We start from the raw sequence: 546195 nt of genomic DNA on the forward strand, positions 1-546195 counted from the left end.
TAATGCCAACACAAGAAACCCTAAGGCCCTTTGGAAACACTTAAAAAAACATATACGGATAAAGCCGCAAAGAGAACCGCTCTTACCACCTCACTTGCGTGATCCTAATTGCATTAATATACATTTCCTTAACACTCCCGGTCCCAGACACTCACCACCATCATACATATCGTACTATGAATCACATCGATATAATAAAAATGCCGTCCTTACCTTAAAGCCAGTGACTGATCAAGCCGTATGGAAAGCCATTCGAGAACTAACATCACAAGCTGTAGGCAGCGATGATATCTCGCTTGATATGCTAAAATTAACTACACCATCTACTTTAAAAATCATAACACACATCATTAACACCTCAATATCCTCGAACGCTTTTCCTACGTTATGGCGGAATACACTAGTGCAGCCGATTCCAAAAAAAGATAATCCTGATTCGTATAAAGATTTAAGGCCAATCAGCATTCTACCGTGTATGTCAAAGATACTGGAAAAAATTGTATACAAACAAGTAGTGGAATACCTAGAGGCAAATCGAATGTTACCGGACTCACAATCGGGCTTTAGACGACAACGCGGAACTGCTACAGCATTAACGGATGTAGTGGATAACATAATAAGAGCACAGGATAGAGGTATGGGCACAATTCTTGTTTATCTCGATTATTCACGCGCCTTCGATACCTTGAACATACCTCTATTGCTGGCCAAATTATCTTATTACGGATTTTCACAAAGCGCAGTCTCATGGTTCGACAGTTATCTAAACAATCGAACTCAAACAGTAATGATCACGGAAGAAAACGGCAAGGGGTCGTTTTCACAGTGTAGGTCTGTCGAACGAGGTATTCCTCAAGGCTCAATTTTAGGCCCTCTATTATTCATTTTATACACCGCGGACATTATTAATAATATTCACTTTTGTAAATTTCATTCGTACGCTGATGATATACAACTGTATCTCTCCTTCAAGCCCGATGACACGCACGACTGCTTAGTTAAACTAAATGGCGATCTAGATCGAATTTCTACATGGTCAGCAAATAATACCTTGCTGCTAAACGCTGACAAAACGAAATTCATGATTCTAGGTACACCAAAACAGGTAAAAAGCGTCGAGCAGCATAATCCAGTACTTAACATCCAAGGTACTATCATCGAGCGTGTACGTGAGGCTCGTAACTTAGGAGTTATATTCGATGAACAACTTAGATTCGAAAAATATATCAATTCACTAATAGCAAACTGCTTCTACCGCCTAAAAGTTTTGTATAACATAAGAGCACATTTGAACACAGATCTACGTATAAAGCTTTGCGAATCACTCGTGCTCTCAAAATTCAATTATGCCGATGTGATGTATGGTCCTAGATTGCTGGTACGCACTAAAAACTCAATACAGCGTATACAAAATGCCTGCGCTCGTTTTTGTTGGGACATACCAGCTCGGACCCATATAACACCAATCCTAAAGTCCAATAAAATCTTAAATATGGAGAGTAGGCGGCGACTGCACCTAGCTTCCCTACTTTTTAACGTGATCCTGACAAAAGCTCCCGCCTACCTCTACAACAAACTCAAGTGGATGGATGACGGCAATCGCTTATATGAAACACGGGCGTCTATGTATAAGCTCTCAGTTCCCAGAAATTACACAGCGGCTTTCAGGGGAAGCTTCACATACAGCGCTACTAGGTGCTGGAATAATTTGCCTCCACCAATAAGAAATTGTAAAACACTGCAGAATTTTAAATGTAAGTACAAAAAAGTTGTTCTTGCACAATTTCTTAACCAGCCCTAATAGCGCTAAATGTATAGCCTTATATTATTACGTATGTTATTATATATCTATATTATTACGTATATTTTTCATTTTCCAATATAATATATGTATATATTATTATTTATTTTAATCTCAGTAACCCTTTTATATTTAAATATTATGTATGTACAAGTAAGTTTATAATTATCTACTTATTATGGATTGTCAACTTTAACTACCTATATAACATTTAATCACCTATTGTTTCTCTTTTTTTACTTTTTAAATTATGTATTAGCTCCTAATTTAACCACCCAGAAGACCGTTCTGGTGCTCCAAGCGTAGCAAGTCGAGGGGACTACTGAAAACCGGCGCCTCTCCTCTAATACGGAGAGGCAAATGCTGAGTAGTCCACCTAATCACGAATACGATATTAAGATATTTGAATGTATTTAATGTATTTTAAGATTTAATTTTTTTTCCATGTAAAGTGTTTAGTTATAAGTCAAAAATTTGTAAAAGTATTTGTGATTAAACGTATTTTCTTTCTTTCTTTCTTCTTTCTTTTTCTTTGAAAACGCGGGCGAAGCCGCGGGCGGAAAGCTAGTATATGTGTATATTTGGTTACCTACCTAATCATTTGATGATAAGTTAATAAAATAAAATAACTTGCAATATTATTTGAGTCAATTATGGAAAAATTAAAATCAAAATATTTCATTTAAGTAATAAATAATAATAGTTTAAAAAAACTAAAAAACACGCTTTTTATAGAAAACCGAACTAAAAAATAGAAAATTTTATCAAATTAGTGTATTGTCATCGGTCCTCAATAAATCTACAAAGTTTGAACTAAATCTAGCCGTTTAAAGTGGGTCAAAATCGCGCCCAAAGAAGTCGGTTACAAACATACAAACATACAGGTGAAGTATAAAGCGTGTAATTTCGAATTTCATCTAAAAATATTTTGCTCATTTTCAGAAATAAATTTGATTCTAATAAAGAAAAATGAATCGTTAAAGGCCTTTTTAGATAGCCTAGATAATTAGGTAATGTCTGAGCTCTAGCCTTGGAAAGACAAGACATTATTATTGTAGGGCTTCTACTTCAGTTTTCCTAGAATTTCTATGAATTTACAGTTTCTAGATTCTTGTGTCTCAGTTGACATAAATAGAAGTAATTTAACAAGTTGATGATATGAACAGAAAATATATATATATATATGTAGAATTGAAAATAAACGATCGCAATAATATGGTATGAAACGATTAAAAGAGATGGGCGAAATTGCATATTATATTATTCACATTGTTACAAATACCTATGAAGCTGTGTTATTTTATTTGAAAGCTCCGTTGTATATATTACTAGCTTTTCGCCCGCGGCTTCGCCCGCTTTGTCTAAAACCTAATAAATTATATCAGTAGGTAAGTACATACTAAAATCGTCTTCGAGTTATAGTGATTCTATATCTACTAAAAACCGAATTATTTCAGGATACATCGCCCATTTTTGCAAGTGACTACTATCAAGCTAATTTTCCGTTTGTAGCTTTATTTTGATGAGACGCCCAATAATTTCGTGTACGAAAGTCTCGATTGTGGTAGCTAACAGAGATAACAAGTATAAAAATTTTTGATTTGATGGTTCTCAAATATTTATTACTAACTGAATTTTTTTTTTGTTCAATCTCAAGATAATTACCTAAATTATTCGAAAAAATATTAGTCCTACAAAATCTATGGTTTGTTCAAAGAGACCCCCTTTCCAAAGTGTATCGATAACGAGGTCATCATAAATGATTACTAACAAGCTGATTTTTTTGTTTTCACTTAGTTAATGTTTATATAATTCAACAGACATATTATTGTCCTACAAATTGCGTAATAAATATTTGAGAACCATTAAATCAAAAAATTTTATCCTTGTTATCTCTGTTAGCTACCACAATCGAGAGTTTCGTACACGAAATTATTCGGTGTCTCATCAAAATAAAGCTACAAACGTAAAATCAGCTTGATAGTAGTCACTTGCAAAAATGGGCGATGTATTCTGAACAAAATCAGTTGCGTAGTTTTAAAAATTTAACCATAAATAGGTACAGATAAAGCGACTTTGTTTTATACCATTCAGTGATTATATGGTAAATTATGTTAACATACAAACCAAATTATAATTATTTATTAACATCATTATTTCTATTACGAATAAATTATAGAGATGCGGTTAATATAAAATATGATAATGAAGTACTTAGCAGGACAAATAAAACGTTATTATAATAAAAAATATATTTATAACAGTTCAACGTCTAGCTCTATAAAATATTGAAGCAAGTCGTGCTGACTCCGCTATACCAGCCCACGTTTCTGAGTTTATTTGAGGTATGTACTGCGGAGGTACTAGAAACCCATATTCATTCATATCTGGCAACTCCAATGTGAAAGAGAAGGGTACACCAATGTCCTGGAATTACAATACATTTATTTGAGCAGATATAAAAACTCATTTTTGTTAGAACATTTTGCCTAAACCTAATAATAATACGGTTATTTTATGATGGTGGTAGATGAATGTGATATTATTACAGAATGATTTAAAATATTTCTATTATAACTAACGACGTTGCATCAATACGTAAAAACTTAGTCTCCATATTTACAGTTGGAAGAAGACAAAATATTTTTTCCTAAATTAATTTAAAACCAACCTGAGCATAATCCTGAGAAGTACCCGAAGCGGGGTATAGAACAAATCTGCTATTACCAATCAAATAATCGTACATATTAGGCAGTTTACTCCCATCTATATGAGCTCCCATTGCAGCTCCAACCGTATGAATTTGAGCCACATTTGCTGGCAATGTAGCATTATCGAACCCGTACAGTATATAGCTTCCATAACTGTGAATATTCAAATAGATCTGAATACGGTCCAAGTGCGAGTGAAGTATGTCTCTAGCGTGTCTGTTTTCGATTTCAGAGAAGGGGTAAGGACCAGCGTAGAGGCTGGAGCAAGGGTTGCTGGAAGCATTGATCTCCATGAAGAAGATGTCAAAGTTACGGTTGAGGTCCACACCGCGGCATTCCTCGTGGATCTCTGGGTTAAATGAGCGGCTTGCGCGCCACATGCGTTCCTGGAATATAATATTATAATAATTATTTTTACAACTGTTGTAAGAGACAAATATTATTATCATCTGTATTTTAGTAATGTTTAACTGTTATACAGTCTGTGTAGTATCTAGTATAGTCAAAAAGGATTGTTTTTGCCCTCCTCCTGTCTCTTTGGTTTGTAGTGTAATGTCGTGTTCGCACAATGTAGCTTGCTATAAATTATAAAATAAAGTTTTCATATCAGCATCAGCGTAAAGTGGTGTTTCAATAACATTCAATTATTTCAGCAAATAACTAAATATATAAAAAATTAACTTAGCATCGACATAACTTTTTCACTTAAACTTTTTGGTTATACAATTACTTATTCTTCAGGTAAACATTTTGATCATTAACGAATTCTACCAATACCAATTATTCTTAATCTAAAGAATTCTGTATAATAAATAAATTCAGATTTTAACACAATATCGTATAATCTACCTACATCAGTATGAGAATATTCATATCCATCTGGGTTGTAAACAGGCAGTATGATCCAGTCAACATTATCCCTCAAATCTCTATCTTCATCCCGCAAACTTTCAACCAAACGATGCATGGTATACAACGCTACGGGAGTAGTTACCCATTCTCTGGCATGCATCGTCGCGTCCATGAAGTATATGGGCTTGCTTGGATCTTCGAAGTTCGTGGTTGATATCTGAAAGAAGATAGTCATGAAGATGAATAATATCCTCTACGTGCTGGTAACCACTATCCCCCAGCGGGGTAAGGGGCACATGCATAATGCATACATCTGTTTCACTGATCGATTTTCTTTTAGTGACATGATCAGCCTGTGTCCTGCCAGGTCGAGACATTTTTTTTTCTTCTCATCTGGGAATAGAACTCAGGACCTTTGTGTATTATCTGTATGTAAGCTTAACAGAACACCAGTAGTTGTGAAACCATTAGTGATACCTTTAAATATTTCACTGGGCGACCTTCAAAGCTCAATCCAGCTGTCACCACTTTTGCAATATTGGGATATTCCCGCGCCAATCTCTCCATATACGCATCAATCTGTAAAAACATTATTCATTTCGTGAAAAAATGACACCTCTGTAGTCTATTTTCGTCGTCGCTAAAATAAGACAAAGGATAAAGAAAAAGGATAAGTGAAAAGTTTCTCGAAATACGCGTGTAAATTTTATTTTAACGGTATGAGTAATGGCGGTGTGGATAGTCTGGGGATAAAATGTGTATTTGAACCGACTGCGAAATATTGTTATCGATTTAAATAATACTAGTTGAACTACGTTACTTCGTCTGCTTTCTAAAGGACAAACTTCTACTTCTGATGGTAGTCATTTGATATAGCCTTCCATAATAAACACACAAACAGGTAAATTTTATATTGGTAGGCAATAGATACCAATAGTTCCTGAGAGTAGAGCGTTCAACTGACCGTAGTAATACCGATTCTTAAATTCTTTAATATTATAATAATTATTTTATTACCTCTGCTACTCTCGCATATTTATTGTAAACTTCCACATTTTGGCGACTTTTTGTCCACTTTATGAGATCTTCATCAAAATTTTTAATCTTGCTGAAAAAAAAACATTCCCAATTATGAATCTAAAAAAGTATTTAAACAATAGTATTACATTAAAAGGGGCTTTAAATTGGTTTTGAGAGTCATTTCAGAGGCAACCTCTTACAGGATTACTCTCTGTAATTAATTGACGAAAAACCGGATTGTAGATAAAACAGTATAAACTTTCTATCACGCGTGTGAAGCAACATTCGGAAACTAGTATTATGTATATTACTAGCTTAACGCCCGCGGCTTCGCCCACTTTGTCTAAAACCTAATAAATTATATTATGCTAAAACCTTTCTCTTGAATCACTCTATCTATTAAAAAAACCGCATCAAAAATCAAAATCCGTTGCGTAGTTTTAAAGATGGGTCATAGGGACAGGGTAAGCGACTTTGTTTTATACTATGTAGTGATGTTACAACGTTTGAACTCTATGTTTATAGCCCAATGACAATAAATAGATAGATCCCAATCATTAAAAGGCATATATATGTAATATATCAGGGTTTGTGAATAATTGAATTGGAAATCGCCCCCAGGATTCAAAGACTCATGTATTAAACATAAGAAGAACGTATTTCTTTGTTTCTTCGACAAACATTAGTATAATTTTATATGAACGTATAAATCTTTTACTTCGCTAGCGATAAAATACGCATAAAAGATGTCCTCAGGCGAAATTCCCGCGACAAAAGTTAAAAGTAAAAAAAACAACAATACGTTTATATTCTTTGAAGGCGAAAGATAGGACATTGCTTTTTAAGAACATGGATGTCTTTTTCGGCATGAATTTCTGTTATTTGTTTTTTTTTTTATTATGTTGTAAAATGTTGTTTAAGGATGTAAATTATAGTGTTATTAATTAATGGTAGTAACCAAGGAGCTTTGCATATTTAAATGAATCTAACTTTAATAGCATTTAACACTAAATAATAGAGAACTTTCATGAAAGGTTCTTAATATTATCTAGTTCTTTGAGAGCTCTCAAATTAAAATCATAGTCTTTGCATCTTAGAATGCAATGAATTTATATTTAAGCATAGCTTCTATCGCGGGCCTTGAGCGCGGGGATCGAATCGAGAAATTCCGTAACGAAAAAACCTCACGCTCCCGACTCCGACGGGCGGAGGTGTGGCTTGAAAGCATAGCATGCAATAGCTTTACCGCGGCCGCGGCAGTCCCCGAGTGCCACACGTCGTTTTTTTTAAGTAATACAGGTCCAATTTGGTTTTAAAGGTGTATTAACAATTTGCGTTATAAACATGCCATTAGGCGGGTCCACACAGACCGAGCTACCTCGCGCAGCAATTGCTTCGCAAAGCACTCGGTGGAGACCCGCCTATTAGCAATTGGTTAACATTTTTAAGCAAGTTGTATTCTAAATTATTATCAACAAATTAGAAATCTAAGCGTAGTTACAATAGAACAAAAGGAACCATAGACACGTTACACGTTCTTTCTTGCTAGTTCTTCTCCATAGATACTGCTTTCCGAATCGGTGGTAAATGTTAAAAAATGTTATGACGATTAAAAGTGTTTTTATAAGAAGTCTAATTGAATAAATAAATGTTTTGAGTTTAAGTTACCTGGCAACGTTCCCCTCACGAATATAATACTCCATCCCTTGCGCATGTAAATGTTTAACGAACATTTCCCTCTGCTTAGGTCCGACCATGATATCAGCGTGTCTAGCCCCAGGCATGCCTGCACGCCAGATGTCTAGATCTAATTCACTTTGAAGCCTTTGTATAAAATTAATATCATCCTGGTTGCGGATAACAACCCCGTAGACCGTGTATCTGAAATTCGGAATTAATTAAGGTCCTTGACATCTTTGGGTACAATGTTATTGCTAGACTAGTGAATCCCGGCTTTGCTCGTGTGGTCAAAAGAAAATTCTCTTGGGAATAAGACATATAAAAGTATCGTTTTACTTCCCTTTCTTCTTCTAACGGCGCATTTACATCAAACGAACATAGAGCTAGAGCATTCTTTGGTGATCTTTTAATGTAAACGAAAACTCGTATTCAGTGTTGTTCTGTAATAGAACATTGCATAGAATCTTTTCGACGCACTAAGAGCAATGAAAGAATGCTCTAGTCTACGCATGTTTTCACAAAGAAATTGACATAGTAGGGTTAGAATGAGTATTCACTCGATTGATGTAAATGCACCGTTAAAATGATTCACACAATATTGTGCAATTTCACTAATATTTTAAATAACTTTATTTTAAGATTAATTTATACACCTGACTTACCCCTGATATTGTTCATATTTACCAAAAGATGTTTGAACAAAAATTAATAAAAATAACGCGAAAATTTTCAAAACCATACTTATTGTTTGCACCTGGACATTTAGAATAAAATCAATTCCTTCTACTATCAGAAGGGATTAATTATAATCACTTAACTGTAATACTTATCTAATCATAATAAATTATTGTTGTAAAACAAGCAAATTATTGTAAAACATATTGTTAATGTACTTTGATTGATACATTTATGCAACCTAATTATAAACGACTTATCTTTGAATATAAGTAGTTTGTTAGTTTACTAGCTTTCCGCCCGCGGCTTCGCCCGCGTTTTCAAAGAAAAACTGGTAAAAACTGATAAAAAACTGTCCCATTCCCGTGGGATTTCCGGGATAAATCCTATCCTATCTGTTAATCCAAGCTACATATTATGTGTGCTAAATTTCATTGTAATCGGTTCAGTAGTATTCGCGTGAACGAATAAGAAACATACATACCTATACACATACACATATTATACCTATCCATCTTCACAAACTTTCGCATTTATAATATAATATGTAGGAGTAGGATATTAAGGGCATATAATATTAATTTACTATGAATTTTATTAAAACCTTATTTTTATTAGTCTTGTCATGCTTGCTGTCAACTATCGAAGGTAATATAATATAATAATAAATATTTTAAGATAAATATAATATTTCTTATATAATATAATATTTATAAATAATAGATATTTTTTTTTATAACATTTACAAAACACATCACAAACAGACGAACCAGACAATCGATTAGAACCACATCAAATATCTACAGACGAACAAACAATAAATATAGCACCAGATTCGATTTCAACAGTTCATGCACCAAGGAATCAAGAACAGAACAAGTGATAACTGCGTTATCGTATAGGAGGTAGCAACGTTGACAAGTGAGCATTTTAGTATAGTTGGTTCTTTGATATGCTGTTCCTCTTGCTATTTCGGTTACAGTCCGGGCTGTCTGGCTGGCCGCAGTGGTTGCGTTTAATAGTGCGCATCTTATCTGCACAGGAAAATATCCTTAATTTAAAGTCATTTTTTAACGCGTAATTTTTAATCTTTTGCCTTTAGATAGATCCATTAGACATACATTTTTTATTGCAAGACGTTTTTTTCGTTGTTAAATAGGTGCCAGACGCAATTTTTATTTCAAGATAATTAAAATTTAAAATATCATCGAAGTAAGTGAAATTCCATCAACATGAGTCCTAGTGAAGGATAAGTAATCACTGTGTTACTTATACTATATATAATATTCATTTTACTATTTACAGTTTTTTTGCAACAATCTACCATATCGCCTCCTTTTTCCCAACGAACCTCAAATAGGACGTTAATGTAAACTTGATAAAAACCAAATATCATCAAGAAATTAAAGACTTTTTAACGGATTTTAAACGCGATTTATTCATTGTATTATTTTCCCAAGTCTTTAATTTCAAAATGTATAATATTCGCGTAAAATCAAACACTAGAAAATACAAATATCATCAAATTCATATTTATACCCAAAAGTGTAATAAATATGAAACCATCTATTAAAAATATTAGTTTACTAATTAGGTATTCAATATAAGTATTAAAAAAGGATAATACAATATAAATAATAAAGTTATTACTTACCTTTTAAGCGGACTCATGTTGATGTAATTTCACTTATTTCGATGACATTTTAGTTATTTTGAAATAAAAATTGCGTATGGCACCTATTTTACAACGAAAAAAACATCTTGCAATAAAAAAAATTATGTCTGATGGATCTATCTAAAGGCAAAAGATTAAAAATTACGCGTTAAAAAATGACTTTAAATTAAGGATATTTTCCTGTGCAGATAAGATGCGCACTATTAAACGCAACCACTGCGGCCAGCCAGACAGCCCGGACTCTAACCGAAATAGCAAGAGAAACAGTATATCAAAAAGCCAACTATACTAAAATGACTTTTTTTTAAACGTTGCTAGCTCCCGTAGGTACCATTAAAAACAACCGACTTCAAACTTGCACTTGCAAAATTTACAAATACCTACAGACAAAAATGCTCATAAAATAAAAACTACTGGGCCTATCCGAATAAAATTTTTATGGGACCAATTCGACACCATCCCGCATCGAACAAAAAAAGAATCACGTAAATCGGTTCAGAAACCTCGGAGTAATCGGTGTACATACATAAAAAAAAAAATATACCGGCCGAATTGATAACCTCCTCCTTTTTTTTTGAAGTCGGTTAAAAAATATACCGGCCGAATTGATAACCTCCACCTTTTTTTTGAAGTCGGTTAACAAAAGGCAAAGAAGAAGGTTGAACGAATAGTACTATATACCTTTCTTACACTTTATGACACAACTACCTTTACAATAACTTATATACCTAAAGATAATAACGATTTAATTAAGGGGATTCTAAATAATAAAAAAAAATAAAAATAAAAATCATTTATTGATCGATTTGTGGGTTAGGTACAAACATGTAACATTTGGACCCCAAACTAGGACAGCCTGTATTTTGGGGTCCACAATACTTTTATTCTCGTGGGATACGAGACGGAGTATTTAATGTACCGACAACATGTCGTGAAAGTGGGTATCCAAACTATTAACATAATATTTATAATATTAGTAAGTATAGATCTCAAATCACTTTTATAAATAAGATATGTTGAGTCCAATAATTAAGAACCTACTACCTACTCAATTCTTTTGTAAGAAGTAATCTCCGAAACTATTGAACTGAATTTGGAATATGCCCAGCATCACGGCAAACTAATACGAACGCTAAACAACTTTAAATGATATTTTTTTTTAGTTTTGAATCGGAGCTGAAGCAAGCGATTAGTTGTAGGTAAGGGCAGAAAAGGAGACTAAAACAAAACATGTACATTGTTAGACTTTATTTAATACTAGTGGTCCGCCCCGGCTTCGCCCGTGGTACATATTTACGTTTTCTCTACATAAGAACCATCCTTATAAATCAGGGAATAAAATAAAAAAAGAATTATCGAATTCGATTCAACAACATGATGCCGTGACAACGCGAAAAGGGTTTCATTTATATAATATATACTAGTGGTCCGCCCCGGCTTCGCCCGTGGTTCATATTTCGCAATAAAAGGTAGCCTAAGTCCTTTCTTGGGTATCAAAATATATCCATACCAAATTTCATGCAAATTGGCTCAGTAGTTTAGGCGTGATTGAGTAACAGACAGACAGACAGAGTTACTTTCGCATTTATAGGGAAAGTTGCGTGGGGATAGCCGTTAAAATATTCAATCATCTGCCAAATAACTTAAAGACGTGTAATGATTATAAATTTAGAAAACATCTTTTTATTTGGCTTAATGAAAAAAACTTCTATACCATAAAAGAGTTCATGGAAAGTTCAACCCGAACAGACCATTAACTCCTCTAAGGTACCTAATTATTTTTGCATGCTTGTATTGGCTGAACATGTTTGTGCTTTATTAATATAATTGTATCACCATTGAATACCATGTTTAAAGCAAAATAAAGATTTTATTTATTTATGATTGAAGAAGATGGAGTTTTATTATATTAAGATGCTAGCTTACCGCCCGCGACTTCGCCCGCTTTGTCTAAAACCTAATAAATTATATACTAAAACCTTCCTCTTTAATCACTCTATCTATTAAAAAAACTGCATCGAAATCCGTTGCGTAGTTTTAAAGATTTACGCATACAAAGTGACATAGGGACAGAGAAAGCGACTTTGTTTTATACTACTTATGTAGTGAAGTATACCGAAATAATAGATATAGTTATAAAAACATGCTTTTTATGAGAGAAACTCATTAAATTATTGTATTGTCACTGAACCTTGATACGTGTTCAATGTTTGAAATAAATCTCGCCGTTTAAAATGGTTTCGGTTACATACTAAAATACAGGTGAAACTTTATATTAATACTAGCTGCTCCGCGCGGTTTCACCCCCCTAGTTCCACTCCTGTTGGCTGTAGCGTGATTTTACATAGCCTATAACCTTTTTCAATAAATGGGCTATCTAAAACCGAAAGAATTTTTCAAATCGGACAAGTAGTTCCCGAGATTAGCGCGTTCAAACAAACAAATTCTTCAGCTTTATAATATTAGTATCGATTAGCGTTGAAAATAATGGTACATAGTCGATTTAAAAAAAAACATAATTTTTAGTACCTACCCGTTGTTTACGTTTATAATTAAAGAAGATAATTATAATAATTCTCTTCCATTATACTATTACTTTACATAAGTTGCCTGAAAGAGATCGCTCTTCAATCATAAGGCCGCCCTGTGTGGTGATTTAGTTTTAAGTTTCTATTTTAAAATTCAGTTTTTTGGTCAGAGTGTTAAAATTTAATAAATAAAAAATATATAAAATAATAAATAATATATTTAAAGTCTATCACGATAGAACAAGTACGATAATCTTGCAGTTTCCGCTATACCGGCGTAAGTTTCTGTGTTTATTTGTTCAATATATTCTGGTGGTACCAGAAAATTGTAGCCGTCGAATTCTGGCAACTCAAGCGTTATGGCAAATGGGACGCCAATTGCCTGAAAAAAAATAATAAAAGGTTAATAAATACATATAAAACATATACATTTTAAATTTAAAATGCAGTACGACTTGATAAGTCATGTGTTAGCAGTTAGATAAATACATGAACTTTAAGATTTTAGTTTTACGAGCTTTCCGCCCGCGGCTTCGCCCGCTTTGTCTAAAACTTAACAAATTAAATATTGAAACCTTCTATCACTATCCATTAAAACAACTGGATCAAAATCTGTTGCGTAGTTTTAAAGATTTAAGCATACAAAGGGACATAGAGACAGAGAAAGTGACTTTGTTTTATACTATGTAGTGAAAACGCAGTAAGTACAACTTGGTAAGTCGTGTGGTACAGCTTATTGTAAGAGTTACTTCTTATATCCAATTTATCTAATAATAAATTTAAAATAACGAATTCTTTTATTATTAGATTTTTAGACAACATTTTTATGGAAATATGTCAACATTATATTGATTGAGTAAAACTTTCATTATTTTTCTTCAACTACTTTTTGATTTGTTTTGTATTTGATACGCACTTGTATGTCATTTTTTTGTGGTGTCAGTGTCATACCTATTTCCTTTCTTTAACATTACCTGAGCGTAATCCTGAGACGTCCCCGACGCGCCGTAGAGCACGTAATTACTATTCCCAACCGCGTAGTACGGAGCGTCCGCCATCTTCCTTGCATCAATATGCGCTCCCATAGCCGCAGCCACATAATGCAACTGCGCCACATTATGAGGCAACGTGTTATTATCAAAACCGTACAAGATAAAGTTCCCATAACTGTGCATGTTCATGTAGATTTGGATACGGTCTAAATGTAAATAGAGCATGTCTCTGACGTTACGGCTTTCGACTTCAGAGAAGGCAAATGGTCCAGGATAGATGTCGGAGCAAGGGTTACTGGAGACGCTGAAGGTGCCGAAGAAAATGTCGAAGTTCCTGTTGAGATCGGCTCCATAGCAGATGGGACTGATGGATGCGTTGAAGGAACGACTGCGGCGCCACATGCGGTTCTGGAAATTAATACTGTTTTATTAAGCAATTTTTTCTGTGTTGGGATGGTCTTTCTAGTTGCAGAAGTGATGTTTGATCAATGATGGAAGAGGCTTTAATAGAATATTCATATGAAGAGTCTTTGCTAATGCTTAGTTTTTAATCATAGTTTCATTGCGAACACATTTTATTTTAATTAATGAAATTAATTGTTTAAGAAAATGAACAAAACCCATAAACTTATTTCAAATGAATGGATTTCAAATGAAAATAATAATATGAACCAAGAGCTGATATTACCCGTATAACTATTTCGTAAAACAGGTTTTTGATTGTTCTACTACATCAGATAATTATTAAACCGTTTTAAACGATACATCTAGGATTAATAGAATTCCCAAAACAATTTACAGAAGAAAGTTATTTTGCCCGTTTATCCATAGCACATTTATCTTTACTGATCTTTTCTCATGTATTCATCCATCATAATACCATATTTTATCATCACCTCAACATGAGAGAACTCCCATCCATCCGGGTTGAACACAGGCATGATAACCCAGTCAATGTTCTCCAAGAGATCCCTATCTTCAGCTCTCAAGTCTTCAACCAAGCGATGTATGGTGTACAATGCTACTGGTGGAGTCACCCACTCCCTGGAGTGCATTGCCGCATCCATGAAGTATATGGGCTTGGTTGAGTCTTCGAAGTTCGTGGTTGATATCTGAAATGTGTTTAGAATGTATGTTAGAGTTGTTCGAATAGAAAGACTCGATTAATTTGTCCTGGAAACTTGAATTTTTGTGTACAAAATAGAATGAGATGATATTAATTTTTTGTCGACAAATAATAATATTATTTATTTATCTCAAATCGAATAAAAGAATACGAATTTCTATACGAGATGTATGATATTCTTTTAATTCGTAATTAAAATTATAATTATCTTTACGTTAAGTTCTATAACAATTTTCTTACACATCCAAGTGCAATAATTTATTACTTTGCAAAAACAAAGTGCTATAATTCATCTATAACTTCTCATTTCATTTTATAAATATCTTAATAATAATTATAACTGACCTTAACATATTTCATTGGTCGTCCTTCATAGCTGTTACCTGCATTCACTACAGTTACTATATTAGGATATTCTCGTCCTAGTCTGTCTAGATAAGCCTCGATCTAGAAATAAAGTTGATTAATTATTATTTTAAGTTAGATTTTAATAAACAGACATCATTAACGAAATCATTAAGACGTTGAATTAATATATTACCATGTCATTAAGGTGAACATTAATAAAAAAGTGATGTTTAATTTTAATTTGAATTCTATTTGGCTACAAAATGGGAATAGCCAAATAAAATTGAAATTAAAATATTAAAAGAAATACAATTAATTGTTATTGACTTCCCAGCATATACTAAACAATTTATGTTATGTTAAATGCTGATTAAAATTAGTCCAAAATATAGTCTTACTAACAATGTGTAAAGCGCTACTCAACAGTAGACATCGGACAGTGCAATATTGGTGAGATATAGTTTTATTGATTGTTTATTTTATGAAAATTATAGGTAAAACAGTAGAAACAATATCAATTTTTTATTTAAACGTAATTATGAAAAATAATTAAAACATCTGTTATTAATTAAATACTTAAATAACATTTTGATTACCTCTCCATATCTAGGATAAGTGTTATAGATCGCATCATTGTTTCGTCTCAACTTCCACTGATTAAACCTTGCTTCAAAGTCATCGAGGGCCCTGTAAAAATAATTTCTTAATATAGACTCAGTGATACATTATCAGCAGATTTATCTTTTTCTTCTATTGGAAAAAGAAAATACATTTAATAAGGTAAAGTAGACTGCAAGTTATAGACTAAATAACAAAATTGCATATGATTCATTTTTGTTAGATTCTACTGACTAGATAGATCGTCAATTTTTAATCACTACAAAGCAAAATAACTTGTAACTAACACCTAAGAAGTTAAATGTTCGTCACACTAGCATGTGAGTGAGATTTCAATATATTCGAACTTAACAAAAAGAAAGCCGTTTTCAATTACCTTCTCATTTATACGGAATCTATCTAAAAATAAAAACAATCAAATCAAATTACACAAATCAAAATATTCTTGTTATCGTTCGATTGTGAAATCTTATAACTTAAATGGAAAATTGATTCAAGAATATAGGTCGTTCGTATTAATCGGCTATTATAATGATATTTTTGGTACATTTCAGGACTGTTTCGTGTAACTTATTGAAAATTATAATACTAATAAATTTTAAGTGTCCCATAAACACACAAAAACCAAAAAAATAATTTTGATTACTGCGGCGGATTTGAGAGTTGAGTAGGCGTTGCTCCGGTATGGCAAAAAGATAGGTAGGTACGGTTTGTTTGTTTGTACACGCTAATCTCAGAAATCACAAGTCCGATTTGAAAAATTATTTCGCTGTTAGATAGCCAATTTATCGATAGGTCATTATATTATATGATCACGCCAAGACCAATAAGAGCGGAGCAATGCGGGGCACAGCTAGTACTAAATAATAAGACTGTCGAATATTTAGTTTGTTTAGTTAAATCAGAACATCAAAGCATCTCGTAAAGTTAATGTAAGCTGTGAATAAAAGGACCATAAACATACTGAGGACTAACTCGTGTTTATGGCCTGCTTTCGTCGAGATAACGCTCGGCCTTGCAGGGTCGTGAACACTTTAATTACTGTATTCTTTAATAGTATGTCATGAAAGTTAATTACGCGTTTAATAAGGTAGCTCGTAATGAGATCAAGAGGTTGTTGTTTATTTTTTCCTTTTTGGGGGAGGAATTATGATGAATGTCATAACCTTACATTGTAATTGAGTCGTTATAAGCCGTCGTGAAAATCACACGTGACACTCATATACAGGGAAACAGATAGACAGACAGATAGAGCTGCTTTTGATTATCATGTAATTTTATATCAATTATAAGATAATACAAATAAATATAATTCTTCAACGACCTTAAATATAACCGATATTTTTGATTCAAACGACAAAATAGACCCTTGTGCAAACATTATATTATTCCGAACACAAACCCAATACATTTGACTTGAAATAAATATTAAAACGGACCTTCAACGCTCTTCAAACATAGTCTCGAGGGAACGTAACTACATTTGAGAAATATACTACTTTATATTTCTTTTAGAACATTTTATTTTGGGATTCATTTATTCCAGTAACTATTCAACATCTAAGCTACGTATGTATTTAGTATTGTTATGTTATCTATAATAATATTATAAAACTAAAAAAGTTTGTTTGTTTGTTTGAACGAGCTAATCTCAGGAACCACGGGTTCCATTTGAAAAATTACTTCACTGTTAGATAGTCCATTTATCGAGGAAGGCTTATAGGCTATATAATATTATCATCACGCTAAGAGCAATAATTATGAGCGAAGCAATGCGGGGAAAACCGCAGCACAGCTAGTGTGTAATATTATTTTTAATCTGGATATAATTTAAGCTGTTAAATTCAGCATTCGGTCGAGTATTGCTCTTATTACGAGTGCTATTGTCTCGGTATAAGTTACAATATTAAGTTCAAGTATTTCTCTAATTGCTTGATAATGTTACTATTACAAAAATGAAACATTTTTGTATTTCTTATTTTTATTTACAATTTTTGCAAATTTAATTTAGGCTAGGGTATCCTTTTACCAAATTTTTCACATGTTCAAAATCAAAATCAAAAATATTTATTCGTTAACAAATATGTTTACAATTATATCAGTCATTGAAACATCCTTTTAAGCATTTAAAAGCTTGTGGTAGAACATCCCGCTCTTCCTAGAGTACATTACCATTTATTGTTACACGAATAACATTTCCTTCAATAAAGTAAAAAGTGATATAAAGATAAATGGGTATGTAAAAACTATTCAGATATACTAAGGAACAGAACAGGTGTGTATCTTTGTGTATGTGTGTGTGTGTGTGCGTGTGTGTGTAATGTGTATATATTATATATGTTGCTTTATTTAAAAAATATTTAATTTAATTTTAATAATTCCTCTATTTCCTCATAATTTTTATATTTTAACCATTTAATGAGTTGTAATTTACACTCCTTCGCTGTTTTAGGATATATATTTAAGGCTTTTTTTATTAAGTTATATAGGCAAGAAGATTGTTTAGCCTTTTGTCTTCGAGCATATGCGGTTTTAACATATACATTGGGAACCACACATGTTTTCCTCCTTCTATTATCAAGGTTAGGATCATATTTTAAACTTTTGTGTTGTTTCAGAACAATATTTAATATGTACAGCTTACGAACTGTAAGAACATCACACACCGAATATAATTCTTGAGTCGGAAATCTATAAGCACAGACTAATAATAATATACTACGTATACAATTTAAAATGGATAACCTTAAGTAAAGATGTTCTTATTAATTCAAATCTACGGCTATTCCAACCAGCAAAAAATCTTCTACTTAATCAAAATTTTAAAAAGCAGTCCATTAATAATAAGCAAGACATTTATCGACCATGTCAATCAATAAAACAAACATTTACCTGACCACATCCTTGTTATGAACATAATGCTGAATACCAGCTTCGTCCAATCTTTCCAGAAATTTTTCCTTAAATTGTGGCCTGACCATGATATAGGCATCTTTGACACCAGGCAAGCCAGCTCGCCATATGTCTAAATCCAAATCACTTTCTAGTTCTCGTATTAGTTTAATATCATCTAAGTTTCGTAATACCACACCGTGTACTGTTGATCTGGAAATATACATTAATAAATATAATTATCTATATATGTATAAGTATTAATTTAAAATTATATATGTAGGTATGTTTATCAGCCATCTGGTTTCCATAACACAAGCGAAAGCTTAGCATGGGATCAGATTGTGCCGTGTGTAAAATTTGTCCTGAAATATTTATTTATTTATTTATTATTTAATATTATGTTAATTTTCGTATAGATATATATAGAGTATACGTATGACAATTGATGCATATTGTAATTCGTTTAGATATGGAAGAAAAACTTCGAACTCGACTTAAGTAAACCTCTAAATAACGGTAAAAGAATAACTACAATCAACTTAGGTAAATTCGTGTTTTTTAAAAAAATTGGTACTTTTAAATTAATCTCCTTTGTATATTGTGGCTTACATACAACAGATTAGTTACTATACTATAGATTTATAATCAAGATTACTTATACCAAAATATTTTACAGTGAAAACTATTTTACCTTTGTTATGTTCAGTTTTTTTGTTACTTATACGTTTGCGAATAAAGGAGAATGGCAAACTCCCATAGGACTCTGGGCCTGATCGTTACACTGATGATTTATGGGTGATTAAATAGATAAAAATATACAGACTCTATGAATATAATAATTATAGATCTTTTCTATGGGATAGCAGAGATATTGGGATATTGATTAAGATCAATTTTGAATATAACGTTACTAAGGCCCTTCTGCCATTAGGTACGATACTTCTAGAATACGATACTCGCGTAGAATACTACTTAGATATTTGCTGGCTACCCGATGCTCGCATATTATGCGACTCAAAAATGACTAAATTCATCATTATTGTGCCTCGTTTTTGTGGACCGACGTTATAATAATAACAATTCATTTATTTATTGCAACAGCAGTTACGTCGTTATGTCGAGCAATCAGCAATTCCAGTGACGAAGAAGCTCTTGCAGTTTTTCTTTTTTATAGAAATAGAAGACGCCAACGTAAGAGTAAGAAGTACTGGATTCATCCATATATTGAAAGAAACATAAATTGTAGAGTTTTTGTAGCCGAACGAGAACTACAAAATGATGATCAGATATTTTTATCTTTCTAACGAAGAGATACGCGCGAGAGTCGAGACGCGATGCAAAAGCGACCGACACGGTGAGTAGTGCTATACTAGTCACGGACGTGTAGGATACCAGTAGCGTAGTGTGCGAGCCTACATAAAAATGTATGTGAGATACTCCGCGGCGACTAGTCTCCGAGACTTGCAGGATACTTGAATCGCCTATGCGTATCGTAATGGGAGAAGGGCCTAAAACTTCACTCAAATGTCAAACAACAAACGTAAACAAATCACTCATAACTGACACAATTATGATTAATAATTTGACATTTTATTAATGGCCAGCTACCTAAATAATGTTATAATTATTATTGATTAAGTAAAACATGTTTATATTTTATAGAATGATCTAAATAAATTAAGATATGTGTTAAAAATAAGTTAAGTTTTGCTTCTGATTTATAAAGCATTTGAATTCAATAAAATTAAAAATAAAATATAGACATTCATTCGTATTAATCGATATATTCGACTTTTTTACTCCTGACAACACTGACAATCTCTGCTTGATAAGACCGGTAGTCATAGAAATCTAAATAACAATGCCGGTAGTGAACACATTATCTATTTTTTCAAAGATTTGTTTTCCCATAGAATCAGAAGTAAATATTTTACCAAGAATTACTAAAAATAACATAATGAATTTTAAATATATTATGATTTCTGTAACAGTTAGGCCCAGTTTCGCCATTTCCTTTGTTTATAACAAACAAAATCCGGAAATAAACAAAACACAATGAAATATTGATGGAAAAGCTAAAAGCGAAGTGTTCCAAAAGTTATTTTAAACATTGATAGCAGTCAAACAACTTAAGCTGATTCTGTCAGACAAAAGACAACTTTTATGTATTATTTTGAGTTTCCTTACACGAACATTTATTTTTAAATTACAAGGAAAATACAAACATATACAAATTGAATAAAACTACGGACACAAAAATACTATTTTCTTGTAATAAAATTATTTGAGAATACTTTTTGAAGTGAACTACACCTTCTTTAGGCGCGTTGCGAGTTTAATAATTTAAAGGTCGCGTCATGGAAATACCTTCACGTTATATAGAGTAAGGCATCGATTTTGGTATCTTTGAATCTTGCCAAAGAAGTTTCACTTCTTACACGTGTGCTCGGCACATTCGCTTTTTCTTTCTTTTTAATTTCATTAAATAGAATATTGACTATAGTATAATATTATGTTAACTAATTTAAAGGAATTCTGATAACCAAAGAAAACATGCCTTTGAGGAAGATAAGACTTAATTAATCGACCTGTTGGATTTTATCATTTTAACTCGTATTAATTAAAGACAATATCTGATGATTTTAATGTATTACTTAATATTATTGAAATAATTCTAGCGATTTTTTTGTGTTTTAACTAGAAAAGCACTATCCGAATGCGTTTAGAGTAGAAGTCAATTAATAAACTTATTTGTTTATAAATAGTTTTTACTCTAATACCACAGATAATATTATATATTATATATACAAATAAAATACAATTTTACGTCATATTTATACATTTTGATATGAAAATGAGCTAAAGAAGTAAATGAAAGTTCATAAAATTTGATAATTTATTATTCTTTTATTATTATAGTAAGTAAAATTACACCTTTAATTTTAGCATCTCCCGCATGAGTTTCCCTGATTTATTTAAAGAAAATCTCTAACATAAATGAAATAAGGGATCTGTGGATGCAATATGCACATTATAAAATAAACTTTTTCTTAAATAAATATATAAAACTTACCCAATAAACTCTTCATGTTTACAAAAACATGCGTGGATTAACACAAAAAGTGTAAATAATATTTTTAAGTCCATCTTGCTCGATGGTAACACAGTAAATATTGTACAATAATATCAAAATGCCTATCAGCTTTATCTTATCATGGTATAATCTACAACACTCATTTTATTTGATACTATAGCTTTCCGCCTGCGACCTCGCCCGCGTTTTCAAAGAAAAACCCGCATAGCTCCCGTTCCCGTGGGATTTCCGGGATAAAACCTAGTCTATGTTGCTCAGTGAAGATGCAGCTTTCTAATGGTGAAAGAATTTTTGAAATCGGTCCAGTAGTTTATGCGTGAAAACCATACATACATACATAATTACAAACCTTTCCTCTTTATAATACTCTATAATATTAGTAAAGATAATGTACTTGCCTTATCCTCAATCTCATAATACTTAGATTTTTTGGATAAAAATTGATAATTATTAAAAAAATGATTAATCCAATGCTAGATTTTTATCTTAGCTACGATCTACCATAATATGAGTTACTGTATTTTATTTATTAATCAGTTTAGTCGTATGTAGATAAGAAATGTGTAAATTTTCTAATTACCATCAAAATATTATTTATACAACTTTTCAATATTTTGTTTATACTATACACTAGTTGTAGAGCTGGGAAAATTGACTGTATTAAAATAACGAAAAAATATACGAAAATGTACCTAAAAGTAATCGGAAAACCGTTTAGGTAAGTAATTTTTCAGTTTATCTTCATAAAATAAATGTAATGTAATTTGTATTTTGTTATAGTGTAGATTCAAGTCATTTAAAAACTGTATATAACAGACACAAAGAAGTATTCCTAAAAAAAACCTATTACCCCTTTCCCTCATCGTAAACAGAGGAAATTTGTGCATTTATGAGGCTCGTAACATTGCATGTCACCTGCCACCGAATAACTCAGCAACTCGTATTGGCAAAAGTTAATTTAGCAGTACATTACCGGTAAGTCGATCGGGGTTTACCGTACGCACATTTGAATAAGTGCTGAGACACACGGTGGAAATATCCTATTTAATATGCCAAAAAAGAACATAGTTATTCCCAGATAGATTTGGAAAATGAGAAGAAAGATCGGAATCTAGATTTTAGACCAGTGAGTGAAATCAGCAACATTTGATAATACATTTTAATATAATATTGAAATTGATCTTCATAAAATTTTATTTTATTATCTTACTAGCTATGCTCCGCAGTGATCCGCTCCCGTTGGTCTTAGCGAGATGATATAATAATATAGCCTATAGCCTTCCTTCATAAATGGGCTATCTGACACCGAAAGAATTTTTCGAATCGGACCAGTAGTTCCCGAGATTAGCGCTTTCAAACAAACAAACAAACTCTTCAGCTTTATTATATTAGTAAAGACAGATTATAAAAATGTATTATTTGATGGATTCAATTTTACTGTCTTCTCCGTTTAAGCATTCATTCACTGATATAATTGGCAAAGGTATTAGTGTCCATGGAAAGTCAACCACTACAGCTTTTATTTCTTAGAGTTTTTTTTTTTTAATTAAAATGAAATTAAAATTTATTTGACAGTCTTTCTTGATACGACTATAAGTAAGAAGTTTAGAAGATAGATGAGGGGCATTCCTGTACCTGAAAAACCAAAGTGTCCTGCACTTGATCGATTCAAGGAAACAATGATAGGAATGGATGGATCTTACAAGATTGATAATCGTATTTGCGATACCAATACTAGAAAATAATAAGGATTTTAAAGTGAAACTTTTATTACATCGTCTCAAACTTTTTGGTATGTGTAGCGCATGTCGCGTGACGCACGATACGTACGATAATTATCGTACAAATACGATAATAATTTTTAGTTAAATGTCTATAGTGTGAAAAAAAGTTTCACTTTTACCGTGGTTTCATAAAACCACACAACATTTTTTTTTACTTATGCTTACATCTTCCCATGCGCTTTTGCGAGCATATTTTGCACGTGCTAAAGCACGTGTTAAATATTTACTTACAGGTATAACGGATTTAATTTTTTTTAAATAGTTTAGAAAAATTGTAAATAGATAGTTTGACAATAATTCACTTTTTAATTAACTTGTTTAAGGGCTGATTTTTCAATCCTTGGTTAAAACTTATTCATTGAATAACGCATTAGACTACCATTTCAAAAATGTATTCTAATTGTTCGTATATGACAGTTTACAGGTGAAATTTTAAAATGTTCGTGTAATACTTTATTGGACGGATAAATTTTAAGTGAATACGTTTTACTACCTAAAAGATTGCATCATTTTAATATCCTGTGCATAGCTAGGTATATAACCAAGAAGTGCTATCTGTTGGTGAAAAGAGTTTGTATAAACAAATGTGTATGTCAAATACCTATGTGTCATCTTATAATTTCCTTCTTCCGTCTTTACCCTTCGTACTACGCGCATCGTCTAATAAAGAATCTCAAGTTTATTTAACAATCTTTGCTTTTTCCTGCGCAAAACCCAACAGGTTATGGGCCCAGGACTTTATCTTTGCTCTGTATATAATTATTTTTGAGTTTTGGCAGAATAAAAGTAATTTTATAAATAAACTAAAACGCCCGTCCATACATGTAAAAATGGCGACATCGACATCGGTTTCGACTTTAACTCCTGTGGAGAAGTTGAGTGGCATAGAAAACTACAGTAATTGGAAGTTCCAACTGAAAATGCTACTCATTCACGAGGACTTATGGGACGTCGTTTCGGAAGATAAAACTGAAGATGTCAAAGATGCGGCTCATATGAAGAGATCTCAGAAAGCTCTTGCTAAGATCTGTTTGTCAGTAAAGCCCTCGGTTTTTACGCATGTAAGGAACGCAGAGACGGCGCGGGATGCATGGATTAATTTGCAAAAGGCGTACGAAGACAAGGGGTTGTCAAGGAGACTGAGTTTGCTTCGTCTTTTGTTTGCAACAAAATTATGCGAATGTGAAAGCATGGAAGCTTACGTTGCGAAGATTAGCGACCTAAGTCAACAGCTGAACGATATTGGTTCACCTCTGGAAGATGATTTCGTTGCAGTTCTCTTACTGAGTGGCTTGTCGCAAGACTTTGATCCACTCATAATGGCACTTGAAAATTCTAATATCAAGTTGTCGAGTGAAGTGGTCAAAACGAAGCTCATGCAGGAGAAGCAACTACGTGATGAAAAAGGTGACACGAGTTCAACAGCTTTGGTGGCGGCACGTAAGAAAATCAAATGCTTTAAGTGCAAGAAGCTTGGTCACTTCTCGAGGGACTGTAAATCTGTGAAACCAGTTAAGGCGGAGAGCTCAACAAACCAGTTACTATTGACAGCATTATCAGCTTGTGTGCAGAATGATATATGGTTAATAGACTCTGGTGCGAGTAGTCATATGTGTCATGACAAGAATATACTAAATAACTTTGTTCCTGGTTATGTGTCTGAAGTCAAGGTGGCTAACGGTGAAAAATTATTTACTGCTGGTCGTGGTGATGTAAAAGTAAATTTAAAATTAGGCGTCAAAACAATCAGTGAAGTTTATCATGTACCGAACTTAGCTACAAACTTGTTGTCAGTCAGTGCGTTAACTAGGAAGGGTTTTAGAGTTATTTTTAATGAAAAATGTTGTAATATATTCTATGGTAAAAAGCTAGCAGCTACAGCTGTACATAAAAATGGTGTTTATCAATTAGAAACTGCAGAATCTGTTAGAGAGCGTGATCTGTGTGTGGTAGGATGTGGTGGCTGTTCTATGTTTTCAGGGAATAGTGTAGAATCTGCGACTACCAAGGTAAATACAGAAGCTCAAGATTTAGTGCAGAAGAAAGCATCTGAGAGCTGTAAGAAAGAAACTGAGCTGAGTTTCCAGGCGGCTGCTAACTCTGTTACGCAGGAGACATGGCACAGGAGACTAGGACATCTCAATATGAGGAGTATGCATTTGTTAATGAAAGGTATGGCTAGTGGTATTACTTATGATAAATCACAGTTCATTCAATGTGAAGCTTGTGTTAAGGGGAAGCTTAGCAAATTACCTTTTCCTAAGAAGGCACAAAGTAGGTCAAATTAACTGTTAGGTGTTGTACACAGTGATTTATGCGGGCCTATGCCAGTGAAATCTTTCGGTGGTGCTAGTTACTTCCTCACGTTTATTGATGATTGTAGTAGGAAAACATGGATTTATTTTCTGAAAAATAAGAGTGAAGTTTTCGATAACTTCAAACATTTCAAGGCAATGGTGGAGAACCAAACCAATAGAAAAATAAAATTGTTGAGGACGGATAATGGAGGCGAATATGTCAATTCTATATTCCAGGAATATTTGAAGGATAACGGCATCATTCACCAGACTACCATACCGCACTCGCCTCAGCAGAACGGTGTTGCTGAGCGGGCCAACAGGACAATCGTCGAGAAGGCTCGTAGCATGTTACGAGACGCAGGGTTAGATGGGCAGTTCTGGGCAGAAGCGGTCAATACCGCTGTTTATTTGAAGAACCGGTCCCCTACAAAAGCAGTCTACGGTAGCACGCCAGAGGAAAAATGGACTAATGAGAAGGTGAATCTTAGCCATTTACGTATATTTGGTTGTGTGGTTTATGCCTTGACACAGAATCGTAAGAAATTAGATTCAAAATGTAAACCTTATATTTTTGTAGGATATTGTGAAAATAGTAAGGGTTATAGATTGATTGATCCAGAGAATCTCAGCAAAATTATTAAATCAAGGGATGTTGCTTTCTTTGAAAACAAATTCTATACAAAAAACACTGAAAAATGTGAAAATGGTGATTTTTTCATGATGATAAATAATTTACAGACTGAGAATTTAAACTCAAATGATTCTCATGTTGAAGTGGCACAGTCTGAAAATTCACTATCACCAGAAAAAGGGGAAGAAAATGAGATTGTAACTAATCCCAGAAGACAGTGTATTTTTGAGTTAGATGACTCTGACAGCAGTAGTTCTGTTGATCCTTCCGATGTCACTTACATTCCAGGTGAATCGACACTTGAAGATGCGATGGATACATCGGAATATGACAGTGCGTGTACTGCAATGCTGACCTGCATTGGAGATGAACCAGAGACAGTTCAAGAAGCTCTAGGAGGGGCTGAAGCTGTTCACTGGAAGAAAGCAATGGCTGATGAGTATCAATCATTTATTAAAAATAAATGTTGGACATTAACTGATCCACCTAAAGATCAAAAACCGATTAAGTGCAAGTGGGTTTTTAAGAAAAAGAAAGATCTTGATGGAAATCTAAAGCAGTATAAAGCCAGATTGGTAGCTAAAGGTTTTACACAGCGCTATGGAATTGATTACGAGGAAACTTTTTCTCCAGTGGTTCGATATTCCACTATTCGCATATTATTGGCTTTAGCAGCTGAAAAGCAGATGGATATCGATCATTTGGATGTAAGAACTGCTTTTCTAAATGGAGATTTGCAAGAAAAAGTTTTCATGGAACAACCGGAAGGTTATAAAGTAAAAGGCTGTGAGCATAAAGTATATAAATTGCATAAAGCAATTTATGGCCTAAAGCAAGCTTGTCTTGGTATGAAAAGATAAACCATGTGTTGGTTACAAAACTTTGTTTCAGAAGACTGTCCTCAGAGCCCTGCGTGTATTTTAAATCAAATGGTGAAGAATTAGTCATCATTGGGTTGTATGTGGACGATATATTATTATTTTCAACCAGAAATTCACAAATGAAAGTTGAAATAAAGAAGAAACTCATGCAAGAATTCGAAATGAAGGATTTAGGGCCAGCCAGCCATATACTTGGTATGCGCATCACAAGAAACCAAGATAATATCTATCTTGATCAGTCTAGTTACATAAAGAATGTTTTAGACCGTTTTCATATGACTGACTGTAAGCCAGCTCAAACTCCAATGGAATCGGGATTGAAACTTGTAAAGGCTGATAAAAAGGAGGAGAATTTGGAATATAGAAATTTAATTGGTTGTTTAAATTATATTTCAGTTAGCTCCAGGCCAGACATCGCGCACGCGGTAAGCATGCTGAGCCAGTATAATGATTGTTATGATCAGCGTCATTGGAAGGCCGCGAAACGCGTACTACGGTATTTAAAGGGTACTGTAAACTACAAACTTGTTTTTAGTAGAAGTGGTCTAGACATCAATGGGTATATTGATGCTGACTGGGCTTCGTGTGAGGTCGATCGTAGGTCGTACACTGGGTTTGTGTTTCAAATTGGGAACTGTTCTGTATCGTGGGAAAGTAGAAAACAGCGAACAGTCGCTCTTTCTAGCACAGAAGCAGAATATATGGCTCTATCAGATTCTTGTAAAGAAGCGTTATTCATAAGAACTCTGTTGTATGAATTGTTAGGTAGGCATTGTTCTGTTACGATTTTTAATGATAACCAATCAGCACAAAAATTGTGTAAGAATCCTATGTATCATGCTCGTACGAAACATATAGATGTGCGGCATCATTTTATAAGAGAAGTTGTAAAAGATAATATTGTTAATTTTAATTATTTGTGTACTTCTGAAATGACTGCCGATATTTTAACAAAACCACTTACTAAAGAAAAGCATTATAAGTTTGTAACGTGTTTAGGTTTACAATAAATTTGTTAAATTCTTAAATTGTAAAAACTAAACTTGTTTAATGTTGTACAATAATTATGTACCTACACATTTGTTTAAGGGCCAGTGTTGGTGAAAAGAGTTTGTATAAACAAATGTGTATGTCAAATACCTATGTGTCATCTTATAATTTCCTTCTTCCGTCTTTACCCTTCGTACTACGCGCATCGTCTAATAAAGAATCTCAAGTTTATTTAACAATCTTTGCTTTTTCCTGCCCAAAACCCATCACTATCTTCAGAAATAAAACCAGTTAGCTTCAAAGTAATCGTTCTGTAAAGATGCTGTTTGTTAGAATCGAATTTAAAATATGATTGACTAGAGGATATTGCATCCTGTTTCTTGTTTAAACAGTCGTCCTTTTAATTCCTAGAAATTGACGTGTGAAAAAAAGCTATTTGAAGATTTCTCTTATAACCAACTAAAAAAAAACAAAAAGTAGGAGGTTCTATAATCGCCTGTTTGTACATTTGCAACCAACCAAAAAAAAGCTCCGAGTTAGAAATATTTCGACTGGGTGAACCGATTTTGATGATCCTCTTTTTATTTGAAAGAAAGTGCCGCAGCTCAGCCCAGCGGGTTTGACCAGCCCAGCCGGTTTGACCAGCAGTAGACATTTGAATGCGATTTAGTTTTGTTAAAAAATAATTATTTTTTGTAAATCCTACGACATATTACTTACTTACCCATAAATTTCAATATACAGAACATGTGCAATACATCACTAGGAATTTGTCTTTGCTTAATAAAACAAATACGTACATAATGTACCCTAGGCCTAACCCTTGAGATATATTGCGGTTAATTCAGCCTTATTTATGTCGACACAAAAGTGCGACACACTTTTACGCCCGAACTGGATTAACTTTCCCTTTCACTTATTTTGAAGGGGTTAATATATTATTATAGTATCATAAACTGTAAGTAGTGCAAAATAGCACCTATATAAAGTTATTCCTTGCTAAAATGATGATGCTATATAAAATAGAAAAGAGCTTGTGTGCCAAGCGCACGCGTCAGAAGTGAAACTTCCTTGGCAAGATTTAAATATACCAAAATCGTCGCCGTACTCTATGACGTGACCTTGAAATTTTACTCTCAACGCGCCTAAATAAGTTTCACTTCAAAAAACTGATGTGATTAATGCCTATATGTATTAAACAGATGAAAGAAATTGAAACCAAAAAAGTTTGGAAAATCCAAAAGTGCACGCCTCATAATCTCATCCTTTACAATAAAATTGATTATTTATAAAGGTGTATATAATATAAGTATGTAGATACACTTGTTCTCACGTGCCAATGCTCTTGTACTGTCTCAAGATCTTTCAAGGTGTCACTACTGTTAAATTAGATGGTAATTTAAATTGAAAATTAACAGGCTCGATAGAGCCTGGCGCCAAGTACCGTTCAACACATGTGCGTAGCACGTGTGCGCCAGCTCTTCGAGTCTCTATGCCGTAATCAGAACGGTATTTTGAGGTTGTAAAATTTATTTTTTTCCCAAAAATTTTTTTTCACTCAAATATCAATTTATGTCAAAATATACACTTAAATAAAGTATATCCATCGTTACTGACCAATTTTTATAATATTTTTATAATAAACTCTATTTTTAATTAATAATATTATTTATTAGCTCAAACTATAGTACCCCCGATTTTTAGATCTTGGCTTTTTTTCATGTAAAAAGCGGACGGGCACAGACTATAAAAAAAAATATGATCACATATAGTTATCTCAGAAGTAGATAGGATACTACAGTTTAACAAGTGATAACTGCGTTAAAAACAACCGACTTCAAACTTGCACTTGCAAAATTTACAAATACCTACAGACAAAAATGCTCATAAAATAAAAACTACTGGGCCTATCCGAATAAAATTTTTATGGGACCAATTCGACACCATCCCGCATCGAACAAAAAAATAATCACGTAAATCGGTTCAGAAACCTCGGAGTAATCGGTGTACATACATAAAAAAAATATATATATATACCGGCCGAATTGATAACCTCCTCCTTTTTTTTGAAGTCGGTTAAAAAAATTTACGACGCGGCTTCCGCTTTTACACACGAGAGTGCGGTGTCTTTCATTTACATAAACTATAGGATCTGAATAGTAAATATATCCACCTTTGCATGCCAGCGCCCCCAGTGTCCTTTTTCATAGATCTGTGTCGGTATGTATGTTGTCGGTATTGTCATAGTTAAGGGGAAATTCATAATTAAGGGGAAATATATCTGTTGGCAGAACTGGAAATAGGGAGGGGTTTGAATATACGGTTGAGGTGAAATAAATATACCCGTGAATACTGCAAGACATATGTAAACAAACATGAAGGATTAATAAATATATCCTAAATATATGTTTCTAAAGTTAGCCAACATCTAATAATTTTTGAATTTTTTTTTAAAACAAAAAATCACTAAAAATTTTTTTTTCAAAATTGCACATGAAAGTTTTTTTTATTTTCTACATGTTCAATTTTATAAAATATTTTTTTTTAATAATTATTTATTAATTATTATTTTTGTTTATTTAATAACAATTAAACCACATCGAATCAGACCCTGAAAAATGAAAGGGTTCTATTCCTGAGCATACTCAAGCGTAAGAGAAAAAAAAAGACTCGATTAGTAAAGTATTTCGGTCGCTATCGTGTTAACAAGAAAATCCTCCGCACATACAGACACACGGACGTCCAAGACAGAACTTTTTTAAACTGTTTTTTAACTAGTTTAAATAACAAAAATGACATCATGAATGTTAAAAATAGTGTTTTTTCTTAATATGTGTGTGTATGTATTATCTTACAAGTGCAATGTATGATACATAAAGACATTTTAAGTTTGAAAAATCAGATGTTTTGCGCGAAGTGACAGTAGTACCCACCTCGACGCTTCGCTTATGAGGCGTGCAATATTATGCAGTTACTACATCAAATATCTAAAGTAGGAAAAATATAGGTAGTAATTAAGGAAAACTAGCTTTAACTCGCAGAGCCTTCTGCAAATCCGATAGAAATTTACGTGAATTTGGTGTCACTGAAAATTTACGAAGAGTCTTAGTAGGTACTTATATACTATTAGATTATAATTACGCTAAGTGCATTCATGAACGTTTGCGATTGAAAATTGTAACTAGCTTCGGTCCGCGACTTCACTCGATCGAACTACATTTACCTTTTTTTATAGTGGGGAAATCTTCCAAAGATACTCACGGCCCCCGGGGAAGGAGCCGTGGGTTATGTCGGATTCTTACCGACTAAAACCCCACTGTGTTCCGTCGAGCCGCTAATGATGGGGCCGCGGGTATCTATTGGTTAGAATTCTTCCGCGACAAACTACATTTACCTGTAAATTGATGACAAGCAAAAACGGGTCATTGAAACTTTACTGCGCATTTTGACCATAAAATGATAATAATATGATCGTTATATCAAATTCAAGTCTCTATAAATCAGTAAAATAATCATCAGTTCAGTTTTTCTACTCATATTGAAATATTTTATATTATTAAGATTTTATTCCTAGTCTTTAAATACAATGAAAAGCCATCGCCACGTAAGTGGCTGTATATTCATCAGAAATATCACCCTATTTTTAAAGTATCCATATATCAACAGTCAAACTTTCAAAATAACCAATAGCATCCCGAATTTGTTTGCGCAACCGGAAAAATAACGAAATAAAAAGTACATATCCACATAAATTCCTCTAAATCAGATGAACGTGCCAATTTATCAGCGAACTTGTAAGTTACGAACATCTTGTATGCTGAGAAAGTTTAATAGAATTCAATTGAATCTACGACGATAAATAACCCAAACTTTAAATAGATAGCGAAAATATTTGTTCGTGCAGTGACGATTTTTCAATTTCCGTCTGCCCTGATCAAGGAGATATCGAAGAATAATAATTATAAATTGATTTTTTATCTGTTTCAGGTGAAAATTGGTTTGAACTGTGGGCGTAATTCAATAGCTTCAGAATTAATGTTTTTGTTGTCCTATCTTGAGTAACTAGGTTGTTATTTATGAATCAACCTATCCTTACGAATTTTTAGCTGAAAAATTATATCTTAAACTAGCTGTGCTCTTTGTTTTTGATCCTGCTCTGTCTCAGCGTGATGATATAATGTAGCCTTTCTCGATAAATGAGCTATCTAAAACCAAAAGAATTTTTCAAATCGGACCAGTAGTGCCTGAGATTAGCGCTTTCAATCAAACAAACAAACCCTTCAGCTTTATAATATTAAGTATAGATAAAGCATTAGGAGATATTGGATTTGAAAATGTAATAAAAGTCCATATTAAATTTATAGATATTTTAATAACGAATACTTGAAAGGAAAAAAATCTTATCAAAAATTATAAAACTATAAATATAAAGAATATTGGAATCTGTTTGATATTTATTCCAACTTTTACTATTTATTTAGAAAATATAAAAAGCACAAAAAACTTAAATAAAGACTTATTATAGCGATAAATCACATCTTTCGTTACATTAGACGTTTTTATTTTCTCCTACGTTATTTTGTTATTTCAACATGGTTTCTTTAAATTAGTTTACTAAACTTTTCAAATAGGTATTATGTCTGAACAAATTATGTTTTCTAAATATGTAGAGTTTTCTGGAAAGAAAATAATTGCTACACGTCTTATAATTGAACATTGACATCAAGATACTTTTGAAGATGTTTTACATTCATTATATTTGAAAACTTAGAGCTAAAAGCTAATAAAGGCTGTGTTTTTGTTCTTTTTTAAGTAGAAGTTCAATTCATTAATAAAATATTATTGAAATACATAGTTCTAATATTTTATCTAAGTAATAATTGAATGGTTTTTATAATTTCAACAGTGCTATATTATCATCACTACATAATATAAAACGCTTTCTTTGTCCCTATGTCCCTTTGTATGCTTAAATCTTTAAAACTACGCAACGGATTTTGACGCGGTTTTTTTCAATAGATAGAGTGATTCAAGAGGAAGGTTTTAGTATTTAATTTATTAGGTTTTAGACAAAGCGGGTGGTAAGCTATTTTTAAATAGATAATTGTTATTAATAACTTTATTTTTATTATAATCCACCTGTATAAAACAGTTTAGCTAATCGTGCAGTTTCTACGATCCCAGCCCAGGTCTCTTTGTTGATCTGTTCGATATAATCTGGTGGCACTTGGAACAAATATGAGTAGCCCGGTAACTCTAGGGTGTAGGAAAATGGTACGTGAAGCTGAAAATAAGGTAAAAATGTTAGTGTTCCATCATCAAATATATTATACTAGCTTTCCACCCGCGGCATCGCCCGCGCAGTCAAAGAAGAACCCGCATAGTTCCCGTTCCCGTGGGATTTCCGGGATAAAACCTATCCTATGTCCTTTCTCGGGTATCAAAATATCTCTATACCAAATTTCATGCAAATTGGTCCAGTAGTTAAGGCGTGATTGAGTAACAGACAGACAGACAGAGTTACTTTCGCATTTATAATATTAGTATGGATTGGTAAAATAAAAACAGATACTTATAATAAATGAACCTTGAAAATTCTATATTCTTCTGGACACAATACTGTAAATTGCTTTTATAAAATTTATTGTTATAAAAATTTTCGTGTCTCGATTCCCATAATATTTTTTTGTCTGGAATCTCAATTTTAAGCAAGTGTTCATTATTGTTCTTATCTCTAAGGTGAAAACTTTTGTTAGTTGCGGAATAGTATGATCTTTTTTATTATTTTTTTTTCCTTTCTGAAGAAAATTCAAAATAAAATCGATAATAATCTTCCACGTATATTCACGTGCCAATGATTTGTATTCGATCTAAATAAAATACGATACAAAAATGAATGCATATACAATTATTTATCACAACGATTACGCAGACCGTTATTTGATGATAATTCCTTATCTGATACCGATTACAATATTGCGATAATCGTTTTTTGGCGTGTATTTATAATATTAAAACACGTTTATATTAAAAATGTTATCGCATATGAGCTACAGCAAATTACAACTACTGTTATGAATATTTAAATCGATAAAAATTGTCAGTTCAAATTATTTTTCATTAAGTATTATAAGCCATATTTCACTTTTCACTTTTGATAATTAAAGCGTTGGAGATTGCTTGTAAAGTTAATTTCTTTAATGAACTTCACGACTTCGACCATAATTTCTTTACTGTAACGGGATTTTTTGCGGATAGATCTTATTCACAAATATACAAGGGAACAATCGTTAGCCAAAAAATTGATAAAAAGCTGAATACGCATAACCAAAAGAAATAACATAAAAAATGTATTCCAATCCTCACCTGTCCATAATCCTGCGCACTACCCGAAGATTGGTACAACACCAAATTACTATTCCCCACTTTATAATAATCCGCTTTAGACAGTTTCAGCGCATCCATTGCCGCGCCCATCGCCGCTCCAACGTAATGTAGCTCCATGGCATTACTCGGTAATGTCGCGTTACCGTATCCATACAAAACATAATTCCCATAAGAATGAATGTTCATGTAAATCTGGATCCTTCCAGAATGTTCTAGAAGGATGTCACGGATGATACGCGTCTCTGGTTCGGAGAAGGCATATGGACCCGGGTAAGTGTTAGAACAAGGGTCGGGGGAGACCCCTACGGTGTTGAAGTTTACGTCAAAGTTGCGGTTGCCGTCTACGCCGTAGCAAGTTGCGTTGATCTCGGGACGGTAGGAACGCGTTCTGCGCCAGAGACGCTCCTGTGGGTATTCGTTTGGATTATTGTTTTTTTTTTTGTATTATATTTTTATGACAGATATACACACACACACACACACACACTTACATTCTCACGCAGGCACACATTCATATAAGCAGAAATATACACACAAACAAGAGACGCTGCCTGGGTGTTATAAAAATTTGTTAGAACTTACAAAAACTCTCATTACTCTTCTCTTGAAAATCAAGTTAAATGAATAATATTTAGAACTGAAATAGGCAGTAAAATTTAGTTTATAAAAGTAGTTATTGCCCTAAAAAGAGGTGTAATCTAATAAATCTTTTTTAACATACATAAATACAAACCAAATATAAAACTTTCTCAAATCATTAATTAATAACTTCACGATTCCACAACTTACATTAGTATGCGAATATTCATAACCATCCGGATTAGCCAATGGCAGGATAATCCAGTCGACATCCAACAGATCCCTCTCATCAGAAGCCAAGTCCTCCACAAGTTTATGTATAGAGTACAAAGTGACGGGGGTCGTGACCCACTCGCGCGCGTGCAATGCCGCATCCATGAAGTAGATCGGCTTCGTAGTGTCGGCGAAGTTTGTTGTAGATATCTGGTATTGATGATATAAGTAAAAAGGTGTTAGGTTAGGCTGGTTGCAGAGCTTGACCGACCGTCAGTGCGTACCGTTGGTCCTGACGATACGCATCAACAATTGTATGACTATGACACTTGCGCATGACAATACGCGTGCGTATGGTCGGTCTAGCTATGAACGGTTTTATGAATTTCCATACATATGACAAGCGCGACCGACGGTACGCACTGATGGTCGGTCAAGCTCTGCAACCAGCCTTAGTGCTCCGGGAGTGGCAATGAGGCTAATTAGCCACATTTTATGTTTCTTCTTCGTTAGACATTACACATTTAGAGTACAATATATTAATGCATTCAGGATGTTCATGGGATTACCACGTTTTTGTAGTGCATCTCATATGTTCGTATTATACAGAGTAGATGATTTTTATGCTTTATTAAGGAATTTTTTTTAGAATTAATAAAAATGATAATAGTATTTTAAAAGTTCTTAATAATGTACATAATTTTATCAACAAAAAAAATGGCTTGTAACTCTAAAATCTAAAAATAAGAATATGTAGTTTTATTAACACTAGAATAAGTACTACTAACAATATAATTATTCATATTATGGGCAAAACTGAATAAAGAAATAAAATAAAAATAAAAATAAAAATTAGTTGTATCTTTTGTTCATGATATATTTCGCACGTCACAGCTAGTCGGATACAATTTTACTTCATATTACTACAATATACAAATACAACCAGTAAGGAAAATTCATACAACACTTTCAACGCAAGCACTCGTGTTTACGTGAAGGGTATTCTTATATCTGTCAATTGTTATAATACCTATACTTACGATTCTCGTAAACACGCTTGTTTGTGTGCGTAAGCCATTTCGAACGTTTTGTATAAAGTTTCCCTACTGGTTGTATCTGTATACTGTGTTATTACACACGTTACCTTCAAGTATTTAATGGGTCTTCCTTCAAAACTGTCACCAGCAGTGACTATAGTGGCAATGTCTGGATATTCCCTCGCTATTCTCTCCATGTACGCATTTATCTGTAATATTGAAAAGTGAAAACATCCTTATAAATATTCTTATATAATATATTCAGTTTTTGGATAATAATATGATCTTGATTGCCTTAACCTAAAGTAGTAGATATTTTATATTGCAACTGAAAATTGCAATTGAATATTTCGATGTTAAAAATTTAACATCACATCTATACTAATATTATAAAAAGGAAAGGTTTGTAATTATGTATGTATGTATGGTTTTCACGCATAAACTACTGGACCGATTTCAAAAATTCTTTCACCATTAGAAATCTGCATCTTCACTGAGCAACATAGGCTTGGTTTTATCCCGGAAATCCCACGGGAACGGGAACTATGCGGGTTTTCTTTGAAAACGCGGGCGAGGCCGCAGGCGGAAAGCTAGTACAACATAATATTATCTCATTTTAAACCAAAGTTCCTTATTTCGTAATGTTTTATTAAACAGCCTATGAAACAATTTTTTCAATAGGTACTTCAATAGTAGATTTTGTATGTTTTTTTTTTCATAAATACATATGCCATTAATACAATTAGAACTACGGACGCGTATAAATACTATCTGTTTATATTAAAAACTAGCGGTCCGCCCCGGCTTCGCCCGTGGTACATTTTTACGTTTTCTCTCCATAAGAACCATCCTCGTACTTCAAGAAATGTAATAAAAAAGAATTATCGAAATCGGTTCAGCCGTTCTCGAGTTATGCGCTTACCAACACATTTTGCGATTCATTTTTATATATATAAGATATACCTACGTTTAAATCGTTATAACGATTCAGATGGACTTAAGGCATAATCTCTATTAAAATTCAGGTTATAGTTTCTATTTTAAGATTTTAAGTAACATTTTAATAAACTTAAAATAGAAACCATGTTAAATTTCTGCTAGAATATAAATTTTACATAAGTAGGTAAGTCGCAGCTTCCCTCTTTGACTACTGATACGATCTTAATGAAATTTAATTAAATAGATAGCTTTCAAAAGGAACTCGATTTAAGTGAAACCAGTCTTGCGGATAAGTATGCATTTTGTTAATTAAAAACTTATCTAATCGTTTATTGAATAAATCTCAACCGATTTCGCACTCAATTATAATATAGGTACTAGCGGTCCGCTTCGGCTTCACCTATGGTACATGTTTATGTTTTCTTTCCATAAGAACTGTCCTCGTACTTCAAGGAATATTATAAAAAAAAGAATTATCGAAATCGGTCAACCCGTTCACGCGGGATGCCATGTCCAAGGAAAACGGGTTTCATTTTTATATATAATATGTCGTGGCCATATCGTAGATTTGCTCATTTCATGAAATGGTCTATTATTGATTTATTTCAATAATAGACCAAAAATAAGACTTAAACTTAACATTAATCAGGCCAGTTTTACGTTATTTTAGATAAAGTCTATCTAAAGTAGGCAATCAGTAGTCAATACAACCCTCTTTGTCATATTATATTATACTTATTTCAATCGAGCGAAGACCCGCGTCGTATTACTTATACACATAACATTACTTTTGGCGCTCAAAATTTTAATATTTCGTCAAAAAAACGACAAAATTAAATACATTTGCACCATACACTTATCTTTACTATTTTAACGTAAAGTATTGACTTTCCTATATCGACCTGCTCCAATTGGTCACGTTTTTAACCACTCAATAGTCAATACTCATTTAAAACATTTTCAACAGTTAAACAGTAACATTTTACCTCAGCGTAACGAGGGTAGTCATTAAAAGGCATCGCACCATTGCTTCTTCTCATTTTGTAATTGATCACGTCGGCTTCATGATTCTCCAGCGCTCTGTTACAAATAATTCTTTGTATCAATTATATGAACCGTTTTATCGTTGTATGAATTGTGATAAAGTACTATGGATGTAATGTTCCGATCTGTATTTAAAGCATGGGAAATTCGATTTGTTAACGTATCGAAAAATTACCATCATTATTATTCCTAAACCTATTCAGCATTGGCTTTAACATTCTGATGCTCTCATTAGAAAATCCAGACATAGAATAAACTTTTCTAAAAGACTCTGAATTGGTTGCTGGAATTTACTTCACGCTTGTAATATATTATTTGACTGCTTTCTTATTCTGTTCACGACGACAACAGAAAAATAATGTAGCGATCGAATGATTCCATTTTTAAATCCTTCTAGAAAAAAGGCGCCTAGCTTTTTATTTTTTACAATACAGCCGGCGCGCCGCTAGTCTATTCAACCAGTAACTTTTTTTTAAACTTTATTTTTTATTCGACCTCTTTGGTTGAAACCTAAAGATTATAACGCCCTTTTATTCAAAAAAATCTATTAGGTACTATTTTAATATTACTACTGATTGTTTTAAGAAATATTTCTACAATACTTACTGCACTACATCGTCTAATTGTACATAGTATTGAATGCTATGACTTTCCAATGTACTGAAGAATTCCGGCTTATTCTCCGGGGTAACCATGACGACCGCATCACGTACGGCCGGCAGACCACGTTGCCACACATCTAGATTCAATTTTAGTTCCAGTTCTTTCAGTATGTTCAGCTCTTCATCGTTATTTAATACCACGCCATGGACGGAGCAACTAAAATCGATATTTAAGTTAGAAACACTTAATTTTCCGAAATAAGTTCAAAAATAGGTTATTATTAAATACATTTAATAATAACCGAATAAAAATAGAATATATTCTATCTATGAGTTATGTAAGAAATGTTAAGTTTATTTTTGAAAAACTGAGTTAATTTTTTATAAATTGAATAAATACCCTTCATAGATATCATGTTTTCCACTCCACACTAAATTAATATTCACAATTAAAACTACAAAAAGTAATTTTACACCCATCTTTTTGGAATCAAATCACTTAATGCACGATCGGCATTTTACAACCCAGACAAAGTAATCTCTTCATAAAAAAATTATCAATAATTATTTACTGTCTTATAAACCTCAACTGATAACATGATATAAAGAAATATGCTATTCGTATGTATTTAATAAGCCTTACAACTTCGTCATGAATAAATCTTATAAGAAACTAGCTTACCGCCCGCGGCTTCGCCCGCTTTATCTAAAACCTAATAAATTATATATTAAAACCTTAGATTAAAACCTTCCTCTTGAATCAAGTATTAAAAAAAATCGCATCATAATCTGTTGCGTAGTTTTAAAGATTTATTCATAGGGACAGAGAAAGCGACTTTGTTTTATACTATGTAGTGATAAGAATACTGTTTGTTTTGACGGACAAAACATATTTATACAAACATATATTGTTGTTACTTTTATTGTACATATTTTTGAAGTGAAAACCTCTTTTAGCGGCGTTGGGTATAAATAAAATCTTAAACTCGCGTCAGGACACGTGGCCTGATTGAAAAAGCGTAAGACGGATTTTTTTTAGCCCTTATATACCATGCGTAAGACCATTCCAAAATATCAAACATGCTGAACGTTAATAATCAAGTTTTCACTTCTACCGGCACTCCCGGAGTGCAACCCGTCTTTTTTTCCATATTTTAGTTTTTTCACTCCATTTTATATTTAGGTACTTACATATTATATTTATCCGAGCCCTAGTGATAAGCATTGGCATAATCCTGAACTTATTAACCAATCCAGCTTTCGTGTTTACAATTTATAATTCCAAGCTCAAATCCGACTCGAGTTGCCAGATAAGAAAACTCCTTTTAAAACTTCAGAAAGAGTTCCGTCCGTGCAAGGACTTACTCAATACTTTAACGCGATTCCTAAAGTATACTTAGACTTAGAAACTGGTAAAATTATTAACGAATTTAAAACTGATTTAAAATGCGTTTTCTATACTTAAATTATAAAGGTTTGTAATTATGTATGTTATGTATGGTTTTCACGCATAAACTACTGGACCGATTTCAAAAATTCTTCCACCATCAGAAAGCTGCATCTTCACTGAGCAACATAGGCTAGGTTTTATCCCGGAAATCCCATGGAAACGGGAACTATGCGGGTTTTTCTTTGAAAACGCGGCGAGGCCGCAGGCGGAAAGCTAGTTACGTCATAATTTTAGAAGATAAAGGCAGATAAAAGATATTAGAGTCGATGAAAATACGCATGTGAGATAAAATTATGATAATTTTTAAATATTTGTGTTAATGTCGAAATGAATATACATTTTCTTCTTATAAATTTACAAATGTAAATTTTAGTGCAGTGCACTTGTGTTTTACTCAATGCTTGAACTAATTATTGCATTTTTAGCTTACCTACTTCGTATAAAAAATACTACAACAACACTTCGTGAAAAGGTGTTGTATAAAGGCTGCTGTTATTGTAAACTAAATAAAGAAAGAAATAATGAATAAAACATTCATAGATATAAGATTATCAAAAACACAATTGTACTATTAACAATATGATACTGTAACCTAAATCTATACTAATATTATAAGCCTGAAGAGTTTGTTTGTTTGAACGCGCTAATCTTGGGAACGGTTTCGGTGTTAGATAGCTCATTTATCGAGGAAGTCTATAGGCTATATATCAACACGCTACGACCAACAGGAGTAGAGATCCGTCACGCTGGAACCCGCTTTAAAAAAAACCTTACTTTTTTTCAGCCTATTTTACCTACAAACGATGCTAATAAATGTAGTATAGCTCAATTTTTTGTAGTCTTATTAGTTACTTAGAAAACATCATTGATATCGTTCGAAGTAAAAAATATAAATAATAGCGTGTTGATTAGTTTTGGAATGGGTTCCAAATTGATTGTAGTTTATTGTAGTGGCAAGAAAATTTTTTATTTGCGTTGTTTCATCTCAAATTATTGCAAGAAGGTCACAATAACGAGATTTAAAAAAATAAATAACACTTGTTCAAAAACTACAAACAATGTAGTTGATTGTAGCTAAACTCATATGTTTGTAGTGGCTGCTGAACCCCTGTAAGCAATAAAAAACAAAAAATTTAGTGTTCAATAAGTTAATATATTCAAAACAATTATGAGCCTTTGATTTCGTGTCGTTTGTAGTTTTAGAAAAAAAAATATTCATGCTCATACATACATCTTCGCACACGTGCGTGTTTGTGTATGCGTGTGGGAGTTTCGTAATTTAGTGTACATTAAATTGCACATGATATATGTTAAAAAAAAAAGAGTTGGATATCTTTAATGCTCAGTAGTTTGCTGTTCAATGTTACAAAGTCACTTAATAATCCGAAACTGCTGAGATGACAAAAGTAATTAAAATGAAATAATGGATAAATTCCATCCGAAACGAAAAAAAAACTCAAAATAGTGCAATATAAAAAATTGGAATTAATATTGTCATTTATCGTTTATTGTAGTACTGGTAAAATAATTTATCCTCTAAAATAACTTCAAGAAAAATCAGATAAAACTAGCCAAATTGTAGTGGTATAATAAAATGACACTGGCATAAAAACTACAAACGATATGAACAATTGTCACAGTACCTTTATATTTGTATGTCTTGCTTATTACTGATTATAAGTGCGAATGAATAAATCTACTTAGTGTTTGATAGAGTGATACATTTTAAGACGTTAGAAAATAGAAAAGGAAATCGTTCGTAGTTTCACAGTTTGTCTTCCGAAAGCATACCTTTATATGTATATGGACACCGATTATTTCATTTTAATTACTTTTGTCGTCTCAGCAGTTTCGGATTATTAAGTGACTTTGTAACATTGAACAGCAAACTACTGAACATTAAAGATATCCAACTCTTTTTTTTTAACATATATCATGTGCAATTTAATGTACACTAAATTACGAAACTCCCATACGCATACACAAACACGCACGTGTGCGAAGATGTATGTATGAGCATGAATATTTTTTTTTCTAAAACTACAAACGACGCGAAATCCAAGGCTCATAATTGTTTTGAATATATTAACTTATTGAACACTAAATTTTTTGTTTTTTATTGCTTACAGGGGTTCAGCAGCCACTACAAACATATGAGTTTAGCTACAATCAACTACATTGTTTGTAGTTTTTGAACAAGTGTTATTTATTTTTTAAAATCTCGTTATTGTGACCTTCTTGCAATAATTTGAGATGAAACAACGCAAATAAAAAATTTTCTTGCCACTACAATAAACTACAATCAATTTGGAACCCATTCCAAAACTAATCAACACGCTATTATTTATATTTTTTACTTCGAACGATATCAATGATGTTTTCTAAGTAACTAATAAGACTACAAAAAATTGACCTATACTACATTTATTGGCATCGTTTGTAGTTTTTGAACAAGTGTTATTTATTTTTTAAAATCTTGTTATTGTGACCTTCTTGCAATAATTTGAGATAAAACAACGCAAATAAAGAATTTTCTTGCCACTACAATAAACTACAATCAATTTGGAACCCATTCCAAAACTAATCAACACGCTATTATTTATATTTTTTACTTCGAACGATATCAATGATGTTTTCTAAGTAACTAATAAGACTACAAAAAATTGACCTATACTACATTTATTAGCATCGTTTGTAGGTAAAATAGGCTGAAAAAAAGTAAGGTTTTTTTTAAAGCGGGTTCCAGCGTGACGGATCTCAGGAGTAGAGCTACGGGGGTGAAACCGCGCTATAAATGGTAAATGTATATCAAATTCAATGCTGAGAACTAGGTTTCCCCATAGACATAGATATACACAGACTGAGATAAACAAAACAGTTGTATGTTCGTCATGAATGCTTTTGTTTCCGATATTGCGGGTTCAACATGACCTGAAAACAAATGACTGTTTGTCACGCAGTTCCTAGTAGTTTCTATTTTGCCTTATGTATAGTATACACGCATGTCTCTTGTTATGGGCTTGATTCCTGGATGAAATGATAAAACATCTCCGTATAGATAGGGTATAGAATGAGTAGCTAACTGTTTGTAGGAAATATAAACAGTGAAACAAATACATAGTATGTAAAATCATCTGACATAGAGACGACTGTAAGAAGGAATGTTTTTGGATTGATGTTATGTAATAAAGGAGAAGATTATGATTATAGATATGCTATTTCAATTATGTCGATTTGTGTTGCTATTAGTATACAAAAGCTTTCCTCGATAACCACGCTATTGGTGTAAACTGAATGAACTGGTGCAGTAGTTTTTGAGTTTATCAAAGAGAATACAAATACTATGGAGTTTATCACGAACAAACAAACGGACAGACGTTGCCTTGCAGGACAAATCAAATATTAAAATGTTGTAATAATTCAATTAGAATAAAAAAATATTCCTTGACGCGTTACGCCTTATATAAAAATTCAGCTTACAACAATAGGGAAAAATCTCTTTTATCAACGTTAAACCACGGGGAAATATCTTCCGCACTATAATTACATAGCTCACCCCTTAGATTAAGGATTGGTCTCCGCGCGCGCGCTACGACTAGATACCGCTCCACCTAAAAACAATAGCTCCGTGAGTGCGGCAACTCAGTTCTATAGTGTGTGTAAGGCAATTTGTAAGGACGCTAGGTGACGCTAGTGTGTGTGAAGAATTGTACTGCCAGCTACATAAATTTTACCCCATAAATGGGAAATGAGCTATCTTGGAAAGAAGTTTGAAAAATATTTTTATTTCATTTTGGCCTTGCCGGGAATCGAACCCATGAACATGTGACTCAAATCCACTTGCGATGCCACTATACTATCACAAAGGTTTTTTAAAAGTAAAAAAGCGGTAATAAAAAAAATAACATAATATTATATTATATGAGTCAGTTAAACAAGGTTAAACAGAAATAAATTATTGTTATTATCATTTTTTTTATAATATGCGTTAGTAATAGTATTGAAAAAAAAACATTATGAATAAAATAAGTTCAAATTAAAAGTGTGTTTTTGGGATATGCAGTACGGCAACACTAAATGGCGTCGTATTTTCGTAAACAACATTTTCAAAATACAGGTGAAATATCGAATAATACGATTATTTCTGATGGTACGTGATCCCAGTGTCTTTCTTATTATTTGTTGTATTTTTTTTAAACAGTTTTATGGCACAAACAGGCATTTTACTTCAGGTTTTGTCCAAAATCTTTAGAAACTATCGGTACGCCCTCTCCACACAATGCTTGTGACACGACTGGCTCGGGTACGCCGATTTCGGCGTACTTTTAGTTGCCGCATTTTTCGAGTACGCCGGCGGTATCTAGTCGTAGCGCGCGCGGAGACCAATCCTTAATCTAAGGCTCACCCCTTTCCTTAATCGAGTCTAAATCCGCGGCAATTTTTCACAAGCTGTCAAATGTCAGGAAGCATCTGTCATTTGTCAAATTGTCAGTTGCGACAGTGACGTCACTGACACTATCTTCATGTCACTGAATACAGATACGGTTTTGTGTTTGAGCTTAAATATTACTAGCTTCTACATGTGGCTTTACTCGTGTTCACTACACGATATTTCGAACGAACTTCATCATCGAATTTTGTTGTTACTATTTTTAATTCATTAACCAATGATTATTAATAACTCAGCCCCCGGAATCACAGACACAATAGAAAATCTATTGTGGTCAGATCGGGCCGCTCGGGGCTCAATGGGTTAAAGAAATTGTTTAAAGCACTTATCTAAGATGTTTTTTTTATTTTTATGAAACTGAATTTTTAGCATGGCCCTCCCAACAAGGTTATTTACAGTCAATTTGAATCGTCAAATATTTATAGTACCTTAATTTAAACATCACCATCTACCTAAGTTTTAGCCGCATTACTATCAAGAAACAAAATGTTTCATATTCACATCCATATGCCTTAAATCCCGCTTGTGGCAAAACCGAGGGAATTTTCATCCATGGAATAATTCAAAACGTACGACTATACCCCGGTGTATTGTGTTTTCCGGGATGAAATGTTACCTGTCACTCTCTGTCCCATAAACTATTTCATAAAACAATTACTAGTGGTTCGTGTGGTGGAGGATAACAATTTGTTTTTAAAAGATCGGATTCTGGTCAATTTGATTCGATTTGCTATGTAATTCAAAGTTCAAAAAAGTAAAGCACCTTAATTTATTTTTTATTACATTCTTGGTCTATCTAGTCTACATATTTGCAGCGTTTTGTAATAGATAAAAATGCACTATAAGCGTTATAATAAAAATATTTATTTTATAAAAACAATTATGTACTAACTTATGGATAAATACCATGAAAAAACCCATAGGTAACATCTTAAGAGTTTTGGATTTTTTTCCTCATTCAATTCAAACGCCTGACCTTTACAATATTAGTATACTATAGCAGACTAGCTGTGCCCCACCGTTTCAGCCGCGTGGCTCCGCTCCTGTTGATCCCAGCGTGATGATACAGCCTTCTTCGATAAATGGGCTATCTAACACTGAAATAATTTTTCAAATCGGACTTGTACTTCGTGAGATTGGCGCGTTCAAACAAACTCGTCAGCTTTACAATATTATATAGTATAGATTATACATATATCACGACAGATGTACCCATTTATGGCCAGGACACATTAAGTGTCAGCGATCAATATTGCACACATCCTAATCTATTAAGGCACGGACTCCAATTTAGTGGCCAATTAACGGACTGCTTCTGTTGAATTACTCTTGATAAACGCTATTACAAGTGCTTTAGTTGTAAGATATTAGTGTGAAAGGAAAAGATTATATGAATATCAAGTCAAACTATAAATTATACTTGTCTTCTGTGTGATGCTTAGAGCTTACGTAGTACTCCATAATATATACATATACGTATACATTTATCCCAGGTCAACAAGACGAGCGACTAAATTACTTATGAGGTAAGGTACCTAATTACTATGATTTTTTTTTAATTTTGCACATGAATGTACAATGTACAATTTAACACAGATTCATAGAGTTCCTACCGATTCATAATATTCTACGTTTTATAAATAAAAATTTAACTACTACTTTCATTAATCCTGTCTCCCATACACACAACACAACATTTACATCATAACCGCGCAAAGAAAGGCGTTACATAATATCGCAGCGAACACATGAAGTCTTTAAAACGCGTATTATCACGCTCTGTAAGCAAGGTTTTTGATTAAAGCATCTATTAATCATTCAGAGGAAGGCTGCACCCGAAACTGGCACAGATTCTCTACATAGCAACGGCCTATATTCCTTTAAGGCCAGCTCGATGCTTGAATAGCAGTCTTGCAACCTTTTCGTTTGAATAGGACGTGTTTCTATGCGTTGTTTGATATTGTACATGCTCTTTACAGGAACATTGGTTGAACAGAACGTTTTGATCTTCTGAAACGAGGTCTGGACCGTCTTGGTACTTCTGAAATTGTCATTAGAATTCGTATAATACAGCCCAGAACATACTTAATGCTGAACTAAAACGCATTGCTGTCAAAAGAACTTAAATTACTACACAGCTGCCACTTAAAAAACTATTCCTTTGAAATAACTAACCCGACCGAAATTCTTCCATTACACGTAGCTGAAACATTACCTTCACTTAGAATTACGTAAAACTTCGCGAAATTCCTTCTAATTTACGCTGAAGCTCCTCCAGACTGTTGAATTATTCAGCAAACGAGCGGAATGCGACGTTCTTGACAAATGTGTGAGGAACTTGTTGATACATGCCTTAGTTTACCGGTTTCAATTCGAAGCATCCGTTGTTTTACGACTTTGTTCTAAATGTATAGACAATAAATTAGCCAATTGTTTGGCAATTCCAATGTAAAACTGGTAATCTTGGTATAATAATTTAAAAGGAATTACTTCTCGAATTTCTATAATTAAGGTTACAATAACACTATCAGATCTGATTTGAAATCTGAATCCAGGATTGCAAATAACTGGTTAAATTAAGATACGTAATAAAGAAATATAAAGACTACGCTGACTTTTTTCTAGTATCTATACATATTATCCATTTTATCATCTTTAATTCTTTATAACCCTATAATAATAATTATTGTACTCGTAATAGTAAAATGATAAACTACTAAGTTTTATTGTTCTAAAGATAAATCTCTGATACCATCCGGATTTTTAGTAAAATTATCAAAAAAGAAGAACGATGTACTGTGTACCGAGCATACGTGTCAGAAGTCAAACTTCTTTGTTAAAATTTGATATTCAAACATACCAAAATCGTCGTCTTCCTCCATGACGTGACGGTATTGCCATGGACCTTGAAATTTTACTTTCGCGTGCCTAAAGAGGTTTCATTTCAAACATTTGCCGTAGCAAAAAACTAATAATATCCTATTTTATCTCTACTACACAATTTGGTTACATATAAAAACTCGGCGTTCTCGTGAAAAGGGTTGACAGTTGACAGTGCTTTTTCATTTTATGTATTAAAGAAAGGTAACCAAGCAAAAACATGTGTCTTGGAAGTATTAACAAGTTACTAACATTGGAACCTTTTGCAGGAATTCTTTTATTTTGTTCGGTCAGTTAGGAGTCTGGACATGGGCAAATAGAGCAAAATGGACTTATTTAAATTGTATTTATATTCGTTCAGCCTTTGCTAGCTTTCGTTTATTTTCTCTTCGTTTTGTTATTATTAAGGAATAGTCTCAATGATTTTTTTCTTTTCTCAATTATCTCTATTACATAATAATATCAGGTCTCATCTGAATATTTTTCACATTTTATACAAATACTACAAGCCCATTTACGTAAGTTGTACGAAAGTTACGTGAATAGAGATGAAAACATGATGACACGTAATAATCGAATATTCTCGATAGCTATTTAAAAATCTCGCCTATAGTCATGTGTTTTGTACCATACTTTAACGATCTTTAAAAGAAATTACTCAAATCACTGGCATAACACGACTAATTCTCTCGCTTTAACTCCCTATCAAAATAATAAATATCCCAAATAAGTATTCAGCTAAATATTCCTAAAACCTACACACTAACAATTTTCTCCCAAAAATCTGTACTCTGTGTTTACAATATTCGCAACACAGATGGTTATTGTCGGCAATTTACTTCATTACGCTCTAATGTACAAACTTGGTGCTCTAAGAAATCTTGCTTATGACGACAAAATGTTCGGGCACCCTAAAAATGAAAACAAACGAGAAGAGTTAATGGATCCTAAGATCCTTCTATTACACCGAACTTTAATACATAAAATTGACAAAAGTATCAGCCATATAGAAGTTGGATAGCACATTACTGATACGATAATAGTATTTCTTATTATTACCGTGCTATTGATAAAGATCTACGGGTAAGTAACCATTCATAACAGCTTTAAATTGCAGTGAATTAAAAAAAATGGAAATCATTACCTACCTTGGTTGCCTGACAGAGATCACTGCTTAGTGAAAAGGCCGCCAATTGTACTATATCTTTCTAGTACCATATTTTACTTTTATTGTTTCTTAGTATTTAATGATTTTATTACAATAAAGTGTAATAATTAAATAAATACCTTCGTGAAATATGTGATTTAGGTAATAGTTATATATAATTAATTTTCATCTCTCATCGAATTTTTGATCTTGTAACAGAAGTTCGTCTTCGTACGTGTAGATAACGTAGGTAGTGTCTGCGTCTGCTAAATATAACTAAAAGAATAATGATAATGTCGCTGAATCTTATTATTAGGTAGGTAAATGAACATTTATAATTTCCAATATTGATTTTTTTTATAAAGCCCAGTACAATCAGTTTTTAAGAACACGGTGTAAGTGGCAGCCATTTTAATTAGATTCACGTTGTAAATGTATGCCGCAATAAACGCTTTGTGTCTACTAAAACCATATAAATTCGCGGACATCGTGCGACTTTTACCGTTCTTTATTGAACATTATTTATGACTTGGCTTTGTAACTTCGTGTTTGTTCATGTAGTAATTTCACCCGAAAGAGTTTTCAGAATGTTGACAGAATTGCATACATTGAGCGTAGTAAACACAATACTTTCGAGAATAGTGTTTTTAGTGACCTGTTGTTCATATGAAAATATGTAATAATTATACTGATACAAAAGAATTATTACGTTAATAATGATTGTCCTCCTCATACTAACAAGCTCAGTTTTGAACTACTTAGGCGTTTCAAATGTCCAGTTATATTTATTTAAAACTTAAGAATACGAAACACGTGTAGGTACGCTAAAAGTTAATTGTGTGAGATTCAACAATTTTACATTTGACAAATAATATAATATGTATTACAATTAATTTTCATCATCATCATCATCATCAGCCCATATTATACGTTCCCACTGCTGGGACACGGGCCTCCTATGAGGGTACAGGCCATAATCCACCACGCTGGCCAAGTGCGTGTTGGCGGATGACACATGTCGTCGAACTTTTTAATTCTTCGACATGTCGGTTTCCTCACGATGGTTTCCTTCACCGTTCGAGCAGTGGTGATGTTACAACATGCGCAGATAAATTGAAAAATCAATTTATTTCCTGCACGCTCGCCTGGTCTCGAAACCCGGGCTTATCGATTCGAAGTCCGAGGTCTCACCACTGAGCCACCACTGCTCAAATTAGCAATTAATTTTAAAACTGACTAATAAGAAACATTAGCTACTCATTACAACCCTGGCTAAAGAAAGACGCAAGCTAAAACACAGGTAATTTGATCTGAATGCTTTATCTTCCGTGGTATGTACAGTACCGTTACCTGTAGGTACAGAAACTTTTGGACAGCACAGTTAAACTGGAGATGTTAATATATGTTTAAGGGATAATTAGCAGACTCGTATGTAAGTGAACAGTTCTGTTGTTTATGTTGTTGTATTTGTAGAAGCTATGTGCTTAAAGTTTGGTCGTTTCGAAGACAATGATCATTGGGGAGACGTAGCGGGATGCATTAGCAATAAGTCTTGGTTAAATGTTCGTCTTAGGAGAATTATAGTGTGTTTAAGGGAATAAATGGTTGGTGGCAAAATCTATACGAATATTATAAAGCTGAAGAGTTTGTTTGAACGCGCTAATCTCAGGAACTACGGGAAAAATATTACGGTGTTAATAGCCATAACGCTTAGACCAACAGAAGTCACGCAGGTGAAACCGCGAAGCGCAACTAGTATGTGATATAGATAATAGATAAAACCAACTTTGTAAAGCAATATTATATTGCAATGAAGTAGGTCATATAGTGCATTGACAAAATGAACACTTATAAACGTTTGTTCAAACAACTATTATTAATTTTACATGAAATAAGGAATTCCAATTCCGTTTTCCGCTTTCATCATTGTTTTCCGTATAAAGGATTGAATAGAATACGAAGCACTATTTATCCTATTGACTATCTATTAAAGACAAGACCAAATATTAAAGCTTTTGTAATTGCAAAATAATTATTATAATTTTAGATATTTTTTTAAATACAAATAAGCAAACTCCTGCATCGCGAGTGGCAAATTAACTTGTTAAAAACAACAATAGCGTCGAGCAATCTGCCCCAAAATTATCATTAATCAATGCTAAACCTAACCCTTTCCATCAAACAAATCCTCAATGATCGGAGGGAAAGGCTTTTCATGAATTATTTATTACTACAAGATTTAAGGGATCTTAAAAGGCAGATGGTTGAGTTCAGGTCTGTTCTCTCTTACCCATAAATCTGAGGGAACGTTAATCATAGTTTTTCGGCAAAGCCCCGAAAAGATTTATCTTAAACGCAGATTAATAAGTTTGTTCAGGCATTATGGTGCCTGTAATACCGGGAAGATTTAATAACAACAAGTTTTATTTACAAAATGAATTATTTTATGAGGTGTTTCGGAACAGAAGATAAGTATTTTAGTATCTTACAGAAAACATCTGCATTGTCGTTCGATTATTATGCTCTTTAATATAAAAGAAAATTCGTATTGGCCAACCTTTGAACAACGAACGTAAGCTACCTACTTAAGACTGACAAAAATCAATTAGGTATACAAAATATTTATTTCGTCATAAATCATAATTACGCACAATTAGTTAAAGATCCGACAGCAAAATATACTCATAGTGTAATCACACTTTAGAGGCTGTAGCATAAAGCACACACAAGTAAATATAGTATGAAACTAATCATCTCAGAACCAACATCTCTACCACAAACGTACATGGCTTGTGGGAACGCCTTATTTACATCACAAACTGTAGACCGCTGTGTGAGGGATATTTAAATAATTCCATTGTAAAACAGCGATGACAACTGTGTATTCTGTACAATTTTGTACAATGTATTTTGAGCTATAGTGTATTTTTAGTGACTTCTAAAACGTAAATTCTAGCTTTTTATTTAGAATTAATGTTGAATCATTGAATAGAACATGAGAACATTCTATTTTATGTGGAATTTGTTATTTTAAATATTTTATAAATTTTATGTGAAAATAGTTTAAGAGACTATGAGGTTTTGCTTTATGAATTTGTGCATGGAATTTTGAGGCTAGAGACAGTGGCCAGCTTTGTTTGGCCAACATTGCTAAGATTATTAATGTTGAAATTTTGCTGTTTTTAATGCAGTTTTAATCTCTTAAAATAAAATTAAATGTAGTGAGTCCTTGAGTGAATTCGAAAAGACACCATTTTCCTGCAATTAGAAAGATACACGTCTATAACTTTTTCATAGATGTTATATGAAGTGTAAACTTTAAAAGAGCCCTATTAACTAAAATAAGGATTATCTTATCTAACTTATCCTAAAGATAAGCGTGGAATTTCAGTTAATATACATAAAGAAAATTGAAGAACCTCATCAAATACACATTAAATTTTGAAATATGAAAGTAACCCTTTGACCCATTTAAATCAGTTATAATCCCCTATTGTAAAATACAATGCAAGTTCCTATTTTTAGCCCTTTGTTGATCACGTAAGGTTCTTATTGTCCCCAAATGTCGAATAATAAGCGACCTAAACGAGACAAGAATAGACTGAGCTTTATTAAAACCTTTTATTGTCGTAACTATGTAAAAAATACATAAAATTCGGGGTGGATTATATTGGTACTTGACTTCAAAGATGGCAACTCTATTCTTGCAAATGAATATTTGGGAATAAATAAGGGGAAATATAATACAATATCGGCAGATGATAAAATAGAAGTCATCTTATTGTATGCGTTAGTGCGTAAAATAGTTTATAGGTATACTAGTCATAATATATATAAAACATGAGATTTAGGATATTCATAAGTGGTTTAAAAGTAAATTAAAAGTTTAATTCTATGACTTTAAGATACTATTATAATATTTGCCATAGTATTCAGCGAAACCGAGACAAACGGCTCTATTATCTACATAACATTATAATAATACACGTGTTATTAAAATTTTTACTTGATAAACTCAAACACTACATATTATATACGTATTGATTTTCCAATTCAGAAAATTCTATCACCCCGAAAATAGATACTATTCCTAAGAAACATAGGCCATGTTATCACAGTTCTTATTCCGGACAGCGTCGGGGATACAGCCTAGTAATAAACAAAGCCTTACCGTTCAATATACAGATTTAGTATATTGCTTGAAAGACAGATTATTCTCCCAATAGCCAGGTACAGGCCATTCTTCGCAAGCTTCCGTAAGGCCTGCCGCCGACATAGTTGTTAACATCCATAAATTGTATAACAATTTCTAAGCTTCGTATGAAGACACTAAAATAACTCTACTCAAATTATAAATAGATGTCTTGCAAGAGTAATTGTTTAATAAAATTGTAATTAACAAAAAACTATTAGACCGCATTTATGCATTTATTATCCACATCGTCACTGTTCAACTCGGTGTAAAATATTAGATATGTTTAGGAAACCTAAATATGTCACGGATGAATTCTACACATACCCGTGGCCCTGTCGCTGATGCGGCTTGACGGAACACAGTGGGGTTTTGATCGGTAGGAATCCGACATAACCCACGGCCTCTTCCCCGGAGGCCGTGGGTATCTATGCAAGATTTCCCCACTAAAAAAAAAAAAAAAAAAAAAAAAAGGAAACCTAAATATCAAAGAAATTAAAAGTTAACATTATGCATGAAAAGCTGTGTTGCACGGAAAATGTGGATTTATATTGATTAAAATAACATGAAGATAGTAACCAAAAAACAAGGAATAAGTACTTACTTTCACGATCACGTAGTGTAGAGAGACGTAGAAAAAACACAATATTTTAACTCACAATTCAATTTTGTAAAATCAAACAGCGCAATAGTAACTGAACTGCCATATTTTTTAATACCAGGAGAAAAGAATTTCCAATTTTTTAAATTGCTACTGTTAGCTTAAATTATACTAAAAGCCTAGCAAAGTGCAAATACCTACTGTGTTGATTAATACGAGGTATATTGTTGTGATCAGCTTTACATTTGATTCTTTATTGCATAAATATTATTAACAAAATTATGGCTTGCTTTGATTAGTATTTGAAATCTCCAATCTAAATCGATATTCTTTATTATTTGATATGGGTTAACACTTGAACTATGTATTTTTAAACTACACTATAAGATAACGAAAAGATAGTGATATGCACTATAAATTACATTAGTAATTTACATAATCAATATACAAATTAAACCTAAATAATCCATACATGTACCACACAACACGAACCATCCATTTAAATAACAGCAAAGAAAATAAACGCAAAAACGTAAAGATGCACTCAAAGGCATTAGCGAAAATTCTGAACAAAAATAGCTTTGTCCTAAAATCTTGTCGGAATGCGGAACTAACTGCGCTCACGAAATGAGATGCATTCACCCAGTGCCAGAAAGAATTACGTGCATTTATTACAAGCCTGCCTGTAATACTTGCGCCATTTGTTAGAAAACTTTGTTCTAATGAAGGCTGCGGTTGAAATATGAGCTAGTTTCAAGCAGATTATTGATTTGGGATGCCTTTTGGACGTGTTTGTTATTTGTTTCAGTAAATCAAAAATTTTAGTCTCTGATTTGAATGATGAATAATCCTGTGTCCTATAATGAATATTAGGTGTTTTTTTTGGCTTCCGTAACTGCGAGTATAAAAATATGTAACGTCATGTTAAAAAAGTACATATCGATCATTCATGAATATAATTGTTTTTTCTGTGATAACCAGTGATTAAGTTTATCACGTAACACCATTATTTTTAACTTTGTGTTATAATTTATTAAAAAATAAAAGCTTCAATAATATTTGACATTCCGCACTTGTATTTGTTCTATCTGAAAGATGTCTCGAATAAAATAATATGAATTTCAAATATTCTGTTATGATAATGCAAATAATACTTACACTGTTTTGAATATTAAGCCACGGTTTGGAATAAACAAGTTAAAGATCATAAATTCAGCAATCTGATCGTTTGAGACAGTTACAGCCGCCCATGTGTCTTCCTTGACATTCCTTATTTATAACTATTCGACTATCTATTTTTCCCATCGTTTCTTTTGTATTATGTTAAAAGTTAAATATTGTATTTTTAATACAAAATATGACGATTCAGGATTCATTAAACTAAACCTTCTTTATTAAGGAAAATCTTCTTTCAATATTTTTATTTTTCGTATTTTATATTTAAACAGAAAAGCGTTTTTCCCGTAACACAATTAAGGTTACAATATGCTTTAATAAGGACATAAAAGAACCTTCCCAACTCAAGGAAGAAAACCCATAAAATTGAATTATACACATTCCAAGACCCTAAAAACAATTGGTACAGGCTTAACCCGAGTTTCCAACATTCACAATAATATTATGAATGACCGTTTTGAATTGTGGTTCAAATCGTATTCATATAAAAGATTTATTCGGCACATGTCCCCCAATAGGGCCCGCATAAAATTGGCCTTTGCCGGACACGTCAAGTTTTATGGCTACCCTCGTAAATATAAAACGTATTAGAACATCAAATTTGAAATTGGAACGCTCGTGATACGTGTCGATTGGAATATGATCGGAATACTGGTAGTATATTAAATAACGACTGGAGGAATTCCATTCTATCTAAAACGGTATCGAAATGTTCCTCATATATAGAATATGTCTTACAGCTATGAAACGTTGGAAATGAACGAATGGTATTTAATAATAAGGTAGATAAATTAAAAATTATTGGGTTAGATTTATAATTAATATTTAATTTAATTTATAATTATTTGTTCAACTCAGCCCCCGGAATCACAGACACAATAGAAAATCTATTGTGGCGTGGTCAGATCGGGCCGCTCGGGGCTCAATGGGTTAAAGCAAAATTATAAAAAAATTAAAAGATAAATTATTGCCGCTTTTCTGATGATATACATATATTGATATACATAATATTATGTTTTGGTGGATTAAAAATGTTGAATAAATAAGCAACCACCTTCAGTATCTCCTTTGAACTTTATTAAAAATAAATTTACAAAGGATTTTACTATACTGTCGTAAACGTTAAGTAAGGTTGTTGGAAGTTGCAATATTTTCATTAAAATTGTAAATAATATGAATTTTCCTTAATTTAAGAAAGACTATTATTATGTTGGTAAGTTATTGTGTATGAATAAATATGTCTAAATCGAAATAGTTTATTTCAAAAGATCTATTTAGAATATTAAAGCATTAAACTTTTAAAGTACCACGTATACTTCGTATGGGACAAAAACACCCTAAAATAAAACATGGTCACCGTAGTGAGATATTGCGGTAATCTTTATAAGGTGATAACAGATGTGTCACTCAGATTAGGGTCACCTGTTCATTGCAATTCCACATAAAATATGTTTTATTCCTTCGTTCATAAATTCGCTAGGGTATTGAGGAAAGGTTTACATACATTATGAGCCATTGTACGCTTTTGTTGAAGCAAAATTCTGTTGAATTTTGTAAGTTTAAAGACATTTTAATGGACTTTGAAAATATTGGTTTTTGGACACTTATTCTTGTAGCAGTAAATGTAATGATTAGCTTATTTTATTTTCCCTGCAATGGACGGGAAAGAAGTAAATTGTTGTGCTTATGGGCTAAAGTTTTCTAAGATTAAGACTAGTATTCACTATTCATATTATATCCGTGATTAAGGCCAGAGTTCACAGTCATGTGCCGGTTAAGTAATATTGCGATATAACAAAAATTAGCAAATAGAGTGAATATTTCAATTTAAACTTTGATATTTCCACTGTATAGTGTAAACCGTCTTTCTTTAGCTTGCTAAACCCTATACTATGGCAGCCTTAATAATATTATAGATAACACCAAATTACTTTCAAGTTATTCTTGTCTGTCGTTAAAATTCCATTAATCTTACCTAAACCTTGTCTAGCTCACTGGAAAGTACTAGAACATCGTAGTTCCAAATCCTTACGGAGAAGTTCTATTATTAGCCATAAGATAACTGATTAGATATCAAGTCCTGTTTGAGGTAAATTATGGAATAATTTACTAGTATAGTATCATATTTATAGACAGTCTATAAGAATATAATATAGAATGTCATGTTTTTCCTGTTACACTAGTAATTTTTTTTGTGCCTGTGCCCCTACATCGGAACATATTCGAGCTCCATCATCAAACCAGCTCGATAGTAACATCATATTATTGTATTTCACTTGTTTACATGAAAATGCTAGTTTCATGGTAATCCATACTAATATTATAAATGCGAAAGTAACTCTGTCTGTCTGTCTGTCTGTTACTCAATCACGCCTTAACTACTGAACCAATTTGCATGAAATTTGGTATGGAGATATTTTGATACCCGAGAAAGGACATAGGCGAAATATGTACCACGGGCGAAGCCGGGGCGGACCACTAGTAAATAATAAGTATAAGTAGGTTAGTTGTTAGGATAGTGTGCTTGTTAATTTTTGTTACAAAGTTGCTTAGTAACAACTCTATCTTATAAAAATCTTAAAAATGCTACATTCTATACAATAAGACTGGAAAAAGTCAAATAATTCAATTTGTTTATTGTTGTCAACACGAAAGTTCCTAATTAAAAGATTGCGTACCTACAAATAGTTTTATTTTAAAATAAATAACAAGAAAAATTCCAAAGCGTATAACGTAAGTGCCTTGTGGATTGCAAACTCGTTTTTTGCCTCGAGTGTTCCTTCTTTCAGAGGATTAGCTCTACTTCTTGAGTACTACAGCACATCTATTTTCTCCGCGAAATGAATGTGAACAGGGCCGGACTTAACGGTAGATTTTTGTGATAATCGTATAAGGTAGTTGCAAAAATGTCTAAAAAGTTTACACCGTTTTATGTATTTTATTTCAATTATTTTTTGTCACAAGATTATAGCCTCAGAGTGTAGCGAATAGCAATAACAATGACAAGTATTTAATAAAAATGAATGAAGAACAATTATTACGATTATTACGAACAATTATTCTATACTTGTTTTCATTGGTTTTATTAGATACTTACTCCTACTCATTTAATTGCTTGTGTTCGTTTTATTTAAAAAAATAATATGATTTATATTTATGAATATTTTACATCAATTTAATCTGTAAATATGTAAACAAAAAATTATTAGAGATTAAGTTTATTTGTAACTATTCTAGTTAAGTTGACGGTCAGCAAATGTTTTTGATAAGCTCCCCTACCGATTTAATGCTGAAAAAGGACAGAATACTAAGTGAGAGGTCCGGTAGGATTACTCTTAGTAAAGCGATTACAATATTGTCCACAACAGATTCTATTCCGTAATTAACATGTATAATGTATTACAACCGGAAAAGTAGTATTGTACCCTTAATCGAATTAGTGACAATTAAATCAAACAGCATCTAGTCACATAGACAGTATACGTTTTAAGTTATGATAAATCTTTTCATTTGTTATTTTTGATATATTAGTAATAGAAGTTTATTAACGTGAGTGCATTACATAAACCGTGTTAAAAAAATTATATATTTTCCTACTTCCACAAAATAATACAATACTTATGTTCTATCACCACGAAGCATAACGTCATACAAGATTAATTTATTACAAACACTGTGTTTCTACAATTTATATACTTTTCTACGTTTTCTACTAAAATTAAAAAACACTACGTTAAATCTCCAACCATTTTTTTCCATCACACATATCTGTAAAGGTTTTTGTAAAAAGAATGAATCATCATTTTATCATATAAAACATGTACAGGTATTATAAAATAGACCTTCAAATCCGGCCCTGTGATTGCACGTACAATCTAACTTATCTGTGAACCACGTCCTAACCGCCCGGAAGACAAAGCGGAACGGATGTATTGAGTAATTCTCTGTTTTATTTTATTTATTGTGTTTGCAATTCGATTATAGAAACATAAGTATATATAAATAAAGCTTTTTAGATTCGTTTGTTTGTACATACACTTTTATTAAGGTTCTATTAAGGCCATTGCAGTAATCCTAGAAATAAAACAACATAAACTTTCATAATTCTTATATTAAAGGTTAATTCAGTACTCTAAAATTACAATATAATTATTCTATAATATATTTTAAGTAATGTTGTCATCTTTTACACCGGCATATTCTTTTCATAGCTCTTTTTAGACCAGCATAGTAGTGTATCACTTGTTCCTGAAAAATATATATTTATTAATTTCCTATACTCTACATAACTCGCCCAAAACAGCTTGACTGCTTTTCAATAAATTTTTTCATTTATAGTTAGACTAGCTTTCCACCCGCGGCTTCGCCCGCGTTTTCAAAGAAAAATCCGCGTAGTTCCCGTTCGCGTAGGATTTCCGGGATAGAACCTATCCTATGTGTTAATCCAAGTTACCCTCTATATTTTGCTAAATTTCATTGTAATCGGTTCAGTAGTATTTGCGTGAAAGAATAACAAACATACATCCATCCTCACAAACTTTCGCGTTTATAATATTAGTAGGAGTAGGATAGGTTAGGATAGGATAGGAAAGGAAGTAGGATATAGATTATAGGTAGATCGGAGAATACGTAGTAAAGTATAGTAGTTTCATTCAAGTAGTACCTATAAAATACTAGCTTCCGCCCACGACTTTGTACGTGCATCCCCGTTTTTCCCCGTTCCCGCAAGAATTTCGGGAAATCCTTTCTTAGCGGACGCCTACGTTATGACATCTACCTGCATGCCAAATTTCAGCCCGATACGTCCAGTGGTTTGGGCTGTGCGTTGATAGATCACTATATCAGTCACCTTTGAGTTTTATATATATAGATGTACCTATCATATTTTCATGTGTGGACACATATCCCGGTAATAAATAATATATTGTTTTCGTAACAAAGCAGATTCGTTGAATGTATGTTTCGCGATACGAACAGTGGACCGCAGGTGAGTCGTTCCAATGAAAATGTAATTTCGTATACAGGGTGATTTTAGTGTAGTACTAGTATTTTGATATACATTGTAAAGGTAAAAATTATAAAAAAAAGTAACAAATATTTAGTTTTATACATAGCGCGTAAAATAAACGTTACAATTGCTTATTAACACCTTTTTTGAAAGCAAATTGAAAATTCCATACTTAATCTATATACATATAATAAAATACATATAATAAAATCGTAGGAAAGTCAAAACTGTACATTGAATATTTTTTTAAAAGAATACTTGGGCCGTGATCTATAATCGATATAGAAGCCAAAAACATAGTTTTTAGAATTTTTGTCTGTTTGTCTGTTTGTCTGTTTGTCTGTTTGTCTGTATGTTTGTCTGGGCTAATCTCGAAAAGTACTGCATAGATTGACTTCAAATTTTGCATGAATATTACTAACAGGTCGGGTGAGGCTATAGGCTACATATTATCAAGCTATCACCTACGGGGGAGGAGCTGTGAACCTTTATTTTTCTTACATATTCCGTGTACTACGACAGCGTACAATCTAAAGACTCATGTTTAAATGTTGTTTTTGAGTAAGCCATGCTATTATCTACCTTTACACTATAAAAACTACGTCATTTATGTAATTTTGGCAGAGAAACAGTTAAATGAATCTTAGCAGTATAAAGACAAATTTGAAACAGCGCCATCTATAGCCAGTGTTATAAAAATCAAACACACATTAACTATTGGAAATTAATAATTAAATGACGCATATATAAATGTTGTTTGACAATATCTAGATTGAAACTATAAAAATTATGCCATTTAAGTAACTTGGGAAGAGAAACATAGTTTAAAGAATGTAAGTTGTATAATGTTAATTTTGTAACAGCGCCATCTATGAGATTTCGTAAAAATCAAATCAATTTACATGTTAACACTACTGAATACACTGTTGAAAATTAATAATTTAAATATAATCATGTTATTTATTTAACTCTTTAACCCATATCTTCCCTTCCCTATAAGGTATATTTCGTGTAAATAATAAATATACTACATTTTTTTAAAGTGAGGGTAGATGTTTATTATTTTAAGTAAAACTAGACACCATTATCTACAGTAATTAATCTAATATTGATTGTGTTCATTAGTTACAATTTTAAAAATCTTCGTGTTTTATAAATTTACTAGCTTACCGCCCGCGGCTTCGCCCGCTTTGTCTAAAACCTAATAAATTATATACTAAAACCTTGCTCTTGAATTAGTCTATCTATTTAAAAAACCGCATCAAAATCCGTTGCGTAGTTTTAAAGATTTAAGCATACAAAGGGACATAGGGACAGAGAAATCGACTTTTGACTATTGAATGCCATAAAACCAAAAATATCAAATGCAATCTTAGTGTTTTGTGAATTTTCACCGTCATGCGTTCCCACTAAAGGTAAGTTGTTACATACAGGTATTTATTTTTTTATAATGATAGCAATTCATGTGTTTTTTTGGTATTATTCTTTTATATATGACTTTTACAAGATTTTGAGGTGCATTGGGAACAGTAGTTTTTGATAAAATTTTATTTGTAAGTAGCTTTTTTTATAGATTTACAGTTAACTTTTGATTTTTTTATTTACAGATTCAATGCTCATAAAATTATATCGCCTTTGGAAGACGATTTCTGCTGACAATTTTACAACACCACTTGAAAATTGGTGATTTGATGATAAAGATAGTGGCAGCGAGGATTAAGTGGAAATTAGTAATCATCCGCTTCGTTAATTTTTGACTGAAGTTAATGTCCAACGTCCAATGGTTCAATCATTGATCAATATCAATAATAGTGTTAATCATAATGGTTCAATAATTGGAAGTATCTCGGGAAATTTTGGAGGATATTTTTCAGGAAGGAGAGGAGGGGCAGCCAGCCACATATCAAACTACTACGTTTTAGTACCGAAAAAATGTTATTGCCAAATGAAACGTAAATTTTGCACTCACAACTGTACAAGTAATGTTTTTATTTTGACTTTGCGGTTATCTGATTATAATATTTATCGTTATGGCTATCGAGGTACCGACCGTACTGGGATCAGAGTACATGATATACAGTTCATCATCCAGGATTGCTAAGAGCATTTTCACACTGAAAAAGATGTTTTCTTTGAATCGTAGTTGCTTCATTTATTTATTTTTAATCATTTTACATAACTAATATGTTTTATATTTTATAAATATATCATTTTCATTATTTATAAATAAAATGGATCCAACATAACTTTGTTGTGTATCATTTCTCTATTAATAACCCATAGGCATATTTTCCGAGCGCCCCATTTAAGTTGCGGTCCTGAAATTATAAAAAATTTATGTATACTTTTGCCAAATATGTATAAGCTCACTGCTCAAGCTCATTTTTACATAAAAATAACAAAAACTAAACTACTAAATAAAATAAATTATGTAAAGATTTTATAAGAAAACACAGTATATTTATTAGGAGACAGTGATCTCTTCCAGGCAAAAGATATTCATCAGCTCAATAAAATTGAATAGTATGTTGTTAGTTATTCTTTAGATTCACAATTGTAATGAGCATTTCCGCATGCAAGTTATTTCAAGTAGTATAGTAGTTTAGATATATCATAGTTTTGACACATTAAAGTTCCAACAAAACCCTCAAATTTTTGAGCAGAGTTGAGCAAGATAATTTGAAAAATGTGCCGTGTTAAGTATTATAGAAAAGGTTAGTTCGTTGGTAATTATTATTTCTTCTTCATTTACATGTTGTTAGTAAAAATAAACTTTGACTTACAGTCAAAGTATATTTTAACTAATACTACTTAATACTAACTATTATACTTATGTTCAGTATTTATCTGTATTATTATTGCTTGGTAATTAATATATTTTCATGTCGTATACTTAATTATAAACATAAGTTTGATGTGTTATTAGCTGGATTTATTGAAGTGAAAACTTTTTTAGCGGCGTTGGGTATAAAATCTTAAACTCGCGTCAGGACACGTGACCATCGAAAAAGCGTAAGACGGATGTTAGTTTTTTTAGCCCTTATATTCCATGCGTAAGACAGATACCTACCATTCCAAAATATCAAACATGCTGAACGTTAATAATCAAGTTTTCACTTCTGCCGGCACTCCCGGAGTGCAACCCGTCTTTTTTTTTACACACTCACAGACTTATAATATTTTATGTTAAAATAGTGTTAATCATATTAATATTTTTTCACAATTAAAAATATTTCCTTTTTTCTGATGGTGATGTTATGAGGACCATATTCGGTCCTTATATCATTAAAAATCTGTGCGAAAACTATAAACACTTGTGAGGCCCTCACGGCAGTCACGGATGAATTCTACACATACCCGTGGCCCTGTCGTTGATGCGGCTCGACGGAACACAGTGGGGTTTTGGTCGGTAGGAATCCGACATAACCCACGGCCTCTTCCCCGGAGGCCGTGGGTATCTATGCAAGATTTCCCCACTAAAAAAAAAAGGCCCTCACGGCAGATCGGGGCGGTCTGAAATGAAGTGGGGACAGCGTTGTCACTGTATCGCTTTTGCCACGCTTTTCAACAGACTTATTCGATAGTTCAGTTTTGTGTTAAGACCGCTGTGACAACCAACCCGTGAGACAAACAAACCCGGTTTCCCCTATTATCCCGTTAGACCGAAACCCTCACTGAGAGGGAATTACGTCTCACTACTGATCACGACAGTCATATTTTATCTCGAGAATCTGAAACTTTACTCAATATGAAGACCGTTTGACAAATGATAGGGTGTATCATAATATTATTCGATCTCTTGAAGATGAACATGAGCATAAGCAATGACTAGAGTAGGGACGCGAATATTACAATTATTTGAGACAAGAACGATTAATATTTGTTTAATTAAAGATTAAGAATTGAAATTATTCAGTCTCTGAAAACGGACGAATAGCGAGATATGGCCCGTCTTACTGCAGACGATTTCGTCATAGTCTTGATGACTTAGAGGTAAACAATCTACGAATTCGGTGGTGTGGTCCGACAAATATAAAAGTGGGTTTGCTTATAACCTCACAATTTATTACAGATCATCTTCTGTATAGGCGATATTAACGTAGTATGTTCTTTGCATGCTTTACATGCTTTAAAGTGGAGTAAGGAGACCGCTTTCGTTTGAAGATACACCGGAACCTTTGAAATCACTACTCTTAGAGGAACATACTGTGCAATCTAAACTGTTATTAGACAATATTCGCTCTTATAGTAGTGCGTTTCAAATGATCCTTTGGTGCTCAATAATTATCAGAAGGTCCTTTCATGCTTACTTTTAAGATACAAGGTCAAGTTTACCATTTGATAGGATCCCTTTTGCCTGAAGGCCTACCTAAGTTTGTTTAAATATATTTTGTATTCGACTACAACGAATAGTGGAATACAAGAAATCAATATTTCTCAAATTTAAAACTGAACTCATTTCACAATTATTTTAGAACAGGTTAATTCGTATGTATGCAGTTTTAAATCGACATTAGAAGCTTTTCCTCAAGATGGTGATATCGGCAGTCAGGAACTCCCTGGACGTGTTATAACGCCCAGGCTACAGTATTACAATTTTTCCTACAGTAGAGCAACGAATGTATTTTCGCATAGCAACGGAGGGGAACTCGCGGGGGGTCAAGTGACGCGGGCCACGTACCACAAACATGCTTAGTTTGTGGTACCGAGCGCGAAAGAAAGTCATCGTGTTTTTAGTAAAGTTACTATGTATACTGACGTAATTTAATACTTAGGTACATATTCTATAATGGTGCGCTCAAACTGTTAATCTACATTTAATTTAGATTATTATTTGAAATACTAAGTAATGTAGAATTTAAATCACATTCATTCATGTTGTCTTTAGATTTTAAGATTTTCTTATCAGTGTTCAATTTTAATGTAGTTAAATTTTATAAGAGACAATAATTAAGAACATTCAAAAATAAAGTGTCACGTATTTTTTTTTAAACGACGAATGACGAAAAACGACGTAATCGCGGACGAAGTCGCGGGCAACAGCTAGTTTATTACATAAAGCTCAAATTCCAAAAAAATACATCACTAGGAGAGGAAGGAGGAAATATATTAATATGAGAAAAGCAATATTTTTTTTTAACTTTTAAACCTCAAACACTAAGGTTTTCTGAAATCGCTCAATAACAGTAAACAAACGAAAATGAACCTTACCTGCATTAAATTAAAGCACATAGCGACTAGTGCCATGCCCAGCATCAAATACAGAGAGCAGACTATAAAAGATGTCTCTATACGGGGCGTGTATATTCGCTCGCCGGGAACGAAGTCGCCGAAACCGATGCTATTCAATTAAAAATTATCAATTATTAAATCTATAAAACACATGTTACTTTGTATGTCCGCGATGGACTCCAAAACTACTGAAGTGATTTTAATTTGATTTGCACCACGTGTGCAGTTTGATCTAACTTGAAAGATAGGAAAGGTTACATACTATACATCTCATTTTTTAATCGCAAAATAATTTGATTTAAAATTTTTATTAATTGTCTTTTATTTGACAGTAACAATCATCTGTTAGCTCCAAACTATTATATATGGTATATTAAATAATATTATGACGCCAAGAGCCACATTAATAATAATCTTTAAAAATTCATGACATATTTATTGAATTGAAATATCGATAACTTTTTTGAAATGAAACTTCTTTTTCGGGGTTGGAAAAAAATGTAGTGTAACATTTTTTCGTTACGCGTGACATTTTTCAGTTACGCGCTAACTTTTTCCTATCCCTATCACGCGTGATTCAACGTATTTCTGTAAAGTTGCACATAGTAAATTATTTTTTGGAAAAGAAGTTTTACTTCTTACGTGTGTACACTAGTACATGCACACATTTTTATTCATCTAAATTGTAAAGGACAAAATAACAACAAACCTGCTTAAAGATATAAAACAGAAGTAAGCACCATCTAGTTTGTCCCATCTCTCCCAAAGGCCAAATATCATTGATCCAAACATGAGATATCTGAAAAAATACAAAAATTCAATTCATTTATCACCTCTAGAAAAAAAGAGCGTGTGTGGCGAGCACACGTGTCAGAAGTGAAATTTCTATGGCGAGATTCAAAGATACCAAAAAGTCGCCTTACTCCATGACGTGACGGTATTGCCATGACGCGACCTTGAAATTTTACTCTCAACCAAGCTCTCAACGCGCCTAAAGAAGTGTGTGTCACTTCAAAAACATTGACAACTGAATAATGAATATGTTCTAAAAATGGCTTGATATTATTTAAGACATTTATTGAGTATTAGTGCTGATTTACACAGTGTCAGTAGACAGTTTAAAGTCGAAAGCCGAAAAGCCGAAATTCGGCGCCGCGACTGACTTTAAACTGTTTACATAGACTTCAAGCCTCTGTACTGACTTTTAATCTGTTTACACAGGGTTTTTTTTCGGGTCAGCACTGATTTGCCTTGAATTTGTAGTCAGTTACTGACCCTGTGTAAATCAGCACTTATCTCCGGCTATCGTGATAAAATATTATGCTTATTTTACAAAATTAAGTAACGCATTTAAATAATCCTACAATGTGACGTTGTTAAGAATGTAATTAATTTAAGTATTCGATATAATGTGGTACTGAGTTTGAGCTAGATGAATGTGTGAAATGTGATTCCCATTTATTTAAATATTTCGTAACATACGTGGAAATAAATAACTTTGAGGTAAGAACGTCGTAATGAGTACATCTCGCTTATACAGGGTGTTTGAGGAACGCTTTATGCAAAGTGGCGGCAGTAACGTAAAAAAAAATATTATTTTTATTTATTTTTTGAGATTTTTTCATCATATCATTTTTGTACGAAAACACTTATGAAATTATTGTAATGCAATCATGCTAATGCATGCATAATAACGTGATATAAGCGAAAGTGCATTTCATAATTTTCATATGAAACAAAAAATTCTAAAACAAAAAATATATTTTTGTGGACGATCATTAATCAAGGATGGATCGAGGAAGTTTTTTTAGAATTTCAGCACAGATATTATAAAGCTGAAGAGGTTTTTTGTTTGTTTGAACGCGCTAATCTCGGGAACTTTTGGTCCGATTTGAAAAATTATTTCGGTGTTAGATAGCCCATTTATCGAGGAAGGCTATAGGCTATGTATCATCACGCTATGACCAACAGAAGCGGAGTCGAAGTCGCTATCGCTGTTGACAGTTTGTTGGATGGGTTCCCGCATGTAATCACAGATAATATTATAATTAATTAATAACTTACCCGACCATGAAGAACACGCAAACACTGATGGGCACAGTTATAGACTGGGCATCGAAGGTCACATAGGTGAAGTCACTATCACTGCTGACAGTTTGTTGGATGGGTTCCCGCAAAGGTTCGGAATAACCCCGTACTTGTAGGGGGTATCTGGAGGGTTGGGGGAGGGAGGTGGTGCGGAAGTAGGGTCGTCTTTCTCTAAAAAATGAAAAAATATAACTATGAGATTTTTTTGAGGGGGAAAAATTAAAAAAAAATATTTAACATAATTTTTGCTCACAAATTAACTATTACAAGATAGAAATAAAATAGAACCCAAAAAAATATGCATAATAAGATAATAATATAATTTAAAAATCTAGTTTCTAGACCTCATTCTTAAGCTACAATACAATACATTTACATTACCCATATTATTTGATAAAATATAATGTATCGTTCACCGAAGGTCTGGTTTTAATATTTTTAAAATTACTTGTAAAAATATTATAATCAAAAATTAACTATTTTATTACTTCTCACCTTGGATAATATCCTCTTAAATAAGGATCATAAGCTATGGCCACATCAGTGACTTCTGACTCCGAATTATCAGTCCAACCCGCTGGTCTTTCTATACTTTCAGCTTCGCTTATTTCTAACTAAAATTTAATGGAATGGAAAAATCTGATGAAAAGTCCATGTAAAAATAGTAAAAAAAATATTTTTTTTTTATTTAGCTACTAAAAAATTCAGCAACTCAACTCAAACCAATGATAACAAATTCATGTTCCTATGATATAGCAAGGTTAAATATTAATTAAAATCTTTATTAACAAAAAATATAGCTACTGAAAATTCGAGAAAAAAAAAACATTTTTTACGTCAAACTAAAAGCTTAGGTACAAAGTCATATTATGTTCAAAATTTAACCAGAATAAAGAAATTACATACCTGTGATCTAAAATGCACAACTCGTCGTCTAGTGAAGCCGGGACAACCCCGGCACAGACATATTAATGCATAGATGCATTTAAACCAGCTAGCTAATAATTCACCTGGGAACAAAGTTATTTACTTAAGAAAAAAAATCACAAAAAGTATTTTTTTACCATTTAAATAAAATTCATATCAACCTATAAGTATTAATGAATCTTAACTGTCATTTTTTAAATTAATAAATAATCATTACGTAAATATTTTTTTTCGAATCAAGAAAATCATAAAATTCAGTAAAATTATTTTTTTGTTAATAGTATGAATTACACAGGTAAGTACATACATAATATTTGTAAACCATGATCTTCATTCTTTCAATTTTATAAAATTATTGAAATAAGCGAAAAAATTGTGTTTTTTACGTTTTATAAGAGATACAGATATTATATATTATGTAATAATAACTTACCAACATTACTCAAATATAGAAGAAAGAGCGGCATACCAAGTAGGGCATAGAAAATGGTCACTATTTTACCCCAAGACGTTCTTGGACTGAGGTGACCATAACCTGAATAATTTTAAAGAATTAATATAAATCGAATAAATGTGAAAAGAACTTTTTAATGACCGTAAAATATATGTATTTATTTGTTTATTTAAACACTTTAGCTAAGAAAACATTCAATACCTAGGTATATACGTGAAAAAAAAAATTTTTTATTCTTGTACCTACAAGAAAAAATAATTATTTTCCACGTATTGTTTTTAAAGATGAATTGAATTATTCGATGAAATGATTTGCACAATGCACAGGTGATGACAGTAGGGAAAGTGAAAATGAAGAAGAGTTCCGATGTATCTAAAATGTCAGAAATAAAGATAATCCCTGATTTTGATTCTTTTTATTTTTATTTTTTTTTGTAATTGTCATAATATTGAAGAATGTTCAGTACTGTAAATACTATTGAACTGAGATTTTAAAGATAAGATTTACATATATGGTTTAAATATAAACCTGTGTTTGAAAACCATACTTTATACAATATAAATTTTGTGTTATTTTAACCTTCTTTTCTTCCATCATTACACCAGCTTCAGTAAGACACTTTAAAAGTACTATAAAATTTTCCAAGTAAATCAATCCAACAAAGATAATATATTCGCAATCGTGGGGTTATACTCGCTATTTACTTACAAGGAATTATCGAAACAAAATCGTTACTTACCTACAAATACATATTAATCTCTTTTAGCACAAAACATATAATTTGACTAAATTATGCATTTAACCGCTCTATATAGATATCATCTTCGGACTCTCCGAGAATATGACAGTTGCCGAACAGTGACGAAGATTTCTATGCGCATTATTACTCTTGGAGTACTGTATGTATAATACGATTGATCGGTTTTGATAATTTTGAGATGAGATTATGTTTATTGCTAAAAACTACTATAGGAGGTTGAAATTTGTTATGCAAATAGATTATCCTGAATTACCATTAATACATTCAATGTGACCTTGAAAGCAAATCTATTAATTATACTAACTGAAGTCTAGTCTAGTCTGAAGACTGAAGATTAATTACACACCTACATATTAAATTAACATACAATTTCCCATTATATAAACAAACAGACATTCGTGTATCTTCAATATAATGAAAATGTATCATCGTATGTAAATCGCAAATGTATTTGGATTGATTAATTATTACACTAGATATATTAATAGATTAATGTCTAAGATTATGCCTGTTGTGTATAGTATATTATATTTATATGTAATATAAATTGCTTTGTTGGCAATGGTTTCTAGGTCTAAGGACTATAGCCACTTTTCCCGGCTTCGCCTGTGTTAACGGAAAATAGAGTCGTTACTCGGTATGATGTAAAAGAAGGTAATGGTAAAATAATAATAGATTTTTATAAAATACTGTATTTTTAATGAATAAAATATGATCTAACTAATAACCTTTTTAATTTATAGGTTGTAGTCTATCAACCTTGTATTAATTTTTACTTTTTAAGTAGGTACGTAAGTATCTAATATTTGGTAGACAATTTATCTTTTTTATTAGAAATTCGAAATAAATTCCTCCGAAAATAAAAATAGAATATCACAAAATTACAAGTCCTTACTCCATTTTAATAAACATTATGAATCTTCGATATTAAATTTTGAAATTGTATTCAATGCGTTTAAAATTAAAATATTACAAATGAAAGGTTTTTCGTGCATTGTCAGTGTTTTCATACCAGTCCTTGAAACTACATAATATTTGAGTTTTAGTTTCAGTTTTGCTTAATATATTATTATCAGCTAGCTGCTGGCCTCAACTTCACCAATGATCATAAATTTTCATAGTACAAACTTTCATCTATACGTCAGTCAGTCATACTTGCATTTTTTAAACTATGATGTTAAAGTACATCTATACTAATATTATAAAGCTGAAGAGTTTGTTTGTTTGTTTGATTGAACGCGCTAATCTCAGGAACTACTGGTCCGTTTTAAAAAATTCTTTCGGTGTTATATAAAAATTCATCGGGAAGACTATAGGCTATAATTATATCATCACGCTAAGTCGAACAAGAGTGGAGCCACGCGGGTGAAACCGCGAAGCGCAGCTAGTATAATATACATTTGTGTTTGTGAAGTGTCGTGTCGTGTCATATTATACTGACCTATAGTAGTGATAACAGTCAAGGAATACAAAAAAGCTGAGGAGAAACTCCACTGCCTGGACGATCGGCTGCCGTCCCACCCGCGGCGGACAGCAAACACTATCTTACGCTGATAGTGCAGTAGTTCTATACTAATTCTGTAATAAAGGTAAGTATGAAAATTAATAAAAAAATATATATAACTAGTTAGTGTGTAGAAAATAAAAATAAAAATGATCACAAAAAAGAGCACACGTGTCAGAAGTGAAAATTCTTTGGCAAAATTCAAAGATACTGAAAACGACGTTACTGCCATGACGTGACGATATTGCCATGACGCGACCTTAAAATTTCACTCTCAACTCGCCTAAAAAAGTATCACTTGCAAAATTATGACTTACAGAGTACCTCAAAGCATGATAAGTTTATAGGAAGCAAAGTTTATCGTTATAAATAATTTAATTATGTTGACTTTTTTTTAATTTTTACGCTACAATTTATTTTTAAAGCAATTTGCAAAAGTAGCCTCCAAAAACTTTGATATGACTCTTTATATTACAGTAAAACATAGCATTAATTTTACATTTACATTTTTATTAATTTCCCACTCTTTATGAAATAATAGAGATTAACAAAAATTCTATTGATAAAGGACACACAATACACATACCTCTCTTTAAGAGCAGTATCATTGAACAAATTGAGCGTTAACGTGACGTTTTGCCACAAATACTGTGCAGTGTTGTCCCTTTCCCTCGCCATATTGTTTACTCTCTCCATCTCGCTCGCACCTTCTATTGCTTGAAACATGAAAGCGCCTGAAATCAAATGAATATATCTCAACACGTATGGCTTAGTCAGATAGAACGCGCTAATAGCACACGAAGTATTGTACTAATTACTGTTAGCTTTGACATACAGAAAGCGTTGTAAGCGCGCGTCAGAACGTTGCTGTCGGTATGACGTTACCGCGTACGCGTAGTCACAACACAATTTGGCGTCGTAGCACTCGTAGCGCTGCGTCAGGTTAGCGCTCTGATTCGCGCTAAGCACGAGTTCTATCTGGCAAAGCCTTAAAAACCGCCTTGAGAGTATTTGTCGAAAAAGTCCTTAAATAAAGTTCAGAACAAAAACCACTAGATATCTACCGAAGACGTCCCCTCATAATATTTTTAAATTCGAATCTATATTTAGTACGAATTTCAAAGGACCTTTTACAGAAGACCTTCGAAATTAATCTAGCATAATGAAGGCCGACCTTGGCACACGATGACTAGCGAAGCTATTGAAATTCAACCAAGATTAAGGCCGTGTACGCGGTCCGTGCGCTGTTTGGCTCAAATATGTGATTTTCCAAACCAGATTGTCCATCAACCACTTATCTTACAAACATATGAATTACTAATAATTTTAGGAAATTTTATTGTCTATATAGTTAGTTAAGAGTTTATTTCAATTAATACAGTATTTGTGAATACCATCAAGATAACTGAGCCGATGATTACTTGATTTCACTTTTAGTGTCAATTTCGAAGCTAAAAATATCTGAAATTGCTGACAGATCTAACACACATTTTTTTTAACTAACTGCAAAAATCCTTATTAAAATAGTTAGTTAAAAGATTTTTTTATTTTGGACTCCTAACTTACGAAATTAAAATCCGAACAATGTGAATTTTTTTAGAAATTATAGTCGACAAAATGATTATTTTCACCAAGATATTTGACTTAGTTGAATATAATTTATACATATTGCAATAAAAGAACGTCTTACTTATAAGATAAAATTTAAAAAATCAACTAAGGTACCTCTATTATTTTTCTACAATTTTTTTTAAAGTACTATAAAACACTGCGCGCGACCCGAATAAAATCAGTCGGCAGCGAGCCTTTCCAGAGAGAGGACATGTTGCTCGGCGCTCTCCTGTGGACCTATGCTGTTCATAGTAAAAGGATAGCGCAAGCCGCGATCTATCGTAATAGATCGCGGAGATTTTGACTTGCGTTAAATTGAATAAGCCCTCGCTCCATTTCCCCAAAGACAGGAGCTGAATCTAATCCTATTATTTTCACACAATAATAGAGTGAATAATCAATAATTATGTGACGTAATGAATCTTTTCAACATTTAATGCCTCTGAGTATAATGCAGTCAAATTACAAGTAATGGTTCTAAGGGATAATTATTATGGTTGCTGACAAAACATTTTCTTTATGTGTTTTTTTATTAAGATGAGTATAATATTTTATAGCGACTTCTCCCGGCTTCACTTGGGCAACGAGAGCACGAGAAAAAATGTTGTTTTCAACGGTAGGTAATGTTTGTTTCAACTGTTCTCTCGTTTTTAGTTTAATTCGTCGCAATTAAATGTTCCGTAGTAATCAAGTAAATAAACCAATTACCTACTGCCTCCATATTTTATTGTCTTCATCTTTTTGCCAGGCTGTAATTACCGTCAGAAACAAGAAATAATTGAAATAAACACGAGGGAAATAAAATACGTATTAACGTGATTATCTCTCCAATATCAAGGTTAACATAGTTAATGGAAAGATATTGTGTTGACCTTTACGTATATATTTCTATTTAACTTTATGTACCTATAATTTCTGAACCAATGTTTCGAGGGCAATTACTACTTAAATGGTATTTTTAATTTTTGTGACATTTTATTTAATCGTTTACTATAAAAATTGTTTATTTATAAAGTCAACTCTATAATATTTATACATTCTTTGCACAGCAATATACATATAATTATCTAAAAGAAGTAGATAAATAACACAGAGGAACAAAAAACGCTTGTCCAGGCTGTCTCGTTTAAAAAAACAGAAGAAATTGTAAAACAATTTCTATTTCAATTTCTTCATAGACGCAGATTCAATATAAAGGTAAGGAAAATAAGAACAATTTTAAGCGAATTCAGTTTTATTTGTAGGCATAAAGGCTCCTGCTCTTTATTTACGGAATACTTGGTTACTACGGAACATTTGGTATAGCAAAAGGGTGTAAGTAATTTATTATTATGGGTAATAGAAACCTTATCTGAAGGCAATTCGTGTCACTTTATAAGGCTTTACACCTTGTTATTTGTGTTTTACTTCATTCTTATGGCAGCTGTTTGTAAAATAATTTCCTGAAGACGTTAAAATTATGACTGTTTTTATTGTAATTAATAATTATGGAAACTGTTATGTCTTATAGAATATGACAGTAGCTGTGAAAATTTTATATTACCGAAAGCTAGCAAAGATACTGGCTTTAAAGAGCCTTTCCTTTCTATCCCGTTTTAACCTGGGTAGTGAAGTCGTATTCTATTTCTCACCTCCTACCAACCTAAAGAATATAATAAATACTCACCAGCGATAGTATACGCGACCACCAGCACCACGATGCCCACGTTGCTGAAGAGGAACGGTGGAAACCGCGCACGTAGACCATTAGTTTCTAGAAAATTCTAACATGGGCAGGAGCTATCCCGCTCTGACCTTGGTGGAGAAGTCATATTCTATTTCTCACCTCCTACCAACCTAAAGAATATAATAAATACCCACCAGCGATGGTATACGCGACCACCAGTACCACGATGCCCACGTTGCTGAAGAGGAAGGCGAGGAAACCGCGCACGTAGTCCCGGAGACGGGACCCGAAGCGGCGCTTACGTCGCGCCATCTTGGCTCATCCTGGGGACGCCATTGGCGGGTTGTCACTGTAAGGAAAATTGTTTTATGTAGTGGGAAAAATTATGTGTAGGGAAAATGTAAGAGTGTTCATTTGAAGATGTGAAAGTGTTTTTGTTATGAATGGCTAAAATTGAAATAAATTACAAGTTATCCATTCTTAAAACGTAATTAGAATGAATGTTATTTTGGTCTAAAAATTATTTATCACTTTATCAGCACTGAATAATTTGCTTAAAGCTAGTTATAACTTACGATGTATTTTTATTATGCACACATATATGCATTTTTGTCATAAAGACATCATTTATTTCTAGCATCTTATTAGAATCAAGATGATAATATAGTATAGTTACCTAGATCTGACTAATACTTCAATCAATATTATTTTATTGTTGTCGATCACCGGAAAACACTCAAATTAAAAATATCTACACAAGTACACAGAACACACTCGCTAGTTTCAAATTAACAAATAGGTACACTGAAACCTTGCACGCTATTTACTTAGATTTAAATTATCTGTGTTGGAATAATAACTAGAAGCTACAATTGTTTACACAATACAAGTTATTAATTTTATTTATGTACTGTTTATACAGTAAATTCTCAATATATAAACAACTGCTCTTAGCTGCAAAATGCAGTTAGATATTAACTAAACTAAAATTACTTTTACGAATATCCATGCACTTAAAAATAATATCCTTCGTCAATACTTTAAATTATGCAACAAAATCTTTTGAATTCGAGTTTTGGGAGAGAGAATTTTATGTTGGATACAGAAAAGATAAATTAACCTAACAAAAGAATACGTAAAAACTTAACGTTATAACATATTACTATCTCAGAAGATCGAAATTTATCAAGAAATTAAACTCTATTAAATTTTCACTACCTTTGGCAGTAGTCTTCGCTTTATTTCCATGCTCAAAACCTTAAAATCGCTCGATAATTCAACGTTACTTATAAATTATGATATAAATAAATTTTACATTGCTCCCAATACAGCCTTTTTTTTGTTAAATATCAGAAATATAACCCACTTATAAAAATACGTTCATAAATTATTATTAATATTAATCTTCAATAATAAATGTCATAAACATTTCGCAATGAGCATGAATTTATGATATTTCATGCACTCAATTAATTTCATATTTTAAATATTTACAAGAGTTTTGGCGCCGTTACTTATAATGTGTTTAGGCTGGTTATATACGTGCGACACACAATGTTAAATTTACGCAAAAATTAAATTAACGTTGTTAGTGAAATTCTATGTGTATTTTTATATTAAAAACTTAAAAATAATCTGCTGATAGACAATGGTTTATATACGTACATTATTTTAATAGAGAGCATAAAGCAGTTACTAATTGTATCGTTAGTAATATTCATAAAAATAACAAAAAATGTGTGCGTGTACTAGTTATACACACGTAAGAAGTGAAACTTCTTTATGACCTTATTTTTTAAAATATAATTTACTATATGCAACTTTACAGAAATACGTCGAATCCTGCGTGGTAGGGTCTAGGGATAAGAAAAAGATGGCGCGTAACGTAAAAATGTCACGCGTAACGAAAAAATGTTACATTAAATTTTTTCCAACCCCGATAAAGAAGTTTCACTTCAATTAATGAAACTTTTATTGAAAAAAAGCTATTGTGCCCCTGTTTTGCTACGGAATAGTTCAATCGTTGACAAAAAAAAATTGTACTAAAACAAAGAGTTGCAAGTATTAAGTAGGTAATAATCTCTAATGTGAAATCTTTTTTCAAATAAAACTTTTATGATTAATTAGATTCTACATTTCTCTTAAGAAATGCAGTAATTTTACAACAAAAAATATACAAAAACTCGCCTTGTTAAACCATGCGACACGACAATCGTACGTTGTTAAAAAGCTTTACATCTACACAGTTGCGTATAGCAGCAAATCATTTTTATTGTCCAACATCTCCGGTATACGATTTATATCAGGTCGTAACGACGCAGACAATATGTCACGATTTTATTATTTTTATGGTCGTACGATAATTAGATCACCGGATTTCATAGTTTGATGAAAAGCCAAAAATCAATATTAATTTTAACTGCCTAGATGTACATGGTTATAATTTTATAAATGAGATGGCCTAGGTTTGATATCGGTAAAATTATGTAAAATAGTAAGTTCTTTATAAACACTTTTTTCTTCATTCTTTTTTCACATTTTTTTCTAATTTTTTTCATGTACATAGGTACAGCAAGACATCGATTACAATATAGATAGTAATAAAGTAAATTACAATATTCCAATTAACGCAAGGCAAACGTAAATACACTGTAATATTTTTTGCTCCATATATCTAGAAAAGTTTATTTAGTGAATTAGATGAGTTATTAATCAACTTCACAGATCCAACGCATTTAGAAAAGAAAAAGTCTCGGTTTTCACAGCTCCGTCACGCTGGAACCCGCTTTAAAAAAAACCTTACTTTTTTTCAGCCTATTTTACCTACAAACGATGCTAATAAATGTAGTATAGGTCAATTTTTTGTAGTCTTATTAGTTACTTAGAAAACATCATTGATATCGTTCGAAGTAAAAAATATAAATAATAGTGTGTTGATTAGTTTTGGAATGGGTTCCAAATTGATTGTAGTTTATTGTAGTGGCAAGAAAATTCTTTATTTGCGTTGTTTTATCTCAAATTATTGCAAGAAGGTCACAATAACAAGATTTTAAAAAATAAATAACACTTGTTCAAAAACTACAAACGATGCTAATAAATGTAGTAAAGGTCAATTTTTGTAGTCTTATTAGTTACTTAGAAAACATCATTGATATCGTTCGAAGTAAAAAATATAAATAATAGCGTGTTGATTAGTTTTGGAATGGGTTCCAAATTGATTGTAGTTTATTGTAGTGGCAAGAAAATTCTTTATTTGCGTTGTTTTATCTCAAATTATTGCAAGAAGGTCACAATAACAAGATTTTAAAAAATAAATAACACTTGTTCAAAAACTACAAACGATGCCAATAAATGTAGTATAGGTCAATTTTTTGTAGTCTTATTAGTTACTTAGAAAACATCATTGATATCGTTCGAAGTAAAAAATATAAATAATAGCGTGTTGATTAGTTTTGGAATGGGTTCCAAATTGATTGTAGTTTATTGTAGTGGCAAGAAAATTCTTTATTTGCGTTGTTTTATCTCAAATTATTGCAAGAAGGTCACAATAACAAGATTTTAAAAAATAAATAACACTTGTTCAAAAACTACAAACGATGCCAATAAATGTAGTATAGGTCAATTTTTTGTAGTCTTATTAGTTACTTTTTGTAGTCTTATTAGTTACTTAGAAAACATCATTGATATCGTTCGAAGTAAAAAATATAAATAATAGCGTGTTGATTAGTTTTGGAATGGGTTCCAAATTGATTGTAGTTTATTGTAGTGGCAAGAAAATTCTTTATTTGCGTTGTTTTATCTCAAATAATTGCAAGAAGGTCACAATAACAAGATTTTAAAAAATAAATAATACTTGTTCAAAAACTACAAACGATGCCAATAAATGTAGTATAGGTCAATTTTTTGTAGTCTTATTAGTTACTTAGAAAACATCATTGATATCGTTCGAAGTAAAAAATATAAATAATAGCGTGTTGATTAGTTTTGGAATGGGTTCCAAATTGATTGTAGTTTATTGTAGTGGCAAGAAAATTCTTTATTTGCGTTGTTTTATCTCAAATTATTGCAAGAAGGTCACAATAACAAGATTTTAAAAAATAAATAACACTTGTTCAAAAACTACAAACGATGCCAATAAATGTAGTATAGGTCAATTTTTTGCAGTCTTATTAGTTACTTAGAAAACATCATTGATATCGTTCGAAGTAAAAAATATAAATAATAGCGTGTTGATTAGTTTTGGAATGGGTTCCAAATTGATTGTAGTTTATTGTAGTGGCAAGAAAACTCTTTATTTGCGTTGTTTTATCTCAAATTATTGCAAGAAGGTCACAATAACAAGATTTAAAAAAATAAATAACACTTGTTCAAAAACTACAAACGATGCCAATAAATGTAGTATAGGTCAATTTTTTGCAGTCTTATTAGTTACTTAGAAAACATCATTGATATCGTTCGAAGTAAAAAATATAAATAATAGCGTGTTGATTAGTTTTGGAATGGGTTCCAAATTGATTGTAGTTTATTGTAGTGGCAAGAAAATTCTTTATTTGCGTTGTTTTATCTCAAATTATTGCAAGAAGGTCACAATAACAAGATTTAAAAAAATAAATAACACTTGTTCAAAAACTACAAACGATGCCAATAAATGTAGTATAGGTCAATTTTTTGTAGTCTTATTAGTTACTTTTTGTAGTCTTATTAGTTATTTAGAAAACATCATTGATATCGTTCGAAGTAAAAAATATAAATAATAGCGTGTTGATTAGTTTTGGAATGGGTTCCAAATTGATTGTAGTTTATTGTAGTGGCAAGAAAATTTTTTATTTGCGTTGTTTCATCTCAAATTATTGCAAGAAGGTCACAATAACGAGATTTTAAAAAATAAATAACACTTGTTCAAAAACTACAAACAATGTAGTTGATTGTAGCTAAACTCATATGTTTGTAGTGGCTGCTAAACCCCTGTAAGCAATAAAAAACAAAAAATTTAGTGTTCAATAAGTTAATATATTCAAAACAATTATGAGCCTTGGATTTCGTGTCGTTTGTAGTTTTATTATTAGTTGAAATTATAAAAAAATAACAAATAGTAGTACTAAGTAATATCAAATATCACTCTTGTAATTGCATATAAATATTTATGATTATTTTATTACATAAAATAGCATATGTATTGTTTTTTTCTTCATTAAATCTTTTTTAGACACTACTTTTTTCTTAGAGCTGCTGGAGATTCCGTCATGAAGTTCCCATTTATTGTTGCTTCTACGTAAGTAAGGTCGAAATCCAATTGTTGACAACCAAAGTGAATATAATTTAACTCGTACTTCTCAAAATGAAGATAAATACAGTTATTTGAATTTACAAGATGAATGGGGTGGTCTTTTAAAAAATAATAAGGCTAGTCATTATACTAAAAAAAGATCCGGATATAGAAAATAAGCATAAGCGACCGAAATCGAAAGCAAAATTAGGGTTATTAATTAATGGTAATTGCTTGGCGCCATTAAAAACAAAACAAGGACTAGTGAAATTAAGCAATACGTGTCCTATTGATTCAGCATTACACTGTATACTTATCGCTTATGTGGATCGATTTATATATCATAATTATGTAGATAAAAACGACTCAGATGTCTTTGAAATTATCAAATTAATTTCATCCAAAGGTATAAATACAAGCGTCTATCAACAAAGAGCAAATCTCATTCTTCAATTCATGAAAATTGAGAATGGTATAATAGACTGTAACTCTAATATAAGCAACACAATCACGCAAATGTTTAAAAAAGTTCCTTCAGTAACCGTTAAGTCAACCTGTGTAAACTGCGAAAAAAGTAGCTCATCTACCTTACCTGTGATAGCTACACATCTTGAACCCTTGACAAATAATGGGATACAAGGACTACAGCAATCATTATTGAAATATCTAGAATCAAATGTACGACGGTGTCATACTTGTAACATTAGAAATGATCTTAGCTTTCAACCCGGTAATCATCTATGGATTGATATTGAAGTTTTCTTCACAAGTATGGTCAATCAAAATAGTCTCAAAAGGGATCCGAATTCTGGCACTTCGTTATAACAAATCCCTGCTGAGCTAGAAGTGTTAAATAATACGTACATTTTAGTTGGTGCCATAGAGCATATATATATCAATGAGACTGGTCATTATCGACCTTACTTACGTAGAAGCAACAATAAATGGGAACTTCATGACGGAATCTCCAGCAGCTCTAAGAAAAAAGTAGTGTCTAAAAAAGATTTAATGAAGAAAAAAACAATACATATGCTATTTTATGTAATAAAATAATCATAAATATTTATATGCAATTACAAGAGTAATATGTGATATAACTTAGTACTACTATTTGTTATTTTTTTATAATTTCAACTAATAATAAAACTACAAACGACACGAAATCCAAGGCTCATAATTGTTTTGAATATATTAACTTATTGAACACTAAATTTTTTGTTTTTTATTGCTTACAGGGGTTTAGCAGCCACTACAAACATATGAGTTTAGCTACAATCAACTACATTGTTTGTAGTTTTTGAACAAGTGTTATTTATTTTTTAAAATCTCGTTATTGTGACCTTCTTGCAATAATTTGAGATAAAACAACGCAAATAAAGAATTTTCTTGCCACTACAATAAACTACAATCAATTTGGAACCCATTCCAAAACTAATCAACACGCTATTATTTATATTTTTTACTTCGAACGATATCAATGATGTTTTCTAAGTAACTAATAAGACTGCAAAAAATTGACCTATACTACATTTATTGGCATCGTTTGTAGTTTTTGAACAAGTGTTATTTATTTTTTTAAATCTTGTTATTGTGACCTTCTTGCAATAATTTGAGATAAAACAACGCAAATAAAGAATTTTCTTGCCACTACAATAAACTACAATCAATTTGGAACCCATTCCAAAACTAATCAACACGCTATTATTTATATTTTTTACTTCGAACGATATCAATGATGTTTTCTAAGTAACTAATAAGATTACAAAAAATTGACCTATACTACATTTATTGGCATCGTTTGTAGTTTTTGAACAAGTGTTATTTATTTTTTTAAATCTTGTTATTGTGAACTTCTTGCAATAATTTGAGATAAAACAACGCAAATAAAGAATTTTCTTGCCACTACAATAAACTACAATCAATTTGGAACCCATTCCAAAACTAATCAACACGCTATTATTTATATTTTTTACTTCGAACGATATCAATGATGTTTTCTAAGTAACTAATAAGACTACAAAAAGTAACTAATAAGACTACAAAAAATTGACCTATACTACATTTATTGGCATCGTTTGTAGTTTTTGAATAAGTGTTATTTATTTTTTTAAATCTTGTTATTGTGACCTTCTTGCAATAATTTGAGATAAAACAACGCAAATAAAGAATTTTCTTGCCACTACAATAAACTACAATCAATTTGGAACCCATTCCAAAACTAATCAACACGCTATTATTTATATTTTTTACTTCGAACGATATCAATGATGTTTTCTAAGTAACTAATAAGACTACAAAAAATTGACCTATACTACATTTATTGGCATCGTTTGTAGTTTTTGAACAAGTATTATTTATTTTTTAAAATCTTGTTATTGTGACCTTCTTGCAATTATTTGAGATAAAACAACGCAAATAAAGAATTTTCTTGCCACTACAATAAACTACAATCAATTTGGAACCCATTCCAAAACTAATCAACTCGCTATTATTTATATTTTTTACTTCGAACGATATCAATGATGTTTTCTAAGTAACCAATAAGACTACAAAAAATTGACCTATACTACATTTATTAGCATCGTTTGTAGTTTTTGAACAAGTGTTATTTATTTTTTAAAATCTTGTTATTGTGACCTTCTTGCAATAATTTGAGATAAAACAACGCAAATAAAGAATTTTCTTGCCACTACAATAAACTACAATCAATTTGGAACCCATTCCAAAACTAATCAACACGCTATTATTTATATTTTTTACTTCGAACGATATCAATGATGTTTTCTAAGTAACTAATAAGACTACAAAAAATTGACCTATACTACATTTATAAGCATCGTTTGTAGGTAAAATAGGCTGAAAAAAAGTAAGGTTTTTTTTAAAGCGGGTTCCAGCGTGACGGAGCTGGTTTTCACGTGTCACAATGATTAGGGCTAACGTAGAAACGACTCGAAAATCTGGCCTTTTATAATTACGTTTATCATTAAATACGGTTTTTCAGTGTACAATATACAAAGAGGTTACTGCAAGTACAACCGTTATCATGAGACAATGGATATAACCATTCGAATTTATAAAATAAATTAGGTGTACCTGAAATTAAGATAGATAGATAATTACACGTAGGTACACCGTTTAGGTTAATGACCTCTAAAGTGTACTAAAACATTTTAAACAAAACAATTCATAGGTACCGAAATAAAATGATTTGCTTTTCTTACATTAATCGACAATTTAGAAAGAAAGAATAAAAGATCAACATATATTGTTTTTCTCTTAAATTGCGATGAAATATATATGAATCTAAATATACTTCGGAACAGTTTTACGATAGAAATCAACTACAATAAAAAATTATGAATCATAAATCTTGCTAAAATTGAAACATTCAATCTATCCATTTCAATCGATCTCTGCTAGGTACACATATAGAGAGACATTTCATATTAGTCTATAAAACGTATAATTAACCATAAACACACGTGATACCAATACTAATACTACAGCGCATATGACGAACGAAATTCTTCAGTCATATTTAGATTGCCTTTAAATCTTTCACCGCCACTCATAGTTTTACTACAATACATAAAACTTACTCACTTAGAAACCGTACACAAATATTATTTATACACTCACCCACACAAATATAAACTGAACACACATTTTACACAACACTAATAAATATCCTGTTCCCAACTTATTGCAATGTCTACAATCATATCACAATTATGTATTATGTTTATATTAAATTCGGTAGAATGAAGCAGAATGCTTGACTTACAATTGAGGACTAACGAGGAGCCAATGGTAAAAAGCATCATAGATAAGGTAATATGCAGATGTGCAACAAATTACATGTTTTAGAAATGATACTATCTGGATCTAATTTTTCCATTATTAACGTCTGCCTAAAGGAATTTAACAGTATAATGTAAAAAGACGATATCGCACAAGATGCAAAATTGTCCTAAAATATAACTCATCATTAGCTGACCTTTACGCAGTATTTTGCTGTTTTTCTCCTTATTTCTAAATACAAATTAAACAAACACATTCTGCACAAGTTGACAAGGATCTCAACGATAAAATACGATAGTCAGAGGCAGGATAGTAGCAACCGTAAGCCGTCACTACTCATGTTATTTATTTCAGTACCTTCTTTCTTTTTAAACTTCGAGCTAGTAATCAAATGATTATTTAATATATTGTTCCCTTACACATTAAAGTATAATGTACAGTATCTGTATTCATAATCTTTGGCAGTCTAGTCTAATATTAGATGCGCGTGCGACGGCGTTCCCGTATCAGTTATAGTTTTTATTGTACCACCGTCCGGTGTATTTCGGGAATGCTTCTAACTGACTGCACTTGTTAATAGTATTGCTGGCCGTTTAACTTGTATATGGATATTTTTATATGGTTTTTTAATCTGTCAAAGTTTATAAGATTGGTGATTCATAACAAGACACGGTTCTTTGAGTAAATTGGAAACTACTTGTGCTTTTTGTGAATTTCAGAATCTGTTCAATATCCGTGTCCATTAACAAGAGCGATTGACTTTTATCATCATCTTTTGTGACTACAAAGATTTTTTTTTTTCAAGTAGATTCCTAACTTTTTTAATCTCCTGTCGTTTGGGACACGTACATTGATAATTACAAATGATAATATAATGATAGCTGAATCAATAATATTTAAATACTCCGTAATGCTTGCAATCTGTCCTTACAAATCCTTCTTCCTTCTCTATTAATTCTTCATTAACAATCTCGTATTAGCTATGATAGTAATAAATAATATATACCTAGATAAGGGCGAAATTCAATCCCCGTACAAAATATAATGTATCTAAAACATCACAAAACACAACACTGAATGATTAGTTACAAATCTCAAATATTTGAAATAAATGTTTCAAAATAAACTGAAACACGTTGAAAATGTTCCATCCATCACTTTAGATGGCACGTCTTTACATATCTTTACGGCCAAGAACCATTATTTCTCTGAAAAATTTAAAGCTTTTCTACTAATTTTACTAAAACTTTTTAAAAGAATATATCAACATGTCATGTGAACAAGTCTCAAACTAATGTGTAAAGTAACAAATACTTTGTGACATTCGTATGTTTTTCGTGTCGATGACTAGAATGTTGGATTGCAGAATTTTTCATCAGAATTTCAAGAAATAAAGATTTACTACTGAGTTGTATTGTAGTACTAGCTTTTATTTATTAAAACAAATATAATCTATACATATAATAATGAAAAATTTTCCTAGGCATTTCACAGTGCAGTAAATTCCTAAACGAACCTGGGCAATTATTATTGTTTAGAAAAAAACGCAAAGATGAAAGTATAGCGTATATTTTTATCGATGGATAATATAATAAGTCCATAGGTATATTAAAAAACAATATTCATCTCATTACAATCGTTCTAGAGAACAACGAAACTACACCATGCAGAGAAAGTAAGTAAGGTAAGTAGTCAAGGTAAGTACCTAAACAACTGCGCCGCTGAAAAAGGGAATTCGTGAAGATAAACAAAAGCCATAGTACTGCGATCCTTATGAAAAGGAAGCCATTTATCTAGCAGATTAATATCAATGGTTAAATACTAACTAAAATAAGTTTTTTGAGAGAAATTATAACAAAAACGATTTTACAAATGTTACAAAGACTATTATTTAGTTTCAATTAATTATTTTCTATTACAATCCAGCTGTAGATGAATGAAAATTATATTCCGCCTACATTTATTGTTTTCAGACATTTCCATTTAGATGTAATATGAGATGATAATTACTATTTAAGGCTATCCAGAAAGTTACTTCTTTATTTAATATTAGCGGTCCGCCCCGGCTTCGCCAGTGGTACATATTTCTTAATAAAAGGTAGCCTATGTCCTTTCTCGGGTATCAAAATATCTCCATACCAAATTTAATGCAAATTGGTTCAGTAGTTTAGGCGTGATTGAGTAACAGACAGACAGACAGAGTTACTTTCGCATTTATAATATTAGGTAGTAGGGATAAGAGATTGTAGAACTCACCAAGTCTCAACTCTCAAGTCTATCAGTTACTTATTTTTAAACTGTAATTATAGTATGTATCTACATGTATCTAGATAATTGATATTATTAATGCGTCTTCAACTAGGTATTCTATAATTCTATAACATATATTATTCTATAATTCTACCTACAACCTTTAATAAACATCATCATATCTAATATCAATAATTTTTAATATGATCCATTTTATCCATCCATTATAATCTATGAAGGTATTATTATTTATTACTACGTAGTACATAGTCGCTCAATGTTATAATCGTGTTTGTAAAATTGTTGTAAATAGAACACACTTCGAAATCTCAACGATTACAATATGTACATCCATAAATATTGCCCTCTATAAAAATAATTTGAGGGCAAGACATAAATTTACATTTATTCTAATGCGATGAGAGCCATTTCCTCTTAAAACTTGTTGAAAGTTTCACGTAAATATTTTAAATATATCTAGGTACGGTTTTAAAAAGTTTATAGTACCTACTATCGAACATACGTTTTGAAATAATCATGTTATAACTATATTTTATAAACATTTTTGTGAAATATCAAAGGATTATTCTATGAACACATTTTTTGTAGTAGGTTCTCGAACGCGGTTTCGATTATCCGCATTACCTACTACATCCCGTGATACAAGAAACAAGCAAAAGCGAACAAAACCAAAAGTAACAGCTAGTTTGTTCCAGAGAAATAAATCTCTTTTAAATTTGCCACACTTTTATGACAGGCCATAAAGAATTAATTTTGTTTCGACAGATGGTGTTGTTTATAAAAGGCTAAAGTTGCAACCAAGGTTGCAACCAAGATTGCAACTTTTTACATATTATTAAACGTTTTGGTTAGAGTCGTTTGTCCAAGAAAAATGGTATGTATAAAAGTTTAAGTATCCGTATGATCTTCATTGTATGGTGGTCTAGGAACACTGATTACAAGTCTTTTTTGTCACCTTCATTAATTATCAAACGTAATATTATGTATTTAATAATATTACGATGATGAATTTTAAGAATGATAATTTTCCAAAAATAAGAATTCTCTATTCCTTTCTATGACCCAGACAAATCGCTTCAGGAATTTGTGTTAAAAAGTAAATAATAAATTCTCACCTAGAAAGTAGGTAGGGTATTTTTTTTTTCGGAATAGAATTGAATAATAAAATATTATTCTTAATTTCAAATTTCATGTTGCAATTCGCATAGCTTCGAACCTATGATTATATTATCATTTTTTAAAGAAATTAAAATAAAATATTGCATTTAATACAATGTTGAACGTGGAAAAATAACAAACACAAGAACACATCTATTTTGTTGTATAAGTACAAATCTTGTACAAATTAATTTATTGTCAGACTTGAAATATTCGTTTGTCAAGATTATCGCGGAGTTAATGTACAGCAATTTATCTTTGGAAGCCGTAAGAAATCTTAATATTAGGTATCTCTTTTTATTTGACGTAAAAATACATAAAATGAACCATGTATTTTGACTTGAAATGAAAATCACAAATACTAGGAAAAAAAATGTTGATTGCTGAATGGTGGTCACAAAATAGGATGACTTTGTTTACTAAAAATAACTTCCTGAAAGGTTGGGTCAGGAAAAGGAATAGGTAGGTATACCTACAGTACCTACGATGATTTATATCGACCGGGCTCAGTGGCATGCATTATGAAATTAAATTAAATTAAAAATATTATATTTAGGTAATTAAAATACCTAGGTACTAAAAATGTACCCTTGAGGCTACGATTCAAAACTAACTTACCGCCCGCTTTGTCTAAAACCTAATAAATTATACTAAAACCTTTCTTTTGAATCACTCTCTCTATTAAAAAAAAGGCATCAAAATCCGTTGCGTAGTTTTAAAGTTTTAAGCATACAAAGGGACATAGAGACAATTTATAAATTCACCCAGCAGAAAGTTATAAAATATGTAGCTAATAAATTGTATTCTCAACTAAGTAAACTTATCATCATTCCAAAATTCAATAAATAATAATTATTGCACTGTGCACAGCAGTCAGACGAATTAATTACGATTATTATATTTGTATACCGCCATCTTTGATAAAATATGTTAAGAACAAGCGACAACGGTGAAAGGTCAAATTTTGGACCCTTGGACCGACTACTAGTTACTAAAACAGATACTAGATGGCAGTAATATTAGCAGTTTTAATAAAATGTGATTATTTACTAAGTATATATATATATACAATTTATTATATGTATCATTTTAATTATTTTCTTACCTTTGCTTGTTTGCTTGCCTCGTCATGGCGCCAGTTGTAGATATCACATTTCACAATTGCTCACAATTATTTACCTCGGCAATTTATAATGACCATAGATAATTCTTTATTAACCGACTTCAAAAAAAGGAGGAGGTTATCAATTCGGCCGGTATATTTTTTTTTTTTTTTTTATGTATGTACACCGATTACTCCGAGGTTTCTGAACCGATTTACGTGATTCTTTTTTTGTTCGATGCGGGATGGTGTCGAATTGGTCCCATAAAAATTTTATTCGGATAGGCCCAGTAGTTTTTATTTTATGAGCATTTTTGTCTGTAGGTATTTGTAAATTTTGCAAGTGCAAGTTTGAAGTCGGTTGTTTTTAACGCAGTTATCACTTGTTTCTTATTGCTGCTTTTAAAAAGAAGCGAAGAACTTTTATTTACTTTTTTCGTGGCAAGAAGATAAAATATAATATCAAGTTGCCCGAGTTCGCTATGCCCAAATCTGAAAGTATCATAGATTCTCAGTATTTCAGCGAATCTCTAAATTGTATTAATCTGAAAAATACGAAAAAGATTGTTCATGCAGAGCGCTTAGGCAGAGTGAATAAAATTATAACGTGTTGTACGTAAGTTTTTTCATAAATGCGCATTGTGCATAATAGTATAATGCCACTGTCTAATTTTCAATTCAAAGAGAATACAAATACTACGTTATTTCCACAAAACAGTAAAAACAAACAGTGCAATGTTCTGTGGTAATTACAATTAATGTTGAGTTTGTATGTCAATCATTATTGACAAAATAATATGCATTATACAGGGTTACAGGTAAAGTCGATGTAGATCTGTTAAGGGCATGTAGTACACATCATTTCTGAATGATTTCACTATGTAACCTCCCATCCTAAACTTAACCGTTTTCGAGATATTCGAGTTTTAATTTTTTTTATGAAAATGCCCAATTTTTCGGCTATTCAATTGAATATTTTGAATTTTTTTGACTCTTATGATTATTTTTTTGGTTTTTTACATGAAGAATGAGATGCTTAATTACCTCAATGACTAAAATTGCACGTAAGTTAACTAAATAGGTCATAGTAGACGATCGAAACTTAAGAAAATAAGTACAAATTATAAAAATATATTTTTCTTTTCTGGATATCTCAAAAAATTATTATGGCACTTGCTCTGCAGATATGCTTAAAAACATCTACATTTTATCAGCTATCCAACGAGGTATAACAACCTATGGTTGTATTTAAACTCATAGAAAAAAACACAGTTGAAAAGGTTCAGGTAGTAGGTCTAACGGGTCCCTCGGCTATTGTCCTTCAAGTTAATCCGGTGCGTGTGAGCGATAAAACTTATAAATCGTAAGTGCAGATGAGAGTGAGAAAAATAATCGAAAGTGATGTAAGCACATCTGCAGAGCAAGTGCCATAATAATTTTTTGAGATATCCAGAAAAGAAAAATATATTTTTATAATTTGTACTTATTTTCTTAAGTTTCGATCGTCTACAATGACCTATTTAGTTAACTTACGTGCAATTTTAGTCATTGAGGTAATTAAGCATCTCATTCTTCATGTAAAAAACCAAAAAAATAATCATAAGAGTCAAAAAAATTCAAAATATTCAATTGAATAGCCGAAAAATTGGGCATTTTCATAAAAAAAATTAAAACTCGAATATCTCGAAAACGGTTAAGTTTAGGATGGGAGGTTATTTAGTGAAATCATTCAGAAATGATGTGTACTACATGCCCTTAACGGATCTACATCGACTTTTCCTGTAACCCTGTATACATGCTGTGTTAACATGAATATAGTGAATATAAAGGATTAACCCTTAATTCGACGCCGTGCAGTATACTTCTCGTTGAATAAAAAAAAATCTGCTTAAAAAACTAGACCTTATAACTTGAACTAAAACGGCATAATCGAATCCTTAACTATCTAGCTACGTTTTCAAAAATCGGTGAGGCACACACTTCGACGGGAATCGAGCAGTCACCGGCGAGGTGGCGGGGAGAAGCAAAGTGCCGCGCAGGCTCTCGGTAAGTTGCACTTTATTCATTTTTTACGGCTTATTTTTTTCGTAGTATCATTGAAAGTTCCAGATAAAATACACGTAAAGCTACTTATAATATATTTATTGTCTTACTGTGATTTGTTTCGTTTTTACAAGACCCACTACCTGAATGTCCAGTATTCTTCCCCTTATCAAAGTTATAGAAAACTATATACAAAATTATATGTCCAGTATTGTTCTCGTTGTCGACTTATTAGAAAATTAACTTTTGTTGTTTATTATAATTCTGCATTAGGGATCCGCATTTATTATGTTTGGATTTTTACTATTTTTATCTTTTTTAGAACTTCATGTCAAGAGGACAACGCTAAGTAGCATTGGTACCACCTGAATATGGTCCTTCCGATATAGACACTGATTCTGAACCTGATGAGGGTATTGCTATTCATAATAGAACTGAAGATTTGTCCTCCTCATCCTGCCCTTCCATTGACTCAAGCTTACAGCGCATGAATTTATTAGACAGTTCCGAAAATGATACACAAGATTTAGCCAAGTCGTAGATAACGATAAAAAGATCGTCATTGTAAAATGGTTCTATAATAAGGTTTTGAGTTTGGCCTTTTCTTATGCAGATGCTTACCCTGTTCAAGAAGTCAAGAGATGGAGCAAAGAACAGAAAAGAAAACTTGGTGTCACATATCCCCAATTAGTCAGCTACTATAATCAACATATGGGAGGCGTTGATCTGTGCGACATGTTGATAGCTCTTTATCGAACATCTTTCAAGAGCCGTCGTTGGTACATGAACACCTTTGGCCAAATGTTAGACATATCGGTTAACAATGCTTGGCTGCTCTACAGGAGAGAATGCAACATGAAGAGCCTGAAAAACTTAAACCTAAAAAAGTTTAGACAGAAGTTGGCAGTTGAATTGTGGCAAAAGGGAAGATCGGTTGAGACAGAACCCCCAAACCCTGTACCGAAAAAAGCTCTGATCGAAAACCCAAGTGCACCGAAGCCCCCAGTTTCTGTACGTTATGATATTGGTTATGATGGATACAACCATTGGCCTGAATATACCACTTAAGTATGGACGTTATAAGTTCTGCAAGAACAATAAAACGAACATGCAGTGTTCCAAATGCAAACAGAGGTTGTGCTTAGTGACCAAAAGAAATTGCTTTTATAATTTTGATATTAAGTAGATAGATAAAATAATGATTCTCATTCTACATCGATATTTTTGATACTCATTTTTATATCTGAGACTGATTTATTTTCACTAAATGTTGATTATTATGAAGACTGTATAGATTACCTATTATGATGTTAAAAAAATAATTGTGAATTTTATAATTTATAAGATTTAAGAGTTACTTTTAGTATTTAAGCGTAAAACGATGTAACTTTGAGACTTAATTTACCAAAATATATTGAATAATATTCTATTGAACCTCTGGTTTTTATATTCTATCTTTTTGACAGTGGGAAATATACTACACATGATTCAAGTGCATCAGTTTGTTGTAAACTTGATATGGTCCAGTATACAGGACGTAGGTTTTTCAGGAAACTGAAAACAATAGATTTTTTTTTGTATTTTTTTTAGGGTCCTAGATAAGCTAAGAACTGAAATTAGTAACACTGATACAAATTAAATTATAAAAAAAATCTGTCGAATTAAGGGTTAAAAAAATATTTATTTTAAATACTATAAATATGTTTACCGTAAATTAGCATGAATATAAATTATTTAAAAAAGATGAAAATCCGTTTTTGGAAACACTAAATAATATTAATGCAAAAGGAAAAATAAATTTTGAGTTTTCGTGAATCATAAACTACAGACAAATAAATGGTAACCCTTTATCTGTCACGTCACCTGTCACTTTTCAAAACTAGAAACGAGAACCCGCCATCTCTCTTTTGCTTTGACATTTCGTTCAAGCAAACGTTTATTTCACGGCAATACACGTTTCGTGTCATAAGACTTAAAGTAAGTGATTTAAATCAAAAATAAATGTGTATTAATGAAATTTACTAATACGAATACACGTAAATAAGTATAAAAATGTAATAAGTGTTATAATTTCCAAGATATGTTTGGATTAAAAGTGCGCAGTGTAACATAACCTATGTGTTTAACACCCGTAAGGGCATTTTAACGCGGTGTTAGTGTAATTCAAGCATTTTATTACTTTCAGAATGCGTTACGTGGCCGCGTATTTGTTAGCCGTTTTGGGCGGTAAGGCGTCACCAGCTGCTGCTGACATCGAAAAGATCCTCAGCTCAGTCGGTATTGAAGCTGATGGCGAGAAACTGAAGAAGGTTATCGCCGAGCTCAATGGCAAGACCATCGATGACTTGATCGCGGAAGGTACGCACGTGTTCTATTATTTTGTTAGACTTCGACTAGTAAATTGCTGACCACGCTTATTTGTAACCGACACGTGGTTAAGGCTATATTTACCTTATAAAATTAGTCATTTTATAGTTACTAGCTGACAGCTGTATAGTTAAGTACAGGTGCAGGTAGAAATTTCGTTTCTATCCCATGTTTGTTTACAAATATCTAAAAGACATCACATTTGGAGACACTATCCTGTTGATATTAATTATCTGCAGATCACTCTTGTATTGTAACAATTTAAATGTAAATTCAGAGCTAATAACTCGTACAGTTCTCCTCAGATTGTTTTATCCCTTACGGACCGCTCTAATACAATTGTGCGGGTCACAAAGTCGAGTTTATCTCAGCAGTTTTTCGTTAGGAGGGGACGGGCCTAGTATGGCACGATTGTGCGGGAAGCAATTTTGACCTTGAAATGAAATTTTGGTCCGACACTCAGTCAGCGAGCAGGTTTCAACCTGTTCAGTTCGTGACTGTTTGCGCTCCCCGACTTTGCGAAGGTATGTACCTACTGTTGCTTTATTTTGTAAGTTCAGTTATATATGTGTTATTAATTAGATAAATAGTTAAACATACAATGTTTTTGCGATGACAGTGACTAGCGGCAAGCAAAGGCTTTGTCGTAATGGCTTAACGAACTTTTCTGACACAATTGTGTCGACGTGGGCCCTACCCTACCTCATGAGTTTTTGAGTTCCTAATGATTATTCGTTTTTTTTCAGTTTCCTTACGATGTCTGTGATTTTGAATGATGCTGCTATTGAAGAGATGCTCAATGACTCTGGGGATGAGGGCGATGATGGTGACGAACTGGACGCGGACTACTTTATTCAAGAAAATCCCGACTGTGAAGGTTCCTCTTCATCTGATGACGATGAAGACAGTGCTGAAGATAACTTGCCTCTGAGTGCGCAAGCATCATGGCAGAAGAAGCCCTTTAATAGTAAAACTCTTCCAGAAGGTGCCATTCGTGAACCAGTTGAAATTCTTACCCCATACGAATATTTCGAGCGCTATTTCAATGTCGAGCTCATGGAAGAGATGGCTTTGACCACCAATCAGTATTATATGGCCAATACTGGTATACAAATGAAACCGCCTTGTTCTATACTGGATATTAAGAAGTTTTTCGGAATACATGCCATAGTTGGATGTATTAAATTTCCAAGACTCAAGATGATTTGGAGTGAAAAATACCGGTATGACCCAATTGCAAATGCAATGTCTAGGGAACGGTTTTTCCTCCTAAGAACAAACCTGCATTGTGTAGACGTTGCAGCGGTGAATCGGGCTAAAGAACAAACTAAAAATAGGTTGTGGAGGGTGCAACCTGTTATTGATGCCGTCCGAAACAGATGCCTGCAGTTGCCAAGAGATGCTGGTAACTATTCCATCGACGAGCAAATGATACCGTTTGAAGGTCGATGCGATTTGAAAGTAGTCGTTAAAAACAAACCTCGTCCAGCAGGATTGAAGAATTTCGTGGTAACTACTTCCAAGGGACAAGTTCTAGACTTTGAAATATATCAAGGCTCCACTACGAACTTACCTGATTCAGATAAATTTGGCGTCGGTGCTTCTGTTGTATTACGCTTGGCCACTACACTCCCAGAAGGAAGTTTCCTTTACTTCGATCGGTATTTTTCTTCACTGCCTTTAATGGAAGAGTTAGTTAATAGAAAAATAGAAGGAACTGGAACTCTGATGGCTAATAGATTTAATACCAAAAAGAAGACGCTGTACGAATTCAAGAAAGATACCAGGATGAATAGAGGAGAAGATGAAGAGATTGTAAACAGGGACAACACCTTGAGCATCGTAAAATGGAAGGACAATAAAGGAGTACTCATGGTCTCAACAGCTTTTGGAGCAGAGCCCCGAACTCAAGTTTCAAGATGGGATAAAAAGAGGAAACGATACATAGAGGTCTCATGTCCCGCCATAGTTAAAAATTACAACACTTTCATGGGGGGTGTAGATATTTGTGACCAGATGCTAGAGACTTATCGAACATGGCGTAAATCTAGAAAGTGGCCTGTGAAGGTTATCATCCACATGTTCGACCTGGCTATTGTAAACTCTTGGTTTGAGTATCGAGATGACTGCAAAGCCAATAAACGTAAATCTAAAGACGTCATGGATTTGCTGGCGTTCCGGTTGTCTATAAGTGACCATCTTCTTAATGGTCCTCCAAGAAAGAGACCAAGGGAAGACCTGGAATTTGCTGATATGCCTTCCAGTTCCAAATACAGAGTAAAGTCTCTTCCCACAGTCGACCGACAGTACGACGGATTTAACCACTGGCCAGTCTTCGACACTCTGAAGCAGCCTCGTTGCTGTCGTGCTCCTGGTTGCACTAGTCGTAGTCGCTGTCGCTGCTCAAAGTGTGACATTTACTTGTGCCTTAACAAAGACCGAAACTGTTTCTTTGATTTTCACAACAAAGACTGAATTTAGATAATAATTATTATTAAACTAAGAGAAAATTGATCTCATTTCATGTAACAGTTGATTCCAAAGCCTTTGTTGATTATTAATAATGTAAAAGTAGAACAATGTTGTGTTTGTAACTTTAATAAAAATTCTAACTTTTATTATTTTTTCATTTACTGTCGATTTGATTCAGAAAAACGTAAAAATTAGAGCGTTAACTCTAATATCATGATGCAACTGTAAATTGAACGCAGGAGAGGTAGGGCCCAGTATGATACAATTGTGACCCTCACAATTGTACGTGTGATATGATAGGCCCAGCTTGATACAATTGTTGGTATATGAATTTTCCAAGATGGCGCCGGAAAATCCGGAAAATTGTTGCAGATTCGTGATCAGCGGCGCCAATTTACCCAAAATTCGAGTTCAACATTATAAATTTCAATGTAGTTTAATCGCCGGTCCGAAAGGGTTATAAACATAGGTATGTCAAAAAGTGAATTTGCATGTATGAAATATAAATTCCTTAAAAAAGCTGTTGCATGTGATATTTAAAACAGCTACATTCTGCCTGCTTAGGTGTATTTCATCAATTCATTGAGGAGACTGTGGTCCGCCTAAAGCAAAGGGGGCGCAAAGTAAGGACTTAGAAATTTTTTGATCCAAAGTGATTTTTTTTTTTTTGCGCGTCGACGGAGCCCCGCTAAGCGGGGCTCTTATTTCTGTATAGTTTTACCTTTTCTTTGGTATCTTCATTAGGATTTCATCTTCCCATTAATGTAACTTATTAATAACATGATGATACAAATCAAACACCATCTTTCGTCTGAACGACATTGCTGTTCCATACCATACTGATGCACCAAACTGCTTGCTATCCCCACCTACATGTGAATCCTACTATAACAATACAAACATGCAGGTCGCGAGAAGCTCTCGTCAATGCCAGCTGGTGGTGCGGCTCCGGCCGCCGCTGCTGCTGCCGCGCCTGCAGCTGCCGCTGAGGAGAAGAAGGGTAAGGAATAGTATAAACTATTGTGTAGTGTAGTATATTATTGTTAGTTTGTAATATATATAAATCTTGTGTCACAATTTTAGTCCTCAATGGACTCCTAAACCATTTAACCGATTTAAAATTCGCACACCATGTGCAGTTCGATCCAACTTCAGAGATAGGATATTTTAAAATTTTTTAATCACATATTTGGGTTTGGTATCGATCCAGTAACACCCCCATGTATTTATTTTTTCAATATTTTCAATGTACAGAATTGACCCTTCGATCCAACTTCAGAGATAGGATATTTTAAATCTCAAATCGTTTTAGAGAAAGCGGGCTAAGCCGTGGGCGGTAAGCTAGTAGAATTATAGAGATTTACTTATGAGTTCACTCATGAGACTTGAGGCATTAAAGAAAGAAAATGTTTTGATGATTAATTTCAAATTGCAGACATGTTCTGCATATTACATAGTGTAACAAGTGCAATAAAGGAATTATTTAGAATGTAGTAGATAGTGAAAGTACAAAGTTTTAAAATATTGAATTAAATAAATATGCCTCTTTATTTAGTATATTAAAAATTTGTGTGTTTCACTAAAATTATTTTCTAAACACAGCGTTAAATATGTAGTTTAAATGTTTGAAATGGACAAATTTTAACTTCTAATTGATATGATGAATTATCACCATCTTTCGACTGAGAAACAGTGCTGTTACTAACTCATCAACTGATTATATTGTCATACAATTCCAATCAATAAATCTTATTTTTATAACTACTAATGTATTTAATTTATACTTGCAGAAGACAAGAAGGAAGCCAAAAAGGAAGAGTCTGAATCTGACGATGAGGACATGGGCTTCGGTCTCTTCGATTAAACACATAGCTGTGGTAAGGATTTATTGTATTTCCATTGATTTTAGTAAGCTATTGCATAACTTCTATCGCGGGCCTTGAGCGCGAGGACCGAATCGAGAAATTCCGTAACGAAAAAACCTCACGCTCCCCACTCCGACGGGCGGAGGTGTGGCTTGAAGGCATAGCATGCAATAGCGTTACCGCGGCAGTCCCCGAATGCCACACGTCGTTTTTAATGTATGGGATTGTTTCCCTCTTAAAGATGAATTTTAAGCAGCAGTTGATCCACAATAATGTTATATTATTTTGTTATTGGCATGGTAAACAACCCTGAGGCCTGAAGAAAATACTTTTAGTTTTGCATACACGGAAGTTGTTTGAGCAACAATTTTATTAAAAACTTAGCAACACATGTGTTGATTCATTTTAATGAAAGGTGTGCAAAGGTGTGCATTCAGTGGTGCATAGCTATTTATTCCACATGGCGTGAATTTGTAAAAAATAGAGATCTTTCCTAAGATTTTTTTCAAATTAATATCACTATCCATAATAATAATAATCACTATCCACAATCATAATTGCAAATATTTAACTTTATTTAGAGGAAGGAAGGATAATTTTGCCATGTGTATTAAATTTCTTGTCTTTTGTTACAGTTGGCGCGGAGTACGCGGTTTTTATTCCAATTTTTGGTATAAGTGTAACGTGACAGCGAGTGTGTTTCTATGAAATATACCTTGCTATAAACAATTGTTGTTTTTATTTATTACCCTGAATATATTTATTTGAATAGTTTTTAACTGTATGGTCAGAAATGATGTTGAATAGATTTGGTGGGTATTATCTCCATAAAACACTGAATTATGATCAGCATAATTTTTTTTTACAAAATCTTTCACTTTGCATCTATTTTCCTTTTTGATGATTACATAGGTAGTATGAAAATTAACAACTATATACTACTTATAGGTACAAAAAAAATGGAAACAATATATTATAACAGTGTCCTTATTCAGTTTTTAAAATTTTCAAATAGTGCAGGAATAGTCAATTACAACCTAACTTATAATGAGGACTTTTTGCAAATGAATGAATGCTTTATTGTTTACACCAAAAGAAAAAATGCATAATGTGTATATTTGTGTTTTTCATATTATAGCATCTGTTCCTAACCTTTATTGAACACAAGAACATGGAGTGGCAGAAATTATTAAATATTTTTCAAACTGAATTCAAAAAAATTACTCCAAAATCTATCAACTTCATTTTTTTTTATTCATATCTGCTCTAAAGTAGACAGACAATCTTTTATTTTGAAGTAGGTATATAATATCAACAAGACCATAGAGTCTTTTTATACCCTGAAATGATATAAGAGTAGCTACTTTGAAAGTTTGTAAGCTTGTGTATCAATACGAAGTCCTTTGAGAATTTTAAATACCTATAAAAAAAGTAAGTTGGTACGAGACAATGTACCAACATCACTATATCCATGAGCATTGGCAAACAAAGGCACTACCTTATTTGGAAACAGGTTATTACTTATTATGGTGTAATATAAATTTTATGGAATTTTCTCATTGACTGTAGGGTAAATAAAAGCAGGCAATTGACAAATAGTTATATTTTTATTAAATTCTTAAACACAATTAAAAAAGCTACTTCTACACTGTTAAAATATAACAATTTAAAAAAATATATAATTTATAGTGTTAAATAGAAATTCTCTTCAAATTAAACATATTACAATCTCTTCATGTTAAACAATGGAATAATCTCTTCTTACAATCTAACTCTTTAACAACATACCGTTGTCAGATACAAAGTTGGAACCAGTGATGCCTTTAGCTTTGTCGCTGGCTAAAAACAAAGCAAGATCGGCAATTTCTTCTGGTTCTGATATTCTATCCAAAGCAGTTTTCTTCTGAAAGTCATCCCATGTTATAGGAGTTTTTGTATTCTCCAAAATATCTGTCCGCACTGGCCCAGGGCTGATTGTATTAACTCTCACCTTGTGTGGGGCTAATTCTAATGCCACATCTTGCGAAAAATGGTTAACAGCAGCCTTTGAAACACAATACATCATTAAAACTGAAGCTGCTGATGCTCTCTGTCCACCAATTGCAGAAATGTTTATAATATTCCCCTTAGTTTCAATTAAATGAGGTGCCGCCAACTTTGTTAAATGAACAACTGCTTTGAAGTTCACTTTCATAACTTCTTCATACGATTTCAACAAATCACCATAGAGGACACTAGCCAGCACCGATGTTGCAGCATTGTTTACTAAAATATCAATTTTACCGTATTTCTTCTTAGTCTCATCAATAATTCTTACAATGTCTTCATCGTTTCCCAGTTCTGCTTTGATAACAAGAGGATCTTTGCATCGGGCTGCCACAGCACTTAGTTTACTTTCGTTTCTTCCAACCATAACTACGTGGGCTCCTTCATTGCTGAATTTTTCAGCAATTGCTGCTCCGATTCCAGAACTTGCGCCCGTAACAATAGCAACTTTGTTATTTAGACTCATTTTATCACTGTAATTTAGAAATTAATTGAGTAACTGCATTTACAATAAATGATACAATGTTCAAATTTGAAAGTAACAAGTTTATAATTATTTCAAATGATTTTACCTACCTTTTATTTAAATTATTATTGATACTAATAATGCTACTTGTTACTACCACAGAGCAAGTAATATGTTACTACCTCAAAGTTATCTCTTGTTCGTAGACCGCGATATGTTATCTACTTATCTATGGTATTCGACAATCAGCGCCAGCGCAGAAATTGCTTTTTTTTTCTTTTGTTTCTTTGAATTGGCTCACCAAGCCTGGCCCTCGCAATTTTTTGAGATGTATATTCACATAATTAAAAATGGCAAATTAAACAATAACACGCCAATATAATTTTCGAACAAACGTTATTTACTGAAGAACAAACTATACTACCTATTTATGTTTATAAACTAATGTCTTATTGGAAAAAATATTAATAATTTTGAAGGGGGGGGGGGGCAACCAAACAGTATATTTTTATTTTATTTATTGATAATAAACAATTAACGAACAAACAATTAAGAACAAACCATGAACTAACGATATGGCTTATTAAAAATTAAAAACTAAAAAAAAAAATTTGCAGGGCCAGGTTTGTACTCCGTATCAGAGACATCTAGTGGTGAATAGAAGAATCCAAATTAATAATGACTACAGCTTCTTTCTAATAGATGGCGCTGTATTTAATTTCAATATTATACGGTTCATGCAATATAATGCTAACATTTTAAATCACTAAGAAAAATGTATATAGTTAAATTTTTTGATGGTTATTTAAATATTGATATAACTGCAAACTTATAATATCACAATAATATACAAACTACTAGCGCCATCTACATCAATATCAGATTATTTTTATTTTATTACTGTGACATCTAGCGATGACTAGTAATAACTAATTGCACAAGAATTACTGCCAGATTGTAATAGATGACGCTGTTTTCAATTTCATAATCACTGAATAATAATTTATTTGCTTTAGCGAAAAAGCTTTACTTAATTAAATAATTAAAAGTAGTGGCGCCATCAACACTAATATATCCAATATCAGCGACATCTAGTGGTGACTAGAAGTATCAAAATAAAACAACCAATCTCGCTACAGTTTACATCATTCCACTGTACTGAAATAATGTAACAAACGGCATGACGGTCAACTTTTGAATTCAGCACGGCCATTCCAGCCCTACTGGAATCATGTAAACGGACAATCCAATGCTAACAGAACAATAATTATTATTGTAGAGGAAACATGAGCATAATATTTTTCCGGATTTTTTATAGGATTGCGAAGAAAGTGCTAATAATGAAAAATGTTGTGTGGTTTTATGAAACCACGGTAAAAGTGAAACTTTTTTTCACACTAACTATAGACATTTAACTAAAAATTATCGTATTTGTACGATAATTATAGTTATCGTGCGTCAAGCGACATGCGCTACACAGACCAAAAAGTTTGAGACGATGTAATAAAAGTTTCACTTTAAAAAGAAACTGATCACATCAGTTCGTCAAAGTTTTCTCATGGCTAATCTCAAGAGTAGACGATATAGCAAGTCCGGCCCATTCCGGTGACCAGTCCAGCGCTATTGGGTCACTGGACTGGAATAATGTAAACCAGACCAAAATATCGTCTTCTTACATAGGTAATTGCTTGATTAATATTCCATTCCATATGCTTACTGGATTCAGTTCAATCCAGTGCCGGTTTACATTTTTCCAGTAAGCAATCCAGTATTGGACTGGATCGCTGGACTGGATTAATGTAAACCGGGCATCAAACCAGTTGCCAGACAGTTCTTTATTTATACTTTTTTGCTCGTATATAACTTAAATATAAACTAAAATAATTATAAATTAAAACAAATGTTGATCTTATCGCTGAATAACCAGACGTACCGTCCCGAAGGAAATTGTTCAATTGAGTGCATTCCAGTGACGGATTACATTATTCAAGTAGTAAACCAGCGCCAGATTCGATCGCTGGACTTCGACTGGAATAAAATGTAAACCTGTCATTACACAAACAAGCCGGCACGCACACATTCACACCATAGTCGACCACAATAATTACAGGCAGACTTTTTTTCCCATGTGGGGTAAGGGGCATATGTTTCACTGATCGATTTTCTTTAGGGACAAGTAGGTGATCAGCCTTCTGTGTCCTGCCAGACCGAGACATTTTTTTTCTCTGTGGCCATTACGACACCAATTATTGCGCCCGCGTGATGTTATTAAAAATATTAAGTACTTAGTAATAAAATAATAATTATTCTTTAAATATAAGCAAATATGTACTTTATTTAGCACCAAATAATATATAATTAGGTAGTTATTGTTACACCTAAAATAGATATTATTTTTCTTATCTAAAACCGTGCACATACAATTTGAAATAATTTATTATTGTTCGGTAACATAACAATTTTAATATCTCACATCCTTAGCGATAAAACATTAACAAACACGGGTAAAAATCCGATAAAAATATGCACTTTATACTCCTACTATCGTAATCATTATAAGTACGAACATTGATTATACTTTGAACATCATACCATTATCAGACACAAAGTTAGCACCAGTAATTCCTTTCGCCTTATCGCTCGCTAAAAACAAGGTAAGATCGGCAATTTCTTCTGGTTCAGATACACGATCCAAAAGAGTCTGTTTCTGCAAAGCTTCCCATGTGAAAGGGCTATTAGTGTTTTCCAAAATATCGGTTCTTACCGGCCCAGGGCTTATGGTATTGACTCTCACCTTATACGGAGATAATTCTATCGCAACGTCTTGGGCAAAGTGATTTAGAGCAGCTTTCGAAATACCGTACATCATAATACCCGGGGATGCTTTCTGTCCAGCGATACTAGATATATTAATAATATTCCCTTTAGTTTCAATCAAATGTGGTGTCACTAGCTTCGTCAAATGAACCACTGCTCGGAAATTTACTTTCATAACTTCTTCGTATGATTTTAACAAGTCCCCTGTAAGGACACTCCCCGGAAACGATGATCCCGCGTTGTTAACTAAGATATCTATTTTACCGTATTTGTTTATTGTCTCTTTGACTATTCTTACAATGTCTTCATCGTTTCCCAGTTCTGCTTTGATAACAAGAGGGTCTTTGCATCGGGCTGCCACAGCGCTTAGTTTACTTTCGTTTCTTCCAACCATAACTACGTGGGCTCCTTCATTGCTGAATTTTTCAGCAATTGCTGCTCCGATTCCAGAACTTGAACCAGTGACAATAGCCACTTTGTTTTTTAGACTCATTTTCGTGACAAACGTTGACGTGAATGCACTGTAGGTAAGCGAATGATAAGAAGTTGAAATTTTTAATCAGTATATTATCGTTTTACTTATGTTAGCGTTCAAATAAAAAGATTTAATTACCTATAGGTACATCCTTTTCTAGACATTTCTTTTGGTTTAGTGAAACGAGTTCATTAGATCCAATTTTTATGTAGGTACCTAATTATTTATTACTTTCTCACATATTAATATAATAATACTTGCTGTACCGGCAAACGTTGTTCTGCCTTTCTCTTATGACTTAAGTGTATGAAAAATAGATGTTGTCGGATTCCCAGATCTACTATGGATATACATACACATATAATTTCGTAAAAAATCAGTCAGGTCGTTTCGGAAGAGTCTACAAACACCTCGACTCGGGATTTTTATATAGGTATATGTTAACTTACATTACACTTTTATTGATGAATCACGTCGCAAGGAAATAACCATTTCGAACGCATGCAGAAAGTAGGTACTGCACGAAGAAAGTAAAAAATATGTTTTTTTGTCAAGTGACGGAAATTGGAATCCTTATGGACTGTTATACCTTCCAGTGGGCTGTTACAAGCAAGGATTAATGTATTAAGAATGAGATGACTTTTCACAAAGATTAACAAAAAAAAAAAAACAAAATAATATTGAGTTTGGCTCTTAGTGTATGGAAAACTTAATATTTAGGTAAAGGAAGTTGTGTCCTTCAGACATATTTTTTTTACATAAATGCGTTCAAACATTGATAACGCACACAAACATTATTTACCACATTTTCGTTAATTTGCTTCCAACAAATTTTAGTACCTAACCAACTTTTGTATTTATTATTATTTATATCAATACCGCCACTATGGTAAGGTACTACGTAGCTATATTATTCATTATATTTCTTTACCATAATATAATTAATTTTTATCACATTACACTGCACTATCTATGCATTTGAATTATCTAAAGTTTTGTATAAATATTATTTTTTCAGCAATTCTCCATTATCGGCCACAAAGATAGAACCAGTAATTCCTATAGCTTTATCGCTGACTAAAAACAACGCAAGTTCTGCAATCTCAACTGCTTCAGACACTCTATTTAGTGCTGTCTGTTTTGGCACGTCCTCCCAACATATAGGAGCATTTGTATTTTCCAAAATATCAGTTCGCACCGGTCCAGGGCTTATAACGTTGACTCTTACTTTGTAGGGAGCTAATTCCTTAGCCACGTCTTTAGAAAAATGGTCTAATGCAGCCTTCGAAGCTGAATACATCATCAAAAAAGGTACTGGCGATGGTTGCTGAGCGTTTATGCTCGAAATGTTGACTATCGATCCTTTAGTTTTTATCAGCTCATACGCGGCTAGTTGCGTCAAGTGCACGATCGCACGGAAGTTTATTTTCATCACTTCATCATACGATTTCAATAGATCTCCATATAAAATACTGCCCATAACATTTGTTCCAGCGTTATTAACTAAAATGTCTATTTTATCGAATCGTTTAAGTGTTTCTTTTATGATTCTCACTGTGTCGTCTTCGTTGCCGAGTTCTGCTTTGATTAATAAAGGTTCTTTACATTTTGCGGCTACAGCAGCGAGTTTCTTTTCGTTTCGTCCAACCATAACAACTTGTGCTCCTTCATTGCTGAACTTTTCAGCTATAGCAGCTCCTATGCCAGAGCTGGCTCCAGTAACTATCGCAACTTTGTTTATTAAACTCATTTTTCCGCGAGCGTTTACAACAATTACGAAAGTTGAACTGAAATGAGCACAATTGGTATTTGTATGTATGAATTAATACATGTTTCTTCCTTTATGGTTCAGTCAGAAATGTAATTAATTGGTCGGCATGCTCCATGAATTGATTTCAATTGCGGTCAATATTTTCCTATTTCTATCGGTAGTATGTTCCAAAATAATTTTATTTAGTCTTAGAGGAGGTATAATGTAATACGTGTACTGTGCAACTCAGTGAACGCATTTTTGTATTTCATTATAATAATATAAGGTTTTACAAAGTAAGTTAGGTAGTTTAAACGGAGTCTGTTTTAGTTTTATATTCGAACCTACCTATATTAGGTACCTATATAGGAATGTATAATCAACAAATGAAGTTCATATAATTCGTCTAACCGTACCCAATTTGAGTTTTAATTTCAAAAACGTCGCAATATTGATGAATATCATCCACTTTTATTTGATGCAATGAAGATTGATCTGATGCGTTGCAATTCTCAAATTACACGTTTGCAGAATATAATTTATACGAGCAATTGATGGGCATTTCAGACGAAAAAGGAATAAAATACGATGTCGAATGATAAGTAACATTTAATACGAGTATTACTACAATTAATTACAATAAATTTTACGATATTTAGGTAGGTATGCAGTTTACGTGACGCGTCTCACCCAAGTCTCACCTTCAATATTCACTACAGTAAAATGTGTCACCTAGGTACTAGATAATATTATTACTCTATTAAATATGTGCAAGCATTAATAACAATATATTAATACCTATGAATTAGGTGAGGGTGGAGGAGGAGGAGGAATTAGCTTGTATAGTGGAGATTTTACGATCTGATATATTGTACGCCTGCTGTAAAATTATAGCTAGTTGGTGTAACGCATAATTATAAATAAAAAAAAAATAAAAAAAATAACATATAATCTCTATTCTATATGATTCTATACTAATATCATATACAAAGCTGAAGAGTTTGCTTGTCTGTTTGTTTGCTTGACGCGCTAATCTCAGGAACCAAGCGTCCGATTTTAAAAATGATTTCACTTTTGGATTATTCCTTTTATCAAGGAAGGCTAGGCTATTAAAGGTAGTGTTAGCTACTATTTAGTATTCTGTACATAGGTATATTAACACACTCAGACTAATAAGAGCGGAGGAATGCGATTAAAACCGCGGGACACAGCTAGTAAATAATAAATCATTCAAATTTTGTACTCATTTAATTCCCATATATTTATACACAGTATTTTATCACAGACAGTTTCCTTAATCAATATCAAGTTTTTTAAAAGAGCCTTCTAGACCGCCGAAAATATCAGAGATAGTTTTTGGTTTTCCAGGCCTTAGAGACTCTACTACTCGTTTCTTATTTTCATTTTCGAAGTACGATGCGTTCGCTCGTAGTTTGGAAATCAGCTCATCTGCAAGAAATAGGGGAAATATCATTGTCGTCTAATTTTTCGTCTATCTATATTTTAAAATTAATCTGCATCTGTTTATCAGCTTAGGCTATATTTAATTCTTTTATATCTATACTAATATTATAAAGAGGAAAGGTTTGTAATTATGTATGTATGTATGTATGTAAGGATTTCACGCATAAACTACTGGACCGATTTCAAAAATTCTTTCGCCATTAGAAAACTGCATCTTCACTGAGCAAAATAGGTTAGGTTTTATCCCGGAAATCCCACGGGAACGGGAACTATGCGGGTATTGCTTTGAAAACGCGGGCGAAGCCGCGGGCGGAAAGCTTGTGATCTATCTATAGTAATATTATAAAGCCGAAGAGTTTGTTTGTTTGAACGCGCTAAACTCAGGAACTACTGAACGCGCTAAACTCAGGAACTACTGAACGCGCTAAACTCAGGAACTACTGAACGCGCTAAACTCAGGAACTACTGAACGCGTTAAACTCAGGAACTACTGAACGCGCTAAACTCAGGAACTACTGGTCCGATTTGAAAAATTATTTCGGTTTTAGATTGCTCATTTATCGGCTATATAATATATATCATCACGCTGCGCTAAGGCCAACAGGAGCGTAGCAATGCGGGTGAAACCGCGGGGCGCAGCTAGTAATTAATAATAATTATGCATACTGATATTTTTATACAGGGTGTAATCGTTAAAAGTGCACAAGCGATTATTCCGTAACTATTGCAGATACCAAAAAACTTTAAACTGATATCGAAAGTACTTAACCTAATGAGTAAAATGGCCATAATAAATTTTTAAAAATAAAACGAGAAATAGCCATAAATGTTACATTAAACGCTCCCATACATTTTATTTCCCATACATTTTGTATTCATAGTAGATTTTCGAAGTGATGTCCTCATTGTGCAATACAATGAGGAGCTCTATTTTCAGTTTCTAAATGAACTTCCCTTCAAATTTGCGAAGTAATTAAAGTAGAAAACCAAAAAAGAAAGAAAAAGCTAAAATCTTTCATATTAAATGTACTAGGTTGATCCAAAAGTAAATAATTGGGTATTTCCTGTGCACATAAAAATATAAAATAAATGTTTTTTGCTTGCTCATGTATTCACTAAGTATTAAGAATCACAAAAAAATCATATCAACAGGCCACGTTTCCAATTATTTACATTAATTTGAATGTGAACCGTGCGTGCCAGAATGTTTCCCGACGAAAAGAAGAAACAACGATTCGACATGTAGAGGGTAAATTTCTAAATTTTTAATGATATCAGGATAATTTTTTGTCACTTTTTGTGATCATGGACGTTACCCGAGTTCACCATGTTTATGCTGAAACCAAAAAACAATCAATGTCCTGGATGCGAGCTTCCAAAGTGACGATGAAGAAATTGAAAATCAGTAGGTTAGATTAAAGCGGTAGTTTTTTGGGACGCTGAAGGAATAATTTATGGTGGAATATTTTAAAAAGGTAGCCACTTTATTGGGCTCTTACTAAACAGACCAAATTAAAAGATTGCGGTAGGTTAGTAAGGAAAAGAGACATGGCAAACTGCGGACCTGAACGCTGTTTCACCAAGACAACGCACCAGATCACAAAGCGTCAGTTGCGATGGCTGCCATTCAAAAATAGGCATTCCAAATGCTTGAACACCTACCCTATTTTTTAGATCTAGCTCCTATTTACTTTTATCTCTTTCCTCGGCACAAGAAACACTTTCTTAGCAATACATTATTAAGACGACAGCGATGTGATGGCCGCGTGGAGGGGTTTTTGTGGATGAAGTCAAAGTTTTTTTTTTAAGTTTTAGAAAATAAATATTGAAGTATATTTTCTAGTTAGAAGACTATCTAGAGAACTACATAATTATTATTACCGTAATGACCTTGTTTAATATTGATTATCATTACTTTTGGATCAACCCATGTACATGGGATATTCGTATCTCCTTACCTATCTCATACTAAATGTATGGGAGGGTTTCAAGTTAATTTTTTAGATATTTCTCGTTTTATTTTTAAAAATTTATTATGGCCATTTTACTCATTAGGTTAAATACTTTCGATATCAGTTTAAAGTTTTTTGATATCTGTAATAGTTACGGAATAATCGCCTGTGCACACTTAACGATTACACCCTGTATAAACTAATGGTGTTTACAATGTAAAGGTTACACATACTTATCAATCAAACAATACTAATCAGGAACAATTAACGAAATAGACTCATGATGATGATGATGATGATTAACAAACCAAAATTTTAAGGTCAATTACGCTTACACACCTCTACATTCCAACGACGACTTATAACTGCCACCAAAATCCTTAGGCAGCGCTTCAATAGGGAAATGCTTCTTAACACTCTCAGAACCAACAGTATGGATGCCGAGGATGTCCATCATTTCCTTCTTTAAGAACGGCTTCATCATCATCACCACTCTGTCGATGAAGGATGGTGCGTTGATGAATTGAAGACCCATTAGTTTGACTAGCATTGCTTCCTGGAAATTGTTTTGTTAATGTAATACGATTTTTGAAATATGTATTTGCGTTCATGTACCTACCTACAATAATTTATCTTACCTACATAGTTTAAAACAAAGTCGCTTACTCTGTCCCAATGTTCTTAATAATATGTGATCAGTGATATGTCCATATAGTTATATGAATATCTTTAAAACTACGCAACGGAATTTTATGCAATTTTTTCATAGATTGAAGAGGAACATTCAAGAGGAATGTTTTAGTATACCTAATTTATTAGGTTTTAGTAAAAGCGGGCGAATCCGGGGCGGACTGGCAATATAAAATAATATTTACGTAGGTATTCTTTTTATTATGTACGTATTATCTTAATAGTTAAATACATATTTTATGTAGGTATATTAATTAATTATTAAAATGATCATTCACACAATTACATTTTCGTGATCACCAGTCCATGAAGAAATCGTAAAGTTTATTATATAACAATGTTGGTATATTTTTTATTATTCATATTCAAACTTATCTAGTTACTTAGTTAATTAAAATATTAAATATTTACAAAAAGATAAAATATTATACCCATAACGTATATGTATTGTAATGAATTGTTTGTTAAGTTGGTACTTATTTAAAACTAGCTGCTCCGCGCGGTTTCAACCCCGTGGCTCCACTCCTGTTGGTCGTAGCGTGATGATATAATATAGCGGATAGCCTATAGCCTTCCTCGATAAATCATATTAGTCTAATCTAATCTATATACCTATCATATTAGTATAGATTTAAATCCTGTATAATATTTATTATTTATTTAGTTTAGATAGAATGAACACTACATAGGTAGGTATATGATTATAATATCGGAAACGTTTAATTAATCTTTTGCAACAAAGGTCGAGAATGTAGATAATATTTTAGGCATCACGTCCGCACGTATTGTGTGATGTGATGATGTGCAATGATCCAATGAATGAGAATATTTATTTTAATAATCAGTATTTAATAATAGGTAAATAATATTGCAATGCGATAATTGTAAACACATGGAAAAGAGAAGACCATTTTGTAAAAAAAATCTACTGAATATTCGCATAACAAAAGTATAAATCAAATTATTCTATAATCATCATTATCATATTTTTAATGTAACCGACTCCTTTCGGCTCTATTTTGACCCGCTTTAAACGGACAGATTTAATTAAAACTTTGTACACTTATCAAGAATCTGTGACAGTACAATTACTTCATGAGTTTAACCGTGTTTCTTTAAGTTAAAACAATTATTTATATATAAACTAACCTGTAAATAGTACAAAAACTGCTGCAGATTGACCAAGTCAATTCTAGTGACATGCCCTAGGGTCATTCCTTCGAAGTCAATCACAAAGGTGATGCCGGGCCACGTGCCTTCCTCGTATTGATAGAAATCCAGTACCATGAGGCATGCTCTGAAAAGAGGTTTTTTTTTATTATTTTTATATCTGTACAAATAGCACGTTAGAATTTCTACAGCTTATAGCTTTGTAATTCTGGTACGTAAGCTACATCAGAACCAATAATAATCAACTTCTGTTCAGTGGTTTTCGCATGAAAGAAAAACAAACATATCTACCTCTACACATCTATGATATTCGCATTCTTATTTTTATAGTACGAATAATTGAGCCCAAATCGAGTTATTAGCCTATTTTATAGGTAATACGGAGGAAGGAAGGCAGGAATAAAGGAAGGGACGAGGAAGACTAGGAAAAGCTTTCGTTGCTAATCCGTGTTCGCGCAAATATTGGTAGGTAACTGAGTTCAATTTTAAATCACACTGTGATTACACTACCATAAGTTAAAATTTGACCTTTTGATTTAAATGGCTTCTACCTGACATGTTTTGCATTTAAATAATATTTTATATATATTTAATAAATATACCTCTAGATTCGACAAATGTGCATTGTAATGCAAAAAACCGTATGTAAGTAGGTATTAACTATTAATATGTAATCATGGTGGATAGAATACTCTAAAATACATACGAAAAGACGATTGAATATTAATAATGTACCATTCGAATTTAGACGTCATGATTAACAAAGGATGATTTCAAGGATATACCGTAGGTACTAGCTTTACACCCGTGGCTTCGCCCGTGTTTTCGAAGAAAAACCCGCATAGTTCCCGTTCCCATGGGGTTTCTGGGATAAAATCTATCCAATGTGTTAATCCAAGTTACCGTCTATATGTGTGCTAAATTACATTGTAATCGGTTCAGTACTATTTGCGTGAAAGAGTAACAAACATACATATATACACATAGGTACACATACATCCATCCTCACAAACATTCGCATTTATAATATTAGTAGGTAGGAGTAGGATACTAAAACTGAAATTATTGTAGTATTAAGGTAAACTTACTTGATAGCCTCAGAAAATACAAATACTTTGGGGTCTGTGTTTAGGAAGTGTGTGTAGAATATAGCATAACCCTCTTTCGTTCTGGTGGGTAGAAGTGTGAGTAATCTGAAACATAATACACAATAAATTATAATTTAAATATAAATGTTCGTTTGTAATAGTTTCATTAAAACAATTAAAGATTGATTACATGCATGTATATTGTGGAAGTACCACCTTACACCAAAAATAACTAGGTTCGTATGGTAAATATTTTTTGTGTATATTATTATAATTAGGTATCTATGTTGACCATAAGGTCCATAGGTCCAAACTGATTTCTATGATAGGACCAGTATTATTGCAAAATAAGAGACTGGTAACGTTAGGCAAATGTAAAAAAAATGTTGTGTGGTTTTATGAAACCACGGTAAAAGTGAAACTGTTCGAACGGTTCCGAACACTGCTTTGTGTAGCGCATGTCGCGTGCCGAGTAGGTATACCTACTCGGCAGCCGCGATACACGCGACATGCGCTACACAGACCAAAAAGTTTGAGACGATGTAATAAAAGTTTCGCTTTAAAAATAATAATGATAAATATCTGTATAAAAGTATGTATAAGTACTTACAAATTGTTCAAAGTCCGTTCAACGCCAGCGTCGAACTTGCGATCCTTAAAGTATTGTGTAAATAGCGTCTTCAACGTTAGGTTTAGATCTAGTACTTGCTTCGTAACACCTGTACTTTTGTTGCAAGAGTGGTATGCCAGGATGAGGTCCATGTCTGTAATGGTAGACCTATTTAGTTTTTATATGACTGTGTACTTAGACTGCGTATGAAGAATTTTTGTGGTGCATTGTGCATCATAAATGACTAGCTTACCACCCGCAGCTTCGCTCGCTTTGTCCAAAACCTAATACGTACCTATATTATTATATTCTAGAACCTTTTTTTATTGTCGATAGGGAAGCGCTTGACCACAATCTCGCCTGATGTTAAGCTGAGTTGTGGTCTAAGATGGAACGCGCTTCCCTAGAAAGTACCTGTTCACTCTACCTTCCTCTTGAATCACTCTATTTACTAAAATAACCGCATCAAAATCCGTTGCGTACTTTTAAAGATTTAAGCATTCAAAGGGACACAGTGACAGAGAAAGTGACTTTGTTTTATACTGTAGGTAGTGATGATAGTACCGTTTCCTTGATTAGTTTGAAATGTCGATTAAATTCGTTAAAATTATATCATGATAAAATATGAAATCCTTATCTATAAAACTATACTAAGACCTATCTTAATGTACGGCTGCGAGACTTGGACACTGACCCAAAAAGTAGAAGACAAGCTCCTAGTTACTGAAAGAAAGATCCTAAGAAAGATGTTTGGGCCAGTGTTGACAGAAGAAGGGGTTTGGAGGAGGAGGAAAGACCTAGAACTTAAAGACCTAATGGCCGAGCCAAACATCATTGGTGAGATTAAAGCCCAAAGACTCTGATGGCTCGGCCATGTGGAAAGAATGGGGGAAGATCGAGCAGCAAAACTAGCGTACCTGGGACAACCATCTGGACGCCGTCCAGTTGGACGTCCCAGGTACCGCTGGAAAGACGAAATCGCCAAAGACCTGCGCACCCTCCAGATTGAAAACTGGCAAGAGATGGCGCAGGATAGAGTCAAATGAAGATGAATGAATGAATGATTCATTCTTTGCCTAATTGTAAGATAAATTTTATAATGTGTGTGGCTGTGTTTTTTTTGGCAATAAATTTATTTTCTTTCTTTCTCTCAAATAGAGGCTCTTATTGTCGGAGGCCAAGACTCACTTTGGGTCCGTGCGCCACTCTAGTAAGTAAGTAAGTATAAGTAAAGTATGAGGAAAGATTCTATTATTTACTTTCATTGTGATAAACTAACCGATTTTAACAATTCTTTCACCAGCAAAAAGCTATATTTTATATCAGATATTAATATTTACATATATCTGAGTGTTTATTTAATTATATCCCGTTTCTAACAAAGCGGAGTCGGAGCGAGAAGCTAGTTACTCAATGGATCGTTGACACAATAGAATAGTAGTCATTTCTAAAAATTGCAAATGCTTCAATCAAAACAAATTACACACAAATGGTCAACATAATTGTTCTATAATAAGGCATATTACACGCTCGTTTGTCCATTTGAATACACGTGGATTAACAAAGGATGGATAAAATTACTACTACGTTACTGTACTACTACCTACTAATTCCACAAATAACTACATTGTAAGATGCAATTCACGTGCGAAAGTTAGCGTAAACTGTAAAGAGACTGTGCTAGTACATTTTGTGGAAAAATTACTGAGTTACTATGTACTACGTAGGTAGTACATAACTAAATAGTAACTCAATGCCTACAACAGTTTACCAGAATAGTTTACTTTTTTATGGCATACCGACGTTGGAGCAGACCGCTAGTTGTAGTCTACACTAATATTATAAAGAGGAAAACTTTGTTTGTTTGTAATGAATAGGCTCCTAAACTACTGGACCGATTTTAAAAATTCTTTCACCATTCGAAAGCTACATTATCCACGAGTAATTTATGCTAGGTTTTATCCAGGAAATCCCACGGGAACGGGAACAATGCGGGTTTTTCTTTGAAAACGCGGGCGAAGCCGCAGGCGAAAAGCTAGTTATTGATATAGTGATGACACCTACATAAATAAAATTATTGGCTTGATATCAATTTTCTATTTCATTATTTGCCATTCATAATATAAAATTGTTATTTTGTCGCTACAAAGACATGTTAATTTTGCACGCCTCATAAGCGAAGCGTTGAGGTGGGTACTACTGTCACTTCGCGCAAAACATCTGATTTTTCAAACTTAAAATGTCTTTATGTATCATACATTGCACTTGTAAGATAATACATACACACACATATTAAGAAAAAACACTATTTTTAACATTCATGATATTTTTGATATTTAAACTAGTTAAAAAACAGTTTAAAAAAGTTCTGTCTTGGACGTCCGTGTGTCTGTATGTGCGGAGGATTTTCTTGTTAACACGATAGCGACCGAAGTACTTTACTAATCGAGTCTTTTTTTTTCTCTTACGCTTGAGTATGCTCAGAAATAGAACCCTTTCATTTTTCAGGGTCTGATTCGATGTGGTTTAATTGTTATTAAATAAACAAAAAAAAAAAATATCGACTGTTCTCCATAATTTTAGTATATCTATATATATTCTTTATTTTATATATTTTTTTTATATTTATAGTGTACTCAAAATTCACCATTATAAACTCGATTCTTTATGCCAAGGTTTAAAAAAATAAGTTGGTAGTCAGTCCCTTAAACCTGCGCAGTTTCACATCTAGGTGGGGCCACAAGAAAAATAGCTCAATTATTACGGTACCGCTTTCTTTACTTTTCCAACTGTTTTATTTTATTTCTTTTTTATATTTATAGTGTACTCTTTATAAATAATCAATTTTATTGTAAAGGATGAGATTATGAGGCGTGCACTTTTGGATTTTCCAAACTATTTATTTATTTGTTTGTGTCTCCAATAAGGAAATAACTCTTTAATTTATTACCTAGACACGTGTTTTGAATTCGCCGCTTTTCCTGTTTTGAAATTATAATGATGCATTTAAGATTTTAATGGAATTTAAGATCACTTTGTTTAAAATTAAATACTAATAATTGTAAAGAATAAAATTAAATACTATATCTGTGATAATCTTAGGTGATAATAATTAATTAATACTTGAGAGGAGAAAAATACCAGCTATATCTCATCCTTAAAATCTATAGATACTAATAAGTAATATTATAAAGCTGGTGAGTTTATTTGTTTGTTTGAAAACGCTAGTCTCAGGAACTACTGGTTCGATTTGAAAAATTCTTTCGGTGTTAGATAGCCATTTATCGAGGAAGGCTATATTATACTACTAGCTGTGCCCGCGACTTCGTCCGCGTGGAATAGTGACTGCATGTAAATTATTGAGTAAACACAGACTACCATAAATAATTAAAAGAACTGTAAGTAAAATTTATTACTAAACTGAGCTAAACAATACAAAAAAAATGCCTTATTAATTTTCTACGTAAAATTTCTTTTAAATTATGTCATATTATTTTTAGGCACCAGGGGGGAGGGGAGCAAATTTCTTTTCCTTCCTTCCTTGTATGGATGTTTTTAACTATGTATCGTGCAGCAACTGATCAGCTTAATCGATACTCAGTTTTTATCAAATCCAGCACAAAATCCAAATCAGATCTTTCCTGAATCCTGTCTCACGCCTGTAGGTAGTAACTAAACCGTTTAGACCGTGCAATAAAAATTAAATAAAAAAAAAAAGAGCGCTACGAAGAAAAGTGCATACATAGAAAAAGGAATAAATAATTTCACAAACTTCCCGAAGATTTTTAAAAATAAATACCATTTTAAATATTTATTTAAAAAAAAACAAAGTCATCGGGGCTGCCATGCCAAAAATTTTATCAAAATACATATATGGTGGTACTTAATTTTAAAGATCGTCGGGAAGTTTGTAAAATAATTATTTATTCCTTTCGGTTTTTTATTTTCATGTAATATTTTCAAGTGAGCGAGACCTACCTCTACCTCCATATTACATTCCTACATCATATTGATATCTATAAGTTTGTTGCTCCTTGACATCTTTTAAGTTGGGCCGTAACCGTGCACAAATTGTAATGGACCACAGTGGCAAAAGAAGTGGTATACTTAGGAAAAAATATTGCCAAGGGCCAGGCCTATGTAGCTTTGAGTAGAGTTCAAAATTTCGAGGGTGTGGTTATCCTCTCGCTCCCATATCCCCTCTTCTTTCACAGACTTTCAACCCTTCCCTTTCCATCCCTAGTAAATGGCAGAACCGATTTTGATGTAAACCATATCTAATTGTACCTATATGTTCACGTCATATTATCCTGTAGTTTGATGCTCCATTTGGTTTATTTATCCCCATTGTCACCCCTAAAAAGCCCTAAATGTAATAAACGGATGAACCGATTTCGATAAAATATGACTAATTGTAATTCACACGTTGCCCTTTCATATTTTGATATGCCGCTTGAGTATATTATTTGAACACATTATTCATTCCCACTTTTACCGCTGTAATCTAATAAATGGATAAACCGAATTGGATAAAAATATTACTAAGTGTACTTCACCCGTTATGCACTTTTATTTGATATGTCACTTGGGTATATTTGACAACATTCGTTTTTTTTCATTCCCACTTTTACCCATAAAAAGGTTGAACCGATTTTGATAAAACATGTCTAATTAAACTTTACACGTCATGCCCTTTCATATGATATGATCACTTGGACATTTACAGGAATAATAATTGTAACAGATAACTTACGTTTTATCGTACAGTGTATAGAATGCCTTAGCAAATGTTCGCCGTGAATACTTAAATGGTCATAACTTTTTTATTTACGAACCGATTGACATGAAATAAACACTAAATGTTAAATGAAGATTACCACAATATATTAGTGAAAACCGCATCTTAATCGGATAAGCCGTTTCTGAGATTAGCGTGCACGAACATACAGACAAACAGACAAACAGACAAACCGACAAACAGACAAACAGACAAAAAATTTTTTAACTACAGTTTTGGGTTTGGGATCGATTTAATAATAGCACCTGCTAATTTTTTTTATATATTTTGATTGTACAGACACGACTTTTCTAGAATTTTATTATATGTATTGACTACTTGTATACGTAGTATATTATTATTGGTCTGTGCTACTACATATATCATCACGCTAAGTAACCAAGAGCGGAGCAATGCGGGTAAAACCGCGGGACACAGCTCTAAACACAGCTATAATATATAATATGAGCGGCAATAACGAAATATTATATTCATATAGAATCGAGATAAATAACCAATAATAAATAAATATTAAATAAATAAATAATAACAACCAAACAGGATTTTGAATGTTATTAATGCTTTTCTATTTCTATTGAGTAATCAAATAATCTCTATATTTTGAAAAATTTATATATATATAGGTATGTATCAGGTAAGTATTTTGCATTGAACAAATACCTATTAGTATATTTTTTCATTCTTATTTAAATACTAGCTTCCGCCCGCGACTCCGTTCGCGCGGAAAAGTTAAGATTTTTTTTTTCTACGTATTTTTCCGGGATAAAAAGTATCCTATTTTATGCCCAGGATAATAAGGTATAATTATACCAAGTTTCATCGAAATCGAACCGTTAGTTTTTACGTGATGCCTTCACATACAGACAGACAGACAGACAGAAAGACAGACAGACAGACAGACAGACAAAAATTGATTTAATCACATATTTGGGTTTGGTATCGATCCAGTAACACCCCCTGGTATTTATTTTTTCAATATTTTCAATGTACAGAATTGACCCTTCTACAGATTTATTATATGTATATAGATATACGGTTCGATTCGTTCGATATATACGATTTAAAATTATATTTAATAGAAACAGCCCGCATAGACCGACCTATTTTAACCTTATTTTAACAACACTATATTTTTTCCCCATACTTGTATCTAATTATAAAACAAGGTCATTATCTTATTGTGCCTTATACGTATATAAACACAGTTATTGTGAATATCATAACATCTAATTGTAGAAAAACAACGATTTAAATACATATAATGGCTCTTTCAAATACCTACCACTTAAACCATTTTCAATGTCGAGCCTTTTTAAATAGGTATGAATTAGCACTGTATAGTGTATTTTAAGTACCCTTTAATTGTTTAAATACTGTTTCCCGTGGATACTGGCAGAATAAATCACATACAAAAACATTCATCTCTATTTCGATTCGCTAAAGTTTGATTTTTGAAGAAAAGAATCCTTTTATTGAAGTCGGTTAAAAAGTAGCGTTCGACCCAGGCAATATTTTCGTAATCGTTGAATACAGAATAATAAAGCAGGCTTTGCGATTGAATATAAGTCTACAACAAATAAATGAATGATATTATGATAAATACTTCTACTCTTTTTAATTTAGCCTGTTACATAGCGTATATGGGTGCATTTACCTCTACATTCAATAAAAAAAAATTGTCAATCATACCTAGGTATTATTAGAACTCAGTTTCACCTGATTAAAATGCCATTTTATATTAAACGCAATCTTCTTTCAACCTCATACACTAGCAAAAGTATGGACTAGCTAGTATACCTGTAATATGTTCATCGGGTAGATGTGGCTGCGTCTTCAGCCACCGACGCAGTTCCTTCACATCATCAGGGGTGATGCCCGTGTTCTTTTTGTATTCCTCCTCCAAGGGGAACGGTGGAATCTCCCCGGCCACCATTTTCTGGAAGGTTGAATAAGAATTTGTACATGAATGAAGCTATTGCAGAGAAAAAAAAAACTATAGTTACCTATATCTATGTTGGTGCTTATTTTACTTTGCACATAAACTCAGACCAAACTAACTCAAAACTAGGCTGCGGACGTAATTATTATAATAATGCTATTACTAAACCATTTTACCATCTATTCACTGACCCATGAATGTAGGCATAATTTTATTACTTACCTAAGTATTTAAAGAGAAACTAGGTACCTACCTACCTATACAGTTAAGTGCTAAGAAGTATTTTTTTAAATAATTATATATTCATATAGTTACATACATTAAAACGGGCTTAAATAAGATAAACAGTCATAAAATTATTTTATTGTCACCGGTTCTTGATAAGTGTTCAAAATTTGAATTAAATTTGTCCGTTTAAAGTGGGTTAAAATCAAGTCTAAAGTGGTCGGTTACATGCAAACATACAAGTGAAGCAAGTAGCTAATAAAAGCGTGTTTATAGCGAGTTTTGGCAATACGGAAGTATAAAGGTCATACAAAAAAAAAAAATAAGCACTAAATATGAATCAGGAAAAATACATGTGCACTAGAACGTGTTTATAAATTACCTATATCTTGATTTTAAATGTAGGTATATTTCCATATACATAACAATACAAAATATAGGCGCAGGCAGGTTGTGACATTGAATACATAATATTATTATTTAAATTATAAGTATATCTTATATGTATAATAAAAACTTAAAAATAAATGTGTCGCTTGAAAATTCATAAAAAAAAAACAGCAGAACGGATTTTATTAATATCTAGCATTATTCCTTCGTTAGCGTCTATCTTTATTTTTACAATATAAACTCTCGAACAGTATACCTATTAAAAAAACTATTTTTAGAAAATATGTTACTGTATGTGAGGAGGGTTAGCAAAATAGGATATTTTCAGCATTGTACAAATAATATGTACAACTAGCTTCCGCCCGCGAATTCGTCCACGCGAAAAAATTAAGAAAAGTTAAGATTTATTTTTTCTCCGTAATTTTCCAGGATAAAAAGTATCCCATTTTATGCCCAGGATAATAAGGTATAATAATACCAAGTTTCATCGAAATAAAACCGTTACTTTTTCACGTGATGCCTGAACATATAGTCAGAAAAAAAAATTTAATCACTTATTTGGGTTTGGTATCGATCCAGTAACACTGCTATTGCACGCCTCATAAGCGAAGCGTTGAGGTGGGTACTACTGTCACTTCGCGCAAAACATCTGATTTTTCAAACTTAAAATGTCTTTATGTATCATACATTGCACTTGTAAGATAATACATACACACACATTTTAAGAAAAAACACTATTTTTAACGTTCATGATATTTTTGATGTCATTTTTGTTATTTAAACTAGTTAAAAAACAGTTTAAAAAAGTTCTGTCTTGGACGTCCGTGTGTCTGTATGTGCGGATCCTTTTTCTTGTTAACACGATAGCGACCGAAATACTTTACTAATCGAGTCTTTTTTTTTCTCTTACGCTTGAGTATGCTCAGGAATAGAACCCTTTCATTTTTCAGGGTCTGATTCGATGTGGTTTAATTGTTATTAAATAAACAAAAAAAATATCGATTTTTTTTTTTTTTTTTTATAGTGTACCTACTCAAAATTCACCATTATAAACTCGATTCTTTATACTATAAGCCAAGGTTTAAAAAAATAAGTTGGTAGTCAGTCCCTTAAACCTGCGCAGTTTCACATCTAGGTGGGGCCACAAGAAAAATAGCTCAATTATTACGGTACCGCTTTCTTTACTTTTCCAAATGTTTTATTTTATTTCATTTTTATATTTATAGTCACGTACTCTTTATAAATAATCAATTTTATTGTAAAGGATGAGATTATGAGGCGTGCACTTTTGGATTTTCCAAACTATTTATTTTTTCAATATTTTCAATGTACAGAATTGACCCTTGTACGGATTTATTATTATTTATATACCTATGTAAGTAGATGAAGCAAGCTGTTCAAAATCTTCAACGCAAGCACTGGCTTCAAGCCAAGCCAGTGGCTTGTTTGTGAAATTAAATAGAATGAATTCTTTACTAATTGCATTATTCTAAAGTATTGTAGTAATTATTATTAAACATAATATTTATAAAGTTACCTATTCTATGAACATAATTTATTTATAGAAGAAGATATAGGTATATTATTGTAACAAAACTGGTTTTAACTAAATTTAGAATATAACCTTCAAGTTATGGGTGTTCTTTGTACTTGTGCCGTATTAAAGCCTTAATCGACTTTGCCCAAAAGAGGGTTGATTTTCGAGTGTATGAAGAGAAGTAATTGCATATTTCGGATTACATTATTATTATGTAGACCGTATATATTTTTTAGTTCTCTAACGCTCATAAGAATACATTTTTGGGTTTCATATATTATTTTTTCAATTTTTATTTGCATTTTTATTATAATGGTAATTAATTAAAGATAATTTAATTAAAACAGTACAAAAAACTAAGCTTATACAAGTTAAAATTAAATTAAAATTCATTACATTAAAAAAAATATTCAAAGCTGTGTACATACATTTTAAGTAGTTAGGTACCTTGTAGATATCTATTTATAGACTACCTAAATACTGATTACAAATGTTACTAAAAATAATAACGACTCAAAAGCACATTTGTATGCTAATCTCGGATTTTGTACATGAATGTAAATAAACAAACCATAATTTAGTCAATTGTCTGTGACTTGAATAACAATCGTAAGATTTATGTCATGCCTAGTTTTGCCTCGCGATTGCTCAGCTCGTTTGTCTGAGCGTGATAATATCATAATATTATAGCCTATATTATATAGCCTTCCTCGAAAAATGGGCTATTTAAAACCGAATGTATTTTTTTCCAATCGGACCAATAGTTCCTGAGATTAGAGCGTTCAAACAAACAAACTCTTCAGATATTAAATTCAATATAAGTAAATAAATTGTCACATCTTGGGCTAAATTCCCGGACAATGGTAAGACCAATTTATTTAAAAATAGCTGAAAATTTTGTGTGCAAATAATTGTATGTTGCCCAAATTTTATATTCACTTTATTATAGTTAAAAACGTTTTTGACTGACTCGACGCGGACGCCTTGACAAAAAAATTAAAAATTTCGACAATAATATCTGACTATTAAGTATGTTATTATCGAGATATTAAATGCTTCGATTGTACTGAACTATTATTTAGTAATTTAAGAAACTTATCTCCTCTTTCCGTTTAAAATATGTACCTTTGTTCTTTATAAAAACTCAATAACAAGGTTATCTTAAGTTAAAACGATTACTTTTGTTATTTTTTATATTTAAATGTTAAAATTAAATCAACGCGAGTACATAGGTACCTACCACATTTTGTTGAAAAAGCAGAATGTACCTAATTATAGGCTCTGTGAGGGAAGACAATTTAAAAAATGAAAAAATATACGAAATTTCCAATATTCCTTTACTTGGATAACCAAAAATTAAGAGTGGCAGGCTATGGTGGCAGGTGATACAAGATTTAAAAAAAAAATTGATAGACTAAATAAGTAAATATTGACTGTTTTTGAATGAATACATGTTTTATTTATGAACATGACTAAAAACATATTTAAAATATCGTGACATTTTAATAAAATATGTAGTTAACTATTGATGGCATTATAAAAAATCATTTTATTAGAAAGATATTTTTCACAAATAAATGAAAATATTTACATGATTTGATGGAAAAGTAGAGTTACTTATTATATAATGTAGAGTTACTTAATATAGGAGTATGCTAATGCTCTACTGTAGGTACGTATCCTACTCGAGTTGTTTAAAAAATTGAAAATGTCTGAACAAGAAATTTCATTCTCGTATTTAAAATTTCGAGGATTTAAAAAATCTTGAAAAAATCTCTACTAAACATAAAACAAATTGTTATTATTATAAAAAAATACTTACGAAGTTTTACGGACGAAATTATCGTATTTTCCGATTTTTATGGCACGACCGCCCGCACTCAGTCACACTGGTTGTTTAAGTAAACATTCTGAACCGAAATAACCTTGATTAATTGTCTCATTTTTGCTTTACCTTTGTAATAAGTTCAGTCTTGATTACGAACCTTTACTCTAATTTTTTCGACACAATAAAGAACACAATATATCAACCTTTCCAATCTTAATTTATTTAGTTACTAAAACATTGACCCACAGTAGATAAATATTTATTCTATGATTCATTCCAGAGATTGAAGCTGCAACTTTGTATGTTTTTGGTAATATTCCTGTGGTAAAAACAAGTACATAATAGGTACATCAAAAATATTTTGTCGTGAACACAGTATGGAAAATCTATATACCTACCATATACCTACTTATGTTTTTTTATAATAAGTAGGTATCGAACTAATCGAAAAATCGGAAAATACGATAATTTCGTCCGTAAAACTTCGTAAGTATTTATATTATTAAGGTATGTACGCTAATTATTTTTTGCCAGCATCCAACATAAAAAATATGATAGGTAATTATTAATTGTTAATTTAATTGGTTATAATCTCGTACCTACCTACCTGAAAGTTGTTTTAAATTTTGACTTTTCCTCAATGTTAAACTGTTACTAAATTAAAACGCAGGAAGTAGGTATTTTCTCAATGCTGCAATTCCCAATTGAGCCCCAAGCGGCCCGATCGGTCCCAGACACAATAGATTTTCTTGCAAAAATTTTGAAAGAATTTGCCAAAAAATGGTAAGAAAATCCAAAATAGCACTTGTAATAGCATTGGTGCTTATTGCAAGTGTATACCCGTGGGTATGGTATGGTATACAGTTTATAATAATATGTTCTAAAATATGTACTTAGTTACTAGACTAGAGAGATTTTATGCGATAAGCATTGTCTCTAACGGCTAACCTATTTTATTCCTGAGTGGAGTGAGATCAATATAAAATGTCAAAATCAAATGATGAAATGATAGGTAAATTTAAATAAAATGGAAACCTACCATCTGATTTATCATATAGCTGAATAGCCGGGGGAACTTAGCCGTTTGGAGCATCAGTTGCAGTCCGATAGAATCATAGATGGCGCTATTACAGTTAATTTCCTTTGAATGCGCAGACAATGCCGCGGTTACTTGCTAGTTTACGGTATAAGTAGAAATGTAGAATGGTGTAAAAATATTATCTTAGCACCCTTATACAATTATTTAATTTACTTAAACTAAAGCACTGACTGATCTAAATCCATAGAGGTTATTCACCGTTTTGCCATTGCTTATAGCGTTTATTTACGTTTTAGTTTACTTGCATATAGAAACATTAACAGATAATAATAATATAATATTATATTAGATATGAAAATACAACAATAAATATAAAAACATTTTTACAATTTATCTAAATAAACTTCTTTATACTGACCAACTGAAAATAATAAATAGTTGAAAACTTTCTACCTCTCATACCATCCTTAATAACCAACATTAATTGGCTACTAAAATAAAGCATTATAAATTATTATCAAGTGATATGATGCAACTAAAAAATATACTTAAATGCAATAACTGAGGCAGTCTCCTTATACTTCAAATAGGCCATCTACATGTTTGCCGAACAACGAACACATATAGACGGCGCTATACAGAGAATCGAGAAGGAAATAAGTACATCTCTTTTCTACGTATAGTGCTGTCCCTATGTGTTCTTTGTTTGTCACATTTATTTATTTATTTAAACTCTTTAATAGTTGTACAGAAGCCTTAGAACTACTTACACATAGAACAGAGTACAACTATTTTGGCGGCCTTATCACTTAATAGTGATCTCTTCCAGGCAACCACGGTAAAAGGTAAACAAGCAAAAAGATCACTAATTGACATTGTTCGGCAGACGTGTGGATGGCCTATAATATATTCACATTTTGTTTCTTAAATCTACATAAAAAAAAACCTATAGCTAACAAATTAAAATTCATGCCCATAGCTTGACTGTAACCACTGTACTAGGTATGTGCTGTGAGGTGGGGACCGGGTAAGAAAGAGCATGACTTAGAAGTTACAATGAAACGGAATGTTAATGTTTATACATACCTGTTAATTACTTGTGTTGGAAAATCCATACTAATATTATAAATGCGAAAGTAACTCTGTCTGTCTGTTACTCAATCACGCCTTAACTACTGAACCAATTTGCATGAAATTTGGTATAGAGACATTTTGTTACCCGAGAAAGGACATAGGCTACTTTTTACCTGGGACATAGGATAGGTTTTACCCCAGAAACCCCACGGGAACGGGAACTATATGGGTTTTCTTTGACTGTGCGGGCGAAGCCGCGGGTGGAAAGCTAGTAAAGAATAAAGAATGAAGAATGGTCGGTACTCTCCCCCGCCTCGCTGCGCACATACTTATACAGCCTTACAGCGGTTGTGGTCAAGCTATAATAAAAACTATATAAAATCAACATGTCCTTAATGTAAGAAATGCATTCAAATAAAATTATTTATAACCAACATTGTTACGTTTCCCCTAACTCTTTTTTTAATATCTCTATTTTCATAAGAAGGTGCTGTTTTTCTAATTCATACAAAGTCTCTTTATGTTCTAGTTCTTTTTCTAAAAGTTTCCTTTGAATTATTTTTTGTACCAACGCCTCTGTCATAATTTCTTTCTGAATCTTTGCCATTTCAAGGTTTTCATCTTCCATATTGATGTCTACAAAAGTATTATCTTCCTTTGGTTTAACTGTAACACAACAGAATATAATAAATACTTTGTTTATTGAAAAGTAATCAAGAGTTTATTTGTTTGAATGCTCTAATGTCATGAACTATTAAACCAATTTCAAAAAGCTTTCACCATTATTAAAATAATTATAAGAATAAACAATATTGATTCATATTACTTTACTCAATACATATGGAATTAAAGTAATCTTGTTATTAATTATAATATTGATTTCAATAAACTTACTATTATTAGGATTAGGCAAAGAGAAGTCTGATTCAAACTGATTATCATTTCCATCAACAGATGGAAGAATAATCCTTTTTACTCTTTCTTCCGTATTCGTAAGCCGGAAAGGTATGGTCATACCATCACTTGTTCTGAAGCGTTTCCTAGTGTCCCTCTTTATCGCCTCATACTTAAGCTTTAGATGTTTGTGATCCCGAAAGACAGAACCATTGAATGCTCGTTCAATATCTTTCCATGCTTCCTTTTTTTCTTGCCAAGTAGTAGCATCACTCTTTTTGTTTTCTATAATGTGTTTTCTCTCTTCTACTAACGATATCAAGAGGTCTGTTTCATCTTGAGTGAAATTAGAACTTCGTTCCCGCTTTTGTTTCTCCATTTATTTGAACTAAAGTAAAAAGCTATTTGAAAAATATAAACTTAATAGTTTTACAGATACTTTCAATTTATTCATTTTGAACCTAAGTTTAGAACTAAAATCACGGTACCTACACGACGAATCAAGATTTGAGATACCTAGTTATACAGGATATATTAACACAATTTCAATTCAATTTTATTTTATGAATGGTGGGATATTAACACTGAGGGATAACAACAATCATTGACATTTGTCATTTGTGATTTTGAAATTTAATTGACAGACAAACCGCTTTATGACATTTACGTTTCGTTTCTGCTAACACATTGTAACAAAGAAAAAGAAGAAAATAGGTAATGATTTTTGATATAACCAGATATAACCTTATTACGTAATTTTTTTAAGAGTTTGATAATTAGTAGGTACTTAATTTTTTGTGAATCGGAAACAGACTATACTTAGCCGGTAGTCCAAGTAGCCTTATCAACAACTAAGCTTAAAATAATATTTGCGATAACTTACACCTGCGCCTTTATTTATAGACAAGTGAAATCATACTTAAAAATACACCACAAACCACACACAAACCACATAATATTGTTACAAAGCAGCGTTAGCAGTCACTTTTGGAAAAATAGCGCGATTGGCGCTTATGACCGTTAAGTTTTTTAACCGACTTCAAAAAAAAGGAGGAGGTTATCAATTCGGCCGGTATGTTTTTTTTTTTATGTATGTACACCGATTACTCCGAGGTTTCTGAACCGATTTACGTGATTCTTTTTTTGTTCGATGCGAGATGGTGTCGAATTGGTCCCATAAAAATTTTATTCGGATAGGCCCAATAGTTTTTATTTTATGAGCATTTTTGTCTGTAGGTATTTGTGAATTTTGCAAGTGCAAGTTTGAAGTCGGTTGTTTTTAACGCAGTTATTATTTTTTATTATCACCTTGTAGTTCAGTAGTTAGTACATAACTAACTAAAAATAGTACTTAAAATTTGTACCACAGACTTCTAAATACTTACTGGTTGACTGGTTCTCATAGAGCGGGCAGCCTCGCGAAGCATTTTCCGAGCTAAATACACTACAGGCTATACTTTTGATCCTATTATTATATTATTATGTTATAGATCTAATCTGGATTCTGTTCGTCGATTGTAGATATTAAATAAGGACTTATCTACTCGGTTTTAAAACTCCATACATTATCATTATACTCTTACATTATCATAAATTAGATTATGTATTTAGTTATTTTATTTAACGCCCAAAATAGCTACTTATTATATGCAGGAGATAAAAATTTAAATAGCTGGTTATGTGGGCTTGATGGTTTTCTGACGGGTCAGGTTTTTTAATAATATTATTTCCTGTTTTAAATTCAATAGGACATTATATAAGTAATAATACTAGCAGTGCCCCGCGGTTTTACCCGCATTGCTCCGCTCTTGATGGTGATGATATTATAATATAACATGAAGCTTTCCTCGATAAATGGGCTAAATAATTTTTCAAATTCGACGACTAGTTCCTGAGATTTAGTATGTTCCATTAGCATTTTCAAACAAACAAACTCTTCAGCTTTATGATATGAAGTACCTATATAAATTATATAGGTAGCTAGTATAATTATTAAGGTTTGATATTACGCAGATAAAATAAAACAAATTCGTCAGTGTTATAAATACTTTACTAATCAATGTCTAGTTTTTTAAAGGATCCTTCTACACCCCCAAATATATCTGTGTAAGTTTTCGGTTTGCCAGGCCTCAGGGACTCCACTACTCTCTTCTTATTTTCATTTTCGAAGAAAGCTTTGTTCGCGCGTAACTTATTTATAACATCATCTGGAAAGAAAAAACAAGCATTGTTAGTATTCATCATCATCAAAGTACCTATTTTTGATGTCATATTTTCCAATACTTATCCTTATTCAATCCTTACCAAGTAATTCATCTAACGGCTTACTATTTCCCCCAACTTCCTTTGGCAAGGCTTCAATTGGAATATATTCTTTTAAAGTCTTAAACCCTTCAGAGTGTGGTAGAACAACATGAACTAAGTCATTCGACACAAATGGCTTCATCATATTCATCACCCTTTCAATGAATGGAGGCGAATTCAGTAAGTGTATCTTCTTTAATTTTATTGGTATTGCTTTCTGAAATAAATAAAACTGTATATAAGAAAGTGTAATTCTGAGCTGTAAGTTCATTTTGAAAATTCATTAGGTATATTATTATAGTTTTACTATCATGAATAATAGGTACTTTCACGTTATCAGGTACCAAGAGAACATTCGATCTTAAAAAGCAGCACACACATTTAGGCATCAAAGTAAGATAGCAAGATTTAAATATCGTTAGCCATTGAGTTACTATGTACTACGTACTAGAGAGTTACACTATTTATGCTACATAATTGAGTTAGAGTCAATCGTCTCAAACAATTTTTTTTGTTACATTGATTGGCTTTAATTTATAAATAATAAGAGGCAGAATATCTAAAAGTGTATGACTCACTAGCCGCCATGCGCCGCCCGCTTGTCGTACAGATTTTGTTCGTGGTGTCCTCTCTAAACGTAGTACCTAATAATACCTCAATGTCGTTAGCGAGTAAATTCTGGCTAATTGGCTACATTTTGAAACGTGCCGTGCGTAACCTATATAATATGTATATACCTATTCATAGTTCTACAACAAAACAGCTGGTATTTGTACATATCAATTTAAAAGTGGGTGAATCGATAACGATCACTGATATACCTATGTAAATATCACGACTAAGTTATTATAATAAAAAAATAAAAAACTAGTTATTGGGTAAGCATTTAAAGATACATATTTAAATCACCGATTGGTCTATTTTAATATTCCAAGTCCAAATTTTTTTACGGAGTGTCAAAACGAGTATCAGTTGACATAGTGGATTTAAAAATATTTGATTTTGATAATGATTTTCGGATATTAATTGCATCATTAAGGCACAATTAAGGGCCGATTCTCAGACCATGACTAAATTAAAATTCCAATAGTGTGTAATAACACAATATTAGTTACAATAATTTATTATATATATCCGACGGTTAACTTATAGGCTACAGATTGAAAATATTTATAGGTATTACAATTTAGTGCTCACTATTTGTAATAATACTCCTCCCAAATTGGTTACCTAATCGATGTGGGTTGTTTAAAGTTTATGAGTCTATTCTGAAACGAAAAAGGAAATTCGTAAATAGGTCGGTAGGTAGGCACATACATATTTCTAAAATACACGTCCTACGCACGTTATTCGCGCGTAACTAAATCTGTATTTTATAGTAGGACGCGTGAGAGATTAATAAAACTATTTTTAACCGACCGGTTCCCAATTCCCACGCAGAATGTATTTTTTAATACTCGATCGAATTTATAGTTAATAAACTTTAAAAATTCATGTTTAAAAAGTATTTGTAGGTATGCTATAAAAAATTAAAATACCTACCTTCTACTATTGGATTATCATAATTCAGCATTTTATCGATGCCAAATTTTGAAAAACACATAAAAATTAGCACATTGGCTGTCTGGATTAATTTATCTGTGTTGGCGATACATTTAGCGATTCATTGTTACCAATGCAACCTTGAAAAATTAGTTTTTTCCTTGTAAGTAATAATTAATTCAAACTTTTCAGTGTATCGTGATGATAATCGTAATTTTATTTACAGTATATTTTATTTATTTATTTGTAACTTGTTATATTATGATAGAATTCGCTGTAATTAACATTTTTTTATTAGCTACACAAGGTTACATACAAATATACAGTTTAACCTTCATTAAACTCGATTTTGATCCACTTTACACGGACAAATTAATTCACATTTTGTACACTTATCAAGTAACGGTGACCATACATTAATAATTGTGTGTACTTTTTGTATTTATAATCGATATCTTTTTTTTAAACATAGTCATTTGTATGTCTGTCTGACCGTATTTTGTTAGTCAAAATTCAAAGTTTCAAACGACACATAAAATAATACTTACTGCCAATATTTTCATACAACAGGTTTTTATATACACTGAATAGCTGTCTCATCAAAATGTTTATCTAATATCTAACTCAGATTTTAGCAACATACTTATCGTTCATCGTATACATATATTCAAACATAATAATATGAGTTTTGTCTGGGAAAAATTGTGGGAAATAGTTACTAAATAGCACAAAGTATAAAATTCTTAGAATAGACATAGAAAATAAACTAACCTGTACATAATACAAGAACTGCTGTATGTTTTTAAGGTCTACTTTCGGCGCATGGCTCATGTTGTAGTTTTCGAAGTTGACCACCAGCTCCAGGCCTGGGGTTGTTCCACATTCGTATTGCCAGAAGTCTATAGTTAAGAAGAATGCCCTAAAATATCCATAAATAATTTATTTATTATTTAATAAATATAGGTATACCTACGCATGCATTAAGCATGACTTTGCCACAAACTATTAAACAAGAATTATTATTATGAAAATGTGAAAATGTGTGCTGTATTGTATGGCGTGCCAAAGAGATACACATAAATACATTACATACAAACATACATACATACATATCCCTTTATTGTAAAAAAAAATCGCAAAATGTGTTGGTAAGCGCATATTGAGAACTACATTATTCGAATTTTATGATTTTCAACAAAACTTCATGAGAAGTTTTGCCATAAAATTTAAATGTGCATAAAAACCTAAAATTATCGGCGACGTCGAATAAACTCGGGTCAGTATTCAATCCATGAGTGTACAAAATTGTATTACCGTCTCTTGATTTTCCAGGGAGAAATACGAATAATCTGAAAAAATATAAATAAATTTCCTCAATCAAGTTAAAAATTATACGAGAATGTACATCCGTCTATGAATAATTAGAACAATTAGACTTTTTCTCTTTATTTTAAAATATAATTTCGTTACATACTGTCTTTGTAAAATCCCCTCCATTTTGGAGTCAAATACACGATCCTTGAAGTACGACGTGAAGAGAGTTCGTAAAGAATAATTTAGATCCATTAATTGTTTGGCGACTTCAATGCTATTGTTGCAACTGTAATACGCATGAATGATGTCTAAATCTGAAACCAATGTTATACACATATTAAAATACCGACTTTTAATTCTAAATTGTAATAATTTTTCCGCTATCTCTTAATTATAATTGAGAGCGTTTTTGAACCACATTTTATGGTTTAGAGAGAATTAGAGAAATGCTCTGGAATTTGTACACTGTACAAATTCAAGTTTATAATATATTTTTTTATAATATACTAGCTTACCGCCCGCGCGCTTTGTTTTAAACCTAATAAATTATATACTAAAACCTTCCTCTTGAATCACTCTATCTATTAAAAAAAACTGCATCAAAATCCATTGCGTAGTTTTAAAGATTTAAGCATACAAAGGGACATAGGGACATAGGGACAGAGAAAGCGACTTTGTTTTATATAATATGTAGTGATGAGAGTGAAGTCCTATGTAAACGATTTTCATGGTAAAGCCCGTAAAGAAGTGATTTTGCGCATTATTACTTTAGTGCTTACCTAGGTACCTAGTTAACAAAACTATTTCTGACAATTAGATAAGTTTTTTTATTACGACTGAATCTTACTGGTCATTTTTATTCAGATATTTTGAGAAAGGCGTAAATACCTGTAATATATTTTTCTGGTAGATGCGGTTGTGTTTGCAACCACTTCCGAATCTTGGCTACATCTTCAGGAGTGACACCAGTGCCTTTCTTGTATTCTGCTCCCACGGGAAACTCTTGGACTTCCATTTTACTACTGATTGTCTGAACCTATTAAAATAAAAAAATAAATATATTACTAGTGAAAACACAGAACTATATCTCGATATAGTTCTGCGAGTGAGTACATAGATAGGGTTTACACAAATAAATAAATTATAGACTCTTTTGCATGTTCGTTGGTGCGTCAGTTTTAATTATAGGTCCTATTTAGGTATCTAAACAATAAATTATGCATTTGACTTGTTTTATTTTGCAAAAAGAATTTTGATTTCGCTATTTAATTAATAATTAATTACTGAATAATAAATAACAACCATGAGTGTCTGAAGCCATTGCAAATAATAAAAAAATAATAATAATAACAATAAATATAAGTAAATACAAACCTGGCAAATCAAAAGGTTCAAACCACTGAGCAAGTGGTTCAAACTGACATTCGTTCACAATACACCAATATTTTCGTCCGATTATTTCAAAGATGTTATCAGAATATTATTATGTAACAATAAAATTGTGTGCGTGTGTCTCGAATTATATTTTTTTAAACCGCATTTAATTTTAAATTCTCACTCAAACTATTCGAACAATCACTCTGAAGTTGAAGATGTTTATCCGTCCATCCCTTTCTATCTCATTCAGGATAATATTTGCATCTCTTTTTGTAGCTAACTTCAGAGCAGTTACAAGTTACGATGTAATTTTTATTTTAATTCAATTCAATATTTTAAATTATGACTTTTCATTTTAACAGAGACCTCTAAGCGAGTAGACACTGACACACGCTTATAATCGACTAACGAGATTTCACAAAAGCAGTTTTTTTATCATCTTAATGGATTGAGTTTATAAATAATTCAGCGTTTAAATAGCGATTATGTAACAAAACATTTTTTATTCACTTTGCTAGAACACTTACGTGAAGATTGTGTTGGCGACTATTTTATTTAATGTTGTAAACTTATGTGTAAAGGATTGTTTGAAATTTATACTAATTGCATTTTTTTAATCCACTGAGATTAGTTCTTCCATCCGTAGTTCAAACACTCGAATATGTAATGAATATTATTTAGGAAAGATATTAGTTTAGGATACATCGGCCATTTTTGCAAGTGACTACTATCAAGCTGATTTTCCGTTTGTAGCTTTATTTTGATGAGACACCGAATAATTTCGTGTACGAAACTCTCGATTGTGGTAGCTAACAGAGATAACAAGGATAAAATTTTTTGATTTGATGGTTCTCAAATATTTATTACGCAATTTGTAGGACAATATGTTTGTTGAATTATATAAACATTAACTAAGTGAAAACAAAAAAATTAGCTTGTTAGTAAATAGTAATCATTTATGATGACCTCGTTATCGATACACTTTGGAAAGGGGGACTCTTTGAACCAACCATAGATTTTGTAGGACAAATATTTTTTCGAATAATTTAGGTAATTATCTTGAGATTGAACAAAAAAAAAAGTTCAGTTAGTAATAAATATCTGAGAACCATCAAATCAAATTTTTTTATCCTTGTTATCTCTGTTAGCTACCACAATCGAGACTTTCGTACACGAAATTATTGGGCGTCTCATCAAAATAAAGCTACAAACGGAAAATTAGCTTGATAGTAGTCACTTGCAAAAATGGGCGATGTATCCTGTTCTATATCAATAATGAGTCTAATTTCATCAGCCACGGAAACATATTTTATAATAGGTAATACCTATAAAAATACTGTAATACTAGCTGTTGCGCGACTTTACTCGCGTGGTCAAAATTAACAGCTGATAACATATTATATGTTACGGCATGTTTTAACTTTTAACCAAGCGCCATCCATCCGAATTAATTAGAGTGTTACAATTAATGTGCATTATAATGTATCATATAAAAAGCCTATGTCACTCGATAGTCGAAGTAGGAGTATTGTCAGGTGAAACCTTCTCATGGCAGCAACAAACGCATATTTGGAGCCCCAAGGTGCCCGATCGGTCCACGATACAATAGATTTTCTATTGTGGCTCTGGTTCCGGGGCCTGAGTTATTATGTAGTTGTTTTTATTTTTTTAATCATATTATTTCCTGTTTTAAATTCAATACCTAGGACATTATATATGTAATAATTATGTTAAGTATAAGTTGTTTAGCTGTGCCCCGCGGTTTTACCCGCATTTCTCAGCTCCTGTTGGTCTTAGCGTGATGATACAAATTATATTATATCGGATGTAGCCGTCCTCGATAAATGAGATAAATAATTTTTCAAATCAGTCTAGTAGTTCCTGAGACTAGCACGTTCAAACAAACAAACTCTTCAGCTTTATAATATAGTATAGATATAATGAAGGTTTGATATTACGCAGATACAATAATACAAATTCATCAGTGTTATAAATAATTTACTAATCAATGTCTAGTTTTTTAAAGGACCCTTCTACACCCCCAAATATATCTGTGTAAGTTTTCGGTTTGCCAGGCCTCAGGGACTCCACCACTCTCTTCTTATTTTCATTTTCGAAGAAAGCTTTGTTCGCTCGCAACTTATTTAATACATCATCTGGAAATAAAACGAAATCAATTAATGCTATCAATAATCAATTAAAGATATTTGTTTTATACTATAAAATTATCGTATTTATTAAAATGCAAATCAGGGATCATTTTTATACAACTAAATACAGTTTAACAATATAATTATATTGAATATTCCTTTTTAATTTAGCAATTTTTTTTTAAATTTTATGAATTCGAAAACTCTATTCTCAATTATGCGTGACATGTTCATCCAAAATTTATCTTTATTCAATCATTATTCAATCCTTACCAAGTAATTCATCTAGCGGCTTATTATTTCCCCCAACTTCCTTCGGAAAGGCTTCAATTGGAATATATTCTTTTAAAGTCTTAAATCCCTCAGAGTGTGGTAGAACAATATCCATTAGTTCATTTGCTATAAATGGCTTCATCACATTCATCAGCTTCTCGATGAATGGAGGCGAATTCAGTAAGTGTATCATCTTCAATTTTATTGGTATTGCTTTCTGAAATAATTAAAACTTTCTTTGAGACTGGGTGTAAATCACAGGTGTAAATGTTTACGTTTACTTTTGTAGTTACGTCAGACGATTTAACTGTGTCAACTCATGGTAGAGGTACTGAGCTGTGGTAAAAACATTTTGAAAATTCATTTGACGATTCAAAAGTGCTTCTAGAAGAAGTCTAATTGAATAAATGTTTGAATTTGAGTTTATTACTAACAGAACATTAGATCTTCAAAAACAATTCTGGCTAATTCGCTACATTTTGAAACGTGCTGTGCGTAACCTATATACCTACCTATTCATAATTCTACTTATAATTGGTGGTTTATCTTATTTGTTTATGGACGATATCTATTTTTTTGTACCTATGTTTGTCTGACTGAATTTTGAATTTAGACTGTTTCCGACTTACGTCGGATTTTGACCCGCTTGTCAAAATTCAAAGTATCAAACGACTCATAAAAAATACTGCCACGGACTTAGGCCACGGAAATAATATAGTCATACTATGTATATTTCCATGAATACTGCCAATATTTTCATACAAAAGGTTTCATATACATGATATACACTGACTGACTTATCAAAATGTTTATCTGATTTCTAGCTCAGTCTCAGATTTAACTTTTAAGCCACATACTTATCGTTCATCAACATATTACGCTATAATATGAATTCTGCCTGGGAAAATTTGTGGGAAATACGGTTTGTGGGAAATAGAAATAGTAGATAGAGTAAAAAAATTGACAGTTTTCCGAATTTTAACAATATTTCGGAAAACTGACAGTACAAAGGTAGAAAGTATAAAATTTTTAGAATAGACATAGAAAATAAACTAACCTGTACATAATACAAGAACTGCTGTAAGTTTTTAAGGTCCATTTTCGGCGCATGGCTCATGTTGTAGTTTTCGAAGTTGACCACCAGCTCCAGGCCTGGGGCTGTTCCACATTCGTATTGCCAGAAGTCTATAGTTAAGAAGAATACCCTAAAAATATCCGTGAAGTCATTTATAGATAAAAAAAAATAAGGATTTGGGTTTGTTTTATTATCATGACTATAAATGGCTGACTATCTATTAGAAGAAATATACAAATTAACGATATTAAAACATAGAGATTTGGTAAGTTTTTCCTTAAAATCAAAAATTAAAATCAATATCGATTTATAATGTTGCTTACTTCATACAGTCAGCGACATCAAATAAACTTGGGTCAGTATTCAATCCATGAGTGTACAAAATTGTATTACCGTCTCTTGATTTTCCAGGGAGGAACACGAATAACCTGAAAAAATATTAACAAGTTGAAAGTTATTCAAGAGCAATTTTTTTTAATCTTGTTGAAAGTATGAGAAAATTATTAAACATTCCGATTTAATATACAAATTTTTGAAGACATTTAGCAATATCAAATTGGGGTCCTGAATTCGGTCTTATTTATAAAAATCAATGCCACTTTTCGTTGTAATTCCATAACTCGAGAACGGCTGAACCGATTTCGATAATTCTTTTTTTATTATATTCCTTGAAGTACGAGGATGGTTCTTATGTAGAGAAAACGTTAATATGTACCACGGGCGAAGCCGGGGCGGACCGCTAGTACTTTCATAAATTTCACTCTGGTAAAACACGAAAACCTACATAACTATTAATATCTACTTCTGTCTTTTTTGTCTAATTTTAAATTAACTCATTATACATACTGTCTTTGTAAAATCCCCTCCATTTTAGAGTCAAATACAAGATCCTTGAAATACGACGTGAAGAGAGTTCGTAAAGAATAATTTAGATCCATTAATTGTTTGGCGACTTCAATGCTATTGTTGCAACTGTAATACGCATGGATGATGTCTAAATCTGAAATTTTGTTACACATAAATACCTATTGAAATACCATGGAAATACCAATATTTTGTTTCTAATTGTACCTACCTAATTATTTTACCGATCTCTCTCAATTATAATGAGAGCATTTTTGAACCATATTTATGGTGAGTTTAGAGTTTAGACCATGCCATATATTTATATTTTATAATAGATGTAATTCATTCCTTTTTTATGGCACGATTATACACGATTTTTATGGCAAAGCATGTAATGCAAAGCATGTAAAATAATGGTTTGGCTGATGTTAAGAGAAATTAACTTTTGCACTCAAAACTATTCCTGAAAGGTACGAAGGGATTTTTATTACGATAATATTATGTCTTTACCTAATTTAATGTTTATTTTTCGTTATTATAGCTTGAATGAAACATGCAAAAGTAAAAAAATGTGTGTGTGTACTGTGTACAAGTTTACACACGTAAGAACTTATTTTTCAAAAAATAATTTACTATAGAAGACTTTACAGAAATACGTCGAATCACGCGTGGTAGGGATTAGAATAAGATGGCGCGTAACTAGGCTTGCCAGGTGTCCGGCTTTAGCCGGACATGTTAGGCTTTTTGCAGTCGCGTCCGGCCAAATATGTACGTGTTTGGCCTGTCCGGCTTTTGTCAGGCTTTTTGTCAGAGTGGCGATTCGTACGACGATGGGCGGACGAGCGCCCGACCCGAACGGACAAGGGCGAGCGGAGAGCAAACTATCTTCCGGCCGGCAAATATAACTAGATTTTGTTATTTTTTAAAGATTTTAAATTGTTCTATAAATACCTACTATAAAGTAAATTCTTACCTAGCCGTAAAATTAATATTATCTTTTTGTTACTTTCCAGAAGAATGATTATTTTTATTTGTTTTATTATATTTTTTAGTTTATAGTATTAAGAATGCCAAAAGAGAGCTATATTCATTTGTTTTTTAGTTTTAATAATATTTAATTATCTACAAAAGACTGATGATCCATTTGTAAGTAAAACTGTAATAGTGTAACTTAATAAACATTTCAAATTCGTAAACGAGTTTTTTTATTATAAATATTATGTCCATCTTTTAATAAATATCGAATATCCTCACTTTTCACCACGTATAAATACTTTTTTCAACAGCCCAGCTGTAAAAACATTATGTTTGGCAATAAAAAAAACATGTCCGGCTTTTAGGCTAAAATGTCCGGCCTTATATAGTGCGCAGTCCGGCCTTTGCATTTTATGGCCTGGCAACCCTACGCGTAACGGAAAAATGTCACGCGTAACAAAAAAAATGTTATACTAAATTTTTTTCCAACCCCGATTAAGAAGTTTCACTTCAATAAATACCTGTAATATATTTTTCTGGTAGATGCGGTTGAGTTTGCAACCACTTCCGAATCTTGGCTACATCATCAGGAGTGACACCAGTGCCTTTCGTGTATTCTGCTTCTACGGGAAATTCTTGGACCTCCATTTTAATACTGAATGACTAAACCTATTACAATAAAAGATTTATTAGGTACTTAAGTAATATATTAACCTATTATAGTAAATATTACTAGATAGTAGTACATAGTGTATACATAAATAAATTAATTAAAGACTCTTTTGCATGTTGTTTGGTGCGTCAGAGTTTTAATTTTATGTATCTAAACAATAAATTATAACCCTTTTCAGTTATAAAGGGGGAATTCGAAGTAAATATTATTAAAAGTTAGCAAAATATATTGGCTATTATGTTTCTCACTATTTGCCGAAATGAGAAACTCGAATCGCGCGAAATAGGGAATCGAAGAATGTAGCAAAAACATTTTATTGTATTGAACGCAAAACACAACACTATAGATACCTACAATATTATTAGTTTGTCAATTGTCATCTTGTGAACATTGTCGTCAATTGTTCCGTAGCAAATTATTTAAAATAATTATTAAAACTATTTGAAGAAGGGCTTTGATTGAAATAAACAAAAATACCCTAAAGTCTTACCTAAAGTCCACATAATTTTCGTTATGTGACCAAATATTAAATGAACAAATCACTGGCTATGTTTTTTAAAAATATAAATATATTATGCCTAATTACAATAATTAGGAATATTTGACTTGTTTTATTTACGCCAAAAGAATTGTGATTTCATAATATTATGCTATTTTATTTAATGCAATGCAATGCAATAAAAGTGCATTTTATCTCAGCTGAATAATAAATTGACAACAACCTTGAGCGTCTGAAGCCATGAAAATTAAAAAAAAAATACAAATAAATATAAATACAAACCTGGCTAATCAAAAGGTGCAAACTGACATTCGTTCACAATACACGTATTTCATAACACAATATTTTCTGCTATTAATGGAGGTGGAACGTCGTATCCTATAATCTCAAAGATATGTTATCAGAATATTATTATGCAACAATAAAATTATATTCATGTGTGCGTGTGTCTCGAATTATATTTTTTAAACCACATTTAATTTTTAATTATTCTCACTGAAATAACGATCGCTCTGAAGTTGTAGACGTTTAACAGTCCATCCCTTTCTATCCCATTCAGGATAATATTTGCATCTCTTTTTTTTGGCTAACTTCAGAAGAGTGACGGGTCAAGTTACGATGTAATTTTTATTTTCACAGAGACATCTAGATTCTAGATGCGAGAGACTAGACACTGACACACGCTTCTATTATAATCGACTAACGAGATTTCATAAAACCAGATTTTTTATAATCCTAATGGTTTATGTTTAATGTTTATAATAATTCAGCGTTTAAATAACGATTATGTAACAATAAATTTTTTATTATACACTTTGCTAGAACACTTAGGTAGTTACGTGAAGATAATGTTGGCGACTATTTTATTTAATGTGTAAACTAAGGTGTGTGTCTGTATGTATGTCCGGGATAAACTCAAAAAGTACAGCATGGATTTACAAAATTTGCAAAATTTACTAACAGGTCGGGTCAACACATAGGCCATAATATATCATCACGCTAAGAGCAAGAGAAGCGGAGCAATTCCTTTAACCGGAGGGCACAGCTAGTTTTTAATAAAGCGCCGTCTATCATTTATCAGAATTAATAAATTTTGGGAGTGTTACAATAATTGATGCGCATCGTATTTAGATACCCGAATTTGGGAAGAAACAAAAATAAAAACAAACAAGCTGGTGATCCATTTTAATTCTATCAGACCTAAGAATAAACGAATCTCTAAAAAATTTTTTATACCTAAATAGTTTTAAGTTAGCGAAGGTTTACAAATTAGGTACCAAAAGATTCTAAATCCAGGATTGACACTATATTTTTCTACAGGCATTTAAAACTACTTAATTCGTGAGCAAAGTCACGAGAATAATATAGTAACATTAAGATCTTATCGTGGCCATTATAAGCGTATCATTCGTCATTGATTTGACAAAATTACCTTACATTGTAGTTATCTACAATAGCTATAGTAATCAAGTTGGATACGTCAGTTCAAGGTTGGTGCATATCTGTAGGTCATGGATTGGAAATTTGGTAATTAACTTTTTTTATTGATTTATTTTTTTTAAAGATGTACAGAGTAAGAGTTAGTGGTGGCTCAGTGGTGAGACCTCGGATTTCGAATTGATAAGTCCGGGGTTCGAGACCAGAAAAGCGCGCAGGAAATAAATTGATTTTTCAATTTATCTGCGCATGTTGTAACATCACTACTGCTCGAACGGTGAAGGAAAACATCGTGAGGAAACCGACATGTCGAAGAATCAAAAGTTCGACGTCATGTGTCATCCGCCAACACGCACTTGGCCAGCGTGGTGGATTATGGCCTGTACCCTCATAGGAGGCCCATGTCCCAGCAGTGGGAACGTATATGGGCTGATGATGATGATGATTATGATGATGATGTACAGAGTAATCTCTCTTAAGAGTAAAATTTTTTCTCCTTTTTTGGAGTGAGTTCGATGGGCTCTTTCTTTCTTAGATATAGACTATATAGTTCTGTGTTCTATATGCATTTTTGATGTCTCATAAATTGATTTTTTTAAGAAGGCAATGCCTTTGTTAAATTTTTTCAATAACGTTTCAACCCAGGGTCTCGTCAGGGCATCGGTTAGATTTAACGGGATGAAGAAAAAAATGCCTTGTGTGCCGAGCACATGTCTCAGAAGTAAAACTTTTTTGGCAAAATTCAGAGATACCAAAATCGTTGTCAGGTACTCCATGACGTGACGGTATTGCCGTTAAGTTTCACTTCAAAATGTTTCGTATCGTTCTCGTCTCGTTCTCGATATCGTTCGTATCGTTATCGTTCAGGCATATTGTAGCTCCTGCGGAGACCGCAGCGGGTCATGGCGCTTAGAGTAGTGAGGGCGTACCGCACGGTGTAGTCCAGGGATTTAGTCCATCGTCCGGTGAGATGAGGCGGCGTGAGACGTGTTCCGCTCACGCCGCCCCATGAGGTTAGAGCTGGCGAGCTCATAGTTTGTGTTGGCCTGGAGACGGGCAGCTGCTGATGGGGTCACGGACGAATTCTAAGTATACCCGTGGCCCCGTCGTTTATGTGGCTTGACGGAACACAGTGGGGTTTTGGTCGGTAGGAATCCGACATAACCCGCGGCCCTTTCCCCGGAGGCCGTGGGTATCTATGCAAGATTTCCCCACTTAAAAAAAAAAAAGGCATATTGTAGCTCACTGAGTTCTACAATCTCTATAGGTACTAATACGAAGATATTATATAAAAAAACTTTTTAATTTATAAAAAAAAAAATCCGTTCTATGTGTAAATCCATAATAATATTATAAATGCGAAAGTAACTCTGTCTGTCTGTCTGTTACTCAATCACGCCTAAACTACTGAACCAATTTGCATGAAATTTGGTATGGAGATATTTTGATACCCGAGAAAGGACATAGGGTACCTTTTGTTGCGAAATATGTACCACGGGCGAAGCCGGGGCGGACCTCTAGTACTTAATATGTCTTTACAAATCTATCAGTATTTGATAACAAAATAATATGTAGGGGAAAGCGGGTCAAAAAAATGGTGTGATAATAATTCAACGTAATTTAATTATTATAAGTAATTAAGTATTGTCAACATAATATCATAAACTTAATTATAATTAATATAATACAATTTTTCTTGATAACTCTCGTAACATAAAAAAGTTTATTATCAATACATAATAATATATAACAAAGTCGTTTTTTTCTGTTCTTATGTCCTGATGTATGCTTAAATCTTTAAAACTAAGCAACGGATTTTGATACGATTTTTTTTAAACAGATAGAGTGATTCAAGAGGAAGTTTTAAGCATATAATTTATTAGGTATTGACAAAGCGAGTGAAGTCGCGGGCAAAAAGCTAGTAAATGATAGTGTACCTAAAATTGGTTATTCCATATTTGTACCAATTCTTTTTTTCTATTTTCCCACTTATCTAGGAAGCTTATTGTGATACCTGTATATCTTGTCACATGTCATAGTCTCATAATAATAATTGAAAAAAAAAAACAATAAGTAACCTTTGAATCATATTATACCTAGAGGAATCAACGGTCAGGAAATGGTCAGGAATCAACAATTTTTGTCCACGGTTGTACATTTTTTTTCCAAAATTCAAAAAATACAATATTTTTACGAATTACATCACCAATTTACATCGTATACATTATATTTATTTCTATTACATTACTACTAATAAATAATTAATCAATTTCCAATTTTTTAAAGGAACCTTCAACTCCACCAAAAATATCATTAATAGTTTTAGGCTTTCCCGGTCTCTCTGCTTCTATCACTCGCTTTTTCGCCTCTATGTTGAAGTAATGTGTGTTTGCTTGTAGTCTTTCGACATTTTCCTCTGTAATTAAAAAAATAATAGTTATATTAATGAATTAATCTTAGAATAAATAATTCAAAAGTTTTTGATTAGGATTGAATTTTTTTTAAGATTTTACAATCACGTTTCTGTCTATAGCACCACCTAGGCAATAAAATTAAAAATTTTGAACCAAACAACAGCTGACATAGAAATTAAAAACATACATTAAAAATACTATGTATAAATGAGTATATCAACATCCTACCAGGACATTTAAGCATCAATTATTTGAGGTTAATAATAATTTCAATTTTGGAAACCGCCGTTCTGAACAATGATTTAGTGCTCTTCCCAAACCACTGACGAAGATTTCTGAGCCTCATGGCTCAGAAATCTTCGTCAGTGGTATATATATATCATTATCCGTCTAAAATTGAAATAGCCCTAATGATCGCCAACCTCCCAAAGGAGAAGGCACTTTAAGAAGAAGAAGAATAATTAGTTAGGTAAATTTTCAATCAAAAATCAATTATCAACAAAATGCTACTGAAAAAAACACATTCTTGTGTGGTTCATAAAAAATGACAGAAGTTATTAGAATATTCCTAAAAATCCCCAAAAAATCTATAAAATACTTACGCATCGCGTCATACACGCTCACATACTGTCCACCAGATTCTTTAGGCAAAGCTTCAATGGGGAAAAACTTTTCTACCGATTTGGACCCGATTTGGTGTATGTATAGAATATCCATCAACTCCTTTTTTAAAAATGGCCGAATTAGCATAAGCAGTTTGTCAACGAAGGAAGGGGCATTCATAAAGTGTATGCCTTTTAGTCTTACTAGCATTGCTTCCTGGAAAAAAATAAGGTAATAAGTATTGTGTTTTAAGAGCTGATAAATTTTTAAAACTTATGTCATAACTACTTCAGTAGGTAAGTAAATTACTATATACTAAATAAATTTGCTATCACTACATAGTATAAAACAAAGTCGCATTCTCTGTCCCTATATCCTGTACTTTTAGAGATTTAACTTTAAGCATACAAAGGTATGCTTAAATGTTTAAAACTACCTATGTAACGGATTTTGATGCGGTTTTATTAATAGATAGAGTGATTCAAGAGGAAGGTTTTAGTATATAATTTATTAAGTTTTAGACAAAGCGGGCGAAGCCGCGGGCGGTAAGCTAGTAAAAAAAAGCTTGAAAAAAAAGCTTAAAAAAAAAAGCTTGAAAAAAAAAGCTTAAAAAAAAGCTTGCTAAAACGCAAAGCAAACGTTCCAACAACAAAACAGAAGAGTAAAGATTCTGAAAAAAATTTATTGTGTATAAGTGGGAAAATACCATAATATTATCTTATTAAATGAACATTAAATTAGTAGTAATTAATAATCAGTTTTATCGTTTATCAAGTGATACCTATATCTGATTCTAGCTGTTACTATGCCATAATCTGTGTTTGTTTGTCTGTCTTATATGTCGCAACAGTGTGATTTTATCCTATGATTAACAAATATTTCTATAGCTCATAATATATATAACCTAACTATAATACTGCAAAGTTTCATCCAAATTCGTACAACAGTTTATCGTGAAAGAGCATAATAAGAGAACACATGCATCCATCGTCAAAAGCTTTCTAGGGAATATCCTATTTTTTTTTCTCTCTTACCTGTAAATAATACAAAAACTGCTGTAACGTGAGCAAATCTAATTTTCCAAGATGACTCAAGGTGACACCATTCATGTCTACGACTAGTATCATTCCCGGAACTGTTCCTATTTCATATTGTCTGACATCCATTAACATTAGGGCTGCCCTGAAAAAGATTTTTTTGACGTGACAACGTCTTATAATTCGATAAAGCCGGCTGCACGCACGAAAAAGCATGACTCATGCGGCGTTACCTCGCTCTGACTCATCTGAGGCGTTCCATGTAAGGCTTGAAGTGCGAGCGAGAGCGCGGATCGAGCGACAAAGAAGCACAATCGGACGTTGTCACGTTCAACTATCGTCAGTAAACCGACTTTACAGACAACCATTTTTTTTAATAAAAAATCTTCTTTTATGAGCATTTAATTCTAAAAATATGTTCGGTTAAATCGAATTGAAATAGGTGCTTTAAAATGATATCCTATATGTTGTAATTAGCAAATATGTTGAACTACAAAGCTAATCTTTTATTATCTGTTTGTAAAACAATAAAATAAATTACCTATCATAATGAAATAGTTAGGTTCTTTAAAGAGAGAGAGAGCATAAAAATAAACAAATGAAATATAAATGTTTTCATTAAAAATTAAATCCTATCTTACTCCGTTTCTTTAAAAATTTAAGATACTTTAATTCAAAGTTAATTCTAATTACATTTATTACAGATAATATAAAAAAAATTGTGTGGTTTTATGAAACCACGGTAAAAGTGAAACTTTTTTTCACACTATAGACATTTAACTAAAAATTATCGTATTCGTACGATAATTATCGTACGTATCGTGCGTCACGCGACATGCGCTACACAGACCAAAAAGTTTGAGACGATGTAATAAAAGTTTCACTTTAATAGACAGTAAAATAATAAAAGCCCATACTTAATAATGTATCGGAACACAAAATTCTTAGTATCAGTGTCGATCACTCGATGGTAGACCACTGTATACCCGTCATGTGATAGTGTCTGTAGAGGTAGGATCAATCTGAAATTTTTTTTTTATTGTATTTAAGCACGTGTTTATTAAGTAGATTTACCTATATAATAAAGTAAAAGTAAAAAAAAATAAGAATAAACAATTAAAAATAACGAAGCAACACCCCCCTTATAATAAACTAGCGGTCCGCCCCGGCTTCGCCCGTGGTACATATTCACGTTTTCTCTACATAAGAACCATCCTCGAACTTCAAGGAATATAATAAAAAAAGAATTAACGAAATCGGTTAAGCCGTTCTCAAGTTATGCGCTTATCAACACATTTTGGGATTCATTTTTATATATATAAGACTAGCGGTCCGCCCCGGCTTCGCCCGTGGTACATGTTTACGTTTTCTCTCCATAAGAACCATCCTCGTACTTCAAGGAATATAATAAAAAAATAATTAACGAAATCGGTCCAGCCGTTATCGAGTTATGTACTTACCAACACATTTTGCGATTTTTTTTATATTATAGGTATATGTATGTATGTTTGTATGTAATGTATTTATGTGTATCTCTTTGGCACGCCATACAATACAGCACAAGCACATTGATACTTACACAGTATTTAAAGCCGTAATTATCTTGTCATCAACAACTCTATCCTTGAAGAAGTTAGTAAAAAGTGTCTTCAATGTGTAATGGAGGTCGATCACTTGCTTCGTGACGGCCGTGCTTCGGTAGCAACTGTAGTAGCAGAGTAGCAAGTCCAGGTCTGAAATGTGTTGATATAATGTTAGTAATATTAACTTTTATTAGCTGTGCCCCGTGGTTTCACCCGCATTGCTCCGCTTCTGTTGGTCTTAGCGTGATAATTATAATATAGCCTTCCTCGATAAATTGGCTATCTAACACCGAAATAATTTTTCAAATCGGACAAGTAGTTCCTGAAATTAGCGCGTTCAAACAAACAAACAAACTTTAATTATTATAGTAGTAGGTATAGATTATTAGTATAGATAATAATCTATACTATCTATATAAATAGATAATAATATAATGTATAATAGTGACGACAAAGTAAAATCGGCCCCCGTGCCATGATGTCCGATATTATTTTCAGCGTGGAAAAATGACGACGTTATAACACTTTTTTCTCAAACTGTAAATAATAATGCAACAAGGCATCATGGTAGCCCCCTAGACAACTAAGAAAACTACTAGGTAGGTACCTAGCTATGTTGTTTTAATTAATGAATTTCTGTATGGCAAGTTAATAATATGATATTTTCTAAAAAATGAAATGTTTATTTAATATAAAATATATAGTACTTATACATTACTCATTCTTAATACCAAAAATATTTACTAACAATGATTTAGTACATAACTAATAACTATAGATACCTTTAAAAAAAGTTTATACGTTTGCACTCAAAATTGCTTTTATTTTTAAACAGAGCTTACGTAGAATTCAATGTTATTGTTTTTATGGCATTCAAATGCCATTTTTTTCTACTCTTTATAAATATAAATAGTGCTTACGTAACTTACAGACTCGTCTTCAATCATGATAAAATATATTATGTAGGAAGTCGATGTCTGAAGGTTATTCACACTTTTAAATCAATAAAAATCTTTATTGTTCTCAAAAGCTTCATACTACTTACAGGCAAATAGAGGTTTTCGTTTGCATTTAATTATAATTAATTAATACTTTCTACAAGTTAAAACAAGCATGAATATGATATGATAGTACAGGTGTACTATAGGCAGGTTATATACAATTATAATAAACTAGCTTTCCACCCGCGGCATCGCCCGCGCTGTCAAAGAAAACTCGCATAGTTCCCGTTCCCGTTGGATTTCCGGGATAAAACCTATCCTATGTCCTTTCTCGGGTATCAAAATATCTCCATACAAAATTTCATGCAAATTGGTTCAGTAGTTAAGGCGTGATTGAGTAACAGACAGACAGACAGACAGAGTTACTTTCGCATTTATAATATTAGTATGGATAATACTGAATGAATAATCGTAAATTTAGTATGTTACCTGAAATATATTTCGAGGGTAGATGAGGTTGTGTGTCCAGCCATCGCCTCAGAAGTGTGATTTCATCAGGGTTTATACCAGTTTTCTTATATTCCAACTCGATCGGTTGCTCTGAGACTGCTTTTTCACTCCTGAAAAACAAAATCATTACTGTTATCGTTTGTACCTATTACAGTAAGGCAGGTGACCGGGGTATTTCGTAATTTAGGGAATCGCCGGTCAAACATTTATTTTTAGAACGCTTTTGTCATAAGAGAAAAAATATAATTGACCATAGTTCGGAAACAGAGAAGAACCGGCAAGAAACTGGCTCTTTTAAAATAAAAATAAAAATCATGACTGTACAGTGGTGCATAAACTACAACATTTCAATGATTAACATCTTCCATAAATTAACCAATATTATAACAGGCTCTCTCAACGTACATTTTTTTCTATTTTGACCTACTACCTAATACTAAACTTTTTAATGACCATTACGGATTTTATTATTCCAAAATGAATATAAAACGAAATGGAATACAAATGTTTACATTATGTAAAAACTAAAAAGTTAATGTGTAACCTTGAACTTAAAAAAATATAAGATGCTCCAATTACTCTGAACTTTCAAACAATTATTTTTATGACTCTTATCGAAGCACTATAATATGTATGTACGTTTTCGCATATTTATGTATTTTTAAACGCATTTTCCGAGGTTACAGTTTACATAATATGGAATACTTTCCTACATTTTTCTTTCTATCCTCAATTATTTGCAACTAGTTCACCCTGCACTTTGGCCTTCCAGGGCAATATTATATTATTTATAAAACATTTATCTATTTTCAGAAATAATAAGAATTGTACTGTACACAAAATTTCATAAATATCTGTTAAACCACTTCGCAGGAGGTTGTGTAGATTATGACGAGAATTTAATCAAAATTCTCCTGTCACAATGTTAGTTACTATGTGGTTACTATGATACCATACTCCTCCGAAAGGGTCGGATCGATTCTGATGAAATTCTTACAAAATAGTTCTTGAATCTCTGCTACTGAGAAATATGTTCTAGAAAAGCTCTATAGGACCCTCTACAATAGGCAACGTTGGCCCAACAAATGATCGTCGATGTTTGCCGCCATTACCAATTACCACCCATTACGGCATTACCACAGATTAGATACTATGCATTACGGCGATTATGAAAAAAATTCTACAATGACGGCCGATCATAAAAATATTATTTAAGGCCCTCTATCTGTACCTCTACGCATCAACTCGCCCAACGCTGCCTATTGTGTAAAGCTGTGGCTGTTAAAGGGGCAATGAGATATAATATACAGGGTGTCCACTGTCCCACTATTGGTATACTAAGCGCGAAGGAACTTGTAGTTTTGCATACACTGATCACGAAAAAATACTTAAACAACAAAATAACTTCAAAATATTTTTGCTTTTCTTCTCTAGCTTCTCGCAGCCGGCATATACCGCGCTAATATGAGCATTTTATCTCGTCGTTTCAGCCGTGGGACGTCCACTGCTGGACAAAGGCCTCCCTCAGGGTTTTCCACCACGACCGGTCACCGGCGGCCTGCATCCAGCGGCTCCCTGCCCCTCGGACCAGGTCGTCTGTCCATCTTGTGGGTGGTCGTCCCACGCTTCGTCGTCCAGTACGTGGTCTCCATTCGAGAACCTTTCTGCCCCAACGGCCATCGGTTCTGCGGGCTATGTGCCCAGCCCATTGCCACTTCAGCGTGCTAATCCGGCGAGCTATGTCGGTGACACCGGTTCTCCTACGGATCTCTTCATTTCTGATTCGATCTCGTAGGGAAACTCCGAGCATAGCCCTTTCCATAGCACGTTGAGTGACGCTGAGTTTGTGCACAAGGCCCAGGGTTAGAGACCACGTTTCTGTACCGTATGTCATCACCGGCAACACACATTGCTCGAAGACTTTTGTCTTCAGGCACTGAGGGATTTTGGACGAAAAGATGTTATGTAACTTCCCGAACGCTGCCCATCCGAGTCGGATTCGACGATTGACCTCTTTCCCGAAGTTGGACCTGCCTAATTGGACGGTTTGTCCGAGGTAGACATATTCGTCAACAACTTCGAGAATAGAGTTTCCAACAGAGACCGGAGTGGGCACAACATGGACATTTGACATGATTTTCGTCTTGTCCATGTTCATGCTAAGGCCCACTTGTTGTGAAACTCTGTAGAGGTCATCGAGCATTGTATTAAGGTCTTCCAGGGATTCTGCCATGACTACGATGTCGTCGGCAAATCGAAGATGAGAGATGTACTCGCCATTAATATTAATGCCAAGTCCTTTCCATTCCAACAGTTTGAAGGCATCTTCCAAAGCAGCGGTAAAAAGTTTGGGCGAGATCACGTCGCCTTGTCTAACACCGCGCTGCAATGGGATTGCCTTTGTACACTGATCTTGTACTCGGACTGACATGGTGGCGTTTTCGTACAAGCTTCTCATTACTTCGATGTACCGATAGTCAATACGGCACCGCTGGAGAGACCTCAACACGGCCCAGGTCTCGATCGAATCGAAGGCTTTTTCATAGTCCACGAACGCTAAGCATAGTGGCAAATTATACTCTTCGGTTTTCTGTATAATTTGCCGCAGCGTGTGGATGTGGTCTATGGTGCTAAAGCCTTTACGGAAATCGGCTTGTTCGGGAGGCTGGAAGTCATCTAACCTGCGTTCGAGACGATTCGTGATAACCCTTGAAAACAGCTTATAAACATGACTCAAGAGTGATATCGGTCTGTAGTTCTTCAATAGAGTCTTATCTCCCTTTTTAAAGAATAGAACAACCACACTCCTGCTCCATGCTTCAGGCGTTGTGCCCTCGAGCAAGGCGGAATTGAATAGCCTCTGGAGCATCCTGAGGAATGGTGGCAAAAGGTGGCAAAGTGGGTTGCTTGTTATGGGTGTACACTTTACACATAGAGTTTTATAAATTCATCTATTTGAAAAAAAATGCGTCTGGAATTTTATAAGTATTTTTTACGAACTCAGCGTATGCAAAACTATAACCTCCTTTGAGCTTAGTATACCAACAGTGGGATACCCTGTTGACGCACGCATATATAGATATCACCTTTGACCCCAAAGCCGATACATGGAAATAAAATAAAACCTTCAGAACATAGGTACACAAAAAATTAAGTGCAAAAAATTTGAACCATCAAAACTGGAAATATTAGTTCGATTGTATCCGTTTTGATTTGTGTAAATAATTTTGCTTCTAAACAACAATTATTGCAGACGACTTTTTATATATTATTTTATGAATTGCAAACCTCGCATTTCATAAGATTCATCCATTTTTTATCCAACTTCCAGTAATCTTGCTAACAATTAACATTTAAAATGAAAACTTCTAAGAGTCAATTTTAAACATTGATGTGTTAATTAATTAGTGACGTATGTATCTGAGAATTCACTATGATTTAAAATTTTTTTTGCTTGATCGAAAAAAAATCGAATACGGTTTGTGTACAAAACCAGAATACGGTTGTAGAAGTTTACAATTTACATATTTTAAATGTCAATGGATGTTGCCAAAATTATTATATTGATATTGTTCTTCCTGACCGATATTTGGTTAATAGCTCTATTTAAAATAAATATAGTCTAGGAGCTAAAAATAATTCTTATCTAGGTATGTTTTTTTTTTTTTATATTTTAGAAGAGTCTTGAGATCAGCCGTGTGAGAATTTAAGAAAAATCGTTTATTGATGTGGTTTCTTTTAGAAAAGGCCGGAACTATTGAACTACTTACGCTTTATTTTTTATCTAGATGTGCATTGTGCATACAGACATATTTTATACTAATTTGTACCTATTTTTTCCAAATCCGATCCAGTAATTAGGTACTTTATGAGTGAGATGTTCGTTACAAACATACTAACATACAAATCTTTGTTTTTTTTTATAATAATCCGTACTAATATTAAAATGCGAAAGTAACTCTGTCTGTCTGTCTGTTACTCAATCATTCATGAAATTTGGTATGGAGATATTTTGATACCCGAGAAAGGACATAGGCTACTTTTTATCCCGGGAAAATGACGCAATCCCGGAAATCCCACGGGGAACGGGAACTATGCGGGTTTTTCTTTGACTGCGCGGGCAAAGCCGCTGGCGAAAACCTAGTAGTAAATAAATGAATGATATAGCATCAAGGTCAATTTTTAGATTGTCAAATAAAGACGGAATACAAAAATGTATTCTATCAAAAAGCAGATTATTCGCGAAATCTCGATTGCTTCAAGTTTATTGCCAATGTGTGAGAATTTTGGAGGTACCTAATTGAATACACATTTTACTAAGAATATATTTCCGTATTTGCTAAGGTCAAAACGAATTAACAATTTAATGCATTTTACATAACTTTTGAACCTGAGGAATTGTATTGTATTTAATTTGTAAACAGTGATTTAAGGAATTACATACATTTCCTAGGAATTGTATACAATGACGGATTACATACATTTCCGGTAACATTTAAATACTAGATTTCCGCCCGCGGCTTCGCCCGCGTTTGCAAAGAAAACCCGCATAGTTCTCGTTCCCGTGGGATTTCCGGGATAAAAACTATCCTATGTGTTAATCCAAGTTACCCTCTATATGTGTGCTAAATTTCATTGTAATCGGTTCAGTAGTTTTTACGTGAAAGGGTAACAAACATCCATACATCCATACTTACAAACTTTCGCCTTTATAATAGGTATATATTAAGATACTAGATTTCCGCCCGCGGCTTCACCCGCGTTTGCAAAGGAAAACCCGCATAGTTCCCGTTCCCGTGGGATTTCCGGGATAAAAACTATATTCCTATGTGTTAATCCAAGTTACCCTCTATATGTGTGCTAAATTTCATTGTAATCGGTTCAGTAGTTTTTACGTGAAAGAGTAACAAACATCCATACAACCTTGTATGGTTGCTGGACTTTCGCATTTATAATATTAGTAGGATTAAGATTATAAGATATTAAAGTGCGTTCATCATTAAATTAAATGTTATGTCACACATTGTTGATAGATCTTAGCTCAGAATTTACAAAAACAGTATGTTTGAGTTTCAGTACATAAGATTAATATTAATAAATTAAACAAATATTCCGAGACACTTCACAAAAACTTTTTTGAAATACCTAAAGCTGTGCTATGTAAAGATGGCACCTAATAAACATGCTATATCTAACATATTATGTACACGAATAGATGTAACTATAACTATATAGTACACTAGATTTCCGCCCGCGGCTTCGCCCGCGTTTGCAAAGGAAAACCCGCATAGTTCCCGTTCCCGTGGGATTTCCGGGATAAAAACTATCCTATGTGTTAATCCAAGTAACTCTCTATATGTGTGCTAAATTTCATTGTAATCGGTTCAGTAATTTTTACGTGAAAGAGTAACAAACATCCATACATCCATACATCCATACATCCATACAAACTTTCGCATTTATATAATATTAGTAGGATGTAGACGGATGTATATTAATAGGTACACACATGTTTTTCTTTTAATTTTTGCAAATCCGGCTCAGATTTAGTATGAACCAGATTGAATTATAAACTTATGTTTTAGTTGTCTTGAAATATACCTACCAAATATAAAGTCTATTAATCTAATACCGACTTCCAATCTTGTTAATAATTATTATACCTATTAGGTACCGAAACTACCGATGACAGAATTAAACTAATAAGTAGATAATTATAATTTATAATCCGTATGTATTACTCTACTCTTTGTTTATAATGTAAAATTCGTAACTAACTATAGTTCGTATAAAAGTTCGTAGTTTCGGAAAAAAACAAATACCTACCTACGTTGACATTTCTTTTACCAGTACAAAACTATTTGATACTTTAGTAACATAATTATAGGTACTTACATAGGTATTTTCTTACCTACCTAAATTTGTTTGAAAATCGGCACTATCACGCCTCTAACAGAATAGCTGAATTCTCTATGACGTTTTCTTTGATAATATTTTTTATCTACACTAATTTTTTAAAGAGGAAAACTTTGTTTATTTGTCTGATTGTAATGAATAGGCTCATAAACTACTGAACCGATTTTAAAAATTCTTTCACCATTCGAAAGCTACATTATCCACGAGTATATAATATAGGCTATATATATTATCACGCTAAACCAACGCAACAGGAGCGGAGCCACGCGGGTGAAACCGCGCGGCACAGCTAGTGTATGATATGTATTTTATAAGTAAATATCTTCATGGGTAAGTCTATTACAATTTAGTATAGGTGTAATAATAATATGTTTGTAGTTATATTATTTTATTAGCTACATTAAATTATCACGACGAATGGTTATCTAATATGCAATAGGTATGTAAATATTAAATTGACAATAAAATCGTGATGATTAAACACGGATGTTGGAATAAAATATTCGAATTTTTGAAAAATTTTATGGAATGAAATGCTAGAATAGCTGTCATAATATTAAAGAATTGCATTAATTTAAAATTGCATTAAGGTTAAAAATGCTAAGTACCTATCTATATTTAAAAAAATATTAACTCACATTTTTAATACATACGGTTTTCACACGTGCGATTATGAACGCAAATCACAACTTTGTGATCAAGCCGAGACTGAACGTACGAGACATGAAAAAGGCGCGAAAAATTAATACAGATAAGTAATTTGCATGTTATAAATATTTTTTTGAATTATGTTCTTTTAAAAAACATAATAGTTACTTACTGACTAATGCTGACTGAAATTTTTTAAAAAGGTTTAAAATTGTAACATCATCTCATACTGTTCATACCTTAGAGTATATTATAATATATACTCTAAGGTTCATATATATTTTCAAAATTATTTGATACCAATTCACGCTACGAAATATATACAATTAATATTATTACATAGTTTAAAGAATGTTGCATTTTCAAGTTTCTTTGCGTGTTAATGGATTGTTACTTTTTTTTCACCACATAAGCAATAATTTTTCAACAAAATAATTTTATTTCTAATCTATTGGTACATTAGAATCCATATTATAAAATAATGAATCAATATAATTCCATTTTATTACATAATACTTATACATATTTAATTAACTGACTTCAAAAAAAAGGAGGAGGTTATATCCTTAAAATCTTAATGTTGCTCAAATATGAAGATAAATATTATTTTTTTACCCTATTTGTAGATAATATTCTTAATATTATATGCATGAAAAACGTATTTATTATTAAATGCTTTACATAAAGTTGCAGGCGCAATATATTACATATCAAAGCATAATTATATTTTAAATTTTACAAGGACTAGTATATGAATACTACATACTTTTTCATTTCAATCCCGCGAATAAATTTCAGGATTTTATATTAATTATTTATCAGAATTACTGACTTGGATAAAAATAGTTTATTTTATTTTGTAGGTATCTTAATGTTTTTGTAGCCCAGGAAATTATATTAAAAACTAAAATTGCCTTTTTTATATTATTATTTTCAAAATTTTGGCCGTTATAATATAATAGCACAGACTAATAATAATATACTACGTATACAAATAATAGTCTGCATTATTTTTAAAACAGCGCCCTCTAGTATTCATAACAAGAATAATCGATTATAATATTATACAAAAAATAATATTATGAAGCTATTATATTATGACTCTATTGAAATGTCAAACAAAAACAATTTCAAATAAACCGCCATAAAAATTAATTAGGTTATAATAAGACCGAAACTATGTCGATTTTCGATTGGTGCAATAAGACTCATTCGTTCTATCTCATTCCATTTACCGCCAAGACTAGTTTACCTTCACAGTGTGTGTTGTGATTCTTAACGTGCTGTTCGCGGGTATACCTTCGAATGTAAGTTTTTAATAAATTAGATAAATAATAATATGAAAGCGTATTTAATTATCTGTGATTCGAACCTCTTTTTATTGTGCGTTCGAAATATTGTTTATCTGTGGCTCGTTGCTCGTTCGTTATTTGAATTTTCGAATGTTTTGATTATTATCTGTTATTTTGTAATTTTGTAATGTTCTATTCGTAGGTACGGTTGATTTATTTTAGAACAAGTAAATAATCAAAGTTTAGAATTTTGTTTCTAACGTTTGATTTTCTTGGATAAATTTATTTTCTAAGTGTTGAATATTTGGTACATCATTAAAGATCATTAATTAGTAGCTGTGTCATGTGATTAAATTCGCGGTAATTTTTAAAATTTTTATGTGTATTAAGTTTCCTGTTTGTCGGAATTTTGATGCTAAAACTTAAATTTGGATTGTTGTGGTATGTCGTTTTTTATTTATTTTAATTTAAAATTATTTAATCAAAGTTTAATAAAGGTAATAAAAGATGAATGAAAATACTTTTTATGGTTTAGTAATGTTCTTAAAATCGTCCTTGTGATTGAAAAGGCGGTAATAAAATATTTTAATTATACAATTTTGTAATTAAACAATAATTAACAAGAACAAAAATTATATTATATTTTTTTGCAATTAATTGCCTTCCTTATATCAACCAGAGCGAAACATTTTATTAAACGCATCCGGTAACCAAACACGCGACATCCTGGTTGCTTCTTTCTTGCAAATAAAATAGTAACCATTGAGCCATTGGTCTTAGTATAACCTATATTTTTATAACTAAAATAATTCTAATATTATCATACTAATGACATTATGGGATCATATATTTTTTCAATTCTGTATCTGTGACAGCGTAGCTCCCAAAATGTTAAGTCACAAATAATGCGGTTTGTAACGTATTGTAACGGTTTGTAACGCTGCTAAATCGTAAATTAAATCTTACCACATTTTACAATTATAAACTTTACAAATAAGGGTCATTGACCACTTTATCACTCACCTATAACACAAGTGAAGCCGCGTGCTGAAGTTTGCATAATATCAACTACAACCGGTTCTTGTAAAAAATACATTTTTTAAATCTTTAACAAATTACATAATAATTATAACTAATTATCTAGGTACCAACTATTTTATTATCATTTTCGACAAAAAGTGTCCGAACTGGTCCGAACTAATCTAAATTTAAAATAGACTGGCCTAACAAATGAAAAAGTAATAGGTAATCAAAATTGGTTCACCCAGTCAAAAGTTCTGAAGATACAAACGCAAAAAGTATACGAATTGAGATTTGTTTTTGAAGTCGGTTCAATAAAGCTATCCTGTTATTGTCAAGGTTTTATGTTTTAGGGACTTCTAATCACATCACAGTACCTATGTACCTATTATAAAATTTGTAACAAGTACATTCTAGCCTTATAAAATTAGCAAATAGACGACGATGATAATTAAACAAGTTAGCAATAAGTACTAAAATAGTTCATTAGGTAACAATATTTCTAAACGAGTGGAATTTTCATTGCATTTTGCAATTCGCCCTTATTTCTGCGAAAATTCATATTTTTGAACCTTTATTATAGGTAAACGAGTTTCTTTACTAAGTAATTGGAATTTGATATTTTTGGATTTGCATTCCAATGCTAACTTTATAAATATCTTCTTAATATATATATATAAATCTCGTGTCACAATGTTTGTCTTCAATGGACTCCTAAACCACATAACCGATTATAATAAAATTCGCACACCATGTGCAGTTCGATCCAACTTGAGAGATAGGATAGTTTAAATTTCAAATCGTTTTAGAGAAAGCGGCAAAAGCCGCGGGCGGTAAGCTAGTAAATTTATAATGAATAAAAAATATTCGATCACGAGGCGGGAGTCGGGACTCAAATCGCTAATCCGGGGCGGATGCCTGACCAACTCGGCCACCCGTGAGTTTTTTGTAAATAAATAAATAAACATAATATTAAGTCAAAATAAATCTCTAGATATTAGTTAATTCTCTAACTAGGTACTTACCATAAAGTAGAAATTACGAGAAGCACATAATTTAATACAATATGCAATTAAACAGGCATTTAATACAGATATTCATAGACAAATTAAGCACAGAATTCCGCCATTTAATTAATTACATACAAATTATCAAATTGTTCAATCTTTTATCGATTCAATGAGCATTTTGCAATAGATTGGAATCATTAAATTAAGTGTCAAACTCATAATCCGCAATCTATATTGCTAAGTATTGCGTGACCGTTTATATAATCCGTTTTGACCTGGAGATTTGAGAATATGAATGTATATAGATCTATAGTATTTAAGTTTAGTGATAAGAGGTACCTACTATAAATAATAGTCTAAGTATTTGATACTAGATAGTAATAAGATGAGTTCACTGTTCAGCAGATTTGGAACATGTATGGAACATGTATCTATTGATAAAATTTATTCCAATACATTTTGCTGTTGGTATGAACATTATACAAACAAACGAAAGCTCAGTTTTTTTCTAGGATAGTTCTATATTATTATCGACGACACTCGTGACGATACTCTTTATTCATCACTAGCTGCTCCGCGCGGTTTCACCCCCGTGGCTCCACTCCCGTTGGCCGTAGCATGATGATATTATAGTCTATAGCCTTCCTCGATAAATGAGCTTTCTAACACTGAAAGAATTTTTTAAATCGGACCAGTAGTTTCCCAGATTAGCGCGTTCAAACAAACAAACAAACTCTTCAGTTTTATAATATTAGTAAAGATTGGTAAAATTACATTATACAAAACAAGACACAATCGAATTGAAGCTCCTCCTTTTGAACCCTAAGTTTCCATTCATTCTATAAATATCCGTATCGTATTTTATTATCTCTAAACAAGTATACATAGACGAAGATTTCATAATCCATGACCTTTCCTCCAATTTAATAGCACATTTTCTATAATTCGTAACGTGAGTCAAGGTTGAATAAGATGAGTTATAATTTAAGTGAATTCGCACCTTTCTGTCACGGCGCATTTACATTGAACGAACATATAGAGTTAGTTAGAGCAAGAGCATTCGTTCGCGATCTTTTAGTGTAAACGAAAACTCGTATTCAGTCCTGTTCAGTATTAGAACATTGCATAGAATCTTTTCGAACGCACTAAGAACAACGAAAGAATGCTCTACGCCTGTTTACACTAAAATAATTTGACATAGTGGTATGAGCATTCTCTCGTTTGATCGAAATGCACCGTGAAGAGAAACTAATAAAATCTCAATGGATCTTCAATTTGTTATCACTCATGCTTTTATCTAACCAGTTTTAGCCAGGCTGCATGTGCAAATGCAGGTAACATTAGCTTATTATTATTTTTCACTAGCATGTTTGTATGTTACCGACACATTTGGACTCGATTATGACCCACTTTATAGAGAGATGCACTATGAGATACACAAGTAGGTAAGTGGCAGAAATAAGATTGTTTGTAAACAAGCCGCTCAAAAAAATTATTATCGTTATAAAAATATATGGAGCTATATAACGAAAGATCCAAACTTGCGGATGCGCGCAGAGGTGCCGACGACGCCGCTCTATGTGTCTCGTGTGCACTACTGTACCAAGACTGAAGATGTTGTCGAGTACTTGCATGCGAAGACAGGTTTGAGTCTGCGAGTGGAACGTCTGGAGTCTCGCCATAAAGTGAGCTTCAACTCCTTCGTGGTGAGAGTACCGACCGCCAAGCTGAGCGTCTACATGGACGAAGGGTTTTGGCCGCAGGGAGTTGTGTTTCGCCGCTTCCGCGGACGGATACCCGGCCCCCCGGAATCGCGTCACACGCCGAAGGCATAGCGTGTATTAATTTAGTATTTAAGTAGTTTTAAGTTCATATGGGCCGTAGTTTTTAAGTTATATTAAGACCTTTAACTGTAACTACATTTGTTGCCTGAAATAAAGAAATAAATAAAAAAATAAAAAAAAAAAATATATTATATTCCAATAGAAGTAGGTAGATTCATTTTTATAACTAAGTAGGTACTTTATGAACAAAGTTTCTGTAGTTATTATATTCATCAAATCTAAAATTATTGAGCATTCAAGATATTCAGATTTCTATCAAAAACGGTAACATTTAGAACTTCGGCTTTAAATTAAATGCTATATTAATAAACGTTACTATGCTGACAGTTTGATTCGATAATAATCCAATTTGCATGATGAAATCCTGAAGGATCTTACGTAAAATCACTAGTGTGAAAGACATTTATGGCCGGTCCCAATATCGTATCTATCTTCGGTTTGACATACTAAAGATAGTAAATGCTATCTATCTCTTGTTTTGGCGTCCCAATAACAGCCAGTAATGGCCGTTCCCAATATCTTTTCTATCTTACGATAGATAGAACCTTACTAACTATCGGAGATAGCTTATATCTATAACCGTAGTTTGAATATTGGGAACGGCCATTAATAGCATACATGATTCTGGTAATACCTTATTGCTTTTATAAACCAATATTTACCTATATACTAGTGCCTGTATTATAATGTATAATGTACTAAATTTCCACCTGCAGCTTCGCCCGTGTTTTCTAAGAAAAATCCTCATAGTCCCCATTCCTGTAGGATTTCCGGGAACTCATAATTCTACTAAAACTATGCATGAAGAAAATACATTTAACCACTCTATATCCTGGAAAAACGATAATTAACGAAGATCTGCATGCGCATTATTAATTTTTGAGTACTGTATGTACCTATTCATATAATATGATATATTGAAATTCGTATATTCCAATGTTTGTGCATTGTGCAATACGCTGATCAAAGCTATTTGTATACGAATTTTAACTACTTAACTCATCATAAAAACACAAATATAGAGCTGATAATACCAATTGTATTTAACATTTTTACTTCAATATAAAGCCTCATTTCAATATTACATAAGCGCTAAGATACGCATAACCTAGTAGAGATGGCAGATTTTAGCCGTGTTTCGACTCTAAATAGGTATGAACATTGAACATGTTTTGAATATATTATAAATTCGGCCTATGCGGTTCGAGAAACATCTCTATGCTACATAGGATATTATGTAACAGATTTTATCAATCCTGATATCGTTTAAATTGTAACAACTACAACTCATGTTTTATTCATACCTGCAAATACTTGCCGAGGGGGTCGCGGAAGAATTCCAACCAATACCCGCGGCCCCATCATTAAAGCGGCTCGACGGGACATTAGTCGGTAAGAATCCGACATAACGGCCCCCATCGAAGGAGCCGTGGGTATCTTTGGAAGATTTCCCCACTATAAAAAAATAGGTACCTGCAAATACTTCTGATTCAAATTTTTTAAGGGAGGTATTTCAATTATTGATCTTGATTTTTCTATTGATTTTTAAATATAAAGCAACTTGTCTGCTCTAGGTAATTTAAAGCGAATTTTTTTAATTATAAAAAAATACACTTATGAGTTTATTTTGACGTTACTAACCATGGAGTCGGCTTTTCCTTTTGTCTTTAAAAATAATTTCTTCTGTTCTTTTTTTTTTCTAAGGAGTTAAGCTCTAAAAAAAAAAACTATACGCATTGAGAAAGCATAAACAAACAAATATAATACAAATATTTTGTAATCGCACCGCCTTAGATCGCACCGCTACCACATTTGGTTAGATGACATTACCGACCAAACATAGGTGTACTAACCTACTTTTTATTAACACATAGTTTTTGGTAGATTTGACAACAGCTGTGACTCGTTTAAAACGTAATTTTCATATTCTAGGTCATATTTTATCATACCTATTTAAAAAAATTAAACTTTTCTATGAAGTAGTTTGAGATGGATTTCAGAAAATTTTAATCATGTACCTATTGTATAATATTAGTTTATGAAAAAGCTGATATTTTTTTAAATGACAGTTTTAAAATAAGTAACAATCTTTTGGCAAGCAATAAATTTTATAGCAAATGGAAAATGAGAACATTACAGACTTTAAATTTTAGATATAAAAATGTATTGTGTTTTGAAATCTGGGTTTTTTACTAAACTATCAAGAACTTTAACTTTGAGGTACAAAGCATTTTCCTCCATATTATCTTGAAATGCATTTAATAGTCTAATTTAAAACATACATTTGACCTCCTTTCATAAAACTTATTGTTTTAGTTCTAGATGATTTGACATAGGTACGTAATATTACTATTGTGCAAGGAATATTGTAAGATGATGTGTAACAGTAGGTATATTGTGAATTTTGATACACAGTATTAGCAGTTATATTTGTATTGCGAAGGAATTTTAACAAAATATTTTTATTTGTGCAACATTTTTTTAACCTCCTGAGACCCAGGATTTTTTTCTCTTTCTTTTGAAATAAAAATTAGCTGTATCTGTTCTAATGCAATTATAGATATTCAAAAAAATGGTAAAAAAAATCTTTCGTGGAAAACTTGGATTTTCTTTATGTCATGTATATATTACAGGGGGTCCCAGTTCCAAGTGTAATAAGTTTATGAAAATGAAGAAGAACTACATGTTTTTTTAGTTATTATATATTTTTAAACTTGAATCTAAATAGTTATTATTCTATCCATTGTTCTGTGTCTATTTTTTGTACCTTGGTTCAAAGATAGGTATTTTTAAGGGTGAGAAACGACCAGTTCATGTATTTTGCACCGGCGTGGTGGTGTATTTATATTGGTCTTATTTCTAATCCATCCTCTCGGTCAGCCTCCCCATAAGCTTGGTCCACGACATGTGCGTCCCCGAGATGGTCTGCCAACAACTGAAGATGACATACATAGTGACGATTCTGTTCTGAAATGACTCATACTCATTGGACGAATGGAAGAAGAATCATGTTCTGGTAATTGGGCGGCTTCATCGGTATCATTTGGGGTATTATCTTCATCTCAAACATTTATTTATTCATTAGACTTCTTCTAAAAATAATTTTGAATCGTCACAACAGTATTAACATTTACCACCGATTCGGAAAGCAGTATCTATGGAGAAGAACCAGCAAGAAACTCCATAGGTCCATCATATAGGTCAATATTTGACTCATCCAGGTGTTGGTAGATCTCAATATCTTATAATCCTTGGAAATTATAATAAAATCTGTAACATAAACTAAAGAATGTCATATAGGTAATACATGGGGCTCTAGTAACCAATACCAATTTGGCAAGAATTGAGACCAAATGTCTTACCAGTATGACATAAAAGAAAACATTAATATTTTTCACAAGTTTTAGATTTATCTTACAAAATAACTATTGCAGTTGCAGAAATAATATCTATTATCATTAGATATACAAAGATATACTGCAATATACGAATGGTTCCACTAGAAATGTAAGATTACTGACCACGTGTTTGCCGTCGCACAGCCACCGTCAACTTCGAAATGAGAATACTTCAAATCACTGTCACTTATAAAACCAAAAACCGTTTAGTATAGCGGATGACATACCACTACATCGATTTGAGGTATTATTCGCGCATATACGCAAAAGATGGCGTTGAAATATTTTTTTATTGTTTATGTAATATATATATGACCGCAGGCCCCAGGAGGTTAAGTACTATCTTTTAAACTTTTTCTTACTAATTTTTGGTGTCTTTTTGGTGTCAAAATCGAAAAAGAAAAAGTTTCCGATAAATTGATTTAAAAGGAAAAAATTACAATATTTATGATTAAAACAAGTAGATAACTGCGTTAAAAACAACCGACTGCAAACTTGCACTTGCAACATTTACAAATACAGACAAAAATGCTCATAAAATAAAAACTACTGGGCCTATCCGAATAAAATTTTTATGGGACCAATTCGACACCATCCCGCATCGAATAAAAAAAGAATCACGTAAATCGGTTCAGAAACCTCGGAGTAATCGGTGTACATACATAAAAAAAAAACATACCGGCCGAATTGATAACCTCCTCCTTTTTTTTTTGAAGTCGGTTAATAATCTTTCTACATTACAGTTAGGAGTTTTCCTTTTCACTCTATTCAAAACTAGAGTCCTTTTCCGTCTATTCAAGGGAAAATAATTACTCTAAGCTCTATACATAAAAAAATAAAACAACAAATATAAAACAACGTCGATTTCTGCTGTCTGTCGGTCCCTATGTACATTCAGATCTTTAAAACTACGCTTCGAAAATACTATATGCACAAAAACAATGAGAACTATTAATTTATCTTAACTACCCAGTCAAAAAATTTACATATAGGCGTAGCTTGGAATTTTGATCTAGTCACCAAAAAACTGTTTGTTGACGGAAGCATTGCGTATTGATGCAAGAATTTAAAGCTCAAAGCGGATGAAGAGCCGCCCAAGATGTGAATCATTCTATTGTTTATGTATAGAAGGTGTTAATTCAATGACAAATTATGTGATTAATGGTAGCTGTAATTTATTGATATTGCAAAGGTTTGATGGGTGATTGATACTTAGGTATAGTAGGTACCTAAGTTTAAAAGAGCAACTACAGAGATTCTAATCGGCTTTTCTCCGTTGAAACTTGCGTGGTGGTGAATAGTAAAATAATGTTATGAAGATTCAAAAGTGATTAAAGAATAAGTCTAATTTAATAAATCAATGTTTGAGTTTGAGTTTAGAAATATCTGCATGATTAGCTACGATTAATACGCACAAGGAGTTATTGAGTTCATATCTTTCGAATTTTTGACACATTTGGACTGTTAAATAGGTTTGAATGTTATTTGTAACATGGATTTTTAGTGTAGGATAGTAAGAGACAAGCTTTTATACGGGTTCCAGTCGATAAGATAAGCTTTAACTAAGTACGTTATGATTATTATTTGCAACGATTGCACTATTGTTACATTCTTTAAAGATGTGACATAATCCTGCATTCATTGCAACACGATGCACATAATATCAGTAATCTCATGCATTTGATGATATAACAACAAAACTGAAAAAGAAAACATTTCGAAATTCGTGCAGTATGATTCTCACTATAAGGAGATTAGTACTCCTCAAATATCCGATAAAACTGCGGTTTTTGGTATCAATTACTAAAGCTTGGGAAAAACATGTTGTGGTCATAGCCTAGTCTATATTTCAATCACAAACATTTGATAGTTTAAACATTCGGAATCATTGGAGCGTGAAGAATATTAATTTCATGTGAACCAAGGACAACCGAGCCTCGCTAAATTTACCAGATTTACCATATTAGAACTAGGTACTATTACAGTAGTATAATAAATATCCGTGTTAGAACTTAGAAGGTACAGATCTTCAAATCCACTGATGCTTTAGTTAAACGATAGGTTAAAATAAACACAAAAATCTATCTCTTGTCCGTTTTAATACATGGACTCGTCAGGTCTCCATTGGCTTCAAAAATTTGCAGTACCGTTATAACATCTATTTAATTCAAAGCATATTAAATAATTACAAAAGAGATTACTACATTAAAAAGCAGTACAACAGTAAAACAAGCAGTTCAGACAAATTGTGTTACATAGTAACGAGAGATGTGGGCCAAAGTCTCGATGAAAGTGATAGTCTCCGGTCAAGGTCGCGTTATATTGACCACTTTTACTTTGTATTATAGTTCTTTAGTGATCGTTTTAAGTTTAATAGTTATTTTATCGCTAAATTGAGCGACATTATCTATGATTGAGCGTTGGATTTGCCTTCGACTTTTTATCAGATAGTCATATTTTATCAAGATGATTCTTAGCGACAATTTATGTAAAGATGCCTCCAGAATGTTCAGATATTTGTAGATAATGATTGGATCATATTAGAGGTATATTTTAAAGTTAATATTTCATACGAGTTATTTTTTTCAGTTTCAGTAGATAACATTTTCTGGATGATTCATGTATCCGAGGTTTTTATATATATGTACTTATTATTTAGATACAAAACATCAGATTTATTTTACTGTTATATAAAATATAGGTACATAGCAAATAAGAGATTGCTTAGCGATATTTGAACCTGTCTGTCTAACCGCAGGTAGGCTGGTAGAGCCAAATTGATTTAGGTGTTATTACGATTGTATTTTATGTTGTATGTATGCAAAAGGATGATCATTTTGTTAACAAAGCTATTATTTTTATGTAGATATTTAAATGTAGATACATTTGAATATTACACAACTATTTAGAACGATCATCGACCGTCAACAGGGGGCTTCCGTGATGTCTCCAAGAAGTATTATTTCCAGGGTGATCTGTATAGGTCATCTAGCGCCATGAATTTGCCACATAGGAAATATATGCTTAAGAGATCATCCTCACTCTCTTAGCCGTTTAAAAGTTGTGCTAAAGAAGTACCTTTAAATATTATAAACTTTAAAAGATGTGTGAAACAAACGTCTTTTTCTTTAAATAAAAACTTCTAAATACATTGATAAGGCATCTATTATCAAACTGTAATTCAGTACATTACCCAAGTACCGTGAGATGTCGGCCAAGGTACGATGAAAGTGATAGTCTGGTCAAGGCTGTACAGATTGACCACTTTTACTTTGTATATACTTGTTTTGACTTAGTACTGATTAGAATGTTTTCATTTGATTAATATATTATTTAATTGAGTAATGAGTTATGACTTAATATGCGTGTCAATTATTATGAATAATTTATCACTTTTTAATTGTTAGTTTTTTTTATACTGATAGACTTAGCTGATAGATATATCATGTAATATAGTTATTATAAATGTTCGGTTTTCTTCCAACAGCCGACTTCCCTCTTTTCATGGAGTTGTGTTTAATTTTAATAAATTTAGCTATGTGAAAATTTTACATTTTAGGAAGATTTTCCCCCATAAGGATAAAAATTTTATTGAGTAGTAAAAAGTAGAGAGTAGTTACCTAAATATTTTAACGAAAGTGTAGGTAGGCACATCATAATATTATGTATGAAATGTATGTTTCGGGTAAGACCTAATCGAGTGTAGTCGTATTAATAAAAGGAGAAAATCTTGTGTTTGAACTAAAATGAAGCTTCTTGGTCTGTACCACCGCCACTTAAATTCAACTAAGAGGCCATTATTAGAAGAATCGTAATACGTTTGACCCTCAATGCCTACACATTTATCAAATTACAACTTTGGCAGAAGGTTACTGTACTTTTACTTTATAATAAGGAAGGCGTTACATTCCTTGAGAAGTATTGCAACAATATATTTAGGTGGTGGGAACATTCAAACTCAAACTTATACTGTACTCACAAATATTTTTATAAACGTCAAAATTAACAAGCTTATGAAGAAGTGGACTATTGAATTGTTTCAATTTCTCTCTTGATCACATACAACGACTATATAAAATATTATCTGTACTCATACATAATAGATCTAAATATGTATAACTTGTATATAACTCGAAGGAAACTGACTGACTGACTGACATATTTATTTATCAACGCACAGCCCAAACCACTGGACGGATCAGGCTGAAATTTGGCAGGTGGATGATCAATTCTAATTTTCCCATTTCTAACCCCAAGGGCAAAAAGTAGGGGATAAAAGTTTGTTACATGAAAATTTATCTTTTCCACGCAGGCGAAGCTGCGGGCAACAGCTAGTAAGGTATAATAAGTAGGTATAACGTAGCCATTACCGGGTCGTCAAAATAAGATGTGTTATAAGGAAAACTAAAACAATAAAAGGAATAAAGACATTTTAAATAATAAGGTACTATAATTTATGTTCTAAAGATGATGCGGTTGAGTCGTGATGATCGGCCTTACATGATGTCACCTATACAAGATAATAAATACTAAATTTTATGCGCAATATGGGTTTTTCTGGAAAATTATAATATTTTCAACACGTTCACTAATAAAGAAGAAATAATTATCTTTATGAGATATTGTTTTGAACGCCATCTTGTTGTTATTTATATTTATGTTTAAATTGTATCCTGGTTATTCAAGAGCAATAATTTGTGCTAACTTCCTTCAATAAATGTTAGCGGTTGATATATTAAGATGTTTATTATCTATCGTAGATAATAGAAAACAATAATATCTTTCTTTACCCTACATAACACTTCTTATATATATAGAGTATAATATCACACATAATATTACACATATTTAAATGTCAGTCTTAGATTACAAAATAAAAGACAGATGGAGCGTTGCCGAACTAAACCGAATAATTTATCGTCATTTTCAATAAAGCTATGTGTGCTGTCATTTCGCCGCTGCACTGTACGTACACGGTGCTTCTGTGTGCGTGTAATGTTGCCAGATATTGAAAAATTTCCCAAATTTTTCCCCGACTACGGAAAAAAGAGGGTTATGTTTTTCGAGTTTATGTATGTATAATATTTCTTTGACACGCCCTGCAGTATAAACCGTTGGACCGATTTTGAGTTGTGAGGTTTCATTGCAATGATCTGAATTATTATGTTAGTGGCGGTAGTGACGTAGGTTATATACATAAATGAGAAGTCAAGTTTTAATTTTTATTTAAATTCTTTTATTACATAAAGTACCTGACTACTAAAGTTATATATGGACAAAATAATTGTATTAAATTTTTTATTAAATAAATTACATAAAAAAAGTTTCAATATTAACTATAATAATTATATTATTTTTTATTTTTCATAATATATGAATACAGATAGCGGTAGTTTTTAGTCGAGAATACGGGACATTTTATTTTCATCATATCCATCATGGAGTTCACATAAATTAAATCGCTAGCGAAAACGACTATGACGTTTTTAAGCTTTATAAAAATAACAAAATAATGTATTATGCTTATTAAAATAATCTAATAATTATCATGAACCTTTAGTGCACTATACAAATAATCACATTCACGATCGAAAAATCCAACAGCATTACCCTGAAGATCTTTTAACCATTTTACCGTTTTACCAATAAAAATGGCAAATTCATTTTCAAAATAATGGCAACATAAGTTGAAGTTTTGTATTCCTTCATATTTGTAAAATTATTATTCGTATTAAAGAAATAAATCAGCCAAATAATCTACAGAAAACCTGTGAAACGATGTTTTATCTTTTTTTTTGTTTTCGGGAACAAATTTTACAGCGTTTTATTATCACAAGACGGCATTTTTTTACTAAAATTGCAAACCCTTTTTGACGTATTGCATGACACTATAGGTAAACCAGAATCTGATGGCAATTGGGGAAATCAAAATTTTGAGTGTGCAACCCTAGGGAAAATGGACTGACCGATCTTGATACTGCTTATTTTTTATTTTGTCCTCAACATCATTAGTCACATTACATAAGTGAACAATATTGTACCAAATAATGAGATATCCACTTAATATTTTGAAGGTACTACTTACTTGTATAATATACATATTACTTTTATCTATGTAATACATATTATTATTTACACATACCTATATTTGTATATTCATTATCATTAAGCCATGTAAAAATATGGATGTAATGATAATGCAGATCAAAACTAGATAATGCTAATATTTTTTTATAAAATAAAATAACAATAAAATAAAATAAAACTATGTTTATTTTCGTAAGTATTAACAGATAGGTACACAAATAATTATAAAATTGACTTGGACAGCTTGGACTTGACGCATAGCCGTATTGGAAACTCCTGTAATAAGTTTTCATAAAATTATATTGTAATCAAAAAACAATATTATAGTTAGTTACCTACTTATAATATTTTTAATTTTAAGTATCAAAACGGGTAAGTCCAATTTACCAATAAAATATTCAAAATTGAAAATTGTGATGTGTTTGACCCTTCTTCATCGAATGTTTTTCTATACACATTATAAACAACACCTCTTGCTTGTGATCGCAGCGGCTTTTTCGACATCTTCGAAGATTTTTTAGACAAAATCCTAAAAATTATTCAAGAATTGCAAAGAAGACAAATAATTTGACAACCATTTTGATAGTTGTCAAATAAAATAGCCATATGAAAATCTTTTATTTCTTAAATATAAATATGCCATCAGATTCTGGTAGACCTATATATGCGCTATAGCACTGGTGCAGCGACGTATTTGTTTTTGATTTCGTATTTTCTTTGACAAGGGCGACGGGCGGTTGTCATGCTCCATCTGTACTTTATTTTGTAATCTAAGATGTCAGTATTGAACGTTGCATCTAGTAAAAAGAAATTGGTAGTTTCCAATTTGATGACGTTAATCTATATATTATAGTGCCACAAACTTATCTGACCCGGTGACAAAAACTGGAACTACGTGCCGCCATTTTGAAATGTCACATTTTCACAGACTTTTCATACGAAATATTTTGTTTAAATAAAAAGAAAGCGACATCAGTGACACTGTCACCGGGTCAGATAAGTTTTTGGCACTATACCTACATATTCAAGATTCAAATTAATTCTATTGGAAAGAAAAGTGAATACATCAAATATGTATTTAAACATTTTACGGTCAGCTGGCATTTACCTAGAGATATTACAGCTAACCTTTTAGCTTACAATCTATTGATCCTCTATAAGTCACGGATGATCTTTGAGGTTAGATGCGATGGGGTCATTAAACAAGCGTTAAATTTTTTTACTAAGAAAATATTTTTATGATTTTTTCACCTACTAAGGAAATAAGTTTTGTACAATAGAAAAATGACCTTTATGTACATACAGATATCAATCGATTTTTTATTGCACGCCTCATAAGCGAAGCGTTGAGGTGGGTACTACTGTCACTTCGCGCAAAACATCTGATTTTTCAAACTTAAAATGTCTTTATGTATCATACATTGCACTTGTAAGATAATACATACACACACATATTAAGAAAAAACACTATTTTTAACATTCATGATATTTTTGATGTCATTTTTGTTATTTAAACTAGTTAAAAAACAGTTTAAAAAAGTTCTGTCTTGGACGTCCGTGTGTCTGTATGTGCGGAGGATTTTCTTGTTAACACGATAGCAACCGAAATACTTTACTAATCGAGTCTTTTTTTTTCTCTTACGCTTGAGTATGCTCAGGAATAGAACCCTTTCATTTTTCAGGGTCTGATTCGATGTGGTTTAATTGTTATTAAATAAACAAAAAAAATATCGACTTTTTTTTTTTTTTTTATAGTGTACTCAAAATTCACCATTATAAACTCGATTCTTTATACTATAAGCCAAGGTTTAAAAAAATAAGTTGGTAGTCAGTCCCTTAAACTGCGCAGTTTCACATCTAGGTGGGGCCACAAGAAAAATAGCTCAATTATATTACGGTACCGCTTTCTTTACTTTTCCAAATGTTTTATTTTATTTCTTTTTTATATTTATAGTCACGTACTCTTTATAAATAATCAATTTTATTGTAAAGGATGAGATTATGAGGCGTGCACTTTTGGATTTTCCAAACTATTTTTCTAAAAGTTCCGCATCGATTAGCTCGTTTAAAGATGATCGTAGCTAATCTGTTGATCATAAAGTACAGCATCTATAACCAAAATACAGCTTTCCTAAATAAAATAATTATTGTACACAAAAATAATCTTGCAATAGTTGAACCTATACTTCCTGAGGTCAGTTGGGCTTGTTCAAATAACATATATATACTATATGATAAAGCTGAAGAGTTTGTTTGTTTGTTTGTTTGAACGCGCTAATCTCAGGCACTACTGGGGCCGTAGACAAAGTAACAGTTAAAAAACGATAACTAAGTTAGAAAAGGCAAAAATGTATGGGATTGACATACGCCGCGTTAGATCACGTGGTCTATCTAATGTCAATTCCATACATTTTTGCGATTGTCTAAGGCCCCTGGTCCGATTTGAAAAATTCTTTCGATATTATAATATATAGGTAATAATCACCCATATATCGAGGAAGGCTTATATATTATCATTACGCTAAGACCAACATTAGTGGAGCACTGCGGGTAAAACCGCAGGGCACAGCTAGTGTTCTATATGCATAAAAGGGCTCCATAAAGAGGCAGCATTCGCCTCGCGAAGCATTTTCCGCGCGAGGCTGTTCGATCTATGAAGACGTGGCTCGGCCGAGGAAAATGGTGACACGTTTCCCTATAAACCACGCTTCTACGTAATATTGATGACATGATCAAGGCGTGATAGTGAACTTGACTGATCAAGTTTGTATATTAATGTCGTTTTAACATTATCAATTCAAGATCAAATAACATCGAAAATAATCTTTACTTTGTCAAATTATGTGATGATACCTACTGGAAAATTAACTGTAATATTAAAAAAATAGAATATCCAGTGAAATAACAACAACAATTCAACTTATTACTCTATGAAATACTAAAACAGTAAGTTCTAACCCCTTCCTGACATTAGCGCTTTCAACCAAACGCTTGAGCTCAAAATATTATTATATTTTTATTAATTAATAAGGTCCAAGTTTGATACACATTTTTAATGTTAATATCATAAATTTATTTTTATTTAGTGGCTCAGTAACAACCGGAACGCTGACGCAACCCAAAGGTCGTATCAACCTGTTCCAATCACATTCCTGATGCGTAATTAGACATGCGCCTCATCATTTGTTAAACGGATTTGAACACAGATAAATAATATATTTTTATTCTACAAATTACGTAATTTTTAAGTGTCCAAAATATTCTAATTTCAAGAAGCTAAAGCGCGAGCACGACATCTATCGTCATATTATTCGTTTAGTCATAGAATGCATGCCTTGGATAGGTATCAATATTAATTACAAATTTTTTTTTCCTTTCCGCACGGCATTTAAATTCCCATATAAACGCTCACAATGATTATACGAATACTTGAATAAAAGTTTTCGTGCTTCTTCTTTTAATCTCATGCATTTTCTCATGAACCTTTATAATTTCCAGATGCTACTAAATATACTGGTACTCACGGCTTGCGTGGCTCTCACCAGCTGCGATGTATCCCACATCATAGAAGAGACGACAACGCTACCACCACCCCCGAGGCCGTACGCGTTTTCGTATACTGCTGGTCGGTATCCTGGACATACTGACCGGCAGCACGCGGAGGTTAGCGATGGTAGTGGAGTTGTTAGAGGTATGTATCGTTTTGTATAGTTTTATTTAAAACTAGCTGCTCCGCGCGGTTTCACCCCCGTGGCTCCACCCCTGTTGGTCGTAGCGCGATGATATATAGCCTATAACCTTCCTCGATAAATGGGCTATCTAACACCGAAACAAACAAACAAACTCTTCAGCTTTATAATATTAGTATAGATTAGGTTTATTTCAAACTCAAACTTTTATTTATTCAATTAGACTTCTTCTGGAAGCACTTTTGTCGTCAAATATTTATTTATTCAATTAGGTAGACTTCTTCTAGAATTGTTTTAACAGTTTTAACATTTACCACCGATTCGGAAAGCAGTATGATTTAAAACAATAAGGTTTAGTTTGAATTTATATTTTTTGGTTTTTAAGGCATTCAAATGCTTTATAAATATAAATTTATAAAGAATAGAAAAAATTCGATCACGAGGCGGGACTTGAACCCGCATCCTTCGCGCCATTCCGGGGCGGATGCCTAACCAACTCAGCCACTCGTGACCCGCCTGAGCAATCGAATTTATTCTATCCTTTCAGTTTTATGTGTCTTAAGGGACACACCGCGCGCCATCTATTGAGATGATTTAACAACCATCTCAACCAATATGAAGCACTTTTCAGTGAATACAATATTGTAACGATGGAACACGACCTTTTCTTGAATTTATATTTTTTGGTTTTTAAGGCATTCAAATGCTTTATAAATATAAATTTATAAAGAATAGAAAAAATTCGATCACGAGGCGGGACTTGAACCCGCATCCTTCGCGCCATTCCGGGGCGGATGCCTAACCAACTCAGCCACTCGTGACCCGCCTGAGCAATCGAATTTATTCTATCCTTTCAGTTTTATGTGTCTTAAGGGACACACCGCGCGCCATCTATTGAGATGATTTAACAACCATCTCAACCAATATGAAGCACTTTTCAGTGAATACAATATTGTAACGATGGAACACGACCTTTTCTTGAATTTATATTTTTTGGTTTTTAAGGCATTCAAATGCTTTATAAATATAAATTTATAAAGAATAGAAAAAATTCGATCACGAGGCGGGACTTGAACCCGCATCCTTCGCGCCATTCCGGGGCGGATGCCTAACCAACTCAGCCACTCGTGACCCGCCTGAGCAATCGAATTTATTCTATCCTTTCAGTTTTATGTGTCTTAAGTTTATGTGCTTCATATTGGTTGAGATGGTTGTTAAATCATCTCAATAGATGGCGCGCGGTGTGTCCCTTAAGACACATAAAACTGAAAGGATAGAATAAATTCGATTGCTCAGGCGGGTCACGAGTGGCTGAGTTGGTTAGGCATCCGCCCCGGAATGGCGCGAAGGATGCGGGTTCAAGTCCCGCCTCGTGATCGAATTTTTTCTATTCTTTATAAATTTATAAGGTTTAGTTTGTGAAATCAGCGGTGTCTTATATATTATTAATTATTAATAGTGCGGTGTCTTATATATTATTAACTATTAATAATTAATAATATTAATTATTAATTATTAATAGAGAATAATTGGATGGTTGGCTTAGCTAAGAACATGGTTCAAAATATAGATTTAAAGGAATTCAGAGGTATGTTATATATAGTTGATGAATAATGGATGTTCATAAAAAATATTTTATGTATTGGTGAACAAATGGTTCGTGAGACAAGACAGGAGTAGTCAGATGTATGTTTTAATGGATTTCGTTGATGATCATAAATAATATTTTGAACTGTAGATTAATAGTTGATGTAGTAAATTGTTCAAGAGATAGATCGATCAGCATTGGCTAATGTGTTTAGCAACATAGCTAGTTTAATCCTTATTAGAGAGTTTGTTTCCTTTTCTATTACGTTAACTTTGATTCTCTTAGTTTGTAGGTTTCAAATTTAATACTGTTTTTGAGTTTATGTGGAATTCTTTCTTCTACTTCTTCTACTTTAAACTTCTTTTGGATCGTTGAGAGTAGAATTTCAGGGTCGCGTCATGGAGTAAGGCGACGAATTTGGCATCTTTGAATCTTGTCAAAGAAGTTTCACCTCTGACACGTGTTATCGGCACACACGCTCTTTTTTATTTGTACCTGGATGTTTAACATACCATGTAGAGCTGATTAAAATAAAACATTATTTATTGTCAAGTATTTTGCGTCTTGGAACGGGTTTCGTATTTCGACTCTTGCATACCTACCTGAATCTAGTTTTTTCTCCTTAATACGTGAAATATTTTACTCGTTTGACCTTTACAAAATATTTGCGTACATTTGGTTACAATATAAATGGACATAATATGACTTGTTCTTATTGATATTTCTGGTACATATTCAAATTAGAACACTTGGAGTTGCTTCAATATTGGCTAATATTGAAGACTGTGAATCATGTTATTTTTTAGAAAAAAAAAGTACTAAAATTCATTATAACAAAGCCCCAAACATACTTCTCGGAACACGTCACTTCACGTCTTACAATCAAAAAGCTCACAGTCTACACGACACACCAGATTATAATTTACTCTAAAACAACCAATATTTAACAACACTCCATATCATTTCAGGCACCTTTTCCTACGTGGACCCTCGTCAGAAGGTCCGTACGGTGGACTATATAGCGGACAGGGAGGGCTTCCACCCAGTACTGAGTGACCCTCTGCCTGAACACCCCAGGGACTCGGAGTCTGTAGCTCAGGCTAAGGATAAGCACTTTGCTTTGTATGCCCAGATCGCGGAGGACCACGCTCACCACCCGCATCCTGATGGTAAGTAATACTAAATGGTAAAAAAAATTGTGGGAGGTGTTATGAGATTGTCTATATTTATAAAAATGTGCATTGCAGGAGAAAGAAAACAAAGACAATGATACAACTATTATAGTCTTAAGATATTATGACCCAGTTTAGCTACATGATCCTATTAGAATGATATGGAACTTCTATTTTAACTTTGTCCGTCAGAGAGTAATGTTTTTCTTCTTCTTTCGTAATTCAAATATACATAATATGTATATCATAAACATAATTTGAGTTTAGCACAGGCATACAATGATGTAGGATTGCCATATATTTTACGTACGATACAACCGTACTACATATTTTCTCCGATTTTAAAGACATTTTGCACACAACAATTATTTCATGCTCTCTACTTATATCCATATCTAGATCTACTTATACCCTATTGAAACCAACTAACATTGCTACTAAAATTTCCAGAAGCATCATTCCCCCGCCAATCAGAGGCCGTCGCAGCAGCAGCGGCTAAACACGCGCAACTTTTCCGAGTAATCGCCGAACAACATGCAAGAATCGCGGCTGAAAGAGAAGCATTACAACGGGAAGAGGAAGAGAAACAACACTTACAGGACTTGTCACAATAAAGAGTTACTATATGATGGCTTATGACTCGACTATAAACCAAAAACTATCCTATTGTATAGCTAACTACATTCTGATGGTTTTTGACGTACTAAAAACTACTCATGATCTTCTTTAAAAAGTGTCCGATAGCGTTTGACCAACAACTAAACTCATAAAACGTCGGAACCAACCGAACGACGTTGCATAAGCTTTCATTCGAATTGAAACCTCAAAATCATAGCAGTAAAGTTCAAAGTCACGAAATAGGTTTTAAAGTAAATGTTTATTTTTACATTCAAATTAACACCTTATTTTCTGCCAGTAAAGTTTAAACTATTGAATATGCTTGTTCAAAACTACTTAGGCAGAGTAATGCTTCAGACAATTTTTAAGCGTGATTGTGAGTCTAGTTGTACTCTTTGACCCATGTTTTGTATTTTCAAAGTGAACAAATCTTTCTTTAACTTAGTTTGAATCTCAGAAACACTATAGAAAATATCCAATAATACTATGTTAGTTATGTCGTACCCTGTTTTGTGAAATGTATGAAAGTTAGAGACGGCCACCCGTAAATCAAATTAGTTCTTTCAAATAATATACAATTTACGACTTTAACCTATGTATGTACTTATAAAGTTTGATTTTTAACAGTTTTAACAGTCAAAAGGGCCATCATATAGATATTTTAGAATAGTGACAATACTGACTAGGCATTTAGGAAACATTTTGACTCGGCTAACACCAAATAACACTTGGTCTGAAAATTTCATATTTTTATTTGATAATACAAATAAAATAATTGAGAATAAAGAGAAAATAAAACTAATTGTATTTATATTTTCAACTGCCTTTAAAAATGTAATTAACTTTACCTGTATTTATGGATTTCGATATTATTTTTTTATAAAGTTACCATTTTTTGTAATGATTTTGTATTTTTATATTTTTGTATGACGCGGACGGCCATATTGTGTTACCTGTAATAAAGTATTTAATACTTTTTTGGTGTTTATATTATTCTACAATATAGGTTAATAATTACCCTACAAAATATAATATCTATTCTTGTAATGCATAGAAGAAAAATAGCATTGTTTCTAAGACCTTATGATTTGGTTATAAGGTGATAATTAATATTGGTTTTAATTTTTTACATGTTTGAATCGGGCTAGTGTTTTTAGAACAATAAGTAATAATAAATAAATTGAAATAAGCATACAGTTCTTTTTGGAAATTAATTTTGAAATGAAACATCCAAATGCTTTAAACTATTTATTCATGGTCCATTGTCGTTAGCAGAAATAAGTTTTTATCCGTCTCGTGGGTCTGGGATTTAGCCTGTGCTATCTGTAATGAGAAAAAAAATATAATTAGATCTATCTTTTTTTCTATAAACTTGAACAGTGATTTTAAGAGAAATTTAACAGTAAAAAAATACAATAGTAAGTAATCTATTTTTGATCGTAAAAAATATTTTTGTTACAAATAGTTATGTTGCCATTATCATATTTTTGGATTCATTTTAAAATGTACTTAGGACCTTATATAGCTTTTTACGTAGTTCTAGATTGATTTTTTTTATTATGATTGCGTCAAAACATACAATCCATACTAATATTATAAATTCGAAAGTAACTCTGTCTGTCTGTCTCTCTGTTATAGGTCTACCAGAATCTGATGGCATATTTATATTTAAGAAATAAAAGATTTTCATGTGGCAACTTATTTGACAACTATCAAATTGTTTGTCAAATTATTTGTCTTTTTTGCAGTTGATGAATAATTTTTAGGATTTTGTCTAAAAAATCTTCGAAAATGTCGAAAAAGCCGCTGCGATCACAAGCAAGAGGTCTTGTTTATAATGTCTATAGAAAAACATTCGATGAAGAAGGGTCAAACACATCACAATTTTCAATTTTGAAGATTTTATTGGTAAATTGGACTTACCCGTTTTGATACTTTAAATTACAAAATATTATATGTAGGTAACTATAATATTGTTTGTTGATTAGAATATAATTTTATGAAAACTTATTACAGGAGTTTCCAATACGGCTATTCGTCAAGTCCAAGCTGTCCAAGTCAATTTTATAATGTGTGTATCTGTTAATAATTACGAAAATAAACATAGTTTTATTTTATTTTAAAAAAATATAAGCAGTTTTGATCTACATTATATCATTATATCGATATTTTCACATGGCATACTGGTAATGAATATACAAATATAGGTATGTGTAAATAATAATATGTATTACCTGTATAAAAGTAATATGTATAATTGTATATTATACATGTAAGTATGTACCTACATAATATTAAGTGGATATCTCATTATTAAGAACAGTATTGTCCACTTATGTAATGTGACTAATTATATTGAGATCAAAATAAAAAATAAGCAGTATCAAGATCGTTCAGTCCATTTTCCCCAGGGTTGCACACTCTAAATTTTGATTTCCCTAATTGCCATCAGATTCTGGTTTACCTATACTCAATCACGCCTAAACTACTGAACCAATTTTCATGAAATTTGGTATGGAGATATTTTGATACCCGAGAAAGGACATAGGCTACTTTTTATCCCGGGAAAATGACGCTATTCCGGAAATCCCACGGGAACGGGAACTATGCGGATTTTTCTTTGACTGCGCGGGCGAAGCCGCGGGCGGAAACCTAGTTTTTTATAAAAATATGATTTCAAAATCAGTTTACACCAAAAAGCGATCTTATCTATAATAGTAACGTAGTAGTATTATATTATCTGTGACTATATAATAAAATTTATTTAAATTATTGAAACTTACTAGCAGGAGGTGGAGGTGGTGGTGGTCCTCCGTTACAACCAGCTGGCTTCTCAGGACCATTTAGACCGGCCTTTGGAACCGTGGTCATACCACTCTGAAATTTTGAAAAATAATTCAATGAAAAAAAATTTATTCAATGCTGTAAAATGATAGAAAGCTCGGGATAAATAATCATTACATAGTATAAAATAAAGTCGCTTTCTTTGTCCCTATTAGTACAGTCCCCAATTGAAATAAAATTCATTTCCGTGGGACTCACCACCGCAGCTCCGTCATACGGACTACTGATATCCACTTAATCGGCATGTTTTTCTGAACACAAAAAGTGCGGTAGTCACTTCCTAGGGGTATGACGTAGCAAAGGTGGCCGTCGGACCGTTCTATTGTGCGGTATATCTAGATAACTTCTGCACCGATTTACTTAAAAAGGGTGTCAATTGAAAGATAATTAAATAAACATTATTTGATTCCTAAGATTCATTATATGTAAAACTAGTACCAACTAAAATATTTTCAAAAATCCACATTTTGTGAAATATATATTTTTTTTATGTAAAAATCTCGGTAACCGTTAGAATGAAAATATCCTATTTTTTTAATAGCATTTAAACCTACCGTATGTGAAACTTAAACTGTTTCCCTTAAATATAGGTACACTTAAGTTACTAGTTTATAAATATTCCACAAAATTTTATTATTACTTTACTTTTAAACGACACAATACTAAGTACTAGAGATGCGCCGAATAGTGGTTTCACCGAATAACCGAATACCGAATACTATTCGGTTAAAACCTTACCGAACCGAATATTCGGCCGAATTATTCGGTTCAATGTTTTGATGTGTTTTGATGCGTAAACGGATTCTAACGGGTCGCAAGTAGCTGCTGGCTCGGTGGCGAGCGAGCCTTACCTCACCATCTGCCACCCGCGTATATCGCCCGCGCACTCCGTGCCGTCTCAGTTGTGTTAAAACATCGCACGAATACGTTACAAATTAAAACAAAAAAATATTAAAATTTTTATATTGTTTAAAAGTTTTATATTTTTACTTTAAGTTAGTGTTTGCAACATGAGCGGACGTAAAAGATCGCGAGCTTGGGACTTTTTTGATGAAATGCAAGATGACAAAACAAAAGTTAAGTGTAATTTGTGCGATTGTGTTATTTTTCGTGTGTCATATTCTATTGGGACTAAAAGCATTGTCTTCAGACTTCAGGATTTAAAGTATAATAAATATTAAATACTAACTAAGTGCTAATAATAAACATGATTAAATTATGTTGATGTACATTTACCAAATAAACGTTGATTTGAAATGTAATGATTGTTTTATTATATACTAGCTTTCCGCCGGCGGCTCCGCCCGCGGTTTCAAAGAAAAACTCGCATAGCTCCCGTTCCCGTGGAATTTCCGGGATAAAACCTATCCTATATTACTCGTGGATATTGTAGCTTTCGAATGGTAAAAGAATTTTTTAAATCGGTCCAGTAGTTTATGAGCCTATTCATTACAATCAAACAAACAAAGTTTTCCTCTTTATAATATTAGTGTAGATACCTTAGGTTCAACACATTCTTCATAGGATTTCTTTGACTTGTGCAGTTTAGTATGACATAAATCATTCATAATATTATGAAGTTATTTATTTAGTTCTATAGCCAAGAAAGTAGAAACACTCATACCGAATATATTCGGCACCTAAACCGAATAATTCGGCCGAATACGAATAGTGAAAAAGATGCCGAATATGCCGAATACCGAATATGTATTCGGTATTCGGCGCATCCCTACTAAGTACCTATGTAAAATAAAATCACTTACCACGGCTCCCAGAATGATAGCCAGAGCGGCGAACAAGAACAGAAGTATCTTCATTGTGATATTTCTATGAATACTGCTAAGCCTATTTCACATGTGCTTTATATAGATCGAAACAATAAACATACAATATTTTTGAAAAATTTATTATGTCATGCAATTTTCTTCCTAATATGCATGGGATACAAACCAAATTGGGTTGAAGCATTTTTACAATAACATACAGTGGGAAAATATATTATTATTGTAATTGTTGATTTTTATAACCATTTGTGGGCGACAGAGCGTTATAAATATATAATTTCGTTTAAATTGAAATATTTACGCGTTTTCGCAGAATTGTGGTATATTGTGTATAGGAGTCATTAGTTGATTTAACTTTATGGTTACAATCAAGGTTGTTCTGCTTCAAATTTCAGTTAATATTGTTAGTAAAAAAGTTCACAAGGAAGTCCAATGTGAAGACTGATAGACAGTCTGAGTTTAGCGTAATAAAATATCTAACGACTTATTTTTTTAGGTAACAGCAAAAAAGCTTTTCGATTTATATTTTTTACGAATTATTTTTAATCCATTTTATTGGAAAATATTTATCTTTTAAATAAAAATATTAAAAGAATCTTGCCATTTTTATATGATGACTTCAGGCACTTTATTTCAGGTAAGTATAATTTTTTTTTCATTTATTTGTATACGCAGGTAACTACTGAAATAGGTACCTGTTAAAATATAATTAATAATTATATTATTATAACATCTCCGAATATAAAATTCTCAACTGAATTAATTTAAAATAAAACACAAATGCTAGTTACCTAAGCTAGTAACTACGTTTTTGCTCTATCATTTTAGTTTTAACCCTTTTTTGATATAAGACTGTGATTTTAAAATTTTATTATCTCATAATATTAGTAATTTTAAACAATTTACGAAAAGTAAACGCTAGAGATAAAGAATAGAAGAAATTTAAAGAAATTCAGTTGCGTTTGACTTATACATAATAGAGGGTAGTACTATTATATATTCTGTGGTAGAAGGTCTATATTATGAAGTGCAAAAAATCCTGCATCGAATTCCGCCTATCTATTTCTTAAAGAGCTAATCCAAAGCTTGTGGGTCATTCTCGTTTAATTTTTATGCGCTTTATTTTTTTTGTGTATAATTTTGCACCTAAGTACGTGGACCAAAATAATATAATTTATAAGATCGTAAAAATCTGCAGATATATTATGAATAATATTAATAAACGCTAAATAATATTGCATACTTACTCAATTTAGAAGAGCGGGTCCTCCTGACACAGGTTTTTGTAAAGGAGGTCTCATAAATTTTCTGTCATTAAGAAATTGTGTGTATAATATTATATTTTCATTCTCATTCTCACTATCACTCTCACTCTCATTCGTGGTCCCACGCCCACGCCCACTCTCACTCTCATTCTCATTTTCATTTTTATTTTCATTGACTCAATCCAGTCAACAATTATATATATGTCGCCATATTATGTCTTATTGTGACTGACAAATCATCAAATTAACTGAAGTTTGAACTGTAATCTATCCTATTTTTCAAGTAAGATCAAACTGCACACTGTGTGCCAATTTAAAATCAGTTCATTAGTTTTGGAGTCTATCATCTCATATTCATCGCGGACAAATAAAGTTATATACGTACTTCTTATATTATTTTAAGGAGTATACCCAAGAGTATACCCAATACAAAGGTTTAGGAATGTTACTATTTAAATTAGAGATTTGACAGAATTATGAATGTAAGGAAGAAAATAAAATGCATTTTAAACTAATAATTTATTTCTTTATACCATACATTTTAATCGATGTCGAGTTTCTTAAAGCTACCCTGTAAACCAAAAATTTCTTCAATAGATGCCTTTTTGCCCTGTCTTAATGCTTCGTTCACTCGCCTTTGACTCTCGTTTTTGAAGAAGTCCAAATTATCTTCTATGCGTCGTATTTGTTCCTCTGTAAAATGAATTATTTTCTTGAATACATTTTATGATACAACTTTACAATGAATTATCCAATTTTGCTTAAAATAAATGTAATATCACAAGATAGAGATATTATACATATATATTTAACAGATAATATTATAATAGATATAAACTGGGTTGTTTGAATTTTTTTGGTCACCACAAAGGCAAACCTAGTATACTAATAGGTGACAAAAAAGTAACCTTTCTCCTCGTGATTGGTGTGATTAAGGAACAAATATTTATAGATCCGCCACAGAATACATAATAGTAGCTAAACGGATCCGCCTAAACTTATAAGGATAAATTCATAATAAAAAATAGTTGCATTTTTGTAAGCATGGTAAAAACTATTCCGTCGACCGTTATTTTCCTTGACAAATCTTTTCTATTCAGGGGACATATCTGCGCGATTAATTTAACTAAAAACTTTTCCTGTCCTTATATATTATTTAGATCAAATTATTAATCCTCTATTAAGAGACATACTGCGTATCCATATAAGTTTAGTGATCAATGAAAAAATGCAGTTAGGGTTGAGCAATAGGTATTTGCAATACTATAATACTTGAATATTGGTACCTACGTATTTGGTACTTGTTTATCATTTACTTCCCAAAAATGTAAAATGTGAATGGCAGCGAGTTGTTCTGGTGAGTATTTCAAATACTTGTGGTTTTAATAAATACATAGAGGAGTCTTATTAAGAGACGCATTCTGCAGAATATTGCGTACCTACTGGATTATCGTAAACTTGTTTCCGTTGGTCCGTGAAGGGGATTTATCCTATTTTTGTATATAATTGTTAAAAATAGCCCGTTTTATAAAACCCTGTTTTTATAATGAAGTGAAGATTATTACAGTATATACTTAACTAAATTGAAAAAATAGATCATCTTCAATATTGCATTTACAACTCTAGTCTCTAATAATGTTAATATCCAAGACTACAAGATCTAAAATAACCAATAGATACATATTCAGATAGGTACACGATATTTAATATAATGCAACACTATGATTACTTGTCTTTACATTGTTTACTGAAGCAATGATTTCTTGTTTATTTCTACTTCAGTGGCTACGACTGTAATATTAGACTGAACACGTCATGTTTACGCTCATATGGATATTGCATCATAAAGTATTAATCAAATTAGAACTTCGGCACTACGACATTACATGAATAAATTTGGCATTACATGGCCAAAGAATATGATTTCACGCAATCGATAGGGTATTTTTTGTAAAGTAAGTATATTTCTATATGGAGCTGATTTACTAATTAGAAAGAACTTGATTCCCATTTGTTTAGAAGGTAAGTACATAATTTCCCTTTACTTTAGAACATAATCTTACCAGATTACACTGTACACGGGGATCGAACTCTTCAATCGATCAGATATTTTACAACATTAAACAAATTTTTATCTATACATATAATAAATCTGTAGAAAGGTCAATTCTGTACATTGAAAATATTGAAAAAATAAATAGCAGGGGGTGTTACTGGATCGATACCAAACCCAAATATGTGATTAAAAAAATTTTTGTCTGTCTGTCTGTCTGTCTGTATGTGAAGGCATCACGTGAAAACTAGCGGTTCGATTTCGATGAAACTTGGTATAATTATACCTTATTATCCTGGGCGTAAAATAGGATACTTTTTATCCTGGAAAAATACGTAGAAAAAAAATAATCTTAATTTTTCAGTTTTATCCATAGACGTTGTTCCGTAGAACCGCGAACACACGTTGCGTATTATTATAGGCCTAGCCGTATTTGGGAATTGGGTCCAATAGATATTTATAAGATGTTATTGTCAGAGGTACTCAAAATGGATAAATAAACCATCCACGCGAAGACCGACATCCGCGCGGACGGAGTCGCGGGCGGAAGCTAGTAATATAATAAATCTGTAGAAGGGTCAATTCTGTACATTGAAAATATTGAAAAAATAGATAGCAGAGGGTGTTACTGGATCGATACCAAACCCAAATATGTGATTAAAAAAATTTTTGTTTGTCTGTCTGTCTGTCTGTCTGTCTGTCTGTATGTTCAGGCATCACGTGAAAACTAACGGTTCGATTTCGATGAAACTTGGTATAATTATACCTTATTATCCTGGGCATAAAATAAGATACTTTTTATCCCGGAAAAATACGTAGAAAAAAATAAATCTTAATTTTTCCGCGCGGACGGAGTCGCGGGCGGAAGCTAGTTGTTAATATGTAGTTAGCCGTTATGGAACTAAGTTTGAATTTTTAATTTACATCTAAATAATATTGGTTAACGTAGTAACTATTACCTTTAAGAGTATTCCGACTCATATACTCCCCTCCATCATCTTTAGGCAGACTGCTTTTCTCCACAAACTTTTCCAAAGTGTTCGTATCCCGTTGGTGAATCCTGATGATGTCTAGCAGTGCCTTCTTCATGAACGGCTTCAAGAGCATCATCAGCTTATCCATGAAGAACGGTGCGTTCAGAAAATGCACCTCTTTTAACTTTACCAGCATGCATTCCTGTAAATAAGTGTTTTTGGATTGTTTATATTTTCGATAGTTTATAGATAGTATGTAAGATGTAAGTGCTCTGTTTTTATACAAAATATGGACTGTGATAAAATAAATTGATCTGAAAAAGACAGCTTATTAATTTACAGGTATCCAACGTTAATCTATGTTTTGTTATTTTTTTAATAAGTCCATCATTTCAAAATGGATCACAAACAATCATTATTTTCCACCAATAAGGTAAAAGATAATCATGAGACAATTAAGTATTATCGAAGGTTAAAATTGTATTATAATTAAGGACACGCACCTAACTGTTATTTTAGAAAAAAAAAAAACTATACCTGTAAGAAATACAGCGTCTGGCGTACAGTCATAACATCTAACTTCCCCAAATGACTAATAGTTGTTTGGTCCATGTCTATAATGAGAACGAATCTGTAATAAATCATTATTTAAACATAAATATTAAAAATTTAGTTGCAACTAAAGATCTTGTAAACTGCAAAAATTCCACATGACGACATTATAGGTACCTACAGTGAAAGAAGGATTTCCCTTTTATTATAAAGTTATATTATAATAATTACAAATACTTGTAGTAACCTAAAAATGCTCGTAAGTAGGTTAAAAACTAATTAGTAAAAATCTAAAAAAACAATCACAACATTTGTACGTCAACGATAAAAAAAATCTTGGGACAAAAAAAATTTAAATGTATTTTTTGATTATAAGAATTTATTTAAGAAGTTCCCCAAGTAATTAAACTGATAATTATATAAAAGATAATATTTCTACCATGAACAATTAAGGTTCTCATAAAATATTGGCTCGTTTATCTCATAAAAACATTCTGTAATTTTTTTCAGTCCCTAAAAGCAAATAGTTAATTTAGGATTTCAACTTAAACCTTCAAAACTCAAACTCAAAATCAAACATTTATTTATTAATTAGACTTCTTCTAGAAGCACTTATGATTTTTTTTATTGATACTAAACTGTTATTAACATTTATTGTAATTATGTATTTATATTATTCATAGCGGTTTATATATTGAAGTATCTTTTAAAACAAATTCATTTAAATCTGTTCAACCGTTCTTTACGTATAATTGGTGTAATTAACACAACCTTAATAGATACAAACTTGACAATGTGTGAAGATTAATTACAACCTTATTCATCCGTCTTTGCCTAATAAGGTAAGCATAATATAAAATAATGGAAAAGATTAATGGCATTTTTTATATCCTTCTATTGTTATATCGTACTAACTACAATGTATTTAGGCTTTGTCACAGTTCATTCTTATATTTATCTAGCGGTCCGCCCCGGCTTCACCCGTGGTACATGTTTATGTTAAGTACGATCCTCGTACTTCAAGAAATTATATAAAAAAAAGAATTATCGAAATCGGTCCACGCGTTCACTCACAGAACTACCTATATCGAGATACCTATAGTTCTGTCGCCGTGACCAAGGAAAACGGTTTTCATTTTTATATATATAAACTAGCTGTAGCCCCAGGCTTTACCCGCATTAAAGCACTTAGGTATTAATTGCTTATTGATAACATTCTATAAAGTTAACGTTGCCTGGAAGATATCGCTTCTTAGTCATCAGGCCTATTTGTACCGTTTTAAATAACTTCGTTTGTTTATATTATTTTGTTGTTTTTTGTTATATGTGTTCAATGAAGTGTTTATTATTAACGATACCAATAATATAAAGCTGAAGAGTTTGTTTGTTTGAACGCGCTTATCTCAGGAACTATCGGTCTGATTTGAAAACTTATTTCGGTGTTCGGTGGAGCGGAACAATGCGGGTAAAACCTCAGGGCACAGCTAGTACAATATAAAGCTGAAGAGTTAGTTTATTTGTTAGAATAAATAATCTCCGGAACTAATAGACCGATTTAAAAAAATATTTTTATTGATTGCAAAGGCTGCATAGGCTGACTGCATAGGATAAAGAATATAAATACAAAGAAAAATAATAATCATTATCCTTACCCAGGCCAAGTCCCCTCTTCATACTGGCACAGATCGAACATCATCATGAACAACTTGACCACATCACTGAATATGAAGCTTCGATGATCAGGGCTCAAGAGACGGCCGTATATGACTTTGTAGCCGTGGACAGATGGCGTCGGAAGCGGTGCTATTAACCTTGAAGAAAACAATTAATTATTCAAATCTATACTTATATTATAAAGCTGAAGAGTTTGTTTGTTTGAACTCAGGAAGTAGGTACCTATTGGTCCGATTTGAAAAATTCTTTCGGTGTTCGATAGCCCATTCATCGAGGAAGGGTATACAATATCATCGTGCTATGACCAACAGGAGCGGAGCCACGCGGATGAAACCGCGGAGCGCAGCTAGTATAGTATATAGGTTATTTAAGTATTAAAAAGGGTAATAATAAAAGTAATAAAAAAGTAATAAAAGTAATAAAGATATCTATTGTTCACGTGATAATAGATATTCCACCCGTGCAATCAGTCAACCCGCAGGACACCTTGTGGCGGGGTGTCGGGGAGTAGCGACCCTGCGGGAACCGAGTGCTCCCGGGGGAGGCCCCTGTCTTCATCTCCGGCTTGCCTTCACCGGCCGGTCGGAGTGAAGCCTGACGAGGACAGGACCCCCACCTCTGGCTTGCCTTAACCGGCCGGCCAGAGTGGAGTCGCGAGAGCTTTTAGCTCGAAGGGTGGATGCGAAGCGTAAGTGGCGAGTGGGCACGTGATGCTGGACCCTCAGGGAGCGCGTGATCGGAGTTTAAAGTCCAGGGACGCCTCTCCACCCTTAGCTGCTCACAATATGTTGCCCCCTTGTCGCACTATTGCAGCGACTTATTTCGGGGGCCCATACAGTGAGAGGGCGAGTCACCACCTGCCAACATATTTTTACTTTCTTTTAGTAGAAAGGCAGGTGCCATAGTTTCCAGTAGTCCCCAAATACCGGCCCATTTAACATCCCACTCCATAGCCCAGTTTATTTTGTTTTTCCATATCTTGAAGAGTGCAGTCATGGGCAGGCTGCGGCTGGTGTCCCACAACACAGTAAAGTTCTCTAAAGGGCCTCTGCGTGTTGGATCCGTGTCCCCACGTAAGCCTTCCAAAGGACCGGGTACCTTCCTTATGATGGTACCCGAGTATTATGGAAAGTAATAAAAATCCGCTTTTTTATTGCAACATACCAAACCTACCCGGTTTCATAATATGTTTTTGGTATACCCATTGTTATACTTATTTTGTCAGTTAAATTGCCAAAAATGTATGGAAATGAATACAAACGCCATAAACGCTATCAGGGGCTCTATCAGCCAGTCGTAAAACAATCGAAAGATACTTAGATATAGTAGATAAGTTGATTGGCACTTATAATATTTCACAGTTTTGAACTAACACAGACTTCAATTTCCCCAAATTTTAACTGTATATTTTAAAACTTTTTCAATAAAGATTTTTTCTATTTTCTATTCCTAGTATAACACAAAGCCTTAACAATAAGGAGAAATAAAGCTAGTTTTGTCTTGAAAAAAAGTTTTCCTTTAATTACGTACTGTCGTCAAACATTTAAATTTACAATAGTGAGATAATCCATCTAATAATTGGATTATCGCATGTATGTAGTATCCCTATTAACAATAATTAAACAATTCTTTCGCAATTCAAATAATTATCGTGTGTTAGAGTAAACTCTATATATTTAACTAGCTTACCGCCCGCGGCTTCGCCTGTCTATTCAAAGAATAACCCGATGCGTGAAGAAAAAACAGACCGACAGATTAACAGAGTTACTTTTGCATTTATAAAGATAGAATATTTAACTGTTATCCTTATTTTAAGTGCATAGCAACTTAGTATTTGCAAATTTATTTTAAGATTTTGCCTGAAGGTTCGTCTTCAGAGAAACGGCACAACTAGTTGTATTATAATATTATAAAAATTAACAAAAGAATAACTAAAAAACAAATCTTTACTTATATTAAAAAGATTTTTTAACTTTCAGAGTTCATTACTAATCTCTCACAAATGAAGATGACTAACTAATGATCAGTTTCTCCAGATCCGTTTTTCTTCCATGAACATATTATGCATTTATCTACACTAATATTATAAAGAGGAAAACTTTGTTTGTTTGTTTGTTTGTATGATTATTACGAATAGGCTCATAAACTACTGGACCGATTTTGATGAAATTTGGCACAAACAATCTTTAGACCCTGAGAAAGAACATAGGCTACTTTTTATTGCGAAATATGTACCACGGGCGAAGCCGGGGCGGACCGCTAGTATTTTATATACTTTTTAATAACCAATAAATGGTTTCATCTGTATCTATTGTTTGCGTAATAATATAAATGATAATAGCTAAACACAATGGGCACTATACACGTGTAATATTTATTTAAATAACTCTCCAAGATTAAATATAATGAGTCCAATTAGCCAATACAATTATTTAACCTCCTACTTATTTACTTAGGCCATTTAATAATTATATAAAGACAGCACGGGTATTTTAAACTGTCGTACATAAACCAAAGTGCATTTACAAAAAAAAATTGGTTGCCTGTAAAGTCGGTATACGGGCGAAAGTTTTACGTGACAACGACTTTTTATGTCTGTCTCTCTCGCTCTTAGGCGGGCTAACCATGCCCGCGTGCCTCTTTCGGTGACTCATCGTAACGTTACCGAGCGTTACACTTTTTCATAAGTGACTCCCAGCCGCAACCTAATTTAAGACGTTGTCACGTCAAAATATTCCTATTTTCGTTCATTACCATTCGTTCCGTTTTCACGCAAAGTAAAGCTATTTCTAGATTAAGACTAATTAATTGTTACAATAATAATTATACGAGATCTTTGTCGATAAGCATTGTTGCGGTTAATAGCATAAAAGCCAAAAACTTTCATACCTTATAGTAATATGCAAAGCTTTGCAATATTACTGCAAAGCTTTGCAAGCATATAGCTGTGAAAATTAAACAGTAACTCTGATTTAAGCATACTTTGGATAACGTCGTCACAACGTCATGTCCTAAAGATTCATTCTCTTCTTTATCCACGTAACACCACAGTATACTTACACAGTATCTAAAGTCATTTGAAGCCGTTGATCCAGAACACGATTTTGGAAGAGGCCATGGAAGAGATTCCTTAATGTGAGATGGAGGTCGAGCACCTGTTTTGACACTTCTGCACTCCGCTCGCAGCAGTGGTATGTTAGGAGCAGGTCAAGATCTGGAAGTAATTGAAAATTTAACATTGGTTGCCATAGACGACCAATAAAAGTGTTAAAAATATGCGATATAATCTATACTAATATTATAAAGCGTTTGTTTGTTTGTATGTTTGAACGCGCTAATCTCAGGAACTACTGGTCAGATTTGAAAAATTCTTTCGGTGTTAGATAGCCTATGTATCGAGAAAGGCTATAGGTTATACATAATCACGCTAAGACCAACAGGAGTGGAGCACTGCGGGTAATACCGCAGGGCAAAGCTAGTAAAAGGATAAATACTATTTATTATATCAGCTAGGGTGGATGAAATGAAAATGTTGAAGGAATACCTATGTATAATTTGTAATGTTTATAAATTTGACGTGATCATTATAATAGTTTTGACCATCGACATAAAGTCATACATATATTACACTAGCTTTCGCCCGCGGCTTCGCCCGCGCAGTCAAAGAAAAACCCGCATAGTTCCCGTTCCCGTGGGATTTCCGGGATAAAACCTATCCTATGTCCCGGGGTAAAAAGTAGCATATGTCCTTTCTCGGGTATCAAAATATTTCCATAACAAATTTCATGCAAATTGGTTCAGTAGTTAAGGCGTGATTAAGTAACAGACAGACAGACAGAGTTACTTTCGCATTTATAATATTAGTACGGATATCCAGGCCATTCACATTCGCACGAATACGCAAATCCACAAATGTATGACGACATTTGCGGACGTTAATTGCATAGTTTTTGTTGCATGTGTGATATTTGCATGCAAGTTCGTACACAGGCACACATCCCAGTTAACAAAATATTATGTTATAGAGACACTATTAGTTTTATAATATGCAACTTCTCGATAACTTTCAATTCAATGAATATTAGATTTTTTGTTGTGTTAAAAATACAATAAATATTGGAGGATATGATCTCTCCACCTCAGTAGAGAGTTTTATAAAACTCTATCTCTTCTTTTAGTTGGCCAATTTGGTTTTAGAGTCTACTTCAAACTACAAAAGCGGACAAACAGAACTACGTACATATTTACACAAAATTGGATAATGTTTGTGTCACAGTATCAACACACAGTGTATGCATTGACATCAATGTTTACATTGTCATGGTTACCTCGAGTGAGGCGTTGCAATAAAAATAGTACCTAGCTAAGTACCTAGCCTTGATGTTTGGATTAAATATTTATTTTATTTCTTTATTTATAATCCTTTATTGCACAAACAAAAATTAGGACACAATAACATTATAATACAAAGAAAGGCATAGTTTGTACAAGAGGCGGCGTTTTTGCTGAGCAGCAATCTCTACCAGGCAACTTGATGGGAAAGGAAATGTATGAAGTTAATGGGATAGTGCAAAAAGAAGAAAAAAAAATAATGATAATAATTATACTTACCTAATAAATAAATAAAAAATATTGTATTGCAGTGTAAAATAACTGAACTTCGCTCAAACATAGAAGAAGAAGTAATATGGAAAATAATAATAATTACTATTTACATTGGCAACTAAGGTCTAATAAGTAGGTAAAAACTTTGTAAAAAGATAAAATTTTCATAATTTAATTATTGAAATAATTATGTTTGAATAAGGTTGTGTTAGCTACTAATATGTTTATTTATTAGTTACTTTCAAGGCTCTCATGGGAACGTTGTTTAAAATATTATAGACTTGCTTCCGCCTCCGTCCGAGCGGAAAAATTAAGAAATATTAAGATTTTTTTTCTACGTATTTTTCCGGGACAAAAAGTATCTTATTTTACGCCCAGGATAATAAGATATAATTATACCAAGTTTCATCGAAATCGAATCGTTAGTTTTCACGTGATGCCTTCACATACAGACATACAGACAAAAAAATTTTTAATCACATATTTGGGTTTGGTATCGATCCAGTAACACCCCTGCTATGCCTGCTATTTATTTTTTCAATATTTTCAATGTATAGAATTGACCCTTCTACAGATTCATTATATTATTATGTATATATTAAAATTTCTAATTAGTAAGCTCGTACTGTCGTCTCTACAATTTAACATTGTTTCTATTAATTATATTTTATAGTGTTATTTTTTAAGGATAATTTATAAATAACATCTTCTTTGCTAGCACAGAAGATGGCTCTATCGCACTAGATTATTCCCAGCGTAAAGTATAAAAAAAAAACAAAATATAAGAAAAATATTCAGTAACTTATTGTATTATATATCATATTTCGATTATTAAACGAAAAAATTGTCCAATTAGTAAAAATACACAATGCTTTCGCCATTTTAAAGTCAATAGCGATCAATCCCTAAAATAAACTGAAACAAAAGTATTTTGACGTGACAACGTCTTATAATTCGATAGAGCCGGCTGCACGCACGAAAAAACATGACTCATGCGGCGTTACCTCGCTCTGAGGCGTTCCATGTGCAAACGAGAGCGCGGAACGAGCAACAAAGAAGCACAATCGGACGTTGTCACGTTCAACTATCGTCAGTGACGGTTCACTGACGATAGTTGACTTTACATACAGCAATTTTTTTATTAATAAAAAACACCATGATTCATAGGATTATATCGTATTACTTCGTCTAATTATATAATTTATCTAGCTTTGAAGTACCGCTTTGAATATTTATGTATTTATTACCTATTTAGTCGTTTTGAGTCACAGGTCAAAGCATTACGAACCTGAGGACGATCTAATCATTTAGTTTATATACGTATAATCACTACATAGTATAAAACAGAGTCGCTTTCTCTGTCCCTTTGTATGCTTAAATCTTCAAAACTACGCAACGGATTTGGATGCGGTTTTTTTAATAGATACTTAGAGTGATTCAAGAGGAAGGTTTTAGTATATAACTTATTAGGTTTTAGATAAAGCGGGCGAAGCCGCGGGCGGAAAGCTAGTAATTTATACAATGGTACATAATTTTATATGAATATAATTTTTTCAAGGATCTTTTAATACAGGGTGTCTCAAAAGAAAGTTTATATTTTGTGCCGGATATTTTCTTTTAAATGCACTAGAGAAGTTGGTTTGTTGGCATACACTTTAGATTCAAGATACCCCTACAAGAAAAAGTCCATGGGAGTTAAATCAGGGCTGCGTAGAGGCCAATTTATATCACCTCTCCTAGAGATCAATTTTCCCGGGAAAATTTCATGAATTCGAAGTAAAGACATATTGGATGTGTGTGATGTAGCTCCGTCTTGCTCCAACCATGTTCTCTGGTTATAGCCAGGAAAGTTTTGCAGTGCAGGGACTAAAAACTCGTCTATCATCTTTACATAGCGCTCTGAATTTACTGTAACTGCCCCCTTTCGTCTTCAAAAAAGTAAGGGCCAATAATTCCTCTCTAATTTATATTCTCGATAATTTCTTGTGGGGGTATCTTAAATCTAAAGTGTATGCCAACAAACCAACTGCTCTAGAGCATTTAAAAGAAAATATCCGACACGAAATGGCAGCCATCACCGTCTCTACCTGCCGAGCTGTCATAAATACTGTAATTTTACTGTTCGATTAAATGAGTGCCGTGAACGCAATGGACTACATTTGGACGATATTATTTTTGAGAAATAAATTCCCATATTATGCACTTTAACAATTATTAATAAACATTTTTTCAATACACCGCTTACTTTTTTTTTATTCATCCACAAAATATAAACTTTCTTTTGAGACACCATGTATGTTTTAATTTAATTGTTTGTCGTGAACAATATACATTTTATTTGTCTTTGTAGCTTTTTTATAAAATATCTTATCACAATCAGCCTATTTAGCGATTAGGTATGTGAACTTAATTAAAGCTGATCTAAATTTTTTGTCAGTTCTTTTGCTCCATGATATAAAAATAACATTATTATATATACCTATTAATTATTCTGAAGTTTAATGGAATTTTAACTCAAATAGTTATGTTTTTGTTAAAACGTGTTTTAAGTAAAACTATCGAAGCGAGTAAACCGAATAATAATAACTATTTTTGAAGTAAAATTCGTAACGTTGAGAGTAAAATTTGAAGGCAATGTCACTTGCCAAAGAAGTTTCACTTCTGACACGTGTGCTCGGCACACACGCTCTTTGTTACTAAGTTAGCAAAGCCCTCCGACTTAAGTAGATGGGAGATCAAAATTAGATGCGTACGTTTGGATGATGATAATGATGATTTTTGGATGATGATGAATAAGAATTATATTTACCCGAAATATGTTCACTAGGTAGATGAGGTTGTGTCTTCAGCCATTCCCGTAGTTTTCTAATATCCTCTGGAGATATATCTGGGTTCTTCTTGTATTCCTCCTCCATAGAGATTTGTTTTACTTTCGGCATTCTGGAAAGACGAAAAATAGATTTACATAAATATTTTTGTTTCAATCAGAAAATTAAATATGGTGTTATGGTTATTTATTTATAACTTCGTTTAAATAAAGCGTTGAAAAATAGTCGATTACTTTATACTATACGTGTTTACATGTAAATATTCGTTAAAAACTCAGTTCATAAAATAACGTGATATTATGTTGAGAGGCATTGACAGCCTCCATTTTCTTGGTTTGTATTAAATACTAGCTGCTCCCCGCGGTTTCACACGCATTGCTCCGCTTCTGTTGGTCTTAGCGTGATGATATATAGCCTATAGCCTTCCTCGATAAATGTGCTTTCTAGCACCGAAATAATTTTTCAAATCGGACCTGTAGTTCCCGAGATTAGCGCGTTCAAAACAAACAAACAAACCCTTCAGCTTTATAATATTAGTATAGATTACAAGCTTATTTATCACAAGGCAATATTAAAAAAGAAATAGCTTAGTTTAATACAGCTTAACTTTGAATATTATATTACGACATAATGTTATGATTAGGTATTCTTTGACAGTACCAAGACATTGCATGTATTTTTTTCAGATCGGACGTGAACTCTCCAAGATAAACACCCAAAAACGGGGTACTTAACCTCATAACATTCATAACTTAGGTACGTTTTGTAAAATTAAAGAAAAAATGATGTACGTAACCTAAGTTATTTATTCCGCCGTTTTTGTTCTCAGCATAACATTATGCTTTGAAGCCTGCTAAAAAGGCTTATATAACACATAAGTATTAATTCACAGCAGTCGTGATCGAAGCTACGCCTTCTGGTACATTGTCAGGGTCTCTAACCACTGAGCCAATATAAATAAATAAATAAAATAAAAATCGTTTATTTGGGAACAATAGATACATAAATACAAAACAAATTAGACACGACGATCGCCTCGACTAGGAACATTCCTGTGCTAGAGACGATCGACGCCTTCCTCTCCAGACTTAGCCAGTATTCTTTAGTTAACTTGTACATACTAATAGACTTTACATATTATATTATTTTCCTCTATGCCTCTGAGTCATCGCACCATTACATATTGATTTGAGCATTGAGCTTTTGTCATTTCCGTCCCTATTCTAAACTAACTATAGGTAATATTTCTATTCTCTATTCAATTCCCTTAAGTTTTTAATGTCAAATAGTATTATAACTCCAAAATATACTTTACCATTGTACAACATATTATTATCATCAAAATCGGTTGTATGAAAGCGAAACAGACAGACATAACTTCGTAGGTACTTATTATGTAGAGTAGGTACACTAAATTATTGCAAATGTATGTATTTAAGTAATTACCTAGAATAAATTATAAATGTAATTGTTTTATTTTATTATAATAATAAAAATTGTAATATAAATAACAGTCCAAGAGGAAAAAGACTGACACCACTGAACTATGTTAAATATAATGCATCCTTCTGTACTTTTAATGGTGGGTTAATAGTTACCAATTAAATTAATAATTAGAGTTAAATATCAGTTGTAACTGTTACGCGGAAAATTGTGTTTTGTTCTTTTTTAATTGGTCGTTAAAGTGTTAGTGTTTTCTGTCACTTTTAGTATACAACTGTATACAACAATCAGCCATATCTGCAATGGAATTATTAAGGATAATAATATCCTAGGTAGTTTACTGCCCACGGTTTCATTGGCATATATATATTTCAAGTTTTCACGCTTCAGCCAAGTAGTTACTATAGAAAGTTTCGTTCAATGCCTGCTAGAAATTATCATATTTGTCTTATTTTTTTAACAATAGATTGTACCTACTGTATTATAAATGGTATAGAAAGAGCATTTTATACAATTAATACCTATATTCTTCTCTGAAATTTTTTACAAATTATTTCACTCTACCAGAAAAATTAATTTCGATTAACGAACTCTGCCTAAGAAAGTAGTTTATGGATATTATTCAATACTGTTTATGGTCAGTTTTAATGATTTTTGACATGTTTATCACTGAAGAAATAAATATGTACAAATACTTTTTTTAGTGTCTGATTCATTACGAAGCCAATATAGGTGCACAGACTGCACAGCCATTTAATTTGTTAGTCTCCATTTTTAATCTTTAATTAATTTTCCTTAAAATATCATCGAAACTTAATTTAAAATATACATTATATATATGTATATTTTAAATTAATGCATTATGAATGGGGTTTTCTGATTCAGATCGAATAAGGAAGGAAATTGTGATATGATATTTAATTTTATATTAAAGTGAAAGAATATAATTATAAGAGGATACAATTGGAAGAGGAAGATATAATATTATGTTGTTATTTTGATTGCCATAAAGTAACAATAATTTTGTCTGAGATAGTTTGTTTAAAATTATTATTTTAAGCTATTGCATAGCTTTTTTCGCGGGCCTTGAGCGCGGGGACCGAATCGAGAAATTCCGTAACTAAAAACCTCACGCTCCCCACTCCGACGGACGGAGGTGTGGCTTGAAGGCATAGCATGCAATAGCTTTACCGCGGCAGTCCCCGAGTGACACAAGTCGATATTTATATTATCTTCTTTAGGATTTACACGGTAGCTGACTGCTAATTTACATATAAAACAAAATTATTATAAAATATAATATTTAAATCATAACTACAATGTGAGGTACCTAATAAAACATTTTAAATTTTTTTCTTTGTTGATGGTATCATATTTGACTGGGACATCTTATTAAAATGAAGGTCAAAAAAATATGAACTCAGTGAAAACATTGAAAATAATAACTCTTAACAAGAATTATATTTAAAAAATCGTTAGTAAAAAAAAATTAAAAATATCATCTGCATTTTGATTAACAACAATATTTTATTTTTGTGTTTCGATCATCTTGATTACTCAAAGGTCCTTTATATAAGGTAAATTAATTCCAACATAAAACTATTAAATTTATTCACGCTCGTCTAGACTTTTTGTAAGTCTGTGGTCACAACCAATGCGCAATGAGCAATGGCTCATACAAAATTAAAACATTTGATATTGTAATTTTTTTTGGAATCGATGTAGTTCATATTACCTTATACCTAAGTATATTCACTAACAATTATGTACACATAAAACAACTCATTAAATTTAATATTTGACTAAAAAATAATCAAATTTTAAGGGCATATTTTGACAATCGATTTGGTAATGGAATAATTAAAGAAAATCGGTTTCATCGTAAAATTTCCTTAGAATTCCATCAATCATGAAAAAAGCCATGAACCGAAAGTAAGTTTTAATAATATATAACTAAAGTTAATTGAAATATGTAATTCATATATTTTATTCATGAAATAATCATGTATATGATGTTTCTTTAATCAGCACTATGAATCTACATATTATAAATTATTTATTAAACCATAATTAAAGCTTGTTGGGAAAGCAGTTTCTTAAGAAAACCGGTAAGAAACTCAAGTAGTTTTTCGTTTAACTAGTAATATATTACATTTCATAAGAATTAACTTCTTATAGCAATAGTATTGTTTTAACAATACAATACAATAGGTATCCTTTATTTTCATACACTCATACAGAAAAAAACAGGGTTATGTATTTTTTTTTAATTAAAAACAATATTATATTTATAAAATGTAAATTTTTAGTAAAATTATATTATTTTGTTCTACTTAATTAAGTGGTTTCAATATTCATGAGTTTATAAAATTTTTAAAAACATTTAGTAAGTAATTAAACATGTTTTTTTGTCTGTCTACAAAACAATTCAAAATTAACTTCCTTAGCTTATAAAATATTAATATCAATTTTTTACCTAGTAAAAATTATGATTTTACGTTAACATTACCTATTAAAAAAATAATAATTATGAAAAATAAATAAAATCATAATATAAAAATTATTTATAGTTAATATAAGAGAAAAGCATTTACCTGCGCGATAGCCCTCAACTTCCCAACTTTCTTGAGATATTTTCTCAATCGAAATTCTCTAAATAAATCTATCGAGATCACTAATAAAGAAACGTATTGTAAATCAATGTTAATGGCCCTTTATCTTATTCATACAAAAATATACGAGTATATTAAAATATATATCGCAAATACACTTGCGCTTTCGTAAATGGCCGCGGTAAGACTAAAGAAAATATATTTTCATACAACAGACGTTTTCCTTCGAATGAAGTTGCAGGTTGTAGGATCGCCAGAGGCGGGTAAGAATGTTTGAGGCCCCGCTTTATGAGAGGCCCTTGAACACGCTTATTGGATTCGAATTCCAATAATATTTTAATTTTATTATAAAAATATATCCCTACTTAGTATTAATAAGGCATCACGCGTGAACAGCTGAATCGACTTCACCATTTTTTTGTTGACAAAAGAAAAGCTCCGGTCACAAACTTACGACTGAAATAATAACAGAGACTAAGATTTCAAGATAAATCTATGACATACTAGCGGTCCGCCCCGGCTTCGCCCGTGGTACATATTCACGTTTTCTCTACATAAGAATCATCCTCGTACTTCAAGGAATATAATAAAAAAAGAATTATCGACATCGGTTCAGCCGTTCTCGAGTTATGCGCTTACCAACAAATTTTGCGATTAATTTTTATATATAAGATTAACGGTACTGTGTTTACATACTTTGGAGTGATTTTGGATTACTTAGTTTAAAAATATCTTATTAAGTAGTTATTACATAGTTAACGAAATGTAAGGGCCCCAAAATAGCCGTCACTGTAACTGTGTTGAGTCTTTTAACCATGAAAATGCATAAATAATTCCTGAGAATGTTTTAAGTATATAAAAACTTTAAAATTTCTGACTGTCTTATATAATACGTATTTTAATACCTTAATTTAACGTTAACTCAAATTAATTAATTCAATTTCAAACAAAAAATAATAACAATATAATATAAAAACAAGTACCTATCTACTAAAAGGATTATTAGGTACATTTTTAACAATCTTTTAATAATACCGTCACGTCATGGAGGAAGGCGACGATTTTGGTATCTTTGAATCTTAACAAAGAAGTTTCACTTCTGACACGTTTGCTCGGCACACACGCTATATTTTTTCTTTTAATAAAGATATGTGTCTACGAGGAATAAAGGAATCAAGTTTTTAAACTTCCACACGTGTTTATTCGCCAGTTTATGTGTATGTATATAATATTCATTACTTACATAATAGTACAAAAAATCCATACTAATATTATGCGAAAGTAACTCTGTCTGTCTGTCTGTTACTCAATCACGCCTAAACTACTGAACCAATTTTCATGAAATTTGGTATGGAGATATTTTGATACCCGAGGAAGGAAATAGGCTACTTTTTATCCCGGGAAAATGACGCAATTTCAGAAATCCCACGGGAACGGGAACTATGCGGGTTTTTCTTTGACTGCGCGGGCGAAACCGCGGGCGGAAACCTAGTAGGAATATAATTGCGTACCTTTAAACATAAGTATTCATTTTTATTGTGAGAAGATTCTCGAATTGTAGAATATTTTAATTAATTATCACCTTAAACATACATTATCATTTCAAATAACCTCGTTCTAATAAATATATTCAAGTAAATGGACCTTAAAATTAAGATTTATTGCCCAGATTATGTTAAATTTTTAATCGTGTTATTATGAAGTTCAATTAGAGGTAAAGTAAGGACGCAGGGCTGGTGTCATTGGTTCTAATCTCTATACATATTATAGTAATTAAGAAGGTCAAAATAAACAATATAGGTATGTCCATACATATTAATAATATTTAATACTAATTTGCTGAAAAGAAATATTTAAAAAGCATACTATTTTCTATATTATGCAGTACCTATGTTAATTATGACATCTACTATATAAAAATAAGTCAGGTTTTCCTTCCTGACGATATAACTCCAGAACGCACCAACCGATTTCCACGGATTTGCATTCGTTGGAAAGGTCTCTGGCTCTGTGAGGTTTGTAGCAAAGAAAATTCAGGAAACGTTTCAAAAGAAAAGCGGGAAAACCGGAAAAATCATTTTTCACATACAGAGCCTTAAGTAACATTTCGTTTGGTATTTAAACATAAGGTGGCGAAACGGAGTTCGCAGGGTTCGCTAGTTTTCAATATTTTCAAATAAACGTATTGAAGACTAGTTAAACAGTGACTTTTATTTTTTATTTTTATTGTTGTGAATTTGTGAAGCGCTTTATGTTAAGCTGAGATGTGGTCTAAGATATAAGATATATATTGTAATTTGTACTCGTCGGGGAACACAGACTCAGGAAGCATGTTCCTTCCAGTCATGGCGGTTCGGATAAAGAAAAATACATATAGCTCTATTCCTTTTTATTACATGGAAGTTAGGTACATAATAATATTTAAAGGATAATAAATATTACGATTTGAATGTGCGAACATGTCAATAAAATAAATACAATGGAAATGCAAATTTTACGATTGCAACATTATAACATAAATAATATGTACCTAGTTTTCAATATCGTTTTAAGTAAATTAATTAAATTAATTAATTAGTTATTAGTTTTCACACAGCCGAGGCCCCAAAAATTAAAACCAGATATAATTTAAAATTACATTTAATAATTAAAATGAGACTTTACAACCATGTCTGCACGATGCAGACCGGAGTTAAAGAATGAATTCAATATTTTAATAATTATAAAGACGTAAACTTGGATGCTAACTCAGGCAAACCGCACCCACATTATATTCCCGTGCAAATGGCGTATTCTGTATTCAGCAGTTTCGTATGAAGGCAGGGCCGTAATTAGTATAAAAACGGTATCTATTTATTTTATTTTTTTTATGAACGATAGCATTGACCACGATCCTACTGGTAAGCGAAGGTGTGGTCTGATGGTATACGCATCCGGGCTATAATTTAGATATATTATATACCTACAAAATATCTTAAATAAACCGATATAGAACGAGAAAAATATTATATTCTTTTTGACTGATCACTGCTTAATTAAATCTCATTTATTACTACAGCTTTTCGCCCGTAGATTTACCCGCGGCAAAGGAAATGCCGCATAGTTTCCGTTCCCGTGTGAATTCGGGATAACATCTTTCCTATGGTTTAATCTTAATTACTCTCTATGTGGGTGCAAAATTTCATGAAAATCGGTTGAGCAGTTTTTGCGCGAAGGAGTATTACATTACAAATATAGGTAAGTACAAACTTTCAAATTTATGAAGTGGATAGTATTTATTAAAGGAGGTCTTAATGTCGTTAAATACTTAAAATGTGTGTTGCAATTTATGTAGTTGCACGGTAACAAAAATTTCTACGCCTTACATTAATTTCACACAGCTTTAGATTTCAGTCATATTTGCTATTTAAAATACCAAGGCGTTCTTAATAATGCCGTTTTCATTATATTGACGAATAGAATGTATAGTTTAATAATATCGAGAATTAACTTTGTAGATTTATTTATAGATGGAAATTATGGATTTCGTTGTCTTAAATAACAATTGCAAATACATAATTATGTTATAGATTTTATCTAAAATGTATAGAAAATCCTTCCAAAAATTTTCTCTTCATAAAAACATTGTTTATATTATGTTTATTCTTTCTTATTTAATCAATAGAATTAATATTTTGAAAGCTAGTTAATAATCTAACGCAAAAAATAAGAGCACTGTTTCCGCCCGGGATCGAACCGGGGACCTTGTGCGTGTGAAGCACACGTGATAACCGCTACACTACGGAAACTTGAAGGATGTATTCGAAATTATCGAATAGTTCTATGGTCTTGTTTTATCCATTTATATGCTTTTTTATGATCAAAAAAGTTGTGTTAGTTTCACGACTTTAACAAACTTAACTTTCACTACCCGGACGGAGCCGGGTCAAGCAGCTTGTTTAAACCTTAAATTAAGTTTATGATGTATAGTAGCATTAAATCTTATATATATAAAATTCCCGTGTCACAATGTTAGTCACCATACTCCTCTAAAACGGCTGGACAGATTCTCATGAAATTTTCTGTGCATATCGGGTAAGTCTGAGAATCGGCCAACTTCTATTTTTCATATGTACCACGGGCGAAATACTTTCAATTTCAAACATTTTATGAGAAAAAAAATCCGTAGTTAGTTAGTCAAGTTTAAAAAAAAATACTTTTTGTGTTTTAAAGTGAAACTTCTTTATCGGGGTTGGAAAAAATTTAGTATAACATTTTTCCGTTACGTGCAATTTTTTTCTTATCCCTAGAGTTCTCTTCTTTTCTCTTTTCTAATAAGGTCATAAAGAAGTTTCACTTCTTACGTGTGTATACCTACTAGTAGGTACACACACGCATTATTTTTGCTTAATTCATGAAAATTTGTAATAAATGTAACTATACCTATTCTTTAGTTTTTCCCACCCTATTGACCTAAATAAGTCCCTAAGATGATGTTAGTGTTATTATTGCTGTAAATTTGCAAGATAATTAATGACACTATAATATAATCATAATTAAGATGTGAATAAGGAAGACATTAATGTTTCATATAAAATTATTAAAATTGTATCTACTGAGTAAATAGTAGAGTAATAAATAAGCTTTTAATGAACCCCTTCCTTCAAAATATTATTAATGGATAGGAGTTAAAATAAATAATAACAACACTGTCTTAGATTTGTTTCCACTAATAATTAAATTTACTTATTTATAAAATATAGCAATAATGACTTAGTGAATAACTAGCACAGATAATATTATTATAATCTATACTATTTTATATTATAAAGCTGAAGAGTTTGTTTGTTTGTTTGAACGCGCTAATCTCAGGAACTACTGGTCTGATTTGAAAAATTATTTCGGTGTTATACCCGGCGCGGCCTAAGATGATCCCTATGACACTGACAGTTATTCTCAAGAGACAAACTTGTAATGGCGTCACCATTAAATTAGAAACGTATTGGAGGCTTCTAAAAATGGCATTTATTAATTTTTACGTAGCTTTATGCCATTACAATGATATTCCGTTGGCTTTATAACAATTCTTAACATTTACGAGAAATTATATCAATCTGACTTTACGTTTACGTCCTTTAAAACTTACATCGTTGGCATTTATCGACTAGTGCGGAAAGTATCGATAAACAAATTTCGATAATGGAAACGAGTTCACATTTTTTCCATGCTTAAGCTGTAGTTCATTCACTATTGAATGGAACAGAAGATCGCAGCATAATTAATTAATTAATTTCCGTTCGCGTTAATTTACTTACCTATGATAATATAAGTTTTAGAAAAATTAAATGGGGGATTCCATTTTCATGATAAAATAATATACACTGTGTTAAACGGGTTAAAAATTACGAGAAAATGATAAGGTGCATTTTTATGTTTTGGAAAACTTTCGTTTTACTTACCGTTTCGTTTACATAATAGACGTTAAAAATTCATTTTATAATATTTGTAAAAACATGTTTACCGACGTGGCTGAATGCAAACCACGCCTTTGCCTATAAAATAGTAAAGTATCGACACGATCCATCATACGAGCAATCACTAAGACGAACTGTCATAGGGATCATCTTAGGCCGCGCCGGGTATAGATAGCCTATTTGTCGAGGAAAGCTATAGGCTATAGGTAATAATATATCATCATGCTAAGACATGCAACAGGAGCGGAGCCACGTGGGTGAAACCGCGAGGCGCAGCTAGTACTATAATAACTTGGTAACTTATCGTTCAACAACCTTTGAGTATTTTTATCGACATTTGACCATCACTTAATTATATTTTAATTACAATTTATGCAATTTGTATTACTGCGTAAACTGCGAAACAAGGTCTTAATTCACGACGTAATAACAAAAGTTCACTTACACTAGAGTTCAGCTAGTTGAACTAGATAATTACACTAGTGTTGGCGGGAAACTATCGATTAAATAAATAAATAAATATAGCCTTAAATGATTGAAGCATAATTAAACATTAATTGATTGATAATTTACTCTAGAAAACTGAGCAAATCTTTATGCAAATTACATAATATATTTGTTTTGTAACCTTAAGTAGGTACTTTTTTTTGTATCTCATCCAAAATTGTATAAGCAGAATAAGTACCATGTGTTTATAACTTTATAATATGTAATTGAATGATCTTTTCTTTCTTATTAATCGAAGAAGTGAAATATACCTTATGGTAGGTATTAAATACATGATAATAGTTTTTTTATTGTTTTCATATTAGGAAGAAAGTCTAATCGAGATCGTTTTAACGTAACAATATATAACTAAACTAAATTGTGTCTATAACTATTTAATGTTAGGTAGGTACTTTTTATTTCAATTCTAGTACTTATGAGTTGTTTTATACTAAGTTTAATTTGCATTGATTATCTAGACTAGAAAGTATTATTGTTATACAATGAATTGAGGTTTTTCGATACCGAGTACTGCATTATGACCTTATTAACATTTTCATTAATTCATTAAATTGGTAAAAAAATACCGGTACCGTGTGCAGTTTCCTGAACATTATTATTATACGTGTAAATACACTTTATTAATATTTATTTGTTCTAATAATCTTATGATGATGCATATTACATTTACATTATACAAAAACAACTTTTACCTTATACAAAAAAGCGTCAAAAGAGGAAGTTCTAAACGATGGTTTATATCGATAAGAAGCACAACACTAAATCGTGATCACCTCGCGAAACCGAAAGTGATGTGCCGTGGGAAGCTGCTACGGATGGTTTTGTTGAAGATTCCTATTAACTTTATTGTACTTTAATGTTCGCGTTTTGAAATAATTGGGTTACTATGGTAACCTTAAATTGTGTGCCCTTGTATGTAATGGTTTCAATAATCGATTATTATCTGTGAAATAAACAGATTAAATAAGCTTTGTGAGTTGCTAACATGTGAATTTTATTTTAGCTCTTTTACTAGCCTATTAGACTATAATGTATTGGGGGGTATGTCCCAAATAAAGTTAATGCTCTATCACACCTAATGTAAAAATACTAAATTAATTTATTATATTACTAGGTTTCCGCCCGCGGCTTCGCCCGCGCAGTCAAAGAAAAACCCGCATAGTTCCGATTCCCGTAGGATTTCCGGGATTGCGTCATTTTCCCGGGATAAAAAGTAGCCTATGTCCTTTCTCGAGTATCAAAATATCTCCATACCAAATTTCATGAAAATTGGTTCTGTAGTTTAGGCGTGATTGAGTAACAGACAGACAGAGTTACTTTCGCATTTATAATATTAGTATGGATGAGTACTGTAATGCCATTAGTTATCTCGATTTATTAATATTATACACATTTTTTTTTACACATAACTCAGCTAAACGTATGATTTCCTCATTAAAAACAGAAAAATACCAGTAAAGCATTTATAAAAATGTAGTAAAAAACAATAGAAAGTAAAACTGTAATGTATTTATTTTTTATCAGCAACATAAATTTCAAAATTGCACACTAGTTGCAAATTATAAAAATAAAATTATTTTAAAGACATTATAATGCACGATCTTATGAAATCTAAATACAATAGCCTAGTATGAAATCGGTCTATCCATTTGTAACCTTCTGACCCATAGAAATCAGATACATAATATCAACTATTTATCCAATACAATGTCCTTCTAAAAAATCTCTCCTCAACAATTACGTATTAGTAATATGATAATATAATCTATTGTGTAAGAGTTTAAACTGGTATCATGTATAGCTCTAGATACGCCTATAACTGATCATAGGTGAACCCCTGAGGCTGGACAAATTTAAGGCTGCTTACTAACGGACGGTTCACTCGTCGACATATTATTTTTTAATCTTTAGGTAAAAATGCATTATGACTATAATCTGAAATTATGGAAAAGATGTTAAGCATTTGATATTTAGAATTATTGTACCTATGTGTGTATTCTTACTATTCTTTTTATAGCGTAACATATTAATGCTTAAATATGGGTATTTATTCAAAAAGAACCAGTATTAAAACTTATATGGTTTAGTTTAACAAAAAATTCTACATTGTAATCAACAAATATGCTACCTGTATATCAGAAGAAATTATGTTTGTGTTGTACATTTATTGAGGAAAGCTACAGAATATATTGAATCATCACGCTGCAATTAAGGAGCAAAGTCTGTCACACATCTGTGAACACAGTTGCATAAATAGGAAAGCAGCAAATAAAACGGAAACTTTAAAGAGCAGATAAAGGTAAGTTCATTGTATAATCAAATAATTTATTTCTATTAAAATTTATCAGCGTCTAGATCGTCTAGATATGAAAAGCCTTATAAGTAGTTTACCTTATGTCAATCAGTGAAGCCGGTTCAATCATAAAAGTGCGATTTTTCTAATATCATAGCGATCTAGTTTAATACTATAATATGTCCCTTCACTTTTATATCCGTAAGGCAAATTAACGTTACAAAATAGGTAAAATATTCTAATATTAGTAATTTATAACGATTAACTACGAGATATTAATTTCATGTATCAAAAAATATTTAGAGCTTTATACATGTCCTTGGAAATTTTAAAGTAGCAATTATGAAATAACTACGTTTCCGCACGCAGCTTCGCCCGCGTTTTGAAAGAAAAACCCGCATAGTTCCCGTTCCCGTAGGATTTCCGGGATGAAACCTACCCTATGTGTTAATCCAAGTTACCCTCTATATGTGTGCTAAATTTCATTGTAATCGATTCAGTAGTATTTGCGTGAAAGAGTAACAAACACACACACACATCCTCACTTCGCATTTTTGCTTTATCTTTCTCTTTTTCCGTGTTACAATGTCTATAAAATTTTTCTACAAAAAACTATACTACAAAAATTGCCAAATAACACACAAAAATAGACGAACTTTTTTGCTAACACCAAATATTTAAATGAGAAGACAGAGCCTTAAATTTCGTAAATTTTTGCTATTGTTGGTTACCTAAGTAAATTAATGAAAGTAGACCAAAATATGTAGCGATCGCTGTATGAATTTTTATACATATATTGATGAATTGCATATTTAATCAATTCCGATTAGTTTAGAATCATGTAAATTAAATACGAGCTGTTCCCCGCGGTTTCACTCGCATTGCTGTTGGTCTTGGGGTGATGATTACTACTAGTACCTTTGCCTACTAGATTTCCGCCCACGGCTTCGCCCGCATTTTCAAAGGAAAACCCGCATAGTTCCCGTTCCCGTGGGATTTCCGGGATAAAAACTATCCTATGTGTTAATCCAAGTTACGCTCTATATGTGTGCTAAATTTCATTGTAATCGGTTCAGTAGTTTTTACGTGAAAGAGTAACAAACATCCATACATCCATACAAACTTTCGCATTTATAATATTAGTAGGATAGCCTTCCTCGATAAATGGGCTATCTAACACCGAAAGCTAAAGCTTTATAATTTTAGTATATATTAAATATTAAAAGTGTATATAGTACGGGAGCTACCAACGTTTAAAAAAAAGTCATTTTAGTATAGTTGGGTTTTTGATATACTGTTTCTCTTGCTATTTCGGTTAGAGTCCGGGCTGTCTGGCTGGCCGCAGTGGTTGCGTTTATTAGTGCGCATCTTATCTGCACAGGAAAATATCCTTAATTTAAAGTCATTTTTTAACGCGTAATTTTTAATCGTTTGCCTTTAGATAGATCCATCAGATATAATTTTTTTATTGCAAGACGTTTTTTTCGTTGTAAAATAGGTGCCATACGCAATTTTTATTTCAAAATAACTAAAATGTCATCGAAATAAGTGAAATTACATCAACATGATTCCGCTTAAAAGGTAAGTAATAACTTTATTATTTATATTATATTATCCTTTTTTAATACTTATATTGAATAATTAGTAAACTAATATTTTTAATAGATGGTTTCATATTTATTACACTTTTGGGTATAAATATGAATTTGATGATATTTGTATTTTCTAGTGCTTGATTTTACGCGAGTATTATACATTTTGAAATTAAAGACTTGGGAAAATAATACAATGAATAAATCGCGTTTAAAATCCGTTAAAAAGTATTTAATTTCTTGATGAAATTTGGTTTTTATCAAGTTTACATTAACGTCCTATTTGAGGTTCGTTGGGAAAAAGGAGGCGATATGGTAGATTGTTGCAATAAAACTGTAAATAGTAAAATGAATATTATATATAGTATAAGTAACACAGTGATTACTTATCCTTCACTGGGACTCATGTTGATGGAATTTCACTTATTTCGATGATATTTTAATTATTTTGAAATAAAAATTGCGTCTGGCACCTATTTAACAACGAACAAAACGTCTTGCAATAAAAAATGTATGTCTAATGGATCTATCTAAAGGCAAACGATTAAAAATTACGCGTTAAAAAATGACTTTAAATTAAGGATATTTTCCTGTGCAGATAAGATGCGCACTAATAAACGCAACCACTGCGGCCAGCCAGACAGCCCGGACTGTAACCGAAATAGCAAGAGGAACAGCATATCAAAGAACCAACTATACTAAAATGCTCACTTGTCAACGTTGCTACCTCCTAGAATAATAGTATTAATTATGATCGACTTTCGCAACATATAAGAGCGATGCACTAATGTTTTTAGCATTTAACTGTATTAATGTCATGGCTACGATGACATTTCTTAAAAGGATTTGGTTAATCTTTGTTTGATATTACGAAGGAGGAGAGCTTAAGTGTTAGCAGAATGACGGTTTATGTTCCTGAACCGAAAATCTATAGTTCCTATAATAATATTATTAGTATTATAAAGCTGAAGAGTTTGTTTGTTTGAACGCGCTAATCTCAGGTACTACTGGGACGAATTGAAATTTGTTTTCGGTGTTAGATAGCCCATTTATCGAGGAAGGCTATAGGTTATATATCATTACGCTAAGACCAACAGGAGAGGAGCCACGCGGGTGAAATCGCGAAGCACAGCTAGTAGGTGAATGTCTTGAGAATGACATGAATCGCGTGCACTTATATAGATCACACGAATATAGAGCTAGAGCAAGAATACTCTTTCGTGATCTTTTAGTGTAAACGAAAACTCGTATTCCGTATTAGAACATTGCATATAATCTTTTCAAACGCTCTAAGAACAACGAATGCTCTACGCCTGTTTACACTATAAGAATTTGACATAGTGGGGTCAGAATTCGCACGTTTAATGTACTGTAAGAAATATAGTAGGATTTTTCCAGATAAATACATACTTAATATATGTTTTTTAATTACAATACTTTAGATACAGATGTTAAATCAAACTTTACATTTTTCTCCTTCTTTATAAGTGCCAAAATATAACAACTAATTGAAATTTGATCGTAATTTTACTTTTTCAAAATGTTTAATAAGCTGAAATTCAAATATATCAAGAAACAATGATTCTCCTTCAATGTCGTGATTTTTTGTGACAATTATATTAATTAACCTTGATCATAAAAACAACCAAACAATTCTTAGAATCTTTTGTTTTTAAATGTAAAAAAGTGACCATAGACACAGCTTAACCTTAGATAATATGTTTTTATCACCAACAAGGCTTATAATAATATGGTGAACATAGGCTACCTTCATGGTTTATTACCATAGAGGTTAGGTTGTTAATTAGATAATTACGCTACAATGCATATAATTTTTGCGATAATTTAAATAGTAATTAATTATTGTAATGTTTATGTAATACGGTAGCGAATAGGGCATTATATTTATTATTTTTGTATATAGTTACTTGTAGATTGTATTTATAATAAAATGTTTATATTATTTTGTAGAAGGGAAGGTAAAAATACAGAAATGAGTAGAAATTATTATCAATTAAACAGTACACATAAAATGTTAATAAAATAGCTTTTATGTTACTTTAAAAATATTATTTTTACATGTTATTCCTATCTGAATGTCGCGTTTGCTCTACTTTTTAAGGTTTAATTCAAAATTACATTTATGTTATTAAGAACTTTTTGAATGCTCATTGTTAAGTCCTTTTAATATGTATTATAAGTAGTTATACTCATCAAATTTATAAATTTAGAAACATTTCTATACCACAGTCATACAAACCTCATAACCATTCCTACATTGTAACACTAACACATCATTCTTTAATACTATCCGCATCACTACAACGGCCAAAGCTTGAACCTGGGATATCTTTTATTCAAGTCAAACTTCTTTAGGCGCGTTGAGAGTATAATTTCAAGGTCGCGTCATGACAATACCATCACGTTAATGAGTAAGGCGACGATTTTGGTATCTTTGAATCTTGTCAAAGAAGTTTGAAACGAGCTTTCCACCCGAGCTCACATTTTCAAAGAAAACCCGGCATAGTTCCGGTTCCTGTGGGATTTCAGGGATAAAACATATCCTATGTGTTAACATAAGTTACCCTCTATGTGTGTGCCAAATTTCATCGTAATCTATTCAGTAATATTTGCGTGAAAGAGTAACAAACACCCATACTCGCAAACTTTAGCATTTATAATATTAGTAGGACAGACAGCATCTTTGCAACGTTAGAGCCTTCGCCCCTGGGGCTTTGCCCCCAGGTACTACCTCGTAACCCGAGTGACCTGGTCCGTTCCACGCAGTCTGTGACAAACGCGCGCGCGCACCGCACGCAAAGTGCATTCGAAAGTGAACTTTTTATCTGGATCGGTGCTAAGGTGCGTAATCTAAAATGATATAATAATTAGTATTATTCAGGTGATTAGATGCTTGGTTAATTTTGAGGTGTGTGCATTATAAAATTTATCGAATTTTAAGATAAATAAGTTATTTGTGATGATTTAAAGCTACTAAAATTATGAATGGTTGAGAAGTTAAAATTATTTTGTTTTTCTGATTGGCAAAAAAGAGAGAAATAAATCCGAGAGAGATTATTATTTTTATGTATGATTAATTTAAATTTAATAATCATTTTAATTAATATAATATCTAACAGAAGAAAGCACTTAACTTTCAAATATGTACCGAACTTCACCTCAAAGCTCTTGAAATTTTTACGAACTTCGAATCTGAACGTGGGTAGTGTAGCGCGTTGAAATCTTTAACATAATCAATACGTTGGACGCAAGCTTAACTTTTGAATAAATAAACAAATATTATTATTATTAGGTACCTAAGTGATTTTGTGCTCTATTTTTGCAATAACAGAAACTAGGTCAAACTATAAGCCGAGATCGTGCGATTCTTTTCCGTAACTTTTTATAATTAATAAAAAGCCAAAGAAAATGTAATAGATATTATTATTTTATTGTATACGTAACAATAGACTTAGAATCAATAATTATTCATCCATACAATTAAATATTCGGACAAAAAGTGGGTAAATTTATTCTTCGAGTTTATTTTATTTTTTAACTGCACCTTCAAAATTATTTTTGTCATGAATAGTCAATTTATTCAGGAATATAATAATATTCTATTTAACATATAACAATCAAACCTCATCATCATTATCAATGTTGCAATTGAAAAAAATCCTTTTGAGAGCATACGAAGTCGCGTGATTAAACTATCTTCTATGTGATAAACGACATGTGCCGTAACGAATGCGCTAACTTAGTTTATAACAACGATTATAGCATTGCAAGTGTTCAATCTAACCCATCAAAATAACCATCAATGAAATTATATCTTTATTAAAGTAGTTAATATACAGGGTTTCCTTTTGTAGAACTTTTTAATCAATCTATGGCCTAGGCGTTTGAAAAAAAAAACATTTATACAGTTTGTGTTTTTTTGTCTTCGATTTATCTTTTACATTATCGCTCTGTTTGAACGACGAATGCAAGGCAAATATGAAAACAGTAAACAATAATAAATAACAATTAATATTATAGGTATTTACGCAAAATATATCCCGCCTTATCGCTAAAACAGCGATCTCTTCTAGGCAACGAATTATCATTCTGTATAATTTTGTAATAAACAAATTTTACGACTTTACCTTAGAAAAACGCGTAATACATACTCTTGCTTTTAAATAATCTAACAATTGAGTTATTTATTTAATTAAGGTCAGCCAACAGTTGTTTACAAAACCAAGAAAAACAAGAACACAAAATAACTTATATAAATGCAACAACTACCTACATACTTTTTTTTTAAAGAAAAGAAAAACAGAACGGTTATGAAAACAAACAAGGCAGTTGGTTAGTAGTTATATCTAACAATTCATTACAATATTTATTGAATATAAAACAATACAGTAATCCATAAAATCTAATAAGCTACCAAGAGAAACATAAAAGCTCAAAAATGGCGTAACTAAAGTGTACATTATTAATAATATTTGTACGTCACGACAGACGACTCGGACCTTGGGAAGAACCTTTCTATTTTAATTCATCCCATTCACAAAATATACTAAGCAAAGATGCATATTATATTTCATGGTAAATAATAAATATATTTTAAGCAACGTTTCCAAAAACGATGAAATTTTGTTAACAAGTAGTGTTATTCTAGTTATTATTAGCTAATACATTTGAGTTAGGATATTACAAATTTTATGAAACCCTATTTATTTATACTATTAACTTGAATCGTAAATATAACATGAGCGAAAATATAATAATTATTCGAAGTATACTTACTTATTTCAATTTATAAAATTGTTTAAACTTTAATTGTTTAAAATTATTAATTGTTTAAAAATATAATAAATATATTTTGTGATCATAATACATTCAATATATTATTGTGTAATGAAAGTGAAATTTCAAAACAAATTAATTGCACAAACATCTTAAATACAACACAGATTGTATTTACAACATCATCAAATATAGTATATTATCCATCAATACAAGAAAGACTGACACAGCAAAATAACACTATACAACATCAATAAGCCCATTTAAACAAAATACTTCAGATTCCAATCAATGATAATAACACAAATTCAATCTCCAAGATAATCCGAAATTCACACTTATTGTCTAACTCTTGTGTATAATATAAAAGGTTATCCAAGACATTGATAATCCCCTATTGTTCATTCAAGCTCTGTCCATTGTTCTGAATAGTTGACCCCGTAAAGGCCTTTCAAAATATATTTGAAGATGTTAGCAAAGAGTATGGAGGTTACTGTTAGTAGCTGGAGTAATGATGATACTGTTAGCGTACTGTCTAAGTAAGTCTTGTTAGTAAACAGTATGATATAAGCAGTTTAGTATACTATATCGGTTGTAAATATGCAAATGCAAAAATGTAGGTCCTGATGTAGACTTCAAAATATGTTCTTGAATTACATAGAAAAAGTAGAGTTTTGTTAATTAGAATCTTTTCACTTTAATAGTTACAATATTGTAATCATTGAAATAATGTTTCGTATTGGTTGAGATAGTCTTTATTATCTCAATAGATGGTGCGCAGTTTGTCCCTTAGACACATAAAACTGAAAGGATAAATTCGATTGCTCTGGTGGGATCACGGGTGACTGAATTGGTTTGGCGTCCGTCCCGGATCTCGTGAAGGACGCGGTTTCGAATCCCGCCTCCTTATCCAATGTTTTCTATTCTTTATAAATTTATACTAATATTGTATACAAAAACTGATTTTAATCTGTTTTGATTGACTGATTTTAAAAGATCTGAAATATTATTAACTGTAGGTTCTACTCTGTAACGTTATATTAATAATATGAACATACGTAATTATAAATCTTTACTAATAAGCTTATTTTCAATGAGATAATAAATAAAAAAAAACCTTCGCTAATGCTGAGTGACAACAAAATAGACTTATGTGAAATATCCAGGTTTGCGATTGTGTAAATCTGATTCATTAATTTCCTTAATGAATGGAGTTTTCATAGCATGCGTGCTGTGAATATAACTGTTTTAGTTTAGTTTCTCAATAGGTAATACAGAGTGCAATAATATTATCATTTTATCCTTCTTAGTAGGATCGGTTGTGAGACTATGCTTCAATATATTTGGTTGTGCTGTTAGAGATGTACTCAGTTACAATTATGTATTCGCATGACAGCTTAAACAGTAAACACGCTTCAGGAAGGCTTAATTATTATATTATGTATTAGAAAATACTTTACTTTGTAGTATTGTTTAGTTAATGAGTTTCATAAAAATAGTATGTGCCGAGCATGTGTCAGAAGTGAAACTTCTTTCGCAGGATTCAAAGATACGAAAATCGTCGCCTTATTCCATGACTTGACGGTATTGCCATGACGCGACCTTGCAATTTTACTCTCAACGCACCTAAAGAAGTTTCACTTCAAAAGGCTTCCAAAAAAAGATACCAGTGTAATATAATTTATGAAATATTTATGTTGCAAGAAATGTAGAAGATTTACAGATGTCACAAAGTTCATTGTTCACGCAAATAGCCAATTGATTGGTATGCAAAAATTAACAATAGAATGTCAATGCCATACTACATAAATCTGAAATTATTCACTATTTCATTTACAATTATTATGTGTTTACTGTGCAGGATGCTAGGCCGCTATGGACCATAATCGTTATTGTTATAATAAACCTTAGCCGTATCTAAACATAATTAATTTTGAAGTTATTCAATTCACAGTAATTAATACGTTTTTTAGAAATAATGTAATTGAATTTTTTTTAAACTTAGATCATTTACTTAATGATCTAAGCTTTTAAATGATTAAAAAAGTATATTTTAAATATTTAAAAATAACCAAACATTGACGCACACGCAGGGATCTATTGTAAACTTTATCGACGCAAATAATTCAAATATGATCTGCTTATATTAGATTAAAGATATCCAATGTTGATAGACCCATTGTCATTATATTCGTCCATGCCCATTATCAAACTCTCAAAAATAATCGCAAAGATCTACAAGTATATCACAAATCATAAGTGATACTAGAGTTGCGTGCAACAAAAAAATAAAAGATGTCGGTCAGATTTATTGCGTGAGCGACGAAGTTATATAACCGTTACCGATTGACGGTATTGTCCCATCATTCCAATTTGCAATATTGAAATCTGATGGTTTTATTGTTTTTATTAAGTTTCATTCTATTTTCTGTGATTTACTTGAATTTTGTTTCCCCTTAAACAGTACCTATCGTTTTTAACGTATTATTATTCGTCCTATCTATCTACACTATCACTATACATAGTATAAAACAAAGTCGCTTTCTCTGTCTCTATGTCCCTATGTATGCTTAAATCTTTAAAACTAAGCAACGGATTTTGATGCGGTTTTTTTAATAGATAGAGTATATTTACGTTTATAGAGTGATTCAAGAGGAAGGTTTTAGTATATAATTTATTAGGTTTTAGATAAAGCGGGCGAAGCCGAGGGCGAAAAGCTAGTAATATTATAAAGAGGAAAGCTTTGAGTTTCGTATGCTTGTTTGAATTGAATAGATTTTAGAGCATTAGAAGCCTATAATATTATCCCTGATGAACACAGGCTTTATTTTATGACGTTTTTATCCCGGGTCAACCCGGGCACAGCCGAGACGAGCAGCTAGTTAAAAATAAATAGCTTCCTATTTTGGTTTGATATATCTCACTTTTTGGCGGCATTTTGCTCGCTGCATTATTTTTGGCTGTGAACTTAGCTGTATTTAGCATAACACTATCAAGTTTTATTTAATTTAAACATAAAAAAATACATTTTATGTTTAATATAAAAAAAAGTGTTAAAATCGTTCCGAGGCAATAGACACAATTGAATTGAAAAAAATGCAAAAAGAGAAAATAATTCATTAAATGCTATAAATAGCATGAGATAGTACTTTATATTCTGTTTCGTAACATTTCAATAAATGTCATTATAATCATTTTAATTGTACACTTTTATTTCAATATTTTTTATTATAAATAAAAATATCAAGGTTTTATAAATACAACTACTTGGAAAAATATTATGGCGCTTGGACTGAATAATACCACAGACTAATAATAATATACTACGTATAATACTAAATATGGTTCCGATTACCGTAATTCTATAGTAAATCTGTAGTTTTTTTCCAATTACAAAATAATTTCCGTTTTTTTATCGATTGCACAAAAACGCATTAGTGTAGGACTAGGGTTGTCAATACACAGTAAATGTATTGAAGTGAAACTTCTTTAGGTGCGTTGAGAGTAAGATTTCAAGATCGCGTCATGGCGATACCGTCACGCCATGGAGTAAGGCGAAGGTTTTGGTTTCACTTCTGACACGAGTGCTTGGCACACACGCTCTTTTTAAATAAATATTGAGTAATCTTGACCTTGTTTTTATATTTACGGAAGTATTAAAATCGAATCTTTTTTGTATTTTATAAATATTGAGCAGTCGTGTTGTTATTGGAATTTAATTTTGGTTTATGTATCTATTATACAATTACAATTGGATATACATTTTTGTTATTCATGCGCATTCAGATACTTCGATATGAATTTAATTAATTGTATAGACTACATGCTCGATAAATACCTTTCAGTAATTTATTGTAATTTATTAAATTAAGTAATTTATTTATGTATTTCTAAAAACTTTGTCGTATTTCTGAGTCTGATTCAAGTTTATGAGAAATTAAGTTACGATTTTAAACTCTATCTAAATTAAATATACTTATGAATTTATATTTTTTTGGTTTTTATGGCATTCAAATGCTTTATAAATATAAATTTATAAAGAATAGAAAAAATTCGATCACGAGGCGGGACTCGAACCCGCATCCTTCGCGCCATTCCGGGGCAGATGCCTAACCAACTCAGCCACTCGTGACCCGCCCGAGTAATCGAATTTATTCTATCCTTTCAGTTTTATGTGTCTTAAGGGACACACCGCGCGCCATCTATTGAGATGATTTAACAACCATCTCAACCAATATGAAGCACTTTTCAGTGAATACAATATTGTAACGATGGAACACGACCTTTTCTTGAATTTATATTTTTTTGGTTCGGGTCCCGCCTCGTGATCGAATTTTTTCTATTCTTTATAAATTTATAAATATACTTATTTCATTATTTAAGCTCAATTTACTATCGTGTGTATACTGTTGCGCACGCGGCTTCGCTTGCGTGCCTTACTGGATACAAACTTGCATCTCCTTAATTATCGAATAAAATATTTTCTTATTTAAATTTTAATTACTTAATTAAAAAATTCATTCACAAAAATAAATTAGCGCCAGCATAATACTGATATTATTTTATGGAGTGTAATTATAAATTATTTTTTTGTTTATTTGGTTAGCATAATTCGTAAAATATACACACACGTGGCAGCCCTATCTTCTAATGCTGGGAAAAACCAAGTACATGGTGTGTGAAAGGCAAATCCTGTATACATTAGAGGAATGTGATATTGCAACTTAATTCCGATTCAGAAAAACGTTTATTAATTTTAGCAAACCTATTTTTTAAGAGTATTTAAGGGCTATTCAAATTGAATTAATAATTTAATTATAAGCTATTTGGATTTCGAATATAGGTTATAATAGTAAATACGGCTTTCCGAATCGGTGGTACCTAAATGTTAAAAATAATATGTAATGACGATTCAAAAATTGCTTCTAGAAGAAGTCTAATAGAATAAATAAATATGTATTAAAAATAAATATAATTATTAGGCAATAAAAAAAATTACAATTTTGAATATGATACTAAATTACTAATTAATAAATCTCTCTAATATGAATTGCGAAATAGTGCGATCAAAAAATATATAATACAATATTTAATTATTGGCATTTGAATAATTTGCTACGACGATAAAGAATTACAATTTTGTGAACATTATTAAGACACTCCAATATAAATGGTGCATAAATTCCTGTTTACATTGACATTACATCGTTCTAAGGACGAAGAGAAAGTTCCCGATGTTCAAACGAAGGTATTTCGAATGCAGTTTCCTGCCACGTGATCTAGAATCTATTTCAAACTAGCGGTCCGCCCCAGCTTCAGCCGTATAATAAAAGCCCATAAAATATTAAGGGGGTCCCTATACAATAAAGGTGTTTTTTCGTTTTTTAAACGTGATTTTCTATAATAGATAATACGTACGGAACCCTTCGTGCGTTCCGAATTGCACTTGACCGGTTTTTATTATATAAATATCGTGTGACTAACATCGCTTTTATCTTATCTTCAATGGGCGAAAAAATCCTTCCTAAATTACTGATAAGTGAAAACCAAACAACTAATCAGATCTAACTGATGAGATCTTCTATTCTCTGGCTATCAAAGTTACTCCTTTATCATTTATTTTTTATCATAAAGTTAAATTATTCTTGGTTCTGAAAATACCGTAATCATTTTTTTTATAAAATTCATTATAATATTGGTAACCATCATCAATATTTACCACTACCTACTTAACTTTTAAAATTATGATTTCATAAAATTATACCGTACTACCTATGCATTGTAAATATTAAATCACTAGCGATGTCCCGCGGACTTACCCGCATTGCTCCGCTCCTGTTGGCCTTAGTGTGGTGATATATAGCCTATAGCCTTCCTCAATAAATGCGGTAACACCGAAAGAATTTTTCAAATCAAACTAGAAGTTCCTGAGACTAGCGCGTACAAACAAACAAATAAACTCTTCAGCTTTATAATATTAGTATAGATTCATAAAACACTTAAATGTAAAAGGCATTCTTGAGATTCCAAAACACACCCACACAAAATACATTACAACAATTGAGACATTAGATACCTAATTTACGCAATTACGCATAATTCATAATATCTAATCACAAATGACTACAATTTCATACAATAAGGTTAAAAATATATATTTAATATCTATGTAAGTTTCATATTTATTTAAGATCCATTATCCATTTTTCTTAAATAAATAAAATGGAAACTACATATAATACATATAACATCAAGAAACATATTTTTACATAAAAATGTTTAGAAAAACGTATCGCTTCTAAACGCTGTTTAAAAAAATATTTTATTTTATGTTTGATTTTTCACTATTTTTATTGCATCCAACTCTACATAAAAGTAACTTCAATTACTATGAGAGAACATTATTTAATCATAAGATAAACAATATTAAATATTAAAGTACATAATATAGCTGTGATATAATAACAAAGAGAACCTTAATCTCTATAAAATAGAGCATTTTATGTTAGTTTTTCCTTTCCTTTCAGCAGATTTAGGTACTTAATGCATACAAATAAACGCTTATTTTTTTAATACATAGTTAATTCTATAAACATAGAAAGTCTAAAACATTGAGAACAACATTTCATCCTTATTTCATAGATCCTAACGAACTTCCGATACCACCAATTTAGAGCTAAGCCAATTAACAAGAGATAGCTGCGCAGACGCATATTGTATGCAACAAGTGCACTTTCTATATTTTCACCATTCTGATGACACGAAAGATTCAAATGAAGATAGTGTTTCAGGACGACGTGAATTACGTGATTGTAAAAGATGTGACTTTATTTAATTTTATGACGTTACTATGTCACATACAATGATCAAAATGTTATTGAAAATATCTGTTACTATAGCTTTCTACCAGCGGCATCGTCCGCGCAGTCAAAGAAAAACCCGCATAGTTCCTGCTCCCGTGGCATTTCCGGGATAAAACCTATCTTATGTCCCGGGGTAAAAAGTAGCCTATGTCCTTTCTCGGGTATCAAAATATCCCTATACCAAATTTCATGCAAATTGGTTCAGTAGTTAAGGCGTGATTGAGTAACAGACAGACAGACACACGCGCGGAGTTACTTTCGCATTTATAATATTAGTATGGATTTTTAAGTTGCCAACAAAAAATCTTAAATGCAGACGAAGCGGTATGAGATAGTTTGTACCAGAACATACTATTATCTTATATGTGTTTTGAGATAAAATTTTAATGGTTGTTTCCTGGTAGAGTTTAATTATTTAATTTACATAATATATTTTAAACATACAAACTTCATAATATTTCATAATTGAGTAACCCATATTTATTTAAATACCATACTTAGTACATAGGATTCATGACCCCGAATTTGTATAAGATTAAATCTCCTATTGTTTGGTATAGCAAATATCTATAACAATAATCGAAATTACAAGGTCTACCATTAATAATAATTAAGCTCTACCATGAAACAACCATTAAAACTTTATCTCAAAAGATCAGCTTCGTCTGCATTAAATATTGGTTGAGGGAATATTAAAAGAAAACAAATAATAAATAAGTAAAAAATATATAGGTACACAATATGTATCGTCTACGAATTGAGAACCTTTGGCCGAATTGATAACAAAAATTATTGTTCTAGCCATTTCAAATTACAGATATTATACAAAAATTCTTGTACTTATAATTATTTAACATAAAGATCTATCATATTTTGTATTATGTAATATTGTCAACACTAACAGACAGATCCAAAAGAAACATTTATTCAATAGATAACATAGATAACAGTTCCAGGCAAAACAATTGAATCTTTATATCTTTACAATCTATACTAATACTAGCTTACCGCCCGAGGCTTCGCCCGCTTCCTCTAAAACGATTTGAGACTATCCTATCTCTCAAGTTGGATCCTATCTCTCATGGTGTGCGAATTTTATTATAATCGGTTAAGTGGTTTAAGAGTCTATTGAGGACAAACATTGTGACACGAGATTTATATATATTAAGAGATTATAAAGCTGAAAAGTTTGTTTGTTTGAACGCGCTAATCTTAGGAACTTACTGGTCCGATTTGAAAAATTATTTCGGTGTTAGATAGCCCATTCATCGAGGAAGGCTATAGGCTATATACATATATCATCACGCTGAGGAGGAGCCAGGAGCTGAGCAAAGCGGGTAAAACCGCGGGGAACAGCTAGTCATTAATAATTATTATGAGTCTAAATAGTGCCGCAAGCAATCTAACCAAACGTTATATTAGTCATTCACAATGTTACGTAAACAAAGTATTGTAGTATAATGTCATTGCCACAGTACGTTTGAACCTTGTACAAACCGGATAGGTCTTTTAGGGACCTTTTATCAGTCGTGATTAGTTTTTGCACTAATATTATAAAACTTTAATATTTTGTTTTATCCATAGCAATATTAAGAATATTTATTATAAATTGTTTGGCTGTAAGTCCCCGCATTAATTATTTACTGCATTTAGCTAAATTTATAACAGAATCAATATACTTTTAAGTTTTAACAATATTTATAAATAAAAACTATACAGGTAAATTGACCTAATATTTATAATAGAAACTATAATATTAACCCAACCAACATAATAATATACAAATTACTAATTATTTGCAAATTATTTCCTATCAATCAATGTACCAACTCTACCGAATAATTTAATTTCCTCTCAAAAGTAACTGAATTGAATCGAATTAAACATCTATTAGACTTTAATGTTAGACTGAAGTTCAGTATAATAAGTCGTAAGTAGTTTAGTTAATAAGATGGAAATTTGAATTAATAACAATATGCATCAGTATAGGAATACCCACAATATACAGATACAACCAGTAGGGAAACTTCATACAACACGTTCGAAATAGCTTAGCCTCACGCACACGACCAAGCGTGTTTACGAGTATAGTAAAGTAATTATCACAAAATGACATCTACCAATATACCTATAAGAATACCCTTACGATTCTCGTATACACGCTAGCTTGTGTGCGTGAGCCATTTCAAACGTTTTGTATGGAGTTACTGGTTGTATCTGTATATTGTGGTATTACGACAATTTTGATGACAAAGAAAAAGTAAAAGTCGATCTATGCAAATTTTCTTCGACAATTAAAATAAGTGTTCTAATAATGGCCAACGTCAGGAAGTTATTAAATGTCATTTATATTGTTAACAAATACATTATGCACTGAGTTAAAGACCTTGGTAATTTTGTATCTGTGATATTTTCACTTGTTTTATTATCCCGTTTCTATTGACGAATTTGATGTTTTGTGTCACACAGAGAGGCTTATAATGAGGTCTTTCTTTTCAGATCGAAATGCTTTTGAAAAGCATCAAAATTACTGTGAAAAGTGAAACAAAATTTATGGACTCAAAATTAATTAATTGATGATAAATCTCTACTGTAAATTCAATTCAATCGACAGCGCATACGCGGTTTGAAAAATGTTAAACTTATAATTGTTCTCTTTATAATATTAGTATAGATACATAATTCAAATCTGGGATTAGCTTTGACTTAGTCTTATAATGAATCCTGTTTCTAATAATTGTGGTAAACATTAGGTAAAGTTTTTCAGGTTGTTTTATTGAATCAAATTAATAACTTACTTATTTTATTATTCTATTTTAGCGAGGTCAGTGGACTGAGGTGAAGTGTTCGAAACGTCAGGAATAATAAATTTAAAATCTTTTAAAAGAGCAATTTCTTGGCAAAATAAAACCTTTTTTGACTAAGCCATATAATAATTTTGCTTTTTAATTTTCATATATGCCCCTACATGATAAATTTTACTCCTCTTTCAAAGTATTCGATGTAAGATCATATTAACATTAAGCAATACATTTTCCACCTCATTTCAATTTAATTTCTTACAACACATTGATAAATGATATACTAACGTATTAGATCCACTCTGCTGTCATCAAAATAAATTGCAAGATAACTTGAGTACATTTAATAACGTTAATATACAACTTATAGCTCTGCTAGATAGAACGCGTTATTACTGCGCGTCAGGGCGCTAATCTGTTGCCTGCGTTATGACGCCAAGATGTAGGGTGCTTTAGACTTCAAACTAAATGAAGCTATATGATTGGTTATTTACAAACACATTCCTCGCTACACATCCTCCCACATTATTGGTGGACCGTGGAATAGCACCCGTATTGTACTATGAGCTTTGTTACAGAGTTACTATTTGCATAAATAAGTGAGAATCTAACGTCTTTGTTAAAGCGTGCATCAGAACTGCGCTCTCTCTCTCACTCACTCTCACTCTGCGCTCTATTTGTCGGCATGTTACCGCGTAGTACACTGTACAATTATAGGTCATAGGTACAATAGGATTCGGCGTCATAGCGATGCGTCAAGTTAGCGCTCTGACGCTCTCAGTTGGTATGCGTTCTATCCGACAAAGCTAGATATGTATTCTAGATTAGATACTCACTTACTTATGCCAATACTAGTTGTGTACTGCGACATCGCCTGTATAAAAAAGTATAATAATTACTAATAACTTTACTCTCGTCTCTCACTCATTATAAGAGTAAACGAATGATTGACATGACAAAAGACATGCATGTAGCGTAATTGATAACCTTTTTATTTTCATTTTTTACTCGGTTAAAAACATGTGAATTCATTAATTAGGTGCGATATCACAAACTTTCGTCTTAGAGAGTTGTTTGCAAAATAATAAAAAAAAAAACAAAATGGATAACAAACAAAATGAAAAAACAAAATAGGATTCGTTGCCAATGCAATATTTGCGTGCGTTGTGCAAGACTTTGTTTTATAATAATATATGTAGTGATTAGCGATAGCGATATAAATATAATATTGTCTTCATTATGGTAATTTTTGTATTATTTGGTAAACAGTACATTTTAATGTTAGTATTTATGATAATTTCACGCGTTTAATAGATATCGACCACAGGATATGAAATTCAAGAACAACTTAAAAGATAAAAAATAAGGTCAATAATTTCCAAATAAGTCAAGAGGCAAGTTGATATTTTTAAACTTTTATTTATTGATTAAATTTGGGCGAATAAAATGAAATGTTTGTATATCGTCACCACAGGAGAAATTGCATCAGCAATAATCTTGAACTACTTCTTGAAAGACACCATTAAAAGAAAAATATTATTATAGCGCAAGTTTTATATTTTAAACAATGTGGCTAATAAATTAAATAACGGATTTATATTCATACAATCCATATTTAACTTGCGTTCAAGAAGAATATTTTACTATTTTAATTATCTGATACGCCGACTCTTATCGAATTCGAAGCTTTATGCATATTATTTACTAGCTGTTCCCCGCGGTTTCACCCGCATTGCTCCGCTCCTGTTAGTTTTAGCGAGAAAATATATACATATATATAGCCTAAGCCTTCTTCGATAAACGGGCTAACACCGAAAGAATTTTTCAGATCTGACCAGTAGTTCCCGAGATTAGCGCGTCCAAACAAACAAACAAACTTTTCAGCTTTATAATATTAGTTTAGATACCTACATTATAATAAAAGCGCACCTAACTCGAAAATAGCTGGACCGATTTCGTTAATTCTTTTTTATAATATTCCCTGAAGTACGAGGATGTTTTCATATGGAAAGAAAACGTAAACGTGTACCATGGGCGAAGCCGGGGCGGACCGTTAGTATTATAATCAAGATGATAATAATATCAAATGTGTTGTGTAATATCTAATGTTGCTAAGCGTTTTCTCGAGAACGGCTGAAGCGATTTCGTTTATTCTTTTTTTTATAATATTCCTTGAAGTACGCGGACGGCTCTTATGTAGAGAAAAGGTATACCACGGGCGAAGCCGGGGCGAACCCATAGTAATTAATAACTAATTTATGTCTGATTTCACCATTCAGTGAAATCTCACATGAATATTGTTGTTTATCTATGTAGTTATCATATGAGTACTAACAAATACTTATGCGGGGGGTCAAGGTGGATACTTGATAATAAGTATATCAATCAAATAAAAAAAAACAATATTATTAGGAATAAAAATAAAACTTGTTTCGGAAGTTCGTGAAAATTATCAAGAGCGGTTTCACGAGCAAGTGAGAGGTGTCGTGAAGTCGTGTTATGTCAAGGTATATGCTATTAGCCATCTTCTGTTTGGTATATATTTAATAGCATAGAATGTATAGCATTATTTTGTATAATACATAAGATCATATTGATCATAATAATATTGTAAATATAATTTTAGTGGAAGGTTTGAATTTGTAATTGAAATTGTAATTGTAATTGTAATTGAATTGTAACTGTAATTGTAATTGTAATTGTAATTGAAATTGCTCGGGAACAACTTCCTTTACGTTTATGCATAGCTACCAACTAACATCTAAGATCTCTCATAGGAAAACTTACAAGTAAGGGTCGTCTAAATGTAGCACATAAAATGTGTTTAAGAATTGTGTTAAGTATTTTATAATTTATATGATCGAAATGTAACATAAACGGCAAGGTTTTTCTTTAGGCAGCAATATTAAACTTAAAATTGTTTGTAGGTTTTAACATCTCTTCGTATTACCTATGGCCTCTCAAATAATTGTAATTTTCTAAAATAGAAGCCAAATTATTATATTATATTTCAGTATATCCCAATAACGAGCAGTCGAATTCAATTGCTCCTTGACATTCCGCAGTGCATCGCCACTCACTTGCTCTTGAAATAAGTTATTTTTGTGATATTAATATATTTAATCTTTTTAAAACAAAATACTAGCAAAATTCGTTTATTGAAAGCTCGAGGTTACCTATTCATTAACTTTAATGAGTGGACAGGAAAATCATCACGTGTGTTACAGAATCTAAAATCTATGCTAATATTAAGCTGACGAGTTTGTTTGTTAAACGCGCTAATCTCGGGAACTACTGGTCCGATTTGAAAAATTATTTCGTTGTTAGATAGCCCATTTATCGAAGAAGGCTATAGAGTTATAGACTATAATTATTATATAATCATCTCGCTATGACCAACAGGAGCCGAGCACTGCTGGTAAAACCGCGGAGCACAGCTAGTGTAATATAAAGTGTAGTATGCTTACGTAGTATTTAGTAAACTGACTCCTGATTAAAATTATGTTGCTTATGAATATAAGCCGGTCTACACTTGACGAGACGACCATTTATTTTGCTATCAACATATTTTACTAAGGTAATCTTATCGTTAGTAAAATATACCTACGATACGAATTGAGATCTCCCGTGGTTCTGAGAACGTTGGTTAAAAATAATCGTTTATCTTGTTTCTTAAAAACGACTTTACAAATTGCATTAATTCAGTTTTTTTTGCCGTCACCCTATACATTATTTACTAAAGAAATTTCTTATTTGAAAACAAATATAAATGTAATGTATTCGCCTCAAAGCTATGGCAAATTGTACAGAATATGTAGTATCTATTTAACCATATAGAGTTTTCCTCATAATAACTTCAAATGAACTTTCCTCACAGGCAAGTATCTAGTCCAGTATTATATAATAGTACTTTGACATATGTGCCCGACCCGGTTTCCTCTTGATTTCTATATACATCAACACGTAACTAGTGATTTATTTATATAAGCGTTTAATTGCAACTTGAATTACTGGCCTAGTATTGTAAACTAGAGATTGATATAATATATTCAAATTCTAAATTTTTGTAACAATTTTTTACAAGTTCCCTTATATAGTCTAGTGCAATGCGCGCTCAAAAGCGGACGCATTGCGCTGTGCAGAATATGCATAAAAAATAATTAATATTTTTTATTGTCGACGTTATCGCTCGCAACAATGAGCGCTACGCTTGTTCCTAATGAAGTCCTGGCATTTCTGCAGTATCAGCTGGATGTCATGGATGAAGTTAGCATAGAGCAAATTTGCACCAGCAATTTTACGGAAGAAGAGATACGTGACGCCAAATCACTTCTCTTTTCGGCATTGAATATGGCCGACCGGATGCCGTCTCGCAGGAGGGACGAGAAGGGAGAGAGGAGTCTACGGGACATCATCAAGGTGTTCAAGGAGACCGATCCGGACGACGTGCCGACTTTCGTGGCGAAGGATTTGCGTAAGCTGCCTCCCGTCACATTCGACCACGTCGACGTCACCCGCCTTCTTAAGGACATCACTTCATTAAGGACTGCCCTAAAGGAGATGGAGTTTAAATTTGGAGCTTCCCAATCCACCATCAACGATCTGCGTAATGAGGTCGTCGCCCTGCGCGATTCAATTTCATTATGTAGGTCAACGGAGGTTTCATATGTGAACACACGTCGTGGAGCGCAACGTGAGACTTTTGAGTCAGCGAATTTGACGACACCGCCGGCCGTCGACCGCGTCACGCCGCGCCCCGCCCGACCCGCGCCTCCCCTGGAGAGCCCGCCTCGTGTAGCCAACCCGACACCGGCTGGCTACGCGGCCGCTGCCGCTAAGCCTCCCGTAAAGCGGCAAGAAATCACCCGAGATGGAGATCCCGTTAAGCACAGGGACTCCCCGCGCCGTGCGGCACACTTGTCGAGCGTGAATAGTCATCCACTCGATGAGGAGGGCTTTACAAAGGTAGAGAAAAGGAAGAAGAAAAAGAAGCCCTCCTCCAACAAGTGCGGTACCGCCCCGACCGGTAACAACCACCTGCTGCGGCCCGCCATACCGACGACGCAGCTGTACGTGTCCCGCCTGCACCACTCCACCCAAGCTTCTGATGTAGTGGAGTATGTGCGGGTTAAGACCAAGTTTATCGTGATGGTCCAGCGCCTGGAGCCGCGCAATAATTTGAATTTTAATTCATTTGTTGTGCGTGTACCGAGCGAGCAGCTGTCGATCTTCATGAGCGAGGAGTTCTGGCCCCGTGGTGTCGTGTTCCGGCGGTTTCGCGGGCGACTTCGCAACACCCAGCCGAAGCCCATTCAGCGAAATATGACACTGCCAGTGCCGTGAATTGTATATAGTGTAGTGCTTAATAGTTTTAGTTATAAAATATTATATGTATGTTAGTCTGTAAGGTATTTATTCTATGGGTCTGTACAATTTATTGTCTGTTACCTGAAATAAATGTTATAAATAAATAAAAATAAATAAATAAAATTATATTATTGTCACGTCATAATATGTGACATCACATTTGAATCGAATCATGATAGCCCTTTCCTTTTAAATTCTATCCATACTTTAGTTGGATATACATAATCCTAAATAATATTAACCCTGAAAATAATACGCCGTATATGATAACATAAAGAAAAGAAACAAAAACTTTGAAATCGAAAATCAATGTATATGTCGTGGCCATATCGTAGATTTGCTCATTTCATGATATGATCGATCATTTCGTGAAATGGTCGCATTTCATGAAATGGCCAACAATGGAAATTTAGCACACATATAGAAGGTAACTTGGATTAACACATAGAATTGGTTTTATCCCGAAAATCCCACTGGAACGTGAACTATGCGGGTTTTTCTTTGAAAACGCGGGTGAAGCCTGCATATGAAAACGGTCATCCAGCAGTAGTTATAATAATATATTGCTTATAAAATAACACCTTGGGTGTTTATATACACTGTTTATCACCCGTGAGAACCAGGTTGGGAACTCAATGTAAGAAACAATCGTCTATTTTTTGGTTTATAATATTGGGTTCTCTTAATTGTTTCGTTACTTAAGATTCAAGATTCATTCTACTTGATATTTGTGTCGAGTGAGATAAAACATAACAGCAGCTCCTTCCCATTTTGCTTCCCATCATGGTTTACATTATAACCTATGTGGTATAAAACTGTTAAAAGTATTAATTAATACACCTTAAAAATGTATAAATAGGTCTATTTTAATGGCCATTTGTTAGATTTAAATGTTATAAATTACTTACTTATAAATAACTTAATAGTACCTTCTAGGGAAGCGCGTTCCATCTTAGACCACACATTAGGCGAGATTGTGGTCAAGCGCTTCTCTATTACCAATAAAAAAAATAAAAAAAGTAGGTAGCTAACCCTAATGGGGGCTAAAAATAAGAAATTACGCTACTAAATATTGCCCACCTTAGTAACTTTTCAAGGTTTGATAAGAGAAGGCCTTGATAAGTATTATTAACTAAAAATTGTTTTGTGGGGGCTTTTTTTTAGTACTTACATCTATATAAAATACATGTAGGTAATAATTATGTACATAGGTTAATAAGTATTTTATAAAAAATACTTAGAATAAATACCTACTTCACACGTCATTCGTATAAACTATAAATGATCATAATATAATACATAAGTACCTTCAAAATTTTAAATAATTTTGTTTGGTATCTTCAATCACACATTGTTAAATGAATAATAAAAAATAAGACATGGCAAATATACCAAAAATAATATAAGACATAATATAATATAGTCATGTAGAAAAGTCATTAAGATAAAAACATTATGTAAATATTATAAAGGCGCCACATTAACAAGTACCACTGTGGTACCGTTCCAGGAACGTAGGTATAATATAATATAATAACCTGTCAACACATTTTTAACCGATTTCAAAAAAGGGTGTTCTTAATTCGGCTGGTATTTTTTTTTACTTACCTACAATACATTGACTTAACAATATACCTACCTAATATTTTAATAAGACACTTTTGAAATCAAAAAAGCCTCGTTTGTACTTTCCCTCACGAAGACTACATGTCTTAACAATTGTGTTTGTTCACGACGGATGCTATCTTGATTTCCTCGTTTTAATTGCGAAAAATTACTATCGCGTTTCCATGTAATATGATATCTGTCATATTTATATAAGTATTTTATTTCTGACAGGAGAATGCGTTAGAAGGTGGTTTGAAGTTGTAGACGGTAGATGAGTAACTTTATGTCACGTCTAAATTGTCTATGTATGTTTTGAAATTTTTTTGCTACCGCCAACAAAGATGTTAAATTCTAATGTGCTTGACATCATGGTTTATCCAAGGATTTATCTAGTATATTATAAAATCTCTCTTCTAATGTTATTAACAAATTAATAAAACATTATTAAGTTTTTCAATAATCTAAATCGGTATTTTATAATAGTATTTAAATGCATTCAATGCTTTCATTTGCATATATTAAAAAGTTTATTTATTACTACAAGATTACTACAGAAACTTCATTATCATCTAAAAGCAAATTATTTACCGTCCATGAAAAGTTGCATAACGCAAACATTTCTTCACGACCAAACACGATTTAATTTGAATAATTTAATGTCCTTACAAGTTTGATTGCGACTGTAGCACGTACGTAAATGAAGCTAATGTGTTAGTTGACAAACAGGTTGGCTGATAAGACTCCACCCCATGTGTGTGCCAAATCTACTTTCACTGTGTGCCATAAACTATAGTGTCCATTGACACACGACTTTTTTATTCACATTTTTTATTTTTATTGTGTGTCTATGATTTAGACGTAAAGGATATAATATGCAAACCACTACACAGATTTGGTGGAAATTAAGCAAAGTTTAAAATCGGTAAATTTGATCTGCCTGCGAATTAATTAGCGCCGCTTAAATAAAGAATCGAGACTGCAAATGAAACGGCTGATTCAACCAATTGTGTGCAACATATATATTTACGCAATATTTTTGTTTTAATAAAACACATTAAAAACTAAAATCGCTTCCATTATCATAATTGTACGTATAAAATAATATAAAACATATTTTCAGATTTATTAAAATATACTAATTAATATATTAATATATATACTTATACTATAAATAATAATTACAATATGTGCAATAAATAGATTCGATATTATAACTATGTGTTCTTTATTTTGGCAAAAATTAAAGTAACTAATCAAAAAATTGTGTACGTGTACTAGTGTACACACGTAAGAAGTGAAACTTCTTTATGACCTTATTTTTCAAAAAATAATTTACTTTAAGCAACTTTACAGAAATACGTTGAATCACGTGTGGTAGGGATAAGAAAAAGATGGCGCGTGACGGAAAATTGTCACGCGTAACGAAAAAATGTTACACAATTTTTTTTTTCCAATCCCGATAAAGAAGTTTCACTTCAATAAATATAAAACCGTACCGTACGACAACGGAAACATGTGCGGTGATTTGTAGATTCGATCTACACTCATACTGTACCGCTCCCGTTTTGGTATGATCGCAGTACTTAGTAAATAATTGCATCCAATTGATATTTTGAGCATTTCCAATGTTCATGAATCATTAAAAATTAAATACGTAACCTTAATTCTAAGTGAAGTAGTAGGTATGTAGAATTTATTTTATTGCAGGTCTGTTACATTTGGTACAAAATTAATTCATACCATGACTATCTCTATTACCTAGAAGTTAGAACTCTAATGTTTGAATGTAGCAAATAAAAACTTTTCTTCTGCGTATTTTGTGGGGACCTAAAATCTCTCACTTAGGTCACACCAAAATCTTCAAATTTATTCGAACGGGAATTAAAAAGAAATCAAATTCAAAAATGGAACAAGCGTTGGCGCGCTCTCAAAAATTTTTCAAATAGGCAGTAAATTCGCGACGATACGGATTTTAACCACTTTCAACGAAAAACGTAAGTTTTTACAATATCTTTATGATGTAAGTTAAAAATAATTCGCTTGAGTAACTGCCAATTCGCAATGGATTAAATTATTAATTCAGTTATGAGAGCAGTGTTTTACGATTTTTATTAGATAACAAAGAATTTGGTGCGGTTATAAAAGGTCATTCATTGTTGTACGCATTTACACTTTACTGGCTTATAACCGAGATAATAGAAAAATGGTTATGGTTTTATATTTTTATTATACCGGCCCTTCTAGGCCTTGGCGTTACGTTGTAAAAATGCTATGATAATTTGTTATAATATAAGGATGAAAATATATTGCAGTTATTTGGAACGTAATCGTAATGTTTTTGGATTTAAAAGCAAATAATAAAAACTTACCCGTTAATATTATCCAGTTCACTTTAAGAATTATTGTGAGAAAATAATTTGTCATAATTTTAATTTGGTTCTGGTATCCGTATAAGCACTTTTAATTATATACTTACCTAACTAGGTACCTATCAAAAATTAATAACGTTTTCATTGTCAACATTATTGATTTATTTTCTTAAATTTTCTGTTTATCTGTTGGTAGTCTTCCTAAAGTTGAGAGAAAGAGATAACTTCTAAGTGACCTTATTTTTTTTAATTTCATAATATGTTGTAATACTTATTGTTTATCAGTACGCTCAATACGTCACAATTTTCGTGAACAAAGTAAATATTGACGGAAATTGTGTCGTAAATGTAAAAAATTTTGTTCGCTATAAAAAAACCAGATATAATTATTTTTATGAGCGATCTTATATACGGTACCTAATAAGTACACATTTAATGTAATTGTCTTTAATATGATATTGCGCAAGCCCAATTTAATTTTCGGCTAGTAATGAACAATCTATAATAATTTCAAGGATTGCCAAAATAATCGACTTTACTAGATCATGTATTTCTAACCCTTGACATCATACATATGTATGTAACCGGTTTTCGCCGTTTCTAATCTGTCAATTTGACAGTGCTTTCGAAAGAACCTTGCAAATATACAGGTGAAGGTAACACGAACTTTGATCTAAAAAGCACGGTTTTTAAACACGCTTTAATCTAGCTTCTGTATGTTTGTCTAACCAACTTTAGACTCGATTTTGATCCAATTTAATGGAGGATTTACTTCTAACTTTGGACACTTATCTAGAGACCTTCTAGAGACGGTTACAATGCAAGAATTTCATGAATTTATCTTTAACTACTAGAAGAGGATAACGACTTTTTGCAGAATCGCGCAGAAATTTTTTGTTATTTTTTTGTGTGGTAATAAATCCGAAACATTGTTCGTAATATGTGAAGTAGTTTTATTGACTGCACTTTTATTTACTGACCTTCATCTTCCGTTTTATCTATTTAAGATAATTATTCTAACATCCGCCATCTTGGCTAGCGTGGTGGATTATGGCCTGTATCCTCATAGGAACAGTTTACAGTGGGAACATATGTATATGTATATGGGCTGATGATGATGATGATTCTAATTTCCAGATGGCCATAACCTGCGACTGTCCGATGTCGCAGCCGGGCCCCACGCTCGCGGCGACCTGCGGTGGGGGCGCCTTCATGCTTTTTATGGGGCTGCTTGAAGTGTTCCTGAGGAGTCAATGTGACTTGGAGGACCCTTGTGGGAGGACACAGGTATGATTTTACAAGATTATATATTAAGGAAGACCTTTAACGGCTTTTAAATGTGATTTATATATTGTGACGAATCGAACATTAACAGAGAGCGTGGTTATGGGGAGACAGCTATTGAAGTGAAAAGGAATGTATTTAGTTAATTATTGAATTATGTATTTAGATATTAAAATTATTAGAGAATAATACAATACGTTGGATCTTTTCACCCAAAACAGCAATTTGGAATCTGTTATTACGATGTTCACGATAATCGTAAAATTTTGGTGTTTTATAGGCAATTTCATCTTCAAATCGATGCATTCTGATTGCACTATAGTCTATAACTTTTAACTTCCATTCCAATTAGCAAATTTCTTGAGATAAGACCTATCTTTTAATAAATGATTAATTACATCTCTATTGAAATGTCCGCCTTATAGTATTAACACTGTCCATACTTAATATTATACTTTGCATGAAATTTGGTATAGAGATATTTTGATATCCGATAAAGGACATAGGATAGGTTTTATCCCGGAAATCCCACGGGAACGGGAACTATGCGGGTTTTTCTTTAACTGCGCGGGCGATGCCGCGGGTGGAAGGCTAGTAGTTTATTAGGTAAATTAGGTAAACTCATGAAATTATTGTATAACCGATCATTCACACCGATATCACCGATCCTTGATAAGTGAACAAAGTTTCAATTAAATCTATCCCTTTGAATCAAAATCAATATTGTAACAAATAAACAGGTGAAACTAATAAAAGCATGTCAAATGCCCAAACACAATCTCCTAAATGTTGGTAATAAAATACGAATTTCTCTCAATCATTGCACAACACGAAGTCATAACTGTATCACAATGATTCTTTGGTACTTACGACCGCAGCCTGCGGGTCCGCAACCTTTGCCATGATCATATTGTAATCGTGGCTTAGTAACGTAAACTGGAAAATGTTACGTAAAAGTCTAAAAATGGCTGTGCAATGAAGGGAATGATCTGGAAGGAAATTTAGAGCCAACATGGCGATTTCTGCTATCCTGAATATGTATTAGTACCTATAGAAAAACAATAAGACGTCACCAGTTTACATCGTAAGCTATAAAATATCTATAATATAACGTATTATTGGATTGTTTCTCTCCACACTCTGTTTCACACGAAAATAGCGGATCGGATCTAACTAATTAGAATTAGGCAGAGATAGATTCTGTATATAATAAATTACATTTTCTTTTACTTCCACAGAGTTCTTATTAACTACCAATAAATAATAAAATCAATCTGTATGTTCGTTGATAAGAATTTATATTGTAAACTAAGTTTCCGTTATATTTATTTATTTATTTATTTATACTCTTTATTGTGCTGCCAAAATACATACAATACAAACAAAACTTATTCTAAAAGAAAAACAGCACAGAAGGCGGCCTTATCACTCAAGAGTGATCTCTTCCAGGCAACCAACTGATAGAAGGATAAATAATAAATTAGAAATAGGAGGTAGGTTGGTAGAAAGTATACGCAAAGATAAATAAATAATAATGTTATACAAAGATAATAAAAATATTATTTAATAAAGATTATAAACTAAATACTATAAAATAAAACATACATAAAAAAAATAAACATATCATAATATGTAAAATATATATATGTACATACATATTATAAATACATATACAATAATACATATAAAATAATAAAAACAAAGAACAAGGAGTCATTAGAGAAATAATATACATACAATAATATACCTATCCTAAATAAACGGAAATAGTTAACACGAAAATGCACTCAAGACCAAATTAGAGGAGAAATCCTTGTTATTTCCAGCTGAATTGAAAGCTCTAACATTTGCATGGTTTTAATAGTTTTATACAACACTAGCTGCGCTCCGCGGTTTCACCCGGGTGGCTCCGCTTCTGTGGGTCATAACGTGATGATATAATATAGCCTATAGCCTTCCTCGATAAATGGGCTATACAACACCGAAAGAATTTTTCAAATCGGACCAGAAGTTCTTGAGATTAGTTCGTTCAAACAAACAAACAAACTCTTCAGCTTTATAATATTAGTATGGATAGATGTGAAATTATATATTTCTCACCACTTCATCTAATGTATATTTACCTTTTTTTGCGTTGCTTCGAAATGGATGCCATTAGACTGTATTTAGTTACCAAATATGGACCTTTGAACTACATTGCAAAACTTATACTCCTTAATGATCTTCTATGTAGTAATAAATAAGAAATCTTTGTGATCTGTATTTTGAAACATTTTATATAGAGCGACAACAAAAAGAACAAGGAAACCGTTTCTGTTTTTATTTTGTTGAAAAATTCTTTATCATTCATTTTGATGGTATTTCTCTTGTGTTGAACTTTACTTTTTTAAATACAAACTCAAACTCAAACATTTATTTATTCAATTAGACTTCTTCGAAAAGCACTTTTGAAACACCAATACCTAAGTACATATTTATAACATTTACCACAGATTCGGAAAGCAGTATATCTATGGAGACGAATCGGCAAGAAACTCAATAGTTGCTCTTTTAAATCATTTCAGTATTACAATTTAACTTTACAAAATATGTAACTGTATATTATACTATATTGGTCCATGATATTATCCTAATTGTTTTATATCTATCTATGCTAATAATAATATAATGCTAAAGCCGTTGTTTGAACGCGCTAGTCTCTGAAACTACGGGTCCTATTACAAAAATTACTTCATCGTAATATACTCCATTTTTTATTTTTTTATTATTAATTTAGCATAGAATTCGGATTTCGCAGATCCATTTGTTAGTAAAAAAGTAGGTAATTACATCTAAAACTAAAACTAAGACTAAGTCAACAAAATATACAACTTATACAAGAAGGGAGAGCTAGTTTACTAAATAAATTCTTTCTTCTTACAGTACCGTCGTCACATGGACTCTGTATACGACTTTATCGTGGTCGGAGGAGGATCTGCCGGGTCTGTGGTTGCAGCCAGATTGTCAGAAGTGCCTGAATGGAGGGTTTTGTTGTTAGAAGCAGGTAAATATGACGTCACTAGAAATAAAATATTTTGTGGAACAGAGACACTGAAAAAGTTTGATTTCCATCTCGATCTTGTGAAAAGTTTATTAAAATAATAAATGACTGTATAAAAGAAGTCTAAAATTAGCGTTTAATCGTAAATTTTAGCCTTATGTTATCATTGAGACAATTTAATCCACTGTTATCTAAGAATTTGGTCTACTTAAAAAAAAAAAAAAACATATAACTGCAATCAAGCCATCTAAAATCAGAAAAGATTGCAAATGATCATGTAAAATTATTCGACTTCAGAAAACATTGATTTTGATCTAATATATTTCTGGTATCGATCTGGTACCTACACAATCGAATTGATATAAGATCACGGTCACAAGTTCAAAGAGAACATGGCTAAATAATCGAGACAGGAAACAATGAAACACAATAGGTACATGATTAATTATTTCAATTTATTATCAGAATTATGATAAGCAATATTTAATGAATTCTGCCAAAAAAGTTGGATTTTAAAAGCTGGATTACTTAAATTGCTTGATTTTATAAAATGTCTGTTTTCTAGGATTCGATGAGCCAACTGGAACCCAAGTACCCTCAATGTTTTTAAACTTCATCGGATCAAGTATAGACTGGGGCTATCATACGGAACCAGAGCAAGCCGCTTGTCTTGGGGAAAAAGAGAGGAAATGTTATTGGCCGAGGGGAAAAGTAAGTGATAATATCTATTTGTTTTAGCTTTTACGAATATATCTATACTAATATTATAAAGAGGAAAGGTTTGTATGTATGTATGTATGTATGTATGGTTTTTACGCATAAACTACTGAACCGATTATAATGAAATTTAGCACACATATAGAGGGTAACTTGAATTAACACTTAGGATAGGTTTTATCCCGAAAATCCCACGGGAATGGGAACTATGCGGGTTTTCCTTTGAAAACGCGGGCGAAGACGCGGACGAAAAGCTAGTCTGTCATATTTTACATGTCTTGATATTACAAGGCGATGGTAAAGTGAAACCATGTCCTAATCAGTAAGTTAGTTGGAAAAAAATATTATGTTATTTTTAGTTACCTAGATGATAAAAATGATTGCAACGATTCTACTTCATTTTTTATGGACTAAGTATACATGAAAAACATACCTACTGGTTTTAAAATGTTACTATTCGTCTAAATTTTTCTAAATGTATTCTTATCAACAACCTTGTTCATTACTTCCCATTTTACATGAGTGACGTGCACTCAAGTATTGTTTGTGTAATTTCATTATCTTATCATCGCTTATCATTTTAAACTGTCATTACACAATCAGGGGGGTTAAAACACACGTTAAAATGTGTGGAAAAATTACATAATGATTTTAGGATAACATGGGACAAAATAATAATTACCTAATAATAGATCATGTTACGAGGAGATCACTAGATGATATTTTCGAGGATTTTGTTTGATCAAAAACATAAAATATTACAATTGACTCGATAAAAAAAACGACGTGTGGCACTCGGGGACTGCCGCGGTAAAGCTATTGCATGCTATGCCTTCAAGCCACACCTCCGCCCGTCGGAGTGGGGAGCGTGAGGTTTTTTCGTTCGGAATTTCTCGATTCGGTCCCCGCGCTCAAGGCCCGCGATAGAAGCTATGCAATAGCTTAAAAACAACAACAATTTTGCTTTATAACCCATCTTAAACGATTTAAATGCTTTACAGGTGCTAGGTGGTACATCAGTAATGAACGGTATGATGTACATTCGAGGATCACGACATGACTATGACGAATGGGCAGCTCTAGGTAACGAAGGGTGGTCCTACGAAGATGTTCTACCATACTTCATGAAATCAGAAGACAATAAGCAAGTGGAGGAAATGGATCAGGGGTATCATGGTACTGGCGGTCCGCTGACTGTGTCACAGTTTCCTTACCACCCACCGCTTAGTCAGAGCTTGTTGAAGGCTGGAGAGGAAATGGGTAAGATTAATAAGAGAAGAAGATTCCAAGCCATTCTACTCCATTTTTAATGATATGAGTTGATACAAAATTGTATGTAATAAGTATTCAATTTGGGATGGAAATTTTTTCATACTTTTGGGATAGAATATTCTTGCGAGTACAACCGAGAAGATTATTTTCGATCATTCTGACGAAAAAAGTGGTAGGTACACTTTACGCACACTTAAAAATTTACAACAAAAACGCTAGTTCATTCGTTAAGAAAACTGTTGCGAAATGCCATTTCGAATGTTAACCGACCATTTTCCAATTTTATACTAACTATCTACTGGAAAGACTGCGATGGAAAACTTCTCAATCGTGAAGCAGTTCTTTTCTGGCTCATCTTTTGCACTGTCTACTGCTTTAGTCATATTTATCCTATCAATCTCGATATAATCAGTTAACCCGCCTAATTTTGCAGTATCCCCTACTTTACAATCAGTTCCTAACCTACTTAATTTCGAGCTACCTCCAACTTTAGTAAATTTTAAACAGGTTACCAAGTCCGCGATCTAAACGGCGAGATCCACACGGGCTTCTCGATCGCCCAAACGACCAACCGCAACGGTTCCCGGCTCAGTGTGGCCCGAGCCTTCCTGCGACCGGCTCGACACCGCTCCAACTTGCACGTGATGCTCAACGCCACTGTTACCAGGGTTCTGATCAACCAGACCACACGACAGGCATATGCTGTGGAAGTCAGGAACAGCTTTGGGGGAACGGAAGTTATATTTGCGAATAATGAAATTATATTGAGGTAAATCTATACTTACTAATATTATAAAGATGAAGAGTTTGTTTGAAAGCACCTATCTCAGGAACTACTGGTCCGATTTGAAAAATTCTTTCGGTGTTAGATTGCCCATTTATCGAGAAAGGCTATAGGTATCATCACGCTAAGACCAAGAAGAGCGGAGCAATGCGGGTGAAACCGCGGAGCACAGCTATTTATTAAATATGTTAATTATAAGATTATTTGAATTTTGATCTTTGTTCATTTTTTTTAATTTGATCATAATCTAGTGTTAACCTGTAATTATTTAAGTAGGTAATGTGGCACTTGTATGCCAAAAGTAAACATTGGAAATGTTTTCTTGTTTACTTTATTCATAATATAGGTAAACTTCCTTCTAGATGACCTTAAAATAGATATCATCAAATAACTGTTTTCTATAGATATCATTTTTAAAATTGTAAATGGAAAAAATGCATATTGGCAAAGTAGAAATTCAAAAAAAGCACATCATAATCTATAACTCACTTATTTCAAAAATCCCGGATAACTTTCTAAACAAAACTAGCAGATTACTGGCCAATCAGCGAAATAAATAAATAAAGTTTTCGCCTAAAATCCGTTTTAACTACGATCAAAAACTTCAATCTAAATATTCAATCTTACACAAATTCCATGGCGATTCAATAACACTATCTATTCTATATTTTTCTATTCCTCATAAATTTATATTTATAAAGCATTAATTGAATGCCATAAAACCAAAAATATCAAATTCAAACTTTATGTTTAGTGGTGGTGCAGTAGCGACCCCTCAGATCCTCCAGCTCAGTGGTGTTGGAGACCCCGAGGTATTATCTCGAGCTGGAGTTCCACTTGTTCACAAACTGCCCGGAGTGGGACAGAATCTGCACAACCATGTGACACATTTCCTGAGTTTCACTATGAATGATAATAATACCGCGCCTTTGAACTGGGCGACTGCTATGGAGTATCTGCTGTTTAGAGATGGGCTTATGTCTGGGACAGGTGAGTTTTTTTCTGTATTTTTAATACAATATAAAGATATTTTATATTCAGAACTATTTTCGTAGTAAGAAAAACAAGATATTATTTTGTTAGGTATGTTAATTTTTAAGGCAATTGACTATCATAAATTATAATGCCACTTTTTCAATCGACCATATTCTAGAAATAAATCCTTTAGTTAACATATCTTATTACAATTTATGTGATAAATTAAATCACAAAATAGGAAACTGGATAAGATTGGAAGCCAAACCAGTGGTTATTGTCTTAACAACTAAGTAACTTCCGTCAGATATCAATCATAATAGATGTATGGGGAAAAAGAAAAGTAAAATCAGATTTCGCAGCATTTATATTTAAAAGTTAACATTGTAAAAAAGTTTTAATTTCAAATTTAACATCACAGGAATATCCGAAGTGACAGGATTCATAAACACCAAATACGCGAACCCAGAAGAAGACAACCCAGATATCCAGATGTTCTTCGGCGGTTTCCTCGCAGACTGTGCCAAAACTGGCATGGTTGGGGAGAAACTTGGAGATGGTTCTAGAAACATCCAGATGTTTCCAGCCGTTCTGAGACCAAAGAGCAGAGGCAGAATTGAGATAGCCAGTGCTGATCCGTTTGCTCATCCCAAGATTTACGCCAAGTAGGTTATTTTTATTAATATTTTACTTTATGATGATGATAAAAAGGATATTTAGAAGGATCACGTTTTATTCTGACGATGGTCAATTATTTTTTTATGATAGTAGATTAACCAACGATTAGGTCTTTGTTAAGTATTGTTAATTTTATAAGCTTCGAAACTACTTACGCTTTCTTTATTTCGTTAAAATTATAAAGTGAAATTTTGCAATATTCAGAATATTTTTTTAGCTGAAGAATTTGCTCTATTTTTAATGTATCTAAATAGCATCGATTCTACTTTTGACCTCGAAAACCGCCAAATCTTTGAGCTGTTGACAATGCTCTGAAACGAAATAATAAGGACACAATGTCAAATGAAAGCAATTGCAGATTATAACAATTGAGCAATTGACGAGCAATTGGGAGCGTTTAAGGAATATTGCCAATTATTATAATTCTATGCCAACTATTTTTGGGTAACAATATTATAGACTCATAAAAAGTATTTATAGGATCAAATAGGTCTATTATATACTAACTAGCTTTCCACCCGCGGCATCGCCCGCGCAGTCAAAGAAAACCCGGAAAGTTCCCGTTCCCGTCGGATTTCCGGGATAAAACCTATCCTGTGTCCTTTCTCGGGTATTAAAATATCTCTATACCAAATTTCATGCAAATTGGTTCAGTAGTTAAGGTGTGATTAAGTCAGACAGACAGACAGTTACTTTCGCATTTATAACATTTATGGATAAACCAAGGATAAACAAATACAAACATCATAATATTGTCATTCATAATACCATCGGGATGATTAATGTGTCACGCTTTTTTATAACTTGAGTCTTTGACCAAGCTTTGATCACTCTTCCATTTTCTTTGAAATATGCCCGATTCTAATCAATGTTTGAATATCAGAAGACAGAAATTAGGGATGGCATAGAGCAGTATATTAGCGGTTATATTATCTCTTATAACATAATTCATTACATTCATGATTTCAATTCATTTACTAGCCTTTCTTAAATCAGCGGTAATTATAATTGGTAATATTTTCAGCTACCTCACCCACCCGGACGACGTAAAAGTCCTAATCGAGGGCATAAAATTCGCGATCAAGTTATCCGAAACCAAAGCGCTCAAGAGCTATGGTATGAAATTGGACAAGACGCCGGTGAAGGGCTGTGAGGGCTATAGATTTGGTTGTGACGCGTACTGGGAGTGCGCGGTCCGGGTACAAACCGGGCCCGAGAACCACCAAGTGGGGTCCTGTCGTATGGGGCCGAGGGGCGATCCCATGGCCTGTGTTGATCCGCTGTTACAGGTAGGGTTGTGAATGTGACAGTTTGAATTTAAGGTTATTTTCGTGATAAATGTCTGTTTAGTCCAATATTTGTAGGTTTTCACAGATGGCCTTGTCTTCGAACTCAGGCGTAAGATTAATAAACGTGTCCTGAATTTTATTATTTTGTTCTTCATCTTGTCAAATATTATATTATCATACCTTCATATTTATGGCACATATACAGGCACGAGGTCAGCATCAAAAACATTAGTTTTTCGTAAAATTATTGCATGTTTGTTTTAACCCATATCTCAATAATCGAGTCAATTACTACAAAATTCAAACTCAAGTATATTTCATTTATTCAATTAGACTTCTTATAGAAACACAAACAAACTCAAACTCAAACACACTCAAACATTTATTTTTTCAATTAGACTTCTTTGAGAAGCACTTTTGAAACCTAATTACATATTTATAAAATTTACCACCGATTCGTAAAGCAGATACTGCTTTTTTGTTGATATGGAGAAGAACCGGCGAGAAACTCCATAGTTGCTTCGCACTTTTAATCGTCATAGCATATTTTTAACATTTATAGATAAAATATAATAACTTCTATTATCCAGGTACAAGGCATAGACCGTCTCCGTGTAGCGGACGCAAGTGTAATGCCACGCGCTCCGTCGGGCAACACGAACGCGCCGGCGGTGATGGTCGGCGAGCGCGCCGCGGACTTCATCAAGCGGCGCTGGCTCGGCCAGCACCGGGTCAGTGCAATCTAAAGCCTTGTGTCCACTTGAGCATGCTCAGGCGAACGGCTCGGCCAAATGAGCCGCTCATTTGGCCGAGCCGCTCAAGTGGATACAAGGCTTAACTCACCTACCTACTACAGCAGGGGCAATGGGGCATGGTCTAAAGAACAAATTCAAATTCACAACAAGTGATAACTGCGTTAAAAACAACCGACTTCAAACTTGCACTTGCAACATTTATTTACAAATACAGACAAGAATGCTCATAAAATAAAAACTATCCGAATAAAATTTTTATGGGACCAATTCGACACCATCCCGCATCGAACAAAAAAAGAATCACGTAAATCGGTTCAGAAACCTCGGAGTAATCGGTGTACATACATAAAAAAAACATACCGGCCGAATTGACAACCTCCTCCTTTTTTTGAAGTCGGTTAAAAAAATTAAACCAAAAGAAATTATGTCCATACCTAATATTATATAAGTAACTTAAATTTCTAAAATTTATAATATTAACTAGCAATATTATAAATTACTACATTTGACCCTTAATTGTCTCCTTAATGGGGAATATTCATGTTTTTCTTTTTTGTCTTAAATTAATAGTTTACTATTTTATAACGTAGAAAAAAATATTAATGGGCTTCAAAATACTCTAGATATTATTTTTAAAAATGAAATTTAAAACTTTTAAAAAATGTAAGCAGTTCAAACGCCGCCATTGTGCGCGCGCTTTGCGTGACGTCACATGACACGTCCAATGGGTGTTTACCTTGTGTTTACTATGGAGTATGGAGTGATGATTGTCAATTGCAATGTCGTGTCAAATGACGTCACATTTAGTTCGACCAGTGGTGGCGCGTTCTGGCAGTTTGAATTTCGCTCACTTATTTTGCACTTTTTGAATATAATTTTAGGGGTTTAAATAAAAAGTAAATAAAAAAAATCCTTTTCATTATAATATTACGATAATAAGTATTCGAGAAAAAAATATTTTAGGCCATTTAAAATTTTATGCATATTCCCTAATAGGCTTGCAGCGGCAATTTTTAATTGGGTCTGCGGCAAAAGCGCCAGACCTTCCTAGCTTCTTAGATTGTATCTACAACCCTGCTAGGTTGCCCTGCATGTGTAGTATGATTGGGGCAATTCCATTCATTTCATTCTCTCTAACAAAGTTGCTTTATCTGTCCCTATATATGTTTTAATCTTTAAAACTACGGAAAGGATTTTGATGCGGTTTTGCTAGTAGGTAACAAATAAAAAAAGAAATTGCCGAGCACACGAGGAGTGACGCTTCTTTGCAGCATTCAAAGATAAATTTGATATTTTGGTTTTATAGCATTCAAATGCTTTATAAATATAAATTATCAATGCTTCTTTCGTCTATGGTGGAAAGACGCGAGTTCAAATCCCGCGTCGTGATCGAATTTATTACATTCTTTAATTTTTTTTAGATTCAATGATACCAAAATCATCGCCTTACTGGTATACTCCATGACGTGACGGTATTGCCATGACCTTGAAATTTTACTCTCAACGCGCCTTACTTTGACTTCAAAACACTTAATTTATTTTTGTAGTAATTATGTATTCTGCTCTATTATGTAAGCCATACGCTTCGGTCTACCGTACAAGTACGGAATACTTAATAGTAGCTAACTCTGTACAGGTATGTGTTAATCATATTTAAGCAAGCTAGGTAGCAATACTAGGTAAGAGCCAAAGCGCACGAGCAACTTTGTCTCCGCAACTATTTTGTGTCTCCCACCCATGGGCTAGTATGAAAGTGCTCGCACGTAGCGACGCAACTCCCCATACAATTGATGGGAGAGACAAAATAGTTGCGGAGACAAAGTTGCTCGTGCGCGCTAGCTCTAAGGACAGACGAATAGACGCGGAATAGAAACAGCTATCGCTAATTATTGACACAAGCTCATGAAAGGAGAATGGCGAAACTGGGCCTAACTGTTACAGAAATCATAATATATTTAAAATTCATTATGTTATTTTTAGTTATTCTTGGTAAAATATTTACTTCTGATTCTATGGGAAAACAAATCTTTGAAAAAAAAGATAATGTGTTCACTACCGGCATTGTTATTTAGATTTCTATGACTACCGGTCTTATCAAGCAGAGATTGTCAGTGTTGTCAGGAGTAAAAAAGTCGAATATATCGATTAATACGAATGAATGTCTATATTTTTTTTTTAATTGTATTGAATTCAAATGCTTTATAAATCAGAAGCAATACTTAACTTATTTTTAACACATATCTTAATTTATTTAGATCATTCTATAAAATAAAAACATGTTTTACTTAATCAATAATAATTAATAATTATAACATTTTTATTTAGGTAGCTGGCCATTAATAAAATGTCAAATTATTAATCATAATTATTGTGTCAGTGATGAGTGATTTGTTTATGTTTGTTGTTTGACATTTGAGTGAAGTTTTAGGCCCTTCTCCCATTACGATACGCATATAGGCAATTCAAGTATCCTGCAAGTCTTGGAGACTAGTCGCAGAGCACTACTCACCGTGTCGGTCGCTTTTGCATCGCGTCTCGACTCTCGCGCGTATCTCTTCGTTAGAAAGATAGAAATATCTAATCATCATGTTGTAGTTCTCGTTCGGCTACAAAAACTCTACAATTTATGTTTCTTTCAATATATGGATGAATCCAGTACTTCTTACTCTTACGTTGGCGTCTTCTATTTCTATAAAAAAGAAAAACTGCAAGAGCTTCTTCGTCACTGGAATTGCTGATTGCTCGACATAACGACGTAACTGTTGTTGCAATCAATAAATGAATTATTATTATTATAACGTCGGTCCACAAAAACGAGGCACAATAATGATGAATTTAGTCATTTTTCAGTCGCATAATATGTGAGCATCGGGTAGCCAGCAAATATCTAAGTAGTATTCTACGCGAGTATCGTATTCTACAAGTATCGTACCTAATGGCAGAAGGGCCTTAGTAACGTTATATTCAAAATTGATCTTAATCAATATCCCAATATCTCTGCTATCCCATAGAAAAGATCTATAATTATTATATTCATAGAGTCTGTATATTTTTATCTATTTAATCACCCATAAATCATCAGTGTAACGATCAGGCCCAGAGTTCTATGGGAGTTTGCCATTCTCCTTTTGGTAATGGTTCGGTCACACTACCAACGACGACGACGACTGCGACCAAAATTTCCATCCAGCCGATTTTTTTTCGAAATAAGGTATTAAAATTACCCGTCATTCTGGTACACGGAAAGAAAAAAAAATTGTGGTCAATTAATGCAAAAATAGGTTTTTTGCGATTTTCGCCGAGACGGTAAGTTTATCACAAAATCACTGAACGGGTCTCTTCTCACATACGTATATGGTAAGGGCAACAATAGTGGCGCTTTGGTCGTTTTTTATATCAAAACTGTTAGCAATTACTTTAATTTACTAAAAGAATTTTTCGAATAACTACAAATTTGAAAAAATGAGAATAACTTATTAGGTAACAACAATAACCAGCAAACATCGTACGTGTGAAAGTATCAGAGGCCACCAATAATACCCAGGATAATTAAAAAAACTCCCACTTTCGACAATGTTATATTATAATTTGTGTAAGAGGCTACAATATTACTACAATGTCTTTTAAAATGAAATACAAGAAATCGTCAGTATTTTAGTTAAACCAATTACAATTTTTCAATCATAATGGCAGAAGCACCGCCACCACCATTACAAGTAGTAGCTACACCTTTCTGTCCTTTCTTCATAACGTGACTTAAATGTCCAACCAATCTGGATCCAGACATTCCAATCGGATGTCCTAAACTCACAGCACTTCCGTTAATATTAACTTTTTCTGAATCTATACCTAAGATTCTTCCAATAACAATAGCCACTAGGCTGAACGGTTCATTGATTTCCCAGAGGTCCACTTCGCTCACTTTAACTCCAGTTTTTTTTAAGAGATTAGATATAGCGATTGATGGCGCTATTGAGAAATCAATAGGGTCGCATTCTCCGTCAGCATATCCAATGACACGAGCGAGAGGTTTTACTTGTAATCTTTTTGCGGCATCACTTGTCATCATAACAAGGGCAGCCCCTCCATCGTTTAACCCTGCCGCATTACCAGCTGTTATCGTCCCATTTTCCTTTTCGAATGCAGGCTTTAGGTTTTTTAACGTGTCGTAGTTTATTTTTTTGTATTCTTCGTCTTCAGCAAATATTATATCGTTTCCTCGTTTTTGTGGCACACTTACAGGCACGAGTTCAGCATCAAAAGCCTTGGCTTTGTACGCGGCTTCTGTTTTTCTGTAAGTGATCATCGCGTGCTCGTCTTGTTCTTCTTTAGATATGTTGAACTTTTTGGCGATGTGTTCACCGCAATTTCCCATGTGTATGTGATCGTACACATCAGTCAGTGCGTCGTATAAAATTCCATCTTCTAATTGCATGCCTCCGTAAGGCGTTTCTCCTCTTTTTAAATAGAAAGGAATGTTTGACATTGATTCCATGCCACCAGCAATAACGACATCTTGAGTTCCAGTTTGCAAACTTTGGGTAGCGAATACTACAGATTTTAAGCCTGATGAGCAAACTTTATTGATCGTCGTACAAATTGTACTTGTGGGTAGACCTCCAAATATAGCTGCTTGTCTTGCTGGTGCTTGTTGAAGGCGAGCAGAACAAACATTTCCCATGATAACCTGGAAAATTGAAACGGTTAAAAAACAAAATATTTTTTATATTTTTATGCAACACAATTTTTTTTTAATCTTTAGGTACATAAATCGTGCGTGAGTGAGATAAATAAACCTATTCTACATTATGTACGAGTAATATTAATTTAATCTAAGATTGCGTTTACGAGGAGTTTAAGAGGAGGTTATCAATTCGGCCGGTATGTTTTTTATGTATGTACACCGATTACTCCGAGGGTTCTGAACCGATTTACGTGATTCTTTTTTTGTTTGATGGTCCCATAAAAAATTTATAAAGCACTAACTTCCGACTGCGGCTTCGCCCGCGTTTTCAAAGAAAAACCCGCATAGTTCCCGTTCCCGTGGGCTTTCCAGGATAAAACCTAGCCTATATTACTCGTGGATAATGTAGCTTTCGAATGGTGAAAGAATTTTTAAAATCGGTCCAGTAGTTTATGAGCCTATTCATTACAATCAAACAAACAAACAAAGTTTTCCTCTTTATAATATCAGTGTAGATAATATTAGTGTAGATAAATATTATATAATATTATTACATATTATTTAGATGTGCTATTGTATATTAAATAGGTTTGAAGTCGGTGCCAAGCACTAAGCACTTACTATTAAGCCTGTGCACCGACATCAAATCTTTTTAGTAAATAGCACATCTAAATAATATGTAGTAATTAATAATATCAAATCTTTTTTATTTTTTACTTTTCCGTTTTTGAAGTCGGTTTTTTTACCGTAGTTATTTTTATAACGAATAAAATTTATTTGCTTATAGTGATAGGTACAATAAAATAAAAAAAATCGACCTCATAGTACTTCTGCCAATAATTATGTTTCAAAGTGATTCTTAACACGCTTCTAAGAGCTTCATCTGTGTGTTTAATGTTTATATGTTTGTATGTAACCGACTCATTTAATCTCGATTTTGAATCACTTTAATAGGGTAGATTTAATTCAAACTTTGTACACTAATCAAGAATCGGTGACAATACATTATAATAATTTTATGGGTTCACGCACATTTTTTCTGGTTTTTCTGTAGTTTATTTTAATCATATTCGCCTTTAAATGATTATTGATATCCAAAAGACTCACCTCTTTAACTTCTTCTTTCGGTATACCAGCCCTTTCTACTGCTGCTTTCACAGCTATACCACCTAGTTCCGTAGCCGACACATTAGCTAGACTTCCTCCAAACGACCCTATGGGTGTTCGCACTGCTGATACTATCACTACCTCATTAAGAGACAACATTTTTGATATTTTAATTGAAAAATACGCTCAACACGATATAATTATCGTAATTGTGTTTGTATATGAGAGTGAACCGATGCTGACCACGGAACGATGACAAATAAACGTATTACATACGTTATATAGACTAGGAATGATGTAATCAATATTGTGTTGTGTTTACATGCGTGATAAATTAATAAAAAACTTGATTTTTAAATCGGTAGGTAATACAGATGTTGTTGTTTAACTTGAGAAGTTGTATACCTACTGTTATACAACTAAATATAGATTTAACAATCTTACGGTTATTTTATTAAATTACAAGACTGATTTATTTATGAGTACAAAAGTGTGGTCATACATTATTCATCTATTAATTTTTAAAATATTATTGGCATTTAAATAAATATTTAAATTATGTAGCTAACTTTTAATGTTCCTGTCACTGTCACTTTCTTATGTTATAAGTGGTGTAATTAAAACGATTTTCATTAATTATAATAATTGTAAACACAGTACAGGTATGCGTTAATCATATTTATGCAACTGATTATACTAGGTAGGCTCAAAAAACTGCACAGCAGGCCGAGACTAATGACAGACGAATAGAATAACGCTAAGGAATAGAAAATCGCTAATTATTGACATAAGCTCATGACATTTTGGTAATGGATTGGTCATACTACCAACGACGACGACGATTGCGACCAAAATTTCCCATCCAGCCGAATTTTTTTCAAAATAAAGTATTAAAATTACCCGTCATTCTGGTACACGGAAAGAAAAAAAAAATTGAGGTCAATTAATGCAAAAATAGGTTTTTTGCGATTTTCGCCGAGACGGTAAGTTTATCATAATATAATCACTGAAGACCAAAATTGTAGATTATAAAATAATCTATAAAAAAAACTTTAAATACATTTTTTTCTTTGAGCCACCGTTTCTACGAAAAACCTTTTTTTCTTCATGCATTGATTTCAAGCAAAAAATTTTCCGATCACCAGAACGACAAAAAATTATAATATTTTATTTTTAACTGTGTTTTGCACAATTTTGTTAAATTTCGACTGGATCTAAATTTAGGTCGTGGTCGTCATCGCGTCGTTGGTAGGGTAACCAAATCCTTAGCAAAACATCATACGCTTATGTCAAATAGTATCGATAGCGAATTCTATTCCTTTGCGTTTTGACGTTTGTCTCAGCGCTCGGGTCTCTTCTCACCAAGAAGCTTATATCTAATACAACTTCTCACATACGTATATGGTAAGGGCGGCAATAGTGGCGCATTGATCGTTTTTTATATCAAAACTGTTAGCAATTACTTTGATTTACTAATTTAAAAGAATATTTTATCGAATAACTACAAATTTGAAAAAATGATAACTTATTAACAACAATAACCAGCAAACATCATGCGTGTGAAAGTATCAGAGGCCACCAATAATACCCAGGATAATTAAAAAAACTCCCACTTTCGACAATGTTATATTATAATTTGTGTAAGAGGCTACAATATTACTACAGTGTCTTTTAAAATGAGATACAAGAAGAATTCGTCATAATTTTAGTTAAACTATTTACAATTTTTCAATCATAATGGCAGAAGCACCGCCACCACCATTACAAGTAGTAGCTACACCTTTCTGTCCTTTCTTCATAACGTGACATAAATGTCCAACCAATCTGGATCCAGACATACCAATCGGATGTCCTAAGCTCACAGCACTTCCATGAATATTAACTTTTTCTGAATCAATTCCTAAGATTCTTCCATTAGCAATAGCCACTACGCTGAACGGTTCATTGATTTCCCAGAGATCTACTTCGCTCACTTTAACTCCAGTTTTTTTTAAGAGATTAGTTATAGCAATCGATGGCGCTATTGGGAATTCAATGGGGTCACATTCTCCGTCAGCATATCCAATGACACGAGCGAGAGGTTTTACTTTTAGTCTTTTTGCGGCATCACTTGTCATCATAACAAGGGCAGCTCCTCCATCGTTTAACCCTGCCGCATTACCAGCTGTTATCGTCCCATTTTCCTTTTCGAATGCAGGCTTTAGGTTTTTGAACGTGTCGTAGTTTATTTTTTTGTGTTCTTCATCTTCAGCAAATATTATATCGTTCCCTCGTTTTTGTGGCACACTTACAGGCACGAGTTCAGCATCAAAAGCCTTTGCTTTGTACGCGGCTTCTGTTTTTCTGTAACTGTTCATCGCGTGCTCGTCTTGTTCTTCTTTAGATATGTTGAACTTCTTAACGATGTGTTCACCGCAATTTCCCATGTGTATGTGATTGTAAACATCAGTCAGTCCGTCGTATAAAATTCCATCTTCTAACTGCATGCCTCCGTAAGGCGTTTCTCCTCTTTTTAAATAGAAAGGAATGTTTGACATAGATTCCATGCCACCAGCAATAACGACATCTTGAGTTCCAGTTTGCAAGCTTTGGGTAGCGAATAATACAGATTTTAAGCCTGATGAGCAAACTTTATTGATCGTCGTACAAATTGTACTTGTGGGTAGACCTCCAAATATAGCTGCTTGTCTTGCTGGTGCTTGTTGAAGGCGAGCAGAACATACATTTCCCATGATAACCTGGAAAATTGAAACGGTTATAGTTAAAAAACAAAATATTTTTTATATTTTTATACAATCTTTTTTTAATCGTTAGATACCTACATAATATTATGCATAAATTGTGCGAGAGTGACATTATCTACGAGTAATAATAATGTAATCTAAGATTGCGTTTACATCAGTGATTAAATTAATTATTTGATTTAGGGCCAATTTTCCAATCCTTGGTTAAAATTTATCCGTCCAATAAAGTATTACACGAACATTTTAAAATGTCACCTGTAAACTGTCAAATACGGACAATTAGAATACATTTTTGAAATGGTAGTTTAATACGTTATTCGATGAATAAGTTTTAACCAACGATTGAAAAATCAGCCCTAAACTATTTAATTATTTTTATACGGCGAATAATAAAACGAGTGACTAAAAAAACTGAGCGGCTGATGATGAGATACTGTTTTTATAACTTGAGCGGTATGAATTCGAGTAAGTAACAATAAACTAAACAAGCTATGGGTTGATAATAAAATACAGAATGAGCGCACTAAAAGTGGATTGTGATTAATCCATTTGAGATATTAAATTTCTTGGTAGCGACTCAATTACTAGGTCAACGACTAGAAATACGTAATAGAATAGATACATCGTTTCATTTAATTACCTTTTAATGAATAAAATTTATTTGCTTATAGTATTTTTTCAAATAGTTGATAAAATTAAAAAAAAAATCGATCTCAATCATAGTAGTTATAGTATTTTTCAAAGTAATTTTTAACACGCTTTTATTAGCTTCACCTGTATATTTAATGTTTGTATGACTCCTTAAATCTCTATTTTGACTCACTTTAGGTCAGGTTTAATTTAAAAAGGATTTTTGATTAGTGTACAAAACGCTAATCAAGAAAAGGTGACAATACAATAATTTTTATGGGTTCACGCATAAACTCATTAAATTATTGTTTCTCGGGAACGCGTGGAGATATCAAGCGGAAATTTATATCGAATACTCAAGTCTACGGTCCCTTGAAGCTGTGTAAAAATAAAACGCTATCAAACGATACAGCCGTAAATGCTGAAAAATTTCGCAAATTTCGACATTCGCAATGGAAACAAAACATACAGGGAACTTCCCATGAACACAGTGTCTTGAAATTTAGTTAAAATCAACGTCTTATAATACAAATATTAAAGGAATAATTGCGAAAAAATATATTTTAGAGTTACAACATAATAAAAAGTAGGTTGTTCGCAGCCGGTTTTATTTTTAAACTATATGAAATCCTTATCTTCTATTATATAAAAATGGAACACTCAATTTGTTGCTACGCGCAAATCTCACGAACAGCCGAACCGATTTAGTTTATTCTTTTTTTATAGTTAAGATTTATTGAAGTTTGAGGCAGCCATGAACCATTCCTAGAGAAAACGTTAATATGTAACTACGGGCAAAGACAGAGCGGACCGCTAGTATATAATAACAAATGTGTTGCTAAGCGCAAATCTCGAGAACGGCTGAATCGATTTCGTTATTTTTTACGAGGTAGTACGAGGATGGTTCTTACGGGGAGAAAATAACAAAAAGGGGTAATAGGGCAGAACAACGTTTACCGGAGCAGCTAGTTGCCGCTCAGTATAAAAGATAATGAAAAAAATGCATGTAATGTTGACACTCAAACAAATATCTAGGTATGAGGTCGCTCAAATATTAGGAAGCTGCTCATTTTGTATTGTACCTCAAATTAATGTTTGTTAGTCACTGTTCTTTTGATTTTTCATTCATTTATTTATATTTTATTTATTTATTTCATAGCTACTACTATATAGTTATAACCCCAATTAAATATTTTTGTCACCTAAAACTTTAATTTACTTTCACTCGTTTAAATACAACCCTTTTTACAACAAGATAAACAAGAGAGATTCTTGTTGAATGTAAAAAATATCGTATCTTATTGTTAATGCATAGACTTCGACCTTACTTTATTTTTAACTTCTAAAAGCCGGTTTGTTGTTGGTTGATAGTTTTTTTTATGATATAACCGGCTCGCACCGGTTTTTATGTAGTTTAGTTTAATCATAATCGCCTTTAAATGATTATTGATAATTGATATGCAAAAGACTCACCTCTTTAACTTCCTCTTTCGGTATACCAGCCCTTTCTACTGCTGCTTTCACAGCTATACCACCCAGTTCTGTAGCCGAAACATTAGCTAGACTTCCTCTGAACGACCCTATGGGTGTTCTCACTGCTGATGCTATCACTACCTCATTTAGAGACAACATTTTTTTATATTTTAATTGAAAAATACGCTCAACACGATATAGCGTAACTGTGTTTGTATATGAGAGTGAACCGGTGCCGACCACGGAACGATGACAAATAAACGTATTACAGACGTTATATAGACTAGGAATGATGTAATCAAGATTGTGTTGTGTTTACATGCGTGGTTAAATTAATAAAAAACTTGATTTTAAAATCGGTAGATAATACAGATGTTGTTGTTTAACTTGATTAGTTGTATACTGTTATACAACTAAATACAGATTCAACAATCATACGGTTATTTTATTAAATTACAAGACAGATTGATTTATGCAAAGAGTAAAGTATGTATGGGATTTATGAGTACAAAAGTGTGGTCATACATTATTCATTTACCTATTAATTTTTAAAATATTATTGGCATTTACCTAAATACTTAAATTATTATGTAGCTAACTTTTATGTTCCTTTCACTGGTACTTTCTTAAGTTATAAGTTGAGTAATTAAAACGATTTTCATTTATATTGATTGTTAAAGGTAAAAAAGATACCTATAGGGGGCATCCTTAACATTTAAAAGTAGATAATCTTTATTATGATGTACTTAATACTAATTTACAATGACTCCTAGTATATACTTTAAAATTAGACTTGAAATAATAGACAACAAAGTATACAGAGACATAATTAATAGTAGCACAGATAATATAAAACAATTAACATTCGTTCGCGCGTGTGTACGGTGCCTAACAATCCAGAAGTATTTTTATTGTAATTGCGCCATCGCCTATCAGCTCCCTGTGATGGCCCCAACTTGTCATTTGTACAAGCATATTATTTTTCATGTTATTGTGGTAAACAGTATTTTTTTAACGGACGTATCATTTTGTAAAGTTTAATAGTTCAATTATTTAAAACATAAAATTTACGTAATAATCCTTCTCTATGAAAAAATAGTTTAGGTACCTAAACCTACATATGACAAGGACAAGCCTGTATTTTGGGGTCCATCTTCCTGTATGAACAACAATAATTGCATAGGTAGTAACTATAACGATCTATGGACGTAATTTATCTTTTGCTTTAACACAAGACTATTCAAAATTTAATTGTATTAAAAATTAAAATTAAAAACTTTCTGAACTATTAAAAAATTATAACCAAAATAGGCTTATATAGCAACAAAAATTATTAAAATGATAATATTGTTATTGATCAAATGTTTGAATAACTTATAATCGGCCAAGTGCGAGTGAGACTCACGCCCTAAGGCTTAAGAAGAACCTGTTTTTTTTTTAATATGTTGTTACTTTAAATTTAAGCTTTTAGCAATTATTATTCCTATAACTGTTAAACAAAACCTTGCTTTTTACTAAATTTCAAGACTCTGTCTTCACGGGAAGTATCTACCCTGTAAGTTTTGATTCCCTTTATTAGCGAAATTTGCGAAAATTTGCAGCATACACGGCTGTATCTTTTGATTGCGTGGGAATATAAGTTTGATTTTTTCACTGCATCAAGGGACCGTAGACTTGAGTATAATATTATATAAAATTCATTATTTTTATACCTTTTATACCTCCACACGTTCCTGAGAAACAGAGTCTTGACAGACAGGCAGACGGACAACAAAGTGATCCTATAAGGTTTCCATTTTTTCCTTTTGAGGTTTCTAATAGTAAAAGATATTCATTTATTTATTTCGCAACTTTGTTTTCAGTAAAATACATGTAACTTTGGAATAAAATACATTTAGGGCTATTTGAAAAATATGAATTTACATGTATTATAATAGTTACGTGTTATAATTAGGTGATTTTAAGTTATTTTTTATTGTATTAATATGTAAATAAGAATCCTGATTTAACCATCAGATTATTTAATTATTATAAGTCCTACAAAAACAGCGAAAAATACCATGTTTTAAAATAATTTTCCGATTTTTCATGTAAAAATGGAATCTTGCGTCGTAAGAACTCATTGAAAGTTTCTGTGTTTTAATGAAAATACCTACATTGTATTTTATTGAAAAAAATATAAGTAGGTTCTGAAACCAAAAAAATATTATGTTTTTAATAAAGTACTGTATCTTTTATTCGTAGGAAGATATCTATGTTTTTTTCATCTTTTATCATTATTTCACCATCATTTCATCATTATTTCATCTAAAAATACTTTATCTTTACAGATACCTTATCAAGCTGACCAAGGAGGAATATCAAATATTCTTAGTGTTAGCGAAAGCAGATATCCCGGCTGGCAACCATGGCGATAAATTATTTAAAAACAAATTTGGTAAATCCAAAAGTGCACAGATTATAATGCTCATTCCTTAGGCTCATTCCTTCAAAGAAAATAATATATTGTAGTTTTTCGTTAATAACTATTACACAACGATAAATCACTAATTTCAGTCTAATCTCCGAAAAGTAGATCTCACGCTAATAAAGAATAATATGGGGCAATTTTTTAATCCTTAGTTAAAATTTATTCCTCGAATAACACCACCATTTCAAAAATGCGTTCTATTGCCCGACTATCCTCCATGTCACATTTTTTATATTATTTTGTAATACCTTTGTTGGGCGGATAATTTTTAATCATAGATTGAAAAAAGGCCCTTATACATATTAATTAAGTTCTACTTGTTACATCCGAAAAAGATGTATCCGAAATGATTGATTGGAATTTTACTTTATTTTTCTATTTCTACATTTCTTTCCGGTTAAATTTTCTTGAAACAATTTTTACCAGTTTTTGTTATTGTGAATAAAATTATGTGCAAATTTACGAGATTACGTGGATTACCACTCGTGTAATTATTAATTGACTTAGGTAATTAATAAAATATCTAGATGCGGAACCAAGGCAAAAAAAAATTTTCGATAGAGCACTCTCTATCATAAGTTGTGCAATAACTTGAAATTGATATTTTTGGTTTTATGGCATTCGAATGCTTTATAGATATAAATTTATAAAGAATAGAAAAAATTCGATCACGAGTGGCCGAGTTGGTCAGCCATCCGCCCCGGAATGGTGCGAAAGGTTGCGGGTTCGTGTCCCGCCTCGTGATCGAATTTTTTCCATTCTTTATAAATTTTATATTGTGCAATAACTATCAAAAACGTAAACCTGAACCTTTAATTATAAGTATGAAAAATTTCCAATTTATCGGAAATACTGCATCCAAGCAGCTGTTGCTTCATAAAGATTTATCTATAGTCACGCGAAATAGCACACGTAAGATTTCTAGACATATTTTCAAAATCTTACATAATATCCTATTTATTAACGTGACGAGGAAATTCAAATATTTTATTAGAATAATTTCACAACACAGCCTTATTATTGTAAGTTAAAATTAGATATGATTAAGAGATGTAATGTAAATGCTTGTACAAATACTCGATAGAAGTAGGATATTTATCTATGTTTTAGTGTAAGAAGGTACTTTAGAAATAGTGTAAGTAATAAGTATATAGATTATTATAATAATACGTGCTATAACATATTTTGTATATTACCTATGTGAATAAGGAATTCGTAATTTCTTGAGTTTTATTTAATGCGGGTCTAAACCTACTATTAGAAATTAATAGTTATCGTATTGAAATTAAAAGGACAAAGGGAAGAAAGGAAATCTCGTATTAATTCATTATAATGATAGGCATTTCTGTTATTACAACACGTATCTAGGTATATACAGGGTCACTTGTAAAACAGCAGCAACCTCGCAGGACAAGATAGCTAACATCATAAGTAACAACATTTTGTTCTACGACTATTGGCATAACGCAATAAATTATTTTTAAATGATTATTTAAGCTTTTATTGTACTCTCCTAACATATTTTATAAGTCTATGTTCTATTTATCGTCGAAAGGACGACGATTCTTCCCGGTCTCGTTCACTTCATGTTTACGTAATTTTTGGGAGTAGAGTTTATAATATTCAAACGGAAAATTAATGAATATTTATTTTTGTTTAAAAATAAAATCTAACAAATTATCAAAAGTCGTAGAACACAATTTGAACATTTAATGTTGTTACTTATGATGTTAGCTATCTTGTCCTGCGAGGTTGCTTGTGTTTTACAAGTAACCCTGTTTATACGCAACTTGCAATTTCAAAGTTTTTAACCAACAAGTTAGAATTGTTAATATTGCTGTTAAGTAGATAATTACATATTATAATGTCATCATATTTAAACATTTTTAATTACCTACAGACCACGCGACGGTTACAGACAATGGTAAATTTTTATGTTAATTTCTATGGTAACATACTAACAATAAAATTAATTAATGTTAAGTATAAAATTATGAATTTCCTTTTGCCTATAAATAAAAGTGAAGTCCCATGTCCCCTAGTGGGGTACGGGGCAGATGCATTATTCATACATCTGTTTCACCATTCGATTTTATTTAGGGACAAGTAGATGATCAGCACTGACCTCTATAACTATACGCTGGACAGGCTACTGCTGTCATTTTTTATGCCTATTTGAAAATCGCCATTTTGGCGCTGACGGCAACGGTGAGATTGCTCTTAGGTGAGGCCAGTGAGGGGGAATGGAACTAATACTTGTGATGTAAAACAAATGGTTTATTATCGATAAAAACTTTTCTGATATCAACTACAATGATAGAAATATTACCGACACTATTTTTGATTCAGACTCAGATTATCCAGAGGTTAAACCTGTGTAAACAAAACGAAGCGACGAAATTTGTAATCTTATTAGTTCTCAGAACTTTCACCGGGGGCGCTTTGAATCGGCACAGCAAATAGCTGTCATTTTGTATGGGATAGCCAGTCCAGCGTACCTATAGTTATAGAGGTCAGTGATGATCAGCCTTCTGTGTCCTACCAGACCGAGACATCTTTTTTTCTTCGTCTCCACTGGCAATCCAGGACCCATCGGTACTACGCTCGCGCGTCAACTACTGTACCAAGGAGGCGGTCATTGCCTATAAATACCTACCTAATAATTTTGTACCTGTAGTTTTTTTATTGTGAATAAAATGCTTTTAGATAGCCTGTAAAATATGCTAGATTTGTGTTACCGCACCTGTGGTTTTTTTAATAAAATATATTATAGTAACTAAGTACTTTTGTATTATTTTCCTTCTAATCATAAGTATTAGGTACCTACATACTTAGGTACCTCTAAAATAAATTTTTTCTCCTTTTCTTCTTCTTCATTACGAACTATTTGAGGCAATACAATTTTATTATTATGAATTCACCATGATGAAATTATTTTTTAATTAATTATTAGTCACACATATTACTTAGATCTTAATAATATCTTAGATCATATTAAAACAAAAAGTTTGTTTTAGTTCTAATCTTCTCTTTCAATGAAATGAAATGAAATCTTTCTCGTCTTTTCTTTCTTAGTCGTAGTTCAAGGTCGTAGTCCTAGAGTTCAAAAAAGTAAAATTAACCTAAAGCAAAAAATAATGGTATTTTTGTTTTAGATAGGTACATAGTACTTATCTCAGTTAGGTAGGTACCTACTTAACTTTATTAGATTTATTTTTTCAGAATAGCATAGGTAATAACAAGACCTTAACAAGACAATAATAATATACGTCTTAAGTACCTACCTAATGCTGGTTCAAGCTTATCCATGTCAATCTCAGTCACAGATTAAGTATTAGTTACTATGGAATAGGTAGTGATTAAGTACCTATTACCTACATATTTAGATAATTACTAGGTACGTAAATCTCAGTTCAATACTTTTTCATGGGACTTATTTTGTGGCAAGTACTCTACATAGGTATTAGGTACCTAACTTAGACCTACACTCTTTGCAAATTATTTAAACATCTAGATAATAATATAATTTAGGTAACTCGAAATTCACTGAGATAATAAGACCTGCTAATTATTATTAAAACACCTCAATCATTTACGAAAGTTACAATCAATGATTTTGAATTTCACTATTGGTTTACGAAACTTACAACCAATACTAATATAACGTATGGCATTAGGGTCATTAATTATGATCACAGTTTATATATACTGTTACTGATACATAATATTATTATATAGCTGTGTTATATAGCTAAAATTTTACAATATACTCTGTGGTCCATAGATACACTATAATTTTACTCTGTACCCGGTGGTCTGTCAACTGTCAAGTGTCAATCTCAAAAAACGAAACCGCAAAGCAAAGTTGCAAGTTGCAAACGCCAAACTCCAGACTTCGAGAATTGCTTGGCTGTAACAACTGAGGAGTGAGGAATTTGATCAATAATAGTTGAAGCAGGCATCGGTCCTCCCACGTATAATCGTTTCTGTTATAATTTGCCGAGTTTATATATTATTTTTATACCCAAAAGAAAACGATTATATCAGAAACGATTACTGTGAACGATTAGTGTGTAAGGTGAAACGGCCGCAGGTTAGTTCTTTAGTTACTTTACGAATATGATTGTTGTAAAATTATTTTGCGAATATGTGTTTTGCGAAGTAGTGTGGACAGAACAGTTTTTTTCAGCTGTATTGTCGTGCCTGGAGGCTTTTTACGTGAGGCGAGATCGTTCTTTATGTGTACCTAGCAGTTTTACAAAAGGCTTAGCTCTGTTTTATGTTGGAGCGAGTCTCTTGCAAACCTGCAACATTCCTCGACTTAAAACTGTGACCGACAATGATGTATATATGATTCACACGCATTTACATCTAGCGATGGTAAAAATCCAATTGTGTGCTGTCAATGGATTTTTAGAATTATCGCCATGTGTAAATGCTCACCTACTTTCTATGAATATTCTTCATAATTTTTGTTGTGATAGTACCTACTTATAACAGTTGGTTTAAGAATTTTGAAACTAATTCCTAGAATTGTAACTCTAAAATAAACAAGTTTTGCCTGATCGGATTACTTTTATTAATAAAATTAACTACCTACCAATGTTTCAATATTCTTATGTCTTTAATATCTGTGATGTAGTAATTTCTGAATAATTATTGAACTTAGTTTTATTGTTGGCTTATTATTTAAACTACAATAATGTGTGAAATAAATTATTTTCAAAGAATAACATACTAAAGCCGGGCATGTGAAGAAATAAATTGAATGTTTTTTAATTTATAAGTTAAGTACTTTCTCTTTTAGTACTTACTTGTGTGGCATATTAAATATATAATATTTTGTATTATTATTCACTCACCACCTTCATTTACAAGACAATTTGAACAAAAACTATACTATACATTTAGATATGTTCAGCTGAAAGATTTCATTATTATCTCATTAGTTTTTATTATATTTTTTTCAAATATGTACTATCCTATTAAAAGATTTGTGTTGGCTAAAATTGCAATGAACCTGCTAACAAAAAAATGTCTTTACTTTTGCCTAAACTGAAATTTTAATTTATGTAGTCTTCCTGTATTTTTATTATAATAAATTGATGCTGATGTGGCAAGAATGTACTGTCAAGATTTACTTTGCTATAAAATTGATATTCTAATTTTTGAGAAAGATGTTTAATATTTTAAATGTTAGACATAATCCTCTACAAAAATAAGCATAGTTTAAATATAAAATTTATGACAAATATATATTTTTTTGTAGTTTCTACGTAATATGATGGCTTTTTTGTAGTATCTACATTATGATGGCTTAATATTAATGGCTTTGATCCATAAGGCCGCCATTTGTACATTTTGAATTTGTTGTATTTTTATTTTATAAGACTTTTGTACAATAAAGAGTAAATAAATAAATAATAAAGTATTGTAATAAATACAATACTTAAAGGACTTAAGGACTCTTAAAATATTATAATATATTCTTCAATCAAACATTAAATACATATCAAACAAATTCCATCCATACTAAGATTTATTTTATATATCAATATTTATCCATAATAATTAAGCATGTTCTGATATGCACGGCAATTGTTATAATATATATGTTCAATATTATTAAGTTTTGAATGTCACAAGGGAGTAGCTAAAACCAGGTAGAGTATAATCATTATTTAAAATGGAAGCACAAAAAGTGTTGAACTTAGAAATTTTTTTAGGTAGAAAAAACATGAGTGAGGTAATTGAATGTCCGCCCAGTAAAAAGGCGAAAATAGAAAAACCTGTTGTGAATGAAAATCAAGATTTCACTGAAGACACACAGGCCGATGACGATCATTTTGTGATGGATGATAAGTACAATAACTTTGTGACGCCTGAGGAATTGCAGAAGTTAAAGGAGTTCAAAATTCTGGACGAAGTCAAGTCTGACGATGAGTCAAGTGATGGCAGCTCGGTCACGTCTGAGGGTATTGTATTGTAGTATAATATAAGAAAAGCAATAATTCTTTGTAGTTATTATTTTAAAATTGATAATGAGTGAATTAAAAAAGAAACAAAAAGGGGGAAGTTGAGGCGCATTGATACATGGGAAACATATATACAGTCAATGTTATGCATGGTAAACAAATGACTTTAGTAGAGCCATGCCTTGCAATGTATGATAATGATTATACATCATCATCATCAGCCCATATACATTCCCACTGCTGGGACACGGGCCTCCTATGAGGGCACAGGCCATAATCCACTACGCTGGCCAAGTGCGTGTTGGCGGATCACACTAACATTAAGCAATATTAATTAATGAATGGCTAACTCTTGGCATGTGAAAACCTCATTCTGATGTTTGCAACAAAATTATTGAAGCATGCTTTAAGATGTGATTCTTGTTATATATTTAGTGTTACCAGTGATATATAAATAATTAAGATATTTGTAAGTACATAATATGTATATGTTAACATTATGTATACTTAAATTTCTTCTGTTTATAAATTGCTTTGATTTTATAAAATATTTATTTCTATATAAGTTAACACCACCATTTGAAGTAGACACCACCAGTGCTGTCAGGGTATGGTAAATGTACCCTAAATTTATACATATCAGTATACCCCAATGTTTTTTTTAATGTCATAATTGGGTCTAAATATTTAGAATGTTTTCAATGTGCCCTAACTCCCCCTACAAAGTTAGAGTTATAAATGCTTGATTGGATTATTATTTGTTTTGTATTACAAAAATTATATTCTCCAGAAATACCAGAGGAAGAAATAGAGAAAATGTTAGAAGAGGATTTGCCAGAAGATTTCAAAGGAGTTCCTAAGCCAAAAGAAAAACCATATATTTTAAGGTCCAAAATCATTATGGAAGGTAAGGTCGATTAAAGATATAGAATTTGCAATACAATTTTGAAAAAATGTAAAAATTTTAAAACATGCTATATGAGTTAATACATAACTTGTATTAAAATTAAACATTTATTTTCGTTTAAAAGTTAAAGACATTCAGCCACCACAACAAAAGACATGACTGTGGCTTCCTTTACTTTAAATGAATAAATTGAAATTTGAAAGGTTATAAAACTATCAAGTCACACAAGACACACTTACATTTAAAAGAAAGAAATATTTATTATAAGCTGTTCCCCGCGATTTCACCCGCATTGCTCCGCTCCTGTTGGTCTTAGCGTGATGATATATAGCCTTCCTCGATAAATGGGCTATCTAACACTGAAATAATTTTTAAAATCGGACCAGTAGTTCCCGAGATTAGCGCGTTCAAACAAACAAACTCTTCAGCTTTAGAATATTAGTATAGATTTAATTCCACAAGACATAACACATATAATTTAATAAAGTAATTTTAAAATGAATATTGATATTGTTTACAGAAAAAGGAATAAATCCCTTCGAAGTTCTACCCCTAGATTGGATCTGTGCTCGGCACATGAGCGGCATACCCGTTTATATGCACCGGCCGAGTCGGGTAGTCACGCTTGCTAAACCATATTGTCTTGGGAAGAGTAATATTCAGGTGAATTAGCTACTATAAATCCTAATTTTACACATTGGAAACTATCTATACTCTTCTCTTATTTATTACTAGGTTTCCGCCCGCGGCTTCGCCCGCCAGTCAAAGAAAAACCCGTATAGTTCCCGTTCCCGTGGGATTTTTCGGGATTGCGTCATTTTCCCGGGATAAAAAGTAGCCTATGTCCTTTCTCGGGTATCAAAATGTCTCTATACCAAATTTCATAAAAATTGGTTCAGTAGTTTTAAGCGGGATTGAGTAACAGACAGACAGACAGAGTTACTTTCGCATTTATAATATTAGTATGGATTGAGTAGGTATGTACTGTATTTTAGCAATTAAGATTATTTCTAATTGTTCTCTAAGGTAATATTATAAATTTGATCCGTATTTTATGTATACATACTGTTACTTTTGCAAAGTATTCATATTGTTGATATATTTCTAATAGAAAACAAATAAATTTCAGCGGCACGATATTCCAATAAGCGCAATTCCTTGTCTAGCGTACAGAAGAGCTCTGGAGGAAGAAGAAAAACAGAAAGAAATAGATAGAAAAATACAAGAGCAAATCGAAATTGCTAATGCACAAGCGAAAAAAACGGAAAAGCCCAAAGGATTGAACAAGTTAAACGAAAGATTGGCCTTTAAACCCTATGACATATCAAAGAAAACTATAGATTTAGTGAAAAAAGAAAACAATGTTGCTGTATGTCCGTTTAGAAATAGTATGGAAGAAATTAGTTTAGAAGATAATATCACAGATACAGAGAAATTAAATAATGACGTTAATGATATTACTGGGGAGGAAATTACGGAAATAAGTTGTAACAAAATTGATAACAAGATTCAAATTAAAATTCAACCCGTGACAGAAGACTCTAACAGTAATAATGAAGAAGCATTTCAATTAAATGAACCACAAGATATTAAATGCAATACCAATATTAATACAGAGAATAATTCAAATCAGAAAACTGGAGAAACTGAAAAAGCTGATGACAATGCGGAAGCAAATAAAATTCCTTTAAATATACAGCCAGTTATTCTGCCGGGAGGAGTAGCCATGCCACCGCCTAGAGTCGAAAATGTTAATACTAGTTGGAAAACTCAACATCTAACGTATGAACAAATTAATGATTATTGCAAGAAGTTGTTCCAATTTAAAACAGTAGAAGTTATGCAGTTTAAGTAAGTTTCTTTAGAATTTTAAACCTATTTTTTAAATCTAATTTATAATATTTATTGTTAGCCATTGTTTGCAAGTATTATAGAATTCCCGAGGTTGTAAGGGTAAGTTCTAATTAAATAAGTAAAAATAAGATGCTTATCTTCTAATATAAGAAATTCTCGTGTTGCGGTGTTTGAAGTAAAACTCCTAAACGGCTCGACCGAATATCATGATATTTTGCATGCATATTGTGTAGGTCTGAGAATTGAACAACATTTTATTTTTCATACCCCTAAGTTATAAGAAAAGGCAAAACAATGTTTGCTGTGACGGCTAGTAATTTACAAATTGAAATTAGTTCTGAAAAATTTGATGTTAGAGTATGTTATTGAACTAAATGAGTATTCATCTATTAAGTTTTTATATATTTATTTTGCAAGGCGTTGGGCGGACCGTCGGAAATACACAAAAGCTAGAAAGGCTTTGCAACACCCCACTTTACCAGAAGGAACAAAGCTTATTACAATACCAAATAATGGACAGGAAAATGGTATAAATTAAATATTTTTTATGTCAAATTATCCTACAAATGCTATTATCTCACATAATATGTCCATACTTCATCGAAACTTTTATTAGTTACCAAAGTTAGTCAACATCATTGTAACTGTATAATACAAAATTGTATAAACTATAAATAATACAAATAAAAAAATAACTATAAAATTTAATTTTTCAGGTGGTAAAGGCAAAAGAGACTGGGTAATGAATATGAATGGCCGGTGTTATCTATCTGTCTTCCATGAATATGTGTATCGAGCACTACATAAACAACCTGTGTATGAGTTTACACAACTAGGTATGTATTACACTTCCTCTTTTAGTTTTAAATACATTTAAAGGTGGTAAATGTTAAAAATATGACGATTCAAAAGTGCTTCTAGAAGAAGTCTAATTGAATAAATAAATGTTTGAGTTTGATTTTGTGTAAATTCAAAATAATATTTTTCCATACAATAATCAACCTACCTACGCAAAACTCTGCCTACGCCTCTATTGAGCAGAGTTTTCAAATAAGCGATATGATAGACTTTTGTAGTAAACTTGTGTTAATTTCAATGAAGGTTTTATATCTCGCATATTTTGACGACCTTACACGATTTAGACTTTATGATATTTTAGGTTAGTCGTTTGTAGTTCTGTAAATAAAAGATCTTTTCATAGGCGATTGCGTGTTTAGTTTTTTATAACACGGTATATGAATACCTACATTCATACATATAGTACCTTCATTTGTATTTTGTTTTTATCCCAGAAAACGCCTCAAACCCTTACCAAGCTACAGTGTTCATTGGTGACATGCGCTATGGAGTGGGCTACGGGAGCAGCAAGCGTCAAGCCAAAGCGGCTGCTGCGAGGGCTTCCATACAGATACTCATACCGGAGATGAACGAAGAGATTGCCGCTCCTAATTCTAATGAACCGGACTTTTCTGTAAGTGTACTTAATATATGCCATCAAGTGATAATTTTTATTGGTGACATGTACAATATGCATGGCAGGGAGGGCTTCCATACCGTTACTTATACCGGAAATGAACGAAGAGATTGCTGCTCCTAATTCTATATTTGGGCATCTGTGCCACAGCTCTTATGCTTTTACGGATGTCATCTTAATTTAAGTTTATGTTAAACTAGCTTTCCGCCCGCGGCTTGACCCGCGTCAAATCGTCCCCTATGTCCTTTCTCGGGTATCAAAATATCTCAATACCAAAGGAGGATGACCACGGGTGGTATCGGTAAAATTTGAGTTGTGCCACGTATTCGTGATATTGTTAATTCGTATTTGTATTTGTAATGATCATATGTATCACTATTAAGTCTTAATTATACCGGATAAATTGAAATAATATTAAAAGTTTGTGTTTTGAAACATGTATGACCACGTATGGAATCGGTAAAATACTAATTGTGTCACGTGTTCGTGATACTGTTAATTCCTATTTGTATTTATAATGATCACATTTATCACTATTAAGTCGTAATTATACCAAATAAATAGAAATAAAATTAAAAGTTTTTGTTTTGACACATATATCTATCTCTCTTGCAAGCGTCCTGCGTCTTATGACATAGGTAGTTTCTATTTGAAATGAATCTTGAATGAATGTGTTCGACGCAATGTTCGACGTAATTTATTTTGAAATAGGTAATGTTTATTACGATTTACTTTTCACATTTGTCTTGTAAATTAAAATATTACCTATGTAATAAATCACATAATAAATGTAAAACTTAACGTTCATCGTTAGTTAAAACTCGATAAAGTATTTTTTTGAAGTGTTGAATAAAACTATTGTTTTATTTTTATTGTCGCGAACTGCGGCTTATTTATATAAAAACTTTAATCGTTTCTAAAAGTACTAACATCAAGCGTTAAATTGAGCTATATTTCATCTTGACACAATAAGTTTGATTGCGATACCAAGTGCCATAGTCACTTGGGCAATCTCCTTTCATGCAAATTGGTTTGGTCAAGACAGAGTTACTTTCGCATTTATAATATTAGCATGGATTTGTTTATATGTTCCAAATAAAGAATTTTTGAATATTATTTCAGTGAGTATATTTAATTCTAAAAAATCATATCTTTCATAATAACCTCGAGTTTAACCCAATATTTTAAATTGTCAATTCTTAGCGGTAGCCCACAATTTGTAAGCAATCTCGCGGTATTGATCATTCAATAATATTTATTTTTCATTACTTTTTTTCATCAAGATTCAGTGGAACAGTCTCATGAATGCAATCATAGAATTTTGTCCATCGGGTGGTTTTAGTGATAAAAAGAAAATTATCAAAAAATACTGACTAGTGATATTTATTGCTTTTGTATAAGTGTTTCTATAACATAAAAACCAAAAAAATACATATAAAAATATTAAATAACATCCAATGTTCCAGTTCTTCGACTACGTGGGTGTAGAGGACCCCCGTATTGCCGAGTTCTGCGCGGCCACGTGCGAACCGTCACCGCACGCTATACTGCGTACCTGCTTGTTGAGGAATTTCGGTGCTAATGATAGACATATTAATGTCAATGTGAGTATTGTGAAGTGATTTCTTATGGGAATGACATTATCTCGTTTCATGTAAGAACATTATTTACCTTAACAGCATGTATATAATGCGCACTCACACGCACAAATGTACGCATACGAACACGTGCACGCATCTTTATATGCGTCCAAGTCACATACAAATTTGCTGTAGTAAATGTGTTTAGACTGATGATTAGACTTTTTTTTACTAGACGAAATAGAATGTGTACTGATAACAATTTATTCAATTCTCCATTTAATTGAATTAAAACAAAATACTTATTCAAACTTTTCTTGTTTTATGTAAGCTCCAACGACAGAGCAGGCGACTCGCTTAAACTATATTAATTCGTACTATTTCTGTAGAACGTTATAATTTTAGAAGTAATTTATTTTTTATATCAAATTACAGGTGAAAAAGCTAGAATTCCAGAAAATTCAACTCACCATGCAGGTTGGGAAACACAGCGCTTCCGTTATTTGTAAAAATAAGAAGGCGGCAAAACAACGGGCTTCCCAAGCCATCCTTCAGGTAACATTACAAAAAATAAACTAATCTTTCCTCTTTATACGTCATGTCAAAGTTAAAACATCAGTTTATCAAAATTTTGAATCTAATCCATAATGGTTAGTTATATAAAATTCTAATACAAGGAGAGTCCGTTCGTTAAAAATTTACTTTAATACTAAAAACACAGATTTTAATATAAAAATAATGATTTAAAATGTATTCCAGTCGCTCCACCCGCACATTCGATCATGGGGTTCCCTCCTACGTCTCTACGGTTCCCGATCGATAAAAAGCTGCAAAGAAAAGAAATTAGAAGAGCAACAAATAACATTATTACAAGATAAAGCAAGAAGGAACGAACCAAATTACGCAGTGCTCGAGAAATTGAGAAATGAAATGCTCAAATTACGAGCAAGGGACGAGGCAGTCGTTCCAATTGGTACTTTAATGCTAACAGAAGATCTGCCAACACATTCTGGATCTAATTTAAATAATGTGGACTTGTAGGACACATTCAAATTGTTTTTAAGTGTGAAACGTGAAAAAAGTTTGTGATAAAAATATAATTTATAAATTTTTAAAGAATAGAAAAATCGCGCTGTGGTCTATTTTTTATATTCATTAAAAATTTATATTTGTAAACTGAATATCAAATGTATTTCATGCTTGAAAAATGTGATTATTGTAAGAAATTGTAAAAGTGAGTGAGTATCTGTCTACTGAATATTAATTGTAAGTTTGGAAATAATGACGTGCGAACCTTATGCAATAAACTCCCACAGAATATTATTAATTATAAGGATTTTAAGAGAATAAATAGTATTAAAAACTCGATTCATGTAATGTAAACTAGTGTTCCTCTAAGATGAACCGATCATCAAATATTTGTATATTTTCTGTAAAATTATTAAATTAGTAGTTCAGGATACATCGCCCATTTTTGCAAGTGACTACTATCAAGCTGATTTTCCGTTTGTAGCTTTATTTTGATGAGACGCCCAATAATTTCGTGTACGAAACTCTCGATTGTGGTAGCTAACATAGATAACAAGGATAAAAATTTTTGATTTGATGGTTCTCAAATATTTATTACGCAATTTGTAGGACAATATGTCTGTTGAATTATATAAACATTAACTAAGTGAAAACATAAAAATTAGTTTGTTAGTAATCATTTATGATGACCTCGTTATCGATACACTTTGGAAAGGGGGACTCTTTGAACAAACCATAGATTTTGTAGGACAAATATTTTTTCGAATAATTTAGGTAATTATCTTGAGATTGAACAAAAACAAATTCAGTTAGTAATAAATATTTGAGAACCATCAAATCAAAAATTTTTATCCTTGTTATCTCTGTTAGCTACCACAAACGAGACTTTCGTACACGAAATTATTGGGCGTCTCATCAAAATAAAGCTACAAACGGAAAATTAGCTTGATAGTAGTCACTTGCAAAAATGGGCGATGTATCCTGAACTATAGTGGTTAAATATATATTATGATTATTAATAATTAGAAAGTATATGCTGTGTTTAATTCACTGCCAATATACGTTTAATATATTAGTTTAAATATCAGTCAGAAATTCATTATTTCCATAAAGAAATAAAAACTTTAGTAATAAATTGTGAAGATAGGAGTATATTTCGCGCCAGAAGTCTACTAGAGTACTAGAATGTAAAAAAGCACATACTTATAGAAGCATTTATTATATTAAGCAATAAGTAATGAGTACATTTCGAAGAGTGAGTAATATAAGGATAACAATGCAGTATGTTGTGAACGAATCTGAGATATTATTATGCCCAATAAATTAAGAATAGTTAACAGTAAATCTTACAGACCTTTGTCTTGTAATTTTGAATAAGCGGGTCCCTCTCGGTTGTAATTTATAAGATTTTCAAACTACCACTGATAAATGTGATAAACCAGGAATCTTGGAATTCCGTTTTTATGTTAAAAATTACTCCAATTGTGTTGTGAATCACTACATAGTATAAAACATTGTCGCTTTCTCTGTCCCTTTGTATGCTTAAATCTTTAAAACTACGCAACGGATTTTGATCCGATTTTTTTTAATGGATAGAGTGATTCAAGAGGAAGGTTTTAGTATATAATTTATTAGGTTTTAGACAAAGCGGGCGAAGCCGCGGGCCGTAAGCTAGTCCCCTATAAAAAGTAATTAAATTTATAAAATACATCATTGCAGCAACCTAATTAGTTTATTATTTATTAAGTATGTATTAGGCTGGTTGCAGAGCTTGACCGACCGTCAGTGCGTACGTCAGTCGCGCTTGTCATAATATGTATGGAAATTCATAAAACCGTTCATAGCTAGACCGACCATACGCACGCGTATTGTCATGCGCATTAGTGTCATAGTCATACAATTGTTGAATGCGTATCGTCAGGACCGACGGTACGCACTGACGGTCGGTCAAGCTCTGCAACCAGCCTTATGATACTTTTGCATCAAAATAATTTTAGGGGATAATATAATGATATTATACATATCGCAAGTTATTATGATGATGATGATGTGATGTGATGAAACATCTACACTGTTTTTACCGCTACTTCGTATTAGTTAAGAATATGCCAATTTCCCATAAACTTTATTCTCTAGTAATTAACTATAAATTCGAATTAAGTGACAAGATAAATGTAGAAATTAAAAATTGCTCGTAAGTTATTAGTAAAATAAACTTTTTGACAAACAATTTGCCATCTTTCTGGGCCTCAATATTTCAGTATTTTTGGAGTTCTTAAAGATTTTACTTAATATAGGGTGGTACTATTTCTATATGGAAATCGTGAAGTAAATAATAAATAAGTGTAACATTATCAACTGAATTAGTAAGTCTAAAGTGTATAAAAGTTATATTACCTAATAAATATTTTTTTCAACTCTGACGTTTTAAAGAAACAATTTAATTAAGTTTAGTTGTTAAGTGGGCATTTTATGTAGTGTATAAACTTAAAATAAAAATAAAAAATTGTTAACCAAAGTTGAAGTATTATTTTTCTCGTAAGATTTGAAATATTTTCTTTTTTTTTCAGAGATGTGATTTTTATTATAGCCACAAAACAGAGATTTCAATGTATAATCGCTAAGGTCGGGATTTTTCCTTTGAATTTTACCTTTTTGTGCTTAGGGTCATACTGTCTCTGTACCAAATTTCATCCAAATCGGATCAGTGGTTTAGGCGCGAAGAAGAGACATACATAGATACTTTCGCATTTTTAATATAAGTAGGGATGTAGTTATCCCTCAATCTTTCTATATTATAAAAGTATTGTACTGTTTGCTAAATATATGTAAAATAACAATAATATGTGTTATGTAGATCCAAAGCAAACGGTGGATAGAGAAATACACCACACAGAGATAGTGACGATTTGAGATGTAACGCTGCGCGCAGTAGTCTAAATGCCACGAATTATAATTGAAAAAAAAAGATGGGAACCACATGCCAATGTTATCTAGGGCCATTGAGTTTATATTATGTAGTACGTAGTACATAATAACCTGTGATAATAACTCAATGTCTAGGGCGCCAAAAGTGCCTCGTCTAAGAGACTTCTTACACGGCGCGCTATTTAGTCTGGTCTATGTCTATGGTTGATATGTAAGACGTCAGATGTGACAATTGAAAAATCTAGACTGGAAAAAGCAAAAAAAAAGTCAAAATTAGATTTCATTTGACACTTGTGAACTTGTCAGTACTTACTTCCTTGCTCTGTGAGCACTTCATGATTAGGTATTTACAGGAGGAGTTTGTCTATACTTTCCAAATATTGTGAGTGAAAACTTTTATTTCGTACTGTTGCTTATGATTTTGACTTCACTGTTTAAGAGGGCTTATTCAATTTAACGCAAGTCAAAATCTCCGCGATCTATTACGATAGATCGCGGCTTGCGCTATCCTTTTACTATGAACAGCATAAGTCCACAGGAGAGCGCCGAGCAACATGTCCTCTCTCTGGAAAGGCTCGCTGCCGACTGATTTTAATCGGGTCGCGCGCAGTGTTTTATAGTACTTTAAAAAAAATTGTAGAAAAATAATAGAGGTACCTTAGTTGATTTTTTAAATTTTATCTTATAAGTAAGAGGTTCTTTTATTGCAATATGTATAAATTATATTAAACTAAGTCAAATATCTTGGTGAAAATAATCATTTTGTCGACTATGATTTCTAAAAAAATTCACATTGTTCGGATTTTAATTTCGTAAGTTAAGAGTCCAAAATAAAAAAATCTTTTAACTAACTATTTTAATAAGGATTTTTGCAGTTAGTTAAAAAAATTGTGTGTTAGATCTGTTAGCGATTTAAGATATTTTTAGCTTCGAAATTGACACTAAAAGTGAAATCAAGTAATCATCGGCTCAGTTATCTTGATGGTATTCACAAATACTGTATTGATTGAAAAAAACTCTTAACTAACTATATACACAATAAAATTTCCTAAAATTATTAGTAATTCATATGTTTGTAAGATAAGTGGTTGATGGACAATCTGGTTTGAAAAATCACATATTTGAGCCAAACAGCGCACGGACCGCGTACACGGCCTTAAGATCATACAAATTTGTACAATTATGAATTATAAATCTACGTAGTAGGACTGAGTACTTATGGTAGATTTCAATCGAGAGAATAATAATATTATGTATTCTATTTTTGTTTATGCAATGAGTTTCATAGGTACTTGTACAGCGAACTACTAGCCGGTTGTTGGATTTGTTTTGATCAACATATTAATCTATAAGTTATCAATACATGGGTTAATCTTTACAAATAATAAAATTGGAATGTGTTTTTAATATTGAAATAAAATTTTCCTACATTTTCCTACATAATATGCATGTGACATTTTGTGTACGCTGTATATGTACGACAAAAATAGTATTTTTTTTAATTTTTGTCTGTCTGTCTCATGTCTGTTTGTTCCGGATAATCACGGCAACGGCTGGACCGATTTTGACGGGACTCACTGACAGATAGCTGTTGTTACGAGAAGTAAATTAGGCTATTGTTTATACAAATATTCCTACAGGAATAACCCACGAAAACAGCTCATTCATGCACGCGGGGGAAATCGCGGGACCCAGTGATAATTAAGATGAATCCTAGGTGTAAATAAATCATAATTAACATATTTTGACTTAGTAGTTAGTAGCTATGTACTGAAAAAAATTATTGCTATAACACATATTTATTTGATCTGAGGTAAATTTAAATACAAAATCCTTAAATTAAAAAAAAAAAATGTGAAACTACACTAGACTCTCAAAATAGGTAACCTAAGTACTTTGAATTTACTCTTGTGCAATACGTCCGTAACTATTGCACAATAGTACAATTTCATTCATATTATGTTGATAAGATAATGATATCAATCGACAATAGTCGATAAATATCGTTCTTCTACATTAAGATTGTTAAATTAATATGCGTTCTCCATACAAACGCTCTAGTCTATAATAATTTTCCTCTGGATATATATATTTTTTTATAGAAAAATAGATAATAATCTACTTCTTCCATGTTCCTATATTCTCTCATTTTTAAGATAATTTAGTTCGCAGTGTAAATAGAGAATAAAGGACGAAATAGGCGAGAGTCAAATCTCAAAATCGGCGATAGTTCTTTAAATTGGTATTTTTCTTTTAAGCCACAATTCTCACTTGGCTCATACAATACAAGAACAACAACCTTAGCTAACTACTCGACTAACATATATCTGGTCTTCATAATATACAAGACACTATAAGTTTTCTATTATGTATCTAGATGCCGTTACGCTGGGGAATAGTAACTGCGGGCAAGATAGCCCACGACTTCACTAGCGCGTTTAATTCCTACCCGGAGCAGATAGATGGCGTGATTGCAGCCGTCGCCGCACGGGACAGGCAGAAGGCAGAAGAGTTTGCGAAATTCCACGGAATTCCGAAGGTCTTCAACAGCTATGAGGATATGGCGAAGAGCGATGATATTGGTTCATGTTAATTTTATTTAGATACAAATTAAAAGAACAAGCAAGCTCATTTTGTTGAGCTACTCGCGTGTCTCCTATCTGCTTGTTTCCAATTCGATTTTTTTCTCTATTAAGCTCGTTTATGTATGTTCCATTTTGCTTACCATAGCTGGTTTAACACGAATTGAATTGGATATGATTAGATGAAATCTTGGCGAAAGATGATAGCGATAGTAAAATATGTTAGAAAATGAATATTTTTTTGGAAATTCCGCGTTCTCTTACTAACTACTACATGATATTTATTTCCAGATATCGCCTACATAGCTTCTCTAAACCCTCAGCACTATGAGCACGCAAAACTCTTTCTACTGTCTGGCAAACATGTATTATGTGAAAAGCCCCTGTGTATGAACTTGATGCAAGTCCGAAGTCTGATAAAAATTGCTAGAGAGAAGAAACTCTTCTTAATGGAGGCAATATGGTCAAGATTCTCTGCCCCTTACCTCGCTTTGGAAAAAGAGATCAATGATGGAAAACTGGGCGACGTGCAATTCGTTGAAGTTAATTTTGGATTGCCCATCGCTGATGTAGATAGACTTAAGTATGTTTTGTTTTGGATAATATTGTTTATATATTTTTTTAACCTTTCACCTGACGAGGTGATAATAATTATGTTTTGAAAACAATTAAGTTATATCTATAATCGTGTGTGGGAGTTTTTTTTATTGATAAGGCTTGATAAAAATATCTACAAAAACACCTACCAAATTGATTTACCTATGACCAATAGGTCATGAAGTTTCCTATTGTATACATAATATAATATAATCATGGCAATCGGTCCAGAAACCGAGTTATATAAGTCCCTTTTTTGTGTCTTCGTTTGTTTTTGAATTGTGTCTAATAAAATCCTTACAGGAAAAAGGAACTAGGCGGTAGTGTACTCCTGGACCTCGGTATATACAACCTGCAATTCGCGCAATACATATTCAAGGAGGAACCAATCCACATACATGCGTTTGGGGAACTGAACGCGTATGGAACAGACGCCGCGTGCACTGCAGTACTACAGTACCCGGGGGGGAAAAGCGCTGTGCTCAATATTACCTCTAAACTACGCTTGTGGAATAAAGCTACTGTGTATGGGACTAAGGGAAGAATTACGGTATGTGCTGGGTGATTTTTTTCTATAGTTTTGTGAGTTTCTTAAAATGTACAATTGAACAATGTATTTTGTAATATATATTGTATTGAACTGTCTTTATTGAAAAAAAGAATTAAAGCCTATCTACTACAAAAAGCGATACAAGAAAGAATAGTCCAAATCCTAATTTTATTAAGTAATTATTTTTTGCAGGTTCAAGATCCCTTCCATTTCCCAACTGAACTTATTCATGTGGACGGTAAGGTTGAGAAGTTCAGCTTGCATGAGTCGCCAAAACCTTATAACTTCGAGAACGGATCTGGCTTGGTTTTTGAAGCGCTTGAAGCGATGAGGTGTATTCAGCAAGGTTAGTTTCTAATAATAAACAGATTTTTTTCTACTAATTATAATAAAATGTTGACTATGTAGTTAGTATGTATATTTATAAATTGTGAATCTTTTTCGTATACCCTGGCTAGCTAATCTTAATATTTTAATGAATTAAAGCGTTCTATTATAGGTATAAATAATATTATTTAGGTTCACAGAAATTAAGTACAAAATTTACAAACGCTTATTATTCACGTGCAATAAACTTTTCAGGATTGTTGGAGTCACCGCGAGTTCCACATAAGGACAGTCTCCTCTTGGCTAAACTGGAGGACACAATCCGCAAACAATTAGGCGTGCATTTCGATGTCGATGATCAAGAATTTCAATGTTTTTATAGTTCATAAATCATAGATTTAATCGTTGATATTGTAACTTAGAATTTATATCTATTATAAAAGTACCTATGTGTGAAATATAAAATTTATTATTTATCTGTTCGTTTTATTTCTCTCGAGTCTATATTTTACAATGCGCATGTTTCAAACATTTGGACATACCTACCTACTGTTTCCGTAGTTCCTGTTTACTGTCACGTTGTCATTTGTCGTGCAACATGTGGATCGTGCTGCAAGCCGAATGTTGGCAAGTGGTTATGGCTTAAATTTGTCAATTTTATGCAATAAAATTACTTAGATCATAATTTATTAATAATTATCACCTCAGAAATCAGTCTATTCGTATTTAGAGCTACGATGCCACAGACAGACAAATGACGCCAACTTATAATATCCCTTTTTTGCGTTAGGTTTGCTATTGGGTTCGAATGCTCTGATTCCTTACTAATATTATTATGATTATGTACCCAAAATTATTATAAATACGAATTATGTTTCTCTATTATTTTTGTCACGTTTCGTAGCTGAGCGAACATTGTATGCATTTTGTGTCTTGAGATAGCAGGCTAGAGAATCATTCCCATGGGATCCACCTTTATGTGCATTTGAATCAAACTGAAATTTTTATCCCAACTTAAATGTTACCGATATATCTATTCTTACTTATTTATTGTACAAACATAATATTGTTAGAAAGTCAGGAGCATGTACAAATCAGTAAAAATAATGGTTAAGGGAATACAGGTAGATACTCAAATAAAAGTCAGTTCATATATATCATCATTTTATTTATATTTCGTTCTTTACAATTCTAGTACAATTGAAATATCCATTCTTAGTATAAATAGAGTTCTATCTATTCTTACAATCTAACAATGTAGGTCAAACAATGAGGTTGTTTTTTTGCATTGTGCTAATATAAATAATAAATCTAAAATATCTAGAGACTAAAATTACTAGAATTAGATAATTTTCTTACTATAGCCACGTTTATATAAAGTGGTTACTGTATTATAAATGAAATATGTATATTACATTAGATTTTATCGGAAATTAATCTCACTAATTTCATAAATAATTATTTACAATGTACTTAGTTATTCCTAAAATGATTAACACATAATATCTATATTTCTTCTAAAATGTTTTATGAATTAAACTTATTTTAAATGATTAATTTACAATAATAATATATTTAAGTTTACACTAGAATTATCTATATTTCGTAACATTTACAACGGTTAAATTCCTACTTATTGGCACATGTTTTTTGGATCGTGACTACTTAAAGCAATTATAAGAATGTTCTCCTACCTAATTAATTTTATTTTTAATATATTTGTGTATATTCTAAATATTATATATTTAAATTGTGCTTTTAGGAGATAATAATAATATATAGGATAATGTGTGGGATTGACTTATCTATCAGAATAGATTAGATGGGATTACATTATGTAGGTTGTTCCATAGCGTTTGTGCTTTAACATACATATTGTATAATATAAAATGTTTATATAATATTTCAACGTATTCTTATAACGTAAACATAAATATATTACAAATTATTAATATGATAGTTTCTTTAATTTCATTTTAAATGATAAAAACTATTATTTAATAACGTTATAGCGATAACACCTTTTGAAAGATAATATTAAATTTAAATATAACACATTATTTTAAACATAATAATAATATATATTTTTTGGATTTTATGTAAATTAAACTACTAGTAAATTAATAATTGACCCGATGTGGTCATACATTAGATAGATTTAACACGATTCTCTCGTCCGTTACTATTAAAAATATTAATAAAACAAACAAAAAAATATTGAATATGGAGTAAATACCTATACATTTTAGATTAATAATAATAATCTTATATTATATATAAATACATTCATAAGGAGAGGTCTATAGTAAACGCTGTCTTAATACCTACATCAATTACAGTATGGAGTCCTTTGAAATTAAAACTATATTTACAATATTCATTTATTGTTTGTACAATGCGATTCAACTAAGAATAGGAAAATTATTAAACCTTATGTCATTCTGTCATTTTATCGTAATTTATTAAAAACAATTGCGAACGATATATGTTTTAATACATATTAAATGGATACCTCGGACGTTCGAAAATGGCGCCAAATTGATCAGGCTATTCTTTGTTGAATCGCATGTAACATTAATAACTTTATAATAATAATAATACGTTGGCCAGAGCCCATACGAGGGATCAGAGTCTCTTCCGCTGTGAATCTGTACTCCCACTCTTCAGGGGAAAACGGGAGTGGGGTAACGAGTGGGATTCTGATTGGGATAGCGAGTGGGATTCCGAGTGGGATTGTGAATCGGAGTGGGATAGAGAATCTGAGTGATGGGATAGTTGATGTGGATGGGATTGGTGATGGGATAGCTGGTGTGGATGGGATTGGTGATGGGATAATTGCTGTGGATGGGATTGGTGGGATAGCGGATATGGATGGGATTGTGAGTGAGGGTGAGATTGGTGAGATAGAGAGTCAGAGTGGTGGGATAGCGCATGTGGGTGGGATAGCGAGTGGTGGGGTTGGTGGGGATGCGAATGGGAATGTGGGAGGGATCGCGAGTGGGGGGAATCGCGATCGAGGCTGGCGGCGCGCAGGATGATCCCGCGGGATGGACGGAGGGAAGATTCTGAACGCGTCTGTGAATAATAAACGTTTTATTACTTAAAATAATTATATGTTGATAAAGGTGTAGTTTTTAAGTGGTAGAAGATGATTAAATCGTAAATTAAAAATACTTCAAACATGATTATAGCAGTGATAGATAACGATGAAAGGCAATATTGGATTATTTTTCATAATCACCAAGAATCGAATTTGGTTAAAAAAAATCCTATCTGATAGTTCCACAAATAATGAGAACTTTAAAAGTAATTAATTTTTACATTATATTCATACCTGATAATCCTGTGTAACTCGTTCGCTGAAACAAGTCTCTGTATGTAATGTGTGGTGAGAACTAGATGCCTGTGAAACTTCGTCGCCACTGTCTTCGCGTTGTGGTGTGTCTGACTCCTTTAAAAATTTATTATGTTGAAAAAAAATTGAATTAAAATTATGATGCATTAAACCCTCGTCTGTCGGAACACAGATCTGTGCCAAAAATTTTGTACCCGTAGTCTGTCGGAACACAGATCTGTGCCAAATCACCGCCGGTTGGAAATTGGCTCATTGTAACGCAAATATAGTTTAAATCTGCATAAACGACTATTTAGTTGATAGCTTATGAATTACTGAATATTTTAAGTCCATCAATTAATAATTTGACCGATAAATATTCGAAATATAACAGTAATAATGTCATACTTTAGTCGAGTAACTTTTAACTTTTAAAGTTTTACAAAATGTAAAATTTTGCGGAAAGTTGAAAAACGGTAATTATTTATTGCTCATTTTATTGTTATTGACTATATAACCTAATGTTTATGTGCCCAAATAATGAAAATTACCAACGATTATACCATAAATAATGGTTTCAAATATGTATCTACCATTTAACTGTACGTTGCTTAGTTTTTGACCCCTGGTAAATCATATTTTTTTTTACATATTGTATTTGTTCTTTATATCATTTTACGAGAAATTTTATGAAGATTTTAATGATATAATTCAAAATTTTATACTGTGTTCCATTTTAGAGATATTTTGTTTTCAAATCAGAACCGACAATAATTTCCCCGTAAAATCCACATACAGGATGTTCACAAATTCAACCTCTCTTTTTTTAAATTTCGTCTTCAATTAAATTTTTTATTTTCATACAAAATAAAATGTACATGATAATATGTTATGTTTATATTAAAAGGTATCGTTTTTGTGGTATTTATTGTCCTCAGGTTAAAAACGATATACATAATAAACTACAAAAATTATAGTCCGTAACCTACTGCTTACGAAAAAATTCCAGAGACACATTTTCTTTCTTAATTCTTTTAGTTTTAGAATATTATGGTTAAAAGTGTATATATGCTGGAAAAATAGTAAAAAAACCTACATGGGGAACAATGGTTTTCACTATGACCTATATATAGGACAAAGTGATACTATGTAATTTGTGTAGGAAAAACTCAAAAAGAAATTTAACACTTTAATTATTGTACACCATATGTACCTTCATACAAATACAACATATTATTATTTATTGGGGAACCTTAAGTTTCAGAAAAAATAAAAAGCCGGCCAAGTGCGAGTCGGACTCGCGCACCGAGGGCTTCGTACAAACTTATTTTTTTTATTATGCTGTAGGTATCTTTTAATTCAGATTTTAGAATTCTTTATCTGTGCTATATGACGTTGCTATTTAACAAATTTCAAGACTCTGTTTACGGAAAGTAAGTTTTGATAACCTTGCAAATGTCGAAAGTTATGAAAATTTGCAGCATAAACGGTTGTATCTTTTGATTACGTTGGCATATATGTTTGATTAACTGTTTATTTTGTTTTTCTGTCGTTTCACTATTTCAAAAAGAACGACAACACGGGAGTTGTCTTTTATCTCTATTTTTGAAACCCAGATAGTTCATAGATGTCACCACATACTTTTTTTTTATAGCTTAAATGGTAAATCTGAGTTTTTAATGTGAATATCAAGTTAATACATGTAGGCGTTCATATGAGTTGTAAGTTGAAATTATTTTTTTTTTTTTTTATTTGTAAATGGCAATTAAAAAATCATGTTCTTTGCAATTATCCTTCTATCTGTTTTTATAAAACATTGCTTTATATCAAATTTAATGATTTTATGTACTTGGGAAGTACCCTGTCGGTTTTGATTGCCTTGCAAATGTCAAAATTTGCTAAAAATTGCAGTATTAACGGCTGCATCCCAAAGGGTTTGGTTTTTAAGGGCCCAGAACCCTAATAAGATTATGTCTGTCCATCCCTCTGCCCTTCTGTCTGTCTGTCTGTCAAGACCCATTTTCAAAGGAGCGCGTGATGTGACATTTAACTGAAATTTATATTGATTATTTGAGTTGATTGAAGCTGTGAAAAAATCAAACTTATAAACCAACGCAATCAAAAAATACAGCCGTTTATGCTGCAAATTTTCGCAAATTTCGACATTCGCAAGGGAATCGACACCTACACGGTACTTCCCGTGTACGTAGAGTTTTGAAATTGGGGTAAAATATATTCTCTCTTATAGCGCAGATTGAGGGATAATTTCGAAAATCATAAAATTTTAGAGTTATGTACAACATAATAAAAAAATGGTTTGTTCGGAGCTCTCGGTGTGCGAGTCCTCTCAATTGGCTGGTTTTTTATTCTTATGTACTATACGTAGTACATTCTGATCGCTGTCTGAAGACGATTATTTTTTTGCATTCATGACTTTAAATAGCCTTGGAACATTACAGATTTAATAAACGAATTAAATGCATCATTTGCAGTACGCCTGAAAATATAAATCTATCCTCTCATTTTGTAAATGACTAGCGATAACAATTATTGTATTTTTGGTGTCAAAACTGCTTCTATTACCCAGAAGAAGAAATGAATTTTTTATTTGAAGATATCACATTGCTGTCTAAAACTACATAATCAATAATTACTTATTTGTTAGGTAACCCTAAATAAACTTCCACCTTGATATTTTAATTTTCATTTGAAAATAAAAATATCTAAGTAACTATTTGATAGGATTACCTTTTTCCGATTCGTAAGCATTTGAGTATCAATAAAAGAGAATTCAAATGGAACAACGATCCTTGTGGTAATGGAAGACAAGACACTCCAAGGCTTACATTAACAATAGGACGTAACAGTATTTGAAATCAAGAAAATATAACTCTGTATACTTTGTCAAATGAACAGATAATACTTACACGATCAGTGTCTGGGAATTTACAGCTTTTCATTCCTGATACCAGGATTCTTCATGAAATTCTACACATTACACGTTTTATTTTATTCCAATCAAAATATTTTTAAGTTTCATGCCGTTTGTGTACTATGGACTCCCTAAACTACTGAACCGATTTTAATACAATTTTACCGATTAGTTTATATCTTAATTACAATATGCTTGGAAGAAATACTGCATGTATTGAAGTAAAATAAAAACTAGATTGGATAGCTTTCATCACTTTCCTGATCAAATTCAAGTGGAACCTCGTGGTAATAAATCGTCGTCTCAAGGAGGTCGTTGTGTTCGATATATTATAAGAAATAATGAACAGAAGTTAACGTTATTTGTGCTAAGTTGCAAATATTCCTATTTATTGGCCAATGTTGGCGTCAACACCACACATTACAACCACATGAGTATATAAATAGTACAGACACAAAGCTTCATAACAATTTTTTATATTGCTATCAGTTAAATAAAATTTATTTAAGTAAGTACTTACCTATTATTTCAATCCTTTGGATGATTGATATTTTTTTAGAGAATCTCTGTACTATTTATTTACTCATAAGCTAATTTACCCCAGGGACTAAATTATTTGCGTAACGCGTGGCTAAGTTATATGAATAAATAGGATTGAGAGTGTTAATTTTATTAAGGCATAACGTTCATTTTTTTTAAATAAAACAATAATATGATACGATTCTTTCTTCTATACAACTAGGGACATAATAATATAATGATTTTCATTTAGTATGTTTACTGATTCCTATTATTTGTTGATTTTTAGAATGATAAGTATAACATTTAGATGTATATAATTTATATGTAATTGTTTATTTATTCTGAATCTTTAAGTTTATTGATTTTTATCCTTTACATTAGCTGTATTTTATAAAAAATGTTTCAAACTCAAATTTCCGTAAATTTTTGATTTATAAATTAAATGTAACGGTTTATAATTAAGTTATGGTATAATTAAATGTAGATTTCACATTTGTACAGCTTAGACATTTTTCTGAATGGATACAGTGCCTTTCGATTTGTAGTTGGACAACATTTCATTTTATACTATTACTAGCTTCCGCCCGCGACTCCGTCCGCGCGGAAAAATTAAGATTTTTTATCTACGTATTTTTCCGGGATAAAAAGTATCCTATTTACGCCCAGGATAATAAGGTATATCTATACAAAAATCGAAATCGAAACATTAGTTTTCACGTGATGCCTTCACATACAGACAGACAGACAGACAAAATTTTTTTTTAATCACATATTTGGGCTTGGTATCGATCCAGTAACACCCCCTGCTATTTATATTTTCAATATTTTCAATGTACAGAATTGACCTTTCTACAGATTTATTATATGTATAGATAATTAAGAGCATAAAAGAAAAAAAAGCATTTCTTCATAATGCTATTGTTACCACAAAAAGATTTTCTTAATCGCAAATTGTAAGAGAAAATAAATTAGAATTAAAATTGATGTGGAGACGTTATACATACAGACGTTAGAACAAAGCCCACCATAAGAATGACGTCATTTAGGAATAAGACGATTTTTAAACATTAATAAAAACCTAAATATTTCCAAAAAGTAAAAATTACTGTTAGTTTTTATCTAGTTTTGATTAAAATAAAAATAAAAACAAGTAGCAAAAAATTTTGAAATGTTGTAATTTTGGAGCACCCTGTAAAGTCTGTATTTGTATGAACATGATTGGGGATCGCGTCCGCTTATGTTCATGCGTAAACGATGATATTCATACTCAAGTTTCTCGAATTTTTATAAAATAAACCTATGTTTTTGTTATATTCACTCAAAAGATTGTCTATTCTAGTATGAAAATACAAAAATAAAAATCTAAAATACCTTGATATTATTTTTTTATGAGTATTTTTCTTTACAATGTCACATTTATTCAAAATGTGTGGGAAAAAATGCTTCTAATAAGTAAAATAAACATGCCAGGGAGTAAGTAAGGTAACTATTATAAAGTTTAGTTATCTAGCTAGCATCAAAATTTACAAGAGTCTCACAGGTTAAAGTTTATATCACAAATTTTAATATCGAAAAAAATCGGCAAATCAGCGCCGAACGCTCGAATTTTCCCGACAGACAGCACCTTTTCGGCGCGGCGCGCCGCGACAGCTGAGGGGTTAAGCTTGATTACATACGTTTGGTTTTCTCATGAGGAATTCTATACGTGTTCTGCTTACAATAAAATTACTTGATACTTTATAGTTGATAGCATTTAAATGCTTTAAAATATTTTTTGTAAATATAAATTTTTAAAGAATAAAAAATTCGATCACGACGGGTGGAATTCGAATACAAAATATTTCACAACTGCACTCCATTTTGAACGGAAATTAGCCTAACGCTTAAAAACATTCAAATCGGCAAAAAAAGTTAAATTGAAACTTGAAAGAGCGTTAATTGTTTAGAAAAAATAGAGTTTTTTTGCTAATTAATAAATTTATTCATTAATATTTTTCTTCAATGAACGTTTTCGATTTTTAGGGTTCCGAACTTCAAAAGGAAAATAACGGAACCCTTGATCAGATTGTTTGTTAGGAGCCCTCGGTGCGCGAGTCCGACTCGCTTTTGGCTGGTTTTATTTATTGTTCTAATCAATAATTAAAAAAAAAATCAGAACGTATAGGTCACCTCCTCCAGGTCCCGTAGCTGCAGTCTCTCGCGTCGCTGGAGCTCGTCCGCCAACATCAGCACCTCCCAGTCGCCCCCCCCACTGAACCCTGACCACGAAATTATTTTATTAAACCTTCATTGTGAAGTTATTTATGTTTGTTCGTCTTTATCAGAATAGATAATAGAGAATAGAAGGTGGTGGTCAGTTTAGAGAAAAAGAGTTAGCAACGTAACTGATAAAACGCAACCGAGCTAAATTGGCTGACTTTGAACGGAACGTGTTTTTACTCATATGTCCTCCCTCAGATTATAATAATTTATGTATTCCAAGTTGTAATAATATAATTTCCAATTGTAATAATAAATTGTCGTATATAACTAATAAACCTGTGGCAGTGGGAGCGATGTCTCGAGAACGACTCGACAGGAACTCTTCAAACACCGGCGTGTGTGGGATCGACTCTGAATCGCTCGATGTTGATGTGCTGGAACCCATGATATTAATAATAAAATTTCTTCTACAAAAAAGACAAGTAAAAATAGTTTGTAAAATATGTAATGGACATATTTTTAATCTAAGTATTTTTTTGAAAACTTTTTATTTAAAATATGATTTAAAAATATCTTGTCATTGCAATACATTTATTAAGGGCCCTTAGTAGGTGAAAACGGAAAAATGGACTGTTTTCATGAGCTATAATTGAAAATATTGAAGTTTTATCGCACTGAAATTTCTATTATGAGTGTGCGTGTACATGCGCAAGCGCGTTGTGTGAATACGTGTGTCATGCGACACTCATGCATCGCATGAAAGAAGAATAAACGTCTAAGTATCTGTATGTGTGTGTGTGGGTGTGTGCTAACGCATTACTGTTGTATGTGTGTGTGTGTGTGTATACTCACGTGTCGCTCCAACTACAGTCAGTGTTGATATCCAGTACAACATCACTAGGCGCGTGATGTGCGCGGGGTGTGTGTGTGGTGCGGGGCTCGACCAAACCAAACGCCTAGACTGAACTTGCGAGCACCTTCTGATACACCACACCTTGCTAAGGTAAGGTGTGTGTGCAATCATGTAGCTTGTATATGTATATATGTGCACTCATGTTGCATGACTGTTTAAGTGTTATATGTTGGTGTGTGTATACTCACGTGTCGCTCCAGCTGCAATCAGTGTTGATATCGAGTACGACATCACTGGGCGCTCTGTGTGTGGGGAGCGTGTGTGGCGCGGGGTGCGGGGCGCGACCGAACCAAGCGCCCAGGCTGAACTTGCGCGCGCCTTCTGATATACCACAACGTGCTGGAAGATAATAATTTAAGGACCTTTATATGAAGAATGGAGAAATAAACGGCGAAAACAGATGTATCGCCTGATTGCATGTGGTTAACACAAATTTCTATTTAACATTTTCAAAAGTGAAAATTTTCCAAATATTACGATAAAAAGTCACAACAAAAAAAAATCAGGTAAAATATGGAAATCACATATTGAACGATTTAAATCTGTCTGTGTTTTTTATTTCTATTTTTTGTCATGATAATATGATGCATCACTTTTTAAGTTGGTCAATAAAATACAATAAAATCGATTCTTACGACGATCATGTCACATAAACAAATAACTAAAAACTAATTTTATCTCTTTATGCCTTACTTTTAGCCAAGAATATATCTATTCAGCATAAATGAATCTGTATAACTATAACGTTCCAAATTGATCAATTTACAATTTAACACCTTTAATCAAATCGATTTCTACAACAATCAAATCATACAAACATAATTTTAGAAATAGAAATAGAAAGCGTTTTATTTTTTTTATTTCTTTGTACATTAAAACTCACATAAATACAAACAATATCTCACCCTTATCTTTCCGCCCCGTATGATGCATGCCAGTATCCACAGAGAGCGTCTTCTTGATCTTGGAGCTGGTGTCGAGATGTGAGCCGAAGAAGTGGAACGGCATCCCGCGTCTGCAGCGGGGCTGTTCCGGGGAGAGAAGGGAACGGTCCTCCGAGGTGGTTTGTGGGGAGATTGACCTGGGGGTGGGGGTAATATGTCATGTTGGTATAGTATATGATCAATCAATATTTCATTGATTCCATAGAAAAATGTTTGAAATAGAAAATACTTGAACGTATAATACAATTTATAAAATACGAAAATGATAAAACAAGAATAGGGTTCATAAAACATTATACCGTCTTCGTGTTGACTTCATATTAAAGTTGCATTACTTATCTAAATATAGTACTAAGAATTTGTACCATCTACAATGGCGGCTACAGAAGATAAAAAAAGTAATTACAAAATTATGAAAAATACTGTTATCAAATGAAACTATTTCATACTAAAATATACACAATATGGTTAAGAAACGTACAATCATAATTAATAATAAAACAAAGAGATACCTGGTCAGATCCTGCATTTCCAACGCCTCCTGATCACTATGTTCCTGGTCCCACGACTTCCTCTGTCTTATCTTAGAAGCCCGTTTCCTCGAATACGTCCCAGCTTTACCATCTAGATTCAAATCCAGCCTTTTAGATTTACTAACACTCCATTTCTCTTTCCCAGATGTAGTTTTATCAGATCTGGATATAGATTCGGCTAAACTTTGCAATTCTGTATAGGAAAGTTTGGAAAGCTCTATTCCCCCTGTTAGTTCTTGGAGTTTTTCCTCAGTTAGGTCATCGCTAGACACGGTTTTGGTGATGCAAGGCTCGGTTTTTGTTTGTTTGTTTTTGTCTTCCTCGCCGGGAGAAGTGGCAAATACTGTATCGAGGGAATCGCCTCTCTGAAATTGGGGACGAGATTAGAATTATAGTTTTCAAATTCATATTCAAATAATTTATTGCATACCAATACATTTTTACATACATAATATTAGCAACCTTATGCAGGTATTGCAATTCAATAGTTCATATATTTAAATCACTTCATATCACATACATTTTATATAAGTAATAGTTTAGAATAATTTATTGGTAATAAAATATTATCCAGAAGTTTTATAAATTAACATTTATAGGATGGTGTGAAAAAATTACTGAAATATAATATGTATACCTTTTAAGAGTACTAAAAATAAATTGGACGTCACCAGTTCATAAATTTCGTTAGTATATTTTTTTATTTCACAGACAGCTATAATACATTCATTAAGTACAGGAAATGAAGTTTGCAATGAGTTAAAAAAAACTGGTTGCATGATTTATCTACAATTTGTTGTCCAATTGCATTTAACATTAGTATCAATACAAAATTATTAATTGATTTGTAAACTCACCATAAAACCACCAATTATTTCTGAGCCATCGCTTGGTGATGTGTCATTATGTGTTTTAGTATCTGGGTTCGTATTCCGGAGTGGATCAGTTACTATTGGACCCGAATTCGTAGAGAGACCTAGTCTCTCTAACTCTTGTATCCTATTCTGAAGTTGGCTAATTATTTCATCCCGCTTTCGAACTTCGTTTTCTAAACTATTGAACCTGGAAATAATATTTTGTATATAAACAATAATAATATGATTTTAATATATTAAAGTGAAACTTTTTTAGGCACGTCGAGAGGAAAATTTCAAGGTCGCGTCATGGCAATACCGTCGCGTCATTGAGTATAGCGACTTTGAAATCATGCCAAAGAAGTTTCACTTCTGACACTTGTGCGCAGCACACAATCATGGTCTTTTTTATTATTATCGAATTAAGCGTTCAATTACCTTTCCTGAAATTTTCCTTGAACTTCATGTAAATGACCTTCTATAACTTGTTTTATACCTAATAGCACCTCCCCAAAATACTCTTGCTCTTCTAATGATGCTGAAATATAAATTTTATATTATTATTATTTTTCATTCATTGTTTATTTCATTTTGTTTCTGAACAAACTTTAATTTACCTCGCAATAATTTCCGTTGGTTAGCAACAGCAGAAATTAATGTTATCTTCGGTTTCTCAGAAGGCACTTTAATTTCTTCCGGTCTCAGTGAGTTGAAGTCTATATTTTGTTGCAACTCATATTCCGTCTTGATATTGAGCCCATAATCTTCATGTACTATAGTTTCATTAGATTTAACTATTTGGTTCTGTGGACAAATTGCATCTGGAGGAATGTCTGAAGGGGGTGGAGATATTTGGGGTTCTTTTTTAGGTTCCGGTAACTCAAACACATCATCAACTATATCTGATAGTGCACTTCCGGGTGGTGATGGTAACGTATGTCTATGGAAAGTTACACTTTTAGCAAATTTAGAATGTCTCGCTGCATAGCCTTCTAAGGTAGGCGCTCGTATTAATTTCCTCAATTCACTACTTCTCTGAGGACTCTCTGATGGTGTTACATCTTCAGATAATTTCTTTAATATTGATTTTAACGTTCGCCTTTCCAAAGTCTCGTTTGATTCATGGCTTCCAATGGAATCGATGGATTTTCTTTTGAACTTTCGCTTATCCATTGTGCTTCCTTCTGAATGACTTCGAGTAAGTGTATCACAAAGCAAATCTTCAGAAGAACTTGCGCAATCTAAACTAGAACTTCGTATTTTTACAACTTTTTCTAATTCAGCTAGCTTTTGCCTCTCATTTAAAATTTTTAATTTCTTCACAAAAGGCAATCCTCCATATTCTGGAGATAAATCATCTATTGACTTGTATTTTTTCGCTTTAGGTAAAAGCATTGTTCCACTTGTTATAATTCTTTTAACGTCATTTGATTTTGAACCATTCTTCTTGGGAGACGAAGTTAACAAATCTATTTTCTCCTGGACGGGGTCTAAAGGGCTCGTTAAGCATATTTTTGGCTTATCATTCTTATCACTATCAATCTCAATATTATTATTGTCTATCTTAACAAGCTCAGCCGTATTAACTACAATAGGAGCACTAATATTTACACCTATTTCTGCTTTACTCCCAGCTACATCTTTAGCATTATCACTTTCACTTTTGAGTTCTATACTACTTTTACTATAATTTTTTGAATCTCCCAATATAGATGCCTTTTTTAATTTGTTCCAAGGCTTTTTACTTTTGCTATCTTCTTGACTATCTTTTGCCTGAATTGGAATGATTTCAAGGGAAGTTTTTTCTACTGAAGATTTATTTTTATCCTGATCAGGTTCTTTTGGACTTGCATTTTGTAACATTTTTAACTTATCCCGAAAAGTTGAACCGACAACTTTAGCGGGAGATTTAATTTTACTAACAACAGAATGTGGTATTGAGATTAAATTACTTTCTGTTTTGGGCGTTGGTTCTACAACCGCAGCAGGTTTTTCACTAATATCTTTATTAAGCGGTTGACAAACTGCGGTACCATCACTTTGCACTTGTAATATTTTATCTCTAAAACTGACTTTAGGTTTGGAAGCACCGTCACTGGATCCAGATGAATTTTTCCTTGATGTTCTAGTTGTTGGACTGTGCAACTTTCCGGGTGAACTTGATTCTGAGCCTTTCTTTAGAGGACTTAAAGTTTTGATGGTGGGGCTCAAGGGGCTTTTTATGGAATTTGGGCTAATAGTTTCCGAACTAGAGGGTTGGTTGCTAGCTGTGGGCGTTAATTGGTTCTTTTCTCTTTCTTCTTTTGCTTTAAGTAAAAGTAATCTTTGTATAAGCGGCAGTCCGGCTCCAACGACTTCTGGTTCTGCATCAGGAGCAGAACTAGTAGAAGGTGTAGGTTGAGGATGTTGAGTAGATATCATGGATGTTGTTAAATTCCATTGTTTTTGCACTTTTTCTTCACGATCCTGAATGAAATAATAAACATAATTTTAATAATTGTAGCACAAACTATATTTTTTTTAATTAAATACTAAAAAGCTGAGATTAAAGCTGCTGTAATAATAACAAAAATGAAATGAATCATATATCAAATATTTGAATCCTGCAGACCTGTTTTTCTTTCAGCAGTTTTAATCGTGAAAGTAAGGGAAGGCCAGCTCCAATAGGTGACACAACTTTTTCCCCATCTTTGGCAGCTGGAGCTGAATCGCCAACATTATCCTGGGACATTGATTAGATTTGAGAGTTTAAGGATGGCATCAATGAATAAGAGAAAATGTGACTTAATATTTTAATGGTAACATAGTGAAATTATTTTCGAGTACGAGTTCGAGAAAATCAAATATCGTAAATATTTAAATTATATTTTCAAAACAAACGAAATATTGGACAGAACTTTAGAATATGGATGACCATGTATTTTGCGACTACATTAGTACTTACTACTTATAATATTAATATCTTACTTAATTAAAAAATTGAAATAAAAACAAGTGGAACCATTGTAGTGAGTTTTTTTAATCGAATAGTGAAATTATTAATTAGTGACAGTAAAAAGTACAGCGTATTTTTATTTCATAGAATTACACTCGCAAGAATAAGTAGAAGGAATTCGGTTGCTATAGTGGCCTAGAAAAGAAGTCTCTTCGATAATGGCTTTGCCAGATAGAATCCTGTTTGACTATGCGGTGACCTTGGCGGTGACATACGTTTAAACAGAGCACGTCAACTGTTTGACGGTATATTACCCCGTAGTGATACACAATTTGTATCATAGCGTGTTTGTTTATACATATAATTTAGTGCTCTGTTCCGCGCTAATCTGGAAAAGCCAAATGAATGAATTTTTGCATTTTATTATCCTTAAAAAAAACAAAATTGGAATATTATTCTGCGACCTGCTGCGGAACCCCTATACTAATACAAAAAATATTATAAAACTGAAGATTTTGTTTGTTTGTTTGAATGCGCTAATCTCAGGAACTACTGGTTTGTTTGAAAAATTATTTCGGTGTTAGATAGCCCATTTATCGAGGAAGGTTAAAGGCTATATATCATCACGCTAAGACCAACAGGAGCGGAGTAATGTGAGTAAAACCGCGGGGCACAGCTAGTACTAGTACCTCGTGGTGCGGATGGTCGTCGCTGGCGACGCGCGGCATGCGGCGCAGCAGCTTGGCGTCGCGCAGCTGCGGCGAGTCGGCCGCGCGCCGCCCGCCGCCCGCGCGCGACCGGCTGCGGATCGCGTTGCGGATGCCCTGCGGGACACCCACTGTTATATGCACCTTTAGGCTGGTTGCAGAGCTTGACCGACCGTCAGTGCGTACCGTCGGTCTGACGATACGCATCAACAATGTGTATGACTATGGCACATACGCATGACAATACGCGTGTGTATGGTCGGTCTAGCTATGAACGGTTTTATGAATTTCCATACGTATGACAAGCGCGACTGACGTACGCACTGATGGTCGGTCAAGCTCTGCAACCAGCCTTAGGCCCGGCGCAGATATGACGAGGCACAATGCAGAGCAATTTTCATTCTCAAACTATTATTGACATTGTCCTAGTTAGTGGTCGGTCAAGCTCTGCAACCAGCCTTAGGCCGGTTGCAGAACTTCACCGACCGTCAGTGCATACCATCGGTCCTGACGATACGCATTGACCGACCGTCAATGCGTATCAGTTTGTATCATTCAGTGCTCTGCGTACCAGTAAACTGACCAGATCTGGTATCGTTGTGCATATTCACAACGATGATACACGCATGCGCGTAGTCAGTGCACCGGTCGGTACAGCACTGAACGCGTTCATTTGTTTGAAATAAATGGAAACAAATTGTTTCCATAGCGCGTCAGTCGACCGACGCTACGCATGCCCATGCGCTCGACCGACAGTCCTCGTACGCAGTGCGTAGCAAAATACACGTGCGTATGGTCGGTCTAGCTATGAACGGTTTTATGAATTTCCATACGTATGACAAGCGCGACTGACGTACGCACTGATGGTCGGTCAAGCTCTGCAACCAGCCTTAGGCCCGGCGCAGATAATATGACGAGTTACAATGCAGCGCAATTTTCATTCTCAAACTATTAATTGTCCTAGTTAAAATAAAATTCAAAATCAATTAACAACAATTTATTCCCGAGGAGCATCGAAGCATCACATAATATTATGAATGTTTCGCGGGAATGCGCTGCGCTTCGCTATATCTGCGCCAGCTACTTCGTTTGGGTGAAGTGGACGAGAACTAGTTACAACAGAGGTATTTTTGCATTCTTGATGAATGCAAAAATACCTCTGATGAAAACTGTTGTCTGATGAAACCTACGAAACCCTTCGCGCTTCACAATATTGCATGAGCGCTCACTGTTTATATAAACTCTTATACAACCGTCTTTATTCAGACACAAGTTAATCAGAACAAGAAAGTGGACTTTCTCTTATAACATAATATAGAGATTTGTTCTAAATTAGTTTTGCCTAAAACGTACCTTTACATCAGTACGCAACTTGTGCACGATTCTCTTTGACGTGCTATCATCACCACCAGCTTTATCGGGACTGCCTTCAGCTGTAATACCAAAATATACTTTATAAATAATTTTAAGTAGTATGTTTATTTGTTTTTGTATTTACTACTTACTAATACTTCGACTTCTGCCACAATAATTATGTTCCCGACTACTTTCATTTTCCCTATCTACTATCACTGCCACTTCTGCCGCAGCATGTACCCGACTAATTTCATATTCCCTATACACTAACACTTCAACTTCTATCTCAACATGGTCTTATTCCTAACTAATCGTCTTTTCCCCAACCTTTTTCTAATTTATATTTTTTGGTTTTTATGGCATTCAAATGCTTTATAAATATAAATTTATAAAGAATAGAAAAAATTCGATCACGAGGCGGGACTCGAACCCGCATCCTTCGCGCCATTCCGGGGCGGATGCCTAACCAACTCAGCCACTCGTGACCCGCCTGGGCAATCGAATTTATTCTATCCTTTCAGCTTTATGTGTCTTAAGGGACACACACTTTTTCTAATTACTATCCCCCTATACTGACCCTTGGGCTTCTGCCGCGACATGGTCTTATTCATAACTAATCGTCTTTTCCCCCTTTTCCTAATTGCTATCCCCAAACTAACCCTTGGGCTTCTGCTGCGACATGGTCTTATTCCTAACTAATCGTCTTTTCCCCAACCTTTTTCTAATTACTATCCCCCTATACTGACCCTTGGGCTTCTGCTGCGACATGGTCTTATTCCTAACTAATCGTCTTTTCCCCAACCTTTTTCTAATTACTATCCCCCTATACTGACCCTTGGGCTTCTGCCGCGACATGGTCTTATTCATAACTAATCGTCTTTTCCCCCTTTTCCTAATTGCTATCCCCAAACTAACCCTTGGGCTTCTACCTCAACATGGTCTTTTTCCTAACTAATCGTCTTTTCCCCAACCTTTTCCTAATTACTATCCCCCTATACTGACCCTTGGGCTTCTGCCGCGACATGGTCTTGGCCTCCTGCAGGCGCTTACGGCCGAGGGTCTGCAGGATGTCCTGCGCCTCGGGGTAGTCCTTCATCGCCGCCAGCACGTCCTCGCGGGACAGTGAGAACAGTTCGGAATAGCCCACTGAGCGGACGTCTGCTGTGCGTCTGTCAAATATTCATACTTTAGAAAGAAAAGAAAGAAAGAAAGAAACATTTATTTGGCTCCACAAGATACAATGAACACAATACAATTTAAATGAATAATATATAAATGGAAAACAAACAATTTCAAACAAATAAAACAAGCAAAAAAAATAAAATCACGACAGGTAACCATCTTATTAATAAAGTAAAATAAAAATTAATGAAAAAAACAGCAAGTAGAGCCAAACCAGGTAGCCACTCACTTTATTGAAGTGAAACTTCTTTAGGCGCTTTGAGTAAAATTTCGCGTTTAAAAGGTCACGTCATGGCAATATTATCGTATCTTTATACGTTATGGCGTAAGGCGACTTTTGGTATCTTTAAATCTTGCCAAATAAGTTTTACTTCTGACACGTGTGCTCGGCATGCACGCTCTTTTTTTTTATAGACCGTGGATGTATGGAATGACAAAACATTTGAAGAAAGAAACATATTATTTCATTTTTCTATAGAATAGAATAATATTATTCCCGTAGAATGGCATTTTGGCAATCTAACGTCACAACGCCGAGTGCGCATTTAATTGCACGGGTTGTAGGAGGCACGGTATGGAATTACTGCACCGAAACCGTACTGTCAAGTCAGAAAGCTTAGTCTACGCAAATAAATATTTCATACAATAACTAAAATTTTCAAACACACCAATAAAATCATAATTTACTAACTTGTTCAATCCATCCAGATTCAAAATGCCGATTTCTCCAAAAAAATCCCCCGCCTTCATAGTGGTGAGAACTCGGCCCGTTTCTGAGATCACTTCTAAAATGCCGTCCGCTATAATGAACATTTCTCGAGCCACTTCGCCTGGAAATTAATTTATTCAATTAATTTAGTTTAATTTTTGTTTTCGAAGGGAAACTAAACTAAAAACACATTTAATTCGCTTAGAATAAAGTTTATGAAGGGGAAGGTTTATTTAAACAGTATTCTGTTTTTATGTTGGAAGATTAAAAAATATCATCCGTTAAGTAAATTTTAATAATAGGCATAAAAAAAGATCTCTTGTACCTTTTCTACATATTGAATCTCCAGGAGTGAAAATGTATGCCTTCATTTTGAGGACAAGGTCATGAAGAAATTCTGGCTGGCATTCTTGAAATATTGTAACCTGTGAAATTATAAACAGAATTTTTTTTATAAACAAAGACTGTTTTGAGAAATTGCATAGGAAGTTTGATTTGATTTTTTTTTATTGAAACACAATGATAATATGATTTCTCGATAGATCTGTAAACACAAATGACAGAAGCAAGAAGATCATTCCCCCAACCACCATAAGTACAGTCATTTAGTCATTCCCCCCACAGGCCACAACCAATAACACAGTCATTTAATCAGTTTCCCTGTCACCGCCACAATCATTTAGTCAGTCCCCTGCCATACCGACATATTCATTTAGTTAATCCCCTGCCACCAAAACAATTACTTAGTCAGTCCCCTGGCACCCATTCACATTAGTCAGTCCCCTGTGTCAAGTGGCACCTTCTTAAGCACGCTCAGGTTGACGTGCAGAGCCAGCTCAGTCTTCAGCTTGTCGGGCAGCAAGCCGAGCGCGGTGTTGATGTCGCCACCGCCCTGGATGCGGCCGCGCGACCACGAGTAGTCGTACCACCGGAGTACGCGGCGTTTCATACCGCCCGGTACCTGTATATTTATTTATTTATTGTATTGTAGAGCCAAACACCATCACGTACAAGGTAAACACTACATATCACTACATAGTATAAAACAAAGTCGCTTTCTCTGTCTCTATGTCCCTTTGTATGCTTAAATCTTAAAAACTACGTAACGGATTTTGATGCAGTTTCTTTAATAGATAGAGTGATTCAACAGGAAGGTTTTTTTATATAATTTATTAGGTTTTAGACAAAGCAGGCGAAGCCGCGGGCTGTAAGCTAGTAATAAATAAAGAGTGTATCGCGTCAGCTGACGTAACTTATAGCAAGTGCAAGAAATGCGTTAAACGAATTATAAACAATATTATAGTCAAAAGGTAGTATCCCATTTCAATAGGAAAGGCACGCAAAAAATCGGAAACGAATTAGCCACAAACCACCACACTATTGGCGATGGCGTCAAGAAACTACGATTTTTTAAATTTTTCCCATGCAACTTCTTCTACTCTCAAAAGTATTGATATATTATGAAATATCCAAAACAAACATATTTTTTCAATCTGCAGCAGTAGCTTCTGATATTTGTAAAATTGCTGTAAGTTTAAGATTAAGTTAGAGTAGTAAATCTTACCTTATGATGTCTCATGTAAGTCTTAGCACCATCAAGAAGGCGCTCAAACTCCAGCCTGTTGGCGTTTCTGTTGGTGATGACATTGCCAACTTGGCCCACGATGGTCGCAAATATGAACACACCGATCAAGTAGCTTACTATTGTAAATACATATCTGCAACATTAAAATGAATAATCAGCATTTTACAGTTACTCATTCTTTTTTTATCTTAAAAATATGCGAAAACAAAGAGGTAGTAATAATTTTATAGCTATAAAAAGAGTAACAGAGATAAAATTTGAATAATTCAGTTTCCGCATATTTCAGAAGTAGCGAAATTTAAAAGGATCTGACGACACAAAATTGCTACTGGATGGAAATTTAAACGAGAACAAAGCTTAAAATAGATTGAAAATCAGATAACATCAAAGGTTGGACCCGCTTTGTCAATGCTCAGAGAACAGAGAGCGTGTCTACACGAGCAGACTCTCCTTTCAACTAATTAACATGACTCAATTAATCACTTCCGCATCTTAATTTCGTCTATCTGAGCATCACAACGGGTGGCGTGAAAAAAATAAATAAAACATGCAACACAACAAAAAGTGGTGCAAAGTTTTCGAACAGTTACAATAAAAACCGAAAAGCAAAGGTGAATCGAAGCGACAATAGAATGGCGGTTGCGTTCAATGAAGGCTGTTCGAAAACTTTCAAAGTTCGTAGGCTATCGATGAGCAATAAAAAACAAATAAATAAAAAGAATTCGATGACGGACGAACTATTCACATTTGCCGTACCCAAAGTTTTCGCCGCGATGCGAACAGCCTCCAAATTTCTGCCGCCGCCATAAAGAGGTGCTTTACAATGGCTGTTATTTTTAATACTACGTAGTTATGTGTGATTAAATTAAATTAAAACTCAAAATTATTCACTTCCCTTTGCATTCAACTTTTTTACATGTAAATTTTTTATGACAATGATTAAAATAAAAACGTGGAAATTATAAAAAAGGTAGGTAAAAGATGATTATAAAACATACCCGTATTAATTGCCTGCCTGTGACCGCGCACCTTGTCATCAAAAACGCCTACCACTTGTTTACAAGCTCCGATATCATTCATCCCCAGGGTTAATTAAAATTTGACAGCTTGTCCAATTTATAAAATAAATCGACTTTTTAATGAATTGACCATTCGGTATTTGAAGGACCAAACGTCAATATTGACGTCTATTCATATTCGGGACACGCTTAGCTAAGTGATTTTATGAAGCGTGATTGAAAAATAACAGCCATCGTGTGCATAAGTTAAATTATGTGTTATAAGTAATTAGTGTTGAAAAATAATTAATTAAGTTTTGGCATGCGATTGGTCAGATTATATTGGTTATTCAGAGTAACGTCAGATGATATTAAAATATTTATGAAGTAAATTAATAGGCTTATTAATTATGTTCATAGATAAAGTTAAATAAATCTTAAAACTATGGTCAACATTTATTTCTTTTTCGTCCATGAAATGCGATAAATTCATTAGATAAATAATTATGGTATTATAATAATTTCCATCACGTCCACGAGCAATTCCATATTTAATTAAAACGCCAATAAATTGGTCGAAACAATTTAATCCCCATATTCATTAGAAGCTTTAACTAATTCAAATTATGAATGAGTTTAACTTTGTATCGCAGGGTAAACTTCATCAGCGTAGTATAGCGGCTTAGCAATTTGTGATTTCGGTTACCTCATTCATTAAACTTTATAACAATTTCAGTTTTCAATCAATTTCATTCATAACATAACATCATTTAGGACACAAGTTTTTATGTGATTCAAAATATTATTGACTAGGTTACGGAGTTTCTTTCCGGTTCTTCTCCGTAGAAATTGCTTTCCGAATCGGTGGTAATTGGTAAATATTAGCGGTTATAACAATTCAAAATAGCCCTCTAGAAGAAGACTAATTGAATGAATAAATGTTTGCGTTTGAGTTTATGAAAATTAAGGGAGAAATATAAATTAAGCTTATAAGATAGTATTATGTAGATTTCTTAAGAGTTAAATTTTTGGTAGTACAAACAAACTCAATATCTCATTTCTTCAAATTCAACTAAGTAGATAGTTCGAAGAACGATTGATATCTAGTATTGCGTGCTATAGTCATTATAGATTAGCGTCTCTTGATGGATCTTATCAGCTAAACCCTACCGAATTCAGACAGGCCTTTGAAGCTAATGCCATTCATAAATGGAATTTTTCTGCACAATAATAGACCATTATGCTCAAAGGAAATAAATTTTCTCTTATTTTGTTGTATAAAATTCGAGTACAGAAATGAGAACTGACGTAATACCAATACTTTTTCAAATTTAAAATACAAGTACATATTTATAAGATTTATTTTAAAACATGGAAACGAACTGTAAAAATAAATTCTATTTTTATGTTACACGTCGTTATGTACCACCATTATTTAAGAATTATTTATCAGCCCGTTCCTTAAGCAAAGCTCTTTGTGTCATTTATATTTTAATTCGTGAAGACGGAATTGATAAGGTATAAATGTAGGTATGTACCTACTACACAAATGGTCATTGCGCTTAAAACATTTAAACCATCATTTAAGCATCGTAAAGCAGGTAAATTATAGTAAAAAAACATTAAATAATAGCACAGTTTACGATTTAATAATTGTTATAATTTGCGGTCGATACAATTTTTTTAAATCTACCGGAAGCGCCTTTTTATATCATTAATTTTATTTAAGTACAAAACAGACTATTCAAAAGTTCTCTTTCATTTACATTTGAGAAGAGCTGCAAGTTAATTTGTCTAGATTTTCTCGGAGAAACCTAGTAACTCGGAATGTAACTCTTCCAATCATTACTTATGCGAGAATTTTTGCAATTAAAATTTTTGAATCCAAGAAAGATGGGAATGAAAATTAAAACGGTTTTCCGTTTACATGTTTTTAAATCGTTTTGTTAACAACTTTATGAAAAAATGAGCAAATTTTAACAACCAACGAAAAATTTGAAACATTTCGTATTTATATTGTTTTGATGAAATCGCTTCGTTTATCAAATAAAATATCAATTACGTTAAGTATTGTTGGATCCGTATGATTGAATGGAACGGTTTATTGAAACACTTTTGTCTATACGAATTGATTAATAAAATTTGAATGCTTCGTTTCACTTGGAGTGCTCCCGAAGGGTGAAATTGCTTAAGCTTTCCTTAAGAGAATTTGATTGTCATGAGTGCTGCAGTTTTATTGTGGATTATTTGAATAACTATTCAATATACATAATATAATATAAAATAACTATTTGCAAAAAATCTCTTATTATTTTAAAGCTTTGAAAGATAGATTTATAATAAATGGTAATGTACTCTAGGAAGAGCGAGATGTTCTACCACAAGCTTACAAATGCTTAAAAGGATGTCTCAATGACTGATATAATTGTAAACATAATTGTTAACGAATAAATATTTTTGATTTTTTTTTTTTTGAATATTCATAACGGTTTCATAAAGCATTGAAGTAATTAATGATTTTACAAAGTACAATATTAAATGCGTTCAAAGATTTTGAAACATATCCAGAAAACACTTGAAATAACAACTGTTTATTACCATTAGTAACCTACATCCTTGCGAGTCAACTCTATAAATAGAACAGAATTGAGAACATTCTCGAAAGCCTATCAACATGTGTACCAATTACCAACTTGAACTGACAGGCTATAAACCTAACTATTCGAAACGACAGCAGCTAATTTTACGACTCCCGATCATAACTCACAGACAATAGTCAGACCTGCCCCGTAATATGTATTAAAGCAGTATTATATCCAGTGTGGAAAAAAGACAGCGCTAATATAGGTCGGGTAGCGACATCACTTTCACACACTGGGAACAATGCTGCTTAAAGGTATGGTAACTACCCTGGTTATTTATTGCCTTACCCTGCCCTAATGACCTTTAGAGCCGATTTATCTACAAAGGGCCGTTTCCGAGAGTAAGAGTTCCGTAATGGGCATACTATGATATATGTTAGAAGTCTTCGGTGTACTAAAAATGACTATTTTTTTGTAAATTACCTAAGTTTAACTTTAAACAAAGCAATTAGATTTTTAAGAGTAACTCCAATGAAAAGAAGCTTTTAATTGGTATAAAATAGAATTTACAATTCAGTACCTAATGTAAAATCTGTCATACATTATTATTAAATCAGCATTTCAAAATTTAAATCGACAAAAAACCGTAATTCACAAAAGCTCAATTATATAAAAAACACTTCGTTGAAAGATAAAAACGGTCTTTACAACATAAATCACTTTAAACTCTCCGGAAATTGTAAATGAGGTGACGTGTAGTGTATTCATCAGGCAAATTGAATTCTTCGGTAACTTGTAAGGGAAAAAATAGGAACAATTCGTTATGTCCCAATTTGCACGCAAGCTACAACTTGACGTGTGAACGAGAAAAACGTTTTTGATAATTTCACCCAATTTTCCTTATAGCGGTGAGATAATTGGAAATATGCAATTTGGCCGGAATTGAATAACAGCGCTCTGAGATCAACAGATTAATGAGTGTAATAAGAAACGTTTTTTGGTTAAGAGCTTGATTGAAATATGGTTAAGTTAATACCTATTTAAATTTTATATTTTTATGTACTTATCAAGTTTTTTGTTCTAATACTTTCACTACATATAAAACAAAGTATCCGTCTGTCATTTCGCTATAAACTTACGATTGTATCGAATTTAATTCTCTTTTCACAAATGGATAGAGTAGCGGATAGTCTCGAGGTTTTATTATAAAATTTCTCAAGTATTAAACTACGCGGGCGAAGCTGCGGGTGGAATGCTAGTTATAAATTAAATTATTTTAGTATCAGAAAGCTAAATTAATTAACACTATTCCTCATTCCGTGAAACTGAGAGTCATCGGAATGATATATCTTTTACACTGGGCTCAAAAGCAAAATAAAAAGTTCACCGTTGTAAGCCAAGTGTATGATACGGACATAAATTTAATTAACGAATTGCAAAAATTAATTAGACAGGGTAAAATTTTTATTTCAGTAAAACTTTTGATGTTATAATATGGACATTGGACAGAGATGGACAGAAATCTTCAGTTACCAAATAATTTTTCATAGTTGAAAATTAATTAATGATGACTTTAGTTTCTCCAATTACATTATCTGTTTCATTTTAAACTTTTCAATGAAGATGTAGCTTACTAATAATTGTAAAATCATTTGTTAAAGTAAGCTACTAGTTTAGTTAAATCTCTACAAACAAAAACTTCAATACTATAGGTTTAAAGTAACACACTAGTCGAAAACTATTTTAGTGAATAGGCATGTAAATCGAAGGAACAACGTTATCTCACAACCCCGCTCAAATTGTTTTTTCCGGCCCCATTATGGCTCTCCGGAGACGTCAATTTTTATCGCAAAAAGAAAATTCCCTTTGTGGTCTAAAAATAACATTTTTTTTACGCACGTGCTACAATAGTGATGGTTGTTGATTTTTCTGATAAAAAGCTACGTTATTAGAGCAATATTTAAGTTCCGATTTATATTATTTGAAGTACTTATTTTTAGTGAACCTACTCTTCCGTAGTAATTTACATTGGGAAATAAATTAATTTGTTGGTAGTGTTTCTTAAATACTTTTTATATTAATATTCATAATATTTATTATTATCGTAATTTGCAAACCCCAACTGTATTTTTAAAGCCCTAAATTTATATAACAAGAAAAAAAAATTGGTTGTCTGTAAAGTCGGTTTACTGGCGATAGTTGAACGTGACAACGTCCGATTGTGCTTCTTTGTCGCTCGCACTTCAAGCCTTACGTGGAACGCCTCAGATGAGTCAGAGCGAGGTAACGCCGCATGAGTTATGTTTTTTCGTGCGGGCTTTATCGAATTATAAGACGTTGTCACGTCAAAAAAACCTTATTTACGTGAATAAATTATAATAGATGTATAAAATTACAGAAATAAAATACTAAACATAATCTGACCAATCATTAGCCGCCAACATACCCTCGGTTAGACCTGAATTGCAGAAGACGCGACTTGAGTCCGCGACGCGGCAGAAATTTGGGGCCTCCATGTGTGCTAGTACAACAACCTTTTATATAGCCACTTATACATATCAATACATACATAAAAACAATTCATTTTGATAAATAAGGGAAATAGTGAAATTACGTAATACTAGTAACTAGTAAGTTAAGTAAAAAAAATAAAAATATCTTTATTGAGTACAAAAATTAATACAGTACAATTACAGTGTGGCTCTGTCTTCCTAGCTAGGAAAATCCTGTGTTAAGGAAAGGTATATAAGTATACGATAGATTGTAAAATATATAGATCCGACTCCTAACAAAACCTATTTTTGGAGTGAAAATATACCACATCCTAAAAAATTATTAATAAATTAATGTTATCATAACAAACAAATTTATTATGAAAACACTACAGTGTGTATTTTATTAGGCAAAATACATTATTTTATAGAAACAAAAATAGGAGGATATGAGTTTGATATAATAAATTTATGTATTTTCATCGATTATTATTGAATGAAGACTTCATAAAGTAATAAAGTATATATTAGAGCTTGTAATTTTTTTTAAAGCGATTGAATAAACGCATTTATTCTCTGTTTAATTTAAATTCTACAATAGTATGTTATATAACATGATTAAATAAAACAGAATTTAGCTAAAAATCCTCATAGAATGATTCATAAATATTCTATAGAAGCAACAAAAGTAAACAGTTGGATGCGAATTGCGAACCTCACAATTTTCTTCATGAATTACAAATATTCTTGTTTTCTGCCTACTTTTTATTGCTCGATGTCACTGACCTTTCCTATAGCATTGTCTATAACGTAATAATTTCTATAAGTAAATGAATAAGTTTCGCGTTTTTTTTATATAAACTAGGTAATCAAATTTAGACGTTGTAGATATTTTATACACATTACTATTATTAGTGTGCGAAATATCAGACGATTGCAAATATGTATTTGATTAAAATTACTTTCTTTAAAATTGAATAAACGCGCACAACTTTTGTAAACTGGAAATCAATATTTAATCTAATCATTACTTGATACCTTCCTTTTTGGATTTGGGTCAAATAATTTTAAAGTAAATTAGAACGTTGATTAAATTAATCAACGTCTCTTACTAAAAATATACGTTATTGTTTATAAATATAAGACTGAAATTATCTTGTGAAATGTCACTACATAGTATAAAACAAAGTTGCTTTCTCTGTCCCTATGTCCCTTTGTATGCTTTTATCTTTAAAATAACGCAACGGATTTTGATACGGTTTAATAGATAGAGTGATTCAATAGTATATAATTTATTAGGTTTTAGACAAAGCGGACGAAGCCGCGGGTGGTAAGCTAGTAATGTATAAATGGCTATATTAAAACACTTAACTAAAGCAGAATTTAATTAGTGGTTAGTTGCATGTAATAATTAAAATTAATTTGCATTTAAAAGGCAGAAATATATTGTAAATGTTCCTAATCAACGTCACAGTATTACAATATTTAACGTCATATAAGAAGTTTCTGAAAAATATCCTATTTAGATTGTATACATATAAGGCTGGTTGCAGAGCTTGACCGACCATCAGTGCGTACCGTCGGTCCTGACGATACGCATCAACAATATGTATGACTATGACACTAATGCGCATGACAATACGCGTGCGTATGGTCGGTCTACGACTGACGTACGCATTGATGGTCGGTCAAGCTCTGCAACCAGCCTAAGTCTGGAAAAATAATGGATTTTTATCTAGATAGACTTGTAATATAATACGTGATTTAATTATTTGGTAGTAAATACCTAATTCTTATTCTTTGTTATTCATTCAAGTATAATTCAGTTCTTTTTCCATTAAATTTGTTTTTGTTCTGCCTAGATATTACTACGTGTACAATATACATATTTTGTAAATAAATTTAATTTATAAAGAGATACGCTCGTTTGGTTCATGTCACTAATATAATTATTATTATGGTAATTTCGTTAATTCCATACATGTAGAAAGGTTTAATAATCGATATGTAATGATTTTAAAAAACACCCATAATATCCAATAAGTCATACTTTTGTCGTATAAACTTGGTATAAATCATAAAAATGAGTTCCTTACGGGTTCTTTGTGTAACATTTTATTACTTTTCATACCGGATATTACGATCGTAAACTCGATTTTAACTTTCCGAATTATGATTTGCTATCAAATAATTCAATGTGTCTTCTCTTGATTAAACATTTATGATGGATTTGATGTAATTAAACTTTTAAGTGTGTTGGTAACTTGTAAAACATTTTATTTTATTGTTAAAGTTAATTTGAAAGACTAAATGTTACAAAGTACAAACCTTCAAATACATTTTTAGATAAGTTGTTAATATAATCCGTATTTTATAACCCAAAATAAAATATTATTTCTTAACTGTTAAAGTTATTTTGGAGTTACTAAACCTGACATAGTATAAACTTTTACTGTTAATCGATTTCAAGTGTAGACAGATTACAACACTTAATAAAAATACCAACAAATACATTGTTAATAAATATTCCGTGATAACACCAAAATAAACACCTAAACAACTAATACTCACTCAGCATTAGTCTCCGGTGTAGGCAGATCCCCTATAGTGGTGAGTGTGAGCGTGGACCAGTAGAGCGAACCCAGGTACTTCCTGGTTAGGGTCGCGTAATCACCGGGCCGGTGGGGGTATGCCCAGTCACCCTGTGATAGAATATATAAATAAATAAATATTATGTTTATGGAAAAAATACATCGTTTAAAATATAGAAAATGTTAGTAATAAATGTTACATGACTTATAATTTATGAATACAATAATTTAATATAATCTAATAAAACTTCTAGTTTCACTTTTCTACATTAAACCAACTCTTGCGTGGTCTAGGAAGTCGATACATATTATTTTAATTTATTTTGTATGTGTGCAGCTACATATTATAAGTGCATTTGTCAATTTCTCATACAATTTGTTTTTTTTTTTTTGTTTTTTAATAAAGATACTCGGACATCTCTGTTATAAACTATTATAACTTTACACAATATAAAGAACCTTGGGATATAAATAACTGAACATTGATAGTATACGTAGGTACCAAATGATACTATCTATTAAATGCCTCTATTTAAGCCCTTGTGTTATTTGTATAGTCTATACCCGGGTAATTTATCGCATGTTCACTCAGAAAATACCTCGAAACCTTATAGAAGATATATTTCGAACTAGCGTTAGCCGCTTTCCGTAAATGTATCAAACGTCCATCCATCCAAACTTTCCCATTTGTAATGTACGATATCTAGTTATGTTATGTATTAAAAGCTTTAAAGCTGAAGCTTGAAAGCTGAATAGATAATCTCAAAAACTACTGGCAAAATGTATTTTTGATTTATGATTGCCTTGTTGTCGAGAACAACTACAAATATTAAACGATAACAGGCGCGGAATAACAATGAAAAATGACAAAGAAATCAGAAAAAAGTCATCTATCTAGTACAATAATAATATAATATCATCATCATCAGCCCATACGTTCCCACTGCTAGGACACGGGCATCCTATGAGGATAACAATATAATATAAGCACACTACATAAAAAGTTAATGAAAATGTGAAAACTTAAGTTTTTGTACGCATTTCTGTGGTCTACGTCTGGCGAGGATATTATAAGTGTCCAAAGAGGAAATTAAAATTGTAAAAAATGAGCGGTGCTGTAACTCTACGTTCATGAATGTTATAAGTTAAAGTATTTTCTAATACTGATGAAGAACAAAGTTTTCAGCTATATTATGCCAAATTCGTCTTATAGGTAAGTAGAACAGTATAAACTTGTTACCTGTCGCGTACAGTATTTGAAAATATTATGTTTATCGATATATTTGATTAACATGGATCATTCAAGTGAAATTATGAAATCTACTATATAAAAATAAGTCGGGTTTTCCTTTCCGACGCTATAACTCCAGAACGCACCAACCGATTTCCACGGTTTTGCCTATAATCAAAGGGTTTTGCATTCGTCGGAAAGGTCTCGGGCTCCGTGAGGTTTATAGCAAAGGTTGTCTCTGGTGGCGAAACGGAGTACACCCGGTTTGCTAGTTTAACATATTTATTACTTGAATATAACAAGAGAAAAACATACGAAATACGCTACATTTAACTTGAAGTTACAAACAAAATAATAAACTTTCATAATAATTGTCAAATAAACTGAGCGCATACATTGTTAGCTTCAACTAAATGCATCATAAAAATGAGCACACTGCTACAGTTCTAGAACAGTTATAAAGTACATGAATGCTTTACAAGAGCATTATGTCAATTTAAAATACAAGCATGAAATAGTATTATTTTATACCACAATGCCAAATTGTATCTATTTTTGATTTAGGTAAGCTTATATTCAAATTCAAATTATATTAATTTTTTGTAGTACAAATTATAGATCTTTAAATTACAATATTAGGTCGCTAAAAATTACAATATTAAGTCGCTAACACATTCTACCCATTGATTGGGTGTGCAAATATTAAACAGAAAGTTGATTAGTCTAATTATTATTTAAATATACACACAATTAAATTTTCACAATTACACGCACTACGATTTACACGATTAAATCACACACTTATCACACAATTTTGAGTTATGTTTTATGTATGAAGTGAACTCTCTTGTTTTATTGTAATTTATCAAAATTAGTATGGGAAATTTATAAGCGATAGATTACGAACCCGCAAAAATTACTTAACTTTTTAAAATAAAGTGAAAAGTATCCGTACGTAGTTAATCAACCTCAAATAAAACAACGTGTACATGAGGAATTTGAAATTAAGTCTCCGACTCAGCATTTTACCATTTTCAAATTTCAATGAGTTTAATGTACATAATATTATCTAGAATATTTAAAATTACTTAAAATCTCATTAGCACCTAAGTACTAGCTACTCAGTTATTAAAGACGACTTATGAAATTATTAATTTCAATTCAGAGTTAATTAAGATGTTTCAAAAGATTAGAATAATTATTAACTACGGTGTCCCGTAAGAATTAAAACAGAACATTTATCAAATAAAAAATTAATTAAAAGCAATAAAGAACACAGTGATACGAATAAATATATAAAATAGAAAATAAATTCAAAGCAATTAGCAGAGTGATACGAATTTGCGATGAAAATCATAGCCGTAACCACTCAATTAAACAAGACGACAAATTAACCAACTTCAAAGATTCTAAAGATTACAATAATTACACAAACAACTAAAATAGAAAATACAAGTAATTTAAAGCTATTAATAAGAAGTAAATGAAGCTGGCGAGACGAGATTCAACTCTAGCTATAAAGAAAGTTCTAGATTGACCGGACCCTGTTTATTAATGAAATAACTTTTTATGACACTTCTGACCGTTGAAGTTTGATGCAGCAAATTGTTTGTGCAGTTTTGGAAGTGTCATTAAAAAGGTTGATTTGAAGTTGGATAGTTTGGGAAGACGGCGAAGGTATCTAAAAGTTTTTATACATACGTATGATTGTGATCGTTGAATAACTTTAATGTACTTAGGAAAAAATACAGCTTTCTTTATAGATATAATTGAAACAATCTTGAACATTGGGTTAGTAAATTGACTAAATTGTTGTAGGTTAACATATTTTTGTGAACACAGTCCTGAAAATTTATATAAAAAAGACTGTCCCTAAAAATTTTATACAGCGTGACAATTTACTAAGAGATTATATAGGTAATAAGTTGACCCTGAAAAAAAAATTAACAATATTAATATAAACTCACCTGAAACCCTTCAGCCTCGGACAGCAGAAAGTAGAAGCATCCGAACCAATGGGCTAATATTAACAGAATATGTATGAGGTTGATGACTCGCCAGAAATTGGGATACACTGTACGCGACTCCACTATGTAGTAGCAGCTCACTGCGCGGTATACCTGGAAGATATAGCTTTTGTATTATACTAATATTATAAAGCTGAAGAGTTTGTTTGTTTGAACGCGCTAATCTCAGGAACTACTGGTCCGATTTGAAAACTTCTTTCGGTTTTAGATAGCCCATTTATTGAGGAAGGCTATAGGCTATATATCATCACGCTAAGATCAACAGGAACGGGGCAATGCGTGTAAAACCGTGGAGAACAGCTAGTGTTCTATATAATAAAAATGTATTGACAAATGTGATACTAAGCTGTAACTCCAGAACGGCTCGACCAACTATTATTTTTTGTTGAGGCACAAGGAAGGTTCTTAAGGAGAATAGCTTCTGCTAGGGCAGCTAGTTTATATATAAATATTTAAAATATATTTTAGTGTATATTAATATTTTTCTTTTTTTTTCTATTCCGTCTGGAAGGTGGCAATATAATTGCATTCTTCCAATAAATCTTGGAATAATTATTCTATGAACCTGCTTCAACCTATGGCTTTAAATTATTCCTGTCCATATCTTAGACCGTATACCATACTGTAGCTCACTTTATACAGTACGATCAATGAATATCAGTAAATTTCATCTTAATCTGTTAAATAGTTTGCGTTATTAAATATTTAGGTTCTCATCTAAATCTTAGAAACATTAACAATTTATCAAAATAGTTTCACAAAAAAACTCAAACATTATTGCAATAATATGTTACAAGTGTACAGATAAAAGCCCATATTAGTGACAATATAAGCAGGGAAATAACGGATGAAGTGAAAACGGGAAGAGATTTCAAATAGGTTGTGTCACAAGCCCTGACAGGGCGATATCGTGCAAAATATAAAGACGCCAAGAATAGCGCTATGTTTGAGCCATTTTTGGAGACTGTAGGCGTGTACAGTTTTAGCGATTGAATTGTATGGTTTATCGTATGTATATTAGTTATATCTATTATTATAGATTATTTGATTTTTTCAATCCTTGGTTAAAATTTATCCGTCCAATAAAGTATTACACGAACATTTTAAAATGTCGCCTGTAAACTGTTAAATACGGACAAATAGAATACATTTTCGAAATGGTAGTTTAATACGTTATTCGATGAATAAGTTTTAACCAAGGATTTGAAAATCAGCCCTAAATGTTATATTTTATCTTAGGTGATATTTTACAGACATAATGCCCTGCGACTGAGATTCAAATTCGAATTAAATTTTCAAAATAAATTTAAGTTTGTTGCTGTGGAACAGTAGCTATATAAAAAAAAAGTTTCATTGAAATTCGATCAGCAGTTTTGCGTAAAGGCCGGACAACAGACAAACAAAATTTTCAAAATGAATTATTTTAGTAACACAACTTACTTTTATTCAATATACAAATTCTTCTATAGTTTAAATACACGTAGATATATGAAAATAGATTAGCAGAGTTAATTGAAAATAGTTAGAATCACAGACAAGATTGGATGTGATTTGAGAAGGGTCAAACGGTCAAACTAATGATAACAAAAAATCAAACTGATTAGCCGCTCACCCCAACTCCGCCTAGATTGATACGGGAAAAACATTGCCCTTGTAAAAGAGGCTCTGTCGCTTCAGGCTTATGATATTATTTTCTAAATTAGTTCATTAATTTCTACTAAAACACACGAACTTTTCTATTGACGATTGAATGTTATTACCTATGTATTCGTAATTTGAAGAATTAAATTTTCTTGTACTTAGTTAATTCTAGAAAAGTTTTTATTTGTAATAAACAATTATTACACATAAATTTGGATCGTTATTTTGAGATAAGTTTTTAAGGAAACTAAATTAACATTCATAATTATTGTATGTCGTTTCCCCTTTAAAAAAAGAAAACTTAGCAAAAGTACTTACGATTGAAAGCTAGGACAACATAACGAGTTACGGTACCTAATGCAATTTATTACACAACACATTTGTTATATTTTACGCAGCATTTTCATTTAATAAGTAAGTATATTATACTAAGCAATGGCTAGGAATAACTTTATAGTACGCATAAATCATTCATACCCATCTTTTATTCATTCCCCATTGGTATATTTGTAGAATATTTACTAGAAAGGTTAGAAATGTACAAAACACACAGCAGCGGAATATTCAGTTATTTTTCAGAAGCTTTATTTGAATTCTTTTAATCATTGTGATAGGCAGTTTTTTTTAATTCGCATATAAATAATCTTTTATATTTTTTAAATGAAAAGTATTAAACTAAGACGATTATTTTTATTCATGTAGGTATACGAGAACTATCTGATGTTTGAATATCAAATTGAATATATATTAAATACCATTCGAAATATCGTAAGGATAAATTAATATATTCACATTTTTATTTCGTTTTAAAGCAAATGTTATGAAAACATTCACTTCAACACATAGAGATAATATGTACTACGTAGTACATATTATCTCTATGCTTCAACAAACAAAATAAATCATCCTCATCCAATAAGGTTCCCTTTCCTTACCTTAAGAAACCTAGGGAAGCGTATAATAGGATTGGTTCCAATCTTCAACTGCAGGAGGTCCAAGGGAGTCAACGCCGCAATGTCCAGGAGAAAGGAGCGCGATGTTAGGTAATGTTTTGCTAACTTCTTTGAGTCGTATACCTGTTAAAATATATAAAACATAATAAATAACAAATAAAAGTGTGCCGAGCACACGTGTCAGGAGTGAAACTCCTTTGGCAAGATTCAAAGATGAAATGTTCGCTTTACTCCGCGTGACGTGATAATGGTATTGCAATGACGCGATCTTGAAATTTTTCTCTCAACGCGCAAGAAGTTTCACTTCAATAAATATTTCAGGACATTTTTCACAACGAATCACGATCTGATCCTAAATGCTAAGCTTTTTACTTGTGTTATTTAAACTAAATGACTGATAAATATTATATACATATCATTTTTAATATTTTAAACTTATATTCATAAGAATGCTAGTAGGCAGCATGGTAATCGCCTAATATTCTTGTAGCTTCTCTGTTAATTAAAATGAAAAATAATGTGTGACAATGTTCGTCAAAAAGTATCAAATAGATTAATTATTATCAGGGACGTTAATTATAATTAAAAAGTGAAACCGACCCTTAATTTATTATTTAACTAGCGGTCTGCCCCGGCTTCGCCCGTGGTACATGTTTACGTTTTCTCTCCATAAGAACCATCCTCGTACTTCAAGGAATATAATAAAAAAAGAATTATCGAAATCCGTTCAGCCGTTCTCGAGTTATGCGCTTACCAACACATTTTGGGATTAATTTTTATATTATATAGCGGTCCGCCCCGGCTTCGCCCGTGGTACATGTTTACGTTTTCTCTACATAAGAACCATCCTCGTACTTCAAGGAATATAATAAAAAAAGAATTATCGAAATCGGTTCAGCCGTTCTCGAGTTATGGAATTACAACGAAAAGTGGCATTGATTTTTATATATTAGATTTATTATAATTAAAATAATATATCTACAATATATTCACATTATTTATAAATGATAATAAGCTTAGAATCAAGGGATTGTCCCTTCGATCATTGATTTTAAAGAGATTAACAACAAAACATGGGATTTGAATTAGAAACTGGTTGTGCCCGCGGCTTCACTTGTGAGGAAGTCGATAAGTAGAAATTTACATGATTTAAGTATAGCTAGTTTAAATTTTAGTAAATTGAGAGTAATTTACGATGCAAGTGCGATTATTCATTCGCATTAGATAGTTTAGTAATTCGGTTCGAAGAAAAAACTTATAAACAATTGTAATAATATTGTATCTACTCATATTTTATCAATTCATACACTACAAAATAAACATTATTCAGTATTTTTAAACGTTATATTTCTGGTGTGAATACAAAACAAGCACAAAATAGTAAACCTAACCGAATATTTTATTCCCGGCGCTTTTACGATTCACACCTGATGCATCTCCTCGGTGGATGAAAGCGTTTTGTTACTAAATAAAAGTCAATGTTTTTGGGATAAAACTTTATACAGGATATAAAACTGTTTATTTTCTACTTGCAAAGAAAGAAGTGGTTTTAGTAAATGTATATTGGAAATACCCAATCACTTCTTTACATCTTTAAAATTATGTAATGTAATATGTATATCTATATACAATATTTACTACTATATATATTTACTATGTAAGTAATTGCTTTATTTTCGAGTAAGTAGGTTTAGTTTTATCAGTATTCAGTAGGTATAAAATACGCTGTTTATTCAAAACTAAAGATAGGTAACCTATCAATAAGCCTATTCCGTGTCCCATACATTGATATATGATAAGGTATTTTATAATCACGAATTAGAGATGTTAAAGTTCAGTTTTGTTACGTTAATAAATAATGTATATTATAATACACTAGCGGACTACCCCGGCTTCGCCCGTGGTACATATTTCGCAATAAAAGGTAGCCTATGTTCTTTCTCAGGGTCTAAAATTTGTCTGTTCCCCTTCAAAATTGGTTGAGAGGTTTATGCGTGAAAACCATACATACATCTCTTCTAATATATAAAAATCAATGCCACTTTTCGTTGTAATTCCATAACTCGAGAACGGCTGAACCGATTTCGATAATTCTTTTTTTATTATATTCCTTGAAGTACGAGGATGGTTCTTATGTAGAGAAAACGTTAATATGTACCACGGGCGAAGCCGGGGCGGACCGCTAGTATATACATAATTACAAACTTTTCCCCTTTATAATATTAGTAAGTATAGATAATGAATCTACAATATAAAGTATTATAACGTACGATTATTATATTATTATTATAACGTATTGCGATATTATCCCGAACAGTATTACAAACTTTGGGCACAGAAATCCCATCGCGATAAACAACCAATAACACACTTGGAACATTTCTGTTATCACCCAAATTCAACGCAGTTACAAACTAATTACATGGTCTATACATATCCACAAGAGAATTAAATATGTTAATATAATTTACAAGTTATCAGACTGTTATTCATAGCGCGAGCGGTCCCTCGCAGTTAATTAATCGAAAATTAGGTAATTTAGATTGAGACTAGCGAACACAGTCCTTTTGTGTAGTTTGTAAAATTTCAAAATAGTATTAATCAGTTTTAATCCATAGTTAACAAGTTTTAAGTTAAAATTGGTCGATATAATACCTTCATATCATTTTAATGATAAAGCAATTACATTTAAAAAAACTCAAACAATAATTACCTATTATAAATTATTGTTTGATTTATAGTGCAAGAGGTATTTTATTTAGTTACCAAGTAATATATATTTTGTTTAGTTTTGTGCATATCTGATATTGGGCCAGTTATTTTCAAAATAAATGTTGCATTAATTAAGACTATACAAAAAAAAGAACTTAACACCCTAAATGAATTTTCACAATAACCACAAAAAATATTTATTCAGAGGTATTTTTACACTTATCAATTTCTATAATGATAAACTCACCATCAAACCCTGTTCCAAATACCCAGTCCTGAGCTGCACCACCAGGTCCAACGCGAAAACCAGATCACCCAGCCCGTCACACGTCACCCAGAAGTAGTGGCACATTACCTGGAATAATGCCTCGTAAACTCAAACATTTATTTATTCAATAAGACATCTTCTATAAGCATTATAATCATAATATAGTTTTTCCATTTATTCACCGATTCGGAAAGCAGTTGTACAGGGTATTCCCTGTATACCTACATTATACATCGTGAAAATTTTCAATGGGCCCTGGTGAGAAAGCACGAAGGAAATAGGTACTCGAGATAGCAAATTTTGTTGAAAGAAAACATTCCTTTAGCGAAAATTTCTACACTGTATATGAAAGAGTTGTTTTGATTATTTAAATTTGTTTCTTTCTAGTGCAATTGACAAACAGGCACCTAATAAAAACTCGCTAATAAATCAATCCAATATCTACTCACACATACGCTAAAACCTGCTCTATCCAAGATAGAGACGCTAGAAAAATCAATAGTTCCACTTAACAAAATTACTAGCAAAAGGCAACGCTAGATTGTCTCTAGAGAACAATAATCGAGCCCTACGGGTAACCTGCGTAGTGCGCGGGAATAGATGGAGTGGTAACGAGTTAGTTTTAGATCACTTGGCAAGCAGAACGCAATGTTTATTTATTGGAAACTAGCTTTCCACACATAGTTCCAGTTCTCGTGGGATTTCTGGGATAAATCCTATGGTATGTCCTTAGTGAGATATCAAACTATCTGTGTACCAAATTTCACGCCTAAACCACTTGGAAGTGATGGAACGTGGAAGAAGAGACATACAGATTTACTGACGCACTTATGATATCAAAAGGGATTTCGTAAATTCTGCTATATAATATTTTCTTGTTGTGCGAGTATTCATTTAGAATTAACGATATTTTATTAGATGTTATACGCGATTTATTGATAATATTCATCCCAACTTTTTCAAACCCCGCTAAAATTCTGTAATTTGCAATCGATGAATAAATTTTAGGCTAAGCAATTTTAATTTGCTGGCACTAAATATATTACTTGCTCTGTGCTGCTATCTGATAAATTACAACGTTAATTCATCATTAATGACGTAATTGTTAATCTCTCTATCGATTTAATTTACATGACACTAATCGGTTTATAGGTTGGCCAACTGCTTACTTGATTGCTACAAACTTATTATAGAATTATAAAGAAAATACTTATTAAAAAAATATATAAGCCATTGTTATATTTTTACTTTCCAAACATTAACATAAGGAAGAAACAAACATAAGAAAATATAAAGCCCTTTAAAGCCTTCTCAAGTTCCGATATATCCTGGATATAAATGTAACATCGCAAGAATAATCCTATAAAATATGATGGTCGTTTTGTTAGAGACAATGATTTGTTGAGTTTGAGTTTATTTAAACAAAAAAGATTTCTCTTTGACTTCATGAAAAGTATTACAAATCCAAATTTAATGAACAATTCGAGACCAAAAGAAACATGTCCGTTGCAGTACTATTCATTTTAGCAGCTGCATCTGTCCATCAAAGGAAGGAGAGCATTTTTATCCTGTCGGTACTTACGAACAATAGTATCGTTAAATGCAGGCTTGTTCCCGCTTCAGTTATTTTTAGTTGAAATTAAACAGGGTTTATATTTCAATGATTCTGTCTTTGAAGACATGAATTGAAAACTGGGAATAATTGGTGAAATAGAAAACACAGGTTAGGCTAAGTTTTCTTTGCAAGATACAATTTGCTTTCACATAATTATTTACAAATTTCAAATAAAGATATTATTGAATTTATATTTTTTTGGTTTTTATGGCATTCAAATGCTTTATAAATATAAATTTATAAAGGATAGAAAAAATTCGATCACGAGGCGGGACTTGAACCCGCATCCTTCGCGCCATTCCGGGGCGGATGCCTAACCAACTCAGCCACTCGTGACCCGCCTGAGCAATCGAATTTATTCTATCCTTTCAGTTTTATGTGTCTTAAGGGACACACCGCGCGCCATCTATTGAGATGATTTAACAACCATTTCAACCAATATGAAGCACTTTTCAGTGAATACAATATTGTAACGATGGAACACGACCTTTTCTTGAATTTATATTTTTTTGGTTTTTATGGCATTCAAATGCTTTATAAATATAAATTTATAAAGGATAGAATAAATTCGATCACGAGGCGGGACTTGAACCCGCATCCTTCGCGCCATTCCGGGGCGGATGCCTAACCAACTCAGCCACTCGTGACCCGCCTGAGCAATCGAATTTATTCTATCCTTTCAGTTTTATGTGTCTTAAGGGACACACCGCGCGCCATCTATTGAGATGATTTAACAACCATTTCAACCAATATGAAGCACTTTTCAGTGAATACAATATTGTAACGATGGAACACGACCTTTTCTTGAATTTATATTTTTTTGGTTTTTATGGCATTCAAATGCTTTATAAATATAAATTTATAAAGGATAGAAAAAATTCGATCACGAGGCGGGACTTGAACCCGCATCCTTCGCGCCATTCCGGGGCGGATGCCTAACCAACTCAGCCACTCGTGACCCGCCTGAGCAATCGAATTTATTCTATCCTTTCAGTTTTATGTGTCTTAAGGGACACACCGCGCGCCATCTATTGAGATGATTTAACAACCATTTCAACCAATATGAAGCACTTTTCAGTGAATACAATATTGTAACGATGGAACACGACCTTTTCTTGAATTTATATTTTTTTGGTTTTTATGGCATTCAAATGCTTTATAAATATAAATTTATAAAGGATAGAAAAAATTCGATCACGAGGCGGGACTTGAACCCGCATCCTTCGCGCCATTCCGGGGCGGATGCCTAACCAACTCAGCCACTCGTGACCCGCCTGAGCAATCGAATTTATTCTATCCTTTCAGTTTTATGTGTCTTAAGGGACACACCGCGCGCCATCTATTGAGATGATTTAACAACCATTTCAACCAATATGAAGCACTTTTCAGTGAATACAATATTGTAACGATGGAACACGACCTTTTCTTGAATTTATATTTTTTTGGTTTTTATGGCATTCAAATGCTTTATAAATATAAATTTATAAAGGATAGAAAAAATTCGATCACGAGGCGGGACTTGAACCCGCATCCTTCGCGCCATTCCGGGGCGGATGCCTAACCAACTCAGCCACTCGTGACCCGCCTGAGCAATCGAATTTATTCTATCCTTTCAGTTTTATGTGTCTTAAGGGACACACCGCGCGCCATCTATTGAGATGATTTAACAACCATTTCAACCAATATGAAGCACTTTTCAGTGAATACAATATTGTAACGATGGAACACGACCTTTTCTTGAATTTATATTTTTTTGGTTTTTATGGCATTCAAATGCTTTATAATAGAATAAATTCGATTGCTCAGGCGGGTCACGAGTGGCTGAGTTGGTTAGGCATCCGCCCCGGAATGGCGCGAAGGATGCGGGTTCAAGTCCCGCCTCGTGATCGAATTTTTTCTATCCTTTATAAATTTATATTTATAAAGCATTTGAATGCCATAAAAACCAAAAAAATATAAATTCAAGAAAAGGTCGTGTTCCATCGTTACAATATTGTATTCACTGAAAAGTGCTTCATATTGGTTGAAATGGTTGTTAAATCATCTCAATAGATGGCGCGCGGTGTGTCCCTTAAGACACATAAAACTGAAAGGATAGAATAAATTCGATTGCTCAGGCGGGTCACGAGTGGCTGAGTTGGTTAGGCATCCGCCCCGGAATGGCGCGAAGGATGCGGGTTCAAGTCCCGCCTCGTGATCGAATTTTTTCTATCCTTTATAAATTTATATTTATAAAGCATTTGAATGCCATAAAAACCAAAAAAATATAAATTCAAGAAAAGGTCGTGTTCCATCGTTACAATATTGTATTCACTGAAAAGTGCTTCATATTGGTTGAAATGGTTGTTAAATCATCTCAATAGATGGCGCGCGGTGTGTCCCTTAAGACACATAAAACTGAAAGGATAGAATAAATTCGATTGCTCAGGCGGGTCACGAGTGGCTGAGTTGGTTAGGCATCCGCCCCGGAATGGCGCGAAGGATGCGGGTTCAAGTCCCGCCTCGTGATCGAATTTTTTCTATCCTTTATAAATTTATATTTATAAAGCATTTGAATGCCATAAAAACAAAAAAAATATAAATTCAAGAAAAGGTCGTGTTCCATCGTTACAATATTGTATTCACTGAAAAGTGCTTCATATTGGTTGAAATGGTTGTTAAATCATCTCAATAGATGGCGCGCGGTGTGTCCCTTAAGACACATAAAACTGAAAGGATAGAATAAATTCGATTGCTCAGGCGGGTCACGAGTGGCTGAGTTGGTTAGGCATCCGCCCCGGAATGGCGCGAAGGATGCGGGTTCAAGTCCCGCCTCGTGATCGAATTTTTTCTATCCTTTATAAATTTATATTTATAAAGCATTTGAATGCCATAAAAACCAAAAAAATATAGATTCAAGAAAAGGTCGTGTTCCATCGTTACAATATTGTATTCACTGAAAAGTGCTTCATATTGGTTGAAATGGTTGTTAAATCATCTCAATAGATGGCGCGCGGTGTGTCCCTTAAGACACATAAAACTGAAAGGATAGAATAAATTCGATTGCTCAGGCGGGTCACGAGTGGCTGAGTTGGTTAGGCATCCGCCCCGGAATGGCGCGAAGGATGCGGGTTCAAGTCCCGCCTCGTGATCGAATTTTTTCTATCCTTTATAAATTTATATTTATAAAGCATTTGAATGCCATAAAAACCAAAAAAATATAAATTCAAGAAAAGGTCGTGTTCCATCGTTACAATATTGTATTCACTGAAAAGTGCTTCATATTGGTTGAAATGGTTGTTAAATCATCTCAATAGATGGCGCGCGGTGTGTCCCTTAAGACACATAAAACTGAAAGGATAGAATAAATTCGATTGCTCAGGCGGGTCACGAGTGGCTGAGTTGGTTAGGCATCCGCCCCGGAATGGCGCGAAGGATGCGGGTTCAAGTCCCGCCTCGTGATCGAATTTTTTCTATCCTTTATAAATTTATATTTATAAAGCATTTGAATGCCATAAAAACCAAAAAAATATAAATTCAAGAAAAGGTCGTGTTCCATCGTTACAATATTGTATTCACTGAAAAGTGCTTCATATTGGTTGAAATGGTTGTTAAATCATCTCAATAGATGGCGCGCGGTGTGTCCCTTAAGACACATAAAACTGAAAGGATAGAATAAATTCGATTGCTCAGGCGGGTCACGAGTGGCTGAGTTGGTTAGGCATCCGCCCCGGAATGGCGCGAAGGATGCGGGTTCAAGTCCCGCCTCGTGATCGAATTTTTTCTATCCTTTATAAATTTATAAAGATATTATTATCTTTATTTGTCGTCGAATCTAAATGTTTGCAACATTTTTTTGAATAAGGTTAACATTCAAATTCGCTGATAGCTAGTCAATCAAACTATTTGATGCATACTGCACATAATATAGAGATTTAAAATGCTTTTCGAACAAGTACTTTTTCGAAATAAACGTGGAGTGCTTTTATACAACTCAAGTACATAAAATTTGTCTAAAATCAAATATACCTAAATAGGCATTTACTAAGATTTATATAAGGCATGAAAACCTATCATATTTCTTGAAACATCACATATATGCGATAAATAATTCCATTGTCTTCACAACAAGGACCCATAAAACGAAATGCGCCCAGTTTTATTCCAATCTTTCAACGGCTCAATAAAAAGCTTTCCCTACAAGGTCCTGGGAAAGGCCACCTGGGCCAACGCAAACAAACATTTTCTTTACCACTTAATTTAATTAAGAAAGTGTCACGTACGTATTTTTACGTCGACATCGAAGAATTTGTGGGGGCAACACAAGCATTTTAGTGGGATTTGTTATGTTTAATTTTTTTTTTTTTTAAATCTTATTTTATTTATAGGGGTTTTGTCCACAATGGACAATGTCACCCCCGTAGAATCAAATTACATGTTATCTAAGTACAGATAAGTTAATTACTACTACCTAAATATAATTTAATCAGCATCTTTGCTTCTCGAGAGAGAGGATATGTTTAATTAAAAACTTAAATATTCGGTATAATTATTAGTGCGTATGCGGTCAGGGTATTTGCATAAAATGTGTGTTATTTGTACAAAACACCCAAAAGAAAATATATCATGATAATCTATACACTAAAGGAATATTTAAGAAACAACTCACAATAAATAGCTTTTCTACAGCGCAATGATAATTTAATACATAAAATTATACGAAAATATATTTTTATTGGTCACAACACAAGAAATCAAACCTATTCTAATTATTAATTAAAAGTTATTCCATTAACAAGATCTTGTCAACAAAACAGAATAAAATCTCACCTGTAACTCTGGAAAACTCTGCCTGACGATAAGCGTCCACAGATTATACAACACACAGAGTGTGATAAGCCAGAGCCAGTAGAAGTAGAAGTTCTCATCTGGATTGACCACAGTTCTTGGCGCTCGAACTTTCCTCCGCCTCTGACGTGTTGTTGATCTGTGCTCTCCCGTCGCTCCTTCTGAACCTGTGTCTTCTACCTAATATACAATTTGTACATAAATATCAATTAAAATTTACATTATTTAAAAAAAAATGATGCGATACAAATTTTCTACTATCTATTAATAATATCCCGAGAAAAAAAAGAAGCAATCAAATAATTCTATTTGTATTTTGATATTATGTAAAGGTTGTATTTTTCAATATCTAGAAACAAACAGAAAGAGGGAGTGACTAGACTACCAGATTTCATATAAAATCGTTGCACGAAAACACGCTTCGCTTTTAGGCATGTTTGTTTAACAGAAAACGTTTAATGTATTGATTTCGACGAAACCTAGGCGTGAGCAGCATACGGCTTTTAGTTAATTACTTACAGGTGAAACACGTTAGACTATCTGCTTTAGGGTTCACTTCTTTATAAGATACTTTAATACTAAGAATTGATTAGTAATTCACTATTTCTTTATGCTGTGTTTTAATCTAGAATAGTTTAAAGTCAAAACTAAAACTAATAATATCTCACTGTTTCTTGCGTTTCTGGTATCTGCCGTGTGGAAAACCTCTTCAAGAAGGAGTCCTCTCTCTTCAACGGTGGTTTCTTTTGTATGGCTGAACTCAGCTGTACCGTCGTTCGCAGTTTCATCCATCTCTGATTCGACTTTGTTCTGTTTCGATAAAAACACATTAGGCGTAAGAAATCTACTCTAAAGGAAAAACAGAGTTGGAAGGAAAGTGATTCAGAAGAAATGAATTTTATACAGATACAGAGATTTAATGTAAAACCAATTTACGATCACAGTTATTGACAGAGTAGTTAAAATCGTGCACACAAATCTATTCATCATGCTGCATGGCATACAAGAGAAAATAAAAACAATTCCAATTACAAAAATAGATTTATTATCAATACGTTTCTGAACTAAATTTCTAAATCTAAACTCAGGAATGATCTATAATAAATCTATCGTCATTCAGATGCAAACAAGAATAACAATGAAAAAGATTCGATTATCAAGATATAGGAAACCAAAGTTCACCAAGTTAAAACTAGGCACAATAATCACACGAAAACACACATAATCCATCGATAACCATTGAAGACCTAGACATAGACGAAGGATAGCATTAGTTGGAAATAACAACGACCATATAAAAAAGTTAAAGAATTGTTGCTTGTCTTCTATACAATCGAACCTCTTTATTTTCCTGAGTGCCTGGTAGTATGCCATGACAGCTTGGACGTGTCTCCATTTATGGCCCCGTTTGTCTGAATCAGACCCGGGCCTCTCGGAGTCCAGCACGGACCTCCGAGAACTTGACGAGCTCGATGCAATGATCGGTCGCCTACAAAGGGATGCTAATGTTACATGTGACAGTGTTGTGATCGAAATCCTATGAGTTTCGCCGCAACGCGCATTTACCGATAACATGTACCTAACCGATAAAAAATAACACATAATATGTTAAAAAATAGACAATACTTAACAGATAAAACAACAAAATAATCTTGTATTTAAGGGTTTCATTACCTTAAATATACTACCCTCAGTAGAATTTAATTAAAGAAAAAAATTGCCGTAAATAAATAACAATTACAAAACATAAAACTAATATGGCACGATACATTTTTATTCGTACACCCAAACAATCGGAGAAAAATATCATCAAGTGAAGCTTTTATATAGTGGAATGAAGTAAACAACTCGGGCCTTATCGATTTCAAACGAAATATACCGGGTACGTGACTGAAATATGTAACGAAACTCACAGCTTTCGTAAAATAAACATGCAATTGTTCTATTCAAGACCTCCTGCGTGATGTCTAGGCTTCCAGCGTTGCACATGGTGACACTAATTCGTTGTTCTGTGTTGTGAGACCAGCGCGGTTTTCTATTGGTATGGAAACTGAATTAGAAATAACTACCTGCTTTTTGATAAAAATGTTTAAAGATCGAGTGCTTTCCAAGAAAGTGATATTTATAGATTTCAGTATAAATTGATATTCTTAAAATAAAGTCGATGTTAAAAAGTAAAAGTATATATGTAATTAAAACATGCCTTAGAAAAAATTATATTTGCTTCATCATCTCAAAATTCAGTGAAATCAAATTTTGTAACCTACCTGTTTAAAATTATTATTATAAAATAAATTGTTTTTCATAATAAACTGAATTCAGTGACCATAACCAAAAGAGCCTCAGTGCGTTGCTAATTAAGCGTCGAAAGCATTTTATTTACATTTTTTTAACTTACATATCATCATTGCGCGTATTTGTTGTGAATGGCGAAAACTTTTTCACCAACCTAAAATTAATTTCTCCTTTATTCCCAAATCCCAATATTATTTTATACATTATTTAATAATTGCGTATACGCGTAAAAGCGCGTAACATTCCGCGAATGAAACTTATTTCTAAATACACTTTTATTTTCACATCTTAATCTTTCTCAACTTATATTTTCATTTTGTTAGCAATTTATTCTTCTCAATAATTTCAAGCTATCGACTCGACTATTGAGTCGAAAATCGTATTTTTGATAACATAAAACTTCTTGTGTTTGCCGAAATGAAATAAATAAAATGAAAATAAAATGCTCTAATACAATATGTTAACATAGGTAAGTACTATAAATTATTGACGATTGAATTTAATTTTAATTTCATAAAAAATAATGATAAATAGACGTGTTTCTCTATTTGTAATAAAATATGATTAAAGTAATGTTTCGAGAGATTGAATTTGAATATGAACTCATTGAGGAATATTGTGAGCCCGAAATATTTTTTATTTTATGATAAACTTAATTAAGTACCTAAACTTTATTATCAGACTAACATTTTACGTACCCACCAGTTATAGCTTGAAAACACACTTGAACTTATTTAACACGTCATAACTTACAATAATACACTGAAATGGAACCGCTAACACCAAACGTAAAATTTTACTGGATAAATAATTATTATTATGGAAAACGCAAACTGGTTAGGCGCGCGAATTTTGAAAATGGAACGCTGTTGTGTTTTCTTTTTTTGTTCGACATATTCGATGTTTATATTTGGCCAGTGTAAAAGGAGTATGAATTATTCAATGGATATAATATCTAAATAAATATAAAAAAATATTCAACATAATATTCATGCAGTTGTTATTTATATAAACGTTTTCAAATAAATTTATAGATTATATTTAATTATTTAAAAATTAAAATAATTTTAACATGAGGTCGATTCCAAATTTGAATTTGACGTTCTTTTCCTGTTCATTATTTACTTTTTTTTAAATTTTACTTGTGTCCAATATCTTAATTTTTATCTATGCAGATTGTTCTTCAGTTAACTATAATAATAAAGTTAGCAACTACCTTCTCGTTATTTTGTGCCTTTTTCAAACCGGGCTGTCTGGATTTAAAACAATATGTTGGTGACTGACTGACTGGTGAATTTATTAATTATTATATGAAGCAAATACGTACTTATTTCTAAGAATATACATACTATCAGATTCGGTAGTTTATGTATCAAGTGATCTCCCCGTTCGGTAAGTTTTTTGATTATTGTCATATTATGTTTGTATTTCATACTTTTTGACGATGCTTTTAATTCTTTGGAAATTCTTTCTGATTTATCACTCATGTAATTCTTACTATCGAAGAAAACATTATTTTTTAACTGTATTAAATATCCAAAGAAAATTACAAAAGGAAAAATGTTATGAAAAGTATAGTTTTCATATTGTGTAAGTTTTCACTTTACTAATAATACTGAAAGTTATTTTCATTGTCACGTACGAAGAGATGCCTCTAGGGGCTATTATAGAAATTGGAATAGTTTTCGGTAGAGTTCTTGTATATCTATAGAAAATAGTTTAAGTGAGACATTGGTATTATTTATTGTAAGTGTTACTGTGACACAAGAAAAACATAGTAGTTCCCGTTCATAAAAAGTAGGATGCCTTATTCTGGGTCTTCAGCTACCTACATACTAAATTTCATTGTAATCAGTTCAGTAGTAATTGCGTGAAAGAGTAACAATCATCCATCCATCATCACAAAATTTCGCATTAGAATATTAGTAGAATGGGACTTATGAGTTATGAAGCAGGACCATAAAAACGTTAATTTATAAGAAACTAAATCTCAAAGTAAACAATAAATGCCAGTGCTCATACCGTGTCAAGATCTTGGATTAGTGTCAGTAAGATGGGTCACGGTTGTGCTATTGATTTTATATTATAGGCATTCAATGTCAATTGGAGAATATATAGACAAGGCTAGGAAGGGAATGCACTTGATAAAAGTAATATTGAGTCAAATGAGGTACCTACATGTTTAAGGATGATGATGCGCAATGAAGCGTTTAAAAGTGGGCTGATAATCTATACTAATATTATAAAGCTGAAGAGTTTGTTTATTTGAACGCGCTAATCCCAGGAACTACTGGTCCGATTTGAAAGATTATTTCGGTGTTAGATAGCTCATTTATCGAAGAAGGCTACTCAACGCTACTACCAACAGGAGCGGAGCCACGGGGGTGAAACCGCGCGGAGCAGCTAGTATGATCATATTATGAGTAGAATAAAATACAGCATATAAAACGTTTAAGTTGTTGTATAAGAACAGATAACTAAATAGTTACTAGTCAGGCACATTCGATTAGAAAAAGTAAAAATGTGATAGTTAATTCACATAACTTTTTTTGTATAAACTATTTGATAACGTTTTGTCACACAGTATATAGGCATTACATTTTCGTTTGTGAGTGAGCCCAAAGACTAAATAATTTCCTTTATTAGAAGAAGGAAATGTTATTTTCTGGATTACTAATGTATTGTAATACCCGTCACCAATAATTGGCTCATGCTGTTCATTATTGTAACAATACCGTGAATCAAGTAGTATAAGGGTACTTACTTAGTTTATTAAGTAATCACAACAACCTAAGTAATTGATACAGCAACAATACACATTATTAAAGACAATACATATGATTATACAATACTTTATTTCAATTACAGGTACAACAGAAAATAGGTTATTAAATTGTAACGCACGAAGAAGCAGATTTCATTGTTTGTGAAGTACGCTCAAGTGATTGTGTCAACACAATTATTACTGGATTTGATGTATCAATGTGAATGGATATAATAAGAAACCTAAAAAGGCTGGCTGTAATATAATGAGGGATTTTTTTATGTATGTTAACGCGGGCTAAGTGGCGTGCCATGGGTGAGATCACGGTGAGATCTACGTCCAACAGTGGACGAACACAGGTTGAAAGAGAGAGAGAAAGAGACAAGTTAAAGTGCTGGTGGTGTACTTGCTGGTAAGCGGCAAGCGCTATTACCGCCCATGAATATTTGCAGAGGTGTAAGACCATTTGCAGAAGTCTCTTTGCAAAAGAATTGTTGACTTATAGGTATGGGATCAGGAAAGGATTGACGACGGAATAAAGGAAAGGACTGGGTAAGAAAAAGGATAAAGCACGTGGAATGGCTTGTGGAAGAGATTGAAAGTAAAAAAACAATGACAATCTTATATTCAATAGTATTTTGAAACTGAAGGATGATCTTACATTGAACAGAATTTGGGTATGAAGCATTTAAATTATGATTCAATGTGTAATGTAACAATACATAAGCCGTATTTGATGGCAATCTGTATGGTAAGTAATATTGGCTTAAGCGAAATAATATACTATCTCCTAAATTATGAATTACTATTATGTATTCTCGTACTCAGATATAGTGTGAACTTTGAAGAAAGATTGAACTTGTACTTCTATATTAATAATGGCTAAATTCAAAAAGTAAAACTCCTTTCCTATTTTAAACGTTACTGTAATTTCTCTAGAAAGATCGCCAACACCTTGTTGCTACAAATGATTTGACATTTGACATCTTTTCCAATAAAATATATTGTTCCTCGTCATTTAGATAACTAGCTTTTTTGTTCACTTATATTCTTATCTTTTTACTTATCTCCACTTGAAATCAATTCTAGAACATTTCAGATCAAACACTGGAGGTCAAATAAATAAATATTCCAGGACAATTTTCACACACGGCACGATCTGATCCTTTCGCTTGTGTTATGGAAACCAGTCGGCTAATAAACATACATGTATAATTTTAAATAAATACTTATATAGATGATTGACACCCAGACACAAAACAAATATCTCTGTTCATCACACAAATATCTGCCCTGGGTGGGAATTGAATCCACGACCTCTGGCTTGGAAGGCACCCTGCCTTCACACACTACCATACAATCCAGCTGGTCAGCCAAAATATTATACTTTTAATACTATTAATCTAAGAGCCCACGACGGCCAGACTTTCCTTTCTTTAGGAAAGTTGAAAGTTTCTCTGTATATGTCTCCGATACAGATAAGAACGACTAGCGATTATCAAGTCTGGGTTGTGGTTACTTTGGCAGGAAACACACTAAAGGTGTATAAAATTGTACCTAACTTTCATTATAGTTTAAAAGCTAAATTTTATATATGTTACTTGAAGACGTATAAAAAGATGTTACTTCAAGAGCCGGACAGTTTTCATGGTTCTTACATCTTACCAGACACATTTAAAAAATAACTAACATATCATCAAATTTACGTTACTACCTAAAAGTGTATCCAATATGAAATAACCCACTAAAAACATTAGTTTACTATAATTAATGACTAAAAAAAAATAGTATAATATAAGTAATAAAGTTATTACTTATCTTTTACGGGGACTTATGTCGATGGAATTCCACGTATCTCGATGACTTTGTTATTGTGTCATCGAGATACGTGAAATTCCATCAACATAAGTCCCCGTAAAAGATAAGTAATAACTTATTATACTATTACTTTTTAATCATTAATTATAGTAAACTAATGTTTTATAGGGTTATTTCATATTTGATACACTTTTAGGTAGTAACGTAAATTTGATGATATGTTAGTTATTTTTTAAATGTGTCTCGTAAGATGTAAGAACCATGAAAACTGTCCGTCTCTTGAAGTAACATCTTTTTATACGTCTCCAAGTAACATATATAAAATTTAGCTTTTAAACTATAATGAAAGTTAGATACAATTTTATACACCTTTACTACCTGTTTCCTGCCAAAGTAACCACAACCCAGACTTGATAATCGCTAGTCGGTCTTATCTGTATCGGAGACATATACAGAGAAATTTTCAACTTTACTAAAGAAAGGAAAGTCTGGCCGTCATGGGCTCTTGATCTATATGTGTAATAGGTTTCTGAAATAATCAAAGTACTTTGAATTTTATTTTGTTTTCGTGGCCACTTTAAAGGCTTCCAATATAAGTATGTTCGGCCTTAATGAGTTCGTGTCACTGCACATTTTTCTCACGATTCGATGCTTCGATGCAGGCTAAGGTCTGGGAAGAATAGTAGAATAACCATAGCAGTACTAAGTACTAACTATAGGTAGCAATATAACTTTCATGGATTAAATTTATTTAAGGAATTAAAAAAAACTCTATTAACTTCGCACACAAGCCACTCATGTTTCTATTCAATATTAATTATTATTTTTATACTACATTTTAGGCCACAGTGTAGGAAACACCAGTATGCCCATAAACTATATGACTCACTCAACACACATGGTGACTATTTGGAGACCATATTTGCCGTTCACCTTGGACTGGTAATCAGATCAAGCATTGCACTATGCTACGTCACATAACTATCGATGTATAAGCCTGTAATATGTTATAAAAATATAACATTATGTGGACTTTGAATAAATAGATTAGCAAGTGTCACGGTAAATATTTATTGTCATACAAAGGTAAAAATATTTTATTATTTTAATGTGAAGCAGCATAATATAATGTAGCATAGCAAGGATTTGATCATTTGACAAATGATTAAAAATGTAGTCCTAATTTTTCAAAAATGTAAGCAATAGAATTAAATGTATGAAAATTAATAAAAAACTTCTAAATTAGATTCCTCAAATAAAAGCTGGATCCTTCTATTTTAAAAGGTTGTTGAATTACAAAGGTTAGCTGATTGCATAATGTACATGAGAACGTACCAACTGTTAGTTATGCTAGTTATCATGCATTTTCCCAATCTAGAAAGTGTGGTTAAAATTAGATCTGTAGGTATCCATCCATCTATCTTCTATATCTTCTTAATATTATATATAAATCTCGTGTCACAATGTTTGTCCTCAATGGACTCCTAAACCACTTAACCGATTATAATAAAATTCGCACACCGTGTGCAGTTCGATCCAACTTGAGAGATAGGATAGGTTTTATCCCGGAAATCCCTCGGGAACGGAAACTATGCGGGTTTTTCTTTGAAAACGCGGGCGAAGCCGCGGGCGGAAAGCTAGTAGGTATATAAAACTCAAAGGTGACTGATATAGTGATCTATCAATGCACAGCCCAAACCACTGGACGTATCGGGTTGAAATTTGGCATGCAGGTAAATTTCATAACGTAGGCGTCCCCAAAGAAAGGATTTTCCGAAATTCTTGCGGGAACGCAGAAAAACGGGGATGCACGTACAAAGTCGTGGGCGGAGGTATTATATATTTTAGTTTCGATATTAGAAATATGAACGTATTAATTCAATGTTAGTATGTTGCTTAGAACTTGTTATTGAAACACGAAAATAGTTAAACCAATTGGGATGATATTTTACAGTTTAATAAATTGGATCAATATAAAGATGGTTTATTAGTCCTGGATGAGCGTAGGCGAAGTTTGTCTTAATACGAGTACCATTATAAAAATAAAACTGACTGGATAATTCTAATAAAAATAACTTCCTCGTATTCAAGCACATTAGGAATTTCGTTTATTATCTTAGGAACTTCCCTAAGTACGTAATGGGATTTATAATAAAAGCGATATTTTGCTTTTACGATATCTGAGAAGATTGCTAGTCTCTAAATATTCCTGACCTAAATAAACAAAATATATATCTTATACGACTAGTGATTAAGGCTAAATATATAGCAGTGAGGTATCGATTTTTAAACTAAAGATATTCATGGAATCGGTTCACATTTCGTAGAAAGGTAAATGTATTTTTACATCCTGAGTATTCGGTTAAATTTATACTAATCTCATATGTATTATCTCTTCATTCACTTATCGTTAAATAGTTCGTACTTTAAGTTTTTAATTTTGCTTATTGTTTCATATCATAAACATATTTTGATCTCTGCAGTTTGAGTTAAGAACACTATATTACATGCATTTAATATTATATGGAGAAATTATTATAATGGTAGTTTTCAATCCATCCCTTAAAATTTTTGGTACATACGTGCTGTAAGAAATCTAAGATACAAGTTGTGAAATTATCTTTTGTACAATGTACGCGATTTATAATTACAACGTTGGTGAATTTATAATTATTGAACTCTACAAATACAAGTCTGTATTGCAAACTCATTATCATCAAATTTTGGTGCTGTTTGATTTCTACATTATACCTACTTTTTAATTTGTACACAATACTTTAAAGGGAACCTTGAATATTGTCGCAATGCATGAAACTTATCAAATATTTTTAATGTGGTCTTACCATTATTATATATATGAAACTTCATCAAATTTACCATCCATTGACGATATATATGATAGCTAAAATTGCACTATAAATTCCATGACTGATATTATCCAAATATTATGTATAATGTGTAATCGTGCTTGCACTATATACACTGTATATCAAAATTTTACACATAACAAAATGTGGTGAATTTTCGCAGATTGTTTCTAATGTATAACAAAATAATTTGTCATGTGTCGTTCGGGGATGTTGTAGTGCATCTTATAATACAAATGCAAATAAACAAGTGAGTGACATACGATATTTATGTATGTTAATCGATAACTGAAAGTTCATGATAGATCTATGTATCTAAATATGTACCAAACCGCCTCAGGCTTTATTTTCGTGCGACAAAGTGTAGAACTAAATTATATTAGCCCAAAAATGCTTCATATTCATATATTTTGTGTCATAGAGCATAGTGTACACAACATAATTTAAGGAATCATGTGGCTCGGAGCCACAGTGTTAAACTAAAGAATATTAGGCCCAAACTTATTTCGAAAATTTTGTATCTACATCATAGGCACTAGTTCTTCATATTTTCTTCTCTATCCACATACATAATGTGCATCAAGTACACTATTACATTATTTATGTGTAAAGCCTTCCACCCGCGGCTTCGCCTGTTTTGTACAAAACTTAAATATGAGAACCATACCATACACTGGTAAACACAGTATAAAAATCGTCGCAGTAGCTTAAGTTTATCAAAACAGTCAGGCGCGACTTTGTTTTAAAAATGTAGTAATATGATATTTTGGCCTCACCGTTGTCCAGGGCTCTTGCTCTCATTGCTAGCGTTGTTGCTGGAGTCATCGTCCTCCTCCCTCGAGGTGGCAGTGGAGAGGGCCCGGGAATCCGCGTTGACGTCACTCCCGTCATTGTCCTCGCCTTCTGATGTTCTACTGGTCCCTTCTTCCGCCTGGAACAAGTGTGTGCAGGCATTATATAGGGGGTTATAATATTCAAGTTATATATTGAGGAATTAAGTACAAATTCAAGTTATATAGCATTTGTTAAGATATTGACACTTATAGGTGACCACTTTCAATTGGTTGTAGTGTTTCATTTTTCACCCAGGTTGAACATTTCGTATCAATAAAATTTTGATATGTTTAGTTTTTAATAAGATTAATTACATTAATATAATATAGGCGGTAATAAATTAATAAAATTAAGTATGTCTTGATATATTCAACATTGAAGAAATATACCTAATTTGCTATTTTGTTGGCAAACATTTATTAAGTAAAATTATACTTTATGTACAAATCGTACAACAGATAAAAAATTTAACTTGACCTCATCAGCATTTCTATATGTAACAATCAAACGAAATTGCTTGTCCAGTGTCCACCTGTTCATAATAATTATTTACTTAGGTCTCCAAAAGGCTTTAGGCCAGATATATTACGTAGAGTTTTCTTATGAGTCTGTTTTTATTATGATTATTAAGATATAACATATTATACATTTGAGTATGTTGTTACATGTTTGAATCTATTAGGTACTAAAAGCATTAATAAAAAATTTAAATTATATTAACCTTAGAGAATTAATCCGAGTTATTTGTAGCAGAAATTGGAATTCAAATTTAACAAGTTTAATTACACAATTAAGAATATGACCGTACGTTTGAAAATCAAGATTTTTTATCATCAACAGAATAGCAGCAGCAGTTAATCGTTCGTTCTTAGCAGGCCTTATTTAGTTTTTCTAGAGCTAGACCAGAATATGATCAATTATTTAAAAAGGCCACGTTCTAGACTTTTATTATATCCGTCGATCCATATCTGGTGATATGAATTAATTAGTAATTGTATGTAATATTTTTTTGTAGGATATTGTTCAAATGAATTTATTCTGCTTTGTATTTTTTTTTTCAAATATAAATTACACATTGTTCACTTAGAATCAGATGATACAACATGTGAATTTATAAACTAATTAAAAGGTATACCTAGAATAAAAGCCCACAAAATCCAAAAAAAAAAATCCATTTGACGGCAAAAAAACTTGGTCCTCCAAAAAAACTGTAACATGAATGAATGAGTTTCACGTACACTATAAAAACATTTTATTACGACATACAGCGACACCAACAAATTCTTAGGTTGACAGATTAAGGAACTAGCAGAGTAATTGCATACGTGATCGGAAAACTATCAGCCTATTGGGCAAGGTATCATGCAATAATGGAAACTAAATTTGTCCAAAGGTGCCCTTAATGATATTACTAGCAGGGTAAATTTAAAGGGCTCAAGCTATATTATACATACCTTTTCGTAGCAATGCGATAAATGGAAAATAATGGGGAATTAATAATGGAAAAAACATGCTTCATAAAAATAGCATAGGTACCTACGTACTAGAAACTCTCATAACTCATGCTTGAATTATAAAATAAAATTAAAGTAGTATTAACAAAATTTTAGTTTGCTACTTCTGACAGCTTAATTTGATAATGTATTTCTGGCTACTTTAGGTACAAGGATTGTTCATTTGTCAAAACTACCTCATTATAACGAACTCACCTTTAATCTACTGTGTATATGCATCTAAAATTAAAACAACGATTCCCTATAAAAGCGACCTACATTCTACATTCAACTATTACACGCCTAAATAATTATTATTTAAAATCTGCCTGCTCTAATAAAACTTGTAGTCTCACTATATCTATAGCTTGACTTACCTGAATTCGAATAAGCGGTATCATTTCTTCTTTAAACACATGCATGTTTTTACACATAATTTAGATGGATATTTATTATAATATTATATAAGACTTAATCCATTGTCCATGTAAGTCACAGTTTCTGTAAGGAAACGAATTTAATTGTGATTTGAAAATGTGATGGAGAATCTAACTAAATTAAGTATTAATATTTTATAGTGTCATATAATTATGTATTTGCGAATTAAATGTAGGAAGCTTGACTAGAAGTAATAACTTAAGTTTAGACAGTCGTTAGAACATAATATTATTGATTTATGAATATGAATACAAATGAATTAATAATGAATGGATTGACTAATTTGAATTGATCAGTATCTAGAGTTTATAAATATTATTAAATAGACATATTATTTGGTGATTTTAATGAATTTTTAGAAATATAAAATGGATTAAATGCAACTACCTGCTAGTGATATTTTAAGAGAATGTCTAACATTGCTCAATTTTGGTAAATAATATAAGGAAAAGCCTTGCATATAAAGCATTAGTTCCTAGTAAAAACATATTGGTTTATTTGATAAGACTTTGAAATATCGTTCTTTGTAATGCGATATTCGGTGTAAATAATATTGACGTCTTAGATCGTCTGCTTGAAGAAGGTTCTCAACGACAGTTTGAGATTACTGCTTTCTTAGAATTTAGGAGGATCAATAGATATTCTTCTTCTTTTTAAATGAATAAAGATTTCAGTGAAAATAGAAAAATAATATACTTTAACCTTTAGATACCATCTTTTGTCGCTAAAAACTATGTAGTAGTATACTAAAGTATTAGAAAAATAAATTCAGAACTGTTGCAAAAATGTTTCGTAATACAAAAACTTGAAACTCTGCTTGATAGGCATGTTTGTGAAAAGTAGGTCGTGTCTTGTGTCAATAACAGGGGCATAGATGGGTTCTGTGTTAAGAAAGCTTTGTATCTATGTAAGATAAGTATGCTATCTTCATACTACATATAAAGCTGAAGAGTTTATTTATTTGTTTGAAAGCGCTAATCTTAGAAACTACTGATCCGATAAGAAAAATTATTTCGGTCTAAGATAGCCCATTTATCGAGGAAGGCAATAGGGGAAGTACGGACAAAATGACAGGGTGTTTTGTTTTCCAATCATATTTATTTATTTAATGGCATTATAATCAGTCTCAATCGTTTATACTCATCTTAGGTTCATTGACTATCAGTAACACAGTCTATTAATTAAGTAGGATCTATAATAAAATATATAATAATAAAAATTATAACTAATAACAAAAACCATTTTGTCCATATAGCATGGACAAAATGACATATAAGATAAGGACATAATGACATACAAATTTTTAAGAGCAAAGTTCACAAATAAATCCTTTGGTCTTCTTTGAGACACCAGCACATGACGCATGAGCCCAAAGGTAACAAGTTTTACATCGTAACCAACCTTCGCCGGGCTTAGAATTGGAAAAGAGGTCATTGCAATAAATGCAAGCGCAGTCACTATCGTCGTCATTGGCCTCGCATGAGATTAAATCTTCGCTTCCTGAGCCATCATATTTCGGAGCAGTTCTACGCTGCCTCGGCCCTCGATGCTCTCAATTTCTTCCCTGATTCTTTTCTCTGAGCGTTTTTAGAAGCAGAAATATTTATTTCATCCTCATTACACATTTTACTTTTAACCTGTCTCTTTTTTTCTGCCGGTGGATCCTTTGGTCTATTTTTAGCAATAATTACCACCAATAATCACCTAAAAAATTATAAATAAATCAATACTAGGTACACCCAAAAAATAAATCATCAAAATTATGAAACACTATGGACAAAATGGCATACTATGTCGTTTTGTCCAATTTGTATGTATGTCATTTTGTCCCAATTCACCGAAAAACAAATAAAAATCATAATTCCATAAAATAACTAATGATTTCAATAAACTTAATCGAAATCACTGGATACTAGCGTAGTTTATCGATTTAAATACAAATAATTACAAATAACAACAAATAACTCACCAGAAAATAGGAAAAAAACACCTGTAAAATAAACTTTTGAAGGCGAGATACAAGTTTGAACGGGCAACTCCGGCGCAACTGTCAGAATGATGCTCAACGTCTGACAGGATTGTAAATATGGCTGCCGTCACGGGATACAGTCACGGAGACGTAGCTAAAACCCGCCAATTTTGAAATAAGGGGACTATGTCATTTTGTCCATACATGTCGTTTTGTACGTATTTCCCCTATATGAATATACCTATCATCACGCTAAGATAAACAGGGGCGGAGCATTGCGGGTAAAACCGCGGGGAACAGCTAGTACAGCATAAACCCATAACTGGTTAATGATTAATTTAAATTTAAAGAAAGCAACCGTATTTAATTGAAGTCTTCAATTATTTTTATCTTCTATACCTACTCATAGGAAACATTAAGAGTCAATTTTTATTATTCAGAAATAAACTGTAACTGTAGTTTATTTAATTTAACGAACAACAGGAAGTCAGAGTCGATCTATAAGGAATGTCTAGAGGTATTTACGGGCAAATATTTGAGACAAAATAAAAACTTTCCCAAAACTGTTTTCCTCAACCTCGAGAGCTTTTGAACTTTCTTCTAGTTTTCTTATACATCCCTTTTAATAGTATTGACAGTTTCTCTAGCTTTAAATTCAAGATGAATTACTAGAAGTATCTAAGATTATTATGCAAAAGAATATTCTACACTTTTTATTTCATAACCTTGTAAACGCAAATTTTGATATAGTTCTGAACTATTTTTTCCAACGCTGTCATATCTTCAGCCTATAACCTGATATGCCATGGTCCATTACTTGATTGGCCATATCTAACGTTATACATCAACACATTCTGTCAACGTCATAACTTTTCAAGTATTAATTGGATTTACAGTTAAGTCTCAAATCTAACAAGTGAAACGAGAGCTATATTTCGACAAGATAATTGGAGTATCCGGCTATGAATTAATTGCTATCGTCTTTCGTATCTATCGCAGATTTGAAAACTGAATAAAAAGAAATATGAGCGTGATTGTTAAGCTTTAATGTTTTAGCTACTATACTAAAGTCCTGTTATATATTTAGGGCTGATGTTTCAATCGTTGGTTAAATCTTATTCATCGAATAACGTATTAAACTACCATTTCAAAAATATATTCTAATTGTCCGTATTTGACATGTTTAACAGGTGACATTTTAAAATGTTCGTGTAATACTTTATTGGACGGATAAATTTTAACCAAGGATTGAAAAATCGGCCCTTAAACTATTATACACAATATCTTCAACTATTGATTACAAGACAGTGTTTGACCTTGTGTAAGCCAGACAAATCAAGATTCTCTATATGTTGGCACATGGTTCCAAACGTATCAAGGAGACGATTACCGACATCATAAAGCGTCCCATTTTTCCATAAAACAGCTATTAGCTTCTGACCATATGACCTTAATATTTAATTCAAGTCTCGAACATCTTTTAAGCACTCTTACTGTATCTAATCTTCCTTCAATTGACTGGAATGTTCTATCCAATCGATGTATGAGAGAGAAAGAACGTCTTCTATGTCATGAACTCCTGGTATTTCATTAATACTTTTATTAGTGCCATGGCTCCTTTGTTAAAATAAAACAAAATGAGCATTTATTTGTTTCGCATACATACTTACTTTCTCACTGCAATAAACTTTAGTAAAAAATATCATAGCATTTGGAACGTTTAACACAAAATAAAACTAACCCGTAGTTTAAGTAGTAACTGTGAAAGTTAGACAATATCTTACACCAAACGTTTAGCGTTTATTGACCCGATGACCCTCTACAAAATACTTACGACCGACTTTTAGGGATCAAACGTATCACATCTGCAAAAAGTATTAGAAAAGAATCGGCGTTTTTACCACGTTTTTACTTCACCAATGTAGGCTTAACGTCGCGTCACTAAAACTGTCAGGTCAATTGAGATAGACGGGATTTAAACCTATTGTTTTGATGGAATAGGTTCGAAGTCAGTATTGATTCGTATTTTCGTATGAAGATGATTCAAATGTCGATTTAGGTGAAATGAAAAATCCTTTCACTTTGATTATAATATGGAAAAACGATAATATTATACTGACAAGCTGAAATCAACGAAGATGTAGAGCTGTTAATTATAAATTCATGTATCTTCTATATAAAATTTTTATGTTCAATTGATTTTATTCAACCTACTTATTTAGTACTAGCTATTTCGCGCGGTTTCACCCGCGTGGCTCGGCTCCTGTTGGTCTTAGCGTGATAATATATTATATAGCCATTACTCGTGGATAATGTAGCTTTCGAATGGTGAAAGAATTTTTAAAATCGGTCCAGTAGTTTATGAGCCTATTCATTAAAATCAAACAAACAAAGTTTTCCTCTTTATAACATTAGTGTAGATGTTGGTAAAGCTATCCTTCAACCAAAAATAATTGTATTAGCCAAATGAATGGTTCGAATTGATTCAAACGATTGGTCTCTTATAAAATTGTAAATAATATATTTTATGTCTCTATTATATGCATTTTCCTATACAAGAAATCTCGATGAACATTTTAATGTTTTAAAAGCTATTAACAACAGACATTTGTAGTTAAGCACGTTCGGTCTTTATATTTGAAAGTAGGCCAGGCGACATTTAAATCATTCAGAGAGGTTAGTTCTTGTCTAGAGAACTTTTAACGTATATACTTATTACATTACACATTTCGAAATACTTTTAGCGTATTGTTAATGCATTACGTATCTACATATTTTATTCATAGAAAATTTATTAATACTAGTCCAGGAGGAATGAAATTTTATAAGTTTTACTCGTCTTGTTTTATACTTTTTAACCGACTTCAAAAAAAGGAGGAGGTTATTAATTCGGCCGGTACGTGTTTTTTTTTTATGTATGTACACCGATTACTCCGAGGTTTCTGAACCGATTTACATGATTTTTTTTTGTTCGATGCGAGATGGTGTCGAATTGGTCCCATAAAAATTTTATTCGGATAGGCCCAGTAGTTTTTATTTTATGAGCATTTTTGTCTGTAGGTATTTGAAAATTTTGCAAGTGCAAGTTTGAAGTCGGTTGTTTTAACGCAGTTATCACTTGTTATTTCATTTACATAAGTATTATTAAATGTTAGATTAAGTAGAGAAAACTATAAAACAACCATAGTCATAATAATAAAAATTAAGCATAACGTAAATATACATAGATAAACAGAAAATTAGTAATAGGTGTATCTACTACGAATTATTTCATAACTAGAGGTCCGCCCCGGCTTCGCCCGTGGTACATATTTCGCAATAAAAGGTAGCCTATGTCCTTTCTCGGGTATCAAAATATCTCCATACCAAATTTCATGCAAATTGGTTCAGTAGTTTAGGCGTGATTGAGTAACAGACAGACAGACAGAGTTACTTTCGCATTTATAATATTAGTATGGATATGTTTCAAAGGCTGCATTTCTATCAATTTTACCTTGAAGAACTGTTTTCTTTCGAATCATTGCAAATGGAATATTTTCTGTGTATTTTAATGCCTTCTTCGATAAGGCTCTTACGATGTTCATTTTAATAAGAAGTTCTTAAGGTATTTTTCAAAGAAATATTATTTTTATAGAGTTAAATCAAAAATTTATATTAATTAAGTTGTATGGCATCTAGAGCAGATCACATTTATAGGGACCTTATTTTTTATGTATCTTTTAAAGAATATGTAAGTACCTAAATGAAAAGATAGTTTTCTTCTTTCAAATTAATCCTCGAAAGAACAAGATTTTTCATGCATAGGTTAGGATTTGAGAACGCAACCATCTTATGGTAAAGTTTGCATATTCTTTTTATTCTGTGTTAAAGTTATCATTTTTGAAACGGTCTTATAAATATTTTACAATACACTGCAATACACTCACATTTGACATTATAGCCATCATTTTGTTAAATAATTTGCATACCTTAAAATTTCGTTTAGAATGCAATAAACTGGCCAAACCAGCACAAGGGCGGATATTTGCAATGTTCAACGCAATAACAAATAATAGTTTACGCCGGAACAATGAAAATTAACATAATCTAACAGTCAAATTGCTACCTAAATTAAAGCTGTTAGATCCAACAATTTAGATCAAACAGTACCTAATTATTTTTCTTGTGCGTTATTTACTTGTCGAGTTTCGGAATGAACTGGGTCATGCTTGCACTGGGAGTGTCTCTCTTGTCTCTCCTGTGTGTTTATTTACTGCTATTCCGCTGAATTAGGGAACTGACAGTTTATATGTACTGTCATCATAGTACTGGTATCTAGATTTCACAACATAACGTTTAAAGGCGATAGTTTTCCGAAGTTTTCCATGGAGTCATGATTTCGTGCCGTCGTTGAACCTTTTCCCGTAATTCGTAAATCATATTATCGTATTATATTAACGTACCAAGCCTTCCACAGGTACAAAGTAAAGATATGTAAATTATAATGAAATAAATGAAAATAAATGAATCTCTAAGGATTTTCATTAAAAAAATACGAAACTTTACATCATTATAAAGAGGACTTCCTAATCTCTAAAAATATTTTCTGTGAACATGATCCTGTAAGAGTTTTTGTTTCTTTTAGGGTCAGTTTTCTAAGGTTCAATGTCAGTAGAATCTTATATCTCAACGATCGGTATTTCCTTAATGTAAAATGATACTTATCATTAAAAGTTTCAAACTAATACTGTTGACAAGGCCTACCTGTTTTTGAATCACTGATGTATATTATTTCATCAAAACTCAAGAGGGCAAATTAAACTAACTTCATTCACACCATAAACCATCAACTAAGATAAAAAATTACTCTACAAAACTGTCCAAAGCAATGACAGTGTAAATGCAACGCTGATTTTAAAATATTTATTGGCTGCTTACCAGCTAAGTAGTACTCAAATTTGAAACCAACTGCATTGGAATACGACTTATAGTTCATTAGCTTGCTGTACCGATTGGCTGAAGGCATAATTTATAGATTTCAGGCTTTCATTAAGACGTAGGTACTTGGGATTGGCACTCGTATATCTTCAAGATCGTAAAATGGAGGAAGTTAATGGCAAGCCTTGATTGGGAAATTAGCTTGTTCACAAGTTAATCTTGGTAATGAAATCCTATAATGTGTTGGTGGAAAATAATGTATTTTATTGTCTTTTGGGCACGGTTATGGAATATAATCTTTTTCAAAATAGTTATTTCAGATTTTTAAGTGTTACTTAAATTACGATTCTGTTTTTGTTGACATAATATTACGATGTTACTATTGAATTTTCTTATAAAGTTTTAAACATATCAGATTTTTTTATGATTTCATCGAAGGTTCTATAGGTAACAGTTTCAAAAGTGATATTAATGTCAAATCCATTTATATAGCTTACACGAGGCAGATAAGACATCTCTTTTAACTTTGTCCAAATAAATGAACAGATTATAATCAATTACATATAGCTCGTGATTAATTTCTACAAGGAAAGGTATAAGGAAGTTTAACATTTATTATTTGCTAAAGTTTGCATGAAGTCGTTACTAGTTCTTTCAGAATAAAACTACAGATTCAATTTAGCTTAAATTCTTTTATAAATACATAGTAAAAGAATTAGAAAACACGTAGGTAGTAGGTTTATAATTTTTTGCAAGCACATGCTTAATATGTCTAATTAGTTTTAAGTACGCCAATGCAGCCAATAAATATGTTAATAATACAGTTAATTAGTTAATGCATAATATGCTAATCCTTCAATTTTCCTTCTTTCAAATGTGCAGTGTATAATATCAAAAGGTTCAAGTTGTTGAAAGCAAAAAGCTAACCTAAAAAGCAGCGTTAGTCACTTTCAGATTCTAAAGAGCATTAGCTGAGAGGCTTTTTGTCATTTCTTTTCACATTTGTATTTCACAAGTCACATCAAATTTAAGTAAAAGATTCATATACTTTACAATTTTGTAATTATATTTCTTTAGATACTTAGTAAGTGTTCAAAAATTTTGTTTGTATAAAGTTATCGATACAGTATCGTATTATTTCACAAGTAAAGTTTAATCAAAAGCTCGAAGAAATACAAGTTATTGTGTATTTAATATAGAAAGCAGTACAATAGAAACAGTATCAAGCACCGGCATAGTGCATTAAGTCTGTCACAGACAGACCGCTTTGTTTCCTATCTTCCTTTATTCTGAGATGGGATTAAAATTCGACTATTGTGGGCTGTGATCGCGAATTTTCAAGTGTTTGATTGGAGATAAATTATTTTTAAAGATTTGTAAGTAAGGTAATAGTTGTGTCAACGGCATGATGTAATAAATATATGGATACAGTATGCATTTGTTAAGCTATTGCATAGCTTCTATCGCGGGCCTTGAGCGCGGGGACCAAATCGAGAAATTCCGTAACGAAAAACCTCACGCTCCCCCACTCCGACGGGCGGAGGTGTGGCTTGAAGGTGTGGAGGAAGAAAGGTGGAATTCCTCCATCGAAAAAGAGAGAATTCACGACCAGTCTACTCGACTGGCCGACCGTTAAGGCGCCAATGGATGATGTCGGAAAGTTGTATAGTATGTAGGTAGCTCTGTAACGAAAAAATTTCGCTTGCGCAATTCAGAGCGAGGTGTCGCTACAAAGGCATAACATGCAATAGCTTTACGTCGTTTTTTTTTTCTATATGTATCTTATATACGTCAAATAAATAAAACATGTTTTGGTAATTATATGAAAAAGTTGGCATATTTCAATAGTTTTGTACCGTTTAGACAAATAAATAAACTCTGTGTATGATTCAAATTTGAACTAGGAATTTCTATGCTACTTTAATAATGTATGAAATGTTTGATGCTCCCAAATATTCATTACATTAGTGTTAAACAGACTATTTACTAAAGCTATTGAATAATTAAGATTTGTACGACAAATTAGGTACAAATGTTCAAAATCAAGATTGTGGTAGACGCAATTTACACTGTAAGTACACAGACAAACAATGTGGTAATTTGACAATAGTTTCCATAGCTATAACCCTGGGATTATCTCGATCTAAAATACTAATTATTGTGGTACTTCGAAGCGTTGTCGTCCTCTTAATTGAATTTACTTGATCCTGAAATTCTATGAATTATTTAGCGAGTTATTGTATTTTAGCAAGGAAAATAAGATTAATTATTGACTTCGTCCGTTAGTGAAATGATCTTTTGATGAATAAAATTGATCCTGGTTTAGTACATATATTTCCAATAAGTACCGAGTTTTTCGGATTGACTAAAACTACTTTCATTTTATTTAATTAATAGGATATTTTCAGATTGTCTTAAAAGTTATCTTATCGATCAATTTTTTGTGCAAGAAATCTTAAAACGATGTTCCTGACTAATTTATTTATTTTAAAAAATTGTTTTCTAAAAAATATATTCGTCTAGAACGTTTTAATACGAAACATATGGTTGAATAAATGTATGCACCTGGTATGTGACAGTTTTTATAAAACTGTACAATTCAGAACGTTTCACAGCACGCTACGAATTAATAAACAAATATCTTTTTTGTATTTCTAAATAAACATCTTTATAAATGTTAGAACGATTTCAAATCTTGATTGCAGTTTTGTTAAGTTCAATAAGTTTCTGGAAGTTTGGAAAATACAAATTTGCATTATATATATTGAATGCAAATAAAAAAAAGTTCAAAGCGTGTCATTAGCGTAACTTTCTTGTCTTCCTGAATCTATTATGTATTATCCCAACTTTTCAAACATTCTACAATAAACCTGATCTCGCACATATTCACTTCTAATATCAACTTTAATATTATTTTGACAAAAAATAAATGGATAGAAAAGCTTTAAGAAACTCTTTACTTTGTTCCGAAGTTTACACAAAACATTATTAATTCTAACACATTTAATTCAAGTATTTAGACATTTTATATAAAATAACATTTTATTTTTTTTTATATTTTTTATTTACACATTTCATCATTCAAGTATTTTTAACAGAACTTTAAATATTCCGGTACTTTTCCTTGTCGAAATTCGTTTCCCTAAAATTCATAATTAAATTTGTCACCAAAGTTTCCCGACGAAGACCTAACTTATCTTTTATAATCTTCAAATTACTTGCTGTTGACAGGAATGGTATAATAATGGGCAAGTCGATTACCCTCCCCTCTGAACATGATCCTAATTACCCCATTACTTTGCTTTATTTTTGCCTACTAGTTACATGTACTTTTTGCGTTCCTTATTTGGTTGACTTGTACTATAAATTGTGTGTATGTATATTTATATTTTGTTCGCGTATATAATATTAAGCTATTGCATAGCTTCTATCGCGGGCCTTGAGCGCGGGGACCGAATCGAGAAATTCCGTAACGAAAAAACCTCACGCTCCCCACTCCGACGCGACGGGCGAAAGTGTGGCTTAAAGGCATAGCATGCAATAGCTTTACCGCGGCAGTCCCCGAGTGCCACACGTAGTTTTTTTTTCATTCGAGACTATAATATAATATTATATAAGTAGGTACTATTAAATTGTTATTCTAGATTTCCTATAATACGAAAAGAAGAAATAAGAAACTGTTTACTTTACGAAATTCTAACAAGAGATTTAGCAACAATATCAAATACAATAAAAGTATGAGCATCTCATTTTTAATTGCGAATACACGAAACGTATAAAATGAAATTAAATATTGCGTGAATAATTCGAAAATTCTTATGAACCATCTTCTTATTAATCATTCGTAAACAGAAGTTTCTTGTTCAAGAAGAAAATTGTTCTAGTTCTTTCCTTTGAAGATGTTATTCTAATTAAAATGTACCTTTAGATAAGTAGGCAATTAATTTCCTGAAACTTTAATTAAAAACGACGATTATTATTAATAATGGTAAATATTTATCAAGTGGTGAAGTAATTTCTACGCTGACTCTTTCAGATTACTAACGTTGTTATTATTGATAGAGCACTTTCTATTATTATCAGAGTATTTTGAAGCCATTTGTTTCATTTGTTTTCCATTCCTAAATTTATAACGCAAGTTTATTTATTCATTAAAATGTGAGCGACACAATTTAACCTAGTTAACCTAGGTATACGTTCCTTTTCACATTCATATTTTTTTTGTATGTCATAATATTGCGATCAATGGAGATGGATTCTGCTTATATACAGTAGGTAATATCGGTATACAGATCAGCATTATTATTTCATTAATTCCTTACTACTTCTTGCTTTCCTTATTTCTAACCAAAGTGTTTTATGTCTCAAGATAGTTAAGAGGCTAGACTGTGACACTGTGTATGGAAATATTCCCTTAACTACGCGGGCAAAACCACTAACTAGTAGAGTCTGTGACTGGTATGTGCTAGCATGTTACTAGTAAATATACTTTTTCCCACACGTTGATCCAGAGTCAAAGGTGTCATATCTGACAGTTATTCGCGCCAACGTATTTCGGATCCGAGACTAGAAACGTCAATCATTATTTCCCCTAACAGTTTAGGATCATACCGCTTGATATAATCTGGTTTGCTTTAAGTGAGAGACGGACAGAATTGGAAACGTTACAAGTATCAATAGTGTATACCTAGTGAATTATAAAACACGCGGACGAACTCGCGTACAAAATCAAGTACCTATTTCTATAGTTAGTAAAGAAATTGGTATAATCACTACTGGTCGATTTCTATCAGCCAACTACAAAGTAAATTAAGGAAATTAACATTGCATATAGGTAGTGATCATTTTCTTTTAGACAAAACCTACCTAGAGTTCTTTAAGCTTCTTAATCACTGTGTTATTTAGTTTCATTTCTCCTGACCAAAATTGACTATTATCATAACACTGTATCAACATATTTGTCAACAAAATTATATCCACAATATAATAATTATCTTTTCAAGCAAAATGTCATTATATTTTTAATTTCCTTTCAGATGAGAAATAATTGTTTCACTTGAAGTAATGAAGAAAATATGAACAAGATGAACGCTCCATTGAGGTGTTATTATGCCATTAAGCCATAAGAGGTTAATTTCGTTTATAAACAGGGTTGGGATTTTATATCGGCCAATTAGCAGAGTCATATAGAAGCGTAATTGGTGTAAACTACTGCATATACATTGAGTGAAATGACTTTTCTATGAGCATTCGCTTTGGAAAAAAATATTAATGATGGATCAAAAAATTTGGACAATAGTATGGCAATTTTCACTGTCTGAATTTGTCCAACCCTTAACAAAACACCTAAAGTACAAATAGATAGACTAGGGTAATTTCAAAAATTAAATGGCGGGCTAAGATCACTTCTAGAATTGTTAAATTCGCTCTAAGTATGTCGTAATCATAACATATTTATGAAAAGTGACACAATAGACTGAAATCAATTATCTCATAATCATAAACATGTTTTGAAATGAGCATATTCTGATATATATTTACTGTCCTTTTATGGACTTCTGTGATGATAATTTAGTATTGTATTTTCCCTGGATATTAACAACAATACGATAAAGCAATAAAGGTTCGTATCAAGTAAATAATTCATTTCGTTTCGCTAAATTACCGTACCTTTATGGTCCGAACTTCCTTCTCCCTGAATTGTCATATACTTGTACCTGCTGAATATCTCACTTCAATTATCGTTATAAATATGGAAGGAAATAAAGATGTTTGTACGATGATTTCACTAATTAAATGACTATGTTTAATTGACTGGGCAAGAAATGTTTTTTATTTTAGGAAGGAATATAAATTATAGTTATAATCGAAACCTTTAACTATTATAATAATGTATTTAATAATCTTTTTAAAGAATAATATAATAAAATGGTTAATGTTTAAAAAAAGTCTACTTATTTCATTAAACATTAACACAGGAGACAGGAGATATATTTCTAACTTCACTCAGAAGGGTTCATGAATTTCTCAAAAAAATCATTTGAGATCCCTGTATAATGTTAATTAGTTTACAAATTGAGGGATTGAGTATCCATAATTAATGTTTCATAAAGTTAAAGCACCTGGAAATAATATTTTGGGACACTTCAATAAAATAACGAGTTCAATGATCACAAAGGTACGCGTACGGAAGTACGGGTGAATGTCAAATGTATTTTGAATTTAAATTTGAAATTAGCATCATCTTTCAGAATTAAGCATTTGTTTTGATAGTTTATGTTTTGTTTGCTTTAATAGGCTCGATGGAAAAAAATCTATATAATATTTTTATTGTTAATTTGAAATGTTAAAGTTTAAAACACTCAGCAAAAATTCAAATCCTTCAAGGGCACTCAGGTCCGACCAACGGACTCAAAATCAAAATTGATCCATGAACACACGATAATAGTATAAAACAAATACCTATACCACATACAATATAATACTATACTAGCACTCTTACCTATCAATGTATATAAATGACGATTTCTTCATTAACATTACAACAATAATATAATTGAAGAAACTGGTACTAATAATCCAAATTAAAGATGTTTAGGCAGAAATGAGGTCACAATAACATCGGACTGGAATATACATAGCTATGAAGTTAGCCTAACCAATCATACATTGCACAACCGAGACACAGAATATATTGGTTGAGGTTACAACTATATAGAATATACAAATTCCTAATACCTACAGGTCTAGGTCGGAAATACCATCTAGTTTGCAGGTGAAGTTTACTAATTACACATTAAATAGATAACCTTGTCTCCTCCGAATTATAAACATGTTAATTACATCACCATCATCCATATCTTCTAAACCTTCATAAAAATATAATTAGTAGAGATGGGACTGGCTTTCTTATCACAGATAGGTAGGTCACCCAGGGGGCCAGAGGCTTGGTCGCGGAAGAATTCTAACAAATACCCGCGGCCCCATCATTAAAGCGGCTCGACGGAACACAGTGGGGTTTTAGTCGGTAAGAATCCGACATAACCCACGGCTCCTTCCCCGGGGGCCGTGGGTATCTTTGGAAGATTTCCCCACTATATAAAAAAAGGGGGCCAGAGGCTCATATTAAAATCGTATATACGAAAAAATAAGGTAAAAATAAAATTGATTATATTTTTGTTTAGATTTTATACTATGTGCCATTTTAGATCCAATTCCAATAGGCAGGTCCCCGCAGAGCGAGCGAAGCAGCTCGCTCCGTAGAGACACGTATATCCTATTGGCAAGAAATACTTCGAAGCCGTATGTGCACAGCAAGTAGAATTAAATTAAGATAAAGATATTATGGTTCTCCAAATAATATAGTCAATAAAAGAATAACGAAATTGAAAACTCATTCAAACGCCACTTGAAAAAGCTACTTTCAAGAATTCAAAAGATTAGGGTTCTTTTATTCCTTAATAGTAATGATCCAATTACCATCTTTTATTGCCTTAAATATAACACATTTTAGAGAGCATTCGACGAAATTTCGTTATAGCGTATGGTCGCTTTATTATTCAGAGCAGCTCATGTTAATTTAGCTAAATTGCATCTTTAGCACCTGGACTTAATGCCTATATTCGCGCCCAGGCTCCTAAAACGTTATTATCCAAATGTCACCTCCTATTTACTCCCGAAGGTATGTTATTATGTCGATATTGAAAATAATCGTTATTAGATATGAGTTGAGACCGGTGTGGTCTCCAAAGGTAAAGGTTTATGAATAGGCCTGTCTATCCAAACTAAAATTATTTCGTACACCATTATTTTTCTGAATGTCAAATTATTTTAACCCTCGTGGAAGTACATACTGTACCGATAATTTAGTCCTAGAGAATCATCATCATCATGGGACTTAATAAAAACTTCAAGATCTCTTTCAAAATTATTAAAAAAAAATTAAAACTGGTGTTAACTTTTTGAAGAAAATAAATCTAAAAAAATAAACATTTTATTATTCTCATTGTCTATTACGTATGACCATTATTTGTTCAATTATTGCGTCCATTTCGTAAGTCCAATATCGTTAGCCGTCAGTTTCTTTTGTTTTGAGTGACGTGACATAGCGGTATTAGACCGTTATTAATTGATTGTTTATTGTACCTTATAGCTGTCCTACCTTCCTCCCTACGTCGAAAAATATTACATCATATTCTACAAAATATATTGCGAACTTTATTTATTTTGGTTTAACTGACCAAACAACAACCACAAACATAGGAAAATTGTTCGGTGTTAAAATAAAAAACGCTGAATATTTCAAGGTTTTTATCCTCAACACTTCACACGACACTCCACAAATGATGGATGATGAAATGTGACGTGTGTTTGATTTATTATACCAGCCATCAATAAATCTCGAATAGATTTAAGATTTGAAAGCTTTTGAAAACAGAATGTTTTTGCTAGATATCACCAAATGCAAAGATGAAATAGGCCAAGGCTAGGTCTTCTTGTAGTTACACATAAAACTATAAGACTTTAGGCCAGCATTGAGATCGTTTCGCTAAGGAATTCCTGCGTCTATAGAATCTTTCTGTACAAGCCCTGAATTCAGAATTGTCCCTGAGTTACGACAATTGGCTCGTATATTACACGGTACTTAAATGGCGAAATGAGAGGAGGTTTCCAAGCACCTGTCTCTGATTACATGTAATATTTTTGCTATGAATGGACGACGAGGTACAATATAGGAGTATGGAATTCTTCAAATATTTTCAATCACATAACTGAAATTTTTATAGTCATGAAATATCTGTTGAATTGTTGTACAATTTGATATGTATATAGATTTTATTCTTAAATAGTAATGGTTAGGTATGTTACATATCCAGGAATCATGTGAACCAACGTGCTGAAGCTAGTATATTGAAAGTAGGTCAAAGTTTTCCAGTTTCTTAATTAAAATGTTCATGGCGAAACATCGAGAAATACTTCCAATATAATTATTACATCCTGAAACTGCATCAGCTATATTAGAAGACTAAACCACAGACAGTATTACAATATTATTTTCTATATTGTAATACTGTGACTAAACTTTAATCAATTTTGGCTAAGCGCTCGAAAACTAATAGGATATAATCCCCATATGAGATAAACTTTATTTGATTGGAGAGAAGGATTGAAGCCATTTAGAGTAGACTGCTTCATTATAGACAAGCCAGACTCGAAAGTGCAATAAGTACATTTATATAAGTTCTCATTAAAACGGGATGTTTTGTTAACTTCATACTACAGCAGACTATCTTTACTAATAATATAATGCTGAAGAGTTTTTTATTTGCTTGAACGCGATATTCTCGGGAACTACTAGATCCTAGTCCCCTTTATTTATATTCGCTTACTTCTGCAAAACGGCACATTAATCATAAATTATTCAAGATTTGGCCAATAGGATTAATGCAACTTCAAATAATATAGGAGTCATAAGTCTAGTAGATACGGCTGTCAATAAACAGAGTGTATCTGCTGTTTACGTTACATCAATATGCCTCTAAATCTCTTGGTAGTTGCAATTCTACGTTTTCTAACGAGTCTCACCTCTGTTCCACTTCACGATAATAATATGAAATATTCATTAGATATATATATCTATATATTATAAAGCTGAAGAGTTTGTTTGTTTGAACGCGCTAATCTCAGGTACTACTGGTCTAATTTGAAAGATTATTTCGGTGTTAGATAGCCCATATATCGAGGAAGGCTATAGGCTATATATTATTATCATAACGCTAAGAACAAAAACGAATGAACGAAAGAACGCGGTGCACAGCTAGTCACAATATATGATTGCAATTCCGTGATACGTGGACGAAACAATTCATATGTGTGAAAAGGAATATTTTGATAAAGGTTAGTAAAGGTTAAGTCGGAAGTATACAGTATGGTGTTATAAGCTTATTTTCAATGGCCACTCAGAAGGCTTATCCTCATTGGCTTAGAAAACCATCCGGATTATACTGATGTGTAAGATTGAGAAGAAATAATAATTCGAGATTGAATTCTAATAATAAATTTTGATTTAGGATTTCAAAAAGTGATTATTTATTATTATAATTATATATTTTAACCCGTTGTTTTGAATGCAATTGAGTGTTGTGTCCTAACTGATCGTAACTATATAATAATAGTATTTCGCAGAGGAAACCTACTTGTATTATATTATGTTTAAAATACATAACAGGAGGTTCGAAACCATAAACTGGCCTCCGCAAGGAAATTGGATTTAGTTTACGATTTTCGATCAGACACCTATAAACTCTAATTGCTAATAAAATGCTCTCAGATCAACAATAGTATGTAAATGTGCAACCCTTACAATATTTTATTAAAGTTTTTGAAAATAATAGCTATCCATGCTGTGTTTTTTTTATGAAATTCTAGGTAAGATATTGCTGGATTATGCTATACGTTTTAACTGTTAAGAGGCATTTCCTTAACAATATAATAGTGTTTATAAATTCTATAACCATTTTTGAATTATCTTAAAAGTTGAAAAGATTTTGAACAAATTCCAAACATCAAAATATTTGCCTTAAAATAGATTTTTGAATAATTTAATTTTTAGAGAAACTAAATAAACGGTCGCTTAGACGCTCGGTTATCTTAAAGAAACAGCTTCAGTCGCATTTCTAATTAGCAAAAACATGAATAAGGTAACAGTGGATACTTAATCATTCTCAGCTTGTGAGAGACGATGAGACAAGCCGGGTTAAATGCATAACTAAAAATAGATTTGGTGTACACTTGCAAAATATGTAAAGATTTGAATGTACTGAATTTGATTATTGTAGAGAAATGCGATACGAAATATATTTTTAAGCAGATAAACAGCAGTATTAATTATAAATTATTAGAACCATACTTTGGCATAATATAGAGCTGAAAATTTTGTTTGTTTTTTTGATCTCAGGAACTGCAAGTCCAATTTATAACAGATACCTAATAATAATTACAGTGCTTTTATAGGCTATGTAATATCATAAACTATTTAATTTATAATTAAAAATTCAACAACAGGACATTAATTGCGCAGTCAACATAAATTACATTAAATCTGAATAGTAGTGTAAATATAAAATTATCAAAATGAAGTGAACCTCTCAATACAAGTAATCAATTGGTAAATGGTGAAATATTCATAATTAATCAAAATGACATTCGCAAAGAGCTCATTGGCGATGACGTAATTTGCACCTGGACATTCACATGAGAATGGAGTCGCCAGGAACATTGTAGAAACTTCTAGAACTTGTAAAATGTAACTTCTTCTTCATCTATACTTATATTATAAAGAGGAAAGGTTTGTAATTATGTATGTATATGTTTGGTTTTCACGCATAAACTACTGGACCGATTTTGATGAAATTTGGCACAGACAATCTTTAGATCCTGAGAAAGAACATAGGCTACCTTTTATTGCGAAATATGTACCACGGGCGAAGCCGGGGCGGACCGCTAGTTGTAAATGTATTTGAAAACGATGCGTAAATATTGTATAATTTGATGTTTCTAAAATATTGTGAAATTAATATTTGGATATAGTAATTTAACATACCTACCATCATTAATTTACATAAAAATACACATAAAATGAACACACTGAAATCATTTAGTATACGATTACAAGATGGAAAATTCAAAGTATTTTACTTATAGTAAAATTAATAAAAAATATGTTAATAATTAGCCTAAATTTATATCTTAATACAAGATATATCTTAATATAAGAAAAAAAAATAGAGTCTTAAAATTGACCACAAGACTACGGGATGCCAATTATCTGTCGTTCACACCACGGGGTGTCGATTAGTAACAACTTAACATAACCATTTTGATACACTCTCGCTCTGATTGGAAATTACCAGTTCGATGGAGAAAAACTCACAAGCTCGTAATTCTTTTTCATTTGAACATGTATGTCGACAAATCTATTAGTTAATGAGGTTGATTTTACACATTAGTTACTGTTACTTTGTGTAATACACTCTTAGAATCATTTATTTAAATATAAATTCTTAATACGTATGTATTAAGAATTTGTATGAAGACATTGATTGATCCTACTAATATTATAAATGCGAAAGTTTGTGAGGATGTGTGTGTGTTTGTTACTCTTTCACACAAATTCTACTGAACCGATTACAATGAAATCAATCATTTACGAATAAATTCTAAGTATAATAAAATTAAGTTAAGCAATTACAAATTGATAAACTTTACAGCCTAATCCTTTAAAATGTAAGTAAAAGAGAAATGTAAAATGTCCGTATCTGTAGGAATCAGTAATTTAATTATTTATTTAATTATTTAACTTCTAATTCAAAGGTTAAATGAGTTGAAACGCTGAAGGCTTTGACCCTTATTTGACTAGGATCTGTTAGACCTAGAAGATAACTTTCCTTTATTTGTCTCAGTAAATGGAAAAGTTTTAGATGAATATCGTCTTATTTACGCATCAACTTTGTCGCAGTTTCTTTTGTTGATAGAAATAATTAACTGAAGTGATACATTACATTTTTAAAACAATACCTTATTAATTATCGTATTTTGAAAAATGTCCATGGATATTAACATAATATAATTAAAGTTACGATTCGTTTTCGTAGAAGAATGCATTTACATTGTTACTATTCAACTTTATTGAAATTATTACATACCAACACAAAAGTGATCAACCTTCTCTCTAAATTATATGGCTTCATCAGAGACATACTTTTAGTGATATCACTTACACGCTCACCAATTGGAATACTTATATATGAAAACGAATATAAAAGTAACACAGCTAATAAACGTTAGAAATTAGAATAAAAAGCCCGTCGGGAGCGTGAGGTTTTTTCGTTACGGAATTTCTCGATTTGGTCCCCGCGCTCAAGCCCCGCGATAGAAGCTATGCAATAGCTTAAAAATTTCATAAATAATGCAAAATTAGTGTATAATAATCACATTTGTGACACACGAAATGTATATTTATATAATTTATACAATTAAAAGTTAGTCTTTGGTTTTAATTAATAGTATTTTTCGTAAAACATGTTTTATTTTAGTTTGGAATGTTATCGGTGATAATTACTTCACCTACTTTAAGACCGAAATTCTCGTATAAACAGAAACAATGTTAGAACTATTTTTAACGTTATATTTGTTTTTTTTTTTTTTTAGTTAAGCTTTAGTAGTGGAATATGATAAATTAATAAGCTAAATAAGTTCAAATTTTTAGTTAAGCATTAGTAGTGGAATATGATAAAATAAGCTAAATAAGTTCAAATTTTTAGTTAAGCATTAGTAGTGGAATATGATAAAATAAGCTAAATAAGTTCGTATTTTAGTTAAGCTTTAGTAGTGGAATATGATAAAATAAGCTAAATAAGTTCGTATTTTTAGTTAAGCATTAGTAGTGGAATATGATAAAATAAGCTAAATAAGTTCGTATTTTTAGTTAAGCTTTAGTAGTGGAATATGATAAAATAAGCTAAATAAGTTCGTATTTTTAGTTAAGCTTTAGTAGTGGAATATGATAAAATAAGCTAAATAAGTTCGTATTTTTAGTTAAGCATTAGTAGTGGAATATGATAAAATAAGCTAAATAAGTTCGTATTTTTAGTTAAGCTTTAGTAGTGGAATATGATAAAATAAGCTAAATAAGTTCGTATTTTTAGTTAAGCTTTAGTAGTGGAATATGATAAAATAAGCTAAATAAGTTCGTATTTTTAGTTAAGCTTTAGTAGTGGAATATGATAAAATAAGCTAAATAAGTTCGTATTTTTAGTTAAGCTTTAGTAGTGGAATATGATAAAATAAGCTAAATAAGTTCGTATTTTTAGTTAAGCTTTAGTAGTGGAATATGATAAATTAATAAGCTAAATAAGTTCGTAAGTCGTAAAATAAAATTACACGTTTTAGGCTATGATGTGATATGGCTGTTATAAGAAAATTAAAAAATGAAATTAAAATTAAAAATTAGATAGATGAAGATGAAATTAAAAATTAAAGGAATGGCGCGAAAGGATGCGGGTTCGAGTCCCGCCTCGTGATCGAATTTTTTATATTCTTTATAAATTTATAAATTAAAAGATGTTTATATTTACTTTAGTGTAGAGAACTGTGTTTCAATTACTTTATAACTTAAAAACAACTAAAAATGTGTGAAAATGTAAAATGCAGGTCAGTGAAGTTATCACTACATAGTATAAAAAAGTCGCTTTCTCTGTCCCTATATCCCTATGTATGGTTAAATCTTAGAAACTACGCAACGGATTTTGATGCGATTTTTTTAATAGATAGAGTAATTCAAGAGTAAGGTTTTAGTATATAATTTACTTATTAGGTTTTATACAAAGCGGGCGAAGCCGCGGGCGGTAAGCTAGTTATAAATGAAAATAACCTGATGGTTGAAATTAGACTTCCCAATCTAACGACTCTCGTCTGGCTTTTACTAAAGATAAAGCGATGAATATACATTAGGTAAATCTGAAATCTGTTGGTGATATAAATATCTTTTTATACACCCCGATTCGTGGTGGTTATACTTAAATACTAAGCTTAAATACGATCTAAATGACTGCCAACTAACTGTTAATATATTGAGAATATAATAATAGGTACATGTATACACGGTCTATAATATAGACTCTCTTTAAAAGAGAATCTTTATCATTTCATTTCTTCAAACAATCATAATATAATATCTAAGTATCACCTTATAATTATAATTTTTTTGTGCATTTTTGACGAATTGTTATCAGAGGCACTTGGGGCATACGTAGTAGGTATGAATATCTGACGCGCTCGAGAATGCCCAAGTAACTGTTTTTTTACATTTTTGAAAATCCGTAGGTACACGCCAAACCCACCGCTAAAATGGTTTTTACCATAGAAGCTTTTCTTTTCGAAATTATTTTATCTTTCGATTTTGATAAGTTTCGACGACGCCGTTGAATTACGCCATTTAGCTACCTCGCCTCCCTATCTATAGACGTACAATAAGGTTCACACATGTACACGTAAGTACAAAGTATGTCGGCATGACACTTCAAAGCAATGTAATTGCACAAGTAATTAAAAGAGAGAGACTCGGTGCCATTTGATCTAGTCTTATATGGGATAAATGGATTGGTATTTATAGTAATTTAAAAAATAATCGACGCTATTAAATTGTCTAACAACTGCAGATGGTTAGTGGCTTCGTAGGACGTTACTATCACTAGGTAAAGAGAGAATTAAAAGTATTGATGACTAGCTTTCCAGCCGCGACTTCACCCGCGTTTTCAAAGAAAAACCCGGATACCTGTTCCTGTGGGATTTCGGGGCCCAACCTATCCTTTGTGTTAATCCAAGTTACCCTCTATATATGTACCAAATTTCATTGTAATCGGTTCAGTAGTTTCTTCGTGAAAGAGTAACAAACATACACACCTACACATACATCCATCCTCACAAACTTTCGCATTCATAATATTAGTAAGAAGGATGTTGCAAAATACACTGTAAATGTTATAAATGCATGATTTAACTGCAAATTATGCAACAGTAAACGTAGCCATTATAAGTCAGTATAATTATTTTCTGTGAATAATTCAGTAATGTAACGTTGAAATGGAAACCTTATTATTGGAAAACAAAGTTTGGTGCAGAAATTAAACTCATGAATAAACCATTTCCTATCTTCCGTTTAGTTTAACTACCTAGAAAAGTTTAAAATGTCTTTCGTAGAAACATAATAAATAAAAATGCGAAAACGGTATATTAAACTCTATATTTTTTATTAGAATTAAAGCATGGTACCTACAGATATGGTTCGCACTTATTTGTCAATAAAACAAATCGGTATAAGAGTTATTTCTGAATAGAAAATTATAAATGCAGTATTAAAACTTCTAAATGAAATAGTAAATTAGTGAATTAAAATTATTGGCTATGTGAACATACGAACGACGGCCTCATTCACACAGAATTACGTGTAAAAATATATTTTTATTTTATATAAACATTCGAAGTGTTTGTGTTTAATTATCAATTCAGAGCTTTTAATTCGTAATATATCTATAAGTAGTTGTGCCTTGCGGCTTTACTTGCATTTTACATTGCTGCTTCTATCCCATTTATCGTATATTATAATATATTACTAGCTGCTCCGCATGGTTTCACCCCCGTGGCTCCACCCCTGTTGGTCGTAGCGTGATAATATATAGCCTATAACCTTCCTCGATAAATGGGCTATCTAACACTGAAATAATTTTTCAAATCGGACCAGTAGTTCCCGAGATTAGCGCGTTCAAACAAACAAACGAACTCTTCAGCTTTATAATATTAGTATAGATTATCTAATCCACAACCTTCCTCAATAAATGGACCATCAAACATCAATTCAAACCAGCAAGTCCTGAGTTAATCGCATTCAAACAAACTAAATAATAAATTTTTCAGCATTGTAGGTTAGGTTGTAATTTATTAAATTTTTTATAGAAGGTATAGATTATTATAAATGTATGTATGTTTTGTTTTTTGGATAGTTGAGCGTTATCTTAATTATTACACTTCATAACTATGAAAACCTACGAAAACTTCAACAAAAGAACCTGAATGCCATTAAATCTCAGTACAATTTAACACTATACACATAAATATAAAACTTAAGTTTCCGGGAACATTATATTTGGGTAAGTATTTCGCATTAAAAACGCCATACAAGACGCTGAGCTAGCTTTGTGCATAAGCGGTAGCGATAAAATAACTATATTTTATTTATATCGACGCTCTAAGTGATAAACGATTAGCGGTGCTTAATAAAATACTGAGTATATAATATTATGGTATATTTTTATCACTTATCCTAACTTATATAACCTAACTATATATAAGTTCTACCTACAAGAATAAAACAGGCTGGCTCTATCTTTGACAATTTAACAATCGGTCCAAATTTATAATATTTTTTTACAGTATACCTAAAAATGTGCCTTTTTATCTGCGTGACAAAGAAATGTTTTAAAGTAATTTTACGACATAAAAGCATTTTACTTTGATTGTTTATGCGTAAGGTCACTTTATTTTCCGCTCTTATCCATTCCGCTACCTCTTATGTTCTGTACTCTTAAGTTTACGCACGACATTTTTATTTTATGATATACTGAAGAAAATTGATATTTTTTAGATCTGCTCGTAAACTCGCGCGTTTCTACATACTCAAAGAACGGTGGTTAAGTTAAGTCATAAAATAAACAGCAAGATATAGGATACGTATCTTTAAATGCGATATTAACGTAGATACTGTACCTATTTATTTAATATGTACGAATGTACTAACTTACAATTTGGAGAAACAAATTCTCTTTGATACCCATGCATTAATATAAAGCAGGAATCATAATAATGCACTGGTTTTTTATACTATTTTCTTCTTTAAAACTAAAACGTTCGATTGAAATTCTATACCTACTAGTGCTTACGTACAATTTATGTTCAGATAAGAAATAAATCCCTTGGAATTGATGGATAATCGAAACGTCTTTACGTATCTATTCCTAGACCACTGACCTTCGAACAACAGTTTATTTATGTGCCCTTCAGACCTCCAGAATGTTTTATTATTCAAATGAACAGAAACCAGTAATAAAATCTTTGGTAATGTCATTGTCGAACTTTAATTGGATCGGCGTTGTCCGTTTAAGAGGGTTATTGTAAATTTGCCACAAAGTTAATTCGTCACGTTTTTAAAACTCCATACATTGAAAGTAAATTCGTCACATGCCTTAAAAAGTATGTGTAAGTTCGTCACAGGTATATTCGGGTTATTGTAAATTTGCCACAAGTAGTAAAGTACCGCCAGCAAGCAAGGCAAGTGAATTATACCTTTCAGCCTGCGATGAAACCAGCAATATAATGATTTACATTTTAATATTAGTCATCATTCACATAAGGTAAATTCATCAATAACATAAGGTAAATTCATTATTGAGTCAAATTGATTTGCGCTTTTTAAAAGTTTGAAATGATTTTTTATGTATTAGAATTTTTATTTTTATGGAAAACGAAAGTTGACTTATAAAAATAATTAATGTGATTTTAACTGTGATTTATTAAGTGTCATGATCATGAAACGCGCTAGTCTATTTGAGTTTTGATTTTTATTTGCTTTGTGTTTTTCTAATATTATAGGATATGATTTAAGTAAAGTAAGAGCAATATCTTTACTTGTTAAAATAAAAGAATAATATTTTATCCTTATTTTTAGGATCCTTATCCTTAGGATTGTTATAAATTTTGTAGAGCCGCTTTTAGTTCATTGCATTTTAAAAATATTTATAGAGAGAACTGTGATTTTTACGATTACCTATGTAGAATAATATAGATGTTAAGTAATATTTTTTATAACTTTTGTATATTTTTAGAACATTCAGGGTGTAAGTGACAGTCTTTCGAAAACTTTTACCATGGACTCAGGTCATCTTTCTGAGCAACTTTCCCAAAGAAACCATATTGCGGAAATGAAAAAAAAATTCGGCTTCCCATACAAAATTTTCGAGTGAGATGCTAATTTTGTATGGGAGGTTGAAATTTTTTTTTTCATTTCCACAATATGCTTTCTTGCGAAAGTTGCTCAGAATGATTCCATGGTTAAAGTTTTCGGGAGGCTGTCCCTTACACCCTGTATACAAAATAGGTGAAAAATATTTTATACTTATTTTTATACGATTGTGATAAATATTATAGAGTCGCTCTCATTTCATTACATTTTAAAAATATTTATAGAGAGAACTGTGATTTTTACCATTACCTATGTAGAATAATGTAGATGTTAAGTAATACTCTTTATAACTGCTGTGAACATATACAAAATAGATGTTCCTTGGTTTTTAGCAAAATTTATCTTTGTTATGCTTTTCCTTATGTTTTTACAAAGTCCATCCAACCAAATCCAAAATCTAAAACTGATTAAGAAATAAACATTTTAAATTAATTTATTGTTTAATTTTTTTGCTATCTGTACTTAAATTATCGATGTGACGAATTTACAATACTTGATATTAAATCGTGACGAATTAACTTTAAAAAAATAAAAGTGTGGCAAATTTACACATACTTTTTTATGTGACGAATTAACTTTGTGGCAAATTTACAATAACCCGTTAAGGGGTTAGAAACGTTTCAATTGAATTGAATCGTAAATCAAGGATCCACAAATACAATAATTTATGTATCCCTTTGAAAAACACTTGAAGTAAACATTTTGTTTAGTTTTTAGAAGACGGATGATTTCGAGTGACTTGATTGAATGATTCTTCAAATGAATTAAAATCAAGAGGTTACTTTAGATTGGCTATAAGTATGAAGGTGACACTATGGATAGAATTATATTATCTGTGCTATAGACATTACGCCTTTACGCCGTTAGTACACCGACGCATTCGCGTGCGGCATCGAATCTCTGAGAAACTACTGCGTAGCGAAATATCTGCGGAACTTTAGTAAACAGCAATGTTTTCGCAACTTTTTCGCAATGCGTCTGTGTAATGGCCATTTCGCAGTTCCTTGCGAAACAATACTGACAAGGACGCAACTATTTCATCTATCTATGTGCTAGAGTGAGACATAATATCATATGCGAAAACCTGCCATACTACTGATTGACTACTGACAGATTTTTTGTTGTTTCGCAGTATTGTTTCGCAAGGACCTGCGAAATGGCCATAAAGCGTGTCCCAGACAGACGCGGCCTGCGGTGGCGGTGGCGGTGGCGGTCAGTTGGATGACTTGAAAGTTCTAGGAACGACATAGACAGACGCGGCCTGGACGCGGTCACAGCGCGGCTTACCGCGGCCGCAAGCCCCGCCCTGTCCGCCACCGCTTCTGTGTGAATGAGCGCGCGGACATGAGGCGGTCATTACGCGATCAGTTGTAAATTTTTGCAACAGGCCGCGTGTACCGCGTGAAATTATGCCTATAAACACTGAGTTGTTTATTCAAATAGTGCAAAATTACATCACATAAACACTATCACTAAACATAAAGACTAAAAAAACAAAAGAATTAAAGACAAAATATGGGCAATAAAAGCAAGAAAACTTCGTACGATTGGCCATTACTAACGTCCACTTGCAGGTGAGACTCGAGAGCTAATGTGCCGCTGTAGGTTAGAATGACCGCCACCGCGGCCGCGGCAGTATATTGTTATCACGGTCAAGCAAGAAGGCAACAGCAGATCGCCACCGCAGGCCGCGTCTGTCTGGACAGGCTTTAAGCGTGTCCCAGACAGACGCGGCCTGCGGTGGCGGTGGCGGTGGCGGTCAGTTGGATGACTTGAAAGTTCTAGGAACGACATAGACAGACGCGGCCTGGACGCGGTCACAGCGCGGCTTACCGCGGCCGCAAGCCCCGCCCTGTCCGCCACCGCTTCTGTGTGAATGAGCGCGCGGACATGAGGCGGTCATTACGCGATCAGTTGTAAATTTTTGCAACAGGCCGCGTGTACCGCGTGAAATTATGCCTATAAACACTGAGTTGTTTATTCAAACAGTGCAAAATTACCCAGTTTTGTATGATACATCACATAAAGACTTACTACTCTTACATACTCTTAAGAAATAGCTCTGTATAATTGGCGCATGCTGTGTTAACCTCTAATTATTTGTTACTTTATCGCAAGAACTATATGTTATATAATAATTATATTAAAGAATCATTGTAAACAAATGTTGGTTGACCAAATAAATAAATACTAAAAAAACAACAGAATTAAAAACAAAATATGGGCAATAAAAGCAATAAAACTTCGTACGATTGGCCATTACAAATGTCCACTTGCAGGTGAGACTCGAGAGCTAATGTGCCGCTGTAGGTTAGAATGACCGCCACCGCGGCCGCGGCAGTATATTGTTATCACGGTCAAGCAAGAAGGCAACAGCAGATCGCCACCGCAGGCCGCGTCTGTCTGGGACAGGCTTTACACAGATGCATACGTTTCGCTAGTGATGTTTCGCATCGCAAAGCGTCGGATCGCGTTCTGTCGGTAAGGACAGATTTTCGCGCCATGGATGCCGAAAATACTGAATTATTTTTGCATTCTGTTCGACATTATCCCGTATTATACGCAATTGGACACGCACATTATAAAAATACGTACAAAAAAGAGGTAGCATGGAGAAAACTTCAAACATGGAGAAAATTACAATGGTATATCATTGCGAAAAAGTTGCAAAAACATTGCTGTGTACTAACGTCCCGCAGATATTTTGCTACGCAGTAGTTCCACAGAGATTCGCTGCCGCATGCGAGTGCGTAGGTGTAAAATATTATGTTTGAATACGACATTACATTTAAGGCTGAATGATTTCTATACTTTACCACAACTGTTTTTATAGTGTTAAGAAATATGTAGAGTTACAATTCGGTCTGTTCTTCGGTGTAATAATATAAAAAAGCTCTGTTTTTAGCTGTAAGTAATTCTAAGGTTTTCCTGTTTGTATAACTAATAAAGCGTTAAATAAATAAATAAATAAATAAAAAAGGGATCGAATTTGAAATCAATAATTTAAATAAATAAGTTAAATTAAACCAATCTTGATGCACTTAATGTCCCTGGAGCTCCAATTAAAGGTAACAAATTATGTAAACTTTGTAATTACACAGGACACAATTATTAATGGAGTACGAGTTTTAACGGTAGGTACTTGAGTTCTGAGAATAATATGGAATCGTTATCAGAATCAGGGAAATATAAATTCCCGTATTTATTAAAGATTTTGCTTGTATGAATAAGATATTATAACGACATAAATATTATATGAATATTCTGAACTGAATTCTACTAAGGGCGGATTTTTCAATCCTTGGTTAAAATTTATCCGTCCAATAAAGTATTACACGAAGATATTAAAATGTCACCTGTAAACTGTCATATACGGACAATTAGAATACATTTTTGAAATGGTAGTTTAATACGTTATTCTATGAATAAGTTTTAACCAAGGATTGAAAAATCAGCCCTAACAAAACAAAAATAATTTATTATTTTAAACTGACTAAATACGAATTTACACATGCTCATTCATACCTACGTGGGAGAGTTAACAAAATCAAGAGTTAAAAATTATGTTAACTTTTGTAACACACGTTCGAAAAACAAACAAAACAATATTAGAAATGATAATCTCTACATTATTTTGCTTATTTCTTTCGCCACAAAATTGTGTTTTATTTTTCAAAAGACACATTTAAGATTTAGGAAATCCATATTATTATTGCAGTTATTTAGATACAAAATATACAACAGAAAATGAGAATCTAACATAAGTTTTTAATGTAAGCATGTTTTGTTTGTTAAATAGCCTATAGCAATGTAAAAAGGATTTGTTTTACGGGTCATTGCATTTTCGTTTCTTGATCATTTTTTTGGACTGATTCAAGAGGAAGGTTTTAGTATATAATTTATTAGGTTTTAGACAAAGTGGACGAAGCTTTAAAACTTCGCAACAGATTTTGATGCGGTTTTTTTAATAGATAAGACTGATTCAAGAGGAAGGTTTTAGTATATAAATTATTAGGTTTTAGACAAAGCGGACGAAGCCGCGGGCGGTAAGCTAGTAAATTTATAAAACACGAATATTTTTAAAATTGTAATTAATGAACACAACAATATATTATTATACTCTTTGGAACACAATCATTAGATTAACTGTAGATAATGGTGTCTATTTTTACTTAAAATAATAAACATCTACCCTCACTTAAAAAAAATGTAGTTTATTATTCACACGAAATATATCTTTTATGGAACGGAAGATATGGGTTAAAGAGTTAAATAAATAAATAACATAATTATTACATTTAAATTATTAATTTTTAACATTGTGTTCAGTAGTGTTAACATGTAAATTGATTTGATTTTTACGAAATCTCATAGATGGCGCTGTTACAAAATTAACATTATACAACTTACATTCATTAAACTATATTTCTCTTCCCAAGTTACTTAAATGGCATAATTTTTATAGTGTCAATCTAGATATTGTCAAACAACATTTATATATGCGTCATTTGATTATTAATTTCCAATAGTTAACGTGTAAATTGATTTGATTTTTATAACATTTAATAGATGGCGCTGTTTCTAATTTGTCTTTATACTACTAAATTCATTAAACTGTTTCTCTGCCCAAATTACGTAAATGACATAGTTTTTATTTTGTAAAGCTAGATAATAGCATGGCTTACTCGAAACCAACATTTAAACATGAGTCTTTAGATTGTACGCTGTCGTAATACACGGAATACGTAAGAAAAATAAAGGTTCACAGCTCCTCCCCCGTAGATGATAGCTTGATAATATGTAGCCTATAGCCTCACCTGACCTGTTAGTAATATTCATGCAAAATTTGAAGTCAATCTATGCAGTACTTTTCGAGATTAGCTCGGACAAACATACAGACAAACAGACAAACAGACAAACAGACAAACAGACAAACAGACAAAAATTCTAAAAACTATGTTTTTGGCTTCTATATCGATTATAGATCACGGCCCAGGTATTCTTTTAAAAAAATATTCAATGTACAGTTTTGACTTTCCTACGATTTTATTATATGTATAGATTATCAAAATAGAATTAATTCAAGACAAATATAAAAAGATGAAAATAGTATAAAAGGTGGTCTTTGCGTACAGGATAAGAAAAAAAGAGCGCCAAAATATTTGACTAAACACTAATTAAACCCTAACTTAATACCTAAAAATACTTGTAGAGTAGCACTTCTTAGTCCGAGGTCTCCCAAAAAAAGCCTTATTTCTGTATACTTTTAATCCTTTTCACAAATGTATGAATTAGGCTAACGGTTAAGCAGCTACTGACTCTAATATAATTTATTATAAAGTAAAGAGCGTCGGGGAAACAATGTGGACACACACATATACAAAAAGCTTTGATCTGCATATTGCATATGTGTGTCCTTACACACTTGATAAACAATGTTATTTATATTATATCAAGATTTTGAAGAGAATTACACTATTGACACCCATAAAGTCGTTTGTATTCAGTCTGAATTGTAAAAGTAGAGACCAATTTTACTGAGAGTGTAGAAAAATAAAAACTCTCGTGAAAAGAAACTGTGAAAGCATCTTTTGCATTCTTTGAAGTTCATAGATACTGACGTTGAGATAAAAATAATTATAATAAATTAAATTTAAATATTTGTCTTCTTAAAACAGTAATCTTGCCCAAATAAAACAATACACAAGTAAGATAAAATAATCTATACTATAAAAATGAATCGCAAAATGTGTTGGTAAGCGCATAACTCGAGAACGGCTGAACCGATTTCGTTAATTCTTTTTTTATAATATTCCTTGAAGTACGAGGATGGTTCTTATGGAGAGAAAACGTAAACATGTACTACGGGCGAAGCCGGGGCGGACCGCTAGTTATTAATAATATTGTTCTAAAAATGAATAACAACAATTTCTCACACAAACCAATATAGCTTCAAGATGAGAGCTGATTTAGTGTTCAATCAATGCCCTTATTCCTAGAATAGACAGGGTAAGTGCTTTGATTCGAAACTAGCTTTACATTATGTTCATAAGCAAAAGGCAATTAGGTCTCTACAAGATGCACTTGCACTTTACTTTGAAGATATAACTTGAACCAAGCTATGTATGTGTGTTGTTGTTTAACCTACAGGGCTGGACAGACTTTGATTGTTGTACAATATAATGGTACAATATGATGCAATTAATATTATATAGATAAATGAATATTTATGTAAAAGGCAACGGTTGGGACGTTCGAAAGATACGAAAATATGTTTATAATTATTTCACTTCGACATGGAGTAACAAATCGTAATTTTTACACTGATTGTTGAAGGGACCGACAACAGCATAGAGATCCGTGGGCGAAAGCTTAGTAATCTATACTAATATTATAAAGAGGAAAGGTTTGTAATTATGTATGTATGTATGTTATGTATGTGTGTATGTATATAGAAAAATTACTGGCCAAGAAGAATAACTCAATGTCATCTGAGTATCCAAACGTCACTGAATGTCAACCTCAAGTGACAGCAGTTGTCAATCTGTCAAAACAAATTCTTGATAACAAAACTATTGAGGTACTGAATAGAGGTTTAAACTTTGCTCCTGCGCCGCAAAAAATACCTTGCGAAGAAATAATAAGTCATGTGGAGGATACTTTATTCAAAAACAACATTCTTAAAGAAGACGCGGAGGCGATTCGGCAAGACATATCTTGTGTACTACGCACTTGCAAACCGCCGAAACCTAACATCTCTCGCTCTGAGTCTATCGCTTTAAAACACCTGCGAAAGAATGAAGATATAATAGTACTCCGAGCTGACAAAGGAAACGCAACGGTTATAATGGATACGTCAGATTACAACAACAAAATGTCGGAAATACTGTCGGACGAAAACACCTACAAAAAAGTCGACAAGGACCCAACAAATAAGGTAATGAAACAAACAACTGACCTTATAAATAAACACAAAACGACATTAAATCTTGACACTAAGTATCTTATTCCATCTTGCGTGAAACCTCCTAAGATGTATGGCTTACCTAAAATACACAAAACTAATACTCCATTAAGACCTATTGTGAGTCAAATTGATACACCCACTCAAAAACTATCACAACACATGTCTAGGGTGCTCGCTCCCCTCAGAGGTAACACCAGTGCTTATGTTAAAGACTCATACCATTTTGTTGAGATATTAAAAGACCTAAATATCGCAAACAATGAAACTATGGTTAGCTTTGATGTGCAGTCTCTTTTTACTAATCTCCCGGTGACTGATTGCATCAATATTGTTAAGAAAAGGTTAGGTGAACACAATATGCCATTAGAATATGCAGAGATCTTAGAACATTGCCTAACATCTGGCTATTTATTGTGGAATGGTGAATTTTACATGCAGGTTGATGGGGTGGCCATGGGCTCTCCAGTATCACCCGTTGTCGCTGATATTTTTATGGAAGACTTCGAGGAGAGAGCCTTGGCCACAGCACCAGTCAAACCGAGACTGTATAAACGCTATGTAGATGACACCTTCACAATACTCCCTACTGAACATATACCTGCATTTTTAGAACATCTTAACTCCATACATAAAAACATCCAATTTACTATGGAGTTAGAAACTAACAACCGTCTAGCCTTTCTTGACATTTTAATAATGAGGGGACGGGATGGCATGCTCAACCATACAGTGTATAGGAAAGTCACTCATACTGATAGGTACCTCAATGGTGAATCTCACCACCACCCTTGCCAACTAGCTTCTGTCGGTAAATCTTTGTTTCAGAGAGCCCGCCACCTCTGTGATGCTGCCCACCTCAGCGGGGAACTGCAGCATGTCAAGCGAGTACTACGTAACAACAAGCTGCAGGCGCCTCCACAGCATCACAGGAGTCGAACGAAGCCACACACAGTTGAAAGACAACCGGCCTACCTACCATATGTGAAGGGAGTTACTGACAGAATTGGAAGAATCCTAAGACGAGCTTCAATTAAAACTATATATAAGCCGCATAAGAAGATAAACCAATTCTTGAGACCAATTAAAAGTAATATTCCTCTACAAGATGCAGGCGTGTACAAGTTAGACTGTGACTGTGGTCTCTCATACATCGGCCAAACAAAAAGAAGCATTGCTAACCGACTGAAGGAGCACATTGCGGATATCAAGCATCGGCGTCACAAGAAGTCTGCGGTATGTGAACACACACTGGACAACAACCACTTCATAAGATTTGACCAACCACAAATCCTTGCCAGAGAAAATAAATTTTTTCCAAGACTTGTGCGCGAGGCTATTGAAATTAAAAAACATCCAAATTTCAATAGAGAAGATGGTTTGAAACTTTCTAACACCTGGGATCCTGTTATTAAGAATTTAAAATCCCATGTCAAACGTACCAAAAGACTAGAAGACACGATCAGCCAATACTGCCAACATCCGGAAAAATACTCCAGATACCAACTACGGAGGAATAGGTGGAGGTAGTTCACAAATAACAATTTTTGAATGACCATCAAGACGTACAACATCTCAGTCTCCCCGTGACCACGCTCGCTGTAAAGTGTTCGAAACGTCGGGAAAATAATAGAATGAATAAATCGCGTTTAAAATCCGTTAAAAAGTCTTTAATTTCTAAATGTATAATACTCGCGTAAAATCAAACCCTAGAAAATAGTATGTATGTATGGTTTTCACACATAAACTACTGAACCGATTACAATTAAATTTAGCACACATATAGAGGGTAACTTTGATTAACACATAGGATAGGTTTTATCCCGGAAATCCCACGGGAATAGGAACTATGCGGGTTTTCCTTTGAAAACGCGGGCGAAGCCGCAGGCGGAAATCTAGTTTAATATAATTTGAAAATATCCGTATTGTTTAATTAAATATATTAAACAATACGATACGGTTATAGGTATCGAAAATTAATCCCGTACATTATTTTTTTTTATTGCCTGATAGGGAAGCACTTGACCACGATCTCGCCTGATGGTAAGCTGAAATGTGGCCTAAGATCGAGCGCGCTTTCCTAGAAGGTACCCGTTCACTCTTTTCTTGAAGACCTCCATGTTGTATATTTTAATATAAAAAATATGTCTGTAATCAGTTTTTCGTTTAAACTAAAATAAATAATATAATACTTACTGAAAATGAAAACCTTTATCAAGGCAAATAAAACATCGTTGTTTTTGCTAGTTAGGACAAAGTTGGGTTACAAAAACATGCGAATAATTCGTGTCACCCTTCTGAAAATCGCTGTTATTTGTTTTTATAGACTCAACTTTGAAATCTACATACAAAATTTAAATTTGTTTTCATTATCTCCAACAAAATGAAGTCTCTATCTAGGCGTGCTTCTCTTTGATATAGTGACTGGATTTTCCATAAAATTTTAATGCAAGTATTTAAACAAGAAGGGTCTCTATCTCTTTTTTCCGTTTAAAAAAAATATGAGATGAAAGTACGTAGTTTATTGTTGAATAATGTTTACATGAGCCAATTCTTAAAAAATCATTTCTATAACAGCATATTAATTGGAACGTCATGAGATGTTATCAAGGCTGTATAAATCCCAGAAAATTACTGATATATTTTATCTTTTATTACAAGACACATAAATTTCGTTTGAGAACCAATTTCGCGTTCTATACAGGTAATAAAAATAATACGATTTCGGACAATTTTATATGTATTGTAAATTTATTAAGATTTACAATGAAAGGGAATACCTACATAATATTCAACTAAAACCTTACTAAAACAGCAATAAACGCTTAGATTAACTAACTTTCCCATTAGATTTAACCAAAACTTTGAATGCTAGTAACCATGACAACCACAAAATTACTACTCGTGTTTCAGGAGTCACAGCTGTCCAATGTTCTTCATTATGATAGCTTGAAATTGTTAGACAGTGATGGGATTTACCCTTAATTTAGTAACAGTAATATTATTGTACCTATTGCTTACATAAAATACTAGCTGTGCCTCGCGGTTTTACCCACATTGCTCCCTTCTTGCCCCCCCCTCTGCCTTCTTCAATAAATAAGCTAATGAACACTGCAAGTAATTTTCAAATTTTGCCAGTAGTTTCTGAGATTAGCGTATTCAATCAAACTAACTATTCAGTATTGTGATATTAGTATAGACAATAAATAAAATATTAAGTTAATTAAAAATATTGTATATTTAATTTTCAGTTACTAATTTGCTTGTTAAATTTTCAGGTGAAGAAGCTTCTACAACAGACCATAATCACTAAACTGACTGACCGGTTGGCTTGGTTGGTCGTGGCCCTGCCTTTCGAGCTAGAAGTCGTGGGTTCGATTCCTACCCGGGGCAAATATTTGTGTGATGAACATAGATGTTTGCTCTGTGTCTGGGTGTTAATTATCTATTTAAGTATTTATTTAAAATTATGTATGCATGTTTATCAGCTATCTGTTTTCCATAAAAAAAAACTTTTTACTAACCAAGTCAAAAAAACGTAAGTACAAGCCAAATTAAAATGCATATATATATCTAATAATTTCAATTTCCATTTCAGATACATTATAATATTAATATACAAATTGAGACGTGTCTTCTCAGCTGTCACGAGTTCTTGTTTATATTAAATCTTGTTATTTTTTGTATTTGTCTGATAGATAGGTAAGACATGCCTATCCGAAATAATTTAATAGGTTTTTATCCAAAGAAGTAGCTCGAGGTTGTCAGTGGTTGTGACATATTTTTTATTAGTTCCGGAGTCGGGGATATATTTTAATATTTACACATTAGTTAATAAGTCACTTACTAACATAAATGGATCTCTGTAATCTAATTGTTTAAATAAATAAATAAAATAAATTACACAATTTCATTTAATGATAATGGCAAAAAACTTATACCTATGTTAAATAAAGGACATCAAAATCTTAAATGTTTTAAAGTATTTAATTTTTAAATAAATTTACGTTTGTTTTAAAGGAGATACAAGTATTAGAGTACAGTCTACTTTTATTTTATAAAAGCACAGAGGTTCTTAATAAGTGTTTAAACCACGAAACTTACTGCAAATGAGTTACTTAAAGTACATTTTGTATGAGGATATCGTTACTTCCTTTTCCAAGTGTAGCCGTAAAAGTTCATTTCACTAATCAGTTTTTAGCGTAAGTACCTATTATATCATTTAAGAAATCTAAATTACCTTGTAAGATGATCAAAAAAAAACAGTTACAACCTTTAGCATTAACTTATGCGTTTACTTAAATAATTATATATTAAAGTGTGGTTTACAATAGAAATATATTCTCATTGAATTTTTTGAAGTATATAGTGGTTTATAAGAAAAAAATACCGGCTGAATTGAAAACCTCCTTTTTTTTGAAGTTGGTTAAAAAACTGAAGCTTAAGAGACAAATGGTCGGAGCCTGTGGCACTAGAAGCAAAGCCTTGCTAGTTGCTAGATCCTTGATAAAAAGGCTTAGGCGGGATCTTTTTATTTACGCTTTTGAGTAAAAAATAAAACTTATTGGTGAACTTTCTTTAAATATATACAAATAATGTACAAACCTATGGCATATGTGCAGACTTTGTTTTCTTATATCCGATGTTGTTAGATTTTCGTTAGTTTTTTTTTATATTTTTTATATAAAGTATTAAAATCTATACCTTAATTATATATTTCAATTATGATGGATATAATAATTTATTAATCAACAGAAATATTATCTCATTTATATTGTCCGTAACTAGATTGTATATGTTCATTAATCAAAACTATATCATGGTCCAATTATTTATTATTGTTGTTTTTGGTGAAATGAAATAGTTTACGACAAAATATTATCAGAATAAAGTCTCATCCCAATCTATTTTTGATTAAAAAAGTTTTCTTGAAGACATATTTTATAGCTATTATTTTTTGGGAGAAAAATTGTCGCACATTTATTCCAAAATACACAAGAAGTGTCCTTAGCCCTGTGTAAACTCTCTGATTAATGGATTTCTGCTGAAGCTGTACAGACAAACTGTTTTTAGGTGTAAAATTGAATATCCAAGGATAAATGTTTATACTTCATCTAATTCAATGAGAGCTTAAGATCTCTGTAGCTGGAAGACATTTTCTGAAGCTCTATGCTGTACGAGCATTAAAAGGAATACCTAATCGTCATCAAATCAATGAAAAAACATAATTTTGTAATCTAAATAGCCATTAAATCTCTTAAGTTCTATCTTATAGTGTGTTAAGTTAGTTTCCTCTAAATATAACCAAAGTTTAATTATTAAAACTTGTTACACAAAATAATAACTCGCACTGTCTTCATAAAATATTTTTTATTCACATTAAAAAAAATACTTATATTTCATGCTCATTTCTACAAATGCATACATGTTGTATGAAAATAAGTGCTTCGTAACCTTATTACAGTTTTTCATAATCCCTCAAATACCCATTTTTATCTTTTACAAACACTAAGACGTTAGACGCCGGTGTGTTTTCATACCAGTCATTCAACCCTTCTATTTGTACAATTTGACAAAAGTACTATTCTTGATGACCACAATTAGCACAGGGCAGCAATAACTAAAATTTACTACGTTCTGCAGTTTCCATTAGCAGTCTAAGCTTTATAAAAAAAAGAATAATTATTTATTTCATACGTAGACAATATACTTAATTTATCTGTGAAAAGTGTAGATTCCCGTGTCTCGTGGGTTATAGGGCAGATGCGTACATCTGTATCACTGATCGATTTTCTGTACGGACAAGTAAGTGATCAACCTTCTATATCCTACAAGATCGAGACATTTTTTTTTTCATGTACCGGGAATCGAACCCAAGATCCCTCGGTTAGCGTTCAAACGTTTACCACTGTATCAAGGAGGATTTGGCTTCATCTGCAATGTCTTATAACAGTCTTGGTCTCATATTTAATTGGAATTGCAAGTGGTATTACTTCCTAGTACAAGAGATTACGTTTGTGGAAAGATCTCTTTAAACTCTGGCTTTAAGGTTTATTAATTTATTGGCTTTGCTTGTTTTTAATTAAACTTGATCTGGTTTATTTAGCCGCTTTATCGGTTTAAATTTTCATAAAACTGACATTGTTTTGTTTGTGTTTATTGTAATAAATAAAAATCTATTATTATTTTGAAATTAACCTTTTGAACTTCCCTCAAAATAACTATTCATTTTATTTTTAAGACTGTATAAATTTCTTATTGTTAAGAAAAAGGTAATCCGGAAACATGAAAAATACTTACAGATCCTTCAACATTTCACTTGGAAAAGGTTTTCCTGGCTACGTCATTCAAGCACCATTTATTTGTTAATTTATCTTTTAAAAGCGCGGAAAAGAATTAAAAAGCGAATTTTCGTGCAAATTAGTATCGAAGGGATGTTAATTTTTAAACTCTTAATGAAGATGGTTGGAATAATTTAATTAAATTACGCCCGGAGAGATTTCCTAATTATGTTCGCTACAAATAATTCTATTTTGATCCTATTATTACCTGATATTCCTAAACTCGTAGATTAATTACATTTTTCATTATTTTAATTTAAAATACGACGTATATTGTGGCAGTTAGAAAAAGGAGGCTTTATGTAAGTAGGAACGGTATAATGATTTCGTACGCATTGCTGGGTTTCAGTAGCCATCAGGAGTCTCATTTTACAAAATGAAAAGATAATAAATTAAAATACAAATATATAAAAAGTTTAATTAGTATGTATAAATTTCTTGAATTGTTAGCATTACATTCAAACATGTTGTGTACTTAGGTACGTTATTACGTAAAAACTAGAACTCTATGAGCGATTATATTAATTGCTTTAAAAAATTTTTAATATAGATGTAATTTAAGTTTATATGAGAAGTTAATTAGTTTCTAGAAGCCATTTTAAATGGATTTGTGTTTCACCATTGGTTGGTAAGTGCTGTTGGAATATAAAGCTTGTATTTCAAAACAGAGAAGATATAATTATATTTTTGGAGAAGGCCACTTCACTTTGTGCATTGATAAAGATGTCAAGAGTGTCTCACGGAAGCCCAATTTATTTAAATTATGTTAATGAGATTTTTTCACACTTCTACTGCTTTTTATAACGTTATAGACTCTTCGTTATGTCCTTAATTGGAAAAAGTATCGGAATTATATGAAAGTGTTATTATTTTGATTCCGGGTTAATATATAAATGAATACAAATAACTATTTTATGCTAATTCCATACGATTTCAATACAGTGTTTATAAATATCCTATTAATATTCAGTATGAAATGTTAACAAATGTTACGAAGCTATGAGCGGATACATTAACAAAATATATTTACAATTATTATTAATTCATCAAAAAGGTTTTGTAAACTGCGCCGCATCATCGAATATACATTAAACAATGTAAATATTATGCGAATATCTAATCTCGTTGCATTAATAATATAATATTCATACAATTTTAATATAGTTCTAGCTCCCATTGAAGATATTAAAAATAAATTGTGTTATTTGAAGTCCAGTATTATACGCCTTTAATAAAGAAATTGTATATTTTGTTCAATTTTTTTGAACTGGATGACTTTATAACCAATTTACGAGGGCTTTACTACTATGCTGTAATAATTATTATCCACAAATAAACAAGACAGTCACTTCATGGTCTTCATGCATAATATAATATACCGCATGGCACAGATAGTTTAAAATAGCTGGACAAATAAAGATTGGTTTAGCACTTTTATATATTATATACTAGTGGTCCGCCCCGGCTTCGCCCGTGGTACCTACATGTTTAAACTATCCTATCTCTCAAGTTGGATCGAACTGCACATGGTGTGCGAATTTTATTATAATCTGTTTAGTGGTTTAGGAGTCCATTGAGGACAAACATTGTGACACGAGATTTATATAAATTAAGATTTTTATAGTTATAGTTATCTCTCTAGTGTTTTATGTAATAAACGTTGTATGTTTTATGTATCTATATAAATGCTATCTATATATTGTATGCCTCCTAGATTTAGAATGTATTAGATAAATATACCTATATTTTAACCCCGGTCGAAATCTCTACCTTCATAAAACTCAAAGAAAATAAAATGCAGATAGAAAAACGAACTGTTTATCTAAAATTGTACATAACATACTCGCAAGGAACTTTAATATATATTTAATTTTTTTTAATTATAATATATTTAATTCGAGAATAAACCACAAAGCAAAAATAACCTTTTATATAACTACAATAATATATAAAACATATACGCAAGGAACCGTGGCAGTATTAGGTATATTTCTCACTCTTCAAAAAATTTTTGTTAATTACCTTTCTATATTGAAACCAAATTAAGAACAGAGAAAATCGGAAACACAAACTCGAGGTCACAAAGTTTTGATTAATTCATGTAAGAATCAGAGGGAACTCGGAGTCAATATAATTCAAGTAATGGAGTATTTGTCTCACAGCTCTTTGGCTTTATAAATTCTTGGATTTGTTGTTTATAATTGGATAGACTTGTTTTGATTGCTACGTTTGATTTCTTCCGAAACATTATGTAGATTAGAATTGGACCCTTAAAACTTTTTTGCATGATTACATATTATTATTATAGATTACTAGCTTACCGCTCGCGGCTTCGCCCTTTCTTTAAAACGATTTGAGATTTAAACTATCCTATCTCTCAAATCAGAAGTTGGAATTGCACATGGTGTGCGAATTTTATTATAATCGGTTAAGTGGTTTAGGAGTCCATTGAGGACAAACATTGTGACACGAGATTTATATATATTAAGAATATCAACAAAACAAAAAGGTCAATTATTCAAAATTAAGAACTTATTTAAAATGTATAGAGAAAGAGCTAGATATATATACCTATAGCTATTGAGGTAGAACTCTTTATTTATAAAAACACTAGCGGTCCGCCCCGGCTTCGCCCGTGGTACATATTTCGCAATAAAAAGTAGCCTATGTCCTTTCTCGGGTATCAAAATATATCCATACCAAATTTCATGCAAATTGGTTCAGTAGTTTAGGCGTGATAAAGTAACAGACAGACAGACAGAGTTATTTTCGCATTTATAATATTAGTATGGATAGCATAGTACACAGCTTAGCCGGTGCATTGACTTCAGATATTTTTTTTTACTGAGGCTATTTTATTGTTACATATGTACAAATGTTTAAAAAAATTTTTGATTTAACCTCCTAAGAAGTTTCAAAGCGATTTTTTACGCCGTTTCATTATAACCTACCAAACAAACTAAAATTGCCTCTATATTTTTATCGTCAACTTCATAGTATAATATAAAATCAATATTAGGAGAAACAAATACTTATTATAATTTGATTGTTAAATATATTTAGTAAACCAAAAATCTGTATTCCTGTAGTTTATTAATACGAGATGAAAAAGAGATAAACGTAGTGCTGATCTACAAGAATTTGACATAAAACTATATTCATGTTGACTCGACGCAAATGTATGTTTTTCACTTCAATAAATGTGAGAACAAGGGCGGGATAAACCCCAACAATACCGTAAAAATAACGTGCAAAAATCGAAGGTCACATCTTGACCTGAGGGAAAGGTTTCTGAACGAAGTTTCTATATTTGTGCTACATCTACATGCAATATTAACAGGGTGAAAATGTTAATGTTTTATATACATAATATAATACGTGATCATGAAAATATAGAGGTATAAAAAAAAATAAACAAGCAGTGACCGTTGTAAAAAAAAATAACATTGACACATGCCACTATTAATTTAATTTGCGAACACTTATTCGATTCGAAATCCTTACCACAGACGGCAAGCGAATTACTTTTTTTTTGGTTGCCATCGACAACACTGGCAACTAATGGGTTTCAAAATCACATTCTAGTTTTGAAAAAACGCGCGCGTTTTGTTTTTTTATTTTTCTACGCAACGACTCCGTAAGTGCGGCCGGCGCGCTCGCGAGAGGCACTGCTCCTTATCGCAGCTTTCCTACTACTGAACGTGAATGCTGAAATAAAGCGATATAGCGCTGTCGCGAACTTGGAGTTATTTTTAATTGTCAAAAGGCTTGATTTATGCCGCTATTAAAGTTGTTTCGGAAGGATTAGACGTGTTGGCAGTTAGACGTTTTGACACCTATGTAACCATGCCGCTGAATAAGTTATGAGATGGTTATAGGCGGGTTACTAACAGTATCGAGCTATTTAAACACGTGTAGAATTGATGAACAGAACCTTTTTTGAAATGTTTACTTATTGTACTTTTCCAATTTTTGAGTATTATAATTATTCTATTATTCATTATTATCACTTTGCATATTAAGCTTGTATGCAATGTGTACTTACCTTAAATGGTAGAGATACCGAAATAACATTTTTTTAAAGTTAAAATAAAATATTGAACGAATATCCTTTCCCCCTTTTCCTCAAAAGATTCTTATGTTTTAAAGATTTGCACATCGCAAGCAAAAGACGTATAGATTTCAAACGCAACTTAACTTTGAAATTAGATAGAGTTTTGCCGAAAAAGATATTTTGTATTATTGTGCTCTCTTGTTTTATTGATAGGGATTGATTTATATTCACCTTTTGTTTTTCTGGAATAATAAACGAAATGATGATGAATAAAAATCTGATTATTTTTTTGACGAAATTAAATGACTCTACATAGCAGTTTCCTATTGCCACATAATATGTTTTATTGAATATAATGTGAATTTTCTTTGAATATTGTGTACTTAGTTGATAATATATGGCGCAATAATGTATACAGCAATTAAATTTGTCTCATAAAGTCAATAATTAAGTTTAGGTTTGCAATTAGTTATTTACAAAATAACCTACGACAAAAAAGTAAAAACCAACTTTTATAACCTTAACAAAAATGCATTCCTAAAAAGAAACAAACCTTTTACGTATAGTGATCACTATTCAATTCTGTTACATAAAAATATAAAACTGTATTTGCCCGCAAGAGCTAGTAATTAAATCACACACAATTTGTCCAAATGAAGCCTTACTAATATGCTTTCAAAGCATAGTACACGTTCTATCGACAATTCAATGTAGGGTTGCCAATATTTAGTAAGTTTTTTTACTATTACTAGGCCAGACTATTACTAGATGCGTGAAAAAAAACGTTTAAAATATATAGGGACTAGCTTTTCCCGTTCCCGTGGGATTTCCGGGATAAAACCTATCTTATGTGTTAATCCAAGTTACTCTATATGTGTGCTAAATTTCATTTTAATCGGTTCAGTAGTTTATGCGTGAAAACCATACATACATACATACAAACTCCTCTTCTTCCTCTTTATAATATTAGCATAGATTTTTTTTAAACGCATGGGCTAACATATGCGTTTCTTATTACTAGTATAATTAAAATTTCATTAGATAATATACCTATTTAACAAAGTTGATTCTCGCTATTTGTCCGTCACTATGTATCATTTGATCTTTAAATCTAAATAATGAATTTTTATGCTGTTTAAGTTTCAGACAAAACGGACGACACTGCTGGCGAAAAGCTAGTATATTATAGAGAAGGAAGATTTTATTTTTGTATGTTCACATATGGAGAGACTCAAAAATCATAACTGGATGATATACACTATCTTTTCTTTATTTTGATCCGGATTCTGTGAAGATGGTTTTTCAACCGAACCAAAGGCTTACCAACGGTACTAATAAATTATTATTTACATTAGTTAATACATAATTCAACATTATTTTTATCATTTGACCGTATGAAAGGTCTCCCATTTGATAAGCGTATGTGATAACGTTGACGGCCTAGTAATGAAATTTCTTCACACAAATATTTGGGACTTGATCCCTATTGTTCTATAAATCCCTTTTCCAATCGCACCTAACTTTGTTAACGTGTTATTCGTACATAAACAAAACACATTCATAATTATTAAAAAAGAGCGTGTGTGCCGAGCACACGTGTCGGAAGTGAAACTTCTTTAGCAAGATTCAAAGATACCAAAATCGTCGCCTTACGCCATAACGTGACGGTATTGCACATGAAGCAACCTTGAAATTTTACTCTCAAAAAAGGTCTCTTGCGCCTAAATAAGTTTCGCTTTAAAAACATTTAGGAAATAACAAGTTTATTCAATGTATTATATTCGTTTTCCTACTCGCTTTCATAAATAATACTGACTATAATATACTATAGGAAATAAAAATTGACAGCCCTATTCTGACCCCACACACGTGCTGCGTTCGTCTCAAATATAACACTGTTAAAAGATGAGGAAAATACTGTTATTTTATTATAATATTATAATAGTTTATGTAGACCTAGCGCAGCGAATTTGATAAAGGATTTGTTGAAGAAATAAGGTAAGATACATCCATTATTATCTATATTTTAAACACAAATTTAATTTATGTCTATTTATGTTACGATTTCATGATCAAGTTCAATTAATTCAAAATGCATGGATTTGAATAAAAATAGGAAAAAATCTATGGTTTTTGTATTCTAAGTATGTACCTATTTAATTGAAAAAGAAAATGTCCTTCTTTTTTCCAAACATTCACTATTAAACCTCAGGACACCGTTTAAAGTAAAATAATAAGATAAAATTTAATACCTACAGCCTACACCCCCTTTTGATTTTTTTTGATGGTCACATTCAGTTCCTCTTACTGAAATAATGTATCCTTAATCTGGTCATTGACCCAAAAGTTTCAACAAAATATTATCTACTACTTAGTTCAACAAAGAAGTAAAACTACTAAATTAAATACTTTTTCTCTTGCTCTTATATTTGATCAAATCAGCCCTACACAACCAACATCTTGTGAAAATAAGTGCTACTAAGTAGGTAATTAGATCAATTGATTCGTACGAACAGATGAGTCCTAATTCCTAATAACCTATTTCATTTACTGCGGCACATTTTGCCTTTGAAAATTCTATGAAAAACCTAGAATTTTCTATTTTCTCAAATTTCTCTACCGGAGCATGTAAATGAAATATTTGGAATGTTCTGCTCCGTTCTATAAATTAATATGCATCGATTGACTTTTAATAATAATTGGTGAATTATTACTGGTCTTAATAGTATGTATAATATCATAAGTTTATAGTAAATTATCTACTATTATAGTTGTATTTAAATAAGCTGTATTAAATGTAATCTGTTTATCTTCTGTAATCTTAGTTGGAAATTTTAAATAAATACTTTTTTAAGAAGTACGCCGTTTTATTATTTACACCCTTTAATATTCCCAAATATTTACACAAGTAAACCTTATCCTTTTCCCCAATACTTCTAGGCTATTCAACCCTGTAAATAAAAATTGATGTTTCATAAAACCGCGCAGTTTCCATGTTGCCAAATTGACCAAGTGAGAACAACAAGGGTACGCCAAATCAAACACGTGGTTCACAAGAAAACCGTCATACTCTAATTAATCTATATTTAATAGCTGGGTCCACACAGAGCAAGTAGCCTCGCGAAGCAGTTGCTAAGCGAAGTAGCTCGGTCAAGTTAGAGTCCGATGTGTGTGTACTCGATCGAGGATGATCGTTTTTTCGAGACCTAATAACTTGCTGAACTCTGTGGTTTTTGTTTGTGGAAGGAATTTCGATATTTTAATGACTAATTCAAGAAGGCTGTACTTTATCATCATCTTCAGTCTTTTTTGTTCTATAATGTTCACCATAAACGAGTATGCCATCAATATTATTTATTAGACTCTGCAAATTAGAACAATCATATTTTAATGTATCATTAAGTGTTTCTATTGATTTCGTCGAAAATTCTATTCACTGTATAACAGAATGGAAACAAATTTTCCTCGAGAAGCACGTGCCAACAACCAAGTCCTTAGGGATAATTATGATCAATGTATTTACGTATCTTTTTTCTTCAGTCTCTATTTATTCATGTGATTATGAAAGCAATATGTCCTTAATATTAAGAATAAGTTTTCCACGAACCATGCTTATTAGCTCTGCCTTTATTTTGTTAGAATTAGTTTCTAGTATTCTATTAAACATTATTGTCAAAATATATATTTACTTTTACTTTTAAAGTCGAATAAACTTGAAAAACACCAAAACACATTTTGAATTATAAAGCAGGCCACTTTTCAAGTCCTAATAGAAAGGAGTAACGAGGACGGAATAAGTAATTACAACAACAAATAAATCTTGGTATAAGATGTAGTATTATTCCATTTATAATATGTACTACATGTAGTTCTAACTTTATAACCAATATGGAATAAAACCCTGTAAATTAATTCTACTTTGTATCGTTGAAACGAAAAACCTGTTTTAACGGGAGCATACATACTATAATATAATACATACAAAAATTCACAAATGTGCTTACTATACATAACATTTGCTACCTTATTATAACTACTTACTATAACTATTTTTACAGTCTTACAAAGATCATAATTTTTTTGTGAGAGTCGAGTATACTTTGACGACTTTGATGACCTCGCAACAAAGAGGAAAACACAACCACAGTTGATCGTCATGATATGTGTGATAGTTTCGTTAGACGAGTGTTGGCGGCAGAGGCTCCTAGCCTTTCAATAACCTTCTCAGTCCTTTTCTTTATCCCCTCATCAATTTCGCTTTACTATCGCGATACTACCAAAAATGTTTTTGGGCGGTCGTGGATGCTTACCATCAACCTAGCTTTGACAAGGTGTCTCTCTAATCAGCCAAAAGACTGTTAAACATAGGTCAAGATATGTCAAAGTACCTATGCAATCATTAGCTCTGCTCCCATTGCTTATGTATTATACTACTATACATATTACCATCAACCTAGCTTTGACAAGGCGTCTCACTAATCAGCCAAAAGACTGTTGAATATAGGTTAAGATAATATGTCAAAGTACCTATGCAATCATTAGCTCTGCTCCCAATGCTTATGTATCGTACTACTACTAGACTACTAAATACAGACAATAAAAAGATTATCGATCTGTTCGTCGAATAAGTGCACTTGACACACTTGTTGTCAAAGTGTCAACCCTGAGTGGGAACTTGGTGGGAACTCTTATGTATTGATTTGTACCTCATACTAGAATTTTCCATGGGCATATTTTTACAGAACGAGTGTGTAAACAAATACATGTAAACATAACTATAGATGAATGGATTATGCAATTTATTTTCAATTTCCTTGAGGTAAAAGAGAAACTATTAGCATTAAAAATGGTGGTTTAAGAACATAAATATTTATATTAGTTTACCCTACGGAACTTATGAGGTACCACAAACTAAGAAAATAATACCTTATAATGGAATAGAAACATTTTCCTTCGTTGAAGAAAAAAGCATAAAGCTACTAGTAAATAAACTTAATAAAAAACACAAATCTTGTATTAGCTTAAAGATTTATTTTGAATTTTGTTTAGTAAATCTTTACAGACAATATAAATTACACGAGACTTGAGATGAATCAGCCTGAGTAATTGTATTTTACTTTTTTGATTACCGAATTTATATATGTATAAAATAACGTTCTGAAAGTTACAGCACTACTTACTAATTGCTTAGATACTTACTCCTCTATTAATTCAAATGGAAACCCTACCATCACTTATTATGCGAAAATATGTAAGTAATAGTTTCGATAAGTGGTAACTTGGTGGTAACGTATTTTGCAGCCGCAGTAAATTCCATATTAGACATTTTCCAAGTAATTCGCTTACGACATATCTGTCAAAACTTAGAAAAGAACCTTTCACGTCAAACGAAGCTACACAAACTGCGTTACATAGAACCTACATTCTCAATGTTCAAGTAGTTCGTACGCCCTCCGCTAGATGGCGTTGTAATAAACTATGCTTTAATAGGTGCGGCTTAAATAACGATTACTGCTTTTATGAGACTAATTAAATAGGTTTTTCCAATTACGTACGTGTAATTACTCGTAAAAAAATATCGCACGAGGCAACTGGCATGTCGGGACTCGAGAATTAATGGTACACACTACACATCACTTGGTAATTAAGTAATAATTACTTGTTACTTGGGTACATTTTATTAAGCGTTTGACATCATTATTAATTTATCGCAAGCTTCTGGAAGTTTCCGTTGTCATTTAATCGAACATTATTGTGTTACGAATCAGTAAAAGTTCCTAGGTACTAATAAAAACTTAAAGCTCATTAGTAAAATAGTTTAAACGAACTTCTCGTGTTTTTTTATTGAATATACATAGTAGAATAATATTATTTATTGCTAGTAAACAGTTTTTTAACAAAGAACCACGATCTCACAATTATCATCAAAGCAAAATATTACGATAATATATTATAATATAAATGGGTGATAAAATATAGGTAGATACTTTTCTTTATAAGTTACTCTATCTGCGAATGAAATGGTATGTCGTACAAACAAATATAAACACTTAATAAAATTATTAATTAGGTATGTGTATTATGATATATTATTTATATTCCAAGCGATTAAATTGCGATAAAGTTACACCATAACATTTTAATCATTTATAAGCTCGAAATTGTCGGTCTAATCCCGTCTTAACTTTGACGACATAGTTACTTGAGGAACTAAAGTAATTACTTAGTATGGGAAACAGTAATTTATTAGGCCACGTCATTCGTGGGCTATTAATTATTACAAAAATGACATGTATGATGCTTGATCTTTGCTTAAATATTACTATAGTAATTGAATTTATTACGAGAAGAAAGATCGACTTTGAATAGTTATTTTACGATTTAACAAACGAAAAGAGTAAGGTCGGAACTCGGAAATGTACTTATACCTACTAGTTTTCAACCCATGTCTTTGCATAATAAAACCTCCATCTTCGTAATTTCACCTCCAACTCCGTTTCGTAGTTTTAAAGATGGGACAGCGACAATTATGCAGTGCAATTTTATATTATGCAGTGGATCCCATTTAGTAGGCGTATTTATGTGCCCATGATCATAGAGCTGGCATACCGCCTTGCTCTAGGTTTGCGTTTTTGGCTCAGTGACGGTATGCTGCTAAGGGGGTCGCGAACAAACAAACATCTTCTACACAGCATCCGCGGTGGCCCCTTCATTAAAGCGTCTCAATAGAACACAGTAGGTTTTTAATCGGTAGGAATACGTCATTCACTGCGACCATCACTGTCTATGAATATTCAGATGAAGGAGCTTTGCGAATGCGCTGCCCTTTACCAAATGGATAAGGAAAGGATTGACGACGGGAATAAAGAAATTGATTGGTCTCTTGTTATTGACATTTAACCTTGTTTACCATTACAATTAAGCTTTTATTTCTAGCATGGTAAAGCCTAATTTATCATAACAGATAATGTACAGATACTTATGCTTATTGTTTATGGCTATTACATTTATCACAATTACACTAAACTAAATGTTTTAATAATTTTAGGTACCAAACGATCCAAAATTAATTACGAAAACAAACGTAAAACATTAAAAAAACATAACAAATACGCCAAACGAAGTTAAAAAGTTTGTACGTACAGGGAAAATTTAAAAGTTCCCTTCATTAGACGGAGATAAGCAATCTGCGAGATCGTCTTAACTTAAATATACTGACTGCGAAGTTCAGTAACCTTGTAAAGAAGTTGGTATTTTTTTAACTGTATTTTGATAAATCTATTTTATTTCTAACTTATTTATTATATACGGTTACGGCAAAATGACATGACATTTTAAACTTCATTTTGTATTTTATATTAAACTAGCGGTCCGCCCCGGCTTCGCCCGTGGTACATATTTGAAAATCAGTGCAGCAATACATTTTAAATAATGGTTGCTGCTTTGCTGACGGGGAGTCCTTTTTGCCTCCATTACTATCTTTTTTTTCTGTTTTGTGTTTAATTACTAAGAGTTGCATGGTGGCAAATAAAACGATTTCTATTTCTATATTTCGCAACAAAAAGTAGCCTATGTTCTTTCTCAGGGTCTAAAGATTGTCTGTGCCAAATTTCATCAAAATCGGTCCAGTAGTTTATGAGCCTATTCGTAACAATCATACAAAAAAACAAACAAACAAAGTTTTCCTCTTTATAATACATATTAGTGTAGATAATACGTACTTACAATTAATGTAATTACAACGCACACGAATTATTAGGTACTTATTATTTTCTGTAGGTATATTCCGTTATAAAGCTAATAGCTAGGCACAGGAGCCGTATGTACAGTATATACAGTTCAACTGTTTTTTCCTTTTTTCTAGATATAAAATACATCTATACATGAAGATTTTTATAAAATTATAATACCAAGTATATATCTGCTTTGTAACAAATTTAAACAAAAACAAAGAAGCTATTTAAGTCACCGGAATAAATAAGGAAAGTTACATACGTAAGTATGTGAGTGCGTCACCCCAAAACGGCTTAGAGGATTTGAATAACAAATTATACGGAGGTTGATGAAGGTCTTACACAAAGGAAGGGACAAGGCATGTGGCCGTAATTGCAACCCGTTTATAGAAAAAGCGATGCATTTTAAAATGATCCAATTTTGGAAATAGATATAGGAAAAACTTATTATAATTGTATTTTCTGGGGTTTGGTTTTACGTGAGTATTACACATTTAGAAATTAAAGACTTTTTAACGGAATTTAAACGCGATTTATTCATTATATTATTTTCCCGACGACGTATTATTTCCCGTGACCACGCTCGCTGTAAAGTGTTCGAAACGTCGGGAAAATAATATAATGAATAAATCGCGTTTAAATTCCGTTAAAAAGTCTTTAATTTCTTTATTATAATTGCAAAAATAACTCTGCTTCTCTATCTATTTTTCTTCAAGCCTCAACTACTAGCATAACTTTCATGAAATTTTTGTATAAAGATAGCTTGAAACCTGAAAAAGTATTTGAGATAGTTTTTATCCCCGAAATCACATGGGAACGGGAACTATGCGGGTTTTCCTTTGACTACGCTTACGAAGCCGCGGGCAGAAAGCTAGTTAAATTATATTATAAGTACATGAATCATTATAATATGTTATATTATTTAGTTATTTATTGAATATTATGTGGTGTGCAATTGGCTAGTCTCCAAGAATATTAGTTGCCAGTTGCCATAATGACAAGATCGTTGTTATCATGACTTTATCCTTTATTAAATTAAGGGCATCAAATACGACAGGATAATAATCGTCATACTGAAAATAAAGATAGAAGTATAATATGAGAAACGGTTTTCTGTATATTCGCATGATAAGCTTTAGTAAATAATTTAAGCAGTATACGGGACCAGTGGGAATAAATATGCGCAGGTGATTATGAAGCTCTCTCAAAAATTATGAAACTTATTATCTTACTAGGTTTCCGCCCGCGGCTTCGCCCGCGCAGTCAAAGAAAAAAACCGCATAGTTCCCGTTCCCGTGGGATTTCCGGCATTGCGTCATTTTCTAGGGATAAAAAGTAGCCTATGTTCTCGGGTATCAAAATATCTCCATACCAACTTTCATGAAAATTGGTTCAGTAGTTTAGGCGTGATTGCGTAACAGACAGACAGACAGAGTTACTTTCACATTTATAGTAGTATAGATATTGTATTTCTCCTTAACACATAATTATTTCTCCACCAGTTGGTTCCATAGAAATTGCAAATTTGATATTTATTTTACTCGTAGAAAAAAAGTTTTACCAACAAAAAAAAATATCTGCTATTATTATTATCAGAGATCAAACTTATACGTAAATAACAACACAATTTTTATCTAAACCTTGACACAAGTCACAAGTCGCTACAACAAATAATTATACTATTTATGTATAACATCTTTGTACAATATACATAGCCATATAATATAAGTATATAAGAAAAAATTAAAACCATTCTAAACATAAACTCGATAATCAAATTAACTTATTATAATACAAAATCGCAATATTTGCAGCTATTTGTTAGATAGTAATTAAGATAACATAAATTAGTTTAACGACTGCCATCGCGCTAATATTATAAGCCACAATATTTGAAAAGACCTCGTTAACCAAGTTAGTTTATTTTATATTGCTGGAATGAAGTTATAAAATGACATAGTATGCAGTATTAACTTCTTGTGTTTAACGCTTTGAAACTCAAACTATTGCTCTTTAAATGTATGTGGAATTCATTTGGAATATGGGTTAAGTAATTAAATAAATAATGAAAATGAAAAATATATTTCAGTAAAACAGTGTATTTTTTATAACATTGTAATTAACATTAATTACTGCTAAGTAGGTAAATTAACAATTAGCTATTATTAATTTTAAAGTGAAACTTTTATTACATCGTCTCAAACTTTTTGGTCTGTGTAGCGCATGTCGCGTGACGCACGATACGTACGATAATAATTATAGTACAAATACGATAATTTTTAGTTAAATGTCTATAGTGTGAAAAAATGTTTCACTTTTACCGTGGTTTCATAAAACCACACAACATTTTTTTATGAAATACGAGCTGTGCCCCGCGGCATTGCTCCGCTATTTGTCTTAGCGTGACGAGTATAACCTATTATATTCAACCATATATCTGTCTGTCTGTTACTCAATCACGCCTTAACTACTGAACCAATTTGCATGAAATCTAGCATAGAGATATGTTGATACTCGAGAAAGGACATAGGCTACTTTTTACCCCGGGAAATAGGATAGGTCCCGGAAATCCCACGGGAACGGGAGAAGTTGCGGGTGGAAAGCTAGTCTTCAATAAATGGGCTATCTCACCTTGAAATAATCCTCCTGTTCCTTTGTGTTTCTTTTGGTAGAGTTTTAATTTGTTAATGAAAAAAGTTTTTATCTTTGTCTAGTGAAATTATCATGGAAACATTGTGCATATATAATTAAATCAATTTTATGTTTCACAATAAAATAAACCGAAATATTTCAAATGATTGTGAATGTGTTATCTATTTCTGTCTTCAAATATTAGCTTTGTGAATTTATATTCTAATTTACTTGTACAAATTTATAATTACCCAGAGCATACAGTGTTCACAGTATGTTGAACAATGAAGTGATACGTTTAGATATATTTAGTAATTTTATAATTTAATAATATAATATATAATTTAAAATAAATAATTTAATATAATGTTAGGTAAATGAATAAATAAATATATAAGCGCTTCAACAAAAAGGGATAGGGTATGTCGAATTAAAAATTGTCGGTCTAATGGGACACAAAAAGCAGATCACCGTACCCTTCTAGTAAAACAGATTAGTGAGAAAACCCCTATATTTCACTAAGGGAAGGTTAGGTCCCGTCGCATTATAAATTACCAAATACCTGAAAACTTTTCGATCTCAAAGTCTTTTATTCGAATAAAAACCTCTAGGCTTGAGACAGGCCATAAAGCAGAAGTCATTGTAACTAAAGAAATCCATTTGAACGCTTTTGCCAGGATTTATTAACAAACATATATTTTTATTTTATGTTATATTGTAACCACTTCATATAACAATTGATCGAGTAGATATTAGGGTTGTATAATTAAGGGGTAAAAATAAAACGAGCGACTGAAAAAATTAGATACAGTAGGTATCTAATTTTTTAGTTTTAATAACTTGAGCGGTATGAATTTGAGTAAGCAAAAAATTAACCCGACTAACGACTAGGTTAATAACAGAATACAGATTGAGCGTTTTACAATATTTCTTTTCTAATATTTTAGTATCACATAAACAAATATTATTCTACTAGCTGTTCCCCGCGGTTTTACCCGCATTGGTCACGCGTCAATAAATGGGCTATCTAACACCGAAAAAATTTTTCAAATCCGACCAGTAGTTCCCGAGATTAGCGCGTTCAAACAGATTTATAATATTATACTAATAGTCACCAATAAAAAGCAATTGCTTCTCACAATAAACTGTAAATAAATATAGTCTCAATGTATTAAAGTTCGCCACTCGGTGTCACCGCAAAACCAATTACAAACTTTATTCGTCCACAAGTTTGTCTTGAGCGCACTCAACTGTAGTACTCTTTGATGGAAATATTTTTAATTCTGTTGCTTTATTTTTATACAAAGGAAACAGAGTGGAATTATAGCGAATTAAAATGCTTAGAAAATATTGTATTAATTTAGTGACTTTTTATTGTTTTCACCATAGTAGAATAAATAATTTAATTGTATTGTAAGGTTTTTGATATGAAATTGGGATATGATCATAGTTTAAAATGGGTATCATTTAAGCTATCACCAATTTAATTAGTTTTGTGTTTCTTAAATCGCCCTTGTGCATGTCGCTACCAGGGTGAACCTTCAGTTCACCCCCGCGTCCGCGTTAAAATGTAAAAGCCCTTCTGGCTAACATTGAGAAACACCATACAAAAAAAAAAAAAAAAAAAAAAAAACTCAAAATAGTAGATCTGTCACCAAAATGAAGTCACCAAACAATGCAAAATCTGTTCCACAATAAATCACCTAAAATCCTGAGATATGAGGTCTAGTACCAAATAAATGTTTTTGTATGTATTATAATAGGTGTGTCCTAATCAGTATTTAAGCAAACTAACTTAAAGAGATCACCAATAAATCATATTATGTTACTAAAAGCTAAAATAATCAATATTTATTCTTAAAAATAATAACCACTGAATAATCAGCTCTGGTTTAATAGCTGGCTAATGGTTAGCATAATTGATGATAAAACAATTAAAGTTAAAATAACCAATATTTATTGTTAAAAAACAATAATCACTGAATAATCAGCGCTGGTTTGGATTTCGAAGGGCGCCCCCTTTTTCTTTTCTGGCCGATGAGCACATTTTTTGCTTCTGGTGGGGGGTTGGCCAGCTTTAAGCGTATGGCTAGTCCGATAATATTATGTTTGCACATGTCAATTTTTAAAGCGCGCCAATTTGTCTTCGCCCATTTGATCATTTTTTCATTAAAATTATAAATTGATGTATTAAATTGATAACGAATACTATTAATTTATTATCTGAACGAAATAAAATGTTACTACTGTATTGGTGACAAAATATCAAATAAAAAGGAGTCGCAGTCAGGGATCGATAATCGATTTATTTGGTGACAGATCTACCATTCTGAGCACAGAGCTATTATTTAAGTAACAAAACTGTTATTATAAGAACAAAGTTTATATTCAGGTAATTCAATATAATTTTATTGGTTATCGATCTCTTATTTTACACATATATTAACATTAATTTGATAATTCATACCTGGGAACAATTTTTGTTTATCTGAGAACGAAAATATTTCGTGGTGATAGATATATTTATTAGGTGATACAACTTGATGACAAATATAAATTTTGGTGATAGAAAATATAGTTCCCGTTTAAAATTGAACACGTTCTGCAATTCAGTATTATGTATTTGTTTAAAAATAAATTTATAATTTCTGACCATTTTTATTAGGATATTGAGCAAATTAATATTTTAAGACTTGAATAGATTTAGTCCCTATTTTAAATTCCCTATCAAGAGCATTTCAAAGCACTTCTGACTATGAAGTGCTTAAAAAGTTTGATGTTTATCAACTGATGATAACTGCGTTAAAAACAACCGACTTCAAACTTGCACTTGCAAAATTTACAAATACCTACAGACAAAAATGCTCATAAAATAAAAACTACTGGGCCTATCCGAATAAAATTTTTATGGGACCAATTCGACACCATCCCGCATCAAACAAAAAAAGAATCACGTAAATCGGTTCAGAAACCTCGGAGTAATCGGTGTACATACATAAAAAAAAAAAAATATACCGGCCGAATTGATAACCTCCTCCTTTTTTTTGAAGTCGGTTAAAAATACCCAAATGACTTATTAATTCATATTCAATTTGTAATTTCTAAATATTTTTTTTTTGAATACTTTGTCGTATTAATGTCCAACAATCGCTTAAAATGTAAGTTAGTGTTAATTATAGTAATTGTTACCAATAAATGACAATTCACAGCTGAACCCAGTAATTGAATTAAATCCGTAAATTTGGCCAATTTGGCAACAATCCATTGAAAGTTCAGATTTAGATTACAGTACTTGAGGTTTGAATATTCAGTTAAATCCAATTCTTATTCTAAAGACGATGGTTTTTCTGACTTTAATGAATTGTATTGATAATCGTCTAGAAGCCTACTTCTTATGAGCCTTACGTAATATGGTGCAAATTAGTATCATAATTCGATGTTTTATATAAAAACTTTAAGTACAAAAGTATTTATGGTCTTGTAAGATATTATGATAAAATTGCCATACAAGATAACAAATTGTCTCATTAATGAGGCATTAACCAGAGGTTTTATGTAATCAGGAGCTTACCGATAAACTCTAATGGCCGCTTTCGCAGCTTCTCGATAACTGTTCTGCTAAGCTTATCTGTTAGTTAAAATGACAAATAATAATATATATGAAAAAGTATCAAATAGGTTATCTGCCAGTGATGAAACCAGCACCTATACCATAAAAATGAATTACCAAATGTGTTGAAACAAACTCTAGAACGGCTGAATCGATTTCGTCAATTCTTTTTTTTATAATATGCCTTAAAACACGATGATGATTTCATGGAGAGAAAACGTAAACATGTACCACGGGCGAAGCCTAGTTCAGAATAATTTTCAAATACTAAGAGAGGAAAGATTGTATACCTATATTTATCAATGATAGGAATCTTCCAAGTCTGGCAATATAAAGTCGCGCTTAAATTCGTAACACAAATATTTTGTAACAAACACCGAGGAGCTATGTGCAAACCTAGGCAATCCCACTTCGAATTGTCATTACTAGCGTGTATACACGACTGTTTATTCTGTATCATTCCGCCGCGATTATAAGACGCGCTTATAGTAATTTTGCATATGGAAGTGATATTAATTTTCTAAAATTATTTCATAGGATTATTTGAAATACTAAAAGGCTGAGCGAGTGCCGTCAGATGAACATTGTTGAAAATAGCAAATACAGTACACAGTATTTAATTTAGTACAGCTTTCATAATATCATTTAAATTGGATTATGGGATGAAAAAATATCACCAATAACACAAATGCTTTTATTAAATTCGTGTAAACTATCATGGCTTCTATATTCTTATCAATTTTAAGACTAAATAACAATCGTAATATTCATTATCTAATAACAAATAATATAACAACAAATTACATTATCATTACGTTGCAGCAACTACCACTACACCAACTCTACACGCTACGAGCTACGCCGTAGCAAACCGCTACGGGTTGGAAGACAGTTCTATCCCTGTATGCTCACCGTGTTCCAGAATACTACGCCCGAGGGATTAATACTGGAACAACCTCACGAACTCTAATGATCCCACGCTGTTTTTGATTTGGAGTTTAATAAAAAAAATTGTATGGGATAGATAATGCTTCCCGTTTATAAATATTAATAGCAATAGTACTGTATTAAACGCATCAAGTTATGTAATTTTGTAATTGTAATAAGCTGTATTTATTCAATGCAGGCGTGTAAAAAAAAGCGTGTTTACCGTGCACATGTGTCAGAAGTGAAACTTTTTTGGCAAGGATCAAAGATACCAAAATTACGTGACGGTCTTGCCATGACGTGATCTTGAAATTTTACTCTCACCAAAAGAATGTTCACTTCAAAAACATAACCTATTTAATTTAATAGTTGTTTTGAACTTTTGATATTATCATTATATTATCATTATGATATACATAGATATTAAATAGATACAGATACTTAGATATTAATTTTTTTTGTCTTATGATCGTACACAATATTTCGAGTAAGTTTGTACAATTATACACAAACTGACAATTAACAAAATAATTTCAAAAATAAACACTTAAATAAACCCAAGAACACGATTATTAATTTAACAATAGGTGACTATATAGCTGAATATAGTTGAACAGGTCGTGTCGTAAAATGTGAACGGACGATATCTATAAAACTGAACTTTATTGTTGTGCCTGTGTCAAGGAAGTTAGCGAGGTTTATTTTAGCAAGTATTAAGATTTTACGTAAGAATACACTGAGAACAGAATGTCCTAGATTCTATTCCCGGAAGAAATTTTAAAATAGTTCCCTTTCTAGAAGAAAATATTAATGCAGTGTAGCTTTTATGAGACAGTTTAAAACAAGTTTTAATGGCAATATCTGTTTATTATCACAATTGTTTCGATTTATTTTGTGATCAATAAATATATTGATTGTCACTTAAAATGCGATTTAAATTACGAAGATGATTAAGACGTAAATAAAAGAAAATTATAAATTAATTCAAATTAGTAGTTAACAGTAAAACTTTAAGACATAAAAAAAATATATACCAGTCGAATTGATAATCTCCTCCTTTTTGAAGTCGATTAATTAAATATCAACAACTCGACAGATTTATTAAACAAATGATACATGAACGTAAAGAAAAATTCTAAAATATTTGTATTCTTATAACTTAGACCAAAGGTAATAAGAGCAATATATTGTGGGTACTTTAAACGTAATTGCATTGTTTTACGACATTCAAGTATACTTCCTTGAAAATTAACTTCTCTAATCGATAAAGAGACTCACTTCTCAATAATTTATTCCTATATTTTTTATCAGAAACGCTTTTCTGATTAATTTAATATTTTTGCACTTATTTTTGAAGTGAAAACTTCTTTAGCGGCATTGAGCACTTTTTCTGTAATGGGTATAAAATCTTAAACTCGCGTCAGGACGCGTGACCCTGATCGAAAAAGCGTAAGACGGATGGAGAGAACTCAACGTTAATAATCAAGTTTTCACTTCTGCCGGCACTCCCGGAGTGCAACCCGTCTTTTTTTTATTAGTATTTGTAGGAATTTCTTAATCTATCACTTAATAATATAAATTTTATTAAGGTCTAGTATAAATATGAAATATTTAAGCGTATTTAATAATTATTATCTTACATGTACACGAAGTTACAAGTTTATAAGATAAATTATTGTAAGACCAAATCATAGATTTTTTTTAGAACTAGCTTCCGCCCGCGACTCCGTCCGCGCGGATGTCGGTCTTTGCGTGGATGGTTTATTTCTCCATTTTGAGTAACTCGGACAATGACATCTTATACATATCTATTGGACCCAAATACGGCTAGGTCTATAATAATACGCAACGTGTGTTCGCGGTACCTACTACAGAACAACGTCTATGGATAACTGAAAAATTGAGATTAATTTTTTTTCTACGTATTTTTCCAGGATAAAAAGTATCCTATTTTACGCCCAGGATAATAAGGTATAATTATACCAAGTTTCATCGAAATCGAACCGGTAGTTTTCACGTGATGTCTTCACATACAGACAGACAGACAGACAGACAGACAGACAGACAGACAAAAATTTTTTTAATCACATATTTGGGTTTGGTATCGATCCAGTAACACCCCCTGCTAGTTATTTTTTCAATATTTTCAATGTACAGAATTGACCCTTCTACAGATTTATTATATGTATAGATATAACTTTTTTTTTCATGTAGTTACTACTTAATACGACACTTATAAAAAACTACATAATATTTATAATTTAAAAATGTTAAATGTAGTAAGTGATTATATTTTATTTATTTCAAAACCAACATTTATTTCAGCGCTATCACTAGAAGCGTCGCATATTTCTCTAAAAAGTCGTGTGCAATCTTTTGACGGGTTGACAAAAACAAAAATACAACACAACAAAACGATAGTATATCTACACTTTTTAGCTTCTTTTCTATTTAAATGAAACCGACGTTCTTTGAACAGCCTAAATTGATTTCTACGGAACTTGATTAAATCGCAAGGGAATAGAAGTTTCTAAGTCTTTACCTAGGCGGGAATTTGAAATATAGATTTACTAGCTTACCGCCCGCGGCTTCTTCCGCTTTAAACGATTTGAGATTTAAACTATCCTATCTCTCAAGTTGGATCAAACTGCACATGGTGTGCGAATTTTATTATAATCGGTTATGTGGTTTAGGAGTCCATTGAGGACAAACATTGTGACACGAGATTTATATGTATAGACTAGCTTACCGACCGCGGCTTCGCCCGCTTTCTCTAAAACGATTTGAGATTTAAACTATCCTATCTCTCAAGTTGGATCGAATTGCACATGGTGTGCGAATTTTATTATAATCGGTTAAGTGGTTTAGGAGTCCATTGAGGACAAACATTGTGACACGAGATTTATATGTATAGACTAGCTTACCGACCGCGGCTTCGCCCGCTTTCTCTAAAACGATTTGAGATTTAAACTATCCTATCTCTCAAGTTGGATCGAATTGCACATGGTGTGCGAATTTTATTATAATCGGTTAAGTGGTTTAGGAGTCCATTGAGGACAAACATTGTGACACGAGATTTATATATATTAAGTTTATTGTTTATATGATAGAATGATTATGCACTCCGTTCCCATGCATTGTTAGATTATTATATTACTCGTAAGCTTTTCTTTAAATATTAGCTTGTATGGAAAAGAACCCGCTTCTCATATTTAGAGGCCCAACATAAAACTGTACAAATTGTGTGTATCTTTTTCTTTATATTTTGATAATGGTATCTATACATATAATAAATCTGTAAAAGGGTCAATTCTGTACATTGAAAATATTGAAGAAATAAATACCAGGGGGTGTTACTGGATCGATACCAAACCCAAATATGTGTTTAAAAAAATTTTTGTCTGTCTGTCTGTCTGTATGTTCAGGCATCACGTGAAAACTAACGGTTCGATTTCGATGAAACTTGGTATAATTATACCTTATTATCCTGGGCGTAAAATAGGATACTTTTTATCCTGGAAAAATACGAAAAAAATTAATCTTAATTTTTCAGTTTTATCCATAGACGTTGTTCTGTAGAACCGCGAACACACGTTGCGTATTATTATAGGCCTAGCCGTATTTGGGTCCAATAGATATTTATAAGATATCATTGTCAGAGTTACTCAAAATGAAGAAATAAACCATCCACGCGAAGACCGACATCCGCGCGGACAGAGTCGCGGGCGGAAGCTAGTCAATAATAAAGTTATATTTTTAATATTTAATTTAAAATTCTTATGTAGAACAAATAGATACATTATTATAAAAGATTGTAAATTAACATAAGTGAATCAATGAAAACACCTGATTGAAGCATTAATTAGAATTATACTAATAGCATAAAAATTAATTCCAAGATCGACTTTAAAATTATTCAAAATGTAAAACAGGCACGAAGTTTCCAGAATTACACTTATGTTAAGGTAAAAAACTTTATTTACAACTTAAATATCGCATTTAAAACCTATAAAATGATAGTAAAAAGGCTATCTAGAACAGATTGAAGCCCGCATCTTTTAAACTATCGACGTTCTAGCCAACTAGAAACCTTAGTAATCGAATTTCATCCACTCTTTCAATTTAAATGTAAAAGGACGCTAGACGCTATCTATCAAGGGCTAGAATATGCATATTTAATATATTATATTTTTAATGGAAATGTTTGTTAAAATGTTAAGTTGGCAGACATACACACACACTTGGCTAGAACGGTGAATCCTATCCTATCCTACTAATATTATTATTAATGTGAAAGTTTATGAGGACGGATGTATGTTTGTTACTTTTTCACGCAAATACTACTGAACCGATTACAATGTAATTTAGCACACATATAGAGAGTAACTTGGATTATCACTTAGTATAGGTTTTATCCGGAAATTCTACGGGAACGGGAACTATGCGGGTTTTTTTTAAACGCGTGCGAAAGGCGCGGGCGGAAAGCTTGTTACTTAATAGTTGTGAACTACAAATGAAAAGATAGAGTTTTTATAACGAAACAATAGCTGTTTAAAATGTGTGTACAGTAATCCAAAATTAATAATGCGCATGCAAATCTTCGCTAATTGTCGTATTTCCGAAGACACTCGAATCATTGAATCGTAAGAGCCCTAAACAACGAACTTGCATTTTACACCTTGTTCAAAAGAAATATAAGTCAATTCACGATCATAAACAATCAAAAACAAATCGGCCGCAGGTGACGGTAGCCTGTCAGTCAAAAAACTCAAAAATCCGTCAGTTGTCTTTAAATATTGGTGGTGACTGCACGTGTTCTCTCTGTGTGGAATTATATAGAGCTGTTATTACGTACCCTTCTTGGTTTTGTTTTTAACGGTGAATTGAATTAATCGATGAAATGATTTACACAGGTGATGGCAGTAGGGAAAGTGAAAATGAAGAAGAGTTCCGATGTATCTAAAATGTCAGAAATAAAGATAATCCCTGATTTTGATTGTTTTTATTTTTTTTGTAATTGTCATAATATTGAAGAATGATCAGTATGTAAATACTTTTGAACTGAGATTTTAATGATAAGATTTACATATATATGGTTTAAATATAAATCTGTGTTTGAAAACCATACTTTATACAATATAAATTTTGTGTTATTTTAACCTTCTTTTCTTCCATCATTACACCAGCTTCAGTAAGACACTTTAAAAGTACTATAAAATTTTCCAAGTAAATCAATCCAATAAAGATAATATATTCGCAATCGCAATAATTATACTCGCTATTTACTTACAAGGAATTATCGAAACAAAATCGTTACTTACCTACAAATACATATTAATCTCTTTTAGCACAAACCATATAATATGACTAAACTATGCATGAAGAAAATGCATTTAACCGCTCTATATAGATATCATCTTCGGACGCTCCGAGAATATGACAGTTGCCGAACAGTGACGAAGATTTCTATGCGCATTATTACTTTTGGATTACTGTACCTATGTATGTTTACTGGCGGTTATTTGAGAGCTTAATATTGAAAATCTAGGTCTAGTAAAAAATATGAATTGATTCAATAAAATCAAATAGCGTTTCCTCTGTCTGAACATGGTTTATCTGAAAAAGTTCTGACGTTAGTTAATTTTAAATAAGATAAGATATTTAGATTATGAAGTAAAACGGGTTAGCTCTCTTTATATGTAACTAGCTGTCCACCCCGGCTTCGCCCGTGGTACATGTTTACGTTTTCTCTCCATAAGAACCATCCTCGTACTTCAAGGAATATTATAAAAAAATAATTAACGAAATCGGTTCAGCCGTTCTCGAGTTATGCGCTTACCAACACATTTTGCGATTCATTCTTATAGTATAGAGATAAATAGTCCTAAAAGCCGATATTTGCATAACAACAAGGATAATATATTCATTATTTACACAAAAACAAGCAAACCACGTACATATTATACTCATTGGACTTCTTTATACCACAAAGGGAGGAAAACATTTTTTGGGTCAACGCAACAACGCAAAAATGGCGCATTTATTTCAAGTAAGCTTTCCTATTGGGTATAATGACTTAAATCGATGAATAATTCAACTGTGATATGTTAATATCAAGTTTTGAATGATTTATTATTATGTTTGAGAAGTATATTATATACTAGCTGGGCCTCGCGGTTTTACCCGCATTGCTCCGCCCCTGTTTGTCTTAGCGAGATGATATATGCCTTCCTCAATAAATGGGCTATCTAGCACTGAAAGAATTTTTCAAATCGGACCAGTAGTTCCTGACATTAGTGCGTTCAAACAAACAAACAAACTCTTCAGCTTTATAAAATTAGTAAAAATATAATACACGTTAACAGAGAAGTAGTAGTAATATACTTTAAATGATCACATGATAAATGACATTGAGTTAATAATCTTTTGAAGCAAAAGCTCAAGTATACTATAACTAAAATTTTATTGTAAAGTAATGTTAAAAAAACAATAAAAATCGTATAACTCACTAAAGGCTAATAAATATTCACCAATTAACATTAATAAAATCCCGACTTTCCACTGACTTATCTAACAAAATTTATTAAAATAAATCTTAGATTAAACATTTAAAGAGGTTCAAAATGACAATCAATATTCAATTCAATCGAAATTTGCGAGGAAAGCGCTAATAAATGTAATTTATTAAAATCAGGCCTTGGGCGCGAAGGCAATTGGGTTCCGTAGCTAAGGCGAATGCAAATCTCATAACGGAATACCGTTTTACGAGTTTATCTTTTTATAATGTAGATACAATTTTATTAGCGCCTTGTAAGATGAGAAAAACGTAGAAAATCCAATCATAAGTTGTAGGTATTAATTTACTTTATAAATCTTGGATAGACCTATACCTAAAGTAACGTTAAATTATTTTATACTAGCTTTCCGCCCGCGACATCGCTCGCCTTTTTAAAGAAAAACCCGCATAGTTCCCATTCTAGTGGGATTTCCGGGATAAAACCTATCCTTTGTGTTAATTCAAGTTACCCCCTATATGTGTGCTAAATTTCATTGTAATCGGTTCAGTAGTATTTGCGTGTAAGAGTAACAAACATACATACTGTCACGTACATACACATACATCCATCTTCACAAACTTTCGCATTTATAATATTAGTAGGACATAGCAAAAGTATGGTTTGTCTTGCTGCATTAACAATCTATCTATCATCTAATTTATCCCTTCTAGGAAACCATTAATTGTTTATTATCTAGTCTCTAGAATCTAGATGGAAGAAACTTTAAACCAATTTAAAAGTATAGTGTACATACTACACTATATCATCTTACCCATAGGTAAGAATCCCGCGTCTGTCAATTAAATACGGGAAAATGTGTTTTGTACTTGTATAATAATTACCACAATATTAGTTGTAATATTTTCAATATGAACAAGTAGGTAATTAATTACTTGATTTATAATATAATTATTCGATTCTATTCAATTTCTATCAAATTTAATACAAGCTTACGACTGTGCCAAGTAAAAAAGACAAAATAATTCAATGTGCTATTTTTACAAACATATTTCTTGAGGTTTATTAATAGAGATAAATACCCTTTTCAATATTATAATTCCCTGGTAATGACTTCACATAATACGGTGACAAATAATTTGTATATTTTTTTCCTTTTAATGGGTATGGTAGATAATTGGGCTTGTCACACACAAAGAATAAAGTATATTCCCAACGGCTCGACACTGACAATTTACTGCTGTTAATATGTTCGGATGGAAAATCCCAATCACTAACTACTCCCTTGAGGTAGTTACTATAGAGAAACTTAACTAGATATAAAGAAAGTTATACATTAATTTAATATATATTTATCTATACTAATACTAATATTATAAAGCTGAAAAGTTCGTTTGTTTGTTTGTTTGTGTGTTTCAACGCGATCTCAGGAAGTACTGGTCCGATTTAAAAAATTCTTTCAATATAGATAGCCCATTTATCGTAGAAGGCTATAGGCTATATATCATCACGCTAAGACCAACAGGAGCAGAGCCACGCGGGTAAAACCGCGGAGCGCAGCTAGTTACGTAATAATTTTCATACTCATTTATATAAATTTTGTTCGTATAACGTTAATACTAATTCTATTTTCATGAAAATATATCTTGTATTTATAAATATATATTAATGGTATAATAATTCCTCAAAATGCTATACTGAATACAATCAAAAACTTTTAGTGTTACGGAAATTCTACGGGAACGGGAACTATGCGGGTTTTTTTTAAACGCGTGCGAAAGGCGCGGGCGGAAAGCTTGTTACTTAATAGTTGTGAACTACAAATGAAAAGATAGAGTTTTTATAACGAAACAATAGCTGTTTAAAATGTGTGTACAGTAATCCAAAATTAATAATGCGCATGCAAATCTTCGCTAATTGTCGTATTTCCGAAGACACTCGAATCATTGAATCGTAAGAGCCCTAAACAACGAACTTGCATTTTACACCTTGTTCAAAAGAAATATAAGTCAATTCACGATCATAAACAATCAAAAACAAATCGGCCGCAGGTGACGGTAGCCTGTCAGTCAAAAAACTCAAAAATCCGTCAGTTGTCTTTAAATATTGGTGGTGACTGCACGTGTTCTCTCTGTGTGGAATTATATAGAGCTGTTATTACGTACCCTTCTTGGTTTTGTTTTTAACGGTGAATTGAATTAATCGATGAAATGATTTACACACGTGATGGCAGTAGGGAAAGTGAAAATGAAGAAGAGTTCCGATGTATCTAAAATGTCAGAAATAAAGATAATCCCTGATTTTGATTGTTTTTATTTTTTTTGTAATTGTCATAATATTGAAGAATGATCAGTATGTAAATACTTTTGAACTGAGATTTTAATGATAAGATTTACATATATATGGTTTAAATATAAATCTGTGTTTGAAAACCATACTTTATACAATATAAATTTTGTGTTATTTTAACCTTCTTTTCTTCCATCATTACACCAGCTTCAGTAAGACACTTTAAAAGTACTATAAAATTTTCCAAGTAAATCAATCCAATAAAGATAATATATTCGCAATCGCAATAATTATACTCGCTATTTACTTACAAGGAATTATCGAAACAAAATCGTTACTTACCTACAAATACATATTAATCTCTTTTAGCACAAACCATATAATATGACTAAACTATGCATGAAGAAAATGCATTTAACCGCTCTATATAGATATCATCTTCGGACGCTCCGAGAATATGACAGTTGCCGAACAGTGACGAAGATTTCTATGCGCATTATTACTTTTGGATTACTGTACCTATGTATGTTTACTGGCGGTTATTTGAGAGCTTAATATTGAAAATCTAGGTCTAGTAAAAAATATGAATTGATTCAATAAAATCAAATAGCGTTTCCTCTGTCTGAACATGGTTTATCTGAAAAAGTTCTGACGTTAGTTAATTTTAAATAAGATAAGATATTTAGATTATGAAGTAAAACGGGTTAGCTCTCTTTATATGTAACTAGCTGTCCACCCCGGCTTCGCCCGTGGTACATGTTTACGTTTTCTCTCCATAAGAACCATCCTCGTACTTCAAGGAATATTATAAAAAAATAATTAACGAAATCGGTTCAGCCGTTCTCGAGTTATGCGCTTACCAACACATTTTGCGATTCATTCTTATAGTATAGAGATAAATAGTCCTAAAAGCCGATATTTGCATAACAACAAGGATAATATATTCATTATTTACACAAAAACAAGCAAACCACGTACATATTATACTCATTGGACTTCTTTATACCACAAAGGGAGGAAAACATTTTTTGGGTCAACGCAACAACGCAAAAATGGCGCATTTATTTCAAGTAAGCTTTCCTATTGGGTATAATGACTTAAATCGATGAATAATTCAACTGTGATATGTTAATATCAAGTTTTGAATGATTTATTATTATGTTTGAGAAGTATATTATATACTAGCTGGGCCTCGCGGTTTTACCCGCATTGCTCCGCCCCTGTTTGTCTTAGCGAGATGATATATGCCTTCCTCAATAAATGGGCTATCTAGCACTGAAAGAATTTTTCAAATCGGACCAGTAGTTCCTGACATTAGTGCGTTCAAACAAACAAACAAACTCTTCAGCTTTATAAAATTAGTAAAAATATAATACACGTTAACAGAGAAGTAGTAGTAATATACTTTAAATGATCACATGATAAATGACATTGAGTTAATAATCTTTTGAAGCAAAAGCTCAAGTATACTATAACTAAAATTTTATTGTAAAGTAATGTTAAAAAAACAATAAAAATCGTATAACTCACTAAAGGCTAATAAATATTCACCAATTAACATTAATAAAATCCCGACTTTCCACTGACTTATCTAACAAAATTTATTAAAATAAATCTTAGATTAAACATTTAAAGAGGTTCAAAATGACAATCAATATTCAATTCAATCGAAATTTGCGAGGAAAGCGCTAATAAATGTAATTTATTAAAATCAGGCCTTGGGCGCGAAGGCAATTGGGTTCCGTAGCTAAGGCGAATGCAAATCTCATAACGGAATACCGTTTTACGAGTTTATCTTTTTATAATGTAGATACAATTTTATTAGCGCCTTGTAAGATGAGAAAAACGTAGAAAATCCAATCATAAGTTGTAGGTATTAATTTACTTTATAAATCTTGGATAGACCTATACCTAAAGTAACGTTAAATTATTTTATACTAGCTTTCCGCCCGCGACATCGCTCGCCTTTTTAAAGAAAAACCCGCATAGTTCCCATTCTAGTGGGATTTCCGGGATAAAACCTATCCTTTGTGTTAATTCAAGTTACCCCCTATATGTGTGCTAAATTTCATTGTAATCGGTTCAGTAGTATTTGCGTGTAAGAGTAACAAACATACATACTGTCACGTACATACACATACATCCATCTTCACAAACTTTCGCATTTATAATATTAGTAGGACATAGCAAAAGTATGGTTTGTCTTGCTGCATTAACAATCTATCTATCATCTAATTTATCCCTTCTAGGAAACCATTAATTGTTTATTATCTAGTCTCTAGAATCTAGATGGAAGAAACTTTAAACCAATTTAAAAGTATAGTGTACATACTACACTATATCATCTTACCCATAGGTAAGAATCCCGCGTCTGTCAATTAAATACGGGAAAATGTGTTTTGTACTTGTATAATAATTACCACAATATTAGTTGTAATATTTTCAATATGAACAAGTAGGTAATTAATTACTTGATTTATAATATAATTATTCGATTCTATTCAATTTCTATCAAATTTAATACAAGCTTACGACTGTGCCAAGTAAAAAAGACAAAATAATTCAATGTGCTATTTTTACAAACATATTTCTTGAGGTTTATTAATAGAGATAAATACCCTTTTCAATATTATAATTCCCTGGTAATGACTTCACATAATACGGTGACAAATAATTTGTATATTTTTTTCCTTTTAATGGGTATGGTAGATAATTGGGCTTGTCACACACAAAGAATAAAGTATATTCCCAACGGCTCGACACTGACAATTTACTGCTGTTAATATGTTCGGATGGAAAATCCCAATCACTAACTACTCCCTTGAGGTAGTTACTATAGAGAAACTTAACTAGATATAAAGAAAGTTATACATTAATTTAATATATATTTATCTATACTAATACTAATATTATAAAGCTGAAAAGTTCGTTTGTTTGTTTGTTTGTGTGTTTCAACGCGATCTCAGGAAGTACTGGTCCGATTTAAAAAATTCTTTCAATATAGATAGCCCATTTATCGTAGAAGGCTATAGGCTATATATCATCACGCTAAGACCAACAGGAGCAGAGCCACGCGGGTAAAATCGCGGAGCGCAGCTAGTTACGTAATAATTTTCATACTCATTTATATAAATTTTGTTCGTATAACGTTAATACTAATTCTATTTTCATGAAAATATATCTTGTATTTATAAATATATATTAATGGTATAATAATTCCTCAAAATGCTATACTGAATACAATCAAAAACTTTTAGTGTTACGGATCGAACCCACTGCCTCTAACACTCTATTCAACAGTTTTTTACGAATATTTTGGTACCTTCATTATTTGTCAATTTAATTAAAAGATGTAGAGTAAACAGGTACCTTCTAGGGAAGCGCGTTCCATTTTAGACCACATCTCTTAACGCTTAACATCAGGCGAGATTGTGGTCAAGTGCTTCCCTATCTACAATAAAAAAATACTCTCTTCCAGACAAGGAGACGCAGTGCAAAAGTAATAAAAAAAACAGGGCAAAGTGCACTAAAAACACCTAACGTATATTTTCGTACATTATTTGTCATTTTAACTAAAACATAAGCTAAACAGAACCATGATACTCGGTATAAGCCTTGCCTTGTTGTATAAGCTTTGCTTTTACCCCATTTTTAACTCGCGTTTCCCGAAAGCTACATTAACGATATTAGACTTTCAAAGAACAGTTATGAGTTTCAAATCCTACAGGACTCCATTAGCTGGAATACTTTCATAAAATATACCTTTGTTATTGTCACCGAAGAGAATAATATATTCACTAACGGAAAAGTGTTGGAAAACTTCAGATGAAATCATTTGAATACTGTTGTAACTTCAAATGAATATTATTTAAAGTCTATAAATTTTTAATACTTTGTAGCGATTTTGGAACAATGAAAATCTTTTGCCTTCGATTGTTATAAATAAGAACTTAAAACCTAATCATTTAGTAGGGTATAGAGTGTGGATATAGATCTTATGAGTCGTTTTTGTAAAATGAACAAACATCCATCCATCCTCATAAATTGTCGCAATTAGTTAAAATGCATTTTAATTATTTATCAGTAGAAATGTAGTCATTTCTAATATACGTACCTAATATTTATACCTTATGCAAACATTACTGTGCCTTTTTTATAATTAAAATAAATTTTCTTTACGGTACTTAAGTTCAAAGTAAAGCCATCACGCTTCTAACTTATAGACATAGTTAAAGTTTGGATCTAAACAGCCTAACTAGACGACTGTTCGACGTAGAATATTGAAGATAATACTGCTTCTAACATAAGACCACTCGACCAATCGGATTGCAAAGAATGCTCTAGAACTTTTTGAAAATAAGTAAGTACTATCCAACCGCATTCAATACGAGCATTCGATAGCCTTAATAAGACAATTGAATGTAGAATATGCTTGTCATTCCGGTAAATTTGTTGTTGAAAAGACATTATTCTTTTCACAGTTATAGACTACAAGCCCGCATAGGAAAAAAATATGGGTCAAATGAACCACCAGGGGACATATCTAGAACGATAGAAGAGCATAAAATAATAAGATTCATCACTATGCCGTCACTTGTAAGCTGTCCAACTGAGTGCAGATGAGAATTCAAAAGTACAGGTAGACTCGGTAAATTTTGGTCATATATTTTTGTACGGCATTCTTAACCATCGATAGATCCATTAAAAATAATAAGAAACCGCTCAGTGCCGTACAAAAATGGTGGTCCACAAAGTCGGAATTTTTATTTAATTTCCGAGAGTTACCGGGGCTAAATTTGGTCATTTGACCATGTACGGCATCTGTGTCATACTATGCCTATACTGCTTTTAATCCATTATTCCGCAACGCCGTACAAAAATCATGGGGACAAGGGGAAATAATCGAGAGTTGTAATCCCCTCTCTTTCCCCACTCCAGGGGGTCATTTGACACAACACGAAATAAATTTATTTTAAAGTATTTTATGCATAGATAATATTTTTTCATGTGCCGTACATTTTCGTTGGTTCAAAGGGGAAAAATCTGAAAAAGAAAAAAATCCATATAACGAAATGTTTTCTTTATATTTTGATAATAAAATATAAATATACATTAATATTAAGAAGCTCGAGGTGGTCAATTATAAAAGATGTGAATTATATGCAATCAGCCCATGAATACAGGTAAAGTCACAAGCAAATGCTAGTAATATATACATATTCAAAATGTACAAGTAAAGCGCTTTCAAATGATACCAAACACGGCATATTTATCTTAACTTTATTTTTTTACTCTGTATGTTTTGTCCGCTAGAGGGCGCCACATTAGATTTTGTGAAACCCCATATAGCCTATACAATTCAGACGCTTCTAATGATATGTCATTTGTCGAATTCTGATAAGTAGTTTAGAAGTTACGAGGGAATAGATGAACATACATACATGACCTGTCAAAATCATAACCCTCCTTTTGCTTTGCCGTAGTTGGGTAAAAATATGTTAATGCCGTACTGTATCAAATGGCCATAAAGCACCCTTAAAATTGTAGCTTTCGTCGCTTTCATCAGCCTAAAAGATGTGGTCTGCACAAAAATGTACGGCATCGTTTTTTCCTAATTTATCTATGTTAATACTATTTAAAACAACGAATAAAGTGTAGAAAACTATTATATTTCATTAATCTACGATGTTTAAACTTTTACAAAATTTCTGTTTTTGCATTTCTCTATAACTTTTTTTAGAACGGTTTCTTTTGAACGGCAATACTATACAACAATTGAATTTTACAATATCATGTTAAAAAAAAGTTCCCGTACAGGGTCAAATGACCTTACAGCTCTTTATATCAAGAATTCGATGAAATTAAGATGATTATTGGTATACATTTAAAAGAACAATTATTTTTTGACGGCATTGCTTTTAATAGTACTTTTGAGTGCTAGATAATGTTTTGGAACCGAAGCCGTACTTAGTCAAATGACCCCCTGGAGTGGGGAAAGAGAGGGGATTGCAACTCTCGATTTTTTCCCCTTGTCCCCATGATTTTTGTACGGCGTTGCGGAATAATGGATTAAAAGCAGTATAGGCATAGTATGATACAGATGCCGTACATGGTCAAATGACCAAATTTACCCCCGGTAACTCTCGGAAATTAAATAAAAATTCCGACTTTGTGGACCACCATTTTTGTACGGCACTGAGCGGTTTCTTATTATTTTTAATGGATCTATCGATGGTTAAGAATGCCGTACAAAAATATATGACCAAAATTTACCGAGTCTACCTGTACTTTTCAATTCTCATCTGCACTCAGTTGGACAGCTTACAAGTGACGGCATAGTGATGAATCTTATTATTTTATGCTCTTCTATCGTTCTAGATATGTCCCCTGGTGGTTCATTTGACCCATATTTTTTTCCTATGCGGGCTTGTAGTCTATTAAGGTAAGTAATAAAATTACATATTAAATGGGTTTAGTTAGGTTATACCCAATGCAATTAGCAATGTATAAATTGTATTCTTATTTTATAGAAATAAAATGTTTCCAATCATTGTAATAGATTCACATATAATGTAAAACATTAAATTCCAATTATTGGAATTTGGAACATAATCAATTCATGAAATTATCGTTAAGTCTTAAGTTTTTTCAATCCATCGTTAAAAAAAATCCACTTTAACAATTATTCTTCGTTATGATTTGAGATAGCTTATCATCATAACACTATAAGGTTTCAATTCCACAACTTAAAAAATAACACACACCTTTTCTTCATTCGAGCTACATCTGTGAGACCTAATAAAAATAATTAACAGAGATATACAATAAAAAAAAAACTTTATACACAGCACTAACAAAACAATAATAGAACAGTGATAAAAGTGAGATTCAAATAGTTGTAATGTTTAAATGAGCATGTGGCAGCACGCCAAAGTTAATCTGAACTTTTCGAATACAATGAGAGCTAAGCGCTTTAAAAGTTGGAAAATGAGGTTTCGTGCGCAGCTTTTTAAAAATTTAACTTTAGAAATCGCACTAAGCAGACGTATTTTTGGCTTTGAGCATTCACATTGTTGCGTTTTATCGTAAATGGCTTTTTGAGTATATTGTATGCGGAGTTAAGATTGCTTGCTTCGGTCAGAGGGATATTTTAATATTCTTTTTATGTATTAATTACAGTTCTAGAAATATTTAAAAGCTTATCACTGCAAATACATACTACAGGAATCATATACACATATTATGTTATCAAGGTAAAGTAAGAAATGAAATAAGTGCATTATTCAATCCACAGAGTAGTTATTAAATAGTTTTTCAAGATTACAATAAATTTATAAATTTGTGGTGTTTAAAGTTTATCGAATTGCTAACTCAAGTCTTAATTCTATCGTTTTCTACATCTAAATATAGAATTAATATTCTCTTGAGAAGCTATTATACTTTGATTCTAGGCCTAGTTAGCTAATGGAAATGACTTGATTCAGTCTATCCCCAGGGACCAAACTCATCGATCTTGGTATAGCTGCTTTTGTATTCGAGTGACTATGTAATATTGACACAATTCTCTTGGGGAATAATAATCGTATTATTATGATGGATCGGAAGTTTAATATGTGACTAGACACTTATCCCTTCTTTGCTCGGGTTGATGGAGACTAAACATAATATACCTATATATTCTTATAGCTTTAGTTGTAGTTGTTCGGTAAAGATGTAACTTTTATGATAACGTGTTAGTTTGAATAATTATTGTTATTGTAAAAAGATAGGCAATTGATACTGACTAACTTATGAATTGCATACAATATTAAAAAAAAACATAAATAAACTATTACACCTTCCAGTTAATTTAACAAGATATTTTTGATTTATTACTATCATACAATGATGAATGTTAAAATTTGATTAGTGGAACTACTAATGTATGGAGGCGGGCGTTGGCACCTGTGCCGCAGCTTATTTAAGCTTTTATGGGTGCCATCGTGCATAAAGTTTTTGTAATGTGTTGTTGTGTTCCAAATAAACAATTTTGATTTTTTTTTAATGATTTTTTTCTAGTTACATAATCTTAAAATCAACGTCGAACATTAAAAATATAGATTTGTCCCAAAAAAACGAAAAAGGACGAGTTTCGAACAACCAAAACCAATATTAAGGTTTTAAACCGGCCAACATCAAATATTCGTACAGAAATGCGTCTAATATTTTCGTTTTGTAATACGGGCAGTTACTGGTAACATTAAAATTTCAATACCGATTGCGACATGAAGAAAAAACAATAAAATGATACGAACAATACCCTTAATATATTTTATACTTTATGCTTAAAACGTTTCCGAGTGTAAAAAATTGGTGCAAACCAAAAGCTCTTACGATTCGTGGCGTAGAGCTTTTCGATTCAAGTCTTAATATATGTAGATGTAACAACTGTTATTGGCTTTATTACATTTATATGGTACTAGCGGTCCGCCCCGGCTTCGCCCGTGGTACATATTTCGCAATAAAAGGTAGCTTGTGTTCTTTCTCAGGGTCTAAAGATTGTCTTTGCCAAATTTCATCAAAATCGGTTGAGAGGTTTAAGCGGGAAAGCGTAACAGCCCCCCTAGCCAAGTGTAGATACGTTTGTCTACAGCTTACGTCAATCTCATACATTCGTAGTCTATTCTATTGAACGCTACGCTAATAGAAAGCCACTTGACTAGGGGGGCAGATAGACAGACAGAGTTACTTTCGCATTTATAATATTAGTAGGGATTGGAAGTAATTGTTACTATAAGTTTTTATAATTTCTTTGTTTATTTACTAGATCAAGCATTTCTAATACATACACAACATTCGAATACAGCTGAAATTTTCTATAAAAGCTGTATAAGATAGTCACGTTTTATTACATATAGGTAAGCCAAAGCTACAGACTTCTAATAATATTAAAATTGGTTTAGTTAAACTGTTTTCAGATGATAAAGTTGATTATATAAAGTTTAGCAATTTTCCAGGTGCTATGGAAGAGCATTCACAGTAATATCTACTCTAATATGCTTAATTCATGCAAATTTCATCTCAAAATGTTAAACAGAATATTAGTTTAATATTAATACCTTATAATTATGATACAGATATATTCACAATACATAGTATCATTACATTCATGTCTTCATTCTGTTATCATACAAATCTCTCAAATAAGGACCTTTATCTGTCTAATATACTGAGGAATAAACAAATAAATGGAACTATTTGACGAGATAATTGATGGACATACATAACCGCTAGCCTGAAAAACTTTTGAGCAAAGATAACTCAAAAGGAAACATTATGAAAGGATATAACTAAGGAAATCCCTGTACTAAAGCTCTATAGGAAGCAAGTGCACAGTATTATTACGTGTACAATGTACTTAATTAACCTCTTCGTGGCTTGCGTTCAAAAAAACCTCATACAGCCTAAATTCATACATATTAACTGCAACGCTAAGCAGATGCTGTAAATAATAATACATACAATACATTATTTCTATATGTATCTTTGTCATAGTGTAATAAAAATAAAAAAACGTGTGGCACTCGGGTACTGCCGCGGTAAAGCTATTGCATAGCATGCCTTCAAGCCACACCTCCGCGCCGTGCCCGTCGGAGCGGGGAGCGTGAGGTTTTTTCGTTACGGAATTTCTGGATTTGGTCCCCGTGCTCAAGGCTCTCGATAGAAGCTATGAAATAGCTTAAAATCTAACCCTAACTCAGATTTGTTTCCTGACAGTTAACACCAACCACATTTTTACTAGATCTCTACCCTCTTGACAACCAAGACGACCAAATTTTTTGTCCATCTCAAAGATAAACACCAATATACATCCCGATATTACTGTTCATTCTCTCAAGTAACCACTTGAGCGCGTAACTCAGCCCACAGTCCAGGCTTTACGACCTTCCCAACTATTTTACGACCAAGCCCTGGCTGTGATTCGGCCATCTTCGTCTTTATTAACAATTGTATTTTCGAGCGATATAATACCAGCTATTTTTGTCACATTACTGTGCTTATGATGTTCGTATCTGTGTTTAATATAAATGTTAAGGGCTTACGCTTATGTAAGATGAAGTATCTGATGTATTTATCTATACTAATATTATAAAGCTGAAGAGTGTGTTTGTTTGTTAGTTTGAACGTGCTAATCTCGGGAACTGCTGGTCCGATTTGAAAAATTCTTTCGGTGTTAGATAGCCCATTAATCGAGGGAGGCTATAGGCTATATTATATTATCATCTCGCTAAGACAAACAGAAGCGGACAACTGCGGGTAAAACCACGGAGCACAGCTAGTTATTTAGAATCTTTAAATCTCAAGGGTTTTACGCTTATGGCAAAAGTATCTTATTTATATGTTATTTAGAACTTGGATTCTGTAGACACTTAATGAACTAGTTCTTCATAACTTGTATTACAAAATAATTATTTACAATCAATTAACTAGTATATATTGCAAAATTCTTATATACAAAGATAATAAACCTAAAAGACAAATCAAGTACATAAAAATATAGGTACAATGCTCATTAAAATCTAAGACATCGCTCATAATACTTATTTTTACAATGTAATTCCATTCGTTTATGTCCATTTAAGAGCTATTTACAGAAGTTGTATGATTAACTGTTTTAGTTTGAATCCGATCCAATTTATGGTTCGTTAAACTCGTCTACTTTTTTCTTTACAATAAGACATTCATTTCACAAACTACTTATTGGAATAAATTATTTTAAAGAGCTTTCGCTTGTTTTCTCTTTATTGAGATGCGAAATACATATAGAATATTCCTTTTTAGCATTTAATTTGTATTCTACAATAATAGATTAAACATCAATGTAGTATTTTCTTCTTTTTTTTTTTCTATGCTAGTATTCAACATTAAGAAATTAAATACTTTTAAACAGTTTTAATATCTGTTTATTATGTAATCTCCACGTGAACACTCTCACTAAAAATTGTTGAAACTTCGGGTCAAATAATACAATGAATAAATCGCAATTGAAATCGAAATCGGTAAAAAAGTCTTTAATTTCAAAGTAAATCAATGTTTAAAAAGATACGGTCGTATTTATATGCGAGGTTTTATCATATACTATCTTCTAGCACAACACATCCTCATAAGTTAAAAATTAAATAAAAAAATCTTTATTTCTCAATTCACAATGGTCTTACATGGTAAATTGTATGCAAAAATGAACCTAATTGTTATTATATTTTATATTAATTCTATACTAATCTAGATCTTCGTAGAATCAACTTAGTTCCTCAGGTCATGGAGGCGAGAGAGTACCGGTGGGATGCACATATTCCTTCGCCTGCATAACCTCAGGAGCTAAGCACTCTTCTTTACTCCGCTTATCTCTTCTTTTCTCTTCTTGTTTCTTTTTTCTAGTTTTATTTAATCTAAGGGGAATTAAAAATGCAAATCAAGATTAATTTAATGTCATTACATATTATTGAAAACAAATAGATACGTTTCAAAAAATCAAAATATAATTACGGTGCATTTACATCAAACGAGCGACTGGTCATTCTAACCCCACTATGTCAAATTATTTTAGTGTAAACAGGCTTAGAGCATTCTTTCATTGCTCTTAGTGCGTTCGAAAAAATTCCATGCAATGTTCTTATACTGAATAACACAATATAAGTTATCGTTTACACTAAAAGATCACAAAAGAATGATCTTACTCTAGCTCTAGCTCTATATTCGTGTGATGTAAATGCACCGTTATAAGAAGTTTTTTTTTTCTGACCTACATTTTATTTTGATGAAGTAATAATGAATACCAGAAAAAATATTAATGGCCGGTTTCACAACTTCCAGATAAGTTCTGATAAGCTTATCTGTAAGTTAAAATGATAAATGAGATATGAAAATTTATCAAAAATCTCTATTAGGGACATTACTAGCAAGCGGTGAAAGCTCTTAGTGTCTGTTATACAAAATTTAAACCACCGTCTAAGGTAAACTAATGAATATTACCCTCACTTACTAACACCATAATATTATACGATTTTTACAATCAGCAAAACAAACAATATTAATAAAAACATTCGCAAAATATAGTATTTTACGAGTATTAAGGTATTCATTATTTTGTTTCCCTAATTCATAATTACAACGTTATAATAAATAAACGTATTCAACAAATTGAGAATTTCGCACTAGCAATAAAATATGAATATTTATTAAAACATTAATCAATATTCATTAAAACAAAAGAAATTTTCCAGGAATTATTTAACTGGAATTATTTTGTAATACAAGTTACGAGAACCATACACTAATAAAAAAAGTACATCCATCCAAAACCATTGCTAAATAACATAATATGATAAAAACGAATGCTATACAAAATTGAATATTTTCAACGTTCACTGTTAAATCTATACTAATATTATAAAGCTGAAGAGTTTGTTTGTTTGAACGCTTTAATCTCAAGAACTACTGGTCCGATTTGAAAAATTATTTCGGTTTTAGATAGCCCATTTATCTAGAAAGGATATATTATGGAATAGGCTATATTATATCATCAAGTTAAGACCAACAGGAGCGGAGCAATGCGGATAAAAGCGCACAGCTAGTAGATAAATATAATTAAGTGCCGATTTTTCAATGCCTGGATAAAACTTATTCGTCGAATAATGTATAAAACTACCATTTTAAAAACGTATTCTAATTGTCCGTATTTGACAGTTTACGTGACATTTTAATATCATCGTGTAATACTTAGATTACAAAATAAAGTACAGATGGAGCATGACAACCGCCCGTCGCCCTTGTCAAAGAAAATACGAAATCAAAAACAAATACGTCGCTGCACCAATGCTATAGCGCATATAGTGTCATGCAATACGTCAAAAAGGGTTTGCAATTTTAGTAAAAAAATGCCGTCTTGTGATAATAAAACGCTGTAAAATTTGTTCCCGAAAACAAAAAAAAAAGATAAAACATCGTTTCACAGGTTTTCTGTAGATTATTTGGCTGATTTATTTCTTTAATACGAATAATAATTTTACAGATATGAAGGAATACAAAACTTCAACGTATGTTGCCAGTATTTTGAAAATGAATTTGCCATTTTTATTGGTAAAACGGTAAAATGGTTAAAGGATCTTCAGGGTAATGCTGTTGGATTTTTCGATCGTGAATGTGATTATTTGTATAGTGCACTAAAGGTTCATGATAATTATTAGATTATTTTACTAAGCATAATACATTATTTTGTTACTTTTATAAAGCTTAAAAACGTCATAGTCGTTTTCGCTAGCGATTTAATTTATGTGAACTCCATGATGGATATGATGAAAATAAAGTGTCCCGTATTCTCGACTAAAAACTACCGCTATTCGTATTCATATATTATGAAAAATAAAAAATAATATAATTATTATAGTTAATATTGAAACTTTTTTTATGTAATTTATTTAATAAAAAATTGAAAACAATTTTTTTGTCCATATATAACTTTATTAGGCAGGTACTTTATGTAATAAAAGAATTTAAATAAAAATTAAAACTTGACTTCTCATTTATGTATATATATAGCCTACGTCACTACCGCCACTAACATAATAATTCAGATCATTGCAATGAAACCTCACAACTCAAAATCGGTCCAACGGTTTATACTGCAGGGCGTGTCAAAGAAATATTATACATACATCCATAAACTCGAAAAACATAACCCTTTTTTTTGCGTAGTCGGGGAAAAATTTGGGAAATTTTTCAATATCTCATATTAAGGAGGTATGTAAGAAAGTCTACGCAACTGCTGGTTCACTCCGTCGTTTTCAAAATTTTCTTCCCATCCCTACCAAAATTCTGCTAGCACAATCCCTCCTTTTACCCATACTTGACTACGCCGATGTAAGTTATGTTGATATTTCCGTAGACCAATTAAACAAGCTCGAACGTCTCCAAAATCTTTGTATCCGCTTCATATTTGGTCTGCGGAAATATGACCACGTCTCTGAGTTTCGTTCTCAGCTCAAGTGGCTACCCATTCGATTTCGCCGGGATGCTCATGTGCTGCAACTACTATATCAAGTTTTGTTTAACCCCAAAACACCAAAATATCTCAAGGAAAATTTTGTGTTCAGAGGAGAAAACGGGAACTCTGTCCGCTCATCGGAAATGCTCCGGTTAAGAATGCCAGCTCATCATACAGGCTTTCTGGGTAACTCCTTCACTGTTCGTGCGATTAAATTATGGAATGCACTGCCGGAACCAATCAAGAAGGCGCAATCTTTGAATATTTTTAAAAATATGGTTCGTGATCATTATTTTTCTCAGTTACCCTAGTGTATATATTATGTGTAATATATTATATATTTTATTAGTATATATATTAACTATATTATTTTTATCTCTTCTCATATGCATGTAATTTATTTGTGTGTATGTATATTATTTAATCTCTTAATTTTTGTGGCTTGTATATTATGCTGTTTTTATTTTATATCATTTTTTATAACTCTTCTTCTTTTTATTTTTGTTCATATATTTATTTATGCTCTGCCCTACTCCTATCCTTTATTTAATTTCTCTCTGTACAACCGGTTGTCTGGAAGAAATCGCTATTTAGCGATAAGGCCGCCGTTTGTTACAATGTATCCTAGATTAAGTCTCAATTTGTAATTTTTAAGAGCAATAAAGTATTAATAAATAAATAAATATCTGGCAACATTACACGCACACAGAAGCACCGTGTACGTACAGTGCAGCGGCGAAATGACAGCACACATAGCTTTATTGAAAATGACGATAAATTATTCGGTTTAGTTCGGCAACGCTCCATCTGTCTTTTATTTTGTAATCTAAGGTGTAATACTTTATTGGACGGATAAGTTTTATCCAAGCATTGAAAAATGGGCCCTTAATCAGTCAAAATCAACAAACATTAATAATCAAATGCAGGGCGCTACTGTATACTTCAGTCCACTACACTAAAACGACTCGTTAGAACTCAATTAGAAGCAATCCTACAGAACCCGTGTAATAATCTGACGGTCCTAAATAGCCTCTTTTCGGTAATAGCCGGCATTTTGTCAACTTAATGAAATAACTCCACACATCAACGTCCGAGCCAAGTATAAATGGTTCAATGTCTGAAGCTATTTCTTTTGTATAATTTGACAATCAAAATGGCGGAATTTCTGGAATTTTTATCAGGATCCCGCTAAAATACTAAGTGAAAATACAATTTCAGAGATACGCTTTTTTAGGCTAATCGCGAATGAAATGTCTGTACCATAATAATTTATTTACTCGAATGAAGACTGGTATAAAAAATATAAGACACGTTTGTTTATTTCTTGTAAACATAAAGATTACAAAGTTAACGTGACAAAAATAACGTGGCAGTAATCGAAGTATACTGTAAAATAATTTACTTATATAAAGTGATTCCTACTTCTTCTTTCTTTAGGAATTAAATAACAAAATTAACATTCAAGATACACAGTACCTAATCCAATATACTTATATCTCTAAATTAATTAAAGTTGTATAAGTTCCTTGTACTAAGAGAGAGAGTTATTTTTTTTTTATAATGAATAGACGACGAATTCTGCATTTGTAGTCGTAATTCGTTAGATTCTATTCTTCTCTGCATAACGTTCAACAAACATATATCCAATATAGAAGAATGTCATACTAAAAAATAATGTTTTCCGCGAAACAAGAAAATACAAACAGTATGTGATTTAATCTGCGCAGTATTGCTTTCCATGAATAAGGAATACAAAGAGCCGATGTTATTGCACCACCTAAGTAATATGCCTTAGGAAAGTTAAGCGTTGTCTTTATACAGTCGTAGCGTATCCAATAACAGACTAACAAACTTTCTGATGTGGAGAGTTATAATACTTCTGTGCCGCAAATTCCTATAAATTGTAATAATGAAAGTTTAATATTTATTGTGTAAAGGTATGTCTTTAAAGATTGCACTAAAATAAATAGAATAAAAAGAATGAGTGGATAATAATAGTGTTAAACATACCTACACCTTGTATGGTACCTATTATATTATCTGTGCCTACCTCTAATGTCTCTATTATATAAGTTGAGAAAATTCTCCATTTATTAATATATTTTTCAGTTAGAAAACATAAAGTAACTTTACCGCGTATAAATATAATTGAGTCGAAATTATGTTACTTTAAAAAAGTTTGTCGTCAATTTTTCTCGGAAGAAGAGACATTCTAAATCGTTGGTCGTTTAATAAAAACCTTGTCTAAGTTACTTGTCAAAGTTTTCGTGATCAAAGTAATGACATTTGACTTTATAAACACCGCTATAAATCACCAATGTATTCCGATTTTTTATATAAAAATATTTACAAATCTGGTAGGTTATCTCTCTGTTCTCTGTGTACTCTGTTGCAGAGCTTGACCAACCATCAGTGCGTACGTCAGTCGCGCTTGTCATATGTATGGATATTCATAAAACCGTTCATAGCTAGACCGACCATACGCACGCGTATTGTCATGCGCATTAGTGTCATAGTCATACAATTGTTGATGCGTATCGTCAGGACTGACGGTACGCACTGACGGTCGGTCAAGCTCTGCAACCAGCCTAAACTGTTATAAACCTGGATGAACGAATGTTTGATAGTGTTTCAACGTCTTGTTATTTAGATTTCTATTGTATTTTATTATACTTTATCATATGGTCTCAACACACAACGGATGATCAGATCTCAACTAATTTAGGAACTGAGATAGATTACATAATCTGTGTTAATCTAGACTCTATAACATTCTAGAACACAGGTATTTAAGGACAACATTATTTAATGATTTCGTTCAATATTGAACAATTATTTACATGCAACGAAAAATTTAAATTCATTTTAAAAGCAAAGGAAAATGGAAAGGAAACCTTACCGTGCCCTACAACGAACAAACTTATATGTGCTTTATTCCTAGAATTGAAAGGCTCTAACTTATATAAGTAATTTTAATGCACTATGTGATTGCTTTTTAGGTAATTCTATGGGCTCTTTTATTTTAATTTACTCTACTCTATGATATTAATTGTATTTAAATAAGTAAAAAATATATATATCAGTAATTAGTTAATTACTATCGACCAACAAACACAAAAAATGTACAGACAAACAAAAATGATCCCCAAGAGTTTGAAATGCTTTGAATTTAATGAAAATGTGGGTTATAGAGGATATTGATATTATTTAAAATAAATTAAATTATAAAAATTATTCCCCTCTCATTTACATACAAATATTGATATAATTCCTCAATTTGTTTACACAGCTCTTTTGAATTTAATTTCATCATGAAGTTATTTACTTGGAAAATGATAATTAAATTTCCTAGCAAAACCATATAGATATATATACATATGGAGACGACACCGCCTACATCACTTATGTTCCGCTCACCATAAGCCATGCTTAACTGCACACTCATTTTTTATTTGTTTTAAAGTGAAACGTATCAAATATGCCTTCATGTGTGTTACTATATTGCACAAATAATACAAATAATACGTAAAAGTGCAAAGGAATAACTTTCATCGGTAAGTACCTAACTAGATAATAATTTTTAAAACTTAGGGCAAAAAAATGGCGCACAGATTTTGTTCGTGGTGTCTCCTCCATACGTAGTAATATTATCTCAATGAGAAAAACAAAATAATTATTATATAGAATATCAGCTACTGCAATATTTACTATGAACTTTCACACAATCATATAAAGGTCAATTTGGTTTCGAGTTATTTTCATTCTCTACTTAATATTTATGACAATGATATTGATTTACTGGTATTTATCCCAAATACTGATGAATCATAACCGCAACATGTATTAATCAGATGGGAATTATTACATGTACTATCATTTGTATGGATAGAGAAGTCAATTTACGGAAGTATTGTGGAAAATTTTGTGCATTCTCTAATTATAAAGTAACAGCAATTAGTTATGAATGAAAAAATGAAAATGAAAAATATTTATTTAGACCCACATTATAAGAAGATTACATAAATGAGACACGACAATCGCCTAAACTAGGTACTAGACCTGTGCTAAAGGCGATCGACGCTTTCCACTCCATAAGACACAGTGCCATTATAACGTGAGTAAAAGCGAGTTTGTGTGTGTGTGTGTGAGTGAGTGTGTGTGGGTGAGTGTGTGTGGGTGAGTGTGTGTATTTGAGTGTGAGTGTGTTTGTGTGTGTGTAAGTGTAAGAGTGTGTACGAGGTTGCGTGCATAATATAGTAATAGATAAGTTTCACATACCTAATACATTTGATTTTTAAGAAATTTAAATTAATACAAATTACATTTTTACACATTAAATTATTACACATTACATTATATTATTACACAATTTACATTATTACACATTATTAGTTCATAATTTTAGCAATTCTTCGGTTTCTAAATATGATAAGGTAAGTAACATGCTTGTGGTTTTATTTTTTAGTTTAAAATATGTCATGTTGCGGATATTTAATATTTTATTTACTTTATTATAGAGCAAAGGACCCATATAGGCGGGACAACGCTTAGCTGACACAGTATGAACAAGAGGTAAGTTAAAGATTCTATCCTTACGTCTTTTTTCAGTATGATTTGTATCTCGAGCTGCCAGGTTATGAGTGCCTAGAACACAGTCCAATATATAAAGTTTCCTGACAGAGAGGAGGTTACAATCATTGTAAAGTGTTAAGGTAGGGTAGAGCATTGGCTTAGCCATCATTACTTTGAGAACTGCTCGTTGCGCTCTTTCAATCTTGAGCATGTGCGTTTTAGCCGCTCCGCCCCATACTTGGATACAATAACTTAGAATCGATTGACCAATGGCAAAATATACTTTTTTTAAAATATCTATATCAGCGATGTCGCGAAGCTTCCTGAGTATTACCATTAGTTTGCGAGTGCGTGATGCCAGAGTTTGAATGTGATGCTTCCAGGTTAGTTGGTTATCTAAGTGAACACCTAAGTATTTGATGGTAAGAGCACTTTCTAATATCTTACACTAGCATGATTTATTTTCTTGTGGATAGTTGAATGTCTTACAAGTATGTGCTGTTATAGTGAGTTCTTTCGGCTGTGAACACTTGTACAAAGAGAAGGTTAAGTATTTTGTTTTATTCAGATTGATGGTTAAAATGTTTTGACTTAACCAAGACATAACTATTGCCAGTCCATCCTCTGCAGATTTTTTTGTGCTGTTCCAGTCATTACCACTAAATACGATGGCAGTATCATCAGCAAATGAAACAACATGGCCGTTAGATAGGTTCAGATTGGAAAGTTCGTTTATGTATACGAGGAATAACGTCGGACCGAGCACACTACCCTGTGGTACTCCATAAGATACGGTATGCATTGAACTTACTTCACTTCCAATCTTTACCATCTGTTTACGGTCTGTTAGGTAACTTGAGAGTAATTGCAGTGGTAATCCTCGAACACCAGCTCGTTCAAGTTTCGTTAAGAGGATAGGTATTGAAACCGTATCAAAGGCTTTAGCCAGGTCCAGGAATACACCAATGCAATTTTTTTTGCTGTCGAGATTACTAATAATGTGATTCGTCAAATCAGCTATAGCGTCTTTGGTGGATTTGCCTCTCAGGAAACCATATTGATGCATCGAGAAGAAATTAGTTTTATGTAAAAACTCGGAGAGCCTTGAGTTAATAATTTTTTCTAGGATTTTCGACATTATAGGCAGCATAGCTATTGGACGAAAATTATCAACTCGATCATGGTCTCCTGATTTATGAATAGGACGAATCAGAGCAATTTTGAAAGCGTCTGGAAATACTCCGCATCTTAATGACAGATTACATATATGGACCATGACAGGAACAAGGTACTCTTTATTCAGCTTAAATATGTTTGAGGGTATATTATCATAACCTGTAGAATTATTCTTAAGGCCGTTGAAAAATTCAGTCATTTCATAGACATCCGTGTCTCTCAAACCCATAGATGCACAAGGAATTTGTTGATTATTAGAATTAAGATTATTGTTGTCATTGTTATTGGAGTCTTTAATTAAATTTTTAGCCATAGTTTTACCTATATTTGCAAAATATTTATTGACATCATCCAGCGTTTGATTAAATTTTATTAATTTCAGATTGTCACATTCAATTGGGGTCATATTAGCAAATTTTTTGATGAGTTTCCAGGTCTGTTTGTCATTTCTCTTACATTTGTTTAGTTCAGCTCTTTCATATGCGTTTTTAACCTTTCTTAAAATGTTGGTACAGAAATTTCTATATCGGGAGTAAGTGATTCTTAAAGTTTGGTTATTGGGTTGTTGTTTCAGTTTCAAGTGCATCCTGTCTCTGTTTCTTATACATCTTAAAAGACCCGGTGTGATCCACGGTTTCCGAGGAACGTAATTTCTTGAAATCACTTTGTATATGACATTAGTTTGTATTAATTTTTGTAGATATTTAATTAGAGCGTCAGCAGCCAAGTTTACATCAGTTAACTGTAGTATATCATTGAAATTATTATTTTTTATTTCATCCGAAACAATATCATAGAATATTCTTGAATATTTTTATGGTATGTTTAAAATTTGCATAGTTCGCAGATAGCACAAATATAAAAAATTACAAATCGCAATTGAATACAATTTCAGATGCATACTATGATATATATGAACTATAATTTTGAGCGTGATATTGCTGCCATGCTCAGCGACATATACTTATTTTATCGATACTATTTTTTATTAAAATAGTGACATTATCCATTTCAAATTTGATCACAATAAAATTAACTGCGTTAAAAACAACCGACTTCAAAAACGGAAAAGTAAAAAATAAAAAAGATTTGATATTATTAATTACTACATATTATTTAGATGTGCTATTTATTAAATAGGTTTGATGTCGGTGCACGGGCTTAATACTAAGTGCTTAGTGTTTGGCACCGACTTCAAACCTATTTAATAAATAGCACATCTAAATAATATGTAGTAATTAATAATATCAAATCTTTTTTATTTTTTACTTTTCCGTTTTTGAAGTCGGTTGTTTTTAACGCAGTTAATTTTATTTAATACTTTTTAGTGTAATTTTCAACACGAATCAAACGAGCCCAAACTCGATAAAGTTGAGTCAATATATTACTGAGTTCCTATGGCCACCTTCCGATTCCATCATCAAATCAGCTCTATGTCATGATAATGTTTCATCGCTATCCAATTTACACACTTATACAAAATTTCAGCTCAATCGGTTACCGGGAAGTGAATCAAAGTTACTTGCTACATTCCAATTAAGTCATCGAGTACAGACAAAAATGCTCATAAAATAAAAACTACTGGGCCTAGCCGAATAAAATTTTTATGGGACCAATTCGACACCATCCTGCATCGAACAAAAAAAGAATCACGTAAATCGGTTCAGAAACCTCGGAGTAATCGGTGTACATACATAAAAAAAAAAAAAAAATATACCGGCCGAATTGATAACCTCCTCCTTTTTTTTGAAGTCGGTTAAAAAGTAGTTTATTCTCCTGATTATTATTAGTTATTACATTCAAATGCAACCAAACAAACACACACACATTTACCACGAATTTAGCTATCTTTATATAACTTTCTCTGAAGCTATACTACCAAAACAATTAAAACAGTACAAATCGTATTTATTCGAACCTTAATTCCGAAATCTCCCTGATAATTAAATTCTAATTCCATTACGTACAACGACTAAATCGTTCCTAGAAATCTCGATACATTAGAAAAACCTTTGTCAAAGTGATTTTGAAACTAAAGACTGTATTTTTCAATTTTATTTTTATTACCATTTGAAAAGCTCTCTCGTATCACGTTTTCAAAAGCACACAATACTTTTACGGCTTCTTGCAATAATATTGATTCTATTGAGCCGGGGTATGGAATTTTTCTAGTCTTGTAGAATAATAAAGAAATTCTACTTATTTATATGAGGGAGCGTGTATTGATTATTATTATTGGTTTGTCTTATAACCATTTTGTGTATGTAGTTTCCGATAAAGGATATCTAATGTTGTGTAACCAAGAATTACAGAGGATTTAACGTTTGATATGATAATTATTTAAGTAGGAATTTGAATAGAATCGGCATCTCAATTACAACTTCATTAAGAAGCATGAACTCGTCATTTGAGTTTCTTCTCCAGATAATTATTTGCTGGTAAACTATTTATATACTTATTGTTATGTACGAGGAATAGTAATGTTAATATATGTAACGTAATAATAATATTTCATAAATAATGAATATTGCTTGATACCTACTATTTAAAATGATCCTTTTTTCAGTTCTGAATAAGAAGCAAAAACTCGGAAGCTTTGGCGCAAATCTTAAATAGCGGACCTGAATAGACTTACAAAAAGGTTGTTTGCAAAGAGATATTGTATTCCAAACTCCCTGATTTTCAATAGGGAATTCCGATTGTTCACTTCCGATAGATTTAAAAACCTAATATAAATCTTATCTTCTTATTTTATCCGTGGAACTAAATTATTTCGTAGAAAAGAGACTTCGTAGAAATTGAAGTCTCAAACATTGTGTTAAGTCGAATTCATTTCAGTTTCATGTTTCTGTTATAAAACATTGTGTTAAGTCGAATTCATTTCAGTTTCATGTTTCTGTTATAAAACATTGTGTTAAGTCGAATTCATTTCAGTTTCATGTTTCTGTTATAAAACATTGTGTTAAGTCGAATTCATTTCAGTTTCATGTTTCTGTTATAAAACATTGTGTTAAGTCGAATTCATTTCAGTTTCATGTTTCTGTTATAAAACATTGTGTTAAGTCGAATTCATTTCAGTTTCATGTTTCTGTTATAAAACATTGTGTTAAGTCGAATTCATATTTTCAGTTTCATGTTTCTGTTATAAAACATTGTGTTAAGTCGAATTCATTTCAGTTTCATGTTTCTGTTATAAAACATTGTGTTAAGTCGAATTCATTTCAGTTTCATGTTTCTGTTATAAAACATTGTGTTAAGTCGAATTTATTTCAGTTTCATGTTTTTATATAATATAAGCTACTTTTAAAATTATTACGTAATAATCGATTAAAGCCGATTTTTCATATTGAAGTTTTCTAGTTTCAAATGTATATTCTTAACACTCTTAGGGTATTTATCCACCGATAATGTACGAGGATGTGTAGCGAGGAATGTGTTTTAATAACCAATAATATCAATCGCTTCAAACTTCCAACTAAATGAAGCGATATGATTGGTTACAAACACATTCTTCGCTACATATCCTCGGACATTAATGTTGGAAAAGCACCCTTAAAACTGACATAATGATAAATGCGTACCTAATGATCTATTATATACGTTGATAGTATAATCGCAATCAAATTTGATTTTTCTCTCCTTATAGTCATCTATGTAAAATTACTGAAATTACTAATGAAGGTAATAAATAGGTACCACAGACTAATAATAATATTCTACGTATGTAATAGGGTTGTTGAGGATTCCTCTTCCGCTTCCTCATAATGCGGAAGTTCCGCAATATTTTGGGTTCCTCAACCGTTACCGCATCCTCAAAAATTAAAAGAAAAAATTCCTCTTCCGCTATCGCTTCCTCAAAATTTAGAGGAAATTTATGAGGATGCTGTATCTACGGCCGTCGCGGTCGGCAACGCACTCGCTGCAGCGCGATGGGGCCGATCGGGCGGCGAATTTACAAAGCCTATACCGTGAAATATGCCAACATTGCCCACTTTTTTAGAATAATTTCAATTATCGCAAAAATTTTCTATGGAAACGTTAATATATTCTCTAAGCATATGTTTTTCTTAGATCGTGTGCATATATTGTTGTAGCAAACCCTAAGTTTTTTTAGATAGTGGGCTTTGTTGTCAAATAGAGATCGCTACATTATTGGGTAATTTTGCCCACCATTCTAACTTTTGTTTAAAACAACCTTCCGTGGTAATAATAGCATTAATTAAAATACTCTTCAAAAGTTATTTTATAACATATTATGAGTAAAAATAACCTGTGTTTTAGCCATCATGCACAAACTATCACTTGAATTTTCACCATTTTTTTCCCGTGAAATCACACATGATATTCGACGAGTTACAGCAAGTTGCTACCTAATTTAAGTAAACAATAGGCAGTGTTGTCAGATATATAACCTGTTTTCCACCAAATACTATTAATGTTGCCAAAGTATGAAGGTATTTTGCAATTTAAAAATTTTCTTATGATTTGATCTTCGAGCAAAGATACCCTTGTGGGCAATGTTGGCATATTTCACGGCATTATATGTATACTATTTGAGTCACGAGTTGGACTCTAATAGATGAGCTTTTGTTTATACATATTACTCAACAAAACCTAATCTATCCCAGTAAAGAAGTGTCCTAAATGGATTAGCTTTTATCGAGATATTTTCAAACATTACATACGAACATAACCTAGTCGAGTAGAGTCTTCACCATCACTTAAATTTTCAACATTTTTTGCCCCCGAAATCACACATGATATTCGACGAGATGTACAACAAGTTGCTGGTTTAACTAAGCGACACACACAAAAGGCAATGTTGTCAGACATATTACCTATTTCACACCAAATAATAATTACTAAGTGTAAAGTCATATTAAAAAAATGAAAAAAAAGACAAAGACAAAGACAAAGTATGAAGATTTTTCGGGGGCAATATTGGCATATTTCACGTAGTAAAAAATATCAATATGTACAGACAGACAGTAGAGAGTCAGAGTGTTTTCGTGTCTAGTTTTAATTTTACAGGTTTTTAAATTTTGATTATAATTTTTATATCATCCTCGTCCTCATCCACTTCCTCTTCCGCTTCCTCATCCGCATCCTCTTCCTCAAAAAAATATCCTCATTCTCATCCGCATCCTCTAAATTTGCGTGTGAAAATTCCTCTTCCTCCTCCTCTTCCTCATAGGCACTTCCTCAACAACCCTAGTATGTAATACACAAATATTCAACAAATTACGTCAATAATGCAACGAATTCCCGTTCGGAACTGATAAATCAATCATTTTGACCAGTGCCCAGTAATTTGATGATTATGGAACGCAAATAGAGTATTTGTGCAAATTGTGATGTAGCGAGACTGTAATATAAACCCGTTCCCGTAATTGGTATCCCACCAAAAACATAAATGTAAAATTTGGAGCCGAGTTCAATCGTTGACTTAATTTGCCAAAAAAAGAAATGAGATCTAAATGTGTGCCAAGTTCTGCAGACAGTCCAGAAATTTATTTACAAAGATGTATTAAGTTCTTAGGTTGACTGAAAACTCAATTGTTTTATTTTCCCTTAGAGAACAATGTTTATTCCAAAATATAACTTTTTAAATTTGAATAATATAATTATTTTCACAAAGCAAACAACTAATGACCTATTGAACCCCATAATTTGATGAGGCTAGTTTTACATACTGTTTATATTTTGTGAGGTTCTAAAAACTAGCCTCATCAAATTATGGGTTCAATAGGTCATTAGTTGTTTGCTTTGTGAAAATAATTATATTATTCAAATTTAAAAAGTTATATTTTGGAATAAACATTGTTCTCTAAGGGAAAATAAAACAATTGAGTTTTCAGTCAACCTAAGAACTTAATACATCTTTGTAAATAAATTTCTGGACTGTCTGCAGAACTTGGCACACATTTAGATCTCATTTCTTTTTTTGGCAAATTAAGTCAACGATTGAACTCGGCTCCAAATTTTACATTTATGTTTTTGGTGGGATATCATTACTTTTTGTACAGAAAATTACTCTGCAAATTTGATTTACTTTATGAATATAATACTTTTTATAATATAGGTACGATTTTTTTATTTTTTCTTGCGGTTTCTCTGTATGGTTTGTTTAGTATTATCCTTACTAATATTATAAATGCGAAAGTAACTCTGTCTGTCTGTCTGTTACTCAATCACGCCTAAACTACTGAACCAATTTGCATGAAATTTGGTATGGAGATATTTTGATACCCGAGAAAGGACATAGGCTACTTTTTATTGCGAAATATGTACCACGGGCGTAGCCGGGGCGGACCGCTAGTTTTCTATATTTTCTTATAATATTATGTTATGAATGTCAGCGCACATTGCCCCGTCATTATCTGCAATTTTTTAAACTCGTTTTCTGTTTAAAAGATTATGATTTTCCAAACATCCAGCGTGAATTTGTACACACACTATTACCAAGATGCAAAGATCGTTGTAGAAGAATCGTCGCCTTACTCCATGACGTTACGGTATTGCCATGACGCGATCTTAAAATTTTACTCTAAACGCGCCTAAAGATGTTTCACTCATATTAATATTACGCAAATTAAATCATTTCGACCTTCGACGAAGCCTTCTTCCATTACACCATTTATGGTAATTATTTTTGCATGCTTGTATTGGCTGAACATGTTTGTGCTTTATTAATATAATTGTATCACCATTGAATACCATGTTTAAAGCAAAATAAAGATTTTATTTATTTATTTATTTATTTATTTACTCTGAAATTAAAACTAAACTAAACACTCATAAATAAAGAATAAATAAATGTGAATATGTAAAATTATATATTATTTTTAACTGTATGAGCAATATTTTTATTACAATTTTCTTTTATTTTACGTTTAATAACAGTTTTGAATAAAGAAATCATGCAATCGAAGTAATCCGCCCTAGCGATACTAGCGCGAGTGAGTGTGATGTCAGAGGCGCTTCGAATCTACAGATGTTTCGTCCTAAAATATGTAAACTTCAATAATCTATATCTCAGTCATTTATTGATGGATTTTAAAATTTTTTTCGGCCACTGATTAGTTTTGAGCTATTTTTTAAGACTAGTAAGGTGAATATACTATTTTCTATTTTTTTAAACTTTTCCATTTTTCCATACAAACAAAATTAATGTCATTGAAAAAAAAATTAAATACAAATAAATTCAGTATTTTCTGATTTTTTCCTTTGTACACTCACTATTACCTAGCTGATTACAAAATTTGAACTTTCTAGGTCATCTGGAAGTGGGTTAGGTTTTGTATATGTCTATAAGTCAGTCAGTCTTAAAAATTGCGATTTTTGGATATTAATATCTACGCAACTGTTTAATCTGTATTTATGAAATTTAAGGTTCTTGTTTATCTTGAGGTCCTCTTGATATGTACCAAATTTGGTTTATTTAACTCAAATAGTTTTCGAGTTATAAGGGGGTGAAAAGTGGCTCGAAATGGTTCGTGTAAATATACACACGGCTGCTGCTCGCCAGTTCTCTTCGCTTGAACTCGGCTTGACACGCTGCCGCGTGTCTAGATAGGTATTATGAATAGTTTACATTTAAATGGTGGTAACTGTATAGCTTAATAATGAGAAAGAATTTCAAAAATAAAAATAACTGCGTTAAAAACAACCGACTTCAAAAACGGAAAAGTAAGAAATAAAAAAGATTTGATATTATTAATTACTACATATTATTTTTATGTGCTATTTACTAAAAAGGTTTGATGTCGGTGCATGGGCTTAATACTAAGTGCTTAGTGTTTGGCACCGACTTCAAACCTATTTAATAAATAGCACATAAAAATAATATGTAGTAATTAATAATATCAAATCTTTTTTATTTCTTACTTTTCCGTTTTTGAAGTCGGTTGTTTTTAACGCAGTTATTTTTATTTAATACTTTTTAGTGTATTTTTCAACACGAATCAAACGAGCCCAAACTCGATAAAGTTGAGTCAATATATTACTGAGTTCCTATGGCCACCTTCCGATTCCATCATCAGATTAGCTCCATGTCATGATAATGTTTCATCGCTATCCAATTTACATTCGTATACAAAATTTCAGCTCAATCGGTTACCGGGAAGTGAATCAAAGTTACTTGCTACATTGAAATTAAGTCATCGAGTACAGACAAAAATGCTCATAAAATAAAAACTACTAGGCCTAGCCGAATAAAATTTTTATGGGACCAATTCGACACCATCCCGCATCGAACAAAAAAAGAATCACGTAAATCGGTTCAGAAACCTCGGAGTAATCGGTGTACATACATAAAAAAAAAAAAAAAAAATATACCGGCCGAATTGATAACCTCCTCCTTTTTTTTGAAGTCGGTTAATAATGCCTGTGTTATCACTACATAGTATAAATCAAAGTCGTTTTCTCTGTCCCTATGTCCCTATGTATGCTTAAATCTTTAAAACTACGCAACGGATTTGATGCGGATTTTTTTTAATAGAGAGAGAGTCAAGAGGAATGTATAATTAGTATATAATTTATTAGGATTTAGACAAAACGGGCGAAGCCGCGAGCGGAAAGCTAGGATACTATATAGCCAATTAGGTGAAACAATTTTTTTCAAATAGGTCCGGTAGTTCCTTTATAAGTGCGTTATACAAAAAGACATTTGAGCTTTATATTATTAAGTATAGAAAACCTATTTATGCAATTTACTTTATTGTCGAGCTCTTCTATAAATAAACAAATTGATTTTGATTTTAAATTATTACTGCTCAACAGAAGACACGTTACATTGCTGTATTATAATACAACGTTTAATAACCACGTTAAACATAACAAGCAGTGAAAAGCAAACAATAGCTTGAGATCGTTTATAATGTGTAATCTATCACACTTTAACTACACTACAGTCTCTGTTTGCGTGATTAATATAATATTATGCTGATTTTCAGTCTCATCTGTTTGGCTGTGAATTAATCAGTATCAGCTGTCTTTAGTGCGATATAATTAAAACTATAGATAAGTTTAGTATTTTTATATATTTGGGTATAATAAGGATAAGCTTTATTAATAAGGCGTGTTTACCAACTTGATTTTGATTTTAAGCTTTGAAAGAATTGGACTTTTACGTGTGTTATATTAATAAACCCGATTTTTAACACTTTACCTTACTTTACCACCAGGTTATAGCAGGTGTATTGGTAGGAATATAAAAGCCTGTCATATGTTATAGTAGGTAATGAAAAATTCATTCATGTACAACTAGCGAGACCATAATTATATGATATGGAGTATGTACACATACATTCATACACGAACACACGCACATACACTTCAATAAGACGTCACATCAAATAAAATACCATTGTAATAATTAACAAATACGACAAAAAATATACACCAATAAAACAACTAATCAGCGTTCACAATTCACAACCTTCACAAAAACCCTGTAAAGGCACCAAACGTTAAATCGTTTCACGCCAACTCAAGCGAAGTTCGAGCCAATAATAGACGCTTCCAGAAGCTTCTAGAACAATCCAGAACTTTGTTACATGATAACTTGACCGGAGTTGCGAATGCTCCAAATGTACGTGACGATCTGGCCATTGAATAAAATTGTATAAAAGTTGGATATTGCTTCGATACTTCGTTCGAATCGGTTCAGTTCGCTATGATTATGTATATTTGAGACTCGAAGTATTGTAATAAAATGCTTGACTGGATATTGTATAATTACCTTTCGCAAATAGTATTGAAATATGACTGACTATTACTTCGCTCTTGTATTAAGAAGTCGGTCATATGTTAGACCGCTAGGAGCCAGGATTTTCGTTTTGGATACATAATCCCGCGCGGAATTATTTTGATCTTATTCGTTATAGGAAGGTAAATCCCAATTCCCAACTTATGGCAGGATAAAGGATTTTTGTGATGTAAAAATTCTTTAGGCATGTTGAGAAAAATTTCAAAGTCGCAACATGGCAGTACCGTCATCTCATACAGTAAGGCGACGATTTTGGTATCTTTGAATCTTTCCGAAGAAGTTTCACTTTTGACGTGTGCTCGGCACACATGCCTTTTTTACTGACTAAATCAAATAATACGTGTGTGGTACCAGGGCTTTATACACTTAGAAAATAAATTCTTTTAACGTGTTTACAGTACCTATTTTAAACGTTAATAATATCCGAGGCGTCTAGAGAAATAATACCTACTTATATTTCTTTATATAAAATTCTTAATGTCATTGCGGATAGAATCTTCAATCTATCATGCCATTGACTCGAAAGGAGTATCTAGGTATTTGCTGACTCAGTGAGGTCAATGTACCGTACAGGGCCTGAAGTTAGATGGACCTTATGAAAGTATAGACTTAAGATCGAGATAACATGATGTTCATTCTCGAGAAACCTATATTTTTTCGGGATATAGTTTTGTTTTCTATGTCATTGAGAAACGAAGTTTATGTTGTAATACTTTCGTAAGCACAGTCGTAGTTCTTAGAATTATATCCACGTACAGTTTCTAAATTCATGAGATAAAACCTTTTTCCAATTTATTTATTACATTTCTATAATAATTATAAAAAACACTTAACTATATCATAAGAATTCATATTATCATAACACTATAAGTATATCTTATCACACTAATTTCCCGATATTATTTATTGTGAACTGTTTTATAAAAGAACTTTACAAAAATTTCCAGTTTCAATAATTGTTACGTGAAGATACAAGAGCAGGTTAATACAAGTTCACGCCTCGGAAGTTAAAAGTTTCCATTTTTCAGACGATTCGCTGTAAAACTATTAAAAGCTTTATTTACACGGGGAAATTTGGTATTATGCACTTAAAGATGAAACTTACAATCCTTTTTCCTACGTTTACGAAATAAACTAAATAAGAGGAAAAGGTTATATTTCATAAGATATTTTATTTTTGTCATTGATTATTTAAATAACGTAAAAGGTAATTACGCTTCATACGTAGAAAATATTACTATGCATTTTTAACGATTTGATTTGAACAATTAAAATTAATAAGGTACTAAAATTACTCTACAAAGAATTTAAAACACGACATTAATTCTTAAAAAATACGAAAGAAATGAAAAATATTATGATGATAGCGAGTTTCCCTAAAGTTTCTCAACTAAATGACAATTGGTGGAGAAACTTCAGTAATCAATGTTCGTTCTAAATGAGCGTCTATAAGCCATTCGGCAAATCGGTTGAATCATAAATTCATTTCAAAACTTACTATGAAAATGCAGGCATTTAAATCTTTAGTACATATTAAGGCTGTTTTGAAAGAAAAAAATAAAGAAATAAAAAATTTATTCATATACCAACTTAAAACTAAAACAATAATAATTAATTAATGAACTACACAGTATAGTGGGCTATGCTCGGAGTTTCCCTACGAGATCGAATCTAAGAAATGAAGAGATCCGTAGGAGAATCGGTGTCACCGACATAGCTCGCCGGATTAGCACGCTGAAGTTGCAATAGACTGGGCACATAGCCCGCAGAACCGATGGCCGTTGGTGCAGAAAGTTCTCGAATGGAGATCACGTACTCGACCACGAAGCGTGGGACGACCACCCACAAGATGGACAGACGACCTGCAGGTCCGAGTGGCAGGGAGCCGCTAGATGCAGGCCGCCGGTGACCGGGCGTTGTGGAAAACCCTGAGGGAGGCCTTTGTCCAGCAGTGGACGTCCCACGGCTAACACGACGACGACGACGACGACGACAGTATAAGTGTGATATTCGTTTTAGCATATGCATATATGTGTGTATGCATAGACACATACGAAGGTGTAGAATAAATATTTAAAATAAAGCTCCATAGTTTCCAATTCGTCCCTTTTATTGTTTTAGCGCTAAATCAAATGAATTATTGCGAATAACATGGACTACTTGGTAACTCATAATTATGCAAAATCCATAATTAATTAAACTTTGTCGGAATCCTTGGAATTCAATAATTTTAATACCAACATTTTAAGTTATTCCTTTGAATAAAAAAAATATATATTTTAAAAATGAACGAAATTTTGTAAAACGAATTTCGTTGAATCGAGAATTTTTTAATGACTATAATAAAACTGGAATTCAATTTAGTGTAACAAAGTTCGGTGATTCGATAAATGAAAAATATTATTATATTTAAAACCAATTTTTATATAAAATTCACGGTTGTTACATTGTATTATTTCTTACAAAGAAAAGATAAATATTTGATTTATTTACGCTCTTCTTCCCACCGGTCCGCTCCCACGTACTAAACTTTAATTAAAACAACAAATAGATAAAACAAAACAAATTATTCGTATAAATTATAAAATTAAATCATGAGGATGTACGAAATTATATCCAATCCATTTTTATCTTGAATCAGAAATATAATCCAATCAAATCATATTATACCTTAGAATCACAATAAAAATATTATGTAGTAAAAATATTATTTATATTGATATTATTAGTAGGTTTAAGTACATATTAAGAAGTCGGTATACTAAGGTTAGTGTGTCTTGCAAAAAATTCATTCCCTTTAAAGCATTCGTATAGAATATGAAGAAAATAAATAACATAATACTTACCCATATCATATATGTATAATAATCTGTCGAAAGAAGGATTTTTTCTATTCTTGTTGTTACCAAATATTTCCCTTCAAAACACTTGTTTAGATATAGAAAATAACGTCATGCCTTAGGAGAGGCCTATGTCTAACAGTGGACGGAGAAAGCCTGAAGAGAGAGAGATATGTAAAATGAGCCTCTTTACTTACTTGAGGTGTAAAATTCGGCAAGGTGTTGCAAGCGGGTGGTGCCGCGGTACTCCCATAGTGTTGCTGGTATGACGAAGTGAGGATCTTCTTGTGAGCCGATGCGTGCGCGCGGTACGCACTCACACTTAACTTCATGGTCAAATTACTTGGTCAATGGTCAAAAGATTTACACTTCTACCACTAGTTTATAATTCACGGTTGTAAGTACATGATCAAATTATTAGATAAAAGGTTAAAGCACTTTTACCACTATTCACAGTTGTAAGTACGTGGTCTAATTTTGTGCATGTGGTCAAACAGTCAAACTTTTTTTACCGCTAGAGTTCCTAATAAACATTTGTAATAACATGGTCAAATTATTGGGCAAAAGGTTAAAAGGTCAGAGCACTTTTAACAATACGATTTATACTTCAAGGTTGTAAGTACATGGTGAAAATATTCGTGAAATGGTCAAGTGGTCAATCCACTTTTACTACTATTCTATCTATGTTTTTCACTGTAATGAACGGTTCATGTAAGTAATGATGTTCAAATAATTGGTCAAAAGGTCAAAGCACTTTTACCACTTTCCTTTCTAATTCATAGTTTTATCGTATCGTTTGTTATATCCATTTACGCCATCGTTTTCTTGCCATCTGGAACAAAAGATTTCAGTCGTGAATTATATGTTGCGTGGAACAATATCCTAAATGATCCTACGCTACGTTATTTAGTTTTGACAAATTATTTGCAATAAAATGAACATTTGGACTATTGTGCTGCTTGTTTTAATTCATTCTATATTATTTAAGTATATGTTTGGGAAAATCGAATACTATTATAATATGTTGTTACTGTTATTAATGGTAAATTTTTGGTGAATAAACCAAATGATCTATTAATAAACGTTTGTCACGCAATTACTCTACAGCAGCTGATAAAAATTGTTTATCGTCTATTATCACTTTTGTTTCATTATATCGGAAATAATTCAGTAACAAGGGCTATGTGCAAACATTATTATTGTGGAATGAGGATACCACGCGGCGTAGGTCAATAACCAACTCATAAATATTAAACATTGGAAATGGAAACTATTGGTATACTTAATTCATTTATAAATATTTCATGTGTTTATTCAAAATAAGGTAATAATAAAAAAAATATATTTTGTTGTAATTCCAAGGTAGAAAGTAGAGAGACCCAGAGCACTTTCTGGATTTTAAAACTTTCTTGAATAGACATTGGAAAGTCACTAAAACAAGTCGTAATTATGTAAAACATAAAACGTCGAAGGCCCGAATTTAAAGTCATCGAGAAGTTCATAAAACTGGCAGCTTTAAATAACACAAAAAGTTTTAGGACGACTTATCATCGCAAAAATTTAATTTTCATAAAGTAAAAGTTACTTTTAACGTTGGAAAGGTTACAGAAATATACTTTGAAAACTCTGAGTTGTTTTTTAACACAGTGGCTAATTCATTAGTCATGAGTCTATAAATTTTGTTCATATAACTTTTTATTAAACTGTTGCATGTGGAACTGAATTATTTATACACAAATTAGGGGGGGGGGGGGAAAGACCTTGAGTAACACAGGCTGTATTTTTAGTTAACGTTAATTTTTTTATAAAAGACTTGATGTGTTTGTGAAGGCAGTGTATTACAAGATAGATATTAGGTATATTTAATTTTATTCCTATACCAAGCAGCGTTAAGCGCAATATTATATTAGTAATAAAAATAATAAAAAAGAGCACAGACCCCTTTTTTATAATCTATACTAGTATTATAAATCTGAAGAACTTGTTTGTTTGCTTGAGCACTCTAAGCTCAGGAACCACGCGTCCGATTTGAAAAATGACTTCACTGTTAAAGACAATTAATCGAGGAAGGCTTAGGCTATATAATATCATCATACTAAGACCAAAAGGAGCGAAGCAATGCGGGTAAAAACCCCAGGGCATAGAGAAACACGATGTTTAACAATTTTGGAATTCGCATCTATTATACAAAATTTACATAAGAAGGATCAGTATTAAAAATCTACTTATCTTATTACATACATCAATCAATACTTAGATAGACACGAAATTGCTTTTAAATTGCACGAAAACTTTGTAATCGTATTTTCAAAGTAAATACTGAATATCGAAGGCGGCAAGATTGGCAAGTGACTTTCCCTTATATTATCTGTAGTATATCGTATTAGGGATGTGCTGTGTGGATGTGGTATCGATAGTATGGAAACAAACGGAAAGGAAGATGTTTTATATTAAATCATTGATCATCATCAATCATATCAACCACAGAACTATATCGAGATAGAAGGAAAGAGTGTATGTACCTCGCGTGGCGAAAAGACGATTAATCATCGTCTTTGCTCGCCACGATGCTCAGTCCTCTCTCGACCGCTCTCCGTGTGTGACGTACTAATGCAAACAGAAAATGATCCCGTGCTCGATAATTAACTGTGCAAACACCACCAAAAAAGTTGAAGGTGTCAATAAAAATATTTCCTTTCACCTGTAAGTACTTTTTGCCCTAAAATATCTGTTATTACTTATAAAACAATTTATTTTTGTGCTCCGTATTAATTTAATGTAAACGGTAACGGAATGATGCTACTTTTCCATTACGGTTTTAATTTTACACGCCAGACTGGACATGTATTAAAAACCAGCAATGAAAATAAAACATTCCAAACTGTCGAAACGCGGTAAAGGTTGATTTCTCATTTTTCTGTCAAAAGTAAGCATATAGAGTTGTACGCCACGATTTTCAATGCCGATTTCTTAGTCGATTCAAATCGATACCTATTGAAAACAGAAAAATGATAATTATTTTTTAATCCTATAATATTATTGTAAGGTATATCGATGGTTTAAGATTATGTATATTATTGTTAGGTATATCGATGGTTTAAAATATATTTACTATATACTTATTGCAAATTTGTTTCAGTTTTCCGAAAGAATGGATGGAAGCAAAAACTGGTTTCCTACGAAACACAGTCTGATTTGTTCCATACATTTTCATGAAGATTCGTTTACTGGCCCATCAAAGTTTCGGCGAATAATGTTAAGTGGTTGAGGAGTTCCTTCCGTCTCCATCATTAGCTCAGCACCATGATACTAAAATTTAATATTGTCACCTGACTTGCACATGTATGCAAAATTTCAGCTCAATAAGTTGAGTAAAACTTCTTTAATATTCAATTGCAAGATTTGATCCGAACATACATAAATACATTCATATGTACACATGCATATACATACATACAGTTTAGGTTAATAAAAAGCTTGTAAAAATTATCATACATTTTTATTCTCATTATTCTGTCAAGGTCAAAATCGATTCCCAATTCGATTCCATAAAATGTTTTAACTACCTACTTAGTTTCTATTTATTAGGAGTCAATAATTTTGACGTTGTGAACATCACTAAAAGACTCGCGTGGCGTCAAAATACCTACGCAAAATGTTACACGGTCGGTTCTCATATAAATCGACGAACTATTTCCTTCTATCTCGATATAGTTCTTTGATATCAACAATACTTGATACATTTTTTACATCACACACATCTCTAACATAACTTCCACCTGCACATATCTCGTCGTTCTTGTACTTCTGTTATACGTCTTTTCACTATATTTTATTTAGCATGGATATAGAATCCTCATCCTGCATATTTATAAATTCAGATAAATTAGCTATTAATAATAATTCATTGTTTTAAAATGATCGATTGTCCACTAAGCTAAACTTACAAAATAACTGTGAAGTAAATCTATCAATCTAGGTATACTAATATAAATGTTTTTCATGGTTCAATTCAACCATGAAAAACATTTATATGTTCAATTCAACAACCCTTTTTAGAAGTCGGTTAAATATTGTTCTTGCGAAATAATATTTAGCATCGATATCGATATTTCGTGACGAACAATACTAAAGGAACAAGTGGCGCCGCTGGGTCGAGTGAGGAAATTCCCAGGCATAGCGGGGGAAATTAAAATTCGACTTTTGGTAGACGCTTCTCACATTTATAATTATCGGTAGATGGGGTTCATGGTTGTTTGTTCATTGTGTTTTATAGATTGTCTTGTTCATAATATGACCATTTACCTAATAACTATACCATATACTAACTAATAATAGAGTAGAATTATTTTTTGTATATAAACTTTACTAGCAATAACTTCCCAATGCAGGCATTTATTTGCTAAATTTATGTAATTATGTATTTTAAAATTATGTATGTATTAGTTATTTATCGCATAGGTAAAAGCGTAAATAAGTTTCTTCAGAAGGTAAAAGATTCAACAAGCTTGCAAAATATTAACAATTTTATCAAAATCAAGTTAGAGTTTAAAAGTTCTAGACGTGTAAACTCGTTCGCAAGTGCAGTGAAAATTCTTATGGATTATGCACATATTCATTGGTTCAGAAATTATTCTGTCTTCAAATGAGGTTCAATTTGAAAATTGATAAATAAATATTGAAATTTGAAAAGTAAACGATTTAACACTACGTTATATTATGTTCAATTCAGGTGAAAATGATGTGAATTAATAACTTAGAATCGAGACTGGTTAATAAGGTAAGAATTTCATTTAAGAATGCTTTGTCAGAAGTGAAACATCGAAGATCAAAGATACCTAAATCGTCGGCTTACACCATGACGTGACGGCATTGCCATCTCAACGAGTCTAAAGAAAATTCAAAAAATGGTTATAGGGAAAGGTAATGCAAACAAGTAAATACATATAATTAATACCGAGTGACATAATATTTTAATTATTATCATTCAAATCTTCTTCCTTTGAAATGAATCCGAACTGCCCCTTTAAAAATATTTCAACACACAGATTCGAATATTTTTACTATCACAGTATTAACTATCCCGAAAAAATATTATATTTCAAATAATTCACCAAAATAAATTACGTAAAACAAGTAAAAACGTATGTTTTTCAAGCTAAATCCATAATGATGCTCCAGCCTCCGACCATCTCACCAAAATACATTTTAACGAGATCACGCCGCTCTCAAAATTTTCAGTTTAATTATATTTTTCATTGTTTTAATGAATTGCAAATTTTTGGTCAACTCTTCGAGGTTTTTTCCGTTTATTTTGTTGCAGTGGCCATTGTGACTTACTTTTAATGAAACACCCTATTAGCATTTAGGTATTTTATAACTTCTTTATTACCAATTATTATTTTTTTGTATAAATTCATTATTTGAATATAAGATGTCTCTACAAAGTACAAAGTATAAAGATGAAGAGTTTGTTTGTTTGAACGCGCTAATCTTAGGAACCACTGGGCCGATTTGAATAATTATTTCGGTCTTAGATAGCCCATATATCGAGGAAGGCTGTAGGCTATATATCATCACCCTAAGACCAACAGGAGCGAAGCCACGCGGGTGAAACCGCGGAGCGCACTTAGTATTTAATAAAATATTGTACAATAAGGTTTGCCTTTTATATAAAACATTTCATCTTACGCACGATTCGTTACTCAAATTACCGAGATTGCGGTAAACAAAATCCATAACGCAAATAATATCTATTATTCCGTATTCAATCCAACTGATAGAGAACCATTATAATATTGATACGGGGAAATGTATGATTACATATTAGTTTCTTTTATACCCAGTTTTGAAGTAAAGGGCGATTTTTCAATTTGATTAAAACTTATTAGTCGAATGTATTCAACTATTTCGAAAATGTATTCTATTCATGTTCTGTGGGTTTACAAAATACACTTTTATTTTGCTGTGTAATAATTCGAAAAGTAGCTAGAGAAAGTATAAATCAGGCAGTTTAAAGATTTTCTTCTAACGGATACAGTACCACGAAAATTCAATGACGAATCGGATAAGATAATATACAGCTGCTCTATCTTTGGTTGATAATGACAAACAAAAAGAAGATTTGTGATTATAAACTGATTGTATGTAAATTAAACTAATACATCATATTATATTGTTCTGCTTGGATATTCCACTCTTTACGTAGGTTTTAGGATATTGCGGTACCACGCGAAATTCAATATGGCGTCCGCTGAAAGAGCTCTCTAAGCTTTATAATTTTTAAAACCCGTAGTAGCATTAGTTGTAACTTTTTTTCATACTTTGATAAATAAGACTTATAAATATAATTATTCAACAAGAAACTAAACCACCTTCATGTGAATAGAATTGGACAACATTTAATTGGGACCAACCGGAAGGCACTCACTTTAAAAATATAATATGTTATACATAGAAATCTAAATAACAATGTCTTGTTATTTAGATTTCTATGATGATATCAAAGAATCGTCTTAATGTTTCATCCAGCTTTATGAACTTTGGTTTATTACTTCTCAGATAACAAACCATTTTTTTTTTAAATAAATTATTATATTAAAACACTTAATTATATTCTAAAAACATTGCATATATAATAAAACTCATTTACCACTAAACAACACGCTCTTACACCCACCATCAATCATAAATGTACTTGTAACTTAATATCAATTAGCACACAATACGCAAATGGACTGGATCAATCCAACACGCTGCAGGCAATAAGCAAATTCTCACCCACACGAATTACATAGCATGATTACTGTGAAATAGATTTGTTATTTATTTGTCCAATATCATATAAGCCTGGCTCCCTTACGGGAACAACAAAAAAGTAACTCATGTTGTGAGAGTAATGTAGGTTTAAAAGGGCTTATCTTAGCCTAAATCTTAGCATACCATGTACATAGATTCTTTTATATTTTTTTTTTCTATTTTAAATTTTCATATCTTCATAAATTTAAAAACGGACGTCCATTTACCTTTACCCTTGACAATGTCTAAAAGGGTGTCCTTTTTCCATACTATGTCAAAAATTCATAACTTTTCTGTGAAAAGTATAAAAAAAAATATCGTTTTCAATTTCATGACCTCTTTAATTCTACTTTCACCGTACCAAAATAACATTGGTAGAATACAGGGGAGTACATATTATGTCTTATTTGCTTATAAGCAGTATTATATATCCACTATGAAAAAGTGATGGCGCTAGACGATCTATAAAATTAAACTTATTAGTTTACATGATACACCATAATATATTGTTTATTTTTTTTTCCACTATAGAAATAATGCTGCTTTAAGACGTGGTACGGCAGAATTAGGTTACATTTTTATGATCAGCATTCATTCTCATTCTAAATTGCGCTCAGGTGGCAACGGGAATTGCTATTGCATATCAACGAGCTTCGAATATTAATCACTACGGGATCGAGATATTTGGTACGTGTACACTACGTCATCGCTGCATCTTGTAAACCTTCGTAATATGCGTGTTATGTACACTCTAGTTTGACACCTGCAACTATGTCAAATTAAACCGTAATTCTATGTATAATATATACATACATACATATTACTACTATACAACAGACACTATACAACGATTAAATGCATTTTCATTTAATTGTCTATACACATTAGCGGTTTATCAGAGGGAAAAAGTCATAAATATTATACTGTATCAAAGTTAGTTAAAAATTAGATAGTAAGTAATATAATATTTATATTAATATATGCCTTATATTAATATAAAATCTTACATCTTAAGATACATTATAATATTATGGTTGGTAGTATGGTTATAATATTACCTATATAAAAATATGTACTGCACTTGCTACGCTTCATTTTTTTCATTTTATACAATGAATTTAGATAATTAAATCTAGCAACAAAAATAACCTAAAACCTTATTATCCCCGTATCCCCACAGTTCCAATCTCGATATATTCCGGTGTACCACGCTCAAAACCAAACACGGCCAATAAATCGCTCGTTAAATGGTGCCAAACCATTGTAACCCCTACAGGGCAGGATTAAAATACGTGATTTGCGTGCTTTGAACGAGAATTACGACTTGGAGTTTAGAGGTTTCAAAGGCCTTATGATATGTTAATGCTCCGTAGTGCTTTATGTGCCTTTGACGATTCATATTATGGTCAAAATCTTCGTCCCACCTCTTAATGAAGCTTTTAAATATGGTGTGGTGGATATGAGTTAAAAGATGTTAATAAGTGAACTCCTCTGGGAAAATACAATTCGTTAATTCTGTTTCATTATAAAGCTAAGAAAATTTATTTTTAGTCAAGGAAGAAATAAAAGAAATAAACGGTACAAATACATTTTATACTCAGCGATAAGAGTAACTCATGTTTCCAGCTGTATATTTACTGTACATTGCAGAAATTTTCAGTTTGGTTACATCATCATTCTAGCAAGAATTTAAATAAAATATTCTGCTATTTTTCTGCACAGTTACATCGAATTTTCAAGAAATACGTGTAGCACTCGGGGACTGCCGCGGTAGAGCTATTGCAAAGCATGCCTTCAAGCCACACCTCCGAGCCCGTCGGAGTGGGGAGCGTGAGGTTTTTTCGTTACGGAATTTCTCGATTCTGTCCCCGCGCTCAAGGCCCACGATAGAAGCTATGCAATAGCTTAAAAAAAACATCTCATGCACATAGCTCAGCAAAGACACTATAGATTTCAATATCGTTCAACAGAGACACTTTCAAGCCACTATCCTTCAATCGCATGAAATAAGATCCTACACACAATCCGACGCAAAAACATTGGAACATAAAAGCACGATCGACAAAGGTTCAAGTAAAAAGGATTGAAATGAAATGAGCCACGTAAGCTTCTAGAAAGATTCTGTTAGCGATATTTTATTTTTAGCGAACGGTGTGCAATTTTATATGGAATAGCTAGAGATAAATCCAATACATTGAATGGAATGGAACTATTAACAATTCGCAGTGGATTTTCTAATTATTTCATGTGTCAAAAGTGGTAATTTGTAGCCTAGTATACAAAGTAAAAACTTAAAATTGCATTTAGCATTTTAATTTAAATTATTAAGGTTAAAATTATTGCTTAAAACATACCGACTGCAATTGTTCTTTAGTTACAAAGTTCTGCAATATAGCTAATGGAATGCATGCATACTTTACCCTTTCCCTCGGGGAAAACAGGTATACACTTCTATTTCATTATTTTTAATTGTTTTCGGCGTATTTTATAATTTAAATTGTTTACAACATCTGTTTAACTTTGCAATACGTTTTTTACTAAACTTATTAAGTAATATCAATATAATATATTTTATTGTATCTGGCCCTCGTAGCAGGTAAAGATTTAAAAAAAAAAGACGTGTGGCACTCGGGGACACACCTCCGAGCCCGTCGGAGTTAAGAGCGTGAGGTTTTTTCGTTACGGAATTTTTCGATTCGGTCCCCGCGCTCAAGGCCCGCGATAGAAGCTATGCAATAGCTTAAAAGTTAAATTAAAAAGATTAATATTAATTCACAATACAGCTCAATGCATGCTCCATTACAACATCCAGAAATGAAGACCTAATAAACAAACATTCATAATATTAGAAACATGAAAACTAATCAGGAAATTCATAAATAATAAAATATATCCATTTAAATCCTTTTCAAAGTTACAGTGACGTATCTTACCTATGAGATCTCGTGTAAGACCAACTTTCAATGGATCCTCGAATAAAACGGAATGTAGGACATTTATTTATATATGAAACTTTAGATAAGTGTAATAGCAAATATGATGAAAGTGTATTTGGTAAAGTTTATCCTTCTTTTATGAGATAACGGGATCAATATAGTTTTTAGGACAGGGATAGAATTTGGGGTCATACCTTAGCGTACATGCCAGATACCTATAATCTACCTTCATATATATTTCGTTCGTAACTATTTTAGTTTGTTGCTCTTTACTAAGGCGACAAAATATATGTCATTGTTTTTGTATATAACAGTGTATATTTATTGCATGTCGTTTTTATATTACAGTGCAGATTTATGTCGCATGTTTTATCGCGATGGATAAAGTGGAATACAGATGGGAGTCGATGAGGAGGTTATATGTCAAACCTCGGGTAATCCAAACACACACAAGATTACGATCACTATTTATTAACAACCCAAACCCAAAAATTAATCTAAGAGACTGCAATCTGTGTGAAAAGATCACCCTGAAAAAGAATATTGAAAATAAGATAATCAAGATTGTGTAACATTGCAAGCTTGCTACGGCGACACAATTTAATTATTTATATATACAAAATAAAAATAAATTCTCTTAAAGACTGTTAAAATTTTTCGATAGTCTAAGAAAAAAAACGTACTAAACATTACGGTGTCCTTAATAAACAATCACTTTTAACCACAACATATCAGCGAGCCCTTCTGAAAGTATCAGAAGTGTAAATTACTTCTAACTCATTTTGCCAGTTTTACCCAGTCTATAATAAGGGTCAAACCCATTGCTATAGTTCGGCCAAATTCCTGACACTATCCCTTAGAAAATACATAATATGGAAAGACTTTAAAACATCACCGGATTCGAGAAGAATATTCTTATTTTGCTACAATAAGAACATAGTGTAAATCTATTCTAATATTATAAAGCTGAAGAGTTTGTTTGTTTCTTTGAACGCGCTAATCTCGGGAACTACTCGTCCGATTTGAAAAATTATTTCGGTGTTAGATAGCTCATTTATAGAGAAAGGCTATAGGGATATATCTTTGCGCTACGACCAACAGGAGTGAAGCCACGGGGGTGAATTCGCGTGGAGCAGCTAGTTATCTATAATTAATTAATAGTCTCGGATTGACTCAGAATGATAATATCTTATAAGTTACTCGTTATAGATATAACTTTTAAATTGTAAATCAGTGTATAATATTTAAGTTTAACTTTAATAAACTAAAAACCAAACTCTATGCTGGATTAGCTTAAACACTCGCTACATTAAACAAATAGTCTGTTATAATCTATCTTAATATGTACTAAATAGTTAATACTAACCAAGCCTATGTGGCGAATTTCATTCAAATTGGATTAGCAGTTCTCAAGTTAAAGTGTGTCAAACATCCAACTAACCTTACAAATTTTCACGTTTATATTATAATTTAGAACCTAATTAACATTGGGATTTAGATACGACTTATTAGGTATAATATTAAGATTAAGTTTCACATTAAATATGAAACTAACAACTTGAATAATAAGTAATCAACCTGTATACAATGAGTCAATCAATTTACTGAGAGCTTCTTGAGCAAGTTTCAAGACTACTAAATACATAGATATAATTTAATTCTAGTTGATATCAACATTACAATGAAATTAAGATGTAATCAGAATTTTAAAGATAAGGAATTGTCAGAAATACAAGAATTCGATATAACATGCATATTAAAATTATATTTGAAAATGAAGAGAAAATCAAAGAAACAAAAAGTGTCAATCATTAAAGATAGAGTTAGAGAATGATGTTTAAGGGCTCTTAGAATATTACCCTTTATCTTATAAATATTAACCCTTAAGATTCAAAGATATGTAGATTGTAAATATTTATATATTAAAGTCCTTAGTAAAATCCATGCAAAACAAAACAAGCCAGGTGCTCTCAATAACCTCACAAAATTCACAAAAAATCATATAAATATAATATCCGAAGCTGTCTGTATTGAAGTATTAGAGCCGCACAATGGTCAGAACTATTTCCCCAGGGATCTGGCCGTCGGCCAAATATTTTAATCTCGGTCATTTCAAAGCCAGTTATTGAGGATATATTTATTAATATGTGTTTTATTGAATATTAAAATCCCATTCATGAAATATATTTTTTGTGTATTTTTACAAATTTTTATCATCGAAAACTATATCTTATCTTACCTACTCCCTAAGTATTCTATCCTATTGTACTATGAAAATGAACTTGGCATATAGGGACTGATAAATTTGATAAACCATCACTATCAAATCAAATCTGTAGGAAATTTGTTATAGAGTTAGATTGTAGCCTGGATACACACATACAATGTACTCAAACATGTATAATCGTGGGCTCCATCTAGTGGTATGTTTGCCTAATTGTGTTATGGCGTCTGTTTTATTTTCTATACAATATGACTTATATACTATATTACAACGTGCTTATTACAATCTTAACTCATCGGTGAAACGTGTGCTTAATTTACCTACGTGAAAATATACAGTCGATACGATGTATGTAGTCGCTATATACCTACACGTATCGACTGTACATAATATATATATGTATGTTTTGTAATACGTATAATGAGAAGACTAGACTGATAATATTATAAATTACCTAAAAAGTAGGTAATTTCTAACATTGTGAATGGCTCAAAAAGATAATATAAAATACGATCATAAAAAAATATCCTTCAAAGTAAAAAAGTATAAAGAAAAACGATTCACAGCTTCCAAAAAATCACTCTAACAGCATAACAAGATGGCCTATATTCGCAATCCTTTACAAAATATCTAAGACGTTCATCAATCATGTCACGAAGTTTGCTTTGGACCGATAGTCTCACATTTCTTAAATACGTAACACGCTTTTCGTTGGGCTGATGTGAATTGAGTGATGATTTTACGATGACATCGTATGGATTTTCTTATGAGATCTTACATCTATAGATACTGAGCTACAGCGCCTGAATAATGTCTTTAAACATACAGCGTCTTTAGGACCTAAATTTTTATATTAGCCTGATACTAAAAAAGTGAAGTCCTGTGTCCCCTAGTGGAGGCATTATGCATATACATCTGTTTCACTGATCGATTTTCTTTAGGAACATGTAGGTGATCAGCCTTCTGTGTCCTGCCAGACCGAGACATTTTTTTTCTTCACCTCCACCGGGAATCGAACCCAGGACACCTCGGTTCTACGCTCACGCGTACCAAGGAGGCGGTCAGCCCATCAGGCCTTTTGAGCCTGATAGTAACACTATCCGACGACACTACACTACTTTCTTTTAAATATTTTCATATGAGAATGCATGTAATTGTAGTCTATAGAAAATATAGAAGAGGCTTTTATTAACGTCATAATCCTACAAAACAATTCTGGAACCCACGGCATCACTCGCGAAGTAGGTATGTTCTGCCGATTTTAAATATTTAGATCCAATCAGCTTTTTTGCAGAAAGGTATAAATCTTTCCATCTATCTCCACAAAATTTCACTTTTATAAATGATTTTAAATAAATATTAGATGAAGTTTCTCTTACTTTATATTTCATGAATATTTACTCCTTGGAGATTAGTCAAAAAACGCGAAGAAAACTCTCTCCTGTAATCAATATAGACCTATCTTTATTTTTTCAAGAACAAACATTTCATTAAATTTTTTACGTACTAAAATCTGTATATCTTCAACAAACACAATATAATATAAAAAATACTATTCAATTTAAAAAAGTATGTACATAAATATCACTGGAAATATAAAAAATGTATTTACTTCTTGTTTTTGTACCTAGTAATAACTAATGTGCATTTTACCAATATTCGTTTCTTTTTCTTAAAACAAACAATATAAATCATGAATCACATGTCCAAATCAAACTATTATAGTTACTATTGCTTTACTAGATTTATGACATTTTTAACAACACAAAAACATATATTCACCTTTTTCCGGAAAGATTTTCTTTTATTAAAAGGGGTTGAAATATAAATAGGGTTAAAGGATATCTCTATAGCCAAAGGGGCACATTACGATTTACGATATCTTAGTATTTTCAATCGTTCCTCGTAATATTTGTTACTTTTACTTATCTGAATAAAGAGACAAACGTTTATGTTGAATTTTATCAAATATAGTGCAGAGTATGGGACTTTTCCATGATTTTTCAGTACATTTGGCACAGTATTAGGCGTTAGCCTGGCTATTATATAGCCTAGCTTTCCGCCCGCGTCTTCGCCCGCGTTTTTAAAGAAAAACCCGTTTAGTTCCCGTTCCGATGGGATTTCCGGGATAAAACCTATCCTATGTGTTAATCCAAGATACCCTCTATATGTGTGCTAAATTTCATTGAAATCGGTTCAGTAGTATTTGCGTGAAAGAGTAACAAACACACACACATCCTCACAAGCTTTCACATTTATAATATTAGTAGGATACACCCTTGGAAGCACCTTTTTATCATTATTGACGACTTCAATGCTTAATAGTAATAGGTCTGTACTCTGTAGCTGGTAGATATAGTTTACCAAAAAAAACTAGTACGAAAATTTGCTGAATATAGATAGGCGATTATACCTAGGAAGTCCTATAAAATTGTGACTAATACTTGATTGATAAATTTATCAACATTTTATGCTTAGCCTTACAAACATCTATCAACACAACTATACAACAATATATTCTTGTAAGTATTCATATTTTTATAACCTAAAACATATCTTCCACTATTCACAAATCAAATTGATCAAAGTTCCGTACCCAAATCTATCCATAAAATAACCTACATCCGAAATCTATGCTTATTACAAACGATATAAAATTGCTTATCCAACACTTAGTTCCAAATTATGCCATCCCATTTGTACACAATACCTACTTTTGAATAAAACATACACTTAGAGGGAATGAAGGCGATGGAACCGAATAAGAACATAAAGAAACTAGAAACGATCATGGTTCGTTGGGTACTTAGTCATAAGGATTAGAAAACGGTACTGTTTATTTGCACGTCATAATGTTTGTTTATGTAGAGATGAATGTTAATTAATAATCCTATAGAAAAATTATCTTTTTGTTACGTCAGTTGTATCGTCAGTTAATAGTTTTCCTTCTTTCTATTTCGACACAAAAATAACTCGAAAGATGCTGTTGAATATAGGTAAATTAATACTGTACTAATTTTGGTCATAATATTGTGTGCATATATTAAGTAAGTTATTAGTTATCTTACAACGAATATTAATTTAATATGATAATATTAATATATTAATTATGTGTGAAGTCCTATGTCCCCGTAGTGGGGTAAGGGGCAGATGCATTATGCATACATCTGTTTCACTGATCGATTTTTCTTTAGGGACAAGTAAGTGATCAGCCTTCTGTGTCCTACCAGACCGAGACATTTTTTTTTCTTCGTCTCCACCGGGAATCGAACCCAGGACCCCTCGGTTCTACGCTCACGCGTCAACACCTGTATAATACCAAGGAGGCGGTCATTTCATATGATGAAGTAGGTAAAAATTTATGGAACTGCTGACTGATCTATTAAATTTAAAATAAAATAAGTCGAACTATTGAAGTAAGCTCGTTTATTCGATTACAATAAGTCTTTAACGACTTTTTAAGCCTTAAAACCTCATCTCATTCCGAATGAAATAATAAATTTGTCGTATTCAGTCACTCTACATCCATGTACAGCGAACTGCAAATAACTCGTTGACATAACGAAATGGAGGCGCGAAAAAGTCCCTACTTATTTCGCGCCTGAAATATTAACCATTGTAAGAGTTTGCAATAAGAAAGCGCGAACACAATTATTGTTGATTTAAAAATAGATTCTCATAGTTCTGTATTGTTCATAGTTGTGTGAGCACATAATATCATGAGCATACAATTGTAATCGAATAATGTTTTATGACATTAAGTTAAAATTTAATCAACAAAGACAAAAAAATAATAAAAATACTTTCTTTTCCCATAGTTTCATATCAATAAAATACTGAGGCAAAAACTACATACTATTTAATATTTGGACACTTATATAACGAACCTGCTAGAATTGCAAGTTATCGCTCTATACAATATAATAGGCTCACGTTATTTGCTCATAACCCTGTTAGCTGTATATTAATCCCTTGTAGAAATCGTAACACGTGCTATATTATGATTTGATTTAATAGAATCTATCAATTAGGGTTGTCGATCAAAATGTTATCAAAATTATGGAAAAAACATGCTACTTATAAGAAAATTCATAAGGTTGTTCTTTATGTTTCTTTTTAAACATAAAGATCATTCTATACGTCTTATAATGTGAATCTATAATATAAAAATGAATCGCAAAATGTGTTGGTAAGCGCATAACTTGAGAACGGCTGAACAGATTTCGTTAATTATTTTTTTATTATATTCCTTGAAGTACGAGGTTGGTTCTTATGTAGAGAAAACATAAACATGTACCACGGGCGAAGCCGGGGCGGACCGCTAGTATTAATATAAAATATAGAAGTATTCTTTATTTCATATTAATGTTCACATTATGGAAGAAATATCAGAACACAAAATTGCCAACCCTAATTCAATAGACTAGCATATAGAATCGAATTTATGGTACAATATCTAGGCTTCGTATTGAAATATCGACGTTATTGCGAGCGGAGTTGAAGATTCTGAGTCAATATTATTCCTAGAGATACAATATATTATGGAGTTTCTACTTGGTTATATGAATTTTAATCACGATTTATACATTACTAGTTTTCTGCCCGCGGCTTCGCCCACTTTTATGATAAATTTTATACAAAAACCTTCCTCGAGAATCACTCTGTCTATTAAAAACGAATAGAAATCCGTTGCGTAGTTTTGAAGTTTTGAGCATATTATATAGGGACAGACAGACAGCGACATAGACTTTGAAGCTTACACAATATAAAGCTGAAGAGTTTGCTATAACACGCTTATCCCAGGAACTACTAGATCGAGTTCAAAAATTATTTTTGGGTTAAATAGTCCATTTATGAAGGAAGTCTTAATAATATCATCTATGATATGGAAATATATATCGTTGTCTCACCTTCAAATGTGTTTAATATTATTCATAATACGTTCATAAAATAATTTCAAAAGGCCTCTCACTAATCGGTATCGTTTAGCGGCGTGTAGCGGGATCCTTAATTTAAATGTAAATTCTTTGGCGCCTTAACTTCGTTTAAAGATAATCTTGCTTGAACACAAGTTACACTCGAGAGCATTTGTCAACGTTCAGACGTAACAAAATTGCGTGTTTTTAATGAATGGTGTCTTCTGAATTAACTAATGTCGGGTTAGTGTAGCTAATAATGAAATATTTCGATTAAATTAGATTTTAAGGCATAAAAAGTACGAATACGTAAGTGTAAGTAATAGACTTAGTTACCTACCATTGTTATACATAACGAAATTATTTCATAATACTGAAAAGATTTATTTGGATGATATCTAAAAAATTATGAAATACACCTACAGCCTTAATTTAGATTATTACGATTGCTCAATGCTCATCACACCATAAATCGTCTGTAAAGGCCTACGACGACGAATTTACATTATTATTATAGATTACTAGCGGTCCGCCCCGGCTTCGCCCGTGGTACATGTTTACGTTTTCTCTACATAAGAACCATCCTCGTACTTCAAGGAATATAATAAAAAAAGAATAATCGAATTCGGTTCAGCCGTTGTCGAGTTATGCGCTTACCAACACATTTTGCGATTCATTTTTATATATAAGAAGATTACTTTTATCAAATTATTAGATACCTACCACAGTAGCTAATTAAATTGATTTTATATTCAGTAACACTGATTTTATATTATTTTATGTTACTAGGTATATAATATTATCACAGAATCTTTATCAAAAGAAAAGTAATTGACTGAATATAATCTGTTACAATATACGAGGCGTTGTGTCGGAAAGATTTCAATGCTTTATGGTTTTGGGAACGAATCGCTCTGTGTAGCAGAAAATCTACAATTGTAGTTCGAATAACCACGATTTTCTCAATGTGCATTAATGTTTTAATGTAATATTTATTATTAAATAAATAAAATTTAGTACCATATTAATAATTATTTATGTTATTTTGTTAATAAATATCTTAAATCTTAATGCATAGAGCAATAATCGTACTTGATAGAGTTGCTAGCATTATTAGCATTCATTACACGTCGATTTTTATATTATACTAGCTTACCGCACGCGGCTTCGCCCGCTTTCTCTAAAACTATTTGAGATTTAAACTATCCTATCTCTCAAGTTGGATCGAACTGCACATGGTGTGCGAATTTTATTATAATCGGTTAAGTGGTTTAGGAGTCCATTGAGGACAAACATTGTGACACGAGATTTATATATATTAAAGATTATTAACTATATTATTAACTAGCTGAGCCCCGGGGTTTAATCAGTGTGGCTCCGCGTGATATATAGCCTATAGTCTTTCTCGATAAATGGGTCATCTAACACCGAAACAATTTTTCAAATCGGGCCAGTAGTTCCCGAGATTAGCACGTTTAAAACAAACAAACGAACTCTTCAACCAACAATTAGTATAGATTCCTGTTATTTATTTTGAAAATTTATTTTGGAATTCAGATAATTTTTTCTTAGAATTCCAAAATAAAATTCTACAAAACCTTGAAAGTAACTCCCATATTGTAATTCTATCCAAGGACCGAAACTCAGTCATTTGTATAACAATTCATATACGTTTTAATTATTCATACAATTATTCAAATATCTATCTTTCGAAGTCATTTATAACCATGTTTGGGATGTTCTTAGAAATTTACGCATCCGTAGCTCCATTGTAATATTATTATTGTTATTGAAGGTCAACGACCGATTTTCTTTTCCATTCATCATACAGTTAAGGGCTTGACACACTATATTTTGATATAACTTTTCCGCAGGGGACTTTACACGTGTATACGCGACCTTACTGCCTGACAGATTGTAATTTTCCATTCATGTACCCTGTCTTTTTTCAGACAAATTCTATGTTCTTCTATATAAAAATTAATTAAAATAATAAATCGTTTATTTTTAGATGCATCTTTCTTTTGATTTTTGGACCAATTTTCGGATCATTTACACGATAATTTTATTTGTTTTAAGATAAATAGATTCTAAATTCAAACTAATTTCTAAGCCAAAGATGTTTAAAAAATCCCACGCCGAAGTTATAATTAAATTACCGATACGAAATGTCTTTTGAGTTTTGACGACAAGTAAATTTGACAATAGCAAATAAACTTTAGAATCAAACAAAACTTATTAAGAATAACGGGAATTAAATGATTTCTCTTTAAAATGTATTCGGCAATTACAGTATACTTATATGGGGAGATTTTTCAATCCTTGGTTAAAGTTTATACGTCCAATAAAGTATTACACGAACATTTTAAAATGGCACCTGTAAACTGTCATAAACGGATAATTAGAATACTTTTTTCAAATGGTAGTTTAATATGTGATTCGATGAATAAGTTTTAACCAAGGATTGAAAAATCAGGCCTAAATGTAATATGTATCCATTCAGGAATTATATTCTTAGAAATATAAGCTTAAAGTAATTTTTATATACCAAGGTGATAATGTAGAGCTAATAAGTATTCATAATATTATTTATAGGGCCGATTTTTCAATGCCCAGATAAACAGCTAGATAGACTTTATTCTTCAGTTAACAAAATATTCAATTTTTCAATAGACGAATAGGACTTATCTATCGAATAACTACGTTATTTGAGGAATAAATCTATCTGCTGCTCCAACGGCCAGATAGCATGCTATTCGACGATTAGACGTTTGAGTTGACAACTGACGCGTCAAATTTGGGATATTTTCGTATGTAATAACATAGAGCGTAGAATTTTTACAATAAAGCCTCTTTCTATAAAATAATTATCAATTAAAATCATATTGAAATTGATGTTTTTGATACTACTGATGATCATGCCATTGAAAATTTGCCGGACGCTGCCTTTATGTCGTTTCCATCGTAAAATATATAAATTTTAACACAAATTTTATCAAAACTCTTTACTCGAATCAAAACAATAATCAACAATCATAGAACACAAGAGATAAACTTAAAATGCACTCCTGACGTGAGTCATAATGACGGTTGTTGACATATTGCAAGTTGACTCTATCCCGCTCTAACCTGACTGATTTAATATGTTTGTTTCGCCACTCCAAGAGCAGAGCTGCCAATATGGAAATATTTGGTCAGATGGTTATTCATCAAATAAATCACGATTGAAAAATAGGCGAGCCGTTATGAGTTAGATAAGCAATTGAATAAATCTATTCGAGGGGTAGTTATTAGACTGTTTATCTGGGCATTGAAAAATCGGCCCTTAGTGTTCCGATGTATCTTGGTAAGTTATTCGATATTAAATATGAAAAAGAGGGTTTTTGACTTTACTATTAACACTTCAATAAAAAACATTATAAAAACTACATATTGTAACCCACCTACAACGCAATAAAACTTATAAGAATTACAACTTACTTCTTATTTTTTTTATACCGGCGAAAGTAATTGTTCTATTTTATAGCCTTTTTTTATTAAATAATGACTAAATTGTTTGATATTTCCCTATAAACTCAAAATAAATAAAATATTCTAATAAATAAATAAAATCACTTTGAAAAAAATATACTAAAAGTTATTAAAGTTATTTACTTACTAGATTTCCGCCCGCGGCTTCGCCCGCGTTTTCAAAGGAAAACCCGCATAGTTCCCGTTCCCGTGGGATTTCCGGGATAAAACCTATCCTATGTGTTAATCCAAGTTACCCTCTATATGTGTGCTAAATTTCATTGTAATCGGTTCAGTTTTTACGTGAAAGAGTAACAAACATCCATACATCCATACATCCATACACCCATACTTACAAACTTTCGCCTTTATAGTAGTATTAAGATAAGTGAAATACAAAGGATGCATAAATTAAAAGGGACACGCTTCTTATCTCGAAATCAAAATACTTAGCGAGTGTAGTGCACTATCGAAGTTCTCACACTAATGAGGCATTCTTTGAATTTCTGCTCTCCTGGTACCTTGACAGAGTATGTACTTTAATAATTGTGTACCTATAATTTTTTTTTCGGAATAAATATTTTTCCAATACTATCGAGTTTTCTATGAATTCGTTATTATATTAATTATACTCTTCTATGGAAATTTTTATGAAATTAATGTGAGAGGTAAGATTCAAGCATCGGGACCACCTTTAAAGCTAGACTCAGCCATTTAATTAATAGCCTAACTTTTTATAAAACGACTCATGTAAAAAGGACATTTAGTCGGTCATTCACCTCTATAATAACTGTTAATTATCTTTAAAGGGCTCCATTGAAGCCGGGCAAATTAAGTAAACCCGAATATTGTTTAATTAAGATTACGTCGTCATAATAGGCGATACATTTTAATCGGCCACTGACGTTCATTAAGAAACGAAACTGGTACATAATTACAGGACAGAGTTGATTAATTTTAAGGTTAAATTTAAATTTTAAACCCCGTTTAACTTGAAGATAGAAGTAGAAAGAAGCTTTATTTCTATCTCAATTTTTACTTTCGAATATTTTTAATACCTATAGTGTGTAAATTTTGCTCTATATGACAGAGAAAAAATATATTAAAATATTATTGATAAAACAGGAACATAAATTGAATTCTATACGTGATCTCGAATTTCGATCGCCTCTTAATAATAAAAAACGCAATCAATCACGCAATTTAATTTATTAATATAAACCCAAAGTTTTCCCTCAACATGTTTCATAATCAGAAGAATAGAGACAGATCACCATATTTTAATTTTCATTATAGTGTTAACTCCCTGGAACTTATTTCTAATATCCCTGACCATATACATTCAAATAAATTAGAAACTCTAATTTATTAAATAACAAATAAAAACTTTCATTCCACGCAAAGGGCTACGAATACTATTTAGAGGTAGTACAATTATTTACATTTCATTAACATAACAGTATTTTTAAATATGCAAATTGATTTCACCACGAGCGAACATTAAAATTTCCTTTTGTTGGAAAGCAAACAGTTTTAAAATAACACTTAAACACTGCAAGAATTGGGAAATTTGCCTATCTCTATATTTTTACTCTTTTTTAACGCATAAGTTATGTTATGTAGTAAATTGAGTATTTATACTGGAGTTAGTTAAAGGTGGATTACAAGTTAAGACTGAATATGATTTTTATGGAGTAGAAAAACTAGGTTTATTTCAAAATTTGTCGTTGGCATCTTTGAGAGGTTTCTATGAAAATCTATTAATGTAATAAATTAAAGAGCTTTGAGATGAATAAAAGAGCTTGAAGAGAATTGATATCTTAAAGTGAAAAATGAGCACACAATAAAACTCTATAAGAGAAAGTTAAAATACAATTTAGGGCTGATTTTTCAATCCTTTTTTAAATCTTATCTGTCCAATAAAGTATTACACATACACGGGTCATAGTACGACCACTGCACTTGTCAAGATCACAGACGATATTCGTTTCGGAATGGATAATAAAAAGCTTACAGTCTTAACATTACTAGATTTCAGCAACGCGTTCAACACAGTAGACTACGATGTACTCCTGAGTCTATTACGTTCTCTTAACTTATCGCCTCCGGTTATTGACTGGTTCTCCAGTTACTTACACGGACGGCGTCAGCGTATACGAATAGATGAGGTTGTATCATCATGGTGTGAAGTCGGTGCTGGTGTTCCGCAAGGCGGGGTCCTATCTCCATTATTGTTTTCCATATTCATCAACTCCATTTCGAACAATTTAACATGCGACTACCACATGTATGCCGACGATCTCCAAGTCTATACCCAATCAACCCTTGACGATTTGCAGCAGGCTATCAATCTAACCAATAAGGATTTGCAAAGCATAGTTTCATGGAGTTTGGCTTATGGTTTGCATGTAAATCCTTTAAAGACTCAAGCTATAATTATTGGCAGTCCTTCTTTAATTGCAAGGGTGAATTGGGTTAATCTCCCACCTATTATTGTTGACGGCACATTGATCCCTTATAGCGAAACTGTAAAGAACCTTGGTGTGCACTTCGACAATACTTTATCTTGGAGACATCATATCAAGGAGGTTAGCAAGAAAATGTATGCAACTGTGGCATCTTTGCGACGTCTACAAAATTTCCTTCCTCTTCCAACCAAAATCCTGTTAGCCCAATCCCTCCTTTTGCCCATACTTGACTACGCCGATGTGAGTTATGTCAATCTTTCCGTAGACCAAATAAACAAACTCGAACGTCTACAAAATCTCTGTATACGATTCATATTTGGTCTGCGGAAATATGACCATGTATCTGAGTTCCGGTCTAAACTCAAATGGCTACCGATCCGATTTCGCCGGAATGCTCATGTGCTGCATCTCCTCTATCAGGTAATGTTCAACCCAAAGATGCCGAAATACCTAAAAGAAAAATTTGTCTTCAGGGGGAACAATGGAGAACCTGTTCGCTCCACTGAAATGTATCGTTTACGAATGCCATCACACCTTACTTGTTTCTACGATACTTCCTTCACTGTTCAGGCTATTAAATTGTGGAACGCTTTACCAGAACCAATAAAAAAGGCACAGTCATTATATAAATTTAAAATAATGGTACGCGATTATTATCATTCTTCTTGTCGTTCTTATTAGGTAATCTATTTTGTATTATATATCTTTATCGCTTTATATATTTATTAACATATTTTATGGCCTTTATTTATTCCTTCCTATACCTACTATTGTGAATATAATATATTGTATTTCTCGATAATCTCATAGTTATATATTAATAATTATATTCTTACTTATTATATTTATGCTCTGCCCTATTCCTCTCCTCAAACTAACTTCCTTCCGTACGTCTGGTTGTCTGGAAGAAATCGCTATTTAGCGATAAGACCGCCATTTGTTTAAATTTATAATTAGATTAAGTTCCTAGTTAAGTTAAGTCAGAGCAATAAAGTATGAATAAATAAATAAATAAATAAATACACAATAATATACAGATGTCACCTAAAAACTTTTTAAAATGGTTGTTTAATACGATATTCGATGAATAAGTTTTAACTAAGGATTGAAAAATCAGCCCGTACATAAATACTTACCAAAGTTTATTTAGGATATCCACGAAACGAACTCACCTTTAAACCTTCGCACGTCCTGCGCACGTTATTCGCGCGTAACTAAATCTGTATTTTATAATTATTCATCAATCATTAAACCAGGAAGTACAAAGTCGTTTAAGGTATTATTATAATACAATATAATATTATCATAATCGTTTATTGTAAACCGGAATATGCTCTTAGCAATAATACCGAATATAACTTTAAGATCAAGTTCGTCTACCGAAAATATTTGTTCAGTAACATAACGCAAGCAGAGCCTAAAAGGTTTGCTATTCTGTGGGTAATTTACCCTCGAAAACATATATTGGTTATCTCACATCACACATTGTTACAAGAATTATACTGAACCATGTAATTGGGTTACATTCTTTATTTCATTAATTAAATATATTTTTGAGTTATTGGATCTGAAAATAATGAAATTTAAAATAAGAAAAACGAATATTATTGTCAAGTGTATAAACGTTTTCATTATCTTTTCTACTGGAGAGACCCCGAGCTAAGTCAGAATTAAAAACACATAAGTCAGAACTATAAAAACAAAGCAGTATAATAGAATTTGTGTGCGAACCGATATTATAATGCCCCGCGGTTTCACCCGCATTGCTTCGCTACTTTTGGTCTTAGCGTAATGATAGCCTAGCCTTCCTCGATAAATGGGCTATCATACACCGAAAGAGTTTTTCAAATCGGACCAGTAGTTCCTGCGATTAGCGCGTTCAAACAAATTCTTCAGCTTAAGTACAGATTAAGTACAGATAATAATATCGTTTTCATAGATTTTCTTGTATCAAATAAACAATAATAAAAATGAATCCCAAAATGTGTTGGTAAGCGCATAACTTGAGAACGGCTGAACCGATTTCGTTAATTATTTTTTTATTATATTCCTTGAAGTAGTTACGAGGATGGTTCTTTTGTAGAGAAAACGTAAACATGTACCACGGGCGAAGCCGGGGTGGACCGCTAGTAAACAATAATTTCTTGAAAGGAAAGAACTTTTGTATGTATAATATAAAATCCAGTTAGCGCATTACCCCTTTAGCAAGAAAATCCCTTGCAACCTTTATGCTTGTTTAAAACGCATCAAACGAAGATACTACAACGTTTCTGACACACCAATTATCTAGGAGTACGAGCTTTCGATTAGTCCGAGAGTCAACGAACTTTAAAGCTATCTAATTTATTTTCTTACTTCATAATATAACACTTTACAAGTTAAAACGGAAAGTTGCTTCTACGTGTCTGAAGGTGGCATGTAATTTATGTTTTCATTTGTTTGTAAACATTTTTAATAATTTTAGACGCGACGAAATATTTTTTCCTAGAAGGACGGTTGCGTCGTAGAAAAGGTCGGATCAAGCGTTTTATGTTTTATATGTTTTATATACAAGTTTTAACTTTTCTGTTTGGTACTACTGTGCTGGTAAGCCAAAATCAATATTTTCTTTTCTCGTTTATATAAATGTAAGTCAACAAATAAATAGGTGATTTTTATAAAATGCACAAAAAAATCGATCAATAATATTATTATCTACTAAATATTACATAAATGTTGACTTTTTTATAAAACCTTCGCTTAGAAGGTCCATTTTATCCATAAAATATAGCATCTTTTACGTGAGGCATGTCTATTTATTCTCGAAAGCCATGAATAAAATTGAATATAACCTATAAATCAGCTCTAGGACTACTCAATTTGAGATTGTGCCGCATAACGTTTACTACGTGCTCTCTGCCAAACGATATTGTCTTTATTCTGTAATGCACCGCACTTAACTTTTGGCACATTGTGAATGGATTTGAGAAGCTATAAATGTCGTTTTGGTTTAAAGTTTAAACGATTTTCTAGTTGTTTGATAAACGATCGTCGTGATTGTTACTGAGTGTTATATCACTTATCTGATAGCTATTCAATACCTTTATAAAACACTTCAAAAGTCTATTTGACAATATTGGTTCGCTGTGGGCAGCAGTACACCCATAATTCATCGATTATATTTAAGTCCTGTTTAATAAGGCCGATTACTATAATTCAGAAAATGTGAAAATCAAGTGAGAAACTCTCATTAACTATAAAATTTAGAAATTGGAATAATTCAAATATTTAACCAATATACAATAAAAAGGTTTTCTAGATTGAAATTAAATTATCCGTGTTATCAGATAAAGATTATCACACAATGGTTTGGTAGATTATTATCAAAGGTTTTATTCTTTCATTCCAGTAACCACGATGTTTTTGCTCATTCAAACAAAATTCATATTACCTTTTTCAATTTTATTGTATCAATATTCAGTTTCCCTTCAAGAAGTTTACTTTAGTTAAAGTCAGCTTTAACCACTTAGCAACCAGGCACTTTATCTTGTCAAAAGCATTAAATTGATTCGCTGTTTTTGCAACACAACATTTACAAGATTTATCACCAATAATACCATCTTCCATACAGTAAATCTTCGACTTGTACGTCAACAAGAAAAAATCGTATAACCCATTTGTCACTGTATACAACAAAGTGTTCGTTTCTTATAAATATTTTTATGCTTCGCAATCTGGGTGTGAAATATTGCAAGACATTCTTGTAGTAGTTTAGTGTTCGTATAATTTATTTGAAATACGACAGAAACCGTTGTTTATGAGGCTCTATGTTTATTTAAAATAGTATTTATTTCTAATAGGATATTTGAACTTTTACGGTATTACCACAAAATAATTTAAACACAGTCTAAATTTTAAACCAGGGATCTGGCACTTTAATAGTTGTCTATGTGAAATACGCGCTGAAAGTTAAAAGGTGTCAAAAGTTGTTTGTGATAAGACTGTTATATTTTATTTTTATAGTAATTTTTAAAGTGTGACTTGTCAATCAAGAGGTCAATCAAGAATCTATGATGCAATACAAATATGCAGTGAATTATAATAAAAATAGTCGATTTGTAAGAGCACGAAGATATTAGGTATATCTCTTAAAATAAAAATCAACAAGGAAACAATTTTATAAACCCCAGAAGGAAGGACTTTTATGTGTAGTCAAATATTCATAGTATTCTATTCGTAATGCCATTTCTGGAAGGAATACGATAAGGTATCTGTTAGGTATATTGAGCGATATATATTCTACGTCAGCATATTTCACGATCATAATATTATTGATTTCAAAAACAGTTATTGAAAATAAAATAATGAACGGATTAAAGCGCCCATTATTTGATAGCATTATCATCAATTAATATCGGTTCAGTTTTTTAATATTTCCATGCTTTTAAACTCTATAATAGCCTTTTGGGTATTTTCACAAATTATTTGTAATTTAAATTGATAGATAATGTAAATTGAATATATCAGAGAGCGGTTCGACTAGAATCTAGTGAGATTTTCGAGTCTTTACGAACACTAAAATAAATAGAGATTAAATATGAGTTATCCTTAAATATTTCGCCTAAATAAATCCTGCAATGCGAAGTATTCCAATATGAAAGTGTTATAGATTCATACCGATCTCAAATTTGATCAATTGTCACAAATCTCTAGAGTTATCTGATTTCGCTTTACCCTCTCATTTCTACATTTATAAGACCGTTTCAATTTTGCCCTATTTTACGTAGAACTAGTTTGAGCGCGCGTCTTTTTACCCGACTACGGCAAAGCAAAAGGAGGGTTATGATTTTGACAGGCTATGTAAACTATGTATGTATGTATGTATGTATGTATGTATGTTCATCTGTTCCCTCGTAACGTCTAAACTACTTATCAGAATTTGACAAATGACATATCATTAGAAGCGTCTTAATTGTCCGCTGGTTATAGGCTATATAGGGTTTCACAAAATCTAATGTGGCGTCCTCTATCGGACAAAACATACAAAGTAAAAAAATAAAGTTAAGATAAATATCCCGTGTTTGGTATCATTTGAAAGCGCTTTTCTTGTACATTTTGAATATATATATATATTACTAGCATTTGCTCGTGACTTTACCTGTATTCATGGGCTGATTGCATATAATTCACATCTTTTCGTCCATAGCTTCTTTATTAGTTCATCAGTTTAACTTTTGTTAATGTTATGCCCTCAAATACACTTTAACACCAAAATAGTACAAATAATATAAAGTGAAAAAACTAAAACCCAACTACGACAATAACCGGCGCTGAAAAAGTATAAAACAAGATTTCAGAATACTGAACTGAACAAAGTTGCTAATGTAGTTGCAAGTAAATGGACACAGTAGACTCTACCGAGATGCCTTCGTTGTAAATTGACAATAATGTCATACAATACTATTCTGAAGTATGCAATATTCCACTATGTAAAGATAAATTTTCATGTTTGGAAAGGCGTAGTCACACGTTGTTGAAGTGCTACGGTAGATAGGTATATTATGTAACGTGTGACTACGCCTTTCCAATCATGAAAATTTATCTTTACATAGTGGAATATTGCATACTTCAGAATAGTATTGTATGACATTATTGTCAATTTACAACGAAGGCATCTTGGTAGAGTCTACTGTGTCCATTTACTTGCAACTACATTAGCAACTTTGTTCAGTTCAGTATTCTGAAATCTTGTTTTATACTTTTTCAGCGCCGGTTATTGTCGTAGTTGGGTTTTAGTTTTTCCACTTTATATTATCTCGCGTTGTATCCGGGTCAAAGGTAGCCTTTAATATCTGACCCAGGATAAAAATAAAATAAATATTTTACTTCCTAATAATGTAGATTTCTATTAGTAAAAATCATAGTAATTGATCCAGTAATTTGGAGCATAGTAAAACAAACAAACACACACACATAACTACTGCTTTAACGTCTTATTGAGTAAGAGTTACTTACCTCAATAAGACCTAGATCCATCCATTCATCTATCATCACTAACTATATAATATTATCTACTAGCTTACCGCCCGCGGCTTCGCCCGCTTTCTCTAAAACGATATTATATTAAGATAAGGGCAAGTCTGATAGAATTATTAAGTTCAGGGCATCAGTAAAGTAGATCAACTGTAATTGAACGCAATAAAATGCAATAAAGAGCAGCTGCAGAATTTATAGACGCTTCCCATTAAAACTATAGAGGGTCTATGTTTGGTCAAAGTTTTGATTTATACAAGGCTGCGACTGATTGCTCTGAGCACCACTCAATGTATAATATCTTGCGATTAATAATAGTAAGAGGTTTAGTCGAAGATGGTCATGACTTATGGTATTAGCTGCATATTGGTTAACTTTATTCTTAACTATATCTTGTTCCACAGATGATAGAAGTAAATAAAACTTATATAGTTTTAACAAAAATTTGCGGCACGTGATTTTATGATAAGTATGGGCAATTATGTACGTATGTATTTAATATTAATTGCTTTGTAAATTAAGCCGAATTAAGAAATTATAACAACTTTTCCTAATCATTCACTTCCTTTCATTTAGGTATTCGAATCAAGTGGTATCTATAGTGAGAAAGCTGCTTTTGAAAAGAGATAATGAATTTATTGTTTGTTAGAAATTTGTTAATACATTAATATATTTAGTAAATAAATAATTATATTTATGTCTGTCTTTAGGAAAAATGCCGCAAGCTCTTGGAAGATTAATTTATTAAAGAGCCAATACCTAGATAGAAATTAGAAGAGCAACTACAGAGTTTCTGCCTGTTCTTCTGCGTAAAAACTGTTTTACGAATCGGTGGTTAATGGGAAAACTATGTTATGACGATTCAAAATTGCTTCTAGATGAAGTCTAATCGAATGTTTAAATGTATGAGCTTGAGTATGAACAATGTCCAAGTTCTAGAAGATTCCAAACGAGATCAGAAGCTGCCAGGTACCCGTAAACTGAAAGGCGTGAAGCCCAATATAAATCAGACTCGGATTTAGATCGATGACGCCAGCTGACGGCCGCACCCGTGTCAATGTGTCGACGGTTTGTGAATAATTGCTGAGGAGGCTATTATAGATAGTTCTTGTACTTTTAACAGGACTTTTTACTTCCCAGAAAATAATATTTTTAAACTGTGTCATCATCTTAAATATGGGATATCTTTCGCCCGTGTTTTAAAAGAAACACCCGCATAGTTCCATTTCCCGATAAAACCTATCCTATATGTTAATCAAAGTTACGCTCTATATATGTGCTAAACATTGAAATGGGTTCAGTAGTAATTGAGTGAAAGAGTAATAAACACACATGCACATACACATACATCCATCGTCACAAACTTTCGCATTTAATAATTCATCTTTTGGCATAGTTTTACTTGCGTTGTATGACTTGTAAGTATCCTTCCACGAATTCACATAATGTAATACCTACATCATTTCTTCGAATTAATTTTGACTGAATGATCACTTATATCTATCAGTAGTTACCCACACAAATTATAAAACAAAGTGTTACGTATCTGTCTGTATGCCTGTTCATTATAAATTTAAAAACTACAGATTTTTCTTACTGTGGTTCCCAAAGAAGCTTTTACATAATTCATTATGTTTTAACTACACGGACCAAGCTGCGTGCAGAAAGCTAGTTCCTAATAAATAGTTCCTCGCTCTCGATATCAAGGTCGGCCCCACATCTCAATCACGAACATAATGAAGACCTTAACTCTTAAGGGATTTTGGGCCAAAATATAAAGGCCAGTCAGCTGATAATTCTTAATTATCTTTCATGTAATGTAGAGATACAATTATTTTTGGTAAGGCATATTCGATATGATATGATAGTCCTCACATGTAATAATCATCAACGGGTTAGAATCAGTGCGTCTAACTAAGATCTCATGAAAATTTTTGATACACAATAAACTAAAACTATAATACACTAGCTGTGCCCCGCGGTTTTACCCGCATTTCTCAACTCCCGTTGGTCTTAGCGTGATGAATGATGATATAATATAGCCTTATAGCCTTCCTCGATAAATAGGCTATCGAACGCCGAAAGAAAACAAATCGGACTAGTAGTTCCTAAGATTAGCGCGTTCAAACAAACAAACAAACTCTTCATGTTTATAATATTAGTATAGATTTCACATTACGATTGTCTATTCCATTAACACGATCAATAAAAACATTAAAATCCAGGTTATTAACAGCATTTCACCAAAAATTCCTCAAATATAAATGCGTATTTTTATCCCCATTAATCCTGAACAATGAAAGGATGAGTATATTTTATAATCTCGATGTGATTTGGCACTCAGCGGCCTATCCATTAATGTTCGTACATTTGAATCTCATACATTGAGTATTTGTGGGTTATATGCTATTATTGTGTATGTGGTATTTATGTAAATGTGTTCTAAGTAGTCTTTTAAATATTATTTGTATATAAAAGCACGACTAATGCTATGAGTTTCATAATCTATAACAAGAACGGAACTACTTTGAGAACTTTAGTGTTTGAGGTTTAAAGAATTTTATTCAGTTGTTCAGCATCACACCCAGAAAGATCGAAATTTAAATAAGAAACATAGTTACATGAATTAATTCAAACAAAATTGCACATATTTATTTATTTATTTTTATTGCATTCCTCATAATTCATAACTCACATTTGTATAATATGATTGTGTACAATGTAAATCGTAACACTATTTCACGAATAATTAAACAAAAACTAGATTTACCTTAAAGTAAAAAGGTCAACAGGTAATCAATACACTATACTTCACAAAGACTATTCCCAAAACATTTTAACCAAAAACATTGTTTACAAATCTCTTCAGTTACCGAAAACAACATTTAAATAACCATTTGTACTGAAATCAAAACAATGCGAATAAAAGCTTAGATATTTTGAAATCTAAAAGGTTTTGGGAATACAAACGCTATTATAGATGGTTTGTATACAATGAGAGTATTCAATTCATTTTCTTATATTATATGTGTATAAGTGAGCTGTTTTGTTAATTTATTTGATCTGAATTAAAATAAAAATTCATCTTGATTATTTCAATGAACCAAGCTATGAAATTTTAAATATTATTGTTTAAACTCAATATGTAAGAAAAGTATATACCATATACAATATATTACAATAGGTACAGGTTACAATAGGTATGTATACCTACAAATTTTATCTGCATATTCCTTGCGTTTTTGTTTTTGAGTCAAATAAAATATATTTTATTTTTTTATATATCTCTTTAAAAATCAAGAGCTGTAGACAAACGTTTGAATTATATCCGCATATTATTCATATAACCGCTATATTTCAAAGGAAACCATCGGAATGAAAAATCAAACAAAAATGTTTCTCTTCAGGGGTGGATAATAATATAACTCCCATGGGAGGGTCGTCCCTACAGTGAAGAGAAAAAACATAATAATATATATTATGGTAATGAGGTGGATGATGTTTCGGCTAGTATTTTCATGTTTTTGATTTTACGCGAGTATTTAAAAAATATTAACTTATAATATATTATTATGACCATCAAAATTTGTAACCTTGGCCACGCTCGCTGTAAAGTGTTCGAAACGTCGGGCTATGAAATATAATATCTATATTCGGGTGAAAAATACAAATCAGTTAAAAAGTCTATGGTTTGTAATTATTTAGGCTGTTTCATTTATGTATCCACACATGTTGTATGCTCTAATATTCTCTATCAAATAACAAAAATGCAAAAACAGAGCATCATACATTGCAGCAGAAATATCAGTAAAAGCAAATGCAATCGAATACAATAAAACACAATTACTCCACTTAATTGGTAAGAAACAAGCGTAAACAATCAAGGCAGGACAAAATATAGACACTCAATAATCACTGATAAAAGTGATAAATCTTAATTAAACACGAGTTGAAACTAAGAAATCTCCAAGTTTTTCCAATTAAATGCAGTATAATGAAGTCGTAAACAAATTCTTTTCCTTTCGTTAATTACAAGCTCGGATAACTGGTGAAGACAATTAGAAGAATTTTCGAGAAAAATTAGGAAGGGTACGTTGGCGGGACTCTCTGGAATGTTTAGTAATTAATTTTGAATAATCGAATACTTTTTATAAATTATGACTTCCGGCTGTGGAACAAATTTTGTGGAACAAAATTTGAAACAGATTGGAGAGAAAAGCTTTTTAAGTTCACAACTTTGTAGATTTTTTCAGTATTGATGATAAACACATTTAGCATCGAATCAAAACTCGCGTAAACCTTATTTTACCACTCATAGAATTCACAACAATAAAATAGTATCATACGTATTAGAACCTACATAAAACACATATGGCATTCATTGTATGCTAAAATACATATTACATTCTAAATTCGAGGCCATTAATTAAATCACATCCTGTCAGATAACGTACCTATTAGGGCGCTTGTGCACTACAAGGAATTTTACGGTCCGGCATTCCGATTTTTTACGGTCCGGTGTGGCATGAAAAAACCGATGAATTGCTTGTGCACCTGTCCGTCTTTACTCGGATCAGTGCGATATAGTTCAAGGAAGTTTGGCGGTATAATGCTATCGTAACTGATTGTTTTAGCATTTTACATGAAACGAGTAAAAATTAAAGAAGGTGAAATATTATATTACTTCGTTATAACATTTAAAATGCGTGTTAGATAATAATTATAGGTCAATGTATATAAAATAACAATACCGACTTCTCAAATCTCATTGCCAACTAAAAGAAAGTAAAACAAGAGCTTGCTTTCAATTGGCATATGCAGTAAAAAGAGTAAAATCCAAGCAAGTGGGCATTCGAAAACAATTATACCTATAGCGACTCGTAGACACAAAAAACCATCCGGAATAGGGAAAAGTAAAATGTCGGACAGTAAAATTACGTATAGTGCACAAGCTAGTATTTAGATTAATGGCGTGCCATACCGGACCGTAAAAAATCGGAATGCCGGACCGTAAAATTCCTTGTAGTGGACAAACGCCCTTAGTCAAAGTAAAAATTCCGACGACGCGAAAATATTCATTCCCCACGTGGCACATTTTTTTTCAAATTATCTGTCATTATCAATGAAAAATGGCGGCATCCATTTGTCAAATGTACATTGAACTACGCGGAGGCGTTATTCAAACTCGTTCCCTTAAATGGGGCTTAATTTCTTAGGTTATCACCCTTTTAAGTATCTTTTTCAAGTATTGATGAATATTCGGGACAAGGTTTTCTTCTTAAAGAAGGAATTTTCCTACGCCTCTATACTTCGCGATTTACTTGTGATAAAGATTTTAAATAAGGTTATTTAAGTAGATGGTTACTATAAATTGGTTCATTTTTTGATTTTTTTAATAAGAACGAAAACGAATTCATCGGGAAAGTAACTATTTCTATCTATACATATAATAAATCTGTAGAAGGGTCAATTCTGTACATTGAAAATATTGAGAAAATAAATACCAGGGGGTGTTACTGGATCGACACCAAACCCAAATATGTGATTAAATAAATTTTTGTCTGTCTGTCTTTCTGTCTGTCTGTCTGTATGTGAAGGCATCACGTAAAAACTAACGGTTCGATTTCGATGAAACTTGCTATATTTATACCTTATTATCCTGGGCATAAAATAGGATACTTTTTATCCCGGAAAAATACGTAGAAAAAAAATTCTTCAATTTTATTAATTTTTCCGCGCGGACGGAGTCGCGGGCGGAAGCTAGTTTAAAGTAAAAACTGTAACCTGAAGATAGCCAGTGTGCTCGGCTAGTGTCTGAAATAAATTAAGATACAATATACAATGTACTGCATAGTAGACCCAGATAATGTAATATTGATATTATCTAAATTAGAGATAAGAATTAACTAGAGAGTCTATACCTAGATATAGGTATAGATTATTGATTATACTAGAATGCTATGATGAAGAAAGATGAAGAAACCCTAGATTCTTCTAAGCCTTTGATGAGAAAAGTTTTCCCACGGCTGCCGCTTGTTCTAAATAGTAAAGTGCTGTTAAATTATAGACTTTATATTTATTTCCGCGGCTTATTAATAAAATCATAAAATTAATTAACTCAATTACAGAAATTTATTTTAGGGTCATTATATTATGAAACTCTTAAGTCTCATAAAGTGAGTAGCTAAATAAAAATATCGTCTCCTATAGCAACATGATGAAACCAATGTAATCATTACCCAAATTAACTCAAACCTTATAAAAACAGCTGATATAATATTGAACACAATTTACTATAAATAGTGTCTATATTATTCACTAGCGTTCCCCGCGGTTTTGCCCGCGTTGCTCCGGTTCTATTGGTCTTAGCGTAATGATATCTCTATATATAGAAATGAATCCCTAATTCCCTTGGTCGCGGCATCACGCGTGAACGGGTGGACCAATTTCGATATTTTTTTATTTTTTATTATATTCCTTGAAGTACGAGAATGGTTCTTATGGAGAAAAAACGTCAATATGTACCACGGGCGAAGCCGGGGCGGACCGCTAGTAACGTATAGATTTCCTCGATAAATGGGCTATATAACGGTGAACGAATTTTTCAAATCGGACGCCACGTGCGTAGTGTTTGCCGGCGTCTGTGATTGATTTTTTGCGGTATGGGCGAAGAAATAAAAGGCGAGGAAGGAAATGTGACTTTGAAACGCAAAATAACACTGTTTAATGGTGTTGGTATTATGTAGTTACTGAGATTATCTGTGTCGGTTTGTTTCTGCGTTCAAACGAACAAAGAAACAAACTCTTCAGCTTTATAATATTAGTATCTATACATAAAAAAAACCCTTTTTACATTCCCTAAACCTAATTATATCATAAATATCAGCTTTGTACATACCAACCGACCAAAACATCAAGAACATAATATAAATTCTCTTATATCGAGAACACACGACGCTGCACCATACTGACTTGTGTGAATAACAGCTATACATCTCCAATGTACTGACAAATCACGTCTAGTTAAAATGCCAAATAGCGAATGTATATAACGTGACCTTAAATGTGCCAGAAGGAAATAAGACCTTTCGTATTGTATGTATGATGATTGGTAGGTATTTGGTGTATATAACTATTAAATTATTGTTAAAAATTTATCCGTCCCACCGAGTACCTATTACATCCTATTTCCTATAATCCTACTTAATATCATAAATGCGAAAGTTTGTGAGGATGTGTGTGTGTGTGTGTTTGTTACTCTTTCACGCAAATACAACTGAACCGATTACAATGAAAATTAGCGCACTTATAGAGTAACTTTGATTTACACATAGGATAGGTTTTATCCCGGAAATCCCACGGGAAGGGGAACTATGCGGGTTTTTCTTTGAAAACGTGGGTGAAGCCGCGGGCGGAAATCTAGTAATTATATAAAGTGCTGAAGACGGACAAATTAGGAGACATTCTTGAAATGGTTGTTTAATATGATATTAGAAGAAAAAATAAATGGAAGCCCATCGCTACACTCAATTGCTTTCAGATGAGACGAAACTCTAATATTCCTAACGAGCATATTATTCACAACTATTGAATTTCGATGTGAAACCTTATTAGATTATATATTACATAGTCTTTTATAATTGCTTCTTAATAGTTAGACATATTTTTTTAATCATTAAACATTGTGAATTGTATTCAGTACATCATTTAAAAACTAACAATAAAACCATAGTCATAAAAACATCACACATGCAAATGTAAAGTGTAAAACAAAATGGCGTTAAGTTGAACAAAAGAAGTCCAGTAAATATAAAACAATTGGCTCAAATTGCAATTAAACTGGCAATTAATTTAATGTGAACGCCGGCACAACTTAATTAAAATTACAGTAAACGAATGCGCTCTTTATTATACGCCTCCATTTTATTTTCTGTGTGAAACTATGAAAGAAAGTTTAAATCATAAAATAATAAGAAATGAACGGATTTCATTCTATTCTCATTATGGGTGTAATTATTGTATTGATGCTCTTCTTTTCTTAATAAAGAGTGTATACTATTAAAACTTAATGTAGTAATAATAATTATGGTGAATCTTTATAAATTAAATTGAAGGGATTGTCGATATTAGTTTTTGGATCAATGTTATGCAATTAAATATTATTTGTTTTGTTAGTTGATATCAAAGCTTTTTCAGTTTGACATGATAATATCGATATCAAGTTTCGGATAACATGTAAGGGCGGCCGTACACGGACCGCTCGAGCAGTTAACGGCTGAGCGCCGTACACGGACGGCTCGAGCGGTCGGCGTCAACTGCTCGAGCCGTCGGTTGTTGACCGCTCGAGCCGTCGCTATCAACCGCTCGAGCGGTTGATTTTTTTGACTAGTCAAGTCATTGATTTTCAGGGGAGGAGCGAGCCGTCGACGGCTCTAGCGCAGTCAACGGCTCGAGCAGTCAGTGTATGCCTCACGACCGCTCGAAAGCCGTCAACGGCACGGTGGAATTTCGTCATGCAGTTGACGGCTTGAAGCGGTCGCGACGGCTCGAGCCATCAGGTGTACGGCGGTGAATGAATGCCTATAGTTCACCGCGCGGTCGCGGCTTCAAGCGGTCGGTCTCAACTGCTTGAAGCGGTCCGTGTACGGCCGCCCTAAGCGTTATTAATGAAATCGTAATAAGTTATTTACCATTTATATAGTGCATATTTAACATTATAATTTTTATAGACTGTAAAAATTTAGCCATGGTAGGTATACAAAACGATGTCAATTTTTATTAAAATCTAACTTTGAATGTATCGTACAAATTGACTGATTTCACTCGATTATCAATATGAAATATGATATTATGATATATGATATTAATTTTAAAAAGAGAAGAATAATTAATATATGTTCAATACAAATGATCTACTTACGTCACCCACATTCAAAAACTTAGACCCATTTGTGCCAAAATGCAGGAATTACGTTGTCCCAGATTCGCGTCATTAGCGGAAGTGCTCGCTTTGTGTTTGAAACAAAACTCAACACGTGTGATAAACTGGAGTACTTTATATTCAATCTAGGAAATCTTCTAGGTTACCTAGATTACGATTACAATTACATATATGTCTCTAGTTTTAGCATTTAATCTAAGACTAGCTGGCCCCGCGGTTTTACCCACATTGCTCCGCTCCTGTTGGTCATACCGTAATTAAATATAGCTTATAGCCTTCCTCGATAAATGGGCTAATTAACACCGAAATATTTTTTTAAATCGGACGAGTAGTTTCTGAGATTAGCGTGTTCGTCAGTTCGTCATCGTCGTTCATGTTCGAAACTCTTCAGCTTTATAATAGCTTCAGCTTCAGCTTTATTAGTATCAATACTAATATTATAAATGCGAAAGTAACTCTGTCTGTCTGTCTGTTACTCAATCACGCCTAAACTACTGAACCAATTTGCATGAAATTTTGTATGGAGATATTTTGATACCCGAGAAAGGACATAGGCTACCTTTTATTGCGAAAATGTACCACGGGCGAAGCCGGGGCGGACCACTAGTAAATAATAAATCTTGTCCTAGGTTTTAATCCTGATATAGAATATAGTTGAAATATTTGCCAACAATTTTTCGATTAGTTTAACAGTATATTTGCTTTATAATCTTTATCAGCCTTACCGCTGAAAGTCAGCACGAAACAGATTAGCTGTACTGCTAGCTGTTTTTTTTTTTATTTTGTTGTTGTTTCAATTAAGACGATCTTTTATTAGTTTTTCCCAGACGTCAAAGCAAAGACTTCTAAGTTATTGCATTGTAAAGTGAGTAAAAGGAAAATAACAAATAACTACTTAATTACCAAACTATACACATACTTGTTTATTTATTTAAACGTGTAAGTTTGTGTGTAATTCAATAATAAAGAATACTTTCAGTTATTCAATTCATATTTAACCTAACGTTAGAACATTTTACAGCGAGATCTGCCTGGAGCAGAATATGCAATTAAAATATGCATTTTAAAATTGTATTCCAGAAATTCATCGCCGGCAAATTTTAAGTTTACTTTCAATCAATTCTATGATGAAGTATTTTGAGGATACTTTGAAAGAATGATCTTTTAAAATCTAGGCAATGAGATTGCTTTTAAAATAATTTCTGTTGATTCAGAACCCATAGATATATAGTTTTATACATGGATTTATGCTTAAAAATATGTTTCAATGTTTTTCACACAGCTACGGGTAAATTAATCAAATTATATTTTACTAGCTGTGTTTCGCGGTTTTACTCGCATTGCTCCGCTCCTGTTGGTCTTAGCATGCCTATAGCCTTCCTCGGTAATTAGGCTGTCTAACACAGAAAAAAAATTTCAAATCGGACTAGCAGTTCCTGAGATTATCGCGTTCAAACAAACAAACTCTTCAGCTTTATAATATTAGTATAGATTTATTCCATCTATTCATTTTGCTGTATTCCCATTATTTAAAGACCATTCTACTCACAGCTTAGATCAAACAATAATAAATGAAGTGCCAACACACACAGTACTATAATTTGATTAATCTGGAACTAGTGTTCACAGGAACACAGTTGCACAACCGACCGGATCCCTTACGAAACCTTGCCAAGACACATCTAATTCATTGATTGATTTATCATATAGATAACGCAATTGACAGTTAGACAACATGGTTTTGGGACTGTTTGATAGATTTACGAGGTAGTGTACAACTTTAGTTGAACTCTCTGTACCCTAGAAATCAGGCAAATTAAACGAAAACAATTATTTAATGTAAACAACATAGAATTAGACGCTCTATATAAATACATTAGGTGTTCCCCGCGGTTTCACCCGCATTGCTCCGCTCCTGTTGGTTTTAGCGTGATGATATATAGCCTATGATAGCCTTCCTCGATAAATGGGGTATCTAACACTGAAAGAATTTTTCAAATTGCACCAGTAGTTCCCGAGATTACCGCGTTCAAACAAACAAACAAACTCTGCAGCTTTATAATATTAAGTATAGATTAGTTTTTTATAGTATAAAAAACTGCAATTTCTATTCTGTCATTCTTATTTTGATCTCACAATAACCTATAGTGAATCTGAAGCTATCACAATGAAACCCTATTGTGATTTATTCTGATGCGCTACGTGTTTCTTTGGAAAACGCTACATCTTAAAACTAAGGACTTAAGATGCGTATTTATTTCTTCCTACTTACTATCCTTTCTTACTAATATTCTGAATGCAAAAGTGTTTTTTTTTTCGTGTTTGTTTGTTTGTCTATAAGTACATCGTAACGGAAAAGATTTATGACATGATTTTTGAGGAGGCTAGAGAGCGACATAGGTAACTTTTTACTGAGTCAAAACAACTTATTCCAATAGGATTCTCTTTTAACGATGTGGACAAGACGCGTGTGACTAGTAATCTATAAGAACAAGACCAGGATTTACAACACAAGGTAAAATCCAGTGTATCCATGCGTGATATGAGGCAGATGTCACATGTGTTCACTGATCGATTTTATTACTCTCGTCGCGTTTAGATAGATGTTTTCGTTGTCCTCTTGAGTACGCTCACAAGTTAGCCTTGTTCCAAGGTGACAGACTAGTACAAGATCTCATAAAATGAACAGCTTCTTCTTCTTTTTCTTCGCCTTATCCCTTTATTTGATCTTGAATTGAATCTCATAGAATGAACATACACATAAAAAAATAAATCCTTTATATATATTATATCAAATCAAAGAAAAGATGCTTAGCGTCATCATTTTCTTAACACTACTTTTGGCACCGACTTCTCGTAAATTGCAGAATAAGCCTTTTTATTTTATTGTGATTGGCACAAAATGTAGCGATACAGAATTCATTTCCATACATTATGCTGTATATTCGTACTTGTAAATACAATATCTCTATATATTTAAAATTCTCGTGTCACAATGCTACCATACTTCTCTGGATCGGCTGGACAAATTCTCATGAAATTTAAAGACCTGAGAATAGGCCAACATCTATTTTTCGCTAGAGTACAACAGAACAACGTCACCGGGACAGCTATTTGACTATAATAATTATGATATTAATTTCATCAACCATTACTTTTACCTTTTGATTAATTTTACCTTTTGATTGAAGTGATTCACAGATTTATGATTGAGCCATTCAACTTTTCTGCTCTGTGTATAATAATTAAGTCATTTTATGATTGGACGAATTATGTTTCATAAATAGCAAATTTCGTTTTAAGTACCTAATTTTGACTATTATATAATTTACTACTGGTTGGATTTAGCTATATTATGAGCGTATTAACTACAAAATAGTCTATTTTATCTTTAGATTAGAATCTGACTTTAAATAGGAATCTTTTCAAACATCGTACCAATTCCAAACAAAATACCCCGGAGACCAAACTGTACACGAAATTAACTACCTTTGCCTTGGATAATAGCAACAGTTCCTCCCAATTTAAACTTAATATACATTAGTTTAAATAAACGTATTCTGTAAAATAGTTGCAATTCCAATGCGGTTCTAAGAAGCTGTTTGCCGTCAAGTTTCGATCTTGTTAATTGCATTTCTTGTTTGTATTTGAACAATACTGCATCTAAATGCCAAGTTAGTTAACCTCGCCATGGAGGCTGAACTCAGAACCGACGTTCATTACAAGCAAAATTGGGCAAAGTCCAACAAGAAGCATATTAGCACTCGTTTTTAGGGTTCCGTAATGCAAAAAAGTAAGAGCAGTGGTGGCTCAGTGGTGAGACCTCGGACTTCGAATCGATAAGTCCGGGGTTCGAGACCAGGCGAGCGCGCAGGAATTAAATTGATTTTTCAATTTATCTGCGCATGTTGTAACATCACCACTGCTCGAACGGTGAAGGAAAACATCGTGAGGAAACCGACATGTCGAAGAATTAAAAAGTTCGACGACATGTGTCATCCGCCAACACGCACTTGGCCAGCGCGGTGGATTATGGCCTGTACCCTCATAGGAGGCCCGTGTCCCAGCAGTGGGAACGTATATGGGATGATGATGATGAATGCAAAAAAGGAAACGGGACCCTATTTATTTATTTATTTATTTATTTATTTAAATTAAATACACATAACAGGCCACGATCTTGCCGGGTCCATAGGCGCCACATCAATTTCACGAGCAGATCGCAACCCAACAAAATGTGTACAACTACTTCATATTTAAAAATTATTGCTGAGACTTCTATATCACCTTACACTAGGCTGCATCTCACAAACCGTGATAAAATTTTCAGAAACGGTATGTTTCTGTTGCAGCTATTACAACAATTAATAAAAACACCCAGACTTATGCAATGGTTGTCGCAGTCAAAAATAGGAAAGCTAATATATTCTTGCAGTTAAACTTATATATGCGGAACCCTTAGTGTCACGAGTCCAACTCGCACATAACCGATGTTTTGTTACAGGTACTGAGCAGGGGTGTCAGAAATTCAAGTCCTGAAAATGTGGAAAAGCTCTTTTGTACTATTATGACGTGCAGTAAATAAACAAAAGTTTCATAAACTAAAAATTATGAAATGGGGTTAAATTTTGACAAAATATGCTGTATATTCTAAATTCTAGAAACATTATTTTTATTTATTTTCTTCATTTCTCATGCAACTAAAATGCGCCATAAAGAAGCGTGGGTCGGGTACAGTTTATGTATAACAATGTCGTTATCTCACTTATTTATACTGCAGAATAATGTTTGTTTGTAAGAATGAAAACATTTCTAAAGGTAGAGAATTTAAGACATCGTCTACGGTACATAACTCAAACTCAAACAAACTCAAACATTCATTTATTCAATTAGACTACTATTTAGTAGCACTTTCGAATCGTCATTACATAGGTAAGTATTTTTAACATTTACCACCGATAGTGAAAGAAAGACTGTCTTCACAACGAAGTCTTAATTTTTGTCTGTATGTCCGGGCAAACTCAAAAACTACTGCATGGATTTGCTTTAAATTTGGTACAGACATACTTTTGAACTTAAAGAAGGACATTTTTATTGAAGAGTTTTTCTTTGACTACGCGGGTGGAGCCGCTGGCGGAAAGCTAGTGTTACATATTATAATAGCGTAGTCTTAATGATAGAAAAATAAATGACTCTTGCATGAAAGCTTTTATCTTTAATACTTCGTACACTAAGCAAAATTCGTACAAGTATACAATCAAGTTTCGGCAAGATTGCGTACAAGCAATTAGCAGCAAATGTACCAGAACATCCTAATTTAGGTTCCGTCCGACCAACGCGGCTTCATTGGGAGCACTAAACCGCAGAACGTTATGTTAGCTAAATTCTTAACTGTTTTCCGTATAAATGCAAGTTCATTTGAGCATTGTGTTTTCAAATTTTGTGAAAACTTTTATATTCAAAATTTGTGAATACACGTATGAAAGTTTATTTCTTTATTGTAGTTCATGAAACCATTGTTTTGTTCGTTCGTTGTTATAAGATTTTTTATCAACTGCTGTTGTGCGTGATCCATTTAATAAGTTTCTCTGTCAAGAAGACTAAAAAATTTAACTTTTACTTGAATTCAATAATACAAAAAAGATTTTTTTTAATGAATTCATTTTATTTAAAATCCCCAGTCATTTTTACTAAAATATCATCGTTTTAATTATTATATTGTAATTAAAACTACATTCTTGCAAATAAATATAATTTGAATTTGAATTTGAATTTGAATAATTATACTTTACAAAAAGTTTTACAACACATGTCCAACTGTATTCGAGTTTAACGTAGTTTCACTGAAACAATATAAAATATATTCTCTGAATCTGAATGCAGCACTGATTTTGAATGTTGTTTAAAATGTTTTATTGTTATAAAAAACGTCCACGAACTGACATGTTTGTAGTTACAAGGAAACAGATTTTTCAATTCAGTTAATATTAATAATTTTATGATAACACTAGCTTTCCGCCCGCGTTTTCAAAGAAAAACCCGCATAGTTCCCGTTACCTTGGGATTTCCGGGATAAAACCTATCTTATGTGTTACCTAATCCAAGTTACCCTCTATATGTGCGCTAAATTTCAATGTAATCGGTTCAGTAGTATTTGCGTGAAAGAGTAACAAACACACACATACACATCCTCACAAACTTTCGCATCATCACTACATACCTAGTATAAAACAAAGTCGCTTTCTCTGTCCCTATGTCCCTTTGTATGCTTAATAAATCTTTAAAACTACGCAACGGATTTTGATGCGGTTTTTTTTAATAGATAGCGTGATTCAAGAGGAAGGTTTTAGTATATAATTTTAGGATTTTAGACAAAGCGGGCGAAGCCGCGGGCGATAAGCTAGTTTATAATATTAGTAGGGAGGATAATATCGTAAATTTATTTGTAAGAAATTTACGATATTATCCTCCCTACTTACTTATTTGTAAGTTCATTTATTTGATTATTTATTTATGCGAGCTATGGTACCTACAGCTTTACAAGGACGCTAATTAAACCATTTCAAACTAAACCATATTATGTATAGATTTAATTGCCAGATGCTTATTCTGAACCATTGATAATTAATAAAGTAAAATTAAGATAACAAGGGTTCGAGTATAATAAAGATAACTATAAAAAAATCTCTCGTGAATTGCCGTTTATTATACCACTAGCTTACCGCCTGCGGCTTCGCCCGCTTTGCCTAAAACCTAATAATTATATACTAAAACCTTCCTCTTGAATCACTCTATCTATTAAAAACCACATCAAAATCTTGGAAGATTTAAGCATTCAAAGGGACATAGAAAGCGACTTTGTTTTATACTATGTAGTGATTACACACATTTATCTCCTACAAAAGGAAATCCACAGTAATGTCGACATCACCTGATCCCGATCGACCTTTGTACCCATTTCATGTATTTACATAGATATACACTTGCATTGTACTCGTCGATTCTACACGTGTATCGAATTTTAGGTCATATAATCATACTATATATATTTTCTTATAAAAAGAGAGAGTGGTTCGTTATATCAATTATTTGTTGACTTGTGAAGAAAATATTTCCTTTTTCCTTTTATGTATAATTGTCTAATTTTTTGTAGCAAAATATTTACAGACTATAGGTAGATGTAGAGCAAAGATGTAGAGAAATTATATTGATGTAGATAAAAACAAAAACAAAAACTAATCTGCTACTAAATAAACTTAAAAAGGCAAGACTAGTCAACTCTATTGTAAGAGATAAGAGATTTAATTTTTCAAAGGCTTTTGACTTTTTTAATCAATCCTTCAAACTCTATCTTGATACATCTGGATAAAAGATGCTATATAAAAGCTTCTTATTTTACCAGAATTTATTTTTAACTCTCCGTGTCGTGAATTTATCTTGAAATCTTGTATACTAAAATTCCCTTGCGTAAATTCGTTTACATCGGAAGATTTCATTTCATTAATGCTAATATGGATGTCATTAATGAGCCTATTATGTAAGTCTGATTATATGTATGGAGGTATGAAGGTTCCTTCATACAAACCTTCTACATAAAATAAAATATTTAAGTTTACGCTCATGTGTTAAAATAAACATACCTGATTAAGGTTACCTTTTTTTTCTTCCGGGTGAAAATGGAATTGTAAATAACCACTAACTCTTACAAGTTTATTTGTTTACATGTTTCTTTAAAAACATTTTTGTAGCTGAAATAATTGCATGTTGAGTTTCATGAAATTAAGGTAGTTAAGATTGTAATTCTTCTTGTATTTTTACATAAAATAGAGGAATCGAAGATACTGAGTTGAAGAATTATTCCTGTATAATTATGGAATATAGAAACTAGCTGCTTGTTATATGTTTACGTTTTCTCTTCATAAGAACCATCCTCGTACTTCAAGGAATATTATAAAAAATCGGTTCAGCCGTTCTCGAGTTTTACGCTTACCAAAACAATTAATATATAACTAAATATAGATTAACTAAATCGACTAAATAAACTAAATATAGATTAAATGAATCGATCTCCTGTACTATTTTGATAACGATAAAATATCTTAAGTCTGTTTAACTGTTCCACAAACAACAAGTATACAGTTATGTCAACATACATCCAAATCCAATAGAGATTGTATACCTTATACAATCCCATTGTGTACTCACAGCGTCCTCTGAAGGCTTGAGATCCAATGATAACGGCTTTATACATCGACTGGATTTTAGCACAATATCTGAATTAAACACAGTTTTAACAGTTAACAGTTTTTTGTTCATTGAAGAGAATTTTAGGATATGTGTGAACATTTTATTTCTATGGCGAAGTATTGTAAACAAAATCGGTATAAAATTTTATAATTAAAACTGAACCACATACTAGCTGAACTATGAAAATCAGTAGACATCAAATTCCAATCTGAAAAGCAGATTTTTATTCTTATCAATAAGCAGAAAATATAAGTAAGTAATACGTAAATATACAGGTAAGTGAGATCTATAGAATTTATCAAAAATAATATAATACCTAAAAGTTTAAAATCGTGCTCTATTCTTAGATAATCGAAAACCAACAATCAAACTAACTTAACCACTAACAAGTGACATGTTGTAAGAAACAGCCTAAATCTGTCCACACTCCAAAATTAGTTTAGCTAACTTGTCTAAATTCTCGCCAGCAAGTACTATTTCAGTCTCTATAAATCCAAAGTTTACTGAAACTTGTAAACGAGCTAAAATTAGAATCTCCGAGACAATTGCTTCATGCAGTCGCCATAAATTCACTCGAGTGTAAATCGTATATCACTAGTGTTCTGAAAACAGACACGGTGTTTACTTGACGAGATAGTCAGGGAGCTGACGGTGCATTTGGTTTATGGTTCATTTGCATGTATTTTATTGAGTTGTGATTGCTTTGTGAATGTAACTGTTCTTCACTACATAGTATAAAACAAAGTCGCTTTTTCTGTCCCTATGTCCCTTTGTATGCTTAAATCTTCAAAACTACGGAACGGATTTTGATGCGGTTTTTTTTTAATACATAGTGATTGAATAGAAAGGTTTTAATGTATAATTTATTAGGTTTGAGACAAAGCGGGCGAAGCCGCGGGTAGTATAAGCTAGTTATACATATTATAGTAATCTTTCAAATGTATAATAGACAAAACGTGAACGTCAGATAAATTCTAAAATTACCCACAACTCAAAACTGTTGATTTTTTTAAAAGACAAGAAGTCAAAACTATATCTTTATTACCCAATTTTATAACAATCTCCTCAATGAACTGTAAAAAATATGATATCTACGCCTTTTTACGCTTACGTTTATAAAAATGGTATAATGTTAATAATCGTAAACCACAATGACATAATTCTAATGTAAGCTTATGAATATGGCTCTCATAACAACAAAATATCAGGCGACCTTATTGTTCAAAAACAAGGGACACGAGTTCAATTAAGGCTTAAAACCCTTTGTTCTATCTATAACTGAGATAATTACAACCATATCCCTCACAAATCTTTTAAAGTGGAATATAGACAATGACATACGTTCATGGACCCTGTATTGAATTTATCTAGTAATATTGCTCTTTACTTATTTATATACTCTTTATTGCACACACAAAGTTTGACAAAATCAGGATAAAATACTAAGCAATTGGCGGCTTTATTGCTTAACAGCAATTTCTTCCAAGCAACCAGAAAAGAAAAGCAGAAAGTTAATACAATTACAAAATTGGGAAGATAGTGTACACAGAAAGAAAAAAAAGAAAACAACACATCTTAGAGTAATAGGTTAAAAAAAGTACTTAGTCCTTATGTTACTTTATTTATACAAAAAACAAGTACATAAATCCATATATAAACATTTTTTACCAGTAATACTGCTACTGAGCTTTTTCAAGCTATGGGTAGAAATTTTTAATAATAATAAGAAATAGGTAAGTTGGTTGTCCAGTAATATTAGATTTTTTTATTAAAATAAAGTGCATTAGGGGAATTCCGGGTGTGGGGTAATTCGGAAAATTGTGAATACTACTTCAGAGCATCGTTTTATTTTGAGTATCATGAAGGTATTGTAAGAAAATTAACGGGTTTGATGATAACATTCATATTGGTTTAATCAATAGTTACGTGTAAATTTAACACTACCTATTGCATTTACCCGTCATCCGGAATTACCATAATGTACCTTATACATATTATATTTAAAGTATAAATCCAAATAATATAAGAATAAATAAATTTTCTTATAAGACATTTTTTATATCAATTAAAATGTATATCTACCTCCTGGACTATAAAACATTTTCCGCAAGGTAGAGTAATTTACGTAAATTTAGTCTGCCATTTCGGATGTTACTATTCTTCTGTGGCACAAATTTTCACGTTTTCGTTTATTTTTCATATTATTTGCTAGCATAATATAATTTTGAAAATTATGTTCTTCTCTAGTTACCTGCACTAGACTGCTATGCTCCGGAACATCCAGATATAAAACTAAAATAACGCAAGAATTTTCTAAATAGATTAAGTTTGTGTTAATCTATTACAAAGATTCAAATTTTATGTTTCCTCTATCTCTATCTATACTAATATTATGAAGAGTGTGTTTGTTTGAACGCGCTAATCTCAGGAACTACTAGTCTGATTTGAAAAATTCTTGAATTCGGCTATAGCCATCACGCTAACACCAACAGGAGCAGAGCAATTCGGGTAAAACCGCGGGGCACAGCTAGTAATAAACGACAGAGCAAAAAATATAAGAATGTATATCCACATAACATACTTTTTTATACAATTATTACTTGAAATTATTTTATGAAAATGTAACAAAATTAATAAACACTCTAATATTTAGTAGGTCAGGAATATCTTTATTTTACTACCCAAAAATTATAACATCAGTATTCCAAACCCGTATTCCTTATTCCCCTTTATATACATTAAAAGTTACGCAAAAAATTATCTCTTCGTAGAGATTAACTGGCGAAATGATAAAATATTCATTTTACTTATCTTAAAAATTGTGCCCCATGTATAAACTCGTACATTTTTATTGTATTTAAAAATACACATACAAAATCTAGTCACTCTAGATTTTTAATATTTTTAGATCAAAGACATATTTATTCACACCGACACATAATTTAAGTGTAGGTATGAATAAATAGCTCAATGTTTATAACTATAAACATTGAGATAATATTACTACGTACGGAGGAGACACCACGAACAAAATCTGTGCGCACTTTTTTTTCCTCTAACTAAGTTTTAAAAATAATTATCTAGTTAGATACTTACCGATGAAAGTTATTCCTTTGCACTTACGTATTATTTGTGCAATATCGTAACACACACGAAGGCATATTTGATGCGTTTCACTTTAAAACAAATAAAAAATGAGCGTGCAGTTACGCCATATGGCGTATGTTGAGCGGAACATAAGTGATGTAGGCGGTGTCGTCTCCATATTATGTATATCTCAATGACTATAAATTACTTTTCATTTTCCAAGGCTTAAAAATACTCGAAGACTATTTCACCCACATTAAGTCTTTATTTTCTTTTCTATAGATAGTTTGTAAACCATTATTATATCCCCAAGTAATGTGGACAACAACAACAAATGTTAGTTCGTACAACTAATAATTTACAAGAAACTGCAAATTAAATTAAAACTTTTTACCGAGCGCTTTCAACGAAGCGGTGACAATTAAGGCCTTACCTTTTACCTTATTATTATATTACGTCCTGGAATAGTCAACGATAAAATCCATACTAATATTATAAATGCGAAAGTAACTCTGTCTGTTACTCAATCACGCCTAAACTACTAAACCAATTATCATGAACAAACAAACAAAAATACTTTATTGTGCACCAGGACATAAAAGAACATGAAATTTGGTATGGAGATATTTTGATACCCGAGAAAGGACATAGGCTACTTTTTATCCCGGGAAAATAACGCAATCCCGGAAATCCCACGGGAACGGGAACTATGCGGGTTTTTCTTTGACTGCGTGGGCGAAGCCGCGGGCGGAAAACTCGTATAAGGAAAATATGCATATAAAGTTTCTTTCATTGTATTGTTATGGCAAATTAAAATAATAAATTATTGCATACATACACATGCAATATTTTTTATTACAGACAGTAATTGATGGAACCTTCTAGTAAGTTAAGAAGAAAACCTGTGTCAGAACCCGCTCTTTCTTAAGTTGATTACAGTAATAAAAAAATGACCATGCACCAATAAACTTCAATTATTTTAATAAATAAATTAAACCACTTAAAAGGCCTTTCATTCTTCATATTAGGTATATACTTCTATGCCCTGACTATTCTTCCAACGTTATTAACCGACTTCAAAAAAAGGAGGAGGTTATCAATTCGGCCGGTATGTTTTTTGTCATAAATAAATTTTAGTCTCTAGGTATTGTCTGTACGTACAACGTAAACCGTATCAAGTAAATACATATTAATAAATAAATACAGTCTAATGAAAATCGAGACACAACTCAGAGATTTAATACCTGAATAACCTGTCATATTTCGTATAAGATTTACACAGCTGTTTGTTTTGATAAGCATATTCGTCACTTGTTTGTATAATCTACATAATACATAATATAATCTACGCGTACTGAATATTATAGGTAAACCAGAATCTGATGGCAATTAGGGAAATCAAAATTTAGAGTGTGCAACCCTGGGGAAAATGGACTGAACGATTTTGATACTGCTTAATTTTTATTTTGATCTCAATATCATTAGTCACATTACATAAGTGGACAATACTGTTCTTAATAATGATATATCCACTTAATATTATGTAGGTAAATAATAATAATAATAATAATAAATAGGCGTAGGGATGTGACGACCCCATCGCCCACGGTTGAAATATCTATGGTCTACGTGACAATAGATATTTCACCCGTGCAGTCAGTCAACCCGCAGGACACCTTGTGGCGGGGTGTCGGGGAGTAGCGACCCCGCGGGAACCGAGCGCTCCCGGGGGAGGCCCCTGTCTTCATCTCCCGCTTGCCTTCACCGGCCGGTCGGAGTGAAGCCTGACGAGGACAGGACCCCCACCTCTGGCTTGTCTTAACCGGCCGGCCAGAGTGGAGTCGCGAGAGCTTTTAGCTCGAAGGGTGGATGCGAATCATAAGTGGCGAGTGGGCACGTGATGCTGGACCCTCAGGGAGCGCGTGATCGTAGTTTAAAGTCCAGGGACGCCTCTCCACCCTTAGCTGCTCACAATATGTTGCCCCCTTGTCGCACTATTGCAGCGGCTCATTTCGGGGGCCCATACAGTGAGAGGGCGAGTCACCACCTGCCAACATATTTTTACTTTCTTTTAGTAGAAAGGCAGGTGCCATAGTTTCCAATAGTCCCCAAATACCGGCCCATTTAACATCCCACTCCATAGCCCAGTTTATTTTGTTTTCCATATCTCGAAATAGTCCTACATCGGCCGCGGACTGCCTAGGACTGTATCTCTATAGTGCAGTCATGGGCAGGCTGCGGCTGGTGTCCCACAACACAGTAAAGTTCTCTAAAGGGCCTCTGCGTGTTGGATCCGTGTCCCCACGTAAGCCTTCCAAAGGACCGGGTACCTTCCTTATGATGGTACCCGAGTATTATGGAATGAGATACACATAATAATAAAAATACTTTATTGTACACACAGAAATTTACAGAAAGACAGTATAAAAGCATACTTACATGTATGATATACAATTATACATATTACTTTTATACAGGTAATACATATTATTATTTACACATACCTATATTTGTATATTCATTACCAGTATGCCATCTGAAAATATCGATATAATGATAATGTAGATCAAAACTGCTTATAATTTTTTATAAAATAAAATAAAAATAAAATCAAACTATTTATTTATTTATTTATTCTTCACTGTATAGGAAATACAAAATGAAGACGACACAAAATAAAAGATACAATCGGCATACAGTGGGCGGCCTTATGGCCATAAGCCATTTCTTCCAGGCAACCGTCTATTTTTAACTATGTTTATTTTCGTAAGTATTATCAGATACTTACGAAACTTACATTATAAAATTGACTTGGACAGCTTGGACTTGACGAATAGCCGTATTGGAAACTCCTGTAATAAGTTTTCATAAAATTATATTCTAATCAACAAACAATATTATAATTACCTACATAAAATATTTTTTAATTTAAAGTATCAAAACGAGTAAGTCCAATTTACCAATAAAATCTTCAAAATTGAAAATTGTGATGTGTTTGACCCTTCTTCATCGAATGTTTTTCTATACACATTTTAAACAACACCTCTTGCTTGTGATCGCAGCGGCTTTTTCGACATTTTCGAAGATTTTTTAGACAAAATCCTAAAAATTATTCATCAACTGGAAAAAAGACAAATAATTTGACAACCAATTTGATAGTTGTCAAATAAGTTGCCACATGAAAATCTTATATTTCTTAAATATAAATATGCCATCAGATTCTGGTAGACCTATAAGTTATTATGACATACAGGGGTGACTTTATCGCGGGATCATAACAAAAACGAAGTAGGTTACATTATAACTTATGTAAATTCGGATTTATCATACAAACTTTATGAACAACAACTTCATTTAGCCTTCAAGAAAAAACTGAAGTTGGTATTGACTACTTTTTTATTTTATACTAGCTTACCGCCCGCGGCTCCGCCCGCTTTGTCTAAAACCTAATAATTTATATACTAAAACCTTCCTCTTGAATCACTCTATCTATTAAAAAAACGCATCAAAATCCGTTTCTGAGTTTTAAAGATTTAAGCATACAAAGGGACATAGGGACAGAGAAAGCGACTTTGTTTTATACTATGTAGTGATAAATTAATATAGACATAACATAATTTTTATTTAGGTAAAAGATGTTAAGACTCCCGCGATATGACCTGAAAATTTATTTTTATTTGATAGCTTTTGAAATTTATTTTTCTTATCTAAAACTTTTATCATAACATTAATTTATTTTACAACGGTTATTCCAACCTTTTTGAATACTGAAAGCGAGATATAATTTAGAGTCCTATAAAGCCTACATTATCGACACTGAAATGTTTCAAAAGAACCAAATTCTTTATAAAGTTTAAATTTACAAGATCCATCCTAAAGGAAAAGGGAATTCTGATGCCAATTTTATTTAAAAAGAATTTCTTCCCTTAAAAATTCAGTTTAATATTGTAGGTAAATCACAGGTAAATTATATATCAATTCATTTTAGTACCTATCATATAAATTAATCAGCAATATAAAATGTTTTAACCCCAGAAGTAAATTGACCCGAAAATTGAATATCCCACCAAAAACATAAATGTAAAATTTGGAGCCGAGTTCAATCGTTGACTTAATTTGCCAAAAAAATAAATGAGATCTAAATGTGTGCCAAGTTCTGCAGACAGTCCAGAAATTTATTTACAAAGATGTATTAAGTTCTTAGGTTGACTGAAAACTCAATTGTTTTATTTTCCCTTAGAGAGCAATGTTTATTCCAAAATATAACTTTTTAAATTTGAATAATATAATTATTTTCACAAAGCAAACAACTAATGACCTATTGAACCCCATAATTTGAAAAGGCTAGTTTTTAGAACTTCACAAAATATAAACAGTATGTAAAACTAGCCTCATCAAATTATGGGGTTCAATAGGTCATTAGTTGTTTGCTTTGTGAAAATAATTATATTATTCAAATTTAAAAAGTTATATTTTGGAATAAACATTGCTCTCTAAGGGAAAATAAAACAATTGAGTTTTCAGTCAACCTAAGAACTTAATACATCTTTGTAAATAAATTTCTGGACTGTCTGCAGAACTTGGCACACATTTAGATCTCATTTATTTTTTTGGCAAATTAAGTCAACGATTGAACTCGGCTCCAAATTTTACATTTATGTTTTTGGTGGGATATCATTACTTTTTGTACAGAAAATTACTCTGCAAATTTGATTTACTTTATGAATATAATACTTTTTATATACGATTTTTTTTATTTTTTCTTGCGGTTTCTCTGTATGGTTTGTTTAGTATTATTTTATATATCTTAATATATATAAATCTCGTGTCACAATGTTTGTCCTCAATGGACTCCTAAACCACTTAACCGATTATAATAAAATTCGCACACTATGTGCAGTTCGATCCAACTTGAGAGATAGGATAGTTTTTATGAAAAAAAACGTAAACATGTAGGTACCACGGGCGAAGCCGGGGCGAATATTTTCTTATATGTTATGAATGTCAGCGCACATTGCCCCGTCATTATCTGCAATTTTTAAACTCGTTTTCTGTTTAAAAGATTACATGATTTTCTAAACATCCAGCGTGAATTTGTACACACACTATTACCAAGATGCAAAGATCGTTGTAGAAGAATCGTCGCCTTACTCCATGACGTTACGGTAATGCCATGACGCGATCTTAAAATTTTACTCTAAACGCGCCTAAAGATGTTTCACTCATATTAATATCTATTACGCAAATTAAATCATTTCGACCTTCGACGAAGCCTTCTTCCATTACACCATTAATGGTAATTATTTTTGCATGCTTGTATTGGCTGAACATGTTTGTGCTTTATTAATATAATTGTATCACCATTGAATACCATGTTTAAAGCAAAATAAAGATTTTATTTATTTATTTATTTATTTACACTGAAATTAAAACTAAACTAAACACTCATAAATAAAGAATAAATAAATGTGAATATGTAAAATTATATATTATTTTTATTACAATTTTCTTTTATTTTACGTATAATAACAGTTTTGAATAAAGAAATCATGCAATCGAAGTAATCCGCCCTAGCGATACTAGCGCGAGTGAGTGTGATGTCAGAGGCGCTTCAAATCTACAGATGTTTCGTCCTAAAATATGTAAACTTCAATAATCTATATCTCAGTCATTTATTGATGGATTTCAAAATTTTTTTCGGCCACTGATTAGTTTTGATCTATTTTTTAAGACTAGTAAGGTGAATATACTATTTTCTATTTTTTTAAACTTTTCCATTTTTCCATACAAACAAAATTAATGTCATTGAAAAAAAATTAAATACAAATAAATTCAGTATTTTCTGATTTTTTCCTTTGTACACTCACCATTACCTAGCTGATTACAAAATTTGAACTTTCTAGGTCATCTGGAAGTGGGTTAGGTTTTGTATATATCTATAAGTCAGTCAGTCTTAAAAATTGCGATTTTTGGATATTAATATCTACGCAACTGTTTAATCTGTATTTATGAAATTTAAGGCTCTTGTTTATCTTGAGGTTCTCTTGATATGTACCAAATTTGGTTTATTTAACTTAAATAGTTTTCGAGTTATAAGGGGGTGAAAAGTGGCTCGAAATGGTTCGTGTAAATATACACACGGCTGCTGCTCGCCAGTTCTCTTCGCTTGAACTCGGCTTGACACGCTGCCGCGTGTCTAGATCGATCAAAAAATATTTGTTATATTATACTGCTCTCGATACATGCTTAATATATTTTGATGAATTATATCCTCATAAGAGTACCTCAATCAATAATACTTTGTTCAAACACGAGAACGAAGCCGCAGGTAACAGCTTGTATTTTTTACAGAAGCAATCTAGAGTCCAGATGATGAGTTAATAGTAAAAAGTATGAAATAAAACATGTAGGTGTTGTAAACTAAACACAGACACAACATGACCCGCTCACTTTTTCTTATTAGATTTTTGAATCGTTCCGCTTCGGTGCTTCTAAGTTTATTTTCTCGAGACATTTTCGCTTTGAGCCTAGCTCAAATTACAGTTTTTTAGATAATATACATATTAAAATCAGTAAATCTTATTTTATATTTTTAAATTACGAGACTCATAGTAAAATACTACAGTATTAAGGCCTGTGTAAATTTATAATAATTTGAAACTACAGAACAAATACGATTTTAATATTATCTAATTCCACAAAGGCATAGTCAGCTCATCACAAAAATAAAGTATCTAACTTTAAAAGTGTCATCAAACGTTCCCAAATTTTTATTAAGCACGTTCGTATCATGCTTCTATAAGAAAATGGTCGAGAATCTTATAAAGTACTCCAAAATGTAATCCCAGGTTTACGCAAGATAAAAGAAAAGTTATCATACGTGTTCCATTCGTCTACATCAGCGGGAAACCCAAATTTGTACTCCTTCCGAGCTCTCCGGAGTATGGGAGTACCCTTGAAAATACTGCAGTATTCAAATACTTTCCTCGTTTAGTAACGTAATACTTTCAACTTTCTAATAGCACATTATATGATATATGATGCTATTTTTTTATTATTCGCTCTCAATCTTCGTCATTAGGTTTTTTTTTTCAAAATAAGGTAGCACATAAACTTTAAGTCGAACTACTAATTAACGATTTTTTCCTTCAATGGCACCACTTGGAAATGCTACTGGCTGGCTTGGCTTTACTTATAAATGCTCATTTTTAATGCCTAGTAAATGTAGAGCACGCATTTGCGTTTTCTACATTTATATATTTACACTAGCGGTCCGCCCCGGCTTCGCCCGTGGTACATATTAACGTTTTCTCTACATAAGAACCATCCTCGTACTTCAAGGAATATAATAAAAAAAGAATTATCGAAATCGGTTCAGCCGTTCTCGAGTTATGGAATTACAACGAAAAGTGGCATTGATTTTTATATATTAGATATATATATTAATATACGACAAAAATAAACATTCGCAAGTATTGGCAGACATTATAGCAGGACTTTGCCAAGCACATTTGCATGGTCTAAGAAACTACTGTTTCTATATTCCGACATGGAGGTTATTCAAATAAATTATTTGCGCATTAACATTTCTTTTACAAATAAATATTTCAGAGGATACATTAAGGGTATATTAAGTATTGTATTCAGGCCAAAATACTGTTTATCTCGACGTGACCTCTTTAATCGGGTAAAATTGCGGTTTATGACTGTATTATAATTATGAGTTGGCCTCGTTTTGGGGGTCTAAACAATAACAATACGTGCGTTTATTCTGGCTCCCTGGAATGTGTTTGTCTCTGTCAGGGGAACGTTTTGCACCTGTGTAACGATGCTCAGGTGCAATTTATTTTAGTCAACAGTATGAAAAGGTTACAACTGTTGTAATGTTACATGATACCACTTGGAAATGCTACTGGCTGGCTTGGCTTTACTTATAAATGCTCATTTTTAATGCCTAGTAAATGTAGAGCACGCATTTGCGTTTTCTACATTTATATATTTACATATATATATTAATATACGACAAAAATAAACATTCGCAAGTATTGGCAGACATTATAGCAGGACTTTGCCAAGCACATTTGCATGGTCTAAGAAACTACTGTTTCTATATTCCGACATGGAGGTTATTCAAATAAATTATTTGCGCATTAACATTTCTTTTACAAATAAATATTTCAGAGGATACATTAAGGGTATATTAAGTATTGTATTCAGGCCAAAATACTGTTTATCTCGACGTGACCTCTTTAATCGGGTAAAATTGCGGTTTATGACTGTATTATAATTATGAGTTGGCCTCGTTTTGGGGGTCTAAACAATAACAATACGTGCGTTTATTCTGGCTCCCTGGACTGTGTTTGTCTCTGTCAGGGGAACGTTTTGCACCTGTGTAACGATGCTCAGGTGCAATTTATTTTAGTCAACTATGAAAAGGTTACAACTGTTGTAATGTTACATGATACATTTGTGGTTTTGGAAGCATTTCTTCTCATGCATTTTGTGTAATCATTTTATGCACAAATTTTGTGCTGTTATTTATGTCTTTACTTTTTATTGGACAAGTGAAAATTGTTACTATTTTTTTACACGTCGTCGTCGTCGTCGTCGTCGTCGTTGGCCTATTAAATCTATGGTAGATTATATATGCAGTTACATTTTAATTACGAAGTTAAAATTCTATTAATGCAGCAATTTAGTAAAAGTTATCATATATCATTTTATACACAAATGTGCTGTTAATGTTATTTATGTCTTGACTTTTTATTGGACAAGTGAAAATTGTAACTATTTTTTTATATGTTATTCTCATGTTTGCATTAACACAAGAAAACATTCGGTAACATTATTATATTTGCAAGTATTTTATGTGGAATATTATCATTATTTTGCTGGATTTTATATTCTAATGATATTATGCTGACCTACTTAGCATTAATATTTAACATAAAAATAGACATAATAAACATTTATTGAATCTATTTTAATAATATAAGAAAACATGTAAATCGTTGCGTAGGTTTTTTCATTCATCGTCAAAATAAAATGGTCCTTCGAGACTGATTAAATTGTAGAAACGCCTTAACGCCCGTCTGGTATATTAAATGTTCATTTTCTAAGCGAATTAATCTAGTTATGTTGTAAGAGATTTTCTCCTCGTATTTAATAATAAGTTGACTTAATAGGGAGGTACATGTATGCAGTTGTTTAATTTAAAATATAGGCTCAAACGAGGTAAGAAACTTGTTTTTTACCTCGTTTGAGCCTATATTTTAAGACTTGTATATTATATTTAAGACTTATATTTAAAGACTTGTCTTTAATTTTGCGTAGTACCTATTAAAAGTTATTGAAATATTTTTGGCTAGAGCTTTTCGTCTGCTTTCTTAGGTTTACGTTTTTCATTTGGTACTGAAAACTAAATCTTATCATTTTACACATGTGACATGACCTATATTATCTCTCTCTGAAACATTTTATAATTAAACAGACTCCAGAAAAACATAACTGTTTAAGGTCTATATATAACCTAATATAAACAACGCACGTCGCATAATCATGTCAGAGAAATAAAAATTATCGTCATGGGACGCACTGCGCACAATATAATTTGACAGACTCAATTTTACTCATAACTCGCCTTTCCAACGGTCGGTGTAGACGTGATTTTAAATTCAAATTCAAATTCAAATTCAAATTTCATTTATTTACAAGAATGTAGTTACAAAAAAGGTGTTGTTACAATATTAAGGCGCTAATACATTCTACCCACTATTTGGGTGTGCAAATATTTAAATGGAAATAAGTTTATTAAATTACACTACACCAACACTACACAAATTCTTCGCGTCACTATTGTTAAACGTCACTAATTCCTTCACAGATTCCGCAATGTAATAAGTTCTTGAATATCATAAAATTGTTTCTCCATTAACCATTTCGTCAGTTTCTTCTTAAATATATTTACTGGGAGATCCTTAAAGTTATCCGGTATTGTAATAGTTATTGTAATAGTCATAAATATCACACTATTTTTTGCTTGATTTATTCTACATGTTGGAAAGTGCAGTTTATTTTGATACCTCGTTAACATATGCGAATTTACTTCTCCTTTCTTTTTAAAATATTCTGGGTGGTATTTAACAAATAAACATACTTCTCTTATATATATGCAGGTTAGTGTAAGGATACGTAATTTACCGAACATTGGTTTGCAACTGTCCCTTTGATGTAATCCGCACAGGGCCCGGATACATTTCTTTTGTGCCACAAACACTTTCCGCACCTCGCAAGACTGTCCCCAAAGAATTATTCCGTAAGAGAGTATCGACGATATATATGCATGGTAGGCATTTATTGCAGCATTCATAGATACAGTATCTCTAAGGCGACGTAATACGTAAACGAAACGATTTAACCTATCACAAATATATTCAATATGACTGTCCCATTTTAGACCTTCGTCTACCAGAACACCTAAGAATTTATGGTGTTTTACCTGTTCGATTAAGTTAAGGTTTTAAGTTAAGGTTTTAACTTTTAAATTTTATAATTATATTATTTACTATGCGTAAGTATAAATCAATTTACTAATCAATAATCATAAATTCGATCGGTGAGTTAAATAAGGTGAACGCAACTTTCCTGTTTATAATAGTTTAAAAATTTGAATATTAAAACGCATCTTAATCTTAAACCTTAAATACCTATAAAGATGGATCATTTATATATTACTGCTATAAATAATTGCATGCATTGTTATGCATTTTTAATCCAAGCTATCAAAGGTTACACATTGCCCCGTAATCCCATAATACCTTCATTCATAGCTCAAATTTGAAACATATTGTTGTTCCACAATGGATTCAAACCCGTAGTTCATTTTAAATGCCCGCTCGTGCGTATAATACCAATTATACGGCATCTCACCTCGGTGACAGTTGACTGTTAACATGTCTATGTTTATTTTTAAACTTTATTTAGAACCACATAAAGTGCGTATACATTGCAAACATAAATAGGTCTAATTTTATTTAATCCACTTCGTTAATATTTTAAAAAAGATGTTAGAACAAATATGAAATAAATTGTTTTTTTTTTTTCAAAATTAACCAGCATTAGTATTATCTCGTACATTCTCAACTATACTTGTACTTTATAAGACGTAAAAAATTACATTGAACGTTTTGTTCAGTGTCTTATTAATAAGTCTAGTTTCATATTTTGAATTGTTAGCAGTTGTTCATTCTCCACATGATAACAATCGAACGAACTATATTATTAATTACATCATTTACATAATAAAATATCCTGTATGATAAATTTGAAAATGTATTTACAATTTGTTAATCAACTCGTACTGACACGTCGCCAATTAATTAAAACTATGAGAACAGTAAAATGAATTTTAAAATATAGACACTAAAATCGACTTTCATTTGTCACCTTTTACATACCAACTTTATTTAATTTATTACTCTAAATCGATTTTAATTAACAGTCAATTTGGAGTTATTATTACAGTTCAGTGGTTTCGCCTTAAAGGGATGAAAGATACATGTGGCTTCCTGTAATTAATGAATGCTTGCTGTGTTTAATTGAAAGTGTATTAATTACACTGTACTTCATTATTCTCAGCTAAAATTAGCGCTTGTAATGGTACTAGAATAAATTTCAAAGTATACATAAATGTTCTGGAGACTTTACACACTGAAATTGTTAGACAATATAATGAATTTTATAGCCAAATTATAATGAATTTCTTTATTGCTACAATGAGAAAATATAAAGGAATAAGTTAATATAATATACCAGCTGTTCCTCGACCTTTTTACACGGTTTTTCTGTAGCGCATGTGTTATTTTGATGTATAACATATGTAACTGTAATGTTTTATCCGAATCCGTCCAGTATTTTTTGTGATTGGGTAACAAACATACATACACCTATCTATCCTCACAAACTTTCGCATTAATAACATTAGTAGAATTCTAATAAATGTAAATTGTTATTATATGAATGAATGTAAAACAAATAAGTTTGAAATTATTTATCACACAGGTGTAGACAAAACATTTATTTCGTCACTTATATGCTACGTGTCTACGCTGTCGTAGCAAGTGCTACGAAATTTCACTCTACGCTGCTTCTGCTATATTTCATAACGTCATGTGTGATATGAAATGAAACTTGCTTTTTTGTGTTATAGAACTTACATTAAATTTTTACATTCAACATTTTCGAATATATCTGTTAAATATTTGTTATCTTATTAATTAAAAACGCAAACATACGTTATATGAACACATTATAATAATACGATCATCGGACTTGTTAATCTCTCTTAACATTTTTGATTAAAATTACATACTAATAAAAACATATAATACGGTAGGATTGTATGATAATTGTCAGGCAGTATTCGGCCGATTAGCAATTCAAATATAAACCCACGAGACTGTGAATGTTCGGTGTAATACTTCGTAATACCTGAATGTATATTGCCACAAAATATTATTTAAATATCTAACTGTATTATAATTTAAACTATAGAGAAATTTCATCGGAAAATTAGAAGTAAAAGTATAGTATATAAGTGTATTTGTAACTAGCTGTAACCTGCGGTGTCACTCGTGTAAGTAGGTACTTACCCTCGTAAAAATTAGCCTATATACTAATCAAGACTATAAGCTAGGTATCTCTGTACACAAATCCTATCAGCTCTTTTGCGTGAAAGAATAACTAACATCTATAGATTCTTACAAACTGCATTTATAATATCAAGTAGGATAAGTGTAAACTCGATAAGTATGTTGCCAATTTAGTTGACTTATATTCGCCTTTTTCTAATTGTTATATTATATTATAGATATTCTTCTGAACAAATACTTAAATTCCATATGTCTTTCCAATCATGATTCAAGGTAACATGTGTTACCTTGTAAAGCATGTGCTTTGTTCCACTAATCTCCGTCAAGAGACTCATATAAAACAAAATGGCTGCAATATTATAACGGTGCATTTACATTAAACGAATGAATGCTCATTCTTACCCCACTATGTCAAATTCTTGTAGTGTAAACAGGCGTACAGCATTCTTTCGTTCTTAGTGCGTTCGAAAATATTCTATGCAATGTTCTTATACTGAACTACACTGAATACGAGCTTTCGTTTACACTAAAAGATCACGAAAGAATGATTTTGCTCTAGCTCTATGCTCGTTTGATGTAAATGCACCATAAGACAAAAACATAGAATCGATAGCTAGGTCATTCATCAAACCGTGGTGACAGATTTGATAAGGTCTGAAGTATACCTATAGCTATAATATTCGTTAATTAAAGGTCGTATTGAAAGTGATAAGCCCTCTTGTGTTTGAACCCAATATTCTGTTGCCAACGACCAATTTGCTGTATTGTGAAATAGGTATTCTGTATATGGTAGATGTCATTGAGAATCGAATAAAGGGCAAAATTTGATAACTGAATACCGTAGCTGTGTGCTGGGGGCCATTAACGGGTAATAATAGTCTTAAATACATAATATTTTTGTCGGCCTTCAGTCTCTTGTTTATTTTTGCTATGTAACATCGGACAATACACTATTTCTGATCCTCCATAATTGAAAAAAACCTAAAATCTCGCATTCGTTGATATACTGTCGATATAGAATAAAACACGGTTGTTTTTATTGGACTTCAATATTGCCTATAGTTTTTGCCTTTATGACTCATTTCCTATCTACCATCTTGCTCACACAAATGCCCCCTATGAAGAAAATGGTAATACAATTCCGTGCGAGCGACAAGGACAAATAGTGATAGACGTAAAATTCTTCGTGATCCATGACTGTGGAAAGGAAATCCAGAGATAAGAATGGGAACAATCTAGAATAGCCAGAGTTTTTGATAAAAGGAAATTAATCAAGACGAACCTTTAATACTATGTCTGTTTTAACAATGCTGGTCTGTTTTTATGTATTAAAAGAAGCTTATATACAAACTTTCATAATAACGGCTTACTTTTTGAGATACTACATATATAACTAAACACATTACTTTCTTATTTACTGTCTTATTCATAAAAATATCAAAACATATCTAAATCTTACTATTAGTAATAAGAAATACCATAATGTATGATTTTTATACAATTTAGTATATAAAGTTCCACTGCTAGCTATGCGCCATAATCCATCCATTAGCTATAAACTATATTAGAAACTAAACGAAGCAATTAAGAAATCGTTTAAAAACATAACTTTGTACCAACTACAATTAAAGTATTATGAAGGAGATTAATTTGAGCCTTCATTACAAACTTTAACTTTTACTTCAATATTGCATATAGTTTTTGCCTTTATGACTCATTTCCTATCTACCATCTTGCTCACACAAATGCCCCCTATGAAGAAAATGGTAATACAATTCCGTGCGAGCGACAAGGACAAATAGTGATAGACGTAAAATTCTTCGTGATCCATGACTGTGGAAAGGAAATCCAGAGATAAGAATGGGAACAATCTAGAATAGCCAGAGTTTTTGATAAAAGGAAATTAATCAAGACGAACCTTTAATACTATGTCTGTTTTAACAATGCTGGTCTGTTTTTATGTATTAAAAGAAGCTTATATACAAACTTTCATAATAACGGCTTACTTTTTGAGATACTACATATATAACTAAACACATTACTTTCTTATTTACTGTCTTATTCATAAAAATATCAAAACATATCTAAATCTTACTATTAGTAATAAGAAATACCATAATGTATGATTTTTATACAATTTAGTATATAAAGTTCCACTGCTAGCTATGCGCCATAATTCATCCATTAGCTATAAATTATATTAGAAACTAAACGAAGCAATTAAGAAATCGTTTAAAAACATAACTTTGTACCAACTACAATTAAAGTATTATGAAGGAGATTAATTTGAGCCTTCATTACAAACTTAATGATCTGAATCTTCAATCATTTCTTATCTCTCTTAATTACTGGTTTAAATGGCGATAAAGCGTGCTTTTTTATTGAATTATTCTACGGCTTGATTAATTTAACGCCCAACATTATAAATGATATCAAGAACACGGGTGAATTTCTCATAAATCACCACGAAAAGAAGGCAAAGACTCAGTTTGAGATCATTTTTAGGTTATGTAGGGTCAGCATCTTAAACAATTTTGATAAAAAATGTATTTTAATGTAATACTGCATTATAGATTAAAAAAAATATTCACTCAAATTCAATTCAACTGTTTCAAATAAACTGACAACATAACATCACAGGGAAGTAAAAATAATTTTAAAACATACATGAAATTTATGAACATCAAGACCAAAAACTTTACGTACTTAACTTCACGCGTGTTCAAAACTTTCTTCTTCAAACGTAATCTCTATTTGCCTCTCCCCAAAACCGCAAAGCCTCAAGTACTTATCTCTTTAATTAAGTCGAAGTCGCATCAGGTGCAAACTTCCGAATGTCTCAGACAGACAAAATCTTTATAGATACATCACTCAGTCCTCAGTGAACGATGGAAGGATTAAGAAGTCGTCTCTAACCGTGAACCGCTTTCAAAGCGTTCAAGCGATTCCAGCGCTTCCCAAACGGAGATAAAAAGTAAAGCGAAGCTTAGATGAAACTGTGGAAGATATATTGCGGCGCTGCAGCGAACTGTGTCATTACTTTTTGTTGGCGGAATAGATTGTCTAACAGCTTGGTAATTTTTAGATATCCCGCTTTCTAACGGAACACAAAAGTCTTTTCAATCTTTTGAGTTGAAATGCTTTGTAGAAACATTACTTACAAATAAGTATTGGATTTGATTTTAATTTATTAATGTACTAGCTTACCGCCCGTGGCTTCGCCCGCTTTCTCTAAAACGATTTGAGATAAATCTCAAATTGTCAAAAATCTCAAATCAAACTGCACAAGGTGTGCGAATTTTATTATAATCGGTTAAGTGGTTTAGGAGTCCTTTGAGAACAAACATTGTGACACGAGATTTATATTTAATAATGTATGTATTTTCAACCATGACCGACTAAAATGTATTCTTTCCTCTTTTCTACATGGTTGTTTTATTCGCGTAAGTAAAATAAACTAATCCAGAATATAAGCAATCTTATTGCCAAAAAGAAATCCAATCAGTTGTTTATAAAATAATAATGATTATGAATCCATCTTTCCATCCTCATAATACTTTACGTATCAAAATTTAGTGGGACTTAAAATATAATGGCAGTCCCTGATTTAATAATCTCAAACACAAGCGTTGCTAAGCTGGGCTAACTATTTCAATGCACGCCTGCTGTGTTGTGCAGTCTCCCGTCACCTAATTTAATATGGAGCTGATGCAATTCACACTAATTTTCTTTACAGAGAATAATGTATAAACAAATTTCTATGCTTTGCCGGCTGATTCTATTTTATAAGCTTATTTCTGCCAACTTTTCAATTCATGATAACCAAATAAGCAAGATTATTCAGTGAAGATCTTTGGAGTGCTTCAATTTACTCTTAAAAAACAAAATGTTCAATCTAGAATAACTATAAACACGGCTAATACACTGAAACTCAAAAGGCATCTCAAGATAGGGATGGCTATACTAAAATCCTTCAAGAGCAAATGAGAAAGGCGATAACCAAGAAAATTAGGGTCGACTTGAAAACACTCTAGCAGCGAGATTGACAAATTGATGTAATTGAATAAATTAAGCAGCGGCGTGGCTACATTGGTTATCTGTCGCTTACGGCGTTATGGAAGTGGGGAGATTGGAAATTATTATCGGAGAGAGAGAGCGTGAAGAAAAATACTGGCTGTTTATTGGTTAAATGTTAATTGTGTAAATTCAATCTTTGATCAGTGATTAGCGTAATACTAGTGATTGTTTTGTAATTATGATAGGTTTGTTGAAGTTATACTTCTTTTGGCGCGATGGAGAAAAATGATGAGAGTGAAGTTTTACAATGCGCGCGCACACCGACACCTAAATTTAACAGCATGAAGTTAGTTCTAGGTGGTATGAAAATTGATAACTATGTTCAAGTTGTATATTCTAGTATTTTTTTTTTCCATACGCCAAAGAAGTATAGGTAACTTCTAACGCGTCTTTTTTAAAGTGGTATTTCTAAATTATAATAGGTAGAAGGAAACTGTTGAAATTTTAAAAATAATGATACAAGGTGTCTATTGGATATGACGTAACTAATGATTATTTTAACATAAATAAAAAAGTTATTAATTTGTATAATTGTGTTGATATAGTAATTCGTTGAAAATGTTATATTCCCTTGTTTAGTATAATTACATTTTGTTCAAAATTATAAATAGCTGTTAGCTTTAGATATATTTCAATGCGTATTATCAATTATTTAAAGTGTACATTTTCAAAACATATTTGTTTAACCGGTAATTCACTGTAATCTATTTCATAATACAACATACTAGCGACGCGCCCTGGTTTTGTACGTGCAATTATGCGTCTTACTCGTGCGTATACAATACTTTTCTTTTCTTTTTAAACCATTATGTCTATAAAAAAACCGCATCAAAATTTAAGATCCAAGCATACACAGAGACAGACTGACAGCATGAAGAGACTTATCAATACGTAGTTAGTTAGTTTTGAACTATGTAGTGAAGCTTTATGAGTTTGAACAGGGAAAATATCCTTACTTGTCAAAGCAAAGCAAATTCCCGTTAACCTAACGATGTTAATACTCTTATTGAGATGTTACTATATTATAACACTTTGTACTGTCGGTTAAATTCATGCGACATATGCAATTAAACTTGAACACATGGACCAGCTTGTCCCTAATTCTGTACTAATATTATAAAGCTGAAGAGTTTGTTTGTTAGTTTGTTTGAACGCGCTAATCTCGGGAAGTACTGTTCTAATTTGAAAAATCTTTCGGTGTTAGTTAGGTAGTCCATTTATCAAGGAAGGCTTTAGGATATATATAATCTCGCTAAGACCTACAGGAGCGGAGCACTGCGGGTAAAACTGCAGAGCGCAGAGAGCTAGTTAAACGTAAACTTAAGAGTTTCGGGACGATTCGGGAGTTTCTTTGTAGAAATGCTTTCCAAACCTGCGTTAAAATTAAAACTAAAGTGGTTTATATTAATGTAAAATTATAATTCAAAAGAGAATAAGTCTAATTGAAGAAATAAATGTTTAAGTTTTTCAGTTACGAAATAAAACGAAGTTTAAAGTTTAATGTAATTTTTTTTCTAAATGTTTCTTGTTCATTTTGTTTTCTTTGTGAGATTATAAATATCAATTGGATTTTATTGTGAAACTATGATAGAAATTACTACAATATAAAAGTTTATAATAAAACATAAATTCTTCATGATATCATCCAATCACAATTCACATTTATAACTGACAATTCCGATTGGTTAAGTTTGTTGCAGCTGACGCTGTATACAAGAACTTTCGAAGCAATAAAAATATTATTTTCGTATAAATGATTTATGAGAACTGTAAATAAAATTTTGACGATATTTTATAGCTTGATAATTTACTTTAGATAACAAAAATCTAAGACAAAAATGACAATTTTTAGCATGCTCAATAATTAAAAGCAATAGACCATGCAGACGACTCTATATTTATACAGGTAATAAAAGTTGTTTATAAAAAAGGGCCTTATACTTTTACTTAAAAACCACTTCATCAAATTGAACACATAATACCTACATCCAATAAAACTTTAAAAAACCATGTTAAAGCCTTGTAAATAACATATTTACATTACTTCACACATAAAAGGTAAAGATTTTAACCCAACTTAATCATGTAACAAATTGTACAAACACAGAGCCACTATTTTATTCAGTTACATTCTTGAAACTTTCAGGATTGTCGCAACTTAAGTGGGGAATTACCGTAATGTTCATGTTCGGCCTTTGTAAACATTTGACTACGACTCAAGGGACTATACTCGTATGGATTACACTAATTTTACAGTTTTCTACAGTTTTGTGTTACTTTACTTCTCTTTGAAATGATTAGAATTTTGTTAAAGATAGATAGATAGATTAGACAGATAGATAGATAGATTATAACATCTATACAATTAAAATGTAAAGCAAATACTTTTTTCACCATTCTACGATAAATAGGAGCGTGAAATGAGGCACTTATAGCTTTCAAAATTGCAATAGTTTTTTTTTAATATTTTTACTGTACAAACAAGAAGAACAAAGCCAAAAATAACAATATTAGAAAAAGCATCATTTGTACAACAGGCTGCCTTATTGCTGAACAGCAATATCTACCAGGCAACTTCTTTATAATATGCATAAAAAATATAGAATTTATAAACAGCATAACACATGCAATTTGTACACATAGGAATACTCTTTTGTTGACGGTTATTGTACTCTTTTGTTGACGAGTTTAATAAAAATTACTATATTGTTAAATCCGTGATCTATCTTGTATCTTCCGTGTTTCCGAGTATTATAGGAACCTCAAGAAAATATACTTTAAAGGGCGTAAAATTATGAACGTATAAATTGATAAAATTTTATATTTAGAACATCAATTTTGCTTAATGTCGACGATTGCTTTTATAACGGTTTTTATATTGCTTTTGAAGCGCTTTCTGAGTCCAAGCTCTCTTGAGTTTCTTACATTTTCCTTTGCTGTAAATAATCAAACAATGAGTTATTATAACGCTTCGAAAACATTAACGAAACCACAAGCGTACTTCAGTATTTATGATACCGACTTAAAAGTTAAATCTAGATACCATTGACTGTGAAGTCCCCTGTCCCATGTCCCCTAGTAGGGTAAGGGGCAGATGCATTATACATCTGTTTCACTGATCGATTTTCTTTAGGGACAAGTAGGTGATCAGCCTTCTGTGTCCTGCCAGACTGAGACATTCTTTTTCTTCGTCTCCACTGAGAATCGAACCCAGAACCCCTGGGTGCTACACTCACGCGTCAACCACTGTACCAAGGACGCGACCATATTGACTGCAGTAACTACAAATATATAGTTTTACGAGTTAACTTAGGATCTAATATAAAAGTTTTCAGGCTGAATAACTGAGAATCGTGTGCACATCAAAAGTCGATTCCAATCGCATTTGATATGAAATGAAAAATTTATAGCGCTCAAGTTATGTTAGCGAGAATGTTACTGTAAACTTGTCAATAAGGAATAAACAGAAGTTACTACATCGAGATTACTAATGACATCAAAATAAATAGGTTAACGGAGTGCATGTAAAAAAAGTCATCCATAATTATGTCTAACTAGGAAAGGAGTATATTTAAAGAACTTCGCATATTCAACACATTCTTGATTCAAAGCACTTGATTAATTATCGAAAACTGGTATGATCCGGTAGACACTATTAAAATTAAATAATAGAATAAATAAGAACGCTCTACGTGCAACCTATCCACTTACTTATTGTGAAACTGATTGATATAAAATTTGCCCCATAAACCACAACCATATCACAAATCATTGCAGCATACTTCTAGTTACATCTCCCCTACTAGATGTTCCAATATTCCAATATTATACCTCAACCGTCAAAAACCCGACCTCGAATAAGAGTAGTACTTGACAAACGAGATTGGCTCTGAACACAGCGTCAAACGTGATTTGTCACTGTTCAATGTTGTGTGGCATTTGACAGCGCTTCTATTACACGAGAAACTAAAATAGAACGGAATAACATATTTTGATGCATACTTAATCGGGAACAAACGCCTTGATGTATAGTCGATCATGTTTCGAACAATATGTTACAAGGAAATTATAAATGTAGAGAAATAACAGTAGATATAATGTGTTAAATTGTAAGCAATATTCTTCGGATAACAATATAATATATTCGAAATTATAAGAAACTTTATAATTTTGCAAATTTTGCAATCTTACGGTAACATATTACATACTAGAAAATTATAAAAAAGTTTCAGTTGCAATTACATGACAAAAATACATACCTAGTTGTCAGAAACATAAAATCTTAATAGAAAGTCCAAGTAAAATAAAATTTTTGCAAACCCTTAACTTTGAAATTCCTTTGAAATCTAATATATAAAAATCAATGCCACTTTTCGTTGTAATTCCATAACTCGAGAACGGCTGAACCGATTTCGATAATTCTTTTTTTATTATATTCCTTGAAGTACGAGGATGGTTCTTATGTAGAGAAAACGTTAATATGTACCACGGGCGAAGCCGGGGCGGACCGCTAGTTTGTTAATAAAAATAGCAAAAATTGCGATACCAATTAAGTCTCGTACCTTGTTTCATAAATTAAAAATAGTTTGGAAAATCCAAAAGTGCACGCCTCATAATCTCATCCTTTACAATAAAATTGATTATTTATAAAGAGTACACTATAAATATAAAAAAGAAATAAAATAAAACAGTTGGAAAAGTAAAGAAAGCGGTACCGTAATAATTGAGCTATTTTTCTTGTGGCCCCACCTAGATGTGAAACTGCGCAGGTTTAAGGGACTGACTACCAACTTATTTTTTTAAACCTTGGCTTATAGTATAAAGAATCGAGTTTATAATGGTGAATTTTGAGTACACTATAAATATAAAAAAAATAATAAAATAAAATAAAGAATATAAAATATAGATATACTAAAATTATGGAGAACAGTCGATATTTTTTTTTTGTTTATTTAATAACAATTAAACCACATCTAATCAGACCCTGAAAAATGAAAGGATTCTATTCCTGAGCATACTCTGGCGTAAGAGAAAAAAAAAGACTCGATTAGTAAAGTATTTCGGTCGCTATCGTGTTAACAAGAAAATCCTCCGCACATACAGACACACGGACGTCCAAGACAGAACTTTTTTAAACTGTTTTTTAACTAGTTTAAATAACAAAAATGACATCAAAAATATCATGAATGTTAAAAATAGTGTTTTTTCTTAATATGTGTGTGTATGTATTATCTTACAAGTGCAATGTATGATACATAAAGACATTTTAAGTTTGAAAAATCAGATGTTTTGCGCGAAGTGACAGTAGTACCCACCTCAATGCTTCGCTTATGAGGCGTGCAAAATGTGTGCCTGTACTAGTGTACACACGTAAGAAGTGAAACTTCTTTATGACCTTATTTTTCAAAAAATAATTTACTATGTGCAACTTTACAGAAATACGTTGAATCACGCGTGGTAGGGATAAGAAAAATATGGCGCGTAACGGAAAAATGTCACGCGTAACGAAAAAATGTTACACTAAATTTTTTTCCAGAAAAAGATGATGAAGAAGTTTCACTTCAAAAATGTATCTTTATTAACCTTAATAGAATTACAAATTTATAAATAAATTATTATATGATTTAATATTAAATGATCCAATTAAAGAAATAAAATATAAATTTTACACAATTCAAACACATAATTTCAGCAAATTTCTCTTAATTGAATTTGATTAGCGTAATGGAGAGAACTCGATCATGAAATAATTGCTAATTATTAAATCGGGTACAGTCTGCTAATTTATTTATCCTGATTTTGACAAGTATTGTTTTGATAGCTTTCTATATAAATAAATGGTGATTAGCTAAAGTGACGGGCCCTTTATTATAAGTACAAGTCAAGATTGCGAATTTATCCATGAAACAGATATTTAAATTTAAACTTATTTGTACCTACTTGAAATTTAAAATCCAATCAGCTGTTAAAACTTGATTAAAATATAAAATAAACAAGCATGTTTACAAAGAAAGATAATAATATAGTTTTATGTAACTTCAAATCATAATTTAATATTATTTTCCTTGTTCAAAAATCTTCAACTAAATTAATGTAATTTAGAATTTATATATTTTGTCTTACTCGAACACAAACATAATTAAAAATATAAAACCTTGTCAATAACAAAAATAGGTAAATACACATTATAGCCAATTTAACTTGGTATGGAATCCAATACAGAAACATATATATTCAACTAGCTTTCCGCCCGCGGCTTCGCCCGCGCAGTCAAAGAAAAACCCGCATAGTTCCGGTTCCCGTGGGATTTCCGGGATAAAACCTATCCTATTTCCCGGGATAAAAAGTAGCCTATGTCCTTTCTCGGTTATCAAAATATCTCTGTACCAAATTTCACGCAAATTGGTTGAGTAGTTAAGGCGTGATTGAGTAACATACAGACAGAGTTACTTTCGCATTTATAATATTAGTATGGATTAGGTATACTCACAATAACATACCTGAAACTTGAAAACAACTAAAATATGATATTTTCTCTCTCGTCTTTATCGTTTATAACATCGTAATGAATAAACTTTCTGTTCATATAAAATATAGTATTAAGAGACAAATATAAACTCAGTGTTCATTGAACCGTTATAATTTACATTATTTGTTTTCCTCTCGACATTAAAAGGTACGTGGAGTATTTACGGGGCGAAAATTGCTTTTATATTGGTTTATCTGTAATCGTCCCACGTAAGATACGAAACTATTTCATTAGGCGAATATCGCGATGTGGATACGAGCGAAGCGACAGCGGTTTAAAGCATAACCACAGACGAATTATGTATTCTTCATTTGACACCATCCCTGACACACTATTCGGAAGCCAAAATCTTGCACGGATTCGGAATTTTGCACGGATGATCTGTGAAAAATAAAGTATTGAATTTTACTTAAATTTATGATCGATAATTCTTCACATCCATAACACTTTGCAATTTTCTGTTTTTATGCATCTCTCTATCAGACTTTGCTGTCGGAAAAATTTTTTGTGTCAAGAACAATGTTCGTTACATTGAGTGTCAGTTTATAATTATGTATCAGTTTTGTAAAAATATCTCTTAGCAGCATTCCAAAACAATTACATCTTTGTGTAAAGCGCTATTAAAGTTATTATAATATATTCAAATTCATTCATTTTTGTTTATTGCGCACCACAGAAACAGGTACAAACAGGCGGTAAAACAGCGATATTACAATTGACTACCAAATACTAGATTCTTTCGTGAATATTATCGCTCCTGCTACCGCCTCGCTCATCAATAGCACCCACCTTAGATCCTTAGATTGACTGCTCCGAGTTCAGAATAATCGCACAATAGACTGCAGATAATACAGATATTCCGAACTCTTTTCAGAAGTTACGAATCTGCTTCAATTGACAATTTATTCGTAATGCTTCTCGTTTCGGTCATTAAATTGGATCTTTGAGCAGGTGAAATACGTCGTTACTAGGTACCTGTACAGCTTAGGTATAAAGTGAAACGTTTTTACCTAAATTCTGTTTAATTCGATAATTTCAAAGGTCTTTAGAATTGAGGAAGTAAGATACAGCTTTTTAGTTTTATAGGAATTATTTTTAAGTTACTCTACAGAACTACAAGTTTGTAAAATTAACTTCATCCTCTGTTAGTAATACATTTTATTCAGTAACTTGCGGAGTCAACAAACTTTATTCTGCCAGTACAGTGAAGTGTACCCTCATCATCCTACAGTATAAAATGAAATAAAAATAAACAATAGAATAGATCCTATGTGACAAATCTCAAAGTATAGGCTCACAAACTTTATACTATACAAATTCCATTTACAATAAGGGTATAAATGTAAAAGGCATTTCCACAAATAACTAGGGCGTAAAGTTCAGGATGTACGCCTACAAGCCCTAGAATGCAATATGCACTAGAATAAATTGAATGTCGTCTGAAATAGATTGATAAAAGCATGTCTAAGGATCCTGATGATCATCGTGTAAACGAGATTAATAATATTCACATTTTATTTATACTGACTAACGTTGTTTTTATACTGGTGTGCTTTCTTTTGGTCAATGACCGTAGCGATAATATATAAATGAAACAACGAAAAGGCAATCTCAATGAATTAAAACCATTTACCAACTGAACTAAGTATGGTAGGTACCATAGTGTCAATATAGATCTCACTAGATTTCCGCCCGCGGCTTCGCCCGCGTTTGCAAAGGAAAACCCACATAGTTCCCGTTCCCGTGGGATTTCCGCGATAAAAACTATCCTTTGTGTTAATCCAAGTTACCCTCTATATGTGTGCTAAATTTCATTGTAATCGGTTCAGTAGTTTTTACGTGAAAGAGTAACAAACATCCATACATCCATACAAACTTTCGCATTTATAATATTAGTAGGAAGTAGGATGATAATATATTACGTCATGTTGCATTACCAATTAAATAACTAATAATGTTCATATGGCACAATGATCTTAATCCGGTTAACAATAGGCCACACAGAGCGAGCAGCCTCGCGAAGCAATTTCTGCGCCACGCAGCTCGGTCAGTGTGAACGTGGCTTGGCCGAGAAAAGGTAGCTCGGTAGAGCTACATCCACATAGATGGAGCTGCCTCGCGCGGAACTAGCCTCACGAGGCCGCTCGCTCTGTGTAGACCCGCTTATTGTAAAAGGTCAATCTTCTAAGGCGAGAAATCTTCATCACCAGCTAGAAAGAAAATCGATAAGTGGATCTGTCGTTTCACGCTTGGGGATAAATAACTTCAGTAATAAGTCGTAAATGTCTATCAGTATAGAAAAGTTTCAAGAGCTTTTTTCATAGCTGTTGCTTTTGACTAGAGATATCTTGATTAAGCAGGATTAAGAATCAATTAGTAGGTGACACCAAACCCTACAAAACAAAAAAAAGTTACAAATAAAATTATTTAACAAAAATTTGAAAACGCAAGATTTTACACAGTTTTTGAAAAATAATTATAAAAACTAGTGATCATTCAGATTTTCTACGAATTTTCTACAATTCATTTCAGTTAATTTGTTTAAAAGCAATTCATACTGAATATTGAGACGTAATCATTTACAATATAAATAATTCCAATTAGTTCAATGTCGCTGTTAAAATCTTTTTATTGCTAAAACGAATAGAAATAGTGTAACTAGTGAATTGAAAAAAGCGTGATTTATTTTATTACTTTGATCAGGTGAACTTTGTACAACATTCCAGATAACAATATTAAAGTTCTTTTTTCAATCGGCCCATATAATAATAATTAACTCTTCAAAACGTAAAGCAGTCTTTCCTTCTGTAAGTTTTCTTAGTTCGTGTGAAATTTACGAACATCAATTGATTTTTCCATATATAGAGAAGATAAAGTTCACACATAAAGCCTCCACATTGATAAAAATACATCTAGAATATTCGATTCCGTGCCAAAAAAAGATCTAGCCCAATTTATTATAACTATCGGTCACTTTCGGTCATTCCATCGCTATCATAATGGATTGGCTTCGCTAGAATAGTTTTACGTGTTTTTCTCGTTAACAAATTAAACTAATAGATAGAATAACGTTTGTATTTTCTGTATTTATACAAACAATAAATACACAAACACATTATAGAGATAAGAGTGTTTTTATACTACAGAATATTTATTAAATAGTTACCGAATACGAAAATGATACGAAAATTGAGTAGAATATGTTTGATCTCAAAACATCTACAGTAATAACTCAGTCCCCTCGGGGCTCAATGGGTTAATCATGCAATAATCATCCAAATAAGGACTATTGCATCTGACTTATGTATAGCGGTGCATTTAGACCAAGGAACATAGAGCTAGAGCAAGACCATTCTTTCGTGATCTTTTAATATAAACGAAAATTTGTATTCAGTGTTGTTCAGTATTAGAACATGTCGTAGAATCTTTTTGAACGCACAAGAACAACGAATGAATGCTCTACGCCTGTTTACACTAAAAAGAATTTGACATCATTATGTCATGATAGTCCGACGTAGTCCTTGTCAGATGTTGGTTTATAGCAACATAGTAAAATATAGAATCCTTATTACCTTCATAGCGAAATAGTTCTTACTTTTGCATTGCTTTTTAAGACTGCTCTCAGAAGTTTGAGTCGCTTTTAAAGTTTAACGCAGAAAATATATCCTTCGTAACTGACTACATAATAAGAATTTCAAGGAATATTTATTAAGAATTATTTATTAATATTAAGTAAGGTATTTCTATAATGCGATTTTTCTTGAAGTTAATTGTTTTGATAAGATCTGTTCAGCTTCTCACGTGAATTCTTGTTTTATTTGTTTGTTATTTTCTGGAATCAATTAAATTATTGAAAATGTAATATTAAAGAATATTCGCTTCTCTTAATTTTTTTAAGCTATTGGATAGCTTCTATCGCGGGCCTTGAGCGCGGGGACCGAATCGAGAAATTCCGTAACGAAAAACCTCACACTCCCCACTCCGACGGACGGAGGTGTGGCTTGAAGGTGTGGAGGAAGGAAGGTGGAATTCCTCCATCGAAAAAGAGAGAATTCACGACTAGTCTACTCGACTGGCCGGCCGTTTTTACGTGAAAGAGTAACAAACATCCATACATCCATACAAACTTTCGCCTTTATAATATACTTATATTAGATGTTATGACGATTCAAAAGTGCTTCTAGATGAAGTCTTATTGAATAAATAAATAGTTTGAGTTTGAATTTAAATCTTCTAATATATAAAAATCAATGCCACTTTTCGTTGTAATTCCATAACTCGAGAACGGCTGAACCGATTTCGATAATTCTTTTTTTATTATATTCCTTGAAGTACGAGGATGGTTCTTATGTAGAGAAAACGTTAATATGTACCACGGGCGAAGCCGGGGCGGACCGCTAGTTAAATATAAAAATAGTCATGACAGTATTCTAAAGTATTGGAATAAATTGATTGTAAACTCTTATTCGATACATAATTCATACTCTAATAGCACGCAGAAATAATTAAAAAGCTCTTAACCAACTTTCACAATGAATCATACATTGAGCTAAAGTTAAATGATCGCGATTGCAAATACGCCAAATGCTATTATTTTATGTAAATTCGACACTCGTTTCGTAACTTCATTTGTATAATATGTCTTTGTTTTCATAGTTTTTCGTGTAACATTGTAATTGGAGACTCCGTGTGTATATTTATGTATATGAATAAATAATGCTAATAAATATGAATGAATTTTGGATTTTTGTTACATTGAAATATACCTGTGTTGAATTTGATATGTTTGGTTTTATGGCATTGAAATGATCAATGGTAGATATCACTCGTGGTACATAATTACGTTTTCTCTATATGGAGTGAGCCGGGGCGGACCGTATATAAATGTATAAATAATAGAAAAGATTCGATAAATATACCTGTGTTTGTGAACTTCAGTTTATATTCTTTCCTGAGAAGCTAAGCTTAACTAAAATGTTTCTATATTTATATATTATCATATGTTTAAAATGTATTATAATAATAAAGTCTCTAGTATATAATAGACGGCTTTAAAGCGACTTATAAGGTCGTCGATTGCACGCTTCTTCTTATTTTTTATTTATTATACTAGTCTACAACTATCGAAGGAAAGCTGTACAACAAAATATCATATAACAACCGTGATTCACAGAACATATACGTAAGTTGTCTACTCTTCAGATGTTAAGCGTTAGATAACAGTAAATGAGACAGTAATATGTGTGTAATATTTTTATTTCATGCTAGTTTGTTGAGCCAATTTTGCAGACAGGTTTTGTAATATACAGTCTGCGACAAGAGTTCTTTTATTTTCATAACATGTAATGTTAAAGGATAGACATTGGACATACCTACACTTCTATAAATATCAACAACATTCACTTAGGTATATTCACTATGTTACAGATTTGGGACAGAAATTTGTATCATCTTTAAAGAAAAAAGGAAAGTATTTAACATACAAACAAGCAAATAATAGTTATATTTAAGTACACAGCACAACAGAAAATTAAGTATGAAATCATCAAAATAGTAATTTTTATTATAAACTAGCGGTCCGCCCCGGCTTCGCCCGTGGTACATATTCACGTTTTCTCTACATAAGAACCATCCTCGTACTTCAAGGAATATTAAAAAAAAGAATTAAAGAAGTCGGTTCAGCTAATCTAAAGTTATGCGCTTACCAACACATTTTGGGATTCATTTAAATCATTGATAAAATATATTGTCAGTCAATAGTCTTCTTCAACTGTTAATAGATCTATTATGCTTATTGTCTTTAAGAAAACGGTAATTACCTGTGTTACCATACGACAAAATCGTGTCAAAGCGATTACAAGAATTACCAATTTACTGCCAATGTAATATAATTACCTAACCATTCATCTTCACAAGAGACTCTTGTATGGAGATTGGAGATACTCCAAAATATGCTTTCAATTACTTTCCAATAGAAACGCCCACGAACCTGGTCCTTAGCTTCCGACTGTTGATGGATTTTCGATTCACCAGTAATCAAATTTCACACCGAAAGGGCCTTTATTAAAATTCCGCGAAGTATCTTGGACGCTTTTGTTTAAATACGACTTGACATTTAAATAAATTGCCCACTAAATATAGCTGACTAACTTCTATATTAAAATGTATTTATTAGTGTTTGTTTTCTCTGATTTGCCCAAAATTGTTAGCAGTACGTTATATATGTATACTAGCGGTCCGCCCCGGCTTCGCCCGTGGTACATATTTCGCAATAAAATGTAGCCTATGTCCTTTCTCAGGTATCAAAATATCTCATACCAAATTTCATGGAAATTGGTTCAGTAGTTTAGGCGTGATTGAGTAACAGACAGACAGACAGAGTTACTTTCGCATTTATAATATTAGTATGGATGTTCTGGGAATCACCGTTATTATATCTTTTATGTTTATTTCACACTCAGTCACTTATTTTAGTACACAGCAAGAGAGAGTCAACTATCAAGGTAACTGATAACAGTCACACACACACAAATACACACACACAATAAATTTCTTCTCAGTGTCCTTTAATAGATCGATGTTAAGATTTCTAATTTTATTAACCGACTTCAAAAAAAAGGAGGAGGTTATCAATTCGGCCGGTATGTTTTTTTTATGTATGTACACCGATTACTCCGAGGTTTCTGAACCGATTTACGTGATTCTTTTTTTGGTTCGATGCGGGGTGGTGTCGAATTGGTCCCATAAAAATTTTATTCGGATAGGCCCAGTAGTTTTTATTTTATGAGCATTTTTGTCTGTATTTGTAAATGTTGCAAGTGCAAGTTTGAAGTCGGTTGTTTTTAACGCAGTTATCACTTGTTATGGGAATATTCCAATGGTAACATTTTCAACGGCTCATCACACACTTCAGTAATTTTCCAAGAAGATCGACATTGGACTCTTTACTAATTATATAAGTTGAGGGGTTTGTTTTGTTGACGCCCTATTCTAAGGAAATCTTTACTGATTTAAACAAATTTTCCAACGTTATTGTAATTAACGTAAACGTAATTCTTGAGTGCAATAAGCTATATATGTACCACGGGCGAAGCCAGGATGGATCTCTAGCATCATTTAAATAAATGGAGTGCATACACCAAACATGCAAACTACGACACGTTCTTTCACATACCTTCCACGTGATTCTTATGAACAAGTACTCACTTTCTAGCTTAAAAATTTTGAATTACACGATCCGACAATTTATCTTGAACATTTCTCTAAACGACTATACTGAGAAGAGCCTTGAATCCGTAATTACACCGCCCATCTTAACTGGGAAAACCAAATTTTAACGTTAAGAAATTTTGTTATATCTGGCTTCGTGACTGATGTGTATCTGTTACAGTCAAAACCCTGAACCAGTCAATAACGTTATTGACCGGTAAAATCAGTTAATAAGGATATTGACTAAGGGCGTCGGTTAATATCCTTATTAACTGATTTTATCTGATTAAACCAGTTAATAACGTTATTGACTAAGGGCATCGGTCAATATCCTTATTAACTGATTTTAAGTCGAGACATCTAGTCAATATAGGTTTTAACCGACGTGCCCAGTCAAAACTCATAAAAAGTTAAGGACGTTAGTGAAATTATACTAGAAAATCATTTAAAAAGGTTCATAAAACTTTTTAAAGTGCAATATTTAAGAGTTTTATGTTTTATTAATTAATTCGGGGTATTGTTTGTAAACTGCAACCGCGCGAGAATACGTGCCCCAAAATATCTTTGAAGATGGCAATTGTGTTTTAATAACAACTAGGTTTCCGCCCGCAGCTTCGCCCGCGCAGTCAAAGAAAAACCGCATAGTTCCCGTTCCCGTGGGATTTCCGGGATTGCGTTAGTTTCTGATTTGATGGAGTGACCTGCAGGTGTACTTCGAAGACTGCTACTGGATCTAATAGACGAGTAGAGCTAGGAATGCCGAGTTTGGGCTCGTTTTGTTAGTTATGTCGAGACCTTACCACCGGACTTGATGGAGTGACCTGCAGGTGTACTTCGAAGACTGCTACTGGAACTATTATACGAGTAGAGCTAGGTGTGCCGAGATTGGGCTCGTTTTGTTAGTAACGTTGAGACCTTACCAGACTTGATGGAGTGACCTGCAGGTGTACTTCGAAGACTGCTACTGGAACTATTATACGAGTAGAGCTAGGTGTGCCGAGTTTAGGCTCGTTTTGTTAGTACCTGCTGGTCACTCCATCAAGTCCGGAGGTAAGGTCTCAACTCTCAACATAACTAACAAAACGAGCCCAAACTCGGCACACCTAGCTTTACTCGTATAATAGTTCCAGTAGCAGTCTTCGAAGTACACCTGCAGGTCACTCCATCAAGTCCGGAAGTAAGGTCTCAACGTTACTAACAAAACGAGCCCAAACTCGGCACACCTAGCTCTAATCATCTATTAGTTCCAGTAGCAGTCTTCGAAGTACACCTGCAGGTCACTCCATCAAGTCCGGAGGTAAGGTCTCAACATAACTAACAAAATGAGCCCAAACTCGGCACACCTAGCTCTAATCATCTATTAGTTCCAGTAGCAGTCTTCGAAGTACACCTGCAGGTCACTCCATCAAGTCCGGAGGTAAGGTCTCGACATAACTAACAAAACGAGCCCAAACTCGGCATTCCTAGCTCTACTCGTCTATTAGATCCAGTAGCAGTCTTCGAAGCACACCTGCAGGTCACTCCATCAAATCAGAAACTAACGCAATCCCGGAAATCCCACGGGAACGGGAACTATGCGGTTTTTCTTTGACTGCGCGGGCGAAGCTGCGGGCGGAAACCTAGTTGTTATTAAAACACAATTGCCATCTTCAAAAATATTTTGGGGCACGTATTCTCGCGCGGTTGCAGTTTACAAACAATACCCCGAATTAATTAATAAAACATAAAACTCTTAAATATTGCACTTTAAAAAGTTTTATGAACCTTTTTAAATGATTTTCTAGTATAATTTCACTAACGTCCTTAACTTTTTATGAGTTTTGACTGGGCACGTCGGTTAAAACCTATATTGACTAGATGTCTCGACTTAAAATCAGTTAATAAGGATATTGACCGATGCCCTTAGTCAATAACGTTATTAACTGGTTTAATCAGATAAAATCAGTTAATAAGGATATTAACCGACGCCCTTAGTCAATATCCTTATTAACTGATTTTACCGGTCAATAACGTTATTGACTGGTTCAGGGTTTTGACTGTAACATATCTAATAAATAAAATATAATTACGGTATATTAAAAGAAGCCGTATAAAAATAAAATGGTTGTGTTTATAAATGAATTGAGAAAGAAAGAAAGAACATATTTAAAAAGAGAAAATAATTAGAAATAGGTAAACGTTATAAGTATTGTCAATTATTTAAAATACCATTTTACAAATCTTCAAAACCAATGTGTTAGTTACCACATTACAAGCACAATCTCAGCTCCTGATCTTGCATAAAGCAGCTATTAAACTGTTCAAAAGCGACAAATTTAAAATTCCCTGTAACCGCATTAGGAGCCATCAAGAAAATGTTCTTAATATTTATCCACTTCAGAGTTAGTAGTGACGATAAGTAATTGAATACGGAGGTTCTTACAAACTTCTAGTTGACGCAAACTTGGTGAGACCAAGTTCGTAACTTTCTCGCAGAAAAGGTCTAAAATATAATACGGTACACTAATTAATTTTTCAATGGAGCTGTAAATTTTCTTCCGGATGCTCGACTTTTAAAAATAAACTAAAGATATTTAAAATGTTGTTCATAATTAAACAATTTGTAATAAGTATTAATCTTAGGTATTAATTTATTCTTAATATTGATTTTATTAATGTTTCATAATACAGTAATTTACAGGATAAAAATAAGTAATTATTGATATGCACTTGTTTAAAGCATTTTCATTTTTAAATTTAATTGTACCCCACGTTTGTTCTCCATGCTTATAACTTTCCTGTCTGATATAGAAAATGGCCGTTATTTAAACACAAGCTGCGCTCCGCGGTTTCACCCGCGTGGCTCCGATCCTGCTGGTCTTAGCTTGATGATATATAGCCTTCCTTGCTGAATAGGCTATCTAACACTGCAACAATTTTTCAAATCGGACCAGTAGTTCCTGAGATTAGCGCGTTCAAACAAACAAACTCCACAGCTTTATAATATATTATATATTATATAAATTATATATTTATATATAGATAAGTTAGATTTTGATGTTGTCCTTTGCCATTCATACAATTATATAGCATCTGAACTTGAATGAATATATATTTGAATACCAGTCTAACTAAACGTTTATGTAAAAATGCCTAATTTGAAGACATTGTTAGTCTTTGAACGTATATTTTACGAATTCAAGTCAGCGCACCACAGAAGTCGCACGAATACTAAGATATAGCGGCTGAAATGTAACGGAGGATTAAATTGTAGGGTTTTAACTGATTCAGGTACCACTATATCTTATTTGAATTAAAATTTAACATAATAATTAATTAGTACTAAATATTTTCCGCCCTTGCTATAATTGATAAGGCTGTGAGTAACTGGAAACTTTATTGAAGAAGGATACAACCTATGCTGATAGACAACACAACTTTAAATATAATAAAATTGGAGTAGAACATACTATTAGGCTGTCACATATTATGGTTGGTACACGGAAAAAAGGAACATCCTCAACCAGTTGATTTGTTTGCTCGATTCAGAGAAAGGAATAAATACCTTATTGGTTCATTGAACAGAAAATGTTATCTTTTTCTTTTACTCAATAGCATGTATTACTTGAAATAAACTCTACATGATGACGATGACGCATGTCACAAAGGATGAGGCCACAGATGAGGCATTTCAGACTTTATTCGAATATTTTTATTAAGATATATATAAAAGTAACTAACAATTAAAATAGAATTATTATTTAGTGCATTAACAAAAGGTCAAATTCTTATGCAAGTATACAAACTTTTACAAACATGTTCCTCAAAACAAAACTGCTACCCTGCACTTTGAACCGGACGCACAAATCGAGGAAAATTTTAACGAATCTTTTGCTCAGTAAAAAGATTACGTCTCCAACTTTGTCCAGCTAGCTGTTGTTCGTAAATTTCACTTGTTTCCAAAACAAAGTTTTTGAACGAACGTAAAGTTTCTCCAAATATTTATCGAACCTACGTGCCCTGTAGTAAGATGGCAGTTAACATTAAGTGGTAATAAATTAAAATTATCTTTGAACTTGTTAGCAATTTCCTATCCAGGGTTGGAAGATTAATTACGAATATTAATTAAGTGACCAAATAAATTTGGATTATTCTCAAAATTATGTGTTTATCGATGAGCAAAGTAAATTAAATTGGTCGGCTAAAACTTTATTTATGAACAAACAACTATAATAATTCTCACCGGAACTTGAAATGGGAATACTTAGAAAAGTTCAAAGTTTAATAAATATTATAGATATCTTACGAAACCGATTTAAAAGACCTCCCTTTATCATGAAAAAAGGTTTACCTACAAAGAAGTAGTTTGTAAAAAAATTTAAGATCATTTTGTAAAAAAAAATTACCAAGTAATCCAGACAGAGGTAACAGTAAAATGATGTAGGTATCTAATGAGTGGAAATTTTAAAAATTACCACCAAAACAAAGACTTTATATGAAAATTAGACAAACCATAGAAATAATTAATTATTCGTTTTCTGTATAAATAAGTATTAATTAATTTTATCTTGAACCACTCAATCCCTTTACAATTGTATTAAAGATATAAATCCAATGTACCAGGCGACCAGAACATTAAAGAAGTCTTTGTTTACCCGGCGTCGTAAGCCGACAATCCAATCAATAGCAAATAATCTATTTCCTGGTACATCGGCAATCTCGGTTGGCAAACGAATTCTACCAGTACTTGAGTTATGGTCGCAGAATTTTATTTACCGTGATATTTGTTGGTCTTTTGAAGTATTTCATTTTTGTTTCAGTAAGAAATCTACACTAAACTTTATTTTACATTTGGCATTACTATAGACATTTCCATAGTAACAATTCCAGAACACCTGTATAGTGACTATAATTTTCTTATTTAGCGATCGTTTAAATATTGGTTCAAGAATATTAAGTTAAATGCCCTAACAAAATATACAAGATAAAGATTTTTAGCAAAATCACATTTTAAACTTCTTTAATCACTATCAAAAATAATCTTAATCAGCAGTACAATAAGGTATAATTTGGTATAAAATCTCCATCGCCCATTCATTCGATCAAACAGCGTCTTTATTTGCATTTAGTATCCCTAATAAAACGTAATATGAACATATTTACGTAAAGGCATGTGCTTATGACTTAACCGAGATTCCTTACACAATTTTATAAAGTATATTACCTACACATTTAATATACTCTGTCAGTAAACAAAACAATGTATGGTATTATCGTTTGTTTTTACGACGTAGAAAAAAGTAGGCCTAAATCCGGCTCGAAGGATCATTATAAATATCGCTAACTACCCTAAAAATAATGTGAATTGGGTTAGTAAAACGTTTAACTACCTACTTACTGTAATATTATTATCGTTTGTTTTTACGACGTAGAAATAAGTATTCAAACACACATCAAATCACATTTTTTTACTATTACTTACTTACTTAAATAGCTAAATATAGGTACTATTTCAATAACATGATAACTAAGAAAATATATGTAACTAGAACTCAAACATTATGGACCTGAAGTAAAAATAAATTACATCAAAATACAATAACATAAAACGTTAGAACAATTCATTACAAAAGCTGTAGAAAAATACATAACATCGTTTTGACGTTTTTATTCCAGCACCTGTAAAACATTTTCTGTTTTCCTTTAAATAAATGAAAGGTCGGAGTGTAGTGGCGTCTTCAACACTCGTTTCCCACTTGTCCGCAATATAATTATGCTGACACGAGAATTCAGCATTCTCATAAAGTACATATTATATCTCTCAAGCAACTAACAAGTGAAATTCATTTAAAAATGTAGATTCTTATCTTTATGTTCTTCTACAACTGTAAATGAAAAGCGTCTGCTACAACTCGTGTGTTAAACGTAAAAATACCTAAACACCTGATCCTGATCATCAAAATTATGCTACTTACTGCCTTATTAGTTATTTACTTAACTAATACAAATATAACGAACTCCAGTGTGACTTCAAACCTCGTGTCATACTTATTAAGACCCTATTCGTCCCCTACGCCCCTACGAACGGCTGAATGCAATCAGAAAAACTCTGTAAAACGGATAACTACAAGCAACAGTCATTTGTAACGCTATGGTACCAAAGACAACTATTATTTGCGTCTAATCCAACGACTAGAACTTGACTAGAACTGACACCATGACATCACTTGTCTCTGGTTTAATCTATGCTCTGTGGTCTATACTCTATAGTCTACAAGCTATCTGGCTTAGAATTGAAACGGCGATGTCCGTAGAGGAATGATTCAAGCGGAAATCAACTCCGGAATTTCCGCACATGAAAATTTCCGCTACATTTCTCTGACCTTAGTTGTTGTGTGGAAATTTCAGTTTAAAATCATCTTTTAATACACTTAATAATGTTCATATTTTTTTAATAAAATTATTAATTTATTTGCGACCGTGTAAAAGCTTTTATAATAAAAAAGCTAAAATAAAAGTAATATTATGCTATGTTTTATAAATAATCTGAATATTTAAAAGTTTTTTAACGTTTCATATCACTCATACCACATTTAAATAACGTTGTTAAAACGATTAATCGATCGTCTTAATACCATTTTTACAGCGTGGTATTAATTCTCTACTTACCATGGAATTTACATAACAATAATTATTCACAATAGACGCTAAGTTAAGTTAAAGGATGTATGGTGCACGAAAGTCATCCCAATGCTTCCAAACCATACGACCCAGATACGTACCTATAGTATGTAACAAGACCAAGAGCTTGTTATAGCCTGCAAACTGTTAGATATTATATTACAGATTCCAACCTCAATTTACATCGACATTAGACGTTGTAAATGGCTACTATAAATTTGAACTTGCTTGAAATTCATATAAAATTCATGTTAGAACAAAAGAGTTTGAAGATGTGAGATTTTACGCGATAGAAACTCGCCCTAACTTCATAGTTTAATATAATGGAAGTGAGATAACGTCTTGTGAAAAGATTTAGATAAATTTCATATAAAATGCATGAAATTATAAAATGCTTCTATTCTATCTAATCTAATTATAATAAAGCTGAAAAGTTTGTTTGTTTGAACGCGCTTATCTCAGAAACGACTGGTTTTTTAGCGTTAGAAAGCCCATTTATCGAGGAAAACAACAAGCCACATAATATATCACAACATAGACAGCAAAATTAATATTATTCGTACATCAAAGATATCACAAAATCCAAATATGAAATACATTTGACATTGCGATTTAAAGGGTAGCCCCGGGTAAGACGATAAGCCACCGATTTGATTTGAGAGTTAGGGCCAGCGCTGATCTGGCGGAGCGCAGCACGGAGCATTTTTCAGTGTTCAAAAAAAATTCAAAATTGTTTCTTTGTTTCAATTACAGGTCTTAAATTATTTATGATTGGAACACTCCTAGTAATTAAATAAAATGCTTGTTTCAGGAGGTTCTGTGCTTCCTTGATTACATAAATAAAATAATATTGAGTATATTTCAAAAACATAAAGAAAAACAGAATTTAAGAAAATAGAGATTGTGTGTTAGTGTGTGTGTTTTTGTGAATGTGTGTGTGAATGCGAGAGTGTGTGTGAATTGTCAAACTATTATCGACATTGTCCATATTAAAATAATATTCAAAATCGCAGCGCTACCTTTCGCATGTGACGCTTCGATGCTCCTCGGGGATAAATTGTTATTATTTTGATTTTGAATATTGTACTAATGAGGGCAATGTCAATAATAGTTTGATAATGAAAAATGTTCTGCGCTGCGCACCACCACATTAGCGCTGGCCTTTATGTTATGGCATTATAGATACTACATTTATTGTGTTACGAATGTATTACAAGATATATTCCCTATGTTTTGAATTGTGCCCTTGTATTTTTTACTGTCACACAAATGCTGAGTGTGTTTTTGTATGAATATCACTTGGTAAGGATTTGTAAGTTTCTTTTTGTTCGAGAATTGTTTTAATATTAGTTATTGTTACTACTGTTATTCTCTGTACATTTCATCTACACATAGATAATAAGGATCAATTTTTACATTGAAATGGTTAATTTATGAAAAATATAAGTAACTGAAAATTAATTGAATTCAATTGGTTTGCTAAGGACATATTAAAAGTTTTCTTGTTTCCATTTATTTAATCAAACATATCCAATTATCATCAAAAAATACTAAAGTTAACTAACAAATATAATCCAAAATTACACTGATTTGTCCTCTCTAAGCAGCTTAAAATTCGTTTCCCATCAAGCCCTTTGTAATCCGGATGAGATCGGACCTAAATCGCCTTTGCACATGGACCTGAACTGATGAGCCATAATACTATTTTCTTTTAATATTATATAACGAAAGCCATAGAATCTGCAGTAATACTATTACTTTTCTGATATTGAAGATCTCTGGGTAACAGAGTGCCTCTCTCGCTAGATTATGAACTATTAAATACCTAAAAGTAGGTTACCTACCCTTCGATCATAATCTTGGAAATCAAAAAGGAAGAGGTACCAATTTTACTGCACTGTTTATTGGCTTTGTTAGGTAACAAAGCCAATAAACAGCAGTTTTCTATTCAGCAGCATACAGCTTTCTATTGGATGAACGGATTTTAATATAATTTTTTCGAAAGCTCCTCGTATGTTAGATTATCCCCATTAAAAAATTGTAAAGTTCGGACCATCTAAATGTTTTTTTGTTAGAAATAATTATTTTAATTAAATTCTTAGATCAACATATCATTATTATTTAAATTATCTCTACATTCCCGTTATTGTTGTTTAATTACTATGTTAATACTATTGTATTCCTTGATAAAACATAACATTCGCTTGTTAATATCCAAAGAGACAATTTGCCAACCGTGGCGACTGCGGTGTTGTTAAATTGAAACATGCTCTCCGAATGGCATACATTTGTCAATGCTTTTCAGCCTTGTGGTATTTAATTTATGCAATTTTAATTAACAGCTCATCACAACAAAAATATAGTTGATATGCTTTTTGCTTAATGAGTGTTGAAGTATGAAATATATAATTTGATTATAAAGATTGCATTTTAATTCGGATGTAAGTACAAGTTTTATCGAACATTTTATAGAATATGATAAATAAAAAAAAAATAAGAATGCATAACGTAGGTATTAAGTAAATGTTATAAGAAAATGCCAATTACACTAGAATTGAAATTGGTGAGGCCTATAATTAAGATTATGAAAACTCTGTTTAGTTTAATTTACTAAATGTCCTAAAACTGTCGCGAAAACAAACAAACTTTAGTATTTACAAAAGTAGCCTTCACAGTAGTCAGATAAAAGGAAACAAAAATATCAAAAAGCTTTCACAAACACATTAATTTGTTACATTATTTGCAACACAAAGTTTCTTCGGGGCGATGCGATGTTATCGCAAAGCGATAAAGCCCTTTAAATAAATTTAAAAAAAGGTTACGAATACATTATTTTCTCGTCAGATTGTTCTATAAAACGTATTTTAATGTATAAATTCCAATATCATTGCAACTTCAAAGAACTGCATACAATAAAGGAAACTTGATATCAAAAGAAATCAGAACGTGGAATGAGATAATGAAATTCATTATCATAGAACTTTAAATACAATGGTAAGAAAACCAAATAAAAATTGTGCAAATAACAAATAGGTACTCAAAAGTAATAATGATTCTTTTAATATAGAATTAATGGACCTGTATCTTCTAAAAGATACAAAAGTATCTTTTCAAAAGTCTGTAGATATTGTATTGTAATTATTAAGAGCTTTTTTGTTTGTTTGTGTTTCATCAGTCAGTTTTAGTAACTGTCAGTCAGTCAGTCCACCTCTTGGTCTATCTTAAATACAAACAATAAACATATTACTTACTTTTTCGATGAATTTATCCCCAGACACCAACCAACAAACAAAATAATATTATAAACATCATAAACAACCTTTTTTTTTCTCTCCATTGTATATACTCTTTTATGCAATAGTAAACGATATATGATTTCTGCACTGCCCGTAGAAAAGCCATAAAAATATGGAATATTACTTCGCAGTCTTGCCGCATCCATTCAAGACCACTTTAAAAATATAAATACAATTTTACATATACCATACCAGGCTCTCATGAATTATGCAGCGGTGCCAATATACGATTTCAATCCGCACAATACATTTCTATACAACACGTTTAATGTTCCTTCTTGTATAGAATGTCTTCATTGTACACGCAATTTTTTTTTATTGTTTTTTTTTGCTACCTATTCCTCTGGGTACCAAGGACTGTAGTGGATGTATATCAAAGTTAAAATCATTTATTTTCTTTGACGACACATTACACAGTACACGTAAAAGATTTTTATCCTCTACCTCTTGAACTTTGAGGAACGAGCACGAAATCTATAGTCAAAATAGTTGTATCGTCATTTAGAAAATTATGACATTCAAATTAGCTCTAATATGTAAAGTTTAATCCATATAGTTCACGATCATAATATTCATCGGCCTATATATTATCTAATCCCTATTATATGAATCCTTATACGTACTTTCACCACGTATAAATTATAACAGTCTATAGTTGGCAGATTTTGTTTTTTTTTTTATTTCTATAGATTCCGATTTCTTTAGATGGTTCATCTTTATTTTGTCATAACAACAACAATTGAAAATTATGTCTGGACTGCCTCAGTTTCGACTTCACATTTTCTGTCAATAAAAACTTTAAATATATCACGAAAATAATAAACTATTTAACTGAATATGTTGTATTTGTTTCATAGTACGACTGTTTCATAAAACTTTCGCAACATTCACGACATTCTGTCGCCGAAATAAACTCTCTCATCCGATTGTAAAAACTTGAGCCGTCTATCTGTATTTTATGTGATTTATGAATAAAACAATATATAGTGTTTTTGAATCTTAGATAAACAAAGAATTATAATAACTACATTTATAATGTGCTGTATTTATTATCTAAGTATAGTAATTAATAGGCGCTGACTTTGGTAGAATTTTTAGTAGTAGTTTTTGAGTTAAATCCTTACAAAATATCTTATATGTATAGTAGCAAATTAGTAATTCATTATGAAGGCTGGCTATCATAATAAGATAGTAGAATCTACAATAAGTAGATGTTTTTAATAAATTAATTAAACCTAACAAAAAAATATAGAAACTCTATTTAATCTATAAAAACTGACGGACATTATCTACTTATAAACCGCCGGGTTCTGTCCTTGGCTTGATTAAGCTTATTTTCTCTAAAATGTTGACATTAAGGGTTCGTAATCGAGGGCAAAATTTAGAACGAAAATTTCCAGAGTCATTAAAATGCTTTACTAATGAGATCTAACGAGATAATATACAATACGATTTGTTTGTCATGAATCGTGTCAACATGGCAACCCTGAAATATTTTCTTTTATCAGTCTGCAAAACTTGCTAGTTCAGAGTAAACTCAAAACGACGAAAATTATGCTGAATGCTAGAGCGTAAACAGGGTTGCTATAAACAGGTCACGGAAGAATTCTACCTATACCCGTGGCCCCGTCGTTTATGTGGCTTGACGGAACACAGTGGGGTTTTGGTCGGTAGGAATCCGACATAACCCGCGGCCCTTTCCCCGGACGCCGTGGGTATCTATGCAAATTTCCCCACTAAAAAAAAAAAAAAAAAAAAAAAAAGGGTTGCTATAAACAAATATTAAAAATGAAATAACGAGCGTAAGTATAAAATATGTACTCATGAAAATGAAACCAATATAATATTAAACCATCCATTTAAACAAATTTTAATTTACTCAGCCATATTTAAACGGCATAACAAATATTTCCCGCACAGATAAAATTAATTAAAACAATTTTGTGTAACTTTCTGCGAATGTAAAATCGTTTCGATTGCATAAACTTATTGTTATTCGATTGCATAAACTTATTAGGCTAAAAGCTTCTAATGTTAACTGATATTTTGTTTTGTTTCGTGTTTACGTTAACGTTTTAATTAACGGATTTTCTTATTTTTATTATCTCGAATAATTCGTATTTATTTTCTCATGTAATTCAAAGTGCTCCGATTCTTTATATTTGTTTATTTTGGTTAGTAGAACTCACAATTTTAATAGATCATTTTTACATGAAATGCCACTGCTATATTTCTAATTTAAAATGGTTTTCACACTAACTTTACACGTGAAAGAGAGTCATGCCATTTACATGCAATCTTTGCAATTCCACAGTCATTCTAAATTGTCACATAAATAGTATTTCGTGTACAGCCTCTACAACTCAAACAAGTTGTTTATATTAAAAACCATACATTTCTATTATAACATTATTTTTTTACTGAACTTTCAACACGTTATTACATTCACAATACCGAATCCGTTAAATTTCACAGTAAGTATTCTCACCGTTCCGTGTAAAAATCCCTTTCAAGTGTTGTTTTTCAAAATAATACACAGCGAACATAAAAGAGAACAAAGCCAGTAAAACATAGGCAAGTACATTTCACGGAAATCGAGTTTCGTGTCCTGAAAATCACTTTTCATATAATTCTGTACTAGAATCACCAATTTTCTAGGTACACTCTTTTGAGGCTTGTTCGTATTCAGATTTGATAAAATATGAATTTCGCATTCTGATTTCGACGGTTTTATAACGTTAAATTATACTATGACATACATTTACGTTTTCTTTTTGCTTCTAGAAATGTAGAACTTGAACACAAAGAATATGTATGTAACTTCATAGTGAAAGTTTTAAGTTAAGGCAGTACTTAATTAAAAAAGTACAGGACATTCTAGTTGCTAGCGCTTGCTGGCAACAAGTAACATTACTATCAAAACTTCTCAACATGGGCGTTCATAGTTTTACATGATAAAGCACAGTACATACAAATAAACAGTACACTTTTCTTAAAGAGAAATAATTCTTTAAGTACCTAATTAATTTAATTATTTCATACAAAGATGAAAATAAATATCATATTGTCCTAACACGTTCGACTCGCAATTATCAATTTGCTTCATATTTGTGGCTTCATCACACTCATTTTGCAACATCTTTCTTAAGTACATTTCCAAGATTTCGGACTTAACAAATCACGATCTCAAGAGCCCTTGGACGAGGCAGACGACAAGTACGATGTAATGGGCTCCCAAGACCCTCACCTGTAACTTAAGATTGGACCCATAATATCGTGAAGCTCTTTAAAAACGTATTGTCAAGATTCCTTGTTACACTAATTATGTCGTATAAAGTTTAAATTGAATAAACAGGCGATTCATAATAGCTTATTTGTTTCAAGGTATCCGTTAAAATGTTTTTGTTAAGGAAAAGGAAGTAAGGAATGTTTCAGTAAACAAAGTTTTCTTTATCATCCTAAACTGGAGATGTTTAATATTAAATGCGTGGTAAAAGTTAAATCGTAAAACGACATAAGTTTATTAGTTTACTAGTCATGTGTAATCCATACTAATATTATAAATGCGAAAGTAACTCTGTCTGTCTGTCTGTTACTCAATCACGCTTTAACTACTGAACCAATTTGCATGAAATTTGGTATAGAGATATTTCGATACCCGAGAAAGGACATAGGCTACTTTTTACCCCGGGACATAGTATAGGTTTTATCCCGGAAATCCCACGGGAACGGAAACTATGCGGGTTTTTCTTTAAAAACGCGGGTGAAGCCGCGGCCGGAAAGCTAGTTAATTATATATTATTCTTGAATATTTACCCTAACAATCTATCTTCTTCCTTTTCCTTTTAACCTAACTAAGTCAATATATTTAGGTAAACTTCTATGACGTCTGGATGAGTCAATTCCATAGTGCATAGATATAATACCAATTTAATTTTCTTTCATATGTAAAACAAATCATGTCATGTACATGCCAATCAATTAAATCAATATAATTCAGGTATCCCATAAAACAACACAATTTAATTAACTGAAAGATATTTTAATTTCACAAAGTAGCATCGATATTAAGCACTGCAATTTTCATTACGCTCACGTAAAAGACTTTAAATGCTCGTCGACATTTTATAGTTTTCATTCAAGGGCTCAATTGTATAGAAATCGTCATTAAAATTCAATAAAATCGATGAATTAAAATACAAATTAAAATAGCATGCTGAAAAGCTCAAGTTAATTCAAATTTAAATAAATATTTTTGCATCTAGGTATGCTCCGTAGTTGTAGCTGTGTGTGAGATTTTTTAGGTTTTTTTAGAAGCGTTGTTAGTTAGTTGTCTTTTTTTTGTGCAAAGAACGTAGCAAACAGACAGTCTGACACATTTACTATTGTTGTTTATATACCTAATTATAAATCTCTGTTACAATAATCTTTAAGATTGTATTTCATTACATCAACTTTGAATAAATTAGAAAAAATATTGTTCATTTTAGTCAGAAATACGAATAGGTATGGAATTTCGAAACCATATCACGTTACGAATTTTTCTTTTAGCCTTGTTATTTTGATTTTATTCTTTTTATGTATAAATATTAAACTGTATATTTCTTCTTATATATTTACGGGTGAAAATTGAAATACCAAATTGCTCTACATTTCTGTAAACATATGCCCAATTGTTTGTTCATCACATTTTATATGGAGACTTATTGAATAGTAAGTTACTACGTAACTATTTTGTCATCTGTGATAAAGTCATTCTTCCAAACAAATCCTAGGTTGTTAAAAAAACACCTTATAACTGAACTGAAATTATAGCATTGACACCGATCCTTGATAAGTGTACAATGTTTGAATTAAATCTGCCAATCAAAAGTCGTTCAAATTCGAGTCCTAAAGACTCTGGTACAGTCGATTACATACAAACATACAGGTATTAAGGTGAAGCTAATAAAAACGTATGTTTGAGCTTATAATCTATCGTGTTAGATCACACACACGCGTTCACCAATTATTGGTCTAGGTATAACGTCACATATTGCAATGAATATTAAACTACATTTAATACACAAATCCAAGCCAATATTGATTCACGATCACGTTTCCGAATCAGAGATTAAGCCCCATAATACTTGATGTCCTGTATAACGTAATAATCCCCTAATCTCCTTCGAGCTTGTAATATGTTCTGCTAATCTCTTTGCAATGATTTATAACAAATTGACTAATATCTGATGTCTAGGTTAATTCTAAAGACTTGAGATAGCTTAGTTAACTCTTAAAGAAATGAATGGTTTATTTCATTACAATCAATATGCTTTCTTTTGTTCTTAAACAATATTGAGATGAAATCTGATTTAATGAACTTCCTCTAATCATATACTATAAATTTATTATTAGGGATATTTTTGTAATAAAATTTCAATTAACATTACAGCTGTACCGGGTATCTAAAGAACCTGAGGTTCTTGATATGCGATATGAACAGTTTTTTTGTTAGGTGGTAATTGTTAAAATATATACAATTGACGATTCGAAAGTGCTTCTAAAAGAAGTCTTATTAAATAAATAAAGTTTGAGTTTAAGATTCAGTTTTAATGAATCTGTGTAACACTAAATTTTTAATTTGCATTAATAAAATTGGACTACAAACCGAATAGGTTAGATCCCTGACCATCGAGATTGGGCTCGATGCGTGATAAATTTGGACGCATGTTAGGACGCATGCCCTTGACTGGACATAATTGAAACGTGACGGCCTGAGGACGGCAAATTTCACTTAATTTATAATCATCGTTGTTTTTAGACTGTGTAGTGTAGTGTAGATTTTTGTACCACTCATCTATTAAATCCTCAAAAGACGGATTGTTTAAAAATCGTCAGTGATAGCTGCTGACACGTAAAGGTATGTTAGCAGTACTGTTTTTATCACTTGAATGTCTAAAATGGTTTAAAATATTTCCTAATTTACTGGATTTCGAACCGCTTGGATTAGGATAGGTGTCTTTAAATTTAAAAAAAATGTGAGGAGCAGGAAATTCTAATTATGTACAAATATTACAGCATTTTCCTTCCGAAAAATGCCACCAAACTGAATAATATTTAGTATTGGTTTTATTTATATGCAATTTATTTATACACGATGAACATAACCAATAACGGTGACTTAAATGCAATGACATATTCAACCCCCGTACTATGATGTCTTATAGCAGTATTGTATCCAGTGTGGAAAATTGACAGCGCTATATAAGTCGTCTAGCGCCATCACTTTCCTACACTGGAAAATTACTGCTATAAGACATAGTAACCATGGCTTCCACAATCTTTAGACAACAGGAAAAAACGCAACCAATATAAATATGATTACTGAAACAATTTGTCACATCTCTACTCTCTACATAAGGAAAATGGTTCACATTTCTACTACATACTTTTATACATACTGATATTATTGTATAAGAAATGAATGATGACGTACCTCTAATTAATTTGTGTAACAGTGTTGAAGAAGCTTGATAAATTACATACTAGTTGTTGCCTAACTCTTGCTCAAGTTTTATCATTTCATACATTTTATCTATACTAATATTATAATGCTGAAGAGTTTGTATGTTTGAACGCGCTTATTTCGGTCAGAGCTACTGGTCCGATTTGAAAAATTCTTTCGGTGTTAGATAGCCCATTTATCGAGGAATCTATAGGCTATATAACATCATGACATCATGCTAAGAGCACACAGCTAGTTATTACTAATTATAATGATCGCCCAGTGAAGATTCAATCTTTCGGTCGCATAAAAAGCAATATAGAACTTTATAGATAGAGCGTGCGTGTGTGTCAAACGAATGATAGTGTTTTATGTTTAGATTAAGGATTGGTCTCCGCGCACCAATCCATAATCTAAGGTTTTATGTTTATTTTTTTCGACCCATAAATGTGACATCAGCGACCTTCATGCCAAGTTTTTGCCTCACGTACCAATATTTGAATTGGTTGAACTTTTATTTTTGAAAAACGTTAATCGTAAAAGCGAATCACATATTACTGTAAACCTTATGGCATTATGAAGAAGGTAAGACAGACTATGTGCATTTTCCACAGCTTATAAAGAGCCATGCCAAAATACCATGAATATTATTTCCATATTTTCACAAGTAAGTACATCGTTTCTTCATATTTAGTAATAATTAAAGTGTGTCCGTTTCTGCAGTTTGCTGTTTTTAATTAATGGTAGTGAAGGTACAACTAATCAGTCGGCCATTTTGATTTGTTGTTTGCTTCCAGTTAATGAACACTGCAAGCTCTATTTGTAAAATTGGAGAACAATAGTAGGTACGGTCTGTAATTTAAAATATTTCGTTGTATTATTTGCATATTATATAAATCACATAATTCAAATAAAGCTTCTTATTAAGGGTTTTCATTAGCAAACCTAAGAAACTATATCACATAACAAGAATAAGCCCGATTTATGAAAACCTCTAACTGTCACTATTCCATCAATACCGGTCTGGTGAATACGAATAAATATTAAATTTTATCAAGTTAACGAGCGTCGCGAACGTGATCTTCAAGTCGACGAAGGCCTGAACAATACCATTCTAACGAGAAGCGGCCCTTGTGACAAAGGAAGTATTAAATTACTTACAGCTTACTTTTGCTTCGGGCAATAATAGACTTGACAAGCTAGCATCAGGTACTCTTTTCAAGGACTCATTTTTCGTGGATAATGTCGATGTTGCTATGAAAAATGAAAATATTCCCCGAAATTCGTTATATGGAATACGCTTTTAGGGATTTCGCTCTAGCACTCTGCACTAGGATATTAAGGACTGCAAAGGTTTTAATTTGAAATTTTCATGCCCGTACGCTGAACAGAGTTAAAAGTTAAGAGGAAAAATTGGTACTCCGGGGCAATTACATTGGTTCTTGTCTTTATAGTCTCTAGTATAAAAAATAAAAGAGGCAGTTACCTATAACGTTAAATTTTAATGTTACTTGAATCAAATATCATCACATAATATAAAACAAAGTCGCTTTCTCTCTCCCTATGTCCCTTTTTATGCTTAAATCTTTAAAACTACGCAACGGATTTTGATGCGGTTTTTTTTAATAGATAGAGTGATTCAAGAGGAATGTTTTTGTATATAATTTATTAGGTTTTAGACAAAGCGGGCGAAGCCGTGGTCAGTAAGCTAGTTAAGTATATATAAAATGTACACAAAGTAACCACATACTCTATCAAACTATCAGCATCAAAATACCTATAAAATGTTATGATTCAATCTACGCTTATTTAAGCAGCGAACTTTTCATTTTATACTCGATGAAAACATAATTTATAATTATTGCAATCCCAATGTATTATGTTTTCGAACTTCAAACAAATATCATTTTCGCTACATTTATTTGCTATATGCAAAATTCTGCATTAAATATGCATGTAGAAAATTTTCAAGGGATTTCAAATTACCATACTTATTGTTAGTTTAATTCTCTTTTCATTCAGTAACTAGGTTCCTTTGACGTTCAAATTGCGTTTATTTTATTAACGTGCTAAATTAATTTGTAAATTATTCAAATACAATGGTAACAAAATGGCGTACTTCTGAATAAGTTAACTGTGAAACTTTTTACACTGTAATAATATGGATTTAATATATTCAACACGTTGTGTATTCTCTCTGAATTAAATAAAACTTCATTAATATTTTGTTTTGTTAAAATCAATTTTAATTTTTTTTTAACAAAATATTATTTACTTTAGTATTTTACTGTTTTCTTGTTAATTTTTTTTATAAGGGTCTGATCTCAAAGTATTTCACACTGCAGTATGATGGCAGTCAAGCTTCTGAAATAAGTAGTGATAAAAATCTTAAAATTGAAGCATTCCTTTAATTATAAATTTCAGGAACAAGCGAATATAAACCTAATTTATAATACAGTAAGTCAGCTTTTGCAACATAACTAAATGCACTTCCACTAAACTAGATTAACCATTAAGGGTTGAATCTCTGTAATTTGATTCATGAAGATAATAAAAATCTATTGTCGACATTTTTTAATGAAGCGGCTAATATGTATAAATGTAAATTTCTGCCAATATGAGGTCTTTTTTAATACAAAGGCACTCATGTAGAGCAGTATTAAAGCACAAAATTATAAGACTATAAGTATAAAATTATTATATAGGAATTTTTAATTTAATAACTGTCGTTCAAATAAGGAGAAATATATTTAAAAACAGTAATTAAACAGAAATAAATACTATCCTACCTGAGTTATAAATGCGAAAGTTTGGAGGATGAATGGATGTAGGTATGTACGCTTGTTAGTCTCACGTAAAAACTGCTAGATGGATATGGATGAAATTTTACAGTAATATAGGTTATACGGCCAGAATCCTGTAAAATGTAAAATGTATATTACTGTAAAATTTCATAAACACATGAGAATGATGAATTCTTGATGTTCAAACCACGCGGAATAGCTAGTGAGTAGATAAATATAAGTATGTGAAATTACCTCCCTCGAAATAATGTCATGTTGGTAGGTAACAAAACAGATAAAATAAAAAGTTTTTTGCTGACAATCACCTTGATATTCTATATAAAAATTCTGCTTGTTATCCTGACGTATCCTTCATCATTTGATTGATATTCCCTTGAGCAAATGTTTAGTTATTCGATATTATTTATATTTATATAGGCTGTAAACCTACTGTTGAAATAAGCTTTTATATAATAACCTAATGAATATATTCCAATCGGTTTTTTTTTTTACTTTCGTATTTATCAGGCGAAGATTTTTAAGAAAATAATAAAAGTTTGTACAACAATTAGAAATAGAATTGAATAATAACAATCAAGCTTGCTATTGGCAAAAATAAGATATCGCAGCCGCTAAAATGTTCATAGTTTTAGAATATAAACATAAATCATTAATGTAGGTACATAATAATTAGATAGATATGGGAAACTTTTCGAAATTTTAAAGCATTTGAATGCTATAAATAAAATATATAAAATCTTCACTAACCACTCTTAGCACAAGAAAATATCAAATATTAAATCGGTCAGAATTAATCCGTACCGTACCTACGTGTTAGTTTGGTGCGAAACGAGGTTCGATCAACCGCAAACCACCTGCAGGTGATTACATTTAATTTCATTGCAACATTCAACTAATGATATTTGATTAATTATGATCGAGTGTTATATTTATTGACATAAAATAAGTAAGTAAGTATGGCTATGAAAGTTGAAATGGTAATCTACGTATAGATGTTTCTTAAGTAATAATTATTCAGAATAGCTGAATGCTTATTTTTAAACATTTGTAAGTAGGTAATAGGTACATATCGATCAGTGTGTTAAAATATATTATGAAATATCTGTATTTAATATCAGAAACGACTTGTTTTTTTTTTAATATTAATAATTATAAGAAAAGTAAAAACTCTACATATTTCGTGTTTAGTAGTGTTGTTTGGTGTAGTTTTGGCTTATGGTGAGCGGAACATAAGTGATGTAGGCTGTGTCGTCTCCATATCTATATCTCAATGTTAAAAGAGCACATTTTCACCCGTTTTCACAAGTAACACAATTTAAAGTTAACTTTAAATTGTGTTGTTTTAGTTGTGTTTCTGTCTACAATTTAATATTGAATACCGTATCACTTCCGCATTTCGCCAGTTAATTTCATATCAAAGCTGAAGCGGAAGACCGTGGCATATAAGTATTGATTTAGCATATATGGTGAAACTGATTTAATTTGTAACTCGCGGATAGGAAATGTCGAAAATATTGTTAGAGCTAAATAAGATAAAAATGACTCTAACATCATTTTATAACGTACTCCTAAACACTGAAAATAAAGCCTTTTCTGACCAGACAAAATACGAGTTGTCTTTTTTTCGCATTTTTGTTATAATTAGACATAGACACGACTAAAGACACAAATAAAACGATGAAATTCCTTCAATTTGTATTGTAAAAAACAGCACAATTCTATCCCAACCATATACTCGATCGATTTAATCATTGACAAATAGTGTGACAAAACTCGACTGTTTTTAATATATAGATCCACCAATACAATACAAGATATAGAGAGGCGCAGGGACTAAAAGCGAGTCTTGGTCTCCGACAATAAGAGCCTCCGTTTAACATCTATCTGTCATTAATACAATTCAATATATTAATTAATCTGAGTGTCGATTGCAGTGTAACCTCTATTTGACCTTAGTTTTACCCTTAGCATTCTGTAACATATGACTGTCCTTATACCCTTTCTATCAGATGTGAGCTCGTGATTTATAGCCTTCATAACCGCAATATAGATTTCCTAGCTTTTTCCTAACTTATTAAATATTTGTTTGGAATGTTAATATCTTCCAGTTCCAGGGAAAAAAGTGTTTGGTATATTAGATCTAGATCTAGCCATTGTGTTTGGACAATTATGTGAATAAATATTTCCTATTGTATTCGTAAATATACCTATAATTAGATAGGTGCTACTTTTTAAGCTAATGCATAATAGCTTCTACCGCGGGCCTTGAGCGCGGGGAACGAATCGAGAAATTCCGTAACGAAAAAACCTCACGCTCCCCACTCCGACTGGCTCGGAGGTGTGGCTTGAAGGCATAGCATGCAATAACTTTACCGCGGCAGTCCCCGAGTGCCATACTTTTTTTTTATTATTTTATCATTCGATCATTATGTGTTTGTCATTTACCAAATTCAACAAGGAGTTCAGTGTTATGTTTTAATGTGTAAAAAATATTTACTTATAATTTAAGCTACTGAATGAATTAATATTCCACTATTTTCACAGTCAGTAACAATTTAGCTCTTAAGCCTGATTCCCACGACATGTTTGCTTCACAAACCCGACCGCGCCACACCATACCACATGCCATGGGAATCGGCGCGCTTGTGGTTGTTTGACGATGTTTGCCGACGCATGTGCTATCCATCGGAAGTCGGTAAGATCAAAGGTGCGCGCTTGGCGCGGTGCGACGGCGTTGGTCGACGTCCGTCGGGGCTTGCCGTCTGTAGCGCGTCATTGTTCGGAACCGTACGATAATTATTATTATCGTACAAATACGTCATCTCTTCAACGAGCTGTAATATTTTTATTTATACATAGTTATGTATTATGTATCATATATGATATGTATATATGTAAGTATATATGTGTATGTATGTGTATTTATAGCATGTATTTATAGATATTGTTTTTACTTATTTATTTATTATTAGGTATCTATTTTTATATATATACGTATATAATATGTATATGTACATATTTTTTTTTTCTCCTTTTAAATCAAACACCACCCATCTAATTTTAATTAACTTAACGTATCACTTAACATCTTGTAATGACCCACAGATTAGGTATTAGTAGGAATGACCGTCCACCGTGCTCGCCAGTGCTTGCCATACGCAGACATGCCGTGGGAACGCTCAGTTCAAATCGCGACGGACGGCGACATGCGCTTGTCGTCTGCCGATGCTTGTGAAGCAGACATGCCGTGGGAACCCACCTAGGTATACATGACATAGAAAAATACATACAAAATCAGGTTCTTAACTATAACGCTGTCAATTTGCAGAGTATCCCGGTAATGATGTTAGCAGAGCGCCGATGCATGCAGACAACGGGCGAATTTAATTTTGCCGTGTTACCTACGATGTACGGTAGTAGTTACTTTAAATAAATAGTCCAGGAAATAAACCTTGTTACTTGTTACGCTGCTAACGAGACGAAAATAACGTTTTTAACGGTGTTTCACGATACTTTTGTCATTTTATTGATGTGTAATATGATTTTGATAATAGCTTAAACTAATTCATAAATTGATTAAATTATACACCTGAAATTCATAGAAATATGTAACTACATATTAATCAACCATGACACACTAAAATGCTCGAAAGTTTTTGATTGAGAACTGGCTTAATGAAATAACTCCAGTAAAGTTACACACTGCACAATTTCATAAATCAAAAGAGGCAAACATAAGGCTTGTGTGACTTTGAACTTAATTAGAGGATTCTTAATTAAATTTGTCAAGTCAAGCGTTAGAGATACTCTTGTTTTACTTTCAACCGTCTCTATTGTTATGTAACTGTCATTTTAATTTTTATTAAAAAGTTCTCACGTATTAAGTATACCTACGCAAAGTATACGTATGCGGTATGGGATGGGTTGTATATACTGGCTGTTTTTTTTTTGTTTTAAAAAGTTTCATGATTAAAAAATGTAATTCTAAATTTAAATTTCCCACCAAATTTTCTTAACAGCCATGCATTTTCTACTCAAAAAGAAGAGAATCTGTGGTGAAAATGGAGGGAAATAATTAATGTAAACATATATAATAGATATAACGATATAAATATAAGAAAGTTAGTAAATATAAATAATACGTTCAATATAAAACGAAAATGTTTATCCACGATCGTTTTGAAAGGATAACTTTCGCTTACAAACTGCAGTCTTACGACACCAAAAGCTTTGTAGGTTGTTATTGTATCATGATAGATAAATTGGAAGCTGAGCCAATGTGTTGTCACCTCAGAGCAATAAACCTATAGAGTACTTGTATCGAGCGTATACAATTTACATATATTTGTTTCTCTCTATCTAAAGAAAACGTCGTATGAAAGAATGAGACAGCTATAGACAACAAGCTACGTTTCAACATAGTCATAGCACCATTTTTACTATAGGTACGTATTTAGATAGATAGAAGGTGATAGTGATGGATGTGCTTCAATCGATAAAATCGTGAATGTATTTTGCATATTTACGGTTTCGTGAAATAATAAATAATAAAAAACAAAACTAATAATTAATTTCAGTTGAATACATTATTTGTTTAATCCTACGTATATACTTAATAAATGCGAAATTATGCGAGAATGGATGTTACTCTTTCACTGCGGAACCGATTACAATGAAATTTTGTACATACTCACATAGGATAGGTTTTATCCCGGAAATCCCACGTGAACGGGAACTGTGCAGGATTTTCTTTAAAAACGCGGGTGCAAAGCTAGTATATTATAAAAGAAATTTTAAAACTTGAAATGTAACTAATTTAAAATAAAGATGGAAATGATGATAAAGATAAAGGAGTGAGGAGAAAGGCACAGTCAGCATGAAGGAATCATGCAGCATTTTAATTTTAACAAGTTAATAAAAGGACAGTCTTAATGAAAACATTTTCCTAACATCCTACTAATAAAGCGAAAGTTTGTGAGGATGGATGTTTGTTACTCTTTCACGCGAATACTACTAAACCGATTACAATGAAATTTGGAAAAATTACTTTTGATCCCGTAAATCCAACAGGAATGGGAACTATGCGGGCTTTTCTTTAAAAACGCATGTATATTAAGTATGTATTTCAATAATAGTTTCTCATCTATGAGAAATGTCATTTAATCAACCGTTTAATTTTCACATAGTTGACAATTAAAGTAACTTAGGTGTAAAAAATTTCAAAATAAAAATTCACTTTCTTTAATCAAATGTATTTATTATATACAGAAACAAAAAAAAAACGTAAGCGTAAGATTGCACAATTCTTCTAGAGTATCCATCTTGATAACTCGCAGGCTCGAAATGCAGTGAACACAATATAGCAAATTGTGGCGGCGTCCAATCTACTCATGTCTCATGTTTTATACCCATTTTTTATTTAGCTCTGGAAATCTAAAACAAAATTAATTTATTAATAAGCTAAAAGAGACATTAATAAACAACAAACTAAAACTAAAACACATAAGTCAAATAAAACAATCACGTGGTATTTTTTATTTTCCTGCGGTAAAAAATTTACATCTATTATTTGCAACAACAACTACATATAAATCTGATATAAGAAACAAAATAAATAAATCAACGTTAATATGAAATAGATTTTTTGTCATAAATCGATAATATACGCTAGATGTGTTACAACACTACGGTGGTAAACAAAATGCCAAACGTGATATTATTGTGACATTTTTTAAAAATTATTTCATTATTTTGTATTCCACAACCCCATAAAGTGGGTAAATGTTACAGTTACAACATAAAATTACAAAAAAGCGCTTGATAAAACCTTCAAATAGGTTTAAAACATAAATATTTATCAATTTGCTGAAAATCACTTACCGATGGAAAGATATTTTTACATTGTTTTTATCCAAAACTCCCATTCGACTAGTGATAGCCGGTAGCTAAACATACAATAGTCATTTTAGCACACTGACAAATAAAAAGAAACACTGTACACTTTATATTTTCTAAATATTTCGTTAAAAACACTTGACACACTGAGCCCACCAGCTGGTTGGAAAACAAACTGACTGCCGGCGCGCTACGTTTGAAGACAATGCAGATACTCTATCGCTATCTCAATCTGGCTTATGCTGTTATTGACTAAGAGTAAGTAGATTAGAAAATATGTATTTTGTTCTGTCTCAATATAAGAACTCTATAGGTTTATTGCTCTGAGCTTCAAGATAATTTAAACGAATCTATTTGGAATTATTCATTTACGATGCGTACTGACTGCCTTGCATTGTATGGTAGTGGTATTTATAAAAAAATATTATTAGGTATTTCGGTTTAGGTTTTTTTATGGTTTCGTAAAATGGTACGTATTTTTTCCTGTTTTCATAGATTCATTCATAGAATTATACGGAACTCTTCGTGCGCGAATCTGACTTCCACCTGGTTGATCATTTTACAAATCAATAATCGTATCCTACTAATATTATAGAAGCAAAAATATTTAAGAATGGACATTTGATACTCTTTCACGTAAAAACCTCTGAATGAGTTTTTATGAAACTACAATTAAATTTTGATTTATAGTTTAAACATCAGAATAACATATAGGCTACAATTTACTGCGGGAAAATAACTCATTCCCACGGGAAAAAATTGTTTGTTTGTTCCCAGAGAACACGCGGGGCAATAAATTTCTTTTTTACTATTTATTAATATTTTAATGATTTCTAATTCACCAGACTGGTCACTAAAACAAATTGAAATGGCTACATGTCATTTCAAACTGTCGAACTGACATATATCTGTCCTCTTTTTTCGCATGACATTTTGCCTTATGCTAAAAAGGCCAAACTAGTGCTTTATTGTTCAATTAATTGTTACTTCTCCAGGCCAAGCCTCTATAGCGGTGAGTCGGTGACATCGCATAATCTATGACTGTCTAGCCGTCATTCGCGCGCCCCGCGCCGCCGCGCTTGGCGCACAGATTTTGTTCGTGGTGTCTGCTCCATATTATGTATCTCAATGCTATTTTTATTTGTTTTACATTACGTAAGTTCAATAAAAGTGCACACAGAAGCTGTTCGAAATAGTACAATCATGACTCGCACTAAATAGTAAATATATCAAAAAAAAAATGTGTGCGTGTACTAGTATACACACGTAAGAAGTGAAACTACTTTTTGACCCATTGAGATAATATTATTAATATGGGGACGATACCGCCTACATCACTTATGTTCCACTCAACATACGTCATGTGGCGTAACTGCACTCAGTCGCTTGCTCGCTCATTGGCGCGAACGTCACGCTCATTTTTTATTTGTTTTAAAGTGAAACGCATCAAATATAGACTACAAGCCCGCATAGGAAAAAAATATGGGTCAAATGAACCACCAGGGGACATATCTAGAACGATAGAAGAGCATAAAATAATAAGATTCATCACTATGCCGTCACTTGTAAGCTGTCCAACTGAGTGCAGATGAGAATTGAAAAGTACAGGTAGACTCGGTAAATTTTGGTCATATATTTTTGTACGGCATTATTAACCATCGATAGATCCATTAAAAATAATAAGAAACCGCTCAGTGCCGTACAAAAATGGTGGTCCACAAAGTCGGAATTTTTATTTAAATTCCGAGAGTTACCGAGGGTAAATTTGGTCATTTGACCATGTACGGCATCTGTGTCATACTATGCCTATACTGCTTTTAATCCATTATTCCGCAACGCCGTACAAAAATCATGGGGACAAGGGGAAAAAATCGAGAGTTGCAATCCCCTCTCTTTCCCCAGTCCAGGGGGTCATTTGACTAAGTACGGCTTCGGTTCCAAAACATTATCTAGCACTCAAAAGTACTATTAAAAGCAATGCCGTCAAAAAATAATTGTTCTTTTAAATGTATACCAATAATCATCTTAATTTCATCGAATTCTTGATATAAAGAGCTGTAAGGTCATTTGACCCTGTACGGGAACTTTTTTTTTAACATGATATTGTAAAATTCAATTGTTGTATAGTATTGCCGTTCAAAAGAAACCGTTCTAAAAAAAGTTATAGAGAAATGCAAAAACAGAAATTTTGTAAAAGTTTAAACATCGTAGATTAATGAAATATAATAGTTTTCTACACTTTATTCGTTGTTTTAAATAGTATTAACATAGATAAATTAGGAAAAAACGATGCCGTACATTTTTGTGCAGACCACATCTTTTAGGCTGATGAAAGCGACGAAAGCTACAATTTTAAGGGTGCTTTATGGCCATTTGATACAGTACGGCATTAACATATTTTTACCCAACTACGGCAAAGCAAAAGGAGGGTTATGATTTTGACAGGTCATGTATGTATGTTCATCTATTCCCTCGTAACTTCTAAACTACTTATCAGAATTCGACAAATGACATATCATTAGAAGCGTCCGAATTGTTCACTGGATAACCAGCGACCAGCTAGCTAAAGGCTATATGGGGTTTCACAAAATCTAATGTGGCGCCCTCTAGCGGACAAAACATACAGAGTAAAAAATAAAGTTAAGATAAATATACCGTGTTTGGTATCATTTGAAAGCGCTTTACTTGTACATTTTGAATATGTATATATTACTAGCATTTGCTTGTGACTTTACCTGTATTCATGGGCTGATTGCATATAATTCACATCTTTTCGTTCATAGCTTCTTTATTAGTTCATCAATTTAACGGAGTCCATTCCACCTGACTGGTGATAATTAACCACCTCGAGCTTCTTAATATTAATGTATATTTATATTTTATTATCAAAATATAAAGCAAACATTTCGTTATATGGATTTTTTTCTTTTTCAGATTTTTTCCCCTTTGAACCAACGAAAATGTACGGCACATGAAAAAATATTATCTATGCATAAAATACTTTAAAAATAAATTTATTTCGTGTTGTGTCAAATGACCCCCTGGAGTGGGGAAAGAGAGGGGATTACAAAACTCGATTTTTTCCCCTTGTCCCCATGATTTTTGTACGGCGTTGCGGAATAATGGATTAAAAGCAGTATAGGCATAGTATGACACAGATGCCGTACATGGTCAAATGACCAAATTTACCCCCGGTAACTCTCGGAAATTAAATAAAAATTCCGACTTTGTGGACCACCATTTTTGTACGGCACTGAGCGGTTTCTTATTATTTTTAATGGATCTATCGATGGTTAAGAATGCCGTACAAAAATATATGACCAAAATTTACCGAGTCTACCTGTACTTTTCAATTCTCATCTGCACTCAGTTGGACAGCTTACAAGTGACGGCATAGTGATGAATCTTATTATTTTATGCTCTTCTATCGTTCTAGATATGTCCCCTGGTGGTTCATTTGACCCATATTTTTTTCCTATGCGGGCTTGTAGTCTAATATGCCTACGTGTGTGTTACGATATTGCACAAATAATACAAAGAATACGGAAAAGTGCAAAGGAATAACTTTTCATCAGTAAGTAACTAGATAATAATTTTTAAAACTTAGTTAGAGCAAAATTTTTGGCGGGCGACATTTTGTCATAGATTAAAAATTTAAGATATGACATTGGGCATGAAATAAGTGTTGTTAGTAATATTTGCTGGCGTATATTTTTATAGTATAAAATAATAATTTTACATATTTAGAAAAGCATAGACTGGTTGTTAAATGAAAAAAGGTAAAATCATGAAATATGAAAATCAATTACTCAATCACCAATTTTTTTTTGTTAATTGATTTTAATCAAGTTTTTAATTGATATTGTATAAGCTACTGACTTGAACGTATAATTGAATTATTATTTATTTATCTGCACTAATATTATAAAGAGGAAAACTTTGTTTGTTTGTTTGATTGTAATTAATAGGCTCATAAACTGCTGGACCGATTTTGATGAAAGGAGAATGCCCATTTTTGGTACTGGTTTTTCTCATGCATCAAGACAACAATACTATTAAAAAAAATGTCGGCAATTTAGAGGCCTTCTTACCATCGGAAAATATATTTTGAACAGGGAATGTTTTGTAAAATCTAATAAGACATGTAATTGTATAGATCCGTTATTATAGATTTAGTGTCCATTACCGGTTACCACGGTAAACAAGCGGTAACTTATTACATTTACTATGGTAAATAGCTAAATGTATTAATATCGATTATTGTTTTCATTGACTTACAAAAAAAATCAATTAACATAAAATCACTCTTTAAGGTATTGTTTATACACTGTAGGTTGTTTTAACAAAGATAGTGAAGTAAAATAATATAAATATGTATATATAAAAAAAAATATTATTATGACATAGCTTGGTAGGTAACCAGTTATTTCTTATTTGTTTCTTTCTTCGAATATGTAGTAAAAAAATGATTCAAACAACAACAGCAACAACAACATGTAAACCGAATAAAAACTCAATTGGCATTTTTTAAGTATATATTTAGGTTTTCTTGAAATCCGTCCCGGAAGATTTCTGGTGCCTACCTACACTAGCCGATGAACAGATAGACTTTGTCTGAAAGCATAAGCTCTACGCATAGATTAAATATGTTAATCGAAAAATAACCTTTGGACGATAAAATGTTACCTAAATCACACATAAACCTAACTAAATTGGGGTTATTTAAGTTTTGAGGTTATTTCACATTTTTCTCAATATCTTGAAAACCCCTGTTTTTATCACAAAAAAAATCAATTGGTAAAAATCTTTTGAATATCGAAGAACCCTCCAAAACCACTCTGGCATTGACGCAACACTGTACTGTGGTCCATACTTTCATGGGCATTCTCCTTTGGCACAGACAATCTTAAGACCCTGAGAAAGAACATAGGCTACTTTTTATTGCGAAATATGTGCCACGGGCGAAGCCGGGGCGGACCGCTAGTTCAGAGATAAGTAATTAATATTTTTTCTATTCAAGGTTTCCATGTCTGGGCCGTGAAGAAAGGGAAAAATTATTTTTTTTTTTTTTCTAAAAAAGGCTCAATTTGTAAGGAATAAAACTTCCCATAGCCCTGACTGAACCTAAAACACGAAAAAAATTAAATTATTCCATATGAGGTCACTATTTACATCATCATAAATTATATGCCAGATATTGTTAGCCCCGCGTAGTAAAGTCAGTTTATACCTAAAATAAATATTAAGTAAGTACAAAGACATCGCATAATCTATGACTGTCTAGCCGTCATTCGCGCGCCCCGCGCCGCCTCGCTTGGCGCACAGATTTTGTTCGTGGTGTCTGCTCCATATTAATATTATCTCAATGTTTTGACCTTAATTTTTAAGAAATAATTTACCATATTATGCAACTTTACAGAAATACGTCGAATCACGCGTGGTCGGGATAAGAAAAAGATGGCGCGTAACGGAAAAATGTCACGTGTAACGAAAAAATGTTACACTAAATTTTTTTCCAACCCCAAGTTTCACTTCAAAAACATTTTAAGTCATAAAAGATTACAAATTACAATGAATTGAGATTTAAATCCATTGTAAAGTGTTTAATTTGTTAAAAGACTCGCGTAAAGTTGAACGCAAGAAAAATGCTAATTTTCTCAACGTCGCTCGGCTCTCTTACCCGAAATAATAGGTAATTTAAAACCTCTTGTATCTTTATATTTATCCGATATTTTTACGCAATGCTGGTTTTGTGATTGACCTTGTAAAAACCACTTTTATTTAAGAAATTATCCGATCATTTTTATTTGAAAACTTTATAATATTAAATTATTTATACAATGTTTGGATTTGTTTTCTTTTTTCGCCAGAATTTCGCCATCTTCCATTATATGTTTGATGCGTAATGTAGTTGATAGATAACTTATAGAACTTTCGCATTTATACCTATTGAAAAATTACGCACGCGCTCCAAAACTGTCAATATTTATTACTAATTAATACTAATTTTTAGATAATTTATTGCGTATTTTAATTTTAATTGTTATTTCTATTTAATTTTGGGTCTTTGTTACTCTGAAATAAAGAATTTATTATTATGTTTCTCATCTCCATAATACTCGGGTACCACCAGAAGGACGGTACCCGGTCTTTTGGAAGGCTTACGTGGGGACACGGATCCAACACGCAGAGGCCCTTTTGAGAGTTTTAATGTGTTATGGGACACCAGCCGCAGCCTGCCCAGGACTGCACTTTATAGAGATACAGCCCTGGGCAGTCCGCGGCCGATGTAGGACTATTACAGAAAATGGAAATAAATGACTGGACTATGGAAGGGGTGCTATGTGGACAGGTTACTGGATCTATAGGAACTATGGCGTCTGCCTTTCTACAACAAAGTTTGTAAAAATATATTGGCAGACGGTGACTCGCCCTCTCACAGATGGGCCCTCTAAAAAGTCGCTGTAACTTAGCAACAAGAGGGCAACATGTCGTGAGCAGCTAAGGGTGGAGAGGCGTCCCTGGACTTTAAACGACGATCACGCGCTCCCTGAGGGTCCAGCATCACGTGCCCACTCGCCACTTACGCTTCGCATCCACCCTTCGAGCTAAAAGCTCTCGCGACTCCACTCTGGCCGGCCGGTTAAGGCAAGCCAGAGGTGGGGGTCCTGTCCTCGTCAGGCTTCACTCCGACCGGCCGGTGAAGGCAAGCCAGAGATGAAGACAGGGGCCTCCCCCGGGAGCACTCAGTTCCCGCGGGGTCGCTACTCCCCGACACCCCGCCACAAGGTGTCCTGCGGGTTGACTGATTGCACGGGTGGAATATCTACTGTCACGTAGACAATAGATATTCCAACCGTGGGCGATGGGGTCGTCACATCCCTACGCCCTTATTATTATTATTATTACTAATTTTACTTCGAAAAAACTATATCTTTTTGACCTAGTTCGTAGATACCTATTTATCAAGTAAAAATCTTTCATAAGCTTTCTTTTCTTTATTTCAAAGCAAACTTCTATATTAAAGAATTAAAATTAAATTTATTAAAATTAAATTACTCTGTAATAAAAGTCAAAGGATTTATTAGTTCCACAGCTCATTTATTAAGGTGGGAATCGAATGCAAATCGGAAACTACGTAGAAAGGTGACCACAGATAATATAATAGTACAGATAACTTATAGAGCAGCTGTGGCGCGCTTAATTCCTAGTTTTTGAATTCGTGCACAGAATAAAAATTTACGTAAGTAATACTTGCTCCTTTAAATGCACGTCGAATACATAAATGACGTTAATACTTCTATTATCGCTTTCTGTATTGAATTTTAATTTATATTTTACTGAAACGGGAAAGCTCACAACCCAACTTTTTATATTTGGCTAGCTGCACCCCGCGGTTTCACCCGCGTGGCTCCGCTTCTGTTGGTCGTAGCGCGAGCGTGATGATGTTATAGCCTATGATAATAGCCTTCCTCAATAAATGGACTATTTCAACCGACAGAATTTTTCAAATCGAACCAGTAGTTCTTGAGATGAGCGCATTTAAATGAACAAAATCTTCGTCTTTATAATAGGTAAGTACCTACTTGGTATATTAGTATGTATAGATTGAGTTCTAATAATTAATTAAAGTTCGATTAAATTGCTAGCCGTAAAATAATTACTTCAATTAAAAATTGATATGCAACATTAATTATAACTATATTTGGACAGAACAATATAGTTCGACTACAAAGTCTCATAGCATGACAAGAGAAAATCGTAAAACTTTTATATCTGCCATTCTTAAATAGTACCTACAGCATCAGAGTAGCATAATATAAATTATAAAGTAACGCCTACTAAATAAAACTACTCTAGTATTGCAGTTAAAAAATTGTTAAATAGCCAGCTATAGTCCCTGGCTGTCGGCCAAATTCTCATTTCACTGTATAGATAACTACCCGACCAAATTGAGACGTAATTTTTTATGAATGCAGAGCATATAATTGGTTTTGTAGCATTTTAGATTTTGCTCCTCGAGCGAAATGCTTGATTAAAAGAAAATCGTTTTTTTTTTTTCAGATTACAAGTCATGTTACATTCATGGTATAATTTTTGCTGTAAATGGGTAATCCCGCTACATAAGCTCGGTTAGGAATTATATATATTACGTATACAAAGAAAATTTTAAATAAAGATAAGATATAGAAACAATATCTAGTTATTTTCTTGTTTTACCTATATCAGCACCTTCGATTTTCATTTCATTCATCAGCTCAGTATTAATCAAGATTATATTTATTACTAGCTGCTCCGCGCGGCTTCACGCCCGTGGCTCCACTCCTGTTGGTCGTAGCGTGATGATATATAGCCTATATATAGCCTTTCTCGATAAATGAGCTATCTAACACCGAAAGAATTTTTCAAATCGAACCAGTAGTTCCCGAGATTAGCGCATTCAAACAAACAAACTCTTCAGCTTTATAATGTTAAGTATAGATTCAAGTGATTCAAGATTTATTTTTCTTCCTTTTCGGCAAACCTAAGAATAAGAAGGCTTTCTATTTACACTTTTAATGTGTTTATTATATTTAGTAGTAAAACAACATATTATATTATACATAATATGTAATGAATACATCATCGCTTCTACATTAAAGTTAACATCAACAAACATACTCCCACTCGAAGTTCCACACGAGTAACCCTAACTTCATTACTTATTTTATCTTACGCTACCATACAATTAATCTAAATTCCAAACCTTTAATAACGTCTCACATAATTAAAAGTGAAAGTGGAACAGGAAAAGTCAAAGTAAAATGACATAAAAATCGCTACGAGTTAACTTTCCTTTAAACATAAGCTAAGATAGTAAAAACAAGTTCAAAGAATCGATTTATAAAATTCATTACGTACCTACGTATATAATTTTACAAATGATATATACTATATATCTCACAATCGGTAGGTACAACGAAGTAAAATTGATCGTGACATCTAAATAATAAACGAGAAACTTGAAAAACAATACAACTTGGTAAGTAGTTGGAAAACAAATAATTCTTTCTCTTAAATATGGGCGTGGCGACTTTAGACACTTACGGTTCTTCAGCAAACAAGTTGTTTGTCAGATAATTGTGTGTCACCGACAATGTAAACATCGTTAACTGCAAAGAAATTGCTGGAAATCTTCAAATGCAGTTCCCTTGAGATTGCAACTTGCTGGCCTTTTGCATCGCGACTAGAGAAAAGAATGTAACATCTCAACAATAAGTATTTGCATTTTGCATGTTATCAATTTTCTAACATATTTTCTTTTCGATTTTTTTTATTATTCATAAAATTAATAGAAAATATTATATGCACTTTAATTTTTACTAAATACGTTCAACCCTATATATAGACTTATAGAGTATAGAGTATTGACTCATGAATGTTAATACTGAAAATTAAGCCGTTAGAAAACTAATTGCATTGTTAATCATCTTACATAAGATATTCCAATATCAGTAGGTACTAGAACCATCAAACCCATATCAACTGAAACTTTCCAAATACCTGTCCAATTTATCAAGCATCGTTCCTGTGATTTGATCTATCAGTTAAATCATATTTTTAAACGTTTAATCTAAAATCTTATATATTACTATCCGCTTGCCATGACTTCGCCATGATTGAGCAAGATACAATAAATATCCTGTCACTCCTGAATAGTGTAGCTTTCTATTACTGAAAGGAGTACGTCCACTGGAAGTATGGATCCGAATATGAAAATTCGGATCCACACATATGTCTACAAAGTTTGAAACTGTTTTAAAGATAAATAGATAAAACTCAGTTCTCTCTTGAGATGTTCAAATCACTTCGTTTCAAATTCAATAAACAAATCAATATCCGTAGGGCCTGAAGGCAATCTCATTGGAAATCGTAAAACAGATATAACCCGAGTTATACCTAAACCTCATTTAGTTTAGGTTTCAGGCTTTCGCTCTTCCTCCTAAGTTTCCTTATGCTATAACCCGTAGTTTTAGTATAGGAGATTGTATTATGCGTGGTTGTAAAATAATATTGCAGACTGCAGTGGTATCCCTGATGTAATATTTACATTTTTTTATAGTAAAGACAATATCAGTAGAGAATGAAAAGGTTATTGTCAATCCCTGTTACATCACAATGATTTCCCTTCTCAATATTCTGGTTTAAAACGTAAATTAATTAATTTATTGCTTGCCTCATTGCTTCTTTAGATATCAGCATATCTAAAATAACAGAAAAAACAAAACGCTTGCTTTGACCATTAAATATCGCGAACATTCCATGAACTATTTCAAAAGGACATTGGAAACGCAATAAAAGCTTTCAATTTAAATATAATGGTGCAGTATTTCTTGAATAATCTTGAATAATCAATGATGTAATGAATAGGACTTACAGCCA

At 32.2% G+C, this 546195-nt stretch overlaps 23 protein-coding genes, 1 long non-coding RNA gene and 1 other non-coding gene across 28 annotated transcripts; 7 read left to right on the forward strand and 18 right to left on the reverse strand.

Moving 5' to 3' along the window:
* Window positions 1–4035: 4035 nt before the first annotated feature.
* LOC123700453 (carboxypeptidase B-like) lies at window positions 4036–8865 on the reverse strand. Its single transcript, XM_045647664.1, has 7 exons — window positions 8727–8865; window positions 8053–8265; window positions 6382–6472; window positions 5842–5943; window positions 5366–5581; window positions 4473–4898; window positions 4036–4228 (listed from the first exon to the last, which is right to left on the reverse strand). The coding sequence occupies exons 1-7, from the start codon at window positions 8801–8803 to the stop codon at window positions 4067–4069; spliced, it is 1287 nt and encodes a 428-aa protein (XP_045503620.1). The 5' UTR covers window positions 8804–8865; the 3' UTR covers window positions 4036–4066.
* Window positions 8866–13144: 4279 nt separating this feature from the next.
* LOC123700392 (carboxypeptidase B-like) lies at window positions 13145–23990 on the reverse strand. Its single transcript, XM_045647594.1, has 7 exons — window positions 23965–23990; window positions 18919–19131; window positions 16005–16095; window positions 15406–15507; window positions 14831–15046; window positions 13917–14342; window positions 13145–13324 (listed from the first exon to the last, which is right to left on the reverse strand). Exons 1-7 carry the CDS (start codon window positions 23988–23990, stop codon window positions 13163–13165), a joined length of 1236 nt encoding a protein of 411 aa, XP_045503550.1. The 3' UTR covers window positions 13145–13162.
* A 9675-nt stretch (window positions 23991–33665) lies between these two features.
* Window positions 33666–39882, reverse strand: LOC123700397 (carboxypeptidase B-like). The gene is made up of 7 exons (XM_045647607.1): window positions 39803–39882; window positions 39407–39619; window positions 38743–38836; window positions 36925–37026; window positions 35778–35990; window positions 34956–35393; window positions 33666–33879 (listed from the first exon to the last, which is right to left on the reverse strand). The coding sequence occupies exons 1-7, from the start codon at window positions 39880–39882 to the stop codon at window positions 33730–33732; spliced, it is 1290 nt and encodes a 429-aa protein (XP_045503563.1). The 3' UTR covers window positions 33666–33729.
* A 19509-nt stretch (window positions 39883–59391) lies between these two features.
* LOC123700454 (potassium channel subfamily K member 15) lies at window positions 59392–88260 on the reverse strand. 2 transcript variants are annotated; one of them, XM_045647666.1, is made up of 11 exons: window positions 88150–88260; window positions 74743–74897; window positions 71858–72005; window positions 71209–71345; window positions 68987–69088; window positions 68533–68636; window positions 68122–68240; window positions 67603–67797; window positions 66248–66337; window positions 65518–65647; window positions 59392–59546 (listed from the first exon to the last, which is right to left on the reverse strand). In XM_045647666.1, exons 2-11 carry the CDS (start codon window positions 74858–74860, stop codon window positions 59478–59480), a joined length of 1212 nt encoding a protein of 403 aa, XP_045503622.1. In that variant the 5' UTR covers window positions 74861–74897; window positions 88150–88260; the 3' UTR covers window positions 59392–59477. The 2 variants fall into 2 exon arrangements, with proteins under 2 accessions (XP_045503622.1, XP_045503621.1); XM_045647665.1 differs by lacking the exon at window positions 88150–88260 and adding an exon at window positions 83454–83594.
* A 3775-nt stretch (window positions 88261–92035) lies between these two features.
* LOC123700299 (60S acidic ribosomal protein P2) lies at window positions 92036–97622 on the forward strand. Its single transcript, XM_045647483.1, has 5 exons — window positions 92036–92166; window positions 92375–92547; window positions 95936–96028; window positions 96819–96905; window positions 97529–97622. Exons 2-4 carry the CDS (start codon window positions 92376–92378, stop codon window positions 96890–96892), a joined length of 339 nt encoding a protein of 112 aa, XP_045503439.1. The 5' UTR covers window positions 92036–92166; window position 92375; the 3' UTR covers window positions 96893–96905; window positions 97529–97622.
* Window positions 97623–98496: 874 nt separating this feature from the next.
* LOC123700126 (uncharacterized oxidoreductase SSP0419-like) lies at window positions 98497–99456 on the reverse strand. The gene has a single exon (XM_045647256.1). It carries the CDS (start codon window positions 99403–99405, stop codon window positions 98662–98664), a length of 744 nt encoding a protein of 247 aa, XP_045503212.1. The 5' UTR covers window positions 99406–99456; the 3' UTR covers window positions 98497–98661.
* Window positions 99457–101820: 2364 nt separating this feature from the next.
* LOC123700539 (uncharacterized oxidoreductase SSP0419-like) lies at window positions 101821–103225 on the reverse strand. Its single transcript, XM_045647785.1, has one exon. It carries the CDS (start codon window positions 102713–102715, stop codon window positions 101978–101980), a length of 738 nt encoding a protein of 245 aa, XP_045503741.1. The 5' UTR covers window positions 102716–103225; the 3' UTR covers window positions 101821–101977.
* A 147-nt stretch (window positions 103226–103372) lies between these two features.
* On the reverse strand, window positions 103373–104459 carry LOC123700540 (uncharacterized oxidoreductase SERP2049-like). The gene has a single exon (XM_045647786.1). The coding sequence runs from the start codon at window positions 104445–104447 to the stop codon at window positions 103704–103706; it is 744 nt and encodes a 247-aa protein (XP_045503742.1). The 5' UTR covers window positions 104448–104459; the 3' UTR covers window positions 103373–103703.
* Window positions 104460–105676: 1217 nt separating this feature from the next.
* Window positions 105677–124692, reverse strand: LOC123700183 (alpha-tocopherol transfer protein-like). 2 transcript variants are annotated; one of them, XM_045647324.1, is made up of 8 exons: window positions 124510–124692; window positions 124264–124280; window positions 118017–118155; window positions 111422–111575; window positions 110812–110916; window positions 109703–109850; window positions 108203–108419; window positions 105677–105896 (listed from the first exon to the last, which is right to left on the reverse strand). In XM_045647324.1, exons 3-8 carry the CDS (start codon window positions 118150–118152, stop codon window positions 105742–105744), a joined length of 915 nt encoding a protein of 304 aa, XP_045503280.1. In that variant the 5' UTR covers window positions 118153–118155; window positions 124264–124280; window positions 124510–124692; the 3' UTR covers window positions 105677–105741. The 2 variants fall into 2 exon arrangements, with proteins under 2 accessions (XP_045503280.1, XP_045503278.1); XM_045647322.1 differs by lacking the exons at window positions 124264–124280; window positions 124510–124692 and adding an exon at window positions 122133–122520.
* Window positions 122130–125663, reverse strand: LOC123700186 (myb/SANT-like DNA-binding domain-containing protein 4). The gene is made up of 3 exons (XM_045647327.1): window positions 125146–125663; window positions 124687–124917; window positions 122130–123412 (listed from the first exon to the last, which is right to left on the reverse strand). Exons 1-2 carry the CDS (start codon window positions 125522–125524, stop codon window positions 124691–124693), a joined length of 606 nt encoding a protein of 201 aa, XP_045503283.1. The 5' UTR covers window positions 125525–125663; the 3' UTR covers window positions 122130–123412; window positions 124687–124690.
* Window positions 125664–127197: 1534 nt separating this feature from the next.
* On the reverse strand, window positions 127198–132061 carry LOC123700185 (alpha-tocopherol transfer protein-like). Its single transcript, XM_045647326.1, has 7 exons — window positions 131680–132061; window positions 131194–131341; window positions 130466–130619; window positions 130236–130340; window positions 129763–129910; window positions 127450–127666; window positions 127198–127352 (listed from the first exon to the last, which is right to left on the reverse strand). The coding sequence occupies exons 2-7, from the start codon at window positions 131318–131320 to the stop codon at window positions 127198–127200; spliced, it is 906 nt and encodes a 301-aa protein (XP_045503282.1). The 5' UTR covers window positions 131321–131341; window positions 131680–132061.
* A 1602-nt stretch (window positions 132062–133663) lies between these two features.
* LOC123700184 (alpha-tocopherol transfer protein-like) lies at window positions 133664–138758 on the reverse strand. Its single transcript, XM_045647325.1, has 7 exons — window positions 138456–138758; window positions 137523–137670; window positions 136027–136180; window positions 135504–135608; window positions 135163–135310; window positions 134106–134322; window positions 133664–133838 (listed from the first exon to the last, which is right to left on the reverse strand). Exons 2-7 carry the CDS (start codon window positions 137647–137649, stop codon window positions 133684–133686), a joined length of 906 nt encoding a protein of 301 aa, XP_045503281.1. The 5' UTR covers window positions 137650–137670; window positions 138456–138758; the 3' UTR covers window positions 133664–133683.
* A 2698-nt stretch (window positions 138759–141456) lies between these two features.
* LOC123700088 (clavesin-1-like) lies at window positions 141457–153316 on the reverse strand. Its single transcript, XM_045647209.1, has 7 exons — window positions 153253–153316; window positions 146678–146808; window positions 145244–145397; window positions 144582–144686; window positions 143662–143809; window positions 142627–142843; window positions 141457–142026 (listed from the first exon to the last, which is right to left on the reverse strand). Coding segments are annotated over exons 1-7 (912 nt in total). The 5' UTR covers window positions 153255–153316; the 3' UTR covers window positions 141457–141871.
* A 1159-nt stretch (window positions 153317–154475) lies between these two features.
* On the forward strand, window positions 154476–175956 carry LOC123700090 (cuticle protein 16.8-like). Its single transcript, XM_045647211.1, has 4 exons — window positions 154476–154569; window positions 171412–171604; window positions 174159–174359; window positions 174813–175956. The coding sequence occupies exons 2-4, from the start codon at window positions 171412–171414 to the stop codon at window positions 174974–174976; spliced, it is 558 nt and encodes a 185-aa protein (XP_045503167.1). The 5' UTR covers window positions 154476–154569; the 3' UTR covers window positions 174977–175956.
* Window positions 175957–176215: 259 nt separating this feature from the next.
* LOC123700091 lies at window positions 176216–179712 on the reverse strand. Its single transcript, XR_006752597.1, has 3 exons — window positions 179588–179712; window positions 177764–177857; window positions 176216–176303 (listed from the first exon to the last, which is right to left on the reverse strand). It is a non-coding gene; the product is annotated as an uncharacterized LOC123700091 (long non-coding RNA).
* A 1663-nt stretch (window positions 179713–181375) lies between these two features.
* LOC123700089 (clavesin-1-like) lies at window positions 181376–197789 on the reverse strand. The gene is made up of 7 exons (XM_045647210.1): window positions 197597–197789; window positions 193541–193671; window positions 189187–189340; window positions 186105–186263; window positions 184438–184531; window positions 183886–184102; window positions 181376–181566 (listed from the first exon to the last, which is right to left on the reverse strand). Exons 2-7 carry the CDS (start codon window positions 193668–193670, stop codon window positions 181415–181417), a joined length of 906 nt encoding a protein of 301 aa, XP_045503166.1. The 5' UTR covers window position 193671; window positions 197597–197789; the 3' UTR covers window positions 181376–181414.
* Window positions 197790–201329: 3540 nt separating this feature from the next.
* Window positions 201330–201402, reverse strand: Trnav-cac. The gene has a single exon. It is a non-coding gene; the product is annotated as a tRNA-Val (tRNA).
* Window positions 201403–210255: 8853 nt separating this feature from the next.
* Window positions 210256–255166, forward strand: LOC123700079 (glucose dehydrogenase [FAD, quinone]). The gene is made up of 11 exons (XM_045647193.1): window positions 210256–210321; window positions 232402–232551; window positions 235471–235591; window positions 236154–236299; window positions 237307–237565; window positions 238085–238346; window positions 239116–239351; window positions 239758–240001; window positions 241039–241303; window positions 241894–242034; window positions 255027–255166. Exons 2-11 carry the CDS (start codon window positions 232402–232404, stop codon window positions 255111–255113), a joined length of 1911 nt encoding a protein of 636 aa, XP_045503149.1. The 5' UTR covers window positions 210256–210321; the 3' UTR covers window positions 255114–255166.
* LOC123700398 lies at window positions 226118–227263 on the forward strand. The gene has a single exon (XM_045647608.1). It carries the CDS (start codon window positions 226118–226120, stop codon window positions 227261–227263), a length of 1146 nt encoding a protein of 381 aa, XP_045503564.1.
* On the reverse strand, window positions 245627–248750 carry LOC123700078 (acetyl-CoA acetyltransferase, mitochondrial-like). Its single transcript, XM_045647192.1, has 2 exons — window positions 247850–248750; window positions 245627–246745 (listed from the first exon to the last, which is right to left on the reverse strand). The coding sequence occupies exons 1-2, from the start codon at window positions 248006–248008 to the stop codon at window positions 245726–245728; spliced, it is 1179 nt and encodes a 392-aa protein (XP_045503148.1). The 5' UTR covers window positions 248009–248750; the 3' UTR covers window positions 245627–245725.
* LOC123700077 (acetyl-CoA acetyltransferase A, mitochondrial-like) lies at window positions 249460–252963 on the reverse strand. The gene is made up of 2 exons (XM_045647191.1): window positions 252697–252963; window positions 249460–250587 (listed from the first exon to the last, which is right to left on the reverse strand). The coding sequence occupies exons 1-2, from the start codon at window positions 252853–252855 to the stop codon at window positions 249568–249570; spliced, it is 1179 nt and encodes a 392-aa protein (XP_045503147.1). The 5' UTR covers window positions 252856–252963; the 3' UTR covers window positions 249460–249567.
* Window positions 255167–259100: 3934 nt separating the features above from the next.
* On the forward strand, window positions 259101–268453 carry LOC123700517 (microprocessor complex subunit DGCR8). The gene is made up of 11 exons (XM_045647753.1): window positions 259101–259259; window positions 260893–261141; window positions 261932–262048; window positions 262569–262711; window positions 263178–263899; window positions 264320–264429; window positions 264619–264738; window positions 265195–265373; window positions 266843–266980; window positions 267392–267511; window positions 267716–268453. The coding sequence occupies exons 2-11, from the start codon at window positions 260904–260906 to the stop codon at window positions 267995–267997; spliced, it is 2169 nt and encodes a 722-aa protein (XP_045503709.1). The 5' UTR covers window positions 259101–259259; window positions 260893–260903; the 3' UTR covers window positions 267998–268453.
* A 2738-nt stretch (window positions 268454–271191) lies between these two features.
* Window positions 271192–275445, forward strand: LOC123700518 (trans-1,2-dihydrobenzene-1,2-diol dehydrogenase-like). The gene is made up of 6 exons (XM_045647754.1): window positions 271192–271295; window positions 273291–273495; window positions 273787–274078; window positions 274396–274642; window positions 274835–274988; window positions 275225–275445. The coding sequence occupies exons 2-6, from the start codon at window positions 273291–273293 to the stop codon at window positions 275356–275358; spliced, it is 1032 nt and encodes a 343-aa protein (XP_045503710.1). The 5' UTR covers window positions 271192–271295; the 3' UTR covers window positions 275359–275445.
* A 1290-nt stretch (window positions 275446–276735) lies between these two features.
* LOC123700519 lies at window positions 276736–332156 on the reverse strand. 2 transcript variants are annotated; one of them, XM_045647755.1, is made up of 27 exons: window positions 332063–332156; window positions 330135–330289; window positions 320283–320424; window positions 319597–319794; window positions 313152–313259; window positions 310175–310315; window positions 307539–307691; window positions 304321–304451; window positions 301704–301778; window positions 295657–295810; window positions 294892–295053; window positions 294418–294517; window positions 294075–294213; window positions 293204–293370; window positions 292199–292278; window positions 290828–290962; window positions 289815–289925; window positions 287821–289669; window positions 287642–287741; window positions 287207–287411; window positions 286329–286714; window positions 285778–285953; window positions 285061–285211; window positions 284296–284393; window positions 283927–284015; window positions 278304–278420; window positions 276736–278044 (listed from the first exon to the last, which is right to left on the reverse strand). In XM_045647755.1, exons 1-27 carry the CDS (start codon window positions 332117–332119, stop codon window positions 277595–277597), a joined length of 5829 nt encoding a protein of 1942 aa, XP_045503711.1. In that variant the 5' UTR covers window positions 332120–332156; the 3' UTR covers window positions 276736–277594. The 2 variants fall into 2 exon arrangements, with proteins under 2 accessions (XP_045503711.1, XP_045503712.1); XM_045647756.1 differs by lacking the exon at window positions 301704–301778.
* A 31887-nt stretch (window positions 332157–364043) lies between these two features.
* LOC123700520 lies at window positions 364044–366198 on the forward strand. The gene has a single exon (XM_045647757.1). The coding sequence runs from the start codon at window positions 364068–364070 to the stop codon at window positions 366075–366077; it is 2010 nt and encodes a 669-aa protein (XP_045503713.1). The 5' UTR covers window positions 364044–364067; the 3' UTR covers window positions 366078–366198.
* Window positions 366199–546195: the final 179997 nt, after the last annotated feature.

Source organism: Colias croceus, chromosome 19 (genome assembly GCF_905220415.1).
Source record: "Colias croceus chromosome 19, ilColCroc2.1".
Taxonomy (NCBI): domain Eukaryota; kingdom Metazoa; phylum Arthropoda; class Insecta; order Lepidoptera; family Pieridae; genus Colias; species Colias croceus.

Coding starts and splice junctions, on each gene's coding strand:
- LOC123700453 (XM_045647664.1), bottom strand. CDS start 8,803: ATGGTTTTGAAAATTTTCGCGTTATTTTTATTAATTTTTGTTCAAACA. Junction 5,582..5,841: donor GCCCAGTGAAATATTTAAAG/GTATCACTAATG, acceptor ATCTTCTTTCAG/ATATCAACCACGAACTTCGA. Junction 4,899..5,365: donor ATGAATATTCTCATACTGAT/GTAGGTAGATTA, acceptor ATTATATTCCAG/GAACGCATGTGGCGCGCAAG.
- LOC123700392 (XM_045647594.1), bottom strand. CDS start 23,990: ATGCTCGCAAAAGCGCATGGGAAGAT. Junction 15,508..16,004: donor CTTATCCTAGATATGGAGAG/GTAATCAAAATG, acceptor CTTTATTTCTAG/ATCGAGGCTTATCTAGACAG. Junction 13,325..13,916: donor CGTCTCAGGATTACGCTCAG/GTAATGTTAAAG, acceptor ATTTTTTTTCAG/GCAATTGGCGTCCCATTTGC.
- LOC123700397 (XM_045647607.1), bottom strand. CDS start 39,882: ATGGGTGTAAAATTACTTTTTGTAGTTTTAATTGTGAATATTAATTTA. Junction 35,991..36,924: donor GACCCATTAAATACTTGAAG/GTAACGTGTGTA, acceptor CATCAATACCAG/ATATCTACAACAAACTTCGC. Junction 35,394..35,777: donor ATGAATATTCGCATACTAAT/GTAAGTTGTGGA, acceptor GAATACCCACAG/GAGCGTCTCTGGCGCAGAAC.
- LOC123700454 (XM_045647666.1), bottom strand. CDS start 74,860: ATGGCGCGACGTAAGCGCCGCTTCGGGTCCCGTCTCCGGGACTACGTG. Junction 72,006..74,742: donor GGTCGCGTATACCATCGCTG/GTGGGTATTTAT, acceptor ATTTGATTTCAG/GCGCTTTCATGTTTCAAGCA. Junction 69,089..71,208: donor GACTGTTATCACTACTATAG/GTCAGTATAATA, acceptor AAAATTATTCAG/GTTATGGTCACCTCAGTCCA.
- LOC123700299 (XM_045647483.1), top strand. CDS start 92,376: ATGCGTTACGTGGCCGCGTATTTGTTAGCCGTTTTGGGCGGTAAGGCG. Junction 92,548..95,935: donor CGATGACTTGATCGCGGAAG/GTACGCACGTGT, acceptor ACAAACATGCAG/GTCGCGAGAAGCTCTCGTCA. Junction 96,029..96,818: donor TGCCGCTGAGGAGAAGAAGG/GTAAGGAATAGT, acceptor TTATACTTGCAG/AAGACAAGAAGGAAGCCAAA.
- LOC123700126 (XM_045647256.1), bottom strand. CDS start 99,405: ATGAGTCTAAATAACAAAGTTGCTATTGTTACGGGCGCAAGTTCTGGA.
- LOC123700539 (XM_045647785.1), bottom strand. CDS start 102,715: ATGAGTCTAAAAAACAAAGTGGCTATTGTCACTGGTTCAAGTTCTGGA.
- LOC123700540 (XM_045647786.1), bottom strand. CDS start 104,447: ATGAGTTTAATAAACAAAGTTGCGATAGTTACTGGAGCCAGCTCTGGC.
- LOC123700183 (XM_045647324.1), bottom strand. CDS start 118,152: ATGGTGGCCGGGGAGATTCCACCGTTCCCCTTGGAGGAGGAATACAAA. Junction 111,576..118,016: donor ACCCGATGAACATATTACAG/GTATACTAGCTA, acceptor CTACCATTACAG/ACATGGACCTCATCCTGGCA. Junction 109,851..110,811: donor GTATTTTCTGAGGCTATCAA/GTAAGTTTACCT, acceptor ACCTCTTTTCAG/AGCATGCCTCATGGTACTGG.
- LOC123700186 (XM_045647327.1), bottom strand. CDS start 125,524: ATGGAGAAACAAAAGCGGGAACGAAGTTCTAATTTCACTCAAGATGAA. Junction 124,918..125,145: donor TTTGCCTAATCCTAATAATA/GTAAGTTTATTG, acceptor GTTGTGTTACAG/TTAAACCAAAGGAAGATAAT.
- LOC123700185 (XM_045647326.1), bottom strand. CDS start 131,320: ATGGAAGTCCAAGAGTTTCCCGTGGGAGCAGAATACAAGAAAGGCACT. Junction 130,341..130,465: donor GAGGGGATTTTACAAAGACA/GTATGTAACGAA, acceptor ATATTTTTTCAG/ATTATTCGTATTTCTCCCTG. Junction 127,667..129,762: donor AGTTCTTGTATTATGTACAG/GTTAGTTTATTT, acceptor TATTTATTTCAG/AAAGCAATACCAATAAAATT.
- LOC123700184 (XM_045647325.1), bottom strand. CDS start 137,649: ATGGAGGTCCAAGAATTTCCCGTAGAAGCAGAATACACGAAAGGCACT. Junction 135,609..136,026: donor GAGGGGATTTTACAAAGACA/GTATGTATAATG, acceptor ATATTTTTTCAG/GTTATTCGTGTTCCTCCCTG. Junction 134,323..135,162: donor AGTTCTTGTATTATGTACAG/GTTAGTTTATTT, acceptor TAATTATTTCAG/AAAGCAATACCAATAAAATT.
- LOC123700088 (XM_045647209.1), bottom strand. Junction 145,398..146,677: donor ACCCTCGAAATATATTTCAG/GTAACATACTAA, acceptor AACACATTTCAG/ACCTGGACTTGCTACTCTGC. Junction 142,844..143,661: donor AGTTTTTGTATTATTTACAG/GTAAGAGAGAAA, acceptor ATTTTTTTCCAG/GAAGCAATGCTAGTAAGACT.
- LOC123700090 (XM_045647211.1), top strand. CDS start 171,412: ATGCTACTAAATATACTGGTACTCACGGCTTGCGTGGCTCTCACCAGC. Junction 171,605..174,158: donor TGGTAGTGGAGTTGTTAGAG/GTATGTATCGTT, acceptor ATATCATTTCAG/GCACCTTTTCCTACGTGGAC. Junction 174,360..174,812: donor TCACCACCCGCATCCTGATG/GTAAGTAATACT, acceptor TAAAATTTCCAG/AAGCATCATTCCCCCGCCAA.
- LOC123700089 (XM_045647210.1), bottom strand. CDS start 193,670: ATGCCGAAAGTAAAACAAATCTCTATGGAGGAGGAATACAAGAAGAAC. Junction 186,264..189,186: donor CAAATGACTTTAGATACTGT/GTAAGTATACTG, acceptor GTTTTCTTCAAG/GTTAATAGCACCGCTTCCGA. Junction 184,532..186,104: donor GAAGAGGGGACTTGGCCTGG/GTAAGGATAATG, acceptor GATTTATTACAG/ATTCGTTCTCATTATAGACA.
- LOC123700398 (XM_045647608.1), top strand. CDS start 226,118: ATGAGCGCTACGCTTGTTCCTAATGAAGTCCTGGCATTTCTGCAGTAT.
- LOC123700079 (XM_045647193.1), top strand. CDS start 232,402: ATGGCCATAACCTGCGACTGTCCGATGTCGCAGCCGGGCCCCACGCTC. Junction 238,347..239,115: donor AATAATGAAATTATATTGAG/GTAAATCTATAC, acceptor CTTTATGTTTAG/TGGTGGTGCAGTAGCGACCC. Junction 242,035..255,026: donor GCTGGCTCGGCCAGCACCGG/GTCAGTGCAATC, acceptor TTATCTTTACAG/ATACCTTATCAAGCTGACCA.
- LOC123700078 (XM_045647192.1), bottom strand. CDS start 248,008: ATGTTGTCTCTTAATGAGGTAGTGATAGTATCAGCAGTGCGAACACCC. Junction 246,746..247,849: donor CGAAAGAAGAAGTTAAAGAG/GTGAGTCTTTTG, acceptor TCAATTTTCCAG/GTTATCATGGGAAATGTTTG.
- LOC123700077 (XM_045647191.1), bottom strand. CDS start 252,855: ATGTTGTCTCTAAATGAGGTAGTGATAGCATCAGCAGTGAGAACACCC. Junction 250,588..252,696: donor CGAAAGAGGAAGTTAAAGAG/GTGAGTCTTTTG, acceptor TCAATTTTCCAG/GTTATCATGGGAAATGTATG.
- LOC123700517 (XM_045647753.1), top strand. CDS start 260,904: ATGAGTGAGGTAATTGAATGTCCGCCCAGTAAAAAGGCGAAAATAGAA. Junction 263,900..264,319: donor GTAGAAGTTATGCAGTTTAA/GTAAGTTTCTTT, acceptor TTATTTTGCAAG/GCGTTGGGCGGACCGTCGGA. Junction 267,512..267,715: donor CTTCCCAAGCCATCCTTCAG/GTAACATTACAA, acceptor AATGTATTCCAG/TCGCTCCACCCGCACATTCG.
- LOC123700518 (XM_045647754.1), top strand. CDS start 273,291: ATGCCGTTACGCTGGGGAATAGTAACTGCGGGCAAGATAGCCCACGAC. Junction 273,496..273,786: donor GGCGAAGAGCGATGATATTG/GTTCATGTTAAT, acceptor ATTTATTTCCAG/ATATCGCCTACATAGCTTCT. Junction 274,643..274,834: donor GGACTAAGGGAAGAATTACG/GTATGTGCTGGG, acceptor TATTTTTTGCAG/GTTCAAGATCCCTTCCATTT.
- LOC123700519 (XM_045647755.1), bottom strand. CDS start 332,119: ATGTGTAAAAACATGCATGTGTTTAAAGAAGAAATGATACCGCTTATT. Junction 310,316..313,151: donor ATTTGGAACAGGGTTTGATG/GTGAGTTTATCA, acceptor ATATTTTAACAG/GTATACGACTCAAAGAAGTT. Junction 278,045..278,303: donor GAGTTACACAGGATTATCAG/GTATGAATATAA, acceptor TATTATTCACAG/ACGCGTTCAGAATCTTCCCT.
- LOC123700520 (XM_045647757.1), top strand. CDS start 364,068: ATGTCATCTGAGTATCCAAACGTCACTGAATGTCAACCTCAAGTGACA.